Source organism: Camelus bactrianus, chromosome 6 (assembly GCF_048773025.1).
Source record: "Camelus bactrianus isolate YW-2024 breed Bactrian camel chromosome 6, ASM4877302v1, whole genome shotgun sequence".
Taxonomy (NCBI): Eukaryota; Metazoa; Chordata; class Mammalia; order Artiodactyla; family Camelidae; genus Camelus; species Camelus bactrianus.
Window position 1 is genome coordinate 31059014 of NC_133544.1, and position 544549 is coordinate 31603562.

Below are 544549 nucleotides of genomic sequence, written 5' to 3' on the forward strand. Positions count from 1 at the left end.
TAGCAATCTATTCTTAATGTTGAATTATAGTTCCTTTGCCTAGTTACTGTTCTTTAGGGATTACACAAGAAATTGAACTACCATAGCATTGCCCTTGGTTTGATTCCTAACCTGTAGGCTAACCTAGGCTTTAATTTCTAATCCACAAGTAAGAGTATAACAGTTACATATTTACGAAAAGAATATAATTTCTCCCAACTGAAATAAGAGGTAATTTAAGGAAACAGAATTACTGGCCCCAAGTAGCCCCATTGACTCATCTGAGCCATATGGATTTCATAACTGATGATTAGGTTCTCCTAATCAGTTGAACAAACATCCATTTAAGGGACAAATTGATTAGCTCCTTGTGTAATTAGCAGAACATTAAGTACCATCACTTTGAGTTGAAAAAATTGTTTGGATTAACAGCAAATATGAACAATTTAATATTAAGACATTACATGTTGTAATCTCAAATCATTATTAATCTGTTTTTTCAAGATGTTGAGGAGGTGTTTGCAGCTAGCTCAGTTACCAATGTTTGGAATTCCCAAAGCATTTCATTTTTCTGGCTGGCATTGAATTTAATGTTCCATTTCCACAGAGAATAAAAGTATCATATACTAATATATAAATAATAACCGACACTAGCATGTGATCAAACTCTCAATTTGTACTAATTCTCTACTTATTGAAATGGCAAACAGCACAGTTCTGAGACATAAAGCAGGGAAAATAATTAAATATTAAACTTTTACAAATCATTTCAAAAATAATTGGTTGAAGAATGGGAGATAGACCGCCAAGAATGTCAAAATGGGGAGAATGGTTATTAAAGATGTCAGGATCTATAAAGGATATGATTCATGAGCAAGGAGAAATCACAGAATTGAACAATGTGGAAATGTGAAAGAGTAGATGTGAACAAGGCGTTAGAAAATTAAAGATGTGAAGGGCTCTGCCTGCTAAAGTGAGGTCCAAGAAGAGCTTCCAGTAGGGAAGAACAACTGGGAAATAGATCTGACAATCCACAGGGGGTCAGCAAAGTTGTTTAAAGATATGCTATGTCAGTAGTCATAAAAAAATTGTGCTAAGTTACACAAAGACGTAATTAAAGCTAAACATTCAGAATGTAAAAGCTGCATCATCCTGAGACATATGGTAATTGATTCTGACTGTACCTTGGGCTCTGAGGACCTAATTAGTCTTTTCAAGAAAGTGTGCTGATGTCAGTCAATTCTGGAGTTAGTGCTGAGCCAGACAGTTTAATGGAGACACTGGAATATTTGAAATTGATGAGGCCTGAGGCATGTTTCGGACACTATTTGCAAAAGTTTAGGAACTTAGTGAACACTCAGGAAATTCAGTTTAGGCCTGCTTCTGAAGGTCTACATGTGCTGAATGTTTGTCTTTTAAACTCATCTCAAATTACAGTCCCAGTAAAGATTAGCTTAAAAGAGGACCATTTTGTAGGCTGCAATCAACTGGACACCAAACAACTAATCTAAAATGGTTATATTTTAACATTATTATTTCCTATTTACTAAGGGATGTTTGGCTGCAAATGTAAATGTTACCTGAATTGTAGCACAGACCATGTGATTGCTGAGAAACAGTCAAATAAAACAAGTTACTCTACACCAACTTCTCAAATAGTGTTTGTAAATGCTTGGTTAGCAAGCTGAAAATACAGATTCCCAGGATCATCCTCAGTAATTCTAATTCAGTAAGTTTGAGGTGGGACCTGGGAATTTGCAATTTTAACAAATACTGATAGAAGATCCACGGACTATCCTTTGAGAATCACACACAAACTGAGAGTTCCTTGAGGGTAAGGACTGTTATTTATTTCTTTATAAAAGTTTCAGGACTTAATGTAAGTTTTAGTTGATGATAGTTAATGATTTGTTGAGTCAATAGATAGGTGATTACCTTTCACTCTGGCTTATTTCACTTAATATCAAAGTATTTTCAGGTTCCACAATGTGTGCCTAGAGTTTCTAGTCTTAAATTCTTCATCCTTTACAACAGAATCATGTCTTATAGTTGGGATTTCTGTACATTTACTCATTCAACTTTCAGAAAATATTTATTGAGCTCACTGGTATACCAGAGACTGTTCTAAACACTTGGGATACATCAGTGAAATAGACAAAGCTCTCTCCCTCATGGAGCTCGCATTCTGGAAATTCGCATGTATCCTACTTTTCACTCCAAGTTTTAAAAATTATTTTATGGGAATATAATTATGTGTTATAAGTTCTTCACACCAAAGAGTTTGTTATAGAGTCTTGAATTAAGGAACAAAATTCACTTTGGCAACTTTCAAAGCGCACTGAGGAGAAGAGAGATTGGCTTAAAGCACCAGGGAGTTTTATTTTTGCCCATAAATATTTATGTGTGTAAAGGGGTATGTGGTTAATTATAAGCGACAGGAGGAGAATGACAGATGCTTAGATCCTCTGTCCCCACGGAGAGACAGACCTTGCTTGTTGGAGTGTAGTGGCACATCGTGTGGTCTGTGTACTGAATCACTGATTTAAATATTGCAGCAGCTGGAGTGCAAAGTATGTCAGCAAATACTACAGGAGGAGGAGCATGTGTGTCTTGAATACAAAGTAAGAGTAGAGTAGGTTTGCACAGTCACTTGAGCAAGGCTGTGGGTGGCCCTTTTCTTTGTATATTTCAGTTTTAGAGAAGAGCTGGAGAAGGTCAAGTGGACAGTCCAGGGACACAGGCAGATAAATGAGTAGAGGGCCTGGTGTTTCCTATATCCTAAATTTCTATTCCCTGAATAGAGAGCTAGAGAGAAATTCCCAGCCTTCCAGGGCAAATCTATTCAGAGAATTCATCTCCATAATGATAAGCCAAACAAGCACAGCCCCTACTTCAGTGCTCATGGGGAAAATGAGAAGGAGAAACTAGTTTTCTTTAGCAACTTTCATTTTATTGCCTCTACTTTTGGTCTAATATGAAGTTCAAAATCTTTTTCTCAACTTCCCTTTAATAAATTACATCAATAAGGGTTTGCACAGACCACATCTGATCTCATTTACTGTCATTTCCCCTAATTTACAGATTAGAAATCTGAGGTGAAGAAAGTTCAAATGATGTTACACAAAGATACAGTCATTTAGTAAGTAGTAGAAGGAAGACTAAATCCAGGTTCTCTGGTGACAAAATTTGTTTCCACCAGCATGCTGCCTCTTACTCTTACTCCTTTTTTGTAGTTGTTGTTATCTCTTTTCCTTTTATAATTCCCCAAGTTATAAATGACAGGAAAGCTGGGGGAGTGAGTTATTGTGGGTGGGAGGTGAAGAAAATGGTTAACGCTGATGGGTAGAACTTTTCTACTTACAGATAAGGTGTTGAAAAAGGAGTAGGAAAAAATAAAGAGCAGCTTTAGAAGGAGTATGAATTCAAACAGCAAACGAATAGATACATCTCATACTTGAAACAACAGCTAAAAATGTTAACTCCTTTTCTCAATATTCTGGATCTCTATGCCACCACCTGTCCTGAAGATTTCACATTATCTGGTGAACTTCTTGGGGAGATCACCTGATGAAAAGCATCCTCCAAAAGTTCCATGATCTCACACCAAGAGACACTGCAATCTCAACCCGAAAATGTCAGTGATGGTCATCAGAAATTATGGCCCAGGGTCATTTAACACAATTGTTCCTCGTGAGACTGAGTCACAGCTCACCATCCATGTTGATGTCAGTGAGTTTGGTAATGCTCATGTGGGAACATCAGGGAACAGTTCACTGGATTCCATTCTGCCTCATGCCTCATCAGCCAGATGGTTGGCTGTATCAAAGCCAGTAATGCTGATGTCAGAGGCGAGAGAACACAGCTGGATTTTCAGGTTCAAGGGGGAAGAGGGAATCTATAATGCTAGAAGTTTGGAAGGAAACTGGCTTTGGACTAGTAGACAGAGCCAACTAGAACTGATGGAGAATTTTTAATGTTAGGTCCTGCAGCAACATTTCTGTGTAATTGCTTTTGGGGGTTTGGTAGGATCTGAATCCTTTTTCTCTCACACCTGCTAACAGGCCTATTGGTGCCAGTCAGCTAGTTACTGTGCACCAGATCCAGAGGCGATTTTAGCACTGACATATTAGACTCCTACCAACTCCTGTATCATATTACCCCTGGGATTCTGGTGACTAGCTTGAAACCAGAAAAAGTGCGAGGATGGAAAATACCTTAGAGCACCAGCTCCTAGGAACTTGTTGACGAAGATTTTATTTTTGTGAGTATAACTGTATAATTTCACACTTCGACTAGGCTGTAAGAAAGACAAGTCATGCTTTGTTTCCTGGCTTGGTTACGCTAGGGCTAGCAGGAAATCTAATTGCAGACACTTGGGCAGGAGATGGGAGGACAGCGCTGTTTCCCTACCAGGATTTACACAATGTAGGAAACTTGAAGAAAGGCCCTCAGTCTTTATTCTATCATAGTTGCTACTAAGATGTTCATTGTCCAAGCCTATCTGGTTCACTTAAGTATGAATACTCCCTTGTACCAAACTTGGTCATAGCTCCAAAAACCATGATGTCTGGTATCCATGGGTCACCACATCAGAGGTTTGACTACTCCTGGGCCACTGCATGGGAATAAATTCAAGTCTTCCATCTACACCGGAAACATACAATACCTTCCTCCCTTCTCCAAAAACCTTTCACTCTGCAGGAATACGTCTGTCTCTTTCTCCAGAATTCAGGCCATTAATCCCTGTTTTCCAAGCACCACCTTCTTCTCAGACAGAAATCTGGGTGTGAGAGGGGTGTTGTGTGTGTTCTGAAACACGCAAAAAAACCACCAAAATAATTCCCACAAAGGAAGGGAGGCTGGTTACAGGGCCATGATGATTCTTCCTGGAAGGGAGGTAGGATAAGGAAAATTTCCCTTTCATTGGTTGTATTCTCCTATTGCAGCAAGAACAAGGTAAAATTAATATCTCAATGAATCATCCTGCCACAGTGGAGTAGGTGACTTGTAGGTTATTGATGTTCAGTGAAAACTTGTGGGATATGCACACACTATCTATGAGTGAATCAAGTTTAGGAATGTAGGGCCAGAGAATGATTGGGCAATGATTTGCAGATCAGAGCTTGATCCAGGAAGATTCAGACAATACTTCACTGGGACAATAATTGTGGCATTTGGTGTCAGGAGAGTAACATATCCAGGAAGGAGAGCTATTCAATCCTAAATGTGCAGGAATAATACATAGTATTTTTGTTGCCAGGAGTTCCCACATATGTGTGCATAAAATGCTAAAGCAGTAACCCCTCCGTGATGCTGCAAAAAATAGTTTCTCCGACAAGTTGCTACAGCAAAGCGGGTGCTGTGGATTTCAACTCCCAGGAATTAACCTATGTAAATGACTTCTGGGTAGCAGGGAAAATTTTTTTTCAAAAAGCACTCAGCCCAGAAGTTGCTCTTTTCTTGCCAACATTCTGGGTGATTTATACAACTGTTCCCACTGAAGAGTGCAGAGAGAAAATTTTGCAGCAGAACGTGATTGTGGAATTGGAGGCAAAAAATGTCCCCTGAAGTTGTATTGATTGGACAGAAGCAGAGTGAAAAGATCAGTTGAGCCAAGACAAACATACTTATTTTAGCTATAACTGTATATTGATAAGATAGAGTTAACAGTTAATAAGGCAGCTACTTGGTCCTTATTACTATTATTTGTAAATAATAACTACTACATGCTTGTTTTGTTTGTAACATATCACAATCAAGAAAAAAGAGCTAGCATGTATTAAACAATCACAGTTTTGCTAAGTATCTATGATAGGTAGCAAAAAGTGGCCACAAATTTGCCCCTTCTCTGTGTTCACACCTCTGATGGTGCCTTCCTTCACTGACTCTGGGCTACAGCATATGACTTGTATTGGTAAGTGGAAAAATAGAAAATGTGACTGAGGCAGAGACTTGAAAAATACCCGAGCAATGGAGCTTGCACCTGTTGCTGCTGATCCCTGAAGTCATGTGAACAAGCTCAGGCTACCATGTAGAAGGATGAGGGACTTGTGGTCCATTTACCGCCCCCCATCATCAGAGCCAACAGTGAGGGAAGCAGAATCAACTAGCTCATTGGCAACTAACTATAGATGCGTGAGTAAGCTACACTGAGACTTTAGCACTCAAAGAAGCTTAGCCAAAATTGTGACCTACCAAACTGTGAGCTAAATAGGTTCCTGTTTTAAGCTACTAGGTTTTAGAGTATTTTGTTATCCAAGTTTCTTATGCAGCGATAGACAATAGATATAGTATCTTACGTACATATGGCTCTCTTAAGGATCACAACAACCCAATAAAATAGTTAGCATTATCACTCTTATTTTACAGATGGGGAAGCAGGGGAAAAGAGGGAATGAGAACACAGACCAGTCTCATATAGCTTGTCAATGACAGCATCGAGATTGAGGCAACCTGATTCCAGAGTTCATGCACTGAACTGCTATGCACGATTAAACGTTAACTTATGTGTTAGCTAATTATTTATTAAACCAACAAAACAAAACATTTGTCTTCGAAAGGCAGTTCAGTTATTTCCAACTAATCCTTTTATTCATCTCCAAATTGTCTTGTATTAAACAGAACCCCTTAAGGAATTTCTGGCCATGGTGGAGCAATAAGGACCATATTCAGACTTTGGACCACAAGTAGTACAAGGCAGTGATCCCTGAGACCAAGTAAACAAATGAGGTGAATCCTACAATGATAACAGCTTATCATCTAGAGAGTTTCCAGACTGCAGCAGAGGGAAGGGAAACCCAAATAGGGATGAGCAGTCCTGCTGAAATGACAAGACAGGGTTTGAAGTTTAGGCAGACCAAGATGGTCAGGATTTTCAGGGAAAAATGTGGGAGAGGTGAGAACTTCACAGAAAGAGATCTTTATATGTTTGCAGAAGGAATTCCTTGAGTCTTTGGCTGAGTAATTATCTGTTCATGAATGTGAGAAAATTACTTGAGGACACAGAAAGAACACTGGAGAGAAGTAGGTAGATTTCATAGGGCTGGGAATAGTTGGTGTTCTCACCAACCAGAGTAGTAAGACTCCCTAATACAAAGGGCCTACCTACATCCAACAAAAATTGCCAGACATCCAAAGAAGCAGTAAAATATTATCCATAATTAGGAGGAAAATCAATAGAAGCATATCTAGAAATGACAGAGATGCTGAAGTTATCTGACAAAGACATTAAAATGCCCATCTCTGTATATTTGTGAAGGGAGAGGACAGCATGAAAACCATGAGGAAAAAAAAGAAAGCTATAAAAACATCCAAGTTAAGCTTCTAGAAGTGAAAAATGTAATATCAGAAATAAAAAATAGGTTGAATGGAAATAACAGGTAACTAGAACTCTGCAGCTGAAAAGATCAGTGAATTTGAAGATATCACAGTATAAACCACCCAAAATTAAGTATGTAGAGAAAAAAAATCAGTAACAAGAAATCAGTGATTTCAGGGACACTATCAAGTGGTCTAATGTATATGGAATTGGAACCCCAGAAGGAGAAAACAAGAAGGGGCAACAGAAAAATATTTTAAGAAATAGTAGAAACAAACAAATAAAAAACTTCCAAATTTAATAAACACTAAAATCCCACAGATCCAAGAAGTTCAGTGTACCTCAGGAAGTAGAAACAGAAGAAAACCACAAGGCACATCATAATCAAATTGTTGAAATCCAGTGATGAAAACAAAATCTTAAAGCAACTAGAGATAAAAGTCATTATATAAAGAGGGACAAAGATAGAAATAACAGATTTGTTAAAAACCATGCAAGTAAAAAAACCACAATGGAATATCTTTATGGTACAGAAGGAAAATAATCTACCCAAGGATTTTATACTCAGTAAAAATATTTTTCAAAAAATAAAGGCAAAAAAGACATTTTTCATAAAAACAAAAAGAACAAATTCATCACTAGCAGACTACACTGCAAGAAATGTAGAAGGAATTTCTTCATACATACGGAAAATGGAAATTTGGATCTATACACTGGGCTCCAGTGTCACATTTTTCACATTTTTGTGCCTTTTGTTGATAAGTTTACTGGTTAAAATGACACCAAGAATAGTGCTAGAAGTGTTGTATAGTACTCCTAAGTGCAAGAAAGCTGTGTTGTATCTTATTTGTTTTGGACAAGTTTCATGCAGGCATGAATTTTGGTGCTGTTAACTGTGAGTTCAATATTAGACAACAATATATATTAATTAAGGCGTCTTTTAACAGAAATAGACATAAAACAAGATTACCTACTGATCAGTTGATGAAAATGTGAACAGGGAGCCACAGGAACTGAATCCTATGTTTTCCCTAGGAGCAAAGGTTTGGTATTCACTAATTCAGTGTTTATGATGACTTCGTAGGACATACTACTCCAAAAATAAGAATCAACAGTACTAAAAAAAATTGGGGAATTTAAACTAAAAAATACCACTTATATGAGCATCAAAAGCTATATAATACTTAGGAATAAATTTAACAAAACCTGTAACACACCTGTACACTGAAAATTTAATTATAAGAAATTAAATACCTAACTAAATGGAGAAGTATACCATGTTCATGAATTGAATAATTCAATATTGTTGATATCAAAATCCTAGCAAGCCTTTTTTTGGTATAAATTAACATGCTGATTCTAAAATTCATATGGAAACACAAAGAACTTAATATAGAGAAGCAATTTTGGAAATAAAGAACAAAGTTGTAGGACTTACAGTATCTGATTTTAACACTTACTGTAAAGCTAAAATGATCTAGATAATGTGATTTTGGCATAAAGATAGAAAAATAGGTCAACAGAACAGAAGGTCTAAAATAGGTCCTAATATATTTGGTCAACTGATTCTTGACAAAAGTGTCAAAGTAATTCAATTAGAAAAAAGTAATCTTTACAACAAATGTCTTGGAACAATTGGATATCTTTATGCAAAAAGTATCCATCAAGGGTGATTTAGAAGAGACTCACTGTATTAATGAACAATTGGAAATAAAATTCAAGGGTTTGGGGTCTTTAAAGGATGATGCCTGGAAGAGGCCTGTTCCTAGTATATTACATCTCTGAGATATATTTTTGATACCTCAAGGTCTGGAGATAACATATTTCTGAAGATTGGTGTTCTTAAGTACATAGTGTATTACTTATTAGTTTGAGTTGTAAAACTGCCTCTCTGGTATTTTGAACAGCTAACATCACCCACACATGCTAAAGTATATATTTTAATAAATAATATAGAAGAAATCTCTTGACTGTATTTCTAAAATGCTTAACCTTTGACTTAAGACCTGTATATAGAAAGGGGAGTTGAAGGCACAAGAGAAAGGTGTATTTCACATGTCATTGGGTATAATTCTGGGTTTAGTACACCCAACTTGTTTAATGGTCTATTAATGCATTAGCCATAAACATCAGATCCTTTGCTTACACTTTCCTAGTTCACTTTTTTCAGTCTTTAGACATGATTTTGGGGGTATTTTGTGATAAAATGTATATAATATAAAATCTACCATTTTAAAATGTGAAATTCAGTGGCATTAATTAAATTCATAATGGTAGACAACCACCACCATTAATTTATTTCCAAAACTTTATCACCCCAATCAGAAACTCTAACCATTAAGCAGTAATTCCTCACTCCCCCTTCCTCAACCCCTAGTAATGTGTAATCTACTCTCTGTCTTTATGAATTTGCCTTTTGTAGATATTTTATACAAGGGGAATCATATTTGTTCTTTTGTGTCTGGTTTATTTCACTTAGTATAATGTCTTTAAGGTTCATCTATACTGTAGAATGTATCAGAACCTTATTTCTTTTTATGGCTAAATAATATTCCATTATAAGTATATACAACATTTTGTTTATTCATTTATATGTTAATTGTGAATAGTACTGTAATGAACACTGGTATACAAATACATTTGAGTCCCTATTTTCAATTTCTTTGGCTACATACCTAGGAGTGGAATTGCTAGATCATATAGATGATTTTGTAAAAGCATAAATAAAGCATGCCTGGTATGAAAGAATGAAAATATAAAGAGAAGCTTGAAGAAACAACAAAAAAATCTGCTTGTTGGTAGTAAATTGTTTCACTAATCTTATTCGGAATAGCATAATGTTTAAATATGAAGTTTGGGTACATGTGGTATCTGAAAGCAGTGTTTGTGATGACTTTCCCTTATAGCTTAGCTACTTGCTCAAAAGTGATACGGCTACCTTTCCCAGCAGGAAAAGAGTAGAAGGAAATCATTACTAAAATAGTTTCAGAGTAGGATGAACAACTCCTCCCAGTTTTCTCAGAACTTCTCTGTTTTAGCACTGAAAGTCACACATCCTGGGAAAACCCTATGCCCAGTCAAACTAAGACAGTGAACCACCCTTCGTCAGAGTCTGCCAATAATCTACACTCTTTTACACAAAGGCATTTTTGTTGTTTTTGTTAATGTTAACCATGGTAATTAGAAAACAATGTTGGATCTAGGGTTTTTGTGTTTGTAAAAATTGTCACCTTTTCTTTAAATACTATATATATATACTCTGGGGAAAATAATACATAGAAATTCTTTGGAACCAACAATGGTGTTAGGGTCTTAGAAGGGTGTTTTATGTGAAATCTCCATATAATGCCTAAATCTCATTTTTTACCAACAATTTCAAGTTTTTTTTTAATTAAATGTTTTTTTTCCTAGTAATTGATAATTACACAAACTTACTGATTTAATTTTGGTTCCTTTCTCTTTCCCATCTTTGTTGAGTCCAATGGCTAAAACTTGGGTTGCAGGAACAATTGCAAGGCAGGAACATAATTCACAAGCCTCCTAGAAGAAAATATAGGCAAAACATTATCTCACATACATCTCAAAAATGTTCTCCTAGGGCAGTCTACCCAAGCAATAGAAATAAAAGCAGGAATAAACAAATGGGACTTAATTAAACTTACAAGCTTCTGCACAGCAAAGGAAACCATAAGTAAAACAAAACAACAACCTACGGAATGGGAGAAAATTTTTACAAACAATGAAACTGACAAAGGCTTGATCTCCAGAATGTATAAGCAGCTCATCTGACATAATAAGTAAAAAACAAACAACCCAATCCAAAAATGGGCAGAAGACCTAAACAAGCAATTCTCCAAGGAAGACATACAAATGATCCATAGGCACATGAGAAAATGCTCAATATCACTAATTGCCAGAGAAATTATCAGCAAATCAAAACTACAGTGAGGTATCACCTCACACCGGTCAGAATGGCCATCATTCAAAAGTCCACAAATAACAAATACTGGAGAGGCTGTGCAGAAAGGGGAACCCTCCTACACTGCTGGTGGAAATGCAGTTTGGTGCAGCCACTGTGGAAAACAGTATGGAGATTCCTCAAAAGACTAGGAATAGACTTACCATATGACCCAGGAATCCCACTCCTGGGCATATATCCAGAAGGAACCTTACTTCAAAAAGACACCTGCACCCCAATGTTCATAGCAGCACTATTTACAATAGCCAAGACATGGAAACAGCCTAAATGTCCATCAACAGATGACTGGATAAAGAAGAGGTGGTATATTTATACAATGGAATACTACTTAGCCATAAAAACTGACAACATAACGCCATTTGCAGCAACATGGATATTCCTGGAGAATGTCATTCTAAGTCAAGTAAGCCAGAAAGAGAAAGAAAAATACCATATGAGATCGCTCATATGTGGAATCTAAAAAAGAAAAAATGAACATAAATACAAAACAGAAACAGATTCATAGACATAGAATACAAACTTGTGGTTGCCAAGGGGGCGGAGGCTGGGAAGGGACAGACTAAGATTTCAAAATTTGTAGATACTGACAGGCATATGCAGAATAGATAAACAAGATTATACTGTATAGCACAGGGAAATATATACAAGATCTTGTGGTAGCTCACAACGAAAAAAATGTGACAATGAATATATGTATGTTCATGTATAACTGAAAAATTGTGCTGGAATTTGACACAACATTGTAAAATGACTATAACTCAATAAAAAATGTTAAAAAAAGAAAAAAGAATCTAATCAGTTGAATGGGGAAAGATAAAGTACTGTGCCAGCCTCCATAGAAAAAGAACTGGTGACAGGTGACTCTCAGGATTTCCAGATATGATCCTGGATTACAGTACTTACAGGCCACTGTAAAAGAATTATACAATCTGTGTATTACATAACACAGCCAGCAGGGTCTGTGGCGAGTACCCTGTGATCAAACACATGAATATTTCTGAAGTGAAATATGTAGGGACTATAAATAGTTTCCCAGTCATTCAGGTCAACTTTGCAGACAAATGAATTATGAAAAACTTTCAGTTTTCAGAGCACTTCGTGTTTTGTAATTGTAGATGAAAGACTGTTTGCATAGTTTGCAGTGAGTCATGCTAAAGTCTTTTGGGTTGAAATCATGAAATATTAAAAAATAGAAGAGGATTCAGGGATCAGCCTTTCCAACTATTTTTACCTGCTAGAAAATAACAATATTAAGTGAGCACATGAGATGCCAGCCCTACATTATCTCATTTAACTCCGCTTAACTGTCACACTAATAACAAATGTCAGAACTAGCCTCCAATAAAGAACAAGACTCAGATAATACTTGAGTATATCAAACAGGGTTGGTTACTAAATGACACAGAAGGAAATCAGCATGGCAGCAAAGTTCTCCAATGAGACAGAAGTCTAAGCTTTCAGGATTTCCCCCAAAGGGCCACACCAGTGGATACACTGTGGTTGGTTGCTTTGTCTCATAACTTAGCATCATGTAGACATGTGATTGATTCACGAAAGTAGTTCTTCCTGAATATTCCCCTTAAAAATAATTTTCCAGCTTGACTTATTCTTCAGCTCATGTCTCTTATTTTTATTAGAAACTCTGGTTATAATAATAGCTAGCCTTTATCAAGTGGCTAGTAAGGGCCAGGCACATTATCACTTTTAATCCTCTTAACAGTCAAGGTGCATATTATCATCACTATTAACAGATAAATAAACTGAGGTCCTCATAAACTAAATACCTTTCCCAAGACTGCACACAAGAGACATTAACTGGGATTTTAACATGGGCTTGTTTTTCCTTTATTTTTTAATTTTTAAAACATTTTTTAATTGAGTTATAGTCATTTTACAATGTTGTGTCAAATTCCAGTGTAGAGCAGTTTTTCAGTTATATGTGAACATACATATATTCATTGTCACCTTTTTTTTCCACTGTGAGCTACCACAAGATCTTGTATGTATTTCCTTGTGCTACACAGTATAATGTTGTTTATTTATTTTACATTTTGAAATCCCTGTCTGTCCCTTCCCAACCCCCACCTCCTTAGCAACCACAAGTTTGTATTCTATGTCTATGAGTCTGTTTCTGTTTTTATTTATGTTCTTTTTTTTTTTTTTTTGGATTCTGCATATGAGTGATATCATATGGTATTTTTCTTTCTCTTTCTGGCTTACTTCACTTAGAATGACATTCCCCAGGAACATCCATGTTGCTGCAAATGGTGTTATGTTGTCAGTTTTCATGGTTGAATAGTATTCCATTGTATAAATATACCACATCTTCTTTATCCAGTCATCTGTTGATGGACATTAAGCTGTTTATGTTTTTCCTTTATGGTGTAGCCTGGAGGTTTGACTTTAAATGCTCTACAGAAATTTAAATACAAACCTAGATAAACTGGAAATTTATCTACATTATAAAGTAATACTTGTTTTACAAACAAATTTTCTTAAATAGAAGTATTTTCTTTAAATTACAGTTTCTTTGGCACATTTTGGTTTATTGGTCCTTAGTTACTTGATGGAGAGTCTGGGGAATGACAGCCAAATGCTGATCAATCAGAAACGAGGATAAAGAATTTCTGGAATAATAAAATAAATCACAGAAAAGTACACCTAAGTACACTCCATCTTCTGTAATACATGTATCCTAGTAGTGGGTTGACTTGAGCTGGAAAGGTATTCTTGCTTAGGTAGTTAGGAGACGTATTTTAGGAGTCCTGCATTGAAAAGAATCCTGTTAGATGTCATTAGGAGAGTCACTGAACTGAACTGAAAACTGGAGACAAGATTCTTATTTATGAAATGGGAATACCAGGTAAATAGGTTATACTAAATGCTGCAAGTAAAGAAATTCCACTAAAACCCAACCAAAAATGTTGTAACAGTTATTTTTACTCTATTCACTCCTTTAATTCCTTCTATTTCATACATACAGCTGGGATACCCAAGTACTACTTGAGGTACATTGGAACCACAAAAGGTGATTTAACATCACAGAACAATAATAAAGGATTAGTGGAGAAGATGTGATAAGAGTCCATCACAAGCATATTTTGAGTAAACAAAAATTAGCTTTCTTGTAGAGGACTCTTCAGAATAAGAAAGTGACAAGAAGAGATGAAAATGGTGTGAAGGGAAATTGAAAAAAATAAGCTTCTGCTTTAATAAACCCCTGTGATTAGGTAACAAGATATACGCGTGATTAAATAAGGCCCAACCACCAAGACATTAATTAGGCTGATTCAGGGAAGCAATTCCTCCTAAATACTCCATTTAAAATAATTTTCCAGCTTTACTTCTTCAGCTTTCATCAATCTCTTATTTTGTATTATGTCATTGCTTTTCAAATCTAAGCGCTTGGTTTTATCATTCATCATAAACATGCCTCCTCCTTTTTTTTGTTAAACAGATTTCTCTGCATTTTGATTGCTTTATACCTATGAGAAACTTGAGTTGGTTTCTCCTTTCATAACAGTAACAAAAACAATAATAATAGTGTCTGCCATTTGTGGGCTGCTTTTTTGCTAGAGTGTTCAGTGCTCTATATGATTTATTCTCATGTAATCCCACAACCAGGAAGAAGCTGAAGTTTAGAGAGATTACATGATTTTTTTTTTTTTAAGGTCACATAGATCTAAATGGTAGGGTCAGAATTTGAGCATAAAGATCTGCTTGACTTCAGAGTCTTTGCTGTTAACCATTGCACAGCACCAGCCTCCCCACCAAGTGTGGCATCCTTGGTGATGGGAGAGTAGTAGCCCAGAGACCACAGTCCTGAGACCACCCATCTTGGGGAGGGAGGGAGATCTCTCCACGAGGCTTCAGGCTGTCATCTGATAACTGTTTGGTCCCTCTGTTTACTTGTACAATACTCTTCAATTCCTGATTATTCTTAGAAGTTCTTTGGGGGAGGAGATAGACAGCTATCATTTTAAATCTCAAAGTTAGATCAGGGAAGAGAATTAGTCAAAGATTAAATGACTTGCTAGGGGATTGAAATTGGAGAGTGTTGAGTTCCTCTGGGCTAGTCTCTGTGGAAGAGAGAAAAACAAGTCAAATGGGATAATTTCCCTCACCCTGGGGTTCCTAGTCTAATGGGGCTCAGAGCTAGAGCTCTTGGTCTACCCCACCCCTTCCAGTGGTTGGTTTCCTCCACCACTAATCTTTGGCCTACTGGAACTGTGTAATCCACATTTACCTTAGTGTACCTTTGGACTGCCCCTAGAAGGCTACCATACTTACACACAGTAAACTGAGGTCCTTGTTTCTATACTGGATGGAAAGAAAAGCAACAAAACAAACAACTCATTATGTGAAATCTGATTTGAATTCTCCTTAAGAAAATAAAGTAACTGGCATGATATTTTGGCAGCTTTTTGACAGCGCCCACATTTGATTTGATGAGAAGCGTGCTCCTATTTGAGTTATGTCCAAAAGAGGGCAGACAGATGGAAGGCTTTGACAAAAGGAAAAAAAAAATCCTGGTTAGTGTAAGCCTGGAATTCCTAATTTGCTTTTAATTTTTTTTTCTTTTAAAAAGCAATAAATAGTTCTTAACAGATGGGCTAACACTTGAGTTAGAATCATCCTTTGAAAAATTACAAGCAATGAATGCCTTCTACAGATGTAGAGTTTAAACACATGCAAATCATAGCAAACCACACAAGGTGAGGCTAGAGAGACAAATTTCTGAGAAAGGATGGAGATATAGATATAGATATACATATAGATATATCACTTAGTTATAAAGCAATCTGCTATGGCCCTCCAGCATAGTTTTTCAAACTGTGAGTCATGACTCATTAATAGATCATGAAATCAACTTAATGGGTTGTGACCAGAATATGAAACAAAAAGTAGTGGTGGGGACAGGAACAGGAAATACTCAGAGTGCATCATGTGTACTAAGAGTAAATGCTGTTTCAGGATGGTTTGTTCCAAACACATAACTGTTTACTGGGTCATGACGTATTTCTTCCTATAGGTCATGGTTAAAGTTTTTTCTAAAGATGCTGACCTAACAGAGGACTCATGCAACTATACCACATTATGACTCCATTCATGAAAAAGCAAGCTTTATTATGTACTAAGTAGCAAACACCTGAGTTGCGCTTCTGAGTATGCCAAGTATAGTCAAGGAAATCCTAGTTGGCTTGAGCAGAATTGACCAGGGGTGACCTATGAAAATGTCCTACCTGCCAGATATCCCTGGCAAGGATGCTCAGAAGGCAGACTCAGAAACCTTGTGCTTGTTGGCATGAGGTGAAGATCCAGAGAACGGGTGATCAATTGCCTTTTTTGTTGTTGACCCAACTCAAAGAGTTGCTGCTTTCAGATCCAAGAGGATCGTGTGATTATGCATGTGATAAGAAGCGGGAGACCTAGAAGCATAGAGGAGAACAAAGAAAGTGACAGCTTGTTTCCCTATAGATAAGTCTTAATGAGAAAGAATAATGGTAATCAAACATTTACTGAGCACTTACTGTACACCACTACTGTGATAAGTGTTTTCCATGAATTATCTAGCAACAATTCTAGGAGATAAGGCACTCTTATTATCATTTTATAGATGAGAAAATGTATGCTCAGGGATGTAGGAAGACTTGTCCAAAGATACAGTAATTTGTGGTAGAACCAGAACTTGAGTTTAGATTTGCAGCCAAAGCCTGAGTCCTTCCTAATCCTCTGTACTGTCTTGGTTGCACTGATTTACTGATTCCATTGCCTAGGCTTAAAGGTGTTCTCTTTCCCCAGAATAGACAGCAAGGACTTAGCTCTATAAATTATCCTTGCTTGAGTCTCTCTCTCTCTCTTTTTTTTTTTCTCTCTACATCTAGTCCATTAGCTATCTGCTCAAAAAATGGGCTATGCCGTATCTGTCCACTTCTTTCCATTTTCACTGCTTTCACCCTAATCCAAGCCACATCATCTCTCATTTTAGGCTCTAGAATACTCTCCTAACGGGTCTCCCATCTTCATCAGTGCTGCCCTACAATCCATTCTCCATATGGCAACTAGAGGAATCTTTTAAAACAAATCAAATAACACCACTCTTTCACCTGAAATCCTCCGCTGGTTTTCTTTTGAACTTGGAACGAAGTCTAAACTGAGTGAGCGCAAACCTACACAGACTGACCCCTGGCCACCTCTCCACCTCTCCTCACCTTCCTTTCTCCTTCTTTAACTCTAACTTGGTTCAGCCTCAGGCCTTGGATCTTCCCTCCTCTTTGCCTGGAAAGAGCTTTGCCCAGATTTTAGCAAGGCAGACTCTTTTCCTGCACGAGCCTTTGTGGTACTGTGTAGATGAGGGTGTGGTCCCTGACCCAGCCGCCTCAGGACACTGAATACTCTCTCAGAGCCCCTGTACCACTTGCCTCAGATTTATTTTCTTTGTAGTATTGTCTGAAGATACCTTATTTGTCTATTTGTTTACCATCCATTTTCCCATCTAGGCACCAAAGCCCTGGGACCTTGTCTGTGTTGTCCTTGGCTGTATTTGCAGCATTTGTAACAGCAGGCACTCAAAAATGATCTCTGAATGAGTGAATAAATTTGCTTCAGGATTTTCCAAAGGCCCACATTCTAAATGCAAAACTAGAATGTTCTCTTGGCCCTGACAGACGTGGCGTTTTGAAACCAGAGGCTCTGAGTGTGGCTTCCTCAGTTACTGTTATCTTTGGTGCTACTTTCCCATGAGACTCATTGCCATCACCCAGACCACCCTGACAGATTTGAAAGTCTTGAAGTGTCGTATTAGAAAACCAGAGTTCTGTGACCTCTTTGAATCTTGATTCTTTTATCTATAAATAAAAGATAAGAATAAATCTACCTAGTAGAGGTCTTTTGAGGATTAAATAAGAAAGCAGGTGTGAAAAATAAATATTTGCTATTGTGATTATCAGTCTTTTAAGGTACTTTGGGGAAGTGAGAAGTGGATGTGGGAGTGCTTTGTTAATTCCAAACTCAGGAAAGTGCCCTCCATCCGGTGTCATCCTCAAGGGCCCATTTCCCTTTATCTCCACATCCAATAATATACCAGGTTCTATCAACACTACCTCCTCTCTGTAAAGTGGAGACACCTTTACTTAACCCCTGTATCATTTGAGGGTCCAAGAATTTGATGAGATAAATTGACATGCTTGGAGCTCAGAGACATTTTAAAGATACCAGTTTCCTTTTTCCTGAGAAATTCATTTGTACCTTTCTCCAAGATACCCTGCTTTTCAGTGCCACACAAGGCTCTACTATGCTGTAAAGGTCAGGGTGCTTTCTTGGGCTTGTCAATCCTCAATTGTTTAGATGCAGAGTGAAGGAATAAATCCTCCTACAGTTTCCCCCATCTCATCCCTCATGTGATTTAGATAGTTGCTGAAACCTGAGAAGAGTCCCCCTGGTACCCCCGCAATTCAACTTTATGCCTAACTTCTAACAGGCTGAAGTGATCATGAATGCTTTTACCAGACCAGTCTTACCTGCCTAGAGTCCTCCTTCATGGTCTTATCCAGGAAGATACATTTTCACTTGCTTGCCTTGGACTTTTGCTGGTGATAAACCTCCTTAGTTTATTATGATTTTTTAAATAAACTTCATTCCGCCATACTTTCTTCCCTTCCCATCTAATTATTTACCAGCTGGACTACTGTAATGGCTGCTAAGTGGTTCCCTTGCCTTTAATCTCACACCTCTCCAAGCTAACTTGCTGTTATTGTTATTATCTCATCCCTTTAGGCCCATCTCCCAACTTTCACAATGATAATCAGGTAATCTGGGAAACAAATTAAAGCCAGAGCGGTAGAGCTGGTAGGGCATGGCTCCTACCTCTCTTATCCATCCCAGGGGAGCTACTTTAAGTGAGCTAACTGTGGACCAAATGAGAGGGTATTGCCCCAGCAGACCATTTCCAAGCCTGACTGTGCACTAGCTTTCTGGTTAACCTGAGCAGTTCATATCACGTCTCTGAGCCTTAGTGTGCTCATCTGAAATGATGAAAGTAGTCATGGTTAAAGTTTCTTTTGTATTTACCATGTACCATGTACTGCTTTAAGTGTTTTATGTGGCTCTACTTTTCTTCCAATAATCCTTTCAGGTAAATACTACTAGTGCCTGCATTTTACAGATGAGAAAAATGATGCACAGAGAGGTTAAGGAACTAAGCCAAAGGCACACAGCTAGGAATTGTTGGGACTCTGATTCAAAGCCAGGTAGGAGCTCCAAAGTCTGCACTTAGATGTTGTTAAAAGAACAAATTGAATTAGATGAGCTTCTGGGGTCTCTTTAGCTCTAAAAATACCTTAAGTCCATATGCCAGAGAAGGCTGTTGGTTCCCCCAATGAACAGCAAGGGCAGGAACAGAGCTGTGTTAAGGTGTGACACTGCAGCTAGTACAGTTCATCCTTGGGCAGGGAACACTGTCTAAATATAGAACGTTCCTTAACATTGGAAGGTCTGACTAAACTGGGTTAGTTGCTGGGCGAGGTGCTAGAGGCAGAGCAAGCTGAAAGGTGTGCCAGCTGCGCAGTGCACCGCGTAACAATGTAGGGCAAGATTCCTCCCTGAGCTCTGCCCTGCTTGCATCATTGCTTTCCTCGCACGTCCTTTTGCGGATTATATAATGCTGATTAAGGTAGATTACTTTATGAATCAATCTGCCTTTCAGAGAAACAAGGGCATTTTGCCAAACCCTTTCCCACCAGGATGACGATTTCATGCCTTTAGGTTTTGTGTTTGTCAGTTGCAAGAGAAACTCTGGCATGTGTCTGATCCACACACAGCTGTACTGTCTTTGGGCATGCATCTCTCCCAACGATGTTAACTTACTCCCTGGCATGCTCTTTCAAAGGCCCTTTAAATACTGTCGTGGGCTAAATTGTGTCCCCCCAAAAGACGTTCAAGTCTTAACCCTCAGTTCCTGCAAAAGTGGCCTTATTTGGGTATAGGGTCTTTGCAGATGTAATCAAGTTATGATGAGGTCATAGTGGGTTAGGGTGGGCCCTAATCCAATACTGGTGTCCTTACAAGAAGAGGGAATCTAAACACACACATACGGACACATGTGATGATGGAGGTAGAGATTAGAGTGATGTTTCTACAAGACAAGGAATGCTAAAGATTGGGGGCAAACACCAGAGGGTAGCAGGAGGCAAGGAAAGCCTTACCTAAGAACCTTCAGAGGGAGCATGGCTCTGCTGACACCTTGATTTCAGACTTCTAGCCTTCAGAACTGTGATAGGATACCTTTCTGTTTTTAAGTCACCTAGTTCGTGATGCTTACGGCAGTCCGTTGGGCTGCACCTCGCAGGTCTGCAAGCCTGGAAGTTGCCCACCCTTGAGATGGAGGAAAGAGCCCAGGAACAGTAACAGAGACATCAATGGTTCATTGGACACGGGGAATCTTACATACCTGAAGCAAGGACCTGCAGTGACACACCACCGTCTGCAGAAGCTGGCAAGGAGGACGCAGCAGCTGTCTTCACTACTCAGGGGAGAAAGAAGCCACCATCTATAGAGGGAATTGACGTCTGGTGGGCTCATCAGTGATCAGGGGCTAATTAAGTCCTATAATTAAAAGGACTGGATGTGAGTGAAGCAGGGACTGGTTGAGCAAGGGATGGACAGAAAGCAAGAGAACAGCCACCTTGAAGGACCTAACCATAAGGCCCTAGGAAACGAATACAGATACTTCTCTAGCACTTTTGCCAAAGACATTTGAGGAACTTCATTAATTATGTTAATGGAATTAACATAATTCCATTAATCATAATTTGAACTTTGTGAAAGGAAAAGTCCCTTGGAAATAGAGCTAGGACACAGGCCTGGAGACCTGAGGTGTAGCTCTGACTCTGCTACTTGCTAGCTCTGTGATATGGGGGCAAATCACTTAACCTTTATAAATTTTTTAAAAAAATCACTTTAAAATGGGACTATTGTAAAAGTACTGCCCTATTTGCTTCATAAAGTTGTGGTGAGGATCAGTAATGCTTGATATTTATGTGGCACCGAAAGGTTTGCAAAGCACATCCAGGTAAAAACATTATCTTGTTTGTTCTTCCCAATCATCCTGCAAGATGGATAGTTTTCTTAATCTCATGCTGCTGATCAGTGCAAAATTTAGAGAAGATGTTTACTTGCCAAAGGCAACCCAACTGGTAAATCCTAGGGACTAGACTTTGGTCTCTACATTATGCGCTCCACTCTCTAAGTGTTTAGGGAAACACTTGGCCCATGGTGAATGCTCGATATGTATTTGTTGAATGAATAAAGGAATGAATGAACCTTTGTTTTCTGACACTTAAACGTGTGAATCTTTTAAAAGAGCTAGCTGCGAGAAGGCTGATACAGTTGTGAAAATGAATAAAGGAAACCTAATTTAAAATGCGGTTGGGAAGTCCAGAAGGGGGAGCTCTCACTCACTTATCACTCACTGCAGCTCACAGACCCCAGCAGGAAGATTTCCTTCCCACACATTAGTAACAATGAATGCAGCCAATGAAGAACCATCACAGCCTTCCTCAATGTCCTCCTTTCCGCTATAAAAAAGCAAGCCCCCTCCCCTCTCCTCCAGATGTGCCTACGGTTTGCTGTAGCTTGCTAGTCCCAAATTGCAGGTCCCTATTACTCCCTAGTAAATTCATTTTGCTGGTGAAATTACTGGCTTTTTTTTTTTTTAAGCTCGAGATATTAAAGTATGCAGTGTACAGTTCTATTGACTCATTTGTATACACAAAAATATTTGTTGAATGTTGACTAAGTGCTTGGGCATGGGGCTAGGTGCTAGACATACGGCAGTGACAAAACGGACCAAGTCCCCGTTATGGTCGAGCTTACATTCTGGTGGGGGAGATAGGCAGTGAACAAATAAACTCCTGTCTTGATATGAAATTTTTAGAGAGAAGATTTAGCAGAACGGTGGAGACAGGGATAACTGGGTAGGGAGAGAGGGGGAAGGCTGTTGTTTTGCACAGGGCAGTCAGGGAGGGCCTCCCGGATAAAATGAATTTTGAGCGGAGCTGTGAAGGAAGGGATGGGTGTTGAGGCTATTTCAGGTCAAGGAAATAGCAAACAAAAAGCGATTCCAAGGAATTTGCTTAGATCGTCAAAAAAAAAATCCCCCCAAAACAGCAAGGAAGCCAGTGTGGGAGAAGAGTGGACTGGAGGTCAGAAAGTTACGGGAGGCTGGATTATGTGGCCCTGGTAAATCAATGGCAGGAGTTTGTGGAGGTAGCGAGAGTGGTTCGATTCTGAATATATTTTGAGGGTAGAACTGATAGGATTTTATGATTAATTGGATGTGGGGTGTGGGAGAAAGTAATGTGTCAGGGATGACTTCAAGGTTTTGATACGAGTGACTGAAGAATGAATTTGAGTTATTAAAATGGTGAATTCTATGAGAGAAGTAGGTTTGGGGTAAGAGTGAGGAGATCAATTCACTTTCAGACGTTTTAATTTAAGATTCATTGTAGACTTTCAAGTAGAGATGTTGTGTACATCTATGTATGAGTCTGAAGCTCAGGGAAAAGGTCCAGGCTAGAGACAAAATCTGGGGAGCTGTTAGCACACAGAAAGTATGTCAGTCTATGAAATTGGATGAGATCCCCCAAGGAGCTGAGTGCAGAGAGAGCTGTCAGAGTTTGCGGCCCAGGGCATCCTCCTTATAGGGGTCAGGAATATAAGAAATTATAGGCAGAAGAGGTTGAGAAGGAACAGCTAGTGAGGTAGGAGGAAAGCCAAAAGGGAGTGGAGATGTAGGAGCTGAGGGAAGATGCTGTTTCAAGAACGATTCAGACTTACTGCACAGAAGAGAGAGGGACAATTGCTAAAGCCATGAACGCCACTCCCAAGCTGCTGACCAACTGATTTAGGTGAGACTAAGTTGTTTCCACCTCGTCTGACCATTTGGAAGTAATTAACACACAACCTTGACAAAAGCAGCTTAGGTGTAGGTGGGACCAAATCCTGACTGGAAGTGGATTCAGGAGAAAATCGTAGGAGAGGAAGTGGAGACAGAAAATACAGACCCTTTGAAGGACTTGAAGTGTGTAGGGTAGCTGGAGAGTAATTTGATGGCAATGGAGGGGGAGGTTCATTTGTCTGTTTGCTTATTAAGATGGGAAATACTAGTGCAACTTAGTGGTGACAATCCTATAGTAAGGAGAACACTGAATGTATAGGGGGGAGAATTGCTGCAGTGTGTCCTTGAGTCAGTGGGGGAGGCGACATCCACTGAACAAGGGGGAGGTTGTTTGGAAAGAAACACAGAGTAGATTCATCGTGCACATGGAACACATGGGCACAGACAGCGATAAGCTGCTTGTAAGACAAGTGAGAGCCTGTGGAAGTATTCTCTGGATGCTTCTCTTAGCAACCTAGGAAGGAAGACCACCAGCTGAGAGTGAGGAGGGGGAGGTGTGACACCAGGAGAGTGGGAGAGCGAAAGGCCCAAGGAAATGTAGTGGTAGGATTTCCAGGCAGCATCATATAAAAATTTAAGGAGTTATTTTGATGAGTAGAAGCCCAGGGCTGGGAATTTTATACATTTGTTGACAGCCCACCTGTGGAAGCCATGCTGCAGGGCTTGATAAGCAATGAAGAATTCTGACCTTAAAATTATATAAGCAATAAATAATAAACATATGAAAGACTCAAATAATAATTTAAGATAATAGAAGAGATGTATGTGATGAGGAAGCATATTAAATTGTCAAACATGTTTAAGGAGCTTAGGGAAAGGAGAGAGGTGATCTAGGAGTGGTATGATGGTTGAGCTTGGTAGAGCAGTTACATTCAGAGAGGGGCAAGTGGACATAAAGGACATAATAGGAATAAAGACTAAAGTCTGAGGAAAAAAGTCAGAGAGAGATCATCACCCAGTAGAGTTGCCAGGTAAATTATAGGGCACACCGTTAAATTTAAATTTCAGTTAACCAACAAATAACAGCTTAGTATAAATATGTCCCATGCATATTTATATGAAATCAAAGTTCACTGGGTATCCTGTAGTTTTATTTGCTAAGTCTGGCAACCCTATTGCCAAAGTTAATGGAAGTCAAGAGACTGTTAGTTGAACTAAGGGAGGAGAGAATTACAAGGATGCCAAAGGTGCTCAGTGGTGGCAGATGCTTTCATAAAGCCATGGTTTTGTCATTAGGACATCATCTATAGCAGGTGCACAGCAGTGAAGGCAGAGGTACAATGTGACAGGTCTGCGCCACTCAGTAGAGAGGTTTGATCACTAGAAAGGAGAGGAATATACAGTCTAGGGCCAAACGTGCAGATTGGCCCTGGGTCCTGGGCTCACAGCCCCTGGATGGTATATGCCTTTAGATAATGTGTGAAAAACCAAGGTCCTGTCTTTAAAACAGCCTATGAAGGCCAGAGGCTGGCTTAATGGTGTGGCCACAGCTTATCCAGCTTGGTACTCTAGGGCTCAGGCATCCTTTGCTGAGGAGCAGGACAAGGGAGGGAGACACATTACTGCAAAGAAATGTGAGAGGGGGAAAAAAAACACAGGAATCCTACCATTGGCAAAATGTTCATTTTAATTATATGATAGACCAAATTCAGATACTCCCAGTTGGGAATCAGAGCGTGAACTTCAGATTATGAATCACTTAATAGAACACACTCTTTGCCCAGGAGCCTCGTCCCATGCTGGATTTTGTTTAGTTACAACTGGGTAGAAGAAAGAAATTCCGTGAGAGCCAAGCACTGATGTGAAAAAGGCAATGGCGGGATTGTTCCCGCCTGGCCACCAGCGGCAGGGCCTTGGACATTGTGGACAGCAAGTCCAAGGGCCGTGAACTATCAGCTGGTAGAAGTGTTAGAATGACAGTGACATATGCTTCTCCAGCTACATTTTATCCTTAGGCACCTCAAGGTTCTATTGTATCATAATAGAATATTTATTGCTGAAATGCCTGCCCCCAGGAAGAAGAGGTGACAGCTTTCGGAAGGCGGTTTTAAAAATGAGGGTTAACAGAGTGACCTTTGACAATAACTGCTAATGGATTAGGGTCAGGGACAGCTCAGTGCTCACAGACCTTAGAAATACTGTCATCTATCTTTCTCCCTGAATGGAGTGTTCATCCTGCCAGTTCCTATAGTTAATTAGATTGTTAACTCTGTCTATTTATAGCAGCAAGCACTTCACTGGCATGTAGCAAATACTGATTATTAATCAGGGGTCTCGACTGACTCTGGGTGGAATGAAATGTAATTATTCAAATTAGATTTAGGCCAAAGTCCAATGACCTCACAGGCAACATCCTGATTTTGCAAGCCCGGTTTTCGTAAGCTGCATCTCTGAAAGATGTAGACTCCAGTCTTCAGGAGCTCTGGGGTTAAATAGTAAGGCTGAGTTTAGGCATCACCCAGCATCCTTAAAAGGGTTGAATTCTCTGCTATAAATGTACCTATGCACCTGCCAGCTCATGACTCTAAATTAGCCTTACTGAGTAAATCATACGAAGTAGTTATGGATGTAGAATTTTAATAGCAAATCAATGAAAGTTAATTTTCATGGATGCTGTTAGGGAGGGTGTTCAACAAGGCTGTCTCCTATCATGTATCACCTTACTTTATACTTTGGGAGAAAAGCTAAGATCTTATGTAGGTGATAAAAAATTACAGCCAGGAATGGGAGTGGCCCAAACCTGTCTACTGTATTTGACTGCGTGTCCTTTTCAACATTTACCACTGAGACCTTTAGTGGGAAATAAGGATGCCCTCCGACTAGGCAGGTGGAGGAAGAACACTTGAGAGGGGCTCTCTGGGCAGTTTGCAGCTCCTCTGAAGTGGGGTCGTCCTTCAAACTCCGATTGAAGGGTTGGGTGAGACCAGTGTTTGCTGGGCCTTCCACGCGCCCCTCACCCTGGGACTGACATATAGTCCTTAAGCTCCTGCTGTGTTCGGTTCTCACAGCTTTTTAAGTGAAAGTGAGCTTTCCTTTCTTCAAGTGGAATGAGGTGTCTTGTTCTTGAGGGTATTTCTATTTTCTTGAGGGTGTCCGAGAAGCCTGGAAAGAACTTTTAACACCTTGGTGGGATGGGGAGGGGAATCAATGCTTTAACTGTATTGCCATTTACTTGGTGTTGGCCTTAGAGAGACAATTGTTTGGTTCCAAGTCACAGAAGTCTTCTCAAACAAGCTTGCACAAAAATAAGGAATCTATTAAGTAGATACAGGGCATCTCCCAAGGGCAGGCTATTCAGTCGGCTCTCGCAAGGATCCACCCTGGGACTTGGGGGGCTTCACACTCCAGGGGCTGCCAGTCACCTTGTGTCTCCCCTGCTGTCGTGGTATCTGCTCCTTCTTTGTTTCCCGTGCAGACCCACTTTCTCTGTTGAGCTTGTGTATGACTCACGACTGATGCTGGTGAATGGTACCCTCCCTCTCTCAGTTATAGAGAGTTTCCAGTCCAGAGCCCAGAGCTGACTTAATCCCACTGCTTATTTTTAATACAGTATTTTTTTAAATTAAGGTGTATTTCACATAATGTAAGGTTCATCTTTTTAAAGTGTTCACATCTGTGGTTCTCAGTATATTCATTATGTTGCCCAACCATTATCAGAACATTTCCTTCACCCCTCAAAGAAACCCTGTATCTATTAGCACCTAGTCCCAACTGTCCCCTCCCCCATTCCCTCACAACCACTAATTTACTCTCTGTCTCTTTGGCTTTGCCTATTCTGGAAATTTCATATAATACATGACCTCTTGTGTCTGGCTTCTTTCTCTTAGCATAATATTGTTTAGGTTTATCCATGTTGCAGCATGTAAGAGTACTTCATTACTTTTTATGGCTAAATAATATTCCAGTATTTACCCATCCATCAGCTGATGGACATGGGAGTTGTTTCCACTTTAGGGCTGTTATCAATACGCTGCTCTGAACATTTGCGTACATGTTTTGGCAGGAACATATTTTCAATTTTCTACCTAGGGGTAGAATTGCTAGGTCATACTCTAATTCTATGTTAAACTTTCTGAGGAACTTCCAAACTGTTCTCCACAGTGGCTGCATCATTTTGCATTCCCACCAGCAATGTATGGTGAGGTCTTTTAATTCCAAATTTCTAGGAGAAAGAATCTGGTCACCCCATTTCAATCTCAGTATGGGTTCCCTTTAGGTCAGATACCTGCTCTGTTCCGTGTGGCTCAGGAAGGGGATGGGCAGTGGGTTGTGGGAGCAGAATGGTCACGTGGTACAGTCATGCAGACGCCCACCATGGAACAGTGGTCAGAAAAGAAGGAGCAGGCTAGGTATTTTTGGAGTTCCTCCTTTCCTGTCTAACCCCTACCTTACCTCAGCATACCACCTTTAGGATTGTCCTGAGTCATGGAAGTGGTCAGTTGATGACCATTTGTTATTTTTAAATTAAACAGAGCCTCGAACTCTTGTTTCAGACAAGGCACAAAAATCTCTAGTGGCTAGTAAAAAGCAGCATGTTCACTTTGAATAGATATTTCTTGGAGCAAACCTTTGAGGCAAATTAAAACTCCAACCCAATGTGGAGCTGTTAACTGCCATGTGTAAGATCATGAAGTGAGTAGTGACCGTCTGGAATTAGCATTTGGAGCCCCATGGCTGTTGATGGGATTCTCAGGCCACTCATGGGTTGGTCCCATAATTATTGTCCTTTCTTGTTATTTTGGGACCCAAATTCCCTTTCTTTATTCATGCCTTTGGGGAATTTGTAGACAAAACCTTACTTACACTTTCCAAAATGAGTCGCTTTATAAAAATCCCAGAATGCAGTCAAGCCCATCTGTTTCCTTTTCTATATTAACTTATTTGTCACAGTAAAGCCCCAGACAATCCTCAGAGAGATGCAGTTAGAGGAAAGAAAACTGATTATGAGGGAAAGATTTTAGGGTCATTGAGATTTATTCCACCGATATGCAAAGTCTGCGTTAATGTGTGCAGGAGCCTGAGATCACCTTGGCATAAAGCATGGCTCACGTTTGAGCAGCTAATCGTGCAGCCTGCACGCGAGGGGAATAGTAAGCAAAGGATTCCCATCACCGAAGGTTTAACAATCAGGAGCTTAAGATATTGCGATGGAAATGAGGCTGGTTGTGCAGCATTTTAACTGAGCATTACTCTGGAGCTTGTCTCCTAGTATTAAGGCTCTCAAAATTATTGATCTGGGACCAAATGGGGAGAAAGATTTAACATTTGCCTTGTTTTCTGTGAAAGTCAAGATAAATGTACACTGGCAAACTTGAACCTGAGTTAGACTCTGTGTGTGTGTGTGTGTGTGTGTATGTGTGTGTGAGAGAGATAGAGACTGAGAGAGAGATATTAAGAAGTTGCTGTAGAAATCTGAGAGTGGAAGGTAAACAATAGATAATGATAATTTACATGACATTATTTAGAATAATTTATGATCATCCTTTGCTTTATTCATGAGGTTAAGGGGACAGGGGTCTCCATTTCTGTTTCCTAGATAAGGCTCTGAGAGGTGGCATTAGGTAGTCGAGTCCCCATGGAGTGGCAATTCAAATGCTACACTAGCCTGCTTTCCAGCTTGTGGGTTATGGGCAGTGTTGCTTCTCCTCGACTCCTGTCTCCCAGAAGGCCTCCAGACACAGCAGGTGACATTGATGGATGGTCCCCACCTGGGTCTTTATTGAAGCCTCACGTTGAACACAGAATGGATGAGATAGCTGATGCCTCAGTCAGGATGGACAGCTAACAGGTCAATAGAAACTCAACCTGAAATTGCTGTCACCGCAGCTTGTTACAGCTTTTGGCTTCGATGTCCGGCGACAGCACTTTGTAATTCAGAAAATGCGGTGCTGCTGGACTGCTCCGTGAGGTGTAGCTGTAACCAGAAGTCAGGTGATCTGGAGCCCAGTTCCAGCTGGAGCTCAGTGATTTTGGAAAGATTTCTCAATGCTTCTGAGACTGTTCATCTGCCAGAGCAGTGGAGTGGGTGTAACAGACTTTCCTAACCAGGATTGACTAGGATAATGCCTATGAAAGTACTTTGAGAATGAAAGGCGAACGTATTATTAAGTCCACCAAGCTAGGCAGGTCAGGATTCCCTTTCTCCTTTTAGGTCAGGAAAAGTGGGAGAAGAGAACTGTTCTCTGAAACAGGTATCACATCTTGTCTAATGTAACCCTATCAAGGTGAGTGTTACTCCCATTTTGCAGATGAGTTGACTGAGGCTCAGAGAAGATAAGCAACTTGCTCAGAGTTGTTCATTGGTTGGTGCTTGGCAGAGGTGAGACTGGAGATGCGTATGATTTCAAAGCTGTATCTACAGTATGTAATGCCTACCTCATTGTTCAGCCAGCACTTAATTCCTCATTAGCAACCCATCCCTTACCCCTGGCTTCTGCCCCTTAACTGTTATATGACCTTGGAGAAATTAATCTTTTTAAACCTGGTCCCTCATCTGTAAAAATAGAACTAATATCACTCATCTGGCAAGCTCATGTGAGGAATAAATGAATCAATCTATGAACAGTGCCTGTTCAGAGGAGATGCCTCATCTCACCTCACCTCCGCCTGCCGGCCTCATCCATGTGCCCACTCCATAGTGCTCCCAAAGTTCAACCTGTGCTCGAGGCCTCCCTCCTCCCTTCAGCAAGAAGAATGAGAAAATGTCACTGCACATTATCTTTCCATTTTTACTGACATTAGACAGATTTTGAGAGACACCCTTAGATATTTTCTAAGCTAGGCACCTAAGCAAGATCTGAGGGGGAAAGCAGTTCTTCAGCCAAGGGATGCAGTGCACCTTGAGCTGCTGCTCAGTGAGATCTCAGGGCAGAGATTTTTGACATCATTGGTCATTTTGTCTGTATTTCCTTTAGAGCTGACCACCAGGGCACCATTTTTTCTCTCTTAGTGCCCATTGTTAACCCCATTTAATATTTATCATTAAGTGAATGTTGATAAAGTTTGTGAAACAACATTATTTCACTTAACATAGTGAGTTGAATCCACACATTTAGCTCTCCTTCTTTTCACCCCAATTTCATTTGAAATGACCCAACATACTAGAAAATATATGCAGTGGAGCTAGAAGACAGAAAATGATGCAATCGGAGGCCAGAAACTTTAAGACATTTCTATAAGATACGATTTATATAAAACTAGATTTAGGGTCTTACTATTTAGTAACAAAAAAACTCTTATTTCATGAACTGTTTTTAAAAGCTCGGTTGCAGGTTGAGTTGTCCCCCAAAATAGTATGTCCCAGTCCTAACTCCCAGCACCTATGAATGTGACCTCATTTGAAAATAGGGTCTTTGTAGATGTAGTCAAGCTAAGATGAGGTCATACTAGATTAGGGTGGGCTCTAATCCAATGACTGGTGCACTTTTAAGAAGAGGGGTATTTGGAACTGTTACACAGGAAAGAGACCACGACATTGGAGTGGCACGGCTGCAAGCCAAGTAACGCCAAGGACTGTCAGCAACCACCGCAAGCCAGAGAGAGGCAAGGAAGGAGCCTTCCCTAGCCTTCGGAGGGAGCACAGTCCTGCTGACACCTTCATTTTGGACTTCAAGCCTTCAGAACTGTGAGCAAATACATTTCTATTGTTTTAAGTCACCCAGGTTGTGGCAATTAGTTGTAACAGCCCCAGGAAACTAATGCAAGCTTGACTGAACTTTAAAAAAAATGGGTTCAGGGAAGGACTGGCTCCAGTGCAATTCAGTACACATGAAGAAAAAACTCACCTGGAAAATAAGTGGGTAGATTCCATCAGCAGGGTCTCTGATAATCTCCAGGTTCAGACAACAGAGGCTCAAGGAAGTGTGGGACACATCTGAACCCTACAAATGGCCTTGGGAAGTTGGATCTGGACCCTACCCTTGCCATGAACTGCCACGACAGGTAAAACAGAGGCAGCCTGGCCGCAGGTTCCTGCTAAGGAAAACTGCGCCGGTCAGAGGAGGGGCTGGCCTGGGGCCCCGTAGCAAACTCAGAGAAGCATCCACTAAGCAAGCAAACTTGCTTGCATGTACTCTTTCCTAGCTTCTGGGTACAAACTAGATGGCCTATCTTCATAAAAATAAAGCCACAAAAAGATGAAATTTTCATTTCTCCTTCATCTGTAACTGCACAGTCTGAACAGAGATCTGTACAGTTTCTGATAAACCACTTCCAAATTCCCAAACAGGAAAAATGGAGACATTAATTTGTTAAGAATTTTTTCTTGAGCACTTACCATGTGCCAGGCATTCTGCTAGAATGAGAATTTCATCCAGAGGTTTTGCAATCATATAAAAGCAAGCTTGGTCAAAATGTAAGACACACCTCTATGTTAAAGTAGAGGATAGTACAGACAATACAAGTAAATCAGAGGTGACAAAATTAACATCAGGTGATGCAGAACTCAAGGCCCAGGCCATTAAATGAGATGAAGAAGGGTTTCTTTTTTGTTGTTGTTCTTTATTGCTAACAGGTGCAATCCATAACAAAGATGAAGGAATCATTGAAACTTCAAGTGCTAAATAGCATGCATGAAATATATACATCAAAACCTCTTAGAAATATGAGGAATCTGCAAGAACCTAATCATCAGGCGGACCTTAATTCCTGTGATAGATCAAGCAGACAAAAGTAAATAAGGACATTCAACAAGAGCTCATATTAAGACATAAGGCAGCAGCCAAACCTGAAATCAGAGATAGTCTCAGCTTTAAGTGCTTTTATTAATACACAAGAAAAATGAAGATAAATGGATTCAATTATGGCTTCAACTCTAGAGAACGTAAAAAGCAAATGTAACTTTAGGAAAGCAAGCGAAAGGAATCAATAAAAACAAAAACAGAAATCGATACATTTGAAAGAAAAGTGAAATTGATAAATTTACCAAGAGCCTATTTCAAAAAGATAGATAAAAAAGACAAACTCTTAGAAAATCTTAGCACAGAAAAGTGATAAAGGACCCAAATATACAACATTAAGAATAAGAAAGGTAAGATAACCATTGATACAGAGATTAAATACCTTGTAAAAGCCATACTATATCTGACTTAATCCTCAGACATTTAAAAATCTCAATGGTAAGGATGATTTTATAGGGAAAGAAAAATACTACAAAATCAAAAGAGGCCTTATCATGGCTCATGAGGCCCTGCAGTTAAACTCTGTCATGGAAACTAGAGTTATGCCGTGTGACATCTATCAGGATGCAGTGCAGACTGAGTTTACTGAACTGTCTTCCCTCATAGACTATAAGCTTCCTGAGGTCAAAGACTACATCCGATTTGATTTTGCATTTCGGGTTTGTAGCTAAAGTATACACTGCAGATGTTCAGGGCACATGTGTTGAAAATATTTCTTCTTTCCCCCTTCTCTTCCTTTCTTTCACCCTCTGCCCTTACTTTCCTCCCTCCTTCCTTTTCCCTCTTCAACATCCCATGGAATAATCAAGAAGCAAGATCCATTTAGTTTAGAATCAAGAGCTCCCTATTTATGTCATTCTTGAGGTCCTATTGATGGTCCAGTCTCTATAGATCCCACGGCTCTGTGAAGGAGGCGTGTGCAGGCAGGCTCCAGTGTGTGGTCCACAGGGGCTTCCTCTGCAAGCCACACTGCTTATCAGGAGCTGCCCGGAGCTGGTGACTCAGAGAAGGCCCAGCAGGCCCTGGCTGTTGCTAGGAAACCACAGTTCCCCGGTGGAACCCAGCACAACACTTGCAGGTTGTCCCTGATAACTTAGAGGAAGTGAAGAGCTGTCAGAAAAGGTAGAGGGAAAAACAAAAAGCTAAAATGAAGGAAGTAATTTTCCTTGCCCAGCACTAAATGACATGTATCTATGGGGACTAGAGACAAAAATAGTCAGATGAGAGGTTGGCATCATTAACAGAAACCACTTTTGCTCTTGCTTCTTTTGACGTTGTAAAAGTGTGCTGCAAGAACAAGGCCAAAAAGATACCTGTTCTCTAGACACTCTTGGCATTTTCTGGACCTCTGGCCATGGGAGGGTCCGGGGAAGTGATGGAGGAATCTTCCCGGGATCCCGGCCCACTCTGATTTGGATCTCTCCAGTTGCCTGGTCAGCTGACTCTTGCAAGTCAGTGCTCCTTTGGTCACCAGGAAGCACACATTTGACCAACTACAAATCAGTGTTGGCCAGGCACATGGGAAAGAGCAGGAGAATAAGGAACCCTACAGCAGTGGTTCTCAAATTTGACCATGTGTCAGAATCCCTGGAGGGTTTCTTAAACACAGCATGCTGGGCCCTCCTCCCAGAGTTTCTGATTCAGGAGGCCTCAGTAGGGGCTGAGAATGTGCATTTCTGCTTAAGTTCCTAGGTGGTACTGATGCTCTGCCTCCAGAGACCACACTGTGGGAAATTCTGCCCCAGAGTATTAAATTTTGCAAGGAACTGACAAATCACTGAACTGATAAAGAAACAAGAGGCTCAAGAAAGTGCCATGGATTGCCCAAGGTCACTTAGCTACTGAAGGTGGGCATAAACCTAGGCTTCCTGGATTGAACTCCAGTGCTTCCTCCACTACAACATGCTCTCCAAACAGTGCCTTTTAAAAAATTCTCCAAAAGACTCCAGATGGCCGCCAACAGGGGTGGTCCTATGAAGTGAATGCCAAGTTGCTAAATCCAACCCTGATAGCAACAGCTTTGAATATGAAGCCAGAGATGGTTTGCAAAAGCCTTTGTGTTCTTTGCAGCGTTGTCTCTCATCTTTCTAAATACCATAGATAGAAAAGGAAAGCTTGTTGAGGAGGAGCAGACAGAGCCAAGCAGGGCTCTGATACGTTTCCAAGGAGGCATGCCTCCAGTGTCATGCTGCCAAGCTGGGACTGCTGGTGGGAAGCCTCATAGGCTTTGGACTCAAACCACAGGCAGGTCCCCCTCTTGCCTGCAGCCCCAACCCCCTCCCAGGCCCCTGTGTGTGCTGAGATTGCTCCAAAGATATATCTAAAACTTTCTTTTCACTTTTGCTTGAATATAGGCTTCATCAGCCATCAAGGCTAATTGTAAGCTGCAGGATACCAAAAAAATGGAAGTCGGGCAAACAACTTACAGTAACAAGGTCTGGCTAAAGCAAAACTAGGGTGAGTATAGATTGTGTCTTTGGTTCTCTGGGTCTCTTTGGCCCTCTCATGACCCTCTGAGACCTCCACTCTTCCCCACCCCTCTTGATTTCTATTCCTGTATGACTTTGATCATCTTTACCTTCAGCTAAATTCTGCTAAGGTATGAGATAAAAGAGGATGATGGGGTTATTTGCTCCCGGATCTTTTAATTTTAATAAGGGACATTTGAAGACTAAAAACCTTCCAAAGTTTGCAAAAATGAAACTCTAATGATGAAATTTGAGGGCTCTTGGAGAATGGGAGGAGCAGCACCAAGAACCAGGAACTTACCCAGAATTTTTCATATTGTACCTTGTAGGTGGCCACTAATTTATCTCCTACTAAGGCTAAACTTACCTTGTGTGTTAATAATACTGACAGAGGCTCATGCCTTAGGAACCATCACTTGTATTTGTGTTGCCGGTGATTAGGCTCTTGTTTTGTCACAGAAAGAACTTAGAGATGAGACATAGAAGTCAAGAATGTAAAGTGAGGATTTATTATTAGGTGATAGTGCGCTCTCATGGGAGGGCAGGAAGGCTCAGGTGAGCAGCTGTGCTGAGTTTCTTTGACAAGTTGGTTACATAGAGCGTAAAAATGAGTAGGTGGGATGTTCATTGGGGAGGGAAGGGTTTGGGGTCGTATTCTCTGATTTTCATCCCAGCTCCACCTTCCTGAGGGGAGGAGGGATTTTTGTCCTTATTTAGTCTTGATTGGAAGTGTCATGGCGTCGGGACATGATGGGTACTTCCAATCTGCAAGTCTAATTTTATTATAATGAGGACATAATCAGCAAAAGGTTACATTCGGACACTGGAGATTTCTGCCCTGTCCCACCTTTCCTTGCCTGCCTCCAGGACACTTGCCACCCCAAAATGTGTGAGATCTCTTATCAGACCCAAGGTACCTGCTTTTCTGTCTGCCCAAGGACCCCTGTTGTTCACAAAATGTATGGTTTCCTGCCGTTTGGCCCATGCCCCCGTTTTTCTGCTCATATCTAGCTATTTGCCTGCTCTAAAATTTGCGGTATTTCCGCTTTCACAAGAACTTTGTGCCCACTAGATGGCATTCGGATAGAGCTGGTGGACAGATTCTTGTTTCTATAGCATATTGGTGCTGAGAGAAAAATAACTAGAGATTTCGTCCTTCCTGCCAGGGCCTTGGCTTTGTTCACATCGTCTCTTCTTCGTGGGTGAACTGTGTGTGTGTGACTGCTGCCAAGGGAGTGCAGGAGTACCTGCCATTTCCCTGGTGTGCGGTGCTTTACACATACACTCTCCCCTTTGAGCTCACTTCTTGAATTTTTGAAATCACAATGTCCATTTTACCTCTGAAGAAACAGAGGTTCAAATATAGCAGCTAGAAAGTAGCAGAGCTAGAACTCGAATCTAAACCTTTTGATTTCTGACTCGAAATAGACTGTATTTCATCCAAAAACCAGTAAATCAAGGATGTATCATAGAGGAGAGAGTGATTGGCTGCCTGGGTGGGCAGAGAGGCCCTTGGAGGACTGACTAGAGTTGGGAAGTGACTCTGGCCAGCATACGAACATACTGAAAAGGGGAACATTATGGTACTCCCTTTCTTCCAGTGACCCCAGCAGATGTCATGATTTGTGTGTAAGTCCAGAGTTGCAGGGTGGACAACAATATAATGTGTCCTGTGACTCTCAGGAAGGCAGAATAGTAGGAGAATGAGGGCTAGGCTGGCAGAGAGGAAAGATGGCGCTTAAATGGAGCAGAGGGTTCTTCCCGTTACCTCTGAGTCAAGGCAAGTCCCGGGAAGGTGGGGAAGCTCCTGCAAAATCATACTTCACCTGGGAATGCAAAAACGAGCATGGGCGAGCAGAAGGGCTTGTGCTGACCGAGGTCCCTCAGGAATTATCTGTGTGTTGTCTGCTCACTTAATGCCCTGTGTAAGTACAACACAGCGTTGTATTTCATTAATATTGTTTCGGCGAAGAGTGTGTGTCCTATATTTCAGAGGTTCCCTGGGATGCTGGGAGAAGGAATTATGTTAACCAGCAATATTCCATGTATTTAATTACTCCTGGGAAATTAATATAGCAATAGTGTAGACTAAGGAAGGCATTTCAGGTGTGTGGATTGGCAGGCACAAAGGTACTAAGATGGGTTTGAGCTTAATCTGTGATGAGGAGTGAAATCCCCTCCCTTGTCAAAGTGGAGAATCTGGGAATAATAGAAAGTAAGTTTGGACAGGTTACTTGAGGCTGCATTATAGGGCTTGGAGTGTCACACGAAAGAGGGCTGCCTTGATTGTGGGCATTGCTGAAGGTTTTTAAGCAAGCGTCATTTCAGGAAAATTCTCCCAGCATTGGATTTGGAGTGGGAAGAGTCTGGGGGCAGGGAGAAAAGACAGAAGGCTACTGGAGTAATTTTCATAGGAAGTAATAAAAATCTGAACTTCTATGGAAATGGAGAGGACATGAAAGACGTTAAGATGAGTCCCTTTTACTTGCCAAGGAGAAAGTCAATTGTTTGTTGAGCATATGGTCCCCACTGGGGTCTTGTGGGCAAGAAGTAGGTTTTCCTGCTATTCTCTTAACCTCCCGTTCTTGCTGCTTGCTTTCCTGACGTGGTCTCCTGTTGTCTTAATGGAGCAGTGGGGCTCTGCTCATTAAAACTGTGCAGCACATTACAAGTTTCCCTCATTTTAAGTAACTGATTTTATAGCATCGCAAACCTGCCAAGTTGATAAATTAGGCACTGTACTATTTTACACAATCTGGAGCCTCAGATTTAGGGAATTGTGAAAATTAGCAAATCCTGTGGCCAATGGCAGCACCTGCTGGCAAATATGATATTACAGGCTAAGTCTAGCAGACAATGTAATGGCCCAGAAAGAGATGAGCGGAGAGAACAAAGCTGCAGGAGCTGGAATGATTGAGGAGGTGAATCCATGGGCTAGGGAGAAATTAATATACTCCAGTAAAAGACAGGAAAAGCAATCAATCAGTGATGGCAAGAAAACCTCAATGTTAGAGAAATCAATTCAGAGACTTTTTAAAGAACTAATATTTGTCTATCCCTTTGCTAGTTGCTTAGACAATATAAATGTGATATCAGAAAAGGTTCTTGATCTCAAAGGTGATTATATATTTAGAATAATAAATTCTAAAGATCTAAATGCTGCAAAAACTTCTTTTCAGATAACATTGCAAGAGACTGACTACCCTCCTCAAATCTTCCTCAGAATAATTTTATATTTAATGCATTTGAGAATTATTTTCTTGGGAATTGTTCTCCCAAGAAAACAATTTTTAATACCATATTGGAAATTGGGGGGGGGGCAGGCGGGGCACGGTTTCACTTTACAGCCTTTGTTACTAGAATTTATACATTCTCTAAAGTCAGATTTTCCAGACTATGTAATTCTCATTCATGATTCAAAGAAGATGACAAAAGTCTTCATAAGGTCTGGTCCTAGATTTTCAGGGAGACTGGTGTGTAAAAAGACCTCATAACTTTTTATTGGCTTAGATTCACCTGTTTTTCCCCTGAAAGAATTTAAGACTAGTTTAAGGCAGACAAGATCAGCAAACTGTAAAGAACTAACTGCAAAACTCTTTATGGGAAGGGGTAAGATGAGGCACAAGACATAGAACTATGTGAAAAGATAGGAGCAGGGGCAAAAAGTTAATGAATAATAAAAGATTAACTATTAGAATGTAGTAAAGAGCATAGTTCCTGGAGCTCACGTGCCTGGGTCAAAATCCTGGCTCTGCCTTTGTCTAGCTGGGCTACCTTTGGCAGGTTGTGAGAGCTTTCAGTATCTGATCTGCGAAAGGGAGATAATAATGGTACCTGCTTCCTGGGTTTGTTGTGAGTTTTAAGTAGGTTAATATATGTAAAGCACTATACAGAGCCTGGCATTAGTCAGCACTATATGAGTTAGCTACTATTATTATGGAAAGTGGTAAACCAGTGGCATAGTCAGCAATCTCTACAGGAATTAGCTGCAGATCCTTTTGGGAAACAGTGTTGCAAATAAAGAAATCCTGTTCAGAGGAAAAGAACACAGAAGGGTGAACTGGGGAGGCTTACTGGGAGGGTAGTGGTGGCTCATGTAAGCTGAGTCTTTGAAAAGAAGTAGGATTTATACGAGAGAAGAGGCAGGCAGAACAGTCTTAATAATAGTAGGTGGATATGATGGAGCCTGTTACAGGGATAGGAAGAGAGGCTAGTCTGCCTGGAGCCGTGTGAGCATAGAGAGGAAGTAGTTGAAGCCCTACACTGGATGGGATGCTCCTGGAGGGCCTTGACCACCAGGCTGAGGAGTCAGAACTTGACTCTGAAGACTTGGAGCCACAGAGGGAGCTTGAATGGGGGAGCGCGGCACATTAGAAAAATTAATTTGTGCTGGAAGGGTGAAGGATGCCACACAGGCAGGAGGCTGGCTAGGGGTTGCAGGGGAGGAGAATAATTTTCCCTCTACCCTTCTGAGTTCTTAGCTGAGATCTCCGTAGTTAAAGACAGATTAACAAGAAAAACACAAATGGAAGTTTGTTAACCTGCAGCCCTCCTGTATACATGGGAGATATTCAGAGGAAAATGATTAACTCTCCGAGGTAGCAAAAAAGGAAGATAAAAACAAAACTCTCCGAGGTGGCTTAGAATTCAGGGTTACATACTGTCTTAATAGTGAAAGGAGAGGGACATCTAGGCCTCTCAAGGGGACAGTAAATGGTTTTCAGGAAAAATGAATGGGCCCTTAAAAGAATAGATGGGAGATGTGATAGTTTGTGACAAAGTGTGTCTGGGTGTGGTGTCAATGTTTAGACTCCTCTCCTGTGATAAGAGTCAGTCTTCCCTGGTTGATGAAATTCCTGGGGAGGAGATTTAAGACAAATGAGATCTTTTTGGAGGATCTGACTTTTGGCAGAAAAGAGTTCAGAGAAAGCCTCTCCTTGCGTTTGCTGTTTTTCAAGTGCTCATAGCTCAAAATAATAACATACCAAAGTGGTCTGTTTGGGGGTGGCATGTTCTGCTACCCTCAGGGTCAAGTCAGTGTAAGGCCAGAACTGCAATGATGACAATCTGGACAAGGGGAAAGGCAGATGGAAGGACACTGAAATGGACCTCACTGAGGAAGACCCGAAGACATTGAGTGCCAAGGCCAAGGGAGGGGGTGGTGGAGACCCTGCTGTTGACGATGGAGACATTGGGATAGCTGAGGTATCAAGTGAGCTTAGGATGAGGCTGGGGGTGCTGCGGATGATATTCTGGATGGGTTGAGATTGAGGTGATAGGGCAAAATGAACACTTCTGACGTCTGGGGCAGATTCCATTAAGGAGTCCAGATAACTGTCCCTGGCTGTTCTAGGGTAGAGGGTCTCCTTGAACATGAGTACATCTCTAGACAGATAGCCAAGTGATTTTCTCAACTTTTCATTTTTATTATGTATAATGTCATTACAGGACTAATGATTTCACTGCTTTTAGGCTGAAATACGGTAGCATTTGTCTAAGCGCCTCAAAAAGCACTTGAGCAATAGAAAGTTTTCATCATTATTAGCACTAAGCATGGCCCATCCATCCTGGCTAATTCACATTCAGCCTTTTGTGCTGACTTTCTGCCTAAGGACCCCAATGTCTCTCTTTCCCATTTAGCATTAATATTAATGATGGCTGCTAGAACAGAAAATCAGATCAGCAGGCAGAGTCAGAGCTGCTCCTTAAAGAGCTCCCAGTTTACCCAAATGAGAAGGTCTGGGGGGATTTGTGTCCTTCAGGTGACGTCTGGTAAGTAATGAGAACTCCTCTCCTCGAGTGAAAGGCTGATGCCATTAGAGATGGTTCGCTCTTTGCAACCTCATTTAGCAGCACACTAAGCAGTGGTTCATTAAGCTGTAAACAGCTGTGTAGTGGCACCAGAGGCTTCTTAGGGCACTGGGCTGAGATGGTGGCTTCACTGTTTAACTTCTGCATCTGGGGCCATTTAGAGCTCTGTAGGAAGAACAGACAGAGCAGGGAGTGCAGTGAAATTGAACATGGCCAGATTTGCCCTAACATTGAATTAAGGCTATGGACTCTGAGACCCAGAAATAGTAACAGCATTACACATAAAACAAGATGGGGTAAATTTTGCAAGGGAGCATCTGTTTTCCCATTTCAAGGCTTGAGTGGTCAGGTGTAATAGGCATAGGAAGTAAAGTAGAAATAAAAATTGTAATCTATACCTTGGCCCAGATGCCAAATTGAAGTTAGGTGCATTTCAGTATGTCTTAGGTTTTTACCTAAAAATCTTCTTTCCATGTGGCATTGTGGATTGGTTCAAAATGATCTTAAGGGTATGGGATTTTTCTGGTGTGTAATCTGTTCACTTGTTCTCTTTCCACTTGTAGGTCAGCAATGCCCCCAGTGGCAGTGAGTGCAAATAGCTCAATATGCTCTGAATCATACTTTCCATTTTTATCCCTTTTGCTTGTTTTATAGTCTAATTTTTGGCCTGACTTATTTTTTCCTCTCTTACTGCTATATTAATAAAATTCACAATGCCTTGAATGTAGCAAAGAGTCAACTGTTCATTGAATGACTTGTTTCATAATCACAGTAGGCGGGAAAGAGCTCAGAATGTTCCTGGCTTTGGCAATGCTGTTGAGCGAGCAGTTCCTGGCTTTGGCAATGCTGTTGAGCGAGCATGTCTAAGAGTAAGGCACATGTACGCTCTAATGCTGTGCCACCATAGGCAAGTTGCTTAAACTATCTGTATCCCAGTTTCCTCATCTGCTGAATGGTAGCGTATGATCTTCACAAAATCATTGTGAATAATGAAAAGAAAACATATAAAAAGTGCCTAGAGAATACTTATTTATTAATACTTATGTATTAATAGGCCCTTAGAAAGTATTTGCCAGAGAAATGAATCACTCCAAGGCAAAATTTCAGAAGACATAGATGGTCTTGCAAATACAGCAAAGTTTCAGAAGTGTCGTGCTGACGATGTACCCAGTATGGCTCTAGCTATGTGCTTTAGTCCTGACTTGGATGGCATAAGGTATATTTCACCTTGCTACGAGAACTTAAGATTGTTTACAGTGATGAAGAAACAAAAAGGAAACAGAGTGACATGAGCGATGTGAAAACTTCAGTGTCTCGAAGAACATTTGCAGATAATATTGTGATATTATGGCCTGAATATTGGACCACTGTCCCCCTGAAAGCCACCAGGGGTGTTCATGTTTTCCTGGACTTCCTGTACCATGTGTGGACATCTCTAACCATCATGAAGAAAAATAGTGTAAGGAATCTATTTTCAACTTAGGGCTTAATTAACTTTTCTTTACAACGCAGTGAAGTAGAGTTATTTCAGGGAAAGAAGTGGAGCTTCCTGCTGAGAGTCCTGTTAGACAGTGTGGCCTTTCCTATCCATTATCCATAACTCAAGAAATCAGAGAAGAGAGAAAGGCTTAGAATTAATGAACAAACCACTCAAGAAATCAGGTAAAAAATGGAAAGCCGCAGATTCCTTTCTTAATCAGATGTTCTCTACATTTAATGTTGGATGTGGACATAGAGCATGTGATCCTTGGGGAGACTGACTTGACTGGCTTCAGAGCCACTGGGTGCATCCAAATTGCTATAATTTACCCCCTACCCCATTTTTTAAAGCCTTGGCTTACCTCTCAGTCACCTTCTAGGATATTTTTTGGACCCTAAATCTGAATTCAATTCATATTGCCTCTCAAACGGGGAAACTCACCATTTCATAACATTAAACATAAACACTTAATAGGTAACCGTCTTAAGCTTTTACGAGAAACGACCTTTATTTTAGCAATGACCTGCGGCGTCTGTTTTCTAGCTGCAATTCAGACCTCCTGGAGAGGATTGTAAGGCTGTATCCAATTTACTTGTAACTTTACTCCGATACGACAATGGTGGCGAACTCCTGAAGATGGCAGCAGCACTTTAAACTTCGCCAGCCCAGGAAGGGCCTATGGCGAGCACAGCTAGAAACCAAATGACGCTGGCAGTCTCCTTCCTGTGTTCCCTGCATCCCCACCAACATTTCCAGCCACTATTTCAGATTCCCACTTTACCTCTTTGAGCCCTGCATAGTGTAGAGCCCAGGATGAAGGAAGTCACACCCAAGAAATGTCTGTCTAATCCTCTCCATCAAAGAAGAAAGGAATTTTCAAACCTTTCAACTCTATCAGCCTCTCCATATCCCTCCTGAATGTGGATTTTCTCTTTACCTGAGGGTTAAACTGAAGGAATAGAAACGGGAATGGTGGATCATACACTGATTTTTTAAAGTGATATTACTCTTCACTAGCCAGACAATTCCGCAAAGAATGAGCAAACTATCCCTTCTGCTCTGTATTGCCGAAAATGCCCATTAAAGAAAATTAACATTTATTCTACAATCACTGAGAACTATAAACCACAACGCCTATATGTGAGAGGTCTCCACAAATATAAGACTGAGTCTTTCACATCGGATCTGAAAAGCTATATTATTTATATAATTTTCTATGTGGAGCTGAAGATCTAAAACATACTTTCTAGGTTGATTATTACATTTACACTTCTAATTATTTTTAACTAAATTAGATTTTTAAATTGCAAAAGCAATACAAGCTTGTGTAAAAAGGCAAACAATTCAGAAATATATACAGAAAAAGTTAACAATCTGCTCTGCCCTATTTAACTTCCTAAAGTAACTGTTAAATATAGTCATAAAAATACTTACCCAAAAAAGTGGGATCATATTGCACACATTATTGAAACTTTCTCTGGATGAATAGATGTTGATTGAAGTCTTCTATAATAGCTGCATAATATTTCATGGTATGGGTGTAACACAGTGTATTTAGCCACAGCTCCTGTGATGGACATTTGTGCTGTTTTCAGTTTCGTCCTCACCACTAACAATGCTGCAGTTGTACAGCCTTATAGACTGATGCTTTTTACTTCTGTAGGCCAGAGTCCTCAAAGTGGAATGTTATGTAGCAGGTTTTATGTACTGTAAATTTTAGTGAATCCTGCCAGATTGCCTTCTAAAAAGGATGTAACAGTATTTGAAAATTCATTGGCCTATATCCTTACCAGTACTTGATGTTACCAATATTTTAAAAATTTTGCCAATCCATTGGATAGAAAATAGTATCTTGTTTGAATTTAGATTTGCTTGGCAAGACTGTAGTGTCTGAAAACATGGACCCACAGCCCAGCAGCTAGCTGTGTGACTTTAGCAAGTTATGGAGCTGCTCTGTGACCCAGTTTCATTGCTTCCATTGAAAATGGGAAAAATCATAGTATCTGCCAAATAAGATTATTATTGGGGTTAATTATGTTAATATTTATAAGGATCTAGAGTGGCACCTGGTGCTTAAAGCAGCTTCTGACACATAATAAACACTGTATGAGTTAAATAAATGCACTTGGGTAATATCGAACATCTTTTTATATATTTATTAATCATTTGAATTCTCCTGCTAAATATGAATGTCCAAATGTTTAATTCTTAGTGTAAAAAAGTGAATGGATTTTTTTTTCCATCACTTTTGAGCTCAGTTCCCTCCCAGGGTAAAAAAATCACAGTAATCCTCACCTCACCTGTCTACTCCACTGCTTGGAAATGCCAGATACAGAGAAGAATTTTGCTGAAATGTTTGAATGAGAAGGAAAATAGCAAGATTTTGAAAAATAGACAAAGAGTTTTCTAAATAAAAGAACATTCCAGGATAAATCTCTGCTAAAATTAAAAAAAAAAAAAAAAAGACTTGAATTTTTTTCCTTAATAGGTGGGACCTCAGTTAACCTGGATAGAGGTGTAAATCCATCAGGACTAGAGGGAGGGGGAGAGACGAGGTAGGGGGTGGAGGCAGTTGGTTGATTGCCAAGGGTATAGTTTTACAAACAAAAAATCACTATTTGATATCTTGTATTTCAGAATAGCTCCACCTTTCTTGTTGAGATTACTAATCACATACTTCTCTTCTCAATTGGCTATTCTTCACTTGGATTTGTCCTCTACAGGGAATCTTGTATTTTTTTATCAGTCATATAAATCTAAAAACACCCAGCATCAGGCTTGCTTGGATGCCAGAGACAAATATTTCTTGTGTTTTTCCCCTCAGCTTCTATCAGTAACATGCCCTTTTTATGTTTCCTCTACATCTTCAGTGCGACAGAAAGAGGCTCTTTCATCAGGGATTGTTTTTAGTCTGTTTCAGTTAAATTCAAGTTTGAGCAGTTTTATTCCATTTTGGAATTATAAGGGGGTGGGGAGTGAAGGAAAGGAGGAAGAGAGAGGGGAAGGAGAATTAAGGAAGAGGGTGGGAGGGGGAGATTTCCTGAACCACATTCATTGGCATCTGTGTAGTATTCTTAGACAATATCACGCTGACTTTTTTCTGAACCTTAGAAAAGATGGCAGCAATGAAAATGTTGATGAAATGCATTCCCTTCATAATCTCAGCTTTAAACATTTGCTATCCTACCACCATCTCCTATTTGACAGGCTCATTCCCCCAGTAGCTGGACACTAATTGATCTTCCTCCTCATCCCCAATCCTTTGACCCTCCCTATCCCCTTTGCACTGATCATTACCTCCCCTTATGTCTTTTTTCCCCACTCCCCTAATTCCCTAGTGTATATCTCCAGTTCCCTTGCTACCTTCTTGCTCAATCACCCGACTTGGAATTAATTACCACAACTTCAAATGGATCATGTAGACAACCAATCTTGCAGCATTTCCCTTGTCAATTCATTCCCTCCATCCCTGCTAGACCATCATCATCTCATACCTTCTCCTTTCCCCTCCAACCTCCAACGTCCCTCCCTACTCCTCTTAGCTCATGTTCCTACTCTCAGCTCAAAGATAATTTCTTATTTCACTAAGAGGATACAAGCATTCAGAAGAGAAGTTCCATATGCTCTCACCACCAAACCCCGTAACCTTGCTGCATCTTGCTATTGTGGTGGTGGGTGAACTATCCCTGCACCTCTGTGGGGCAGTCAGTCCTTCCAACCTCACTTACTCAAGGACAGCATTTCTGCAATTTTACATTCTCTCCCCTGCATGATCAGTTTCCTCCTCTGAACTGGATCATTACCATGAACATACATGTGTTGACTGAAATAAATGTACAACCTAAAAGTTGAGAGTTATGTTTTATTCAGTGGACAATTCTGAGGACTCAGCCTGGGTTGACAGCCTCCCAGATCGCTCTGAGGGACTGCTCTGAAGAGGTAGGGGAGGAGCTACGATATATAGGAGTTTTACAATAAAGACCAGGTAATTGGAACATTAAAACATTACTTGTTAACTGAAGAAAACCAGACATCTCAAGTTAAGGAATTTAACGCTTTTCTATGTATGGGAGGAAACAAACATTTGGGCTCATTGAATTCATTCCTTTGACAAGCACCTAGCTATCTCAGGCCAGTATCCTGTCCTTTCTTATTCTGAGTCCCCTCCGAGTGCACCATTGTGAGTGGCTGCAGAGGCTGGGCTGCAGGCTTGTCTTCACTGAGGGGTGGGGGCAGCCACTGATGACTTGATGGCTTCAGCATTCTTTGTTTACTGATATGGTTTGCAGTATTTTTCGTTCACAGATGCATGCTGCAATAACCCATCTTTTTGAAATTTTCAATATGGGTGTTATTCATGAGCTATATAAATGAATTGCTGTACAGTCATTTTTAATAAGGGAAAATACTATGTAAAATGGTATAAATTATGAAGCAGGCTCCTTTCCCCCAGTGAAACGTAAAACTTTTTTTTAAAGCCCCAAAGTAGTGACACAGTAAATAGATATTCTATAAATTATGCTAAAGCAAAACTTGTTGTTATATTTAAAGCTGGATAGACTCCAATATAAAGCAGAAATAGGAGTTATTACCAGATTTCTGTGGAAGAATTAATAAAATCAACATTGATGGACCACAAACTTCTAGTAAACTTAGGAAATCATGAAACTTTGATACAGATGTTAAAATTAGTTTAGAAGCGGCATATCTTAGATTCTCCCACTCCTGAGTATCAAAGTACCAGAAAGACAATATACATATTCTTAAATGGGAAGGAATATGAACACATCTGTTTCTCCAAATTCTTGAATTGTATTTCTCAGCACTGATAAGATTCATCACCTGTGAGGATACAGGGGAAGGTGTATGGTGCCAGATTGAAGGAGGATTAATAAAAGTCTGCACTTAGACTAACAGATTGCTTATTCTTATGCTTGCCCTTAAAACGGTCAACTAACCTGACTGACCGGTTGCTACTCATGGTTCCAGGCCAATTGTTGAAACTAAAGCTATTGATCTTACTATTTCTACTTTATTCCAGTAATCAAAAGCTATAATCATGCCTGGTCTCTGAGTCCTTCTCCAAGGAGAAGGTCACAGGACTATAACCTTACAAAATAGCCTGAATTGTCAAGAAAACCACATCTTGAGTGCTTAGGAGATAAAGAGATCTAACTGCTGGCCTCTAGAGATCTGGTCACCTGGAGGCATCATGACGCCATTCTGTCTTCTGATGAGAAAATGATTCGGTTGATTGTTATCGATGCTTTATTGTTGGAGCTATGGCTATATAACCACCCATCCCCAAGGTGGGTTCACAGTTTTGAAGGCACTAGCCTGCTGTGAGTCCCCTTTGCCCAGCAAAGCAATAAAATTGCCCTTTTTCTTCTAAGCTCCAAGACCTCGTCTCTGGGTTATTTGGCTCATCAGGCACTGGGGCCGATCTTTCGGCAACAAGATCGCTGTCAACCAGGTCTCTGGACTCATTGTTACCTCTCATCTCATGCTGTTGGAGTTTCTGGTCCCCTGAGTCATGGAGGCACCTGGCACCCTGTAAAAGACTGTCAGCCCTGCAGCTGACTGTCTCCTATTGGATCTCGAGTCTCCCTTCGCTATACCTTTCAGCTGTTCCAGCACCTGAATTACTGCAAGCACGTGCCTGAGATCTTGTGATGCCTCTTCAAAGATGTAAGCTTCTGAGTAGAAATATATGCAATTTCAGTTTCATAACTGAAACTATTCAGAAACAAGATCTCTGCTGCATTGACGACAAACCGTTGTTTCAGATCTCTCCGATTTTCCAGCAGTCACAGCCTCTCTGGTTTTTGGCACTGGGTCCGCCCCAAACCCCCAGGGCAAGGTACTTTCATGCAGATATACTTCCCACCCCTGAGACAGCGTGCTCTCTGGGGATTCAGTTAAACTTGGTGCTACACTGTGCCCATCTTGACACTCCTAGTCCGGGACCCACTGTGGTCCTTCCACACCAACCTGGCCACCAAAGCTCTGTGTCTGTGTACCAGGAGAGTACTAGCTTCTCCCTGTCAAGTGCATGGCCACTCTGGGGACAGGATGCCACTTCAGTCACCTGCCCCACTGCTGGCCACTGTTTCATCTTACAAAAACATTTCTTTTGACCCCAAATTACTCTCCAGATACTGCTCACTTATATACTTCCCATTAGAGAAAACTCAAAAAGTACTGTCTATATTCTTGTTCTCATCTCCCATTTTTCCTCGAATCCACTCCAGCCGACTTTCCTCCCTTGTACCACCTCCATTTTGTCAAATCTAGTGCTATCAGTTGCAATTGACCTAGTCAATCGCTCCTTCCTACTTACAACTCTTTCTGTACTTGGTTTCTAAAAGGGTACAGTGAGTGCCTCCTGGGTTTCCTTCTAGTCTCTTTGCTGGCTCCCCCTCCCCTTCCTGAACTTTTAACATTGCAGTGCCTCAGAGCTCAACCCTTGGGCCACTTCTCTCTCCTCTGCCCACACTAACTTTCTAAGTGATCTCTGCCAGCCTCATTCACAGGACTGACAGATAAAATACAGGATTCCCAGTTAAATTTGAATTTCAGAGAGACAACCAATAATTTTTTAGTCCTGTAATTTTATTTTCTAAATCTGGCAACCTTACCCATTCAGTCGTTTCCCTGATGACTCCTAAATTTCTATCTCCAGCATAAATCTCTCTCCTGAACATTTTACAGATGGGAAAACAATCTTGCATATGTCATAGCCTCAACATCTCCACTTAGAATTCCTACTGGAGCTTGAACTTGCCTTGTCCAAAACAGATCTTGATTCTGTTTCCTCCCACCATATCTGTTCCTCTTCTAGGCTTCCCCCTCTTGGGCATTAGCATCGCCTTTCTCCCACTTGATGTAGTTGTTATCTTTGACCTTCTTTCTCTCATTTCATAACTGGTCCATTAGCAACCCCCAGAGGTGGAACCTTCAAAATGTAATCAGAATTCTCACTTCTGCCACCTCCACTGCTGCCATGCTAATCCCAGCCATAATCATCTCCCATCTGGACCACTGCAGCAGCCTCCTAATTGTTCTGTCTACTTTCACCCATTCTCCTCTCCCCCATCCCATATATATTCCACAGAGGAATCTTATAAAAATATAAATCAGATCATGTCACTCCTCTGCACTGAAACCTATAACATCTTTATCTTATCATTCTGAGTAGAATGCAAAATCCTTACCGTGGCCTGCAAGACTCAACGCCACCTGTCTCTCTGCTATCGCCCTGACCTCATGGGCCATCCTGGCCCCCTTGCTCCCACTGCTCCAGGCACACTGATCTCTTGACTCTTCCTAGAACATGCCAACTACCGACTAGCTTCCAGGATTTCATACTGTTCCCTGTGTTTAGGATATGTTTCCCCACATATCTGAGTGACTTGTTGCCTTGCTCTCTTCAAGCCTCAGCTGCAGTATCACCTAATGAGAAAGAGGTAACAACCATCCCGTATGACACCCCCTCCCTCCATCATGCTCTGCTCCCTAAGCCTGCTTGATTTTTCTTCCTAGTACTTAGCACCACCTGGCATGTTTATTTCTTGTCTGTTTCCACCTGCTCCCATAACTAGGCTGTAAACTTGATAAGAGCAGGGCCTTGGTCTTGTCGCTACTGCATATCTGGGGCCAAGGATAGTACTTTGATCACAATTGCCACCAATATTTGTTGAACAAATGGCTGAGCCAACCCATGAATGGGAGAGAAGAGATTTATTATGGAGGTTGTGATTAAAGAAATTACTATCTTTCCTTTTGTTCTGGATCTTATTTTAGTTTATAACCTAGCAATCTCTCTTTTCGTTGGGCGAACTTTTCAGCTGTGCAAAATGTTTGTGTGGGAATAGCTCTTCTCCTCCCCCAACAAATCAGTAAAAATCTAAAACTCTTCCATTATTTATAGGGATTCAAGCAGAAGAGAGGGATGCACATTTCACTAAAATAATTTAGAGCATCGAAGACTGGGAAACAAACCAAAATTAAGTACAAAAAGTTAGTTGAGTATTTTACCCTTGGAGGCTTTTCAGAAAGTAAACATGCCCCTTGGAACAATGCATTGTCTCAGAATATAAACACTACTTTAGAGCTTACAAAAGGCTTCTATTTTGAACCATCATGTCCATTTCACCAGTGGGAAACTGGATCTCAGAGAGGTTACCAGGTAATGTAGAGGTGGAATGACTCCTGGAGCCTGGTTATCAGCCTCAGTTCAGTCCAATGAGATGAAGAGATAGGACCTTGAAAACTGTTATTGGAATCACCTAGTGAGTCAGGAAAAATGTCTTTCTCATAAAAATTATAGATAGGGCTTGGGAAAATGACACTGTCTGAAATAAAATTGAGACTTTTCATAAAAAAATGGAGAGAATCAATTCAAAGATAGTTTTATTTTGGCTGCCATTTTTCTTATTTGCATCTGTTAGAGTTTATTTTATACATTTTTCTCCCATATTTTTGGTTCAAGAGTCAACTGTTTGTGTGGATTTCTCAACCTTTAGTGGATTTTGAAACTTTAGAAGCCTGAGATCCAGAATAGGTTTGTCTTAGTCTGTTTGAGCTGCTATAATAAGTGGTTTAAAAACAACAAACATTTATTTCAGACAATTCTGGAGGCTGGGAAGTCCAAGATCAAGGTGCCACATCCTCACATGACAGAAGGGGCAAAGACACTCTCTGGGGCTTCTTTTATAAGGGCACCAATCCCATTCACGAGGGCTCCTCACTCATGACTTAATCACCTCCCAAGGTACCCCCTACAAACACCTCCATTGAGAATTAAGTTTCAACTCATGGGTTTCAAGGGGATACAGGCATTCCATCTATAGCAATGCTTACATTATTTTTTAAATACATAATTGCCATAAAGTCACAAGTTAAAAAAATTAGAATAAAGTGCTTTGTGGATCCTGGAGGATTCCAAGATCTTATTTACTAATTCCTCCTCTTGGTAGAACATAATATATCCTCTACTACAAGATAGATTGCTTTATAGTCTGTTATTCAATTTTTTTTTTTTAATAAGTGGAAGATGGCATGTTGGTATCTGCTCTCTAATCTTTGCTATTAGGAAAAAAAAGTCATTCTAGAGTCAGTTTTCAAACTGGACCTGCCGTGTTTGCCCTTCCTAGCCACTATCTTCCTTCTGACTTCTTCTAAGGAAACAACCCAAGTAGCAAACGTGATGTGAGCATCCTCGGAAATAGGCTGGTCAGAAATGTTAGAAGTGAAACGAGATACCAGCTCACCCAAGAATACTTCTTCACTGGCTTCTGCTTCCCTTTCCTCCTACATGGCTTTACACTTCTACCTGCAGGAAACATTGGGATGAAGTGGGCCTGTTTAGGGCTTTTCAGAGAAGAAAAAAAGGCTTAATGGGGAGGGTTGAGATCCAGCCTCTAAGTAAGCAGCAGGGTTTGGCTAGAGAAGAACTGAGTGTATGGCTCTGCCAAGGAGGAGGAGAGGGGCGGAATGTTTATGCAGGATCATATAATGGATGATGCTAAAGGGAAAGTGCTTCTGGACAAAGACCCACTGGAGTTCTCAGCTGTTTACTCTCTGGAGTATTCAGACAGGAGACAGTCAAGAGGCCTTGCTTTCATTCTCTTACTAACATCAGCAATCTTATTCCTTCACTGCCCAACCACATCACTTGAATCTGTAGCCATTTCAGGGACGCTTGTGAGTGGTGCTGGCCAGAGGGGTCAGTTAGGCGGTGTGTGAGTGACAGCTGGTTGAAGAAAGCCCAGGGAGTGCTGGCACTGGAAGGTTTGGTGGCTGTGGTCCCATGTGTAGAGTATAAAAATGGCCAGAGAATGTCAGGGGCTGAACAGTGTTGAGAGAGCTGCCCGCCCATCCAGAGAGAGGCAGAGTATTTTTCAGAAGTAGGACTTTGACAAGGTTGTTCGGTATTTGCCCTTAATGATGAAAAATATTTAACAATGCTACTATATTCCAAGTACTACTCCACACACTTGCCACGTATTCACTCCTTCATTCCTTATGACAGCCAATGGGGGAGGCAATTTTCTCATACCCGTTTTACAGAGGAGGAGGCTGATGCACAGAAGGGTTCAGTAACTTTCCCAAAGTCAAGTAGCGAGAAACTAGCAAAGCCGAGATTTGAACCCAAGCAGTCTGACTCCAGAGTCTGCCCTTTCACCACACTGCACAGCCCCACTTCCCATGTCTCAGCAGTGGTGGGTTGATCAGTTATCCAGCTATTCAGAGTCACTGACTTGAGATAGACAACTAAGACTGGGGACAGGGTAGGCATGGTGTGTCAGTGGGGAGGCAGCAGCATGAGTTTAGAAAATCAGTGCTTGGAGGTACTGGTGGAATGGGTGTTGTGCCAGAAAAGAGGGCATCTGAATGGAGTGGAGGTGCTTTTTGCATGATGTTTAGGGGCTACCTGTACAGATACACATGGGAACAACACAAAGAAACAAACAAGAGTTAGCTATTGACAGCCTACTGTCTAATTTTTTTTTAGGCCCAAAGTACACAAGTGAATGCTTGTTTTCATGGTTGCTGCAGGATTTCAGCTAGAAAATCTTTAATGAGTTACAATCTGAGTTCAAAAGGTTCACGTTTTATACTTGGCTAAAATCACTGCAGGTTATTGGATGTTCTGATTTGGAAAAGGAACCAGCTGTTTTCAGTGTACTTTGCTTAAGAAAAGAACAAGTTAGTCCTGGGTTATTTCCAGTTAGATTATATGACATTCTAAGCCTTTCCACCATTTGATGAGTTCCCACCCAGATCCAAGACTAGAAAAATGACTGAGACCCTATCACTCCTACAAAATACCTATGTTATGTGGTCAGCTTATCTCCAATCAGAAGCTTAGACTTCCAGACCAGGCCACTGGCCACGTACCTCCAACATTTTCAAAACCAGTTTGAGATTAGTCAGTGCCGACTGTCTGTGTGATGGAAACTAAGGACCAGAAATGAAGCTTGGCTGTCCTCTGTGAAAATGACAGCCGCCTCCTCCCCCACCTCCTCCTCCTCCTATCATTCTCTTCACCATCATCAACACCAACAAGCATCTGTACAGCTGACAAATCACGGCACACGATGCTGAGTTTGCTTCTCTTTCTCATTACTGTTTCTACTTTCCATTAAAGGCTAATACTCAATTACTGAACGTTGAAATTCTGCCTTTGTCTTTTAAAATTGTGACAGGGACATATACAGTTACCAACTCTTACTTATCTAAACTAATTAAACAATGGTTAAAAGTATGCCAACAACAATTAGGTCAGCTGGTTTGGAGCATTAAGATACAAATATGGGGGGTAAAGCTCAGTGGTAGAGCATGTGCTTAGCATGCATAGCATGCACGAGGTCCTGGGTTCAATCCCCAGTACCTCCATTAAAAAAAAGAGCAGAACCTTGCAAATAGTAGGCACTCAATAAAAAGGTGTTAAGTAAATGAATGCATGTGTAAATGCATGGACTCACAAATAAATAAATATTCATTAAATATTAAAAAAATACAAATATGGCCTTTGAATAATAAAACAAATTTTTAAAGAACAGGCTTTGTAAAACTGGTAGAAGAATAATTCCAAGTATGTAGGTTTCTTATATTAATATTATTTCATAGCAGAAAATTCATCTTAGAAGCACCAGAGCTGATTGTAGTAGTGAACAAAGAGAATGATACCATGAAATGAGTAATGAAACTGCGATAGATTTGGCCTGAAAATTGTTATAAAAGAAATGATCTAATTAGCAGCTGGGTTGGGGAATATGAAGCTCTGTACCTTATTTTCAGTTCTTGCTTAAAGGATATAGACTCCAGTATTGTTTCATGATTAGAGATTCTGCTCAGAACTTGGCCTCTATGTGTCTCATTTGCAAACTGGCATTCTCTGACTGGACCTCTGAAAGAAGGTTACTGCTGAGGGCCAGCTGATAGGAATGCTTATAAAGAACAGCCGAAAATGCAGTGCTGGGTAAATGCTAAGCACGATGGTAATGCTACAGCGTGGGCGGAGAGGTGTGTTGTTTCCTCTGCCTAACTAAGCCCGGTGCAGTTTGACCTCCAGGAGAGTCATTTTGTTTGTGTGTGAGCAACCGTACCTACATTTGAACTGCCATAGAACACAGATTTAATCATTTTCAGATTGCATTTTTATCTCAGTGTCTCTTTAAGAGTTTTTAGAAGTCAGTAACATATTTAAATTTGTAAAATGAAGGCATTTTTCTACACAAACTTTTTTTCCCTCCTTTATCTGAGCTCAGATAGGTAGAAAAACACAGAGTTTTTCTTGTCATTAACCAACTTTAAAGGCAACTTCAGTTTAATAGGCTGTAGCTGAGCGCTTCCAGCCCAGTCAGCCTCTCTCTGCTTGACCGCAGGCAAGAGTGATTCACTCTCAGTGGGAAACAGAAAGGGCTTGTACCATTTTCTAAGAAACCAGAGTAAAAGCTGTGCATCTGACAGGCAGTGACATCCCCCACCCCGTGTAGCAAGTGCAGCAAGTCTGCTGAGAACATTTCCCACTGTTGTCACTGGAGTGTGTGGATTTATTTCCCGGAGAAACTCCTCCCTGGAACAGTCTCCCTGTTGTGACGGCCCTTCCAGTAAGATCTCATCCTCATTTGCATTTAGCTGTTACTTCCTCGAAGAGGGTCAGAGATCATGGGGAAGAGGAATACTAATTGCGGCCATGCCTTAAATATTGTAGGAAATGCAGATCCAGTTTCCTTACGAAAAGACCTCATTTCAAAGAACTCAGTTCTCCCTTGAAACCTTAATGGGACTGTATGATTTTTGGTTCCTTCAAATTCTGCAACATTTGGTTTTGTTCTATGAAAACCACTGGGAAGCCATGCTGTAGTGAAGCATCTCATTTCTCAAATGCTTTTAAAGTTAAGGCAAGTCTGGCAAAGGCATCACAGTGTTTGGCAATATCCAAAGCTCTTCTTTTTCTGTCCTTATTGGAAAATACATTTGGGCTCATAACCTTGAATCTATAAAAGTCGTCAACTATTGTCTCACCAAGATCTTTTAGGGAGAAACATTTCACTCATTGTTCTTTTCCATTGGCTTGGAGATCATGTGGAGAAAGTCATGGACTTTCGTTGCAATATCTCTGCTGTGAGCCTGTATCCAACCCCACCCTTTACTGCAGGCTTTCTGCTTCCCAAGAGAAGACGCTGGGAGGTTTGCCCATCATGGATTTGTCCTTCATCTTGGACAATTGTAGAACAGCGATCAGGGCAAACCCCCTTGGTTTTCATCTAGCAACTTCCCTTCTTCCAGTTCTTGTACCTATTAGAGGCAAGGGGCTCTTTTAGGAGCTGAGCTCACCACTCTCCTGCAGCTTGGTGGAAGAAGTGAGAAAACATGTGCACATACTTTCTCCCGAGCGCTTTTGTTTCTTTCCTCTCATTTATATCTCAGTGGGAATGTGGGCCCACAGAATGAGACTGGATCTAACTGCACACTGTGTGATGTCATTGCCGGCGTTCAATGTGTTCCCTTTTACAAGCAGTAAGAACTGTAAAACCATTTTTGGTGCTACCTAGAGCCTTTCTAGGACAAGAAGAAAGAAGGGGATAGAGATTTTCTTCAGAGTTTCAGAAGGCCATAGAGCTCTCAGAAACCTTGATTTTCCTGGCATTTCTTTTTCTCCCCTCCACATTTTGGGTATTATTTGACTTACACCAATAAGCAGGCATGAAGACTGTCTCTACCTGTGCAGATTCTCCTGGGTGTAGGTAGAGGACATAGATTCTAACACAAACTGCATGGAGTTCCAGCTTTGATGAATAGTCCTTTGATGAGTCCTTTGATCTTGCTCAATTTTTAGGGATCTGTTTCCAGACACCTGACAATAAGCACACTCAGCAGAAACAGCCTTCAGACTTCATTTCCCTCCCACTTAGGGAAGCCATCAACCATGCCCTTTTATCTCTTCCACTGAAGCCAGATTGTGTCTCTAACTTGAATTTGCTGAATTGATGTCAGGGCTCTAAACTTTCTCACTCGTTGCCTTTTTTCTCAAATGAACCACTGTTGCTGGACTTTTGATGGAATTGATGAAATAAGACTCAAATTCAATAACTCCTTAGAGGGCTGTGGTGCCTGGGGAGGTATAAAAGGGGAGGAGTAGGCAGGGTTTCTAACAAAGCCCGGCTCCTATTTCCACCCACTTCTGCTTTTTCCCTAGGTTGGCAACTCCCAGTGCTGAGTACAGCTGAAACACGGAGGGTGCCATGCACAGCTAGGACCCAGGACTGCCAGGCTGCGGACGGTGCAGGCAGGACTAGTAGCAGGAACACAAAAGCGACTAACTCTGGGTAGTAAGAAAATCCGTGCTTCTTCCAGGGTGTAGAAATTAAGGGCATATCTGCGTGAAGAACCTTTCTGGGTTAAATTACAAAGGAAAACGAGCAAAGATTTCGATATTTCAGCATATAGTTACAAACCTCTTACTCAAAATGGTCTTTTTTGAACATCTTTCTCATGCTGCTAAGTCCCAGGACTTCATGCTGATGGGAGAGTTTAGTTAAAAGGACATTTCCTGGAAAAGAGGCACGCTAGATCATACATTGTCAAATTTTTTAAACAATACATTGGGGAAATTTTTTGATATAGGTGTTAGAAGAAAGGTAACATTTTACCAGCCCGGAGCACCTGATGACTATCTAAGTGATAGTAGAATTCACCCAGAGGTGTGGAAAGAAAGGAGAGATCATGGAAAGGGTTGCTCGGTGAAGGCTTTGTGGAAGGGCAGTGATAATGGCCCTCAGGTGCCTACGGTAGGCATTTCTACATAAACTATTTCACAGACTTCTTGAAAGAGAGAAATTTTGCAGATTGTGAAACAGAGCCTTCGAGAGTAACTTAATCTATAGCTTTCTAGTTCATCGTTGGTAGAGGTAGGGCTTGAAATGGGGCACTGAGAGCCTTTCCTCTGTGCCACATTGTCTTCACTTGGGCTGGACATGAACCATAGATGTGATTTAGTTATAAATATATACACAGAGCAGCTTAGGACGAAGGTTAGACCTAAAGGAGGGGTGTGGCCAAGGAGAGAGAAAGGTGGGTGAACATAGATCCACCTTGCCCCTTGCCCTGCAGTGATGGAGAGTGAAGGGGAGTCCAAAGATAAACACCCAGCCTAGACTCATCAACCCAAGTCCTCTGACAGCAAATAAAAAGCTCTTTTCACTGCGTTTTAGCAATAAAATATTGTATCCCGCATTGGAATAAAAGATAGTAAGTCTTAAAATGCCAAAGCGTAACACATTGTGAGTGAGTTTGCTAATATAAAAAAAGCATGGGGAAGGAGAATTTGAAAGTCAAGGACACTAGTCTGAGTCCTTGAAGAGTGATAAGGAGAAACTGAAGACAACAGGGTCTACTCTCTAGTTTTACCTCAGGGTGGTGGTGGTGGTGGTGTGTGTGTCTGTGTGTGTGTGTCTGCTAGTGTGCACTGGGGCACGACCAAGGGCTCCCAGAGACAATTCCTACCCTGTTGGGCTCAGGTCCACCTAGTCACCAGGGCACAGCTAGCTGTTTCAGCTTCCTCTGTCTTGTCATTGGCAAAGCTTACTATTATCTTCCATTACCCAACAGCTAAACAGCTCACATCACTCTCTCTCTCTCTCTGGAGGCTAACTCAGCTCCTGTGTGGGCCCCACCATAGCAAGAAATATTTAAGATGATTCTGGCTGAGGTGAAATCTCATCACACTATCCAGGCTTGATGTTCACCAGTTCTGCTCTGAATGTTGGATTCCAAAGTCCCTCCTATTGCCGAGCACTGACCAGCACACATGGGTTTTCTCTGCATAGCCTCTAGCTCCCAGGAACTTCCCAGGCGTAGCTCCTGGAAAGGCACAAGATGTGCCCTCCTAGTTCCGTTGTAGAACTGCTGGCCTGGGACCCTGTAGCGGATGCCCACTGTTTCTGTCCACCCTGTGTCCTTTCCTCCCACTGGTAAAATGACCTCTCCCCCACTGCAAGCGACCTGTGGTGAGACTTCCAGCTGAAGTATGCCCTCTCTTAGTGTGTGCACGCATGCTTGTCAGAATCTGATGCTTCTGCAGATGTATGGAATCAAATACGACAGGGACAGGTTTTCCACATACTTCTCCAAGCACAAGAAATGTGAGAAATTCTGGAATTCTACCATGGTCCGGAGAGGACAGAATGGAGCGAAGCCATCTCTGTGTAGATGCCGATAGCAACAGAAAGAGATGAAATCTTGGGAGCCATGGGAAAGATGCCGTATCGAATGTTTGCATTAGAATTGTTCGTATAACCTAGAAGCAGACGAATATTTTTAATAAATGATTCCTGTACTCTTTTAAGACCTAACACACACCCACACCCACCCCCTGAACACACACTCACATGAAAAGCCAGACCAATCAGGTCCTCTCTTCAGGAGTTTAAATCTTAAAGAGTGGACCTAAGGGTGGCTAGTGTATGGTAGAGTGACCTGAAGTGACTGTCCGGTAGTCCTGCTGCTGAGATCGCCCAAGCTGCCCTTGTTTCTGACTGCTCTGAAGTCCAAGGTTCAGTTTGTGAACTGCCCCATGCCTGTCCCAGGGTTTCTTTTTAAATGTGTTGTTCAGATTAGTTCTTTGCAACCAAAGAAACTTAATCAATACAGATTCTTACTTATTTGAAATCACAGCTGCCAAGGGCGGGGTGGCGGTCAGTAAGACGACAGAGCCCTTCCTGCTTGGGCCCTGAGGTTGCTCACAGAGCTTGGGGATCAAACTGTTCTTCCCGAGGCTCTGCCATTCTGGTTACTTTGAGCTGGGTTGGCCTTCTTTGGACATTTCCATTCCCAGGAAGCTGCCTGTCTCCTACCACCTGTTTTGGCACTAAAAACTTGTGCTTTCTGTCTCTTGTAGTTTCTCTAAAAGTCTCCTAGTTTCTCTATAAATCCCGTGGCATGCCCAAGCAGGGTCTCCATTCTCCTACCCTCAGGATTCACTGTTTCAGGGATGCCTCCCTGCAAGGTCTTTGGCCACCAGCAGTAGAGTAGCCACAAAGGGGTGATTCTGGGAGTGGGACAGACATGGGTTAGTATTTCACTCTCACTACTTATGGGTGACTTTACCTAATCTCTCTGAGCCTGTTTTACAGAAATAAATGCTAATAAATCATGGCTGAAGAACTTCAGACTGCTCTCTGTGAATTAGTATTGGCGTGTATTGAAGACAAAAATTTGGGCAGAAGAGTGTGTGTAACTCAGTGCAAAACCACAAGTCTCTTGGGAGAAATGACTCTGCATGGGCTCTAGAGATGATACATTTACTGGTGTCATCTTTAACATCCAGTGTGGCAAATAAGAAGGTGTAGGCACAGAGAAGTTCAGTCAGCTGACCAAGACCATTCAGCTAATTAGCTACAAAACCATATCTGAAAGTCACCCCTCCTAATTCTCTTTGAAAAGCACTCTTCAGGCTAAAAGTTGCCCTGAATGCTTTGTGTGTGTGTGTGTGTGTGTCTGTGTGTGTGTGTCTGTGTGTGTCTGTGTTTTTGATGTATTAACTCTAGTGCTGAATTCTGTCACTGGAGAGATTCTTCCACCTGTGATGAGAGTGATGGTAGAGACCTGCATCCGGAGAAGGAGTGAGTTTTCCCAATATAAGAAATAGGATGGACCACTTTTGGTTTAGTTTATTGAATCAGGAAAGCACAAACTCTCTGTAGCTTACAGTCTGAGCATTCTTTTCAGGACAACCCCGGTGTTAGGATCTCCATATCCAGCCATCAGGGATAGTTTGTAGGGTGGGCCTGTGTCTGAGCAGGGACTGGACACCAGCAAGGGTGATCTGGTCACCCCAGGCCTGCACACTTGGTTTAGCAGTGGGGAACATATAACCCAAATGAGCCAGTTGAGCAGCTCTGCCAGTTTCTTATCAGTTACCAGCCCAGGCAGTCTTCCTTGGGCAGGGGGAGGACTGCTGAGTTACACCAGACATAAATGAATCAATACAAACCAATTCCTTCACAAAAGAAAACCTAATTAGTCACACTGCTGCCCAAATCAACTGTCACTCTCTGAGCAGCTGGCATTCCAATCCCTGTATACAGCTGCATTCTAACTCTCACTAATGAAAAAGACATATCTATTTTGTTATTGCCAAGTGTAAGTCTTGCCAACTTTGTTTTCTAAAACACAACCAATAATGGGAACTTAACTATGGTCTGAATAGAATTTTCACAGTTTAGAGAAAAGTCAGGCTTTATGTTAGGAAGTAGGGCAAGTTCATACAGGATGATGATCTAGTCAAAGCTGGATCCTTACTTGGCTACCTTGCCAAGAGGGAGATACAGAACTAGGGATTGAAAGTGACCCCATGGCACCTACTGGAAGGGGTTGCAATCCAACTTTAGCCTCTGGTGAAAACATGTACTTCCCACAGGAACCTGATAAGGAAAACTCAATTTTTCATTCATTCATCAGTCATCAGTCTTCCCAATGGCCCTGATAACCAGAGACCACTGTCTTCTAGGGCCGATGCAGAGCATTCATTACTACACTGGCAACTCAGATGCTGTGAGTATGAATTACCTATCAAAGGTGGTACCATAGATGGTTGAGCATGCAGGTTTACAGTCGAATTGCTGGGATCAAATTCTGACTCTGCCACTCACTGTTTGACTTTGAAAAAGCTAACTTTATTTCTCCAAGGTTACATTTCCTCACCAGCAAAAATGGGGCTGATATTGTATTTTCTTTTCTTTTTTTCTTTTTTTTAAACATTTTTTATTGATTTATAATCATTTTACAATGTTGTGTCAAATTCCAGCATAGAGCACAATTTTTCAGTTATACATGAACATATATATATTCATTGTCACATTTTTTTTCTCTGTGAGCTACCATAAGATCTTGTGTATATTTCTCTGTGCTATACAGTATAATCTTGTTTATCTGTTCTACAATTTTGAAATCCCGTCTATCCCTTCCCACCCTCCGCCCACTTGGCAACCACAAGTTTGTATTCTATGTCTATGAGTCTGTTTCTGTTTTGTATTTATGCTTTGTTTGTTTGTTTCTTTGTTTGTTTTTTAATTTCCACATATGAGCGATCTCATATGGTATTTTTCTTTCTCTTTCTGGCTTACTTCACTTAGAATGACATTCTCCAGGAATATCCATGTTGCTGCAAATGGCGTTATGGTGTCGGTTTTTATGGCTGAGTAGTATTCCATTGTATAAATATACCACCTCTTCTTTATCCAGTCATCCGTTGATGGACATTTAGGCTGTCTCAATGTCTTGGCTATTGTAAATAGTGCTGCTATGAACATTGGGGTGCAGGTGTCATCCTGAAGTAGGGTTCCTTCTGGGTATATGCCCAGGAGTGGGATTCCTGGGTCATATGGTAAGTCTATTCCTAGTCTTTTGAGGAATCTCCATACTGTTTTCCACAGTGGCTGCACCAAACTGCATTCCCACCAGCAGTGTAGGAGGGTTCCCCTTTCTCCACAGCCTCTCCAGCATTTGTCATTTGTGGATTTTTGAATGATGGCCATTCTGACTGGTGTGAAGTGATACCTCATTGCAGTTTTAATTTGCATTTCTCTGATAATTTGTGATGTTGAGCATTTTTTCATGTGCCTATGGATCATTTGTATGTCTTCCTTGGAGAATTGCTTGTTTAGGTCTTTGGCCCATTTTTGGATTGTTGTTTGTTTTTCCTTCTTAAGTGGTATGAGGCTTATACATTCTGGAGATCAAGCCTTTGTCAGTTTCATTTGCAAAAATTTTCTCCCATTCTGTAGGTTGTCTTTTTGTTTTACATATGGTTTCCTTTGCTGCACAGAAGCTTGTAAGTTTCATTAGGTCCCATTTGTTTATTCTTGCTTTTATTTCTATTGCTTGAGTGGGCTGTTCTAGGAGAACATTTTTGAGATGTATGTCAGATAATGTTTTGCCTATATTTTCTCCTAGGAGGTTTATTGTATCTTGTCTTATGTTTAAGTATTTGATCCATTTTGAGTTTATTTTTGTGTATGGTGTAAGGGAGTGTTCTAGATTCATTGCTTTACATGCTGCTGTCCATTTTTCCCAACACCATTTGCTGAAGAGACTGTCTTTATTCCATTGTATATTCTTGCCTCCTTTGTCAAAGATGAGTTGACCAAAAGTTTATGGGTTCATTTCTGGGCTCTCTATTCTGTTCCATTGATCTATATATCTGTTTTTGTACCAATACCATGCTGTCTTGATGACTGTAGCTCTATAGTATTGTCTGAAGTCTGGGAGAGTTATTCCTCCAGCCTCTTTCTTTCTCTTCAGTAATGCTTTGGCAATTCTAGGTCTTTGATGGTTCCATATAAATTTTATTATGATTTGTTCTAGTTCTGTGAAATATGTCCTGGGTAATTTGATAGGGATTGCATTAAATCTGTAGATTGCCTTGGGCAGTGTGACCATTTTAACAATACTGATTCTTCCAATCCAAGAGCATGGAATATCTTTCCATTTTTTAAAGTCTTCTTTAATTTCCTTCATAATGGGTTATAGTTTTCTGTGTATAATTCTTTCACCTCCTTGGTTAGATTTATTCCTAGGTATTTTATTACTTTGGGTGCTATTTTAAAGGGGATTGTTTCTTTACTTTCTTTTTCTGTTGATTCATCATTAGTGTAAAGAAATGCAACTGACTTTTGAATATTAATCTTGTAACCTGCTACTTTGCTGAATTCTTTGATCAGCTCTAGTGGGTTTTGTGTGGACCTTTTAGGGTTTTCTATATATAGTAACATGTCGTTGGCCTATAGTGACACTTTTACCTCTTCTTTTTCTATTCGGATCCCTTTTATTTCTCTCTCTTGCCTGATTGCTGTGGCTAGGACTTCCAAGACTATGTTGAATAGGAGTGGTGATAGTGGGCATCCTTGTCTTGTCCCAGATTTTAGTGGAAAGCTTTTGAGTTTTTCACCATTGAGTACTATGCTGGCTGTAGGTTTGTCATATATAGTTTTTATGATGTTGAGATATGTTCCCTCTATACCCACTTTGGTGAGAGTTTTTATCATAAATGGGTGTTGAATTTTATCAAATGCTTTTTCTGCATCGATTGAGATGATCATGTGGTTTTTGTCCTTTCTCTTGTTGATGTGATGTATTACATTGATTGATTTGCGTATGTTGAACCACCCTTGTGTCTCTGGGATGACCCCGACTTGGTCATGATGTATAATCTTTTTATGTGTTGTTGGATTCTATTTGCTAATATTTTGGTGAGGATTTTGGCATCTATGTTCATCAGTGATATTGGCCTATAAATCTCTTTTTTTGTAGTGTCTTTGCCTGGTTTTGGTATCAGGGTGATGGTGGCTTCATAGAATGAGTTTGGGAGTATTCCCTCCTTTTCAGTCTTCTGGAAGAGTTTAAGAAGGACTGGTATGAGTTCTTCTTTGTATGTTTGGTAGAATTCCCCAGTGAAGCCATCCGATCCTGGACTTTTATTTGTAGGGAGGTTCTTTATTGCTATTTCGATTTCATTTCTAGTGATCGGTTTGTTCAAGTGATCAGTTTCTTCTTGATTCAGTCTTGGTGGACTGTATGTTTCCAGAAACTTGTCCATCTCCTCTAGGTTATCCAGTTTGGTTCCATATAGTTTTTCATAATATTCTTGTATGCTATTCTGTATTTCTATTTTATTTGTTGTAATTTCTCCATTTTCCTTTCTTATTTTGCTAATTTTTGCTCTCTCTTGTTTCTTCTTTGTGAGTTTGGCCAGAGGTTTGTCAACTTTATTTACTTTTTTAAAAAAACAGCTTTTGGTTTGATTGATTTTTTTCTGTTTTTTTTTTTTTTAATCTCTATTTTATTTATTTCCTCCCTGATCTTTATAATTTCCTTCCTTCTGCTGCCTTTTGGGAGGTTTTTGTTGTTATTTTTCTAGTTCTTTCAGTTGGTGTGTTAAATTGTTTATTTGAGATTGTTCTTCTTTTTTGAGGAAGAACTGTATCACTATAAACTTCCCTCTTAGCACTGCCTTTGCTGTGTCCCATAAATTTTGTGTGGTTGTGCTTTCATTTTCATTTGTCTCAAGGTATTTTTTAATTTCAGCTTTGATTTCCTCATTGACCCATTGGTTTTTTAATAACATATTGTTTAATCTCCATGCTTTCCTTTTTTTCTCCTTTGTTTCTCTGTTGTGTTGATTTCTAGTTTCATGGCATTGTGGTCAGTAAAGATGCTTGAGATAATTTCTATCTTCTTAAAATTGTTGAGGTTTCTTTTGTGCCCTAGTACATGATCAGTCCTAGAAAATGTTCCATGTACACTTGAAAAGAATGTATATCTTATTTTTGGGGGTGTAATGCTCTGAAAATATCCACCAAATCTAATTCTTCTATTGTATTATTTAGTTTCTCTGTTGCTTTATTTATTTTCTATCTGGAAGATCTGTCTAGTGATGTTAATGTGGTGTTAAAATCTCCAACTATGATTGTATTCCCATCAATATCTCCCTTTATCTCTGTTAGTAATTGTTTTATGTATTTGGGTGCTCCTATATTGGGTGCATATATATTAATGAGTATAATATCCTCATCTTGTATCACTCCTTTAATCATTATAAAATGTCCTTCTTTATCTTTCTTTATGGCCTTTGTGTTAAATTCTATTTTGTCTGAAATCAGTACTGCAACACCTGCTTTTTTGGCTTTTCCATTTGCATGGAATATCCTTTTCCACCCTTTCACTCTCAATCTATATGTGTCCTTCTCCCTAAAGTGGGTCTCTTGTATGCAGCATATTGAAGGTTCTTGCTTTATTATCCAGTCTGCCACTCTATGTCTTTTGACTGGAGCATTTAGTCCATTAACATTTACAGTAATTAATGATAGATGTGTGTTTATTGCCATTTTGAACTTGTCTTTGCAGTTGATTTGGTATTTCCTCTTTGTTCCTTTCTTCTTCCTTTTGTGGTTTGGTAATTTTCTTTCATATTATCATGGATTTTATTTAGTTTTTGTGACTCCCTTGTAAGTTTTTGGCTTGTGGTTACCCTTTTCTGTAAGTCTATTAGCCCATTACTATACCTTGAACCCGTCCTATCAAAAACAAAAAATTTTAAAAAGAAAGAAAAAAAATATATTTTCTTGATTCCCTCTCCCACTCTTAACGATTTAGATGTCTTCTACAATTTTGTGTTTATTTTATTTGTAATTCATGAGTTATCACCTTTCCAGTTATAAGTTTCTCATTTCTGTAGCATCCTGCTGATTTTCTATTTAGAGTAGACCTTTCAATATTTCTTTTAGCATGGGTTTAGTGTTGCTAAACTCATTTAGTTTTTGCTTGTCTGTGAAATTCTTTCTCTCTCTTTCTATCCTAAAGGATAGCCTTCCTGGATAGAGTATCCTAGGCTGCATCTTTTTTTCATTCAGGACTTGAATATATCTTGCCACTCCCTTCTAGCCTGTAGTGTTTGTGTAGAGAAATCAGCTGAGAGCCTTATGGGGGTTCCCTTGTAACTCACTCTTTGCTTTTCTCTTGCTGCCGTTAGGATCATTTCTTTATCTTTGACTCTGGCCATCCTGATTATGATGTCTTGGTGTGGGTCTGCTTGGGTTCTTACTGTTTGGGACCCTTTGAACTTCCTGTACTTGGATATCTGATTGCTTCTTTAAGTTTGGGAAGTTTTCAGTCATGATTTCTTCAAAAACTTTTCAATCCCCTTTGATCTTTATTCCCCTTCTGGGACCCCTATTATGTGAAGATTGGCACGCTTTATATTATCCCATAGGTCCCTTATGTTGCTTTCATTTGTTTTTATTTGTTTATCTTGCAGTTGTTCTGATTGGGTGCTTTCTGTTGTCCTGTCTTCTAGGTCACTAATTCATTCCTCTGCATTATCTAGTCTGCTTTGCAGAGCCTTTAGATCCGTTCTCATTTCAGCCATTGAGTTTACCAATTCTACCTGGCTCTTCCTTATAGCTTCAATTTCATTTTTGACATATTTTATATCTTTAAACACTATCTCTTTTAGTTCCTTCAATACTTTGATCACTCCTTTTTTGAAAACTTGATCTAGTAGGCTATCAATGTCTATTTCATCAATTGTTCTTTCAGGGAATTTCTCTTGTTCTTTTAATTGGGAATGGTTTCTCTGCTTCTTCATCTTGCTCATATCTCTCTGGCACTGTGGCTTATGGAGTATCAGTTATCTATTGTGGTCCTTAAAGGAGTTTATTTATTTATCTATCTAATGCCTATGTAGGAATACAACAGATTTTTGGCATCTTTGTCTTTTGAAGAGGACAATATTCTGTTGGAGTTCCGCAGCTGCTCTGGTTGGCTGAGTGGGTCCATGGATGTGAGTCTTGGTGTATCTGTGGGAGAGGGTGAGCTATGAGCGTCCTACTACTCTGCCATCTTGGCCTCATCTCTCATATTGTATTTTCTTAGATCAAGGTTGTTACCGTTACTTTTTGTACAGCTAACAGAGAAAAGTTGCTGCCAGTCAAACCATTGCACAACATTGATTGTAAAATTTTAGAGATGTTAAAATTTTTTTTTAAAAAGGACACTACAATTGAGGAAGTAAGATAACACCTACCTCATGGTACTCATGTGAGGACTAAGATAATTCAAGCAAATTTTTAGCATTTTGTCTGTCACACAGTAAGCCCTAATAAGTGATTATTACTATTTTACTACCAGAAGGTGGTAGTTGGGTAATTGCAGCAAATCATTTAACTCTCTGTGCTTTATTCTCTTCATCTTTAAAATGAATGGGTAGCCATATGGTCCTGCCACCCAGAATTGGGAAGAAAAACTAATTAAAAAACGTTTTTAGGTCCTTAACAGCAATAAGTGTGAAACTATCGACTCCTTCTGCTGTTCATCTACTGTGCCTAAAAACTGATAAGGAAATATATTCTGTATGTTTTTATGTATCTGTTAATTTAGTTGGAATTCCAAGGCCAATTTAAACTTTCAACTTGGAGTATTTATATTTTTGTTGTAATTGCTGAAAGAGAACTTTTAATTTTTTCTTTATGTTCCTCAATATAACCGATCTTTTATGAATTGTTTTGCTTTATACTGAGAGGGGAAAATTACTTTAATATAGTATCTCCAGTGTTGGCCAAGCCTAAAGAAATAATATCTGATTGCAAAGTTTTGCGTATCTGTGAACACCCACAAATTTTAGAAGACTGGTAGAATGAATCTCAGTTTTACTAGTTAGGCGGAAAGGAAAATGCATTCCAGATTATTGCAAATTATAACTAAGTAAAAGGGAGAATCAAATACTAGTCCCTTAAGACCTTACTAAAGTGACATGGGGGAATCAAGGAAGCAGAGACTGGATCTGTCTGGGTAAGCAAAAGAAGCCTTTCAAGATTGTGTAGGAGTTTATCAAATGGAGAGGTAGGGAAAGAGTATTGCCTGTGAAGAGAACAGCGTTTGCAAAAGCATGGGTGTGAAGAAACATGGCCTTCATGTAGCTTAGCATGAGTACAGTGTAGACTGTGTGTGTGTGTGTGCATAGAGTGGGGTCAGTTGTGGATGGGGATAAGAGACTGGCAAAGAAGGTTGAGATAAGATTGTGAAGGACTTTAAGCAGCTACATTAAGGAGTTTGGACTTTATCCTATTGGCAAAAGGCAAATATTTAAGAAGTGTTTGGCGGTAGATTCAGTGGGACATAATGACAAATTGGCTATTAGGTGCTGCGTATTACAGGGGAACTAGGAAAGATTTTAGACGTTTACCTTAGACTCCTGAGTGGTTGGAGGCAGGAGCAATATACTAATAAGGAACATATGAAGGGAAACTACAATGAGAAAAAGCACATAATTGAGACTCAGAGACCTGGAGTTTGATCTGAATTTTTGAAAAACTACCTTTGAAAATAATTAGATCAGATTATTGTGCTATACATACTAAACCCCTCTGTGCCTCATTTTCCTCATGTTTATGGAAATAAGATGAAATATACCAGGACGACTTATGAGTCAGGGTGCATGAGTTCAATTCCTAATTCTGATGATTACTAGCTGTGTGATTTTTGGGCAAATCCAAATGTTTCCTCATTTGGAAAATGAGGGGAGGTGAAAAAGAATGTGAAAAGAATATATGTATGTTCATGCATGACTGAAGCATTGTGCTGTACACCAGAAATTGACACAACATTGTAAACTGACTATACTTCAATAAAAAATGTATATATACAAAAACAAAAACATGAAAAAAAATGACATAAGGTGTCATAAGATATGTATCAGGCACATAGTAAGCCCTCAATAAATGTTTGTTCTTACTGCTTTGGTTATTATCTTCATTATAAATGGGTACATTTGTCCTTTAATTTGAGGAAGCATGCATAGTGGTGAAGGGTATGAACTTGGAAGCAGAGCATATGAAATTTCCTTTGCATCAGTTAGTCACTAGCTGTGTGACCCTGGGCGAGTTACTAAACTTTCTGAGCCTCACTTCACTTGGCTGTGAAATAAGGATGAGGGCTTAGGATAGAACTGTTCTGAGGATTAAAGTGCTCAGATGAGTGCCTGGCAAAAAGTGTTTATGTAAGTGTTATTATTATTGTTTAATTATTACTACATTAATTTTAATTTTTAAATTGTAAACTGGGAATGAGGAAATTCCACAGAGAAGTAATTACTCTTCTGTGTCAGTGACCTTGTTCAGACAACAAAGCAGACTCCAAAGAGACAGTCCTATGTTGGGTGACACGTGGCGTGTCCCTCAGGCGGGTGAAGCCTAGGACTACAGCGAGCCTCTGAAATGTCTCTTCTGAATTCAATGGAATGACTTCCTCCTCCAGAGTCTGTGTGGGAGGCTTATACCTTTGGTTTGGTAATGAGTTTGCTTTCTGAGCCAAAGAAGAGGAGCAAATAAAAGAAGAGAGAAGGTGTGAGAGGCAATCATAGGAACCTGGAGACTCAGATCCTCCAAAATGGAAAAGGAGCCGGCGTTTCTGCAGAAACAAGAGAGAAACAATTAACAATCTCAAAGCTCATTATGATTTAACTTGGAGATAGCAGCAAATGACAGCACGGTGACTACTGAAGCCTGTTTGAACTAGAAGCAGGACAAAAGAGTGGAAATGGAGTGTGTTAGCAGGAGCGGAAAAGATAACCTCCTTGCTTACAGTTTGTGCATGCATTAGTGTGAGGAGGTGCTGTTAAAAGCTATTAAATCTCTCTAAAGTGGCCATTTCCCTTTCTATGGCAAATTATTGCAAATCTTTGTTGTGTATTTACTTGAATAAAATCCTTGGAACCTTTTGAGACACTTGCCCACTGTTGTCAGAAGAATCTAAACTTGTGACTGACAGTGTCAACAGACAGAAAGTAGTGACGAATTCTGAAGGCGCGCTGCCTTGCATAACTCAAAAGAGTAAAGTATGAATTCATTTAATTTTTTTTGCTGAAAAGAAGCATTTCTCTTTGTGTTAGAGTGTTGTAGAAGATTGAAAAAATAGAAGAATCTAAGTACCCTATTTTTCCACTGATTGACAGCGTCAGCTCCTTTGCTGACGTGTCCATGTGTCTGTTATTATCATGATTAACACTACCATCATCTTTGACCTCTCCCATCTGAGAAGTACAAATTACCCTCAGCATCATAATGTGGGACGAAAGTCTGAATGGAATAGCTAGACATTGTTGTTTGTCTGGATTAATTGGGTAAATTGGGAACTTTGTAATTTGATCTTGGGTATTGGAAGAAGCCAGTGTCCAAAATTATCTATTTAAACTCCTTCTTTTGCCAGTGTTTGGACCATTTTTATTTCTATATAATTTTACATGAAAGCAAAGAGTTAAAAATAAGCATCAAATCGAAGCAAGTCCAATAACAGCAATACAGAATCAAAATTAAGCTTGACTTCTGTATTGTGGCGGTGCAGTTTCTGTAGAAAGCAGATACCTTTAAACAATAATTGGAAATTTGAAGGAATCATCTGCAAATATAAAGTTTTTGAGCTGTAAACAGTGAAGTATAAAGGAGGGCCAAAGGAAATTTATGGGAAAATTCAGGTTCAGATATTGCTTGCTTTAACATTCTTCTTTTATAATTTAGATATAATTGACATATTACATTACATTAGTTTCAGGTGTACAACTTAATGATTCGATATTTTTATATATTGCAAAATGATCACCACAAGTCTAGTTAACATCCATCACCATACATACTTAGAAAAAAATTTTTTCTTGTGATAAAAACATTTATTTATTAAGATTTATTCTCTTAGCAACTTTCAAATATATAACACAGTATTATTCACTATAATCCCCATGCTGTACATTATATGCCCATGACATTTATTTTATAGCTGAAAATTAGTACTTTTTAACCCCTTTCACTCATTTTGTGTCCCCATCCTGCATCTCTGGTAACCACCAATCTGTTCTCTGTATCCATGAGCTTGGTTTTTTGTTTGTTTGTCTGTTTTTAGATTCCACATATAAGTGAAGTCATACAGTATTTATCTTTCTCTGACTTGTTTCACTTAGCATAAGGCTCTCAGGGTCCATTCATGTTGTTGCAAATGGACCTCCTTTTTATGGCTGAATAACATTCCATTGTATACATATGCCACAATTTCAATATCCATTCAACCATTGATGGACACTTAGGTTGTTTCCATATCTTAGCTGTTGTAAATAATGCTGCAATGAACATGAGAGTGCATATATCTTTTTAACATAGTGTTTTGGTTTTCTTTGGATAAATACCCAGAAATGGAATTGCTGGATCATATGGTAGTTCTATTTTTAATTTTTTGAGGAACTTCCATATATTTTCCATAGTGGATGCGCCAGTTTATATTCCCACCAACAGTGCACAAGTGTTCCCTTTTCTCCACCTCCCACCAACACTGTAACTTAACTCTTTTAATAGACATCATCCTAGAGGAGTTTCGCAGAATTTCAATATACCTGAAGAATTTTTGAAACTTTCAAGCCACCTGAATTGACTCACTTCAAAATGTTATCAAGGGGCACCCTCCTAATTGCAAAGCAGAGACACAGGTCTGTAAATGTCATTAATTCAGTCACATTTGTTGAATTCAAATGAGGGTATACAGGGGCCTGTATAGAAAAATGCAAAAAAAAAAGAAGATACCTTCTTTTGTTTTTTAAAAAAATTTTTAAACTTTTTTTTAATGAGTTATAGGCATTTTACAATGTTGTGTTGAAGACACTTTTTTCCCCCTTGAGGTGCTCACTTTTTTTTTTTTTTTGGCATCACGACTTTATATGTATAATAAAGTAGAAGGTGGTATGAATCAGGTAATCAGAGTCAACACCCCTTGCTGCCTCTTTATGACCTTGGTCAACTCCCTTATCCTTGTAGGCTGAAGCTTCTTCATGTGAAAAAATGGGCAGGTTAGAAAAGATATTTTTTAATATCTTTTTTAGCTCTAAAATTGTATGGCTCTAAGGGAATGGAAATTAACGTGGTGTGAACAAAATGCTTCGTTCACTTGTTCACTGAGAGCATCCTAGATGCTAAGTATTCCAGTGGGGCTGAGATGTAAAAGACTGGAACATTTGGTCCTGCTTTCAAGAGGCTCACGAAGCAAGAGCAAGACTGACCAACTAGCAGTTACAATGCACCATGCTCAGTGTGCCCTGCCCCTCCCCAACTCAGACTGGAATCAGGGTTGGGGCAGCGGGCGGCAGTCCAGAGGAGGGCAGATTTATCCCTGGGGTGAGACAGGGCAGCTCTCCAGGCAGTGATGGCAATATTTGAGATCAGCCTCAAAACAAGTAGAAGTAAAGCAGGCAGAGAAGAAGGGAGGATGCCTCTGGCAAAGGAGTAGCATTGATACACCCTGGGCTTGAAGGGTTAACGCAAATAGGAACATATCCAGAGTGAAAAGTAAAAGGACAGGAAGACGAGTTTGAGACTTGATTGTTAAGAACCTTAAAAGTCGTGCTAAGAATTTCGGACTTTATCCTAAAGGCATCAGGAAACCACGAAAAATAGGAGAGAGAATCAGATTTCTTTCAGAAAGTTCACTCAGCTGGCACTGTGGAGTCTAAATAGGAGGGTGGAGGAAGTTCTTTGGCGACTATTTGGATGGTCCATGGGAGTAATGAGGAGAACCTTGCCTGGAGGTATGATGGTGAGGAGAGGGAGGAAGAGACACATTTGAGAGATGGCTCAGAGACTGAATCAATAGAATCTACTCACTTATTCACTCAACAAGTTTTTATTCGGTCCCTGCTTTGGGTCAGCCAGTGTGAACCCTGAAGAGAATGTAAGTACTGCTGAAATGCTGCTGGGGGAGTGGTCAGAGTGAAACAGAGCACAGTGAGACTAGACTGGGAGGGCTTCCTGGAGGAATGAGATCTGATTCAGCTTTCCAAGGAAGGAAGAGAGACATGAATTTGTAGAAAGAGGCAGGGAACCGAAATAAAACAATGTGCTCTGCTGAATTTGGCTGCACCCTAATTTTAGATTCCCAACAGATTATTTTCTTTCTATCTCCTCCTAAAGCATCACGCTGAGTCCCAACAAGAGGAAGTACCCCGGTTGCCTAGGAGGGAGTGTTATCCCAGGGGCCGGGCAGGACCTTGAGACAAGAGAAATGTGGTTGTTCTTGTCTCCTGCAAAAGTAACCCTGGATTTTCCTACCTAGAGGTACATTGGCTAAGCTGCTGGGGTGCTTCTCATCTTTCTGTTCAGCTGCTTCTTGGGCTGCTGGTCGGAAGGAAGCTGATTGATGAAAATAACCTTTCTTTGTCTTCTGTAGATGCTCACCCAGAAGTCAAGCACCAAACTGGAGAGGCTGCAAACCTGGGTTCTGCCATTATTTAGATGAAATTAAGGCAAGTCATTTATCCCTTTGGGTGTAATTTTCTCATCTGTTAAAAAGGGACTCTGTCCTTCTTACTCAAAAGGCTCACATGAGGATGAAGTACTATTTGTGAAGATATTTTTGCCACGTAGAGGATCACTAAATACAATGCACCATTTAATTATCAATCCTTTCTAAAGATTTTTCTAGCCTCCAGTCTCTACTAGCCATTTTTAGTTTCATCAGCTGCCTTAAAGAATTCTCCTAGAATTCTTTCAATTTCAGTCAAACTACTGAAAGGCAATTGTAATTCACATTCTTGCTGAAGGACACCTGAAGTCAGCTTTCACTCCTAACCAGGTATCCAAAGCCAGATTTATATTTTTTTTAGAAAAAGGGAAATGAAACCCTCAGTAGAAAGGTTGTCTGGCAACCAGATAAAAGAAGAAATTTCTTTCAGGCTTTCCAGGAAGACAGAATGGGAGTCTTGAAATATAATTACTTTTTAATGGTGTCTTGAAAAGGTGTTATTCTCAACCATTTGCCTCTCTTACCCTCTTCTTGAATACGGCCTATGCAAGCAATTAAACCATTGTGTGTCTTTAAATTGAATAAAAGTAGAGATATTTTAGGAGGTGGAAGAAACCTTAGAGATTGCCTGGTTTCTCCATTTATTTTCTGAAGTAGGAAAGTGGGATTTAGAACAGGTAAAAAGGTTTGTTTCCCCTTGATCTCCAGCTTTTCAGTGCTGAGCCCAGATCAAACCCAGGGTTACTAACTCCCAGGTCAGGTTACTCACCACCAGGCTAAAGATATGAGCACGGATAACTAGAGTTGAGGCAGAGAATGGCATTCTAAGTATTGAACCAAGCCTCAAGGTCCAACCTGATGGTCAGGGTGGCAGAAGCAGTCAAAGACTCTAGGCCCAGGGGACATCATTTTTGCCCACGCTGCCAAAGAGCATTTGGAGAGCATAAACGACACTTCATGCTGTGTTGAATTTGAGTTGTTCTTGTTTCACAGAGGAAGGACAACTGGTTGGTGTCCTGGATCCCAGCTCAGAACTGCTCCTTCATTCTGATCTTTCTGTGCTGGTTTGGGCCCTCCCTCATTGTCTGCCCCAGCAGACCTGGAGTGTCGGGTCATGGAAAATAAGAGTTACGAGGAGGAGGGAGAACATACTTCTGGTCAAATCCCACGATAGACAACTCCTCATGACTGTCCAAACTCCCCTGGTGTTAATACAAATCAACGTATCAGCCGAGGGAGGCTGGAGGGGGGATTCAAGGAGGTGAGCTGCCCAACTGGAAAAAGGCGCGAGGAACCGACATGGAGCAAAACAGCACTTTATTGCAGTACCAGCGGGTGGTGTGTGCGGCAGGCGACACTCAGTACTTCCTTCTGGTTCAACAAGAGGGCGTGCTGCCTGCGTGGAGCACTTGTCCTTTTTATAGATATTCTTCCTGCGCATGCGTATTGTTCATAATGCTGACTCACGCTACCGGTGCATGTGTGGTAGGCTCGCTACTGGCGCATGCGTACATTTATCTCTTACCAGGTGCAAGCTATTGTGAACTTTGGCCTGGGCCGCACGGCCTACTCACTTAAGGCTGCCGACATAACCCTATTTGAGTTACGAGGCTGCTTGGGGGTTAGAAATAGTTCTTCCACATGACCTCGCTGTGGTGGACCATTCTCTCCCCACATCTTTCTCATAGAAATGAGCTTCTGGTAAGTCCAGAGGGGGTGGAGTCTCCCTGGGGTCATGCGCCTGCACTTGCCTCCACCTCTGCCTCTTGGTCCCAGGCCTGGGAGACACAGTGCAGGATGCGCCACTAGTAACGTACGCTGCTCCCTCCCAGGGCCTGTCTAGTGAACTTGGTGGCCGGTGGGGTCTTCCCTGGAGCCAGGAGGGTTGTGCCTCTGCAGTGGATTTTCAGAGAATTATTTACAGTTAAACACAATTGCCAGGTGGGAGTGGGGGTGGGGCAGTGACTACCAGGCTGAGGAAATCAAAGTGTTAAGAAGTTCCATATGTGAGGGGCTCTGGGCACACAGAATCAGAGTCCTAAAGCTGGAAGGGCTGTTAGGATTATCTGCCCCACTGGAGGCGGCTGTGCTGTGAGACACATCAGGGTCTGGCTGCAGACCAGTGTCAATGGGGAAGCAAAGAGTTGGCAGAGGAAAACACTTTTATTCATGGAGACCTAGCAGTTAGGAGGTGGGGAGGAAGGCAGGGAAGACGGGGGTTCCCTGCAGCCCTGAGAAGTGGAGCCATTTGGCCAACAACACACACAGTTCTCTTTCCTGTGCCGCCCACCAGATGGACCTGCTTCCCAGAGCAGCGGATTTGAGGAGGTGAAGAGAACTCATCTTCATTAAACGAGTCAGAGTGAAACCAGATGTTTGCAACTGGAGTTGGGCTGTGCGACTTCTGCCACCTGCTGCTGCTAATTTGCTCCTGGGTCGACCATCTGACCTTCCTGCCCACAAAAGGAAGCAGTGAAACACTTCTGCCAACAAAGTAAGCAAAAGGGCTTTCCTCCCACTGTTCCATCATGAAAGCAGCGTATCTGATGACTGCTGGTGTTTGAGGGTACCAATTGTTCATGTCCTCTGCCGCCTGGGTCCTAGATCAGTCGAGAACTAGGCGTAGGAGTCCAAAAGGGCACCTGCCTTATTCTAATCCAAGGAGAATAGTCTTCCCCACCTGAATTGAATGTATGACCCAGTCACAGGCAGGGCAGCTAGATTCCACAGGAGTAAAAGGTAGACTTTTAAGACATGGTAAAGTGTGGAGACTCCTGAGGCCTCTGGCAGGCTGAATTCAAAAGAGAGCTAATTGGCAGGGTGGGGGTGGGAGAGGGTATAGCTCAGTGGTAGAGTGCGTGCTTAGTGTGCATGAGGTCCTGGGTTCAATCCCCAGTACCTCCATTAAACAATAAAAAATCTAAAAAAAAAAAAAAAAAAAGCCATTGACAGCTACTCACATGCTTAGAACACCTCTCTGTATTGGCAGATGGGACTTAAAGGTGTTACCAGGGAAAGGGAAATAAGAATTACCTCGGTTCTTAGTCACCCCCCCCCCCTAAAAAGAAAAGAATTTTTGATGAGAGAAAGTGTGATATAAGCAAGATTTTTATTAGTAAAGTAAAAAGGTAGTAAAAGATGGTACACTCCGGAGAACTGAGAGGGGGCCAATCCAAGAGAGGAAGAATGGTGCTGCTCCTTTGCTTCTTCATCTTATATCCTGGCTTAGGGGCGTTTTTTGTGATTGATTGATTGATTGATTAATGGCTCATGTGATCAGGCTGATTGACAGCTCAGGTTCCTTGTGCTCTGGCATGCCCATCCCCTTTTGGGTAGGTTCTTCATACAGAGAAACCTACAGGAGGGGACTTAAACTATAATGTTAATTACATTAAAATGAGCATTGGATCAAGTTATGCCAGGTCCTTCTCTTATGCACAGCTGCAGCGTTTTGATTTTAGCTGGCTTCTTTTGCTGGCCCTTATTTAGAGAAAGTAAAACTTTCTGGAGTCCCTTATTCTGATTGCAGACATACTGTTATTTTCTGGGTTGTTCCTTTCCCTTTCCTTTCCCCCTGCCCAGTGCTCATTTCTACCTAACTGCCTAACAAAGGGAATGGAGAAGATAGGGGGAGAGGGCATAAATTCTTATTCTAAGAGCTGGTTCAGGAATAGGAGAAGAAAATGACTTACATCCATTGTTTCTTTTTCTCTGAAACCTACTTCTCTCTGTACCTTCAACCACAGTTCTCGCCTGCTGTTCCGGAGGCTGTCTTCTGCCTCTGCTGTGTTTCCCTAGCTCACAGTGCTGAACACAGAGTAGGGGTCTCAGCAAATCCATGTGCAGACCTGAGCTAACATCTTTGTGAAACAGGAACAATTCAATTCAGTAGGTGGTTGTCCTAAGCTGGATCTTCCCTGAGACAAGGATTTGGGTGCCAGGAGTTTATTTGGGAAGTGATCCCAGGAAACCCCAGTAGAGGAAGAGGGATGTGAGACAGGGAAGGGAGGCAGCCAGTAAAGGGGTGTTATCAAGCACCCACTTGGGCGACTAGCGTTTATGTCCCTGGGGACCTCTACAGTTAGTGTACAAAAGATGCCTGGCGTTCTCCCAGCTGGAGTGAGGGAGCTGGGTGTTTATGTACCACATTCCATTGGTCACCCTGTAAGGCTGCTTTTCTAGCATTTTCAGCCTGCAATGCACACGATACACAATTGTGCTTTTGGGAGAAAACTCCATCTAGCAGTTAGGTGTGAGCCTCTCACCAACTCCCTGTGGTTTGTCTCAGTGTTGTTTGTTGCTTTTATCACAAGAGGCAGTCTAAGCTCCAATCTTGGGTAGAACGCACAGCAACCTTCAACAGTTCAACCACTTGTTGTGCTGACAACTCTTCCTCCAAGAAGCTGTCAATCTCTGACAGGTACGAGAAAGTGACAGCCTTGTGTGAAGCTCCATAGCCAGCTCCCTAACTGGACGAGGTCTTATAGAAACTGTCAAGACAGAATGGCAGGTACTTGAGTCCTTCAGAAGCTCCACAGAATGCCTGCAGCTGCCGAGTTGCCGACTTCATTTCAGATATTGACTAGTGGAGAGTGGGTTGGCTTTTGGCAAGTTTCTTCTCCTCTGGTTTGAGATGGATCCTGCCTGCTTTCTACTTGACCATTCAGAATGCTGACCTGGGCATCTGGACTGCCCCCTTGGGACTGGCACCTGGAGCCCACCTCCTGAGACCACTCTCTGGCTCTTCCTGGGATGAGCAGGGGAATGAATCACGAGAAGAGTCCTGGGAAGGCTGCGGGTCAGAAGAACCCATCACCTGAGCTTCCTGGCTTCTGTGCTGATCTTTGCTCTTAGGCATCTACTCTCTTCCCAGACACCCTGGGGGGCCCCCGTGGCTGGTCTTAGGTATCTGCTCTGATACCTTTCAGTGCAGAACCCAACACGTGGTGACTTATTCTGCTGCCTCCTAGGGCTGATTCTCTAGTAGACTTGGTGGCCAATGGCATCTTCCTTGAGTAGTTTCCTTGGTAGCCTTGAGGGTCACACTTCTGTAGATTTTCAGGCGATTATTTTCAAATTCTGCTAAACTTAGAGACAATCCACTGTGAAATGCGTTCTAGGCTACAGGTCAAGCATCTGCAAGGATAGACCTCGCCATTACTTGTCCTGTTTCTTGATGCATGGGACATAGTTTTGGAGGTTTGAATTTCAGCCTATATAATTCGGGTGTGCAAAAGTTGAACCTGATTTCTCTTTAACTGATCTTAATACTTGTTATGGATTGAGTTTTGTCCCTCCAAAAAGTCAGGTTGGAGTTCTAATCCCCCAGTATCTCAGAATATGACCTTATTGGAAGACAGGGACTTTACAGAAGGAATCAAGCTGAAATGAGGTCATGAGGGTGGGCTTAATCCAATGACTTGTGTCCTTAGCCCGAGGGGAAATTTAGACACAGACATGCACTCACAAACCACCACCACGTGATGCTGATGGCAGAGATTGGACTGCCGCTTCTACAGCTAAGGAACACCAAAGGTTGCCAGTAAACCCCCAGAAGCGAGGGCAGCGGCATGGAGCAACTTCTGTCTTGGCTCTTAGAAGGGAGCAACCATGCTGACACCTTGATCTTGGACTTCTGGCCTCCAGAATTGAGAGGATGGTGAGAGTACATTTCTGCTGTTTAAGCCACCAGTTTGTGGTACTTTGTTAAGGCGGCCCTAGCAAACCAGTACAACACTCAGATCTTTTTCAGTGATGGTGATAAACTTGATCTTGCCCATTCAACGCAAATTTGAGATTCTTCTGGTGAACCCTGTCTCTTTTGAATAAATACTGAAAGCAATTCCTATTTTCCTCTTCTCCTCCCCCTTCCTGCCCTCCTCACCAGGCTGTGGCCCTGGGCAGAGGTGTCAGTCCTCCTTGGATTCTGCTGATATGTCCCTTTTCCCCTTTGTTATGTTGGCTCTAAATGTCCTGTGTCTATTGCTGAAGTGTCTGCTCCTCATGCTGCCCCTGGATCAGGTCGCTGGATCTAATCAGTTTATTCAACTTGAACACCTTCATCTTAACTGTGAGCTGGGTCAGCTAGCTCGTTCTCAGCCTCATCTGCCCCTGTCTTGAGTGAGGTGGGGGCAGGATGGTGTCAGGCAGGGGCAGGGGAACTTTCAGATGCTATCCTGACCCTATCTCCCAGGGCAGGAGATGGTGGTCCCAGGATATACCTTTGCCATCTCAGATGTATCCTACCACCACTTTGCCTCTCCTCTGGCTGCCCATGCATAAGGGACCTTCTGTGAGGCCAAGGTTTGTGAGCTCTGTGGTATCATTGTGGTAATAACTGGAAACATTATGAAATCCCATCAGTGGGAGGATGATTAAATAAGTGAAGAGTATTCATATTGCAGAATACTATGCAGCCATTAAAAATCACGAGAGGTCTCTATCCTGACGTGGAAAGATTCCAACACATATTCTAGAACAATACATATGGTATGGCTCCATTTTTGGCAAAAAACAAAACTATATACGTGTATATGGATGCAAATGCATAGAAAATCCTGGATGGACACATTTCTAAGTGGTAACAGTGTTACCCAGAGGAGACATGAATTAGGAGAGGGGAACAGGTATGCCAAAGAGGATGTTCACTTTTCCCTCAAAATCTTTATCATGTGAAACATTAACAGAACTGTATTTATGAATTATGAAATTTTGACATGTAAAAAAAATAAATAGACCAAACCCATCCAAAATAGCATAAATCGTACTGAGATGGCCTGCCTATCCCTTTTCTCAGTGAGTAATCCGTTCGCTCCCTTTCTCCAGCCCTAAAAGGACGAGGCATACTTGTTGGCTAAATTACCAAGTCCTCTCTTCCACTCAGATGTTGTTAGCACACAACTTTAATGAATAAATAAAGGACCCAAGGTTACAGCTCCCGGTTGTTCTCCGGACCACAGCCTATGTTGTCACAGAGGCCTCTGGCAATCCAAAAAGAATAAGGTTGAATCAAGTAACAAGGGGAAATCAATACCTTGTTCACGTTAAACCTGCCCAAATGCCCTCCATTATGTGACTCACCACACAGAGAATCGATCTGTTTCTCTTCTGGTGGAATATGGGGGCTCTAAAATTTTCCTTTATATATATTAATTTTCAGGAAGAGAATTTCACTGCATGGAACTGTTTCCTCTCTCTTTAACACCGGTGGATGAATAGCAGAGTCTTAGGGCTCCCCATGTTTGACTCAGCTCCAGTCCTGCACACTAAGTAAACATTCGCGGAGGAGGAGGAGTTCTTAGGTCAGGACAAGGGTAATAATGGTCATTAATTACCATCCCTCATTACATGCTTCATCTTCCCTGAGCTCTTCTAACCTACTGTTTATAAATGCTCTTTAATGTGCCAAGTGCCCTGGTCCCCCCCGGAGGCAGACACGCACTCGGAGGGAAGGTAATCGCTGCTGTCGTTGTGAACCCTGGCTCATGCACGCAACGTTCCCAGATCCCTTCTCCAGCCTCCCAGGCATAGGGTTAATGATCACCGTGCAAGACTGCTTGGGACAGGGAGTGGTGGACTCTCATTACTGGCTCTTCTGGTTGGACCCATGTGTGTGTCTTTATGAACAGGATGAGCTGGAGTCATCTCCAAGTCTGCAGGCTAATTACCTTCTAGAAGTTAGTTATTTTGAAGGCCCTAAGGAAATTATATCTTTATTGTGAGTTTAAAATATCCCCAGTTACTCTTTCTGTTGCTCTTACCTGATTCTTACTGCTTTGAAATCTTTCTGATCCAACTGCAACTAAACTACCTCCTCATTCTGTCCAAGAGAACCTAGATTATTTCCATCTGTATAACCACCATCCCCAGTGCAGATCCCTGTCCTCATTGCTCCTGGCCCCCCTCCTCAGCAGCCTCCTCCCTGAATGGTAGATTCCCCATGGTACAAGTGCATAATTCCCTCTTTCCAAACAAATTGGAACAGATTTTCTGTTTTCTGCTTTTAGAAAATGTGACTGGACACCTTAAAGCAAAGTTTCTTGCAACCTTATTTTCTCATCTTTGAGTAGGTGACTGAGTCATTAGAATTCAGAAAGAACAAACAACAATGGTGAACGTTATAATTATAGTTGGAACTTGAAACAGTATTTGTAGGCTATTATTAATATGATTGTGTGTGTGTGTGTGTGTGTGTGTGTGTGTGTGTTACAGTAATAGATATCTACATTTATTTTGCCAGTGGGTAAATTCTATATTCTCTGGAACCCTTGGAAAACAACATTGTTCCGTTAACACGTGGGTGACTGTTCTGCACACATACACATCCGCTTGTCGTGATCTTTCGGGGAGACATTTTTTTCCTACAAAGGCAAGAGCTAAATGTAAAAAACACGTCACCTGACAAATGATTAGGGAATTATTCTTCCTAAATCACATGAATGCCCAAACAGATCAGCTTCCTAAAGTGAAGTGAGAGCTGCTCAAGCTGTGCCTGGGAATATTAATAAATGAAAGAGCTGCCTCTGCCACAGCTTGTCATTTCAGTATCCCCCAGCCCTGCAGGCATCAGGCCAGAAGCGTTGGAGAGCCTTTAGAAGGTTGAAGCCTGCCATCTAGTGGCTATTCTAGAGAATTACCTAATGTTTCCTGAAGTTAAATAACTGTTGGGATTTACCAGAGGTGTTACTAGCATGGACTCACAGGTGCCACCTGAATTTGAGCTGTGGTTATTCTCTAACAGGTAACAAGAACTCTAAAGCTTGAAAACGACCACCAGCGTACCTTTGCCTTCAGGAAGCAGGCGAGAAGGTGGATGCTGGAAAGGGAGCTACCGTGCTGTCAGGTTCCTCCCCTAGAATCTGTAATACTGAAAAGCAGGACCATCTGGGATGCCAGTGACTGCAGATGCCTCCAGTTCTAGACAAATGGGTAATTTGTTAAAGCACCCTTCTGATGAGCAGACAAACTTCAGGCTTGTTAGCTAAAGTGTCATTTGCCGGTGCACCTGGGAAGATCGTAGCAGGTGGTGCAGTAGGGCACCCAATTCAGGAGGCTGATCTGTCTATTGGGTGCTCAACGCATGAAGAGTAATGATGCCTGCTGGCGGTTGGAGGGTTTTCCTTCAACCTGGACAAATGAGGATGAAAAAAAAAAAAGTGAGAGCATCTTCAACTGCTCCCTGTGGCTTCTGCTTTTTAAAGGTTAGAGCGAATCTGGAGGAGTTGGCTATTAAAAAAAAAAAAAAACCCTGTTGGTTGGATTTCAATGGTTTTTCCACGTCCTGCTCCTGCTTTCTACAGGTTGTAGAAGTTGGAAAACGACAGGGGAAGACTGTTGCCATGATATATGCAATCTCCCTGAAGGTCAGAGCAGGAGAAAAAGAGGGGGAATTTGGGTTTATTGAGATCCCAAGTTCACATAAGGAGTAGGAGCAGGGTTGAGGGACTGAGCACCTCACACATGTTCAGACACAGCTGTGTAATTCTTTTCAGTTTTCCCATCTGTGATTGGAAATGAAGGGGACGATCAAATTTCCCAACTGGTTGTCTTCCAAGGATGTTAAGGTGGTGGGATAACCTCTCAGGATGTCAGCGTAGCAGTTATACATACTCCATTTAAAGAGGTACACGGCAGATTAAATATGAGGGCTTTTTCCTTTTTAATTTTCCTAGTGCCACTTGATTCAGTCAAGTTGGGAACAGAAAATCACCTTGAAGTAAATGTTCTTTGTCCTACACTGAACGCATGAGTAGGCTCCCTCGGTTATGTAAATGTCAGACGAGCAGGTCTGGAGAAAGGAGTAACAAGACATCCTGTACTTTGAGTGGTTTAGAAAAGGTTGCCTCACATCTGGTGGGAGGAACAGTTGGTGCAGGCAGCAGCAGGAGGCTGTGTGTTACATGAGGTCATGTGGTCAAGTGAGATGAAAATGAATGAAATACCCCTTGGCTTTAGTTGCTGACTCCTTGTTTTCAAACCACGTGTCTTACCTTGACTTACCAGACCCTCCTGCTCCTTTCCCTGCTTCACTGGCTGCTTTCTCCTTCCCTCCTTTATAAGATCACGCTCCTCCACCATCTGCTGGCCTTCCTCAAGGGCTTGGTCCTGTTAAAGTATCATTTTCAGAAAGGCAAAATCAAGACCCTCACATAAATGGAAGAGAAACACATCAAAAATTTCTTGTAACCCATTAGTTAATGAAAAAACCAGGAAGGTGTTAGAATCAAGTTCAAGGAGAATTCGAAGAGCAGACATCTGTACTCAGGAATACTGAAATAAATTTGCTAATAGATAACAAATGGTTAATATCCTATAGAACAAAAAAATGTAATTCTTGGGAGCATCTTTTCTACAGGATAAAAATCAATTGTATCTCTATTGGGACAAAATTCATTTACCTTGCTATGGACAACAATCATTTGCATTGCTATCAGTTTTCTATAAATTAACCTCTTATTTCTACAAATTAACCTCTACTCCTAGAAAGTTGTATAATAGCCTGGTTAATAGGAAGGCAATCAAAGGTGCACAGCTCTACAGAGTCAGATAATCCCTGGAGGGTCCGCTGGACAATGCCTAGTGCTCAATCATCTCTCTTGCCCATTTCCAAGATTTTGGTAATTTTCACCAAGAGTCCTGAACTCTCTAACCATTTTGAGCTCTGTCGGGGCAGTCTCACCTAAGCTTCAATTACCTCCAGCAACAGCTGACTTTCAAGTTTATGTCTTTGGTCTGGCTCCCTCAGCTCCAAACCCATACCATCCATATGCTTACCTGACAGCTCCTCTTAGATGTTTTTGAGAAGATAATTTCCTGAGGTCATTTGGCTCGTTAGAAGAACTGAGATTTGAACTTGGGACTGTTTGATTTCAGAACTGGAGCCAAAAGTCTGCAACATTAACAGGAGGTGGTTTTGCAGGTACCCAAAAGTAGGAGGCTGGAACCTATGCAGTCAGTCCCTTCTCCTGGTGATCATACCCCTGCCACTCCCTTGCATAGAAACCCATTACTTTCATCAAGGTTTCAGGAGGAAGCTGCAAAACAGAAAGACAAAAACAAAAAAACAAACCAAGAACCAGTTAGAACCAACTGGTCCAAGATGGTGGAGGATTTGACGTCCAATGGAAATGGAGCCTCATTCTACACTCATGGTAATGCATTAGCATGCTAAATGACGTACCTGCTGGAGCCATGACAGTTGATGATTGCCATGACAACTGAAAAAGCCCATAATGGGACTCAAAGAAGGTAACTGGCTTCAGCACATCCAGAAAGAGGACATGATGGCAGAAGCCTCCAATAAAAACCTCGTGGCTCAACCCGGGGCTGGAGCTGTCTCCATCGGCCATCTTGGCGCTGATAGCTTCCTGCTCCAGCACTTTCCTCTTCCCTCGTCAAGCAGTAAAGCAACTATGTGCACTGTCCCTCTGCCTCCACTGAGAAGTCTTTCTTGGGTGGTAGACAAGATCCCACCCAAGCCTTGGGCCCCACAATGGGTCCCGTTAAGGCCCCGCTAACAGCCTGAGGAGGAGACAGCTGGAGACATGGCCCTCGCTGTTTCTCTGGCTGAGCCACAGGTAAGACACTGAGCTGTCCTGTCCATGGTGAGTGGTGCTGCTCCCTGAAGGAGAGGCAGGAGTTGGGGGTACCTTTCCTAGGGCTGGGCTTTCAGACTTGTGTTCTGGTGTTATGCCATTGATCTAGCTGCCTCTTGCTTTTTCTTTTGTGAGAAAGAGGAGTCCGGCCTGGCTGCGCGTAGGAGGTGTGTGTGTGTGTGTGTGTGAGTGTGTGTGTGTGTGTGTGTGTGAGTGTGTGTGTGCGTGTGTGTGCGTGTGCGTGTGCGTGTGTGTGTGTGTCTGGCGTGGGGGTGGGAGTCTTCTGGGCTGTTTCCCAGGTCTTCTGCCTCTTCTATCCCTACCCCACTGACCATGGTTTCTGCTGTTCTCTCCCTTTAACTGCTCCCTCCTTTATGTCCACCCTTCGCTTCAGGAAGAATGACGCCTGAAGCCCTGTGGAGCCCTGACTGGTCTCACAAGGTTAGCAGCACATTTTGACCCCAGTGGGTCTTATTTCTTCCCGTGTGGCCTCTTTTTCTTCTCTTTCTGGCTTCAGCCCCAAGCTAAGAGACTGTTCAATCAGTTGGTGATCAGATGAAAACAAATGGCACAGAGGGGAGGGCAGGCAGCAACCATAACCCTCTCTGTACCTGTGGGCAAAGCGAATTTCTGCCTGGTAGAGAGTATATGGGAAATACTCTTAAGCAGGGGGAGCCCTGCTTCCAGCCAAATCTAACAACTTGCTGGTTTTTCATTCTTTTCTCTGCCAGGGAGCCATCATATATGCAATCCCTGTATTGGAAAGACCATCTCAGTGGGGATTTTATTTACTTTATTGGGAGCACAAGTGGAGGAGTGTTCAGGCTGCTGGGCTTGGTGTTGACACAGAAACCAGGGAAAATGCATTTTGCTAAACTTGACATTCCCTGAATTGTAAACACCCTTAACATAGCATTCTGGAAACTAAGTTCTCATGAAGAGAACTGCAAACTAGGGGGCCAAGGGATCCAACTGGAAGGAACACTTTGTTTTCCCCTATTTGCTCAAATTATAGATGAACCATATCACAGGTCTTGGACAGGCTCTGCCACAGTCCCACTGAGGCACTGATGTGGTCTGCACCATCGTGTACTGAACATGGGTCCCAGTGTGGGTCCCTGGAGGGCGGTTGGGCGGGGGTGGGAGGGGCAGCCTTGCCCGGGAATCCCTCTTCCCAGACCTTGGGCCTGCCCAGCGCTGTGCCCCCATCCACTTGGTTGGGTGACTTCCAGCTGGGGCTGGCTCTCAGGCCCAAGTACACTCTCAACCTGCTCTTTCTGAGATTTCTAGTCTTATGAGATCAAAGGCTTTTCTGCAGCCAGAGAATCCTACGCACACCTCCTTTGAACTCCTGTAACACTGAAAAGCCGAAAACATCTGCCCACAGCTCGTCACTTTGGAAGTCTCTTTTTCTTTTCTTTTCGATCAGAACAGTCTGAAACCACTTTCTAGCTGAGATGAAATTGCGATTTGGTGCAGATCTTCAAAAATGAATGCCTGAGAAACCACCTTTAATTCTTTAGAATTAAAAAAAAAAAAAAAAACCTCTTTTTTAGGATCTTCCTCAAGGAATGAGGTCGTTTCCTCCCCTGCCAACTCTTTCCCTCCCTTTTCAGTAGGGTCACCTTCTTTTGGTCATATTTGGTAAAAAGGAGGCTTTAAAAATACTATTAAATTGAGGCATAATTCACCTATCATATAATTCAGGCTTATAATGTTGTATACTGTGGTGGTTTTTAGCATATTTCAAAGTTGTGCAGCCATCACTACAATCTAATTCCAGAACATTTTCATCATTCCAAAAAGAAACCTCATACTCATCAGCAGTCACTTTTCATTATTCCCTCCGCCCAGCCCCTGGCAACCACCATTCTACTTTCTGTTTCCACGGGTTTGCCTATTCTGGATGTTTCCTATGAATGGAATCACACAATATGTGGCCTTTTGTATCTGGCTTCTTTAGCTCAGCATAGTGTTTTTAAGGTTCATCCATTTTTAAGGTACATCTATTAAGGTTGTAACTTCATTCCTTCTCATTGGTGAATAATATTCTGTGGTTTGGATACACCACATTTGGCTTATCCATTCATTAGCTGATGCACATTTGAGATGTTTCTATGTTTTAGCCAAAAGCAATAATGCCACCGTGAACATTCATGTACATGTTTTTGTGTGGACATATGTTCTCAGTTCTCTTGGGTATCTATCTAGGAGTGGAATTGCAAGACCATATTGTACCTTTGTGTTTAACTTTTTGAGGAACTCTCATCCTGTTTTCCAAAGTAGCTGCATAACTTTGTATTCTCACCAGCAATATATGAGGGTTTTGATTTCTCCACATCCTCCCCAGCATGTATTGTCCATCTTTTTGATACAGTTATCCTAGTAGATGAGAATTATATCTTTGTGGTTTTGATTTTCATTTCCCTAATGAATACTATTGTTGGGCATCTTTTCATGTGTATGTTGGTCTTTTGTGCATCTTCTTTGGAAAAAATAGCAAAATTATTTGACCATTTTTCGATAGGATTGGATTTTTATTGCTGAGTTATGAATTGTTTCTATATTCTTTATACAAGCCGTTTGTCAGATGCCTAATTTGCAAAAATTTTCTCCGATTCTGTGGGCTTGTTTTTCACTTTCTTGATGCTATCCTTTGAAACACCAAAGTTTTCAATTTTCGTGAACTCTGATTTATCTATTTTTAACTTTTGTTGCGTGTTCTTTTGGTGTCATGTCTAAGAAACCATTGCCTTGTCTCAAGTCGTGAATATTTATGCCTATGTTTTCTTCAAAGAGTTTTATAGTTTGGCTACTACATTTGGGCCTTTCCACCATTTTGGGTTAATTTTTGTGTATGGTATGAGAGAGGACCCAGATTCACTCTGTTGCATGTCCTAGCACCATTTATTGAAAAGATTATCCTTCCCCATTGAATTCTCTCCCCTTAATGAAAATCAGCTGACCGTAGGTGTATGGATTATTTTTGGTCTCTTAATCCTATTCTCTTGCTCGATATATCTATCCTTATGTCAATAGCACACTGTCTTGATTACTATGGCTTTGTAGTCAGTTTTGAAATCAGGAAGTCCTAGTCCCCTCCAACTTTATTGTTTTTTTAGAATTGTTTTGGCTATTGTGTCCCTGGCATTTCTGTGTGAGTTTTAGGATTAACTTGTCAATTTCTGTGAAAAGGGGAGGAATTTTATAGGGATTGCATTGAGTCTATAGATTAATTTGAGGCAAATTGTCATCTTAACAATATTGTCTTCCCATCCATCTACATAGGATGTCTTTCTATTTATGTCTTTAATTTTTTTCAATGATGATGTGTTTACACACAAGGTAATGTATATATAGGTCTTGCACTTTTTTGTTAAATTTATTCGTCAGTGTTTTTTTTTCTTTTGTTGTTATTACAAATGGAATTGTTTGCTTAATGTCATGTTTGATTTATTACCAGTGTATAGAAATACAATTGATATTTTATATATTGATCTTATATTTTGCAACCTTGTAGAATTTTTTGATTAGTTCTGATAGTTTTAGCGTGGATTCCTTAGGCTTTTCTATGTTTGAGAGCATGTTGTCTGTGAATAGAGATAGATTTACTTCTTCCTTTCCAATCCTGATCATGCTTTTTATTAGGAGGCTGTTTCTATAATCAGCCTTGCTCCCCTGATCCTCCCCCACCTGTCACTGCTCCTGTCTCCTCCGAGCTGTTGCCTTCTCCCAGGGTCACGTAGCACAGCAAACAACTTTAAACTTGGTGTCAGGCATCACAGCCCTAAAGACCGGTGCCCATCTCCCTCCCGGGGATTTCTCCCTGCCTAGTCTTCTCTTCGGATGGCCCCAGTGCCTGGACATCTTCTTGGGCCCCCTTCTATCTCCAGGTGCCCTCATACTTCCTCCATTTTCAATCACTTCAAGTCCTTTAATCTTCTCTCTCTGGGGTGCCCTCAAAATTTTCTTCACTTAATTATGCAGAGCAGTTCTACTCTCACTGCCTCACACACTCCTCTCCATTTACAGTCAGGGGCCTATAATAACACCAAAAAATTTAAAAAGTGAACCAAAATCAAACCCCAAATAAAAACACCCTATTAAGATGCATCAAAAGATTTTTTAAACTAAAGAATGGTCTCTGGAGAAGACCCACCTCTCCCCTAGAAGTCAGGAGTGGCTGCCATCAGTTTTGCTAAAGGATAGTAATCCTCCCCCTCCCACCTCAGAGGAGTTAAATCAACTTTTGTTTTTCTTCCCCTGAGGTTCTAGTTTGATAAGAGAGCCATTATTTGGGAAATGAGAATGTCCCCAGATGGCCAGGCACTGGGAATCTGAAGGTGCAGGCGCTCACCCATCTTCCTGAAAAGCGAAGCAGGCTGCTGCTGGGGAGTGGGTGTGAGTCTGCACGGGGCGTAGAGCAAGGAACATGTTGCCGCCCGGTTCTACAAGGATGCGTCACCAGCCACTACTGTCACTGACCTCAAGTGCACCCCGAGAGGAAGAAGCAGTCTGTGTTCTGGGTAAATGGGCCCCTAGATAGCTAAGATGCACATCTCAGGAAGGCTCTCAATGACCCCAAATTCTTGCATCTTCCCAAATATATAGATAAGCACTAAAATCATTCACTTGAAATATCTGGTTTCTTTGTGATTAGCAGTAATCTTTTACCAAGATGTATCCCTGACTACAGGTAATTTCTAGCCAAAAAAAGGTCATGTCTATCCTGGCTCCTCCCCCAACTCTTTGGAGCAGTTCCTCAGAGCCATCTGAGACGTTGTCTTCCTGGTTGTAGTCTCAGTAAGGTCCTTAATAAAACTGAAACTCACAGCTCTCACGTTGTGCATTTTTTGTTTAATTCAACAACAGCATAAATTCTGTGTGTTACGCGATGGAGAATTCAGGGGTGTCCCATGTTAGGGTGTCTCCTCTCAGGTCATGGACAGAGAAAATAAATGATAACACTGGCTAAGAGGTTAGGACTTGGGACTCTAGAGCCAGACTACTTGGATTCAAATCCTAGTTCTGCTACTTAATAAATGTGTGACCTTGGGCAAATTACTAAACCATTGCTATAATCCTATCTTACATTAAATTCTCTTATTCATACCTAAGTTTTCATTATCTGTAAAATGAGGATAATATCATTTTCCTCATAGGATTGTTACAAGGATTAAATGAGTTAGTATGTGTAAAGCTCTTTACCTAGTTCTTAGCATGTAACTAAGACAGTGTTAAAACAAACAGCAATTACAACAACAATAATACCTTCAAGTGTATGAGGTCTTCCCTGCCAGATTGTGAGTTTCTAGGTAGGTAGGGAGGGACCGTGTCTTATTTATGGAATTTTGCATCTCGGCACCAGTGCCGAGCACATAACAAAGACCTTTGTCAAATGTCTGTTACTTGAAAGGATGAATGAACTTTTTAGATGCACTCAGAGGGTGATTCCTTACCAGGCTACAGATCAAAAAGGAGACATTATCAAACACCTTGGTGATTGTCCTTGGGGGAAGTGTTCTCAAAGCAACCAGGGAGTGTGTGGATGAAATGTTCCAGAGAGTTAAATTTCAGAAGTTAAAGATGATGCTGTAATTTAACTTTTCAGAAGTTAAAGAAGCTGCTGTAACTATCAGGGCCAGGGAAGGTATAGCTCAGTGGTATAGTGCGTGCTTAGAATGCATGAGGTCCTGGGTTTAATTCCCAGTACCTCCATTTAAAAAAACAAATTAAAAATAAATAATTAGAACTCATTACCTCCCTCCCTCAAAAAAAATCATAAAAAAAAGAAATGCAAATACTTTAAAAAAAAAAAAAAAGAAGAACTACATAGGCAGCAGAAAAGAAAACCACTAAGCAATGTAAGAATGAAAGTCTTTATTTGGGGGAAGGAGATTCTGTACTAGTCAGATGAAAAAACCCCACTAGAAAAGGGGTGGCAAACTTTCTCTGTAAAAGACCAGATAGAAAATACGTTAGGCTTTGTGGGTGATGCTGTCTCTGTTGCCACTACTCAACTCTGCTGCCGCCAAGCGAAGCTGACAGAGACAATATGTAAACCATTGGATATGGCTGTGTTCCAATAAAACTTTATTTACGAAAACAGATAGTGGGTTGGATTGGCTTTGGGGCTGTAGTTTGTTGACCTCTGCACTAGAACAATGTCAGGAATGAATAAAGGAATAACTGGAGAAGGACAACTGGAGAAGCAATTTGCACAGAATCTTTTATGAGAAAAGAGAATGGCTACAATGTTCTGGGGAATCCTTCTGCCACATGTGTAGCTACAGGGAGCACTTAATACTATCACTTCAGTCTTAAATGTAGCAAATATGGAGAAGTGTGGACAAAAAACATGCAATATCATAACTTTTTGGATAAAAAAGTACACTTAAATTGGATTGAAACTCATTTATATTAAAAATAGAACAGACAATTCAAAATAGAGACTCCTTAAGTTATCTCTATTTATCTGCAAAATGGGTTTTATGTTGTTGACTGAATAAATGCACAACCTAAAGGTTGAGAATTATGTTTTATTTGGTGGACAATTCTGAGGACTCAGCCTGGGATGACAGCCTCCCAGATCGCTCTGAGGGACTGCTCTGAAGAGGTAGGGGAGGAGCTACGATATATAGGAGTTTTACAACAAAGATCAGGTAGTTGGAACATTAAAACATTACTTGTTAACTGAAGAAAACCAGACATCTCAAACTAAAGAATTTAGAGCTTTTCTATGCATGGGAGGAAGCAAACATTTGGGCCCACTGAATTCATTCCTTTGACAAGCACCTCACTATCTAGGGCCAGTATCCTGTCCTTTCTTATTCTGAGTCCCCTCCGAGTGCACCATTGTGAGTGGCTGCAGAGGCTGGGCTGCAGGCTTGTCTTCACTGGGGGGTGGTGGCAGCCACTGATGACTTGATGGCTTCAGCATTCTCTGTTTACTGACATGGTTTGCAGTATTTTTTGTTCACAATATTTATGTTAAGGAAGAGACTTATGAGCTGGGAATTTACCAAATTTCAAGAACAATAATGAAGGCAAACCTGAAGAACGTCTCCAGACTGCCATTTCATCCCCCAGCTTCCTTCTCCACGCTGTAGAAAGGCTTTAACCTCTCCTCAGGCAGGAAAGGGACTTCCTCAAGATGGAAGTGGCTCATTGACAGCCTAGAAATGCAACCTCTCCTGGACCACATGCCCATTCAGGAACACATAACCTACAAACCAACCTGGAAACTATTTTCTTGTTCCTGAACAAGGTTTTCTTTCTACTTGACTCTTACTTGACATAGAATGGAACAGATTATCTTACAGGGGCAAGTTCTTACTTCCTCACAATTTCATTCCACAGAACGTCCCTCTGGCACACTGAATGAAGAAGCTGAGACTATTTGGGTATAGTTCTAATAGTTCTGGCATATTAATTTCTTAACTATTGGAGCCTCCGATGTGGTTGCTAAGTTTGCTGCATCACAGAAGAAATGTACCTTCAGCCTGTTGTATAATTATCTCAGGAATTATAAAGGCAATAAATGCATGATTGCTTCTTTTTATTAATACATTAAAGCAGAGATGCATAATCAGCACTTTAATGATCTAGTGGCAGCAAATTAGATAATAATGTGATTACAAAATGACAGTTACTTTTGGCAATTCATTGGCATCACCTTTTAGTAGCCCTTTTCAATGTATTGCTGGGGACCCTCATTCCAATGAGTAACAGGATCATTCTAAGGCTGAATGGGAGCTATGGGGAAGAGTTAATTACTTAACAAAACAAGTGGTTGATCTTTATATTCTTGATCAATGGGTCTTTGGGGCTTAGTAACAGCAGCAACATACTATAGCTTTTTCACTGAATAATGCCCAAATGATGTATCAACTTTTTGTAATGCAATTACCACCCATAAATCACTTCATTTCTGAAATATGGTGGCTTGGAATGGGATTAGATTGCTTTTTCACAGTTTCTTTAGTTTAAGAAGGAAAGAAGAAAAATCTTGCCTTTCATAGGAAGGCAGGTAAAAATGGAAGGTGATTTCATCACATGTTAACATGCAAACTGGCTGAGAGAGAAACAGAAATGTCTCATATCCTTCTGAGAAAAAAAAAAAGTATAATGTTGCAAAACACCTTTTCACACATAGTTAAATTTAATCCTCATAGCTGTGTTTTGGTAGTAGTGGGTTTACATGAATTGTTCTAGAAAAAGTCCTCAGTTGTAAGTCTGGTGGTTTATATCAACCAGGTGAAATTTCTGTAGCCTTTCTATATTTGATGGGGCATTTGACTTGTATTTAATAGACTAAAAAATGTTGATATGCAATATACCAAAAATATTCTTACAGTGTTTTGATTAGTTATAATTATTGACAGGTAAACTTACTTTGAAATTGGTAATTTTGACATTACCCTATCTGCTGGTAACTCGAAGCTGTATATTTTATCTCTATTGAATTTCACTACACGCCTCCTGTTCTTTCCCAAAACTGAATAATGGGATTAAGCATTTCTCAGTAATGAGAGCAGACACTGTATTGACTGATTTCTAACTGCTCAGCTCTATCTTTGATTTTTTTTTTTTTTTTGGGGTATACAACTCAGAGTCTCTAAACAGTTCTTTCTGCATTTTAATATCTAGCACCAGAAACTCTATTATAAGACAACTCAGAACACTGGTAGAGAGAGAACTGAAATTGAGGCCACCCCACAGGACCTTCAGCTCTTTATTTGAAAAGGCCATTTTGCAGGGCCAGAGAGATGGTTAAGTGACAGCCACTAGCTGCAAACCTGGGGACACTCATATCTGAAATTCCAGTTCCAAATACCCAAAGTCAATGCATAAAATCACTCTTTTGTGTTTTCAAGTTCTTGGAAGCAGGGTAAATATTTATGATTCCAGACACACACGCAGCACTCATTCATTTATCTATTTGTACATTCCACAATTGTTTATTAAATACCTATGATAGTCCAGGCACTGTGCTAGCTACGGGGCATACAGAAGTGAACAGAGTGGCTGCAGTCTTTACCTTCACAGGGAACACAGCAGAAAGGAGAAGACGGTCCCCTATCGTTCTGTTAATAAACAAACTTTAATCCAGATCGAGTTGGTTTTTCTCTTTCTTTTCTTTCTTTCATGTCTTCCCTTCCCCTCCCTTTTATTCTCATCTCTTTCCCCTCCTCCCTTCCTTTCTGTCCCTTATCCCTTGGGTTCTGAAAATTATTCTCAATGTAATACAGATCTGATGTCCCTCGGTTTCTTAGATAATGTTAATTTGGGAATCCGAGATAACAAAGTCCTAGGGACCAGAAATGTTTCACACACCTTTTTTGATGGTTTGGGTTTTCTGGCAGTACTATACATCCCCAGGAGGAATGTTAGTATTTAAGAATACCTTTTGCTACTTCCCATTTTCCTTCAATTATTTTTAACAAAAGAGGAATAGAAGAAAAGGCCAGTATCTATGGGACTGAATAATGACCATTTATTGAACTCCTACTGTGTGCCATGTACTTTGCATAGACAATCTCTAATTTCTCAAAGAAAATGTTTGAGATAGCATTGTTATCTTTCCTCTGTTGTTGAAGAAATTGGAGCTGAGTGAGGTTTGATAACTTGCCTAGGGTCACACAATTTGCATGTGAAGGAGCTGGGGTTGAACTCATCACCATGAGGGTGCAAAGCCCTCATCCTCCTCACCAGTTGCTGCTGCTTCTGGAGCCCTAAGTGCCCTCAAATCCACAGCTGGATAATTTGGACTCTTCATGTTTTCTTCAGGTAAGGATGTAGACAGTGGATGCTTCTTGCCCCCTGTCTTTAAGATGAAGTTGACTACCTTTTTGCATCAGATGATCAGCCTGGTGATTTCCATTTTGGTTTAATCCTAGAAAGCACTGGTTCCAGTCGTGGTACAGGGTCTGGCCATGCGTTTCAACCAATGAAGAAAAACGAAAATTTTATTTCTTCTCTGTCTGGGATAATGAAGGAGTTGACCCCGTCATTAGGAACGCGGGGTCTCTACAGATTCCATTTTCATGTGGCATTAGTAGCCACCTTTTGCAGGTATTAAAAATGAGGCATAACCAAATTAATTTTGCATCACTCTGAAGTTGGTGATTAGTCGCAAGATAAATAAAGATTGTTTTGCTGGGGTTATCACATGAAGATGAAAATATTTTTTTGACAAAAAGATGGTGTTGGTCGTGCTGATGCCTTTTGAAGTTTTACCATCATTTAGCATTTCTCAGAAGGTAGTCATAGGGCATTTGTAAATAAATATCACTGGCTGCACATTTTATTTTATTTTAGGAACGTTGTTTGCTTACTACGAAAATGAAGGTTTTTGAAGTCTGCTCAGCTAGAAAACTGTATTTGTAGCTGAATAAAAGCTTTTAACTCTTGATGTGTTGCCTTTGGTTACTTTTATGCCTGTTTGCAGTAACTTCCCGTAAGATCCACGCATAGCAAATCCTAGTGTCAGTAGATAAGGTTTTTTTTTTTTTTTTTTTTTTTTTTTTTAGGAGTTAGAATTAATTGCAGGGGTCTAAGTGAGACAGTGCTCATTTGCTTCAAGGTTTGTCTGGAAGCTCAAGGTTATATGCCAGCAACAGCTTACAGTCACAGTTACTAACAATGGTGTCTCAAACTATACATGCTGGAAGAAATTTACTAAAAAAGTTGCACACACTTTTAATATACTTGGAATATGAGCATTCATTCATTTATTCATTCGTTATTTCAGCAATGTTTCATGGAATCCTTAGGATGTGCTAGGCACTAGGATAGATAGAGATAAAACAGAAGGGAACAAAACAGTCATGATTCCTGCCTTTGTGAAACTTACAGTGTGATGAAGAAGACAGAAATTTAAGACGTAAAAGAAAAAAAAGAATACAGACTTGTAAATTATGATAAAATTTCTGAAGGTAAAGTATAGGCTTCTAAGAAAGGAAATGATAGGGCGCTCAGGTGGCCAGGTGAGAAGTGTGGAGGAAAACACAAACAGAGGGAGCAATGCTTAAGAGGCAAATGCCAAGAACTGAAAGAGGCCACGCAACGCAGTGGGTGAGGTGCACAGTGATGCTAGGATGAGGCATGGAGGTATGTTGAAGCCGATAATGATTTCGGACTTTTCTTCCCCAATCACTTTAGGGAGTTGTTAAATAGGCAGTGATATAATCTGATTGATGCTTTAAGAATATCACTCTGTTTGTCAAGTGGATTTGGATAATGGTTTGGAGGAGGCACAAATAGAAACAGGGAGACCAGTTGTAAGTCTATGGTAGTAAGGTGGGGGAGAGATGGCAGTAGCCCAGAGAGGTAATGAGAGAGATGGAAAACAGTGCATGAACTCTGGAAATATTTGAAAGTACAATCAGTAGACTGACAATGGATTGGATATGAGGCTGGTGGGAGACAGAGAGAATGAACTCTAAATAATAACTTTCAGATGTTTATTTGGCTTTAGCAATGGATGGATGACGGCATTCTACTGAGATGCGGAAGACTGGAAGACGAGTGGCCCTAGAGTGGATGATTAAGGACCTAAGTTTTAGTTTTTTTGTAGGTACTCTTTATCAGATAAAGGGTGTTAATTTCTATTTCCACTTTGCTGTCAGGCTTTCTTTTTTAAAATCATGTTTGTTGAATTTTATGACTTCCTTTTCCACATCTATTGTGATGATCCTAGGATTCATCCCCTTTATTTTATTAATGGAGCAGATTGCATTGAATGAAGTGGGAGGAAAGGAGGCAGAGCACAACCATTGAAGGAATGACAGCAACTGAGGACAGGAGAAATCGGTTAGAAACAAGATGGCGGAAGACTGGACTTCTAGTAGAACTTGAGCTTCATGGCACACCCACAGGCGCTATGACAGTTCCTAGGCTGACCATAAAAGGTAAAAAAGTGGGTGGGGGGTGTGTTTCCTGGAAATCCTGGCCCCTTCCCCAGAGTAGTTGGAATAATCCTCCTACTCATTAGCATGTGAAATTACTGAGCCCATAAAACCTAACAACTCCACACCTTGCTCTCTCTCTTGCCTTCTGAGACGGCCCACACTCTGTCTATAGAGTGTGCATCTACTTTTACTTTAAACTAAACACCCCACACCTCTCAGCTTCTCTCCTTACCTTTCTGAGATGGCCCACATTCTGCCTATGGAGTGTGTATCTCCTAAGCTGTTTTCCCTTCTGAGTGAGACAGACCGCTCTGTCAAAGGAGTGTGTATCTTTCTTAATAAACTTGCTTTCACTTTACCGTGCCTTGTTCTTGAATTCTTTCCTGCACGAGGCAAGAACCTATTCTCTCTCAACAAACCCATCTCTGCATTTTTTGCATTTCCAGCTTGGTTTTGATAAACTTTTTCACACATTGCCAGATTTGATTTACTAGAATTTGTTTAAAATTAAAAAAAAAATCAATGTCATAAGCCTCTAATATTCCTATAATACTCCTTTCTTGTAATGTCCTCCTCCAGTTTTCATATTAAGATTATTCTTTTATTTTAATTTTCTTGGAGGGGGAGGCAATTAGGTTTATATATATCCAGTCTTCTGCCATCTTGGTTCTAACCGATTTCTCCTGTCCTCAGTTGCTGTCATTCCTTCAATGGTTGTGCTCTGCCTCCTTTCCTCTCACTTCATTCAATGCAATCTGCTCCATTAATAAAATAAAGGGGATGAATCCTAGGATCATCACAATAGATGTGGAAAAGGAAGTCATAAAATTCAACAAACATGATTTTAAAAAAGAAAGCCTGACAGCAAAGTGGAATATATATATATATATATATATTTTTTTTTAAATGGTACTGGGGATCGAACCCAGGACTTTGTACATGCTAAGTTTGCACTCTACCACTGAGTTAGACCCTCTCTCCTAAGATTGTTCTGGCCTTAAGTGAATTGAAGAGTGATCATTTCTTTTTTTTGGAAGAATATGTGGGAAAATTGGCATTGTTTCTCCTTGAAATATTTTGTAGAATTCACAGTGAAGTGAAACCATCCAGCCCTATAAGTTTCTTTGTGGGGAGGTTTTTAAACAATGAATTAAGTGAATTTTAATTTTGCTAAGTTGTGTGTGTGTTTTATGGAATATACTTACCTAACTCATCTAAATTTTCAAGTGCATTGGCATGTAGTTTAAAAAATAATAGCATTATTATTCTTTCATTGTTTGTAGGATGTACACTGATATCCCCTTTTTCATTCCTGATATGAATGATTTGCACTGTTTTTTGAAGGAGTTTATCACCATGTTAGTCTTTTCAGCAAACCCCCTGTTTTCTTGGATGATCCTGTCTACTATATACATCTGTCTACTATACGTCTGTTTTCTTTTTCACGAATGTGTGTTCTTATCTTTGTTATTTTCTTCTTTCTCTTTTCTTTGGACTGAACTTTGTGTTCTTTTTCTAACTTTTTGAAGTGGATTATTTAGTGCATTTCTTCTTTTGTATGCCTTTAGGGCTACACGTTTTCATAGAAGTGTGGTTTGAATACGTATTTTAAAAAATCATTGGGTTATTACTGGTTATATTATTTTCTTTGTGATTTCTTCCTTGGTCCATAGGTATTTAGAAATTTACCTCAATTTCCAAATATATGGATTTTCTATTCAGCCTAATTCCACTGAAACCAAAGAACATACTCAGATATGATTTTGATTTTAAAATATGTTGAGACTTGCTTTATGGCTCTGAATACGGCAATTTTGGCAAATGTTCCATGTGTCCTTGAAACACATATATATTCTGCAGTCATTTATTACAGTGGCCTGTATATACGTCCATCAGGAAAAACTGAATTATATTGTTTAGATCTTTTATGTCCTTACTGCGTTTTTTGACTGCTTGTTCTAGCCATGAGATAGCTATGTTAAACTCTTCCACTGTAATTGTGGATTTACAGATTTCTCTTTCTGTACTTTTTCTCTTTATATGTTTTGAAGCTATGTTACAAGGTACAAGCAAATGCAGGATTAGTGTATCTTCCTGGTGTATTGACCTTTTTATTATTATGCAATGTTCTTTAACTCTAATAATGTTTCTTGTTCTAAAGTCTTATTTATCTGATAGCAGTATAGGTTGTAGTTTTTTTGGTTAGTATTTTCATGGTATATCTTTTTTATCTCTTGCTTTTGTCCTATATTACATTTAAGTGCGTGTCTTTAAGCACTATATATATATATATATATATATATATATATAAATCTGTCCTATTAATCTTTCTCTTTTAATTGAAATAATTATTTTATTTACATTGAAGGTAATAACTGATATATGTGGGGCTAAATCTACCATCTTAGTGTTTGCTTTTTATTTATTTCACCTATTCTATATTATTTTTTCTCTCTTTTGTTTTAGATTTTTTTTTATTATCCCAAGTTAAACATTATTTTACTGTGCTTCTACTGGTTATCCTAGAGACTATATTATGTATCCTTGACTTACCAATGTCTAATATAAATTAATACTTTTTCCTAATACCAAATACAGTTGACCCTTGAACAACCCAGGGGTTAGGAGCATCAATCCTCTGTGCAGTCAAAAATCCAAGTATAACTTATAGTCAACCCTCCACATATGCAGCTCCACATCTGTGCATTCAACTAACTTCTGATCATGTAGTACTGTAGTATATATTTACTGAAAAAAATCTGCATATAATTGGGCCCTCACAGTTCAAACCTACATTGTCCAAGGGTCAACTGTAATGCAACAATCTTAAGACTAGTGCTACTCAAAGTGTGGTTCTTGGATCATCAGCAGTCTGTGATCTGTGATGGTTGATTTGATGTATCAACCTGGGGAGGCCTCTGCACCTAGATATTTGGTCAAACACTAGTCTAGATGTCACTGTAATGGTATTTTTAAGATAAATTTACATTTAAATCAGTAGACTTCAAGTAAAGCAGATTATCTTCCACAAAGTGGGTGGGTCTCATCCAATCAGTTGAAGGCCTTAAGAGAAAAAGACTGCAGTTCCCTGAGGAAGAGGGCATTCTATCTCCAGACTGTCTTTTGACTTGAGCTGCAGCATCAGCTCTTCCTTGGGTCTCCTGTCTGTTGGCCTGCCCTACAGATGTCCAACTTGCCAGCCCCTACAGTTGTATGAGCCAATTCCTTAAACTAAATCAATCTCTCTCTCTCTCGTTCTCTTCCCCACTCTCTCTCTCTCCACATCCTATTGATCCTGTTTCTCTGGAGAACTGACTACTATAGGGTCCCAAATCAAACCTCAAATTCTTGGGAATTTAAGAGGGTTCCTTTCCTTAATAGGCTCCAAACTCTTATTTTCTGTCCCTTTGTCTTTTCACTTTATTGAAAGCTTTGCTCAGTTTCTCTGCCTCTCAGCTATCTCTAAATGAACTGGAAGATCTCCCTAGGGAAAAAGTAGTCCCCAAAGCTAGGCTTATTTCTCTGGGCTTCTTTCTTTCCTTGGATCTTGGCCTCATAAGTATATCCACTGCCATGTTTGTTCTCTGAGACCCTCAAACATGTAGAACTACTTTCCCAGTTTTTGTAGTTGTTCTCAGTGAAATAGTTGATCTGATTTATCTAGTCCACCGTTACCAGAAGTGATTGTCCTGGAATAGATGGCTGTCTGCCCTTGATGAAAATGTGTGCAGAAAGTCTAAGATCTTTTTTTGGGGGGTGGTCAAGACTTCAGTTTTGTTTTCATTAAATTTGAGGAGCTTTCGAGACATTTAAGGTAAAGATAATAGAAAAGTGGTTGGATAAAGAAATCTAGAACTCCAGAAGAAGCATCTCTGGATAATTTTTTGGCACAGTGGTATATAGATAACATTTCAATGATGAATGAATGCGATCACCTAGGAGAAAGTCTGCATAGAGAAAAGAATGCACTCCTGGAACACCACTGAAAGTTAGTGGGGGGAGGAGGTATGGATGAAACACTGAGAACAGGTTGTCAGAACAGCAGGAAAAAACCATGAGAGTAGAGTGTCAGATGCAGAGAAAAAAAGAGAATTTAAAGAAGTAGAGAATGATCAAGTATGATTTATCTGATGAAAGCTCTGACAAAATAAGACCTAAAAAGTTTCTGGGCATTTGAGCCTCACAAATATACCCGAGACACTTGATGGATGGAGGTACTTGGGAAGGCGTGTGGGCGGACAGCCTCTGAAAGAGTGATGCAGGGCCGTGGGAGGCCCGCTCAGCAACTATCACCCTGGTGGCTTTCAGTCTCTAATCAGATCATGAGCTCTGTGCTATCTCAGCCTGAAAGACTTATTTGGAACCGGTGCTCTGTCCTTTTGGCAAATAACTCTGGTAATACCTGTCAAGAGCAAAAAAGGATGGTGATGTTCCTACCTCCTTCTAATATGCACCAGCTCTTCAGGGAGCAAACCTGTGGTTCTTGTTCTCACCCAGAGCACAGCTGCACCTCCTGAGGCGAGCTTGCCTTGATCATCTCACAGAAATCCTCCTTGTTATTATTATTTTTAACGCATTCTTTATTTCTCTCTCTCTCTCTCTTTTTTTAATGGAGGTACTGGGGATTGAACCCAGGACCTCCTGCATGCTAAGTGTGGGCTCTGCCACTGAGCTATTTCTCTCTCCCCACAGAAGGAGCTCCTTCTGAGGCTGGATGGCTCACTAGAGCCAGGAGGGAGGAGAGAAAAGGCTGATTTCTCATCCTAGAGACCTGTGCTTTTTTCACAGCAAGCCTATACTATTTGAGCTTTCAGTGTAGCTTTCTTTAGTCTTTGGTCCAGAGGAAAATTGACGCTCAAGGAGAACATGTTATTTCTGTTTGCTAATATTTCAGAAAAGTGACAGTTATATACAGCGTACATCTCATTAGGGTTTCTTTCTTCCCTAGGAAACATTAAAGATTGGTTGCTTCCTTTGGAAGCACTTGGCACAATGTTTGTATACTTAACGCTGAATGTGACTACTAGACACTGATGGTTTCTAGACCATAGTATAAAGGGCAACCTTACAGCAAGGAAAACAGAGACCCCCAAAGCCCGTTACTCTTGTGGGATAAGTGTGAGTAAAATATAGGCACTCACTTTGAGCCTATTGACTTGGAACCATGTGCAAAATGAATTTAGTTATTCCTTTAATTTATCTGATTCACACCTGATGAGGCAAGCAGAGTCTGTGAGTCAGGCATGAAATTGTAGCAAACTGGTTCACTCGAAGAGAGAGTGCTTCACAGAGAAGCCATCCAGCTGCTTTGGGGAAAAGCTATTTGGACACAGTTTAAGGCTCCATTAAATATGATCTTTAATCAAGGCCATCCTGGTCACACTGTCTAACGCTACTTGTTTGGTGGATGTGGATGGCTATTAAAGAGGGTCTACTCATCTGACAATATCTCTATAAGTGAGATTAAATGACACCCTGAGTAACTGGTAAGATGACATAACCTGAAATCTTTTAATTAAAAATCTTTTAATGTGTAATTGAGTCACTCAAGCTTTCTGATTTTGATCCCTAAATGTAATGTGGGAGTAATAGGGTACTGGTCCTGCTTTCATCACAGGGTTGTGAAGATCAAACAGGATAATGTATGGAAAGCTCTTGAAATAGATGGAACTTTGTTTGCTGTAGTGGAATCACCTCTATTTCAGGAATCATAGATGTGGCTTTACCTCCTGTCAGTCACTGAGTGTTGGGCAGGCTCTCTGGTATCACAGCACTGCCCAAGGGGATCTCATAACCACAGAGGACCGCCACAAACCCTTAGGAGACTTAAAAAAACAGACCAGTATAAGCACTGAGGAAAACGGCAAGAGCTTAAGCTGGAAAGTTCACAGATAATGTCCTGCAATGGGTCATTTTACTAGCCCAGAAAGGAAAGTGTATTTTCATCACCCGGTGATGGCTATAGTAGCAATTCTGGCAGCACCAAAGCCATGAAGCATAGGAGGGTGAGAGCAGGAAAACGCTGGTATAGTAGGGTTCTCCAGAGAAACAAAACCAGTAGAATACATACATGTACTCTAATAGAAGGATGAATGGACAGATTTGTTTATTTATTATAAGAATTGACTTGCATGATTACAGAGGCCAAGAGGCCATCTGCAAGCAGGAGGGCCAAGAAAGTTTGTGGTGTAATTCAGTTCTAGTCCAAGAGCCTCAGAACCAAGGAAGCCAATCGTGAAAGCCCTGGTTGGAGTCCAAAAGCCCGAGAACCATGAGCACCAATGTCTAAGGGCAAAGAAGGATGTCCCAGTTCAACCACAGAGCAAATGTACTCTTCCTCTGTCTTTTGGTTCTATTCAGAGGCCCAGTAAATTGGATGATGGCCACCTCGATTGGGGAGGGCAATCCTCTTGACTCAGTTTACCTATTCAAATACTAATCTCTTCCAGAAACACCCTTACAAACACACCCAGAAATAATGTTTTACCAGCTATATGGGCATCCCTTAGCCCAGTCAAGTTGACACATTAAATTAACCATCACAGTTGGAGAAGAGACAGGAGGGAAAAAAAAAAAAGAGCAGATGGTTCAGAAGAGAACTGTATAAAGCAGCAGCAATGGTTGAATGTGACAATAAGGGAAGTAATAAGATGCTCTGGGTCAGTGGAGAAAGAAATTATAAAGTTTTTTAGATTCAGTCCAGGGATGGCAAATACATGGGTAATGTGAGGCAAATGTTCCATCTTGTGTTGGGTCCATAGCAGACATTGCTGACTGTTCATGGTTTTCTTTCTATTCAGTCAAGGCATCTGAGTGGCAAGGCAGAGCGATCCCAAAGCTGAAGTACGTACTCACCTACAGCCTATTGGAACAGTGTGTGAAAGGGATGGATACAACTCATTAAATTATCTGGCTCTCCCCTAATGAGACGAGCAGAGCCAGCAGGCTCAGAGATGCAGGGATATGGTCCACGTAGAGTGGTCAAGACAATGCTCTAGGTAGCTGCCACAAATCAGCTAGAATAGGCACAAGACATGTAATCTGTTTGCCAACCAGAATTTTATTCAACGTCCTCACATGACAACCTGGAAACTGGCATAGGGATAGGAACTAACTTGTTCAAGTTCACAAAAAGAGTCAACCTAAAATCCAATTTTCTTTCCCTAGTTGGAAATTTAAGATTCATCTCAGTTTGGAGCTGTTTTACTGAAGGCTGATTATCCTAGAATGGTTGGGCAAAAGTATGAAAAGGGGCAATTTTAGATTTTAGGGTTTAAGCCAATGGATACTGAGCCAGGGCTTTGAGGTTGAGTGTATTAGATTGCTTGGGCTGCTGTAACAAAGTACTATGGACTGTGCATGTGGCTTAATTTATTGTCTCCCAGTTCTGGGGGTTAGAAGTCTGAGCTTAAGTTGCTGTTGGCAGGCTTGTTTTCTTCTGAGGGCTCTGAGAGAACCTGTTACCTCTCCTCAGGCTTCTGGTGGTTTGCTGGTAATTTTTGTTGTTTCTTGGCTTGTAGACACATCATCCTGATCTTCGCCTTCATGCTAATGTGGTGTTCTTGTTCTGCACATATGTGTAGCCCTGTGTCCAAATTTCTCCTTTTCATAAGGACACAGTTATATTGGATTATGGACTACCCTCATGACTTCATTTTAGTTTCATCATTTGCAAAAACTCTATTTCCAAAATACAGTCACATTCTGAAATTCTAGGGGTTAGGACTTCAACACATGAATTTGGGAGACATAGTTTAACTCATAATGCGAGATTCAGTTTTCCCTAAGTGTCAGATCTCTGGCTATAGGATCCAGCTTGAATTTAGTCTAAAAAATTTCTTAATGAAGTCATATTTAATGGTAGCATTGATTCTTCAAGAGGTTTTGACAATAATAGACCATAAATCATTATGAATTCTACATTTACTATATAAGGAGGATGTTCAAGGTCGTGTTACTGTGGTTAAGAAGGCGAGGCAATGGCCAGGTGGGGGTGATACCCTGCATCAGAGAATGAAACTTCAGAGTGAGGCGACGCTATTCTGCTGCTTGTTAGAGGAATGAACCAAGAACAAGCACAGCTCGGAGAGTTGGCAGCTATCCTTAGACGAGGCTCCTCTATATGTAAAAATCTAATGATAAAGATATGTATCAGGAGATGCCAGGAAACCACTGTGCTCTCTGCCACTGGACAGAACACAGAGACACATGAGGTGGGCAAAGCTCTCTCCTGCCTGGGAGCCCTGTTCCCCCTCGAAAGTAGTGAAATTTGTCTTTGGTGCCCCTTCTGTGCTCCCCAGTTTTCTCCTGTTACGCCATTCCACGGGGGCACCGTCTTTCCAACTCCCTCAAGTACTCAGAACCATGTTCTGTCCCTCTTCCTTCTGTAGCAAACTATTCTTAAGGGAAGATCTAAAATCTATCAATTCAGGGCAGGGTGTAGCTCAGTAATAGAGTGTGTGCCTAGCATGCATGAGGTCCTGGGTTCAATTCCCAGTATCTCCATTAAATAAACCTAATTACCTCCTCCCATAAAAAAATTAAAATCTATTAATTCACATTTAGGTGTGATTGACTGATAAGGGTTTAAAGTGGTCTCTGTCTTGAACGATTTGTAAGTGATCATCAAGAACTTAAATTAGAGGAGTGAAGCTCTAAGTCTAGAAATAAAGGATCATCCAGTTCTAAATGGCACCTCTTTTATTAGCTAATCAGCTCCTAAATTAAAATGCCAGTGTTCATTTATCCTCTAGAATTGTCAGTGATCTAGGAATTTGCTGATTACATTAGCAAATTTTCTGTAATTCTAGGAAGATGCAAAATAGTAAGTTATAAAGAGATGAACCTGCACTTGTTTGCTAAGCTTAAGTCACCTACAATTGTGCTGACAATCTAACCTGACATCCAGAATTTGATAGCACAGGACTTGCTCTTCAGTTTTTATCACAGTCCCCTCTCTTTTCAGCTGGCTTGGAAGTATAAAATCCAATCTTGTTTGTTTCTTGGCAGTCAGACAGGAACTGCCACCATGGTTTCCTTGATGGTGCCAAGCAGCGCAGAGTCCTTTCACAGAAGGGCTTCCCCTACTTCTTTCAAGGATGAAATTCACCAGCCTTCCCTTTCCCTTGTCTCTGCTTACTCCCCCTCAGTTTTTTGTTTGTTTGTTTATTTTTTGTTTTTTGTCCTGCTCAGTCAAAGAGAAAAGGTATAGATTTCTTGGCACAGGTTAGGTGTAGGTGCAGGTGTAGATGTAGATGAGTGACCTGGCAGAATCTGTGGGAGGTGAGGATGACCTAGACTAAACGTTTCTTTGGTCCTGATTTAACTCCCTGCTGTCCCTCGGTGGCTCTGGAGCATAGCCTGGTCGGCCACTGAAGGTGGTCGTCAGCTACTGTGGCGTCTCCCTGACAGAGAGCCAACACCCTCACCCCTCAGGAGAGTTCGCAATACCCTTCAGAGGGGCAGGCAGGATTCCTCCCAGAGGGGTAACAAAACCTGCTCTTTCTCTCTGTTACTTCAACAATTGACCTGACAACTTTATAGGGTATATTAGCAAGTGGTGGCTACAGGCAACAGGGCCAGCAGATAATCAATAATGTGGCAAGATGTACACTGCAGAAAACCAAGCTGATGTCATCGGAGATTTCTTTGAAAAATAGAACATTTCCAAACACTCATTACTTTATATTGTTATCACAAAAGCTAATTTACTAATTTTATAAATTATTTTCCATGACAAGAAGGGCTGGGGGAACTAAAAGTTCTGGGGAGACCAACCCCATAGCCACGTTTAAATAGCTTTTCTGGAGCAAATGCATTTTTAATTCAATTGTCAGCTCCCTTGAGTTTGTCTAGCCTTAGGATCCAAAGGATACCATTATGTGCTCTGAGGCTTCATTTTTGCAGAGAAGGGAAGGGTGAAGATGCGAGATAATTTCTTGGCAGACAACCCCAAGGCATGCCATCCCTGTTTGGTTGGAGGAATTTTTCAGGGGCATGGTGAAATTGATCTATGGCTTACTTGACTATCTGACTGCCTGCAACCCACACTTTCTATCCTTTAGTTTATAATTATGTTTATTTGATGTGAATACAAAATTCAAACAACCCCTCAAAAACTAAAACTTGGAATAGTACCAAAAAAACCCTAAAAAAGTAGTCTCCTTCCACCCTTGACACAATTTTCTAGTTCTGTTCCCTATAGAGAGCCACCATTAACAGTTTCTTATGTGTCTTTCCAAAGATCCACCAAGCAAATATTAATACATGTGCATTTCTCTCTCTCTGTTTCACAGAACTAATCATATTATACATGTGGTACTGCACTTTGCTTTTTTCATTAAACAATGTTTTGGCCACTGTTCTATCTATCAATCTATCTGATCTCTCGATCTCTTGATTTTATTGATCTATCTACCATTGGCCAAATTTTTGTAATGGCTGCATGGCATTCCATTTTATGAATATACCGTAATTTATCCAGTCAGTTCCCTATTGATGTTTGGGATGTTTTGTCTTTGGGTGAAGTGATTTCTAAGGTGGAGGTGGGGTGTGTGTGCAGAGACTTGGGGCTTTGTTTTGATACTTTGTAGGTACTTGTAGATTGCTGGGAAGATTGAGGGCCATTTGTGGAGGCTGGGTGGGAAAAGGAGAGGGGTTACATCAGAGGACAGATGTCCTGTAGGGGACTAGGTGAAGTCTTGCTACATGGAACGTGATTTCATTCTCTCCTCCACCTCCCCCAGGAAATCTCAGTGAAATTGACATTACAGGCCAGTGCTTTTGGCTGTCATTCATCTACCCAGCAAATATTATTGCATTCTTCCTATGTGCTAGGTGCAGTGAACAAAACAAAAAGTCCCTGCTATCATGGTGTTTACATGCACTGGAGAAAAATTACACTAAAAGCAAATAAATATATAAATATATAGCTTTTCTAAAGACAAATAAAGCAGGGCAGGGCCTGGAGAGCAACAGAGGATATTGGAATTGACTTCCTCGGAGGTGATGCTGTAGGTTCAGGGTGGGCACTGAGGCCCGGGCAGGACCACCGCTTCTGGGTTGCCTAGAATGCCCGTGGTCTCCTGTGTCCTCCCACCCAAGTTCCCACGCTAGCCTGCCTCTGGCTGGGTGTGGCCAGCAGATGCTGCCTCTGTAGCCAGGAATGGAGCGCTGTCTCCTTTCAAAGTCTATGATGGCATTTGTCGGGGAGGGAGAGGGGAAAAGGGAGAGAGAGCTGAAATCGGGAGATGGCAGCCTAGGCGAAAAATGTGGCTATTCTACCATCGGATTAATTCAACATCACTGAATTACTGAAGGGCTTCTCATCATTCACTGTTTAGCAGGGGGCAGGGAAAATTATTCATTATTCAACATGAGATGAAATAAAAAACGCCACACTTTGTAAAACATGCAAGGTTACCTACTATGGTAACTGCTCGCAGAGTTTTAATGTGTCTGCAGCACGGCTAATTAATTTGCTCTCAGCTTCATTGGAATTCCTATTGGAGATGATTGTCTTGGTAACTGAAAGCACCACGGAGAGAGAAAACATCAGAAATGCCATTAGGGGGCTGCTGGCGCAATCTGAGCCTTTTTCAGCCTGTATCCTGGTCTCATCCCCCTCAGACTGGTAGGGTGGGCAGGGTTTTCCAGAAGTTGCCCAGCCCCTGGTGTTACATGTGTTGTGGTTTTGAATCCAGGCTCTGAAGTCAGACCAGTCTGGGATTTCACATTTACTAGCAGTCACGTACTGTGCGACCTCAAGCGTTCAACGTCACGGTTTCTTCACCTGTAAAGTAAGAATAGTTTTAGTACCTACTATACTACATTTTACTATACCTACTATAATTTTAGTACCTCCTATAGCGTCAGAGAGACGCTATAAAGATAATAATAGATGTGTTTGTAAAGCACCTGGTCTATTGGGAACTCTCACTAAATAGAGCTGCTTTCTTTTTTTCATTCTCCTCCTCCTTCATTACCACCACCACCACCATCATTGCCATCATCATCTTTTTTTTTTTCTGCCTATGTGACTAATTTATGTGTTGGGATTTGAGATATTATGTCCAAACTGGGCACACTATGAAGCACAGTATTAGCACAACTGAACCCATCGTCCAAGGCCTTAAGGAAAAAAGAAATTGAGTGACCTGAACCCTGGTTGGTCCAGGCTTTGCTGCTGCCTTGTGATTTGAGCCAATCTCTTCATCTCCCTGGGCTCCACCCTCCTCTTTGGTAGGATAGAGAGATAGGAATTAATGATCAATTAGGGCCCATCCTGCTCAAGGGAGTGGTGTCTAATGGACCACACCTAAGTAAGGTAGGAAGTGTTTGGCAGCAAGTAGCAAAGTAACCAATTAACAGTGACTTAAACAAAAGGCATAGACTTTAAAAAACAATTTCTAAGCAAAGTTGAGCAAACCATATTCAGCAATGTGTAAAAAAGATGATATATTACAATCAGGCTGGAGTAGTTTTCTCTTTGCATCCTCTGAATACAGCTCATTCAATGATCCATGTAACACATGTATATTTTCCTCAACATTGGACATTTCTGGAGAGCACTGGTCTTATGTATCTTTGTACCTCCCAGAGTTTCTAGCTTAGTATTTTGCTAAATAAGTATCTGTTAATTTAAATGAAAAAATCAGAATGAACGCAAAATTCTGGACAATCATCAAAATACCCTGTACCTGACAGCCAGGTATGTCTTGAGTCTATCTACAACCTGTAAATTAGTAGATTGTTGAGACTTCTGTTTTTAGTCTAATGGTTTGCATATATGATTCCTCAGGAGTTCCTTATACATCACAAGAATATTATTAAGCAACAGTTAACCTTATGAACAAAAGAAAAGGCATAAGCATTATTTATTACTTTGCCAGTCTTAATAAACACCTGATGTGCTAATAGCATCTCATGGAGACAGCTGCCATCAGTTAAGTAAAAACATCATTAAGTTGTAATCACAAGCATCCACAGAGGCAGCTACTAGTCTTCTGATTGCTGACAGGCATTAACTAGTTTATGGGTGTCCATTCCAATCGCTTTCGGTTGTACTGTGCTATTTTATGGCTGTCTATTAAACACATCTACATCTACACACATTTTTTGAATGTTATAGCTGAGAGGCACTTTAAGAATGTCTCACCCAGCATTTTTCAAACTGTGGCCCAAAGATCTCTTAGAGGTTTCGGGAAATCTCTTAAGGGACTTTCTGGGTCCTGGAAGGTCAGACAGTTTATGGTTCTACAGGCGAAGCAGGGCATTTTGACACTGCTATTATGATGCAGAATTCATCCTGGCTCAATCATTTTGATGCAGATACTGTATCATGGCAGGCAGGGCTGCACAAAATGATCCTGTGAAATCACAAAAGCACGGGTCCTTATCATCAAGAATGTGTGCAGTGGTTACCCGTCATCCTCACTCTACCCCACCCTTACCCTTGTTGTGGTTCTCATTTTCTGTTTTATCCACTTATCTATTGTTTGAGTTTTCATGCATATTTATTACTTTTACTCAGAAAAAAATATTGAAGATATTTCTTAGAAGTCTGATTAAACTGGGATAGGTTCTTCGGAGCATCAGGCTTATCTCCCCAAACCAGCGTTACACAGGAATGTTACGGAATGAAAATGTATATCATCACACGTTCTGAGAGAGCTGCTAGAGATGTAACTGGCAATTTCCTGTGCAGTCTGGAGCTGAGACCAAGGGGCTAAATATCAGTATGCGCAGAGTCTTCAACTCTGATGGATGGATGAGATAATTTGATTTTTGTTTTTATTTATTTGTTTTTGGGGAGGAGATAATTAGGTTTATTTACCTATTTTTTTGATAGAGGGACTGGGGATTGAATTGAACCCAGGACCTCATGCATGCTAAGCATGTGCTCTACCACTGAGCTGTACCCTCCCTACTGAGAGAATATGAGACATAGACCAGCCAAGGTGCAGGTAAATTCTTAAAGAATTCTTGGGCCTCACCCCATCTCTGAATCTCATCCACCGCCCCTCACACCCTTCAACTTGACCCCACCCCTGCTTCTTCAGCCTGGACCTGGGCTGGTAATGTGGAAAAGCTAAGGTATAGGTTGGGCTTACTGGTTTTCCACGTTCCTTGATGTGTTAGTTCCCTGTGGCTGCTGTAACAAACGGCCACACTCTTGGTGGCTTAAAACAATAGAAATTTATTCTCTCACAGTTCTGGAGGCAATAATTCCAAAATCAAGTTATCAGCAGGGCTGAACTTCCTCCAAAGGCTGTAGGGAGAATCTTTCCTTGTCTCTTCCAGTTTCTGGTGGCTGGAGGTGTTCTTGGCATGTGATGGGGTAACTCCAGTCTCTGCCTCTGTTTTCACGTGGCCTTGTCCTCTGTGCTCATGTCTTCTCTTCTGTCTCTTATAAGAACACTTCCATTGGTAGGGCCCACTCAGGTAATGCAGAATCATCTCATCTCAAAGTCCTTGAGTTAATCAGTAAGGACCCTTTTTCCAAATAAGGCTGCAGTCAGCCTTTTATCATATAACGTAACGTTCACAAGTTCTGGGGATTAGGGTGTGGATATGTCTTTTGGGGGCCACCATTCAATCCCCTACATTCTGTAATTTAAAAAGAAAATTGGTCACTTTTTTTTTAAGTTGAAAGTTTAATTGGTTGTACTTTCTCCTGAGTCAAAATGTTCCTTGGTCAAAACATCTGCCAGTAGCAAAATGTCACTTACGTGACTCTGGGGTCCACCTATACATGAGCCAGAGCCAGTGACGTACTTTGGGCTGTTCTAGGTGAGCTCTGACCAGGATAAAACTCACACAACTAAGCGTAATCGGAAACTCCTACTTCCTGTCTAATAACCTAATTTTTCTGCGAGGAAACGGAGACCCAGAGGTTAAGAGAACACTGCTTATGAGTCCTAAGGGCAGCAAACTGCCCCCCCATCTTCACCAATCACAGTTCTGGGACTGTGGTTCCATCACCTGATTTCACGACTCTTTAGTTTCCTCATTGGCAAAGGAATGAGAATAGTACTTCTACCTCTTAACTTGTTAGGTTGTTATAACAATGCTTTAAAATAGGCATAAAGTTCTCTTTGTGATATTATGATGGTTTTTCAACATGTATTTGAAATTGCCCTTGAAATGTGTTTATGCCTCTACATTAAAAGAGAACAGGAAAAACAGATAATTATGAACTCTGAGCCAGAAGGGATTTTACTGCCCCATTATCGCCTGCAGCTACCTAGGGAGCTATTGAGAACACACACAAAAATTATAATTTAAAGTTTCAGAAGGGGAAGTAAGGAGGCAGCTATGAAGAATAGGACCAGTTTAGAGCAGAGTTGGCAGATTCACAAGCTTAAAGAGGCCAGGCAGGTAATATAAACAAATAAGGCAGGGCAGGAGTAAGAAAAATAGTAGCAGACGTGCAATGGAAAATGTAATTGATCTAATGATTGGGGGGCAATGATAGGGAGCAGTGGGGATAGTAGTGAACTGGAGACTGGGGAGCAGGGTTTGGTTCAGTCTAAAGGAACTGCTAACCTTCAGTTGCCAGCTTGAGAGGCAAGCCCAGGAGGCTAGATCTTCCAAGGAGGAAATCTGGATTTTTACATGAAATAGTCTTGCATCACTAGTTGGTTAGGTTTGCCTATGCTGTGATAACAAACAGCCCTCAAGACCTAAAGGCTTAACAAAAACTTTTCCTCCCACATGTGAAGTTCCCTGGGAGTCTTGGCAACTCTCCAGGGCAGTTTCCCTCCATGCGTTCGTTGACCCAGTGATCCAGGCTCCACCACCTCAACACTAGGTTTCCATGTTCCCAGTGGCCAAATGTCATGGGTTGAATTGCATCCCCTCTAAAAGATGTGTTGGAGGCTTAATCCCCAGTACCTGAGAATGTGACCTTATTTAGAGACAGGGTCTTTACAGAGGTAATCACGTTAAAATGAGGTCAGTAGGTGGGCCCTAAATCAATGTGACTACTTTCCTTCTCAAAAGGGGAAACCATGGACACAGAGAGAGACACGCACCCAGGGAGAACGCCACATGAGGGCTTGGAGTTACGCTGCCGCAAGTCAAGGAACTACCAGCAGTGAGGGGAGAGGCCTGGAACCGATCTGTCCCCAGCACCTTCAGAGGGAGCACGGTCCTGCCAACACCTTGATGTCAAGATTCTTGCCTCCAGAGCTCTGAGACAATAATTTCTGTCACAGCCGCCCTGGGAAACCAGTACACTGAGAAACAGACAGAGCAGGGAACACCCATAGGGAATTTTCCCTGACTTTGCCCCGAAGGCACGTGTCAGTTCTGCTCACAGTCCTTTGGCCAGAAGCAGTCATGTGGCCCCACCTACTACTAATGGGCTGGGAGTCTGCCCAGAAAAGGGTAAGTGGAGGTTGCTGAGCAATCGTAGTATCTACTCTCTCTTCCTGATTTTAGTGTTAGCAGCTATACAGTTTGGGGGGAAAAAAAGAAAAGGAAAGAAAAAAAAAAAGCAAGCAAGACTGAACGAGCCTTCTTTGAATGAGCCAAACCATCCCTCCCTCGGTCTGGTCTCACCAGGGAGTTCCAGACTGGTCCTGTCCTGAGGACAAGCCCAGACACAGCGCTGCTCTGTTCACAGGGTAAGATTTGTTCTCCTGAGGGAACGTGGTTTTCGGTCATGGGCACAGCTGCTGCATGGAGCCTTTGGTGTCAAGTGGAGATCTGAGCTTGGGGAAAGGATTGCAGAACCTGAGAACCAGGGCAACATGGAAGCCTTGGGAAGAGGAGGGTGCACAGACCACTGCTCCCTAACAGTTTTTAGCTGGAGCTGATTTTTTTCCTTTTTATTCTATGCTCCCCTATTCTACCCTCCTTTTCTTCCTTTTCTGAACATAGTCCACTCTCCACAGGAACCAGATCAGTCCCACCTAGTTCATCTGAATTATATGTCAGGGGTTTTGGAGATAATTCTGGGAAGCTGCCCACCATTCATGGCATTATTTCTGTAAACATACAGTCTAAATTTCAAACAACCAGCTTAGAAAATAATTTTTACAAAACAGCTCACTGGTGAATTTGGGACCTTGTGTGTGCACATGTACATATTTACAACCTTGATTTACATTCAACCTAGCAACAGCATTTTAAAATTATTTGTGTGCAATATACTTTACTCATGTGCATATAATTTAAAAATAATATATCTAGATGCTTTCAACCGAATTTCTCTCAGAATATATATCATATTAAGTTGGCTTATGGATCGCACTCAAAATTATTCTTAAAGAACATGCTTGGTTGGTTTCACTGAGCCAAAATTTTTTGAATATTCTAAGAAGCCAGAGAAAGAAGTGAGACAAATTGTACTGTTCATGTACTGTGGCACAAGCTAGAGAAATATAATTGGGCTTCAGGCTGAATTCTGAAGGCACTTGGAGCTCCCTGTGTCAATTGGGCATAATTGTTCCTCAGATCCTGTTGACAGAAAGAGAAATTGGTAGTGATCTGTTTCCCAATGCTGCGGATTCAGAAAGAATATATGGGCTCCAGATCATGGCAGATGGGTGTGTGTAGAAGTCAAGGATTTGTCATTTGCAGGGAGCAGGGAATCCTCCAGTTTGGAGGAGTCCCTGTGAGTCAGTTGCCTTGGGCGATCTGTTCTATGGCTGAAGGCAAGCCATACACTCAGTAGAGGTTTATGGAATGAATAATGAATGTTTCTTAGTGACCTTCCCTGCAAGTGTGCTCACTTTTTCTTTCCCCCTGACCTCTATATGGCCCACTCTTTGGTGACCATGGGAAGGTGCAAGGTCTGCACAGAAAAGGCTAAGGTTCTGCTCCTAAATTCACTTATTCAGCAAATATATATGGAACTTACTAGAAATTGTGCTAAGTCCCAGATGTCTAGCTAACAATAGCCCGACCTGGAAAAATGGGTTAGTCCTGAGAAAGAGGGAGATGTCTGAGCAGACGGGGGTTGGAGAGGTTGGAGCCTGGGCATGCTGATTTTCCTTATTGATTTCAAGAGCGTAATCTGTCCATGCAAAAGATTCTGATACCTGATGCCATTCCGTCCACGTGGACCCTGGGTTGCATCCCCCTACTTCCTTGGGATCTAATGCTATCAGTTTCTTCCACTTGGTTATATTTTCAATCTATGTGTTTATTGGCACATCTCTTCAGCATATAAATGTGCTGAAGTCTCTCAGCTGAACAAAACCAAGTTCTTAATTTGTTTTAGGTTCCTCTGTAGTTTCCTTTCTTTCCTTGTTATTTCCTTCACACAAGTAAATTGAAAGGGTTAGTTTACTCAATGTCCCCCCTGCCTTATCCCCCTTGGTCAGACCCTCCCAGCATAGGTTCTGCCTCTTGTGCTGACCTGGAAATGGTCTGATGGGGGTCACTTGTGATAGCTGCACACTTAGTCCTTTTAAAACCCACATTGTTAATGTTTCAATCGCATTTGGACCCTGCTGACCAGGCCTTTCCTGAAACCCATACCTCCCTTGGCTTTTGTGACCTCAACTGCTCTTAATTGCTCAGTTCCCTTCCTGGGTCTTTTTCTTGGGCACCTTCACAAGCAACTCTTATTCCACCTACTCTTCACATGTTTTTTTTTTTTTCTTAAGGCTTGACTTTTGGCCATTGGCCACCTCTTCATTTCAGTCTACTTTCTTTCCTTGGGTGGTTTCATTCATTCTCATGTCCTTAGCCAGCTCCATCTATGCTGACAATTCCCAGATCTGTATTTTGAGCCTAGATTTCTTCCCAGAGTCAGACCACATACCTACTACATGTTTAATTTCTCCACTGGGGTGTTCCCTCAGGAACCTCAAAACCAACCGTTAAAACATGAACGCTTTGTCTGTCCCCTATGTACTGCTGCCCCTTGTCAGCCTTATACAGAGCAAGGGGCAATTTTATTTAAGCAAAAAATGAGTTTATTTGGGAATGGTAGAGGAATTGCAATTTGGGGCAAACAAATGATGGTGAATCACAGGTAAGTCTGGAGAAAAATGAGGAGAACATTCTTTTATAGAGGAACGGAGGAAGTTGGGGGGGTTGTTTTGAGCAAAAGTTCATTGGAGGAAAATGAGAGTTTGAAGTGGTGGCAGCTTCTCATTGGCTGCAGATGAGGGCAGTTTGCTGCTGCGACAGAGAAACCCTTCCTTCTTCCTACTGCACAGGGGCTCGTGCCTGAGAGCCCTCCCTTCGTGGCTTCCCGATTCCAATTTAGACTTAGATTTCCTTAACGCATTTTCACAGCCTGCACCTCAGTACCTGGGATGATTATTCCCTACCTAGTTGCCTAAGTCATAGCCATGGTGTATCACCACCACGTCTCATTAATCCCATCAACTTTTAATTTTTCAGATGCTTCCCTTTTTGTTCACCCCCTATTCCCATTAACTCCGTGCAAGCCTCACAGTTTTTTGCTTGGATTGCTGCTGCTGCTGCTTTTGCGTCTCTGGCTTGCCTGCAACCAAGCTTGTCCACTCTCATGGACAGAATTATATCCACGACTCCCCACCAAATGTGTGTATAGAAACCCTAACTCCCACCCATCACCTCGATGTGACTATATTTGGAAATGGGGGCCTTTAAGGAGGTAATTAAAATTAAATGAGTTCATAAGGGTGGGGCCCTAATCCCCACCCAATACACCTGGTGTCCGCATAAGAAAAGGAAGAGACACCAGTGGTATACAGACCACGGAGAAAATACCATGTGAGGACACAGCAAGCAGGTGGCCATCTGCACGACAAGGAGAGAAGCCTCAGGACAAACCAAACCTGACTCCACCTTGATCTTGGACATCCAGCCTACAGGACTGTGAGAAAACAAATTTCTGTTGTTTAAGCCACCCGGTTTGTGGTATTTTGTTACAGTAGCCTGAGCAGACTAAGACAGCATCTTAAGTAGAGTCTTTCAAAAGCAAATTTGATCAAGTCAGTGTCCTGCTTGAACTCTTCTTTGTGTGGAAGATCATTCTGCATCTGCCCATTCCCCTCCCTCAGCGCTCTGGACTTGCTAAATGATAGACTGTACCTTTGTAAGTGTTCTTTCCTTAGCTGGGTTGTTCTCCTTCGTCCAGGCCATCCCCTTCCCTGATAACTTCCATTTGCCGTTTGGGACCTGACTCTTGCCTCCCTGGTCGGCAGGGTGCTGTCCTAGGGCTTCCATAGACCTCAGCTGGCTCCTCTGCAGACTGTGAACTCTTGAAGACAGGACTGAGACCTTATTCATTTTCCTATTCACAGCATCTGTGTAAGTTTGGAACATAGTAGGTATTCAAAAATGATCTTGGATGAATGAACAAAGAGGAAAACTATTCTCAGGAATCAAAAGAAACTTTGACAAATCACCATGTTACCCCAGTGGAAAAAAAAAAAACAACAAAGAGAGTAGCTTTTTTGGGGGTCTACTTTACATTATGATCTGTTGGACCTACACCTGCTTGTGGCCCAAAGAACGTTATCACTATTGTCATCAAATAGCAGTTTTCACTTATTGAGACAATATTATATAACTGAAGTATGCCATGGGTTATACACAAAGCATCTCATTTAATCCTCCCACTCTACAAAGTAAATATTTGCTATTATTGCCACTTTACAGATGAAGAAACTGAGGCTTAGAGAAGTTAAATAACTTACCTCAGATTGTAAGTGATAAAGCTGGAATTCAAACTCATCTAATATTCTATTTGCTCCCCTACGTTTGCTAGTTTTCACGCTGTTATTTCTAGTCTGGCTGAGGCTATGTGACTTTCTGAGTGAGTCATGAGCAGAAGTGACTTGTATCAGTTCTGGGCTCAGGCTTGGTTGTCTAGCATCTCTTTCCCTCCTAAAGTGAGCCCAGAAGCCCCATCTTGAAATGGTAGAGTGTCCAACAGCCCAGAGCCCTGAGTGACACGGGGGAGCAGAACCCCCACTGGCCTGCAAGGCATACGCAGTGTGAGCAAGCAACAAACTCCTGTAGTTTAAAAGCCACCAAGATGTTGAGATTGTTGTCACTCTAGCATGTTCGATTCTGTATGGACTGTTAACCACCCTCCCTCCGCACAGGGCAGCTCTGGGTCCACTGCAGCAGGCCCCCTCCCTTGTATAAAGCGAACGTACAAAGCAGAAGGGAGACCTTGTACTTCTCAGCAACTGATCATCTTTCTCAACATAGGGTAAGACTGCTGGATGCCAACTGCTCAACCAGGTCTTATTGGGTTACTAAGTGCATATGAAGTATTATCTTCTGGAAGACTTTAAATGTCCAAGTTAGAGAAACAAGGAGGGTAAAACTGTAATCAACAAAAATACATACAAATATAGGCAGTAATTATGTGAACTCATTGTGGAGGTGGTTAGCCGCCAAATGATACTAATTATGATAAATTAATGATATTAATCAGGGATGAGGGATATAAACCTTGAACTGTCATTTCAAAGTTGGAGGAGTTTACTGCAGGGTATTTCAGTCTCATGATTATTAATATTTTGGGCCAAATAATTCTGTGTTGTGGGGGCTGCCCAGTATGTTGCAGGACATTTAAGATGTTAGCAGCAGGGTGGGGAGTATAGCTCAGTGGTAGGGCTCATGCTTGGCTCTATCTCCAGAGCCTCCTTTAAGGGAAAAAAAAATAGAAAAAAAAAAAGAGATGTTAGCAGCATTTCTAGCTTCTATTTACTAGCTGCCAAAAGCATCACTACCCAACTCCAGCATGACAACCAACCATGTCCCTAGACATTGTCATAAGTCCCCTAGGGGCCAAAATCATCCCCAGTTAAGAAGCACTGGTGTATTGAATGTGGCTGTGGATGACCTTCTCTCTTATACATCTCTGCTAGGAGCCAGACAAGCATCCTTTGGGGAAAGTGACACTGGCTTACACAGCAGATTTAAGGAGTACCAGGAATGTGGTGCTCACAGATCTCTCTCCTCCCTGAAGGATACCCTCCCTGGAGACCTTGACTGGGGATTCCTTGCTGTGGGTTAAAGCAGAGGGGCTCTGCTTTCCCTCTTGTTGGGAAGGATTACACAGTAGGTGCTGGCCAGGTATTTATATTGTGACAAAGGGAGGAGCTGAGAATAAATCTGAGCTAAGAGGGAGAACGTAGCCAGACACTTGGCACTAAGGGAGCAGCAGGGCCAAGGAGGCAGAGCTGATAGCAGGAATGGACGGGGGACTCTAGCCCAGGCTGAGAGCCTGCGTGTTTTCACGGACAGGGAGGGGAGGAGGAGAATTTTGCAGTGCTTAAGGAGAGCATGCACAGCTGAGTCACTCGCAAGCTTAGGAGAACTGGGCTCTGGGATAAGGGGATAAAGAAAAGCCAAAGGAGAAACAGTCCTCAGGGCTCTGGCACGCGTGCAGGGCCTGCTGGTCTGGCTGTGGCCTCTTCCATGGCTCACCTCGCTGCACTCCCTCCACGCTGGGGGTGGGTCAGCCACCCTGGCCTTAGAACACTTGTTGAAATGCTCTGTGTTTCTTCCTGCTTTTCCACACCATGATCTGCCTGCGTGGAGCCCCTCGCCCTTCCCCACCCAGTTCTTATCTACCCGCCTCTTCTCAGTTAACCATTATTCAAGCTTCACACCTTAGCTCCATCTGTTATTTCCTCTGGGAGGCTCCGTAGCATCCTGCTCTTCATAGCACATTTCTTAGGTATAATTGGATGTTGATTTGTGAGATTACTTTATTACTGATGATCTCCCTCCCAAACTTAAGGAGCTAGTGAAAGTATCAAGGTAGCAAACGTAGAAAGTGTGTCAGTTTGGCCTCATCACGGTCTCTGCAGAACCTGATTTCAGGCCTGAAATGTAGTATGTGCTCAATAAATGATTTTTGAATGAATTTCTTTTTTTTAATTTTGTTTTTTTATTGAAGTGTATTTTTTTTTTAAACTTTTGAATGAATTTCTAAGGACCAGGCTTTCCCTACTTCATAATCATGCCTAGCTGGGTAGGGGCAGGATCCAGAGTGGTAGAAAAAAAATGGGAGGAGGGGTAAAGGGAAAAAGAATCACTACAAAAGACACAGACTCATCACGCTGAGCCTTACCTTTGTTATTCAGAAATCTTTGTTCTCCTTTTTCAAATTCTAGGCCACAAAAAAGTAGCATTCTTTGCCTCTATAATCAAAGTTACCCTAGAAAGATGCTAATAATTAGGTCATGGACTGTCTTGGCCAGATGCCTGTTCTTGCTTCATTTAGAGTCAAACCCTATTGACCAAGCGAGCCCTTGGTGTGTGGGCTCAATGGATTTAATGTTGGTTGGGCAGGATGCAGTTTCTGCTTCCTGGTTTACTTCCAGAGCTGGAACAATGGTATAGAAGCAACCCCAGGCCCTCTTAGACTGCTCAGAGGGGCTGGGTATCCCTGAACATTTCACATGGTAATGATCTCCAAGGGTGGCTGAACAGGTATTCACTGTATCACTGTAGTTGGACAGACTGTGTTAAGAGTTCGTTGGCAACACTGAAGTTGCCATGTGGGCACGTGGCAATCCCTTTCTCCACTTTACATGATCTGGACCATGAAAGTCACCTCTGAATTTAGTTCCTTCTAGATGTGCCCTTGTTTAGGGGATTAGTAAGTAATAAAAAATAAATGTAAAAATAATCTTCTGTGAGCGATTTTGAATCAAGTCAGCCTTCATAAGGATCAAGGTTGAGACTTAATTTTTTTTAAAGTGCTGACTACGTGCCCAGCATAGAGCCAGGGGCTGAGGTTACAGTGTTGCACAAGACTGACATGGAGTTTATAGACTAGGTTTCTGAAGAGAAATGCCTGGGAAAATGTCTGAGAAAATGGGAGGAAGCTGAGAGGGGCTGGCAGAGCCATTAGATCATGATGCGAACCTGAAAGGAAGGTTACACGGGAGCACCCGAGACAGCTGAGCAGGCAAAGGGAAGTTCTAAGAAAGTTTGGCAAAGATCTGGGGGAGTCCTTGAGCCTATGCCCCCCATTAAAGGAGTCCCATTTCTCCCAGTAAAGAGCCTGCCTTAGACTCCTTGCTGTGCTCAGTCATTACCTGGGAGCAGCTTGTGGGAAGAGTGACCTGGGTACCACAGCAGTGATGAATTTCAACAGATGTCAGGCGGCAGCAGCTTGGGGCCCTTGAGCAGTGGCATTCTGCAATTGGAAGTCTGTGAGGCCCATTCTCATGGCCACCCCAGGCTGTGATTCTTTCAGAAGTTGGTTTGGAAAACCTGCCTCCTCTGTGCAACAGATGGGAAGGCTTTCAAGATTCCACCCGAGGAAACATTTGGCAGGCCAGGTCCTAGCCTTACTATACTGTCATTTCTTTCCGGAATACTGGCTGTCTTCTGTATGGATGAAGTCGTAGAAGAGATGATATTTGGGGAATGGCGTGCATTTTGTTCTTTTGTGTCTGAAGTAAGCAAGTTTTACAAACCCCAAAAGATACATGAGGCCTAGTGATAGACCCAAGATTTGAACTGGAACATACTAGAAAGTCAAGTCCATAAAGTACTTATGTTTATCTCTTAGTCCTTTCTGTTTCTTCTTTTGCTCTGTCCTCTCTCATGACCAACCATTTTTCTCCTTAGATTGCAAGAACTTCCCAACATGGATTGGCTGTTTCAACCTTCACCCCACCCTCTTTCTAGTTTGATATGTTAGGAAGCTATAAAAACTACATGACCCAGATTCATGGATGCAATATTTGTCCTGCCAATTAGGTGTACTCGGGCTGAGGTTCAGGAGAAAGGAGGCAGGTGCCACTTTTCTCTAGCTGTTGTTGCTGGCAAGTGGGTCATGACACAAGTGTTGGGAGAGTTGTGGTAGTGGGACCAGGATCCCTGTGTCTTCACCAGATTTGTGGGTATGAAGGATAATTGTGACCAGGACTGAAGCAGCAGCTTCCTGACCTGGGGCTTGTCACGGTGGGGTGACCTTGAAATGTATGCTTGAGCAGCTCTCAGACTGAGTGATGCTCATCCAGCTCTGCTGGCATCTACGTAAGCCCCTGTGACCCCACATGAAGCTCTCTGCCTGAACCATTTGGAGTAGTTCTCTGTTTTCTGTCCCCAACCTTGGTTAGATGGTAACTAAACTCTCCCAAAAGAAAGATTCTTGTTGTTCAACTCATTTGTTAATTTGTTTGTTCATTCATTCATTCAACAAATATCTATCTGTTCAATTACCGACTGTTGGCCTTGTGCCAAGCACTTTGAGGCACTGCTGATTCTCTGGTGAAGACGTGTATTCTTTTTTAATGAAAAATTATATATTTATACATAATGCATGGCTGGGCTTCATGTATCTACCCATGTCTTTCTCTGCTTCATGTCTTTAAATCATATCTTCTCTGTCTCATTTCTCTCTCTGGGCTCCCTCAGGATCTCTTTTGTCCCTCTGTCTGTCCCTCTGTCTGTCATTCATTCTCTACCTGTCCATTTTAGCTCCCAAATAGAGTCCCTGGGTTAGAACGCTTGGCCTCCATATTTCTGGTTCCATGTTCAGGTTGAAGGGACAGATGATTTTACCTTCTCTCTTGGTTCTGCCTTTGGATAGGAGCATTAAGGAACTCTTAACTTACCTCTTAGTTATTAGTGAAAATGCTCCTTTGCTAGCATGTAAGAGTTTTTACTTCCCTTCCTTGTCATTGTCAGGTTCTGGCTCTCAGAAAACTCAGCCCAGCGAAGCCATTCTTCCTTCTTCTTTCTCGGGCTGGCTCTAGAGGGAAGTGGCGGCTTTGCAGATATGCCAGACACAAAAGGCTTCGCGTGCAGTTATACTATGGAATGTGGAAATCCCTGCCAGATTAAAAAAATATATATATATATTATTGACCTGGGTACAAATTGAAAGAGAAATGAAAAATTCTAAATGGATCTTGTTCCCAGTTAATATTCTTTTGTGCTGTGATCACATGGTGATTGTGAGTCTCTTTGTTGGAATGTCCCTTAAAAAGTTCATCTTTAGAAAAAGAAAAAAATCCCATCTTACTTTCTTATTTTTTTAAAGGCAATTTTAGCTTTTGAAAAGACTTACATTTTCTTTTGAACTGGAAGGGGGAAACCAGTGAAATTGTGGGTCTATTTTACTCTTTATCTTCATTTTCCTTGATTGTCAGATTCCATCCCAATCTTTGCTTGTCTCCCAGGACTCTCTAGTAGATGGTTGCCTTCCAAACTTTCTCAATCTCCTTCCTGAAATTTCAGCGGTAAAGATGCAGGATACTGTTTTATATTTTGTGGTAAACACCTTAACCTTTTCAAAGAATGTAATAATCACAGATGAATTGTGTAACTCAAGATCTCATTTTCTCTCCACTTAATGAAAACTTACATCAGTGGAGTTAGGTGGCTTCTTCCAAATAAATTGGAAGAAAATTTTGTCTTGGCCCTTGGGCTAGAAGGGCCCTTTCCCATCCCACGTGGAATGACTGCTGAAAAGTTAATCGGATCTGAGACTGAATTAGTCAGCAAGTTACCGAGTTCAAGGGAAATAAAAGTCCCATTGTACTTTGTGAAAGTGAGCTTGGGGTTAAACTTGGGAGCTGAAATTTTTGAAAATTGCTTACAAACTGGAATTTATAGAGGAAGACAATTGGGGTGGTGAGGCAGCTGAAACATATGTTATATAAGAAGTGGTGAAGTAACTAGGTTGGAACAAAAAAAAAGGGTCTGGATTGAGTAAAAGAAGAGAGGCGAATAAAGCCAATGCTATATTTCTCTCGGTGTGGAATTAACCTTTTATTTCAGAACTCAGGACACTGAGATATAACAGTAACATGAAAAGTTCTTTTTTGAATATTTCATACTTATGCTTAGTGCTTTATAGTTACATGTATGTTTGTTTGCATCACAATAACTTTAGAGGGTGGCATTATTATTCCCATTTAACAGGTGAGAAAACTGAGCCCCAGAGAAGTTAAGAATCTAGCCCAAAATCAGGCCAGGGCAGAATTAAAACTCAGGTCCCAGTGACTCCAAGAACAATGTCCTAAAAGGCAGTGCACGTATGTCTCAAAAAGAAGTGGTGAGCAAACAACCACTTGGATGGGGAGAGAAACAAACACCCTTCGTTTTATGCGTGGCTGTGTCTTTGTACTTTCCCTCTTGAGAGGGTGAGAAACTGCATTACCTCTTATTTCCACGCATTAGCAAGGTGAATGCATCCCACTCAGCTCAATTTAAAGAGCAAATGCCGTGGCACGGGTTCAGTGGAAATTTTCTCCCTTGTATTCCAGTCTGTGACTGATGTGACAAGAACAGAATTGTCAGAGGGCTCCTAATTAAATAGTCCAGAGCTTCATTAGAAAGATGTGGCTGAAGGCGGGACTCACCAGGCAAGTGCTGACATCATCGTTGACATTAATTGGTGCCTTGGCTGGCAGCCTTGGCACAACAAGGGACGGGACTCTGAGGGGAGGGCAGGGCTCCCAGGCTTGCTGAAACCACTTTTGAGGCAGACTCAGGACTGTCACTGGTGGTCAGGGATGGAATTCCCACGGGCTGCAGGATTAAGCTTGTCACTTTGGCTTTGTCTTCTTCAGAGAGTCAGTGGCCTTCTAGACCCAGGGCACTTCTATAGTGGCTGACAAGCATACACACACACACACACACACACACACACGTGCGTGCCCTCAGAGATCTTGGAGGAACATGACAGTAGAGTGGTGGGTCTCTCCATTATAAACACAGAACCAACCTATTAAGCTTCCTCCTTTGGGGATGTGAGAAGTATTCAGGAGACAAGGCCACCCAGGAGGCTTCCTGTATGAAAATAAAAATGAATTTCTGCCTTTGTACCTTAATAGCCAGAGCAGGTGAGAAGACGTGGGTCCCCACCTGTTTAGTCCCAGTGGCCATAGCAAAGCTCTCACTGTACTGGGGGTGAGGGTGCCTTCCTGACTAAGGGACTCAGGGGCTGACCCTTTATTTCATGCCCAGGACCCTGAGAATAGAAAATACTACCACAAACAACAGATCTTCCAAACAGATCAAGAAATCTGTTAAAGATCAGAATTCTGGGTCTACTCACTGATTTGTCTTTATACATTGCTCTCTGAGATCCTGTATGAGGAAAAACAGTATTTTGATCTCACAAAATACAGTTACTATTTTCTCAATTTTGGAGACGATGAAGCTGAGATTTAGAGAAGATGAGGGCTTATGCAAGCTCTTAAAACTGGTAAAAGGCAGAGCAGTGACATGTTTCATCCTTTTGACCCTGTGTTTAATATTTGTTCTACTGTGACTTCACAACAACATTTCTTCTCTTTTCGCACTTGTTTTGCTGAGACTTCACCATGGTACACTACACACACTTTCATCATTTCCTTCCTTGTTGCCAAGTAATTTTGGTCAAGTTCCCATATGTGCTTTATATGTTTGATATCATACACACACCCTATACAAACACAAGATAATTGAAAAAAACCATTAAACATTGGGTAACCTCATCCCCAGATGTCACACCACCTGACTTCCAGCAGAGAGACTTCAAAAAACTTTGTGTTTTTACTACCTTCCAGTGACTGTGTGTCAATGAAGGGAGGCTTTGTAGCTGTCATTTCAACCATCAACCTACAAAGGGTCCAGAATGGATTAGATTTCAGGATAGAAAAGTGTCCTGTGGAATGAGGGGTACATACTGAACATGCATAAGATTATAGGAATACTGCAATAGTTCCTTTACAAATTGGTTTTGACCAATCATCCATCTCTAAACTAATTACTGAGTAATACCTTTTTGAAACTTTCATGTTCTGTATCTCACACTCACACCTGCCTCCCAATCCCAGTAGAATTCCATCAAAGGAGAGGAAGTGTTTTGGTTACTTCTTTATTTATTTGTTGGCACTTGAAGCAATATATTAAAAGTTTGGAATCATAAGCAGTAGTAAAAACTTTTATTGTTATGAAGCTTTTTTTTCTCTGAGCTTAGTAAGTTGTTATGTTCCTGAAGAGGACATCCCCACTCTCCCTAAATCTAGTCTGGGTCATTTGAATTCCGGAGTGCCATGCGTTCTGGCTTCCTAATTGGCTGCAGGCAGCCTGACTGTTTCCTTGAGTACTTACAGACAGTCTTATGTCCTGACTGTCTTGCCTTTGAGTCACAGGGGCAGCTGGCCCTGTCATGGTTCCTCCTGAAACATGCCGACCTGTTGAGCTGGACTCTTCCTCCCCGCTGGTTGGCTCCGGGTGTGATCTCATCCCCAGGGGCCTGCCTGAGGGCGGGCTTCCTCAGCTTTGGACTTGGCTGTCTCAGTACATGAGCACCAAGGGGGTGAGTTTCCTCTATCTTCTGACTCAGAGAAGCATCATCAAGTGAATCTGCTTTGAGAACGGAAAGGATTCACTCAGTGAGTTCACTGACATTTAACACCTTGTCCCCAGTGGCCTCTGAACTCTACCTTCTCCTTGTTTTATTCCCAAGGAAACACCATCTTTGTGTCCTAGGTTAAAGCGACTGCTTCTCTAAATGGGATGTTGGGCTTACTTTTCAGGATGTGCAGTGGCTTTGACTTTCAGGAGTGCCACCTTGGATGGGTACATCTTTCCCTAACCTTCCTGGGACCCAATGTCCAGCACAGATGGCTGAAGAAATAGCTCTGAGCTTCTGCTTTCAATGTGGACATAGAAGGGCAATCATAAATGGGAATTTCTACCTCAGGGAAAGAAAAGGAAAATACATTCTGTTTTTAAAGGAATGATAACATGCCTTATTGTTTAAATAGCAATTAAATTACTTGAGTTTTTTGGGGAGGGGGCTCAAACAATAATTGTGTTTATTCATTTATTCAACAGATATTTAATATGCTCCTCTATTTCTTTAATAATAATAACAAAATTTTATAAAGCCCTTATTTTGTGCCAGGACTGTGGTAAGTATCGTACAAGCAGTATCTTATTTGAGCCTCTCAAAAAGTCTATGAAAAAGTTATTATTACCAATCTCATTTAATAAATAAGGAAAGAGAACCTTAAGAGGGTAAAGAAAATTAAGAGCAGAGAGCTAGTGAGTGTTATGGGGGCTATTAAGAAGAGACAAGTTTTGCCTTAAAAGTCTAGAATATTTGGTGAGAAGGAGACTTAGCGATCTCCCACACAACCACGTCAGTTTCTAGAAAAGCCCTGAGAGGTTCAGTCACTCGCTCAAGGACCTCAAATAATTAGAGGCAGGGGCTGGACAGAACCAAGAACTCCCAACTCTCATCCCAGTGTACTTTCACTCTATGTTGCCTTCTTCCTGGAGTTTAGAATATTATAGATACCAGCCCTTACCCCAACCCCCAGCATGGCAGCAGTGAATGTGGCCGTGTACTGGATGTAGAAATGAGGGATGCAGATGGAAAGTCCCATAGGTGCTGAGAGAAGGAGGGGTCTTTGGGGGGTGCTGGTGTTCCAGGAAGGCTTGGTAGAGATGGAGACACTCTAGCTCAACTCAAAATGGGCAAAGATCTGAACGTTCAGAGAGAGAAGAGAATAGGCATTCTAAGGACCATTCTGGACAAAAGCTTTGAGTTTCAGGCAGGGATAAAGAAGAGATCGTCCTTGTTGGCAGAGGATTCATTTAAGGGAGTAATGGAGACCAAGGAGCTTTGCATGCCAGGTATATCAAGGACAGGAGGGAGGCAGAGGGAACTGGTTCTGGAAATAATCTAGGTATAAAACGATGAGGTCCTGGGCAAAAGTGGTAGCCTTGGGAGGATAGAGAAAGCACATTTTCATGTGTTGACAAGATTGAGGGCATTTCAAGGAGAAAATCTGGTATAAATAGGAAGATTTGGTGGGGCTGGGGGAGGAGATTGGGATGGGAGTGAGGAGCTGTCTTTGGGAAGCAGGGAGGATGCACTTTAGCTTTCGGGTCAGAGCCAGGTGCAAGGCCACAGGGTTGAGCACAGCTGATTTGCACCCTATTGATTTTTCCCGAGCAGACCATTTTCACCTCATCGATTTTCTCGGTTGATTGGCCCATGTTTTCTCTTGTTGGTTAGAGGTCACTTTGCTCCCTTTAGATTCATTTTTGGCCTCTTACTACTTCCTCTTGTTAGCGTGTGCTGCTCCAATCATGACTGCCAGCCACTGGCCAAATGTGACATTTCCAGCGCTGATCGTTTTTCTGTTTGGAGAAAAGTTGCAATCAAGAAGTTGAACTTACAACAGCTTCAAGGAGTTTGGGCTTAGCTCAGCCATCCTGGGAGTGCTGTCTCCGTGGGTAGCACAGAGAGACCGGGCTCGTGGGAAGAAGGCGCTGTCCATGTGTTAAATGCTCAAGTGAACCACTAGGGGCGGGTGGGAAAGTGACTAGAGTTGCCGGTGCACACTGCTTTCTCACTCCCAAAGTTACAGCTGAGCCAAGTGTGTTGAAGACAGCTGTGAAATGACCCTGGACAAAGTTACTTCGTTCTCCTGGGCTCAGTTTCTAACTCTGTGAAGGGAAAAAGCTGGTATTGATACAGGATTCCCCCATTTGGCTCCTCCCACTTGTTAAAATTCTATCATCCCACCCCAACTGGTTCAGATTCGGTAGGTCTAGAGTGGAGCCTAGGAGTCTGTATGTTTAACAGTCTCCTTAGGTGATGCTAACAGAGTGGTTGGACAGCTGGTGTTTGAAGACCTCTGTTCTGTGTGTCCTCCAGGATCCTTCTAGTTTTACTCATTTGCCTTTTTCTTTGGGTTCAGGTGGTCTGTAAGTTGTACTGTCTTCCTATTTAGTAAGGACCTTCCAATCATGTAAACAAAGCCCCTTCCTACTTATATAAAATCTGCTTTTCTACCTTAATGTGAGTGTAATACACTGTACCACTCATCCCAGCATTATATGTATTTTAAGTCATATTTCTGTTGTGGAATGACAGTGTTTGGTTCTGGTTAAAGCAATTCAAACACTGACAATCAGGTAGGGAAAACAGCCTGGGGGATATGAAATGGGACAGGGTCTTCCTGTGAGAGAGTCTGTATAAGGACAGCCCAGTAATTTGGCTCCATTTTATTCTCCCCAATCTTCCCAGAGAGGAGATGGGAAATCACAGCAGATTTAATTTCTTCCTACCTATAGATTTTATGCCTCTTGCCAGGTTCCAAATTTAAATAAATTGTCTCTAAACAGCATAAGTGCTTTAGCCTTATGGAGAGCTTCCCAGGAGAATTTCTTCCCTAGGAATAATAATAATGGATGATAATTGATGATAATGGTGATAACTATCTCTATTGAGCACTTACTGTGGTATACATACCATGTACTAAGTATTTTCATACATCATCTCCATTTAATTCTCAAAAAAACCGTTTGAGATAGATACAGTTGCTATCTCCACTTGACAGATGAGCAAATGAAGTTTAGAGAGGTTAAGTACTATACCCATAACCACATAGCTAGTGAGCAGGGGAGCAAGGATTGAGCCTCGCTCCCTAGGTCCTTAAGGCCTGAGGGCTGAATCACACTGTACTGCTTGCACTGTGTGATCTGATAGAGGAGAGGAAAGAGCAGGGCATGATGAGCAGGAGACCCTGGATTTGGGTTCCCAGATATCAGTCTGTATTTCACTGCCCTTCTCTGCAGTGATGATGACTATCCACTATCCCTCAGTAACTGAGGGGGGTTGGTACCAGGACCCCTGCAGATACCAAAATCCTTGGATGCTCAAGTTTCCCTTACATTAAATGCCATAAATTATAACCTACACACATCCTCCTGTATACTTTCAATCATCTCTAGATCACTTATAATACCTAATACAATGTAAATGCTATGTAAATAGTTGTAAATACCATGTAAATGCTATGTAAATAGTTGCCAGCATGCAGCAAATTCAAGTTTAACTTTTTGAAACTTTCTGGAATTAAAAAAAATTTTTTTTTGGATTGGATCTGTGGATACAAAAAGCTGACTGTATATGCATCTCAAATCAAAGCAAAGCATAGGTATTTCCTGTTAGATGGGAAGGAATGTGATCATGAAAAATTGTTTTCCTCCTATGTATGTTAATTTCACAGTAAATTATAAAGCTTTTGCCTGTCTTTATCTGCATGTGTAATGCATGCTTTGAGACCAGCATGGTCTCAGAAGCCCACTGAGCTCCCTTCCCAACCTGCTGAAACTACAATTTCTGGTTAAACTCGGTCTGGGATCTCTGTTTTATAGAATTTAGTTTAATTCTACTATGATTAGAGAACACACTTTGTATGACTTCTGTTTCTTTAAATTTGTTAAGGTTTGCTTCGTGGTCCAGAACATGGTCTGTCTTAGTGACTGGTCTGTATTCATTTGGAAAGATTATGTTTTCTACATTCGTTGGGTGAAGTACCCTGTAAATGCCAATTAGCTTGAGCTGGTGGACAGTGCTGTTCCTTACCGATTTTCTGTCTTCTTGTTCTATAATTGCTGATGGAGAGTGTTGAAGCCTCCAACTATAATTGTGGACTGGTCTGTTTCTCCTTTGACTGTTTTTTTTTGCATTATAGTTGGTCTTGCTTTTTTTTTTTTTTTCATATAATTGAACAATGTCTACATTTTAATTGATGGGTTTAGACCATTTATAATTAGTATGGCCATTGATATAGTTGCTTTAAAATCTACCATCTACATGGTTGTTTTCTATTTTTTTCCATCTACTTTAACATTTTTCCTCTCTTTTTACCTTGTTGGATTAATTAAAGATACATTATGATTCCATTTTACTTCCACAATTGGCTTATTATTTATACCTTTTCTTTTTCATCTTTTGGTGATTGCCAGTAGGTTTGCATTATACAGCTTCATGCATCTGCAATTAATTGGAGTCTGTCTTCAATTAATATTATACCTCCTTGTGTGTAATGTCAGGACCTTACAACAGTGTATTGCCAGTTTTTTCTTTCATCCTCTGTGCTATTGTTGTCACATAGTCTACTTTTGCACACAATATAAATGCATAGTACATAGCTACTATTTTTATTTAAACAATCAGCTATTTTAGAGCCATTAAAAATAAGAAAAAATGAATTTTATTTTTCCCTTTATTTATTCCATCTCAGGTGCTTGTCATTTCTTTGGGTGGGTCCAAGTTTCTGCTTGGTATCATATTGCTATTGCCTGAAATTTTTCCTTCAGTGTTTCTTATTGTGCAGATCTGCTGGTAATTAATTCTCTCAGGTTTGGTTTGTTTTGTTTTGTTTTTAGAAAGTATTTCTCCTTCATTTTTGAAAGATATTTTTGCTGGTTATAGAATTCTGGTTAATAATCTTTTTCTTTTAGCACTCCAAATATGTCACTCCATGTTTGTCTAGCTTGCTTGGTTTCTGACAAGAAGTCTTCTGTATTCTTATCTTTGTTCCTATGTATATAATATCTCTTTCCTCTTTCTTGAATTAAAAAAAAAATTTATCTTCTGTTTTCAGCAGTTTTAATATGATATGCCTAGTTTTTTGGCTTTATCTCTTAACAGTATTACTTACTTCTTCTTCTTTCTAATATGCTTTGTAATTTTTAAAGAATCCGGACATCTTGTACAGCATAGTGGAAACTATATAGGTTTTGTGCTTGGAAATGAACACACCTCTCCTTCTGCTAGACTTTTAGTGAACTGGGCTCAAGGTTTGTTGTTGTCGTCATGGTTAGCCTTAGCACACTGCAGACTTAAAATTCCTCTAGCACAGCCTTGTGTTTAGAGTGGGGGCTGGTCAGAGGGTTTTTCTTAGTGTCTTCTCTACCCTCAAGTTTCCATCTTCTCTTTGCGTTTGCCTCAGAGAGTCTCTCTCCACACTCTTGCAAGTCTCTCAGCAATATTCGATTGTCATTTGTTACCTGCTACTTGTTAGCCTGGTGCCGGAGGTGTTGGGCAGTGGAGACACATTCTCTGTCATTCTAATTAGAAAGTGTCACACAGGGGCTATGTCCCTGTGTCTCAGTGCTTCTGTCTCCTCCCAGAGGCAGTGCTGGTCCAGCAGGTATTCCTGCCCCACCTGCAGGGCTCGTCTGTTTTCTTCCCTCAGCTGAAGTGAATTTTCTTCTATGCCCGAAGGGCGATAGTGTGTGTTGCTCTTCCCCCAAAAGTTTAGAGCTTTGGTTCTGTTGGGGAGATGGGCAGCCGCATCCAGGTTAGGCTTCTCGTGTTTCCCACAGCAGCAGCTGTTACCCTCCCACAAGCCTGTTGCACAAGGAACCCTTCCTCAGGACTCTTGCCATGCTTCTCTGAGTGGCCAGTGAGATTGTGAAGAAGAAACATCAGAGTTTATGGGCAGAAGATGTAGAATTTGAAATCTGCTTCTCCCCAGAGGTTTCAAATACTCTCACCTTGTTCTTTATCAAATTGCTGAGAATTTTAGCTGAATTCTTCATTGCTCAACAGCATCCATCCCCAGTAAATGAGCGCTCACGAGTCATTTCTCCTTAGCTACCTTTCCTCAGGTTTTGGGTTAGTTAGTTGTCCTGTACCCTCAACTCTTGGATGGTTGCAAGAAGCATATTGGAGGCACGGTTTATCGCTGTGAAATATTTTTTTTGTAAGTGGAGGACTCATGCTCTCTCTGGCTTTCTCTATCTCACCAAGCACTGGTAAACCTCCCTGCTTTTGCATGTGTTGTCTACTCTGCCTGAGAGTCTCTCCCCTTCTCTCTCCTTGGCAACTTCCTGCTTGTCTCATGGACCTCTTGTTCTCATCTGCTCAGAAGACTGGGGCATATTTACACAGAGATTAAGCCATTCAGTTACTTTGTGGATTTACAGGCAAACATCAGATTCATGGGCAGAAGATGTAGAACTTGAGCCTCACCTTTATCCTCAGTAAATCCCTTGTTGAATTTGAGCCTTGGTTTTCTTATTTGTAAAGTAGAAATGTTAGCATCTGCCCAGCCTCCTTTACCAGGAGAGATGACATGGGTGGCAATATCAGACACACTTTTAAAGCTCAGGTCCAGCCCATCAACCCAGCAATAGGCCAGTCCCAAAGAAGGTCCCACTCTTTCCCCCAAACTCAAGAGGTTAGCGGCCCAGCGGGTGCCAGCTTGGTCTGGTGTCAGTGGAATTTCCAGAGGGACAACCCTTGCCCTCAGCCAGCAGCCGTGAAATAGAAAAGGCTGAAGCAAAAGGCTGGCTTGGCCCTGGAAACCCTATATTTCCCTTTTTATTTACCAAGCTTGTGGTCAAATTCTAAGGCAAATAAATTGATTTCCATCTTTACTGATGTGTTAAAATTGCTGCAACAACTCATATGACCACATAGATTTACTATATAAATTGGGACATAATTGATACTTCAGGCAGGTCACAAATCTACTTTGGCAGGCGCATCTCATTCACAGTACATTGATTATAAAAATTAGTTAACTCAGGATAAACATTACGTTCTCTAATTGCTCGCACAAATCCCTCCAAATCCTCCATGCATTCCTGCTATTGAATGAAAAGACAGAGATCCGTCAGGTCGCTTGATTCTCTGCAGACCTGATTTAGAGGGTACTTATGCAACTGCATCTACCGAGAAGAGATAGAGCTCATTTATTACATCTGCCAGGAGCCTAAATGATGAAATTTAGTAATATTGCACTAATCTGTTGCTTTTATTTACTGCTCCCTGTCTCACTGGTGTAAATCTTCTCATGGGCAGTGTCTCCTAATTCATTCAGTTTGACTCTTCTTGTGAGGAGCAGAGGTGGTTCATTGTCAGGTACATCGTGAGAACTAGCATTTTTGAGTGCTTCTCTGCAGTGGACAATGCTGGTGCACCCAGGTCCCCTTGAATAACTGTAATGGTGGTGGTAGTGGTGGTCGTGGTGCGCGCGTGTGTGTATTGGGGTGGAGATTCAGCACACCGAACCAGACCCCGTCAAAGTGTTTTATATATACATTTCATTTAATCTTCACAACTCCATGAGGTAGATACTATGATTACTTCCGTTTATAGATGAGGAAGCTGAGGAAAGTCGTCTAAGGAACTTGCCAGAGATCATGGTGCTAGGAAATGGTGTTGCCAGGTTCTGGCCCTGAGCCCCTGCTCTTGACGCTTCTGCCTCATTGCCTGCTATGCAGTTCAGTGTCTGGGAAGAGAATGATCATGGAAGATGGCAGGTGGCCGGTGGATGGCCAGCCCTGGTACATGTGGTCTTCTCACTCTCCTTTGCCATTGTTTGAGTCCTGTCTGGCTTGCAGAGTTACCTTCCACCTTTCTTTAGAAAAATTGCAACAACCGTTTATTGCTACTTATCTGAGGACCCTGTTGGAGTTACAGTTTAGATCCTCCAGGATATGACTGCTACTATTTTGTACACTGATACAGGTTTCCTTTTACTTCACAACTGGGTTATTATAGCTAAAGCTTCTGCTGTCAGTTAGGGCATACCAGTATCTGTCAATAAAGAGGAAAACTGAGAAACAGCTGAGAGCTACCAGTCTGAGTGTCCCTCGGTCCTGAGTTCAGGGGAAATATCGTGAAGTATCTCTTTAACAAGCTGAGTGAGTGACTTCCTGAACAGGTACAAAGGGATGCTTCTGGGTGCAAAAAAGAAGAGAAAAATGAATTTGATAATGGCAGGAAAAGAGGGCAACCAGGCACTAAAATGAAAGCCAGATACTCAGTTTCCCAGGATAGCTTACAGCGGGAGCTGGTCATGTGAAGTCCTTCTGGCCAATAAGATGTGAGAGGAAGTCTGCTTGGGGTACCTGAAAATGTCTTTGCTTTCCTGATAAGAGGTACAGATGGAAGAGGAGAGCTTACCTGTTGACTTCATCTGTCCTTGTACTTGTCATGATGCCTGAGGTGTGACTGTCATGTTGTGACCATGAGGCAACAAGTAGGGAGAGGAAAAGCTAACATGATGCGGTTGCTGGAGCAGAAATGAAGAAGACATCTGGGTCCTCTGTAGCACTGCTGAGCCACTGAAACACCAGCAACAGCCTGACTCTAACTTTCTTGTCATGTGAGAAAAATAAAACTCTATTTGTTTATCAAAAAGAAACACCATGAAATACCTTGCTCAACAAGTTAAGAAATTGACAAAAATTACCTAAGGGGAATCAGAAGCTAAAAACTTTGATCAAAGAGGCCATGGTGTTACCATATATAAAATAAACAACAAGGACCTACCGTAGAGCACAGGGAACTATATTCAATTTCTTGTATTAACATATAATGGAAAAGAATATATACATATGTATGTTTATAACTGAATTGCTTTGCTGTACACCTGAAACTAACATTGTAAATCACCTACACCAATAAAAAGCAAAGCAAAGCAAAGCAAAAAGGCTGTGTTGGGCTAGTAGGAGACTCTGAAGGATCCAGCCAGTGGAATGGCTACATTTCATTTTGAACTTGCTTTTGCTTCTGTAACTACAGGTTGGAAGTCTCAAGTAAGTCATGTCTTCCTATTCCAGGGACCAGGAAAAAGAAGTCAGCATGACCAGCTCTGTGAGCAATACCTCTGGATTTTCCACATTTCACGCTGCATCTCACAGCAGGAGCTGCCCACTGCTTCCCTGAGAGGCAGATCCCAGCCTGATTTCCAGAAACTGGCTTTGGAAAGCACCACCTTCGGCGTAGCTCCCTCACTGCAACACACCAGCCTGCATTAGAATTTGCTGGTAGGTGACTGTCGCTGATGACACGGTGACTCCTGAAGGAGCTGTGTCTCACTGTATCTGCAGCCCCAGAGATCAGCACAGTGCCTGGCCCGTGGGTGGTGCTTGTATCCGTCAGGGTCCAGCAGAAAGCAGTTTGGTGGAATCAAGCAGAGATAACTCAAAGTTTACTAAAATGATTATTACAAAGGTGTGGGTAGGATGTGGGGAGCCAGAAGGTATGGTGCACACCCTGTGTTAGCAACAGGGAGAGCAATTACCACCCAAGGCTGAGAGGCAAGATGGGGAGGGGTTGCAGGAAGCCTGAGACCCAGAGAACTTTATTGAAAGGCTGCAGTGGGGGAATCAATTCCCTGATCTCACTCTTCTCCCTCCTGATCTGCTGCTTTTGCTCCCCAGTGACTGAATCCACCTGGTGCTGGGAGCAAGGGTTCCTTGTTGATGCAGTCTCCACGGTTTGGTCTCCTGGGGCTCAGGGGGTGGACAAGGGTGGAGAGTGAATGTGCAGAGGGGAAAGGAAGATCTCAGACCTTCGGAACAGCACTCAACACACACCTGCTGAGGGGGAGACTGTCCGGTTCACAGAGCGTGTTCCCTGAGGGAGTGAGCCTCAGGCTTCGCATCTCCCTTCCTCCCTCCTCTGCTCTCTCCCTTTCTCTCTCTCTCTGTGTCACTCACTCAATAACTGTTACTTGCTAGATGCCATGTGTCAAACCACTGTAAAGTTGTGATAGCGTTGTGACAGTGTTTGGTTGGGAAACACAGAAATGTCCATTCTTTGTGCTGCTCTGGCCACTTCTCTGAGAGGCTCCCGAAGGAAATAATTTGCGTAGAGAACAGAGTCATTGTTGGCCAAGACCAAGAAGCTGTGCTGGACCATGTGGTCCCTTCCTGCCTCACTGGGAGGGCCCAAGTAGCTTAAACAAGAGCAGGGGAAGGCCTTCACTTTCCACTCGTAATTCCAACCCCAAATCTTGGATATAGTCATCTTGATTAGAGCGCAAGCTGCTTTGGCCTTGATTCTCCCTATCCTCATATTCAATCTGCTCTCTGTTTGGAAATCTTCCTTTCTTTGTCCTAAGAAAGCTTAGTGCTGCTTCTGGGCCCTCTTGCTTCTTCCCATCCTGAAATCTGTCAGAAGCGTGACTCCACAGTGTGATTTTAGGAGAGACGGCAAGGCCTGATCCCAGCTCAAACCCCCCTCGCCTCTTGGCTGGTAACCTGAGACTCTGCCTTCATCGCTCATTTCCTTGGTTTGACTTTGTTATGAAGGCAATGTCAGCCAGAAAGAAGAGAAGGAGACACTGAGAGATAAAAAGATAAGGCTAAGAGCACTGAGAAGAGCCCACGCCAAGACGATTTTGCCTAGAGTTGGCCCTCCCGGTCTTGCTGAAGGTCCATTTAGTGACTGTGCTCACTTGAGAGGTCATCTTTTTCTTCTTCCTTCCCTTCCTGCCTTCCTTCCTTTTTTCTTTTCCTTTTACAGTGTATGTTTTTAAGCACAGGTGTAGACTTATGTAACCACCACTACAATCAAGATATAGGCTAGTGTCATCATCCCCCAAATCCTTGTGCTGTCCTGTTATAGTCACACTCTCCCTTGAATCCTGCCTCTGGGAGCCACCGATCTGTTCTCCATTGCCATCATTGTGTCTTTTTAAGAATGACATTTAAATGGAGTCATAGAGTGAGTAACATTAAAGACTGGCTGCTTTCACTCAGCATAAGGCCTTTGCAATTTATCCACGTTGTTGTGTGTCATATCATCTGCTTTCAATCTCTCGTGTATCAGACCTGCGCTCACTCAACAGCACAATGCCTGCAATGTAGAGACTAGAGCATTGTGCTGTCTGTTTTAGTGACTCTTATTAAAAGCCTGAGTTTTGATCAGGCGCTTTATTGGCAAGTAATAAAGACCCTCTCAATCTTATCTGAGAAGATGAGAGTGTATTATAAGAATCCAGGACTCTCCTCAGGATCATCATAGCCAGGCCTGGAAATGGGAGGTGTTTTGGATCCAAGGCAGCTTTTGGGGGGAGTATATGATCACGGTGTCTCTCAAGAGCTGCATGATCTCTGATTTACCTGGTTTCTCTCTCTCTGTGTAGAAGTGTTCTATTCTTACTCTTTACCAGCTGGCTTTCCTGATATCATTTGACATGTACTTCCCTCTTCCTCAGTCTCAGCACTTGGCCATCACAGCCTTTCCTAGCTCTGACCTTAGAACTACTCCTGATTCCGACTGGGGCTCTGGATTCAAATTCCTGGGGAGTAATCTGATTAGCTCTGCATATCTTTCAAGTCAGGCCTCCCAGATCTCTGGCCATCTGATGAATGCCTGCCCTGTTCAAACCGTCTGTGACCAGCACAGGTGGGTCCTGGTGGCTTGAGCATGGAGCAGACTCCTTAGAGGAGGGAGGGTTGGAGGACAGGGCAGACCATGATTGACCACTCTAGTATTTTCCACGAAGCAATTACCCTTTATGGAGGGCGGTTGAAAGGTGCATTCACGTCTTCAGATATTCTGTTCTTCATTCTTTGATCAAGCCAGGCCTCAGGAAAGATGTGGTCGGGCCATCTTGCTTGGCCTCCAGCAGACTGCCTTCACTGACCTGTGCTTGGTTATCCTGCCGGCTTTCACTGAGAAAAGTGACAAGAGCCCTGCTGAAACTGTGACTGCACTTCCTGTTGTTGAGGACCTTGTCCACACAGTGCTTCTGCTATGAAGCTTGATGTGAGAAATTTAAAAAAAATAAGAGGACACGCTTTACTTCCTCTGAGGAACTGGCGCACTTCCTTCCCCTTGAGCGAGGAAAGCTGGGTAACTCATCAAGCTCCCTCTGTGCTGGTGCTCAGGAAGCTCAGTTCTCAGTAAACCCAGTTCAGCTGTTGCAGGCGCCCAGCTCCTCTGGGGGACTTCCGGTCTTACACAGGGAGTTGGTTGTCAACGTTCATTTCAGCTAAGTATCGCTTTAGGGCTTTGGTTCTCTTATCTGCAAGTGCTTAACTTATTTGGCTACAGCCAGGGCGGGAATGCTGCTTAAAATCCCTGCCCAGTAGAAAGAAGGATAATTCCTGGTATGTCATTTTTGATGTTAAAGATGAGATTTTTATCTGTGGAAGTTTGTTGCATCCACCTGTGCATCTGGGAACAAATTAAGGAAAGGTTTGTTTTCTGAAGAAAAACGTGGGGCTGCCCGTGATAGACACTGGCTTTCTTTGGAGGGATAGGAGTTGGGAGGGGGTTGCTACTGAGCAGCTCGAGTCACTGCTACTGACCTAACCTCCCCGAAGGGACTCACCCCTGCTCCTCTGACAGGAACTGTTCCTTGTACGGTAGGGCAGCTGGGAGACATTACATTAAGCTGTGCCTTTGTAATCTTCATTATAATCCATCATGGGGCCCATAAGCACTTAGCCAGAGAGACCGCTCCTGAGCTCCAATGACACAGAACAGGTCAACAGCAGGTCAACCATTTTATAAAGCCGCAGGGACCGCTTAGCACCGTAGCACTCGACAAGGCATCATTGCCAGGCAGATCCAAAACGGACACCGTGGTTCTCAATGCACAGAGCTCAGTGCAGGGAGCTAATAAGAACTGGGGGACCGCCCTTGTCTCACCTCCACCTGCAGCCCCTCGAAGGAAACACTGGTATTGCCACCGAGAGACCAAAGGAGTATTTATGCAGAACCCATGAGATCACACTTACATTTCACATCCTGATTAATAGACTCAGCCTGCTGGGAGCAATGGTTTCTCATTATTAATAATTTCCTGGACATTAGTCCAAACCAAGGTGTCTTGAGACCAGGCTGATAGGAAGAATTAGGATCTCGAGTTTCCAGCCAGATGATTTAGAATTAAAGGTCTCCGTCAAATGTTTGTTTTACTGACATTGAATGACTGAGAATCTGATGGCACAGGGGACTCCATTTTCTACCCACTGACCTTGACTTCAGACCCTGAATTACACAGGAAGTCAGAGTTTTGGGACCCAAGAAGATCCCGGAAAGGATAATGACTGGAAATCTCTTGGGGGAGGCTCCAGGATTATGGCACTCCTGTCTAGTCCCGTGGAACTCCCTGTCTCACCTGCTTAAACTTGAATGAGATGGGGCAATCCTTTGCAGGGGGAAGAATAGTTTTGAGCAACAGACCAGAAGCCCCTCAGTTTCCTCCCCAAACTTCCATTTTGTGTATGAATTTAAATAATTTCTCCTAGGAATTAGCCCTAGGAAAGCAGAAATAGCCCCTACACAAGACTTGGGATACATTTATGTTGATCGCCTTACCATCAAGAGAGGGTGGAAGAGACAGAGATTTTGTTATTTGTAGCCCCATCCCTCCCAGACCACGACATGGTTGTTCAGAATCTCCAGGGCCTTCAATATCATTCCATCTAGATTTTCTTTATCATTTGTGTTCCCTTCTTTCAGGAAACCAGATGTCATGAGCTTAGCAGACCCTACAGTGCATTCCAATACCTTAATGCCTTCCCTTCCTTCAGAATTCCCCTCTGGCAGCCACCAGAAACCTCCCCAAAGAAGGTGGATGCTGAGCAAGTAACAAAGGGAAGGAGAGGATGAGTATTCCTGGTTGGGGGTGGGGGTGGGGGTGGGGGAAAGATAATAAAAAAGCAAGAGAAAGTCAAACCAGAGCCAAATGAACACACACACACACACACACACACACACACACACACACATACACACAGACAGCAAGTATATACGTACTTTGGGAATATAGTAAAAAGTCTGCTGTAATGTGTCATGTGAGTCTATAATTAAAATCTGAGTTTGGATCGTTTGTGACTGTGTCCCACAGTAAGAAATAAATGTTATATTATGACTCAGTACACATACCCAGTTTTACAAAACAGTGTTGACCCTTCCTTCATGGAATGTATGCTGACACTCTTTCCTATCTTACCCTTCCTTATTCTATTCAAACTTTCTCTGTTCTACTTCACTTAAAAAAGGAAAAAAGAGGTAATGATGGCTATCCACTAAATTAATTTGATGATCCACTAGTAAGTTATAACTTGCAATTTAGAAAATACTGGTTTGTTAAACTTCTTGGAGAACAGACTTCTGGATTCATAGAGTTTCAGAACTATAGAACATCCATTTCTAGTGTAACCTCATTTTCCAAGTGAAGACACTGAAGCCCTAAAGAAGTTGTAATTCATCCTTGATCACACAGCTGGTGGATGGCAGGAACTGTGCTTGTTTTCACAAACTCATTTGGTGATGCAAGAGGAAGTGTGATGTGGGACAAAGAGACTGAGGTTGGAACTTGTAGACATGTTCTGTTTGGAATGCTGTGACCTGGAGAAATCACTTAAATAATTTGACCTCAGCTTCCTATAAAATGAGCTGTTGGGAGAACCAATTAGGTAAGATATAGGAGAGGCTTTGTAAGTGATAAAATCTAAAGGTGAAAAATAACTGTTTCTCCTGCCTTTCTGCAATAGTGTGTGATGCAGGGGCAGGTGTTACTTGTGTTTCTGGACCCCTGGCACTGGGACAGGAAGGAAAGAGTCTGTGCAGTGATTGGTCTCTTTCTTCTTTATCATAGATTCCTAAGGCCCCTACTTAACTCTCTTCTCTCTCTCTCTTTTTTTTTTTTTTTGAAAAGATCTTTCCTTTTGATTTTATCTTATCATTTCTTCACATTTCATAACAAAGATCCTTGTCAATGTATTTTGCTTTTTGAGTCTTCTTAAGTTATTCAAGGTCAATGAATGGTCAGAAGTAAACAGCCCACATAAGGATGACAGACATAATCAAAATTGTCTGTGTGGGTCTGTAGCAACCAACTGCCCTGCATCTGTCTCAGTGTGGGAAATAGAAAGGGGCAGACTAGCCATCTGGGAACTCATCTAGGATATTCCACCTGTGTCTTAAGAGAAAGATGACATTCCACAAACAGGATTAGTAGGAATGAGCCAGCCACGTGGATCCTGTCATCATCAGTTGGTTCCAGGGGTTCTCCTGGCAGCTCCTCGTACTGGGTTTACCCTCATTAAGTACTTTCAAAAGGAGAGTTGAGCTCTGTCTGGCCTCGTGGTCGTGCTGGGCCATCTTTCTGCTTCAGATTGGAAGGGGCTCAAGGGACTGGAATTCACTTCTCTCAGGAGTTCTATGTTCTATGTCTTAGAACTTCTGGAAAAGTTTGCCTGGAAACTATTTAAATAAATCCATCTGCTTATCCTTTTTGTATTGTATTTGAAAGATATGGCAAGGGTAAGGCTCATTTTGTTTTTTTTCTATCAACATAAATTCTGCTCAAATATCTGGTTCAGTTTCTTTAGTAATTTATGCATTCTCAGCTCAGTGATTTTCTGCAGAACCAGCCTTTTATGAGAAACTAAAATTTTCCCGGAGAGAAAATTGCCTTCTCTGTCACTGCAGTCTATATTTAGTGCATAGCCACCTGTGTGACATGACCTGAGTTTCCACATCTAAAATGAAGAAGCTGTACCTAGAGAGGATGTCTTTTTGTACGGTAGAGAGCACGGATTTGGGAGGCAGGCTGCCTGGGTTTGACCCCCCCCCCCATTTTTCCACTTACTAGTGGTGTGATCTTGAGGAAATTACTTAACCCATCAGTGTTTCATTTTTTTCACCTATAAATTAGTGATGGATGATAATAATGATATCTATGGCATGAAAATGATATGAGTTAACACAGTGCCCACTTATGGTAACTGCTGAATGAGATTTAGTGTTTTTCTCACTCAGATGATCTGTAAGTTCCCCTGTAGTTTTAAAAGGGGTAATAAGATTATAATAATATTACTATACACTGGAATAGCTTTTTATTGTTTATAAAACTTGCCACTATGGATTGCCCTCTGGATGAGGAAATTGAGGCTGAAAAGTGAAGGGACTTGTTTAAGGGAGTATTTTTTAAAGGGAGCAGCTGCGTCTAGAGCTAAGCCTTCTGACTCCCAGCTTCTGTTATTTTCCTCACATAGTGATGTCATTCAGCTGTGTATTGAAATGTCCCTGCTTAATTGTCCTCCTCTTGATACCTCTCATTATATTAAGACAGTGGCACTGTTCTCCAAAGTACAGGATGCCACCAGGGACCCAGAAGCAGCCGTGGCTTTTCCTGCCCCTTTCTATTTTAAGTAAGATAACACTAGCTGCTGTAATAGATAAAATAAACACCATAGCAATTCATGTCTCACTCATGTACAGCATCCTCAGTTCTCAGTTCTCAGTTCGTAGGCAGCCTTCCCTGTGGTCACTCAAGGACACAGGCTTCTTCCAAAGTGTCTCCAACCACCTCCAGAACCTTGGAATTCTCTCCTTCTGGGTGGTAAGTGAGACAAAAAATCGTGGAGATTTTTCACCCACTTTTAAACCATTTTGATCTGGAAGCGACAGACATTACTTCCTTTCACATTTCAATGGCAAAAGCTAGTTGTGTGGCCCTATCCAGGTGCATGGGGGTTGGGCAAATACAGTCCCTGGCAGGGCAGTCACTTCTTGACACTTCTCGAGGGAGGCATGAATTTTTGGTCATCAGCTAGTTATCCGGACACACTCATTCACCCCACAGATTCAGTCACTTGTCAGTCATGCCTAGTCTCCAGTTTTCTCTCATACTGGTGCTCTCCTTCCATTCCCGCTGCCACCCCCCCCCCCCCCCCCCAGTTCAGGACCTTCTAATCTCACACTGAGGTATCATCATAGCTCCTTAAGTGATCCCTTACCTCTATTTTCCACACCTTCCCAAGTCTCCCATAGGCCACAGCCAGGTTAATCATCCTGAACTACTCTTTCAAAATGTCATTGTCATTGGCTCCATTCAGCAATGACTCAGCAAACAGTGCCGGGGCTCCTATTCACACAGTGATAAGCACTGGAAGGACATAGAACGTGGCCCCTGCATTTCAGCTGCTTGCAATGAGTTATGGCCCAGGACAGGAATAAGTGCTAGGATCGAAGTACCAATACATTGCTGTGTATGTACAGAGGCGGGAGATATTCATTTGTCAGAAAGGAAAAATGATTACACTTAAGAATCTTTAAGGAAAGTGAAGCACAAGACTTGGGAGGAGGTAATGAGAATGTAGTTTTTGAAACTAAGCTCACATATTTGGGTCCAGGTGAATTTCATTTCAGAGGTATTCATTTAATGCTGAGAGAGGTGTGTTCCAGGAACCTGTCATTGTCCCCATCCTCTCTCTCTCTCTTTTTTTTTAATAATGATTTTGGTGGAACACTTGATGCTTAAGTTTATGGTTGATGTGAATTTCAGAACTAAGTTAATCTCTTTGAAGTAGTGAATTCTTAAAATTCTCTGGGTAGTTTTCTAAACTTGAGGTTGAAATGAAAAAATACAGATGAGATACTGTCTTATGTATAATCATTTTCTTCTGTATATGTTTATCCCTTTGGAAAAGATAGAAGCCAAGGAATTTCTAATTATATTTTGGCTCAGAAGTGATAACATTAAAAGTTAACTTTGTACTAGTCAGCACGACTCAGCCAGAAGGATGTTCTTGCTTATGAAATTAAAAAAAAAAAAAAAAACTTTAAAAAAGACATGGTCAAATAGAAGTTAGACCCTGAATCCTCTGCCTGATTTTCGGGGGGAAATAAATCAGTGAGTTACCTTCCTTCATGCCTCCCCGCCAGTACTCCCTGCTTGCGAAGTCACAGCTCTGGGAATAGGATCAATGAGAAGCTGGCTGTGCTCCGATGAACAGAAGTTTGGAAATTCAGCATAAACATCTGAGCCCCGGGAACTAACTGGAAGTGCTGTGGTTGGTAGCATCAGGAGGTATCTGAAGGCCCAACTATCCTATTTCCTTAGACACGCCAGGATGAAAATCAGGGGCCTGCTAAGCCAGACCATTGTTTAGATGGAACGATTAAAGTCATGACACATAAGCCAGTGCCATTCCAAGAAGGACCCTGGAGCATCTTATACCAGGGGTGGAGGAATATGGGGTGGGCCCATGCTCCTAATAAGTGGACTTCTTTTCTTTTGTAAAGGCCCAGTGCTAAAGAGTGCTTAGTTCAGATGAATCGTGCGAGGGGCTGTCGTCTGGATCAGCAAGGACCTACATCTAGAACTATTGAAAGAGCGTCTCCATGGCCCCTTGCTTGTGAGTTTGTAGAGGGAGTTCCTCAGCAGGGCAGGACTTGGAAGGCTTTAGGAGAACGGGCCTTTGAATGTACCCTTTGAGAACCAAAAAAATCCAGACTTCAGACTTGCCATTTCTAGCCTCCACTGCCTGGGTAAGAGCTTGGACTTAAGGATCAGAAATATCTGGGTTTTAGTCCCAGGTCTGCCACTGAATTTTAAAACAGTAGACAAGTTAATTCACCTTTCTGTGCCTTAGTTTCCTCATCCGTAAAATGGGAATATAATATTTGTATGTCAACTTTTCAAAAGACAACTAAAAAAATCTGTTGATCAGGCAGAACTAAGTTTACTAGACTTACTGCAATAAAGGAGAGATCACCACTTTGCAAAGACTAGTGTCTCAGAAGGGGGAGGTCAAAAAAAAAAAAAAAAAGAAGGGGGAAATCAAGTCAAGAGAGGGTATTTATAGGGCTTAGGGCCTGGGCTGCATGAGTTTAAGGTGGGTCTTAAAAGGCAGGCGAGGCTGGGGCTTGGGCAGTTTATGACAGTGGCTTTGGATTGGTGCGCACCATGAGGCAGGGGTCTTGAAGGGAGTTATCTGATGTGGTTCACAGTCTGATATTCCAGGAGTAAGTATTTCAAGAATAAGCAGCTAAACTATTTTTGCCTGGTCCTAGCATTGTTTCCAGCGATAGGTAAGTGTGTTGGTTTCAGTTAATACTTTCTTCATAAGGTTGTTATGAAGTTCAGATGGAATAATGGACAGTAGTACATAAAGCATATGGCAGGCATTCAGCAAATGTGAGTCAGTGTTAACCATGGCCCATCTCTTTACATTTCCTATGTTACTTGTGGCCAAAAGAAATCCTACCTTTATATGTCAGTATCTTTGTAAATATCATCTCCTCATCCTGCAACTTCCTCTTTCAACGTATGCTGTTCTAGAGAAATACAAAACTTTAGAACTGCTCAATGTCCTGCCTTCCCAGACCCCTCCTAGTGGGGAGAGAGTCTGACTTCTGAACTGTATGTCTTAGTCTGGAGCGCTCCTTTGTGATACTGTAACCTTCTGCTCTCTACCTGTGATAGCTATGTGCATCTAGATGCCATTTCTCCCGCCAGACTCTAAGATCACATTTTCCCCCACATGTAGCCCTCCAGAGTGCTCAGCTCAGAACCTCGTCCAGGGAACGAGTCTCCAAATGCTTGATGATTTAATAAACATAATTAATTATTGACCGAATTGAAGACCTTGGACAAAAACTGCAGCTCAAGGGAAAGCCTGGGTCTTTATGTGTATTTTGCTCATAGTAGGTGAATCCTAAGCTTTGTGGTATCTGTAAATGTCACTGGATGATGACAGGTACTTATGTCCAGGTGATAATATAGAAGAGGATGTGTGTGGAAATAGCAAATAGGCAGTGGTGAGAGATTCCAAAGTTGTTAAGGTCAGAGGTATTGGCAAAAAAGACCATTTCAAACATGAATCATTGGCTGTAAGTCATGGGTAAAGATCTAACAGGAAAGACCAACTAGCAAATTCATGAAATTTCTCTTAGATCATGGTTGTCGCTTGTTAGGTTACCACATTTATCAACATCTCCCCTCCTGGGAGCCATCTGACAGGTTCTACATTACTTTTGAAGTTAACCTTGGAAGCAGAGACCTAATTTTTTAAGTTAGAAACTCATTTATGTTAATTTAATATTTATTAAAGCTCCATACATAATTTATTAAACATTTTAATGAAAAAAAGTCACATTGTTTTATAATGATAGCTACCATTTTATAAAAGCAGTACTTTATTATACGTTAACTCATGTAACTCACAATAACCCTATGAGGTATTTTTTACCTCCATTTTCCCTGGAAGGAAACTGAGGTTTAGAGAGGTTAAGTAACTCGCCCAACATTTCTTAGCTACCAAAAGGTGGAGCCAAAACGTGAACTTCACTCTAACGTCATATTTTTAACTATATGGATAATTGAATATACATATATATTAAATAAGGTTCTCAACTAAAAGCAAAAGGTTTTACTACATGAAACTGATTGTGAGGGGTCAGGGAGACACTGTAGAAGAGACAGTATATGAGTGTTATATGTAAAGTTATATAAGGTTTTCTAAGAAACGTACATAGGTTTAATTATATATACATGTATGCACAGATATAAACTCAACTAATTATAAATATGAATCAAATACATATTTCTATCAGATTTGCTCAATGATACTTAACTATGTCCATTTTACATACTTTTACATACACGTTATGGTTATAAGCGACACATATTTAGTAATAAATACGGGAGAACAGACTGAACAGTCAAAGAATATCAAAGACTCAAAGTTTATTACCTTATTCACTTATATAGACTCACAAGTATAAAGAGAAATGGGCTCTCAGACCTGAGTGGGCTCTAAAGTTTATAGGCATTTTTTTTGTAATTGTTTAATTTTTCCTACCAAAAAGCCAAGCATGGCCAACATGTTCATATAGAAGATATGAAAGTGATGAAAATGAACAATTGACTGTGCATTTAAAGTTAAAACAGGATAATATGTATCTCTTCAAATGGTTCCCCTGTCCCTGGAATCATCAAATCAAAGAGTATCTTTCCTCAATGCTTGCGGCTGCCCCTTCCTCACAAACTACCCTCACTTTTGACTGGTGATAATTCCAATGTTTCTTGCACTTTTTCCTTTTTTCACAGGTAGGGAGGAAGCTCCTGTTTCTGGCTGGCACTGCGGCTGCCACCCAGGATGTGTTGCTCACGACCCTGTCCTGTGCTGGGTCATCAGTAGTTCTGCTGAACCAGAGTACCCTCCTTCTCATGGTTCCCTGAAGGTTCAGGCAGCGCAGGGAGCTGTTCCTACTATTGCTGAGTAATTCTTTCGCTTCTCTTCTTGCTTTCCTGGGTTGTTCAGCTCATAGAATTTTAGAAGAGGAGGAGAGCTTAGAGATCACCTGATTTCCTTTTTCCTTTTATTGATTTGGAAATTAAGATCCAGGTATGCCTAGAGGGTCCCAAAATGTGGTCCTCAGACCAGCCTCATCAGCCTCCCCTGGTAACTTGCTAGAAATGCCAGTTCACAGGCTCCACATGACACTCAGGGAACAAGGAACTCTGGGCATGGGGCCCAGCAATCTGCATTTTAACCCTAGGGGTGGGGCCCAGCATTCTAACCAGCCCTCCAGAGGATTTTGATCCATGCCACAGTTTAAGAAACACAGGCTTGTGTCATTTGTCCAAGGTCACATAGCTGACAGCAGGACACAAACCCAGGGTTCCGGACACCCGGTTTTGAGCTCTTTCTGTTCCATTGCTTTGCCCCTGCCCCTTCCCGAGCTTACATTCACTGCATTTTTTCTTTTCTTCTCGTTGGCATTTTTCTCTTATTGGTGTTCTTTTGGAAGCTGGCATTTATTCATTTAGTTTTAATGAGGTCCGGTCTAGCTCCCTTTTCCCCACTCTCAGTTTGTAGAGAGATTTAAGTTCAGGAGCTATTACCTAATTATATTAATTTCATGTCTGGGGATTTTAACAACAATTTCTTCAAATTGAAGTTTTAATTTGACCACGAATCCTCGCCCTGCGCAGAGGTGCTGTCAGTTTTTCCGGGTTCGTAGATTTTTCTCTGCTCTTCAAGGAAAGCTCAGCAGCGAAGCAGATGCATTTTCTTTCACTCCTCTGAGTAGACAGGAAAGGCTCAAGCCCTTTCATGAGCAGTTTTCTTTTTCTAGTGACAGTTTTTATCCTATTCTGACAAAACCACCCATCAGGATTACCCCTTTCGACTTCACCCTCAAAGCGCCCGCTTTAGTGCCGCTCATCGATCCCCCCAACATTGAAAGAAGGAGGCCCCAGAAGCTTCTGAGGCTCTCTCTTTGCTGCAGCAGATCCCAGGCTGGACAGACACCCTGTCTGACCCCGCTCCGTGGCTCTTCAGGGACATCATCCACGCAGCTGGGCTTCCAAGGGGCGTCCACTTCCTTTAATCTCCCTTCCCTCCACCTGTGTTTCCTCTGAGCTTCCATTCTCAGGCTGGAAGCCTGTTGTGGTCACAGGCCCTGGTGGAAAGCTGTGTGTTTTGAGCCTTTTTCCTTCCATGAAAGAAGTCTGCATGAGGACTGAAAGGCAGTTATGAGCTTGACTACCCTGCTTGGTGCAAGGCTTACGCTGGGCCCAGGAAACTCTGAGAGCCTGGGAGTGGTGCTTTGTCTCTTACCCTCCTCCTCCTCCTTCCCAGGGGACCTCTTTCAAATCTACATCTTCTCCAGGTGGTTAACCCAGGACTCATACAATCTGAAGAGCCCTTGGGAGGCTGGGGAGGATTCCAGGCTGAACTCTGAGATGAGGTGAACTCTGGGGAGGCCCTGAACCAACACTCAGGCCCACCAAGAATGGGCCCTGAGGGCCTGGACTTGACCTGGCTGCCCAAAGGGCCCCCCAGGCTGAGGCTGGCCCCGGGAACTGACCAGAACCTGGTGAGACACAGGATGAGAGAGGGGAAGATGTTTGGAAGTTTCTCCAGGTATTTGGATCCATGACATTTGTCTACTTTGATGTTAGTTTTTCCATACCGAGGCTGTAAGTATTAGTATTTATTTGGTGTCTCTGGGCTTGGATTTAAATGATCATATTTTTACATGGTGACTGTGCTTATAGAAGAAGTTGTTGTGGTGTCCCTCTTGACATATAAAGAATGACAAAGATAATGATAACTCCTGTTACGGAGTATATGCTGTGAGTTCCAATAGCAGGCACTTCATAGACTTTGCCACCAATCTGACTATCCAAACTGTGAGATGAATACGATTAACCTTCTCCTGGTGAGGAGACAGAGACTGAGATTAAGCAATTTTCTCAAAGTAAAAGATTACTAAGAGAGAAAAATTTGTGACAGTTTTCTTTCTCCTGTGAGAGTTTGGTGTAGTGATGAAGCATTGACTCTGAAATCAAACTGCCAAGTTCAAATTCTAGCTCTGCCACTCATTCTAAGACCTGACTGTACTCCATTTCCAGTATGTCAGTTTTCTCAACTGTAAAATGGGCATAATAATGGCATATACTTCATAAGGTTAATAAAAGAGTTGAAGAATTAGTATATATTAAGAGCTTTAAAAATGCCTGGCATAAAATAATCACCCTATGTATGTTGATTATTAAGAAAATGCAAAGCTTGGAAAAAAGCACTATTTCACATTATTTGCCAAATGAACTAATCTTTTAAAGTAGGTTTTCCACACGTTTAATACTCATTTTCTGGCTCTTTTCAGGGCTTGGTAATAAAACAATCCAGTGCTTAGTGAGAAAGTTCAGGAGGAGATATGTAATTTTTACTTAGAACAAATAAACAATTTATCACTCCTCTCACCCCCTCCCCTGCTCTCCCACCTCTTCCAGAGTGCTCTCCTGGGCACCCTGCTCCTTTGTACCTCCTGCGGCTGCAAATCACATTGCAGCCATCCCATTTGCAGTACAAAGAGACTGCCAGGAAGGAATGGGCTTAATTAGTAAGAGATGTTCAAGGTAAAGTCTTTACAAAAGAGCTAACTGTGCTGTGTTAGAGGGAAGAAATATGATGAAAGCCACCATTACCGGAGCCGGGATGATGCATAGCCTGCCTTGTCACATCTGCTTAGATGTCCTAGCTCCAATTTCAGGGATAGTTCAGAGCTGAGGTTTTTGACTAGGAGACCTCAGAACAGGGCAAAACGCTTCCAGTTTATGCCATCAGATCTGTAACAACTCTAGCCAATTAACATGCCAACTGGGGGAAAATGTAAGTGAAGAAAACGGGGACCCATCTCCCAGAGTTTTGTGTGAGACACAGACATGGATGTAGCCAGTCCCAAATACAGCAAGAGACTGGTAAGCCTGAGCCCGGCGATAGAGCACTGTGGGGGCACAGCACTCATGAGTTTGGGTGGTGAGATAGGAGCAGCTAAACAGAGGCAGCCACCGCTCCACAGAGCTGGCACTTGATCAGGCTACCGGCTAAAAGGGAAGAATAGCATGAACAGTGGAATCCGCAGTCGGTTCTAATCTTGGCATTGTCATTTGCCAGTGTCGTGACCTTGGCGAGTCCCTACAGCTACGGGTATCGATTTTTAAGGTTTTACATATTACTCCTAGTAACCTCCACATATGCATTAAGTTCCATCCAAGGACTTCAAGGAAGAGACAGAATCTTCTCTAACAAATTGTTAAAGGCTCTAGAGAGACTGGTTGGAGATACTCATATGACTTGAATCTTTGCCTTCCCTTAATTCACGCATCCTACCCAGCTGTGAGTGGGCATCTTAGAGTTTGTAGCTATTCCAGGAACAGTTTTCAAACCACAATTAGGAGGTTGTTAACAAATAGTTATTGGCTTGGCTTTATTTATGGTCATTAGTAAGGCTTACATCTTGTTTCTAGAATTGATTGTCTACCTGGGAACTTAGGGAGAATTCTTTGGCCAAACTGGATGTGCTGACTCTATTCTGAGCATTCTAATGTTATTAGGGTTCTTGAGGGTGCATGATATTTGAAATGATATGTAAACTGAGCAGACTTACTCACTCATTCATTCAGCAAATATTTAGTGAGCCCTGACTATGTTCCAGGTGTTATACTAGGCGCTTGGGAGATGGCATTGACTAAGGAAACCCTGCTATGACACAGTTGAAAATCTACATGTGTGACAACCAGTTCCATAAGCATATACAATAGAAAAAGATAAGTTTCACTTACAGGAAGTGTAGGAAGGATGGCAGAGACTATCAGACTTACTCCTCTGTCTGCCTTTCTACATCTCTTGGCCCCTTGCATCTGGTAGGGTTGTGTGATTAATTTTCACCAAAGGCAGGTGAGTGGAAGTGATGTGTCACTCTCGTGCAGGACTGATTTTCTCCACGCTCACTCTTACCTTGCCTTGATGGCTTTGGTGGCCACACATGCCAGAGGGCATAGCCACAAATGGAGGAGGGTGGCCCAGTCTGCTTCAGACTATGATGTGAATGAGAAATAAACTTTTAATGTCAATGTCATAAAAGACAAATAAAGCCTGGGGCAATATTCCACATTAAAGGAGACAACTAAATGCAGTAGCCGCCCCTAGAATGGATTCTGCACTGAAAGGGGAAAAGTGCTACAAAGGACATAATTAGATCAACGGACAAAATTGGAATGTGAATGTGTGATTAGATTTTTTTTTAAGTGTTATATTAGATGTTTTAAAGTACTGTATTGTCGACCTGTGAAGATGACAATTGTACTATGGTTATATAAGAGACCTCTCTAGTCTTAAGAAATACACATTAAAGTCTTCAGGGGCAAAAGGGCACAATTTATATAACTTATCGTCAAATACTAATGCAAATGGGGGTAAAATATTAACAAGAGGGAAATCTGGGTAAAAGGTATATGGATGTTCCTTGTACTATTTTTAGGCTTGCAACTTTTTGTAAGTTTGAAATTATTTCCAAATTTAATTTTTAAAATGTAAATGTTATTAAGTCACTAAGGCATTGGGGTTTATTGTCGCCACAGCACAGCCCCTACTTTGTTGATAAGTATAGATGCAACTGAGAAGATATTACAGGACTGACAAGTTAGTTTACTGGATGAGGGAAGAGTTCCTAGAGGAAGATGATCTGAAAAATAAATAGGAATTAGCCTAGTAAAGAGGGAGGAGTATTCCAAGCAGAGGAACTTTGTCTATGAACACCCAGCAGTGAAAGAGAGTATGGTGTTTTCATGGAGAAGAAAGATTTCAACACAGCTAAGACATAGAGTTTGAGGAGTGAACAGGTAGGAGCTGAATCTGGACATGTAGGGAGGGCCGGGTCCCAAAGGGCCATATAAGCTGTGTCTGGGCATTTGGACTTTGTGCTAAGGGCAGTCGAAAACCTGGAAGGGTTTTAAGCACGAGAATAGTTAGAAGAGCGAGTTAGAAGATGATGTTTCACTTGGGACAGCCAGTAGAGCAGTGGTCACGAGGCAGTTGGATAAAGGGCAGGGAGATCATAAAAGAGGTCAAGGCTACAGGCGGAGAAGTGGGAACTCTGAGCACATTTGTGGGAGTGGTGAGGGCACCAGGAAGGGGGTGGAGTAGACAAGATGCCCAAGGCAGACACCAAAGGGACAGTAGGCGTGTGGATGGGTAGAGAGCTCGATGGTAAGCCTGGGCTTCGGCAGTGCCGCTGTAGATAGGCTCTTGCCACTCTTGTGACTCAGTTTTCCCCTTTGAAAGTTTACTAACTCATTGGGATAGTAAAGCTCTGTTAATTGATACTTAGATTAGATTTAGAAGCTTCAAAATACATTTATAAGAGGCTTCTATATGTTTAGTGATTAAAGTATTTTCTACAGTCAGTGAGTGATCTGTTGACATCCCATTTTATAGATGGGATCATGGAGTTCAAGAAGTTCTAAATGTTTTTACTTCCTGTTTCTCTGGGATTTGGCTAAGAAGTGCAGAATGGGATGCCAGGAGTTGGGCTTTTAGACTTAATGTAATTCCAAATTAATTATTCAGAGGTCAAGGCATGTTACATATGCCTTTTTATATTCTTTTCTGGGTTTTAATCCTCAGTTTATTTTCTGGTCCAATTAGTCAGCTCTCTCCTTTTCACTGACTTGTGTTTTGGAAGGCTATGTGGAAACACAAATTTTCAGTCAATCAGGTGATCACCATCCTTCAACTCCTGACTCCTACTCATGCTTCACAACCAGGTTCAGATGTGCTCCTGGAAACATTGCTCCCGTTTCCTCCCTAGGCTGGGCCAAATGCCCACAAGTGAACTTCCAGCATTCCTGCGACTCTTTCCTACTAGCCTGTGAGCATCTTGAGAGTCAGGACTGGGTCTGATTTGCCTGTCTTTAACTCTCCAGCACTATCTAACTCTCTATCAGCGGGTCTCATAGAAGATGTTCATGTTCAGGATTTGTTCAGCTTAGCAGAACTGACTGAAAACAGACATCCCTTACTGAAGGGGCTGAAGGCTCAGATGGTTAGAATAATCATGTCCCAAGTGGTGTGCATATGTCTCAGAAATTGCACAGTATGATTCCATGGGGGGAAAAGGGAAATATTAGAATTGCCATTTAAGGATATAACTATTCTTTACCCTTTTACTTAACTTACTGTTTTTGAGTATGTTTTATAATAGATACAAATTATTGGTACGGTTATATGCATACACATGTATTTCTGTGCGTGTACCTGCATTTATATATGTTGAAGCTTCATGTTCAAAATTTTAAAATTTTGAAGGAAGATATAGCTTGTGAGTGTGATTCCTTTGTGGGTCTGTCATTGGCTGTTTCAAGGCTGCAGAATGATCTGGCAATCCCACTTCTGGGCGAATATCCTAAGGAAGAGAAATCACAATCTTGAAGAGATGCCTGCACCCCCATGTTCATTGCCACATTATTTACAATAGTCAAGACATGGAAACGACTTAAGTGTCTGTCAGTGGATGAATGGATAAAGAAAATGAGGTATATATATTTTTTCAATGAGATATTTTTCAGCCATAAAAAAGAAGGAAATCCTGCCATTTTTGACAACAATAGATGAAACTCGAGGGCACTAGCAAAGTAAAATAAGTCAGGTGGAGAAAGGCAAATATTGATGATCTCACTTATATATCAATCTAAAAAAACAAAATCATAGACACAGAGAGTAGATTGGTGGTTATAGGAGGGTGGGGGATGAGAGAAGGTGGTCAAAGGGTACAAACTTCCAGTTATAAGGTGAGTAAGTCCTGGGGATCTAATGTGAAGCATGGTGATAATGGTTAAAAATCATGTATACTTGGAATTGGCTAAGAGAGTAGATTTTAGTTCTCACCATACAAAAAAAAAAAGGTGAAGTGATGATGTGTTAACTAACCTTATTGTGGTCATCATTTCACAATACATCTATCAGATCATCATGTTGTACCTCTTAAATTCACACAATGTTATATGTCAATTATATTTCAGTGAACCTGGGGAAAAAAGTTATCCCCTGCTGAGTTATCCTCTTATTCCTGGTCAGCCTCCTTTCATGAAGCTGTCAGTGTTCAGAGATGGCCATTGGACCCAAACCCCTCTTCTCTGGTGGTTTCTCCTCTCTGTACCCTCACCACCCTGTACAGTATTTGGCTTTTGGCACAGAGTAATTTGGCCTTGCTGGCAATTTATTGGTCTTACAGGACCCAGGTGGTTAAGTTATCTTGTATAAAGCTAGCACACAGCAGACACCTAATTAATGATGATGATGGTAATAATATAGGGATGATTGAACTAGACACTTTCTGTTGGTATTGTATCCTGTAGAGACGGCTGTCTTCCTTTGTTTGGATCAATGTCTTTGTATTAGTACTTGAAGGATGATTGTGTGTGTCATGGAGATGAATTTCCAGGTAAGATAGCAGACCTGATGGGCTCATGTTGGTGGATGGCTAGAAATTAATGCTGCGTGAGAAGGTAGGAGGGAGGGAGGGACAGACAAAGGAGGGAAGGATGTAGAAATGAGAGGTTTGGAAGGAATGAGTCTTTAGGAATAATGGCTACTGTTTTTCGCTCTGTAGGTCATTTAAACCTTAAAACACCTCTCCCCCCTACCCGCCCCAGGTAAGTATTGTCCTCATTTTACACACGAGACAACCAGTGCCCAGAGAGGTTAAGTGACTTGCCCAAGATCATATGTGTAATAAGAGACAGAGCTAGGATTCAAACCCAGGTTTGAGTGACTGAAACCCATGTTCTGAGCCCACAATCCCACCCTCCCCAAGGACATAGCAATTCTGAGTAGCTGGCTTCAGCACATAGTCAGGAAGCCCTGGAGAGGTACCTATAGGCCTTTCTCCCCACCTGAAATGAGAAAAACCAGAACACAGTGCCCCACGTGACCACCTTGTGACCACTGAGGAGTTAAAGGCAGAGTCTGACCTTTAAGGATTTGCTTGGAGCAGGCAGAACCTTCTGTCATCACTTCCCAGCTGTTCCTGGGGTAGCAGGGTGGCAGCAGCCTGGGCAGCCCTCTCTTCTGTCTCCTTTTGGAATGTTCTCTCTTGCTCAGAAATATTTAGTGTGGCCCTATTTGAATTGTTGAAGTTACGGCATCTGGTATTTTGTGTGCATTTTCTCTGAAAGTTAAAAAAAAATTGTTATTCTTCTCCCTGAAGCAGAATCTCTCTCTCTGCCCGCCCTCCCCTCTTTTTAATTTTAAAGCATTTCTTTGGCATATTCCCCTCTTTAGACTTTTTCCGCCTTGATGAAATTGAGGCTTCAAGATTGTCCGCTCTGGTTCCAGCAGGATTTTGAGGACTTTTAAATTTGTCAGCCAGTCCCTTTAAGCAACAGGCTACCCTTTCCATAATTAAAAGAAAAACCCCAAAGCTACAAACAACCTGCCCCTCCTCTCCTTTTTTTTCACGCTGGTTCCAGCATTTTTGGTTAACACTACTGCTGGATAAATTAGAAAACAAAATCTCTGCGGGTGGCCAGGCAAAACTTATTAATCATATAACCCTAGCAGACGGCATAGCCCTAATACAAATATTTGCTTCTGTCACTGGCACTCGTCTGATCACTGCCAAATAGTGACAGATTTTAAAGACAATCACATTAAGTATTAATCAAGCTTGAAAGATGCCACCACTCAGAGGCATACTAACGAGTAGGCATTTCCTGCCTGCTTTCTGCATGAACAGTGTCCTATGCCAGTGCATTAGTGAAAATGCTCTTTTCCTTCATAAAGCATCACTTTCAGCATGCCTAAAAATCTAAAATGGCCATTGGCTGGCTGGGTGACCTTAAGCCGGTGACACAGCTCCTACTAGCTAATACCCTGGAGTCAGGCTTCCCTGGCCATGCTCACGTGCCTTATTCTAGCCTCTCTCCTGCCGCTGGGGTGTGAGCAAGTGCTAGGTGTTTGGTTCGTCAATTAATGAGAACTTCTGGAGGCTAGAAAAGGGACCCAATCTGTGGAGAAGGCCACCTGGGGTCAGGGGTGCTCAGGCCAGGCTTGGAAGAAAGGGAGAGAATATTGCAGCAGAGGGACTTGAGTAATGGTGGGAACTGGCCAGATCTGCCTGACTTGGAGAATAGCAGGAAATAACATTTGCTAAGTCAGATGGGCTTGGCACAAAGAAGAAATTAAGAAAGAAGTTCACACTGTTTCAGTAAAAACTTCTATTTGCCTGAGGAGGATCCTCAAAGACAGAAAACATCAGGGAGGGCAAGATCTGCCAGTCTACACTTTCTGAGAAGTTGGTCCCAGGGGAATTGGGTAGAGACTTAAGACTGCTCAGGTGGGCATGCCAGGAAGATGGGTCCAGCGATGCTTGGAGGATGCAGAGGAGGAATCAGAGCTCCAGTTCCACCACAGATCCTCCTTAAGTTGCTCAGACTTTACCCACAGCAGAGGGATTCCAGACGCTCTAGAGCTGCTCAGCGTTCCTGGGTATTACCTTTGCAGAAAGAATGGAGTTCCAAAAGGAGAAGTGGGCTGACAGCTCAGTAAGGGCCTCATGGGGCCTTGCCCAGCTGAGGGTCAGTTTTTAAGCTCTCTGGTTTCAGAAACATGAGTTTGTCTCTTTTGAGAAGTCTAGGCTCAGATAACTGACTCACATTTGCTAAACTCATGTGAGCTTGATGTATAAGTGGGAATCCGAGATATTTATAATGAGAACATAAAATTTGGGGGTGGTGCAGGGGTGAGTGTATATTTGTTTGCATGTAAATATTGACTTAACTGGCTTGTGCCTTCTCTCTTTGTAGGCAAATTCATAAGTTATAATTTAAAAAGTAGCTTGTTAAGTTCAAGCGAATAAAAAGGCAATGTCATCCTCTGGGCAGTGCTGAAAATGTACCAGCAAATTCTTATTGTTTGGCTTCTATTTGTCTAGACTCTTTGAAGACCATTTCTCCTCATGCTATTTTAACCCAACTTTCTGTACAATTAATTAGTTTCCAAGTTATTTCTTGGAGATTAAAATACCTCCAGTTAGGATTTTCTTAAGGGGTATGTGTTGGGGGTAGAGGAGTATTAAGAGGCCTGCAGGTGAGATACTCGGTAGAGAAAATCAGAAGATAATTATCTCTTGGTAACTCTTTGCCAAGCTACCAACCCATTTAAGCACACAACATTCACTTCTTTCCTTATTACTGAGAAAAACCACGGAATCACAGAATTTTAGGAGCTGGAAGAGGCCTTAGAAATAAATGAACCCAGGGATAATCTAACCCAGCTCTTTGGCTTGGTGGTAAAAATCTACTCTTTTGGTCACTTAAATTGACTTCCCACTCATACAGCTTCATTATTTATGTATGTATGTATGTATGTATGTATGTATGTATGTATGTATGTATGTATTTAATTTATTTTTATTGAAGTACAGTCAGTTTACAATGTTGTGTCAATTTCTGGTGTACAGCACAATACTTTAGTCGCATAGGAACATACATGCATTCGTTCTCACATTCTTCTTCACCATGGGTTACTACAAGATATTGAATATGGTTCCCTGTGCTGTACAGTATAAACTTGTTGTTCATACATCTTCATTTTTTCCTTATTCTTTCATCTGAGGAGTAAATGTTCTATCAAGACCAGCTACTTTCCCCCCATATGCTTTTACATTTTTTTTTATTACGACTATATAATTTATTGTCCAAACTGGGACACTCTTGAGACTAAAACGGGGCATTATGAATAGTGAAGCCAGGACAACAGGAAAAGTTGGACGTATAGTCATCACCATTTCTACTGCCTCCTCCTCACCTTCAAACCTTGATTCTTCGATAGCCCTTGCTTCAGTTGCTTTTTTTAATCTCTCCTTTTCATCTGCTTAGAACCCAAATCACTTGGCCACATTCATTGTGAGCCTTCTTTGTGATAATCTTTAAGGGCTTGGGTTGTGGTTTTGGCCCCTTAAGAAGACTTATCTCCTGCCTCGGGGCAGAGGGAGTGAGGGCAGGGAATGAAGGGCAGGAGCTCTTCCTGGTGCTCCCCCAAAGGCAGCTATTTTTCTGGTAGGAATGTGGAGTAAGAGGTTCAAGGTAAGACTGCTGAGAGAGAAATCATTTTGCTATAAGCAATTTTTGCTGCGACTGCTGCACCAGCCACTCACTTTGCTCTTGGCTTCTACCCCTGCTCAAAATCTATCTGACTTTCTTCACCCCCTCTCTCCTCCTCTGCTCTGGGAGGAGAGAGGCAATGCTTGCATTTGCCTCCAATGTCAGTCTATCCTCGGGAGCAGCACCAGAGCCGTGCGCCACTCGCCAGTGCCCCCTACAGGTTGCAGAGAGCCCAGCTCACAGTGACAGCTCTATTAATATCTTAATTGGAATGGAAATGTGGGGCTGTGTTGGAGCTTTAGGGTTCTGTGTGCAGCTCTCTCTCTTTCTTTATTCTTCTCCAGGAAGACTGAGTATTTTTGGCATTGAAGAAACAACTAATGTGTTTGGAGAGTCATTCATTCACACAATAGGTGTCATATTTTTATTGACCCACTAAATCCCTCAATTTAGTGTCTCATAAGAGCTAAAGGGCAAAGATCCAGGGGTATTGGGGCATCCTTATTTCCCACAGAATGATGAAATCGAAAGTTCTACTTAAGCTTCTCTCATTTTGGAGTTGTGGCTCTTCCAGTCCCTTAAGGCATAAATGCCCCACACGAAGCTACTGACAGTATAATGAGATGTCTGCTGGGGGCTGCCTGATGACCCCTTTGTACTTGGTTAAAGCTGGCTCAGCCTCAGTGGTGTAGTTAGAGTCATCTTTATTGTGGATTTGTGAAATTTGTCCCAGGAGTCAACTCTGGGGATTTGTCTATTAACAAGGCTGGAAACATTTCCTGACCCCTTTTCATCTTTTTGCCAAAAATCTCCAAAGGTTCAAGAAGAACTGAGTTCATTTCCCTTGAATTGCTTCCTGTTCATTATTTTAATGTCAACCTCATCTTAACTTCTCACTCACAGCCTGACTGTCTATGAGGAAGAAAATATTGATCCTTTCCCAAGAAGCTGCTTTAAGAATCTCTCCAGGGCATTGAACATGCGGCTTTTGGGAAGGGTTAATAGTTCAGAATATCCTTCAGGCTTCTAGATATTTAGTTGTACAGAATCTTCCACCTTGTGACCTAAAATACATGACGCACCTTTCGCCTGCTGGCAGATTCAGGTCCAGCCCCTACTGTGTGCCAGGCCTGGGTCTACTCTTGACTCCTTTTTACCATAACTATTCACTCTCTCCTGGGTTTGGAGCACTTTTGCTTCCATTGGCCTTCTCCTGCTTCCCTTCTCTCAAGTGTCTGAAGCCCCCAGACACTTGAGTCCTCTGTCCCCATACAGAGATGTCAGGGCCCGGAATTCAGGTCCCCAGGGCAGCCCTTAGCCAGGTGTGGAGTATGAAAGACCAGCTCCCTTGCTTGGGTTGAAACAAACTCAAGTATAATTTATGCTCCCAAGTGTCCCTGGTGGGATCAGGCAGAAGTAATTCTCTGTGGAACTTTGCCTGAAATTACAGCCTGGCTAGGTTTCTTTCTTTTTTTGTGTTTTTGTTTTTGTTTTTTGAGGGGCACTGGGTTTATTTTCTCTAGCCAAAGGGATCAACACACAGTGTCTCTCCAAAGCTGATCATTTAGATTAAATTGTCCTGAAGATTTAGGCTTAAGAATGCTTAAAATTTGTCTTATAAACAAAATTTTGCACATAGTCATATAACCTTACTGGCTTGGTTTCCTTCTCTTCCCATCCTGCGTTCCCCACTGCCTTACCCGTTTCTCCTGGGAGCATTTCATACTGAATCACTTGCCTATGGATCCTCCCCTCAGGCTCTGCTTCTGGGAAACCTGACCCAAGACAATATACTCTCATTGAATTCTCACAGCCATTCTATGAGAATTAAATTTTTAAAAATTTACTTTCATTATTCTCATTTGTAGATGAAGAAATTGAGATCCCTAGAATTTAAGTGATTTCCTCAGGACCATACGACGAATAAGTAAGGTGCAGAGTTGAGATTTAAATCCAGTGCTTCTGACTTCAAATCTCTGCCTGACCAGCCACTGGAGAGGACAGATGTCACGCAGAAAGGGACAGAGTCTTCATTCCTCTGCCTTTTGTTCGATTTGGTCCCCACGTTGGGTTGCATGATGCCCATCCACACTGGGGAGGGCAGTCTGCTTCACAGAGTCCACCCATTCAAGTGTTGGTCTCATCTGAAACACCCTCACAGACAGACCTAGGAATAAGGTTTGATCTGGGCACCCCATGGTCCAGTCAAGCTGATACATAATAATTGATCATCACAGGGATGAAGTTCTGCCACTCCTGAGGTATTCTCAGGCTCTCCTTACTCCTAGGGAGACAGCTGCACAACCCAGACACCAAGCAGTCCTGGGTTTGAACCCTGCCTCAGCCAGTTCCCCAGCCAAGTTATTTAACCCCACTGCACCTCTGGTCCTTCAGCTAGAGAAAAGATATTACGATTCCTTCCTCAGAGTGCGGTGGTTTTGATTAGGATGCTTTCAGCAGCAGATAACACACAGGCCAACCCAAACCGACTTAAACAATGTGGAAATGTATTTGCTCACACAGGAAGAAGTCCAGATGTAGAGGGCTCCAGGCAAAATGTAGCTGGGGCCCAAGTGTTGTTGGCTCTTGGCTTCAGTCCTCTTGGTTCCGTCCTCTTCTGATTTTCAGCTCTGTCATCAGGCTGGTTCCGTTCCCATTTGCAAGAGGGTCAGCAACAGCAAGCGGGGTAACATGCTTTCTCCCTTACGTCTAGTGAAGGAGAGGAAAAAACCTCTGCCCCAACAGTGAAGGCATGCACTGCCCTTCCAACTGTTTGGATCCTCTTAGTGCACATGTGCACCCATGGACCAATAACCAGCCATGAACTGCCATGCATTGGCTTAGCATGGGGTAGACCGAGTGTCAGGAAGGATGAAATTGTATAACCCACGGGCATTTTCCAGCTCATAGCTAGAAAAAACCTCAGTAAAATTAGTTATGTTTCCAAATAATGAAGAGAGTATTGTTTGGGTCAGTTCCACATATACACCTGACTGTATGTGGAATGTCCTCTATCTTTAATGTTTATCTTCAGTCCCTCCGTTGGTCCAGGGGCACAATCTCACTTCCCATCAGAATGGATGGCAGGGCAGTGCACAAGCTGGGATGGCAGCCATGGGCTTGTTTAGTGCATGAAAAGCAGTTCCACTGTTATGCACAAAGGCAGAAATTAGGACATAGGACCAGGAAAGGAATGCTGAGTGGCAGCTCCGAAAGAGGAGGAATTGGGAATCAGGAGCAGACACATCAAAGTGCTTTCAGCTTTGCTTTGCTCTATTCTGTCCCTGGTGCTCCCTCTGCCTTCACAAGAACTCATTGTGGTGAGGGTGGGGGAGGGGTGTCACCAGCAATTAGAGGGACGTTTTAAACAACTCATCCATCCAGGCATACTTAGGACCCCATTCCATCTCTATGTATTTGGCAACTAGCTGGGAAGGACCAGAACTGAGGCTTTCACACCTATTTAGCACCTGGTTAAGCATCACTTGGCACCTGCCAAATGGGTCTTTTACTATTTAGGGGGAATTTGCACTGATTACTAATTAAGCAGAAGTCATTGCTGCTCACAATCATTAGACTAAATCAGTTACTGGGGAAAAGTCTTGATAAGCAGCTGCCCAAATGAAACGGATTCGAAGGCGCCCCACGCACACAGACTCTGGGAGTCAGCACGAGCTGGAGTCTTCTGAATAGGTTCTTGATGAGGACTGAACCTGGGGATGGTTGGTGGTCTCAAAACTAGGTGACAAAGGTTGTGGAGTCTTGAGAGGTGAGATGCTTATACTTAATTGAGGTAAATTAGATAAAGTTCCAAGCTTAAGGGGCAATTTCTGCATTGAGTAAACATTTCACAAGTGCTTTGGACTGTAATTCTCTTTCCTTTAATTTCCTTTGCATAAATGTTTTTGGGGTAGGCGAGTCCCTGCCCCAGCGACATCCTCCATTGCCCTGTAGTGCACTTAGAACACTTCATAGACTCATTTTGTAGCTGACGTATAGTAGGTTGTCTGAACTACGATTCTTAAGACTTATGTGAACTTGGCATTTGCAGGACAATTTTTTTTGAGAGGAAGGGTGTGTGTGTGTGTGTGGCAGGGAAGGCATATAGTGATTTCCTTGATACGTGTGTGTGTGTGTGTGTGTGTGTGTGTGTGTGTGTGTGTGTGTGTGTGTGTGTGTGTGTGGCAGGGAGGGCATACAGTGATTTCCTTGATGTGGGGGGGGGCAGGGAGGGCATATAGTGATTTCCTTGGTGTGTGGGGGGGGGCAGGGAGGGCATATAGTGATTTCCTTGATATCCAGCACTTTGGAAATGCTTATGAGTGTCTGAGGACCTTTTCTGTGGGTAGCAGATTCTCATAAGAGACCAAGAACTCCTCAAATAACATTAAATACTATGCCTGAAGACAAGCACTTTTGAATCAAGGTACAAACTGCGTCTGAAGACTTGTCCCATGTCCCATCTTTTTTTAATAACACGGCTACTGCTCTTTACCGAATGTTGTTTTGGAAGTCAGGGAATATTAAACTCAGTGGGCATTGTGAAAAATATATTATGAAGAACCTGATCTCTGTATATTTGGGGACAAAATTTACTTTGAGATAGGCTTGAGATCTATGTTATTGTGCTGGCTACTTCTGAGATGCTAATGTCCACAGGAGGTCAGTGAATTTTCCTAATATTGTACATGCCTATACATTTCTGTCTTCACCAGATTTTCCTGGGACTCTACAGGCAGTTGTTTCTTTGCGGGGAGGAGTTAGATAGCTCCGTATCATTAAACACTGTGATGATGTTTGGGGGCAATTGCATCTCACTTCCTGGAAGGTCAGAGAAAGGAATTCAATTTGAAGCCAATGGAAAATTTCAAACATGGGTGCAATCCCATATAGCAAATACCAGCATAATGAAAATCTCTGCATGCCAGTGATTCCCAATGGCCTATTTATATCAGCAATATTCAATGAGGGGGAACTTTGTCCTAAATAAAAATGTGGACAATCTTTTGGAGTTCGTTCTAATGGGAAACTATTGTCAAAAATCTTGAGGGAGTGGAGCAGTGAATGAACACTGACTTGGAGAGGGGTTTCTGCAGGAAGCTCTCAAAGGTGACTGAGAGTTTAGCGGGGTGGGGAAATCAGGTAGAGAGATGACCACGAGAACATGAGCCCTTTCAAAAATGCATCGGAATCTTGGAGTTTAATGGAATAAGGGAGGGATGTTCAATATATTTTATTTTACAAATTGAAGGAAAGGGTGACCCAGGAATGCTGGATAATTTGAAACACACAGGTAGCAGACATCTGGGTGACATTTAAATGCTGTTATGCTAGGAGCTCCCATCCATTTAATGCAGTGCTTGGTACCTACTAGGTGTATGTTAAATAACTATTATGCACATAAAATGACAGTGGACACAAAGGTCCAGGGATGGACCCCTTTGATGGGAACCTTACTGTGGAGCATGTGGACCATCTACACTTGGCCTGACCTGTGGGATGTTAAGAGGTCCTGGGGTTACATGTGCTCAGCTGCTTCTCTGCTTGTAAGGCTTCCCCCTATAAATCATATTTTATATCTGAACTGCATGATCCCTTTGCTCCTTGGGAAGCAGGGTCCTTTTCAAAACAAGTGTCAGGCTTTCCAGGCTCCTGGAATGGAAGGAAGAGGGAGAGTCTCCCTGCAGGAGGGATTAACAGAGAACTTTCCCCTGGAGCAGACAATGTCCCGTCAGCAGAAGAAAAGAGTGGGAAGGAGAGAAATAAAAAAAAGTGGACAAATCTTTCTTGATGCCGAAGAGAAGCTGATTTCCAGATTTTTCCTTTGAAAGGGGTACTGTTGATTGAGGCTTTTCTCTCCACTTCCAGGAGCTTCCCAGATCCGCTGGGCTGTTTGGGACTGGCTGTTCTCCTGCTTGTGGCCAGGGAAAATAAAGATGGTGTTACTGAGGAAAGGAAGGTTCTCTCTGGCTGCTGAGTGAGGACAGAATGAGAGACATCCCCAACGGGGAAGCGGGAACCAGTGGAATGGTTTATGGGTGAGCACAGGAAGACATGCCCAAGCTGTGGGCACAGAGGTTGGAGTGGACACAGCTCCTGCCTGGAGGTGTTGTCCATCCTTAAGCAGCCTCCAGTTCCATTGCCTATTTCTTTCAGAAAGTGCCCTCAGAGAGCCGGTATGAGGCCCCAAGTCAGATGCCCTCCCTGTTCCCTGCTGGGAGAAGCACTCTAGTCCGGGCAGGGGAGGCTGCCTCCTCGTCCCCAGGACTGGCTAATGTAACTACAGGAGGGATTGATTTCTTTTTACTGCCGAGAAGCAGCCGTCCTGCAGATGGAAGAAGGAAGCTCTCTATCCAAGGGTATCGATTTGCTGCACTCGGTCTGCTCAGGTTGTAGAAAAACTCTGCACCATTGGGCAGCTAAGGAAGCAGAGAGGAGGCTCAGCCAGGCAGACTCAGGTTGGGAAGGGGTCAGATGTGCGTGGAGCCTGCGGGTCTTCAGTAGCTCAGGTAAGGGGCTCTTTCTTCCTGGGCCTTGTCTCTGTCCACACAGCTCTGCGGTGCCAGCCTCAGTGTGGGACTCAGCCCTGGTTTCCAATTCCCCTTCCCTCAGGTCCTACCGGTGTGGACTTCGTTGGGTCCTTAACCTCTCCTCATTCATGTTTATAGTCACAAAATTTTTACTGAGGTCTTACTACACGTGCCATTCACTGTGCTGGGCCTCAGGGGTTAGTGGTGGGCATGACAGTTCACCCCCAGCTATAAAATCCACCCAACACTGGTACCACTGTCTGGGGTTGCTGGCCAGGGAATGCCAGGCTCAACTCCTAAGAAATCTTTGCATCTTCACACACCTATGAGGCAGGTTTGGCTCCATTTCTGTTCTGGGTATGTGAGACCTTCCAAATGTACAGATGGGAGGGAGGCGGCCCGGCTCTCCTCACTAACAATTTAATTGGGAAAGAAATTTGGACCCAAGGTGGCCCCTCATGTTCTGTGAAAAACGCTATTTTGTCTTTCCTCAAAACGAGTCTGGAAGCAGCCAGAAACTCTGCTAGGAGAACAGAGGGGCAGCTGTCGCCGAAGAGAGGCCCTAGCGTAAATCACACGATGCCAGGAAAGGAGGGCAGGTTCAACTAGAACATCAGGACACCCTTGGCTTTTATCCATTGACGACCTGCCAGGGAACTGGGCTGTGTTTCCCTTTCTGTTGCCTCCACATCAGACACTTTCAAGCTGAAAACCCCAGCCTCTGCTACTACCCTCTTCAAACAGAAATAAAGGACAATTATGAACCTTCGAAGGTGGCTCTTTAAATCTTTCCATCTGTGCCTGCCTTTCCAGGCCCGCCACTGGCTAAGCTTGTCAGCATCCAGTCACATCCTTCCCTGGGCTGCCCAGCGCCATGACTGCCTGGTGCAAGTTGCTGGGCATGTTCCTAAATCATAGTTCCTTCCAGTGAAACATAGCAGTTTAACCCATGCGGTCAGCTTCTCTTCCTCCTGAAACGTGACTATCAAAATGTTGCAGGAAAAATGTGTTACAGCTCAGCTGTGACAGCAACCTGGATTCTGACGAGTAAGAACTGGAGAACCCAGGTTTATTAAGCCAGCAAGCCCAAAAGACTTAACACTTCAAGCTCTGGACCCCGCCTGTAGGTTTACACAGGCCTTTTATAGGCTGCCAGTTTTACACTTTGCAACATCATATGCAAATAAAGTACAACAGAAGTTGACTGACCGGGAACAAGCTTTGTAGAAATAGACCAATCAGGAGTGAGCTCCATGCAAATGAAGTACTACAAATGGACCAATCAGAAGTTAGGGAAGTGGACCAATCAGAAGTGAGAGTAATAACCAATCAGAAGTGAGAGTAATAGCCAATCAGAAGTGAGAGTAATAACCAATCAGGAGTGAGAGTAATAACCAATCAGAAGTGAGCTCAGGGAACCAATAGAATTCCAGGTTTAGAGTCAAAGAGTGAGATAAAGCCTCTGGGCCAGGGAACCGGACGCTAGTGGGAGGAGAGCAGCAGCCCTGTGTAGGGGTCCTGCTAGTCTTTTTATGGGGCTTCCCGCCTCAAAAGAAAAAAATGTTATGAAGCCACAAGATAGAGAAAATGTGGGAAACTAGGAAAGATGCCAACACGTTCCTGGAGGATGGAAAGCTGATGAAAGAGTGGCGAATGACTCACCGGAGAGGGGGAAGCTACGCCGTCAGTGTCAGCAGAGAAGGGCGCTGAGGAGAAGCAAGAAGCAGCCTGAGGGCTCCAGAAGGGCAGCATGCTGAGTCAGGCTGTGGGTTCAGTTCTGTGTAGGTTCAGTTAGAGCCCCAGGCACCTCCTGACCTTGAAGAGAAGTGATAACCAGACTTGGCCCTTCTAACAATCCCACCTTCATTCTTTAGAAATTGAACCTGGAGAGGCCCAGGCCACGAGGACAACATACACTGCAGATCAGAGACACAGATAAAATACACACACAGAGATCAATGACATGTCTTTCCTTCCACTACCATCCCCTGCCCGTCTTCTAGATACAGCCGGGGCCTAACCCCCTGCGGAAGAGGTGGCTTCTTCTCTGGGGAAACTGAACAGGAAATGCGTACAGATCCTGATGTCTGAGGACCGCATTAAGCTTTGGAAGTTGGTAAGCCTGGCTTCTCATCACTACTATTTTCTTTATTTCTTTTAAATTAATTATTTAGTTTTTAAACTTACCTTGTCTAAACTCAAACTGCAAACTCCGTCTCCCCTGTGGTGGGCAGCAGCTGACAGCTCAGTTCTAGATTTTAGCCTTAGCTGAGCTGCTTAAATTCGGCCTGGTATACACGGTGGTTTTGGGGGAGTCAGAGATGGGGTGGAAGTTTATACACAGAATTGGGGGTTCCCCTTTCTTACTCTCCTTTCAGGATTGCCCCTCACTTTGCTGTTGCCCAGGGCTTTGATTATTCAAGCCAGTAAGTCTGTGGGTTTCTCTGAGTATTTTGACCCTCGGTGTGGTACAGACTGGGGCTTTTTCTCAGGCCAGAAGCAGTAACAGAATGAGAAATGATCCGTTCTGCCCAATGTCAACGCTTCCAGTATCTGGCTACTTTTGGTCTCTCTGTAGTGCCTTCAGGTGGTTGGTTGTTACATTTTGTTCAGTGTTTACAGCAGTCTTCTGGAGGAGTATTGGTCTGATAAGACCTGACGGGAAGTATTTTTTGGTAGTTATTACTGTTTGGTAATTTATTCTCCTATCACCTTTCTCCACCTTTTAAAATATGAATTATCAGCTAAGGGTCAGCAGAAGTTTGAGGAAAGCATCTAGTATAAAAGACAGAGAAACAAAAGAAAACCAAAAAAAATGAAGGAAAGGTTAGGGAGGTGTTGCTCAGAGGAAAAACAGAGATGCCTCCCAGAGCAGAACAAAATGTAAAAATAAATCCTCCACAATAATATTCTTAGAAAGACAAAAATATTTCACCTGCAAAACAAAAGCAGGCTACTGTTTAAAAAAACAATCCAAGAGCAAGAAAGATGTTAGAAATTAAAAAACAGTATTACAGAAATATTCAGTAGTGGGAGATAGCTCCCATAAAGTAAAACAAAAAGACAGACAATAAAAAGAAAAGACCATTAGAGAATCAATCTAACAAGGCCAATATCTGATTAATAGAAGATCTAGAAAGGGAGAATAGAGAAGATGGAGGGAAGGATATTATCAAAGAATACAAGAAAATTACCCTGAACTGAGGGTCATGAGTATCTAGAGTCCAGATCAAGGGTTAGCAAACAACAGCCCATGCATCAAATTCATGCTGTAACCTGTCTTGTAAATAAAGCTTTATTGGAACACAGCCACGCTCATTTATTTACTTATTTGTCCATGGCTGCTTTGCTACAATGATAGACTCAAGAATTTGTGACAGAAACTATATGGCCTACAAAGCCTAAAATATTTGCTATCTTATGTTTTACAGAAAAAGTCGGCTAATTCCTGGTCTGGATCAAAAGGTCCTTGCATTGACCAACACAATGAATAGAAAAAGACCTAGATCAAAGACATTACTGTGAATTTTCAGAACATCAGGGATAAAGAGAAAATCCTAAGACTCCAGAGAGAAAAGGTCATGTACAAAAGATCAGAAATCCTGTGGGAGAGGGATTGAACTTCTTAAAAGCAACAGTGGAGGTTGCAAGAAAGTAGAGGGATGCCTTCTAGATACCACAGGAGAAACTACTTTCAATCTGGAATTCAATCCAGTGTAATGATAAGATAAGGTGTTTTCAGACAGTCATGACTCAAAAACTGTACTTTTTGTCCTCTGGGGGAGCTTATGCTTCAGTGCAATAAGGAAGTAAACCAAAACAGAAATAGACTCACAGACATAGAAGACAAATTTATGGTTACCAAAGGGGAAAGTCCAGGGGGAAGGGGAAGGATAAATTAAGAGTTTGGGTTTAGCAGATACAAACTACTATATATAAAATAGATAAACAACGAGGACCTACTGTATACCCCAGGAAACTATATTCAATATCCTGTAATAACCTATAATGGAAAAGAATATGAAAAAGAATATATATGTGTTTGTGTGTATATATATATTGTTTTATATCTATATATCTATATATCTGTATCTGAATCACTTTGCTGTATACCTGAAACTAACACAATATTGTAAAGCAACTACACTTAAAAAAAAAAAAAAGGAGTAAACCAAGAAATAGGAAGCTATGGAGGCCTCCTTTATGGGACATAGTCACATGACAGCTATGTTCCAGGTCTCTGACAGCAACCATTCCAGGCAGGAGCAGGGAGGGCTGGGGGTGGTGGGGAAGGGTCTCCAGGGAAAGTACAGGGAACTGATGGCTTGTCTGTGTACGGGAAGAAAACTTCCTTCTGCCTTCTAGTTTCTGTGGCTGGCCTGAGAATGAAACTGACATAAAATAGTTTAACAGGAGAAAAATATACACATTTATTTAATATTCTTATGTGTACATGGGAGTCTTCAAAGCTTATATATCTTATATATCTTTTTATACAAAGAAGGATAAATTGTGGGGATATGACAAGACAAAGGGGCTTGGGCTTGGGGCAGTAAATTGTGGGAGAGTGACTAGGTTATATGGGGGGAGGAACTAATAAAAGATAATGGTTATTACAGTAGTTTTGTTTGCATGGGTCCATTCTGGCAGTGAGATTGTTCTTTTCTTCCTGCTATAGGAAGGGTACCTTTCTCATGGGAAACTTTGTGACCTACTTTTAGGAGGAAAGAGGGAACTAGCTGAGAGAGCCCTTTCCTGCATCTGCTACTTCTCAGGTATTTTCAGCTCAAAATAATCCATATGCCAAAGCAGCAGATTCTGGGGTGGCATGTCCTGAACCCCTTCATCTATGTGTTGAACCGCGCGGAGGAGAGCATTGAGAAGAGAGGTTTCACAGCGTGTTTGGGAATACTTGGCACTAGTTACACAGTAAACTAAGGATAGCACCAAAAAATGCAATCATTTCAGGAAAAACAAGGAGAAGTTGTATGAGAAAGAAAACGTAATTATGGTACTGACTCAGCAGTGAATAATATTTACATAATCTGCCAGGTGGCCCCAGTGGTTCCCCCTCCTGTTGGGTAGCCTGAGGAGCACCTCCTTCTAGTCCCTACAGCCCTGGGGGAGGCAGGAGCTGGAATTACTGATCTCTGCTTGCTCTTTCAGCAGTTCTAACGCTTTCTAACTAATATCCTATATTAAATTTCCCTCTATTAAATTATCTGGCATAGGTTTATGGAGTCTCACTGGTATGTAAGTCAATTAATAATGTCTAAAATGGATAAATCAAGAAACAGCAGTGTAAGCAACATGTTAAAAATATGGAAGTAAAGATTGGAAAAAAAAAAGCAAAAGACTTTAAATGTTTACCAGTGAACTTGGGGGGTGGGAGTAGGGGTAAGTGGGTTATATACTAGGGGTATGATTATTTTTAGAAACAGGTTAATGCCTTTTTGGTTCTGAAAGATAAGGTTTCGGTGTAGTCTTAGAGGATGACAAAATGGGTTTACTTGCTCTGCCCAAGCATAATTATTGAGCTCCTCCATCCACCGCTGCCACCCCCAGTCCATCATTGTGGGAGCCAAGAATGCCGGTTTCTGCGGGGAGAGAGGAGATGGGAGAACCAGCCCTAAACACTTGCTGATCCATCAAGGTGTAACTGTAGAACCAGCCTAAACTGGCCCTATCCCGTTTCTAAAAAGATACTGAGTTGTTTTCCAGAGACAAGAAAATGGAGTCAGGCAGCCGGGGCATGCGCAGAGGAGAAAACTTTGCTCTCAAATAACAACCGGAACCAAAGTTTCTCCTACCACTGGCCTCCCACGGAACCAAAGGGCCAGGGCACGACCGGAACCTGAATGCCGGAACTCCTTCAGAAGCACGGAGCCCACGGTCCGGAAAGCTCCGTTGCTGAAGTCCCCTTTACCACATCTTACCGTAAACCTGCGAAGTTCCAATGCCCTTCTGTCGAAACCTGGCCTGCTTCCGTTTATCAGCTCTCCTCCCTTGATTCATAGAAGTTTGACTGAACCCAAGATCGGAGAGACAGATTTGAGCCCTGCCTCTTGTCTCCTTGCCGGTGGACCTCGAGGTAAAGCTCTTTTCTCAGAAGTGGGTGCCATGGTATTGGCTCCTATGCACCTAAAGCAGTGAGCCCTTGTAAGGAGAGCTTGGGAGAGAGCTGATCTAAAATGGGTCTCCTGTGGCAGGAATGGTCCAGAGGCTGGAGGAGCAGTAATGTTCACTGGACTTCCAAGGGACGTGTTTTCCTGAACAGCGCTATGATCCTCACGTGCTGTTCGGAGAAGGTGAGCTTCACCCACCATCTTTGTATTAGAGATTTTAGGGGCACTGGAAGAGAAAGGGGCCAGTGTTCATGCATCCACATTTGGTGAACAAGACTCGAGAGGGGAGAGGATGTGCCTGGGGTGGAGCCCAGAGGGAGCTCATGACAACCACCTTGAAAAGGGAAGCACTGGCCTCCACCTGAATGCTCACAATTACGGAGGAGGGAGCTGGACCTACTGCTCTTTGGTCTTTAATGGACTCACACGTATTTACTGAAGGCCTTCTATGTACCAGGCCTTGTCTGGAGATACAGGGTAAATAGGACAAAATCCATACACTCGTTTATTTCTGTCAAATTGATTCCAGTGCCCTTTGTATTATTATCCTCTCTTTAAAAGATTGTCTTTCATCTAACTAACCTCACTGGCTAACTCCAGGCAACAAGCCCTCGAGGTGAGGTCATATAAGCCAGATACACTTCTGCTTGCCTCATTGATGATGACCATTTACTGGTGCTACTGCCAAGCATCCTGTCAAGCTCCGTATGTATCTTATTTAATATAATAACCTGGGTCTGACTCCAAAGTCCTGTCCTGGGCCATTTACCATCACTCAGATACTAGTATCTTGAAAGGCTAATTTACGTTCCAAAAAAAGTACTTCAGATCCAGCCAATAGAGGATTACTTTAGGTTACAAATCTCTGGAGGAAGGATAGTTTTTAAGTGTTCTTCCTCCCAGGGGAGTTCTTTTAATTGTCCTTTATATCAAGTATGCCGAGGCTTAAATAGCATTGTTAACATATTCTCTTTGAAATGTTAAGATGTTCCCTTTAAACTTTGGTTCCCTGTTTAACCAAATCTCTAGAAAGTGCTTTCTGGGCTGGCATCAACCTTTAACATGTTAATACACAAGCAAGAACATCTTCAAACACAGACAATCAAATTTAATTCTTTACAGAGCTTCCTGAAGGTCAGAAAAGGGTAAGGGTCAGATAGAATATGACAAGATCTCATAGTCCCATGCCAAATGTCCCCATGTTTATTAGGATAGAACTTAGCCCATCTCCAGAGACTGTTGCAGAGATATCTCTGGGAGAAAGAAAAATGTCAATTTCATATTCTAATTACCAGTATGCTGTTTAATTCACATGAAATGCCTCCAGTGTGTACTGGATGCTTTATGAGAGCCATTGCAGAGACTTACTCCAGCCCTCAAGGGATTTCCATCTAGGGAAGATAAGATACATTCTGGGGCCACAGAAGGCCAGACAAATAATACAGAAGAGAAGGAGCAGGGTACTTGAAATTTTTTCCCCATGTCAGAGACCAAAGAGACTGAACCTTGATTAACCTCACTTTTCCTTTCTAGAGTCTCTTGCTGTGGGTAGAGATAAAGACTACAGAAGTAATGCTTCCTTTCTCTTGGTATCAAAATCAGACCTTTAATTGTCAGCAACTATAAGGTAAGTAAAAACCACACAGGCTCTTCCAGACTTTCTTATAGCCAATCTCCTCTTCTGCCAAAGTATCTTGGGAATTTGTAAGGAAAATCAGATCTTTTTGAGCAACTATCCCTGTTCATTCTAAGCTGTGGGTGATGTTGAATAGGAAGATGGCCATGTGTGATAAGTCTAGATGATGCTGGTTTGATCAAAGTCTCTTAGAATGAGTTGTTTTTCCTGCTGTGCTTTTCTGTGGTGGTGGATGGTGGCTTCAACTCTCACCTGGGTACCAGTTTACTTGGATAGTCATGCTAGATGTAGACATCAGTTAAGATAACTTTAGTAAGGCTGCAAGTAATAGAGAACCCTTGTTAAAGAATATACCGTTTTAAAAAAGATAAAATTATGATATCCATACAAATATAGAATGAACACATACCAACGATTTTATTTAACTCATTAATTAAAGAAGGAACCAGTGTGATAGTGTTGCCGAAAGATCAGCCCCCGTCCCTGACGAGCCAAATAACCCAGAGACAAGGTCTTGGAGCTTAGAAGAAAAGAGGCAATTTTATTGCTTTTCTGGGCAAAGGGGACTCACAGCAGGCTAGTGCCTTCAAAACTGTGAGCCCACCTTGGGGATGCGGTGGGGTGGTTATATAGCCATAGCTCAAACCATAAAGCATTGAGAACAAGCAACAGAATCATTTTCTCATCAGAAGACAGAATGGCGACATGATGCCTCCAGGTGACCAATTCTCTAGAGGCCAGCGCTTAGATCTCTTTATCTCTTAAGCACTCAAGGGGTGGTGGTCTTGGTAATTTAGGCTATTTTGTAAGGTTACAGTCCTGTGACCTTCTCTTTGGAGAAGGACTCAGAGACCAAGCTTGATTGTTACTTTCAGTTACTGGAATAAAGTAGAAACAGTAAGATCAATAGCTTTAGTTTTAACAGTGGGCCTGGAACTGTGAGTAGCAGCTGGTCAGTTGACCATTTTAAGGGCAAGCATAAGAATAAGCAATCTGTTAGCCTAAGTGCGGCCATTCTATTAATCCTCTTTCAATAGTACAACCAATTTGAAGGGAAATCCAGAGAACAGAGACATATATAAACAATTGGGAGTACTAAGACAAATTTGCTTAGTAGAGCAGAACTGGGGGAGATCAGCTGCACCTCTGCCAATTAATTTGCATGTTTATGGACAAGAATCATTTGCGTTGCTGGCAGTTCCATATCATTTCCAGAGCTGTGAAATAGTTCACCAGCATTGAAAGGTGCAGAGGCCCCACAGACGCAGACAGCCTAGAAGAGCACACCAGGCGATGTGTGTTTCCTTTGAAGACAAGTGGTCTGTTTGAAAGTCTTTCAGATTTTTACCTTTACCCTACAGTGGCTTAAGTCAGGGAGACATTTATTTTTCTCAAAGAAAGCCCAAGAAGCCTGGAAATAAGCAGCCCTCGGCTGATGTAGTGGTTTATAAGGCTATTAGATCCAGTCTCCTCCTATTTCCTATTTTCCATCCTTAGTTTCAACTCCATGGTTTCAAGATGGCTGCTGTGCTGCCAGGAAGCTCTTTCTGAATTCCAGGCAGAAAGAAGGGAAAGAGCCCCAATCCATCTTTTGAGAATTTCTCTTCGTATTTGGAAAGGGAAGACTTCTTAGGGATCTTATGACTACCCCTAGCTATGAGGGAGATGGGGACATAAGTGTTCTGGCTTTTTGCATTCTCCAGCCAAGGAAAATGAGACAAAGGGGACACCCAGTGGTTTGGGGCAGCCAGTTTATATCTGCCATATTGTACCTGTTGCTGAAAAATTGGCCTCTGCACCCCGAAAAGCGAGTGTATACTTGGAGGCAGAGTTTTGGGAGCAAAGAAAAGAGCAGCTTTATTGCTTTGCCCGGCAAAGGGAGTCACAGCAGGCTAATGCCTTAAAGACTGTGAGCCCATCTTGGGGTTGGGGTCTTGAGGTTTTAAAGAAAAACTGGAATGAGACAAAAGGTGATAACAATCAGGGCGTTTTACAGAGTGTTATATTCCTCTTAACCTCAATAAATCTTCAGGAGGAATTCCAGAGGGTCTGTCCATTCTGTGATTACCAGCCTGTTATCTCCTTCCTGGAGCATAGCCTCTGGGTTAAAGGTATTCTCAGTAAAGAATGAGTCAGCAAACAATTTTGCATCAGGGAAGTCAGTTTGTTAGTTTGCTTTATACTCCTTCATATCTAATCCCTTATCCATAGTTACCTGAAAAGAGTTTCTTAACTTAATACTATACATAAACTTTTATTTAAGATTTTAAAGACATTTAGATTAGGCATATGCAGCTAATTACAAACATACTGGTAAGGCCACAAGACATTGAGCTTAAATATAAAAACTCAACCTGCTACTGGGAGGATTATGAACCAAAGCTCCAAGTTCAAAAAATTCCTCAGGCATGCAGAGTTGTTCAGAAAGTAAGACCCAAGAAGTTGGGTTGATAAATGGAAGGAATTTTCTTTCATTCTTTTTTATTTTATTTTATTAGGATTGAAAATTGAATCTGAAAATCTGACAGCTAGAGGTTTTTGTGATGTGGGTGGCATTTGTAGCAATGGAATATTTGAAGTATTGTGTTTGATCCAGGAGGGTTATTCTTTTATGCTTTTTTCTCTTAGATTTTCTGTTCTTTTTGAGAGGGAAACAGGCCCAGATGTGTGAGCCATGTATTCCTAGGTAGTGATTTGGAAAGCCTTATGTGTCATCTGAAGTACTTTGTCTTCCACTTTGGAAATATAAGAATTCAGTTCCATTGAAACATGTCACTGCAACCTTCTACATTCAAATTTCTATTCTGTGATCCTGCCTCTGCTAACTATGAGTGCGTCAGGGGTACAGATAGTGATATTCTCCTTGGAAACTGGTTTCTGTAACATTAGCCTAATGTCCCCCAAAATGTCTTAAATGACATTTGACATTTGGATGGAATTTTAACCATGATTTACTGAGTGTTATTATTTATATACCTAGGTACCTGGATATCTAACTCCACATGTCTCGTACCATCCATCCCACCTCACTCAGGAAGGTGGTAAGAACTGTCAAACCATGAAAGTCTAAATGTGCAACCCCATTCTGCCTTGAAGGCTGGACTGTCATCCCTGGCAATGTGACCTATGGGAGAAGAAAATTCTTCTTCTCTCTACCCATTTATCTCAGTCCATTCAAGCTGCTATAACAGAATACCATAGACTGCGTGGTTTATAAACAACAGAAATTTATTTCTCACAGTTCTGGAGGCTGGGAATTCCCAGATTAGGGCACCAGCAGATTCAGTGTCTGGTGATGGCTGTCTTTTTGCTGTTTCCTCACTTGACAGAAGGGGTGGGGGATTTCTAGGGTCTCTTTTATCAGAGCATTAATCTGATTCATGAAGGCTCTAGCCTCATGTTCTAATCACCTCCCAAGTTCCCACCTCCTAATATGAATACATTGGGGGCTAGGTTTCAATGTATTAATTTTGTGGGGACACAAACATTCAATCTACAGCACCCTGTTGGGTTCGTTGGCTGGGACCTTGTAATTAGATTGACAAAAGACTGATTAACAAGAGAAAACCAACAGAAGTTTATTAGCATCTGAATTGATCAAATATAAATGAACACTTAGCAATGAGTAACTCAAGGAGTGGTTAGAACTTGGGTTTATATAGCATCTTAACAGAAGAACAGTAAGTTTTTAAAGAAGTGACAGGACAAAGGAAAAGGACTGAGTTTGTAGGGTGGTCATTGTGGGAAGGCAAATATGTGGAGAAACTAATGGAAGATAAGGGCTAGTATTCGCATGGTTTATGTGTAGATTCCTCTGGAGCCATTTTGGGGCTGATGGGAGACACTAGAGTGTCTCTAGAGTTGTCTCTGGTGAGACTGTCCTTCCTGGTAGAGAGGGGAGCAGTGGGGTGGAGGGCGGGGGCACCTTTACAAATTTTTGTCCTGCTTTTAGACAAATAGGGGGAGGATAGAGAGCTTTTCTTGTATCTGCTTCTTCTCAGTTGCCCTCACTCAAGATGATCCTTATGCCATAGTGGCATGTTTAGGGATGGCAGATTCTGCTGTACTTCAGACCCCTGATGCTACCAGTGGTCTCGTCTATGGAAGAGCCGCCGTCTTTGTCTTCGATGCTCTTTCTGCTACGTGAGCCTCACCAGCTCCCAGTTCTACTTTCCAGCTTTCTCATTTCCTGTTTTTATATGGCTGCTTTCCTCCTCTCCTGTTTCCTGTGCCGTTTCTTGTCTTAGTATCAGTTTTAGGTTTTTTTTTTAGCCCCTCTCCCTTTTCTGGTCCCTCTTCTTGCTTTCAGTGAGAGGGCCTCTTTATTTCCTCTCAGAATGCAATCAGGAGAACAGTCCCCTCAGGAAACAGACTCCCCAGTTCTGGGAATTCCAGCTCTTTAGATGCAAAATAAGGTAGCTGTCTTTACTTCAAAACATCTACAGCCACAGCTGGTGGCTGAGGCCTGCAGGGCTCCAAATGCTGCAGTTCAAAGGCTGTCTGCTGATTAGCACCCTGAAGAGACCAGGGAAAAGAAACCTCAGGACTTTTAACCTTGTTTGTAGGGATCAGAATACAAGTTTCCATTTGACAAATAATATGGGGCTGGAGAACTGTGGCCCTCTGGAAAATGTCAGCGCCAGTGTAACAACGGGAAAAGAGGAGCTGCTGACTGGAGAAGTTAGAGCTGCGGTGGAGTTATGGCCAAGGGTTTTGCATCCATGAGTGTTTGATAAGAACAGGAAATCCTGACCATTCTCCATCTGAATGCGGACAGTGGAAAGAGAATTGAGCCCAAACTCAGGAGATTTGATTCTAGTCTTGGCTTTGCCTCTGATAAGACTTGTGAGCTTACTTTTCATGACCTCTCTAGGCCTTACATTTTCAAAATGATTAAATCTGCAGTCTCCAGGATTGTTTCCAGCTCCCAAAATATGATAACATCTTTACGGTTTCAGTTCTCAGTGAACTATATCAACAGAACCCCACTGAAGAGTGAGAATGTTCTTTTTAAGACTGGCGCTCATAAGGTATGTTTAACAGGACAGGCATTGAAAATGCAGTGCAAGCATCACATTAAGGAGTAGCAGTGCTTTGTAGCCGGCCTCAAAAATGTTCTTTATTATTAAACCTGACTAGAATGTCCCATATTATTTCTCACGTCTCCTTGGAGAGATAGATTCAAAGCGCTTAAACAACATCAGAAAAGAAACTTTAAAAGACATAAGACAATAAAAAGGGCTTTATCTCCTATCTTTTATCCCCCCCCCCAAATTAAAAAGTAGAAGTTTGTCTCTCAGATAGCAGACTCATGGTTGAAGCAAAAGTCGTGGACCAGCAAGAGTAGATGCTTTCACATTGTAGGCCAGTTTAGGGAAAGTTCAGTGAAAGAAAAGAGAGAGATGTAATGATTGTAGACTGTTGAAGCACAGAATAGATGAAAATATGGCTCTAAACTACAAGATAAACAAAATGTTACTCCCTTTTACCGAAACAGTGCCACGGTTCCTGACAACACTAGCAGTAATAATTATAAGTACTAGCCCAGATTTATTGACAGCTGGTGGTGTGCTTTCCTCATTTGACCTTCACAATTGCCCTATCAGGCAGTTAATATCAGCTAATGTTATTATAAATGAAGAAACCAAGGCTTAGGGAAGCTATTTGCTCAAGTTCTAAAAGTGAGTAAGTCAGGGCATCTGGATTTGCATCCAGATCTGTGGGTGGAGTTTGTAGCAATGGAATAATGGAAGCATTGTGTCTGATCCAGGAGGGTTCTCCTCAGTGGCTCTGGTGTCTCTAATTCTTGTCAGGTGCTTTGGCCTCTCAGCATGACTGCTGCCACTGCTGCTCTAACTGCTAGTGCAGCATTTCCCAAATGTTTCTTCTGGAACCCTGAGGTTCCATGGAAATGCACTAGGGCTCTGGGAGGGGCACTTTGCAAGTGGAGGTAGCTTCTCGGGGCCTTTGTGAACTCACTGGGTTCTCCCAGCCCCCCTTTTAAGTTGGCAAATAGTTTATTTTTTTCCCCTTCAGTTCAAATCTTTTTTTCTTTCCTTCTCCAAATTACATTCCCATCTTTCTTTCTAATGCAATTAGAGTCCGTTCCAGAAAGCTAAATCTGCAAGTGTTTCTGGCTAAAGCAGAAAATTCATTATATTTGTTTAATTGTAATCCAGATAGGAAACAACATGAGGATGAGATTTTTATTACAGTTCCCATCCAGCCTACATCTCTAATCCCATTGTCCCAGTTTTCCGCTTACCACTGTGGAGTTGTGCAGAGCTCCCTCAGGAGGGGCTGGGCAGGGCAGGATGGAGGGTCTAGGATGATTGCCTGGGCAGGATGTGGGTGTTCTTGGGTCCTTGTTTATTGGCTCTATCAAAATGTTCTCCCCAGTTCCTAGAAATTGAGGGTTTCGACAGCATCCCTGTGGTTTTCTCCATTTTGAATGGAAACTTTTTAGCAACAAAGGAAGAAGAAATATGCTCCTCTCACAAGTATTTCCTGACTTATGTTTTGAATTTGAGTCTGCAAGTAGATGTGACGTGTACTAGCCAGACTTCCAAGGGCAAACATTTTAAATTCAAGTGTTCATAAGGAGCAATTAGGTGACATAACCAAGCAGCAGTGCCCTGGGGCAGGGAATCACTAGGGATGGGTGAGAACTGTGGAGGGCACGTGGCCCTTCTTACTGGCAGCCCCTACTTAGCCCCAGGTGATTATTGCCTCCTGGGATTGCAGGTTCAACATAACCAGATCTAACAATTTTTAAGGAGGGGCCAGAAACACAGATATTTACATGAAACCTCTCAATTTTTTTATGTTGGCAATTAATTTTACAAATTAAAAACTGTAGAAGAAAATCACTACATAGGATAAACAAAATACAGATTTAGCCCTCTAAACTGCCATTTTGCAGTCTCTACTCTAGAGCTTTGTTGAGTGAGAGTAGAACCAGGATTTGGGTAAGGAGAAGAGAAAAGCATTAGACCTTTCAAAGTTTCAGAGGGCTTGGGGTGATGTTCTGGAGAGTCTGCCTTCTTCTACAGTCTGAGTACAGAGTTGAAATAAATGCCTGACGTTCTTGAGCAGAGGCTGAAGGTTACATGCTGGGAGTGTTGTAGACTAGAGCTTCTACTTGAACACACTGATCTTTGGCTTTCTTTCAGCTTCAAAGGCCAGTGATTTTAGGCAACCAAGAATGAGGTGCCATGAGAGTAAAATGGAGGGACAGCAGGAATCAAGGTTCAGTGTGGTTGGTGCCATTGCTTAAAATGTCTTTAAAAAGGACTTAGGGGTGGATTGCTGGAGACTCATCAGCTTGATGTTCAGATTTCTGAGAGGAAACTAATCAGAGCAAGAGAAACACAAACCAGCTGATGTAAAGGTCTGGCATTTAAACTGGGGCTTAAGGAAGAGGAAGGATTTGGACAGAAAAAAAGGATGGATGGGAAAAACAGTGATCTTGGAGGAAGCAGCGATGTGAGAAAGTTACGGAGATGGAATAAGCACCCCTAGACTAGGCAGCCTCCCATCGTCAGATTTGATCTCTCTCTTTCTTTCTTTCTTTTTCTTTCTTTCTACATTCTTTTTTATTGAAGTATAGTCAGTTTAAAATGTTGTGTTAATTTCTGGAAACAGCATAATGTTCCCATCATTCATATATATATATATATATACACACACACACACATATATTCCTTTTCATATTCTTTTTCATTATAGGTTACTACAAGATACTGAATATAGTTCCTGTGCTGTACAGTAGGACCTTGTTGTTTATCTATTTTATATATAGTAGTTAGTATCTGCAAATCCTGAACTCCCAATTTATCCCTCCCTACTCTTTCCCCTTTGGTAACCATAAGATTGTTTTCTATGTCTGTGAGTCTGTTTCTGTTTTGTAAATAAGTTCACTTGTGTCTTTTTTTAGATTCCACGTATAAGTGATACTATACGGTATTTTCCTTTCTCTTTCTGGCTTACTTCACTTAGAATGACGATCTCCAGGTCCATCCATGTTGCTGCAAGTGGCATTATTTTATTCTCCTTTCTTTATATAACATACTGGTAAAGCTTCTAAGGGATTTGCAAATAATAACTCCTTTAATTCTTATGTCATTGCTGTGAGGTAGTTATAACCAATAATAGTAATTATACTCATTTTACAGTTAAGGAAACTGGGCATTTTCTTATTTTAACTTTTTTTTAGGTTCAAATAATGGCTGGGCACAAGACAATGATTCCTAAATGGAGGGAAGGCAGAACTTTTATTCCTGACAGCTCCCGAAGAGAGAAGTTCCCCACACAGAACCACACGAGGGGCTGCACCAGGGGAAGGGTGACAGCAGAAACTGTTGGAGGTGGCTAATGTGTATGAGAAACAGTGTGGGGTTGGCCGAGTTTCACAGGCTTGTTGTGGACTGGGTATTTTTCGTGATTCTCCAAGTGCAAGGAAGAAGGGGCCATCCCTTGAAGTTTGCTACCAGGGCCTCTGGCAGTTGGATGTCTGTGTTGTAACCTGGAAGTGTTGGAGCACCGTAAGGGAAAGCAGTCAGAGTGTGCGTTTAGCAGACTGCAAAAGGGAATTGAAAGGTTTTTAGCCATGATCTCAAAACTGGGTCAAGACAGCACTTGTGAAATATTATGTTATCTTGAGGCACAGAGCGACCCAGTAACTTGCTAAGGTCACCACTAATAAGTGGCCAAGGCAGGACTTAGCACCAGGCAGTCTGATTCCAGAATCCATGTGAGAAAAGGCTAGAAAAGTCAGTGCAGGATCTGTCAAGGAGGCACTTGGCCTTTTATCTGCACACAGATCTTTCTAATCTCTTTTTCTGGGTTGTCCCTTCTTCCTCTAAGATACACGTGGTCTGTGCTGGTCCTTTGGGGAGAGGCTGTGGATGTGATTTTTGCAGGCAAGAGGCAAAGAATGTTTACTGATTTGTCAGTAACCAACTTTTTTTTTTCCTGTTATTATTGAAGGGGGAGGTAAATTAGGTTTGTTTATTTATTTATTTTTAGAGGACGTGCTGGGGATTGAACCCATTACCTCATCATGTTAGGCATGCACTCCACCACTTGAACTATACCCTCCCCTTGTCAGTAGCCACCTTTTAAAATTCCTGTTTAGAACATTTGAAGTACATACCTGGGCAAAGACGAATAATTTGGAGGATTGGACCTCTCCTTCTGTTTTCTTTTGTGGGCCTTCTCCCCCTCTGTTTTTGAACTGAGATTGGATCCATTGAATGAATGATGACAAATGCAAGCCTCTTTGTTTAACTTCCTCTGACTATGCTAAACTCCTATATTCATGTTGAACCAATAAAGCATTGGGTGTTATGGAATCATCTGTTTTGTTTAATTTTTATCTTTAGAAAAACTAGCTAAGAGTTGTGAGGAAGGGAGCCGTGAAACAGAGAAAATTCTCACTCAGTGCAGCCCTGCCTGGGGAAGTGGCTTTTGTGCTTTCTGTTTCCTCATTACTGTGGTGTGCTGGTTAAGCGTTTGAAAGCAGAGCACTCCTTGGGCTCTGAAAGGCTAATTGCTGGCTCATTGCTCTTTAAGGTGTCTTTAAAAAGAAAGGGGAGGTGAGGGGCGGACTGCTTAGTGCTCAGGTTTCTGAGAGGAAGCTAACCTGGGCTGAGGGAGCAAAACCCAACTGCCTCCAGATCCCTAAGAGCACTTGTGGGATTTGTTGTAATCACGCCCCATGATGTGAATTATATGAGAAACCTACCTCTGTCCATTGCCAATCCGGTGGGTGGCAGTTAGACAAGCACAAAGTGTGAAGCCTCTCTAAAAGACACCCTGGTGTCCTTGCTTTCCCTCCACCCATAGCTGATCTGGTCCAGCCCCGCCTGATGGGGTGACAGTTTCTCCAGCAGTTCACGAACATTTTCTTTCTACAGTAATAGCAACCCCCGAGATTTGTTTAGGGCTTTTTAGTTCACTAAGACTTTTACATAATTAGTGTTATTTGAACCTCAAACTTTATGGCTGAATAATATTCCATTTTTGTTTGTGGGTGTGTGTGGATGTGTGTATTTGTATCTCACAACTTCTTTATCCATTCATCTGTCATGAACGGGTTAGGCTGTTTCCATATCTTGACTATTGTAAATAATGCTGCAGTGAACATGGAAGTGCAGCTATCTCTTTGAGACAGTGATTTCATTTGCTTTGGATATATACCCAGAGGTGGGATTGCTGGATCATTTGGTAGTTCTACTTTTAATTTTGGGGGGAACCTCCTTACTGTTTCCCGTAGTGGCTGTACCAATTTACATTTCCACCAATAGTGCATGAGGGTTCCTTATTCACCAGCACTTATCTCTTTTTTTTTGATAATAGCATTCTAACAGGTGTGAGTTGGTATCTCTTTGTGATTTTGATTTGCATTTCTCCAGTGATTAGTGATGTTGAGCAACTTTTCATGTACCTTTAGCCATTTGTATATCTTCTTTGGAAAAATGTCTATTCAGGTCCTTTGTCTATTTTTAACTGGATTATTACTATTATCGTTTCTGCCATTGAGTTGAATGAGTTCATTACATATTTTGGATATTAACCTTTTATCAGACATATGGTTTGCAAATATTTTCTCCCATTCTCCCTTTACATTTTGTTAATCATTTAATTTGCTGTGCAAATTTTTAGTTTGATGTAACCCCCTTGTTTATTTTTGCTTCTATTGCTTGCACTTTTGATGTCTTATCCAAAAAATCATTGCCACCACTAGTGTCAAGGTCACCCCCTATGTTTTCTTCTAGGAGTTTTAGTTTCATATCTTACATTTAAGACTTTAATGTATTTCAAATTAACTTATGTGAGTGGTGTAAGACAGTGGTCTAATTTTATTCTTTTGCATGTGGATATTCAGTTTTCCCAACATGGTTCATTGAAGAGACTATCTTTTCCCATTGAGTAGTCTTGTCTCCCTTGTCAAATATTAGTCAAACGTGTATGTGTGAGTTTATTTCAAGCCTCCTGATTCTGGTCCACTGTTCTACGAGTCTTCTTAAAAATGCCATTTATACTGTTTTGATTATAGCTGTGTAGTATAGGTTAAAATCAAGGAATGTGATGCCTCTAGCTTTGTTCTTTCTCAAGATTGCTTTGGCAATTTGGGGTCTTTTGTGGTTCCATACAAGTTTTATTACCATTCTTTCTATTTATGTAAAAGATGCATTGTAATTTTGATGGGGATTGCACTGAATCTTTTGATGGCTTTGGGTAATATGGACATGTTAACAATATTAATTTTCCTGATCCATGAACACGGAGCATCTTTTCATTCATTTGTATTGTTTTCAATTTCTTTCATCAGTGTATTAGAAGTTTTTTAGTGTGCACATCTTTCCGTTCAATTAAATTTATTTCTAAGTATTGTATTGTTTTTCAGGCTATTATGAATGGGATCACGTCTTTTTTTCTTTTTCAGATAGTTCATTTTTAGCGTATGGAAACACAACTGATTTTTATATGTTGATTTTGTATTCTGCAACTTTACCGAATTTGTTTATTAGTTCAGACAGTTTTTTGGTGGACTCCTTAGGGTTTTTCATAGATAATATGTCATCTGCAAACAGACAATTTGGATGCTTTTTATTTCTTTTTCTTGCCTGATTCCTCTATCTAGGGCTTTAGCACTGTGTTGAACAGCAATGGTAAGAATAGGCACCTTTGTCTTATTCTTGATCTTAGAGGAAAAGCTTCTAACTTTTCATGCTTAAGTATGATATTAGTTGTGGACTTGTCATTGTATGGCTTTTATTATGTTGTGGTATTGTGAGGTTTTTTTTCTTGTCATGAATAGATGTTGATTTTTGTCAAATGCTTTTTCTGCATCTATTGAGATGACTCTATAATGGTTTGCTAGTATTTTGTCCAGAATTTTTGCATCCATATTCATCAGGGATACTGGCCTGTAGTTTTCTTAGTGTCCTTATCTGACTTTGGTAATGCTGGCTTCATAAAATGAGTTTGAGTGTATTCCCTACTCTTTAGTTTTTTTGGAAGAGTTTGAGAATTAATTTTTTTTTTGAGTGGTTGATAGATTCACCAGTGAAACTATCTGGTCCTGGGGTTTTCTCTTTTGGGAGGTTTTTGATTACTGACTATTAATTCAGTTTCCTTACTTGTTATTGGTCTGTTCAGATTTTCTGTTTCTTCAGAATTTAGTCTTGGTAGGTTGTATGTATCTAGGAATTTATCCATTTTTTCCTAGGCTGTCCAATTTGTTGGCCTGTGATTGTTCATAGAAGTCATTTATGATTCTTTGTATTTCTGTGTTATCTGTTGTAATATCTCCTCTTTCGTTTATAATTTTATTTACTTGAGTCTCCTTTTCTTGGTTAGTCTAGCTAAAGGATTGTCAATTTTGCTTATCTTTTCAAAGAACCAACTTTTTAAGTTTTATTGATCTTTTCTATTGTTTTTATATTCTCTATTTCATTTATTTCTGCTCTAATCTTTGTTAATTTTTTCCTTCTGCTCAATTTGGACTTAGTTTGTTCTTTTTACCCTAGTACCTTGTGTAATTTCAGGTTTTTTTTTATGTAGATGTTTATCACTATAAACTTACCTCTTAAACTGTTTTTGCTGTATCCCATTAAATTTTGGTATACTGTTTCCATTTTTATTTTTTTCTGAAGATATATGTTTAAAATTTTCTCCTTCTGACTTAATTGTTTAGATATGTGTTATTTACTTTCCATATACTCTCCCTTTATGTAAATTGAAGGCTGAAACTTGCATTCCAGAAGAATACAAAAGACAGGGGCTAGTGTGATCCTTGCCAATTCAAAACCTTGCTAGTTTTTAGGATTTCCAGAGCTATGGAATCAAAAGGAAAGGACTCTATGCTTATCCCATAATATAAATATAATATTTCTGCAGAGAATTAAAGTTTGGGCTATTTATCTGCACTGATGTCTTCCTCATGCAGTCAATGTCCTTGGATTCAATGTATGTCATTATAGGTGCATTATGAAAGAACTGTTCTGATTTCACGATGATCTGATGGGAAGGTTTGCTGAGACCATAACTAAGGTCAAGTTGAAGCAGCTTTTTTGAGTTAATATTGTTAGAAATGGGTTTTTCTAACTAAAATATAGCTTAATAATTTTTTAGAGGAGGACACGAGTGGTTTCTTGATCTGGTACCATTTTCTGTCTTGTGATCTCATTCTTTTTCTTAAAAATATTTGTCTTTTTTCTATTCTAATATAAATATTTGTTTTATATAAAAATTTTGGAAAATACAGAAAGGTAGAAGGAAAAACTCTGTAATTCTCATAACGAGAATACTTTTTGGCATATTTCTTTTGAATCTTTTTGGATGTATTCTCCTCAGTGTTGCTATGATCATCTGTCATATTCAAAATGGTCTGTATCTCTTTTGGGAAAAAGATCTGGTTCTAAAATTATAAAAGTAAAACATGTTCTTTGTAGAAAATGTGAAAATACAAAGAAGTGTAAAAAGTTTCAGATTCTGGCAGTATGGCAGAGTAGATGTTCAGAGAAACCCCTTCCAGTGCAGAACTAAGATAGGGGATTAAACAGATGGAATATCAAAGAACATTTCCCCTCAGTAGAGCTGAGACTGCCTGGAAGGCAACACAATTAAAGTAGATGCAAAACTAGGGAAAAACCTGCCCAATTGGTGGGTCACGGTGGAGAGCAAAGAAAAACCTCTTTTTATGAATTTTTAAGTCGTAAGCCTATACTTGAAAAGATTCAGGGCTGGAATTCATGCCATTATTTGGCCAACAACACCCCAACTTGAAAATTTAACTTAAAGTGGTTCTAGATCAGTTGTGTCCTCATGTACTTGGCAGGAGCAAATGCAGATTATCTCTGACAAGGCTCACTTTAAACTCAGGCCACAATGAATTCCATAGATAAAGTTCCAAGGAATGTGAGCTTGCAGGTATAAACTGCTGAACACATGAGGAAACAAGATGTGAAGGAGAATCAGCAGAAACCAACAACCACTGAATTAGTCCAGCAAAGGCTGTGCACATTAAAATTATCAGTGATAGAATATAAAAGAAGTATGTTCAATATTTGAAGAAATTAAAGAGGTCACTGAAAGTATATGAAAGAACAGTATATTCTCAGATCTGAAAAAGAACCAAACAGAATTTCTAGAAATAAAAATGATTGAAAATTAGAAAATTAATGGGTTGATTAATAGCAGATTTGATATAGCTGAGGAGAGATTTAGCAAGTTGGAAGATAGATCTAAATAAATTTCCTAGAATTCCTTGTAGGGAGACTTACTTCACTTAGTATGATAATCTCTAGGTCCATCCATGTTGCTGTAAATGGTATTTTTCATTCCTTTTTATGGCTGAGTAATATTCCATTTGTGTGTGTGTGTGTGTGTGTGTGTGTGTGTGTGTGTGTGTGTGTGTGTGTGTGTGTGTGTAGTATACATATGCGTGTATGTATATATGTATATAATCTTCTTTACCCATTCATCTATCAGTGGGCATTTAGGTGCTTCCATGCCTTGGCTATTGTAGTTAGTGCTGCTATGAACATTGGGGTGAATGTTAACTTTTTGAATTAGAGTTTTCTCTGGATATATGCCCAGGAGTGGGATTGCTGGATCATATGGTAAGTTTGTTTTTAGTTTTTTAAGGAACCTCCATAAAACATTTACTTCTAAATAATACAAATGCCAGAAATAATGGGTATTGAAAAATATATGCTGAAGCAAAAAAGCAGTGACTGAACTGAGCACTAGCCAAATTGTTATTAAAGACTTTATATACATAAACATATGTATGGATATATACCTAAGATATAGTCAGGAAAATGGCTTCACAGGGATACATGGGATAGAATTTTTATTGAGGATGAGAGAAAGTAATTAGGTTGTTTACCAAATTAATAGATTGACAACTTCACAGGGAATGAATGCTGTGTGGGCTTAGCCTGTTTGGCCAGTCCTTGTATTCAGATCTTAAAGACAGAGTTTAGGCTCAGATTAGTACTTACTTATAATACTGTTAGTGCTGTTTAGTACTCCTTGTCTTCTTGTTTGGGAACTACTGGAAAATTTAGATCAGGTATAGACTGTGACAGATTGTGGTTGTTGTAAACTGCTAACAATATACAGATTGTAAATATTGCTTACAGGATTGTTTTGCATTTAGAAATGAACAACAAAGAAATACTGCATATTGAAATGTGTGGTAGTTAGTGGTACTCAGGGAGAAAATTATAGTCTAAAATATATATGGTACTTAGAGGGAAATTTATAGCATATTATGCTCATATTAGAAAAGAACACTGAAAATAAATAAACTTAGCATCCAAATTATGAAGTTAAAAAGAATAGAATAAACTTCCAAAAACAAAGAAGAAAGAAAATAATCAACAAAAGACAAAAATTAATGACCTAGGGGAAAAAGTTACAGTAAAGGTATCAACAAAACTAAAACTTTTTTTTTGAAAAGCGTTGAGAAACTGACAGTCTCTGGTAGGATTTCTTAAGGAAAAATAAGGCAGAAACCACAAAAAAATAATATCAAGAATGTAACAGAGGACAAAACTACTGATGCAGACAAGTTTAAGAATATTACAAAGGAATATTACAAATACCTTAATGGCAGTGAACCCGAAAGTATGAGAAATGTTCAAATTTGTAGAAATTATAAATTATTATAAAGTATAAAATGGAGATAAAGCAGCCAAAATGCTATTACCCTTTCCTGCCTGTCTTACCAGTTGCTCCATTCTTGTCATGTAATAGGGTCTCAACAAGTATTTGTTTAAATGAATAATTAAATTCACATACAGTAATTGTTAACATTTTGGTGTGTGTGTGTGTGTGTGTGTATATATGTATGTGTGTGTGTGTGTGTGTATATATATTTAAAATATATATATTTTAAAGCACAGTTCATTTGTATATTGATTTTAAGCCTCAATTACACAGATACCTTCATGGATACTAGATGAAAAAATGTTAAAAAATAAAGTTTAATGACAGACATCATCTGGCTTGTTATTCTTTACCACTTAAAAAAGCTGTATGAGTTTTAAAGCAGCTAATCTTATCTCAGTTTCCTTGGCAATAAAATGAACAATATGTTCTTCCTACAGCTATGCATTGGTGGAGAAAAGAGAAAAGAGATTTTTCTTGCAATTCTCCTGGGACAGCATTCTCTCCACATGGAATTTGATCATTATTAGCAAGGACTGAAACAGCATTATTATTATTTTATGATGTTATTAGACAAAATGAGCAGTCACTGGGGAGTAAGGAATATGGCTTGAGACTCAGTTTCTTGGCACTAGGAAGTGTGGAAACAAAAAGGGGAAAATAATGGGAAACATGGTGAAAGCTTTCCTCTGACCACAGACCTGATCTGAAAACATACAGTACAACACTGGAGTCTAAACTGTGTGAAGATGACCCATGAGTCCTTTGTTACCACACTTTTTACCTTCCCTTGGATCAGATAATTTTTTTAAGCTTTTGTTTTTTTCAAGGATACATGATTAGTGTATTTTTTTAGAGCTTTTGTGTATCTGGAAATGTCTTTTTGTTGTCTTCCCAAGTAAAAGACATCCTATCCAAGTTGAAAATTCTCCAGGACCTTACCCCCTCACTCTCACAAACTAGTATTATTTTTCTGAGTACATGTGTATACATATGTAAAAGTATAGAGAAAATTCTGAAAGAGTATGTACCAAATTTTCAACAGTAGTTATCTCTGTGAAGTAATAAGGAACAGGTATTTTGAGTGTGGGGCGTGTATGTGTTGGGGATGGGTAGTGGTCAAAGATCCTGTTAATGTTAACTGTAGGATTTTAATTTTTGTAAACAAGGAAGGTGTAAAATATTTCAAGCAAATTTACAGCTTAAAGCAACCTCTTGGGTCATAACATTTTTTCCTTCGAGATTCTGTAGACATTGTTTTATCGCTTCTGGCATTTAATTTGACAAATTTCGTCAACAATTTTTGAATGCCAACTAGGCATCATTGTACAGGGGATACTTTAATGAGCAAAAATGGACTTCACAGAGCTTACAGCAAACCGGACGTGAGATACTAATCAAGTACTCATACAAACAAAAAATAACTGTGATAAGGCCTCTGAAAGGGAGACACATGATACTTGTGAGAGCATGTAACAAGAGAACTGACCTGGGCTGGAGGGCCGAGAGGAGTGCCTGAAGTAGTGACTAAGAAGCAGAGGGTGAAGAGCACTGCAGGGAGAGGGAGCTGAGTGTGAAATTCCTGTGGTGGGAGGTAAACATGGGCCCGTGAGGAGCTGAGGAAAGATGGCGTGTGCAGAGAGGAGCAGGTGGGGCTGAAGAGGTAGGTAGGAGCCAGTTTATGGAAGGCCTTATAACCCAAGCCAAGGATTGGCTTTTTTCCTGAGAACCATGGGAAACAATTGAATGGCATAAATATGGAAGTGACGTTTCAGCTTTGTACTATGAAGTGGTCACTCTGGATACTGTGTGGACAATTGGATGCTGAGAACCAAGGGTGAAAGCAGGAAGAACAAAGAAGAGTCAATGGCAGAAGCCTGGGATCGAGATGAGTGGCTGCCTTGACTAGAGAGAGTGTCTGTAGAGATGGAGAGGAGGGTACACGTGCGAGACATTTGGAAGATAATATCTGCAGGACTCCACGATCAATTGGATTTTAGGGGTGAGGGAGAGGAATATGACAAAGATAACTTCCAGTTTCTGGCTACAGTGACTGGGACATACATGGGGATTTTATAGGAAGAATCAGGTCTGGAGAGAATTTCATAAATTTCATTTTGGATGGGTTGAATTCAATAATCATTTAAAACATTTAAATGGAGATATTGAGTAGACAATGGTTCTGCAGGTTCAGATCTGAGGAGAGGTCCAAACTGGAGATTTGATTCTGTGATTCAGGCTATAGAATCCTGAGTTCAGTGGAAGAAGAAACCCCAGGACTTCCTGGAGCATAAGGCTCTGTATGTTTACTAGACTGGAGACAGGTAGGAGCCAGAAACCAGAAAAGCTTCCTATACTTAGTGTGTCTACTCTGCTATTTCTCCCAAGAATGTGTCCCCTTGTCTGCTTTTTGACATATCCTTGGCTAGGAAACCCTTCTTTACATTCTATTAGGGAAGCAACTCAGACCCATCTAGAGGGGACCAATTTCTTGTGGGCCAGTTAACTTCACTCTGTTCCTTTGCCACCATCTCCACTGCTGACATCATTTTGGTAATGCCTCACTTTTGTTACTGATGGGGCTGACCAAGAGAATAAGGAGGACCACTTGAATTCCTCAGACTGGGAGCCCAGGGAAGGGGATTCAAGTGAGGCCTTTGTTAGGTTGGTTGCTTTACAAGACCAAGCTGACTAGAGTTGCAGCCTAAGTTGCTGCCCCAGTTCTTCTCTTCACATGATGTCTAGTAGCCTTGGATTCCTCAGGGAGGACAGAACTAGCTCTCTGGGAAGGGAGTAAAATTTGAGTTCCCGACTTCTCATCTGGGTTGATACCTCTCATGACCAGGAGACAGCCAGTTGGGAGCATGACGTTGGGCAGTCCCCCTCTATATCCTGTGGACCAGGACCACGTCTTCTGAGTGGCTGTGACTGGATCTGTGGGTGGTGGAGTGAAAGGGAAGCTGTGACGGACTGCCTGTTACTGACTCTGTCTCCAGCGCTGTCTTGTTTAACACCAAGAAGTGCTCTTTCTTAAGGGAATAGAGAATCCATGCTGAATGAACTGTTAGAAACATAAGATGTGGGGTCTGGGCATTAATAGATGCTGACGTGAATCAACACACATTTCTTACCTCAGTTAGATTCTCACTCTTCTTTGGAATCCAGTTACCCCAGCTGCTGGCAGTGTTGTCGTTAGCTGGAGGCTGACAGAGCCCCTGGAACTGAGCTTATTAAGAATAAATGAACCTTGGGTTCAGACCCCTTAGGGGTTTGGCTTTCTGAAGCTAGGCACAAATAAAAACTCAGCTGCCTAGGCTTTGCATTATTACATTTTCTGGGTTATATTGGTCTCCAGGGGATCTGCTTGATGCATTTCTAAGTTGTTTGTTTTGTTTTTAAGGGAGAAGATCAGATTTTAACCATCCTTCAATTAGCAGAGAAGCCCCCTTTAAAATAGGAGTCTTGGGAAGCAAGATAACTATTTAAAAATACCCCCTTCTCAGTCAATGTTGACCCTCCAAAGCCTTGCCCTTCCTGGCTGCTGACTTAAGTGTGCAGCTACAACTTTTTGCTCTGGTTAGCATTTGTTGGGTCTAACACAGCTATAGGCTAGGAAATGGTTTCTAATTTCCCTGCTGCCTCATCAGCAAAACTGACAGCTAAATTCCAATTGCTGAGGCTTTATTACTTTTGAAGATGTGAGAGGCAGAAAAGAGCACAGCTGGGTCCCTCATCCCAGGTGGAGTTTGCAGGACTGGCAGATAGAGGCAGCTTTTGACTGTTAACTGAGGACAATTTAATCTGGAGGCGATTGTGGGGAGATGAAATTTGAAACCCCCCGATGTTGGTTTCTGTGAAAACTGGTTTTTCCTTCCTTTCAGGAGTACACATCAGGGTTCAGTACTTCCTCAGTTAAGTGTGATCTAAAAGGCCCAGGGAAAAAGAGTTTTAAGAAGCTCAGCTGTTGAGGTAGGGCAGATAACTGGACTGTTGAGGTTGGATGATTCATCCACCTGTGTATTTAGATATCCCACTTTCTTGGAAATGCCACATCCAAGAGGCATTAGAGCCCAGGCTAAGAAAAAGGTAACTTAGACATGGTGGGATTGTGGTGATTTCTTGTTACGAGTAATGGTGTAGGCAGAGGAGACCAGCTAAAGGTTTCTAGGCTGAAATTTTTGTTGAATCTTTGGGTAATTATTTTGTGGCCACGTGTTCACATGTTTCTATTTCCTAAAATAAATATTTACTTCCGAAAAGATCCCTCTTACAGTATAACAGCACTTTCCCAGGAAGCACTTGCCAACAGTCCTTTCCTTTCCACGTGGATCCTTGCTCAAGATGGTAATTTACCAAAAGAGTGTAATTATGCAATTGAAAAGTCTTTAAATTGGATTGTCAGGGAAATGCTGTGGAGCCTCTCAAAACAGGCCAGGTGTGAGTGTAAGGTAATGAGACTGGTGTTTACATTTCTGTAAAGCTGTACAAAACAAAAGCAGTGATTCTGAACTCTGACTTCCCTCTTCCCTAGATTAGTTTAGGGTAATTAAAGCAGAACGCCAGGCACCTTTTGCTAGAGTATTGTTCCTTCTATTTTGTGTTCCAGACTCTCCTCAAGAGTCCCTGTTGCTTCTTGTTTATTTGTTATTGTCTCAGGAGGAAAGATCTCTTCTGATCTGGGGCTTATTTATGGAGAAGGCAGAAGCTTTCTTCTTGGATCCTCTTACTGAGCATGCAGTAGCTTTTAGAATCCTCTCAGCTCCTGAACTGGAGTGTTGGTTGGGGGTGCACAATTTCCTAGCATTTTGCAGTCTTTTGTTCTTGTATTTTCCTAAGTATTCCCCAAGGAAAGGGTGGACCAGTTTACCAACATTGTACTATTTTATCCAGAAATCTTTCCCCCATTCTTCTAATAATTATTTCTCCCACCTTGCGGCTGCCTTCTGAAAAAGGAGCTAAAAAAAAATCTGTTTCTTGCCAGAATCTTAAAGCATTAGAAATTAACATGGGCATTTGGCAACACAGGCATTTCTGACATGTGGGTTATACAAACTAGAGTGTTTACATTTCAGATGGCTGTTAGTTCTCTTCAAACCACTTTTGGTTTGAAGGACTCCACGAACTTATTCCAACAGTGATGCCATTGCTCAAAACACCCACATATCTCTTCTTCTGGAATTGTTCCCCAAACTGGTTGGCAAATCATATAATGCACAGTCTGACTTAAGAAAAAAAATCAAAACCAGTATTGCATAGCTGGGTCTCCTCCACTCACCTTTATCTATCAGAATGGATTCCAAACAACTTCTGTTTCTCGAAATCAAATCCATAATGGAGATGAATATTTATCAGCCACTATTAATGGAATTCTAAAGAAAATGCCATAGGCTATGAAAGCAATTCCTAAAATGAAGCTCCATGAATTTTTTAAGTGGCAGTGTTATCTGACTAGTATAGAAACTCCAAGGAGACTACTTTGGAACAAAGAATTCTTACTTAAATGCGCGAATATTGATAAGCTGATTAAAAAGAGAGTCTCATTTGTTCTGGGAAGCGTGTTAAGTTGGTTTAAAAAAGATTGTCTCATTTAATTTGGTACATGAGATAAATGGATCCCAGCCTTGCCAGTAAACATGGGCAAAGTGCTTAGCATCTCTAGATTTCTGATTCTTCACATTTAAAATGGAGAATTTATATTAGAAAATCTCCAAGGACTCTTTTAGCTTCAGTATAGTACAACCCATCCATCAAACATTTATTGGGCAACTACTGTGTTAAATATTGTTCTAGAAACAGTATTACAAAATCCTTGTCCTAAAAGATTGCAAAATCTAGCTAAGAATGTAGATGATACACAGTTTTTATGTTATCAGTATCATATGATATGTTCCCATATAATATATAGCAGAATGTAGTATTTGTTGCTGTGTAAACTGGCTACTTGTTCACCAAATATTTTTCTTTTCTTCCTGGCAACTCTTTTCTCAGACTCCTTTGTAATTAATTAGATGTGGCTAAGTGACTGGAGTCTGGCTAATCAGATGTGACATATGGCCCCTCTGGACCTAGTCACAAAACCCTCCCAAGTGTAAGCCTTCTCTCTCTTTCTCTATCTAGTGTCTAAATAGAGAGAATGACACAAAGCCAGAGGAATATGGAGCCTCAAGATGGAAAGAGCCTGGATCTCTGAATGACCGTGTGAAACATAGGGTTCCCCCACACATCCTGCCAACCTGCTTTGGACTGTGATATGAGGGAGAAATAGCATCTATTGTGTGCCCACTCCGATTTGGGTTACAATGGTTAGATTACTCTGCCCAATATATTTTACTTTGGGAAGAGGTCTCAAGTCCTCAGATGATAGACGTGAAGGCAGGACAAAGGGCTAAAGGGAGTACATGTATAAAAGGAAGAAGGTAGCATACAAAGGAGCGGGCAGATAGAAGAGTAAGGAACAGACAATAGCATAATTTATTAGAGTTGTTGATCGTTTAACTCCAGGAGGTCTGTGTAAAAAAAAGATTACTTGAAAAAAAAAAAAGGGTTATCCAGCACTTTTAGAAAAGGTAGGGAGGTAATAGCCAAATGATCCTTATTTTAGCATCTCTCTAACACTTGCAGGACAATGGGAATTCTTTTGAAAACCGTTCAGTCAAGAGTGAAGCCTGGGAAACTGGTAAAAATGTTATCTGAAGTGATGTCTCTAAGTCATGATTGCCTACTGTTCATGATTCAGAATCTGATGTGTAGCTACCTAGAGTTTTAAAAAGCCACTTTTTAGGAGTTTGGTCCATGTTAACAATGATAAAGGTAAAATCTAAGTGGATGCTCAAATTCATCTAAAAGCCAGTGTGTTTTGGCTACTTTTAGCTCAGTTGTAAGGAGGATGGCACATTCTACTTGGTATTATAGTGTGGTAGATAGAATAATGCCCCCCGTCCCTGCAAATGTCCATCTGCTAATCCCTGAAACCTGTGAATATGTTTCCTTACATGACAACAGGGATTTTGCAAATGTTATTAAATTAAGGCTCTTGAGATAAGAAGATTATTCTGGATTATCTGGGTATGTCAATCACAAGGGTCCTTAAAAGAGATTGGAGTGTCAGAGTCAGAGCTGGGGATGCAACAACAGAAGCAGAGGCCAGAGTGATGGGGCTTTATGTTAAGAAATGAAGGAAGCCTTTAGAGGCTAGAAAAAGTAAAAAGAGATTTTCTCCTAGAGCCTTCAGAAGGAACACAACCCTGTCAGTCCATTTTGGACTTCTGATTTGCAGGACTATATTATAATACATTTGTGTTGTTTTAAGCTTCTAAATTTGTGGTCACTTGTTATAGCAGCAATAGGTAACTGATACATACATAACACACTGTGGCCTTTGCATTCTATTCTGTTTTATCCATAATATACATAGGCTCTGCTATCTATGTGCTATAAAGGGAAAATAAGATTAAAAAATAACACCTTCCTATAGCTTTTGTGTTTTTGGAAAACATTAATTTATTGAATTCTTTCTATGTTTATATGGCATTTTTACTATATAACTTAAAGTGCATGTAAATTTATATTATAACACAATATATTTGTTATACCTATACCTTAGGGATATTTACCCTAAGGGCTTTACAAATAATAATTCATTTTTTTCTCTCATAATAACTTAAGGTTGTAGGTACTGTTATCTCCCTTTTATAAGTAAGAAAACTGAACTTAAGTGATTTTTCCTGAAGTCGTTGTCTAGGAGGCAGCAGAGCTGGATTTGAAGTCAGATCTGGCTACTCCAAAGTGATTGCTGTTATGATACATGGAGTTCACTGACTTGAATTAAACTTTTAAAACTCTGATTTTTATAACTTATTTTCATCTTACATAAATATTTTATCAAAATTGTCTTCTTATTGCTATATGCTTAAGTGAATCACATAAATTAATTTTAAAAACTTGGATGATAATGCTCAACTTCCAGTAATGGAAAACCAGCTTGTGGCAAAGAAAATATGTATAAGAACAAAACAAAACTTGGTATTTGAACCATTGGAGAGCTACTAAAGCAGCTGGGACTGGAGGACCACAATCCTGGAGAGAAGGGAAATTCTTTGAGGTAAGCCCGACGATGTGTGCTATTTTCAAATGAAGCATTTGCCAATTTATAAGTGGTCTGGGATGAGGGACTGCAAATAAGAGAAAAGACACCTGTTAAGAAGGAGAGAAGCTGAGCAGAATTATCAACAGTGTTATGGTGCTTGGGAGATTACAGTCAGCATTCAGGACTACTGAGTAAGCTTGGACTTGAAGATGCTGCTGCAAAGGAAAGTGCAGAGAAATGAGCTCAAAAGTCTGAGTTGCTTCTTTTCAATGCATTTGTGAAGTAGTAAGTGGCACTGGCCCAGGAAGAAGCAAGACGGGATACAGTAGCCAAGGGTAAGACTGAATAACCCCACTATCCCACAGATAATAACTATAATCTTTTAGTGAGGCAAAGCCTGGAGGGGACATAAAACATGCAAGAATGGTGCAGCCATTTGGAAAATAGTATGGGGTCTTCAAAAAACTAAAAATAGACTTACCATATGATCCAGCAATCCCACTCCTGGGCATATATCTGGAGGGAACTCTGACTTGAAAAGATACATGCACCCAAATGTTCATAGCAGTACTATTTACAATAGCCAAGAAATGGAAACAATCTAAATGTCCTTTGACAGAGTACTAGATAAAGAAGCTGTGGTATATTTACAGAATGGAATACTACTCAGCCATAAAAAGTAAAATAATGCCATTTGCAGCAACATGGATGGATCTGGAGATAATCATTCTAAGTGAAGTAAGCCAGAAAGATAAAGAAAAATACCATATGGTATCACTCATATGTGGACTATTGAAAAAAAAAAAGAAAGAAAGAAAGAAAGAAGAGGACACTAATGAACTCACCTACAAAACAGAAACAGACTTGCAGACATAGTAAACTGTGGTTACTGGGGGTGAGGGGGTGGGAAGGGGTAAATTGGGAGTTTGAGATTTACAAATATTAACTATTATATATAAAATAGACAAAAAACAAATTTCTTCTGTATAGCACAACGAACTATATTCAATATCTTATAGTAACCTATAATGAAAAAATATGAAAACCAATTTATGTATGTATATGTATGATTGAAACATTATGCTGTACACCAGAAATTGACACATTGTAACTGACTATGTGTCAATTAACAACCAAAAAAAACCTGCAAGAAGGGACCAATAAGGGGGAGAGCTCTATTTTTATGACTTTTAGTCTGAGGGCAGACCAAAATTTGGTACTATATGAGATGACTAAAACTGATAAAAGACCGATTGTCTGTTTTTCTGTCCTAAAAGAATCAGAGGACAGAGTATCACAGTGACTGCAAAGTGAGATTATAATCCTGGAAAGGAGAGAGTCAGAGCCCCAGATTCTCTGTATAAACTCTGCGCAGATTTCTGGCTAACACCTGAACCATGCGTGCCTGAGACATATGCCAGGTACCTCAATGAAGGCCATAAGATCAGAAGTGAGATTTGAGCTGTTGTGTAAGAAACAGAGTTTACAATTTGAGCAAATCAAATTAACTGAGTGCTAAAACAAAAACCTCAACATTCTTTGGAGGAATATAAATAAATCTAGTCTCTACAACATAGCATTGACAAGGTCCACGATTCAATTCAACTTGACATATAAAGAACGAAGAAAAAATGCCCTATTGTTTTAAAAGACAATAAACTTAGACTAACACTGAGAAAGTTAGGATCAACCCTTGGAATTAGCTCACAGATATTAAAAAGTAGACATTATGAATATACTCAATGAAGGAAAATGTGCTTGCAATAAATTAAGAGTAATCTCAGCAGATAAATACTGTAAAAATAACCTATGGAAGTTCTAGAATTAAAAAAGAATAATATCTGAAATTAAAAATTCACTGGGCTTAATTGAAAAAAATGGCAATGAGAGAGAAAAGAGTCAGTGAAGGTGAGCATATGTCAATAGAAATTACCTGGTATTAAGAAGAGTGAGAAAAAAGTTTGAAAAAAATAAACATAGTTACATACAACTAAGGGACAATAACAAAAACTGTAACATCTATATGAGTGGAATCTCAAAGGGAGAAGAGGCTGAGGCAGAAAAAAAATATTTAAAGATAGAATGGCTGAATATTTCCCAAATGTATTGAAAGACATAGATTTAGAGAATCAAGAATCTCAGTGAACCCCACACAAAATAGACACTAAAAAGCTATGCCTACATGCATCAAAGGCAAATTGCTGACACCAAAGCTAAAGAGACAATATTGAAAGCAGCCAGATAAAAATGATTTGAATTATCATTCAGGTCTCATCAGAAATGTTAAGAGTCCAGAAGACTCTAGTGGAATAACATCTTTTAAAAAGCTTTTTATTTTAAAGTGATTTTAGGAAATACAGAAAAATCACAAAAATAGTACAAAGAATTTCTGTCATCCTTTCATCCAGCTTCCCTTGATGTTACCAGCATACATAAGCAGTGATAATCATCAAAACTAATGTAGTTTAGTTAATAGGTTTAGTATAATCCTATTAACTAAAGTACAGACCTTACTAAAGTTTCACCAGTTTTTCTACTAATAACCCTTTTTCTGTTGCAGGCTCCAGTTCAGGATCCCACGTTGTGTTTATTGTCATGTTTTATCTCCAACATCTGTGACAATTCCCTAGTCTCTCCTTGTCTTTCATTATCTTGATACATTTGAAGGATACTTGTCAGATATTTTGTGGAATATCTCTTAGTTTTGGTTTGGCTGAAGCTTTCTGGTGATTAGAATTAGCGTTTTTTTTTTTTTTTTTTTTTTTTTTTGGCAAGAATATCACAGAAAAGATGTGTTCTCATTGCATCATACAGGGAGTTCATGATGTCAGATGTCTCATCCCTAGTGATAATAACTTTGATCAATGGTTAAGGTCACATTTCTTCACTGGAAAGTTACTGTTTTTCCCTTTGTAATTAAAACTATCTTGTAGGAAATACTTTGAGACCATGCAGGCATCCTGTTTCTTCTCACACTTTCACTAGTATCTGACTCTGCATCTTGTCTGTGAAAATTTTTCTGTAGTATTTGCTAATGGTGATTTCTGAAATAATATCTTTAAGTGCTTAAACAAACAAACAACTTTTTGACCCAGAATTTTATATCCAGTGAAAATATAAGAACAAAAGTATACAACTCAATAATAAAAAGACAGCCCAATTGAAAATGGGCATTATGGTAGCTCACAGAGAAAAAAATGTGACAATGAATATATATATGTTCATGTATAACTGAAAAATTGTGCTCTACACTGGAATTTGACACAACATTGTAAAATGATTATAAATCAATAAAAAATGTTTAAAAAATGGGCAAAGGATATTTCTCCAAAAATGATACACAAATGAAAAGATGCTCAACATCATTAGTCATTAGGGATATTCAAAACAAAGCCACAATGAGATATCACTTCACATTCATTAGGATAGCTATGATAAGACAGATAATAACGAATGTTGACAAGGATGTAGAGAAATTGGAAGCTTCATACATTGTTGGTGGGAATGTAAAATGGTTCAGATATATGCCTTGAAAAGCAGTGTGGCAGTTTCTCAAAAAGTTAAACATAAAGTAACCGTAAGACCCAGCGATTCCTCTTCTAGGTATATACCCAAGAGAAATGAAAACTTATGTCCACACAAAAACATGTACACAAATGTCCATAACCTGTAATGGCCAAAAGGTGAAAAAAGCCCAATGTCCATTAGGTGGTAGATGGATAAAATAAGATATGGAATACAGTGGAATATTATTTGGCCATAAAAAGAAATGAAGAACTGCTACATGCTACAACATAGGTAAACCTTGAAATCATTGTACTTAGTGTGAGAGAAGCCAGTCACTACAGACCATATATTATATAATTCCATTTTTATGAACTAGGCAAATACAAAGAGAAAGAAAAGTAGATTAGTGGTTGCCTAGGGCTGGAAGGAGATAGTGGAGGAGAAAGAGGGAGTGACTGCTAACGGGTATGAGGTTTGTTTGGGGGTGGAGTGATGAAAATGTTCTAAAATTGATTGTGGCAATGGTTGCACAACTCTGTGAATATATTAAAAACCATTAAGCTATACACTTTCAATGGGTAAATTGTATGGTATATGAATTATATTTCAATAGAACCATTCAAAAAGAACAAAGGTGAAATAAAAACATTTTCTGATTAAAAAAATGAAGGGAATTTATTGTTAGAAAACTTGCACTACGAAATGCTATAGGAATTTGTTCAGATTGAAAGTAAATTATACCATATGGAAACTTGGATCTTTAGAAAGAAATGAAGAACATTTGGAATAAATAGTATTTAGGTAAAGATAGAAGATCATTTTATTTTAAAATACAAAGAATTATTTAAAGAAAAATGAGAACATGTTATGATATTTATAACATTCTATTATAGGTTTTAGCCAGTACAATAAAGCAGGAGAAAATAAAAAAACTAGGTAAAAGTATTCTATAATTTGAACATAGAAAATGCAGAATAATCAAGGTTAATAATGAATTTAGCAATGTTACTGATACAAAGTTGCATGTAAAAATCAATTGTGTTTTTATATACCAGCAACAAATAAGTAGAAATTGAAGTTTAATAAACAGTGCCCTTAATTTTTCATTTTCAGTTAGATCTTCTGGGAAGCAGACACAGACGGATTGAGGAGTGGAAGATGTTTGTTGGGGAGTAGCATCCATGAAAGATAGAAGAGGGAGGAAGCAGAATTAGGAAAGAATAGCCTCAGACCAGTATACTGATGTCACAAAGTCTTGACCAATGCAATGGGGGGCACTGAAGCAAAAATTACCTGGTAAAGGGATCCCATATTGGGCAGAAATGGTCAGAGCCAAGTATCCTTACTGTATTCAGGCGTTGTCTGGGGACTTCTCCTCAAGAATAGCCTGTTCTTAACTCAAAAGGTGGTAACAGCTGGAGGCTGTCAACTAACATAACTTCTTGAAGCTCAAGAGCAAGTTCTTTTGTAAAGGAAGATCCGAGTGGTATAGCTCCGTAACTGCCACAAGCATTAAAACACATCATGTAACTAGGACTAAATATAATGAAAGATGTGTAAGACCTATACAACAACATGAAAAGAAATTAGAGAAGAGTTAAGTAAGTGAAAAGACATACCATGTTCGTAGATTGGAAGGCTCAATATTGTAATAGTATCAACTTGACATCACTGATCTATAGATTCAAGACATCCCAGTGGGTACTATTTTTTGTGTGTGTGGAAATTAACAAATTAATTCTAGAGTTCATATAAAAATTCAAAGGGCCAAGAATTGTCAAGACATTCCTGAAGAAGAACAAAGCCAGAGAGATCTTGTACTACCAATAACTAAGAGAGTATGGTGATGGCAAAATCTTCTAAACAAATGACCAGTGGAACATAATAGTAAGTCTATAAACACACACACATAAATGTTCACCTAATTTATAACTAATTGCTACTGAAAACATTGGGGAAAGAATTGCTTTTCAATAAGTGGTACCAGTCAAACTGGATATCCATATGGTAAAAAGAATTTTTTTTTTACCCCATATAACACCATACATGTAAATTCCAAATGGATTGTAGTTCTTAATATGAAAAGTAAAACAACAAGGCTTCTAGAAGATAACAGAGGATATTTGGAGTAGGCAAATATTTATTAAGCAAAAGTATTAACTGTGAAGAAAAAGATTGATAAATTTAATGACACAAAAATTAAGAACTTTTATTTATCACAAGACAGCACTAAAAGAGTGAAAAAGAAATAGAATGGGAAAAGATATTTGTAATACACATAGCTGACCAAGTTCCCATATCCAGAATATAGGAAGAATTCCTGTATATTAGTAAAAGAAAGATAGACAGTTCTATAGAAAAATGGGCCAACGGCTTAAATACTATTCTACAAAAGATCTCCAAATGCCAAATAAGTATATGAAAAGGTACTTGTATTAATCATCTCTTTATTTTCTGTATTCTGATGTTTTGGCATCTTGGGTCTTGTTCACTCTGGAGGAACTGCCCTTCCAAAGGTTAGCTAATTCCTAGAAATAGTAAACAACTTGCATTTGGAGAGCGCCTTTCATTTGCAAGCCAACCAATCCACAGCCCATACTCCCAGCTACCATTATCAGTATCTCACATTCAGAGCCACTATACCTGTGCCCCAATGACCCCAGGGCCTGGGAATAACTGCCAAAACCACCAAAGAGGCTCTTGTTTTTGTTTTTTTCAGTTCCCTCTGCCTCCTGATACTTCTCCTTGTGGCCTCCCCTGTGTGGTGTGCCACGCCTGTTGTTTCTAGGGAGCTGTGAGCTGTGAGCATAGAAACTTGTTTTTCTCATGACTGTCTTCTCTTTGTGTATGTATTTTATGATATCTGATTAAGCCAAATCCCGGGTACTTTTAAAACAGTGCATAACCTCATTAGAATGCAAATAAAAATCATAACAAGATCCTATGACTTATCTCCAGAATGGCTATAATAAGAAAAGATTGAAAATACCAAGTATTTATAAGAATATGGAACAATGAGAAATTTCCCATCCTGCATATACTGCTGGTGGGTATGCAAATTGGTATTACTATTTTAGAAAACAGTTTGGCACCATCTACTAACACTGAAGATACGCATACTCTAAGACCTGCTGTTTCTACTCCTAGATATATACTCAACAAAAAATATATAATATATGCCCCAAAGTATGTGTGTAAGAATGGTCATAGCAACATCATTTGTAATAACCAAAAATTAGAAATAACTCCAATGTCTTTCAAGAGTAGAATGGATAAATATATCATGGTATATTCTTATAATGGAATGCCTCAAGTCGATGAAGATGAATGAACTACATCCGTGCACAGTGACTCTCACAGTGTTGAGCAAAAGACGCTGGACACAAAAGAGCATCTAAGATATAACTCCATTTCTATGAAGTTCAAAACAGGCAAAACTATCTATGGTGATAGAAATTGGGATAATAGTTTACCTTTTGATATATAGGGGGGATTCTGACTGGGAGAGTCTTATAAAAGGGCAGCTACTTTTGTGTTAATCATATTCAGTTTCCTGGTCAAGATGGTTACAGAGGAGTGTTTACATTGTGAAAATACACAGAGCTGTACAGTGTGAGTGCACATAAAAATGTTGAAAAAATTCAATGAAAATTCTTGCACAAAGAATAATTGTTACAAGAATGTAAACTGTTTTGTTGTAAATACTTACAAGCATTTATGAAGCAACGCTTGCTCTGGCATAGGATCACATTGCTGAAACACCTGTGAAGTGGGCTTACAGCTAAATTTCATTTTATGAGGCTGTTTATGTCCAATATTATCCTGGCTGATTTTTGCTCATGAAACTATTTTGGTCACTACTGAAATTGGATGAAATTGTGTTTTGGGGCTTCCCATCTCGAGAATTAGTGGCTTACTTAGGTTTATGTTCTACTCAGTCCCCTTGGCCAAGTGCCACTTACTGATGTTACTCAATCTTGCCAAGTTTCTATTTCCTTATCAGTGAGATGGGAACAATAATAGTAACTGCCTTACAGAGTTGTTGGGAAGTCTCAGTAAAATAGTGTGTATGAAGAGCTCAACACGGTACCTGGAACTCAGAAAGTGCTCAGTAAATATTAACTATTACTGTTTTCACTGTGTTTATGTTCTGACATGTTTTCAAGATTATGATTTGTTGTGTTTCTGTGATATGGACAGGAAGTAGATGCCCTTCAGAGGAGTTTGGACATGACATAATCAGCCCCACTACCTCTCCAGGTTAACCCACTGGACCTGAGAGATTTGATGGGGGTTCTGGGTCAGACTAAGTTTAATAATAGTGCTTGGGGGATGCTTCTTTGAGTTGAGGGGTCTTGGTGTTTCAACGAGAATAAGAGATGCTGTTTCTGCTTGTGGTTTTCAGTCTAAGCCTGCTTGAAGGATGTTCAGTACCATAACCAAAGGGCTCAAGGCCACTGCTGAATGTAAACTCATATTAACATAGTTTGGGCACAGGGCTGGAGCTCTGAATTTATTTGCTTGTCTGAAAAATACACTGCTTCTTCAAATATAACTGTGATTTTAGGGAAGATATCTTACAGCTGGGTCAGAGCTACACTAGAATACAGATGTGGGGCTACTTGCTGTTGGCAAAGCACAGAAGATCAAATAAATGTGTGAATGAACTTACAAAGGTTAAAAACTATCTAAAAACCCAGGTGAGCTTTTGAATTTTCCAAGAGTCTCATATCATTGAACCTCTCATCTTTAGCTCATCACTCTAAATACTTCTGTTAGCTGGGCTCCGTGACTGGCCGCTCATATTCCACCATAGCCCCCTAGGGATTTGCCAGCAGCCAACCTTATCAGCCAGGATTAATTACAGGCTTCTTTACAAGATGTACAAAGCAGAGCTATGAGTTTGTTTCGCTTAAGTCAGAAAATGTTAATGGAATCACAGACATGAAATTTCTAGGTAATGTGAAATTTCTAACACATGAAATTCCTCACTCTGCTTATAGAACCATGACCTGAGAGAAGGAGGTAGAGAAGGAAGCAGGTTAGTGCAGTCTTATGATGGGTCTCTGCTAAGCTGGCCACTGCTGGCTCCAATTCTCTCATTTCTTACATGTTAACAGGAGATAAGTGTTAAAGTTCAGGGAAGAGCCAACTCAGTGAAGCCTGATCATGGAAATTTATACTCAAAGCAGTGATAGATTTTTCTGACTCTCCACACCATTACCAAAGGATTTGTTTGCATTAAAAAGAAAAGTGTGTTTTTGATGTGCTTCTGGAGATAAACTACAAGCAAACTTTGAAATCTATAAAAGAAAATGTGGCTTTTTGATTTTTCTAATTGATAAAAACCTTGTTAACTGCGGATCTAGAGAAGGGAAGACCTGAAAACCTCTTCTTCCATGTCACTCCTTTCTTAATACATTTTGATTCCTTGGGCTGATTTTGCATTAAGTTGGAAAAGGACCAAATGCATCTTGTACTTTTTTGAGAGCTTACTGGGGAAGGCAGAGGTTTGAAGTCAAACAGACCTCCATTTTAGTCCTTGCTCTGTCACTTACCGCCTTCTGTCCTTCATCTATGAAATGAGGGTAAGAACATAGATGTACAGACAGACCGACAGAGGTCTTCAAGGCTCCCTCCCAGGCCCTGCTCTCTTTCCTGTCTAACCTGCTTCCTGATCTCTGGGTGAGCTCAGCCACCATCCCCACCTTCCATTCCCACCCTGACATAGATGCAACTGCCAGCTCTCCCTTCATGTCTCAAAAGGAACTTAAACACAGCACCACCAAAATCAAACTCTTGACTTTCCCCTAAACTTGGTCTTCTTTCTGTCTTCCCTGAGAGGACGTCTCCACTGTCCACCCAGCTGTGCAAACCAGAAACCTGGGAATCCAGCTTGATTCCTCCTGTACCCTCTCCTCCCCTCCTCTCCCGTTTCCAGTCTATTCCAAGCACTGTAAATCTTACTGCCCAAGGAGCTCTTACTTCCATCCGCTGCCATCCAGGCCCAATGCTACCACCCTGCTGCACTTGACCTGGCACAGTCCCATCTAGCTGGCCTCTCACAGTTATTCTAGATCCTCTACTGTCCTCCTCTGTCCTGCAACCAGAGTGATCTTTTCAAGATGCTAATCTGATCATGTCATTTGCCTGTCCATGCCTTTCAGTGGCTTCCCGCTGCTTTTAGGATAAAGACCAATATCTTGATACAATTTTCAAGGACAGCATGGTTTGCCCTTTCTCTATAAGTTCAGCTTCATCCTGCTTCCCTCTCCTTTGTTTATTTATTGAGTTCCACTCATCAAAGTCATCTTTCACATATTTTTGTTGTTTTAGCCTTTTATCTTGAAGTAATTTTGGGGTTACAGAGAGATTGTGAAAATAGTACAAAGAATTCTTATTTTCTTATCACTCATAATCCTCAAATGTTAAATTTTACTACATTTATCATTCATTATATTTTCTGAACTTTTTGAGAGCATGGAGATAATATGAATGTAGCTCTGTTTTCTAATTCATAAGCCTTTTTCAGACTTCACTAATTATCCCATTAATGTCTTTTATAGCAAAAGAAAGTAATGTTTTCTGCTCCAAGACCCAGGATCACACATTCCACTTAGTTTCCGTGTCTCTTTCTACTCCTTAATCTGAAATAGTCCCTCAGTCTTTCTTTGTCCTTTATGACACTGACATTTTTGAAGAATCCTGCCAGTTATTTTGTGGACTACCTCATTTTGGGTTGTCTGACAGTTGCTCATGATTAGATACAGGTTATACATTTTGGGCACAGATATCACAGAAGCAATTTTGTGTTCTTAGTGCAACGTATCAGGAGGAACATGACACAATTATCCCATTACTGTTGATATGGTGTTAACTTTGATCACTTAGAGTGATGTCTGTCAGGTTTCTTCTACATAATGTTACCATTTTTCCTTTTATAACTAAAAAATATCTTGTGGGAAGATACTCTGAGACTATGTAGAGGTTTGTTCCTTATCAAACTTTCATCTTCAAATATTAGAATCCATTGATGATTTGTGCCTAAAATGATTGTACTGTGGTGGTTGCCAAATGGTGATTGTTTCATGTGTTTAAAAATGTCATGCTTTCTCCATCCAGGGCCTTTCTACATGTGTTTTTCACTTGGAATACCCCTCCCCTTCATTTTCAACTAGTTAACTCTCATTATTTCTTTAGGTCTCAAATCAAATGTCATTTTCTCAGAAATACTTTCCCTTGTTCTCCACCCTGCTAGCTTAGGTTTCTCATTTTTGCATTCTTGTGGCATCATATGACACTTTGTGGAACTTGTAGTTATACTTTTACATCTATTTATGTGATTATTTCATTGTTTTCCTCCACTAGTTTGTAAACATAACGAGTGTTTGTTTTCATACTCCATTGCTCTCCCCAAGCCTAGCATAGTTCCAGGTATATGTAGGATATTCACTAAATTTAGTTGGTTGATGGAATGGATAAATACTCTCATGGAGTTCTTGTCAGGATGAATCAAAATAAGATATCTCAAATTCCTAACATGTAGCAGGATTGTAACGGATTTTGGTTCCCTCTACACCCTCCTTCCCTCATCTTGGGTCACATATTATATAACAGGCAAGATGTCTTGTACCAAACAAATGTTTGTCCCTGGAGGTAGCCTTCTATGTTCTAAAGATTGTTCTTCACTTGAACTGTACTAATACTTCTGTGGAAGAAAATTTATAAAGAACAACAAGACTACAATGTAAGATTCCACTTCTTTTCTTACCTGGAATGAGCTTCTGCTTGCCAATTGTTAGAAATTAAACTCTTTTCTACCCTCTTTTAAAGTGGCCCCGGTTACTTTTGAGAGCTCTGCAGACAATTTACTGATTCAGACAGTTGTCTCTCAAGGTCTTCTTCTGCTCTGGCTTCTTTGCTACTACACAACCTTTGTGGCTTATGACTCGTATGAAACAGTCATTCTTCTGGGCACAACTGTCCTCCACAGCTGACCACCACTGATGCCCTCTTTCTGGCCCTGGGAGGGGAAATACTACTCTCTTCTTGTCCAAAACCAGTGTTGGGAGCTTCGAATTCAATATTCAAACCTGTTCACTCATGAACTCCTTTTATCCCCTGAGACCCAGTTGAAACTTCAGGACTTAGAGAAACACAAAAAGAAACAAGCATATAATGGCAAAAAGTTTGGGAAGAGAGGTTATTGGTGCATAAATGATTTCAAGAAATTTCCAGAAGAGGGAAAATTAAAATATGTTGATTAGAGAGCAGTGCAGAGGAAGCTGTGGGGCAAGTGGGGCTATGCAGGAGAGGTGGAAGCTGATCTTACCTGTGAAATCCTTAACAGGTTTTGGACTCTGAGTCAATAGGTGTAGAGGGTAGTCATGAGAGGGAACTGAAAAGAGAAGGATTGGAGATAAGAGCTGCAGAAGTCATCCCCATACCCCCTTCTCCTTGGTCTCCCTTTGTAGAACAATTAGTAGCTTGAATTTACTCCAAGACTAAAAAATAAACAAAAAACAAAACTAAACAGCAAAACAAACCAAAACTGGAAAATGTTCTTTACAAGGAGAACAAGTAATCTATAGAGAGCTACGACTCTTGGTGAGCATTGCTGTCCCAGAAGAAAGCATTTTTTTTTCTTCTGAAATTTGGGAAGTTTGTTTCTCACTGATCACCCTAAAGCAAAGCCTGCAATTAAATATGTCCCATCCAGATGTGCAAAGGTTACAATCAGTCTTACAATTTAGGTCAGAGGTCTGGAAGGGAAATAATCATGCAGTCCTACACAGCAGCAGAAGGAAACCATACCAGCTACCTGGGTTAATCAACCTTGTCCCTTTTTCTTGAATGTGAATGAACAATATATGAGGAAGAAGAACAGTATGTGAAAGAAGGAGCAAAATACACATAACTGATCCTGGAGCAGCTATTTCAGGAAGCAAAAGGTAACTTTAAAAAATCTGATTATGCCCTCACAGAAAATTGAGAAGGCAGTGTATTCAAGACAAGAATAGAACAATATAATAAATGAATAGTCAAAGAATTAACTCTTGTAATAAAAATTTATGTTTAAACTTTGTAAATCAATAGCAAATTTTGATAATAAAGTCAAAGCCATATTCTAAGCTATAAAGCAAAAAGATAGATGGAAAACACGAGAATAAAACATGAAAGAAAGATCAGTCCAGAGTTCAGCATATGACTAACAGTAGTTCTAGAATTTAGACTATATAACATACGATTGAATTTTTTTTTTAGTTGGAGGAAATTTCCAAGAGTTGATGAAAGTTCATGAAAGTCTTCAGTTTGACAGGACTCATTAAGTGTTGAACAGGATGGAAAAAAAAAAAAAAAGATACAGGCATGGAGTCATCTCATCATACTTAGAAAGGTCAGAATAAAGAGAAGACCCTGAAAGTTTTCAGAGTGAAACTAAATAGCAAATCAAGTAGCCTGCGTTGTAACAAAAATCAGCTGACGTCAGCAACACTGGATGATAGAAGTTCGTGGGGCAATGCCACAAGGTTCTAGGGGCAAATTATTTTTAACTAGATTTAGTTTGATCTAGAATTCTGTATCCTGCCAAACAGTCAATCCAGTGGGGAAGTAAAATACACTTATAGACATGCAGGAACTCAGAATATTTACTTGGCAAAATAAGAGAATGATTCTAGCGAAAACAGAGGGAAAGAAATTTATGATTAAGGAAAGAGTGGTTCTAACCCAATAGTGTGGTGAAGGAAAGTCCCAGCATACCAACTGTGCATCAGGCCTGGAGAAAAATTGGTCCACAGGGAGAGAAGGTCTCTGGGTAAAACGGGGATTTCATGCAACCCTATCACTGAGAGGAAGAAAAAAATTAAGGATACTTTAACAATTTATTAATCTTTCAACAACAACAACAACAAAACCCACAAAAGGCAATTAGAAATCTCAGGAAAAACCAAATCATTTTATAACAAAGTCTTGGGTCACAAAGAAAGTTTATTATATTGTGAGGTGACCAGAGCATTGGTTGAGTGTCAGGACAGATAACCTCTTTGACCTTGACAGTAATGATGTTCTTCTCCAGATGTCCCAGGGGTTATGACACTTTACCTGTAGAGAAGGAAAAGTAATTATGTGACACCATTTGGCTCTGTGGTGAATAATATTTACATACTAATTATAACAAAAAAGGTATTTATTGGCTTGTTAGTTTTTAGACTCAACCTATAAACAAAGTGTGGAAGACATAAGGTTATGGAATAGTATTTAAATGTTATTATCATTAATCATGTAAAAGAAAATATGCAACAGAAATATGAGTGAAAATAGAAGAGAAATAGGGACAGGAAGTTAGGAATCATCCTTATTGTTCTTCAACTCATAGTGGTAGGTAGTGGTCAAGAAGAACTACCGAAAGTTGATAGAACAACAAAAAAAGATGCTTATATATATTATTTAAAATTACACTGGCCGCAGTAAATACTGTGAATAGTTAAGTGCTATTATTTATTCTTGATAGAAAGTAGAAGGTGGTAGAAGAAGACTTGTCAAGAAAGACTCAGCTCATCACTAAGCAGTCAATAATCATGTTAATTGCTGAGAACATTGACTGGGGAATATTTTTAAATTAATGAGTACAGAAATACAGAGCCTTTTAATTACTAAACATTTTTTCGAAATGGGAGGAACCCTATAGGGCACTGACTTAATGTTTTTGGTGCTTGAGGCCCAAACAGAATAAAGGGTACAAATATTACAGGTTTCCAACTGCCCTGATTGTCTTTGGTAATCATAAAACTGCTGGAGAAATGTCCTGTTAAAAGCCAAAGAAGGCCAATTTCCAGATGCACCACCGAGCACAAGTACGCCTATTCTGCCAGCTTGTTTGATAACATCAGCCTCCCTGTGCTCAACTCAAGTGGCTCTTGGTGGACAGGGGGGTTAGAGGCAGCGGCTCCCACCCACAGACCCCAGGAGGCCACAGAAGCACCATCTAGGCCTCCAGTGACCAAACTGACTTTCTCTGCTGAGCCGTCACCTTAGATTTAGATGCCTGAGGATGTCTGCTTGGGGCACGGGTCTTGTACAAGACACCTGGCAGCTTCAGACTCATGTCGGTGCTCTGCTTGCTGACCAAGGAGACAGTAGAACTAAATGAATGGCAAGGACGGTCCTTTTAAGCAGGTTTTCTCCTGAACTGTCCTAGAAACATGAGCCTTTGGTTATGGAGACATAGATATTTCCCCATTCAGGGAGAATTACTGTGCCCTCCTGCTGACACTGAGAAACCGCTGCAGGAGGCCCCTTACACTGAGTCTCTTGTCAGGCATCTAAGCCCACTTTTCTCCTCAGTGATTTCTTCCACTTTAAAGTGGAAATTGGGCCAAATATCTATAGATATCTTCTTTCTTAAAATGGAGAGTTTGAGCTCCTGTAAAACAGGGGTTTAAAAATTACTTATTTAACACAATGCAAGAGATATGCAAAAGTATGCCCAGCTGATTGACAACTGATCTTTGACCTCCTAATTGTCTCAGTAGGCTAAAAGTCTGCCATGACCATGGCCTCCTATGAAGGGATTCCATGCCCTGCTTTCTAATTATGGAGGTAGTGGCCAAGTTCTAAATAGTGGAACCTCACTGCTCCAGCTTAAACCCATTAGACCAGTAGCAAGTGTCTGATGTATAGATTAGGAAATCTATGGGCTAGCCAAGGCGACGTGTGATGTCACACAGCATAAAAGCTCTGCCAAACAGGGACATCATGCATCTTCCTCAGAAAGCTGGACTGGAATTAGCAAAAGAGGGTTGATTCATTTGTAGGAGGGGGAGAAATGGGACAGCACACTGAGGGAAGGTAGATACAGATATCATGACATAGAAGAGTCTAGGAGTACATGGTGACCATGAGCATGCAAGTTAGGAGGTAGATAAGAGTCACTAGGGTGGAGGCTGACTTGGCTCATGGGGAAGCAGAAACAGATGGAGAGGACCTGCAAGAGTATTAACAGTGGAGTTCTGAGTGGGGATTAATGAAATTCTACAGGCAAGAAAACCTCTGAACTAGGTTGCTGTGCTCCCTCCAGGCCTGCTCTGCAGCTGCTTCTGGCCTTTGTGGCACCCCTTGCTTTCATGCATGTCCTTGTGACAGACTCCCTTAGTGTGGACTAACCTGAGTAGGTCTCTGTTTTTGCAGCCCAAAGATCCTGGATCAACATGTCAATCCATTTACCCTGCCTTTCTAGTTGGACACCCTCTTTTAAGATTGCTTTCCTGGGGGAGTGATGAAGTAATTAAGATGATGAAAAGATGGTCTGAAGCAAAGAAAGTCAGCATTGCCCTCTAGAGTCTAAGAGCAGTGCCCCATGGCTGGTTCTTTCATGGGAGTGCAGGAACTGGTAGGGAAGTGCAGTGAGGGGCACGCAGTCCTGTGTGCTTGGAGATCATGATGGTGTCTTCACCCCAAGAGACTCCCACACCCGAAACACTTCGATTTTTCCCCATGGACACTCGGTTTGGAAAAGATTTAGTCTACAAACCGTGTTCATTTGGTAATAAATCATTTTCCCATTGGAATAGATATGAATCTTACCCATAAACTCAGAGTGTATAAATCTTACTTTTATAATCTCTAGTTTACCTACTTTGACCCTGAGTTCCCATTTCACTGAGCTGGGAGGAAATTTAACCTCAGTCATTCTTGAATCTCTATGTCCCTGGTCAGGTAGAGTGTGGGGATGGCACTGGTCATCTCTGCACATGATCAGTCAATTCTGAGATTTCTGTGGTCCCTTCAGTCCCATCTTCTGCACCCCCCTCACCATGCTGGGGCATCAGAATCTTCACCACGGCTGGAAGCCTGGGACCAGGGCCCCCTTTCCTGAGTGTGGAATGCGGATAGATGTCTCCTCTGAGGTCTGGCCTTTGCCTGGGGGCTTTGTCTTGGAAAAGAGCAGTGCTCCAAAGTCTCTCTTCCTCTCTTGGACCAGTAGGGAAGTCTTTGATTTTTAACTAGGGAGAGCCTGCACCTGTAAAATTCGTCTGGATGATGGGCTGAACAGGAAGCCCAGTGCCTGCAGGAAATTTACAACTGTAACTTGAGCCTTTAGACACACACACAGACAACACACATACACACAAATGTATATTGCATACACACGTGTGAATGCTCATGTGGATTAAAGGCATCTCTAAAATAGTGTTCTCTCTCTCAGAATGGAATAATAATTATATTGGTTGAGCACACACTGTGTCTGGGGTGATGTGGTAAGTGTATATAAGCTGGTGGGATTTCTGGAGTTTCCCTTGGTTGAATCCCAAAGCGAAGAGGACCATGTGGATTAGAGACACTCATAAAATAAATTCTGTGAAGCAAGTCAATGAACTATCAGCTCAGTCTCATTAACTTTAGGAAGACCCCAGACAAGGCTTTATTTCTAACATATCTGGTTGCAGGAAAAGTAAAAACTGCTAATGTCTCCTTAAAGCCTCTTGTTGCCCCTCACTTGCTGCCCACTTAACTCTGACTCAGGGCCTTTTCAAAGCAATAGAGTAACCTGGGCTTGGGGATAAGTTTTCTGTCTGGGATCCTGAGTTTCTCTTAAGTGCCCTCCTGCCTTCTTCTGAGTGTGTGGACGTAGCTTCCTCTTTCTTTGTTTCTCCGTGGTCGTGCTAACAGCCTTGAAATTGTAGACCTGTCTTCTCCGGTTGGAAGGTGCTGGCTCACCAATTTCAAGATTTTCTAAAATGTGCCAGTTGTGCCCTGTGGTGGGAGACAGGGGAAGGCACAGTAGAAATACCTTTCCTTTATCCAGTGCTTCAAGTTTACTGTATCCAGAAATTTCATGTACGTTGTTTCATCTGACCTCCCACAGCCCTGCAGAGTGGTGGTGTCATTCACAAACATGAAAATGAGGCTCAGAGAGGTGAAGGGATTTGCTCAGGGTCACAGAGCAGAGCCAGGATTGGAAGCCAGCTCCTCTGTTTCCCGCTCCTGGACTCTTGGCCTGATGCTCCACATGCTTCCCAATGACAACTGTCAGTAGGCATTTGACAAGCCTATAATGTGCAGTGAGAACTCTTCAGGCTCTGGAAATAAGAAAAGTATCAGACACATTCCTTGTCCTCAAGTCGCATATGGTTTAGCTGAACGATTACGTCTGTCTGTGGCACTCCTCTAGGTCAAGGAAAGGCACAGTCCTTGTAGGAGCTTACAGCCTAAAAGGAAATCGGTATCAGCATCTTCTCCCTTGTAAGGTGCAGAGAACCCAGTCAGAACCTGTTTTCCTTTGCTCACTAGCTCTCAGCAAACAGACCCAGGGAAACCCCTGGGTTTAAAGAGGACGGTGAGATGTTCTTCACCAACCATCATCCTTTCCCTTTTTCTACTTTTCATTTTTGCATCCTGATCAGGTTCCTGCAGCCAGTCCACCCTTGGAAATCCAGGGAAGGATGGACAAAGCAGTTGGGGCTGATCTGGGGCACAGACATTGTTTGCATGCAGAGCACCTCCACTTCTTCCCCAGCTGTTGGCAACCTTGATTTGAATGGAGAGAAAGGAGGGGTTTGGGCTGGGAGCAATTATAAGAAGGGAAGAGGGAGAAGTGGTAGAAATGGTGTGGTGTCCATTCCTTGCCCATTCCTTTGAACTGGGCTTGACTCCCCTAAGGTTGAAAATGGACAGAGCTGTTTGTGGCAGACTGGGGCAGTGGTGAGGCTGGGATCTCATGAAATGCTGAGGCTCTAGGCCTCACACCTGGAAACAAAATGTGTCTCAGGTTGGGAAGTAAGATGTTCTCCCTGACTCTGCACAGGACCCTGCACCATCCAGCTACCCAAGACCAGGCAGAGATGTCAGTCCTTGGCACAGACAGGCCATCCTGTGATAAACACGGGCAGCAGGGGCTACAGGGAAGACACAGCACAGTTGTGGCTATGAACAGGTGGGCACAGGAGCCTGAAAAGAACTAGGCAGAAGCCAGGGATCCTGAGGCTAACAGACTGCTCTTTGGGCATCTCTGTGCACCCCATGGTGAAACAGTGATGGTAGTCCAGTTTTAGCATGAGTGGAGGCCTCAGCATCATTGTGATGTGATCCAGGTAACATTCGGAGTACAAACACCGAGAGGCTTTGTTATAGTGGATGACTTCTTGGGACACAGACCTTATAAAGTAGGTGATGTTCAGGTATAAAATGTTATCTATTAGAATTTCCTAGCTTTCTCTTCCTAGTTTTATCTATTTTTTAATGTACCTCTAGCTAGTTAATATATATTGTCTCTTACCTCTCTGTTCACAAAGCAACAAGATCTTTTTCTCCCTGATTTTGCTCAGCTCTACCCACCATGCAGGCCTGACTTACTCCAGGTGATCTCCAGTTATTCTAAGCAGGAATCATCCCCTGGACTGAGAAAATAATTCATCAAAACCTCCAATGATTCTCTCTCTGAAATTGGTCTCAAAGACCTGCCATCTGACTCTGCCCCTACTGATGGTGACCAGAGGCAAGTTACTTAACCTCTGTCTTTGCATGTGAAGTAAGACTGGGATTCCCACGAGGCAATGAAGGCATATATCTGTAAAGGGTCTGGTGCTGTGTACATGTTCCGGTGGCTACTGCTATTTCCATGGACACATCTACACCCTCCTGACTTGTGTTCCGACCTCCTGACTTCCACACTTGTTCGTTCTACCTTCTAACACATGCTGTAACAGTTCCCAGCTTAAAAGCAAGTTACCTTCTCTTGACCCTGCATTACTCTCCTGCTATGGCCTCATTTCTCTGCTTCTCTTTGCAGTAAAATGATTCAACAAGAGGTGTCTGTACTCACCATCTCCACTTCTTCCATTTGTTTTGAGATCACCCAGCCACTCCACAAAAACAGTCTCGTTAAGGTCACTAGTGACCTCCCTGCTGCAAATCCAGTGGTTCACTCTCAGTCCTTGTCTCCTCAGCCTCCTGGTCCACTCCCTGCTCCTTGCAACCTTTGCCTTCTGGGACACCACCCTTCTGGTTTTCCTAATACCTCATTTGCTCGCTCTGCCTCTTCCAGATCTCTAAATATTGCCTGCTGCAGAGTGAAGTCCTCTTTTCTAATTACATCACTCCCCAGGAAATATCCTCCAGTATTACAGCTTTAAATAGCATCTCTCTGTTGTCAGTTCCTTTACAAGTCTCCAGACTTGTATATCCAACCACCTACTCAACATCTCGACATCTCAGCTTCACTTACTCCTCATTCACTCCATCAGCAAATCCTCTTGGCTGTATCTTCAAAATGTATTCAATATTCAGCTTTTCATTACCTGCCTTTACCAACTGGTCCCAGCCATAAAGATCTGTCTCCTTGTCTATTGCAGCAGATTCCTAACTTCCTACATCTGCACTTGCATCCTTGTAGTGAGTTTCTGTGTAACAGCAAGAAATACCCTTTCACAATCCTTTTAAAATGTAAATCTTATTACATCATTCTCCTGCTCAAAACTCTCCAATAACTTCCTGTAAAATTTTAAGGCCCCACACAATAGACATCTAAACTGCATCTTTGACCTCATCTCCAACTACTCTTCATCTCCATCACTCTGCCTCTACCCCACTGGCCAACTTGGTGTTCTTAGAATATGCCAAGTGTGCTCCCAGCTCAGAACCACTACCCTGCTGTTCCCTGTGCTGGACCCCCTTTTCCCAGAGAGTAGATGGCCCATTGTAATAGTTTTCTATTGCAGCAGTCATAACCAATTGCCACAAATTTAGTAGCTTAAAACAGCTTTTGCTCATTATTTCAGTTCTGTAGGTAAGAAGTCTGATGTGGTATGGCTGGGTTCTCTGCTCAGGATCTTCCAAAGTTGAAGTCAAGCTGTTGGCTGCTGAGATCTTATCAGGAGGCTCTGGAAAAGAATTTGCTTCCATGCTCATTCAAGTTGGTGGCAGAATTCAGTTGCTTGTGGTTATGGGACTGAGGTTCCCATTTCTCTGCCTCTCAGCTCCTAGTGGCGGCCCACAGTCCTTCTCACATGGCCCCTCCAACCTCAAGCCAGCAACAGTGTGTGTTGAGTCCTTTCACTTCCTCTTCTGCTCCTGCTTTGAAGGACTCATGTGATGACATTGGGCCCACCCCCATATTCTTGGATAATTTCCCTATTTAAAGGCCATCTGATTAGCAACCTTAATTACTACCCAATGCCACATAGTGCAACATAGTAACATATTCATGAGAGTGATACCAGGGAATGGAGATAACGGGGACCAAAATTCTGTCCACAACACCTGCTCTCTCACTTTAGCCATTTGGTCAATGTTGCCTACGTGTAAACTCCCCAGTGTAAACAGTGCCCTGCCACCTCGTTCTGCCCTCACTCTGCTTCCCTCCTTCTCAGTTTTCTTCATAACACTTATTGATGCCTGTATTTGTGTTCCTCTTCACTAGATTGTCAGCTATATGATGACTAGGAGTTTGTTCTATTTACTGCTATACATACAGCACCTAGAATTGTGCCTAGAGCATAGAGGTGCCCAAGGAATACTTGTTGAATAAAAAAAAATGAGTTTCCATGTCCTGGCTATTGTAAATAGTGCTGCTATGAACATTGGAGTGCATGTGTCTTTTTGAATTCTATTTTTCTCTGGGTATATATGCCCAGGAGTGGGATTGCTGCATCATATGGTAAGTCTATTTTTAGTTTTTTAAGGAACCTCCATACTGTCCTCCATAGTGGCTGCACCAATCTACATTCCCACCAATATTCCACTCTATCTCCAGCATTTATAGTTTGCAGATTTTTTAATGATGGCCATTCTGACTGGTGATATCTTATTGTAGTTATGATTTGCATTTCTCTAACAATTAGTGATGTTGAGCATCTTTTCATGTGCTTGTTGGCCATCTGTCTTCTTTGGAAAGATGTCTGTTTAGGTCTTCTGCCCATTTTTTGATTGGGTTGCTTGGTTTTTTTTGATATTAAGGTATATGAGCTGTTTGTATATTTTGGAAGTTAGTTACTTATGGGTCACATCATTTGCAAACATTTTCTCCTTTTCTGTTGGTTGTCTTTTCATTTTGTTGATAGTATCCTTAGCTGCACAAAAGCTTTTAAGTTTAGTTAGATCTCATTTGTTTATTTTTGCTTATATTTCCATTACTCCAGGAGCTGGTCCAAAAAATATATTGCTGTGATTAATGTCCAGAAGTGTTCTGCCTATGTTTTCCTCTAGGACTTTTTTAGTATCTGGTCTTACATTGAAGTCTTTAATCTATTTTGAGTTTATTTTTGTGTATAGTATTAGAGAATGTTCTAATTTCAGTCTTTTACATGTTGCTGTCCAGTTTTCCCAGCACCACTTATTGAAGAGACTGTCTTTTCTCCACTGTATATTCTTGCCTCCTTTGTCATAGATTAATTGACCATGAGTGTGTGGGTTTATTTCTCAACTTTCTATGCTGTTCCATTGATATATGGGAACAACCCAAATGTCCATCAACAGATGACTGGATAAAGAAGATGTGTGAGATATATGAATACTATTCAGCCATAAAAAAGACTAAAATAATGCCATTTGCAGCAACATGGATGGACCTGGAGATGATTATTCTAAGTGAAGTAAGCCAGAAAGAGAAAGAAAAATGCCATATGATATCACTTATACGTGGAATCTGAAAAAAAAGGACACAAATGAACTACTTATTATTTATAACTTAGATGATTGATTTCTTGAACATGTGTAAACACATTTGACTGTCCTTTATGATTGGATTACTGCATTCTGTTGATTCTTATTTTGTGGTTGGCTTTATTCCTTTGATAAGTATGTAAGTTATAAAGCTAAAGCTCTAAACTGTTCTTGGAAATGATGAACAGTACATATATGTAAATTTTAAGATGGTTTTATCTCTCAAAAAATCCATTGGTTCTTGGGGAAAAAAAAGAATAAACTTTCAGTTGATAGCTTTTACTGATGAAAAAAAAAAAAAAGAAATGAGTGACGTTTCTCCTCCTCAACAATCCAGATTGGCTATCTTAAGTAGTCAAATAGTTCTCTGTGTCTTAAAATACCTATCTAGAAGTTTATCAGTTATCAGTCAGCAGGTATTTGAACACCTTTTATAAACGCCACCTGGGTATCCCCCAGTATATGCTAAATCTTGCATTTGAGGAACTCTTGGTCTTTGGTGGACCCTTGGAACATTTTAAGTATAAAATAAGACAGATAAATGGTGTGTAGCTCTTACCCCACAACTCTGATGAAAGAAATGTCACATCCCTTTTTACCCCCTGATCAACTTGAATCTGTTTTGAGCCCTCATATTCCTAGCTGGTAGGAAATATCATGTCTTTATTATTCATGGATAATTAAAAAATGGAACAGACACTTTCCTCAGGGAACTAATTGTTTAGTAAGTTTGATTAGATGTATCAATAATACATCATTTTTACATGTCTTCAGTATACAAATGCATTAAGTGATAAATGAGAGATACTGAAAACATGCCTTGGGAATACATGACAGAGAGAGGAGGTGAGCACAGAAATTAATTCTGGGGGCTGGGCACTGGAGTTGGATTGCGTATATCATAGATTTTGATGGATGGGTAGAGCCTGAACAGCTGGTGATAGATAAGGCAGGCAAAGTTGGGGAGGAAGGTGTGAACACAGGTGTGCAGACTGAAAGAAAAGGCTCTATGTAGGGAACAGAGAATGAGGAGAAGAACATTATGGGGGAAAAATAACAAGAGAAAAAAAGAAAAAAGAAACAGCCCTGTCACACACCCTGCCCCCAAATCAATTCCAGGTCATAGATTGTAGATCTAAATGTCAATAGCAAAAAGTAAAACTTCTACAAGATAATATAGGACTTCTGGATAGGAAACATCTTTTTAAACAGGGCAGTAAAAATGTAATCATAAAGAAAAAGTGAATATTTGACTTCATTAGAATTAAAAACTTGGGTTCATCAAAAGGGGTCATTAAGAGAATTAAAAGGTAAACAACACAATGGGAGAAGACGTTTGCAACACATAACAAAGAACTTGCATCCAGAATATATAAATAACTTGTATAAACCAATAAGAAAATAATAGAAAACCCTAGGGAAAAATGAACAAGAGATTTGAATAGGTACTTCATAAAAGAGTATATTAAAATAAGCAATAAACATATGAAAAGCTTAATTAGTTATGGGCAGTGCAAATTGAAACCATAGTGAGATAGCACCTCACGCTTTAACAGGCTAAAACCTGAAACTAATAATACCAAGTTTGGGCAAGGAGCAATCAGAATTCTCATACATTGCTGGTGGGAATGGAAATTAACACTAACACTTTAGAAAATAATTAGACATCATCTACTAAAGTCAGAAGTACACATACTCATGATCCAGCAGTTTCACTCTGAGGTATGTATCCAACAGAAATACATACACATGAGAATCAAAAAATATGTACAAGAGTATTCAGAGCAGCATGATTCATGATAACCTCAAATTGGAAAGAACCCTAACTACTATCCATCAGCAATAGAGTGGAGAAATGAATGGTGTTTATTCATGTGATGGAATGCTAAACAATCAAGAAGATGAACAAAATATAGAAACACAAATCAACATGGATAAATCAAAACAAAATAATGTTGAGTGGAAAGAAGAAAAATTTTAAATACAGATAATCTTTGAACAACACAGGCTTGAACTGGGCAGGTCCATTTATATGCAGATTTTTTTTTCAACAACTGTATGTACCCCACCATTTTATATGAGAAATTTGAGCTTCTGCTGATACTGGTATCTGTGGGGGCTCCTGGAACCAATCCCCCAGGGGATACTCAGGGATGAATATATATGATTCCAAGTTACCTCAAAACAAACTGTAACCATGATATTCAGGGATAATGTTTAGGTGACAAAACTATAAATAAACAAAATGGTGGTTTCCTTTGTGGAGGGGGGTGGGGTGGGCCTGGGAGGGGGCTCTGAAAGGCTCTCGTCTTGATCTAGGTAGTGGTCACATAGACTTTACTTTGTGGGAAATTACTGAGCCACATAGTTTTGATTTCTGTGTTTCTTGTGTGTATTATTGTTCATAATCATAAAGGAAAAAGAAATAAGCCTAGAAATATAGGTTTAGAAGTGACTGTTCAGTGTCCGAAATGCTAGGCTGGATCTGGATTTTATTCCATAGGATAGGGAGCCATTGAAGTGCTCATTTGTTAGGTAGAAAGGTGATCTTTTCACTTGCACTGTAACACTAACAGAAATCCAAATAAGAGGACAGATTTTCTACAACACTACCATTTTTACTTTTAAGTATTTTTTAACCATCCTGCTAGCAAAGTGGGTAAAATAAGATATAGTTTTAATTTTCAATACTTTTTAAGAAGTAGGTCACAAAAATGTTCCATGTAACTAACAAGACTTTATAATAATTATTGACTTTATAATAGGCATTTGAGTGGATTTACCTTAATTTACTTAACCACTCTCTTATTATTGCCTTAAATTCATTCTGACATTTCATTATTACAGGCAATACTTTATAAACATTGTTTCTCCACTGAATGATTGCCTTAGAATGTGTTCTCAGAAATATCATTTTAAGGTCCAAGATTATGAATATTTTAATGAATATTGATATTTGCAAATTACTTTCCAGAAAAAATAATTTTTAATAGTTCATATTACCAGCCACTGTGTATGAGCAGGTTCATTCATTTAGTCATTCAGCAAATATTTAATGAGCACCTATCATATGCTAGCAATATCTTTGTGGTTGGAGAGTTTAATGTCAAATGTGGAAGACACAAAAATTGACTGCAATTAGTGGGGTGGGGAAAGTCACCCAGAAGACCATGTCCATACAGAGGATTAGCTGTGAATGTGCTGTGGCTGTGTTTTAAAAGATGTGGAAGTCCATTAGTGATTTTTGAGCAGTGGTTGATACAAATAGAGAAGTACTTTTGAAAGATTAATTTGGCATTCAGTTGTAAGAGAGATTGATTAGGGGAGTCACTGGTGCCAGGGAGAATTGTATGAAGCCTTGGGATAAAAACAATGAGGGTTCCTGAACTAGGGAGGAACTAGGGAAAGGACAAGCAGAGAGAGATGTGACTGTAATGCTATTTAACAAGTAGGAGCTAATGCATAAGCCATGTAAAATGTCATAGCACAAACACAAAGTGTAATCAGACCATTAGGGCTGACAGTTCCATAGTACAGATGGCTGATTGACTTTGGGGTCTAATTGTGACAGTCATCTGCCCTGCTCAATTCCATACACAACCTGATGGTTAGATAATCATGTGGCCCGATTAGTGTGGCTATGGGAACCTAATATCTATATTCCTAATTTCCTGTGTATTTAAAAATATGCCCTAAATGGTACTTGAAGATAGCTTTTGGCATCCCCTATATATTGTGATTTTCCCAGGATGCTGCTGGCTTTACACCATAATAGACTCTGTGATACATTTGCTTTTGCAACACCATTACAATTTATTGCTGAAAATGAACACAAGTGTCATCAAAATGCTTCCCAACAGCTTTTACTAGCTCTCTTAATAAAGCAAGAAAGTCATAAATCAGGCAGATGTTAAACATTCAAGTCAAAGCTGCATCTCTAGGACTGAGCCCAGAGTCTCTGGTTTGGCACTGATGCGGGGCTGGGAATGGTTTATGCTCATCTTCCCTGCCAGAGCATATGGGACAGCACTAACCAAGAATTACAGACTCGGGATCCCACAAAAGTAATGAACTGTGAAGTTCTTACAGAGATGGGGGAAATGGAAGAAGTATAAGTTAGGAAAGTGGCTCGGTTTAGCAACCCTTAGGCTACTGTCTGTTCTGCTTCTTTTTATGTACAGTGTGTGTTGAGGTCAACATTCAGGCAAACACTGTTCCAGCACTTTCATGTCTCTGTAGGGACTGCATGTGTCAGTGCTAAAAGCTTCCAAACCAATGCGATGAGATTTTGAATGTTCAAAAGACTTGGCTCAACTTTAATAATTTAATGTCTTGTAAGACCAGGAGCAAGTTCTGAAAAACTGAAATCTACATACATAAGAGAACCTTAGCTGTCCATATTTTCCTCTATTCGTGTTGGCTGCCAGTTAATTTCTGTGGATCTTTTCTTCACTATCTTCACATAATTAATGATTTTCTTGCCTTCCTCAGCATTTTCTTTTTAATCTAAAAAGCCAGTACTTATTTTCTCCCTGATGTGACTCTTCGAACACTGCACACTTTGTCAAAAATCTTCTAGAACAATACATCCATCATTTGTTGAGAACTTACTATGTTCCAGAAATTGTGGTGGTTCTTTATGTGTATTATTTCTAAAAGGTTATCACCATCTTTGACCTGAGACAGTGAAGACTCAGGCTGCTTAAATAGTGTCCAAGGTCACAAATTGGTAGTATGGCTTTTCTGGTATCAGACTCTATATCTGACTATAAAATTTATTTTTCTTTCCATGTTGGTTTTCTACCTCTCCTCTGAAACTCAGCAAAATAATCTGATTTTGCCCCCTCCAGAATTTGGAAAGTGTGATGCTTTATCAAATGTGTGTACATCTGCTCTTCTCATTACAGCTTCTGCCCCTAGCAGTGGTTAATGCCTTGCTGGGCTTCAGACTGCAATTCTCCAGGACTAAGAGGTCTGTCTGAGGGTTTTCAGAGACTAAGGAAAATCCTACTTGCTCCAGGCTGCAGACTTTGAGCAGCTTTGCTGCTGAGTCTGAGGCCTGTCCTGGAGCTGAAAAACATCACTAACCGTGTCCCCATCTGGCAGATAAATCTTGCTGTCATCATGCCTGTCGCCGACCACATCTCACATGCCCAGGGCTGTCCCCTGAAGAATGATTGCCTCTCCAGGTGACCGTTTAGGCCTGAGTCACTGCTGCATACATCACCCAGGCAAATCAGATCAAGCCAAGAGTGAATTCACTGCACATGTTGAAGAGCGATTTCACCAGATGAAATACATAAAGTGTCACAGTTGATCTAGCGCCCACCAGAGAGACCTCGCTGAGAGTGGTCTGGGTGCTCATTAGAGAAAAGGAAGGATTTGGGAGAGGAGTCAGGGAACCACAAGGCAGTTATGGTCAAGTCTATGGCAAGAAAAGATCCTGAAACAGTGATGCATTAAAAAAGTTCTCATCTTTTTATAACGATAACTTTCAAACACATTCAAAAGTAGAGAAAATAGTAAAGTAAAACTTCATATACCCATAAATCAGATTTAATGATTATTAAGATACTTAACCATGAAAAACTTACAGTAATGCCCCAAACCTCAGGGATCAAATAACACACAAAAGATGAAGACATAATTACTAGGTTGGTTTATCTTATTCTATAGATTATACTTGATTGACCGTTCATATTCACATTTGTATTTCCTTCCTGTCACTGAACTACAGTTAAAAGTAATTCCCAGTCATCTGGTATTGTTCCAGAAATTTTCATATTTTAAAAGATTTTGCTACATTGGTGTTGTTTATTCCTAGAAACCCACTTTTGGGGATCAGAAGTAGTGTATCAGTTTATAGGCTTCATGTCTTCTAGAGAAGAGGAGTGATGAGAGTCAAATTCAAACTCCCTATTGCTGCTTCTCAACAAATAGATATCCACTCTTTTGTTTAAAAATGCTTATTGAGCTCCTACTGTAGGTCAGACTTTGCTAGGCACAGGAAATAAAAAAGGCAAAAAAGAAGGCAGTGTGGTTTTGGAAAGATCGTTGGCTCTTCCACAAACTAGGTGCCCAACAAATGGTCGTGAGCAATATTCATAACAATAAAACTATAATTATTATATACTATCGTGATAAGGTCCTGCCCTTAAGAAGCTTTCAACCTCATTTGAAGTTTGGTGAGACAGATTCAAAATAATAGGTGAAGCAAGGTTATAAATACAGAAGAATTATCTATGGGGGCCCAGTGGAGAAAATATCGAGGGAATTAATTGTATTTAGGCTGGGTGATAAATGAACTGGTGCAGTCCAGACACAGTAGGTGCCCTCTAGGTAGAGGTTTGAGGGGCAGGCGGTGGTGATGGAATGGCAATGCAATGGGGGGAAAAGCATGAATAAAGACACAGAGGTGTAGACTTAAGGAGAGTTCAAGGCACTCCAAATAGGCGCCATGAAGCCACATCATAAACCCTTTATGCCTTTGAACTGTATCCTGTCAACAGTTGGGAGCCAGTGAATAATTTCAAACAAAGGAGTACAGCATTTAATTTGGGAGCTGTGGGTGATATGGGTATTCATAGTGCCTACAATGGCAGAGCCTAGTCATTGTAGAAAAAAATTGCTAAATAAATATTGAGTCTTTATAAAGTTCCAGAAAGACCTGTTGTAAACGTTAAAATATAATGATAACGGGAAGCATACGGATAATGCATTGTCTTTGTGTGTGATCAAGTGCTTTCTGATCTATCTTGCTTATAACCAGAGTTCAGTACTTGCTCCCTTCTGAATTCCTTATATCTATGAAGTTTGTCATGACCTCCTACCCCAGACATCAACGCTGGACCTCTAGAATCAGCCTCGACTTGTTCCCTCTTCTTCAGAGCACCTCTGGCCCCCATCCCATCAAAAATCACTAAGTCCTATTGATTTTATCACCTAAATGTTCCTCATACCTCCACCTGCTACTGTCCTAGCACAGGTCCTTATCATCTTTCATCAGGACTAACACCTACTAACTAGTTTCCCTGCCTCCAGTTCTATAAACTTCCTTTCACCTGCAGCTCTTAGATGGAATCCTGTGATTCCTTTGTTTGAAAGTCTTCACTATCTCCCCACTGTTGACATAATACAGTTCAAAGGCATAAAAAGTTTACGATGTGGCTTCCTGTCTAACCACCAGTTCAGTCATGGTGCCTATTTGGAATGCCATGAACTCTACATAAGGTTTACACCTCTCTGTGGACACCAGTGTGGATACTAATGTAACTTCAGTAAAGCAGGTGCCCTCATGATCCAGTCTCAAAACATAATCATGATCAAAAAACATAGACCATACCGGAAATAGACACACTGTAAACTGACTATACTTAAATCAAAAAAAGAAAGAAAAATAGTCCATCAACTAAAAAGAAATTTCTGAAGATCTAAGGTTTAAAAAAAAATTGCTATTCTTGAACATTTTAAAAGGATTCACAGTCCTGAGAAACACTCCTCTTTTAACAACCATTTTGTCTCCCATCCGTTTTTCTCACACACTGTGAATGTTCCCCTCCTCTCTTCAGAGTCACACCTGCGAAGCCCTCCTGGAGCCCCTGCTTTGGTCCTTCTAGTCCTCCCTGTTTTCTAGATTCTGTGCTACAAAAGGCCAGAGGACCAGAGGGCCAGAGCAGGCAGCAATTGATCAGCAGGACAAAACCAGACACCTTTTTAGTGAGCAGAGAGAGAGAACAGGCTGCAACTATATACAACTACATTTTGGGTTTTATTATACAAAGATGAATAAGCCATCTGTGATGATGGACACCTCGCTCCCCAGTGATGTGTACATCATAATCATTTCGTGTTTATTTCTGTGGTAGGCAACTTTCATCTTGTGGATGGCATTGCCAACATTATAACGAGCCAGAAAGCTAGCTTACTGGAAGAGGGCGGAGGGCAGCTCATGTGAGGGGAACTGCCTCTGCCAGGAAGCTGGGGCTGTCTGTTCTCTGAATTCACACCTCAGGCTGGTTTTGGCTGGCATCACCTGAGGTTCTTTAGGGAGGTGTTTTAGAATGGATGTCATGAGGGTGAAGAGTAGTAAGACAGCTGGGGCTAAGCCAGCCGACTGCCTCGGCGTTGGTGGTCTCCTGGCTGTTAGTCATGTGTCGCTGTTCCTGGGGCCCGCTGGCTGAGCATGCGCAGCCCCTCCCACAGGCCTGATTTCTGACTGGCTCTTGGCAAACCGGTTGCTCCAGGAGCTTCAGGGCCTTTCAGTGTTTTTATCATGAGTTCATGCGCTGAGTGTGTATCTCGTCTTCAAGTGGCCCACTGCCGCTCCCATCCCTGCACTCTGAAGGGCCCTACTTCCCTGTGACCTGCTGCCCATGCTTCTGCTTAGGACCGGAGAGTATTGAGCAGCAGGAGATGATGAGCCAATTAAGGACACGCTGAGGGAAGGGATTAAATTGACAAAGTTGGGCTGAACAGAAGGCAACTTAGGAGAAACTGAATGGAGTGTGCTTTTTGACATTGGTGGCCCATTGGGGTAACCTGGAGAGTTAAAAGAAAAATCTTGGGCCCCAATTCAAATAAATTGAAATCTTTGGGATAAGGGGATGGGGCCTGTGGAGGCCATCATCAAGGTGGCTCCCAGTGATCCCTCCCCTGGGTATTCACACCCTTTTACAATCCCCTCCCATTGAGTATGGGCAGGCCTTGATTCTAATGAATAGAATAAGGTGAAATGAAAGTATGTGACTTGGAGGTGAGGTCATTGAAAGCATTGTGGCATTGCTTTCTGGCTGTATCAGATCACTGCTTTGGGGAAGGCCAAATTTCATGTGGTGAGCAGCCCCATGGAAAGACCCATGTGGCAAGGAACTCTGGCCAATAGCCATGTAGGTGAACTTGGAGGCCGATCCTCCCACCCTCGGCAAGCTTCAGGTGACTGCAGCCCCAGCTGACACCTTGACTGCAGCATCATGAGAAACTAAATCAGAATTACCTGGCTAAGCTGCTTCCAGATTCCTGGCCCACAGAAACTGTGAGATAATAAATGTATGTTTTTTAAGCCATTAAGCTGTGGTGTGATTCATTACACAGCAAAAGGTAACTAATACAGGGCTCAAGCAGCCGTATTTTTTACAAGTTTCCCAGGGGATTCTAAAGTGTAGCCACTGGTGTCAAGGATTGAATGAAAGGAGGAGTCTGGGAGCTGGCTGGGAGCTGTGGAAGGGAATGGATACTGTGTATTGATAACTGTGCTCTACACTTACATCTGGTATCTTGTTGACTTCATAGTACTCTCCAGGAGTTACTTGGTATCATCCTTACTTTACAAATGAGAAAACTGAGGTTTAGCAAAACAGGCTTGCCTGAGATAGGAAGACTTAAAACCTAGAGCTAGCCTTATTCAGAAGCCTGTGTTCCCTTTGCTGTGTGTTGCAGCAACTCTGATCCCCTAAGAGAGAGCTTTGTCCAAGAAGAGAGGTCTGGCTCCTGTAAGTTGGCTACCTGTCAGTCATTTGTACCTGGATTTGCCTCCTGCTCCAGTGGCTGCTAAGTGCTCACCAGAAGGAATGCTGAAAACATGCTTACCAGGGGCATCATGTGCATCAGCATCAAGCACTACACGAATACTCGCTGCGGAAGCTGGAGGCAAGGACAGTTTGGGAGAGAAGAGGCCAGTCCATGCTGTGCAACCCTCCCTGCCAGGGTGGCCCAGGTGGGCCCTCTTCCTTCATCCCTTGGAGATTTGTGGGCCTGGGGCTCTGAGCTGTTCTCTCTGACCATTTAATGCCACCATTTAACCATGATTATTAAACCTGAAGCCCTTTCCCATTTCTACCCACAATGTACTATAGTGATCCCTAGGGGCATAAGTATCACTGGGCTCCAAGGTAAGCACATGCTGCCTAACTCTGTCCATCTCTAATCTGGGGAGAAAATCTGCCCCAAGTTAAAGATGGTTCTGGACTGAAGTTTAGAGAATGACTAGCTGTAGAAAAGTGAGAGAGCATGTCTCCTCCAGTTGGAACTTTACAGAAAAGTTTCTAAAAATCATTATCCTTCTCCAAACTGCATAGTATTCATCAGGCTTCAGCTACAAAGACCATTCCTAAATGAAGCACATTATCAATAATTGAGTAATCTTCAATTACTGATTCCAAAATGAAAAAACAGCAAAACAAAAGCCAAACCCAGCTCTCAATTTATGTTTGGTGAGGATTATGTAAAGTTAATATGTTGCGGAAATAGCTCAGTAAATTTAATTACTCAGCAGTGGTATCCTATAAATCTGGACGTAAGTAGCTAAGTCAATTAGCTGCTCCAGCCTGGCTCACAATATCTTCACTTTATACGGTGGCTCCTGGGTGAGTGTCTTTAGTGACCCATAACTATTTTGTCATAGTGCTCAAGCACACGGAGATGCTCCTAGGGCTTTGAAAGGTAGTGACAGTCGTAGGGAGATGTTGTGTTCCTTTAATGACTGTCCATCTCTGTAGGGCAGAGAGAGCAATGAAGCAAAGTGCAGCCAGGCAACCGAAGGCCGCGACTTGATGAGCAGCAGGAATCAATGAGGTGCAAACAATATGCCTGTGAGGTTGAGGCAACATTGACTCTTTGTCCTCACTTTGTCTCTGCCCTGCAGTCTCAATATCATTTAAAAATGTGTATTTGCAATGAGGGTATTAGTATGGCATTTACAAAGTTAAAAAAAAATAGGGAAACGTGAAGAAAAAATAAAAATCACCTGTAATCCCACTATCCATACATAACTACTTTTGATGTTTTGGAAACTTTCTAGTCTTTTTACCAGATACATGCATTTAAAAATTCTGCATAGTTTCCTTTTTCGCTTTCTCATTAAAATCATGCCATGATTGTTTCCTCCTGTCATTGAAAAGTCATTTAATGGTTGGTGGTCACTATTCTATTGTAAGGCTGAGTCACAAATTAATTAGCTAGTTTTCTATTAATGGACATACAGATTATTTTCAATTTTTCACTATATAAGTACTTTATCTGTGTGCTTTACATAAATCTTTATCCTTTTCACTGATAATTTTCTTAAGAGAGATTCCAAGAAGTGAACTTTCTGGGCCAGAGAATTGCACATTTTAAAGTCCCTTCAGGTGTATTGTTAAAGTCACCACTGTAGATGCAGGCTGTAGATACAGGACCACTATGTTTGGTTGTGCAGTTTGAACACTGTGCAAAGGTGCCTAGCTGAGAGAGTGAATTGGGGCTGCAGTCCAGTTGGCATTTCCCTGACCCCGCCTTGCACTCTGCAAGTGGGGCACCACATAGAGAGAAAGAAATGCTTTTTACCGTGCCCCAGAGCTCCACCAGATTGCTCTACCATTTACCTACAGAGACTCCACCTGCTCAGAGGGTATTTTTCTTTTCACCTTGTCTGCCTACGTGTCTTTTTGTAAATTCTGCATAGGTGCTGTATGTGCTAGCTGGGGGCTGACTTAACAATATGATTCTTAAAAACTGACAAATTGATAGGCAAAAATTGGTATCTCATTCGAATTTACATTGGGTGTCTCTATCAGTGGTTTGGATTGCCAAAAGTGTCCTTTAAAACCACCCCTACTATTTTCCCACATTTTCTTATCAAAGTACCTTCAAATAATTGTTCTCTGGATCACAAAGTTTTCCAAATTGGGCTTTCAGTCTTATCTCAGCTACTATGATCCTAATGCTAAGGAGGTATGTGTTTCTTAGCAACCTCTTCTTTGGGTCTGATATCCACTTGGGCAGAGATAGATTTGCTCCAAAGCTAATGTAGCTGAAGCTTCAGGGCCCCTTCCAAAGCCCTGGTATTAGCAAAATTTTGTGTGGAGGGTCACCCAAACTGTATAACCTTTAGACCCTGCAAAATATGGACTTACCCCTATCTTAGGATCTATCGCTTTCAATTATTCTCAGTCCTCGATTTCATCTGAATGTCTGTTAGCACTAACTGGGGTCTTTGGAAGACATGGATATAGGAAATTGCTATTTTAAAATATTTTCTTCACACTAGTCCATCCTTTTAGTACCTACTCCATACTTCCTCCAGTTATTGCCTTAGGATTATAATCATTCCTCTATCTCTTCTATAGATTGTGGTTTCAAATATATATATTCAAATATATATATCATGGTTTTTATATACATATATATAATTTTAAGGCATATTTCTAAATAACTTTTGACTTGTCTGTCCTTGTCTGCCAATTCAACTCCAGTAATCCTTAGCCCTGCAGTCCCTGCCATGCACACCTTACTTTTTCCTAGGATCACCAAACCATCTCTGGTTAACAAAGTTGTCAGTGCCTCCTGATTATATTCATGCTGACTATGAGCCTCTTGGGACCACAGATAACCCCTGAGTCTACCTAAATATGTGCACGTTCCTAGAGTAATTTTTTATGGGACATCTGTTCACATTTCAGTGGTGCTGCATGGTCTTAACTTTGCTTTGTAACTACAACCTAGGATGTTGAATCTAAAGGTATTTAGTCAAACTGCTTGGTGTTACATCTTGTCTTTGCCCCTCCTTGGCTAGGTATAATACTTAAGTAAAATTTTTGGTTCAGTTTTCACATCTGTAAAATGGGGATAGTTATAATACCTACCTCATCAAGTCTTCTGAGAAATAATGAGATAATGCATACAAAATACTTAGAAGAGAGCCTATAACTTATGTAGTTATTATAATTAGTATCATTTTTAAAAAGCAACAAAGTTAGAATTGCTATTTTGGAAGAGAATAAATTAAGATGAGATCTGTTTTGTTCAATGCTATATGCCTGATGGCCAGAATAGTGCCTGGCACTTAATAGATGCTCAATAAATGCTTATGCTGAAGTAAGTGAAGGAATTATGTATGTAAGTCCAGAACTTGCTGCATTGGAGCAAAGAAATTGAAATTTGGTTCAAGATACTGAAGCAGCAGATAGATGGCTGATGCAGCAATTTATGACTTAATCAGGGATTACAAAACTTTCAAGTGGAAAAAAATCAATAACTAAGACATGTTTTCTTAAAGGAATTTGGCTGTTTCCCCTACATTCAGGGAACAACTATGAGTAGTCCGCAGTGCCAATTCAACTGGCAAGCAGTCTTCTGCTAAAATCTGAGCAGCTGGAGAAAGTGGGAAGGAGTCGGGGGAAAGGGGATAGTTATCCAGGCTGGTGCTCACGGAGGGAATTAGCACAAGAGCACCTGCCTTTAAACAAGGTTTCTGAATCTTGGATCCCCAGAATCTGGGTCCATGGACTCTGGGTGGAGGTGAGCGCTGTCTGTGAACCCCCTTAAAATTGTATGCAGGATTTGAGAAATATCTGAGTATGGGCAAATATACATTATTCTGGGGATCTCAGTACTTTTAGCAATTTTCATATGATTCCAAGACCTGAAGGGTTCAGAATCATTTGAGTTTCTGCTTAAAATCAGGAAGCTAGAAGGAGAAGATGAAGAGTTCAGGGTGGCCCCTGTCATCAGTGGAAGAGGAAGCAGCAGCATTTTATATGACATCTTCCATTATCTCTGCCCCTCAGGCAGGGAGAAAAAGCCTCTTTTGCAGACCAAAGAGTGCCATTCTTTCCAGGTTGGCACCTTTGGGTGGTCAACAAACATTAGCAAGTCTCACTGTTCTTCCTGAGCCCTCAACTTGATGCTTGACTTCCGCAGGATTGTAGGCAAGGGAACATTCTTGCCCTAAAAGTACCCAGCCAGCAAAGAAGAACATCCAGCGTAAGCATCTGGGACTGGAGGAAAAGAATGGACACGTATTCATGTTTATCTCATGTCATAGTGGGAGATGCCTACATTCTTCTTTCCCTCGTTTGTTTCACCATAGGAGATCTGGGAGGAAAAGCTTCATGCAAACACATTGAATTTTAGGAAGGGACGTACCAGCTGGACAGCTGCTGACTTTTGATGTGAGAGTTATGAAACTCTCCCCTGGTCATCAGCCTGGATTTTGATGGCAATGAAGCAATCACTTTAGGGCCGACAGATATCACTCAGCTTTAAATTTAAGCCATAAACAGAAAAAGGGTCTTCACAGAATAAGCTCCTGTAGCTCTAGCCCACCTCTAGGGCCCTGTACATCTTACAGGCTCATCCGTTTGGTGCTGTTTTAGGATCTGTGGCATGTTGCTGTGGCAGCCAGACTGGAGCCCGTCAGCTGGCCAGGAGGACTCAGTGCCCACGAGTGGTCTGCCATGACTATCTACCACTGCCTACAGGAGGCCACCACCTTCACCTTGTCCCCTGAAGGGTAGGGAGGTGGGTGCTTACTTTGAGAATGAAAGTGAACAAACACTCATTTGATTTTGAGAGCTTTGAACTACTTCTTGAAATAACCCCTATTTTATATTCCACTAATACTTTTTAAAAGAAAATTAAACTATCAGACATGAATAGCTGAAGATTTCATGGGATTGTGTGTCCTACACATCAGCGGGATCATGCTAATTCCCATCTTGGTAGTTTTACTTAAATACCACCCCACTTTCCAAATGCACACATTATTAAGATCAGGGACGTTAGGATAGGTAACGTGTTTGCTACTATCCTGCTCCAAGTATTAGACCTTGTCCCTCAATAAAAAACATGATTCAAATTATCCTTGGTGGTGTTGATTTCTTATGCTATGAAGATGACAATGTGGGAAGAAGGGACACTCAAACTAGGTTCTATTTTTTAATGTTGAAATGTACAACTCGTGATGTAATAAAAGCTCAACCTTATCATTAATTTTGGACTCCCATTCTCCCTCTAAATTCATCTCCTGCTCCCAGAAGAAAAAAAGGCAAATAATAGATGGTCCTATGGTCATTTTAAGCCCCAACACAAAATCTGAATTCAGTGACTAAAATAATCCAGTTTGTGATATTAATCAGTGCCTCAGTCTTCTTTATTCAGGGGTGAGACATCCCTTCATCTTTCCTGGGCTAAGTCCCTCATCTTTCTTAGGGAGCTACATGACTTTAAGGAAGGGACTGTGATTGGCTTCCGCTCTTTCTCCCACTCACCTTCTCACAGGCTCCCAAACTGTTGTTTTATATTGTATAAGGGTTGAAGGAGCAGAGAGGAGGGAACAGGAAAGCTCTGACTTGGCTTGGTGACTTTTGCTCTCTGTCTGGAAGATAATCAAATTCATTCTTTCTTCTGGGTTCTGCAGACACATCACTGGGAACCTCTCACATGCAAGTCTTACACTGTAAGGATGCCCTCCATTCCTCAGGCAAGATGCTTTTCCCAGTAGCTCCTGGCTTACTAGTTGTCCTGGGGGTGTGTGCTGGAGCTAGCTTACACCGCTTCACGAAAGCTGATTGTGCGCATCCATTCCAGACTGTACATTCAGGGGCTTCACACTGGTACCTGGAAACTGGCCATGATGGGAATATTTACACTTAGGAAATTGCACAATGCAAACAATCAGAGCTTTTATTTTTTTTCCAGTGAGTTGGTTCCGAAACATGTATCAGCACACCACTGGGTCCATCCAGCCCAGGTCCGTGCTGTTGGAGTCCCCTTGCTCTCCCAGGCAGTCTTCTTAGGTAGGATTTAATCTACTCTAGTCCAGCTCTCGCTATTCTGTGTCTGAAGGCAATCCTTACCACATTTTGCCCTATAAAACTGCAGGGATTTCGGGCAGATCACAAGTAGTAGTCATGGTCAATTTCCCAAAGAATCTCTTCATCACACCCTCTCCCCTCTTCATACTTTGATTCCTTTTATAGCCTTCATCTTGCTGGGGGTGGACAAAATTCACAGAACCAGTTCAACTAATCATTTCCTTTGTAAACTCTGAATCTGGAGAGGCTGTCCCAGATTCATTTTGGTATTTGTTGTGTCTGAGTCCCATTCAAATTCCTCTTCTTCATTCATGTGTCACCAACCTCAGCCAGGTTATCATTCTAGGGCTTGCTAAATGCTGGGAAAGGAAACATTGTCGCATGCCATGAACATTTAGAATTTATGTTGTCCAATATAGTAGTCACTACACCCATATGGCTGAATTTAAATTAATTAAAAGTAAATAAAATTTAGTTCCTCAGTTGCATTAGCCACATTTCAAATGGCTTCTTTATCAGACAGAATATTTCCATCACTGCAAAAGTTGTTTTGGACAGTGGTGATTTGGATGGACATTGCCATGAGAAATTTAAACTGGTAGGGATATGATATGAAAATGAAGGAGAGCCTTAATTCAAAATATATGCCAGAGTATGTTAAACTAAAATCTTGAAGTTTTGTTCATACAGGCTACACAATATTTCACAATTAAGATATCATCACCAAACCCTAGAGAGGGACAAGAGACAAAATTGTACCCTCTTGTAGTCTTTGGATACAATGCCACTGAAAATGGACAGATTTCTTGGTAAATGTCATGCACATTTGTGAATTTTGATGTGTATGCTCTCAACTGTGTCACTTGCTTTTAAATCATCACTGTGTTTTTGACACTGTCACCCATCAACTTTTGCTAATCTGGAAGGTGGAAGTTGGGGTGTGGGGCTGACGGGAGGAAGCTGAGGGGGCTCTGAAAGCAGCCTGTAGGCCAAAGGCCATTGAAATTTGGTAGTTTCAACAGAGATAAAATGTTGTGGACTCCAGGAAAAATGTCTTCCCCACTAGGCTCCAAAATTTTTCTTGTTATATTGGAATTTGGGGGATTATTAGACTTGACTTGGGGTTCTTGACTTTAACCATCTGATAGTTTATTCAGAAACCAAGTGAGTGAATTCTTACACTGTAGGCTGTGGGTTTTCCCCAATCATGAGTAAGGATAATTGATACTCATGTTTCAGTGTACAGGTATGAATGAGTATGTGTTCTGAAGGATGCCAAGCTACATCTGATCACCAGTTTTGCGATCTGAGCAACAGGCCATGCCTGGGTGATACCCTGTGGCTATTGCCACCAGCATTACAGTGCAGCATGGTGAGGCCCCCATTGACAGAGTTCTTGAGTGAAAAATGGCTTTGGTCTTAGAAGTGGCCTGCTGAGCACAACCCGTCAAGTCCAGTGCCCTAGGGGTCTGTGTGTGCTGTGACATATCTTTATAACCTAGAGTGGAGACAGCAGTGAGGCAGTTTTGCTGATGTATGTAGGCTTAATGGTCTCAATATTGTCATCCTGAGTTATGAGGCTTTTCCAAGGCTGGAGGTGACGCAATGCCTGATGACAGAGGAGGAAGTCGAGGTGGGGAAATGTGAGGTGCTATAGTGGTAAATCAAGGAGACCACCTTGGACATGCGAGAGCTGGGCTTGGCCTGGGAAGGCATGTTTTCTCCTGATACACATTGAAGTCTTTCACAAAAGATCACTAAACCACTGAGAGCAAGAAGGAAATAGCCCAAGGCTCAGTTGAAATTTGATGAATGAATGGAAGATAGTTTTATTAATTTTTTCTAGGGTGCAAATGTGAAATGACCAAGTTAACTGGATTTCTAGACACCAACCAACAGCAATAGCCCCTTCCTTCCATGTTTATGTTTTAGAAGCTCAATACTTTTCTCTGCCATTTTTAGGAATATAGAAAGAGAACATGGTTTCTCTTGGAGAAAATTAAAAATAAATCAGATTATATGCCTTGAAGGTTTTTTTCTTTTTCTTGCTTAATTTTTAAGAGAGAACACATGCCAGTATCTGCCTGGGGTGAGCTTTGGGAAGACACCACTGTCACGTGCCACTGGGTTCCTGCTTAACCTGGGGATAATTGATGCCTGTTGCTATAGCTGCCATATAAAATCTTGGCGTCTGAGTCAGAAGATTAGATTCTGTTATAAAGTCTTATCCCTGGTCTCTGATTCTTAAGCATGTTGTTTAGAGTCCTTTTTGGCACCTTTTTCCTACTCTCTTCTCATTTCCATTGGAAGACAGAAAGCTTATTAGTCCGTATTTTATTTTTTGCTGTATTTTTATTCTTCCATACAGACTCCATCTCTGGACCCTCAAAATCTGGATGTCTGGGTCCAGATCCTCAACTGGAATCTATGCTCCACTGATCATCTGCTCCCAGAGCTGTTAGAGAAAGGACACTGCATTCACTGTGACAAAAACTTAGGCTTGATCTCCTTAGGCTAGTGTTTTGGAAACACCAAAGGGAAGAGAATGGCCTTACCCCAAATGTTACCTTGTCCTCAGTTACCAATATTTCTTGACACTAATTGTGGGTATTAACCTATGAAGAATATGGAAATGTATAAGGGTCAACTCTACTCTTAAATGGCTTAAACTTTAGTTAGATTTATAAAACCAGAGTACGTGAAAAATTAAGTGATACAAGTATTAATAGCTTTAATGTATTGAAGGCCTACTGTATACCAGGTGATTTACATGTATTATTTTACTCTTCAAAATTACCCTACAAAATTTGATTATCTGCATATAACAGAAGAGGACCCTCAGTTTTAGAGGATATGGAACTTTCCACGATTCACTCAGCTAACAAGCAGTCATGCCAGGGCCTGTCTCAAAGCTAGAGCTCTTTCCTCTGAAATATATTACGTTTCATTTAATCGTATTCATTTATTTGTTCATTTTAATAAAGTTAGAGATTATAGCCATGTAAAATATCGATACTTAGTGAAGAATGATAAGGAATTTTGAAGGAGGACAGTGTTCTGTGGCTTGGAGTGGGCAGAGACTTTGGGGAGACGTGGACTGATTTTATTTAAGATCTAAAGGATGAATAGGATGAGTTAGAGGAAATAGAGAACAGTCTTCCCACAGAGGGACTGGCTTGAACCTCAGCATCCTGGACTGGCCTTGAGGGGTGCATTTGGAGGTACAGTTTAGTTTCATCTCAGTTCCAACTGAGAGGCTCCTCAAGCCTGGAGAAGTTCTGGGGGTGGGATAGATTTATGACTGCTATCCCCATGCTTGGGTTACTACTCAATGCCCAGGTCAGCTCCTGGAAGGATCTTTCTAGTTTGTTGTCCTCCATGGCCATATTTTAGGGGAGCCCTTGGAAAACAAAGTTTTTGGATGTCACTATTGGTAGCCCCTTTCCTGTTGGTGCAAGTTTTGGGGCCTGAGAATTGCCTTGGGTTTTGAATAATTGCTAGGTTTACTGTTTCTTTGGCTTTATAGTTACCTTAAAAAACATTTTAGACTTTTGGTCTGTCTACATGCCTGTGATCCAGAGCCAAAGATCTTAAATGCACAGAGATACTAAGCATGAGAACTGCTGTTCCCCAGCCAAGGCCTGTGCTCTGATGTCTCCCAGGATGGCAGCTGAATATTTGGGGCACTACCTGTCATCCTCGCCCATAATCCAGTCTTGCTCACTTTCATCTTCACAACCTCCTGAAGAAGCAGATACTGTTACCTCAGTTTCACAGGTGGTGAGATTGATGCTTACAGAAGTTAAGACTCCAAATAGAAAGGAGCAGAGGTCATCACGACACTCCTTTCTCTCTAGGTTGGACCAGACCCTGGCACACAAGCTCTATAAGGCTTCGCCTGTACATTCCACAGAGCCCCTGTCATTCTTTCTCTGCAAATCTTTGGCCTGTGAATCTTCTCTTACGGCATCCCTCTGCTTTTGATCTGAGAAACCACAGAAGCCCAGCCGGTGGGCGTCAGGCTGCCTGACTCATGGACCCTCCTTTTTGGAAGTGGTCAATAGTGTGTGAAGCTGCACAGAGAGCCCCTGGCCCCTGTGCCTGTCAGAAGTACCAAAAATAAATCCCCTCTCGGCCCGGCAGTAATCAGCTCACACCTTGAAGCATGAAATTTGATTAGCACTTTTATCTCTGCTGCATCACTTGGACTGTTTTAATAGGTCGTAAAATTACTCAGTTCTGGCCAGTCCACCCCTCTGTCAGTGTGACCCTGACAGGACTCAGCGACCTCCAGGGAATAGGAACAGGGCTGGCTGCTTACAAAGTGAGGAGCTTTGTTCTTTTCCATTTCTATGAACTTGCATATACAGACCAAGGTAATGCTGCCAGGAAAGAGAGCTCATTTCTCAGGGAAACCTAAGGGTTACTGAGGTTGGTTTTTGCATCTTTAGTATATCACTTTTTAAATGGAGGTGCGAGGTGGTACACGTATGTGTAATAAGATGTGACTTATTATATTTGCAATGCAAATTCTGTCCCAAATTATAAAAAGAGCTGCATTTACACAGTAGAAATGAGTTAAGTCTGTATTTGGAAATAGTAGTGTACAGTGATTCCTCAAACTGATTTGCAAGTTGGAATATTCTGGGGAGATGTTAAAAACACATGTTCTTAAGCTCTATCTCCTACTATTTGCACATGAATCCATATTCTGAGAATTCAGCCCAGGAGTCTATGGATCACGTTAGACCAGTGTTCTCGGAAGCACTGATGTAAGGGGAGGCTGGCTGGATCTGCCTCCATTTGAATGTCCCAAGGATCAGGAATATTAGGGCTTGGGTGACCTGATATGAGGATGACTTCAGTGAACACAGAATCACTGCAGCTTCAGTAAAGAGGGTCTATTTTAAGGATTCAACAAGGCATCCAAGACCAGGAGAGAGAGTCCTGCTGGGCCATCTGGAGACGGGGAGTATAAGTGGAAATAGAATCTGGACAGAGGTTGCTCCCTTGTTCCTCAAAGGCCAAGGCCCTTCTTCTCCCTGCCTGACCACTGCACGCACCTTACTCTGCCTGAGCAGGACCCAACCTGTTCAAGTCGGGCTTCCACCGCACTGCCTGGTTGCTGTGTTTTGTGGTCCAAATTCTTGAGAGATGAAAGGTCAGATTTGTCACTGGCCTGTGTCCGGAGTTTACTGTCAGTCAAACTGACTGGAGCTGAGGAAGCCAGGTCAGTCAGGCTCTGCTGTGGTTGGAATATGTCCAAAACCATATGTTGAGATCCTACCCCCAAGGTGGCAGTATGAGGAAGTGGGGCTTTGAGGGGTGATTAGGTCATGAGGTTGGAACCTTCATGAATGGGATTAGTCCCTTCATAGAAGAGACCCCAGAGAGCTCCCTTGCTCCTTCCACCATGTGAGGAATCAATGACCCAGAAGCAGGCCCTTGGGGCTGAATATCACGCTGCACCCTGATCTTGGAATTCCAGCCTCCAGAACTATGAGATATAAATTGTTTATATGCCACCCAGTCTGTGGTATTTTGCTATAGCATTGTGAACTAAGACAAGCTCCTAGGGGGAGGATATAGCTCGAGTGGTTGAGTGCCTGCTTAGCATTCATGAGGTCCTGGGTTCAATCCCCAGTACCTCATCTAAAAATAAATAAACCTAGTTACCTTCCCCCCTCCAAATAAAAATAAGTAATACAATGATAAATTTAAAAAAAAAAGACAAGCTCCTAGATGTCCCCCTTTCAGGATCTTCTCCATTAAGATACATAGGACAGTGAGAATAACAGGCACATTGCCTAACATGTTTGTTACACCATCACAGACTGACATATGACATTTTAACAAACAAACATGACTCTTATATGGACCAGAAACAATTATGATGGCATGACCAGCACGTTCTCTTCCTGTAGTCAAGATGCTTGGGAAGTCAAGTCAGAAGCAATCTTTTTTAATTGCATTATTGTTCATGTATTGATTTATTAAACAATTATTCATTTATTAAATATTAAACAAGCACATCTTATGTGCCAGGTACTTTTTTGGGGGAACTTGGTACTGTTTTAAGTGCTTAGGATACTTTGGTGAACAAAACAGACAAAGATACTTGCTTTTGAGGAACTTGTATTTTAGTACAGAAGTGAAGGGAAGACAGACAGTAAACAATAAACACAGTCAAGAAATAAAAATTATTACTTCTATGGGAGAGATGCAGAAATGTGTCAGGGTAAAGGAGATCAAGAATATCAGGGAAATGGGTTACAGCTTTATTTTTTTTAACATTTTTTTATTGAGTTATAGTCATTTTATAATGTTGTGTCAAATTACAGTGTAGAGCATAATTTTTCAGTTATACATGAACATACATACATTCATTGTCACATTGTCTTTCACTGTGAGCCACTACAAGATCCTGTATATATTTCCCCGTGCTACACAGTACAATCTTGTTTATCCTACATTTTGAAATCCCAGTCCCTTCCCACCCCCCGTCCCCCTGGCAACCACAAGTTTGTATTCTATGTCTATGAATCTGTTTCTGTTTTGTATTTTTTTTTAGATTCTGCATGTAAGCGATCTCCTACGGTATTTTTCTTTCTCTTTCTGGCTTACTTCACTTAGAATGACATTCTCCAGGAACATCCATGTTGCTGCAAATGGCGTTATGTTGTCGGTGTTTATAGCTGAATAGTATTCCATTGTATAAATATACCACCTCTTCTTTATCCAGTCATCTGTTGATGGACATTTAGACTGTTTTCACATCTTGGCTATTGTAAATAGTGCTGCTATGAACATTGGGGTGCAAGTGTCATTTTGAAGTAGGGTTCCTTCTGGATATATGCCCAGGAGCAGGATTCCTGGGTTATACGGTAAGTCTATTCCTAGTCTTTTGAGGAATTTCCATACTGTTTTTCACAGTGGCTGCACCAAACTGCATTCCCACCAGCAGTGTAGGAGGGTTCCCCTTTTCTCCACAGCCTCTCCAGCATTTGTCATTTGTGGACTTTTGAATGATGGCCATTCTGACTGGTGTGAGGTGATACCTCATTGTAGTTTTGATTTGCATTTCTCTGATAATTAGTGATATTGAGCATTTTTTCATGTGGCTATTGATCATTTGTAATTATTCCTGGAGAATTGCTTGTTTAGGTCTTTGGCCCATTTTTGGATTGGGTTGTTTGTTTTTTCCTTCTTAAGTCGTATGAGCTGCTTATATATTCTGGAGATCAAGCCTTTGTCAATTTCATTTGCAAAAATTTTCTCCCATTCTGTAGGTTGTCTTTTTGTTTTACTTATGGTTTCCTTTGCTGTGCAGAAGCTTGTAAGTTTCATTGGGTCCCATTTGTTTATTCTTGCTTTTATTTCTATTGCTTGAGTGGACTGTTCTAGGAGAACATTTTTGAGATGTATGTCAGATAATGTTTTGCCTATATTTTCTTCTAGGAGGTTTTTGTATCTTGTCTTATGTTTAAGTCTTTGATCCATTTTGAGTTTATTTTTGTGTATGGTGTAAGGGAGTGTTCTAGATTCATTGCTTTACATGCTGCTGTCCAGTTTTCCCAACACCATTTGCTGAAGAGACTGTCTTTATTCCATTGTATGTTCTTGCCTCCTTTGTCGAAGATAAGTTGACCAAAAGTTTGTGGGTTCATTTCTGGGCTTTCTATTCTGTTCCATTGGCCCATATGTCTGTTTTGTACCAATACCATGCTGTCTTGATGACTGTAGCTCTATAGTATTGTCTGAAGTCTGGGAGAGTTATTCCTCCAGCCTCTTTCTTTTTCTTCAGTAATGCTTTGGCAATTCTAGGTCTTTTGTGGTTCCATATAAATTTTATTATGATTTGTTCTAGTTCTGTGAAATATGTCCTGGGTAATTGGATAGGGATTGCATTAAATCTGTAGATTGCCTTGGGCAGTGTGACCATTTTAACAATATTGATTCTTCCAATCCAGGAGCATGGGATATGTTTCCATTTTTTAAACTCTTCTTTAATTTCCTTCATAATGGGTTATAGTTTTCTGTGTATAAGTCTTTCACCTCCTTGGTTAGATTTACTCCTAGGTATTTTATTACTTTGGGTGCTATTTTAAAGGGGATTGTTTCTTTACTTTCTTTTTCTGTTGATTCATCATTAGTGTAAAGAAATGCAACTGATTTTTGAACGTTAATCTTGTAACCTGCTACCTTGCTGAATTCTTCAATCAGCTCTAGTAGTTTTTGTGTGGACCTTTTAGGGTTTTCTGTATATAGTAACATGTCGTTGGCATATAGTGACACTTTTACCTCTTCTTTTCCAATTTGGATCCCTTTTATTTCTCTCTCTTGCCTGATTGCTGTGGCTAGGACTTCCAAGACTATGTTGAATAGGAGTGGTGATAGTGGGCATCCTTGTCTTGTCCCAGATTTTAGTGGGAAGCTTTTGAGTTTTTCACCATTGAGTACTATGCTGGCTGTGGATTACAGCTTTAAATACAGTGGTCACTGTCACCCAGTTGAGAAGATGACAGTCAAGCAAAGATTGAAGGAGGTCTAGGTATGTGGAGGAAGAGCATTCTGGGCAAAGAGGACAGTGTAAGCAAAGATACTAAGGAGAAAGAATGCCAGTGTCACTGGAATGGGTGAGTGAGGACAGAGAGTGGTAACAGAGGCCATATGAGCATATAGAGCCTTGTAGCCATTGTAAAGACTTCGGCATTTTACTCTGACTAAGATGGAAGTTACAGCAAGACTGTAAGCCAAGGGATGACATGATATGACTTCTTTTTTCTTTTTATTCCTTTTTCAGTTTTATTAAGTAGAATTATTACATTTCGACTGCACATACACATTATATTGCATGTAAATACATATATGCAGTATATTACACTTTTTTTAGCTTACATATATGTACTAATCATTGTTTCTAAGAACAGATTAGAGCTTTAGCTTTTTAAACTTACATAGTTATCAAATGAATAAAGCCAACGACAAAATAAGAATCAACAGAACTTATTTTTTCATTAACCTTTTATTTGTTTTAACTTCTTATTATGGAAATTTTAAACAAACAAAAGCATACAGAATATAATTACAATTGTTGACTCATTGTCAATATTTTATATCTATACCCGCATTCACTTCCCCTCCTATCTGAATTCCAGATATAATATTTAACCAGTAAATATTTAAGTTATATAATGTCTTTTTTAGGTATAATTTACAGTAAAGTACAGCTTCATGGGTATTTTAATATATATATATTTTTTGTGACCACAATCCAGATCAATATATAAAATATTTCTAGCACCCCAGATTCCCTTGTCAGTTTCCAATACATAACCCCACCACCACCATCCAACGTAGCCACTATTCTGACTTCTATTATCTGAGATTTATTTTGCCTGTTCTTGAATTTCTTATAGAAGAAACTGTACAAAATATATTCTTTCATGTTTGGCTATTTTAGCTCACTATTTTGTTTACAAAATTCATTAATTGATGTATAGTATTCATTGTATGGATGTACCACAGTTCATCAGTTCTCCTGTTGACATTTGGGTTGTTTCCAGTTTTTGGCCATACCAACATTCTTATGCAAGTTTTTAGTGAACATATGCACTAATTTCTCTTCCATGTATACCCAGGAGTATTGCATCCAGGTGTGTAATCACTAAGACATGAAATAGGCAGGTATTTAGCTTAAATGTATATTTCCAACATGATTGACCTGATTTCACTCCTTTCTGTGACGTATGAGAGTTCCAGCTGTTCCACATCCTCACCAAAACTTGTATTGTCAGTTTTTAAATTTTAACCATTCTAGTTGGTATGGGAATTTGACTTTCCTGGTAGGTAATATTATTGAACCCCCTTTTATATGCTTTTTGGCCATTTGAGCTCATCTTCTATAAAGTGCCTGTTTGAGCATTTTGCTCACTTTTAAAAATGGCTTGTTTATTTTCTTATTGTTTTGTAGAAGTTCTTTATGTATTTTGGATGTAAGGTCTTTGTCAGATATTTGTGTTGTCAATATCTCCTTTCAGTCTATAGCTTGCCAATTAACTTTCTTAATGATATGATTTGACCAAGAGACATTCTTAATTTTACTAACGTATAATTTATTATGTTTTTTCTTTTATGCATGTGATCTGGCTTTTACCTATAGGTATATAATCTACTTTGAATTATTTTATGTATATGATGTGAGGTAGAAGTCAAAGTTAATTTTTTTCATAGGATATCTGGTTGCTTAATTATTTTTTTGGAAGACAATTCTTTCTGCGCTGAATTGCAGTGGCTTTTGTTAAATCAAGTGATCACACATGTGTGGGTCTATTCTGATCTCTCTTTTCTTTTTATTGATTTATTTGTCTACATTTATACCTATAACACACTTCCCTAACTGCTGTAACTTTTTAAGTCTTGAAATCTGATAATGTGCAGTCCTCCAACTTGGTTACTCTTCTTCAACATTGTTTTGGGTTATTCTAGGTTCCTTGCATTTTCATAAATTTTAGAATCACCTTCTCAATTTAAACAATCTTGCTGTGATTTTGATTGGGAATGAATTGAACCTGTAGATCAATTTGGGGGTGGGAAGGGACAGACTGGGATTTCAAAATTTTTGGATCCTGACAGGCATATGCACAATAGATAAACAAGATTATACTGTATAGCACAGGGAAATATATACAAGATCTTGTGGTAGCTCACAGCAAAAAAAAAAAAAAAAAAATGTGACAGTGAACATATGTATGTTCATGTATAACTGAAAAATTGTGCTCTACACTGCAATTTGACACAACATTGTAAAATGACTATAACTCAATTAAAAAATGTAAAGAAAAATAGCATCTTAATATTGAGTCTTTCAATCAAAGCAGATGTAATGTCTATCCTCTTGTTTGGATCTTCTTTAATTTCTCTCATCAATATTTTGCAGGTTTTACTGTAGAGGTCTTGCACATCTTTTGTTAAGATTTTTATTCAGTAATTGATTATTTTTGATGCCACTATAAATGGTATTTTTCACTTAATTTTCTAACAGTTTTTTGGCCAGGATATAGGAATACAGTTAATTCTTTTGGTATATTCACTATGTATCTAGCAACCTTGTTTAATTCACTTATTAATTCTAATAGCTTGTAGATTCTTTTGGAATTTCAATGTGTACTATCATATCATCTATGAATAAAAGAGTTTTACTTATTCCTTTCCAATCTTTAAACCTTGTGTTTCTTATTCTGACCTAAGTGCACTGACTAGGACCTCCAGGACTATACTGAAAAGAACTGGTGATGATGGACATCCTTATCTTATTCCTGATCTTGGGGGAGAAAGATTTCATTGTATCACCATTGACTGTGATGTTGCAGTTTTTTGGTTTGTTTCTTTGTTTTGTTGAAGATACTCTTTGTTTTGTAAATATTTTAAGAACGTTCCTTTTTATTCCTAATTTAGTGGGAGTTTGTTTTTTTAATCAAGAATTGGTTTTGAATTTTATAAAATGATTTTTTGCATTTATTGAAAAGACTCTGGTTTTTCTCATTATTCTGTTAAAATAATGTGTTACATTGGTGGATTTTCAAATACTAAACCAGTTTCTCCCTTTTAAAAAGTGTTACTCTATTATGTTGAAACAGACTAGAGGGACCACAGGTAGAAGCAAGGAGAACTGTTAAGAGGCTGTTGCAGTCATTCAAGAGGGAGCGGATGTTGGCTCAGACCAGTGTAGTGGCCATGGAGGTAGTAAGGAGTGTTCAAATATTGGATATATTTTGAAATATAGGATTTCTAGACATATTGTATGTGGAGAGTATAAGAAAAATACTGGAGTCGATAATGAATTCCAGGATTTGGGGTTAGGCAACTGGAAAACTAGAGTTGCCATCAATTGAGATAGGCAAGGATGCACATCAAACAGGTTTAGGGCACAGATCAGGAATTAAGTTTTGGACATGTTAAGGGAAAATGTAGAGATTTCCAGTAGGTAGTTGGATATCATACGGGTCTAGAGTTAGTTAAGAAGAAAGGTTCTGTGTTGAAGATCTAAGTTCGGGAGTCACCAGAGAGTAGATGGGATTTAAAACAATGAGAGTGGATCAGATCATCAAGGGAGTGAGTGTAGATAGATAAAAGATCCACTCTAACATTCAGAGGTTGCAAAAAAAAGAAAGAAGAGCAAAGAAAGTTAAAAGTGGAATCATGGGAGTGGAAGGAGAAACAGAGAGTGTGCTTCCCAGGAAACTAGTGGACGGTGAATCCAGGAGGAAAGCATGACAAATCATGCCATATGCTGCTGGTAGATCAAGTGAAATGAGAAAAAATCATTAGACTTAGCAATGTGTGGGTAACTGGTAACCTTTATAAAAGCAGTTTGGGGAGCAAGATGCTGATTAAAAGAGAATGGGAAGAAAGTGATTGACCAGTATATTTAACAGTTTTGAGGAGTTTAATACAAAAGAGAACAAAAAGATGGGGCCAGAGCTAGTGGGAAAAGTAGGGTGAAAAGAATGTTTGTTTATTTTAAAGATGGAGAAATAATAACATGCTGATATGCTCATAATAATGACCCGATAGAAAGAGAAAAACCAATGATACAAGAGAAGGAAGAGAATTGCTAGAGCAAAATCTTTGGGTAAGTGAAAGTTTGGGATCTAGTCACAAGTAGTCACATGTAGAAGGACTGGCTTTAAATAGGGAAAAGAAATCAGCAAAGATGCAAGAAATCAATGCCTTACAGATTGAAAATATTTATGGTGGGCAGATTGGTAAACATGTATATCCTAGGTATCTCTGAATTTGTGAGTTTGAGAATAAAGATGCAGTCTCAGTAAGATTCAAATCTTCATGGCTCTGAGCCTTTCTGTCTGCTGCTGGAATCTAAGCCTTTTCTAAATTTATTTTCCCCAAATAGATTTAGAAACCCAGAGGTGCTTTTAATATTTGTACACACAAGCCCTGTTTATTAATAGCTATCACAGTTAGATGAACTTAAAATCACACATTCAAACTCTGACAGTTGTACAAGACCCAAGGCAAAGATCCTATATCCTTGCTTTGATGAAATATTTCTTCTTAGTTATACAAAGTCCCCTGAGCAGAGTTGCTTGTGTAACCTCTTCCTCACAAGGCATCCACTTTATTCAGGACAGATTCTAGTGTCAGTTGCTGCACATCACCAAGAACCACACTAACATCTTGTGACATCAAGCCCTAGCACTGGTTTTGGTTCATCATAGCTCAGGTCTTTTTCCCTTATGGTCAGTTAGCTCTCAGCCTCTCCACTGTTGCCTCGTTTAAGCTGGATTTTACTAGTTTTTCTGCTCCCTACCAAATGGCAAAGAATTGGCAAGGGGCAGAGGAAGAACTTTGTCTTCAGCACGAGCCTATGTAGGCATCAGAAACTCACTAACTGCGGGCAAACTGTAGTGATGTGACAGCAGAGAAAAGGGAGGGAAGGCACAAGCACAGTACCTTGTCCCTGGCTTTTTTTTTTTTTTTTTTTTTTTTTTTTTTTTTTTTTGCTGCAGGTAGAAAGGGCTTTATTTATTTTTTTAATTGAATAAATTTGACATATAACATTGTGTAAATTTAAGGTGTTACTTTGATATATTTATATATTATAATATGATTGCCATTGTAGCAATGTTTATCACATTACACAATTATAGTACACTATTGTCTACATTTATTATACTGTTCATTAGATCTCTGTGTCTTATTTACTTCTTGTTGCAAGTTTCTATCCTTAAACAACAGCAGCAGTCTTTTTCTCCAGCCCCATCCCCTGGTAACCACCATTTTACGCTCTGTTTTTTATGAGTTGGACTCTTTCAGGTTCCACATATAAGTAATACCATACAGTACTTGTCTTTCTGTGTCTGGCATCTCACTTAGCATAATGTGCTCAAAGTTCATCCAAGTTGTCTCAAATGGCAGGATACCCTTCTTTCTCCTGGTAGAATAATATTCCATTTTGTGTATATGCCACATTTTTTTATCCATTCATCCACTGATGAGCTTTTAGGTTGTTTCCGTATCTTGGCTATTGTGTATAATGCTACAATAAACAAGGGAGTGCATATGTCTCTTTGAAATCCTGTTTCATTTCCTTTGGGTATATACCCAGAAGTAGAATTGCTGGATCATATGGTAGATCTATTGTGGAGTATTGACTGGTCCAACCACTATGGAAAACAATATGGGCGTCTTACACCCTCTTCTTGTACCAAGCCCCATCATCTGCTAAGTCCACCACTGTGTTGTTTATTAACTGAACCCCAGGATCTGAGACTTCATCCCAGTGACTTCTTAGTCTTTATGTAAATCATGGGCTATATGGATATGTTAGGCGAAGTTGTGGCATGACCTAACTCCCCAGCTCCAACTCAGTCAATACCTATGGGATCAGAACAAGAAATATTTGGTTGTATGTAATGGTGTAAGGCTAAGTTGGCTCTAACAACTTTTGACAAGGGCATCTGGACCACTTAAGTCTCTTCCTTTCCAGGACACTGCTTTTGGAGACTGCCAATGGCTGCCTTTATGACTTTTTTTTTCTAAGTGTCATGGTTGACCAGCCCACATTTGGCTGGGCATAATTTTTTTTTCTTTACTCATGATAATTAGATCAAAGGTGTGATGACAAAATTTTACTGGCCAAGGTGCCAGAATTTTAGAAAGGATTTAACTTCCTGTATTCTAGAACCTTTATGTTAATAATCCAAATGGAAGTGTTCAGTTGGACAGAAATTGATGAGGCTTATAAAAATCACCAGGGGAGAGGACGCAGTGTTTCTTGACACCCCTTGTTTGTCTCTTGGATGATTCATGAGTCTATCAGTGGAATTCAATTGATTTACTCTAAATGAAGTTATCAATCTCCCTTTCTCTGGCCCCCAAGCATATTCATATGTTGTAACAGAAATTACAGGCTTGCAAAATCATAGCACTGTTGTTACTTGTCAAGGATGACCTTGAGCATAATTCCTATGGATCTGGTCTTGTAGACGACATATTTTCAGCTCCATGTCTCTGGGTTGGTTCTGCTGGTTTGTTAAGTTGTTCTGACTCGGTTGACTCCTGGAAGGGCTGGCTTTAGAGAGATGCTCTATCTCTGTGCCCAGCCAGGCTGTTAGGGCAGCTGGATTCCAAGAAGCCACAGACTGGAACATCAATTGTTCTTGCTTCTTTTGGTCAGGAGTCCCCCTCCTTTGTACTCTGAGTCCAGATTCTATTGGCTCAGCCTAGATAGTATCTCTTCAACAGAGGGATTGTGGGTCACTGTGATAGCCATTTACCTGGCATTCCCTAAATGAGGGATTCACACAGAAGAGCAGTGTCTTCCTCAGACATCCACATCCCATGATAGATGGTCTGAGTAGTGCACACCATTTCCTACTATCCATAGCATCATTTCCAAATACACCTCCATTTGCCTGGTGTGGTAGCAGAAGGCTTTGGATTAAACCCAATGTGGATTCAAATCCCAGTTTGACCACTTACCCTGTGGCAATGGGAAAATTACTTTATTCTTAATGAGCTTCAGTGTCCTCATCAGTAAAAACGGGATACTAATACCTTCCTCACAGTTGTGAATGAACCTGAGCAGAAGCTGGCGCATGGCACAGACTCAACAAATTTTCATTTCCTGTCCTCAGGGAGATTTTAAAGGCTAAGTTTGGAGTCCCTGTGAAATTCCAGTGCCAAAAAACTACACAGGGCAATATACCTAGATAGGACCTTGCAACTTAATTTTTATCTTTCCTGGGTATTGTGAATGTGAAGGGCCAGTTCGTCCAGTCCTGGGTGTGGGTGACGCTGGAGCAAAGAGCACATTTGCTGACTGTAAAGCCTTGATGTAGAGGCTGCCCCTGATCCATCCCTATGTCTCTAAAGGGCACAGCCTGGTGCCTAGCATGGAACGGGTCCTCAATGAATACTTATGAACTAAGTCCTGAATCATCCAGTTTTGAAATCTTGGATTATGAAAATGTTTCGATTCAAATTTACTTGTCCACACAAAGGCACAATCACAGTGGTGCCATAGTCCTCTGGGTGTTTAAAATGATACTTCTTTACGTGGGGATGGTGGTTTACAGTTAAAGAGGGTTCACAAACATAACTCTGTTAATCCCCACCACCATCATGAGAGACTGCTCATTGTAACCTGGTTCTACCAATAAGGAAAGGTAGCCTGAGCAAGGTTAAGAGCTAGGACCAAGATCTCCTGTCTCCGGTAGTGAAATGGGGCCTTGTCCGAGGTTTTGTGGAGAGAAGCCATTAACAAAAGTCATGTTCCTTTATTCTTTCCCTTATATTATAGCGAGCTCCCATTGGGTATTGTTCCTGAAATGCTGATGGAGTAATTAATCATTCTCAACTGAGGTGATTTTGCCCTGCAGGGGGACATTTGGCAACATCTGGAGATATTTATAGTTGTCAGAACTGCAGGGTGAAGCGCTCCTGGCATCTAGTGGGTGGAGATACAGGATGTATGTAAACACCCTACGCTGCACAGGATAGCATCCATGACAAAGAATTGTCTGGCCCAACTGTCAGTAGTACTGACGTCGAGAAACACTGCAATAGACCCAAATATGACTTTGCCAAAGATGAATGAGAAATATCTCACTTTCTGAGTTCCTTTGAAGAGAGTTATATTCTAAGCATATACTAATTTACTGAGAAGACAAAAATGTTCCTCTTGCCAGAAATGTCGTTTGCTTCTGTAGCCTTGGGAAAGATAGATGGGAAGAATAGAAATGGAAGCCAGGAGGCTACAAGGCACTGGTAAGAAACAATGAGTGTACTAAGGCAAGGAGGGGGGCAACCTATATGAGGGCTTTTAGAAGCAGAACTATTAAGAACTAGTGCTGATTGAATGTGAGGGCTGAAAGAAGAGGAATCTTGGAAGACTCCCAACAACAAGGTAGGTGGCGATGATGCCCTTCCTGAGTTGGGGATGTGAGAGGAGGAGCAGCTTTTGTATGTGAACGTGCGTGAAGTGGGTGTCAAGATGAAGATGTTCAGTGGGACAGGTAGGATTTGAGTCCACCGGTGGCATCAGATTGCTCAGGAGAACGTAGAGGAAGGAGATGCAAGGACTGAGCTCTAGGGAATACATTTCAAAAGCAAGAAAGTGGCCCCTAGTGTCAGTACCACAGATAAGTCATGATATGAGGCCCAAAAGTTCTCATTTGATTTGTAGTAGATGGTATTCATGACCTTGGTGAGAGATATTTAGATGGTGAGATCAGTGGCTACACTGCAGTGGGTGACCAGGTGAGACAGGGCAAGAACGCTTCTCAGAAGTCTGGTTATAAGGAGAAATTACTGTTTTTTGAAACATATTCTTAAAAGATATCTATAAACCCAAGGTGCCCAACAGGGAAATCTCTGGAGTAGCTTGCTGCAATGAAGAACAGAATTCTAACAAGTAGGAAACTCTTGGGTAGACAGTTTCAAAAGTGAACCTCTATTAAGTTAGGGCAATTTTATAAAGGGAAAGAATATTTAGAAGCTATTTGTATACTTCATAAGCCACAATCCTTAGTGTGCTCTTCTACAAGACTTACAGGTTCTAGGAACCTATCTGTGTGTTGGATTCCCTCAGTGTATAGTTCATGTCTTTTTGTAGGCTAAGCTTTTAATGAATGTCTTTGTCAGTAAGTACTATAGTTTATGGACATCTGGTAGCAAAATATCCAAATTGCAAATGAGTGTCCCTTGTATTCACAGATCCTCACATATTTCTATGTTATTCTAAGATTTTTAGATTCACATAAGTGTGCTTCCCTGAGTTCGTGAGAGTAAGGCTCATACTATTTTGCATAGCTCATTCACAGTTTTCCTCAATCCAAAATTCTTATAAAAATCTAAAAAGCAATACTTTCTTTAGACCCAGAGCATGTGTTAATGTTTCTGGCTGGAGTTGGGTGAAATCATTTTCTAAAAGTAGTGAAGAATATCATAGAGACAAGAAGAGAAATTTCATACTTGTGAGCTACTTAAATTAGCTTGACTCCAGCACTAAATTCTAACACCAGTGACGGTAATCATTTCCCACTAAGGTGGTAGCTATAGGAGTCTCCTTGGGGAAGGTTGTTTTTGAGGTAACATTTGAAGAAGGACTGGAATTTTGATGGGAGAAAGAACCATCCAAATGATGGAACTAGTACACTATTCCCATGGGATATATAGTAGTACATGGGAATAGTGATGGAAAAAATCAAGAGGCTGCGATGTAAAAAGCTAGTTAAGGACAGTATTTTATAGTATTTTGAAGGAAGTATTTATGAAGAAAAGTAGTGGAGATAAGACCAGAGAGCATGGTTAAGATTCAGAGTTTTTAGAACATGGATTAAGACTTTGGGAATTGAGGAAGCCAGAATCAAGTAATTTTAGTAGGGTTTGGGTAAGGTTCCTTAAGACTCTTTTTACGAGTCTCAGATTATGAAATCTAAGCTCCCACAGGCTGGTGAAGCAGAGCAAAAAGCAGAATCCCAGAGGGTAGGTAAGTCCTGGTTAACAGATGATGGGAAGAAAATGGGACAAAGGAGCTACAGTCTGTGCTGGGGTCAGAGGGCTCAGAGGAGGTGAGTGGGACCACCCAGGCAGATGTAGTCAAGCTGGGCTGCACGCAGTAGGTGTTCACATTGGATTGGCTGGGGTGGGATGGTAAACAGCAGCTTTCACCTTGAGACCTGCCTGACTCTGCATGTGGTTTCACAGCGTTGACCAAACTTTCCACCACATGCCCTGAATGTTCCTGGAGGAAGTTAGCTTTCCTGCTTGCATTCATCACCTCTGACTTGAACTTGGCTCCTTCATGGGGAACAGAAGTTTCTCTGTGTGGTAGTGCTGACTGATTGATTTTGAGGCCTTCTCTGGGTCTCTCTGAATTCTTCTGTGTTATATATGAATATAGATAAATCCTCTTTTCCACTTTTATGGGACCAGGAGAAACTGTTGAGAGGTTAAAAAGTGTAAGGTGAGAAAAATCAGTGCATTGAATTTTGAAGTAGCTATGTACTGTTTTGTCTGCCTTGTTTTCCTTCCACCCTTTTCCTGGTATTCCCTTTTCCTTAGGGAAATGTTCATTTTCTCATACTGTGTGGTTCTGGTGGGACTGTTACTCATGGTGCTCTGGTCCACTAAGCCACAGGTGTGGGCGTGTAGCCAGGATCTGGCCAATTGTAGTGCCCCATCCTTCAGGCCCAGTGATTGGACATGAGAGGCCATGTGACTGAAGCAGGACCAATCAAGTCCTTCTATGGAAGGATCTGCTGGAATGATGGTTAGAATTTTTTGTAACCAAGATCTTTCTTCAGTCAGAGAAAATGAGGCTATCATGTTGCAAAAAACCAGAGCTGAGAGGAAGAGAGATCTGATAACTTCCCTTTGAGTTCCTGTACCTGGGTATGTTGGAACCCACTCCTCCACTATCTGCTCTCCCCACATTTTTTTGCTTGAGTTATTTTGTGTGGTGTTTTGATAATTTCAATGGAAAACCACGTCCTGATTGATACACAATTTTTTGGTGGTCATTTCCTTTATTATTGGCTTCACCTTTGTAAGTATTTTTGTCTCAGACAATCAACCCTTCTGAGAATAGAACCCCCTGCCCCCAAATAGTGTTAATTTCAGCCTGGCCCAGAGGTATTCTTATAGATGTGACAGCTTTTTATCATTTTATAAGACTGTATGCTCAATTCTGTGGAGTTATGCATTTCTAAAGGAATCTCAAAATACCTGTTAATGACATAGACAAGGATCCCCACTCTTTATGTTTAGTTTCACAAGGAAAATGGATTTTGAAGAGTATTTCTGAAAACCAGATGAAAATTGTGGTAACAACATACATTAAATACTGAAAAGAAAAGTGGTTCAGAGAAAAGGCATTATTTCTGAGAGTATCATTAAGGTGTTTCATTATATAGTAAACGAGATGCAGTTTCGCACCCTGTCAACTTAAGTTTAAGATACTGGTGTGTGCGTGTGTGCGTGTGTGTGTGTGTGAGACTTTGTTACAGAAAATGGAATAATTGAAAACCATTACAAAGCCTTGAACATTTATATTAGGGAATGGTTTCACTTGTCTATATTTATATCTATATCTTGTGTATATATGTATATAATATACATATATATTCACTTCCTGGTCAGAAGTGTTGCTGCTGTCCAAATCTGTGCATGCTCAGCCATGAGTCAGACCGGGAGTGAGTTGGGGCAGATGGAAGGAAAAGGTCCCTGAAATGAGACCATCTGAACCAGCCCTGCCACTCATCCTAGTTACTTAGAGTGACTAGGAGGAGCCAGGTTCTTGGGATGGTGCTTGAGTCTGCAGTGGCAGCCTTGTGGATCCAAGTAGTTCCTCTGTTTGGAGCATGACTCCAGGTGGCAGCTGGGGTTACTGAAGAGTAGGCACAGGTATGGTTTTTCCATGCAGCTAAGGGGAGCTGGGGCTCTGGGCAGGGCTCTGGTTCCAGCAGAACAACGAGGAACAAGCTCAGAGTATGAGGCAGGTCAACACAGAGGAGCTTGGGAGAAAGGATGCAGCTCAAGAGGCACTTGAGGCTCAACTTTGAGACACAGGCTCAGGACAGCAAGTGAATCCAGCCCCAAGAGCAGGAAGCCTGTGCATGGTGTGACTTAGGAGCAACGGGGCTAAATCTGCAAGGCTGGTGTCAGTGCCAGAGCTGAGCAGGCTCAGGGAAGGCAGGGACTGATCTGTGCCAGGGAGGAATTGGATTTGGTGCCTCAGAGGGATCCTGAGGGAACTTTGAGGCTGCACCTACTTCTCCTCCTCACCCCTTCCCACCCAAGTTTGCCATGGATAGAGACTCATGGTATAGGGAGAGGAGCTGAGCCAGAGAGAGGGTAAGACTTACCTGGTCTTGTTATCTGTGAATCCTGGCTCCTCCACATCAAAGGAGCTCCCCTCCGACTGCAGGGAAGGGGCAGATGCAGGCTTCTCAGGTGGGTGCATGGACTTTGAACAACACCTATTCTTGGCAAGCCCACCGGCGGTGATCACTCCCAGCCTCGGCAGCCTGACTACTTCTGTCTCACCCTACTTTTTCCATCTTTTTCTCAGGACCCAGCCCTCCCCTGTGCTATTTCTGAGATGCTTCACTTTTCACGGTGATGATTCAGTGATGCTAACTTAACTATAGGATTTTTTCTATTTACAGGACTCAAACTTGAGCCAGTTTTACCAGTAGCTAAACCGTGATTGATAGGATGCAATTTGAGGGGCACCAAGAAAGCTTCCCATGTCCCTGCTCTGCTTGGAATTCTCTCAGAATCATTTATTTATTCTCTCAGAATCATTATATCTCCCCTACAAGACTATGTGCTCCATTAAGGCAGGGAATCTATTCCCTTCTGTGCTTAGAACAGAGCCCTCTACTCTTTCTCCATCTCCTCCCCGCCTACCCCAAGTGTGTGTCTAGCCTGGGTTTCCCACAAAGGTGAGCTGAGCCAAGAGTTTGAGTGTGAACAGATTATTTGAGGAAGTGATTCCTGGGAGCAGGAAAGCATGTGACAGGGAGGGTGGGAAGATCACTACAGGGGGTGTTCTTGAGTGAGTCCCTCCTGCAGGCCACTGGGACTCAACCCCACTGGGGTGCTCTAAGGAGTCATGCAGAATGTGCTCAGAAATGTCCACCAAAGTGACAGAAGGGAGGAGGAGCCATCGAGTGGCTTCAGGATTGCATTTCTGGGGCCTTAACTTCCTTGCAGATCTGGCTGAACTCCATGTTGCTTGTCCAAGAAATCCTGAGGCATGTGTAACTGAGGCATTACGCTCTCAGCTTACTCCTGTGCAAAGCCAGTCACCACAGCAACAGCAGGAAGGAAAGTGGGCTGGGAAAGAGTGAGGCAAGATGCAATACCCAGTCCTCCTTTGCACTGTGCAGATCAGTGGTGTCTCTATTAGTCCCGGTCGTCATAGAGACTGCAAGGTGTTGGCCGACCACCATCTCTGCAGAAGACTTAGGACAGGAGGTTAGTGGAACACTCCATGGTTTGTGATCTTACAGCTGGTCCCAAGGCTCCATCAAGATTCATCATCCACTCTCCCCACCACATCTCCTAGATTTCCCTCACTTCAGCAAGCACTTCGGTGGGTCAAGACTGGAGGGATGGCCCAGATCTTCCTCTCCAAGGGCTCTGAGCCTTTCCGTGGTTGTACAAATGATCCTTTTACAGTCATCATTGGGCACAGGAAGCCCCAGAGACATCCCAGGGAATCCCCTGGGATCAAGACACATTTCTTTTTGCCTGTCACTACAGAGCCACCACCCAGATCCTCATGGTCATCAGGGCCAGTTATCCCACCATCATCACATCTCCTGTCCTTGCCAGCTCGTGCATTGGAATGAGAAGCCTATAATGCACAGATGGCAGTCGTGTCTTCTAATATGACTCCGACCATGTCCCCACTGTGGGACTTCGGGCATCTAATCTAGCAGAGCCTAGGGTCATGAGGCAGGAGTACAAATTCCACAGGGGACCACTGACAGTGTTGGTAGAGAAGGAACCACTTCGACTTCCACCCAGGTTACACCTTTGCAAAGCTGAGCACCAGAGCACCATGAGATGGAACCAAATGTGTTCCACACCCAGACTCTCTCTCGCTCCATGTTTTTGGCTCTCTGTGTCTCTCCATCTCTCTTCCTCCTTCTCCATCTCTCTTCCTCCCTGCTCTCTGCTTCTCTCTGTCCCTGGACAGTCTTGTCTCCCTGTCAGAGGACAAGTGCTGTGGCTGCTGAGGTCACCTCTGCACCCCTATGGTCTCCCCGGCTCTGCCTCGCCTGCTCCTTCCTCAGAGTGTTGGGGGACTCTGAAAAGTGAGGGGCAGAGGGAAGGCTGTGGGTAGGCGCAGCTTTTGAAGGAAGTGCCAGAAAATTCTAGAACAGAGGCTCCACTCAGAAAATTAAGAAGGATTAGCACTGTTTGAATTTAACTAGAAGAGCATCCCATCCTAGACTAAACACCATTTCCATCCTTCCTGCCCCACCTGTGGGAAGTCATGGGAACAGATGCTGAGGAAATGACGGGAGCAGATAGGAGATGCTCCCTGCTCCTCTTCTGGGACCACTCTTCCTGTACCTGGTCAAGGACTGCTTCCTCTCTGTAGCGGGGGCATACATCATCCGGACAGCCTTTCCCTGCATGTGCTGGCCCAGCAGAGCCTGAGATAGGAGCCCTGAGGCTGCAGCAGCTTCCCCCTCCCAGTTCTCTCCTGCTCCAGCCTCTCACCAGCCAGTGACTTATGCGTATTTTCACTTCTGTGCCATTGTTATGCTGGCCTCTCCTCTTGGATGGCCTTTCTGATGCTTTTCCATTCTTCTTAAACCCTTACTCAGTTTTTTAAAGGCCCAGTCCAAGCATCATCTCCTTTGTGAAGGTCCTGGTGGAATTAGTCTCTAGCATTCTATGTTCCTTTAATGATATCTCTACAATGGGCACTGAAGTGCTTTATACATAATAACTCATTTAATTCTCATTACGGCCTTTGAGGTAGAGCTGTTACTATACCCATTTTACAGATGAGAAAACTGAATCACAAGGAGAGTTAAATAACTTGTCCAAGATCACATAGCAAGTAAGGTTAGTTCCAAGATGATGTCTTGCCTTCATACTGGCAATGTGTAACATTGTGTGTCACATAGCAGGTCACAGATATGCTACTAAATGAATGATGTGGATGCTGGTGCCTTCTTAGAAGAGCAAAGTCAAGTCTGATTTATGCATAAAGCTCGTGTGGTTGACCCTTTATAATACTGAACTAGGTTCACTTGTTTGTGAACTCTCTGGGCCTTTTAGCCCTCTCTCTACCTCTTCTTGTTCTGGTCTTTTACCAGTTTATTTCTTTCTCTTCTAGATGAAGAAACAAGATGAAATTACTAAGAGGAGGAAATTTGCTTGGGGAAGAGGTTTGAGGTATTTACTAGGTTAGGTGTTTGGTGAATCTTTTGGCTTTATGTTCTTCATTAGGACTGGATAAATGAGAACTGGCTTCAGGCAGGGGTGGAAGAGGGGAGCTATCAGAGTACCTGGTGAGAAATTGAATTCGGAGAGAGGGAATGAAGTGGAAATATTCCTTTCAGTCCCATTGATCTTCCTTTCCATCAAAGCATCTCCTGCAGGCTTCAGTTAAAGATATAGAATTATAGGAATTAGATATGTTACCCTATCTACAATGATGGCAGGATCATTTGTCAATGAAAAAATTCAATTGTAGAGTTTCTGGAACACTCTTTATGCCTGACTTGTTTCTGAGATCTTTTTAATTGGATTTGAGTCTTTTGTTTCTTTGGACAAAGTCATTAAGCCCTGTTTCACTGGGCTGAAAGAAGAAATGAAAGGCAGTTTGACTCTCCAGGAACCCTGAGCTAAATGTAAGAGTCAAGAATCCATGCCTGCCTTGTGCAGTTAAGTGCCACACCTGCTCCCTCTTCATTTGCTTCAGCACTGTGGAAGGAAGGGAATGATGTGGTCTCCTATGACCTTCATTCTCAGTTTTCTAGGAAATGCATCAAAATCAAGGGCTAAGTCATGGGAGTCGGGAACGTGCTGGTGTGGTGACAAAGGCACAAAGTAGAGGGAAAAAGGTCTGCTCTCTAGTTCTGACTGTTACCAGACTAAGAGTTGGGAGAAGTCAGTGCATTAGTATTGAAAATGTTTCCTTGCTTGTAAAAGAGAGGGAATGAATCAAAAGTGTCCAGGTCTCAGCACTGGGTTGCAGTGTGTAATGCTGAGTCTCCAGTCCAGGGCAGGCACACATTTTCCCTTACTTCTCATTTTCTCTCTAATGCCTCCTTTAGTCTTTATTCCATTCCCTCATTAGCCCTTCTACTCTAAATTGTGTCCTCAGAATTTGGGATAGAGGAAAGGTAACAGTGATCAAGATGGTGAGAATACTAACCTGTTAATCATCTAATTGATTTAATTTAATTAAAAAGTATGAGCTACTCTTTATCAAGCACTTGGTATATACTAGACACTCAAATGTATTATTTCATTTAATGCTCAAAATAATCTTAAGAAATAGATACAATTATCCCTATTTTAGACATGGAAAATCTGAGGTCCAGAGGGGGAGAGTAATTTGTGCACAGTCATAGTAAGTAATGGCTGAGTCAGTGTGGGCTCCCAGAATTTTTTTAACTGAAAGCCCATGCTCTTAACCAGTATCTTACACTTAATAGGAGGAGAAAGGTTGTTAGCAATGATCCTCAGATGCAGAATCCAGTGGACTTTTTCTTCATAATCCTCATCCTTTCAAATAGTGCTCATATTTTATCATCGTTACCTATCTTAGAATCATGTCCTTGGTCTCCTTCGTCAGAGATATCTTCATCTTCTGTGATTACTAATGTTATGTGTCAACTTGGATATTTGGTCAAACATTATCCTGGATGTTTCTATAAGGGTATTTAAAAAATTGGATTAATATTTAAATTAGCGGACACTGAATAAAGTAGATTGCCCTTCATAATGTGGGTCGGCCTCACCCAATCAGTTGAAAGCCTTAAGAGAACAAAGACAGAGGTCCCTGAGCAAGAAGGAATTCTCCCAGCAGATGGCCTTTGAACCTGAACTGCAGTATCAGCTCTTCCCTAGGTCTCTAGCCTGCAGCTTACTCTGTAGACTTTGGATTTGCCAGCATTCATAATCATTGGCGCCATTTCCTTAAAATACATCTCTTTATATAATTACACATCCTATTGGTTCTGTTTCTCTGGAAAACCCTGACTAATACTTCTTCCTTCTTGGAATTTTTTTCTCTCTTTCTTTTTCTAGTCCTCATTGCTCCATCTGCCCTAGAGGCGTCTTCAATGTTGGATGGAAATTTCTCATTCTTTTTTCTTTATGTTCTTTCCCTCAGAGGACACACCCATTCTCGCAACTTCACAATGGACATGTTATTCCAGAATCTGAGTTCTCATCCCTGACTGTTCTTTTTACCCCACTTTTGGTGCTGACTGGATCATTACAGGAAGATGTCATCAAACTCAGCAGCTTTTTATCCAACTCTCACATCACTGGGTCCCCATCCTAGTCACATGCTTCTAGCCAGTCAGATTTTAAACCCTGGAGTTGCTTAAATCTCCCTTCTCCCCTGCCCCACATCCAGATGGCCAGCGAGTGTTTCAGATTGCTTTTCTTTGGGACCATCTTTCATCTTGCTATGGTCTGAATGTTTCTGTCCTTACAAAACTCCTATGTTGAAATCCTAACCCCCAAAGGTTAGTAATATCAAAGATAGTATTAGTAGATAGGGTCTTTGGGAGGTTATTAGGTCATCAGGGTGGGGTCTGCAGTAATGGGATTAGTGGTCTTATAAAAGAGATCCCACAGAGCTTCTAAGCTCCTTCTGCCGTGTGAGGATACAGTGAGGAGGCTGAGACTTGGGAGAGGCCCCCTCACTAGAACCAGCTATGCTGGCCCCCTGACCTCAAACTTCTAGCATCTAGAATGGTGAGCAATGTTTGTTGTTTATAAGCCACCCAGTCTGTGGTGCCTTGTTATAACAGACTGAATGGACTAAAACATATTTATCCTTCTTTTTCATTTTTACTGTTGGCACCGCCTGGTCCAGGCCCATTTTCATCCCTTCTGGACCATCTCCCTGTCTTCAGATCTACTCTTTTCTAGTCTACCTCACACAGAAATGGCATATTTGCTACCTAAAGCACCATTTTTTTCCTCTCTCTTCTTCCTAGTTTGCAGGACCTGGGGCTAAAGCTAGATCTGAAGTTAATCCTTTGTGTGAGAATAAGGCCGAGCTTAGCTTCTCATCACTTGCCTCCAAACTCCCAGAAGCCAAGGCCACAAGGGGCTTTACGCTCAGCCAGAGCTCCTGTGTAGCCAACTGTCTCTTTTCAAGAGCTGCAAACAGCCAGGAGCACCAAGGCGAATGGGGATGGGATTGGACTTGGCATCCGAGGGAGGGATACACCACAATCCAGAACAAAAACTCCACGTGATTCTTCCCACACATGAGGGCCGTTTCCAGCTGTCAGCCTTTGCCCCGCTAGACTAAGCTTGTTTCGCTGGAGGCTGAACTCAGGTGGAGATGACAGGGAGGGAGCAGAATTGGAGAAGCAGGTCCAAAGAAAGGGAAAAATGTCTTTATTTCTGAATGAAGCTTTATTGGGCTAATAATAAAGACCAATAACCTCTGGGGAAGTGATTTATTGAAATAACTTGCCTATAAGTATCAATATTAGAAAGCAAACCATTATTTGGTATGGGGGAGTAATATGATTTTTAAATTGCCTTTTAAGGATGATACAAGCACTCTTACAGCACTTTGAGATATGAAGACATTTTACCAAATTTGACCAAAGATATATAATAATAATAATAATAGTAATAATAATAGTAATAATAATAATAATAATAATAATAATAGTAATAATAGCTGGTATAATTTATTGAGTACTTAATGGTGTACTATGCTAACCATTTTGTATATATTAACTCATTAGCTCCTCACAATAATCCCACAAATTAGGAACCACTATTATTTCTATCTTACAGAGAAACTGAGGCATAGAGAAGTTTGCCCAAGGTGACAGCTAGTAAGTAGCAGAGTCAAGATCTAAACAGGCAGTCTGGCTCCATTGCTCATAGGCACAGGGAAGGAAGGAGATCTGATTGATTCTGATACTTGGTAGGTGAGAAGTCATTCTGGTTAGTGCCTAAGTAGACAATGGCCCAAGTCGAAGAGTTGCATCATAACTAAGGAAGGAATAATTTCTCTGTAGTGAGAATCTAACTGTGAGACTTTTGATAGTTGACTCACAACTTCCTAAAGTATGAAAAGGCTCTCAAATTTGGAATGGAATTAGGTCAAGACAAACTTTAATATATCCCTGATGGCTTGTGGGGTGTGTGGAGATGTGGGCCTCAAGGCTTCTCTCAGTCAGGTCACAAGGCAAGAATAATGGAGGATGGATGGAAATTTTAAAAATCCACCTGCTGGAATTGGAAAGAATTTCTCTTCTTTTCAATGATGCTGATTGTTTGAGGGCAGATAGAAAGAGCAGAGGCATCATGAATGCTGAGTCTAAATTTTCTTGGTGTACAGGTGACTTTAATGGATGTTCGTCTGCATCATGTTGATGAGAAGACCTGGAGCTATCCAAAGAGAGTGACCCATTGTTGACAAATTTCACGCATTTCCCGTGGCCCTGGGAGCTACCGGGGCTATGACCCAAAGGATTTCCATCCTGATGGGACTGATGTGGCTGGAACCATCTCCATTGTAACCTGTGCTTCCTCCAGCTACATTCATCTTAAGAAGGACATTCAAAGAGTGTGACAATTAGAAGGGTAACAGAAACCACATTTGACAGTGAGTTCTTAGACGGTGGAACTTCTGAAACCCAAGTTTCTCTCTTTGCTGGTGTAGCCCCTGGTAACTTATGAGTTCTACTTGGCAGCATTCAAATTCTCCTGCAGCCACCAATGCACAGCTCGGCTCTAGATGGCTGTGGGGTCACATTCCAGTCTCTAGGGAAGGCAAATTCTCCACTGCCAGCCCCAAACCCTGGGCTGTGCTAAGCTGTGCTAAGATGGGCCTGGGGCAGCCTCTTGCTTGGCAGGAGGCCACGCTGCTCATGCACTGCAAGCAGGGATGCAAGTGGAGCAGAAGGCATGAGGAAAGCATGGAGGGACAGGCTTGGACTGGCTGTTCGAGGCTTGAGGAAGAAACGCCTTCTTTTCCTGTGTCTGTCTGTGCTGCTTCTCAGCAAAGCAGCCAGAATTCAAGTTCTAAAGTAGGATGTAAGCCTTGGGGAAGAAGCCAGCAGGGCCAAGTGACCTGCCTCTAGCCCAGCTCACCAGCTAGGGAGCAGTTGTCTAAATATCAAGGACTGCAACGTACGTTTGGCATTTTGTGCATTTGGGGCACAGGGTCCTGGACTGAGGGAGCAAAAACTGGGGACTGAAATCCAGTACATGTCATTAGGTTGAGTCTACCCAGAGGAAGAGATACAATAAAACTGTGAGCCTGGGGTTATCTGCCCAGAAGGGCCTCCTTTCTCTAATCTGCATGAAGATGCTGCAGAGGCTGCCTGCGGAGCCCTTCCTGGAGGCGAGGGTGTGTGCCTGTTGGAGGTGTCCATGTGCTACTGATAGCCCACACTGGCCCACAGCACCTGTTGCAGGGGCAGTTGGTGGTTCAGAATCGTAGGGTTCTCTCCCTTTCTTTCAAACACTCATCTTAAAATAACAACTGCTGCTTTTGCCATGAGGTTAATCTTGACCATCCCAGAAAGAATTGTTTATCTTTGTTGAAAAGTTTGGCACGTTCGGATTCTCTTCCTTTATATGTGTGACAGAGGGTCTCAGTAGCTCCCTTTATCTGGGAACCTGTGGATTTGGAGGTTGATTCTAGGAGACTGTAGGGCAGCGAGGCTTATGTTGCTCCATTCCCAAGAGAAAGCCCAGGCAGATGAGGGATAGAACTAACAGGGATAGGGCAGGGGCAGCCGGGTTTTGGTGGGGGGGTGGGTATTCTTTCTGTCTTACCTTGTGTCATGAGAGCTTTTGCATATCCAACACATCGTAGAACCTCTGTTAGAAAACAGAAGTCATTCACCTCTCGGAGCTCTCACATTACAAAGAAAAAGTTATCATTGGATGGCATCCCTGTTAAAAATCTTTGAATGTAAACAAAAGAGGCCGCAGCAGGAGAGCAGCAGCGAGTAGCTAGTGTCCACGTGCCTTCTCCTTGGACCCTTGTCCTCTATATCCTCTTATATAAGAATATAAGGATTGCCTTATTCTCTTTCATGCAGCCTTTGCAGGACAAGTGGCAGGTGGGTCTCAAATCTCTGCTCTGACATTTTTGATCCCATTAAAGACCTGAGAAACTGAGCATTTTCTGATTATAATTTAACATTATCTTGAGTGGAAAATGGCAAAATTTTGTTAGAAAAATCCCTTTTGACTGATGTCTGTCTTTGTCAGTTCTAAACATTTCAGTCACTGTCGTATAAAAAAAATTTATTGATTTGAAGCTTGGCAAAGAGAAATGATCTACTCTTCAGTCAAAAGTTGCCTTATAAAGAGTATTTGACTTCTTTTTTCCCCTTCCAGAAGCTCTTTGTGTCCTTTCTTAAATCCAGTGCTCTAAAATTTCATGATGATATGCTTGGTCTTCTCCATTTTTTTGTGCTAAATGCTTAATGGGGCCTTTAATCTGAAAAGTTGTGTTCCATGGGGAAAATGCAGCATTTTTATCTATTATACTTCTTTGATAGTTTTGTCTCCCTGTTTATTCTGTTTTGTCTTTCTGGAGTTTGTAGTACTTAGATGTTGAATTTTTTGGACTAGACCTCTAACTTAAAAAAACTTTTTTCTCATGACTTCTCTCTTTTGCTAAATTAATTAATTTTTTAAATCTTAAAGCAAATCCAAACGCAGAGAAAGTTTGCAGATACAGTAAGAGCTTTTCTTCTTAAATCATTTGAAGGCAAGTTCTAGGCTTGATAATGATGTGATAACCAAATGCTTGAGTGTATTTCCTACAAACAAGGGCATTCTCCTACATAACCACAGTATAAGCATCAGAATCAGAAAATTAACATTGATACATTACTGCCATATAATTCTCAGACCCCATTCAAGTTTTCCAGTTTCCTTAATAAGCTCCTTTATAGAAAAAAAAAATCCAGTTCAGAATCACGTTTTGCCTTTAATTATTTCTCTTTAGTCTCCTTCAACCCAGGACAATTTCTCATTCTTTCCTTTGAGATCTTGATAGTTTTAAAGAGTACAGGTCAGTTATTTTGTAGACTTTGCCTGAGTTTGGGTTTTCTCATGTTTCTTCTTGATTCAGTTCAGGTCATGCATCTTTGGTAGGACTATTACAGAAGGATGCTGTGTGCTTCTCAGTGTATCTTATCAGGTGATGCGTGACTTTGACTTGTCCTAATACTGGTGATGTTCTCTTTGATCATTGATTAAGAAGGTATCTATCTGCCAGGCTTCTCCTGTGTAAAGTTTTACTTTTTGCCTTGGTAATTAGTAAGTATCTTATGGGAAGGAAATTTGAACCTATATAAATATCTCGTAAACTGTGTAAATAGTAGAAATAGAAATTATAAAGAAAAATAGCTATTGGGAAGAAACTCTTGACAGCTTGCTCAAGTTATTGATCTATTTCTGTGTATTTGTTCCATGTAAAGGTGTATCAGAGGACTTGTATAATTTCGTGGAATTGAGGAGGCTGAGGAGGTGAGCCATTGATGTATTGTGCTCCTCCATCTCTTCCTCTTATAAGCAGGTTTTAGCAAATGTCAATCTTAATCTAAATTTTGAGTTTCTATTTTTAAAACAACTGTAAGATATATATGTATGTATAATATGTATGTGTGTCCATACATTTATTTTCTAGTTTTGTCAGTGAGAGGGTCTAGAAGAAAAGCACCCCAACAGCCATAAGCAGTGCCAGTCCTGGGTTTTAAATGTCATTCTCTAGTAAAAGCAACCAGTGCTCCTCTGAGAAATGACTCATTCCAGGCTAGGTTAGAAAAAGTACTAGAATATCTTATATTGCCAGAAAGTGAGATAGTACTCAAAAAAGAATGATGGGGACATGTTAAAAGGACAGAAGAGCCAACTTAAAAAAAGCTTTCACTGGCCAAATCTGGGACAATTTGAACAACAAAATAAATAATGAGAGTAGAACAAGATAGATAAGATAGACTAGACTAAGATAAATAACCATGAGTCCATACTGATATAAGTAAATGCTTTCATGAATAAATGCTTGGAGGAGAAGAGAAAGCTCTAACTAGAATTTCAATTAAAAATGTAGAAGAAATAATGGAAATTAAAAAAAATCATTTGGCAAACATCACAGTAATAACTATTACATAAAAAAGCATTGATGGATGCTAAAATTGTGGGTCAAATTGTGCTGGGAAACAAAATACTTTGTTCCCCACAATATAGTTATTAATTACAAAGGTAACATTAGAGTGGATAAGCCTGGCTGCCACCATCTTAATCAAATGATCAAACTTAATATCACCAGTAATGAGTTATATTGACATCATGTGCTTCCTGATATGTTGCGCTGAGAAGTAACATTACACAAGGTAGCTGACCAGTACTCTTTAAAAGTGTCAGAGTCATTCAGGGCAAAGAAATAGTGAGCACCTGTCCTAAATTGCAGGAGTCTAAAGAGACATGACAACTAAGTGTAGTGTGTGGTCTTGGATTAGGTCCTAGACCAGAGAAAGAAAACCGGCCAAGTTTGAATAAAGTTTTATGTTAATTTATAGTATGGCATCAGTGTTAATTTCTTGATTTTGGTAAGTGTACTATAGTTCTGTACAATGTTAACACTTGAGATGTTACAGTGAAGGATCTATGGTAAATCTATGTACTATTTTTGCAACATTTTTGGTAAACCACATTATCTCCAAATGAGAAGCTTAAAGTGTTTTTAACAAAATAATTAAGTCAGAGGTTGTACTTTTCTCTTAAGCTGCCTTAAAATATCATCACACATAAGTCTTTCTCTGGTGTTGTTCATTTTCTACAAAGCACCTGTCTGTCAGCCTAGGAGGGAGTCAAGACAGGGCTTGAAGTTTCATTATTCAGTATGTAGACCTTCATGAATTCTCCCATTTTCATTTTGTACTTTACCCTCTGTTGAACCTTGGGTCTCCAGGCCTGAAAACTTTTTGGCTCAGTTTCTCCAGGGGATACAGCTCTTGTCTCCTGCAGCAGATAGAGGAGGGCTGGCCATCTGATGTCATGGGACGTGGGAAAGGATAGGGCTACAGGGTAAATGCTTCTCATGAAGACTTTTGTTCATCAGGTTGTTTCCAGCCATGCTCCTCACCCCTACCTTTAGAGGTTCTTAACCTAGTTCCTTCAAACCCAAAGCCCTTTAGAGTCTCCATGGCACAAATCAGCTTACTTCTCACAGGCCACCTCTTTGAAGGCAGCTCTGTTCCAGCCTCTCTGGTCCATTCACTTTCCATCATCTTGCTATCTGTCATCTCCCCTCCCATCTTCAGTGTTCATATGCTTTATTCCTTTAAATTTCTGTACTGTTAATTTAGAGAGATTTCCATGAGAAGTGAGGGTAAATACATGCTTTTAATTTCCGGCTTTAGTGCAAGTCCTCAAAATATTTTGTACCAGTTTTCTGAGCCCATTCAACTGATCCTCACTCAAAATAGATTTGGGCTGACACTGTAAATTTCAGAATACCTGAGATATATGTGCAGATTAGGTGCCTCTTTTGGACTCTGGCCACCTCAAGATGCTGGCATTTTAACAGGCCCTCTATTCATGTGACATAGACCGACGTAGGCTTTCATTGAAGCAAATAGTGTCTGAAATATTCAGGCACTAGACCTCAAGGTGTGTCGTAGGGGTCATTTTCTTCTGAGGGTTTGGCATACGCCAGGTCACCTGGCTGAGGCTTGAGGTGCAGCCACTCTGGGCAGAGAGGTGCAGCCACTCTGGCAGTAGGAAAAAAATCATCTTGTGCTCATTCCAGAGCTGGGCTATGATTATCTTGCCACTTAGAACTGAGCAGAAAGTGTGGACCCGGTGTTGCATTCCCGCAAATACTCTGATTTGGTTTTGATGTCTGAGCCATTCAAGCTGCAGGAGTCGCCTTCCTGCTCTGTGTTCTTGCCTGCCAGTGATGCTGCTGTCTCCTTAGCAAACCAGAGGCCTGTCAGGTCAGGCTTCTGGCCAAAAAGCTGCATTTTTGTTCTCCTTTGGAGTTTGGTCAGCAAGAGGATCCTTGCCTTGTTCCTTTGGAGGTTAAAACCCATGGGTGTCTTTGATGCAAAGTGCTGACTCCTGACCCAGGTTCTTCCTGATACTCCAGGTGGAAAGTCATGCCTGAAGAAGGCAGCTGACTGGTCCAGGCAAGTGCCTCTGAGTGAGGCCATTAGATACACAGGAGTGTTGTCCAAGGTCACAGAGAGCTTGCGTTCTCTCTTTGTCATTTCCCTCTTGTGTAGTTCATAGAAGGAGGGGCTCCTGAGGCCCATCCTGCACAGCTAGGTGGTGGCTGACAGGGCTCTCCTGGATCACTCAGAGGTCAGGCATTCGTGGGAACCTGCTCTTGAACTTTAGTGGGTTCCCTCCAGGGAGGTTATAAGAGCCCATCTCAGCGCTGCCAAGAGAGTTGTTGTTACAACAATAAGAAAGAGCAGCTGTTGCCTCCAGGACTGTTGTTCCAGAAACTCATAACAGCACGAGCTTTGATTTTAATATTCTTTTATAGAGGGGCTTGGAGAAGACATTTTATAACTAGCAAATGTTTTTAATCATAACAGGATGTGTGTTCACCAAGGAGCCCTGGAGAAACCAAGGGGAATGCTGAACATGACCAGAAGCCTTGCAATTTCTTTGTGATAGAAAACATTTGACAGAGAGGAGAGGGCAATGTGGGGAAAGAGAAGTGATGGTTGTTCTCTTAGAAGGCAGAAAAGAGTCCAAGTAACTTTTTTTTAAGAGTATATACTGAGGAATAAGATTGTTTTTACTCACATGTAAACAATAATTTAAAACATAGGTTCTTTTCTCTGACCCCTGGATAGAACTTCTCCAGGGAAACTGAAGCCTACTCACTGCACGTGGGTGACCAGCCCAAATTTGCCTCTTGTGATTGTTATTTCTTAAATTATAAGTGAAACAAATTTCAGTCTATCAAGTAGTGCTGTTTCCAGGTCCTAGAAGGTGATTTTGGTGCAAACAGATGGTAAAGTCAGTGTGTGCACCATAAGCAAAGGGTTTGAGCTTAGGCTTTGGGCTTTGTGGTCTAAACATGTCTTGTCATGGTTCTTTCATTGATACCCAGCCACTGGGCAGGGGTCACCAAGTGGTTCAGTGCATAGAAGAAAGAGCCCAATCCTGTTGCTCTTGGAGGAATTTGAAAAATCAGGCACAATTAGAGGAAGATCTGGGTAAGTCAGCTGAATCTATCTTCACTGATTGTAACCTTAGCCCAGTCCCAAAAGGAGATGAATCTAAGAAGCATCTTAGGTAAATAGACAGTCTTGTAAAGTTTAGGATGTAAGATATTATTTCTAAAGTCAAGATCCAGATTAGTGCAAGGAAGCATTAATGAAGCCAGCTGGCTGCCCAAGCAGGCGTCATGGAGTAGCCCCTAGAAGGGACATGTGAGTCCAGCTTCTGAGTCCTCGGCCTCGGAGTTTGGGAACTCACGGGTGTCAGTACATGCAGGTACTCCTGTTCTGAAGGAATGAGGGACATTTTCCAAACTCATAAGACACTGATTTATAAATGTATTAATGCAGGACCTCCAGTAATCAGATGCTTACATCTGCTTGTCTGGATCACCTCTTTCTCAGTGTCATCTTTGGAGATCCTGCAGTTCCTTGGAGAACTCACAATCAGAGAAAGGGTTACCTACTCTCACAGGACCAACTCTGGTAGAACCTGAAAGGTTGCCTTAGTTATTCCAGGAAAAGCTACGTTTCTAGCAACCAGAAACCACAAATTGGTCAAACTACTGGTTAGACCTATTTTTAAAACCTGGATCAGGACTTTTCTATTTCTCTCCCATCTCTAGAATCCATGTAGAGATTTCCATTGCATTTTTCATTAGCATGTCACAATTTTTAAAACTGTGACTTATCTTAATAAGCTGAAGTCCATTTGAGATTAGTAGTTTCCCACAGAAATACAGAAGACTCCTGGGGCCCTTAACAGGATTTGGGAGACACCCCAGTTTTACCTATAATATGTTTTCCAAACATCTCTGAGGGTGAATGGCTTACATGGGATGAATACCTGGGGGACTGATTCCATCCATTGCATATTGATTTTTGCCATTTTTAGTTTTCAAAGATGTCGTTTTCTGACTTTGTTTCTAAATCCTAGTGTCAATTTTAGGGACCTCTCTGACTATTCAGAAGAATGATTTTGTAGTGTATTTACTGGGTCATCAGGAACACCAACTTGCTCTAATTCTACTTAGTTGAGTTGCATAGGTACAAAATCAACAAGAAGGAATAAAACAATTCATGGCTGGCCCCCTCCAGCTTGATTCATACACATTCAGCCTCTCAAGATCCTTCTTCTCTGACTTAAAGTAGGGGCCAGGGAAATCTTCGGGATGTCTCATAAATCAGTCTGTCATTTGGATGACATCATGGCGAAGTGTCAAGCCATCCTCAGTGAATCAGGGGCCTGAAGATATGTGACCACCATTGTTTGGCTACTGCCTGTGTACTTCTATCTGGAAGCTCCACAACCTCTCTGAAAAGCTCCTATGGGTCTGTTCCATGGGCAGACAGTGGCCTGAGAAGTGAACTGCTGAGATGGACGAAGACCTGATGAAAATGCTGCAAATGTACCTGGAAACAGTTGGCTTTGCCATCTCACAAAGGCTGTGCTAAGATGTACACGTTTAACCTACAGGTGTGTGTGACGAGGAAACATCAAGAGCCCAGAAAAGGAAGCTTCAACCTTCTTGAGCCCCTCCCTTCAGTCAGGGCTGTGTCTACCTCTGATAGATTAGGAAATGCTTTCGGTTTCCTGGAGAAAGCCCCAGAACTTTGACCTTCAGCCCCATGTAAGAATTTGATCCAGGACATTGGGAAACTTTAAGGAAAGTCTTTATTTAAAAATCTTTTACTGCTTTTCTATATTGTTAAAAGTTGAGACCGAAATTCACTTTGATTCTTTGTTTAGAGAAAAAGTGTTCTGTGGGAACTTAAAAAAAAACCAAAAAACAAAAAACCCTTTTTTTAAAAAACAGTTTTAGATTTACCTGTCTGTTAGGCTCATCTGAGCTGTGATAGTTGGACAGCCTCTCCTTGGTTTTTGGTGACCGTGGCCTTTTTGAGGAGTACTGACCATGCGTTTTGTGGGATGCTCCTTTACTGGAATTCATCTGATGTTTTTCTCAAGATGAGACCAGGGTTGTGGATTTTGAGGAGGAAGATCATAGAAGCAAAGCATCATTTTTCCCCCCCCACATATATCAGAGTTACCTCCTACCAACATGACTTACAACTGTTGTTGTTGACCTTGGTTACCGGACTTGAGATGAATTTGCCAGGTTTCTCCACATGAAGCTGCTCTTTTCCCCTTCTTTCCACAGTGTCCTCTCTGGAAGGAAATCACTATGCACAGCCACACCTCAGGAGTAGGGGGTTATGCTCCTCCTCTTTGAGGGCAGAATAGCTACATAAATTATTTGGAATTCTTCCACATGAGAGATTTACCTTGTCTTCCTCCCCTCCCCACCACTTACTAATTTATTCAGTAATTTCTTTGTATTAGTATGGACTCATAGTTATTTTATATTTGGAGTATAATCCAATAATACTTACTTTATTTTTTCTTAAATTGTTCCAGTATTAGCCATTTGGGAGTTCTGTCAGTTAGTTCCTGTGCTCCTTTGATGTACCCATCAATATGGATTATTTTATTTTATTATATTAGTGCTTTCTTACTTGCTGGCACTACAAGATGCCTGACTCATTGTGTATCTTTCTTTCCCTGGTCCTAGAATCAGCCATTTCTTCAAGAAGCCCTGATCCCTTTTATTGGAGAATAGTATTTGAGATAAAGAGCAATACATGCCCTCTTTGCTACTTGGGTGTCATTTCTTCTAGGTCCTCTTAGCTGACAGAAAAATATACATGTGTATATATGTATGTATAAATATTTTTGTATGTAACCATCTGTATCTGTATTAAGGTAAATGTAAGTTCATACTGATGCCTCAAACTCAAATCCATTACCATAAGGATGACTTCAGCCTCTTCCCCTTACCTATCTGTCAGCTCCCACTCCAACAGTGAGAAACCTGGCTCTGCAGGCAACTTTTATGCAGATAAATCAATGCTAATATTTTGGTGAAAATTTTCCAGATATCTCTTTGTCTCTATCCATGTTCTTGCCTTTCCATGTGTATATTTCTTTATTTTCATAAGAGTGGTACATATCTTACATGTTGCATCATAATGTGCCTTTTGCCTACTTAATTACAAGTCAGCAACACCTTCTCATGCTAGTAAATTCTGATGTATGACTTTGTTTTTAAATGTATGTATTTCTTAAATTGCTAGCCCCTTATTCATGAATACTTTGGTTGTTCCCCAGATTGTCACTATTACGAACAATGCCATAATGCACAATCTTTCTGCACATTATCTCTATAGGAAGTATTCCTACAAGTGCAATTTATCCTACAGAGATAGGGATCTTTAAATTTTTCAAAGCTCTGCTAGGAATATATAATTTCATTTAGACTGAACTTCCAGGAGTCAGCCCTGATCTGATGGTTTATCTGGGGACTTGATGAGCACAGAGGGGCTACAGTTGTGGGGGGAGGGGGTGTTCTGATCTGTTTTCACCTTCGCAGTGGAACCAATGCCCTCTCTCCTGCTGGCTGCCTTGGATATCATTGCCCTTCAGTCAGTACCTGGATCTGGGACATTGAACTTGATTGTTCTCTGGCCTGGTCTGGCCTCACCCAGGGCCACCTGCTGAAATCTCCTGAGAGTTGCGGTCTCCCCCATGCTCCTCTTACCCCAGCATTTCTATCCATTTTGCCACCTTGTTCTAATCAATCCCGGGGAACCCTGAGTGTGGCAGCCCCTGCTTTATCCCCAGAGTGCCATTAACACATTTCTCCGAGTATCTGGGATGGGCGAGCCAATTTGCAGATCAGACAAGAGAGAAGAGAAATTAGATTAAATCTTTACTTGAAACTTGGAACTAGAGCCAGGGCAAGTCCTACTAGAAAGTGCCTGGGACAAGCTATGTCTGACATCCTGGTGTGATGGTTCTGCCAATCTCTGCCCCGTGTCAGCTGCTGAGCTGCTTGCTGAAAAGGCGTAGAGACCTTTCTTAGAGGCACTTCCATTGAAGAAGTTCTTAAAGATTAGAACTCTGTGATGAAATGGTGAATTGACAAACAGTGGGACCTGGGAGCCCTCTTGAATTAATTTATTTCCCCCACACATTTGCCATGAGTATTAGAGAAGACAATGCAGAGCATTTGGCATATGGTAGGTATTCAGTAAATCATAATAGCTAAAAGTAGCTAGTATTTATTGAGGGCTTATTATGCACCAGACACCACTCTACGTATTTTACATCCCATAACTGATATTATCCCAATGTGAGTTGGGTGTTAACCACCCCTGCCCCCAGTTTTATAGAAGAGGAAAGTGAGGCATGAAAAGATAAAGCAGTTGGCCCAAGGTCACACAGATCAGAAGGGGATGGGTGGGATTCAAGGTTAGGCATCCATCTCCAGAGCACAGATCTCCATTCCAGGGCTGCTTCTCAGGAAACACTGCTTCCTAGTGAAATGAAGGCTGCTTTTGGAACCTGTAGCAGTCACTGCTAGGGGCCTTCTCAACATCCATTCTCTCCTTCTGCCTTACTGATTGAACCCCAGTATTATTTTTACAGGGCGGTAATAGTCCAATTGAAAATAAACACTGCCCCAGACTCCTATGCAGGTAGTTGGACATGCGACACAGTTCTGGCTACTCAGATGTAAGCCAAGGCGACAGACTCAGCTGGCATGAACCTTCCCATCTTTCCCCTCCCCCATTTTACTGCCTGATCACAGTTGTGATGCCTGGAGCCTTCTTGTGAGCAAAAGGATGAAAGCCACGTGCCAAGGTTGGAGGAGCAGAAAGACAGAGGGAGCCTGGGATGTCAACAGCACTGGGAAACCACCCAGCAGGCCCGACCTGCTTACATCTGATCCTCTGGGGAAAATCAGCCCCCTTTTAGTGAAGCCAGTTGAAGTCTGGTTTCTGTGGTCTGTAGCCAAAGGCAATCATAACTGATACAAAATCCCAGCTCTACTAGGAGGTCCCTCAGGGAAGGAGTGTGTGTACGGTAGACCTCACTAAGCTCAGAGCCTCAGTTTACTTATTTTCTCTTATTTCTCATGTTATACCCCACAATATCTGGAAAGGCAGATACACAGCCCATCACCAGCAAGAAAGAAAGAGGAAGTAAGGAAGAACGGAAAGAAGGGAGAACAGGAGGGGAAGAAGAAGGATGGAAAGAACAGAGGAAGAAGGGAGGGAATGAGGCGCAAGACAGGGAAGGCCTTATTACAGCTGGTCATCAGCACCCCCAGTGCAGAGGATGGTACAAAACAGGACTTGTCTCTTTTCCCACTGGGCCACACAGAATCAGCCTCCATGGATGCCTGGGAGCTTTGTGTTCCCCTAGCCTTGTCTCCATTCCCTTTTTTCTAGTCCTTTTTTCCCTCCCAGTCTCCCTTTTATCTTGCTGGTGCTCCCTGTGGTCAAGCCAAGGAGACCCTCGATTCTGCAGGGCAAAAGAGGAGTTCTCCTACATTTCTTGGTGTGGGGTCAGCTTAGTGGGTTCTGAGACTTGCTACAATTGACAGTATTAAGAGCATGGATGCAGGAGCTAGACCGCATGGGTTCAAATCCCACTCTATCACTTGCCAGCTGTGTGACCTTGGGGAAGTTACTTAGCCTCTCTGTGCCACAGATTACTTATCTCTAAAGTGAAGATAGTAACAAGATCTATTTTATAGAGTTTTTGTGAGTTTATATGTATAACATTTAGACTAGTGGTTCTCAGCTGGGGACAATTTTGCCCCCTAAGAGTATCCGGCAATGTCTGGAGACGTTTTGGGTTGTCACAACTGGAGGAGGGGTGCCACTGGCATTTATCTAGTGGACAGAGGCCACAGATGCTACTCAACATCCTACAAGGCACAGAACAACCCCACAACAAAGAATGATCCAGCCCCGAAGGTCAATAGTAATACGGTTGAGGAACCCTGATTTAAAACAATGCCTTGCTCATAATAAATGCTATATATAGTGTGACTCTTGACGTGTTTTGTTAAAGATTCCCTCTCCACTCAAAGTGGAGATAGACAAGAATAAAAAGGAGAAGGGGACCAGTGCCTCTGTTCTGCACGTGAAGGAAGGGTGTAGTGATGAGCACCTTTAGGAGGGTTGCAGGTATTCAAGATGGTGTCTTTAAAAGGTTTAGCACAGTGCCCGGCACATAGTAGGTGCTCAGTAAATGAGAGACTTTAGGACTATGCTGCCTTTGTCATGGATCACAATGAGGGTTGTTAATCTTTTTGTGAACTGGGATTGCTTCGTACATTCCTGAAGCCTTCTGATAACAGAATAAGAGGTGTGTGGGGGTGGAGGTCATGGAAATAGAGTGTGGAGTTAAGCATTGGGTGGGAGTGTCACCAAGTCCTCCTCCACTGAGAATGCTGCTTTTGGGAGAGGGGCTGGCAAGATCGGTCTGGGGCAGGTCGTCAGGGCACGGGGTGGATGTTAGGACTGAGGCATCCTGGGCTAACCAGTTAGAGCAGCGGTCAGCAAACTGTTTCTCTAAAGGGCCACATAGTAAATATATTCAGCTTTGTAGGCCAAGTAGCAAAACTAAGAATATTAGGTAGGTAATTATATAACAAAAGGAAAAACAAATTTCCTTAAACTTTTGAGAACATTCAAAACCTTATTTATGGACTCAACTTTGAATTTGATACAATTTTCACATCATGAAGTATTATTCTTCTTTTGAATTTGTTCAGGCATTTAAAAATGTGAAATCCATTTCTAGCTCCTGGGCCATATAAGAAACAGGCAGTTGACTGGATTTGGCCCGTGGGCCCCAGTCTGCCAAACCACTGGCTTAGAGCATCATCACCTCAGTGTGGGGCTGGTCTCCCTCTGAACCCCTAGGTCTAGTTCTGTCACTGATTCTGCTCATTCCCTGTCCAGTTCCCCAAGAGCAGACTACTGCAACATAGCCTTTCATCTCCTAGGGCGCTGGGCATCTGTGTGTCAGGGCTGGGAATACAGATGCAGAAAGGCTCTGTCCCTGCCCTGGCATTGCTCATCCCACAGGGGAGACAGCCATGCATCAGGACAGTAGGAGAAAGGCCTTCAAGGCACAGGGCAGAGAGCAGAGGATGTTGGAGGGAGGAGCCCTTAGGCCCTTGGAGAGCATCTGGGGGGAAGGTTTCCTAGAAGCCATATGTTTGAGCTGAGATCTGAAAAATAAGTCGGAGTTTTCTAGAGATGGGAATTTCCAGGAAGCTGGAAACATGTGTAAGTGATGTTACTGATGGGGGTAAGATGAGAGGGCATACTGTGTTCAGGGACCTAGAGATGAGTGTTGTTTCTATTGCTGAGATGTAGTGAGGAGGGGCAGTTGTGCACTAGGAGGTGGGCCTACCTCTGGGGCCTGCCAGGTCCCTGTCTTGTTCTCACCTGTCACCCGCAGGCCCAGTCCTGCCCCTCAGACTCATGCTTGAGACTATGCTGTGACTGGTGCTTTCAGACCTCCCCTCTGCCCAGACTTCTGCATATCCCCTGACCCCAGACCCAGTCAGAGCTGTTCTGTGCCATCCTGAGCCCTGCTGCAAGTCCACCTGCCCCACCTCAGAGGATTCCCCAGTGTTCTGGCTTTCACAGGATAAAACTCTAATTTCCAATCAGTAAAGTGGATTTGACATGTTTCCTCTCCTTCCTACTTGCCAGTGAGGTCTAGACTCACTTCTTTTCCTCATTCGATTTGTAAGTAGGGGACGGTGAAGATGCCTTACCTAATAGATCTAGGAGACAGGGCATATGACATCCTTGCAATTCTGAGCTGCACAGAACCCCTGCCTGGAGTGATGGCTGCAGGGAGCCATTCTTGGGAGATGCGTGAGTGGCAGCACCAGGGATCAGCTCTGATTCAGCCCGAATCTGTTTCCTCACTTCAGATTTTAGGTTCTGACTCTTTTGCTATCCAATTGGTTGTATTTTTGCAGGGTCTCTAGGAAAGGGCCCAATATTAGGAATTTGACATCTAAGATCTTTAAAAAGTGAATGAATTGGAACCCTTATACCTTGCTGGTGGGAATGTGAAATAGTGCATCTGCTGAGGAAAGCATATTGGCAGTTCCTCAAAAATTATTAAACATTTGACAAATCAATTTCACTCCTCACTGTATACCCAAGAGAAATGAAAACATATGTTCACACCAACACTTGCACACAAAGGTTCACAGAAGCCAAATACTCATAATAGCAAAAAAGTGGAAATAACCTAAATGTCCATCAACTGATGACTGGATAAACACATGGGAGAGGTCCATACAAGGGAATATTATTTAGCCACAGAAAGGAATGAGGAACAGATGCATGCTAGAATGTGGATGAACCTTGAAAACATCATGTTAAGTGAATGAAGCCAGAAGCAAAAGAGTACATATTATGTGATTCCATTTATATGAAACAGTCAAAATGAGCAAGTCCATAGACAGTAAGTTGATTAATGGCTGCCAGGGATGGGGAGGAGGGAGGAATGGGCAGTGAATGCTTAATGGTTGCATGGTTTCCTTTGGGGTGAGCAACATGTTATGGAATTATATACTGATGATGATTACAAAACATAATGAATGTACTAAAAGCCACTAAATTGTACACTTTAAAAATAGTTAGAATGGTGAATTTTATGTTATGTGAATTTTACCTTATTAAAAAAAATACGTGGGTGAAGTCACCTTTCAGCTTCCTATGCATAGAGCGCCCTGGTGAAGCAGTGATGTTTCTTTCTTTCCTTTTTTTGAGGTAAAATTGACATGTAACATTACATTAGTCTTAGGTATACAACATAATGATTTGATATTTGTATATATTACAAAATGATCACTATGATAAGTCTAGTTAATATCCATGATCATACATAATTACAAAAACTTCGTTTTTCCTGTACAGTGATGTTTCTGCTGTCCTTCGATCCTGGCTTTTGTAGACCCTGAAGCCTGGTGGGCCCGGGGCCAGTTGAGCACAGTCCTCCAGGATAGGACCGACTGCAGATCTCTCATCTCAGCAGCAGGCAGTGATTGCTCTCCCGTGACATCATCACGGCAGATATTTATACTTCTATATTACATTTGCTTTTCTGATGGATTTCAGTGTCTGTGCTCCATTTGCCCCCTTGACTGGGAGGCCCAGGACTTGTCCCAGACAGGATTCCAGGTCCCTGAGGAGGAGGATGTCCACAGTCTCTCTCCAAAGCCTCTCCCAGCCCTAGAGAGGACCACTTCTGGCTCACACATTCCACAGATATTGGTTCAGACTTTTGTGTCAGGTTCTGTCCTGGGCCTGAGGATCCAAAGGCTAACAAGGCAGAGTGCCTGCTCTCAAGAAGCCAGTGGAGGAGGCGCAAAGGTGACTGAGCAAGTACAACACTAATATGATATAGGAAATGCGTGAGACAACAGGTGGAAGGGCTGAAAGGGAGACGTGTGAGCTGGGTCTGGAGGGACCAGCAAGACTTCACCAGGAGGCACAGGCTTTTCAAAGTCAGAGTGCGGGCAAGAGCCTGAAATCTTGTGGGAAAGGGTTAAAAATGGGGCGGGGGGGGGCGGTGTGGAGGTGAGCAAGTGAACAGATCAAGTTGGATGGCTAGGAAGGGGCCAGGCTTGGAAGGCTTTGATCACCAGCCTGAGTTTGGAATTTATCCTGATAGCAGAGGGAAAACACTCAAGGATTTTAAGAAGGGAAGTTCCATCATCAGATCTGCACTTGGAGGAGGGGATCCTACCGGAAGCAAAATAAAAGCTGGATGAGAGAGAGAGTTGCAGCAGAGGTTGGCCAAGAGGCTACCGCAACAGTCCATGAGAGACGATGGAGCCAGATGAAGGCCATTGCCAGTGGGGATGGAGGAGGCAGGGACGGAACTGACTGGGCTAAGATGCTGGGTAGCTGTGGCTGGTGCAGTAGGATGGAGGTGTTAGGGAGAGAGAGCAGTCCTGGGAGGTTTCAGGTTCTGGCTTGGGTAGGAGTTATTACGTGGATCCGTTCCTAGAAGAGGAGCGGATTTGGAAGAAAGATGACAAGCTGAGTTTGGAGCAGGATGAGCCTGAGGCATGTCCAAGTGGAAAGTCAAGCAGGCCATCGGGCAGGCGGTCGCGCTTAGGAGAAGGCTAGGTGACTTCTCCCCGTGTCCCTGTTTGCATGTCCCCCTTCTCCCCAGGAGTTCAGTTTGGGGACCTGTGACCTGGAAGCTGCTGGTGACTGCTCCTGTCAAAGTTATTCTAGTTTAAACTCTTTCTCTCGGTTGGCATGTGATTTCATGCTTTTCACTTCTCTCTTTAAGTGGAAACGCAGAAAACAATCTTCGCCCTCCAGTGGGGATTCAGACTTTTTTCCTCTCTCGGCTCTGATACTTGCTACTGTTTCAGTCGCTGCTTAAGGTCTGTGTGACCGGGTGGCGTGCTTCAGGCGGTGCTAAGTGGGTGTGTGGGAGGGAGGGGCTGGAGCAATGTCAGGAGAGGCTTTAGGATGTGACTCACAGCCACAGGGAACCGGGACCCGCAGGCTGGGGTAGGGGAGCAAGATTGAGGGTTTCTGAGTCAGGACCCATGGTGTATGCCCCAGAATAAAGGTGCCACCCCATCGCTGGTCTAGAAGGCTCTGCAGCTCTTGTTAGGCCCCCTTCCTACCACTCATCTGTCCCAGGCCACCTGCTGGGCGCGTCTCATTCCTCCCCGTCCACAGTCACACAGTTCACACGTTGGAGCCAAAATGCAAAACTAGGTCACAGACAGCAAAGTCTGTGCTTTCTCTCTCCACTGCGATGCCTCTGCCACCATGAGGAGCGGTCCCACCAGGGTGAGAACAAAGAGCAAACTACCTGCTGACCCAGCCTGACCCTACCCGACCCTACCTGGCTCCATCCGTGAGTGACTCTAGCCACCAAGAAAGAGATGGTGGTGGGGGGGATGCTCTGTGCCGCCCTTGTCCTGCCTCTCCTGGGAGCGCCCACCGCCTGGGGCTGCTCTTCCCTTTCAGCCCCTCTCAGGCCACAGAGTAAGGTGGGAGCCAGCGTCTTGGCCCGGCTTTTTTGCCAGTTTATTCTCTTGCAGACCAATACCCGTCTTGCGGTGTTGTTGCTGTGACGGGAGAGGGGCTCATCTGTTTCCGATTCTGCAGCGTGGGCAGACTCTTAAAGGGTCTGTCTGTTTTCAGTTTGCATATCAGTTTGCTTCCTGCCACCGCTGCAAATACCTTCTGCTCCTAAACGAGGGCCATTTTACTTGAGGGGTGGGGAGCCGAGGGGGAGGTAATATTTAGATTGTTACATTTTCAAACGAGGCAAGATTAAAGGATCTTGTCCTGTCTTGAGACAATACCTTGAAGGGATTTGGACAAGATAAAAATCCAAATCCTTTATCCTTGAAAATTCTTTGCTTGACAGAACTGGTAAGAAGCTGTGTATTTGTGTGTGTACTCACACACATGCACATCTGCACATTAAGGCTGTTGAGATCTCCAGCTGCCCCTCCTTGAGACAGCAGTGCTTCCTTACTGGAGAGATGAGTAGTCTCAGTGATGCTCAGGGCTTCCTTTTTATCTGGCAAAACCGCAGGTCTTCAAAGGACCAAATGAAGCAGTAAGAGCTCCTTCCTGTGCTCTTGAGGCCGGTCAGGGGCTCATTGTTCAACATCTTCCTGTTTCCCCCAAAGAGCTCTAGGCTAAGACCCTGCTGGTTAAAAATCCTACATTGCAAGGCTTTTGCTGATATTTAATCTTCCTAATCCATACCACGTCATGGTGTTATCTCATGTTTAGCAAATGGAAAGACCTATCTTGACTGAGGTGGGCAGACTACTCAGAGTTCAGTGGTTGGGAGCCCGGAGTGGAATCCTGGAAAGGACCTGGAAGTTTGGCCGTCCCCTCCCTCCCAGCCCTGCTTCACCCCTTATCTGCTGCCCTAACCATTGTCCCTCTTGTGCCAGTCCCTGCTGAGTTTAAGGAGTTGGGGTTCAACACAGAAAGGAAGATTTAAATGTCCCTAATTCTCTGCCCTGAAACATTATTCATTAAAACCCTAGTGTTCTAATCTTTTTTTAAACTGTGTTTCTGGATTTATCCCCCTCTCCTCAAATGGAAACCTAGTGACTTTCAATTACCATTATCTGAGAGGAGATGTGTTTGTGTACATAGCCAGGGGCTTGGATGTGCTTATTATTTGCAGATTGTCTTTTGTGCTCTTCCAGGTTTTTCCTTGGCTACGTGAAGCTACTTAAAATCCACTGTGTAATCTTCACACTCTGGGTCTCATTTGCTTTCAGACTCTGGGCCTTCAGATCCATGTGTGGCCTGCCCATCTATGTATTATTCATACACACACCTGTTCTCAAGTAAGAAACCAAATAGAGAGTAATTCCTTTTTTTTTTAATTGGGAGAGACAGAATCACGGCTCTGATTTGTAAACCTGCTGTCCCCTCCATTCATAAGTTATTCTGGAAACAGCTCTCACAAGCCCTCTTCTCTGCAGCAAGAAGTGGCCTGCTTCCTCTCCAAAGGGGACCCCAAGAGCCCTCTCGGGGGGCCTCTGCCCAGAGACACATTTGATGTTATTCACACCCTGATGTTGTTCAGCTGTGTTCTCTTTGCCTGGAAGAAATAGTTCAGCAGTGAAAGCAGGCCTGCGGCAGTGGGAGGCATTTCATGTCGACTGAAGAAATTTCTAGAATTTGGAAAGTGGAGCCCATTGTGTCCTATGAGAGTCCTGCAGCGCCTGCATATTGTCAGACTTTAATCTTTGCTATTATTGGTTAGTTTCAGTCCTAAAATTAACGTTAAAAATACTTGAAGTAGTCTTCTGGCTGAGGATTATTCCCAACAACTAAGAAGTTGTTCCCTTAGTATGTGAGTCTTTGAGCTTCTTAGTTGTGCTGGCTTGAGTATTTCTCTCCCAGAATGAGTCAGCTGCCATCTGATGCAGAACAGTGTGGCATATGGGCATGGCCTGAGAGGCAGAGAAGCCCAGGAAAGCCCCTGGCAGGAAGTTGATATTCTGAAGTTAACAAAACTCCCAAGATGCTCATGATTTTGTAATACAATTTCACTGGTTGAAAGTATGGCTGCTGAGGTTAGGACAAACTCTACTACATATTGGTTAATTGACCTTGGATGGGTTATTAAAAAAGCTCAGTAATCTCATCTGGAGAAAGAGAGACAGAGACAGAGAGACGGGGCAGGGGACAGAGAAAGGGGGAGAGGATAAAAGATTAAATGAGATGTTCCATTTTAACGTCAAATACCCTCAATAAGTGTGAGGGATTGTATTATTACTACTGAGTTTGTGAACCAAGATTTAAAAGCATGACACTAAATGGGAGACACTCTGACATACAGATGGATGCACAGGATTGTTTGTGTTGAAGGCAGCCATCTCTATGACAACCACAGTGCTCTCTACTTAGTAGGTCCCCTGAAAAATCATTTTGCTTATAGCCCAATGATTCCCTGGCCCTTCCAGGTGCTGTATAAATAAAGATTAAGAACATTTTTCTTCCTTTTAACTAAGAACAGCTTTTATTTATTTTAACTATATAAGTAATACATGAATATATTCTCTATAAAAAATTAAACATCACAGATAAAGTTGAAGTCTCCTTTGACCACCATCTCCAGTCCTCCAATCCACCTCAGAGGGAACTCTCACCATCAATTTAATGTGTCTTCTACACATTTACCATGCATTAAAAAACCCATAGTATCTATACCCATAGAAAGAAAATGATACTGCTTAATATACATGGGTGTTTTTATATGTTATCACACTGTGTGTCATTCTGAAGCTTGATTTTTTTTTCACTTAACAGTAGGTTTTGAAGACTTTTCCATGCCAGTACACAGAGTACATTAAAAAAAAAAAAACCTGCCTAATGTATATGTATGTGCGTGGTATGGATGAACCACACTTTATTTAGCCAATCCCATTCTGATGGTCATTAAAATTATTTCTGACTTGTTCTATTGCAAACAAAGGTGTCATTCTGAGCACATGAATAAGTGTTTCTCTGGGGGAGATATGGATAAATAGGATCATTGGATTGTAGTGTGTGAACATATTACACTGTAATCAATGCTGCCAAGTTACGCCGTAAAGTGATCGTACCCATTTACAATCTTATCACTAGTGTATGAAAATATCTTTTCTCCTATTTCCTTTTTAATTTTTTGTAGTTTATTAGGAAAAAAAATCCTCCCTCATGTTTGAATTTCCATATTCCTGATTACTAGTAAAACTGAGGTTTTGGCCATGCATTTTGAGGGCCATTTATATTTACTTTTTATTTATATTTCACATTTTTTATTTTATAAAAAAGTTTACATTTATATTTTGCATTTGTTTTTGAATTAGCATTTTATATCTTTAGAATATTTTTCTAATGAATTGTTTTCCACTTTATTTTTGATCTGTAGAAGTTCTTTATATATTCTCAATACTGATCCTTTGTTGCGATTATTTTCTCCTTTTGTCCTTTGTTTATGGTGTCTTCTGTCATACATTCTTGCTTTTGAGGCAGTCAAATTTATCAGCCTTTTTTGAATTTTTTTTTTTGTGTGTGCTTTGTTTAGAAACAAGTTTCTATATCAAATCATGGAAACATTTTTCCTGCACCTTATTCTAATGTTTTTTCACATCTCAGTTGTTAATGAGAGACGTTTTCTAAAGCTCTAAAGAAATGCCTTCTCTCCATTGCAGCTCATTTACAGCCCAGTAAGGGCGAGGCCCTAACAGACAGCTCCGCAGGACTGGTACACAGCTCTCACTGAGGACTTGAGCAGTCCCAACAGTTTCCAGCAGAGGGCAGTGTTGGAGCGGGTCTGCCTCTCTCTGTTGGGGCCCTCAGGGGTTCCCTGCCTCACCAAAGGGAATATTTAAATTGTTCCGAAATTAGCAAATTCCAGTAAGGGATGAATCTGTCTAGTCAGAGGAAAGACCAGGAGCAAAGTCTGTTGCTGAGTGTGCTGCCCAGTGAGAAATAAATCAGGGCCAAGGGGAAAGTGGCCTGATGGACAGGGTGTTATGACTGCATAGGAGGAGACAGCAGATCAAAGTTAGCCAGGATCACAGAGCGCTTTCTCCAAGGGAAGCTTCGATGTCTGCTTAAGTCTGGTCCACACACTTGAGATGAAAGCTCAAGTGTTACAGAGGAAATGTTATTTACTGGGCAAACAACAGGCAGAATGGAAACATGTAATCCCCACACTTACCCTTTTGATTTCATCAATAATTCAAGCCCTGTCTCCTTTTGGAAAAAAAAAAAAGAAAGGAGGGAAGGAAGGAAAGAAGGAAAGAACAGAAAGCAAGACAGTGGCCAGAGGCACAGCTGACTTAAGAGAGGAAACCAAGGAAACAAGCGACAGCACTGTTCAGTACAGTTCCTTCCCACCTCACTCCAGGCACATCCTGGGCCAGCCGGCCTGTTTCCCACTTTGTTTAATACTATCCATGCGGGATTAACAATATCATTATGAAACCAGAAGAGCACCGGCAGTGAAATCCCCAGATCTGCATAAATATATTGATCCACACACATTTGCAAATCTGAATCAGTCTTTCAGCTCCTGTGCTGGGTTCTTTGAGCTTGTCCCTGCTCACTCACCCTCCACCTTTCGCACCCTGCTTTGTGCTGGGGAAGCTGCCTGTGTGAGCTGAGGGCAATGTACTTCCCTTGCTTGTTGGCCTCCAGTTTGGATGCACCAATGAAAAGCACCTGCAAGAAGAGAGGGCTGAGTATTTCTCCCCAGGCTCCCTCCCTGCTGGGCTGTAGTTGGCAGTGTCTTCATTCCTCTGCAGATTCCTGGTGGCCCTACAGCTACAGGAATAATTAACCACTATCTCTTCTTCCCCTTTCATGCCTTGGGAAGCTAGAGATTTCTGGATAGCCTGTGTACTTCACTATCTCATACTGATTTCCTTTAACCTTTCTCACACCCTTGGAAATAGTCCCTTGGTTAATTTATCTTGAATTATCTCTTCTGAGAGTACTGATTGGTCCCTGCCTTGACCCTGACTAATACAGAAACATAAATACATCTGGACTCTTCATCCTGAAACAGATCAAGTGAACAATTAAAATTCTATGATAGTTTTGGGCTCCCTTTTCCACACAAATAATCTCCAAGCCCAGAGGTGGCTGCCGTCCACATGACTTACCAAGAGACAGAGCAACAAGTCATTGTAAACCTGCCTTAAAAAGCCCACTGGCTGGGTTCATTTTCTGCAATTCTCTAGTGTTTTATTTATCACAGACCCCTTCCCCCAGGCTCAGAAAACATCCTATTGCTATTAATACTCTTCAATTCCATTCTAAACTTTAAAGGCAAACAACCTGGAAGATGAAAGGATCACAGGAACCAATTTGGATGCCTTGATGGTTTGACTAATTCATTAAGGGATGGTTGTAGAAAGTTGCCAGAGATGTAAATTGCATTTATATGCAGCCCTCCCCTTCAGGGAGACAATGGCTGTTCTGTAAGCTAAATAGTCACAATAAGCTGGCACCCCAAGTGGGTGAGGCTGTTTATCCATCTCTCCCCCAGATGTACATGACTGAGTGACCTGGTCCCCCACCCCTGCCCCTTCTCTTCTTCTACCTGCTGCTAAAAGTGAGAATGAGCAAAGCCCAGAGATTGCAGCAGGAGAAACGGGCCTCTAATCAATGCATTAGATCATCATGAACGACTGAGCTGTTTGGGCACCTACTTTAATTAAACACTAAGTGAGTCTTATTCACAGCAGACTGTCCTAGTTTCATCCTTGTCCTTTCCAGGTGCCCCTCTTCTACACTTGCAGCTAATCTGCTCTTTCCTAATCCAGTCCTCACCCCATTTTCAGCCCTTGTCCAGTGACATAAGAGATGCCCTTGGTGCCTGTTCTCCCCTTGGCCAACGTATTCGGTCTATACCCAAGACCTGTGGATTCATCTAAGTCACTCTTTCTGGTCTGCATTCTTTTCCCCACCTCCACTACCAGCACTTGGTCAGAATCCCCTGGACCATTCGACTAGCTTCAATAGCTGGCTTGCACCCCCGCCATCTGCACTCCCCTGTCCACAGCACAGCCAGAGTGAGCTTTACAACATGTGAACCTGTCCCAATACCCTTCTGAAAACCCTTAGAAGGCTCCCCATTGCTTTTAAGATAAAGACCAAAAACTATAAACCTGTGTGGCTTGGTCTCTGCCCTCCACTCCTGTGTCATCTGATGCCATACCTCCATCTGCCTCGGTCTGGGTCCCTTCCTTGGTTCTTCTTTCTGATCCTTAAATTTGCCATGCTCCATCTCACAACTCAGGTCCTTTTCCTTTGCCTGCAGTCTTCTCACCACCATCAACACCTGCCTTTGCCTAGTTAGCTCCTGAAGACCCGGACTCAAACAACCCTGCCCCCAGGGGAGCCTGCCTTGACCTGAGACCAGCCAGGCCAGGTTCCTGTCACAATTACCCCTGCCATGTTCACAGGCTGCAATATACACTTAATTGAGAGATTGATACCTGTCTCTTCCACTAGAATGTTCACCCGGTGAGGCTGGAAGTAGTGTCTGCCTTTGTGCACCTGACATTGTGCCTGGCATATAAGACAATCTCAAAAAAGACTCGCTAAAGACACGAATGGGCATGATCATGCTTTTTCTTTTAATATCAGTGACTAGTGTCAGCACTTCCCCAGACTGAAGAAATGGAGGTCCTGGGTGTGGAGAGATGAAGGCATGGTACTGACCAGAGTTGGGGGTTGGACTAGATTGTTTTCTGACAGCCAGTGATTCCCGGATTTGGAGGATATTCATATCCTCTTGCCTCTTCTGTCTGTGTAGACACTCTCTCCCAATCTGCTTCTGTCTTGTGCAGGGCTGTTTTGCCCATGCCCCGCCTTACCCCCAGCCTGTGACCCCCGCCCCGAGAGTCCCTCTTTCTTGTGTCTCTGTTTATTCTTATGCTGGGAAACCTGGGCCTTCCATTCCCAGGCAGGCTTCTGAGCAGATACAATAAAGCACTTAAAAGCCAGTTGGTCTCCTGGAACTTCTTTCTTCCCGCTATTATTGGCAATGCAAATGAAGGATTAAATTACAAGTGAGAGAGGTTTTGTTCAGAAGCTTGAGTTTTCAGAACCATCCCCAGGGTAATAAAATGGAAAGGGGAAAACCGAGCACAAGAGACCTTTCTTCTGTTTTCCCAAGTGTCAGCCAAGACCGCGACCTAAGTAATGTCTCAGAAGTAAGAGACCCAGGGCTTGGAGGGGTAACTGTCTATACCAGTGGTTGTCAAACTTAGCCTGCATCAGGATCTCTTGAAAGGCTTACTAAACCCAGTTGACTGGGCCCCACCCCCACAGTTTCTGGTTCAGCTGGTCTGGGGTGAGGACCAAGAATTCTCATTACTAACCAGTCCCCAAGTGATGCTGATGTTGCCGGTCTCTCGGGACCACACTTGGAGAACCCCTGGCCCCACTGCGCTCCTCCCCCACGCACTCAAACTGTAACGTGTGTTCCAGTCGTCCAGGGATCTTGTCAAAGCGCAGACTCGAGGTGGAGTGGGGCTTGGTGCCCATACTGCTGCGGCCAGGACCGTATGCCCAGAAGCAAGGCTCAGAAAGCCACTGCCTTCTTGAGTCCTGGTCCTCTTTGGTAGAGGGCTGTTCCTTCCTTTATGCTTTCGTGGGATGTCAGGGGATACTGTGGATGACTTTAGAAAGAGTTTGGTGCCAGGGAGTCTCACTCTAACCTAAGTTTTCCAAGGTCTCATTGGCGTGGCCAACAGGAATCCAACGTCTGTATACCGGAGGCAGATTTCGTCTCAGCTTCGGAACGAAACCTGGCCTTCCTTTATCCCCCTTTTGCTGAAGAGACTTATGTTTTCTTTTTTCCAGGTACAACAGCAGGTTCTTTACTGGTTCCTCAAAATGCTGTATGGGATGGAGGTGGAGACAGAAGAAAATATAAACACTGGGTTCCACCCCCTGGAGCTCACGGGAAGACCCCTTACCAAGGTACGGGCTGGAGGGTTGGAAGGGAACAAGGTAAAAGGTGGGGGTTCTAGTGAGACAAAGCAGGGGAGGCCTGAGAATACAGAGAAAAGTAGATGAAGAGGAAGGAGAGCAAGGAGGGTGGTGGTGGGGAAGAGGGGGACATTTCCTGTTCCAGCGCATGTCCCTTTAAATAAACTGGAGTGCAAGAACATTGCAGAGGGAGAAGCAAAGGACAGAAGATAGAGCGAACACCCCCACCCTGGGCTGACCAGGTCTTCCGTACATAATTACAACACAGAGATGTCCAGAGGTAGAGCAAGAAGAGCCTTGGCCCCCAGCCAGGAAGTAGGGGAGCTAGGCAGGACTCAAGAAGGGAAAAACGAACCCAGCTCCACTTCATGCGTAAGGGGAGTGACTGGAGCGGAAGAATCTGAAAACCGCTGACTCCCATTGCCAGGAGTCACCCCTGTGGTGACAAAAGGCCAGTCAGTCAGGACAGCAGCTGGGAAGGGACCCCAAAAGGAATTGGGGCAGAAGTGACAAGAGACCCTAGCTGGGCTTAACTAGCTGCCAGGTCACATGGGTGACAAGTGTGTCCCTATTGGGAGTTGGGTCTCACTGAGGCTGTAACAGGGCAGGGGGGTCAATGTGCAGAAGTAAAGCTTTCCATTTTATAACAGAACTGTGTGTTACAGCATCTTGTAGAAGCTCTGGGCTTAGACGTGGATCCAAAGCTGGAAGTAAAATAGCTTTCATAAATTGGTGACCACAGTGCTGGGCACTTAGTGAGTGTTAATGAATTACACTGTTACTATTTTTTAATGAGAAGTATTAATTATAGTTGCATCAGAATCCATATCAGGAGGAAGATGGGCAGCTTGATTGCCTGTAAAATCAAATAGTAGGATTGTTTGGCCTCCGGATTTCCTATTCTCCACCTAGCTCAGCGCCTGGCCCGTGGAGCACCTATTTGTTGAATGGAAGGAAGTAATTATACAAGTCTAGGTAAATTAGTAGATGGGAGAATTTGAGTTTGTGGAAGTTGTCCAAAGGAAAAGAATCTATGGAAACACCTGAATTCTTGAAAGTGAGAATTTTCAGGCCCTGAGTAACTTGGTTCAGTTTCTCTGCTTATAAAATTGATCACTACCACTACTTTACAGGGTTATTATGAGAAACATTTGACAATGCATACGAAAGTGCTTGGTTCAGAGAAAGGACAAATTTGAGTACTAGCTACTTTAATAAAAGTGGAGTGATTACCTATCAGATCGTTTGGGTCATGACAGCTTCATTGCTAGGGCTGAGAGTGACAGCTTCCAGCCCTCAGGTTTTACTTTTTAGGTTGGCTCCTGTATGCTAGAAAAATCTCTGACCTTCTTCACATTATTTGCTAAATGAAATATGAGCCTCTTCAGAAGGCCTGAGTACAGGCGACCAGGTAAAGCCACCTGAGAAGGGCGCACCTTGTTGGATGAGATAAGGAGCCTGTGAGCCCAGCCAGCAAGGAACAGCACTCAGATCTACCCACTACCTCTCTGCAGTCTAATGCATCTCATTTATTGTTAATGCTGTTTCCACTGGCTCATTTGCAAATAGCCTGAATAAAACATCAGAGCAGGAAGGGAGGGGCAGTGCTCTTGGTTGGTCTTCCATTACCACCTCGCCATATTCCTCCCCTCCTTCCCTGTCCTCAGGTCCCTTCTCCCTCCATTACTCTGATTAACAATCTTTAGCTAATTGGCTTGTCATGAAGCAGCCAAATAGGACTCCTGGGCTCTTGCAGGGATGGTGAGGAAAATGACTCAGACAGTCTCTGCATTTGTTTTTGTTTTCTGTTTTCCTGGGTGGATGGAGGAAAAAAACCAAACACGAAATTAACAATCTCAGAGAGATGATCTGGGAATAAAGTGGCAGCTCTGGTCCTCCTGGGGAACCACCTCGGCCCACAGGAGGATGGCAAAGAGTCCGCCTGGAGAGAACCACTCAAGCCCTGTCGGGTGTGAGGCCCATGGCAGCTACTGCAGGGGCTCAGTTCTGGCTGGAGGCGAGCCTATGCGTAACCCCCAGATGAGGCAGATTAGGAGAAGCATAGCAGGGCATGCAGAGGGCCTGACTCTCGGTCCTCACACACAGTTGCACAGCAATACAGTTTCTGTTATTTTTCTCTACTTTAACTCAATTCCTGACCACACTGATTCTTACAGCCACCCCTTCCTTGTGTTTCTTTATAGCTTTATCACTAAAAAGTGCTTCCCTAAAACACTGTTAATTTATGCTTGTCAATTTTTAAAAATTTGAGGTGTCTTTTAAATCATTTTTAAGGTACAGATTTCACCTAGGCTCCCTCTTATTTTTATAAATTTTCTTTTTAAGAACCTGAGCCTTTTTACCCTGTAATATTTTCCACAGTCTGGATTTTGCTGATTGCATATTCAAGGAACGGTTCAACATGTTCCTCTGAGCTCTGTGTTTCCAGCAAATTGGTAGCTGGATCCAAAGGCTTGATTAGACTTAAGTTTGATCCCTTTGGCAAGACTAGAGATGGTGGCGTGTTTTTCATCAGGAGGCACATAATGTCTGCACATCTCCCTTTTTGTGATGTGAGCAGCTGTTGACGTTCAGTGCCTGCATCCATGAATTCACTGGAGGTTGCAAATGGTGATGTTCTAATTCCATCATTTCTTTTTTCATTTATTAGTTGGAATACTTCCATAAAGAGATGTTTCTTCGCATCTACAATTTGGTTACCCAGTGATATAGTTCCTGAAGGGAAGGCAGGATGAGTGCTTGATTCTTTGTCTTACTTATCAGTCTTCAAGGTAATGAATCTTTCATCCTCCAAAAGTGACCAATTTTTTTTTCAAATAGCATTAGGAATCCATAGATTTAAACATATTTGATGGATTTAATATAGATATCTATACAGTTACTATCCTTATTGAAATACACATTGTTCCATCTTTGGCAGTGGGAGCTTCCCCAATTGGCTTCTGAGTCCTGCAGGCAGGACCCTGGTGGTCCTTAATACTTTCCTGTCTGTCTGCTATGACAGGATACTCCAGGCTCATCTTATGCATCTCCTGCCCTGCACCTGGAATCAGCCATCCCTCCAAGCAGCCCTGACTTCTTTTAGTGGGATATGGTGCTAGAGATGCTCTTTGCTACTTTACTACAACATTAGTTATTATTTTTAGTCCTTTTAGTGGACAGAGATGAGGAGTTAATGGGGAAAAAATCTATATACAGCCAATTTTGCTATAATGCTTGTTTTGAAAACACAAATTTGTTCAAATACAATTGGTATATTAAAGAACGATGTGAACCCAACACAAATTTCGCATTTATTTGGCTGTGGGTGATTTTATACAGGAGAAATATTAGGTGAAGGCAGAAAACTGCACCCAGCTGAACCAAACTGTGTAAGAATGCACAAAACAGCAAAAAAGTCACGAATAACCTTTTCCTCAATCAAAGAGAAAGCACAATCTATATACAAAGACCTTAAACAGAAATCTCCAAATCCTGCAGAAGTGGCACCTTTTATTGCTCTGCGTGGCTGGTTTGATGGTTTCAAACATCAAGACAATTTTCAGAGTTTTCAGCTGTCAGGTGAGGCTGCATCTGCAGGTGAGAAAGAAGAAAAAGAGTTTCCAGCAGTGACACAGAAGTTAACTGGAGAAAAACGCTATACATTGGATAATATTTTTGATCGTGATGAAGCAGCTATCAACTATAAATGCATCCCTCAAAGATCCCTATCTCAAAGGCAGAAACACATGACCTAGGATTTAAGGCTGCAAAAGATTGCATAACTCTTGTGTTCAGCACCAATGCCCAACAGAGGACAATGAGCCAGTCAACCACATCTGGTACAACTTATTGTCCAATTTCAGGTAAACCTCTTTCCACTGCTTCATAATAATTAAGGAGCCTTCCAATGGCCACTTCCACAAGCAAACTTCAGGTCTTTTTCAAGGCAAAGTCCCATATTAATTGTAGTTTTTATGTTTTGTGTTTCTGAATCATTTAACTGAGCTACCATTGTTGCTAAATATCTATCCTTTTTAAAAAATGTGTCACTAATGAAATTTTTGAGTGTTATGCCCTTCCCTCCATTTTTACCATAATCCAGGTGGTTTTTATTGCATACTGTGGTGAATTTTAGAAACACATATGTCATATTGTAGCAGAACTGAACACATAACACACACCCACCTCATGAGTTCATACTGATATTTCCAATTCAATTGCAGGACTATAACGTTTTTACTTACTTCATCTGTAGTACATCTACATCTCCTTTCTTCCAAGCCAAAAATCCTGGTTCTCGAAGAATTAGTAGAATATTCTAGAATTACTAATTTGCTTCATGCCATCTTATAGACACAACAGAATAAGGGTACAAAAACGACTACAACCTGTAAAATTACTGGGAACTCTGTCAGAGAGGAGCCTTGAATGGTTACTTGTGTATTGGCAAGATAGAGACTCCTCTGGGGCCCTTCAAGACCTCCTCACAGACCTTTTTGCACTTATTCACCACTACTCCATTGGACGGATTCCCTCCCAGTTTCATCTGCTGTTCTCAAGTCAGCCTGCCGTGCTTCCGTCAGATTACCCCCTCCCCCAACCCCGCCACGCTCCCCTGGGACACATGCTGACACCTTGAAGATCTTGAAGCTATTGGTGGTTTGACTCACTGGCTTCTATGTTCGGGTTTGGGGGATAATACTTCTTCACTTAACCTTGTTGTAAATGTTGTCGACTGAGTTTTAATTTCTTGCTATCTAGCTGCATTAGTTTTATGTGGAGAGTCCGGGAGTTCTAAAAACCATGGCCACTGTCACTGTTATCTTCCCAGAATCCCTCCCTGATAACCATTCTCTCATAGTTTTTCTTTGAATATGAATGCTTTTTGAATATACAGATGTTTTAAATTTTTATTTATTCAGATCTGTTTGATCTTCACCCTTTGTTTATGTTTAAAAAGTCCTTTGCCATCTAGATGTTAGATAAAAAATATTTTGACAGTTTCTTATGACATTTTAAGTTTCATTTTGTATATGTACCTGTCTTACCCATATCATCCATTTGAAAATTAGTTTGTAAAGTGCTATGGGAGAAATTTCTAACTTAATTCTTTTTCTCCTCCAAATACATTTATTGAATTTGTAATTCTTCCTTTATTATAGCTCAGCTGTAAGTATCAAGGTGTTTATCTAAGTTATCTCTTCTTGATACATCTGTTTCTGCAATTGTACCAAATGCTTATTTATTTCAGCTTAATATTATATTTTAATGTCTAGGGCATGTCCCTCCTCACTATTTCTTTTATCAAAAAAAAAAGTTTAGTTTCATCAACATTATTTCTTAATGAATTCCAGCAGAGGGAAAGTCCAAAGTCAATTTAGGGGGTAGTCCTTTGGTTCTCTGACAGTTTTCTTATTTATAAATTACCCATGTTTACTTGTTTGGCCTCTTCCAAGTGTTGTTTAACATCCCAAGAGGCACTGTCTCTGATCTCAGGATGGGTTGGCAAGGCTCACGACAGCTTATTCAAGGTGGGGCAAATGAATTTGGGGGAAGGTATAGGCCTGACACTAGACCTGTTCAGTAGGCTGATGGGACAGCTATTGAGCTGGAGGATACCACCTGAAAGAAAACTCAACCAACCAGACAAGACTTCTTGTGTCATGAGACTTAACCTTCTAATGTGATTCAGGAAAGTACTCAGCATTGGTTGGTCCAAGATGGAGAAGAGGCTCCATCCGTGAGTAATAATCCAGTGCCAGGCTTTAGTTCAGAGCAAATGCTTCTTACAACCAGCAAAACACATTTGCAAGATAGCTGGGTGGGGTTAGGACTGTGACGTGAAGCCATGGAACAGAACAAAGCTAATGGAATTATAAGAAATGCTAATCCGTGGTCTTGATCTCTCAAGGTTGCGGAAACCAACGGATTTGCACAACCACAAGCCGGCAGTAGCAATACAGCAAGTTCACATGCTAGAGTTGACTTTTCTCTACAAGCTCTGACCTTGTGAGGTGAGGGCTGACAGCTTATAAGACAGCTTCTGTCTCTCTTCCTGAGACAGAAACAAAAACAAAATTAAGATGCCCAATAAATGGAATGTAAAGACTCCCATCTTGTAAATAAACTTGGAAAAATATTCTGGAATACGTCATATAAGACATCAGCCTAGAGCCTCAGCTGAGATTCAGTAGATTCTATTTTATGTGCATCCTGTTGTTTAAAGGGATAGAAGGAGTCAAATAGTAAAACTCAGCCTTCAGAAAGATGCAGAGATACTAAACAGGAACACACAGCTCATGTTTGTTGGCTGTGAATCCTCAAGTGACACTGGCCCATTAATCTTTTTGTGTTTTTCCTCTTTTCAGCAGTTAGAGCATTCAGTGCACCTGCAGGAAAGCATATTCACTGGTTCTGTTAACTCATTCAATTTAGAGCTCTGAAAACTTTTAAGGATGACCACTTCCCTCTCCGTCATTTTACAGGCCTGGAGAGGAGGCCTACAGGCCTGGAAAGGTAGAGGGACTTGCCCCTGCAACTTGCCAGACTCTGACCTGCCAGGTCATTGCTGCAAAGTGACAGCTGCATTCACAGATTTCACTCTTCTCATTTCACAGATGGACTAAAGGAAGCCAACAACAGGGGGACCATGCAGACAAATTACCAGGGAATGTTCTGGAAATTCTACTGGTAAGAAAAGCATCAGGCTGGCTTCTTAGAAGGACCAGAGCTTACATATGGTTGCTTTTGCATAAACTGCCCATACAGCTCTCCCAGAAGGTGCAGTCCTATCAATACCCACAAATAGAACAAATAAACTGCATTTTAATTATCTAAAAAAACAATAAGGAATGATTTTAAGCTAGGGGAGCTGCCATAGGAAGTAGTCAATACCTTGCTTAGTACAAGAATTAATTAGTATTTAAATAATAGAAATGACTATCAATTACAAAACATTACCACAAATTATTTGCTGTGCAAATAGCTTTTTTTGTTTTGCTATTATTAATAATACCAGCTACTGATTTTCTGTAATTATAAGCCACAGTTTTTCTTTGGATAAACAGCCAAGCAGAATTACAATGCAAAGTCAAGTCCCTATTCACACCGGTAACAGTCACCCAGTGCTCCCTGTCCCCTTCTGCTGACCCTTCAAGGCTAACTTGCTTCTCAGGCTTCATTCTTTGCTGTCAGAGAAACCTAAGAGACTCAATCACTAAGTATTTGCTCGTTATGGTCAGAACTAACTTTGATATTAAAATCAAACATCCAAGAAAACGCCTAAGGTGACATTTTCTGTTCCTGAACGTGACTTGCTCAATGAAATCATTCCACCTGTGTGACCAGCTCGGCAGTGATGGAGGGCAGATCTTGCTGGGTGCCAGAGGACCGGGAGCAATGTGACTGACTGGGAGGCCTGGGCCTGTAGTTTAGAGGATCAGAGTGCAGACCCCTACTCTTCAGTAGTCTCAGCGTGAGACTTGGGAGAGGTTATTTCACCACTTTGAGATGACATTCTCTCAGTTAAGAAAGGTAGACTGTGCTCCTAGCCATTTATTGCACAAGTGGATGCGTGAGGATGACAGCTGGTGTTTAAACCCCAAATAAGACGTGATAGATGAAGAAATATTTTGCTCTCCTTTTCTCATTTAAAATAAGTTGTCCATTAACTCTCAGGGTGACTATGACTGGGTCAGCTATCTACCCTGCATGAACAGGGCCCAAGGAACAAGGGTGCAGGTCCTGACTCTTCCTCACCCTCCTCTTCCCTCTGAAATTCACATACAAAGTTGGGCCCTGCCCCCTTAAGAGGGCCGCACTTACTGAGAGCTCCTGGTGCCAGCAGTCATCCTCAGACAGTGCGTAGGTTTTCTCATTCAGTCCTCTCAGCAAGCCTGTGAGGGAAGCTGTATGGTCAGGCCACTCAGGATGGCTGTTCCCTTGCTCTGTGTGCACCCCCCTGCTTGACCAGTGCCTGTTTCCCCTGCACCGAACTCACATAACTGACCTTCCTACATATTTGTCCCAGGCCCCAGCTAATAACTGGTCTAACTTGAGCCACCATGATGGCTTATCAAAGGGTGGTGAGGGGCATGCCCCTCTGCTGGCTTCCCTGGTGACTGATGAGCCAACCTGATGTCAATTCCCTCTATACCTGCCTGCCACCCCCCCTCCCCCAAGGGAGCAAAGGCTGCGGCCATGTCCTGCCACACCATCTGTCAGCCTGCACACAATGGGGTGTCACTCCGGGACCTTGCTTCAGATGTGTAAGGTGCCCCTAGCCATGGTTTAATTGATGTCTGTGCCGCTGACTCTGCTCTCTTTCTTTGGTCTTGAAGCTGAGCAAGTGCTGGTCTTACAGGCCTGCAGTGTGCAGCCAACAGAAGCCATTTTTGCCCCTTTTTATAAGTAAAGAAATGGAGGCACAAAACGGTTAAGTCTATAGAGCTAGCAAATGACAGAACCAGGATATCAACCAGGGGGAGTCTTCCCCACCCTGCTAAGCCATCAAATGCACAGTTGTCATTCTCGGAGTAGGTTTCTGCCCCACACCCCAGCCTCCTTTCCTGTTTTGGTAATCTGGGCCTAACTACTTAGAAGGCAATCATCTCGCATCAAAGGGCCTTCCAAGCAGAAGCCTCCACTTCCTCCAACAAGCTCTCCGTAGCACTCCACTAGCACCTGGACCCCCCCATCGTGGCTCTCAGCTCAGGGACCCTGCGTAACTGGGAGCTTCTGAAAGACAGGGACAGTTTATTGCTGACCCAGGGTCTGCCTCTGGTAGGTGAATGTTTATATAACAAATAAATCTCTCTCTTTCTCTCTCACACAAACACCCACACACTCACACAAGGACTGATGACTTTCAGCCCCTTGAAGTCCTAAAATGCCTCTCTGGGTTACAACCTCTTCCCTCTGGCCAGTGGCCCAGCCCTTCCTGCACCTGCTCTGAAGGTGGCCGTAAGGGGCGGAGGTGGAGGGAATGGCTGCCCCACTCAAATTCTTTTGGGTTTGCCTCCAATGTAGTGGGGGGTTTCTGGTACCTCTTAACACATCCCCTTTTGCACCTTCCTCCCAGGACACTTGATACCTTTTTCCAGACCCTTCCTCCAGGAGACTGGGTGGAGTAGGCAGCGGGTGGAGTAGGCAGCAGACGGAGTCCATGAGTGAGAGGATGCCTCTCTCTACTCAGTTCCACCCTTACCCGCTGCCTGTGAGCCAACCCCACCCTGCTAACCACACCACCTGATCTTAAAAGGTGACTGCAATAAAACAGGATATAAAAAGCAGAAAGCCCATATTCTTTGGCTGATCAGTCTTTGTAATAACTGCTACAAGGTGGAACAGAAATAAATTTATGAACTATCTGAGCTGCAATTTCTGGATTTCAAAGTAATCCAATCTTGGGGAAATGTCAGTTCCAATTGAACAGGAAAACAAACTTCAAGTGCCTGGCATTCCCCAACCTGAGCAATTGCTGAGGTCGTAAATGTGAGAATTGCTCCAGAGCCAGCAAGTCCTGTGCTGGACTCGGGTGGCCACGTGCATCCGTGCACACGCTTCTTTACAGGCTCCCGTCCTCACCTCCTCTCTAGCGCCCCCTCCCTGCCCCCTGTGGAAGGGGTATTGATATTTCAGCCCATAGCCCATCTGCAGAACTCAGAACATAAGGGGAAAGAGCCGCCTATGCTGTTGAAAGTGGGAGTTACCCTGGATCCAAGCAGAAGCCAGGCTGGATGGAGCAGGGGCCTCCGGGGAATCCAGAAAGTTTGCTTGGGTCAATGGGAAGAGTTAGAGGGGCTCAGCCAGCCCTGGCACCTGACCGATGCTGCTTCTCACAGACTGGTCAGGGTTACCAGGCCCTGTGGGTAGAACGGCCTGGATGGCACAGTAACTTGCTGCAGGTGAGGCAAGGTTCTGCACCAAGGCACCGCTTGCTCAGAGGGACCGGGAGAGGATGATGACACGAAAGGCCGTGTATCATACTTTTGCTTACTTTGTGAACATCTCAGTAAGTCTCAGCGTCTAATCTTGTGATTAGGGCTTTATTGACTCATCTACTGTGGGACTGTCTGAAATTTCTTGGGCAAAAATCTCTTTCCTTTCTTTGTTTGTAAATTGGGTAAATTCTTTGTTGTTCCTTATAAATTCTTTGCCCCTTTTCTCGCCGGTTTTCTGCACAGTTGACCTCAGCCTCCTCTGGGAGCCCTCTCATCTGCCCCCAGGACACTACCCTCCCTAGGCATTTCTCCTTCTCTTGGCTGCTCTTCTTTGGTCTTCTCTGAGGGCTCTTGTTCATTTGTCCTTGAATGCTGGCCTCCTCAGAGGTCCACCCTCCACATTCTCCTTGTTCTTTTCTCTTCCCTTGACGGTCCCTAACCAGACCACATATGTGTGCATTATGGCCCAGCTGAGACCTTGCCAAGTTCTAGACCCATGTCTACTGGACCTTTCCCCTTGGACATCACATAGCTGCCTCAGATTTAACATAACTAAACCCATTTTCTTACCCCTACATTCCCATCTCAGTGAATAGTTACCCAAGGGAGAAGCACAAGAGACATTCTTAACTAATTCCTCTCCGTAAGTGACTATGTCATGGCAATTCTATTTTCTAGGTATCTTTGAATCTCTCTCTTTTCCTCCATCTCCTCCCTCATCATCTTGGTGCAGGTGACCATAAGCTTTCACCTGACAGCTCCAACAGTCGCCTAATATGTCATTCTCTTCTATGTGGCCCTCTCTTAGCAATAGTCACAGTAGTACTGTAGACTGGAGAACGTCAACACCTTGTAAAATCAAAGACAGTTATTTCTCTCCCATGAGTTTGTGGGGCAGCTGGGCTGGCTGTGCTTCAGGCTGCAGCAGCAGGGGTGGCTCTGCTCCATTTGTCTCCCATCTTCCTCCTGGGCCCAGAGTGCCCCGGGCGAAGGCAGAGGCAAAAGAGGGCAGGTGGAAACACCCAAGGCCTCTTAAGGCCTAGGCTTTGCAGTGGCACACGGTTCCTTCTACCCCCCTGACACTGACCAAAATAAATCACGTGGCCTGGCCCCAAGTCAAGAGGTGGAGCAGCACACTCAGCTCACTATGGGGCCATGGCAAGGATGGGGATGCAGGAGGCAGTGAGCACTGGGGCCAGTGAGGCCAACTGCCACTGCCTGTCTCTAACCCATTTTTCCACCTGGTAGCTAGATTTCTAATATGCAAATCTGATTATGTTACTCCCCATTGTCCTTGAGATAGAGTCTAAATTCATGACGTGACCGCAGCCTCTCTCTCTTCTCACACCACTGGTCACACTCTGCTCCTGCCAGAGTGAATTATATTTCTTTTCAAAATTTGCCTGAGGTCTCTTACCTCCAAGTCTTTGCACAGCTGGTTCCTTTGCCTGAGCACTTCCTTATCCTCTTCTCACCCCATAACCTCGTCCCTATCCCATGCATCAACTGGCCACTCCACTTGTCCTTCAGAACTCTTTAAGTGTCCAATCCTCCAGAAACTCCCCCTTACCCCAAGATAGTGCTCTCCCTAGGCACAGCTCCTTGTCTCATGTGCTTGCACCTGTAACAACATGTGACCATCCTAATTATAATCACCCACAGAGAGGGACTCTCTTAGTCCTGGTGCTTAGCCACTGTGCCAGGGATGTGGTAGATACTTAGTAAATCAGTGTTTAATGGATGATTACCCCATGAGAATCTGTCCATGAATACAAAGTCTATTACCTCTCACCTTTTTAAAAATAAGGTCAGATAAATTTAGGGTAACTGTGTATATTTGAACCAAAATTGTCCAGTTGATGAGACTGAGATGAATATCTCAGATCAAAACATAAAGCTTGCCTTATTTTGAATGGAGATCTACCTATTTATGCATTAGCATGTTTAGAAATAAATAATAGTCACTGTTTATATGGCAGACATTGTTGGTTGCCTACCCAGTAGCCATCCCCTTCTGTTTTAAGCAGAGCCCCAGTCCTGCTTGGAGTCTCAGTGTGCCCTCCCCCCACCAGAGGCCAACTCCTGATTGGTCTATGCCATTCTTCTTTGCCAGGGAGTAACTGGTGACCTGAATGGCCAATGATACCTGAGGAGAAGTTCTGGGAAAGTTTTCCTGTCTTATAAAAGAGAGTAGCAGGGGGAGAAATGATCTTCCTCCACATGCTTGTTTCCCTTTGTGCTTGGGATGACGTTTTGGGAAGATATGATTCTTGGAATATGGCAGCCATCTTATTACCATGAGGAGAGATATTGCTGACCTACTAAGAAAGACAGAGCAGAAAGATGGACAGAGCCTGGGTCCTTGCCGACCCTCAGCTGCTGCCCCCATGTTGGAGCCATGTACCTCTAAGCTTTCTGTTACATGAAATAATTAAATGTCTTTATTGCTTGAGCCACTGGTATGTGGTTATTCTGTTATTTGCAGCAGAAACAATTCTTGACACAAATGGCTTTGAAATATACCTCTGAATACCCTAAATTTGTTATCAGCAAATATCAGAGACTTCACGTCACTCCGATCTGTTATTTAACATAGTTTTCTTAGGGCCTGAAATGTTTTTGCAGGTGGCTTTTATTGACTGTGGTAGCTGACATGCTGGAGAATAGGACTCAATGCCACTAGGATTCTGCCACTCCTTCTGTTTATTAATCAGAGTTTCAGTCCTCAGTTCCTTCTTATTATACTCTTTGACTCCTCAGGGGAACTGGCAGGGGTGGGGCTACAAACTCTTTACCTGTTCTTGAGACTTGTCCTGGGAGTAAGTTACCAGTGTGGTAGAGAGAAGCTTTCCAAGGATGTCCCCGCTCTAATCCTTGGAACCTATGAAGATTTTACTTTACATGACAAGAGTGACTTTACAGAGGTGATTATTTTAAGGACCTGAGATGGGGTGATTCTTGCATTATTCGGATGGGTCCAGTATAATCACAAGGGTTGTCAGAAGTAAAAGGAGGACAGAGAAGAAGAGCATGATAGGGATATGTCACTGTGGACAAATGGGCAGCGAGATGCAAATTGCTGGCTTTGAAGATGGAGGGAGAGGGCCATGAACCCAGGGATGCAGACAGCCTCTGAAAAGGGGAAAAGGCAAGGACAGGGATTCTCCCCTAGAACTTCCAGGAAGGAAAACAGCTCTGCCAACTGATGTTATCCCAGTGAGACTCATTTTAGATGTCTGGCCTCCAGAGATGGAAGATAATACATCTGTATTTACTTTGGGGCACTTTGTTACAGTATCCATAGGAAACTGGAACAATAAGTTGGCCTTATTGACAGCAAAACTGAGCACCCCTGGTTCAGTCAAGCGTCTGTACAGCCTGCCTGATGGAGCAAACCAGAAGCCAAACTCCAGCCAGAGGGCCAGGCTCAGTGCTGGCGTAGTCATAGTCTGGGGAGTGTCAGGAGTATGTAGTTCTCCTCAGGGGAGAGGAAAACCCCTGTGAGATAAAAGATGCAGCACAAGACCACACTGACTTGGAGTTTTTGGGGTTTTTTTTCTTTTAATTGAAGTATAGTCAGTTTACAATGTTGTGTTAATTTCTGGTGTACAGGTGGCTTTGAGTTCTAATGTGTTCTTTAACACTTTGGGAATAAGGACTTTGTACCCTGTTGACTTTTCATCGGGCTCCCCCCTCCTACCTCTTTTTATTTCTCGATAATGCTGGTGCCAGAGCCCAGGGTGTATCACGTACATCCTGTGAGCAGTCCTGCGTATGGTTAGTAAGACCCTCAGCCCAGATTGCAGGGTGGAGAATGTGCTCAGACCCTGGCCCACTGGAAAGATGTTGCCTTTTCTTTTATCAACAGTGGCCAATGATGGGTTGTGCATTCAGCAGATATGAACTAAGTGCCAGCTCACTACTGGGGATACAGTGTTGTACAAAATAGATGTGGTCTCCATAGTCTCCCTTGTCCTGGTCCACCTGAGTTGCTTTAACAAAAATACCATAGACTGGATGGCTTAAACAACTAACATTTATTTCTCACAGTTCCGGAGGCTGGAAGTCCAAGATCAGGGTGCCGGTATAGTCAGGTTCTGCTGAGGACCCTGTTCCGGACTTGTAGACAGCCACCTTCTCACTGTGTCCTCACACAGCAGAGAGAGAGCTCTGGTCTCTTCATTCCTTATAGGGACATCAATTCCATCACGGAGGCCCCATCCGCATGACTTCATCCCAAAGATCCCACCTCCAAATGCCAAACCATAGGGCTTCAACATAAGAATCTGAGGAGGGACACAAACATTCAGTTTTCAGCATCCTCCTAAATTCCTCTGAGGACGATAAACCAAAAGACAACAAATAAATATAGAGTGACACTTAGAATAAGTATGATGAGGGAAGAGGCTAGGATATTAAAAGAGAATAAAAGAGGGAACTGATTTAGACCAGGGGGCCAAGTGAGGTATTTCTTAGGAAATGATATATAAACCAAGACCTGAGAAATAATAGGAATTTAACAGGGAATTGCTGAGGGAAATGAGATCCAGGCCCAAGGAACATCATGTGCAAAGGCCCTGAGGCAAGAAGGGAGGGGGCACACTGGTGCAGCAGTTGTGTAGCATATAAAGGAGAACGGGGCACAAAGGGAGCTGGTACATTTTAAAAGCCTTTGATGGTTTCAGACTAAAGTTCTGCTTTCCCTTTGTCAAGCTTTCAGAGGCAATAACTATGAATGCCCATTTACTGAAGAAAAACTGGTTTAGAACAAGTCTCAGGCCCCTAAGCTCTAGGATCCCAACCAGCCTGCAGCTTGTCTCTCTAGAGGATGCAGCGTCAGGCAGGGGTGAGGGGAGTCAGCACCACTCCTGTCCTTTCCGTCCATCTTTCTTTCTGGCCCAGCTTCTTTGCTGTAACCTCTGGAGATTTTCAAAATTAGAATCATTACCTATCTGAGGAGCCTGCAATGCAAATCAAATGAGAGGCTGCAGCAGGCTAATGAAGGCCAGTGACCCAGCGTCTAATGAAGACGAACGGCTCTGTTACAGGTGGAGGACACCACTGCGGCGAGTGCTGCTTGGAGCAGGAGGAGGTAAGTTCAGGATTTTTACTGCACTGGACAAAGGCAAGCAAAGCTGAAATTTACATCTCTATTTCTGTTTATATCTATATCTCTATGTCTCTGTATCTATCTATATACATATCTGTATGGCAAGGGGCGAAAAACAGTATTTAGATGCCTTGGACAGGCATCTAAAAGGACTCTTCTTAAGTGGCCCAGTTAGTGGAGTTTTCCCCATTCTTATTTAAGCTTCAAGTGATGAGGTAATTAAAGGTCAGAAGATATAGGGGTAAATTGGGAAAATTGCTAATATTTACTACTATATATAAAATAGATTAAAAATACCAAATTTCTTCTGTATAGCACTGGAAACTATATTTAATATCTTATAGTAATCTACAATGAAAGAGAATATGAAAATGAATATATGTATGTGTATGTATGACTGAAACATTATGCTATACACCAGAAACTGACACATTGTATCTGACTATACTTTAAAAAAAAAAAAAAGATGGTCCTTAGAAAGCAATATGGAAGAATACACATTAGAATGCCTGAGCAGGTGTATACTTTCAAACTGAGGTAAAGAATTAACACAGACAAATAATGCAAAGTAAGAAAATATTTTGTCCTTTTATGTGTAATGAAATATTATCATATTATATATATACAGTTAAAAACTTTGATAGCTGTATGAAAAATGTAAAGCTAATTTACTCATTAAAAATCACTTATTGAACACCTGATATATGCCAGGAATTATTCTATGAATAGATCTGGTTTCTCTCCATCTTGGATATTTGCAAAACATAAGCAGTTTCCTCATTTCACTTGATTACAAATTTTGTGACAGTTTTGGAGAGTGTTTTGCTTGCCAATAGAATTGGTAGACCATCATCCTCAGAATCTATTTTAATGAGTTTTCGGTTTCAAGTTGGGAACTCAGTGAGATGCAATGCTGGTATACGAGGCTCTGATTATGTGTTTCCCCATTAATGCAGTGAGGTTAGGATATCTTGGTTTTCTGGAATTTTATTCATTCAAGGAATGCTAATGACTGTGAAGATGAGGTGCTGGGATAGCATAGTGAATGTGGCAATCAAGATCAAGACTGGGAATTTGAGGATCAAATTTCTCCATTAAACAATCTCAGGAAGATGTTGGAGGTCCAGCACTGGGAAACATTAACTTGAGAACTGCTTACTCAGGGAAAGTCAGTTAAGGTTGTATTTTCTCAGCTCATCTTGTTTTGATGGTAGCTTTTGTTGGTTTGTTTTCATGAAAATTCAGCCCTGAATTTTATTGTCAATAAGTTAATAGATTTTATTTTTATATCCTTTTATCCTGACACATAGTTCTTTATGTTCATAGATCAATATTAGGGGAAATTTCTTTGCCAAGTAATGATCCATGTAGTCATAATAAAAGGGAAAATTTTCAAAGGTTTTCCGAGCCAGAAAGAATTATTGCAGATACGAGTGGGTATATAATTGTGTTGTCCAAATATCCCACCAAATTTATTAGCCATTTTCAGCTCTTTCATGATTGAGAGTAAACATCTTGGTAATTGAAGCCAGAAAATAATCTGTTGAGTGTTAGAGCTAGAAGGCATCTTGGATACCATGCACTTTGGAATGAGGAGACAGGCTAGACTCATTGACAGCTCCTGCCCATTCAAAATCTTCTAGGTCATGGTCATTGATTTTGTAAATTACAAACCAGATTCTTGACCCTTTTCACTAGTCTAAAATTGCTTCTTGAGAAAGATTGAGGCTGAAAGAAGTTCATTTGCTTCAGGCGTTGCAGTCTTGGTAGAATTAAGACTAGAACTCAAGTCTCACTAACTCTCAAGCAAGGACTAATTTCTTATAGCCAAAAAGCATCTGTAAAATGAGGGTGATAGTACTTCTCCTATTGCAGTGTTATGAGGGTTAAACAGGATGAATCATGTGACATCACTATATTTACCTAGAATTCATTTTCAGGAGGTAACTTGCCTAATCCAAAAGATGGATTTCTCAACTTGCCCGAAGGTGAGTTTGCAGCTGGACTTCGTGAAAAGGCTGTAAACAAGGACTAGAACCATCAGGGCTCTCTCTCCACCTCTCCTCTCAGTCCCTCCCTTCACATCTGTTTGATTCTTCTTTATCTGCAGACAAACCTCTTCTGCTTTTCTGACCTATAGATCATGGTCACCCAATTTACTTGTGGGAGAACCTAAATCTCTCTCTTCATTTCCACTGGGCATCTCAGGGAAGGGATTTTATTTGGTCACAGGCAAGTGTGGGTCAAGTAACTGGGTGTGTTGCGGGGAGGTGGGTGTGGAGTGGAGACAGCAGTAGGGTTACTATAAGTTTGAAGTGTCAAGGAGTAGGTAGTTCTTCTTAAGGAGAAGAAGATATAGATTCAGAATTTCTCAACAAAATATCAGCAAACTGAATTCAAGTACACCTTAAAAGAGGTACGTTGACCAAGTGGGATTTATCCCTGGGATACAAAGACGGTTCAACATAAAATGAAAGACTAAGCACAAGCACACACCGGCTTCGAGTTCTGAAGCTCCCTTTAACACCGTAAGTCAGGACGTTGTGCTCTGTTGACTTTTCATCCCTCTTGCCCTCCCATCTCTTTTTCCTCCTTGCCAGTGCAGCACCCAGAATATATTACTTATATCTTGTGAGAAGTCCTATGTGTAGTTTCTAAAAACTTGTCTTAGCTCCAGCTGTTGTAACAAAATACCACAAACTAGGTGGCTTATAAACAACAAAATTTATTTCTCACAGTTCTGCAGGCTGGAAGTTAGAGATCAGGGTGCCAGCTTGGTTTGATTCTGATGAGGGCCATCTTCTGGGCTGCAGACGAATGTCCTCTCACTGTGTTCACACAAGGCAGTAAGGAGTGAGGAGTTTCTCTGGAGTTTCCTTTATAAGGGCACAAATCCCACTCATGAGGACTCCATCCTTATGAACTAATCACTTCCCAAAGGCCACACCTTCTAATACCATCACCTTGGGGGTTGGAGTTTCAACACATGAATTTTGAAGGAACACAAACATTTGATCCATTACAGATCTCGGTCCAAGTCATAGGGTGGAGAGTATGCTTGGACTCTGGCCCACTGGAGAGATGTCATCCTCTTCTTTTTTTAAAAAAATTTTTTATTGAAATATAGTCAGTTTATAGTGTGCCACTTTCTAGTGTACAGAATAAGGTTTCAGTGATACACATACATACATATATTCCTTTTCGTATTCTTTTTCATTGCAGGTTACTACAAGATATTGAATATAGTTCCCTGTGCTATACAGAAGAAACTTGTTGTTTATCTATTTTATGTGTAATAGCTAGTATTTGCAAATCTCAAACTCCTAATTTATCTCTTCCCACCCCCTTTCCCCCCAGTAACCGTAAGTTTGTTTACTGTATCTGTGAGTCTGTGTCTGTTTTGTAGATAAATTCATTTGTGTCTTTTTTTTTAAGAGTCCACTTATAAGTGACATCATATGATACTTTTCTTTCTTTCTGGGTCACTTCACTTAGTATGACAATTTCCAGGTCCATCCATGTTGCTGCAAATGGCATTATTTTATTCTTTTTTATGACTAAATAGTATTCCATTATATAAATAAACTACAACTTCTTTATCTAGTCATCTGTTGATGGACATTTAGGTTGTTTCCATGTCTTGGCTGTTGTATATAGTGCTGCAATGAACACTAGAGTGCATGTATCTTTTTGAATTAGTGTTTTCTCCAGATATATGCCCATGAGTGAGATTGCTGGAGCATATGATAAGTCTATTTTTAGTTTTTTGAGGAATCTCCATGTTGTTTTCCATAATGGCTGCACCAGACTACATTCCTACCAACAGTGTAGGAGGGTTCCCTTTTCTCCACACCCTCTCTAACATTTATTGTTTATGGACTTTTGAATGATGGCCATTCTGACTGGTGTGAGGTGATATCTCATTGTAGTTTTGATTTGCATTTCTCTGATAATTAGCGATATTGAGCATTTTTTTAATGTGCCTGTTACCCATTTATATGTCTTCATAAGAGATTGTTTGTTTGGGTCTTCTGCCCATTTTTGGATTGGGTTGTTGTTTTTTTTTTTTTGGTTATTAAGTTGTATGAGCTGTTTATATATTCTGGAAATTAAGCATTTGTCAGTTGCATCATTTGCAAATATTTTCTCCCGTTCTGTAGGTTGTTGTTTTATTTTGCCTATGGTTTCCTTTGGTGTGCAAAAGCTTATAAGTTTAATTAGGTCCCATCTGTTTATTTTTGCTTTTATTTCTATTGCCTGGGTAGACTGCCTAGGAGAACGTTGTTAAGATTTATGTCAAAGAATGTTTTGCCTATGTTTTCTTCTAGGAGGTTTGTAGTGTCTTGCCTTATATTTAAATCTTTCAGCCATTTTGAGTTTTTTCATCCTTTTCTTTTATCAACAGCAGCAAATGATGGGTTATTCATTCAACAAACATTAATTAAGTGCCAACTGACTGCACAGTACGTGATATTGGGGATCAGTGTTCTACAAAATAGATATGGTCGCCATGCCCTTCTCCTAAATTCTTCTGGGGAAAACAGACATTAAACCAAATGACAATAAATAAAAATATAACAACACTTACGATAAACATGATGGAAGATTATAATAGGAAACTGAGAGAGAATAATGGAGAGAACTAATCTACATTGGAAGGCCTAGGAAGGTAGTTTTTAGGAAATGATATGTAAATTGAAATCTGAGAGATAAAAAGGAGTTAATCAGGGAAAGTGCTGGAGGAAGAGAGATCTAGGTCCAGGAAACAGCACGTGCAAATGTCCTGAGGCAGAAAATGGGTAGCTTTGGGCCCTTTAGGGGCTCCTGTCACACAGGATGTGATTCTTGGGAGAGCAGAGAAATAGTACTCAGAAAAGAGAACTAATCAAATAGCCAGTAGATGTTCCCTATTACAGTAAAATATTGTACATGTGAGGGTACCTCCCCCACCCAAAGGGGCCCTACTGCGTTAGTTCTTTGCTCTGACCTCCATTTTAGATGCTCACCAAGAATTGTCTATTTTCCTTACTTGGGAGGTACAGGAATTAGTAACACACATATCTGTCCCTTGGATAGTCAGATTGTTGCCCGAATCACAAGACATGGGCCCTTTTCACTCTTCCACAGTCACCAAGAGAAGGAGGAGGAGGTCCACTTAGGAACTGCCTGGGGCAGGAGTGGCCATGCATGGGCTAGGCAAGTGTGAGCTTTGACACATTGGCTCTGTGACTCCCTGGGCTCCTCACACGCGTCTGCTGACACTAATCAGCCTTCCCACATAGAGCTGATGGATCTAAATAAATAATTTCAAGTACCCTGAACACCAGCCACCTGAGCGCAGTTGAGTCGAGTACTGCGGAGCATGCATTCAGCGCTGCCACTCAGCCCTTCTGATCTGCCACCGTCAGCAGCATGTCAGCAGCTGGAGGTGCTTAATCCACATTCTTCAGTCTCTCCCATTTCCTCTTGGTATTGGGAAGACTCCTGAATAGGCCTGGCCAACTTGCATGAGGCTAGGCCACTTGGCAGAGCATCTGTTCTCTGAAGAACAAGCTGCAAGATGGAGTCAGGTAGCTGGGCTGATTCCCTCCCCACCAGAAAGCCAGTTACTCCATCTGTGGGGCAGCCTCACCCTGGAGAGTCATGTAACTCACTGCTGTTGTCTCTGTTCCACTGCACTGCTCTCTGCTCTTGCTCCCCTCCACCGCAGGGACTGTGGCTCTGAACATCTGACCCAGCCCCTAAATTGTCCCTTTTGAGCTCCCAGTTTTTGTCCCTTTCTGTTCATGGTCCTTTCTGTCAGGTGACTTAGAAGGAAGCCCCAAAAGCTGGATCAGAGGCCATTTGAGGCCAAGCAACTATCTTGGCCTATACCTTGGTCATCTGCCCCGAAAAGGGCACAGCATGTGCTGACTCTCTTTGACCTCGGGTGAGTCTGTGGCCTCATTTCTTTTTAGGGTTGTCCTTTGCTGCCCACCTCCCAACTTCAGAAATGGGAGCAACCCTTTGTTCAAAGGCTCCAGATGCCATTCTAGCCCCAAGCTCTCATTCACCGTATTTCCCACCAGCCCTTTCCATCATCCTCCACGAAGCTGCAGCTGCAGCATTTGGTTAACAGTAGGGCTTTGCCAGACCCCAAATCCATTAACAGATATCCAGACAGAGGACACCTGCTTTGAGCGAGACCATCCCCACCCCTATACACTCCCCTTAGTGTCCGAGATGACTCTCAAACTCCCTGCACCTCCTTCCCCATCCTTGCTCTTGATAGGTAATCTTATTTCCAGTTCTCTGAGACAAGTGAAGTAATCAGGAGAGAATTTCCACTGATCCCCACCACCACTTCTACCCCAACCCACATCTCACACGTACTCTGCCTCTGTGTACTTTAGCTCAGATACATATCCATCTCCTTTTGTCTTTCCAAGGACATCCTTCCAGCAATCTGTCTTTCTTTCTCCTACATCATGAATTTTCCCTCTCTACTGAGTCATTCCCATGAGTATATAAGCATGCAGTTTTTGTTCCCATATAAACATTAAAAAGTAAAAAAAACAAACAAACAAACAAAAAAAAAACACAAGCAAAACCTCAACTTTTTCTTTACTCTTCTTTCCCACATCAGCTACCATCCTATTTCTCTGCAACAAAATTCCTTGGAAGAGATGTAGGTAATAGCTATCTTCAGTTTCTCTCCTCCCATCCTCCTGAACTCACTCTGTCAAATTCTTCTTGTTGAGATCACAAACGATCTCCATTGGCTAAATCCAAAGATAAACCACAGTCCTCACTTTGCTTGACCTTTGAGCATCATTTGACATGAGTGAAACCTTTCTCTCCTGGATATGCTCTCTTCACTAGGCTTCCAGGACCCCATGCTCTCTTTAATTTTCTTCCTGTCTCAGTGAAATCTTCTCTGTCTCTTCTGATTCATCCTCTTCTCCCCAAATTTTCAGGGTTAGAGTTCCCTAGGTCTCAAACCTCTTCTCTTCTCTCTTTGACTTCATTTCCTTGATGATCTCATCATGTCTTTGGCTTCAAATACCATCGGCAGATCTCCAACCCAGACCTTACTCCTGAACTCCAGACTGGCATATGCAACTGCCTTGTTAGCATCTCCACTTCAAACTTATCTTGTCTGAAATGTACTATCATTCTTCTCCTTTGAACCTGCTCTGCTGGCAGCCCTGACCTTCTCAGTCAATGGCAACTCCATTTTCCTAGTTACTCAGGCTCAAAATTTTGAAGTCACCTTTGACTCCTGTCTTTCTTTATACCCCATATCTCATCTTTTAGTGGATTCCGTTGGTTCTGCTTTCAAAATATAGTCACAAACTGATCATTTCTTACCATCTCCACGCTACATCCTGAGCTAAGCCACTGTCATCTCATCTGGATTACTCTAACAGCCTCCCTGCCGTTACAGTCTTCCTGCTTACATATACTTTGCCCCACTACCAGAGGGATCCTTTCATTCTTTTAAAAGGTAAATCAGATTAGGTTTGCTGAAAACCCTAGAGTCGTCCCTGCAGTTGACTGAAAAATGGTTCCCCCAAAGAATATCATGTCCTAGTCTCTGAAATCTGTGAGAATCACCTTCTCTGGCAAAAGATGGAGGGCCTTTGTTGATGTAATGAAGTTAAGGGTCTTGAGATTATCTGGGCAGGGGCTAAATGTAATCACATATTCCCTTATAAGAGGTAGGCAGACGGAGATTTGCTAGACAAGAGAAGGCAACATGGCCTCGGAGGCAGAGATTGGAGTGATGCGGCCTCTGGGGCTGGAATAGGCAAGGAACAGACTAGAGCTCTGCAGAGCACAGCTAGGGAGTGATTCCACTTCAGCCTGGGAAACTGATTTTTAACTTCTGATCCCTAGAACTGTGAGGAAATAAATTTCTGATGTTTTCAGTTATCAGGTTTGTGGTAACTTGCTACATAGCAGCCACAGGAAATGAATATATCCCCCATTTTATTCAGAGTGAAGGCCTACAGCCCCTGTTAACTCCCTGACTCCACTCCCCCCCACTCCCTCCCACCCCCCACTGGCTTTGGGCGCACTGGCCTTCCCCCGACCTTGTCGCTAAACAAACTGCGGCGCCAACCCACCCCCAAGGCCGTCCCTCTAGTTGGTCCCTCAGTCTGATGCTCCGGGGCCTTCCTCACTTCCTTCAGTCTTTGTCCAGATGAGGTGTCTCCAGACCATATTATTTAATACCTCCACCTGCTCTGCTTCTCACCTCCCACTCCTAGTCCTCTTTTTCAAAAATTAATTAATTACTTTTTTATTGAAGTATAGTCTTGGCTTACAATGTTGTGTTAATTTCTGCTAGTTATGTACACCATAGTAATTCAGTATACATACATCTATACACACACACACACACACACACACACATATATTTCTTTTCGTATTATTTTTCATTGTAGGCTATTGAGCTATTGAATATAGTCCCCTGTACTATACAGTAGGACCTGGTTGTTCATCTATTTTATATACAGTAGTTAGTATCTGCAAATCCTGAACTCCCAATTTATCCCTCACTCCCCTTTTTACCACTCTCTGGTAACCATAAGTTTGCTTTCTATGTCTGTGTGTCTGTTTCCATTTTGTATGTAAGTTCATTTGTGTCATTTTTTAGATTCCACATGCAATTGATATCATATGATATTTTTCTTTCTCTTTCTGGCTTACTTCACTTAGTATGAATCTCCAAGTCCATCCATGTTGTTGTAAATAGTATTGTTTTATTCTTTTTATGGCTGAATAGTATTCCATTGTGTGTGTGTGTGTGTGTGTGTGTATACCACAGCTTCTTTATTCAGTCATCTATCAATGGACATTTAGGTTGCTTCCATGTCTTGGCTATTTTAAGCAACGCTGCTATGAACATTGTGGTGCAAATATCTTTTTGAATTAGAGTTTCCTCCGTATACATGCCCAGGAGTGGGATTACTGAAATTCCTGGTCCTCTTTATCCTGATCTGCTTTTTTCTCTTTCTAAGCACTCATCTCCTCCTAACCTGCAATGTAATTTACTTGCTTATTACTTATTTATTATTCATTATTCACTTCCTTTGGTAGTATATAAGATTCTTGAAGGCAGAGCTGATCACCTATCTTGTTCTCTGCTGTGTCCCAAGCACCTGGCATAGTCCCTGACATATGCAAGCATTTAATTAATATGTTTTGAAAGTGTGAGAGGATGTCCTCAGAGTTCCTGTGATAATGATGTGAGTTAGAGACACCCTTTTTTCTCCCTGTGACCCACCACCTTCCTCCCATGGTCCTTACTATATTGGCAAAGCAAATAAACATAGTAAGACACAGAATATTCAGTTCAAGATGGCGGGCAACAACAGGGTAGGTTCATGAAAGCGAAAGTGTCAATCTTCTCCTCTGACCTTGGTAGCCTTTTATACATATTAATATGCAGCACTCATGATCTAACAATATTTTGGTGGTTAGCCTAGAGAATTATTTATGTAGCTGGTAAAATAATATCAGGCCATACATCTCAGATGTCCAAGACATAATTTTAAAATTTCTCTTTAACTGTCTTGAGTCCTTTTTGACGTGGTACCAGAAAGCACAACCTCACCAAGTCAGGATCAACTCAGTCACTTCAGGGTTATTTCCTTCCCCCATTTTCCCCCTCCATGGGCTCTATGCCTAGGGGGCTAACATAATTTTGGGGCATCAGGAGCTTGGCCATGGAGGTGCCTAGCCAAGCTGTTATTTCCAAAAATGCCCACTTTCCTTTTGGTTCTCAGCAATTGCAGTTCATTCTAAATCCATCAAGGGCGTCTCGTCCCAGTTAAGAGACCAGATCCAAGTGTCATGCCTGTGCTACTCTTAGCCATGAGAGACCAGCAGGCTGCCTCAGAAGATTTGAGGTGTTTGTGTTGCCCCACCCTTGGCTTAGTTGGGAATAGAGGCAGGACATAGAGTCCCCACTTAGGGACGTCTGTCACACCTAACCATCTTGTCAGGAGAAATTATGAAAGACTTCGGAAACAGACAAGTTGATTACTGGGTGTCCTATCTATGCTACTCTTCTAATTCTTCTTTCTTCATCTATAAGCTGTTTTACAGCTCTGTCAAGATGTGGAATACTGGTAGTAAGTCAAGTGATTCTTGTCCATGAAATGCAAATTGTGTCTAGCAGAGAGGCAGTTGATTTTTGCCCTGTAGATATTGACCAGGTTGTATTTTTCTGTATTTATTTCAGCATTCTTGATGGTCTGTATATATGTGTGTTCTTGAATCCTTCTTGTAACATCTTACCAGTTCTGTCATCAATAATGACATATGTTCATTTTATATTTGTATGAAAGTCACGAATTTACCTTTTATTAAAAAGTATCCTTTGGAAATCTTAACCCCTCTATTCTTCCTCCCCAATCGCTTTCTCTTGTTCTCTTTTTCTGAACAGTAGCAGGTAAGTCAGAAGTAGCTGGTACACTCACTGGTATACAGAGGAAACAACTGGGGCTTGGAGAAGGAAAGACTTATTCTTGGTTTACTGACTCCTGTTCTGGTGCCCCACATAGGCAGGAGAGGCCTACCACCTCTATGGGTTCTTTAGGAAATGCATTGAAGTATTTTGTGCAATGGGAAGGATTCTATTACTAGAGATGTAAATATCCTGCAATACACAAAGGAGTCCCCCAAATGAAGATATCCTTCCCCAAATGCCAGGAGCACCCCCAGGGAGAAACACTGTGCTTGGATGACATTGATCTATAGAATGTTGCTCATGGATATTGGGGTCATAATGACTGCCCCCCCCGCAAGAATCCTGCTGGGACCTAGACAAACATTCTATTCATTTACCAAATTACTAAACTAGAGCCAGTTTTATGGTAATATTTCTCCCCTGGCATGCAAAAATGTTTATGGCCTTCAATAAAGACTTCTCTCTATTGAGAACTGAGTTGGGTATATATTGTTTTAAACTTCAGCACCCTCCAGTAAGATTTATATTCTTATTTTGCTTAAGATTCACATTTTAATGTGGCAGTAAAAACAAGTGAGATTGTCTCATTGCAAAGGATCCTATTTAGTTAATTATCAGGCCCTATGCCACAAATCACTGCATTGGGTTTCTCATACCCAAAGAAGTCTGCTATTTCTCCCTCTCCTCCCATGAGCCACATGAGTCTGAGTTATACTGACAAGTACAGCTGGGGCTGGGGGTGGTGGGGAGGGGAGAATAGGAAAGAGGTACCTTCCCTTTACCCTGCAACCCACACCACCCCTAGCCCCAAAGCCCAGCCACGTGTGCATCAGTTCAGGAGGCAGTGTGGTGAACAGGTGTCCAGATTCTAGGGTCAGATCTTAATCCCATCTCTGCTATCTATCAGCTGTATGACCTCAAGCATGTTATTTAATGTCTTCACATCTCCAGCCAACCCCCAACCCACCCACCCATACAGGTTGTAATGATGGTATATCAACCTCCTGGCTTTTTTTTGAAAATTAAATTAGGTAATGGATTTAAAGAAGCTGGCACCAAAAAGAGCAGGCAATAATGTTAGATCTTTCCCCAGTAGAGGCTGACAACCTTGAGAAGCATCCAGCATGATGTGCCTGATGCTTGCCAGTGGTCATCAGAACTACAGGCAAATATCCAGGTGACTGGGAACAGACAAGCAGACATCGGGGGTTAGGGATTCAGGTGAGATTCTGAGCAGCAAGTGGCAAGGTCTCAGAAGCCAAATGAGGTCAAAAGCTACACAGAGAAGGGGTTATTGACACCCAAGTGAAGAATAAGAGTGGGGCTTGTTATTAACCTGCATCATTTCTGTGGGGCTGATGGGGTGTCTGGACTAAGACCAGGAAGACTAGAGATGCAGGTAGAAGACAGCAGGCTTTTTTGCTTGAGAGGGAAAGTAGGGTAGACATGGTCGGGGACTGCCAGGCAGACGCAAACCAAATAAGAAGTCCCTCTAGAGGGCCTTTTGGCACAAAGCATGGTCTGCCCTTAAGTAGACTTTGGTTTCCCAGCCTTTTCCACGCACAGTGCAAATGGGTAGAACCGAGGGCAGTCGTGACAATCTCTGATGGCAGCCACATGAATCAATGATTTAAACATCCGTTCAGGGGAAGCTTTTATGCCCTGGCAATGGTGTGGATAGCCTTGGAGATTTTGAATGGATTTTATCCCTGGTGTCAACTCTGAACAGTTGGTAGTGGCTGCCTGAAACATTGTCTTGAGAAACATCTTGAAGGTCACATTTGGGAAGAATGCTGTGATTGATTATTTATGTCTGCCCAGGGCTTAGAAATGATAAGTAGAGATATACTTGCTATCTTTTAGCTGGAAGTAATACAGCCAGTTCCTCCTAGCTAATATGCAGCTGGAGGACTATAAGATGTTGGTGGAGGATTTTATTCATTCATGTATTCATTTATTCAGCATTCCCAGAATAGCCTCCATGAGCAGCACTCCTGCAGTGGAGAAAGTGAGGATGTGTGTAGGAAGAGGTTCCAGAGACTCTCAGAGCTGTTTTGCAGACCAAGAACACCTTGACACCTCATTTAGTTTCAACATCAGCAAACAACCCCTGGGAAGTAGAAATTATTATTATCATCCTGATTTTTCAAGCTGAAAAACTGAGGTTCATCTCAGTTTTGGAAGCAACTGTTTTAATAATTTCTACTGGAATAATGGTCATGTCCTCAAAATGCACAATCTTTTTCATCTTTCACTGAAGGCCCAGAAAAGGACAGATCATGTGCATATGAAGCCATTTGCCCTCTGTGTTATTTAAGGGCAGCCTTCCTGACACACTGGTCAGCTCTCAGCCAAGCTCTGAGCATTACCTAAACTCAGGGAATGTGTATTCAGTGGATTGGCCCATATTTCATCTCCCTACAAAATAGCTATTTAAATATCCCTCGAGTATGCACTTTCTGAATCATTAAGGTCTCAGGGTGCATCAATTACACTAATTTGGGAAAGTGATCAAATTCATGCAGAGCTGTTATTTTTAAAGAAAAGACATTTCACTGTATTGATGGGGAATTGGTGTCCAGAGTATATAGATTTCCAGTTATCTCCTGTCATGGCAGGAGTCCATTGGTTTCCTTTAAGAGATGGAGAACACATTATGCCTGGTATTAACAAAGATCAATTTCAGTACAGGAAGACATTCAACATGAGGGAATTGAACTGAGCTGGGAATAAATGACGTAATGGTTGAAGTGATAAGGGATAAGTCATGCTGGGACTCCAAGTTCTTGTATAAACGATGATTAAATGGAATTTTTGTCCCTGCCTTTTGCAAAAGGTGATATTTCTTTACTGTAAAGTATAACATATCTATTTTGGCATTGTCAGTGAAGTATGCAGTTAATAATTGAGCTTCTTAAAGATTTCAGAATTCTTCGGTCTTAACGTGAAGGGAAGGCCTTATCTTTCCTGCCAACTCATTTCTACTCTTCAAACCAAAGCGACAGTCTTTTATAAGAATTTGGCTTTGGGTGTTATCTCTCAAGAAAGCGATATTCCAAACTTCAATACAGTGAATAGAGTTACAAATACACCATGAGGATAATATGGAAGATTTTGGAAATAGAGTAAAGATAAGCTGTTTGCTGAGATGTGAGATGCAAGAAAAGGGAAAAAAAAATGATGAAGTGAAGAGGAAGAACACTGGTGCAGGATTTCTATCAGTGTCTCTAAGGAAAAAAATCAAACTAAACCAGACTTTCTTTTTCTCTGTGAACAAATTTCTTTGGGGTCCTTTAAAAGCTATTTAGATATTTAGATATTTTCATATTCATGTTTAAAGCTGGGAGAGACCTCAGATGTTTCAATAGATGAGAAAACTAAAGCCTAGAGAGGTAGTGTGACTTACTGAGGATCACAGTTTCCCTTCCTTTTGGCTTTGAGATATATCTTGGTAGCTAAATTTTCATTTTTAAGAGGAAATTTAGGAAATTTTCATTTTTAAAAGAAATATTGTTCCAATGCTTTCAGTTTTGTGTTTGATGGTGGTACTAACTTTTGAATATGCATCCAAAACCTGCACCAGGATTAGACACCAGAAGTTCTAACCTGGAGCTAAAATGGATGCTAAGTTTCTGATTCCGTGTTGCTTCGGGGATGGCATGGCAAGGATACACAAAACAGATTTTCACAGAGAAACATTTAGAGGCCAGACAAGAACAAGAGAAACAGTTATGTAAGAGAATTCATTTTGATTCATCAAGTAATAGCCCTTCCCTTACCAGAACCCTCCCTAGACAGAGATGACTGGGAGGCAGAAAGAGAGAAGAGTTGATCTACCTGAGGGCTGGCACTTACGACATCTCCAGCTCAGACACACAGAGTTGTGGAGGAGCCAAGATCTCACTAAGCCAGGAGAAAAAAACCAAGAACTTTTCCCTTCTTTGTATTTCTGTCCATTTCATCTTCTTTTCCATGCTAACCTGTAGGCTGTCACTTTTAAGGACTTACACCAGAATGAGGAGGTTGATGGGGAGCCAGGATTCTCAACCCCAGGGTTTTCCTGAGCAGGGAAGGGGTTGCCATCCTGACACCTGGAATTAGCCTCACTCAGATCTTCACAAAGCTGTCTTCTCTGTGAGCTGTCTCCAGCATGGTGGTGACCAGGACGGGTAGGCAGTACTTACTAATGGAGAACACACCAAAGATGGTAACCTGTAGGCCTGGGCTCTGATCACAACACTGCTGTTCACCAGCTCTGTGTTCTCCGACAAGATCTATTTCCTGCCGTTAGGCTAATAGACCTCAAGGTCCTCAAGGACAGGTCATCTGACAGCTCAGTCCAGACCCTGTACTCCCTTCATGCTGCCTTAAATTTGGATTTTCCACTTGTGGCCATTTCTGTATTTTTCCCACATCTCACCAGTACCACCAGACATGCTCTTCTGTCCTTAAAGACCTCCAGTTCCCTGCCAGGCCTCCCAATCCAACAGTGCTTTCTGGCTTTCCCTTTGTTGCTACCATTATGTTTTTCATTGGTAGTCACTTCATTTAGACTCTTCCCAATACCCTTCTCTGCCTCCTGAGCTGTTGGTACCCTGACAATCCCAACTCTGGATGAATCCAGCCACCTACTTCTTCAAGTCCTGCTGCTTAGTGGTGCCTGCAAAAGCCCATCATGGTGTGATCTTATGTGTTATAGACGCCAATCCCTTAGCACCTGAAACTTTTTGTTCTGGTTCCATAATGATTAATTTAAACTTTACCAGTCTCCTCAATTGCTCTACTCCGTCACTATTCCTAGTTTCCTTCCCCTCATTTGCAAAAGATGTCTTGGCTTTCTGTTTCCTGAGAAGAACTTCAGCAGGGCAGTTCCTAAATTATCCTAAAGTTTCATGGAGACTGAATGACCTGAACTGGGAGACCAGAGGACAGTTCAGATGAGTGAACATGAGCCAGAGAAAAGACAGGTGGAGCCACAGCAGAGGATGGGAAACCAACTGGATAATCAAGGTGGGTTCGCATGCAGGAGGTCCTGTGGCTGAGGCAGGAGGATTCGTTTAGATCCCCTTCCAGAGGACTAGATCTGTGCCTTATTGAACTTCTAGTTCATTTCAAATCTCAACTAAAGACTTTAGTGTCCGCTCTGGATGAAACTCTTAAATTGACCAGATCACACATAAATTTGCTCTGAAAGGCATTTTTGGATCTAGACTGAAAGATACTGCATAATCAAATTGTATTCTTTGTACTGAGGCTGAGAAAACCCGTCTCTGAAATTTTGTAACTCAAGTAGACTTCTCACTCAATTAATTTTCCCTTTATTTTCATCACCCGACTTACAAGCAGGTATAGAATTTTAGCCTGGAGAAAGATTTTTAGTCAGGCATCCTGCTCAAGGCATAGAATTGTGAAGGTACTGACAGACTGGGAGTCTGCTGGGCTGAGCGCTCCTTTTATGGTTAGTTCCACTGCTTCACCCTTACTTTGTTTTTTACGCTGCTTGTTTTTGGTGATTTACAGAATCCTTAAGCAGGGTGAAGAAAGTAATGACCCAGAGCAAACAGCATCTTATCATTTTACTTCTCTTGGTCATAAGATTTTGATGTCTGTTGGCTTTTCCCGGATGCGGAAAGATAATCAACAGCAAGTTATTTTTTAGGTGCAGTTCTTGGGAATCAGTTCCTTATTATGGAAAAAGCTCGATGCACAAACAGGCCCCAGGAACCCTATGGCCAACGAGAAGGGCTTTTTCCTGCAAAAAAGTTCCTGGGCAAAATACAGTTGTTGAGTCTTTCTCTAGGCAGGGGCAAGGATGTGTAAGGAAAAGATAATGAAGTGGGTAAAAGAAAGCTTGCAGACAAGCTTCTACCCAACCTCTTAGCTCAGTCAGCAACCCTGAAACTCCAGTTGGATCACTGGGCCTCCTTTCTCAAAAGCTGAGTAAGAGCTAAGATGGGGAACAGATAACGGGGTAGTAACCAAGAGGCAGATGGACCCAGCACCAACAGGAAGAGCTATTGGTCAGTGAGAGAGCTGTGGGTCAGGGCTTCTCCTAAGATATATTTATCCAGCCATTGACTTATTTCAGTTTTTTTTTAAAAAAGACAGAAATCTCTTTAAATAAATTTATATTTTTAATAAGCCAAAATGTTTATTATTTACAGAGAAGCCTGGACAAATTATTCTGAGGTAAAAGTTATCATTTTTTGTTTTGTCAGTTTATCTGTTAGGTTAGTTGATTTATGAGCTACCTTCACTTACTTCCGAAAATGAGTTTAAGGGAAAACAACAGAAAGGATGTGCGGTGGCATTTTCCGCCTCTTACCCCCTTGGGCTTTTTGGAGTAGAGCTGAGTGCCTTGTTCAGAGTGACCCTGAGTGATCCTTTGTCCATGGCTTCAGCTCTTACTGGGCTCTGATCACAAGTCTGGAGGTAGTAGTGACTTCCCAGTCTTAGTCCTTCCTTAGTCCTTAGTCCGTCCTGCTTGGTACCACCACGTGCCTATTGTTTCTTGCCCATATCTTTAAGAAGAATCTTTATTAGTGTGTTATCATTGAATTCTGTTTCTTGCTGAGACTCTCATTGCTATAATGTCCAACATGCTGGTGAAATTATAAACTTAATCACTGTTCTTGGACCATATACCACCGATGTGTAAAAAAGACCTAGCTCTGGGGTGGTGCTTTGCACCTGCTGGATGTGATGTTTGTTGAATCTTTTACTCATGCTGCCTCCCTGGGTTGTATAGGTATCATTTATCCCATCTTACAGGAAAGGAAATGGAGTTTCTGGGAGTTTAGGAATTTCTTCAAGGTCTATGACTAATTGGGGTTAGGGTGGTCAAGATCTCAGCCTACCAGCACTCTCTTCTGGCCCAGATTGTCCTGACCTACCAGCAGCCAAAGGGAAGTGGACCCTTTGCTTTATTATTTACTCGTCATCAGTTTCTAAAGACTGGAGAGGAATGTTCCTGCTCAAGGGCCATCCTTAGCACTATGTCCAACTTCAAAATAATAGGCTTCCTTTCAAGGCCATTGGTGATCTCCTTCCCGTTTGTTTCCCCATGGGAATCCCTGCTGCTTTTACAAATCGTCAACCTTTTACATTGGGTTCTGTTTCAGAGATCTTTCAGAAACCCTGCCTGGAAAGGGCAGCCTGGGTTTAGCAAAGGAAAAGCGCTCTCATTTAATCATTTCAAGTATTTCTCTCTTTCTCTGTCTTGCTCTCCACCTGTTTCCCTGCTTCTATGTGTCCCTTTCTGTTTCCTCTCTTCATGCCTGCCTTTCACAAGAGGCCTTGTGGGACACGCTGACAGTCCTTGCATGTTGAGGCACCCAGAAGCCACAAACAGTGGGAAGCCATCACCACCTCTAGATCTGTGACCTGAGCCCAGTGAAAGCTGTGGTCATGGAGGCAGGACTGCCCAACCCCTGCTGAAACTGTGGTACTGATGCAGGGAGGAACAGGGAAGAAATACCTCAGCCTCAATCTCTCTCCTCTCACCTTCTGTTCTCCTGCTCGTGCTCCCAGTGGCCAAGACTAACTGTAGGTCAGAGGGCAAGGGAGTCTGTGTGATGCAGCCTGTAGGGGCAGACTTGGGCAAACAGCAGCGTAGAGATGGGCAGAAAACGGATGGAAGCAATGGCAGGCCAGGCAAGTGGGGGGTGGCGGGGAGCAAATAGAAACTAGCCAGCATAGTGAGGACCCTACCTACTGACAGCAGTAAGACTGGTTAGTGGGATGAGTGAAAGATATTTTAGTTCATTATTTCAGCCCTCCCCTGCCGCCTCCAAACTAGTGCTCATTCATTTTTTGATGCTTAGAAGTAAGACCCTGGTGTCACCCTCTGGACATTTCTGTTTTCTCCAGTCTCTCTGCCCCTTTGCCCTGTGCTCTGTTGGCTGGAGCAATCTATGGATGCCTTGACTTTTCTCTTTAGTGAAGTGAAATTAGGAGCCGCATCTCTTTCTTTCACCTACATTTTCTTTGCCGAGTGAAGAGGAAGACCAATTTCCGTGAATAGGCCCCCAAACAAGCCATGGCAGAGCACCACTCCAGTGGCAACCCTTGCTTCCATAGATCTGTCAGTCACCTAATACAAGACACACTCTTACTACGAAGTTAATAAAATCTAATCATCAGTACCCCGCTTCTAACACACAGAAGCCCTCACAAGGGTCTAGAAACTTCATATTCATAATGTTGAATTCTTTTTCTTAAAGAGGGCCCTCATAATTGTATGAACTTTAGGGCCCACAAAGCCTGGACCTTCCTCCATATCTTTGTCACTGAAGATATCTTTTCTACCCATGACTGACCTGGCAGTGTTTGTAGAATCCAAAGCAGAGGTAATTAATACACGATAGATCCACTGGCAGAGACTCCGAAGACATATGGTCTAGTCAATGGGCCTAAACAAAGGAGCAATTATGAGGTGTCACCGCATCCTAATAAAGCTGTGGCGGCAACACAGTCAGTGACACGAATGACAAAGGCAGGCTGCTGAGAACCGGCCAGTCACAAGCAAAGCTCCAGGGCTCTGTGGTTTAATAAACCTTATGTGCAACAGAAGTGGGGCAGTCACCTCCTCTGCTGGCTTGCCAACTCACACACCTGCCTTCTGGGGAGGTGCAGTGAGGAGTGCACAGGCAGGTCTGCTCTGCCTGCCTTCCCAGAACCGAACCTAGTCCAGGCTGCGGGGAAGCCAGTAGAGACTCTGCACCTGAGAGTATTTGTGGATGCCAGCCCTGAGACACTGGGCCCTGGGTCGGGTCACAGAGATGGAGCTGTGTGCTCCTGAGCTGCAGCCCACTGACCCTGCCAAGCCCTGGGTTAAGTCCTGGCCAGCCAGGTTTCTCTCCATCCACGGGCAGGTTTCTCTCCATCCACAGCTGGATTTCTCTCCATCCACAGTCACAGAGCACCTGCCATGCCTCATGCTGTTGGCTTCAAGATGCAGATGCCTTAATGCTGATCCTTCCCTTCTCAGAAAAACCAGCCAAAGACTCAATCTAGATTGAGAACCTACTATGTGACAGCATAGGGGAGTAAAGAAAAAACAATGAGCATTTTCTTTATATGTATTTATCATTTCAGTACTTACTGGGTCCTTATTTAAAGACAGAAGTAAAGTGGGAGCAGAGGGATGGAGGAGAGAGGAAGGGAAGGTGGAAAAATATGATATGTGTAAAGAGGATTAAGAACAAAGGCTCTGGGGGGTTTCATTCCAGCCACTCTACCAGCCCTATGACCTTGGGCAAGAAACTTAACATCTCTGGGCCTTAGCTTTGCAATTTTGTAGAATGGGAATAAAAATAGTACCTACTCCCTTGGTCAGCCGTGAGGACTAAATGGGTTAACAAATGTAAAACCCTTAGAGCCATCACCAGAAGCAGGAAGAGTTCAGTAAATACTAATACTATTTGATATATCCTGGCATAACATCGCAGGCTAGGAGCACCACCTTTGTTAGATAAAGCTCCAGCTTTGCATAGAAAGGACTAGGGCTCTAAGCTCACCAGCCACAGGGCCTTGGTCTCTTGACTTCATCCCTCAGCATCCGCCATTTATAAAGAAAGGATGCAGATAATCTCTGCCTCACCATGTTATTGCTAAGAACCAAGAGAGCAGGTATCATGCCTGAGCTTTTATTCTCTGTGAAGGACAACGGAATGGCTGTATTACTGGGAAATCATAAAATCACTCAGACACTTCGGGTTTGCCTGCCTTATTGGCGCATGCATGACCTTCCCTCAGCATCCTTCCTCCTTCCCAAGATCAATAATGCCTTGATGGATGGTCAAGATCCCTGAGAAAAGCCAACCCTTTATTCACAGCCTGCCAGTAGGCTGAAGGGGTCCATCCTGGAGCAGAGTCCCTTCAGCACCACCTCCCCTCCCTGGGCTGGTGCTGGGGGCCAGCCCCAAATCCCGGCTTTGTGAGACACTTAACAAACTGGCGCACCACGTCCTGGGCTCCCTGGGCAGCTGGGCTGTGCGGAGGGCAGGGTGCAGCCTCTGTGCTCACAGCCTCGAGGATGAGGACAGGCCCACCTGGCACACGCTCTGCCTGCTCCTTTCCGCTTGGCAGGTCTGCTTCCTGAGCTGCGCTCACTCCGAGCCACCACGACAAAAAGGGCTTTGATGGGCAGAGTTGTTAGCACTTCGTTTTAATTATGCCTCCTGGCGCTTCCCCCACTGCTTCCCTTTCTCTTTACCTGTCAGTGCTACTAGTGTCACCCAAATACCAAACGATGACGAGCAAATTGAACTACTGTGAACGGGGATGAATATCTTGCTAGTTGGGAAACAAAAGAGTTTAGTCTTCTTTTCGTTGTGTCAGCTGAGTGGGGCTTTCTGGCCTTGCCCTGTTGGGAGCCTAGGACATGCCTTGGGTCTGAGATTTGCTGATGTCTGGGTGAAATCTAATTTCTAACATCTGGTGCAGAGAGCCCCTTCGGGAAAGGCAGAGAACAACTTGTTAGGAGCTCCTAATGTCAGCTCAGCAACGTGCGATGAGAAGGGAGAGAAGGAATGCAGCCAAGACGGGAAGTGTGTGGGGAGGGGGCAGGAGAAATTACTGTAGAAATTACTCCTGACACTTCTCAGGACCAGCACTGTGGGTGAGGACAAGGAGGGGCCTCTCAAAGGCAAGAGAAGATTTAGGGAGGTTCTGTTGGTGATAATCTCTCCCGACGTTTGTCTAAAAATGTTTTTTCTTTTCCTGTATTTTCAAAGATGTTTTCACGGAGTAGACTGTTCTTGATTCTCAGCCTGTCCGAGCTACAGCCCTCGACTTTCTGGCTTCCTTCCCTTGTTGCTGTAGAGGAGGTGAATGTCCATTGTTGTGCCTCTGATCTGAGTTTCCTCTCTGGCTGTTTTTTAAGACATGCTCTTTGCCTTTGATGTGCAAGTGATTCCACTACAGTGGTGAGTCAATGTGTGGATTTCTCTTCATGATCCTGCTTGGGGTTTGTTGTGGTTTTAAACCCAGCAAATTCTCAGCCTTTATCACTGGAGTATTGCCTCTTCCCATTTTCTACATTCTCTCTCCCATGAACTCTCCTTAAATCCATGTTTGGCCTTCTCTCTCCTCCACACCCTCCTGTTTCTCAGGCCTTAATCTGTGAGAATCCCAACAAACTAGGGGTGAAGTTTGTTCCTCCAGAGAAAATTTGTATTTGCTTCCGCCGTCTGCCAGGGGTGCTTTCAACACTGGGCTGCTTTGAACTAATTTCTTGTTAATTAATCTCAGTGCTTTCTGGGATATACAGATAGTGTGAATTCCAGCCGCAAACCTGCATGGGAACAGGCCTGTGGTTACACATATCTGGGAGAGATTTTTTCTTCTTCCAAGGACCGAGGCAGAGGCAGACAAGTTTCCTTGTTTGTGTCCTTGTGAAACAGCTTTTTCCTCCTCTATCCTTTCACCGAGGGGGTAGCATGTTGGGGGTCCCTGACCTTCCAATTCCCCACTTCCCCTCCATACCATGAAACCCAAGGCGCTGGAACAGATGGGGGCCAGAACCCTTGAGGGCAGTTCCTGTCTTCCATGGTGACTTTATTTTTACATTTTAATCCTTTGTACACTGTCCTGTGTGTTCTGAGTTTTTAAAACATTTTTTGAGCATTTAAAGTTGTTATTTGTTTGTTTATCTTGGAATGGAAAGGTTTTCAGGATTTCCAGTCCAGTGTATTTCCGGAAATGGAAGTCCACATCTCCATACTGATAAATCCCCTCTCTGAAGAATTTACCAGCTTCTCCTTCTCTTGATTTTCCTTCTGTTCTCTGTAGGCTGGCATGTGAGTCGTTGAAGTGATCTTTCCTCTGGGTTGGGACGCACCCTCCCCACGTCTCCTATGGTGTGGGGAGAAAACACTGTGCTAGAGCCTCTGCTTGTGCATTTATCTCGTATGTTGCTTACTTTCTATTTCTCTGTGTATGCTTTTTCACGGGCACGTTACGTTAGCAGAGTAGTACATGCTTACAATGTATTAATAAACATAAACACATTTTTAAACTGATAGGGGTGTGTGATCACGAGAGTTTGGAGGCTCTACTACCTTTTGAAGCCATGGGAAGCCACTGTGCATTCTCATGATATTTATGGCTGGAGAGAAGAACATCCAGAACTTTGTGCACATTGGTCTCTTACTTCTCCAGACCGAAAACAAAAGGTCTGGCGTGGGTTATGAAAACAGACCATGTATCTCAGGCAGCGGGGGAGGTAATATACTTGCTATGCCCACAGCTGGAAGACTGTGGCTGACGCCCTAAGGGCCCCATTGTCTAAGTCTCATTTCTGCTCCTCTCCTAGACCTCATATTTTCTCATTTCTCTCCACTGCATAATGTGCTTTTCCACAGTTTTTGACTCACCCTACGGACACCCCAAAGGTTTAGTTTCTCTGTTTAAAGAAAAGAGAAATCGAATTGACATATATATATATATATACACATATATATACACATACACCTACAAAAGCAATTGATATTTCATGACCCAGAATCACCACTCTGAACTCCCCTGGGTTCTCCTCCAGATACCTTGCTGGGTGGGAGCTGTGTCTGCGCTGAGCCCCCGCTGCCCTTCCAGATCTCCCCGATGCACGTTCCTCTGCCTGTCTGTCTGCGTTCCTGTCTGCATTATGTTCTCAGGTTTCTGAGGACTGCGTTCCTGTCTGCATTATGTTCTCAGGCTTCTGAGGACACGTTTCAACCCTGAGGGCACAAGTGATCAGGGTTCAAGGAAGCCATCTGGCTGAGTGACCGCCTACCTCAGTGAAAGGGCTGAGGAGGAAATAATTCCGTTTCACAAGGACACAAACAAAGTAATTTGTACTCTACCAGCAGCAGTTGGAGAGTCAGCACTTTCTTCCATATTTTGAAACTGGATTCCAGTCTTGAAGTACTTTTTCTGATGATGATTCCAGGACCCTCAATTCTCAACATGACCCCAGATGAGCCCTATTGCAGGGAAATGATCAGTCTGGGGCTGTTTACTGTTTACATCATAGAAGATAGTAAATAGAAGGCTTAGATGATAAATATTATAAAATGTGTGTGTGTGTGTCTAAATTGATATTACCCACAGGTTTCATGCAGTCACAGGAAGGTTTTTAGATGCAGAACTGTGATACTCTGGCCCTTGGAAGAACCATGGCTCAAATGAACAAGAAATTTTGTGTCACAGTGCTTGTGTGCACCATCACTGCCATCACACGGACACATGAATTGTACACGAGTCATAGCTGGGTCACTCCCCAAGTCATTCAGAGCTGAAGCTGGTGTCATTGTTTCTCAGAATCTTTGAGAACTGTGAGTCCATGAGTGTGGGTGGAAACAGGTTTAGGCAGCACGGTGCCAAAGGGCATTATCACCTCTCGTGCAGTCAAGTGAAACAAGCTAGGTCTCCAAATAGGCCTATGTTTTCTGAGCTAACAGCCCCTCCCCTGTTTACACTTTCTCCTTGAGGAGGATATTTTTTAAAAGCCTATTTTGCAGAATCAATTTTAGTGGGCCCTTTAAAATGGGAAGTGGGCTGGAGGTAGTCAGTTTGTTTTAACAATAACTCCAGCTTATGGAAGCAGCATCAGCATATCCCCTCCCCATACGGCAGTCATTAGAGGCGGGGGGTGGGGGGGACTTGAGAAGCTGGTAACTCTGAGATAGCTAGTAATAGAAATTGAAGACATTTTTATAGGACCTCAAGATAGTGCCGATAAAATAAGGAAAAAACCCATTTGAAGATGACAAGCAAGAGGAGGAAATCTTTGAGACACTAAAAGGTCTTCACTCTACAAGGTGGAGAAGCTTTCATTTAAGAGGTCTATGGCTCATGTGCATATTAATTTATTCACTTATTTTCTCAGTCACTCAGTCAACCAACATTGAGTGAGCACCTACTATGTTCCCAAATGTGTGGGTTTCGGGGATACAGTGATAAAGAAGACACAATCCCTGCCTCAAGGACTTTATGCATGGATGATAGACTAGGAAGAGGCCACGAAGCGCGAGGGGATGGGATAAGTGGTAGAGCAGGCAGGGGGTGATGTGCTGGTGCACATGGGGGAACACGGTAATGCTTCCCACCCTACCTGCCAGGGCAAGGCTGGGGTACAAGCTATTCCAGGCAGGTGGAGCTAGAGGTACAAAAGCTGTAAAGGGAGAGAAAACAGGATGTCTTTGAGCAATTGAAGGTAGCTCTTTATGGCCTCTGCTAGTTCAAGAAAGGGTATGTTAAGAGGGGAAGCCAGAGAGGTAAGCAGGGATCCAGATCACAAAGAGCCTTCTGTGATTCCTGGCAATGGGAAACCATTAAAAGTTCTAAGCCAGGGAATGACGTAATCGAATATCCCTTTTAGAAAGATGGTAGCAGTGTGGGAAATGGCTTAGAATGGGAAAGGTGACAATAGGAGGGAAGTTAAAAGCCTGATAGAGTAATCATCAAAGGACAAAAATGACCTAAACTAAGGTAGCTGACGTGAGAGAGAGACACGTAAACAGACTGAAGATACACTAGGAAGACAGAATTAACAGGACTTGAGAATAGGTTGAATGTGGAAGGAGGAAGAAAGAGAGAAGCTCAGGACTGCGCTGAGGATCCTGGCTTACATCACTGGGTGGGAGACATGGTACTGTTCACCGAGACAGTGAACACAGGGGAAGGAGGGAGTTTAAAGGGGACAACAGTGAATTAAATTTTAGACATTTCATGTTTGCCTCTGGGCTATCCAGTAGACTCTTAGACATATGTATCTGGAGCTCAGAACAAGGAGCTGGCAGGGCTTAGAAATCCAGGAGTCATCCGCCTATTGTTAGCAATAAGACAATGAGATATAATGAAATTATCCCAGGTAGAGGGTGAAGAGATCCTAGAACAGAGCCAAGGGGACCAACCAATGTCAAAGGGATGAAATGAGGATGAAAAGCCCAGAGGCAGCTGAAGGGTCAGCAGAGAAGGAGGAGTCATAGGGGAGCATGGTGCTAGAGGGACCATGAGAGAAGGATGAAGATGCGGATGTGGAGGAGGAGATGGGGGGAAGCGTCCATTAGATTCAATAACAAGCAGCTCATTGGTGGTCTGGGTTAGAGCAGCTTCAGTGGTGTGATGGGAGAGGAGTGGGTTGCAGAGTGAGTGAGGGGTGGAAAAGTGGAACCTGGGAACTGACAGAACCCTTCTCTTTCAAGAGTCCACCTGTGCAGGAAGGAAGGGGGGAGATGAGGTGATGAATGGATAGGGGAGGAATAGGACAAAAGGCAATTATTTAGGAACTAAATGATTGGAGGGACTTGAGAGGATTCAAATGCTGATGAGAAATAGTAAGGAAGAAAATGTTAATGAAATAGGTATCGGAGAGGGTGATGATTAGAGAGGACAATGGGGCATGCCTGGGTTCAGAGTGCAGAGGGAGGGACAGGCCTTAGAAAGGACAGACCTAGTGCCAGTTAACAAACAACCATAAAAACCCAGGCACACACACCAGTTTTTATGCTCCCACTTCTGGAATCAACAGGGAGTCAGCTAAGTGGCTCCCCTGACCTGGCTTGGACTCATCTATCTGAGACTCCAGGGATGTCAGCTGATCTAGATGAGTCTGCAGTGCCTGGGGTGGCTGGGGTGACTGAGCTCTGCTCCAGACGCCCCTCAGCCTCATCCTGGGACATGTGGGACCAGCTACCCTCAGTTTGCTTCTCATGGTGAAAGCTGAGATGCAAGGGAGCAAGCTCCAGTGCCCACACCCTGCTGCAGCCTCTGCCTGTCAGGTCTGCTAAGATCCCTCCGGCCAAAGCATGTCTGAGCCCAGCATCAAGTCACCCTACCCACGTGGCAAAGTTAAATGGCAGAGAGCACAGGTGCCGGGCAGGATGAAGAACGTCTTAGCACAGATAAAGGGAAATACGGTTTTGACATTTTGTCAAACACAAGAAGAGAAAGATGTTTGTGAGTATCCAAGGGAAAAAGACAAAGTAAAGCCCTGGTCATTCCATCCCTTCCATTCAGGCCAAGGAGCTGCTGTATTATTTATGTCTGGAAAGGTTAACTCTCGACTGTGGCTAATGAGTAAAGCAGTCTGGGGGAGAAACCTTCATGGCAGGGTCAGCATTGCCTTATAAAACTTAACAACAGCAAAGTCAGCTTTATTGCTTTGGTCTGGGGGAAGCGCCCTCCACCACCTCAACAGAGCAGGCAGGATCTGCTGGGTGACAGAAAAACTATTCTCTCCAAACTGTGTTTATGAGAGAAGAGGGTTGGGCTGTGAAGGAGTTTAATTTAAGAGTGTGTGTGGGGAGACAAGGGTGCTCGTGAACGCGAGGACAAGACAGCTCTGGGGTAAGGCCATAGTATATCCCCTGGATCAATGAATCAGGTTTCCCAGGGCCGCACTGAAAGGGTAGTCCAGAGAGCAAGGAAGTGAGTCTGCAGTAGGGGCACTCTCCCCACCTGCTTCAAATGCCCCCAAGATAATCTCACCTGCCCTTCTTCCCCTCTCTACTTGCAGTCAGAACTATTCCACAAACACCTCCCTCTGCTTCAGAAGCAGGACTGAAGCGCGCTGCTGAGTTTTATGAACAGCCGGCCGGCCAGACGTGGTTGTCACCCATGGGCCTTGCACTTACATGAATCAGGGGTCTACACATGCAGCCCCTTCTTTCATTTCGGTGTAGTGTGACGTATTCCCTGTCAGGGGCATTGAGGGGACAGAGTGCCTCATTTTAACTACACTAACGCTCAGAAAATGGACACATAGCTTTAAAAGTCTCCTGCAAAAAAGGAGCAGATCTGCACAGACTGACAACGCAGAAATGGCCGAGCTGGCCATTGTCCCATCACACGGACAAGCTCTGGGTCAGTCCCACTGCAAGGTGAAACAGTGGTGATCTGGTCACTTCTGATGGGAAGTCAGCCAGATTTAAACAAAGGAAATGATGAAGATGACTTAAAATACACATTTACATCCACTGACATTAACTCTCATTAATTTGCCCCAGGTGTGTGTTGTAATTGATGTTACATGGAATGTGAGTAGGGTGGCATCATGATTAGAATATCCAAAAGTTCAGCACTCAGAACACAGAAAACCTCTATGATAGCCTTTTGCAATATTTTAGGTCAGGTGATACCCAATCCAGTATTTTTTAAAATGTCACTATGCAATAAAGAAGCACCTTTAAGGGTTTCTTAGAGGAAGCAAGAGACTACACGTCTTCTTTCTGTGTTCTTCCTTCTGTGGTAAAAATGGCTGAAACAGATATAGAAAGGAATATGGCACAACCTGAAATGGATTCCTTTATCACCAAGTAATATTAAAAGATGCTCAGAAGACATTGTTAAAGGTCAGAAGAAATGAGTGTGGAACAAATCACACCAAGCCGGAGGTTTGTTATACTTCAGGGCGAAGATACAGATGTTGCCTAAGTTAATGGTATTACTAGGTCCTTTTTCAATGATCGCGTAAAGGAAAGAGGCACTAAAGAAGATGTATTCGCCACAGAAAATTACTTCTTGAAAACCAAGTGGATGTTACCACCAACGGAGCAGGTGGTTTGATTGGAGAAAAAAGGGATTCGGACGTTGGGCTACAGGCTTCACCCCTGGGTGAAATTCATTTACTTCATTTTTCCTAAACAAGCTATTGAAGCAAAGAAGTGGGAGCCAGAATTTCCTAGGGCAGTGCTCTCAATTCTGACTGTGTGTGCCAGTCACCTGGGGTCTTGTTAAAACAGATTCTGATTCAGCAGGTCTGTCCTGTCCTGAGATTCTGCATTTCTAAAAGCTCCCAGGTGATGCTGGTGCTACTGGTCAAGGAACCACATTTTGCGTCATGAGACCATAAAAAAATAGAGAATGTTAGGATTGGTATTAATTTATAAAAATAAGATCATTTATAATATAGTGAAAGCTTTCGGTTATTTTGTAATGACATGTGGAGTGATCATGCAGATTACTTATGCTGCAGTGAGGTTTGCTGGTTATCTTGTGGCAAAGTCCTTAAGAGTTGTCGTACATGGGGATGTGTTACTGATTGTGCTTTTGCAAACCTGCAGATTTCTGACCTTTTAAATAATGACAAATAGCTATTAATGGAATTCTACCTAGAAGGTATTAAATACATACATACATACATACATACAGCTAAATCTCTCCTTAATATGACAGTGGCAATTGACCAAGGAGTAAGAATAACTGCTCCTCAGCAGACACTTGTGCTATGGAGAGAGCACTGTTTTCATCATTATGTGATTTTGTTGTTGAAAATGACACTGTACCACCTATAAAAACTTTCATCACTTCACACGAATAAACAGAATTTTCTAGCATCTAAAAATCAATCATATTGTCAATTTTGAACACATTTTATAAAAATATAAAAACATAGCTGCATTCTACCAATGCCCCTTCAGATTTCATTGGTAAGAAAATCAGGTTGATAGAAAATATAGAAAGGTATTAACTGAATTGCCACAGAAACCTTTGCCTGTCTGGCGAATATGACTGAACAATGAATATTATGATTCAATAAGAGAGGCCAATGGAACAAGCCTTCTATGTGGATCTGTGAAGTAGCTTTTTTATCCTCTGACAGCAATTAAAACCAAATCATAATTACCACCCCCCAACAACAAAAAATTTTTTTAAAAAACCAAATCAAACTTAGAACTAACTATTGAATGATTATATCACACAGACCTAAACCAAAATTTTAAAACATAAAGAATCATATTCAGTTGCATTGTTCTCACCAAGAATATTAATAATGTGTAAGACATTTTAGTGAGAATAAAATTTTACCAGTAATAATTACTTAAAAGCATTGTTTATTCCTTTCTGTCTCATCTTTTTTAAAGTTTATATTTTTCTGTATATTTTCATGTACATAGAACATTGATCGGTATAGTAGTACACTTGAATAACTTTAAATAATACACATTTTTAGAGGCTTTTTAAAAAAAATCAGAGGACATTGATGTAAATTAACACATTTATAGACTATGAATGCGAAATGGTCATTTTCCTTCGTTCACTCAATGAACATTCATTACACACAAGTAAGGTCTTAATGAGCGCTGATTGTGTATAGATTCTAAGAGACGTTTAACCTCAGGGTGATCAGATGTTAGCAATATGCAAAAATATGAATGGGTCATTGCCATAGAAAGAAGAACAATGTTATCCTTTAGGTAGGATTAAGTGGCTGTGCTGTGGATGCCCTGAGTCTGGAGCATCCCTGTAGAGTACTCAGCAAGCACCGATTGCAACCCCAGCATGCAAGTGAAGAAATGTGAACTAGGAGAGGATGTGGTCCCAGAGATCTTAACGTGGCTCACAGTGGGATCCCTGCAGCTGACTCACGACGTCCATCCTTTGGGTCTGGGACTCGGCAGAGGAGTTGTGCAGAGATTAAAAGCCCAATCAGGAGCTTTGTCTAAATGTTGCTTCATTTTGTGTGTTTAAGAGCTCTATCTTTTTCTTTAGAAAAAGAGTTTCTAAGGAACTTTTATCACAAAAACAATTCGTATAAACTGCCCCTTGCCGAATCATTGCTGTGGCTTCTCTGAGATAAGTCCTATTGTATATAAACATTAGTTTGAAGAATTCCCAATGAGAAAGCTGAATGAAGGGAGATATTTGACTCTTGTTTAAGGACAAGTAGAAATTACTTTCTTTGTATTAGAAAGACTCTGGGGCAGAATCATGTATTTGAGATAAAGGGATAGGTGTTTTTTCTCTCTCTCTAATTCTGATTTAGGGAAGAGAAATAAAAGAGCTAGTGTTGAGAGAAAGGGAGTTGAAACACATACAGAAAGGGAGTTGAAACAAATCAGCAGGCTTAAGTGAGGGTAGAACTCGCAGCTGAGAGAAGCCACAAAGCTTTGCAATATAAATCTAGCCGGGAGGCCCAGCTCCACATGTCAGCCTTGAGGCACAATGACTCTAAGGTGGAATTCATGTCAAGGTAAAAAAACAAAACAAAAAAATACCACACATTTTAATCAGAATATGACTATAGGAAAAGAGTAGATTTGATGGCAATTAATAACTAATGTATACACAGAGAAAAAAGTATTGCTCTAGGGATAAACAGATTTACTGTTTATTATTGTTTCAAGTCAACAATTTTAAAAAGTATTCTAAATAATAATTCTAAGTGGCTTTACTGTTTTTTATTCTTTCAAGTCAGCAATTTAAAAAAGTATTCTAAATAATTATAAAGTAGAAAATAAATGATTATAAATCTGTTAGTTTGGACTTGGGCAAACACCATTTGAATCTAAGGAAAAGCACTGGCCCAACAGATTGTACAAACTGATTAAGACACTTACTGCTACTTGGTGGCAGTGGACACTAATTACAGGAAAAGAGCCTACATTTTTTAAAATTTCAACTTTGAGGATAAAGATTGATTTTTCCACCCACTTTTGTCATGTCTCCTAAGGTGATATGGATTTTCAAAGCTATAAGACAAAGACTGCAAGGTTAATTGCTTCAACAAACCATTACTGAACATCTACTTGGTATCAGGCACCACTCTGGGCACTGGGGAGACAGGGGTGAAGTAGTGAGCCAATGGCTGTGCTCTCATGATGTTTAAAATCTGGTGAGAAGATAGGTAATGAATGAATGGATAAAATTATTTTTGACATTGCTAATTGCCATGTGAAAATAAAACAGAATAATACAATAAGGAGTGAATAATATAATAAGGAGTGAATAATACAATAAGGAGTGATTGGGAGAAATGCTCGGGAAATACCTCCTTGAGAAGATTATATTTGAACTTGAAGACAAAATGGAATTCAGCCTTGCAGAGATCTGACCAAAGAGCATTCCAGGCACAGGGAACAGCAAATAAGTCCTAAAGCCAGAGCAGCTGTTGGTTTGGAGTGAGCCAGGAAGAGACTGGAAATAGGTTAACTCAGAGAGAGAAGCAGGGCCTAGATTAAGTTGGGCCGTGAACAGCAGGTAATCTGGACTTTATGCAAAGTGAGGTAGGAAGTCGTGAGAAATTGAAAAATAAAGGCACAAATTTTGCAGCTCTTCTCTTCAACAGTTGGAGTATATTTTCCCACCTCTGAAGTCTGGGCTGGCCGTGTGACATGCTTTGACCCCAGAGTGCAGAAGTGATGTGGTATTTCCAAAGGCTCAGCCTCAAGCGGTCCTGTAGCTTCTGCCTTCATTTTCTTGGAACGCCTCTTGCACCACGTGAAAATCCCAGGCTGGACTACCCAGTGGTGAATGACCATACAGAGAACAAGATCTGGCCAGTAACCCCGATATGTGAATAAGGGGGGATTTAGACTTCTGAATGCTTGTCGAGTTGCCTGGCAATTCTAACAGAAGAACTGCCCAGTTTTGAAAAAAAATGGACAAAAGACATAAATGGACACTTTACGAAGAAAGGTGTCCAACAACAGCATGAACAAGTGTTATCATTCTCAGTCATCAAGGCAGTACAAACTAAAGCACAATGAGATACCCACCAGAATGGCTGAAATTAAGAAGACTGACCATGCAAAATGATGGTAAAGATTTGGAGAAACTGAACTCTCAGACATTGTTGGTGGGGATTTAAAATGATTCAGTCACTTTGGAAAAACTGTTTTGCAGTTTCCAATTATACACCCACCCTGTGATCCAGAAATTCTTCTATATATTTAATGAAGAGAAATTAAAACCTATACCCACAGAAAGATTTGTATAAGAATGTCCATCACAACTTTATTTATAATAGCTCCAAATTGGTAACCCAAACATCCAGCAACAGGAAAATGGATAAAAAAACTGTAGTTTAATCATACAATAATATATTCTGCAATAAAAAGAGAGGAACTCCTGATTCATCAACAACATGGATGTTCTCAAAGGCATTATGCTGAGAGGAGGGGATTCTGGACTCCCCACTTGAGCTTTTGGGGGTCTGAGAATTAAGCAGTGTCACCCTTGACACCTTGAATTACCTTATCTCTTAATTACCAGTGACAAGCTACATACTGCTTGTGGTTGAACATTCATCTGTCTCTTAGTTGATATTCAGAGTCTGCGAAATTCTAGGTATTAATGAGCTGACCCAACAGTACTGGATGCGGGAGGAGAGCCCACAAACCACGATGCCTGGTAAAGCTCAGATTCTTCCATGCTTATTTGAAGACGACCATGAGTTCACCAGGGGACCTTGTTAGCAAACATCTCTGAGAACAGAATGAGGATCTTTCCTGTAAGGCCCCCTTCCCTGCCACACAACATGGGGGGGGGGGGTCTGGAGGCAGCCCAACTGGAGGAACTCTTCCTCCTCTTTACAAACCTGTTCACAGAATGACCGGCCTTTCTGGAGCAAGACAGGAAACTCCCACATCCTCACTTCCTTGGTATGGCAGGCACCGTTCCCTTCACAGATCCCTCCTAAGATGCCACAAGATTCCTCCTAAGGCTTGAGTTCATTTGAAGTTACCTCAGCAACCTAAAAAGGCACAGCTGCTGAAAAGCAGCATCCTGACATCACCAATAGTTACAACCTGCCCCCCCCCACCATTCACCCCAGCCCAACCCAAAAGCATCTCTTGCCTGTGCCCTGGACTACGTCTTCTGTGCTTGGGCTGGAACACGCCCATTGTGTGTTCCCTCTGCCTCTGCCCCTGATGGCCTGTCCCACCCACCTGTGCTGTCATCCTGCAGTGGCCTCACCACTCCTCTCCATAGTGGCTTCTCTTCTCCAACTGTGGGAAATGCCGGGAGCAGGCTCCACACCCAGGCCTGGCCTCGGGGACTCTGGGTTTGACACTGACATCTTCTCCTCTCTCTATTCTGTTGTCTCTGGATCTGACTCTACTTGAGGGGTTTCCAGCCTCTTTTTTGGCAGCATAGTTTATATTATATTCGGGTTTGGCTGCAAATGGGCAGACAGATGTGCAGAACCACCTCTCCCCTGGATGAGGAGCCCTGTTTTGTCCTCCTGACATTCCCTCTAGGAAGAAGGCAGGTGGTGTGCTCTCCCAGAGGAAGGTGTCATCTTAGGACCAGGAAGCAAGAGAATCATCATGGTGAGAGGGGAAGGGAGTGATTGGTAGCTAAAGGAAAGGGTAGGGAGATTAGCAAAAGGAAAAGTAGGAAGAGAAGCATTAGGATCTGCCTAAGCACAAGCAGCTGATCTCAAAAAAAAAAAAAAAAAAAAAAGAAAGAAAGAAAAGAAAAAGAAAAAGAAAAGAAAAGAAAAAAAAAGGAAAATATTTCTTGTGTCTCTGGAACTGGAGTTGTTGTGTAGATTCAATCAATCAATCATTTGAACTTAATCAAATATCCATGATATATCTAGCACAGGCCATGCCAGTGGAGAAATTATGGCCAGTAGAGAAAATGTGTTTAAATAAAAATTATGATGCAGGAAAGAATAGAAGTTGAGTAAACTTCTCTGAGAGCTCAGAGCCAGCTTGAAGGGGGAGAAAGGGAGGTACCCCAGAAACGGATGCTACAATCGGGTGTCAGTGTTTGAAAAGCATTGTATAATATCGAGTGGTTTAGATTTTACCTCGTAGGGAACTATTTAGGGTACTCCAGCGTGCCACAGAGGATAATCACCTGTTCTAAACTAAGACAGGGGCAGCGAGTTGGGACTGGAGGGAATAGATTCTTGACATTCAGTTTAGAGCCAGACTTGTGATCCAACCAGGCGTGTGAGTCATGGGGAGGGATAAGAAAGGATAATTTCAAGGTTCCAATCTTGGGGTACCGATTCACGCTGGAAATACAGGAAGAGAAGCAGGTGGTTGGGGACGTTACAAATTCACTTTTCTCATGAGAAAATAGTCCAGGAATTCCAGTTACAAGATATCCCATTTTTGATGGAGGAACATGCCACCTCACCCCATTTCTGTCCTCCTTTTCTATTAGCCCCACCCCAAGAGCAAACTGAAGAATAGGCCAATGTGAATATTCTTTTTATCTAAATAATTAATTCACTTATCAGCTTAGGGGAAATGCATATTTGAAATCTCACAGGCCTTTAGAGTCGTCGGTGCCCCCTTTGCTACAAGAATACCATCCTTTTCTTTTTTCTCTTTTTCCATCTGCCCCGTTTCCACCCCAGTGAAGTCAGGAGGGTTTACAAAAGGGAAGGACAGGAGGAGTAGGCTTCATGTGAGAGCTGTCAGGAAACGAGTCTACAGAATATGAAGCAGGGTCTGTCTGCAGTCTGTTTCTCTTGAAGCAGAGCAGGGATGAAGCAAGGAGTCATTAAATGCAAGGAATACATCTCGGGAAGGAATTCTCCTTTCTGGAGCTTTAGGGACTATGCTCCAAAGAAACCATCTCCCCATCCATACCCCGATGCTGGGGAGAAGTCACTTTCTCTCTTGGAATCATTCCTCCTCCCTCTCATGGGGTCTTTGACCTGAACAGGCTCCCTTAGGGCCTGGGCCAGGGCCAGGAGGTGAGAGTGCGGCCAGGGAGAATTATTCATTGGTGGTCTTTTCCTCCAGACCAAGGCCTCAGAGTGGTTCACGCTGATTCACTCTAAAAGCAGGGCCTCCCCGCGCGACTCCTCTCCTCGCTCACACTGACACCTAACAAGTGGCCTGTGATGGCACCTGGCATCAAGGAAAGAGTGGGTTTTGTTTTATGAATTTTATAAATTTAATACTTTTAAATATGAATTGATGATCTTTCCCCCATCTCATATCACCCAACGGACTCTAACCCACCTCCCTCCGGGCAGCCAGGCCCTTCCACATTCATTTTCTTGGGAAAGAGATGTAATAGCAGAAAGCAGGAAGGGGAACAAGCAAGGACTCGTTCAGACTTTTGAATTTTAAAAGCCTGGGTCTTGGGAAATAAGATAGGATTTTCGTCATAGATGAAAAATTCAGGAGAATATATTAGCAAGATAAAGAATTCCTGAGCTGGTGAGGATAGAGGGACGGACGGGGGTAAGAAAGGATAAGGAGTGAGTTATGGGGACGTATTTATAGGTGGTTTCCTAAATAAGAGAGAGGAGGGGAAACCTAGTTGAAATCTCGTTCAAAGAAATGAGGGCTTTTCCCAGAACACTGCAATTAAGAGAAAGCAAAAACATGAGATGGTGATGCTTTAAGATTTTTACCAGCTTCAAGTCCCCTCCTCCACTCTCAGCAAATGTGACCCTGCACTCTTGACCTAGCTAGTCTAAGATTTGCTTAATTTTTGCCTGATTTACCTTTCACCACCCAAGCAGAACAGAGGACTGAAATGGGAAGCCCAAAGTAAGAGGGAGACAGAACTCTGCATTACAGAGCTGTGTCCTCTCCCTCCCCTTCTTTCCTCAATTACCTCCGCTGGTTGCAGGCCCACCCAGTGCTGCGTGCCCACATGGCTACTTACGACTCTAACTTCAGGAGTTCTCATGGTGCCCTCTCCAAAACTGACCCAGAAGATGAACTAACTATGCTAGGATGGCTGTAGCTTCTCCCCAGGGGGGAGCCTGATCCTAAGCCCCGCTTCCTATGACACCAGGGACTTCCCTGCACCAGAAGGGGGTCTCTGATATCCCAGGAGCCCCAGGTTCTCAAGTGTTGGGCAGTTGGATTCCTAGACAACTTCTGTAAACAAACCCAAGCCCAGATGGCCTGGTGCTGCACTGCCTATTTGTTCTCTGATCAGGAAGGTCATTTCCACCCTTGATCAATGAAAAGGCAGAAACAGCAGAGGAGCAAGGTACTCCGGCACCAGCACGTCTCAGGTGGATTGATGGTTGATGGAAGCTTGTTTTTTAACTCTTCTCCTATTTACCTGAAACTCTTTCCTTTTCTACAAAAAGCTATTCCTTACCACATGTCAAGGTGCTGAGCAATTTGTCCCAAACCTGGTGCACAGCAGGTAGTGAACCAGATGGGACCCAACTGGCAGGATGGTGCACTTAAGGAATTAAGAAGTCATAAAGCGTGGATGGTATAGCACAGGCTTTGAACATAGGTTCCCATGCTAGCTGTGCTCTTAATTCACTGTCTAATATCAGGCAGATTTATTTCTCAGCCTCCATTTCTACATGTATAAAATGGGGGAAATTAATATAAAGTTCACTAGGATGTGGAAGATCACATGAGAGAATGCTCCAGCGGGCTTGGCACTGTAATTTCCTCACTATTAAGAAGTTGACGCTGGGGAAGTCCAGGTATGAGTCCTCTCCTGGGGAGTCATGCAGTTTCTCTGCACTGATGTTTCCACCATGTTATTTGTTAGAACCATAAACCTGTCTTCCTGCTGATCCAGTTTATCCCTCTGTGAAATGGCACACTTGGAGAAACTGGCAGGAGTCACATGCCATCACTTCTCTGGGAGTGTGATCTCTTACCTGGTAACCTTGCCCAGCCAGACCCCAACCCCAACTTCTCTCAAAGGCAGTGACAAGGGCCTATTAGCAACCATAGTAGTGTTCCAAGGTGTACTCATCACAGCTCACACTGATTGAGGGCAAAAGCTCACCGGGTTCGAAAGAAAAATTCCCTGGCTTTGAAAGCAGAGGTGAATTTAAATTTGTTTTCTACCACTTAGCAGTTGTGTGACCTTGGAAAAGTTGCTCACCTTTGAGGCTCAGGTTCTTAAATTTAAATCAGGGTAAAAGGATGTGGTGAGGACTAAAATAATCTTCCAGCCCGTAGAAGTTCCTTAATAACAGGAGCTATTATTATTTCTGTAAGGTCAGCCTCCTCCAACCCTTGTTGATTCTAATGATCAGTAACACAGTTGCACAAACGTGAATACATTTGCTTCTCTGATCACTAAACCAGCCCGTTCAAGCAACTAGGAGAAAGTTGCCAGAGGGCAGTGGTTCTCGGCCCTGGCTGCCTGTTAGAATCACGTGGGGAGTTTTTAACCCCCCAGCAGCCTCACCACACCCCAGACCAATCCCATCAAAGCACTGGGGCCAGGGCCTCAGCACCAGTATTTGTAAGATTCCCCAGGTGATACCAGCATGTCATCAAGGTTGAGAACCACTGGGCTGCTTCTCTGTCGTTAATGTGCAGATTTAGCACCCTGGGAACTTACTAAAATGCAGAACCTGATAGAGACGGCCTGGGGTGGGGCCCAGATTCTGAATTTCTACTAAGTTCCCAGGTGATGTTGCTGCTACTGAGTAACAAGGGCTAGAGGAGGATTTGCTCTCATTATCAGATATGGGGGCTGAGAGCCTAGTATTATGGAAAGAGACAAGACAGCATCTTGGGCTGCAGAAGCAGAGTGGCCTGGGACTGCTCAAAGCAGAGGCACACGGCCCTATACTTATTAGCAGCTCCTAGGAGGATTGCAGGAATAGTGTAACAAAGCCCAAGTTGATGGTCATAATTATGACCCCAAATCTCTGAGAAAAACTTACATTGTGTGTAGGAGCATTTGTTTAAGAGGACCAGGAAATGTGTCATATATTTTGGAGAATCTGATAAGAAAAATAAATTTCCAATTGTAAGAGGTGAACTCTAGACAGATCTTCTAATGAGAAATAATCAATGTCTTTTTGGTGCCAATTACTAGGCTTAACAGTAGGTTGTTGCTCGAAAGGTACCTGACTGCTCAACCCTAGTCGTGACCTGACATTGACAGTATGATTGTCCCCAATTACTCTCTTTTCCCTATAAAAGGGTTAGACTTTCCCACTCCATGACGTAGGATTGGACATAGGACTTTTTGGCCAATAGAGTGTGAGCCACATACCACTTCCAAATGGAAGTTTCAAGAGCCATCACATGGTTCCTTTCCCTCTGCCACAAGACTCTATTAAGGGATGCTCCAGATACTAACTACTATATATAAAATAGACAAACAACAAGGTCCTACTGTAGAGCACAGGGAACTATAGTCAGTATCTTATAATAACCTATAATAAAAATATGAAGAGAAATATATATATCAATGTATAACTCAATCACTATGTTGTACATAGAAGCATACCATAATACTATTTATTTATTTATTTATTTATTTATTTATTTATTATTGAAGTATAGTTGATTTACAATGTTGTATTAATTTCTGGTGTACAACCAGCTCCCTTAAGTTCAGCCCCAGATTCTAGAGTAACAGCCCCAGCTGCCATGAAGTATCTGCTTGGCCAGCCATTGTCCTGTGCGTATATCTCTCCTGCACACCTCATGTGCAGGGAAAAGTAATTAACATGGGCAGGCTTCAAGTATTCCTGGGTCCTCTGGCCAAAACCCCATTTTCAGTACCATTTTAATACCTAACCTCTCTCTGACTTCTCAGACCACCTATCTTACTCATGCCTGCTGTCCCTGTGACTATCACCTGAAGCCAGAGAGATATTTTCAGCCAGAGTGAAGCTTTAAATAATTGTGTGTGTGTGTCTTTTAAGAACACTATGACATGCTGTAATTATGCCAGTGAGGGATTATTTCCTAAACCTTCCTCACTGATGTATCGGAATCTACTGTGGAACATAAGATCTGAAAACAGGTGAGCTCAGCTCAACTATTCTGGACATAAAAATAGGGAAACCGAAAAAGAGATGAAGGGAAGAGTAAATCCCACAGAAATAGAAACGGTGACAGGAAAAGGACAAGTACAAAGAAAAGAAAAAGTCTTAAAATGAGAAAATCAGCTAGGGACCTGATGCCTTCAGCATCTCCCCTTACTTCCTTCACCTTATCTCTCCTTCATTTGATGAAGCAGCCAATTTTAGCTGGTGAGATGCTCAGGTGGAGGAGAATGTGTCTTTGTGTCATGGGCCAACAGAGAAAAAAGGGTCTCGCAAAATCATTTTCATTTGCTTCTCTGCATGTAAAACCCATTATAAAGCTTGAGGCCATCTTCCTACTCTAGAGAAAAGGAAAGTGTTTACAAAGAAGGCAGAAGAATGCCTTCACACATGTACACAAAAGAGAATGCCAATTAAAGCCCACAGTAGGGGAGAGTTTTGTGAGCTTGTTTCTGTCAGAAACAGAAAAAAAAACCTGGCCATCGACCGGCTTCCTTGAGACAAAGAACCAAATCAGAGTCATAGGCACTGAGACCTGAAAAGTTGGTTGGGATTTAACATCCCCTGGCTTGTCCTCCACCATCTTCCTCCAGACCTCAACATGCAGGCGCCAGACAGAGTGGCCCAAGGGAAGCGGAGCTCTCCTGGTGCAGCGAAGACATTTGATGACTCAGGGCAATGACAGCAGAGGACACAGTCCAATTCTGTCTCCGTTCACAGAGCCACTTACTTTCCCCTCTGCGCTCCTCCTTCCTTTCCTACTTTTTTTTAATCATCAAAAAATAAAACGTTCTTACTTCCTCCTAATCACTGACACATTATAATTAATAGGAAGGGCTCTCCCCAGATTTAACTCCTGTCTCCAAAGAGAGGTCAGCCCATTGGGTGCCATGCTGGTGGTGCATTAGGAGGAGAGGTAGGGCGGGACCTAGGCTGGGATGCAGGGAAGGAGATGGGTAGAGTTGAACTTGGGGAGAAGACCACACAAGGGGGAAAGACTTGCTGGGGAGCAGTGGGGCACTAGGGTAGGAAGGTGAAGAAACATATGAATCACACTTTAAAGGCAGAAAGCTGGGCCGCCATCTTGTACCAGTGGAGAGGCCGTTGTAACAGCGAAGGAATATGTAATGAAGAGTCTGACCTCAGGTTTTGACGTTTGACGGCTGACAGCTTTAAGCCTCACTGCTCCCTCTTCCCCTTGTGCCCACAGCCACTGATCAGAAAGCCTGGTGCTCCCTCCTTTGACGAGTGTGAGAGATTCAAACCCAGCCAGCTGTGCCTTCGCAGGAACACTCACCCTGGCCCCACTCCCCAACCACAACAAAAACCCTGAGCCGTCTCCTGTCCTTGCTCTCAGCCATTTCATACCTGCCGGGATGGCCTGCCCTGCTCTCCTCAGAGGCCTCAGTTATCTAATCCAAACCTTCTCATTCCTCCCTGTGCGTGGGGGCCTTTGTCAGACTTAGCACCTGAACCAAATTTTAGGTGGTCGTACACCGGCTTCCGCAGGCAACCAGAGAAGAATATGTCTAGGAAACGGGGTACTCTCATCATCCATGCTGATATCTGGTAATGATATATTCAGGCAAAACAATTACCAAAAAAAAAAAAAAAAGAAACTTCAGAAAAGCTGAGCCAAGTTGACAAGGAGAAGGGCAAGCCTCGAGGCTAATACAGCTTACAGGGGATAGAGGTGGAGTGGGTTTAAGTATTTTTAATCTCAGCTTATTGGTCAAGGTCTATATTGGCTGGGCTGTCTACAAAATCATGTGCTACAAGCACATAAAATATGAGCTGGGAACACTGGCTATGGTTCTAGGACAACTCCAAACCTCCATTTATCTCATGTGTTCTGACCCTCTTTATTCTCTCTGAGTTTTCAGTCGCCATCTGGTTCTCTGTCTGCCACCAATTCTTATGTGCTCATGATTTGATTGCTTGTTTTGGATATGGTAGTCTGACTTGAGCTGGTATTCCCCCTCAGATTTCATTCCAAATTTGATTTTTGCTACCACACATTAGGACTCTAGGTGAACAATATGTCTACACACACACACACACAAACTCACACTCACAAACACACATCAGGACTAGATAGCTGGCTAATGAGAATAGAGGGCTATTGAGATACACTCAGACATTCAGAATCCAAGCTTCTTGGATGTCTTCCACAGATTCTGGGTGCACTGTGCAGCCTTGGTGAATTTCTTGGGGCCCCTCCTGACAGAATGAGTCCAGTTTGCAGAAGAAGAAAAACAAGGTTGGAGCAGATTCACCTGCAGCCTGGGTCTACCACAGCTGGGTCATCGATTCCAAGCCCTGGAATTAATCGAATTAATCTTGTTGGTGCTGCCTTTATAATCTGAACAAATATGGCTTCACAAGGCCTTAAAGGGCCCAGGAGATATGTATAGGAAAGGAAGAAAAATGGAATGGTCTTCCAGGTGGAAATTCTGGTTTTCTTTAGGCTGAGAGTTCAGCCATCTCTGCATCTTCCAAAAGATCCACTGGGGAATGTTTTCAAAGTATAACTTCCCCTTTGCTTTACTGAATGACTGTTTAGAAAAATAGCTGTCTCAGGAGAAGATGGCGGAGTAGAAGGACACTCGCAGGTCACCCTCTCCCACAAATACACCAAGACCCACATCTACAGACCCACTCAGCCAACCAGAGCACCTGTGGAACTCCGACAGAACATCGCCCTCTTCAAAAGATAAAGACACCAAAAATCTGGTAGGAGAAAAGGAAAAAAGAAAGAACAAAAGGCAAAGCAGCACGGGACGGGTCCCGCGGGGAGGGAGCGGCAAAGGAGGACTGGCGCTCGCTCGCTGGGTCTCCCCTCTCCAACTGAGGCCAGCGGGACGGAGGGGGAGCCTCCGAGGCTCGGATCTGTACAGAGCAGCCCTTGACTAACAGAACTAAGTTAAACGGGCACAGAGCGTCCCCCTGACACCCAGCCTGAGACGCGGGCCGGCAGCCGCGGGCAGGGCCAGGCTGCACAAGCCGGGCAGAGGACGGAAGTGGCTGCACGGAGGCAGCCCCGGGGGAACGCAAGGGGCTGCGTGCCGTGGCTGTGGGTGCACAGGGCAGAACAACCTGGGCCCTCCATAAAACAGCAAGGTTGATGTGCTCTCGGGGGAAGGGTGCACACCCCCATCTCTGAAAACCCACGGAAAGTTTCCGGGGGAAGAGAGGTGGGGCTCAGGGACAGCCGCCATATCCTCCAAGCTGAGCACCCAGGCGGGGGCGGGGGCGGGGGCGAAACCTGCATCCGCACTGAAGGGCTTAGCAGCCTCAAAGGCCAGACTGAGACTGGCCTGCAGCCCGGGGCAGATAGGATCCTTCCATCCTGGTCCCTCAGAGAACTTGCCCCACAAAGACAAACAAGGAGCTGGGTTTTGGCTCGGAGCTCGGACAGGGCTGTCCCTCGGTCTTCCCCGAGCCCACCCGCAGAGCGCCGACCAGGGCGGCGCGCCGACCAGGGCGGAGCGCGCAGCCGCACAGAGCAGCGGAGCTACCAGCGGCGCAGGTAGAGCGAGAGCGGTCCCCCCGCCTTTCGGGCAGGAACACAGCCCCTGATCGAGGTGCTGGGAGGGGGCACGACCCGCCCTCCTACCCGGCCAGTCTACAACATCTGACTGCGGCATCCGGGGGGGGCAGTGACCCGCCCGCCCACAGCAGAGAGCTGCACCTGACCCAGTGTTAGGAGGAGGCGCGATCTGCTTGCCGACAGGTGCTGGGAGCAGCACAGAAGAGGGCGCCAACGGAGGGCCTCTGAAAACAGCAAGCTGAGCTTCCAAAACAGGACGAAGACAGAAAGACTTCACATTAAAAGCGCACAGACTCCAGGAGAACACCGACAACCCCCCCCCATTTTTTTTTTTTAAATCTGTTTTTACCTGTTCTATTTTCTATTACTCTCTTAATCTTTACTTCTTAATTCATTTCTATTTCTCTTGGGTTTTGATGTCCTGCTATTGATTAGACACAGGTTTCAAATACATCTATTCATCTCCCCCCCCCCTTTATTGTAAAGGTTTCAAAAGGACGTCTCAACCCGATTAATACTCTGCTTCAACTCACTCTTCTATTATTCATTATACACTGTTTTCAAGCCCTCTTTCTCCCTTCTTTTAAAATTCTTTCTCTCTCTCTCTTATTTTTTTTCTTTTTTTCCTAAGTTCTATTCCTAAATAGGCATCAGATAGATAAATCCTTAAGGACCATAATAAACAACTGATACTCCATAAACCACAGTGCCAAAGAGGTATGAGCAAGATGAAGAAGCAGAAAAACCTTTCCCAATTAAAAGAACAAGAGAAATCCCCTGAAAGAAAGATCAACGAAATAGACATTGATAGCCTACTAGATCAAGATTTCAAAAAAGGAGTGATCGAATTGCTGAAGGAATTAAAAGAGATAGTGTTTAGAGATATAAAATATGTCAAAAATGAAATTGAAGCTATAAAGAAGAGCCAAGTAGAATGGGTAAACTCATTGACAGAGATGAGGAATGATCTAATAGCTGTGCAAAGCCGACTAGATAATGCAGAGGAACGAATTAGTGATCTAGAAGACAGGGCAATAGAAAGCACCCATTCAGAAGAACTACAAGAGAAGCAAATAAAAAATAATGAAAATAGCATAAGGGACCTATGGGATAATATAAAGCGTCCCAATCTTCGCATAATAGGGGTCCCAGAAGGAGAAGAAAGATCAAAGGGGATTGAAAAGGTTTTTGAAGAAATCATGACTGAAAACTTCCCAAACTTAAAGAAGGAATCAGATATCCAAGTACAGGAAGCTCAGAGGGTCCCAAACAGGAAGAACCCAAATAGACCCACACCAAGACATATCATAATCAAGATGGCCAGAGTCAAGGATAAAGAAATGATTCTAAAGGCAGCAAGAGAAACGCAAAGAGTAACTTACAAGGGAACCCCCCATAAGGCTCTCAGCTGATTTCTCTACACAAACGCTACAGGCCAGAAGGGAGTGGCAAGATATATTCAAAGCCCTGAATGAAAAAAAGATGCAGCCTAGGATCCTTTATCCAGCAAGGCTATCCTTGAGGATAAAAGGAGAAATAAAGAGTTTCAAGACAAAAAAAAAGCTGCAGGAGTTTAGCAACACTAAACCCATGCTAAAAGAAATATTGAAAGGGCTATTCAAATAGAAAAGCAGCAGGATGCTACAGAAATGAGAAACACACAACTGGAAAGGTGATAACTCATGAATTACAAATAAAGTAAACATGAAATTATAAAAGAAGACATACAAATCACTGAGAGTGGGAGAGGGAGGCAGGGAAATATAGAATATTTTTTTCTTTTTTTAAATTTTTTTTAACAGTAGGATGGGTTTGAGATCATGTTACTATCAGTTTAATAAAAACAGTTATAGTAATGGGTTGATAGATTTACAAAAAAGGGTAACCACAAGCCAGAAATTTACAAAGGAGTCACAAAAATTAAATAAAATCCATGATAATACAAAGGAAAATTACCAAACCACAAAAGGAAGAAGAAAGGAACAAAGAGGATATACCAATTCAACTGCAAAGATAAGTTCAAAATGGCAATAAACACACATCTATCATTAATTACTGTAAATGTTAATGGACTAAATGCTCCAGTCAAAAGACACAGAGTGGCAGACTGGATAATAAAGCAAGAACCTTCAATATGCTGCATACAAGAGACCCACTTTAGGGAGAAGGACACATATAGATTGAGAGTGAAAGGATGGAAAAGGACATTCCTTGCAAATGGAAAAGCCAAAAAAGCAGGTGTTGCAGTACTGATTTCAGACAAAATAGACTTTAAAACAAAGGCCATAAAGAAAGATAAAGAAGGACATTTTATAATGATTAAAGGAGTGATACAAGATGAGGATATTACACTCGTTAATATATATGCACCCAATATAGGAGCACCTAAGTACATACAAGAATTACTAACAGAGATAAAGGGGGATATTGATGGGAATACAATCATAGTTGGAGATTTTAACACTGCATTAACATCACTAGACAGATCTTCCAGACAGAAAATAAACAAGGCAACAGAGAAATTAAATACTACAATAGAAAAACTAGATTTGGTGGATATTTTCAGAGCATTACACCCCCCAAAAATAGGATATACATTCTTTTCAAGTGCACATGGAACATTTTCCAGGATCGATCATGTACTCGGGCACAAAAGAAACCTCAACAATTTTAAGAAGATAGAAATTATCTCAAGCATCTTTACTGACCACAATGCCATGAAACTGGAAATCAACAACAGAGAAACAAAGGAGAAAAAAAGGAAAGCATGGAGATTAAACAATATGTCATTGAAAAAACAATGGATCAATGAGGAAATCAAAGCTGAAATTAAAAAATACCTTGAGACAAATGATAATGAAAGCACAACCACTCAAAACCTATGGGACACAGCAAAGGCAGTGCTAAGAGGGAAGTTTATAGCGATACAGGCCTTCCTCAAAAAAGAAGAACAATCTCAAATAAACAATTTAACCCACCACCTGAATGAATTAGAAAAAGAAGAACAAAAAGCCCCAAAAAGCAGCAGAAGGAAGGAAATAATAAAGATCAGAGAGGAATTAAATACAATAGAGATTAACAAGACCATAGAAAAAATCAACCAAACCAAAAGCTGGCTTTTTGAAAAAGTAAATAAAATTGACAAACCTCTGGCCAAACTCACAAAGAAGAAAAAAGAGAGAGCACAAATTAGCAAAATAAGAAAGGAAAATGGAGAAATTACAACAAACAAAATAGAAATACAGAATATCATACGAGAATATTATGAAAAACTATATGTAACCAAACTGGATAACCTAGAGGAGATGGACAAGTTTCTGGAAACATACTGTCCACCAAAACTGAATCAAGAAGAATCTGAACACTTGAACAATCCGATCACTAGAAAGGAAATAGAAATAGCAATTAAAAACCTCCCTACAAATAAAAGTCCAGGACCGGACGGCTTCACCAGGGAATTCTACCAAACATACAAAGAAGAACTCATACCAGTCCTTCTCAAACTCTCCCAGACGATTGAAAAGGAGGGATTACTCCCAAAATCATTCTATGAAGCCACCATCACCCTGATACCAAAACCAGGCAAAGACACTACAAAAAAAGAGAATTATAGGCCAATATCACTGATGAACATAGACGCCAAAATCCTCACCAAAATTTTAGCAAATAGAATCCAACAACACATAAAAAAGATTATACATCATGACCAAGTGGGGTTCATCCCAGGGACACAAGGCTTGTTCAACATACGCAAATCAATCAGTGTAATATATCACATCAACAAGAGAAAGGACAAAAACCACATGATCATCTCAATCGATGCAGAAAAAGCATTTGATAAAATTCAACACCCATTTATGATAAAAACTCTCGCCAAAGTGGGTATAGAGGGAACATATCTCAACATAATAAAAGCTATATATGACAAACCTACAGCCAGCATAGTACTCAACGGTGAAAAACTCAAAAGCTTCCCACTAAAATCTGGGACAAGACAAGGATGCCCACTATCACCACTCTTATTCAACATAGTCCTGGAAGTCCTAGCCACAGCAGTCAGGCAAGAGAAAGAAATAAAAGGGATCCAAATTGGAAAAGAAGAGGTAAAAGTGTCATTATATGCTGATGACATGTTACTATATATAGAAAACCCTAAAAGGTCCACACAAAAGCTACTAGAGCTGATTGAAGAATTCAGCAAGGTAGCAGGTTACAAAATTAACGTTCAAAAATCAGTTGCATTTCTTTACACTAACAATAAATCAACAGAAGAAGAAAGTAAAGAAACAATCCCCTTTAAAATAGCACCCAAAGTAATAAAATATCTGGGAATAAATCTAACCAAGGAGGTGAAAGAATTATACACAGAAAACTATAAACCATTGATGAAGGAAATTAAAGAAGACTTTAAAAAATGGAAAGATATTGCATGCTCTTGGATTGGAAGAATCAATATTGTTAAAATGGTCACACTGCCCAAGGCAATCTACAGATTTAATGCAATCCGTATCCAATTACCCAGGACATATTTCACAGAACTAGAAAAAATCATAATAAAATTCATATGGAACCATCAAAGACCTAGAATTGCCAAAGCATTACTGAAGAGAAAGAAAGAGGCTGGAGGAATAACTCTCCCAGACTTCAGACAATACTATAGAGCTACAGTCATCAAGACAGCATGGTATTGGTACAAAACAGACATATAGACCAATGGAACAGAATAGAGAGCCCAGAAATGAACCCACAAACTTTTGGTCAACTCATCTTTGACAAAGGAGGCAAGAATATACATTGGAATAAAGACAGTCTCTTCAGCAAATGGTGTTGGGAAAACTGGACAGCAGCATGTAAAACAATGAAGCTAGAACACTCCCTTACACCATATACAAAAATCAACTCAAAATGGATTAAAGACTTAAACATAAGACAAGATACAATAAACCTCCTAGAGGAAAACATAGGCAAAAGATTATCTGACATACATTTAAAAAATTTTCTCCTAGAAGAAATAAAAGCAAGAATAAACAAATGGGACCTAATGAAACTTACAAGCTTCTGCACAGCAAAGGAAACCAGAAATAAAACAAGAAGAAAACCTACGGAATGGGAGAAAATTTTTGCAAGTGAAACCGACAAAGGCTTGATCTCCAGAATATATAAGCAGCTCATACGACTCAATAAGAAAAAAATAAACAACCTAATCCAAAAATGGGCAGAAGACCTAAACAAGCAGTTCTCCAAGGAAGACATACAAATGATCAAAAAGCACATGAAAAAATGCTCAATATCACTAATTATCAGAGAAATGCAAATCAAAACTACAATGAGGTATCACCTCACACCAGTCAGAATGGCCGTCATTCAAAAATCCACAAATGACAAATGCTGGAGAGGCTGTGGAGAAAGGGGAACCCTCCTACACTGCTGGTGGGAATGCAGTTTGGTGCAGCCACTATGGAAAACAGTGTGGAGATTCCTCAAAAGACTAGGAATAGACTTACCATATGACCCAGGATTCCCACTCCTGGGCTTGTATCCAGAAGGAAATCTACTTCAGGATGACACCTGCACCCCAATGTTCATAGCAGCACTATTTACAATAGCTAAAACATGGAAACAGCCTAAATGTCCATCAACAGGTGACTGGATAAAGAAGAGGTGGTATATTTATACAATGGAATACTACTCAGCCATAAAAACCGACAACATAATGCCATTTGGAGCAACATGGATGCTCCTGGAGAATGTCATTCTAAGTGAAGTAAGCCAGAAAGAGAAAGAAAAATACCATATGAGATCGCTCATATGTGGAATCTAACAAACAAAAACAAAAACAAAAACAAAAACAAACAAACAAACAAAAACAAAGCGTAAATAAACGACAGAAATAGACTCACAGACAGAGAATACAGACTTGTGGTTACCAGGGGGGTGGAGGGTGGGAAGGGATAGACTGGGATTTCAAAATTGTAGAATAGACTACACTGTACAGCACAGGGAAATATACACAAAATGTTATGATAACTCACAGAGAAAAAAATGTGACAATGAGTGTGTATATGTCCATGAATAACTGAAAAATTGTGCTGAACACTGGAATTTGACACAACATTGTAAAATGATTATAAATCAATAAAAAATGTTTAAAAAAAATAGCTGTCTCACTAGGCAACACTCAGCTCATCTAGTTGACTCCACGTGTAGCTGCTCTTGGGGAAGCCACTTTTATAAAGCAAGGAAGAAATTCTCACATGCTGGGCCATTGAATAGCATATGCTGAAGCAGGAGACTTCTGTGCCCTCCTTTTCCCACATCCCCTGGCCTATCCCTATCTCCATTGTTCAGAAGATTCCCCAGTCCATTAGAATCATAGCTGGGGTGGAAAGACTCAACTGGGTCCAAATCTTGAGGTTAAATTATGTCTAACACATGGGGTGGACTTATCAGAAGTCTATTAAGAAGTATCCTAGGAGATCATCTATTCTAGGCAATGCAAGAGCCAAGAACAACTAGCTTAATCCTGTAAGAAAACCTGAATGGTCAGAGGGGCTCTGAAATCATCATAGAGCTGACTGCATGATTTGATTTCCCAGCCAGTGCTCTAGAACTCACATCAGTCTGATAATATGATTAAGAAACATTTAATGACCAAGTTATGCTTCAGTCACTATACCAGGTATATTTTTGTGTATGAATATGAGCTGATTCTTAATAACATACCAAGAATGCAATTAAAAATTGTCAAAAAGTTAGTGTTGGATTTTTATGGACTAAGATGAGCAGGTTACGGAGTTTTCTGAGGACTTTAGTCCAGAAGACCACCTGGAGTCTGGCGGCGGCTGCACACACTCAGGAACGTGGGGAAGCTCAGACTGTGCCTGTGGATGTGCAGAGAGCTGCATAGAGACACAGAGTGCTTGAAACTCTGGGGAAGACTGAGTTATCTATGTGGCCTCATTGTTGTCTTGAGTGGGTTGATATTTTTCAATTGCTGATCTTGAATTCATGAAGAAGTCTGTAGATTCATATTTGTCCATCATTTTGTGTTCAACTCATGCAGTAATACATTCTGGTTATTAATATGTTCTCCAGTGCTTTCTTATCACCCATTCTTTTTCCACTTAAAAGTGAGACCAAGTCAGACAGATGATCTTGTCCCCATTTCAGGGGCTAGCTCCAGAGATGAAGGAACCCCAACCACAAATAACTGTGCAAACAGCCATGTGATCTGGTTTAACAAGAAAAGAAGCTGTTTGAACCAAAATGGAACCAATTTTGGCCACTAAAATCTTGAGTAAAGAGGCTCTGATGTCAAGACTTACAATCCCACCCGGCAGCACACACTGCTGGGCAAGTACCACTGGGTCACAGAGTGAATGTTGGTGGCATGAAACCAAAACCTTCCTCAGAATATGCACCCATCTCTTGTACCCACAGGAAAGAAAAAATCCCACATAGAAGGGACATCTGGACCTTCCCCCTCGTTTTCCACTAATTGTCACATTTTTTGTTTTCCTTCCACTCTTCACTCATTATCCTAACATCAGGTCTTCATCCTCACTTTTGGAGCCAAATAGCCTTGTCACAAACCATACCTCCTAACTGCCAAGCCCAACAGTCTGCGCTTGGTCCTTCTTTTGATTCCCCAAAAGAGACATTGAAGTCCTAATCTCCAGTACCTCAGCATGTGACCTAATTTATAGGTATAATTAGTTAAGATGAGGTCATACTGGAGTAGAGTGGCCCTTAATCCAATATGATTCTTGTCTTTATAAGAGAACAGTGTGAAGACATAGAGACACATAGGTAGATGACACCCATGTGATGACAGAGGCAGGGACAGAGGTGTACGAAGGATGCCTGGGACCACCAGAAGCTGAAAGAGTCAAGAAAGATCCTGTCTGAGAGACTTCAGAGGGAGCGTGGCCCTGCCAACACTTCGATTTTGGACATCTAACTTCCAGAACTCTGAGAGAATGAATTTCTGTTTTAAGCCATCCAGCTTGTGGTACTTTGTTATGGCAGCTTGGAAACAACTGCATGTACAGTGTTCCTACTGTGCTCCTCAACCTGTTCCATTTACCACTTCTCTATCTCTGAACTCTCCTTTGTCTTGGCCTCCTTCACCCAGCATTACCTTCCTTCTCTATTGCTCTGCTCTTTTCTCTTCTCCGGCTCACATCCTGAGATGTCTCACCTCCAAGTGTGCATGCATCTTCCCTGTGGTTCTGCCCTCAAACCTTGCTCTTTCTATGACAAGCCTCTCTTTAGGTTTCAGCTATCACATTCATGGAGATCACTCTCCAACTGAGATCTTTCACTTATTGAGCACCTACTATGTGTTAAGCATAGAGTTAAATGCTATAGACAGGGGAGAAATTAATACAGATATAGGACTAGTGAAATAGTCTTAGTTTCCTGTCCTCTGGCTCCACATTACCTACATCTCTATTCACCAGCCTCCCCAAACTGTTCCTCCACTTGGTTTACCATTTTGGTTAATTGCTCCATCAGTCTTTGATTCCCCCAGGCTGGTGACCTTGGCTTCATCTTTGATTGCTCCTTTTCCTGAACAATCAATCAATTATTATGTCCCCTAGATTCTGCCATTATCTTACCCTCTGTATCCACTCTTTTTTAAACCCACATTAATCCTCATCTGGAATAGTCTGGCAACTTCCTCTCCAGTCTCACTGCTCATCTCTCTCCCTTCCGAGTCATTTTATGAGAATAATTACTCTTCCTCAAGCACAGCTGTGATTAGACATCCTTGTACCAAACCCTCAATGGCTCCCCACTGACCGACAAATTAAGTATAAATGGCTCACCCTTGCTTCTAAGGTCTTTTATGACAAAGCCCTGATCTACCTCATCCCCCAGTTCTTCCCTACTGTATCTTACAAATCAATCAAATTAGATGACTCCTGGCACATCTCCATCTTCATTTTTCTGTTCATGTTATTCTCTCTACCTGAAAAGTCTAAATAGCTTTCCCCCCATGTCTCTAGCCACACTGATGAAATCTTATCCATCATCCTTCAAAGGCTACCTTGAACATCACCACTTCCACATGGCCCTTCCACCAGGTGGGATACCTACCCTCTCTGATCTCCCGTTACCCATGGTTTGTACCTCTCTTGAGTTTGATTGTATTAATACCATTTGCATCTTTGTCTTGTCCCTACAGCTGAACTATGCCCTATCCACTATGAGAGATAAAGAGAGCTAAAGTCCTCGGACATGTGGAAAATGTGCTGGGAATGGACAGTGTTAGTTTATTGAATTGGTGACACTCTAGGAGTGATAACACCCTAGAACACAATGATATCCCTAAAAGCTCTTCATTAAAACATCAGCATGGATCTGAGACGCCACAGTGACCTGTCCTTTGAGATTTAGTGGGATCTGAAAGGAAAGGAAAATCAAATTTTTTGAAAAAGCATATCCCATAAGAGACTGACATCTTCACAGCATAAAATCATAAAAATAACATCCAATATTTACATATTGCTTACTACATGCCAGACATTGTTCTAAATTTTCCACATATGTCAATTCATTTAATCCTTACAAAACCTATTTTACTGATGAGGAAACTGAGTACGAAGGGGTTTAGCATCTTGCCCAAGAGCACAGCTAATTAGTGATGGAGTTGAACGCAAGCAGACTGGCTTCCTCCTGCGTGCTACCAACCATGATGCTATCTAGCCTCTGTGTTCTTTCGAGATGCACCCCCAAATGTAAACCAGAATCCCTAGAGCCTCCTGGGAGCCATATTTCATACCAAGCAGCCCTGGAGAGTCACCTGCCACTCATGGGGCTGCTGCATGGGTCTCTCTAAACCTAGAAATGGGGCCACAGTCTCTGAGCAGAGGATGGATGGCTGCAGGAATGGTCATTCAGGAAGTGTGTAAAGGATGTGGGGCTTATGCTCTGAAGAAATATGCTCCACCATGTCTTGAAGTTAAGGTGGCTGCCTTAGCTGGCTCTGTGTTCCCTGGGCACCACCTGGCCCTCCATCTTCCAGCCCCTACTCTGGGGGCATGATGAGTGCTGGGATGTGACATTGTGCTGAAGCCATACACCTAGTTCTCTGGCTCTGCACCCACTGCAGTTCCCCACTTGTTGTCTCCTCGACTTAGAAAGCCCAGGCTGGAAGGGGACTGGTGGCAGGGCAGAGTGCGCAGAGCCATGGTTGGGTGGGCAGGTTGGCAGTAGGGCGCACGCCTGCTCTACCCCGCCCCCCACCCCGGATCATACAAGCTAGTGTGGGTTGAGCTCCCATTCGGGGCCAGGTGCTGTTCTACAGACTTTTTATGTTTTAACTTATTACTCGTCATCACCAGTGCTCACTTTTCTTTCTTTTCATTTTATGTATGAGAAATTCGAGGCACAGGAAGGTATGGTCATTTTTACACCTTTAAAGCACTTTAGAATCAGTTAGGGAGCTTTCCAAAATACCAGGGACTGAGCACCACCCCCAGAAATCCTAATTCCCTTGTTCCAGAGTGGTATCTGAAAGTCTATATTTTTATAACTCCCCTGTTGGATTTTAATGCTTTCGATTTGGGGTGGTTTTGGCATCCAGTTAAAGTGCATTCATTCCTTATTTCTGCCATCCAGTCATCAAACAAATGTCATATATGCCAACATGTAAGAAAACTCCCAAATATACAGCCAAAAGGAATCTCACCAAGTTTTGATGAACTTGGACACATGGGCTTTTAGAAATATAGATGACATCATCAAAACATCTACTTATATTTAACATTAATTTAGTTACACATATATGTACGTTTAAAATCATGTGTTACAGAGTAGCAAATTCTCTAATTTTTTTCACATTGTTTTTCCATTCTCATATTCCACAAAACAGCCTCATTTGAACTTCTCACATTCATTTATAGCATTTTTGTCTTCACATCTCTGAAGCCACATTTGGTGGCATCAGCACAGGTTTCTGGTACACATCACCTGCGTGGCCTTTCACTGATTGAAATATGCCTGTTTTTTCAGTAGAGGTATCATACAGTCACTGGAAATTTTCTCTCATGCCACAAAAAATGCTTTTGCAGAACATCAGGACAGTTGGTTGAGTGTGTATTGTGGGAAGGGCTGGAAGTCAGCTGGTAGACGAGATTTATCCCTCATTCGACCCGTCTGCGCCTCGCTCTGTGCAATGGTTGGATATTTCAGGTGTTACTCCTGCTCATAGACGTATTCTTGATTTTTACAACCAATAAACCCCTTATCGTATTGTCTCTAAAAGTGAGTCTTAAAAAGCCTTATTTACAGGGGTGACCACACTTGCTATTGTGAGGTTACACACTCAGCAACAATAAATGGAGCTAAAATATATAATAAATAATAAATAATCGCTCAATGATAATGGAGCTAAAATTGTAAGATTACACGCTCAGCAATTCAAAGGAGCTTAAACTCCATTAAATTTCTTTGCCTCTTATTTCTTTTTCTTAACTGAGCCCATTGGAGGTGACCTCTACAGTGTGAGCTGGGCAATTTCTCAGTGTTTCAGTTTCAAAACAAGGCAACCGATGACTGTGTCCTCTAATGTGAAACACTTTGTAAGGGTTCCATTATAAGCTGACCGACTTTCTTACAAAAGATACTTCAGAGAGAGGGGGGATCTCACTTTTTATCCAAGCATAGACAGATTTTATTGAATACCAAATGACAAGTAAGTCGCTGTTACTTTTATTCCTATACCCATCTGCCCAGTGGCGTCACACCTTGACCAGCTTCAAGTTTCTTTTCCTTCTTTCATTTTCCACAGACTCAGAGGTGAAGGAGGCAGGAAAGCTCTCCTCCTCTTCCCTCCCCTCCCCTCTAGGAGCCGGCATCTCGGCCAGCCCCCGGCTTCCCTGCGGGACGGTGATGCCGCGCAGCAGCGTCTGGAAGGCACTGGTGTTTGAATAGGATGAGACAAACCTCCTTAAGCTGCTTATTCTAAGTTGGGGATTGTTCCTCCTAGTCAATTGATACTGAAAATAATTACTTCTCAGAATCTTTGAAAATCAAATGTATAAAGAGAAATTAAAATCTAATTGAATGGATGTAGGCAATTCTGTCTGAGCTGACAACCCTTAAGCCAGTGCAGTTTGTCAAAGGTTACATTATCTCTCTGTCCCTGGGTGCTTCAGGCTCTGCTTGGCTCTGAGCCTGGTGCGCCTTCTCCAACACCCTTTCATCTGCCCTGTCTCAGGCCCAGCATCCTCTTTGTTCTTGGACCGAGACGCTGGCTAGAGAGGCCATCTGTCTGTGGGGTGAAGAGTTTCCTTTAGAGGACGGGTCCCCCGATCTTGAAGCTTCCAACCACTGTTTCTCAATAGGGGTGCTCTGGCTTTGTGGCAGGACAATTCCTTTTTGTGCCTCTCTGTCAGGGCTGGGGGACAATGCCACCCCCAATTGAGAGCCACCACTGTGAGCCACCTCTATTCAGTCACCAGCATGCAGATCGCAGCCAATAACCATAAGCCTCCAACACCACAGCTCCTCTATGACAGTCTCTTAGACTAATGTTACCCCAGCCTGTGCACGTGTTACCAGGCTGCGGTGAGGTCCCTGAGTGAAGTGGCTAGAAGTTTTTACAGCAATCTGCCATAACCACAACATTTTTATTGCATTTTATGAATTGGAAAATCAGTTTGTAATGGTTTGGAGGGGAAAAATGTGGGCCATCACTACACATGGTTTGGGAAGTTCTGTCCTCCCCAAATAGGCAAGATCTTTCTTACCTGTTCTGGACCCGGCTCCCGTCAGCTCCAGCTTCTCCATGCTTGAGAGCAGGGGCTTCGTCTTTGTGTTTGAATGTTTTTTCTGATTTTATTTAAAACGTGGTTCTTTCCTCCCCTGGCCACATCCTTTCATGCAAGCATTTTGGGTCACAAGAAACAGAGGCTCATTCGCATCACCTGGAGAAAATGTGGCGTGGTGTGGTCACTGAAAAGGTTCACACACAGAGAGAGGCCGGATGTGCATCTGTGGGCACTGGCAGGAGCCAAGGGGAGTGACATCCTGTTAGCTGCCACTCTCTCTGCCTCCCTCCGAGGATGCCCGGCTCTTCCCGGCAGCTCTCTGCTCCGTTCTGTCTTGTTCTCTGCCCACCCTCGCTGCCCCGTTTGTGTGCTCACAGTTTCTGCTCCTTCTCCGCTCTGTCCTGCACTGGCCTATCAGGGCTTTTCCAACTTCATGACTCACTTCACCTGCCTACAGCTGGGGTTCAAATATCCTCTAGTCCAAGGTAACATGAGAGGGACTCTGATGGGCTCTGATCACCTTTTCCTGCCAGACCAGTCCGAGCAGCCTGATGGAGTGGTTGTGCTTGAGTCAATGCCCTCTTTCGGGCCCGTTAAGGGAGAACAGAGCCATTTGGTAAAAAGCAGGCCCCCCTAAACAGCAGGGGCTGCAGAAGGGGCAGTTTCCCTAGAAGGCATCCTGGGTTCAGTCTGTTCAAAACACTCTTGCTTCTTCTCCTGTTACCCAAACTGGGTGATATCAGACAGCCTAACTGACTCCTGACCCACCTCGGTCCTTGTGAGGGCATCTACTGGTGCGGACTGGCTTGTTAGATAGAGTCCTACCTCCCACTGGAGTTTTGTCCTTGACTCAGAGAGGAGCAAGGGATGAGGTCTTAACTCCTAGTACCTGGTCACAGGGACAGGAGCATCCACCTCCTGGCCACTGGAGAGGGCCCTTGGGGGCAGAATGGCCTTTCCACCCAGGAATCCCACTAAGTGGGGCCCCTGAGCCCTCAAAGGGGCTCAGCCAGTGAACTGGTGTGCGTGTGCATGTGCGTGTGTGAGCCTCTGCTGCATCCACTCCTCATAGTGGTGTGAAAACAATAACATTATGCCATTATTACAAGGGGGCCCTGACATGTTGATGCAAATGCTCATTTCCAGCAAGATGGAGAAAATGAAATGGCTCAGAAGGGAATGGAGATGTGTCCAGGGAGTAATAACTGTTATGCTGTCGAAGAGCTTCGACAATGGATGACTCTGCTGTGATTTCATCAGCCAAAAACCAATTAACCCCCACAGAGCTATCTACCACCCACAGCTGGGTAGTGGGAGGTGCTTCCAGCATCTCCTACGCACCCCTCTCACCAGCTAAGCATTGGTGCGGGGGTGGTTCCAAGGGAGAAACGTCCAGGAATGTGCATTTCATGGGGCCCAATGCTCTGATAGGTGACGCCCCTCTGTCACTACATTTCCACTGGAGAGGCACTGCTGCACTTACCCTTGGTGATAAGATTTTGAGGATCAAGTTTGGACCTTGAGCCTCGAAACAAAAGTAAAAGAAAGACCCTTGTACTGTGTTTGGTCTGGGCTCCAGGGACCTGCAAAAGCTTTGTCTACAGCAAAAGTATTCATTGGGCTGACCTCACTGGCCTTGTCCTCCATGCATGGACCCAGAGCTCCTCTCTTAGGGACCTCAAGGGCAGATGTGCCACCTCCTCTGTTTCTCAGTATCTTTTCACCTTAGAGACAGTTAGTAGCCACTTCCTGCCCCACCTTTTACCCCACTTTCTCTCGGCTTGGAACAAGTCAAAACTAGTTTACTTTTACCATCTCTTGGACCAATACCTTCCATTTGAGCTCCTCCCCTTCTAGAAGGAAGCTAGTCCTGGAATCATGTGTTACCATCTCCCCAGATCACTTCCTTATGCAGTTCAATGCCTGACCTTCAAACAGTGCCCTCCACTTTCCCTGATTGTCTTCATACAGCAGTAAAATGGGCACCAAAAAATCGCTGGAAAGAATGCTTTTGCTATATATTGTCAACTTAGAATGAGGCCATCTAGGTAGAGTCTCGAACTGTGAGGCAGAGAGAAGTGAGGAGCCTGTGAATCCAGGGGGTGCTATCGCACGGTATTTCGTCTTTGCGTCAAGGCATGGGAGGTACACTGGAAGCTTCGCATAGCTCTTCTGAGTGCTTAATAAAGCACCTGGTGTCATGAGCTGGTGGCTGAGCGTAGGCTGGCGCTCTGTAATGCTGTTTCCCAGGCCAGAGATCTGCTTTTTAGCATCAGACTAACAAGACGCAGGAAGGGCACATCTCTTTACAGGGGAGATGCCCCCAAGGACAGAATCTCGTCAAGGACACTAGGGCCAGGTGATCTGTTACCTCTGGGCAGCATGTAACAGTGACTAATTACTCCTATGATTATGAATGCATTTATAAATCTGATAGTAAGACCCAATACATTATTTATAACCCCAAATATGAATAATTCAGAGTGTCCACATTTAGCAGGTTTCTGCTTAAAAACCAGCTTTGTGCTGGGTCTTGGCTCTTGACATTGATCTGAGAAGGCCTGGGAGGCGGGCAGCTCAGCTTGGTTTCTGAGCTCAGGGGGGCCGGCTGCCCACCGTGGGGAGGGCTTCGGCCCAGGCCCCGCCCCCACACAGGGCGCTCAGTCCCTCCACTACCCTCTTTCAGTTTACTTATCCATGTAATGCAGATAGATGGGCTCGATGATCTATCTCTAAGGCTCATTCCTTAGAGATTGTGAGAAGGAGAAAAAGAACTCGAGAAAGTGGTAGGGACAGACACAATATTCATGGTCCAGAATGGTTGCACTTGACTGCTTTACTCCTCGAGTGAGCTGTGTCCAGGTTCTGGCTAGGACTTCCCAGCGATCCAGGCACGGAGCTGTCTTAGCTCCCTGGGTGTCCGCACGCTAGCACAGTGCAGCTCAGCGTCCCTCTCGTAAGTAAGCTACTTGAGGTCAGTGACTTACGTGTTTTGTCTATCACAGCACTGAGCACAATACCCTGCACGTAGTGGGTCCTTCTATGTGAATGTTAAATGAAAGAGTTAATGAGGCAGGGGTCTGGATGCAGCACCTACTCCTTTGCCAGTTTAGTCCCTCTCCATGATGAGGAAGGAGAATCTGCCTTTGGGGCTCTCGCAGAAGTTCAGACCCCTGTCCTTTGCTTCAGTGGAGGCATTCTATCCCTTTTACTCTTCCAGGCTTGGGAGACTTATGGAAAAAAAGAATAACCCTGCAGCTCTGCAAAACTCTTTCATCTTTTGCCTGTGGTTGGAGTTGAGCTGATTGCCATTCTTCCTACGAGTCAATCTTCCATCCTTGGTTAATTGAAACAGGAGGCGAGGGAGTAGCTTAGGCAGCAGCAGGAACCTGCCGATGTTTTGGCCCCAGGCAGGTCAATTCCAAGCCCGTTTGTTTACCTGTACAATGAAAGGGTCAGACTCAAAGATTTATCAGGCCATTTTCAACCCAAAATTCTTTGTGAGAATTGGGTGTGGAGAGAGGCAGTGGACCTGCTTCGAGTAACCCTGGGTTGAGGCACTCAGAGTATGAAAAGTAAAGTTGTTCATGATGGCTTCACTTGGATGGTGAAAGAATAATGCCCTGAGCCCAGGACCCTGGGAGCCAATTGCTCTGCCCCTTGACCAAAGCCGGCAGTCATAATAAGCCTCAGATTTGGGCTGATATCTGCAAACTCAGCAAGCGGCTGCTAAATCACACCTGCTCGGGTACAAATAACCCCACACTCAGCCCTGTGGGGAGACAGGGAGCTAGGCTATGGGTGCCCAGTGCACGATCTATAAGCTCGGGCAAGAGACAGCATTGAGGAGTGGTGGGAGTTAGAGCTGGAAGTCGCCTGGTTTAGCCAAATGTCCCTGAGTGCACCCGTTCTTGGGTCATGTAGGAGAAACTAGGAATCTTTCTATTTTCAAAGACACGAGCCAGTAGAGGCTCAATTACCTCTTTTGAGAGCCCGTTCTGGCTTTTGATCATCCGCACAGTTTTCTTCTAATTGAAACCTCGCGTGATGAGGCCCATTTCTTCTTTTTCTTCTTTAATCTTCCAAGTTGATGGCGACGTCCTGGCCATGGTTAGAAACCAGTCTTCCTGATGGGGTCTCCTCTTACTCCAGGAGAAAATGCCCTCATAGCCTTAGATTTAGAAGCCATTCCCCAATTTTTTCACATCTCTTCAGCACCATTTTCAATTGCTGCACCTTCTTTTCAAAATACAGTGATCCAAGATACAAGGTACTGGTGCCTCCTATAGATACAGGTATGTTTTCTGTTATCCAGCCCCAAATTGCATGTTTGCTTTTAAATAACACCAATTTCTAACTTAATTCAGCTGCTGTTCACTGTGACTCTCCCCAGAAATGCCTGTTTTTATTGTATTTCATTTACATACAGCAGCATATAATGATGCTGAGAAATAGCAGACAACAGTGGTTGTGATGATGATAATGCAAATGAAGAAGGAATGAAGATGACCTAATGTTGGTGACCGAGAGTGGGATTCTCGGAATTCACTACTGCCTGCAGAGCAGCCCCTCCGCCTGAGTGCTTGAGTCTCGGGGAGCTTTAGGTGGTTTTATGCGATGGCCAGCACTCAGCATCATTCTCCGATAATTTGTTTGGTCACAATTATCTCTAATCTCCTGGGGCGTTAATGCTTATTGTTAAGCATTAACACATCCCGATCTTATTCAAACACTTAGGCTGGTCTCAGATGCAGAAAGAGAAAAGCCAGAGAGAACAAGAGTGGGTGGAAACCTCACTGAGGGCCTTGCTGTCCGGGAGAGGCAGACCTCTGTGACTGGAGCCCGCCCCGACAGGGCTGCCAGGGCTAGTGGCTGGCTTTCATGTGGGGTGGATGGTGAGTGCATTTTTGTGGGGGTAAAGGAAGCCCACAGCCTAGACTCAGCCTGCCTGGCTCCTCTCCAGGGCTCCGTCTCCCCACCTGTGAAAAGGAGAAGACCTTCCCTGCTGCATAAGTTTCTCCTCCATGGGTGGTTGGAATGGTGTGGGCAGCTGATGGGTTTTGTTACAGATACTTTTGATGCATTCTGGAGTCTCTTTCCATGTAATTAGTAAATGTTTACTGAACACCTGCCAGCCAGGCACTTTTGCAAGGCACCAGGGGGACCATGAGGACAGAGTTTCACTCCAAGGCACTCACAGACCACGGAGAAGGAGGGAGAGAAGTAAGAGCCCAGAGACACACAAAGGAGGACTCTGCTGTGATTCCAGAACAAAGAAAGCTGTGAGGTAACTGAGGAGGAAAAGATTAGCTTTGGTTTGAGTGAGGTGGCACTTAAATTGCACCTTAAAGAAGGACTTCTTTTTTATTATAGATGTTTTCAAACACACACAATTGTAGAGAGAATTATATAATGGACTCCCATGGGCGCATCACCCAGCCTCAAACCTCAACACATGCTTTCACGTAAAACCCCACTCACTTCCCAGTACAGCCCCCCTGGATCATTTCCATTCAAACCCCGGAATGCGTATTATTTCATAGAAATGTACATCAATAAAGACTCTTCATTTTAATACACAATACAATTATTATACTCAAAACAATTTCCTTAATATCATTAAGTATTCAATCAGTACCCAGTTGTCTCCTAAATATTTTTTGCAGTTGGTTTGTTCAAACCAGTCTACACGAGTTTGATAAGTCTTTTAAGCAGTTCTCTCCTCTCTTTTTTCTTGCAGTTCGGTGCTGTGGTTGAAGAGACTGCACCATTTGTCCTACAGACTTAAGTCTGGATTTCACTGATTGCATCTCTAGAACATTGAATGTTCCTCTGCCCCCTGTGTTTTGTGTGAATTGGCAGTTCAGTCCAGAGCTTAAGTCTGACTTGGGTTCAATGCTTTTGGCAAGACTCCTTTTTTAAGTGGGTCTGGGCCCTTCCATCAGGAGGGTCATCAGGTCTGATGATCTCTTTCTGTGATGTCAGCAGATGCCAGCAGCTGTCACCCAGACACAATGCTCTGTTGCTGCTTGATAGAGTGGGTGATAGTGATGGGGGCTAACAGAGATGGTCGCTTTGTAATTATTTTACAACCTGGACACATACGTCTAATGAAATTCCTAGTGTGTGTGATCTGTGGCATTAGAAAAAAGAATGTGGGCGGAATACTACTCAGCCATAAAAACCGACAACATAATGCCATTTGCAGCAACATGGATGCTCCTGGAGAATGTCATTCTAAGTGAAGTAAGCCAGAAAGAGAAAGAAAAATACCATATGAGATCGCTCATATGTGGAATCTAAAAAACAAAAACAAACAAACAAACAAACAAAAACAAAGCGTAAATACAGGACAGAAATAGACTCATAGACAGAGAATACAGACTTGTGGTTGCCAGGGGGGTGGAGGGTGGGAAGCGATAGACTGGGATTTCAAAATTGTAGAATAGATAAACAAGATTATACTGTACAGCACAGGGAAATATACACAAAACGTTATGATAGCTCACAGAGAAAGAAATGTGACAATGAGTGTGTATATGTCCATGAATGACTGAAAAATTTGCTGAACACTGGAATTTGACACAACATTGTAAATAGATTATAAATCAATAAAAAATGTTAAAAAAAAAAAAAAAAGAAAGAAAAAAGAACGTGGGCATTTTAGTAGGAAGTAGGGCTGTGCAGGGCAGTGACCAGTCAAATCCACGGGATAAAGCAGAGTCCCCAGCAGACTGAATCTGGGCCTTAAGAGCTAAAGTTCTAGTTTCTAAAACTCGCAGTGAGTGGTGGTGAATGGAGGCCCACACCCGTGAGCCTACCCTTTGGGGCACTTACTATGGTAGAGTTGATCCTCCTGCCTCCCACCGGGGTCATTTCAGAGGATGCCAAGCAGCCCTGCTCAGGAGGTATGTGAGAGAGGCCTTATCTGCCTATGTTTATAATAGTGAACCTCACCACCCTCACTATAATAGTGAGAATGAACCTCAGCTCAGGAAGTTTCCACATTTTGTCCACTAATATGTGGCCCTGAGGAGACTTCCAAACACAAGAGAGGAAGGGGTTTTGTGGAGCCACCTACCTAAATTAAAGTCCCAGAGTCACCTCTTACAAGCTGGGACACTGAAGGCAAATTCCTTAACCTTTTCAAGCCTCAGTTTCCTCAACTGTAAATTGCAGGTAATAATAGTACCTAACTCCTAGTGTGGTTTTGATGATTAAATGGGATGATGTTTGCAAACAGCAGGCACATAGTAAGGAACCGATATACAGTGGCTGTTATTATCATGCAGAACATGATTCCTTTGACATTTGCTTCCTCAGCCTCAGAATAGCAAGTCTTGAAGTGGAATCTTAAGAAATTCTAATTGATGAAGCTAGTATTGAAAAATGGCTGCTTCCTTAGATCTCTGAAAGGACTTGGCTTTGACATCAATGTGGGTCAAGTGGTTTCTTTTTTCTTTTTTTCCTTTCATTTTTTCTAGTAAGGAGATTTTGTATATTCGGGAAACTGGTGAACTTTCTGAGCATCTGAGCAGGAAATAAATTATGATGATCACACTGATTGCCAGCCTGCTCCTTGGACCCCTTGCCAGAACCCTGCCAATGCCCCTGTGGGAAATGTAAAGTCATTAGAAACAAAGATATAATTAACATCCAAAATAAGCAGGGAGACAAGTTGTCAAACTTTGTGATCTACAAATGACCAAGAGGCTAAAAATCACTGACAAGAAAATTAAAACAGCAAAAGCCAAATTTTTCTAACTCAGCCTTTACTTTGGTTTCATGAAAGTGTGGCTTGGAGCTCGCTGATGAGGATGGGGGCATGATGCGCTTAGAGCATCTCTAAAATTAGGTCTCTCTTTCAGTTTAGATGTGATTTCCAAATGAGATATTTTCCAGGAGTCTCACAACATTGCTATGTAGTCAGTGATCCACCCACTAAATGTATCGAGGACCAATGGTGTGGCCTTAGGGGATTTACATTATGGTAGAGACAAACAAATGAGCTATTACAATGCGAGGAGAGGTGGTAGAACTTAAAGAGAGCCCAGTCTAATTAGTAATGTCCCAAAGGCAGTCCACGGGCTACTAGTCAAGGAGTTAAGAAGAACCAAGACTGGGCGCCATTGCTACCCCTGTGCCATTGCCTTCGTCTAGTTTCTCCCCACTTTATGCCTAGACTCTTATAAGGATCCCCCAACACTGCACAAATGGCAGATTGCTCTTTCCAGAAGACCGCTTTTATCATGTTGGATCCCTGCTTAAAAATTTCCTGGGATTTTCCACACAGACGAGGTTAAGTTGGAATTCTTCAGCCTGCATCTTGAAACTTAAGTACAAAATTGCAAGTAGATAAGGAAGGTAGGGGTAGAGGAGTGGCTTCATTGCACAAGTTTGTTGTCGGAGTGGTTAGAGAAGAAACAGTATCAAATGAGACAGATGGATTCAGTGACCTTCCTTCTCTTTCTCTCTTCTCCTAGTGAGCTCTTGGCATTCTCTGAGCTTGTGCACCTGCCCCTGAGAGTCTGCAGGGACCTGAGCTGTATGGATGGCCCAGCACTGAGGCTGGCTGGATTCTCCTTCAGGTCAGCACTCACAGATCAGATGAATATCAAAGTGACACAGAGCCTACACATTGGTTACAAGCCATGATGGTGGTCCCAGTTAATGAAAATCATCCAAGGATTGAAATGACCTCTAATCCTACAGCACCAAGGGAAAGAAATTTTAACCAGAGTAGACTGGATTTGTCCTAAGCAAGAAGTACATTACAACTCCTCAATTCCGATGGTTTTTGCATGCTTTATGTCAACTCTCCAAACTGAAACATTGACCCTCAGAGCACTTATCACAGTGCATTTTAATTACCTGTCTCCTTTCTACCTTTCTGGTCTACCAGACTGTGGCGTTTTCTTCAAGAATCATGTTTTATTCATCTTTTAAACAAAACATCTGGCATAAAACCTGATACACAATAGGCAGTCAATAAATGGCAAGTGAATTCTATCCCACTGTCTTCCAAAGCCATTTCTGAGAACCTTAGGTCAAGGCAATTTGTCTTTTCTCTGAAGCTTCAGGGCAGTGATCTTCCCCCACCCCCATTTTTACAACTTTTAAATGAATTCTAAAAGTTTATTGGAATAGTCTCTGTTTATGGGGAAAAAATGTTATAAATGCTGTCATTGCCTAAGCTAGCCCACAAATCCTATTTTTGAACCATCATATTCAACTCAGCAAACATTTATTGAACACTTGCTATGGGTTGGGCTTTGGTGTAGGCACTGGAAATAGAACAAAGAGTAAGCCCTGTATTTAAGAAGCTTATGATCCGAGACAGCAGATTCGTGATGACAGCACAATATGGTAAATACAGCACAGCTCTAGTGGTGGGCACAAAGGCTTCACAGAGAGTGAAATCTCACCCAGGTGAGATTGGAAGGGAGGGAATTCCAGCAGAAGCAGGAGCTTGAGAGACAGAGAGGCCTGCGGTGCTGTCTGCAAAGTCTGGGTGGCAGGGAGGTGGGTGGCCAGGTGGCTGGGGGAGCTGAGACACACAGAGAGGCGTTAGGGCACACTGAGGGACGTGGACTCTGTTCTGTAGGTGATGGGAGATTTAGAGAGAGAAATGCCGAGATGACTCCAGTCCAGCTGCAGACTGGAGCCTGGGTGAGGATGCAGCAGCCAGGGGCGAGGGCCAGGCAGGAGGCTCCTCCAGAGGCCGGGTGAGGAACAGTGAAGACTGGACTCCGGGCCCAGCTTTGCTGAGCCTCTTCTGTTTGCCCCAGTTGCCTTTCCTCCACTTCTGTGCTTCCATATTCTGGGGTGGGCCATGGGGTCCAGTGATATAAGGATGTCTGTGTCGGCGTGCAGACCTGAACAAGTCCACTGTTTATTGGTGGAGACCACTCCAGTGTGTCTTCCTCCTGCTAACACTCTAAGCTACTTGTGAGCAAATGCTGCGTCATACACATCTTGGTGCCACCCTCCCGCTCTAGCACAGAGCCCTGCCTCTGTCTACACCAACGAAGATTCATGAATTCAGATGCGTTGATTAATCCATATATTTTGCCTATAAGATACACTTTTGTGGGGAGGATCAGTGTCAAGTGAACCTTTTTTTTTTGCTGCTGACATGTATAAACACAAGCATTAACTAAAACTACATGGTATTAGCAATTCTAGTCTAACATATGACATGGCATGAAAGCAGGGCGCGGAGTACAGCCTGGACTGGGGCCTCAGTCTCACCTTGGCCCTGGTTCAACCCCGCTGCCCAGCGTGGGTTTAGCCAGTTTCATCATGATTCAAAGGAGGTTTCTGGCTCCCTTCTACCCAAGTAACAGCTCCTGTGAACCTTCAGAGTAAGAAAGAGGCAATGGTCAAGGTCACTGATCAAACATGGTTAACGATCACAGTGGCGTTTTTTTGTTTTTGTTTTCTCTTTAATTCAGGGAGGAGATAATTCCCTAATATACTGTACAGGATTCATGGTCACCAGAGATTTCAAAGACAGCAAGTCAAACAGAAAAATCATTGACTCTTCCTTTGAGGATTTAGGAGACACTTTGTGATCCTGCTGCGCCCCAGGGCCCCCATTAAGAATCCAGTTTTCATTGTTTTGTGGGAGGGTGTGGCAAACCTGCCTCCCCAAGAGAGTCCTGCACCTGAAAGCTCTGTGATCAGGAGCATGTGCTGAGTGTTGGACTAAACGGGTAAAGCACTGGTAAATCTTGCAATTATTCATTTAACCAACATATATTGACCAACAATGCAACAATGTGTTTTAGGCACAAAGGTGCAAACCAAAGAAATAATAGGGTGAGTTAAAGAAGCCTGGATTGATTCCAGGTCCCCCTCTGTAACCAGCGGTCAGTTGCTTAATCTTTTTTGAGCCTTATCTGTAAAAATGGGGACAGTGAAACCTCTGCTTGCGGATTGTGATTAAGAGTAATGAAAGGCCTCACTCGGCTCACTGGTGTTCATAAAAGTGAGTTCTCTTCCTCTTCTTTGTAGGGATTTTAAGATCCACATGCAAATACAAACATCACATAACTAGAGAATCAGAATCTCCTAAAAGCCGAGTATAGTGCTGCCTTCATTAACGGTAAACTGCTCAGCATCAAACAAGTGGGACTGCAGCTGTCTGGAGAGGAACTGCTCAGATGCTCAAGGTAATTTTTCAAAAATCCTTTCTAAAAAATGTTGGCATAAACTCATCTTTAGCTGAGCTTTAGCTTTGTGGCACTTAAAAAAATCCAGAATATTAAAAGTAAATTAAATACTGTGTATGACTAGGCATTGGGGGTTTTTAGGGAGCAATTCCATAGTCGATGATTCAGGCTTTCCTGTCTGATGAAAATTCACATTTCCCCGGGGGTGGAGGAGGAGACGAGGACACAGGCAACGGGACCTGAATCGGGAAGGTGAGAAGCTGAGCAAGGGGCTCAGACACGCACCTGCCGCTGTGGGAAAATGGATGTCATTTTCTTATCCTTTAATTGGCCACATGAACAGATACTCTTGGTTACAGAATATGGGACAAGAAATGTGGGTTATTCTCCCACATTTGCAATCCTGCAGGTAACTCAGATCTGGAGGTGCTAGTGGTTGTGTGGCTTTCAACGATTCAGGGGTCTCCCACTTACGCCCCCACCCCCTGCCATGTTGCTGCCCTCTTCCCTACCACCACTGGCCCCCATTGCCTCCCCTTTGGTGTCTTTTGGGATCATTGTTGGATGCGTGGATACTTCAGAACATATGCCAAAAGACGGAGCTTCTTATTATCAGCAAGAGACGAACGTGGAGATGCTTCTCCAGCAGCAGAGAGGAATTCAGGCCAAGCTTTCCATGTGCTCCGGTCTGTCCATGATGGGAAGGGACTTGGCAGAAACAAGAGCCCAGGGCCATTCTGGTTATCAGTGGGAGACTGTGCTTTGGACTTGGTCCTCATCCAAGGAACAGAGTTGTGTTGGGCTGTGTATAAGCCATTCTGAGGGGAGAGCCAGAAACCTGAAGTCTAGGGCAGGGTAGCTCAGAGACCAGAAGGGCCTGGCTTGGAGCCAGAGAAGAACATAAGCAAACCTTATGAATGAAGCCAAGTTGGTAATGAGAAGGGGCCAAATCACACTGGGGACTTCAGGCTGGAGCAGCTTGGACAAATCTCACCAATTGCTGTTGACCAGAGTTTCCCTCTGATGGCGTCTTAAAGGCACTGAGCAGCTCCCAGCCCTGCAGGAGACAGGCTCAGAGCAATCCCACCCAGCCCTTGGAAACAAGCTAAACAGCCCTCCAGGGCTTAGCACGTTAGAATTCACAAAGCATTTTGTATACACTGTAATATCCCAGCCTTATGAAAACCCATTTTATAGCTGGGGGATAATGAAGATGAGAGAGGTACCCAAGGTCACTCAGCTTTTCAGTTGCAGAGCCTGGTCTTGGACCTACTCCTTCCTTCACATCCCATCTTGAGCCTGTGACCTTGGCTGTATTTGCACTGTGTTCCTTTCAGTCTACGTGGAAAGCTGGAACTATTCATTACCCTTGGTTCACAGGCTGAGTGGCAGTCTTGCTGAGTGGTGGCCCAATAATTAGCCATTACCCTATTTCTGATCTCACCTGTCCCATCCAGACCTGAGGGTCCACAGTATCCATGAAGACAAGATATAACCCATTCTAGCCACTCACCATCCACCAATGCTGTGACAATGTAGTGACCTCACTGTTATATGGAGAGGCCTCCATATATCCAAACCTCATTTTCTTGACTCTATTTGACTGTTCTTTTGTGTACCTGTTCATTTTCTGTGCAATGTCACATATCTCTTAGAGAAATCACGGCATGAGTTTTAATAGCTCTCCCATTATTGAATAATCACCTGTGTGAATCTCAACAAATATAGGTAGCAATCAATCTGCAGTTAATTAATATAAAGCAACCAGTCCCATTAAATTCAAATGTTGCAATGGACATGGTTGGTTGGCTAAATATCAGCGCCATTTATAAGTACATCCTTCATGGGATTGTCTAGACTTGAAAATATTTTTTATTAACTAGCTGGTATTTAACAGAAATTAATTGTTTGCTATGCATCATCAATTCCATCCCCTAGAAGTAAGACCTAGAGCTGCCCTGGAACAGCTCTGTGCACGGAGGAGTTTTCTGCATACTTCTCTGAGACACACCACGTTCTCTCCCCTTACTCCCTAATTCTCATCTCCCTTCTGCAGCCCCCTACCTGGCATTTTAATGAGGCTTCTTCTCATCGAGCTGTAATTTTGCAAGCTGTTCCTTAATTTCTATCTTTGGGCTTGGCTCTTATCCCAAAATATTTTACTATTTGCTAATACCCCACTGGACACAGGTACTAACATAGTGAGAGAATTGGAATCATGAGAGAAGAGGAGGGGTAAAGGGCTGGAATGACTGTGAATGAGGTCATTCTTCTTGCACCTTCATTTTTGGAAAGATAATAAAAATGTTTGCCCATAACCTGCCTCATTTGTATTAGTCATGAGTCCTTTAGATAAAGTGACAGAAACCCACTCAAAAAAAATTGAATCAGATAAATGACATGTATTGCCTCATTCCAAAGGAATTCAGGCATGGCTGGATCCAGGGATTAATACAATATCATCAGGACCCTTTCTTTCTCTCTGTGTATCTTTGCATTAGTTTCCTAGGGCTGCTATAATAAAGTACCACAAACTTGGTGGCTTAAAACAACAGGATTTTTTGCACAATGATGTGAAAGTACATAAGGTTATTTGAAAATGATTAGAGTAATAAATTTTGTGTTATGCATATTTTACCACAGTTAAAAACATATTTTTAAAACCCAGAAATCTATTCTCTCACAGTTCTGGAGGCTAGAAGTCCCAAGTCAAGGTGCCAGCAGAGCCATGTCTCCCTGAAGGCTCTAAGGGAGGATCCTTCCTTGCCTCGACTGGCCTCTGGCCGTTGCCAGCAGTCCCTGGCCTTCCTTGTCTTGTAACTGCACCACTCCTATCTCTGTTCCTATTGTCACATGGCACACTGTGTGTTTGTCTCTGTATCTTCTTATCTTTTAAAACAAAAAGTGACATCAGTCACTGGGACCCATTCTAATCCTATGTGACCTCATCTTAACTAATTACCTCTGCAGTGACTATTTCTAAATAAGACTATTCCAGGTGGACATGAATCTCACTATTTAATCACTGCAGCCTCTTAGCTCCATTTGTTTGTTTTCTTCATTTTCATTCAGGCTTCCAAGTGGCAGCAATACAGCTGGAAGAAACCCCAATAATCCCAGAAAAAGGGAGAAATCTCCACCCCCTCCAGCATCCATAGCTGAGCTCTGATTGGCTCTGCATGGATTGGGTGCTCAGCCCTGGACCAATCACTCTCTGTGGCAGTGGGAGACGCAGACCACTCCTGAGGCAGGCGGGCAGGCAGGGCCGTATGACTGACCCATTGTCTTTCCAGATTCTTATGGAGATACAGACAGACACAAAAACCAGACATCCCCTACATTATTTCTCTTTTTAAGTAATTTTCTATAAACAATTAATTTTCTGTTATTAAAGGAAAGAACATATATCATTTTAAAGTACTATTTCCACCTGTAGAACTTGATCAACTGAACATGATGGCTTTGATTTAGAAGCTATTAAATTAGGAGTTTCTTGAAGGCTAGGAATGGAGATATACGTGTGTGTGTGTGTGTATGTATATATATATATATATATATAACCAAGATTTATAGCAAGGTCACAATTTATGAAAATTCCCAACTCCTTTTCGTTCATGTAATTAAGTTAGAAATTTAGAGGAAGGGACCCTTAGATGTCACAAAAAGGTGACATGCAGCATTCAGGTACTTTTAGAACTCTGGAGTATTCTGAGCATGAGTCGTTTGTTAAACAAAGACCTAAAGTGGATTTCAGAATCCTGCCTCTCCGTCCCCACCTGGCTGAATTCCATTTTGCAGCTTCTTTGTTCTCATTAAGGGTCATCGCAGATTCATCAACAGAAATACCAACTTCAGCCTGAACTTGCCAGAGCAAGCTCACCGCCACAGTTGGATCTGCTCAGCATCTTCTCAGCACTCCTCCCTCCCTCTTATTTCAGACATGTACAACCATTATTCCCCTTTACCTGAAGGGCAAGGTCAAAGGCTTTTATCGAAAGAGATTCTCTCATCCAGGGAAAGTAAAACAGATTTCATCTAGGGTATGACATTTGTGGCACAAGCCTGGCAATATTTTCTGGCAACTTGCACCTTGAATGACTTTTTTAAATGCTTGCTTATCTCAATGAGATTTATCTAGACAGTCGTGACAGCTGCCACTTCATTAATTTGCTTAGTCAGCCAATGGGCAGCACCAGCCCTTCGGTTACATCTGGCAGAATTTGAGCATCTCTGTGGGGCCTCCATTTGCCTGGCCCTGCGTCTGCATCAGTTAACAGCCTGCTTTTCCAGAACCCTGACGCTTGAATGATGGTTTGGACTTCAGCATCACACAAACACTTAAAGCCTCCATTCCCTGCCCCTGCCTCACGTCACACCATGGGAAGAGGGTTATGAAATAGTCTTTTCTTGCCACATCTGCACTGGCAGTGGTGTTGACAGTTCCCAAACGGATTTAGGGGCAAGATCGTAGCAACAACAAAGCATCCAGCAGGTCAAAGTGTGATTCCCGAGATACCAGGAGAGCCCCAGCAGCCCCATGAACCCAAGCCAGAGGTCTGAAAGCAGGGGGAGGGGGAAAAGAGACTGAAGGATCAGGGAAGAAATGAAGATCTTTAATATCCCCAAGGGAGCGAAGGAAAGATAAAGTGATGCTGGCAGGGCCACTAGCAGGGTGACTAGCTCATCCTGATCCTGACACCTTCCCAGCTTTTAAGCTGCGCAAGTCTGATATCCTGGGACATCCTCATGCCTGGGAAACCAGGATGGTGGGTCACTTCAGCAGACATAACATGGGCTTTAATTATGTCGAGCAGGTGGGGAAGAGCCTGAAACACACTCTGGTGTCACTTTGGGCCAAATAGATTTAAAATTTGAAAACTGCCACTTTTGATTGTGGCCCTGATCCCAGGAAGCAGACCTCTCAATACGCATAGGTATGACCAGGCTGCTGCGTTCTCGGAGGGCAGCACTGGTAACGAATGCCACTCTCCTACTTCTCTGAAGTCCCATTAAAGGCTTTCAACATTGTGTTCACAACACATCAGGCTCCCAGCACAGGCCAGGCACAGGTGGTCAATATATATCACTGACTGGCTGGACCAGTAGTTTTTTTTACAGCATATCTGTCTAGTATTTTCATTCTTAGATTTTCATTTAAAAATCTAGTTGACAAAGGGATGACCCTAAGTGAGAGAGGCCATAAGGCTGAAGCTAAAAGCAAGCCCCAGAATAATAGTAGGAGTCAGAATCAGAGCCCTCCCCCTGGAGTCAGACCCACGTGCCTGCAAGGGAGAGCCTGGCCTTCAGAGGTTCCTCAGGCACAGACAGCCGGATCCCCGGGAAGTAGCCCCACACTTCCCACGGCCCAGGCCCAGCTTCCACATCTTCTGGCTCCTCACTCTGCTCTGTCTGGGAATCAGACTGCCCTGCAGCTGGTGTCGGCATGGCCTCCTTGGACCAGGCATCTCACGTTACCTCTGTGCCTTCCTATCCCTCCACTGCGGCAGGGCTAGGCTCAGACCTTGCCATTCCTCCCACCTGCTGGTCCGCGACCTTGGCCTCCTGGCCAGGCATCGACAGCTTCCCTTGGCCCAGCAACACTCAGCCCAGAATACACAAGAGGTGTCTCGTCCTGGGCCCTCCGTGCTCCTGGCTGTTCATCTTGCAGACGTGGAGCGAGACCATATGTCAAGAGACTCTTTCAGGAGCCAACGGCAACACATAGGTCTGAGTTTTCCTGCTGTGCCCATTTCTCAATGTCACGTGGACTCACACACTCATTAACTTATTTTTTAAAAATATTAAAGAGAAATCAGCACATGCCAAGCACTGATGTAGGCACTAGCAACACAGCAGAGAACAAGGCAGGCAAGCCTTTTGCTCGTGGAACTTATGACCTGGAGAGGGAGAGGAAGATTATACACGGGAACGTAAACGAATAAACAGCGACATTTCAGAAAGTAATAAGCACTGTGAAGACAATAAAAAGGGGTGTAACCTTCCTGGGAGAGGGCTTGGCTCGCTTTACCTTTAGGGACCTTCCCAGGGAAGGGTGCAGACTAAGGCCTCAAAGAACCCCGCACTGCCCCCTGCTGGCCAGGATTGGCAGGACCCACCAGACTTCCCTGGGGTTGCTTTGGTTTCTCCACGAGCCTCTGTCTGCTTTGCCTCAGGCCCTTCTGCCTTGGTCATTTGTGCAAGGGCAGTCATAGTGCTGTTCGAGGGGGTGGGGGCTTTAGGAACAGAATTTCTCTTGGTGACTGCCCTCTGGAGAGGCTTCCTGTCAATATAGGTCTCGGGAGGCCGTGTAGCGTGGAGTATGGGCTTTGGTGTCAGCTAGCCTGCGTTCCCTTCCTTTGTCCCCATCTGTCTGGCTAACTGGCACTGGTCCTTCAAAACCCGACTCAAGTGTCTCAGCTGGAAAGCCTTTCCTGGCCCCTGCAACACGAGTCCCCAGCAGCACAAGCCTTTGAATGTCACATGGGCATGGCCAAGTCTTATTAATGTGTTGAGGAGTGTCTGAGGCTAAGATGGGTCTCAGTACACATTTATTGACTATGTGCTTGAATAAGTGAATGAATCTGGAGTTCGATAGGCAAGCCTGGATCTGATCAACTTGGTCCCCCAGCTCACTGCAGAACCCAGAAGTCCACAAATGAAAAGCAAAGTGAACTTATTTTCCCACAAATCACATCATACACTATCAAAAAGTTGGAAAAGCATCTCTTGGGTGGTTCAGATTGGCTTTCCCAGAAGCGAGAGGCCCAACTGTTTTCATCAGAGCCACAAAAACACCCCCTTGGTGGACTGCTTTAAAGCATCTATTGGTCCTTAAGAAAAGTATAATTTAACAAAAATTCTTCCAGCTCCTTGTCACATTCCCTGAATTCCCTCCATGTATTTCTAGCTGTGAAGGGAAACTCGACTGTGTGCTCAGCCCCAGAGATGGTGAATCCCCCAGCTCACCACCGGGCTGGTGGGAGGAAGTTGTCTTCGCAGCTATCTCTGGACATGATGTCGATCTCTGACAGATTGGAATTAAAGGTCCTCCAAGCAGTTCAGACCTCCCTGGATTGGCTGGAGTGGAGGCATCGGTGAAGGTTAACCCTGTGTCCTGACTCAAGGCCGGGGCCTAGGGCACCTCCTGTGTGCTGCTGCCTGCAGAGCAGAGAAGGGGGTTGTCACAGTTGTTTGAGGATAACGGAAATGTCAGAGCATCGGCTCTTGCTAAATTCTCTTTGTCGAGGATAATAAGCAACTGGCTCAAATGTCTGGTATTGAAGGATGATAATTGTCTTTCGGAAACCTCCTCTTCCTTACCTTGGCCTGGGAACCCTAAGAGGAAGTCAGTATCAAAGTTCCAGCCTGCTGAAATGTGACCTCTCTGTTCTCTTCAGGGTTAAGGAAATTGATTTTCTGCTCACACCCTCTTCCGGTTAATTAGATGCCTCTAAAATGATGATAGAGCTCTGGACCTGCTGGACAGGCTGGCGCAAGTCACGGACATTAAAAGTCTCCATTTTCAGTGGAACCCACAGTGTGGATGTGAGGTTCAGCTACGAAGTCCTGTGTGAACATGCTTTGTGAACTGTAAAGCACTGCAAATAGGAGAAATTATTATTATGGGCCACCTGTAAATTACTAATTTTGAAGAAAATTCTGCTGAATACCATTTAATATCTCTTTAATGTCTCGTAAAACATTTTAGAACCTCCTAATGGTTCAGTTTTGAACTTTGCTTGTTACAGTCATAGGCAGAATTCCTAAGCCCTTGAGCGCAGAAGACTGAAGTGTAAGGGAGCTTAGACAGCTTGGAAGTGGTAACAGTAGATCTCACCACAAGATGGCACTATTGATGACATTTCTTGGCCTTGATTGTTTAGAACAGATCTGACATTTGCGGGGCCCCAGGTCAGGAGAAAGAAGGAGGCCCGTGTGCCACATGTTTAAATATTTAAAAGTTAAATCAATCTAATACACAAAGTAAGTAAAATGTTTCCTATCTTGAAAGACATATCTTCCCAGTGAAATGGAAGGCCAGGTGCAAATTTAGAATTCTGAGATCCTCCGGGTTCTGGGCAGAAACAGGCACCCAGCCTCCCTCCTTCAGCCCCGCCCTGCACTTGGAGGCCCTGCACAGTCCTCCACCCTCAGAGGCCAGACCAGAGCGTGGCCTCCGCCTGCTCTGGAAGGAAGCTCAGGATTGTTGGGAAGACACTTACGAGGCCCTGGGGACTCAGCCTGTCTGGAACAGAGGTCAGCTGACTGTAGAGGGTCACTTGGTAAATACTTTCAGCTTTGTGGGCAATATGGTCTCTGTCACAAGCATTCAGCTTTGCTACTGTCTCACAAAAGCCCCTGTAGGCGTTAGATACGTGAATGGGTGTGGCTGTGTGCCAATGCAGCTTAACTGATGAAAACAGGCAGCAAGTTGAATCCGGCCCACAGGCCAGTTTGCAGACCCCTGGTTTAGAAGCTGGGGCTGGGGGTGCCAAATAAAACACAGGATATCGAGTCAAACTTGAATTCCTGATAAACAGTGAATTTCTTTTTTTAGTGTAAGTATGCCCCAAATATTGCATGGGACATACTTATACTAAAAAAATGAGTGCATATTTATCTGAAATTCAGATTTAACTGTGAATCATATATTTTTGTTTGCTAATGTGGCCACCCTAGCTGGGGCGGGAGCTCTGGGTAGGACTGTCCCATTGGTCCTGGGGACTCCTTACCCCACAGGGAGGGCCACCGCTGGAGGGAGGCCAGGGTGTAGCCTCCAGAGCAGAGGACCCAGGTCACTCCTTGCCAGGTGGGAAGTACCAGTTTCATAAGTGACAGTTCTTCTGCTCTCAAAGAGTAGAATGTATACGATTTACAATTTAAATAGCTGATTTTGTATCGTTTGGGTATTTATTTTTTAAACAAATATATATTTATCGAGTTCCTGCTATGTGCTGGGCACTGAGGGAAAGGCCTAATTCCTGTCTTCATGGGGCTTATAGAGGAGGGAGACGTGATGCCAATTCACATATAAATCAGTGGATAATTACAGACTGGAAGGGCTATGAAGATGAGACTAACAAGGGAGATAAACAAATGGAGGCAAAGCAGGGCACATCCAAGGAGTGATGCTGGGTATGAGATTTAAAGACGAGAAGATTCCAGGCAGAGAAAAGTGCTGGAAAAGAGAAGACCCTGAGTTAGCAACTGAGAGAGGCCGGCGGGACGGGTGAGGTGAGGAGAGAGGGAGGGAGGCAAGGTGAGCAAGGAGCGGGGGGGTCGGAGGGGTCCCATGAGCAGCTTGCATTCATTTACAGTGTGGCAGGAAGCCCCCGCAGGCTTTCAGGCAGGGAAGGAATATGATGCAATTCTCATTTTTAAAAGCTGGCACTTGCTGTCTCTCCCTGCAGAGAGGATGAGGCAAGAGGAAGAGAGGGAAGGCTTAGCTTGGAGGCCACCACAGTGGTTCTGGAAAGAGGATGGTGAGAGCTGCACAGCTTCGAGAAGCCACGCAGGTGGTGGATGGGAGTGGCAGGAGGAGAGAGGGGAGAATCAAGGCTGTCTCCTGCGTTCCTGGTTTGGCCGAGATGAGGAAAAGTGCAGGGAGTGCCAGAGTGGGAGGAAGATGGACATCTCCATCTTTGGGATGCAAAGTTGGAGATGCTATTGATTCTTTCAAGTGGACAAATCAAGTGAGATGGTAGCCCTGCTTGTCTGCAGCTTGGAAGAAAGGTCAGGCTAGAAATGGAAGGGGGTGGTTGGCGGCTATGGAAGGCATTGATAGCCATGAGAATAGCTGGGACCTTCTTAGAGGAAAGAGAATGGGGCCTGGGTTACATCCCTGAGGAATTTCAATGTATAGAGGAAGAAGGGACAGCAAAAGAGAAAAACAAAAAGAGGATGGTGCACAGAAACCAAAAGAAGGGAAGATACAGAAAGTTCTGTTTCTGACGATTACCAAAAGCATCCTCTTTCCTTTAGAACTTGTGGGTCCCCCTCCTTATCATGGCCTCCCTTACCTCATCTCTTTGCTATACTTACACTGACAGAGAGAGGGAGCAGATGGGGAAGAGACCAAACACACACGTAAACAGCTCTATACAGTCACTCCCATTCATACTTGCACAGCAGGTGCTCACCACTGAACGAGTGAGTACAAGACGAGTGGGTGACTTTTGAATGAGTGAATGGATATCTCCATTCCCCTCCCTTATTGGTTAAGAAATGGATTTTGCACCTTCCAGAATTTTCTATAACAAAGTGGCAGCCAGTGAAGGAAGAGGCTCCTTGGCATTCCCCAGCCCAGAGTGGCTGTCCTCCCATCAGACTGTGGTCAAGCCCACGGGTCTCAGGAGGTCAGTGTCATGTGAAGTCAACAGGATGATGGGCGCCATGTATTGTTCTGAATCCCTGGAGGGAAATCATGGGGCTCCCACAGTTTATACTAGTGACATTTCTCATTCCTAGTAAATAACCTTAAGTTTTGACCTGTAACAATGTGAAATGTTAACAAAGCCATGAGGAAATTAAAATCCCTTGATGTGGCTTGGAGGCTGCCTGTGTGAATCCTGTCCAGGTGACAAAGGTCTGCTAGACCCTGAAAAGAAAGAAAGGAAGGAAAAGGTCACAGAGGAAGTAGCCATGTGGTGAAATGCCAATGTACACGAGTTTATCTAGACCAAAGAGGTACCCTTCACATGAAAGAATTCCAAGCCGAGGGCCACGAACAGGTCTGAGCACCAGCTAGTACAAGAAAAATGGAAATGGATGATTAAAAGAAAACCTGAGCTCCAAATGCTATATTGGAACAAAATCCAGTGTGTGGTAGGACTTTACCTTTATTTAGCACTTTATATCGTTCAAAATGCTTTTTCATATATATTAACTGACTTGAATTTTCCAGAAACCTGGCAGGGTAGGCATGACAGGAACTAGGATTCTCATTTGGCTGATGAACAAGGGGAGAAAGGCTCAGAGAAGTTAAGCAACTTGCCTAAGGTCACACAGTGACCTGGTCAGATCTCCTGAGTGTGGTTCACTGATCACTGTAGGACACTGTCTTTCAGAACAACATCAGGTCACAAAATGAGATCAGTACAAGGCCTCAGTGAATCCAGAAGGAGTTTTCTACCCAGCAGTTAGCAGACTCCTGTGGCTGCTACATGTCTATAGAAATAGAAGCCATCAGTTAAGACATGGTGATAGAATTCCAAAATAGGTGTCCTATGGAAAGCTCATGTCTTCCAAACCAAACAGAGTACCAGCTCTTCCTGGAAGGCAGGAAGTAGGGCAGCGTCAGTATCAACCTGTGGCTCCTGACCATTGCTGTCCGTTCCCAGAGGAGAGAGCCGCCGCCGGGCCGCTCTGCAGGGCGGTGCCCTCGCCAATTGGTGAGGTGGGACGGAGTCAGTGAGGCCTCATCTGCCTCAAATCATTTGATTCTGTCTCCCTGTTTCTTTCATGGAAACCTTCAGAAGAGTTAACTACTGAGCTTTGGAAATTCAACCCAACTCCTGCCCACCGGGCCAAGCTTTGGTGAGGTTTGGATGGGAGTGAGAAGAGGCCAAGGGCCAGCCGAGACTTCCAGCCAGTGCAGGGGCCTGCAGTCTAGACTCCAAAATCCCCGAAGACAAAGGCACACACTTGAGGACAAAGAGTGAGCTTTGGGCCTCACTCCTCTGCATACTCCAGCACCTGACTTAGTCATGCCGAGGGCTCTCATTAATAACTCTGAGTGGATTTAAGGGGGACAAAGTGGAAAACACGATTACTCAGAAAGACACAGTTTCTCCTACAAATCTGTAAGGAACGACAGACAACTCATGAAAAACAGGCAAAATACCTGAACAGGCACTTCACAAAATGATTATCTAAATGGCCAATAAGGCTAGGTGTTCGACACCGTAGTATCAGGGAACGCTACTTAAAGCACCCAACATGCCACCACAGGCCTATTGGAGCAGCTAAAATAAAGGAGACTGACCACAGCAGAGGATGCGGAGTCACCAGGGGTCTCCCGCTGTTAATAGGTTCCATTCACGTACGTTGGAAAACCGTTTGACAGCACCTACTAAAGCTGAACCTATCAGATTCCCACGGCCCAGGATGGATGCTAATCCGCAGTATGTCACACACCTGTTCACCAAAAGACGTGAACTAGAATGCTCATAACAGCATTTTTATAACAGCCCCAAACTAGAAATTACTCAAGTGCCCAGCAGCAGCAGATCAGATAAAGCATGGTATATTCACTCACACAATTGAGTATTGTACAGCAAGGAGAATGAACCAACAACAAGGACATGGTTGAATCTTATCAACATAACGTTTAGCCAATGGAGCTGATCACCGAAGAGTACATTCTGAAAGCTGATATTTACATAAAGTTCACAAATGGGCGAAACTGCTTGGGGATGTCTGAGGCCAATACGGTCACCCTCGCACGGCAGTGACTATGAGGAGGGCTCCTGGGGGGTGTGTGGTCGGGTCCCGTTTCTCTGTCTGGGCGCCACTCGCAGGAGCGTGTTCAGTTTATGAACATTCTCTGAGCCATACACTTATGATTTATGTATGTTTCTGAATGTATTTTGTACTTCCAAAAAAGGGTTTTTAAGCCAAAAAAGAAGAACTAAAAGAAAAAGCACGTTTCACCAGAATTCCTAATTCTGCTGCGGCTGCTGTCACCCAATGTGGTGCAAAAAAATCTTTCTCTCTTTTACGTCTGGTTGCACATCCTTTCTTGGTAGATGTCTCTTTTTCCGTCTCCCTTATTTACTTTTTGATTTAGATTTTAGCTCTTTTGAAAGGTGTCTTGAGATCGGTGTGGTGTTAGGAACCCAGGTTCATGGAGGAATCCCAGGCCACAGCACACTTTCTGGTGGTAGATGGTGGATTGGATCCCAGGATCGAGAGACAGGGTTAAATCCTGGAGGCCTTGTGGGACACTGCCTAAGAGCTGCCAGCATCAGGCAGCGTCAAATTTACATCTTAGACAGATATCTGGAGCAGCAGCTGTGTGGAGGGTGAGGAGGGCCAGAATTAGAGCCAGGGAGGTAGGCTGGGAGCCTATTTTACTGGTTCAAACAAGAAATAATACATATCTTGAAAAGGAGGCTTCATTGTTTCCTCCTGCTCTCTCCACCTTATCTACATATAAATGATGAAATAGTGGCAGAGGCAACATCCAGGAAAGGATGGAGATGCGGATGGAGGCCAGCGGCTGGGGTCAGATGGGAGGAGGATATAGCCAAGGGGAAGAGAGGAGTGCAGGCCTCAGTAATTAACATGGCCCGGGATTTAACCTAGCAAGTTGCCCAGTTAAAAGCTTCAAGTTTCATTCCCTCTGTGATGACTAGAGCTGGCTTTGATAATTTACAAATTGCATTTTGTTTTTCTGTGGAAGTTTGGTCTTTATTCCTTAAGCAAATATTGATTTATTTTCTCTTTTCCGGGCAAAGATTCCTAGAGTTCAACAACTCTGGCTAAAACAGGTTGTTATGCTCCCAAGCCTCAGTAGCCTGCTTGTCTGAAGAGCACGAGTTTGTCTCCTGCAGCGGCAAAGACAGGTGAATGGAAGGTAGTCGAGACCAACACGCCCACCTGCAGGCTGGGAGCCATCAGAAACCAGAGCTGGAACTTCATAAATAGTCCGAGGCGGGAGCAGGAGCATCACATTCTGAAAAACCCCTCGACCCTGACAGGCTTTAGAAATCCTTGCTTGGATAACCCGAGTGAATAAATCCCACCAAGGTCAGAACCCAGGCCTTGAAGGTGTGGCAGAATCAAATGGCCTTTATCGGCAACTACGAATGGTAGGGCTCCCCGGGGTGGGAGCCCAGGAGTGTGCTTCCTCGAGGGCTTGACATCCAGTTTGGGGAAACTCCTGTGAGAAAAGGGAAAAGGAGGCAGAGCTGAGGTGGTTCCTTGAGCTGATCATGGAGGAGTGCAGCTGACTTCTCTGTTTCCTCTGAGCAGGGGTGTTCTGGAGGCTGCGAGTAAATCTCTGCATGGAGGCAGATCAACTTTGCCAGAGAGCACAGGTCTGCCCCTGGAATGGGGGCAGCATTTGAATCATGTATTGCTCTTTATGTATTTTAAAGATACTTCTTCCTCCTGGCTTCTGGCTTGGGGGTATGTTTGGCAGCAAAGGCATGCTTGATTAGCATTAGAGGGAGGATCATGTGGCCTCGTGTGAGCACCCTCTGCCTGCAGTGAGCAGAGGCAGGACTGGGACCCCTACTCCAGCCGTGGTGACTCTGCAGAAGGGAGCCACAGTGATCCTAGGTACCCCATCACTGTCAGAATTCAACTCCACATACCATTCAAAAGTCTTTCGCAGCTTCTCCCTCCCCTTTGACTAGAGTTCCTGCTGTATGCCGGGCACTGTCATAGGTTGCAAGGGACAAACATAATTAAGATCCTTTCTTGCTTTTACCTTCACAGAACTAGTAGGGCAAACAAACAGATATCAAAACTACATTCTGGGGGGAAGGTATACCTCAGTGGTGGAGTACAAGCTTAACATGCATGAGATCCTGGGTTTAATCCCTAGTACCTCTATTAAAAAATAATAATTAAAAAAAAATTTTTAACTACATTTTCCCATAATGGGATAAGCACTCTGATGGAGATATTACAGAGTATATGGAAATACTCATGAAGGCTGTGTTCATCCTACTGGAAAGGGGAAAGCTGGGCAGGGCAGCAGGGACAGCCTCTTGTGAAGTCCTTATTTATTAAATTAATAAATTGATTAATTTTAACTTAAGAGGCAACAGTTGAGCTGGGTTTTGAAGCATAAGTACGAGTTCTCCAGCTCAAGAAGGGATTGTGCTCAAGCATGAGAAAACTCGAACAAAAGGACACAGCTAAAGTGTTAAGTTGATGCCTCCCACATTGGGTGCCTACATGCTCGGGCACCCACTGCTGTAGGTCAAGGCACACTCAAAGCTACAGAGCAAGTACGGTGCATCTTCCAAGGGTGTTAATCCTGCGTAAACATTTGGGTAGAATAAGGTATATAAGAAGAGATTTGAAGACATTTTTGAAATTAAAATAAGCATGAATGTTATGCCATAGAAGGTAAAATTGGCATGAATTTACAAGATGAAGCATCAGCCTTTACAGACATACTGTGGGGGCAGCAGTGGTCCTCTCCTCTGCCACAGACACAGACCCTGGGGTCCTGGTCTCCCTCACACCGTTTGGGGTACACTGGAGGGAAGGAGGGGAAGCCTGGGGAACACACAAGGTTGGGCCATCCTTGTAGGTAGTGGGGAGCCCCACGGGCCTGCCTGGACCAGGTGGGTACACCGCTTAGGCTGCCCCATGACCGTCCCTCCAGGGCCTTGCCTTCTGGGCAGCACAATGAGCTCACAGTGCTGAGCTGGTCATCCCCCGGCCCAGAACCTTCAGTGGCTCCTCAGGGCTGCTGGGTCAATTCCAAGCTGCGTGGAAACCCTCGCTGCAGCGCGGAGAAGGGACGGTGCCAGGCCGGTGGCAGGAACGGGTGAGGGCCCCGGTGAGATGTCAGAGGCCGCCCTCCGGAAGCACGGCCACATGGCGTTTTCTCTCACTTGTCTTTGCAGCCTCTATCGCTCTCACATGTTTGCCTACATCTCCAAAGCTCTGAATGACTCACACTCCTCGTGCTATCCTACAAAGACAGTTTTTGCTCCTTCCAGTCCTTCCTCCGGACAGCCCCCCGGGCCATCTCCTGCTGTTGGAGGGGTGCCTTTCCCTCAGGGCCCCCTCAAGTAATACTGGGGGTCTTACACTGAGGTCACTGTAGGCCAGGCCTTGCGCCATGTGCTTTATATAATCTCTGCCCCCATGCCTATGACTAGTGGGATCTCCTTTTTTTGCAGATGAGGGACCTGAACTTCACAACTGAGCCTGGACTTCAAGGTGAGTGGACTCGGACGTCCAGCTGGGGCAGCGCCGCTCAGGGCTGTGGTGTGCACCTTGCCCAATGCTCACAGAGGAAGTGACACCTGATGCCTTTCATCCGGGCTCCTCCTTCTCACTACCTCCCTGCGACCAGTCATGGAGGCCTGTGGATCCCACCACCCCGCTGTCTCCACCCCCACCACCATCTGTGGTTAGGGTCTTGGTCAGGTCCCTGCCTCCCGCCCTGACACTGTTGCTCTGAAATCCACCCTCTGCATTGCAGCCTTGGGGGTGGTTCTAAAATGCAGAACTCGACAGATCTTGTCTCTGTTTAAAATCTTTCAGCGCTCACCACTTCCTCAACCACAAATGCATGCTAAGCATCCACCTGTCCCTGTCAGCAACGTAGCGGCTGGGGATGGAGCAGTGAACAAAACAAGGCCTGCCCTCAGGAAGTCCAGACCATTCAGGAATCTCTCACAAGGCCCGCCAGCATCTGGGCCCGCCCTGCTCTCCAGTCTGTTTGTACCTCGCTCCCGCCCCCCTGGCCCCAGCATTGCCCACGCCAGTCACACTGAACCACTGTGGTCTCACGGGTACAGCTGGCTCCCTCTCACCTCTGGGCCTCTGCACATGCCCTTCCTCTGCGTGTGACATCCTTTCCCACCACTTGACTGCTGCATTCTATTCTTCCTCCCAGTCTCAGCCTCAGGGTCACCTCCTCCAGAGAGCCTTCCTTAACCTCTAAAGGTACCCCTACTAAGTGCATCTCCAGCACCCCGTGTTTTCTTGACTCTGCTCCAAGGCAGAGACCATGTTTTGTTCATTTTATTTATTCCTGTGTGCCCGCGGCACAGCACACTGTCCGGGGCCTCAGTACTTATCGTTGGTTATGTGAATATTGATCAGCCCAGCCAGTCTGTGACATCACATGCGGTGAGACCTCCCCAGGTGTTTACACCCTGAGGGAGCCTCTCCAGGCCCTGGAAGCTTCTGAGGGGCCAGTGGGGAAAATGACAGAGCAGAGAGGCCGTGAAAATGGGCCCTAGGCTGTCATCCTGCCTCCCTCCTGGTTCTCATCTCCCCGCTGCCTCCCAGCTGCCATGTGAATCCAAATTCATTGTGAATCCAGCCCACAAGGACCCAGCTCACGTCGGCATTGGGACGGTGGAAATGGAGTTTTCTTTCTTGCCAGGCCATTAGGACTCATCCTTTCTATCAGCTTTTTATGGCGTTTTCACAGGAATTTGTATTTTGAGGCAAAGTTTCTGGGGTCTCTGGGCCTGGAGACAGGTTCTAGGAGAAGGGGGGTGGCAGGGGCAGCACTGATCAGGCTGGGAGGCCAGTGTCCTTCAGTCTTTCCATCCTGGTAGCACTTTTCAGGTCTGCTGGGTTTGGCTACCTATCAGCAAGGCTATTTTAAAGCGCATAACATCTGAAAGTAAACGGAGGTGACCTGGGACAGAAGAAGCCTGGTTTGGCAAACCTCATAAGTTCTGTTGTCACTCTAGGGCCCCGCAGCTGGGAGGGCACTGAGAAAGGCCAGGCTGGGGAGCAGTCACAGCCCACACCCTCAGCCTCCTCCCTCCTCGCTGGAGGAAGTACTCATGTTACACATCCAGGGAACCTTCCTGCTTCTTCCTGGACCTGCAAGACTGCAGGGAGAGGAGCAGTGGGAAGCAGCTAATTTCACTGTGAGGGAGAGGTGCTGCCCCTGGCTTCCCCCCAGGCCCTCCCCTTCCCCGAGCCCTACCAGCACCGGCAGACAGGTAGCCTCTCCCTAGCCCAGTGGCCAACACCCGAAAGTCGGAAGCTCCTGGCTCTCCGCCTAATTCTCAGCACACACTCTGCCCCATTCTGCTCCACCTACCTTGCCCTCCTGTTTCTGATCATCCCAGAATCTGACCTCTGACCTCACACTCTATATTTGGCTCTGCTCTTGTCTGGTGTATCTGACCCTTGATAGCGCACATCTGGTCCAGGCCTTTTCCCCCTCACTGAAGATACTTTGCATTGTGTCCCCAACCATATGCTCGAGAAGGCGGGCATAAACCTGGGGCACGTGGAAGAGCAGGCATTGGGGCCAGAATCCCCATGAATCCGGGCCCCACTGAGCACTGGATTACTGTGGTGAGCTGCTGATCCTCCCTGAGCCTTGGCTTCTTTATTTGTGAAATGAGGATCATAACAGCTCCAGCCTCAAAGATGGCTGAGAGAATCCCTGAGCTAATTTACATGTCAGTGCTGAGCAAAGCACCTGACCCAGCGTAAGCACTCAACGTTAGAATAAACAGGAAATTCAGCTCCCATGGCCCTACTGCCCTACATGAGTGAGAAGCGGGTGCTTACCACACATCCCGCCAAAAAGTACAAACGAAAAGTGTTTGGAATAATGGTGCCTTTCTCTGACCCGAACACCTGAGTTCACAAAAGGGAACCAGAGCTCCAGGGAGAGTCCTTGGATTGAGTTGACATGGCATGGCTGAGGAGTGGGCCGGGGTTTGAAGAGCAGGAGTTCAAGTTCGTTGGACAGAGGTGGGGGAGTAGGGGCTATGGGCAGGAGTCCATGGGGCAGATCCATAGCTTCCCAAAGGAACCCAGCGCAGGAGAGTTCAGGGTCAGCTACGTGCCACCCAGAGCATCAGGGCTGCAAAGGCTGCAGGAGGGCAGGAGCCAAGGGACCACCGCATACCTAACAAAGCCAGTGAGCCTCACTACAGGCTAAGCAAACAGCACTTCTCAGGTGTGAAAGGTGTCCTGCTTGCCAAGTGAGTACTGGAAACTTCCCGTGGCACCTGCCAGGATGAAGCAGGCCCAGGTGCTGTCCTCTTCCCTTTTACTGAAGTTCAGGCTCAGTTCTGGGGCAGCAAATGCCTGTTCTATAGGTCCATGACTCCCTGCCCCTTTCTGAGATTCCTGTCTTCCCTTTGACCTCCAAGCTCAGCAGTGATGGAAGTGCCAAGACCTTCCCTGGTTCTCCAGAGAGGACAGGCCTGCTCATCTCAGGGAGGCAAAGTCATTAGTGTCATTTCATTAAACTGAAAACTGCCACTGGCTCAGGCTGGAGCGGTGAAGAAGGACTGCCTCCCCGCCTCTACGAGACCCTCCCTGGGAGCGCCACGAGGTCGGATGAAAACGCGGAGATGGACAGGACAGGAAGGGCTCCCGCCCTGGCAGCAAGAGTGCCGAGATGAGGGTACTGGTTAGAGTTTGGGCTGCTCTCACAGAGCCACCAGATACAGTGGTTTAAACAAGATAGAATTACTTCTCTTGCCCCCAGCAGTCTGGGGCCAGTGTGGAGACCCCTCCAGATGGGGGACCCAGCCTCGTCTCTCTTGTTGCTCCACTATTCCTAGGGTGCTGTCCTCACCCCACTGGCAAAAGGGAGGGGAGGGAAGTACAGAACTTGCTCCTGTGAGCTGCACCCATCACCATGTGGGTAGCCCTTTGGCCAGAACTTAGTCACGTGATCATTCCAAGAAGGCTAGAAAACCTTGTTTTTATCAGAGGCAGCCATGTGCCCGCTAAAACTCGGAGGATCTATGCAGGAGAAAACAGATGTGGCAGTCCATGGCAATGACCAGCTCAGAGCCCTGCCCCCAGGACTGCACAGGTGCCAAGACAGACAAAGTCGTTCAAAGCAATGCACACAAAGGAAGCACCATCCAATCACTTATGCAAGGAGGGCTTGCTAGGGACTCCAGGCATTGAGACAGAGGCAAGAGCAGCGGCCTTTCCCCCAGTGGGCTCACAGTCATGGGGGAGGAAAAAAACCTTCGCGTGTACTTCGCGCTCTAAAGGAAACACGTGTTTATTCTTCAACACGTGTTTCTCGTGCCTTTGCTGCACACTGGTCCATGCACCAATTCCAGAGGCACCACAGTAAAGACACAGGCCCTTCCCTCACGCTGCTGACTCTTTAGAAGGGCAGACCCCTAGTGGGAAAACTACAACGTGGTGTCCGTGCTGTGATTGTGGTAAGAGCAGGGACCACCCCCCCCAACATGGCTGGGAAGTCTAGGCTGGACCAAAGAGCCTTGGCAACGCTTTGGCACCAGGTGAGCCCCCCGAACCTTGGCACAGCCCTGGGGTGCAGCCCCTAAATGACAAGCCCGGGTGAGAAGATCAGCATTGCATTTAGGCTAATTTTTTAAAAGAACACAGAAACAAGCTACTCCCAACACACTGGGTTATGCACCAAGATGTATCTCCACCAGGCAAAGTTTGGTTCCCGGAAACTCTGAATTCTGGAGGCAGAATTTGGGAAGATTCCCAAAAGGCAGAGGGTGGAGTTACAGTATCCCAGGGATAAACAGCAACTCCTTTGCCCCTCCCGCCTCCCAGAGCCCCACCACCTTATTCCCATCAGCCAAGATTTCAATGGCTGTTGAGTGGTGATAAGGTCAAGGCTGTGTGCCCTGAGCTGCCCGCTCCTTTTTGAAACTCCCCCAAGGACAGAGTCCACAGCACCCCAGATAATTTGTTCTGAGTTTTATTATCTCAGTGGTCAGAAATGTGCTTTGTCCAACCAAAATCACTATTACTTGACTCAAAATCCATTTTATTTTACTTGGGCTTTGAAGAGCTAGGACAATAATGGCTTATCGCCCTAAATCATGAGAAGATGGTTCCTAAGCTGTGAAGACTCATAAAAATAGGAAGTGGTTTTATTTTTAATCAAATGTTAAGATCACATCGCAGGCAAGGGGGAAATTAGATTTTACCGAGTCCATGTCAGGAACAGTGCTAAGCATGTTACATATGTTACCTCCCTATAAACCTGCCATGGCTCTGCCAGGTAAGCATTATTTTTCTCATTTTACAGATGGGAAACTGAAAGCACAGAGAGGTGTAGTAACTTTCCCATGATCACACAGCTAGTTTGTGGCAGGGCCAGGGCTAGAACTCAAGTCTGGGTAACTCCTCCCATTCTCCCATAATCTTAGAAGATTATAATTAGGTCATCCATAGCCTTTTCTTCTTGGAGTTAAATTCCAATTTATTTAATTGTTTATTCCTTTTATGATGGACGCTTCATCTTACAGAATATCTGACAGTTTTAAAGATCAAGAACTACTTTTTTTTAATTTTTAAATTGAGTTATAGTCATTTTACAATGTGTCAAATTCCAGTGTAGAGCACAACTTCTGAGTTACACATGAACATACATATATTCATTGTCACATTGTTTTTCGCTGTGAGCTACCACAAGATCTTGTATATATTTCCCTGTGCTATACAGTATAATCTTGTTTATCTATTCTACATTTTGAAATCCTAGTCTGTCCCTTCTCAAGGTTGCCCCCTTGGCAACCACAGGTTTATATTCTATGCAAGAATTATTCTTAGTGGATAGAAATAGATGGAGTTGTTTTAGGGGGTTAGTGCATTATAACCTCTGAGCAGTTTTATCCTGAGGTCCCACTAGTACTGGGTCTTATGACAATTGTGGCTGATTTAAGCCTGTAGGGTCACATGAGAGATATTTAAAACAGGAGTGAAGACACATATTGTGAATTTTATTGTGTCATGATAAAAAGGGGTTGAATGTCCTTTGAAAGACTGAAAATGATATTAACGTAGAGTTATGTGAGGATAGTAAGGATGGTGGCAGTTGAGAAAAAATGTATCCATCCATCACTCTTTTCATCCATCCAAATATCAGGCTATCACTGTGTTGGAGACCAGTGCTAGGCACTTAGGAAGACAGTGTGTGTGTGTGTGTGTGTGTGTGTGTGTGTGTGTGTGTGTGTGTGTTATGTTTGGGGTAGGGAGAATTATTGTATATATTTGTTACACATGGTTAATTTTGCCTCCTCACCTTGAGTAGGCCAGCTATATCCTGCACTTTTATTTGTTTAAACATGAAAAAAACCATCAAATTCCAATAAAGGAGCATCCTGCAATATACCTGAACACTACTCCTCAAAACTCTCAAGGTCGCCAAAAACAAAGAAAGTCTGTGAAACTGTCACACCCAGGAGGAGCCTAGGAGATGTGACAACTCATGATAAGGTGGCATCCAGGATAGATCCTAGAAGAGGAAAAGGACATTGAGTTAAAACTAAGGAAATCTGAATAAACTACGGACTTCAGTGAATAATAATTTTTTTTTAAAGAAAAATCACTCATCAGTTCCAGTTAGGTAATATTGTCATTCCTCATCAAGGGTAGGGGCCCCAGCGTTGAGATCAAGAGATATTCTGAGGTCACAGGAGGGTCGCAAGTGTGATGAACCCAGAGAGAGAGCCCACCTGGCCCCCAGCTGTTATTTCAGCCTTAGGTCCGTCATCTCTCTGGTGGAGCAAGGCACGGACCCTCTGGCCAGCAAGAATCTGGGGGCCGTGACCAGACTGGATCTCCCACAGGACCAAGCCCATTGCAGACCAGTCGTTTTAGGCCATTTTCTTAAGACAAGCCCTTCATCTCTCATTGGCCACCTCTCAAATGGCCATAGATTTTCCTTGGCAAGATTTAAAAACAATCCCCTTCACCTTGTTAAGCACTCCTCTTAATCAGCAGGGGGAGAGAAGCCGTTACGGGAAGCGACCTCTCTGCAGCACACCACCCTCTGTTTGGCAAATTAAAAGCATTTGGGTGAAACTCTCTCGTGGTCCCAATCAATAGCTTCAGCTGTGATTATTCAGTGGCGCAGTTCTCTCTGCTGACAGCCGGCTGGGTGTGCTGATCTGTAAGTGTTTCATATGCTTCTGCGGCTTTGTCTCCGCATGATGCGGGTCTGCAGCAGATTCACCATCTTGGGGGAACCTGGGGATGGACTTGCCCACATCTGAACCCTCTCAGGCCTCCTCATTTCTTTAGGAGTTAGGTGGGGCTTGTTATTTTCTTGCTGTTACCACCTGATGCAAAGCCGAGCCACACGTTTGGGAGACCAAAGAAAACCTCCCACTTTATAGTATAGTCGTGTAGTAATCAGGCTTTAGATTGCAGATAATGGTTATGTGCCGAGGGACAGTAAATAATCAAATCTTATTAGATTTCACTAATTTCAGAATTACTGATAATTTGGATGGGATGTGGATTAGTTCACAAGTAGATCCCTTCCCAAAGGAAAATGTAAATAAAACTGCAGGGGTGGGTGTTTATGATATTTCAGAGGATTAATTCTTTTCAGCATCACCTGTCAGTCTTTTAAAAGGGCCCAGTCACATACAAACAGCCGATTTATTTATTCCAAATCTTCTGGCGTCTAATAGTTAAGACACCAAACTCCAACCCTGTATTTCTGTTTTTCTCTGTATTCTCTGGACAGTTTACTGAGCTTTCTTTCTCAGTTGTCTTTGTTTTGCTTTGTTTTTCTGTAAAGTAGGAAAATGACTTGACAACTTCACAGGGGTACTGTAAAAATAAATGAAATAAAAGATATGACAATGACTTAAGTATAAAAAATGCTATGTCAGTTTATTATTTCACACATTAAAAAGAGTATTTTAAATACCTGAGGTTACTTTTGGGGTTTTTTTTTTTTTTAAATATTTTGCCCATTTAGACTTACTCCATGTTCTTGAAAGTGATCAGATTAATCCTTTTAAGATAACACAGACTAGATTTGGCTCTATTCCAACTCATGAACAATTAGATCTAAAAAGACTGTCTTTTTACATGAAAGGGAGCATAAAGCCAGTGGTCCCCATGTGAACCCACGCCTAGGTAGTTCCCACCAATTAAACTGATTATTATTGCGAGAGATCCCATTGGATCAAAGGCACTGAGACTCTTCTAGAGCATCCTAAGAGGATGTCATGAATGACTGCCCACTGGGTTCAGTGCTGAGAAATGTCCAAAATACTGGGTGCTCCTCTTAGGAGGCTGAGCTCTCTGAGGATCTTGTCAATTTCTGTAGGAAAAAAATGGCCTGAAGACTAAGCAGAGCACTGGGGCCGGTTGGCTGGAATCTCTAATCCTTTTCATAGTGTCCACAGTTCACCTCAGTTATCAACACCCTCTCCTAGTTTTTCATAAATGCTCACATGCTTGTTATCTTGTAAAAAAAAGCAAGCTGCGCAGAAACCTACATTGACCATACCAGTGGGTGACGGTCCTGGGTGCTGTTCCAAGCCCCTTGCTAAGTGCCGCACGTACACTTCACCAACCCTTGCAAGAGCCATGTCAGTGCACCTTGACACCATCCATTTGTTTCCTCAAGAACTGAACCACTTTGGATGGGGTTTGAGAAGAACCCGCCTTCTACCAAATCCCAGAGGCATTCCAGCATCTGTGCCAGAAGCCCTAGTCCACGTCAGCAGAGACCATGCATGATCATCGTCACTCTCTTCATTTTCTCACGGTCAACCTCCGTCTACCTCCACCCATTCATCACATTTTTAAAAATTCAATGTGAACAATATCAAATATAGTCTCTGAGTTACTCTCTCCTTATGTCACACGAGAAATGAAAGCAAACCAGTCAAAAGTCTCAGGAAACATAAAGTAGGTTGGGAATAACTGTCTCTTTAAATGAAAGAGGACATGAAAACTGATGGTTCCAGTCTGAGCATAAGCCATACTTTATCCTAGAAGAATTATTAGAAAGAAAGGGACATATATTTCTGTTGACACTGTATATTAAGCCAACTTTCTAAACCCTCTTTGTCTGTATTAAATAAATATGCTCAGAGTTTCCTACCATGTCCTGCATTTCTTTTGGTTTTAAATAAAAGGGATTAAGACTCCTAATTAAGACACTGGAGGAAGGCCTGATCAGTTTCGCCACTGCAAATTAGTTCAGAGGCCCAGAGCTGCTTTTTTCTGTTTGCTGGTATGGGAGGTTTGTTTGATTTAACATGATTGAGGAAATGAAATATCCCTAAGACAAAGAACCAATATTGCACTTCCGGAGAGTGGCTGGAGGGAAATTGGAGACTAATGCACATTAGCAGTGGATCCAAAATACAGCCAGAAGGAGAAATATTGTTTAGAAGGAAAGTGATGTGACTAGACTAATCCCTTGAAATAGATTGTACCTTCTTCTTCATTTTTTTAAAGGGAGGTAAATGAAGTAGAATCTCAATTTCCTAACAAGTCCCCCTGAGCTTGGGACATTATCTTTCCTTCCTTAAGTGGATGTCAAGGTTTTATAGGCATTATCTTGTTAATATTCACAACATCTCTATGAAATAATTATTATTATCCGTATTTTACAGATAAGGAATCTCATTCTCCAAAAGCAGAGATCGGCCTGAAGCTAATATTCTTTGAGACTCTTGGTGATTGTTTCTGGTTCCATCAACTCTGAGCCATTTAGTAAATCTAAAGAGAAGAAAGACCTTGGTCATGGAAAGTAACGCTTGTCCAGTCCTAGTGTTGCGATGGGTTGTGTTGGGTTGGGCTCCTATTCAGTGGGTCTGGTCAGACCAGGACACTTCCCAAGGGCAATGGAAAAATGGGCAAGATGCAAAGCTATCAAGTGTTATCAGCTGAAGCCAGACAACAAAAACAGCTGGAAATGTCTTCTCTTGTCCCAGTTTGGTCTTGCCTTCTCCATCAGAGCTTCTTTTCTGCTCGCCCTCTGCTGGGGTACACAATCCTGCGGTTACTTAGACAAGGCCTTGAGGGTCTTTTGCAATTTCTATTCTCAACAAATTCAGTTGTTTGATGTATATTTATATGACAATATTTAATAAAAATTCAAATTCTTGTGTTGCCTGAGGGGAGGGGAGATGAGGTTTTTCTAGGTGGTTTTCTGCTGCACGTGTCGGGGGCCAGCCCTGTGTCATGGGGTTGTCTCTAATCCCTCAAGAGCTGATCCCATTTTATGTCTGAGATGGCCAGTCAGACTTTGACAAGGAAGAGGGTGAAAGATAGATTGCTTTAATTTTTGTCGAGTCAGGCAATGTAATGCAGAGCAAATCCAAATCACCCAGTTCCTACTGCCTGGGACTTCTATGACTGATGAGACCAAAATGCAAATCACATTTGTGTGTGTGTGTGTGTGTGTGTGTGTGTGTTTATATGGCATATGAGACACTGGGGACATTAAGGCCTGGGTATTCATGGCTAACTCATAATGGGGTAGAAACGGGTGATGGCTAAGTGCAGGCAAAGAGGTTTTGAAAACTCCGTCCATAACAGTGGGGTCAGGAGTCCTGGAGGAAGCACTTATAGAACCATAGTTGCACTGATTTTTTTGATTATCTTGTGATTGCTGGTAATGTGTCCAGCCAGGGTTTGCTAGTCTTCCAGATGTGTATTGTTTTAAGGGTACCCACGATTTGTTTTAATCAGGTATTATAAGACACACAGACATGGAAATGACTATCACGGAGGTAGAAGTTCTTTTTACTAACAGAGCCCTAGGAATGGGAAGCCTGGCATGCCAGGCAGAAGGGCCACATGGAGAAGCACCAGAGTTGGTCAAGAGGCAGGAGCAAGAGGAAACCATGGGCAAAAGCCTCTACTGTGTTTCCTCTGGAAGGAATGGGTGAGGCAGAGTAAGCAGGCTGAGGATTGTCTAGTTTGAATAATGTCACTAGGCTCTGGGGCATAGCAGCTGTCCCTAGTTGGTTGGTACCCGGCCCTGGGGTGATTAGGGCAGGGCAATAGTGACCCTGAGTGTGAGAGCCCAATAAAAATGGTGATTCAGGGTATGGGCTCTGGATTGCTCGGTCTGCATATGAAAGGGACACGCACAGGTGAGTTGTTTGCTATCTATAGGAACTGGAAGGGACAGTCCCTCCTGGGTCAGCAAGACCGCAAGGTGTCCAAGCACCAAGATACAAAAGAATAAAAAGACATGGTAATACATGCATACAGAGGTGTACTTCCTACAGTTTTGAAAGGCACAGGAAGGGCTACAGGGGTATCTGTCTCTTTTGCATGTTGGGGAGTCCTTGACAGTAATTCTTCATTGTCTAAAAGGGTTAATGGCAGAGGGAAATTTTTTCTGGTTTGTTTTTTTGTAAGAGTACAATTCAGTAGCTTTTAGTATGTCCACAGTTTGTGTGACCATCACCACTACCTAATTCAAGAATATTTCCATAACTCCAAAAAAAGAAACACCTTAAATACCTTACTCATTAGCAGTCGCTCCTCACTCCCCCTCCCCCAGCCCCCAGCAATCACTGTCTACCTTCTGTCTCCATGAGTTTGCCTCTTCTGGAGATTTTACGTAAATGGAATCACGTAATGTATGACCTTTTGTGTTGGGTTTCTTTCACTTAGCATAATGTTTTCAAGGTTCATCCATGTTATAGCATGAATCTGTATTTCACTCCTTTTTATGGCCTAGTGATATTCTGCTGTATGATCTACCACATTTTGTTTATCCGTCCATCAGCTGAAGGACACTGGGTTGTTTCTACCTTTTGGCTGTTTTGAATAATGCTGCTATGAATAATTGTGTACGAGTTTTCATATGAGTTTCATATGGAGTTTTCAAATATGGATGTATATTTCCATGTCTCTTGGATATATTCCTACGAGTAGAATTGTTGGGATATTTACTAACTTTATATGTAACTTTATGGAACTGCCAAACTGTTTTCCAAAGGGGCTGCATGAGCAATGTGTAAGTCTTCCTATTTCTCCACATCATTGCAGGCATTGGAAATTGTCCATCTTTTTGATAATAGCCATCCTAGTGAAATGAAATTTCATTGTGGTTTTGATATTCATTTTCCTAGTGACTAATGATATTGACCATCTTTTCATGTGAAAGCTCTATTTATTATGCTAACTTTTCTTTAATCCACAAAGAATGTATAGTAACTCAGGGAAAACTTAAAAATAAACCAGGAAGGCAATAAAAATTATCCTTACTTTTACAACACAGAAATAATTATTAATAATACTTTCATACATATTCTTTTCAGATTTTTTCAAAGAAAGAATATTTTTAAAATTGCACTATATGTGCTATTTTCTAATTTCCCTTTTTCCATTTAACATACATTATGGACTTCTTTCCATTTTAACACCTATTTTCTGTAATATCATTTTTAATGGCTGTATATTATTCCTCTGAACACATTTACTGAGATTTATTTACCCAATCTAGTATTAAAGGGCCTAGATTGTTCCAAATTTTGTGCTAATTTGGCAAACAACATCCTTATAGTCAAATCTTTGTACAAGTAAGTTGTTAGTTCTTTAGTGTAAATTTCCAGAAGTGGAATTTCTGAGTCAAACAGCATGCAAAACACCAATGCCAGACTTCTGTCATCAAATTGCCAAACTCTGTACTTTGTTGAGTCCTACTTTCAAGTTCTACTTCCAAATTGAGACTGAGGACATGTCTGGCCAGCTCAGTTGCTTAGAGAACAAAAATAACAAAGCCAGGGCTGTGACTTTGCTCTCTCTCTGCCTGATAAGCCTTGAATACCCTTTTTGCCAGTGTATGACTATCTGTCCTTGATCATGAGTCAGTGGAAGGAGGGAATGTGGCCATATTAGTGCACTTCCTTCAGGGCTCAGTCAAACATCACTTCCTGAGGGAGGCGCCCCATGACTACCTGCTAAGACAGGCCAGTGGGTACTTGTCTACCTTGGCCGTGAGCTAGAAGCTCTCCCAGGACAAGCACAGTGTTTAACTTGCTCAATCTTGTGTCCCCAGCACCTGCATAGCACCAGAAAATTACACATGTGCTGAAAGACTGAATAAAAGAATGAATTAATACTATTGAGAGGGAAAAAAAACAAAGCAAGCCTTCGTCGTGTTGAGCTGGATACAGGGAAGCACAGCGATGACTGACGACTGCAAATAGAGATAATATAGTGACAGAGCAGGTCAGCTCTCTGCCTGCCGGGAGGGAAAGGGAGGGAGCCCACACGATTGCGTGTCCGCCATGTTCTCTGCACACAGTACTGCATTTAGCCATCACCACGGTGACACCACAGAGTAGGTCTTGTTATCCCCATTTTAGAGACAAGAACACGGAGAGCCAGAGAAAGTGTATGCCTCTCCCCAGATCTCACACCCATTAAAAGAAGAGTTGGCATCCCACACCACATCTGTCTGCCTGCAGAGCACCCCGCTTTTCTGCTATCTGGTCACATTCCATTTATTCCAGAAAGCTGAGAACCAAACCTGACCACGTGTGGTCTGAGCAAAGCTATGAGACCTCATACATGACTCTGAGTGTGACCGACATTGTCCTGAAATGGCACCATCGAGACACCAACCCAATGATGGCCTGATCAGTCTCAAAGGGCCTTGCCCTGGGACGCCATTTCTGCTCATGCTCCTGTCAGAGGGGCACTTATTTAGGACATAGGTCACAGTGATTCCCAAGAGCTGGTGGAGAGGTGAAGCTCAGGCTGGCCGGCCTCCTCACAGCAGTCAGGAAAGTGATAAACCTGCCAGTGAATTCTGAGAGCCGATTTCCCTTCATGCAGATTTGTGACTCTCCTGGGCCCTGTAGACACATTTAAACAATGAAAGGAGATTAACCACTCAGCCAGAGAGACAGTTTTAATGTCCCCACCACAGCATTGACTTTTTCCACTTCAAACACTCCGCTGGCGGATTCGACGCAGAGCCCCCAGAAAACATCCTCACACTTCTGCCGGGTCTGCCAGGGGACGTCACTCCCAGGAACCGTCCACATCCTGTCTAATCACAGAGTGAGTCTGAGCTGAGCAGAGCCAGGCCAAGTGGCTCAGTCTTTGAGGGGGCGAGGGAGGACCAAAGGAAGAGGTTTAAGCAAAGCATGGGTTTTAATGGATTGATTTTCTGCGGCCTCCAGTCCCCTCGATAGAGTACATTTCTGTGAATCGTTACTCACAAGTACTCATAGATAACAGTTGTAGTAATGACAACGTAAATCTCCCTGATGTAGGCAAAGAGTAGCTCCCGAAACATCTTCAGTTAGCTGGAGAAAGAATAGGGAACAAATGATGAACTCTTTAGGGCCCTTATAATTATGAGAAGAGAAGTTACTCTTACTTGTCTTTCAGATTTAGAGATACACAGCCAGCCGCCATCTTGGCTCAGTGGTCTCCAAACTTTTGGATTATTTATCCGATTTATAAAATGTTTAAGCACACACCCCTAATGTGTCATGTGACACGCATGTCCTCCCCCACTCATGCCTTACGTACATTTTACAACATACATCAGAAATTGAAATTAAGTAGACTCAGATGGAAATCCATAGACATACATGTTACAATATTTTCTTCCTTCACCTCAAAGGATCATCTAGGTACATACCATTTTGGAGATTTTACTCTAAATCTCATGGAATCTGTGTTAGTTTGCTAGGGCTGAAGCAAGACACTGCAGACTAGTTGGCTTAAACGACAGACATTTGGTTTCTCACAGTTCTGGCAGCTGGAAGTCCAAGGTCAGGGTGTCAGCAGGGCTGGTTTCCTCTGAGGCCTCTCTCCTTGGCTTGCAGATGTCCACCTTCTTGCTGCCTCTTCGCGTGGTCGGCCCTCTGGGCACACACATCCCTGTTGTCTTTCTGTGTGTTCAAATTCCCTCCTTTTTATAGGACGATGCCAGTTAGATTGGATTAGGACTCACCCTAAGAGCCTCGTTTTCGCTTAATTATCTCTTTAAAGGTCCTCGCTCCGAATACAGCCAATCTGAGGTACCAGGGGTTAGGGCTTCACATGTGGATTTTGGCAGGACACAACTCAACTCATAACAGAGTGTCTTCTCAATAAAAGTCCAGTGGCCTCCGCAGGACAAAGGAAAGCCTGATATATCTGATCCTGGGACCCGGGGGAGGGATCCTGGGGGCTGTTCTCAAGCCATTAGTTAACCATTTGCATCCTGGCCCCCTGGGGATAATGTTGCCCTTATGGTATAACTGTAGGACCACCTTTTCCAGACACCAAGGCCAGTCCCTCTAACATCAGGTATTGTTAGGCCACTGGCTGACTTCTCAGAGGTGACAGATCACTTGCTCCCCAACCTCACAAAGGGGACAGGCAAAGGGAAACTTCAAGAGCTTTGGACTTCAAGGCTAGACTGTCCTTGCACAGACTCCCTCAGCTGTGGAAGTAGCAGCCAAGACACTGGAGAGTCTAGTATTGGAGATCAGTGGTGAGTCTAGTCCACAAAACTCCTTCCAACGTGGTGACGAGGTAGGGGTCACAGGCAGGGCTGCTCCTTGGTAGTGCTTTCAGTGAGTGACCTATTATGTACTCTCTTCCCTCTTTGAACATCCTCTGCACTCAGATCTTTCAGGGCTATCACTAAAGCTCACAGGACTCCCTAATTCATATCCCTAAGTTTATTCTTGTTTTTTTAAGAGGCTCAAATGGAGTGGGGGGTGTAACCAATCCAAAGGAATGAATCTCTAATGTTGAAATTTTCGACATTGGAATTCTAGGTTAGGGAAATATTTGAGGGGTAACAGAAACTTTCTTGGCCTTTCAAATCACCCCTTAGTGAGAGATACTGATTTTGGCTTTTCCTACCATTAAAAAGATACTGCTTCCTCTGTGGAGCAGCTCTTGTTCACTGCTTCCAAAACGGACTTCAGTGAGAAGGGTTAGGACTTGACTCTAGTTGGTACGGATGCCAAGCTATGAGGCAAGTAGGAGTAGTGACCCCTGGGGGTGGGAGTGGGGGCAAGGGAACAGATGAAGGGAAGACCGGGCTCAGGGGGAGGTTGAGACAAAGTCTCTGGAATTTGACCACCTGAGTATGACTCCTGGGTCTGTTGCTTCCTGCTGGCTATTTACGCTAGGCCTCAGTTTCCTCATTTTAAAATTGAGATAATTTCAGTGTCTGTGTCCAGAGCACCAAAAGTTTTATGAGAGAATGCCAGAAAAGTGCTTACCACAGAACCCGACATAGAAATACCAACACATGTCAGCTGCTACTATTCATAAGGGTCTGTCACATCAGGAGACCCAAAACCAGGCGGGCACACAGCAAGCTTATCCCTCTTCAAAACTGACAGGGACCCGCAGGACGAAGGGCCTCAGGTAATGGTTTTTTCCTGTCATAAAATATAAATACTAGAGGTGAGGATTTTGAATTATCTAGTGCCGGGTAGTGGAGGCATTTCAGGGCAGGATGGGGACAAGAGTTAACAGGCCAACACTTATTTTTAATTCCTGGCAATCCTGTGAAGAGATGAGGTGAATGCGGTCCAAGGACCTTCCCGCTGGGACGGGATGGTGATAATGAGAAGGAAAATTGGCCAGAAAAATTTTAACCTTGAAATCAAAGCTCAGATCAATGAGTCAGAAGCTTTTTGGGATCATAAACCCCTCAGAGAATCTGCCAGCTCTGTGTGCTCTTCCCAGAAAAGCCTCACAGGCACATGAAACTCCACCCAGAATTCCAGTTACCGTGGCCCCTCTGAACCACATCCATGGACCCTGAGGGAGTCTGACCCCAGATTAAGGATCTCTTGTGGGAGGAAGAAAAGCCAGCAGGCTGACAGGGCTGATGTCAGGAAAGATCTGGAAGCAAATGCATCACGGTCAGAGGCTGAGTCAGGCCACCGCGTGTCTGAGGAAGCCATCTGCGTGGCTGCTGGGCACTGCCATGGAGTCTGCGTTCTGAAGTCATCCCCGCTGGACTTGGAGTTACATGGGCACCTAAACGAGCGGTGTGTTCAGGGTCCTGTGGACCAAGGTGGGTGGTGGGATGTAGACAGGGGGGAGGGGACAGCAGCCTCCCTCCTCAGCCCTGCCGCTGTCACTGCTCTGCACAGATGTGGGGTTCCCAGGAATCACCCTAGGTCACAACCTCTCCCCTCCTCCCCGCTTCCTAGTTATCTCTCAGTTCCATCTCCTTCTTGCCTCTGAGCCCCGCCCCAGCCCTCATCACTCGCTGCCAGTGCACACCCAGATTCCTCGGGGCTCCCTGCCACACCCTCAAGCCCTCTTTCATTTGTACCCCACACCGCGGCCACGTGCTCTTCCTCAACGGGAAGTCCGACTGTGCCCTCAGAATAACACGCCACCTCCTGAATACAGCGGGGAGGCCGCTCCCCACCCAGCCCACCAGTGCTGGAATCTGAGCCCCAGGGGGTGCAGCCTTTCCTCAGACCCTCCAGGACCTCAGTCACGCCCCCCATCCCCGCCCCCAGGACCAGCTCCCACCAGCCTTCATGTCTCTGGGGGACATCCCTCGTCTCCACCTTTAGGAAGTCTTTCTTACCCTCTCCTCCACCACCAGCAAATCTTACCAGGACCTCAGACTCCGGCCAGTGGAACTATCATCTCTGCGGTCCCCTCAAGGCTGCCCTTCGAGCTCCAGGCGACTTCTCCCTCCTGCCTTAGCAGCTGGGGATGCGCCCAGCCAGCCCTGCTTCCATCGCCCTCCCTGGCTCCGCGGGCCGGCCGTGCCCTCCATGCACCCCTGTTCCCTCCCAGCGGAGGTCCTGCCTCACCTACTACCTGCTGTTTGTGGGCAGGGCCTGTGCCTTGCTGGCCTGTCTTGTGTAGTATCGGGGTCCTGCAGGGACGGATGGATTAATGCGCACCACACACTTAGAACAACGCCTGGAAAACAGCAAGCACAGGCGTGGTTATTACTACTGTTGCTGGTGTTATCTTCATGCTCCTCATTACCATCATTCACCACTAGGGTCTCAGCGCCTGACACGTGGTAGCATTCGATCAATTTTTGTTAAAAGAATGAATGGCCGGTAAAACTGTGTACATGTATCACTGGTTATTGTTGGTGCTTTTCTTAAAAACAACTTTATTGTGGTGTAATTTCTGTACAGTAAACTACACATATTTCAAATGTACAATTTGGTGAATTTTGATAGATGTACACCTATGAAACCACCACCACAATCGAGGTAGATACCTAACATTTCCATCACTCCGCGAAAGGTGCAAATCTCGAACTCCCAATTTATCCCTTCCCACCGCCTATAGCCCCTGGTACCATGAGTCTGTTCTCTATGTCTGTGAGTCTGTTTCTGTTGGTGTTTTTATTTTTGTTTAAATGCTTTCTTTAAGAATCACTTTGTGCTCTTCAAAATACACGGGGATAAGGATTCTCAATCCTTCAAAGCTTGAGACTGAAGTACAGGGAAGCCTGTCCAAAGTTACACCAAGAAGCTGCCAGCCGAGTCCAGGGACAGAACACAGCAGGTTCGGGCCCTTGCAGCCCTCTTCCCCTTTAGAACTAACTTTCCAGGAGAGTTTGGGGGGTGTAGTGAGGGGACCTTCCAGAACGCCCCCTTTCCTGACCCTGCTCTTCCTGGCCCAGCTGCTGCAAAGGGAGGAGGGGCGGTGGCCGTGGGGCACACACAATCCCATCACGACTTCATTAACTCGTGTTCATTTGTGTCACTTAATTACTGTGGTCTCATGCCTTCTCAAATAAATGTGTTTTTCTAACCCACAGCCTCAGGGCTATCATTCCAACCATATCTATTATGACTGAATGGCTTCTGGGGAACAGAGCGACCTTCTCCGAAGGAGGGCAGACTAAAGACCTTCCCATCCTCCTGAAAAGGGAGATGGTGGCAAGTCCCCTGTGCTCTGGGGACCAAGTGCAGTTTCACTGGCTGCCCTCTGCTGGAACAGCGGGCCTGGTGCTTTATACAATGGTGCACTCAGCTGCAACCCAGCAAGGAGTTAAACCTAGGCCTCCAGGAAGGGGCGGGAGCCTGCTTACTTCTTTAAATATTTAGGCAACTGGAAAAGCTCATCCATCTTGATCTGTGGGCTCCTCCAGGGGAATGTGAAGGCTCTGAGATAACATTAAGCAAAAAGCAGCCCCATCCGGGAGACAATTCAGATCCTGGGTGTTTTGCACCAACATCCTTATTCAAAGAGAATCCAGTGTCTGGACAGGGTTTTGCTTCCCTCTGATCAATGCTTTGAGTTAAAATTCTCCTTTCCTCTCCTGCCCTTCAAAATAGATCGCACTGGGCAGCAGAAGCTGGGTATTTAATTGCAAACTCCACAAACAAGTGAGCAGCTGTCTCTGTACTGACAAATGCATGTCTTTTGTCTTTCCAGATGCTTAAAAAAATGCACAATGAACAGAGAACTGTATGCTTTTTGGGGAAACAGATTAAACTTCTGAATTATGTTTTTACTTGCCCTCGGATTAAAATTGGTTTGCCTGGCCTGAGCTGACACCAAGCTGAGTGGAGAGATGGCTGGAGAGAGTCCTAGGGAGGGAACGTGGATGGGATAGGGGACGTCTGCTGCTGGGATTCTGCAGGGAGGGTGATCTTAAGACCTGCTTCAAAGAGCTGAGAGTTGCCTGAGTCTGCAACTCCCTCACTCACACAAAAGGTACTTCTACGGAGGCAAAGATGTCTTCACGAGTTTTCAGGGGGAATTATCACAGCTCATGGGGCAGGTGTCTGTCCAAACTCACATATCATGATTAATCTCTCAGAGGAGAAAGGGACATATGGGCTATGGTCTCCGTGCTAGGCCTGGAGTGGAGGCCTCCTTGGCACCCCTTAGCCGGGACCCCCTTATGGAGGTGGGCACTGCATGGGTCTTATCAGCTCCACCCAACTAAGACTCAATAGCAGTCTGCTCTAAATAAGCCACAGACACTGAGATTGGCGCTGGCTTTACAAGTCCTCCCATCCCTGGTGCTGGCGAAAGGAAATCCGTGGGTCAGAAACAGACCCTGTCATCACAAGTCCCAAAGTCCTCATGTGGTAAATGGTACACTTGGCAAAAAGAGGGGCGTGCTCTGCCGCCAGCCTGGCCACTGCAGCAGCCTCCATCCTCACTTTCCAATCTGCAGGCTGACTTGAAAAGCTCTAGCAGGTAGAGACACTAAAGTAGGTACTTCTGTGTCTGCAAAGCTCACCATGGGAAGCCTCTTAGAAATGTGAGATGGGACTTTACATGAGCGAGGAATGAACTTACATTGCATGGAATACTACTCAGCCATAAAAAAGAATAACACAATGCCATTTGGAGCAACGTGGATGGACCTGGAGATTGTCATACTAAGTGAAGGAAGTCAGAAAGAGAAAGAAAAATACCATATGATATCATCTGTCTGTAGAATCCAAAAAAGTGACATAAATGAACATATTTACAAACCAGAAACAGAGTCACAGACATAACAAACAAACTTGTGGTTACCAGAGGGGAAAGGCGAGGTGGAGGGATAAATTGGGACTTCGGGATTTGCAGATACTACTATATTTAAATAGATAAACAGCAGGGTCCTACTGTACAGCACAGGGAACAATATTCAATAACTTATAATAGCCTATAATGAAAAAGAACATACATATGTATATATGTATAACTGAATCACTATGCTGTACACCAGAAATTAACCCAACATTGTAAACCAACTATACTTCAATTAAAAAAAAACTTCCTTTGTATTAAACCACTTATATTTCAGGGTCTATCTTTTAGAGCAGCTAGCATTACCTTAACTAATGCATCTTCCATGTTTATGAGATGACAGTGACAGATTTTTCTCAGTTATAGTTTCATCCTCCTTTCCGGTGACCCATATTGTGAATCCAAAAAGTTGCCTTCTGAGTAAATAGAAATTAGCTCACTGGTTTTGGAAAAAAGACAAGATACTGAGAGAGAAGTTTATTCCTTCCAAGAACATGTTGAGAAAAGGAAGGCAGGTAAAAAGAAACTTGAAAGAGATTTTCAGCTTCTTAGTTGGTAAGAGTGATTTTACAAACCATTTCTTTATGATGCTCTCAGTACACTTGGAGGGTGATGAGTGGTGGGAAGTGACACCCCGTGTTGTAAAGGAGAAACTGAGGCAGCATGCATGCTTAACTTTGCTGAGAAATTCATCAAATCAGGGCTGCTGGTTTTGTTGACTCCCTTTCCACTGGTGAATGAGCTTTTGCAAATAAGACTAGTAATATTACCATATCAAAGGAAGTGGGTACAAGGCGCTCCTCTACTGTGATCACACAAAGAAAGCTCACACTGGAATCACCACTTTTCCTACAATCCTTTCCCAATTTAAATTCTAATTAGATAAATCCCAATGTAGGTGAGACAACAGCTCCCTGCCAGAAAAATCATCTGAGACATTGTAAAGAAATGGGGTGAGGGGATTAGAAAAGGAAGAACAGGGGTGGACAGAAAGGATGCTCCTTTTCCCTGCACCAACCATCCCTTGAGGATGGTCACCTGGTCCAGAGGCTCTGTGTGATGGGCACTGAAGATGTTCATTCTCTGTGCAAACAAGTCTTTAATGGCCACCTTCCATCCTCATATAAGATTCAGACGGGGTGGGAGTAGGGGGTTCAGAGGGTACACACCAGGCTGTTTGTTGGCATATTTTACCTACATTACCTTACCCAGCCTCGGCTATGCCCCTCCCAGTGCTGTCCAATTGGGTTTGCACAATGAGAGCCATGTTCTATTGGTAGCCACCAGCCACCTGTGACTACTGAACACTTGAAACGTGACTAGTGCAACTAAGGAATGAAATCTTTAATTTTGGTTAATTTTAATTAATTTCAAATTAAATCACCCCCAAGTGGCTAGTGGCTGCCATAGTGGACAGCAGTGCGGATTAGGATGTTGTGAGATTTCCAATGGCACCACAGCTCACGAGAAGGAAGGCCAAGTTCATCAGTGGGCACTGCAAATATCCTTGGTAAAACTCATCTAAAACACATTGTTGAAAAATAAAGCATCTGGAGGAGAAAGCTCAACTCATGAGGAAAGTCTGCAGACAATTCTTTGTCCCTCTCTTTTTCTCTCTCATGGGTCCATCTTGGGTTGCTAAGAAACAGCGAGTCTGGAAAAGGATGCAAACTCAGATCTCGAGCCCTACCTGCTGGCACGGGAGTAAGCACTGTTTAAGTCTTTACCAACAACCCTAGGAGGTAGCTACTATCTCCATCTTTTAGGCAAACTGAGTCGTTTGCCAAAGACCCTCAGCTAGTATGTCGTGGAGCAGCGATTTTTACCCGAATCTATTTGATTCCATTATATTCGCAACCAGATGCATAAGTGTTCCATAATTCAAGCCACAAATGTACTTTTCTCCTCCCATTTCTCGCACACAAAACATCTGGCCCCGATTGTTTTCTTTCATTTCCCCTTCATTGCCAGCTTGATGCTAAGTGAAAGAAATGTCTGGCACCACTGAATATTAACACCCAGCATTTGCATAGCACTTCACAGTTTACAAAACATCCTGACAGTCATTATTTCATTTACTCTCCCCAGAAAACATGTGAGAAATTATTATCATTGCCTTTTTCCAGGAGGAAAATGGAAACTCAGAGAAGCTCAGTGACCCCACAGCTAGACAGAGGTGAAGCCAGGGCTCAGCCCCGGCTCGTCTGACTGGGAGGCCCCGGCTCTGCCCGCTGCTCAAAGCGGGGCCTCAGGCCCTAGGAGGCGTCAGATGGACTCTGGGGCAGGCAGTCCTAACCTTCACAGAGTCACAATGACCCCGTCACAGGATAATGCTTTTTAATACAGAAAATCAAATACATGGGTTTCAAAGGATACCAATTTTGTTGAAATGGAAAAATATTTTTAAGCAAGTGTGTGACACAGTGTTATACACGTGCTTTGTTATTAATTCAACCAGTTCTAGGAGCTGGGCTAACAACTTGCACAATTTCAAAGCAGTGATGGGTATAAAGGATGCTGTAAGGTACGTGCAACAACCATCATATCACAGGAAACGCTCTCCAGGTTCTGAGAGCAACAAAGACACGGGTACTGCTTTCACTCTTGAGGGTTTGTTGCTCACATTTATAACTGAAGAAAATAATTTTAGTTAAAGCTTAGTGAAAACAAAGATGTAATATTTTTTTTCCATCCGAGTTCACAGAATCTTTGAATTCTATCCATGGAAATCCCTAGGACCACGCACTTAGGACTTCTCAATGTGGGAATTCAAAATGCTCAGACTGGATCCTCCTTTCCAAGTTAGGCAAATGGTCTATTTGTAGGATGCATCAGATCTGATCCGTAACTTCCCACCTATAAGATCAGTGAGGAAATGTGAGATTGTTGGCTTGGATTAAGCAAGAAGGATCAGAAACATTTTAATGGCCATGATGGTCAACTTGGCAGCCCAGTGGAGCTCAACTTCTAGTATGTTCTCACCACATACTGGCACCTGGGAGCTGCTGAGTTTTCTGTGTGCCCCACGATGATGACCACGAGCAGCCCAACCATGTGTCTTATATCCACATGGCACTCTCCTGCCTGCGGCTTGGGGAAGTATGTCCAAGTATATCCTCAGATAGTCAGAGGCTCCTGGTTTCTTCTTTTGTTTTCATTCTGAACCTTCACTTCTATGGCTGATACTTACAAAATCTCCTTTAGATGGTTCAGAGAATAAGATGATTATCTCCACTTTATAAATGGGGAAAATGAGGTACAGAGTGATTGAGTGAATGATCCAAGCTTACATAGTTTCAGTGCAGGGAAGAGAACTCAGGACCCCAACTTTCAAAATCCTATTCACTATTTAGAAATTCGTAGGGGTGGTATTGGAGAAGGCAGACACCTGGGAAACGAGGCCAGGTAAATCCGTCCAGCTAGTGTGTATTTAACAGGAACGTGCTCAAAGTTCCCAGGGTAAACACTTAAAAAGAAGAAAAAAGGGAAAGGTGACCTTGAAGATTTGTCATCTCAGATCTCCAGGATCACACTGCAGATGGCGGCTTGCCCAGACCTCGCAGCAGCTCTTGGCTACAGGGAGATGTTGGAGCTCCCCAGACAGATTTATAGCAATTTCTTGCTCCCTGGGAAGATTTATAGCAATTTCTTGATGTACCCAAGCAGAGTGACTGGCTGTCCCAAATCATTCCAGAAATCATACAGAAGCACAAATAAAGGAAATGGCATTTATACTAACTCACCCTTGAGTAAAGCACTTTATTATTTTTCTTTAGTATCGTATGATGGGTGAGAAAATCGCTGAAAGCCTGTTTTTCCTTTCATCATTAGTCTTAGCCCATTAACTAACTGATAAACAAGGATTTAATTAAAAGCCACTGTCAGATTTAAAACTCATGACACACACCAGAAACAAGCTCAGTAGTTGAAAGGATCATGGAATAGAGCAGCAGAGGAAATTCCGGGAGAGTTATTAAGCTGGAAATTCATCCACAACAGCACAGAAACTCCCAGTACTTGGTTTTGACCTGTCAAGGATCCTTAATTTGCTTTTCATCTAGTGAGGGATTTGGAGGGTCTCGAGTATTTGAAGCAGTCTATCACACCCCATCCTTTTACTTCCCTCTCTGGGCCTTTAGCAGAGAAAGTCTGGAGCTAAAATATGAATATAAAGTTTGTGTTTGATGTAAATAAAACCTAAGATGTCTTTCCCAAGCTTGATATACAACCTTCACCAGAAATCTGAAATTTCTTCCGGATTATACTGATACAGGGGATTTTTTTTTTTTTTTTTTTTTGGAATTCAACAAGAGATAACAAACATTTCCAAGCTTTAACAACAATGAAAGTAACATCTCATACCCACAAGAGGTAGGAGGAAGGTGGGATGGGAGAAATGTCAAGGACTTGCTCAGTGGCCTAGGAGGTACTTGTCACACTTGCCATGGTGCAGAAGGGACAAAAGTGCATGGAAGTTCTTCCTCCTGGGCCACTGGGGGCAGAAATGGACACCTGTGCCACATGGATGTAAGACGGTCATCATCATGGGACTAGAAGCTGAGCTCCCAGGTTGACCATCGTGGCCATTAAAGTGTTTCTGATTCTCCTTGCTTAATCTAAGCCAGCAATCTCTTCTTGGGAAAGAGGTTTAGAGAAAGGAGTAGGGTTAGTGGAAATGGAACTGGTTATGAGAGTCCATCCTACAGTTAGCGCTTCTCAAATATGCAAGGGTGACCACCAGCCCCCAGCAGAGCCCTGGGGAGCCCAGACACAGCCCTGAACCCCTGTCTACGTGCAGCCTCACCAGTCGGAAGGGGTATAACCAAGAGAACCCCACATACTGTTTCAACCTTTGTCCAATTGGTTGCCCTTTTTTTTCATTGTTGTTTCTCATTTTCAGTCTCTGATGTGGTAAATGCTGAAATGCCCAATGGATGACACTCACATGCGTCATCATGTACCAACTATAGTGGCTTTAACTCAGCTATGCTCGCTCCCATGCAGGAAAGCATATCCAAATACAGGTAAATGTCAGGGACAGCATTCTAACAATACTATGGGAAACATTTTATTTTTAAAAGTAAACAATCATCAAATTTCTTTATAAATATTATAAGTAAGAAATTTCTTGCCATACACCTTCCCAGCTGTGGGTCCTTCTAGCTCCATGAATCACTGCCCTACATACTGGGAAGCTGCTTCAGGTACAGGATAAGCTACTCCAGCCCTTATCCTGCAAAGCTGATGATGTTGGTGAAAGCCAGCCTCACATCCTGCCCACAGCTTAGTAGTATCAGTCTGTCCCTTTTGACCTGTTACCTATAAGCAAACTTTGAGACCCTGTGGCAGAGAGGCACTGAAGGACCTAGGGGGCAGCTTTGTCTGCCAGTGGTTCCTCGTAATGTGTTTCAAATGGTCCTGGGGTTGTAATAAAGAGAAGCCAGGACCTGCCAACCTCTCCCAGCCTACATGCCCTCCCTGGGCCAAACACACACACACACACACACACAAACACACACACACACACACACACAAACACACACACACACACACACACACACACACACACACACACACACACACACACACACACAGTGCCGGCCCTGAATCCCCACAGCCCTACATTCCACTAGGGCACGTTAGCACTGAGCACACAGAAGTCTCCAGTGAAAGCCAGAGGGACCACGAAGAGGAGTCTGGCGTCAGTGGATGGCTCTACTGCTCAGTGTTTAACCACAGCATCTTCCAGGCAGACAACTCTCATTTCCCATTTGCTGTTTACCCTGAGGAATCTGAAGTTCAATGACATTCACGCAAGAAAGACTCATAAAACCACAGCTGCCCAGTGAGTCCTCCATGCTGGGTGGGTGGGCGGGGCCAGGAATTTAATTGCGGGCATCACCAGAGCCCCAGCAAAGAGGGAGGTGAAGTAAGATAATCCCAGCTTCCCCACTGGTCTTGTTGCCAGTGCCTCCTCAGTGTCCTCTGCAGGTGAGTAGGGAAGCTTCCCGAGTAATTCAGCACTTCGCCGAATCTGCAGTCAGTTCTGGGATTGCAACATTTCAGGGCAGTGTTGGCACAGCAAGATCAGCTGCACTCTCTCTAACCAGAACTTGATGGGGCGTCCCAAAAGGTGAGAAGGAATGTTCATTAATTAGAAATGCAGGAATAAGACTGTCACCTTCCCAGCGGGACCCACGGGGCTGCAGCGCTTACAGGGTAATGGAAGAAATCTTGTGCCAACAGCTCCCCGGGAAAGAGGCCGGGCCTCGGCGAGACACTGGGTCGTCGGTTTCCTCCTTCGGCCGGCCAGGCAGTGAGAGGAATTAATGCCCACATTGATGCCTCATTTGGGGCCCACCCAGGTGTGTCACCCTGTGGTTTATCTCATGGTGAGACTGACGCCAAGCAAAACCACAGATGGAAAATACGACAGGGCATTTGGCTGGTTGAACTGAGGTTTCAGACCCTGCTGGCTGGACGGTGCCCTGGTACAGCGAGCTGTTCAAGCTCATTTCATGCTTGTCTGGTAGTTGAGGGCTTTGGTGCTGCTGTTTTCCCTGGAAAAAGGGAGGAGCTGTGGGTCAGGGAAGAGCCGGGAGGAGATTAAAGGAAAAGGAAGAGGGAGGGAAGGCTTGAGGTTCATTCCTGCTCAGAGTCTTTGTACTTAGGAGGTAATACAGACCTACCTGGCAGACCAAGGGAGATTTGAGATGATCAGAGTTTTTGTTTGTTTGTTTTGCTTTGGGTTTTTTGGTTTTTGGTTTTTTTGCAAGAAGGAAAAAAAAAATAAGGAAAGTAGGGACAGCCAGGGCGGGCCCTCTAGTGCTGCCAGAGGGAGGGAGGGGGGTCAGAAGGCCCACAGGCTGGGGCTTCCCAGCCTCCATCTCTGGGGAGCGCTTCTCTGCTCCCCAGAGATGACTCACTCACTGCCCTCTCAGAATCCATTCTCAAAAAAGCATTCCTTTCCATAACGCTGACAAAGTACATTGGAGACCCAACTGAAAAAGAAACTTTAATTTCTATGACTAATCTTTGATAATGATGGGGCTATGAATATTTATTGAAAATACAGTGAAAACAAAATCCTGGCAAATGATTAAACACCAGTTCCTCAAGTGACAGCTTTTAAGAAAGCTTGATACACATCCGTAGCCAGCAACCCCTCTCGCACTGAGGGGGGCGTCAGGGCAGAGCGCGGAGAAGCTCAACGAGACTTCCAGTCCTGGGACATCAGCTGCCATTGGTGTCCACATCCCATCCCAACATAGTCCCCAACAGATATCAGCCTCATTTGTCTTAATATCCCAGCAAGTTTTATGACCAGCATTAGGAATGAGTGGAGCATTAAAGGTGACGGTAAACTTTTCCCTGCTGTGTGTATCTCATTCTTGGCGTGAACTGGTTTAGATCCAACCCCTGCGTGACCATCCCACCACCACTTTTTTTTTTTCTCACAACCATGCCTTTCTGTCTCTTTTCCATCTCCACCACCTGCCACTTCTCTTCTTACTCTCCCCTAATTCCACAAAATATTCTTATTTCGGTCACTGCCTGGATGAGATTACACCTCGGCAGAGAGAAGGTCATGGCCTGATGTGTTTGTTTCATAGTTCCAGAGTTAAGGCATGTGGTTTCCTGTGTCTTAAAATGATGAAGCGCCAGTGTTATTATGGGAAGAATCTAAAAAGTGCTTTGGGCACATTATTCATTTGAAGAATTTGGTGTCCAAGCAAAAGGCACTTGACCCTGGGGATGCCAGGACCACAAGATGATAGTCACGTCTCATGGATGCCCCAGTCACAGGACCCCCTTGCTCTGTCCTCTTAGAGTAAAACATTAAGGAGAAAAAATACAGACTGTATCATTTTTGAATACTAATAAGGGCCTGTCCTTGGTCAAGTGCAAAAAGCAGAACTTAGCATAACGCTGACCTCAGGATTTTTAGCAACCAAAAAGTTTAAGGAAGCTAACCGGTCAAAGAGATGAGCCAGAATGCTCACTGCAAAACTGGAGATAACAGTGGGGAAGACTTCACATGGGGTAACAAGAGATTTGCAGAGGAATAGTAAGTAGACAGTATTTTTGTTGAAACCATCAATGTGGAGAAACAAGAGGAAGATACAAAGCAAAGGATAGAATTTCGGTAAGTTTAGCACGAATCAGCAAACCAAATCTAGCTTGCCACCTGGATTTTTTTTTAACAGTTATTTTGATATATAATTCACATGCAAAACAATGCACTCACTTAAAGTGTACAATTCAATGTTTTTAGTATATTCACAGGGTTGTGCAACCATCACCAAAATCTAACTTGAGAACATTTTTATCTTGCATGAAAGAAATTTCATTAGCAGTCAATCCACATCCCTTATCTGTCTCCACCCCCTGCCCCCACCAACCTAAGCAACCACTAATCTACTTTCTGTCTATACATTTGCCTCTTCTGGACATTTCATACAACTGGAATCTTGTGATTTGTAGCTTTTTGTGCCTGGCTGCTTTCACTTAGCATGTGTAACTGTGTTTAATTATTTGTGGAACTGACAGATTCTTCAAAAATGACTGTGCAATTTTACTTTCTTGCCAGCAACGATTGAGGGTTACAATTTCTCCACATTCTCACCATCACGTGTTATTAGCTGACTTTTGATTCTAGCTCTCTTATTGGATATGAAGTGGTATATTTATTCTTGTGCTTTTGATCTGCATTTTCCTAATGACTAATGATGGGGATCCACTTTTCATGAGCTTATTGGCTATTTGTATAAACTCTCTGGAGAAATGTTTATCAAATTTTTTGCCCATTCTTAATTGGATTAATTTCTTTTTATTTTTGAGTTGTAAGAGTTTTTTATACAGTCGACCCTTGAACAACACGAGTTTGAACTGCACAGGACCACTTATACCTGTGTATAGTTTCACTAAATACATACCACAGTACTGCACAATCTGCAGTTGGTTGAATCCACAGATACAGAACTGTGGATATGAGGACTGACTGTTAAGTTATACATGGATTTTCGACTGTGCAGAGGATTGGTGCCCCTAACCCCTGCATTGTTCAGGGGTCAACTGTATATTCCAGATACAAGTCCCTTATCAGACATGAGATTTGCAAACATATTCTCTCATTCTGTGGGTTTTCTTTTCACTTTCCTGATAGTATCTTTTGAAGCATGAAGGTTTTAATTTTGATAATGTCTAATTTATCTATCTTTTTCTTTTGTTGCTCTTGCTTTGTTGTATCTAAGAATCTATTGCCAAATATGAGGTTTTACAGATTTATCCCTATGTTTTCTTCTAACAGTTTTGTAGTTTTTAGCTCTAACGTGTAGGCTTTATTCCATTTCAAGTTAATCTTTGTACACGGTGTGAGGTAAGGTATAGCTTCATTTTTTTGCATGTAGTTATCCAGTTGTCCCAGAACCATTTGTTTAAGACTCTTCGTTCCCCATTGAATGGTCTTGGTACCTTTGTAGAAAATCAGCTGACCCTCAGTTCTACCCCATTGATCTATTTGTCTGTCCTTATGCCAGTAGCACACTGTCTTGATTATTGCAGATTTGTTGTAAGTTTTGAAATCAGGAAGTATGAGTCCAGTTCTCTAACTTAGTTCTTTTTTCTCATGATTGTTTTGGTTCTTCTGGGTCTTTTGCATTCTCATGTGAATTTTAAGATCAGCCTGAAAATTTCTGCAAAAAAACAAACAAACAAAAAACTAGATGGATTTTGATAGACTGCATTGAATCTATAGATTAGTTTGAAAACTATAGCCATCTTAATAATATTAAGTCTTTCAGCTCATGAACAGGGACTCTTTCTATTTATTTAGGTCTTCTTAAAAACTTCTAACAATATTTTATAATTTTCAGTATACAAGTTGTATATTTTTAAAATAAATTTATTCCTTAGTATTTTTTTATTATGTTGTAAGTGAAACTGCTTTCAGAATACCATTACTAGTGTATATAAATACAATTTATTTTTGTACATTGATCTTTTAACCTACTGTACTTGTTTATTCTAATAGCTTTGAATAGATTCTTTAAGATAGACTAAATGTAAATGTCATGTCTGTTTGTAAAATATCATTTGCAAATAGAGCTAGTTTTACTTCTGCCTTTTCAGTCTGGATATTTTTTAGTTTTACTTCTGCCTTTTCAGTCTGGATATTTTTTACTTATTTTTTCTTGCTTAGCTGTCCTGGCTGAACCTACAGTGTGATACTGAATAGAAGGTGAGTGCAGATGTCCTACTCTTATCCCTGATATTAAGGGGGAAGCACTCTGTCTGTCACCATTAATGTGATATTAGTTGCGGTTTTTTTGTAGATATCCTTTATCAGATTAAGGAAGTTCCCTTCTGTTCCTAGTTGAGCATTTTCATCCCTACCACTTGTTTTTGTAAATAGAGTTTTGTTGGAACATGGTCAGAGTCATCCGTTTACGTATTTTCTGTGGCTGCTTTTGCCTTGTTAGTAACAGAGTTGAACAGTTGAGACAGAAACCATGTGACCCACAAAGCCTAAAATATTTGCTATCTAGTTCTTTATAGAAAAAGTTTAGTGACCACTAATTTAGAAGAAAGACAGCTGGGTTGGGGAGCAGGGAAGCATGCCAGCTGGGGAAAGAGCATGGAGGATATAAAATGGAAGAGAAAGGGGGGATAAGATTATGGAGGCTGAGAAAGCCTCGGCACGAGAGAGAGAAATCAATGAGCCACTATGGGACGTTCAGACCATGGCCTTGAAGGGAGTGAGGTCAGGAAAATGTAAAATGAGGAGAACCTTGAAGAAAAGAGCAGCCCCAGGAGGATGTGGAAATCACCCAGGGGGAGGTGATCGGGGCCTGGACTGGAAAGGGAAGGGGAGACTGAGTGCCCCTCCAAGAGCCCAGCAAGGTGGTGCTGGGAAAGAACCTGGGGAGGAGGCGAGGGTTCAAGTTTTGAGTCTTGACTCAGGTTTTCCCTTGGGAAATTCCCTTCATTAACTTGACCTTGACTCCATCATGAAGAAAAATGAGGACATTGAGCTCCATAACCAAGATGGTCTCCTCCACCTTTCCTTCCCACAATTCTATGCTCTAGTTTCAAGGGAAATGAGGAACAGTGTTTCCTACTCTTCCCTCTTCTCCTACCCTGGAAGGCAGGCTTGATATTTCCCCTCACGTCTTCATTTTCAGACTAACACACCCAACACCGCCCCTTTCAGCTACTTTCTATGTTTGGTTGGAAAGGTCATGCACGTGCTGACACGTGGTTCTCAAACGTTATCATGGAGCAGAACCCCCTGGAAAGCTTGTTGAAACACAGGTGGCTGAGCCGCACCCCCAGAGACTGAATTAGTAGGTCCAAGTCCCCAGGTGCTGACTGCTGCTGAGACCACCTTCAAAGACCACTGGGCTGAGGCAGACACACCTCCTCCTTACCTAAGTCATTGTTAAAATATGAGAGTCAGATATTCTCTCGTTCGCTCCGCCTTTGGCTGTCCAGCCCCATCCTCCCTCACCATTGTCCCATGTATGTAGGATTCCTGGACTTCTTCTTGATGTCTACCCAGGCCAGGAAATCTGCAGAGAGCCCCAGAGTTACGGCACTGCCTGAGACTGATTTCCCATGTAACGCTGGGTGAGTCACTTACCCGCCACTTACTATTTGGGAGATGAGAGCAGTTCCACAACACAGGATGCCACAAGCAGGTTGATCATCAAGGGTTCGCCAAGTGCCCCGGAGCGCTCCTGAAGAAGGACGGTACTATGAATAGCACAGGATTGAACGTGAAGGAACTGTGAGTGAAGAGTGTGCATGGAGCTCATAAAATCCCTCCCGACAAACATATAAGGTAGAAAAGCTGACATTTACAGCTATTTGGGAACAAGAATTGCATACTTCTGCTCTGAGGCATTAGCAGCATATATTTAAAGACATCTCTGAAAAACTTTATCACATTTTGCAACGATGGGCTGGAAAGAAGTCCATTCTTCTTTGGGAACAAGCCTCCTTTCCCAGCTGCTGGCTGGATTCACACCCCAAGGCTCCTCATTTCAGCTTCATTAGAGCACATCCCCACCCACAGGCACGTCCCAGCCACACTCCTCACCCTGCTCGGTGCTGGTCTCCCACCAGAGAGTCTCTGATTGTAGCACTTCAGTCTTATTCAGTCCTACAGATGCTTTAAGAAAGCATCAATTGTGTACTTACTGGGTAATAAATACCAGGCTAAGCACTCAACAGGTATTATCTCATCCAGTCCTTAAAACCCTGAGAGGTGGGCGTAGATCCTAATATTATCCCCATTTTATAGATGAGGAAACCAAGGTTTAGGGTAGATAAGCAATGTGTCCTTAGATACAACTGGTGAGGCAGGAACACTGGAAATCTGACACTCCCGGGCCCGGGCTCTTAACCACCCATTCTACTAAGCTGATGGGAAAGACAGAGAAGAGATAGATGAGAGAGACATAGACAGAGAGAGAGAGGTGATAGACTGACTTATGGGTTACAGCGTGAGAAATTTAACCTCCAGCAATAAAGTCATGCAGAGCCCTTGCTCACTTCCTGTCATGGGCGTCACCTTTCCTCGGCTACTAAATGGTAACTCCATGAGGGCAGTGATGGTGTCTTGTCATCCCTGTGTCCCCTAGTCTAGTTCCATGTTGGGCACACAGTAAGAGCAAGAAAATATTTAGTGACTGTCAGAGAAGCCAAAATACCCTATCAAAAGAAGATACTTTCCCAGCTACTTATCTGATGGTTATGAAGACCTCTACAGGTTCATGGGTCAGAAGTCAAAACCCACACCAACTATATATACAGATTTACTATCAGGAGCTGCTAACTAGAAAGAAAGTTGTTATCTAGGCATCTGAAAGAATAATGAGAGAATTCCATGAGGTAGCCACTGCAGAGAGCACCCCCAACCCCGACCCAGGTGCCTCACTGGCTGGAATGACCTGGTAGGAAGGAGAAGCCAGCATGAAGTCAATAAGAAGCACGTCCCTTCTGCCTCCTTCAGCATCGCAGCCTCCCTGTAGCGCCCCCTATAGAAAAGCCTAATGGAGAGCCGTCTGGCAAAGCAGAGATGTGCTTTGCAGTCTCAGCTCCAGTATCACAAGATATCAGAGAGAAGGATGGGTTAGGAGTGCGAGACAATCACTTAAGAGCTGGAACAGCTCGTTATAGTGGTGGTTAGGGAGTGCACGCTTTTAACGTTTGCTAAAACAAGAAGTTAATTGGGGTATTTCTCTTAGCCTATAATTGTTAGTCTATACCTTTCCTTTCCCTTTAGCATCTCTTCCCAGTGGTGACTCAGAAGCAACTATTCTGTAAAGTTTGCCAGGTGAGCCCTACAGAGACTGGCTGTTTGCATCCAGACTCGATGCAAACAATTCCAGCAGCTGCCAAAAGGAAGCCATGGAGCCTTGAGTTATGAATTAGCTCTTTTTCAGGAACCACTCACAGAGAGATTTAAGCAATCTCCTCCGAACTGAAGTTGTTGTTTTTTTCCCCTACAACATCAGAACTCTAGTAAAACAACCATGTTGGGTATTTAGCCTCTGTACTCACTAACAAAAAATTCTGTTTGATTCTGCTGTTGAGGACTCTTGCTTACAACAGGCACAATGTGTGAAGAGGTAAATTACAGGTGCCATGTAGATGGAGCCCACCCTCTTCCCGTATGCGATACAAGTCTTATCTAGAGGTTTCTTGATCCCGAGTCCCTGAGTCCAGGCTTTTGTGCATGTAGTTTCTTCATTCTGTTCTCCAAAACGTTTCTGGTTTTTGCCCTAGTTCATTCCTGCCTCTCTCCTCCATCCAACTCAACTGTGAAAATCAATGTGTCTTTTATATCAGGTCCTACTTTTGTTTAAAGTAAACTACATCCTCAGCCCTGGAAAACACAGTCTTCCTGCTGCTTGTTCTTTGCTTTATTCTACGTTTTCTTTTTTAAATTTCTGTCTCCAGCATTGTTTGATGTGCTCACACAATGTTTTTCACCACATACCTCCCTATTTCACACTGGGTGTCCAGCCAATGCTTTCAACAAGCTTTCCTACCTCAGGGTATTACACGCCAGGCTATAAATAACATCATTTGCATAGGATACACTGGGGCTGACACAGGGTGGAGCCAAAAATCCAAAAAGAAAATATACCTTGGAGAGCTTTTCATCACTGAGAGGGAAGCCCTGACCCAAATGAAGCCTGGATTCCTCTAGGATGATAACGTGTATGCAAGAGGCTGTTTGCATAAGACTTAAAAAAAAAAAATAACCAAGACAGACTGTGTGGGAGCTTTCCTTTGTTATATTGCAAAGCCAGTTTAAGCAATAAAATATGTGGTCATCACATAGAGGCATACACTGTGTGTGGCATCATGCAGGCTGTTTGCGCTTCTAGGGTCTGATCTGAATGATTAAGAAACAGGAGATGGGATGCTCCCCAAAGGGATGCTGGGAAGAACAGAACAATTTGTTCAGTACACTTTCAACAGGCAAGAATTTTTTTTTTTTTAGATGAAACTAAATGCTGCTGAGGCTGTAGTAAGATGTGTACGGATTGGCATATAATATCACAGGTTCTGATGAACAGTTTGGAACTGTGTATCAAGAGACTTAAAAGTGTGTTAACACACTTTGTTCCAGTTATTCCAACTTCATGAATCTATGCTAGGAAACAATCAGCAATGTTATCAAAGATTAATGTAAAAGAATGTTTTTGAAAATGCTACTTATTACAGTAAAAATATGATAAATAATCTAAATATAGAAAAGTTCAGATAGACCATGGCACATTCAGAAGCTGGAATATTATTTGGTCCTTAAAAGTCATATTATGGAGGAAAATTTAGTAATGTAAAAAGGTATGAGTGATGTAATAATACATTTAAAAAGCAGCAGAACCCAGTACTGTATATGTGGTTTGAGCCTGATGTTGCAAGAAATGAATATAATTTATATAACATATATACCTGTGTGTGTACCTCCCAAATGTTTGATGGAGTTTTTACTCTCTTGTTAAGCTCCATTGTAATTTGAAAATTATTTTTTAAATGAGGAAAAAGTTTGTTTCAGAAATGTGTCTAAATTATCTCATAACAGAAAATGAGACTAGCATATTTATTGTATTCTTTCAAAATACGATTTTAGTTGAGTTAGCAAGAACAATTTTCACAGTCAGCTTTCCATTGCTTTCCTGATGCATAAAGTCCACTGACTTTTGAACTTTAAAGGCATCTCCATTTTTCTTTTGTTCTGAAGCTGATGGATTATGACCAGATAAAGTTCCAGCGTCAGCAGCCAGGACTGCCTGCTGGGAGTTGGCTGTAAATTGGACTGTCCTGAGACACACCTCAGAAATGTTTGCAAACGATGAGAAAGAACTGATTTAACTTTTGAGAATTGAAGGATGAAATTATGTGCAAGAAAACACATTCCTTTTGAAGAAAATTACTTTTTAAAAAAACACATAAAAGCTATTATGTTTTTCTCTCACGTCTTTTAGAGGAAATGGCTGTTTGGAGATTTACCAGCTCTTTCTTTCTTTCTATCCAGAAATGTTTCTGGTTTGAGGTGGATGGAAAGAAGGAGTTATTTTCTAAGAAGTTATTTAAATATTTTCATAGCTACGGTGTGGTGTACTTTATTTTTCCAGAACTCTTCTATGTATGTCATCTCACGTGATCATCAAAACAATCTAATGAGGTAGTCAGAACAGGTATTATGTTCCCAAATTGGGGAAATTAAATACAGAAGAATGATGACATTTGTCCAAAGACTCCAAAGCTTGTCTCTGAAGATCTGTAATCTGTTGTTACCTAAGTCATCTACTCAGTCCCTGGGCCAACCAGTATTATACTCAGAACCTACACCCCAGGAGGACTCCGTTTAAGATCTGATATGCCTGAGTGCACATCCAAAGCGCTGAGCCTTCTCCCTGACCCACAGCAAGAACCACCCTCGTCACCTGAGCTGGATTGAACCCCACCTTCCCTGGGACTCCTGCAGCCTACCTATGCTAGACTGGTTCTCTTCCCTGAGGACTGGTCTGCACCCCATTTGGCTTGGAGTCTCTCAGCTCTGAACCTCCCTACCTGTCAGAAATACACACACACACACACACACACACACACACAAAATCATGACCCCCAGTGCCTCCACCATTCAGATGCTGGTTTATTTGGAAGCTGAGTCCCAGCAGCTGGTTACCAGGTCACAGATCCATTTAGCTGCCAGAGCTATAACAGATTCAAGCTATGTGTCCAGATTCCTTCAGCCTGGTTCCTTCCTCTCTCCTTTCCTTCCTTCCTTCTTTCTGGTTGTTGTTTTGTTGTCCTTGAACCTCAGGCGCCTTCCCTCAAGGCACATTGTTATCATTTGTCCAGTTTATTGATGGAGCCAGTCTTATTCTCAAAGCCACTCCCGTTGTCCTCCCCAACAAGGCAAACTATGATGTGTCTAAGTATGTCTTCCTACTTATAAGTGGTATAACAAGATGTAAGTTGTTGTTTTATATGCATATATTTTTGGCATCATAGATCTCATTCTGTTCACTACTTTTTTCACACCGTATGTTTTTATGATCTATTTACATAAATAGCTAGGTGTTCATCAAATCCAGTGCTTCTAGCTTCTGCACCCACAGGTATAAACCCATGACAATTATTCATCCTCTTCCACACTCAACACTACCTAATTGCCAAGAAAAGCGGACATGCACAGAGCCCACTCTGCCCTTTCTCATCACTGAACTCCTCATTCTGCCTAGTACACACCTATATAAAGCCAGAGCTCTCCTAGGAAATTTGCATGCTAAAGTATGCAAAGGTTCTGTCCAAAAATGACCACCAGACAACATGGCCCTAAATTTCTCCTGTCTCCCAGTCCTTACTAGGACAAGTTTAGTTCTGCATGTGTCCCCAGGTGGCATGTTAGACTCTGTGTGAGTTTATAACAGGGATCAGCAAAATTTTCTGTAAAGGGCCAGATGATAAATATTTCAGCCTTTTGCAACTATTCAATTATGTCATTTTAGCATGAAAGCAGCCAGAAGCAATATACAAACAAATAGGTGGGGTAGTTTCAATAAAACTTTATAAACAGAGGGAGTAAGCTAGATTTGACTCTGAGCTGGATTTGGCTGGGAATCAGCTTTAGCCATGGACTATAGTTTGCCAGCCCTGTTTTATAGCCAATGGTTTCATGGGAGAGAAACAGAAGTGATTACTTCTGGAATCCTAGTTGTTTTACTGCCATATTACTTGCCTGAAATTATTAGATTGCCTACTGGTGAGAGGCTGAGATTATAAAACTCTTTCCTTTGCGTGCTTTCTTTCCTTGATTTCCTCAAACACTGATCTATCTGTGGCTTATAATATACCTTTGATAAAAGCTTGGCGAATGGAAAAAATTAATACATACAAACATTTAAGTTTGGTCCTAATGGTCACTGGAGGCCTTTATCCTTAGCAGGAAACTGTTACCTGCTCAGACACAGCCCACCCCCGGGAAAGGCGGCTACCAGTGATGAGCTACTGAAACACATTTCTCAGATAAAGGGCAGAGTGCAATGTGTACTTTTAAAATTGCAATATTTGGATTAAGCCACTTTAATCCCCTTTCAGGCACAACATGTTTGAAGTAGAAAAGAAAGGAGGAGAGAGAAGATGGGGGGAGGATTCTAAATCCATGGCAGAAAGATAAGTCTGTTTGATGAATTTTCATTTCCAGTGTATTCATTCAGCAAATATTTATTTTAATTAACATTTTTTTAAATTGAAAAGGTAATACATTCATATGGTAAGAAATTTCAAGTAGAGGTAATGAAAGAGAAATCTTCCTCTTATCTGAGACCCTCTATGAAACACCAAATTCTTCCAGAAACATTCACAGAATTGACAAGCCTATAAGAAAAAGTTTCTTAAAAGATGCACGTAGTTCAGCATCTTGCTTTTTTCATTTTGTTCCATGTCCTGGATTTAAATCTACCATTTTACTGTCTGTTTTCTAGTTGCCCTGCCTCTTCTATGTTCACTTTCCTCTTCTTTTTTGCTCTCTTTAGGATTAATCAAGATATTTGTTTGTTTGTTTTTAACCACTTCCATGCCCTGTCCTACTAATTTGTTAGTTACGTAACCTATAACTCTTTATTTTTTTAGGCAGTTCCCTATAGATGCTGCCTTAATTCCAAGGACACTTGTGATTACCTTGGGCACACCCAGATAATCCAGGATAATCTCCCCAACTCAAAGTCATTAAGTTTTACACATTAATTACATGTGTAAAGTCCCTTTTGCCATGTAACATATTTACACATTCTGAGGATTAGTCGTGGACATCTTTGTGTGAAGGCATTTCTCTCCCTACTATACCTAGTAATTCAAGGATGCCTGCACCCTTGAACTGTGTATTATTCTATTTCCCCATTTATTTATTTATTTATTTACTTCCAGGAGTAGGAACTCAGAGATATTTGTTTTAGTCTGTGGATTATAACCTAACTCTATCATGGTATATTTTGTTGCTCAAATTGTCCCAAATTTAGCCACTGATTGTTTCTTCAGTTGGGTTCCTGGGTCATCTTGATACATCTCTATACTTTTTCAAGCATTTGGGGGTTTTTTTCCCCTGGTATCACAAGATAGTCCAAGCTCGTTTTGAATTTTCTGTCCAAAGCCTGCTTTCATCATTTTTCCCATGGAGCATTGGTTCCTTTATTAGAGAAACCAGAAACAGGAAATTAGGTGTGCTTATTACTATGGGGACCTTCTTAGCACACAGCTGGGATGAAACTACACATCCACACACATCTGTTTCTTTCCATGTCTGTGTATCTGTGTATGTATGTATGTATGTGTGTATATATATATATGTATATGTATATATTAAAAACTATGAATTCATGCTAATCCCTCTGATTCTAATCCAACGCCACAAGGCTGATTCTAGTATTTCTCCTTTCCTTATTTATAGCTTCTTTCTCCAATAGTGAGAAACCTGGTTCTTATTATCAACACTTATTTATTCAATCCTGGTATAAACTGGGTCCAGAATTGCTAACCCAGGCCCCTATGAGAAACAAGTTCACCAACCTGAGTACAGTACCTGTGAGCAATTCTTTTTGTCTTTAGTCTTATAGAATCCAGTCAACAGAACTCTTTTCCAAAGTTATGTAAATTGGGTCTTCCCCATTTTCTTCAGCGCTTTTCATTTTTAAACAGTTAGGCTCATTTGTTATAATTTGTATTCCAATTTTGAGTCTACTTACATCTGGTTGCTTTTAATTATTTGTATATAGTTTGTGGTTTGTGTAAAAGAGCCTGAGTCTAAGTCAAGGCTGTATGAAAAGATGTACTCAGAGATGTCACACCCTCCTCATCCATTACCACATTCCCACTCCCTTCCCACCCTTTCCCCCCTACCTCCTTAAATCAGTCAGTCTCATTTATCCTTCATGAATTTCTTTTGCACAAATAAGCAGATATATGTCTGTTCTTTATACCCCTTCTTTCTTATATGAAGAATAACATACTAAAATAATCTTTTCTCGTTGCTTTCTCTCAAACAATGTATCTTAGAAATCATTCCAAATCAGTTTTTATAAGTCTTCTTCATCCTTTTATATGGCTGTTTAGTACTCCATTTTGTAGATGTGCTGTAGTTTATTCAACCACTCTTCTATGTATAAGCACTTAGGTTGTTTCCAGTATTTTGCAGTTATAAACAATGCTATAAGAAATAAACTTGTGCATATGCATTTTTGTCTCATTTGGGGAATATCTTCAGGTGAAGTTCCTAGAATTAGGATTGCTGAGCCAAAAGTAAGTGCATATGTTGTTTCATTAAGTATTGCCAAATATCTCTCCAAAAAGATTAATATAATTTTTTAGTATTCTGTGTGACAAAATGGGAAGTATACAGAAAGCACTTTTGCTGCATGCCAAAATATAATACCAGCCCTGAAAAAAGCACTTGTATAAATATTTAAGTTGTGAGCTAAACTATCCACATATTTCATGGAATACCAGTTTTTATTAAAAAAAAAAAAACTGACATACCAAAAATGTTTATTCAGACTTTGGAATTTGGCAGATACTTCCTCAAACATTAACAAATTGAGCCTGGGGAAAAAATTTCGGTATTTGTTGCCAGTGATAAAATCTGAGGTTTCCAGCAAAAATTAGAATTTTTGAAAGCTTGTACCCACCACTGTGAGTTTCCCAACATTTAAAGAATCTTTGGATAAGACTGGTGGTGATATTTACTAATGTGATTTTTTGATACTGCATAATGAAATGTATCAATATTTATAAAATCTGCATAACTCAGTGAACCAACATATTCTAAATAGCCAATGCATGCTGCTATAAAATTGTACATGGGTAAAAAAATCCACTCAGAGAGCAAGGTAGACCAAAGGATATAGTTTCACACCCCATGTGGCAAACAACCTTTAAGAAACTACCATTTATCAAGTTCTGGTGTAATACTGAGGAAGAATAGCCACAATTATTTACAAAAGCTATTAAATTACACCTCCTTTTATCAACTGCATTTTTACATGAGGCCAGATTTTCTTTATATACTTCAGCCAAATCAAGATATCACAACAGACTGAATGAAGAAGCACAGATAAGAATTCAACTGCCTTCTTTTAAATAGGTATTAAATACATGTAAAATAATGTCATTCCTCATTTTTTTTATTTTGTAAAGTACAGTTTCTTTTGAGAAACTATTTTACTTACATTAACATGGGATGGTTTCATTAATATGATTTTTGTTTGTTTTGTTGTGCTTAAATGTAGATAACATAAAATTTGCAATTTTAACAATTTTTAAGCATGTGATTCAGTGGCACTGGTTATATCACTGAAACAGAAGATCTGAACCCGTTAAACAGTAACTCCCCCACAGCTGGGTCATATGTGGTAATTCTCTGGTTAGCTTTTGGAGGTATTATTATTCTTTTTTTGAATTAAGAGACAAATTTTTGTTTAATTTCCACTTTAATTTCTAATGCAATAAACATTGATAGATATAACCCACATAGACAAAAGATATTTGCGGTGCTCAGCCATTTTTACTGGTTAAAGGGGTCAAGAGACCAAGAACTTTTGAGAAGCACTGCTACATAGCAAGGAAAGTTAGCAAATTATAGTTTTGCCAGCAACATGGCTGAATTTCACAAATATAATGTTCAGTGAAGTGCTTCTAATAAAGTTCAAACAGCCAAAATAAAACTGTATCATTTCCAGATGCATATGTAGATGGTAAAACCCTGAAGGAAAGGCTAGATGGGATTACACAAAATCAGAACAGTGATTGCCTCCAGCAATAAGGGAGGACGCAGTCAGGCAAAGAAGGATTTGGGGCTTCTAACAATATTTGATTTTATTACCTGGGTGATGATTATATAGGGTGTTCATTTTGCCAAAAGCTATTCTTTACTTTTTTGTTTTGTATATTTTTCCATGTGTATGTGCTCACAATTTAAAATAAAAAGAAAATGACTTGGAGAATAGCAACACTCAAGGTAGGCAACAACCCAGAAGGGAGATAACAATGCCTGAAGTTGAGTTATTTCAGTGGTAATGGAGAAAAAAGCAGAGGGAATGGAATTATCAAGACTGGCTTTGACCATCACTCTTATACACCTTAAGGCTCTATAACAAGTAAAAACTGGGGAGCTGACTCCAAAAAAGAGACGGAGATACGGCAAGTAAGTCAGCAACCAATAATGTCCGCCATACTAAACATACCACCATAATTTCCTCTGCACCATCCTCTCTTCACTGAACTCAATTTATTTCCTTGACTGCATGTCAATATCTAAAAATTAATGAATTTGCTTATTTACTTGGTTTTTGTACCTCATGATGGAATGTAAGCTCCTTGGCATCTTGGCTTACATCTCCCTTCATCTCAACAAGCCCTCCACACTAACACAGTGCTAGCACCCATCACACCTCGGAGACGCTCATAGATCCTAAGCATGTTCACTCCTGGAGACCCCATTCCTCTCCATGCCACATCAAAGGTGTTAAAGTGTGCTTATTAGCCACATTTCATGTAAGTGTTTTTTTTTTTTTTTTTTTGGAAGATTTGTGTGATCTTCACAATTTTTACACTTTTGAGCTTTCTTTGTAAAAGGCTTTGAAGTAGACCAAAAAAAAAAGAACGATTGTGGTATATCTTCAGTGGAAATCTACATGTTGTCTAAAGCACATCCTCCCAGATGATCTGATTTATGGGGTTTGCACCCTTATTGTCTTTGACTCTATAAATCATAGACACCTGATAGCAATGCAAATCATTCTAGTCTGTAAACATGAAAATATATTTTGTCCAGTAGAGAGACAACTGATTTCCCTTCCTCCATCACTGTGTAAAAAAGCCAGTTCTGCATTTATTTGTAAATTCAAGTAAATGCCTAGACAAGTCGCTTTGTAATCTCTTTTGAATTAGACATAATGTCTTACTGGTTTTCTTATTAATTAATGAGTTAAATAACACTATTGACGTGTTCATTTTATATTTGTATGAGAATCATGCTTTTATCTTTTTAAAAATATTATTCTTTATCGGCTTTAGAGATCCTCCACCAATGTGCCCAGTGGAGTCACCTGACGGAGCAAGAGAAATTGTACTGCCAGAGATGTGCACCCCATGGGCAGCCGAAACCCAGGTATGCCAGTTCCTGACACAGAGGTGAAACTGACATAGCAATAGAACCTTGTTGACTCTCAGTTTATCTGTTGTTTTTTGTTCTCCCCCTCCCAATTTTGTATGTTGTTCTGTTTCATTTTTTTTGTTTTGTTTATGGTTGGGAAGTGATTCTCCAATGGTGGTGGCAATGACTAGGAATTTATTTGGTTTTATAAATTGATTATATAATGATCTCTGTAAATGGATTAATAAATCATAGAAATCTATTTTCTGTTAAGACAAGAAACGACAGAGAATCTGGTTGTTAAGTCTTATTTGTTTGTCTATTTGTCTATTTTGAGCTCAAAAAATTTGGCACCCACCAGGAAAGAGAGCAGCTCTTTTATTTCTGGACCAGTAGTGAGTGTGTTTTGTGCCTCTTACGTCTCTCAACCTGTGGCTAAAATTGTAGAACTGAAGCTTTAAGCTCTCTTTGTGTCTGTATATCTATGTGTCTGTAATTCAGTCCTTTACTTCTTATAAAGTGTGAAATGTTTTCCTTCCTTGAGAGGGTATTAATCAATTAGATGATCGAGTATCTTAAAGAAGCTCTATTCTTATTGACTTACAGAGATAAATAAGTGCTTACATAAATCAAATATTCCTAAAATTTAATAAAATGAGGCTTAAAATTTCTAATGCTTTAAATGTGCTACCCTGAAAAAAATTCTTCAGAAACTAACTCAGAAACATTTTAAGAATCCAAGTTCACATAATTAAGGTAAATCTTTGGCAAATGTGACTGGTTTGATATGTTTGGTTTAATAGAACAGTTGTGCCTTCTCTGAATTATATCAGATGCCAAGTTACTAACCAAATAAACTAACAATTACTCTTACATAATATACATTTGTATTCAAGATTTTCATAACTTCAATTTAAGAATAATTATGCTTTGTGGCATGCTCGCTTAAAGATAATTTATGAGATTTCTGTGTAGCTTAAAACCTTGAACTGGTATTATATTGAGTTAATTATTGAATAGTCATTAAATATCTAGATAATTTCTAAGAAAGCTAGAATATTGAAACATAATTATATGCTCTAGAAGGGCTATATCTATGGGTCATGGTAATAATGAACATGATCATTTTTGCTACTAAGAACATGTAAAAAAGAAGGCTTCTGTGTGGGGTTATAGAAAAGTATATTCATGAAATTTTCTAGTCTGCTGTAACACTGGTGTATGGCAAAGTTTTCAATTATCCACATCCACACTCACTTTCCTTTATGAATGAAAATTACTTTGGTAAAAAGTTATAATTAATATAAGTGGTTGCAGCTATACTTGAGAGCAATTGTGACAGAGAACTCCAACTGCATGTATGTTTTGTTTTTCAAAGAAAAAGAATAGTTTTATCCTAAGGCAGCAGTCCTCAGTTTTGCTGGTCTTCAGATCATTGCTCTCTTAGGATTTGTTTAGGACCCCAAGGGGCTTCTGTGTATACAGGTTATAATTAAAGTCATGCTAGAAATTAAAACTTGGAATTTTTAAAATACTGGTCTATTATTTAACTTGAGGGTAGTGGTATTAGGTAGTTTAGACAGAAATGAGCACTGGGCAGGGGGAGAGGAAGGGGAAGGAACAACCCAGAACACAAGGAACCTGCGCTGTCAATTAACCAGAGCACAGGGAACCTGAGCTGTTAATTAACCAGAGCACAGGGAATCAATCAGTTAATCAGCCAGTCAATCAATTAATTAATCAATTACAAAGCCAGGATATAAAAACAGGAGGAAGGAGAGAGCGGGGCCATGTTTCCCCTCTTGGATTGCCCCGCTCCCAATTCTCGGGAGTGTACTATCTTTCAGTATTTTTTTAGTATCACTAATAAAATTTTGCTTATCACTTTTTTTTCCTGTCTCTTGTCAAAAATCTCTTTTTCGAGTGACAAAGAACTGAGATGATTCTTATTTTCCTTTTCCCAGTAACAGTAGTAATAAACAAATGGCATGTTTACATAAACAGCATCTTAGAATCATAAGAAAATTAATTTTGATCTTGTGGATCCTCTGAGATCTGTCCTAATGCAAAGTGTCCATTTGTTCTACAATATGAAACAGGATAATGAAAAAAAACTCAGAATATGAATTCTATTTGCCGTTGTTGATAAAAACTGAGTCTGAAAAGAAGCTACGAAATGTGTTAAAATCTTAGCAAAGCTCACTTTATTTTAATGAGTTTGCTTCCCTGGTTTACAGATGAGTAACTTTGTTCACAATATAAATGATGATTCTCTACTTTCTGTGTAAATTGCCTAGAGAGAAAAGATCCTGAGTCTTATCAGAGTAATTTTCTGTGTTTTATGTGGACTTTATTACATCCTTGATTATTTTTTTAAAAAAGTACAAAGTTTCCTCATTTGTAAAACAAGTAAGGTTCTTGGCAATTACACTTCCATCAATGTGTATTTTTACATATTTTATTGTCACTTTGATTAAATAGGTCATCAAATATTGTTTCTCAGGAATCCATGAACCTATGTCTGAACTCCTTTGACAATTTTTTTTAAATTGTGCCTTCCCAAAATAGAATCCTAAATATAGGAAAAAACAAAACTGTTAGGATATTTTTTATACCTAAAACCATCTTTAAGATTTCCTAGAGAGCCCCTGGAAAAACTCACAAAGTTTTTTCTTCTACTTTGTAAAGAGAGAAATACTAGAAATAATTAGGTTTGTTTGATATGTGACTATTGTAAGAGTTTCACGGGAAGAACTGTCAGGAAAGACACTCAGCCTAATCTAGGTTAAATCTTTATAAGTAAAATTGTATTAAAATAAATGCTTCAGAAAGTGTATGGTTTATGGGAAGTCCCCGGAAATTTGTCAGTATTCTTGCTTTCTATAATATGCTTTCACCTTAGGGAAGACACTGATTAAAACTCTTAAGAAATAGTTCCTTTCAAGTTTTCCTATATTTTATTAGTGCCCTGGAGATGCTTTACCTGATGATATTAAGCCACAGCATATGGTATTATTAGTCATAAATTCAGTTATTATTTGAAACACTTTCTTATCCAAAACCTTACTTCTTTAATTTGAATCTAGAGGCTTCTAGGCCAATGGTTCTTTGTTGGAAATATATATGAAAGTTATCTATGGAGTATGGACATACAAATGGGAATATAAGTACCCATTTATGTATTTTGTAAAAATATAAAATAAGATCCAGACTTATAGACTCTCTTTACTTGATATTCTTGGTCTATTATGTGTATTATGTCTCAGGATTATTAATTATAGGTTACAGCTCAAGATTTTTTCTTTATAGATTATATTCATACATTTGTATAAACCAAATGTAACATTCACTAACTTCTTTGGAGATAAGTTTATAATCAATATCCCTAGTGATGTTTTGTCTAAATTTTTAAAATTTCTTAATTAGCTATGTCTTGCATGGCATCAGACCTTTTATGTTTTAAAATTATCATTAATAAATTAAGCACAGCTCTTCTAAGTGTCTGTTATCTACAGATGGTTTCTGTTTTATTCTGATGCTTCCCTGAAGTGATGCTATAAGATACAGGCCAGAATTTATGCATTGAATAAAGAAGGATAGTCTCAGTCTCGTTGAAAAGGATTTTACCAGGTACTTCAAACCATTGACATTTCGAAGAACAGCAACTTGGGTAGTATTGTGAGGTGAACATCCCTTAGACAACTCTCCGACAGTACCAGTGGGCTGAGTCCAGATTGCCAGAACTCTTTTCCAGTTGAGAAGCAGACAGCTTCATGCAACTGCTAACCCAAGATCTAGCAGAACACAAATTAATTATAGGACTGAATAAACTGATGAGGAAAAATTTCTTGTGGTTTTCTGGAATATTATTGATTTTTAAAAATTATTCCATTTTCTGGATCTATAAAAAGACATTTCTCTTTCCTCTTATACTTCTATAACCCAATTTATAATTTGGTAAAGTCTGCTTTTGTACACTGAAATTAAACATGTTTTATTTTCTGATTCTCACTGGGTCTGCAGAACTCAGAAACACTTACAGAAACTCCTCGCTTCTCACGGCAATGGAGTTATTTCATAGTTTCCATAAGAATCAGTCTTTCTTTCTATCAGGATATAACTGGACCAACTGATTGTCCAATGAAGGACTTATGCAAAGTGTTATGTTTGAAGATTGTGCCCATTTAATCACATATGACCACTATTTTGTTCTAGGCAACAAAGCTTAGCTGTATTTATAGAGCTAATAATGCCTACAAAACCCTCCCAGGAAAGCTGGTCCGGTTCCTGGCTGGCAGGGTCCCAGCCTTTCAGATGATGGGTAAGGTTACTTCCTAGCAGATCAAGTACTATAGACTATTTGAGGGCCTTAAGGAGAGAGGAATTCACCTAAATTCCTCAGACCTGTGGCTGAACTCTGGTGGAGAGAGTTTTCTTGTCTCAAGACAGTAAATTAGAGGCTTTTAAAGTACAGGCTTTTAAATCCGTCTGAGATTCCTTATAAAAACTCCCAGAAGGAAGTTAATTTTGTGGCATTAGTAGTTGCTCAGTACCGTATAGCTCAAGATTTGCAAAGCAGACTTAAAGAGGCCTGTGTATTAAGTGAACACCCTCACTGCATTTATGTAAAGAATCAGGCCAAATCTATTTGAGGTCAGCCTTATTTTGTGATCAAGAATAATCTTTCTTTGAAATTCTATAAACACAAGGGAAAGGAGAAAGACTGTCAGAAAAAATTGTGAAAGACTTTGAAATGTACCAAAAAGCCTCCCCCAAATGACTGCATGTACTCATTGGCAATCTATATGTTATCTAGAGCACACCATTCTGGCTTATCTGATTCTGCGGGATTTAAAACTTTTATTGTCTTTGAGCTATTTTATGATTTTGTTGTTGTTTTTTTTTTAATGATAACAATGCAAATAATTATTGTCTATACACATGCAAATTAATTCTGTCTGGGGGAGAAACAATTGAGCCCTTCCTCTCCTCCACTGTGGAAGAAGCCAGTTTTGCATTTACTTGTAAATTCATTTCATGACCTACATGTGTCTCTGCTCTTTGAATTCTCCTTTGAACCAGTTATGACATCTTACTGACTTCCTCATTAATTAATAAGTTAAATCAAATATTTGATGCATATTCACTTTGTATATTTATGTGACAGTCATGATTTTATTTTTTAAAATTTTATCCTTTAACATATTAAATTCTTCATGTTGTTCTTGTGGTGTAAACTCTATTATATTTATTGCCTATATATAACTATAAAAGAGTTGAATTGTTAACAGTTGATTGGTATAATGTCAGTTTAGTAGGCATTCAATTAAGCATTAATTAATTTTGAATCTATGGGAAGTTACTTCTTTTCCTGGAGCTAATAATTTTATCATTTTAGGTGTTAAATATTCTTGTAGGCACTTGAAGAGCTCTTAAGCCCTAGGCACTCTGCTAATGGGGTAAAATCAATAAAATCTCTGTGTAGTCACTCAATAAATATTTGTTGAATGACTAAATGAGTGAATTGCAATAATAGCTACCATTTTGGTGGCATGTCTCATGTGCCACATACTAATACATATCCTAGAAATAGGGACTACAACAGGATAAGCAAATTAGGCAGGGGAGTTGCTGGAATAATAATAATGGTCATTATTATTATCATTATTATTTCTATTCGATAGGTGAGGTACGGGCTAAATGAGGGTGAATACCTTGCCTGTGGTTGCACAGTTCTAAGTGCCAGGAGTAATACTGAACCCGGGTCTGACTTCAGAGTCCATGCCATTTCTACTGCCCGGGATGTGGTACTGGGTCTTCTGCCTGCTCTCCTGGAGGAATCCCATCAAGATGATTCAAACCTTCCCCTTTGGTTCTTCAACCCTGGAGCCCCATCATCCTTGCATTGGCTAAGGAGACATCTTACTAGAAAGCACAGTGCTCCTGGGCATTGGATTTCAGTTCTGCCAGACCTGGCCCTGCCGGAAGCTATGAACTCTTGAGCAAGTTACTCAATCTCTCCATTAAAATAGGAGTATGAATAATGTCTAGCCCTAAGCGTCGTTGTGAAGAAACAGGAGATAATGCATGCAGTGGTCTTGGCACCGTTCCTGGCACAGAGTAAGTGCTCAATAAGTGGTCGTCATGGTAACAGCTGCCCCAGATTTCTGCTCCTCTGTGGCTCAGATGTCCTCCCTGAACCTCAGCAATCAGAGCGGTAGGGAGGGAGAAGGAGGGATTGGTGGTGGGAAGACACAATTTGCATAGGCATTTACATATTAAGAAAACTCTTTTTATTTCACAATGGAACAAGTCTTTTGAAGCAAAGCTGTACAGTCTAGTGACAATTTAAACAAATTCAAATTGGAAAGTTACAAGGGAGATTACAGAAGGAAATAGGAGGACTCCAGCCTTAATGGATTGAAATCCCAGAGGCCCTGAGCCAAGCCAGCTCCAAAATCAGCCTTGGCTCCTGCTTGTGCTGAACAGGAATCCTTCCCCAGGCTCCACAGGAGCTGAAATGAGGGCAGAGTGGAGATCATGGTGCATGAGGGCCTGATCGACTTTAAGCCATAAACTCGTCTGGATCCCCATCTCTGTTCCCAAGGAAGTTATATGTCAGTAAATGGAATAAACCTGTATAGGGCTCGTGTTGGTGAGCCTGTCTCTCATGGGGGCCAAGTCCTGAAATAAATCTCAGCATTCGCAGCCACCTGACTTCAGTGGCTTTGTCTCAGCTGCCTTGTCTGCGTCCAGGGCGGCTCTGGGTCGGTGTTGACTTCCTAAGGTGGGGAAGCTGGCAACAGTGGGACAAGCACGGAAACTAGAAGGTAGTTCACTCCCCACTGAGTGCGTGGGATCGTGACCAGGGTCATCATCACGCTGGCCTTGTACTTAGTAATCGCCTCTAAAAACAGCTCGAGACTGTGCAGAGAGAGCTGGGGAGACAGAGAGATGATGTCCCACAGGTGTAGAGCAGGATGGCCCATCACAGCCACCCATCGCAGCAGCAGCGTGGCCTGGAGCAGGGGCCAGAGCTTCATGTGCTCGCAGCAGAACAGGGTTCCCACCCCGCTCTGTCACTTGCCAGCAGAGTGACTTCATTTACTCATGTTCTCTAAGCCTCAGTTTCTTCATCTTTAAATTAAGGGTAAGCTTTTTTTTTTCTCCTAATTTTGTTTTTTATTGAACTGTATTTGATTTACAATGTTAGTTTCAGGTGTACAGCAAAATGATTCAATTACACATATACATACATATTTTTTTCAGATGCTTTTCCACTATATGTTATTACAAGAAACTGAATATAGTTCCCTGTGCTATACAGTAGGTCCTGGTTGTTTAGCTATTTTATACATAGCAATGTGTATAATTAGGAGTTTGGGATTAGATTAAGGGTAAATTATAAATATCCCATAAGGTTGTTATGAGGATTAAATGAGGTAAGCAAATGGGGATTAAACACACTTGTCTCCCAGGATGTTTTGAGATGAAATGAGATGATATTCGAAAACCCCAGGCCGTAATTGACAGCTGGGATGGTCTGAGGGACGGCAGTAAGTCGTCCGCTTTCCCCTCCATGATCTGAGCCAGCTGAGCTCTAGAAGTAGATGTCAGAAAAATGGAGATCAAAACATTAGCTTTGCAGCCAGTAGAGACAGATCACACCTGCAGCCAGATGGGCGTCCTCACATTCTACCTGAGGATCCACAGGGACAGGCAGTGTCCCTCAGTGCCGTTCCCTCCTGGGGAGTGTAGCTCCTGTTTCTTTATGGAAGCATGAGGATGGGGAGTTAAGTCCTTCTAAGGGTAATGCACGGAGCTATAGCATGAACTTTCCTAATCCAGACCCTAACCTTTTAACGTGTGGTCCTGAAACATTTCCATCACTCACCTATGTTAACATCTTAGCAGGGAAAGTCTTCACCAATCAGCTTTAAGAGACTCACAGTGCTCTGGGCCAAGGATTCCCGAGTGATCAATTTCTCTGCCCCAAACTTAAACCACATCCAGACTTTCTCTTTTCATCCGCAATCCTGCAAACATCGCATTCATGTCTGAAGTACACTCTTAGGTTTTCTCTCCTAATCCACCATTCCTGACGACCAAGTGCGATACAAAGGGAATGATGGAAACCACAGTCAAGAAGACCCAGCCTCCTTAATTTTCTTCAATAGGTGCTGAAGTCCCAGCTGTAAGCCTGGCATTGGGCCAGGCCTAGGCGCCTTCTGGTCCAGAAGGCAAAACTCCTGTCAATTAGAACTTTCTATTTAATACTAGGTTATTTCAAATCTTCTAGACTTTCTTCAAAATGCTGATGAGCATATGAGCTCACACACACTCACACTCATACACACAACACACACACACACACACCCTTCTTAAAACTCTTTGGTAATTTTTCCATTGCTCTTAAATCTAGATCCAAATCCTTAACGTGGTCTATAAGATCCAGCAGGTTCTGCCACCACGTTGTCTAATTCTGATACGGAGCATGACTCTGTGGGTCCTCCTCCAACCCCTGCCTCTTGTTTGTAGAAAAGCTGAAGTCTCCCAGGCCTCCCTAAATCATAGAAGATCAGGCTCAAGCAGTTGATTAGGACAAGCCTGAAGGAGATGGCAAAGATTCTGACCATCTGTCTCAACAATTAAGTGAGATTATTCCATCATTTCCCTTCAAAACTTCAAGGTTGAACAGAATCTTTGGAGATGGTTTTTGTTTTGTTTTGTTGTTTTGTTTTTTTAGGGGGTGACACTGGATCCACCAGATTGCAGGCATTCTGATTGAAAGTAACTTTTCTTTTTGTTACCAAGGCTGTTGCCCCCAGGATCATACCCCTGCCCCTCCCTCGAATAGAAATCAATTACTCTTATCTAAGTCTCAGGAGGCAGCTGCAGAGAAACAAGAACTGGTTAGAACCAACATCCAGGATGGTGGCAGATTTGACTTCCAATGGACCTTGAGCCTCATTATATGCTCATTATAATCTATTAACATGCTAAATGACACACCCACCAGCACCAAGACAGTTGACAACTGCCATTACAGCAACTAGAAAAGCCCATACAAGGACTGAAAAGCCTGTATAAGGATCGACCGGCTCCATCACACTAGAAGGAGGACATGCTGGCAGAAGCTTCCCATAAAAGTCCACGTGGCCCAAACCAGTGGAGCTGTCTTTACTGGCCATCTTGGCTGCTGGCTCCCCACTCAAGCACTTTCCTTTCCTTCTCTCTGCTCGAGCACGCCCCTCCCATTTCCCCTTCTGAGCAATAAAACAGCTATTCACTTCATCCCTCTGCCTCTGCTGCTTGAATTCTTTCACAGCTGGCAGCAAGGACCCACACTTTGGTGGGCTTCCTAATTTAGGTGTCCCTCCATCCACTAACAATTCCAGAAGCCACTGTTTACATGATAATCTGGTGAGGCTCCCCTTGAAGCTGTGCAGTACGCAGCCTGCACAGCTGTACATTTGGCCCTGGGCCCTGACCTATCTCTCCAGTCTCATCTTGTACCAGTCTCCCCTTGCTCTCTGCACTCAGCAACACTCTGTTTTCTTAAACATACCTGTCTCACTCCAGCCCATAGAATTTGAACATGTTCTCTCTATCTGATACTCTCCTCCCTTCCCCAATTCCTTCTTTTAAGTAATTTCCAATCAAAATCACTTTCTCACGACAGCCTTTAGTATTGGTCAGGATCCCAGCAGAAGACACAGCACACCCCAAAAGGGACTGGACTAAAGGGAGTTTAATGAAGGGACTAATTACAGGGTGAAGGCCCAGTTAAGGGACCCATGATGGCTGATGAGGCATCCCTGGGCTGCAAGCTGTTGCCACCCAAGGACTGAAGGCACAGGGGCAGGAGCGGCAGTTGTGGGAGAGAGGCCTCCTGATAGAGCTGTGACTTCCAGGACAGGAACAGATCACTGCCAAACTACAGTCCAGCAGGGACAGTACCAGGGCACAAACACCTCCACCTCTCTCCCCTTCCACTCCCTGATCATCTGCTGTTGCCTCCAAACTAAAGACAGAGGGCCAGGAAGCCCATGGATGTGGTCTGCTGAGGTCAGAGCAACCTGAGGAAGAGGAGACAGTGGGTCTGGAGGGGCCAGAGGAGACTCTCCTGCATTCCCTCCCTCCTTCCCCACTAGTTCAGCTCTCTTTGATCTGTGAATTTTTAACACACCATTCTTGTCTTTCAGAGTTCTTCTCTGCATTTGTAATTATGTTTCTTCTGTAGTTATTTGATTAATAGAAAAATTATTACCGAATAATTATTTGATGCCAAATAATTATTTGATTAGTCATTTCAAATTAAGGACAGACTGGTCCACCAGCTCATGAGAGTAGGTACCGTTGGACTCCCAATGCCTGGCACAGTCTGGCACATAGAGCAGGAGACCCACAAACATCTGTTGAATAAATAAATGAAGGACTATGAGGAGGAACAATCACCATTTTTAACTGCTGATTATTTGAAAGTTATATATTTTAGCCATTGGGTTTCTGCCCAGGTTGGTGAAGACTAAGGGAGAGTAGAACTGGCATTAATTGGAAGGGAAATGTATTAGTCAGCACAGGCTGCTATAACAAACACTAGCAATGTTGTTGTAGCAATGTTGTTGCTTAAACAACAAACATTGATTTCTCACAGTTCTAGAAACTGGAATGGCCAAGATCAAGGTGCTGACCTATTATGGCATCTGGGAGGAACTTCTTCCTGGTTTGTAGACAGCTACCTTCTCTCTGTGTCCTTACATGGTAGAGAGAACAATCATCTCTTTCATATCTCTTCTTATATGAACACTAATTCCACTCATGGAATTTCCACCTTCATGACCAATTCACCTCCCAAAGCTCCTCCTCTACATTGAGGGTTAGGGCTTGAACACAGAAATCTGGGGGGACACAAACATTCAGTCCATAACAAGAGAGGATCAGAGTGATGCTAACAGCACAGATGAGGGTCCTCACCAGAGGGTATCAGGAACATGCGAGCCTTCACTTCCATATTTAGTCTTAATGAAACCTCTGGACTGAGGCTCTGGCTATTTTTCTGCCCTGTGGACAGATATGGTGGTTCCAGTTGGACAAGGGGCTGGATAGGGCTATGAATGGGAGCACAGAGCAAAGGAAGTACAGCAGAACCTGGAATCCACCCGTCTGTGTCCTCTCCTCCTTGGCTCTCCCTTGGCTGTATGACTTTGGATAGTCATCCATTCCCCTGGGTCTTGCTTTCCTCACCTGTCAAATAGGGATAATGACTAACTTGCCCTCATAATTGCCAGGAGGATCACATGAGGTCACATGTGTCATGTCAAAGATAGCTTCCACACGATGGTTAGTCCCTGGGTTTTGGAGGTACACAAGATAGTTTTAATAAAGCTCATTTTCTAATCTTTGTTGGGGAGAATACACATTCTGTTTGCAGAATCTTCACTTTGATTTTTCTGAGCCTCACAGGACCTCATTCAGTGGGGCAGCTGCCCAGAGCGGCTCTCTCCCCAGTGCCAATGAGGACAGTATGACTGTTGCAAGCCCAGAACTTCCCACTCTAAAATCAAGAAAATCTCTTGCTGCTTCTCACCCCTTCCTCAGCCTGAGAAAATTCCCAAATCAGAGTCATTGCCCCTAGCTGTCTATAAGCACACACACCAAAAGACCCTCTGCCTGTTTCCCATCAATCATTCGCCACTTATGAATATGCAGTTATGAAAGTGTGAAGTCATCGTTTCCAGTTATGCTCTTTTAACCTGCAGCAGTGGCAAAGGTGATGGTCTTCCCTGACCCCAACGTTTGCTCCCTGCCAATCAATTACTACCCTTAATCCCTGTAATCTTGACATAATAGCTATAAAACAGAAGCAGTTTTTTCTTCTTCTGTGTCTTTTTCCTCCCCGTGGTTGATCCTTGCTGTGGATTTCCAATGTCTCCTGACTAAAGTCATTGTGGGCTTCCGCACCTCTCCAAATAGACGGCACAGGACCATTAACTTCATAGTCCCATCTTTGATAGATCCAACCTTTGTATTCCCTTTTCTGCTTTCCTTACCTTTTTAATACAGAGACATGTCAGAACAGAAATTGCTTCTGGTCTGGTACAGGCTGCACTCTCGATGGCACATATATTAATGGGGTGGGGATAGCTTCACTTGGACTTGACACAAACCCAATCAGGATATGAAACTCTGAAGATATTAGTCTTTATCTGCAGACTCACAGTTGTTAGGGAAGTAGGAATGATATTGATGCGTATGTATCTCCTTGTAGTCCACACGAAAGAGAGAGAGAGAGAGAGAAACCCCTGACATTTATCTCTTAAACAAGACATGTGAGCAGCCAAATGCCGTTTGACAGGACAAATATTTACTGTGCCTACAAACAGCCTTGAATGTCCGTGCAGAGAACTCCACGATTCTGAGCCAAGGCTGATCAACGTTCAACGGAGGTAGCAGGTCCCAAGAGCTGGGGATTAAGGGCATCATTTAACACTGAACTATGGACAAGATTTGTCTCGCTGGCCCTGTATCCAAACTGGGCATTTTATTTTCAGTTCCTGGATTCTCCGTGGGCTCATGTTCTTCAGGGTGAGCAGCTGTGAGCCCTTTTCATTCCTCTAAACTCTGATCTCCAGGCTGATCTTTCACACAGCAGGCAGCTAGAATACAGAGTTGCAGAATCCTTGTGAAGATTTGCTAGCTCTCCTCCAAAAGGAAAATTAGACCCCTGAAGACCCACAGGAACATCACTGCTAATAGCCAACAAGGAGAAGAGACACCCGTCTAGAGAGCCTGGCATGAAAAAGCACTCAAAGGCATTTTTTTGGAGCAAAGTCAGCAGCAAACCACGTGGGGGAGGGATGGGGGGAATTTCCACTAACAAGCTTGACAGTTATTCTGTAACTTGTAGAGAAGCCCTGCTTACTTCAGCAGCATTATTTTTTTTGACAGAAGTGTCTGATTAAGAACCTCGGAGAGTGATGGTGTTTAATTGACACTGGCCACAAAGGCATCGGAGAAGTTTTATCGTCTGCCTTTCATATGTGATACTCCAAGTTCTGCTGCTGCAGGCAACACTTGGGAACAACCCTTTATGGGTCTGCCCCCCTTGCCCCCGCCACCACCCTGGGGTCCTAGCAAACCTTCTTTTCCAGGGAAGCAGCCTGCATCTGGAGACAAGCTGCTGGCTCCCTTGCTTCCTGGGTTGGTTATGTTTTAACTTCTCATGCCTCAGTTTCCTCAACTGTCTAACAATTTTTTATCTAATTTTTTTTCTGGCAAGCTCTCATTGTTAGCTCTCATTACTATCATTTTGACAAATGCCACAGCAGGGCCGTTTTGAGGAGTTATCCTGCCTTGGTCAGGACAAAAGGAACTGGGTAGAGAATTTCAGTTTTACAAGGTAAGAAGCTCTGAAGATGGATGGTACTGATGGTTGTACAACATTATGAATGTATTTAATACTGTTGAACTGTATACTTAAACATGGTTGAGATGGTCAATTTCACATACGTGTATTTCACACAATAAAAAAATTAAAAAGAACAAAAACGAACGAACAAAGGACCTGGGTATGGAAGACTGAATAGTGGTTCCCCTAAAACATCCTTGTCCTAACCCCCAGAACCTGTGAATATTATTTTACATAACAAAAGGGACCTTGCAGTTGTGATTCTGTTAAGAACCTGGAGAAGGGGGATTATCCTAGATTACCCAGGTGAGTCGTGGCACAAGGGTCCTCAAAAGAGAGAGGCAGGAGGGTCAGAGTCAGAGAAGGGGATGTGACAACAAAAGCAGAGGTCAGAGAGGAGAGAAGATGCTATGATGCAGGCTTTGAAGATGGAGGAAGAGGGTCAGGAGCCATGAAATGCAGGAAGCTTCTAGATGCTAGAAAAGGCAAGGAAATAAATTCTTTCCCGGGGCCTCCAGAAGGAACCCAGCACTGCAGACACCTCAATTTTAGACCAGTGAGATTTCTGACCTCCAGAACTTTAAGATAATAAATTTATTTTACTTTAAACCACTAAGTTTGTGGAAATTTGTTCTAGCAGCCATAGGAAACAGATACACCAGGTAATGGTGGAGATGTGGGCTCAATCAGGAGAGGAGGCAGGAACTCAGATGAACCTTGACAGGGGCTAGTCCTGGGCGTCGGCTCCTTCCTGCCAGAGGGCACCTGGTGGAGGCCTCAGCCCTGTGGGGAAAAGCAGCTACTTTCATTCTCATGAAGGTGTTTTGTTTTGTTTTGTTTTTGAAGTATAGTCAGTTTACAATGTATCAGTTTCTGGTGTACAGCATAACGTTTCAGTCATACATATACATACATATATTCCTTTTTGTATGCTTTTTCATTACAAGTTGCTACAAGACATTGAATATAGTTCCCTGTGCTATACAGTAGGAACTTGTTATTTATCTATTTTATATATAGTAGTTTATATCTGCAAATCTTGAACTCCCAATTTATCCCTTCCCCAACTTCGCCCTAGTAACCGTAAGTTTCTCTTCTATGTCTGTGAGTCTGTTTCTGTTTTGTAAATAAGTTCATTTGTGTCTTTTTTTTTTTTTTTTAGATTCCACATATGAGTGATACCATATGATATATTTTTCTTTCTCTTTCTGGCTTACTTCACTTAGAATGATGATCTCTAGGTCCATCTATCTTGCTGCAAATGGCATTATTTTATTATTTTTTATGGCTGAGTAGTATTCCATTATATATATATATATGCCACAGCTTCTTTATCCAGTCATCTGTTGATGGACATTTAGGTTGCTTCCATGTCTTGGCTATTGTAAACAGTGCTGCTATGAACATTGGGGTGCTTGTATCTTTTTGGATTAGAGTTCCCTCCCAAAATTTTCCCAGGAGTAGGATTCAGCTCATGAAATCTTGATACCAATGGAGTCACAGCTCAAGGCCAGGGCATGATGATGGCTTGGAGACCATCCTCAAATGGAAGATGATGTGTGAGAACTCAAAGTCTCTTGGCAGACCAGGGATGCTGCCTTCCCTCTCCACAGAAGACCTCAGAGAAAGGGCCTGATGCAAAGTGGTGGCTGCAGCGGCTGGCTCAGAGTTTCCACATCCTGCTTGAGAACTCTCACAATAAAGCAGAGTGCTTTCACACATGGCTTATGAGAATCAACCTCCTTTTTCTAGAGTCTCTGTACTCTTTCCGCTTGCCCCCACAAACCAGTTCTCAAAAATACTTATTGAATGAATAAACAAACAAATGAGTGAATAAATAGACAAGTGAAAACAACCAAAATGTTATCACAAAATATCACTGTTTTTCTTAGCTTGGGGGTGTAGGGCTAGAATGAGATGGAGATTGGGTGAAGATCCTCTTTTTCTTTCCATCTCCCTAGAAGGGGCCTGACTGAGCATGTCCCCTCCCTGCAGTCAGACACACGCAGGTGTCCTTGGGTCCAGAACCGAAAAGTGGTTTGGAGCCCAGGGCTGCTGCTGTAGTTGGAATGCAGGCAAACATACCCAGAGCATGGAAATCCGAAGGGGTAGATGCTAATAACCAATCACCAATGTTGCATTTGCCAACAGCCAAAGAAAAAATGGACCTTTAATTGGGCAAGATCTGGCATCAATCAGTGATGTGACTTTAGTCAGACAAAAACAACAGATTCCTGAGTCAGATATCCAACTGTGAGAACTGTTCTCTTCTGGGGCAGAGAATGCAAAATGCTGCCAAACGTCATCTCTTACCCAGCCCAGGACCATAACTCACCGTGAAAAACTCCTCTCTGTTTTTAAATCTTCCCAAGTTTCTTCTATAAGTTGTGTTCTAGCAGAGCTTAACTTGTATCTCAAGTCCAGACCCCTTCACAGAAGTGTGATTTACTGTATGTTGATGAGAGTTTCTAAGAGGCAACTGGTGAGGATTACATTAGCAGAGACCTAACAGGCGAGAAAGGCGTTTGATGTAATAGTAGCAGGCCAGAGAATTTGGGCAAGGTGGCGGCGATGTGGCAGCGCAGGTCTGTGGCCGCTTGAATCCCCACGTAAAAACAGACAGAGCTACTCAGTAGCCAAACCGACCAACCTGGCCTTGGACAACATTTACGACAAAGCTAGCTGATGAGGTATTCCCAAGAAACCCCAAATGCAGGCAAGTTGGGATAAACCCCCAACAGCAGCAAGCCCTGGGCGCTCTCCACACCTGTGGGAAGGCAGAGGGAAGCCACGAGGCGTCTACAGACCTTGAAGAGGAGAACCCCAAAGAGCTGACAAGTGGGAGCATTTGCAGGCCTGGGGAGAGGAGCTGCGGGGCCGGGAGGAGCTCCGCCCAATCCGACCCAGGAGCGCTGGGGGTCTGCGATCTGCTCTGAACTATGACCTTTCCAAACTGACCAGCCAGGGCTCCCCTTTAGGATGCCCATCAAGGAAATTGCTGGAAGTGGAATCAAAACTGAGCAGGAATGGGGCTTTAGATGGATCCAGCCTGCCCACAAAAGCAGGGGAAAAGCCAGCTGCTGGCATTTGTGCCGACGACCCTCCCTCCCACCTGCTTAGGCAAACCGGGCTGACTCTGCTGCCCTGGGGTCACAGCTCTGTTGGCCTGTCTGGGCACAGTTGTGCACTTGTCACTCCTTCAGACACAGTTTTGCCACTGCCCTCTGGCTTCATGCATGATTTCAATCAGTTATGTCTCTTTCTGCCCTCTGAAGCGATTAAGAAGTCTCCCCCTCCTCTGTATTACAGGTTTTGAATATTTGACAACAGCCATTATGTGCTCTCTAGAAGCATCTCTCTTTGAGGCCAGACATCTCAAGTTTCTTCAAAAGCTTCTTCCGGAATGTGGCTTCCAGAATCCTCGGTCCTGGCCCCTGCCTCTGGGCTCATTGCACTTTAGTTCGTGGTATAGTGGAAAAATCACGAGTCCTGCCGCCAAAGAGCTGTATTTAAGTTCTGGAATCCCTACCTCCTGGCTAGCCTGTTACCTGCTCTGGGCCTCAGTGTTTTCATTGGCAGTCTGGGGATAATGTTAAATCCTAAGTTTACTTTGAGGCTCAGTGAAATAATAAATGGAGCTACTTGGAGAACTCTAGAACATGGACAAAACATATAGAAATGTTCAGGCATGATTTCTCAAAATTCTAAGTCACTGGCATCCCAAGTTGCATTCCAGAAAGAGATCATTCCAGAAGTGATCTGTTTAGAAGAAGATGTGATGGGACTATCTTCTCCTTCACTCTAGTCTACAGGCTCCTCTTAACGCGGTTTAAGGCCCATCACAGGGCTGGTCCTCGTGGAGCTGACAGTCAGCTGTGAGAGCCACGCCACTGACTCTGGGCTCCTTCCATCCGTCACATCACACAGCACCTCGATGAGGAGACTTGCCATCAGCCCCACACAAAGGGCCTTCTATGGGGAAGGTGATCCATCCAGCATTCTTTCCCCAGCTTGATCCTGAGGAATATTGCTTCCAGGGAAGGGAATGCACAGAAATCTCCACACCTTTTCCATCTGGAGACATTACAGTCCTACGTGGCCAGTCTTCATCTTCCTCAGTATCCTTCTATCAATCTTCAACCCAAGAACAAATCTAAAATTTTAAGTTCTCCTTACCTTCCGCCTATTGGATCTCCTCTGGATAACCAGCCCCCTGTGCCCCACGTGGGGTGTGTCCCTTTTACGTGGCCTAGATTTGTCTTTCAAGTTTCTTGGGGTACTCCGACCAATATGCCAAGATTTGTTACACAGGTCTGCCACGTGGCCCACAGCATCTTAATTGTTTTCTTAATCACTGCTCTAAAACTCAGCCATCTGAATTTAAAAGTCAGCAATACCGTTTTAGAAAATGCATGTGATTTGCTGTTTTAATGAGAGGGTACTTTAAAAAAAATAAGAGGCAAATAAACAGAACCCCCTGGGAGCCTGGCGGCTGGGATCACGAGGCCAGAATTGACAGGCTAAAGCCCATGTGGAGCCAGGCACCTTGAATTGCCAGCCAGGAATAAAGGAAGACTTGAACGGCCACATGAGGACTAGTGACAAAAAGCAAAACGTTCATGTTTTATTGGCATCAGTTATCCTGTCACATACTGAGAACATGCATAAGCTTTCAAATACTATGTGCTCCTTTCCATACACACTGATTCTCTCCCACACACGTGTGTCCAGGTATGCGATTGCCCTTATAGCCAACAGGAGCACGAAGCTCACACACACTCCCGGTGAAAGGGTGGCAACAACTTATTGGTGCGTAACAGTACCATCAGTCACAGTAAGGCGAGGAGCAGGATCTCATCACTTCAGACTTCAAAGAAAAAGACGTGATTAATGCTGAGCTCTTGGTAAACAGTCTCATTGGTGAAAGTCCCCAAGGGATGTGAGGGAACATCTACCAAAGCACCACTGGTATTTGAGCAGCCAAGCGGATCAGAGACCTTGTGTGATGGTGTGATACTCACGTCCACGTGGATGGACCATGGGCTTAGTTGGATGGATCTTAACACAGAATGTGTTTATGAAATGTCCCAGACAAGATGGATGGATTTCCACTGTCTCAGTCCCTCCCCTCCCTGGAGCCCCCGATGCTGTTGGTACTTTGTAGTTTACGATTTCAGAGAACTACCTTTAAACAGCCTGATCTGCAAGATATCTCCCAATGAGATCGCAAATTCTGTGAATGTAAGAACCAGATCTTCAGATTCCTTTCTCTCTCTCCCCACTCAGCTCTTAATCCTACACCTTTCATAAAGCAAACACCCAATAGACACGGCCTGACCAAATGGCCTAATGTGGCCTCAAAGATATCGACGCGAGGTCAGACCTGCATTGCCTGGCTCTGCATGAAAAGAACTCTTCAGAGGGGCTGAGGTTTGGACTCTTTTCTGTAAAACCATCTCTCCCTGCACGTACCGCAGACCCTGTGATTTATTCATCCTTTGATGTATTTTTGCCTTGGCTGTTTTTTGGTTTTTTTGTTGTTTTTTTTTTTTTTTTTTTGAATTATGCCATGAGGAGTATGTTACTCATGCAGGTAGTAAATTGAAGAAAAAAACATTTGTAAACTGCTAGCATTCCAAAAAGTCATGGGTTTGAAGCCAAAATTGTGCCCACGCAAGAAAAGATCAAGAGTGGCCACTCACCCAAGAAGCAGAGCAGGGTAAGCCCCTTGCCCCCAATCGGAGATGGTCCCACGAAATGCAAAGAAGGCTGCTTTCAATCTGCGGCAGCCTGCAGTTTGGTCCTTGCCTGAGGTCTGATATTCCCCCCCTTTTTCCAAATGTGTGCTTATTTACATTTCATCGTCATCTGGTTATAGACTCCGAGGGATTTCAAAGACAAAAACAACAGGTCATCTTGAAGTTAAAGAAGATAAATGAACATCGGCCTGGGGAACCAGAGCCAATTCCCACTGAAGACTTAGCTAGCCAAGTGTCATGGGGCCACCAGCCTGGTCGTATGAGGTAGCTGGCTCTAGACCAAAACTGGACACATCTGGAAGTGATCATTTTGCAGTTTGCTTGGCCTCTTCCCTATGTATTGCCTTATATAAACCACAAACACACAAAGGGGATGATTTACTTGGCCTAGCGTGTCCCTGAGGATGACACCACTTGCAGTGAAACGCTGGTCACCAAGCATATAAATAGACCTCAAGCACAGAAGGAACTTATTAGAGGGGGAGCCAGGGTCATCACTCACAGTCACTCCCTTAGTGTGCCTCAGCCATCACAGTATGTCAGCAGAGATATTGCTTCACCCCAAGTCCCCCTTAAGGCTGGCTAGCAGCTCCCAAGGTCCATAACAGGACATCTTGACACAGTTTACAGATAGTGGTCCTTGGTTGAATTGACTAGGGCTTGGCCTCAAAGAGCCCAAGTCTAGAGCCTACAATAGGGCTGTGAGTGATGCTTCTGCTCTTCCTCCCCGTAATTTGTAGGAATTTGGAAGGGGACATTCATCAGACCCATGGTGCCAACCATCCCTGTTATGGAGACTGAGTCTGGTGGGCTCCTGAAACACATCCTGGCAGGCAAGTTTATTTAACTTGTGAGAAAACAAAATAAGCAAAAGCAATAATACCAAATAAACAAAACCAGAAGGACAGAGCGCTTCTTCAGCTGACTACGTATTTCCTTTCTCCTCCCCCAAAGCCTGACCCTGAGCCTGAGCCCAGCTGCATCCTTGCTGGGGACTGTCCATGCCCTAACCCACCTCTGTCATGAAAGGCATTGCTTCTCTCTACTCTATATAACCTTCTTATAAGAGCAAGAAAATCAAGGGGTAAAGTTAATACCCAACCCAATGAGAAGAATGAGCCAAACATCACTGAGGAGGCAAACCCAATACAGAGAAGAGCAGCCGCTTCAGTCTGTCACTTTGGCAATCGGGGAAAGAACACTGGTCCATGGTTTCAAGACACTGGCAATGTCAGCTGCCCTGAGAGCGCAGCTGAAAGGCTTTCAGATAAAGTCCCACTTCATTCCTAGTGAAATTGATTGTGGCCCTAGCTCAAGAATGTTCTGCCTGGAAGAGCGGTGGGCATCTGACATTTCAGGGTTTGGGGGATGGTCACAGACAAGAGAGTGACATCATTTCTGATTTTCCTTTGGGGACGGAAATGATATAAGGGAATGTACCAGAGAGGGCTCACGTGGCTGCATAGAAACCACTCATGAAAATTTAAATAAAGCGACACTTACTCAAAAGATTCAGATTAAGTGGGATCCCAGGAGAAAGTAACCAAGTGGACTCTGGAGCCAGGGCCATTCTGAGGGCATCTGCAGGAGTGCCTGGATCTGCACCCCAGTGCCTGTCCACTGACAACATTCTGTTTCCTGAGCCCTCCCTCTTCATTTTCAAGAGAGGGAATCTGATTGGCTTTGGGCCAACCTCTTAGTCAGCTGCCGTGGGAGCAGGAGGGAGAATAATCAGTAGAAGGACTTGGCTTGCTGGGGTAATAGAATTTCTCTAAGGGATTGTGGGGGCAATTCTGCTGCAGAAGACCCCTCCTGTTTCACTCCTTACTGATGGGGAAAGATTCTTATTTGCATTACACTGATATGCATCAGAAGGGTAGACCTGGAGCAGGGGAACCCCTCCCAACCTAGTCGGCAAAGCAGCTTGAAGGGAGACCAAGAGCCTTCAGGTCAGTACATGGAATATTTGGGAACGCTGGAATGGGGACTAGAGGGGAAGGGCAAGAAGATGTGTGCATTGCAGATTAATTAAATGTCTTCCTTGCCCTCCCTCAGACCCCGTCTCAACTGTGTTCCCACCCAGAGAAACAGTTAACTGGCAGGAGGTCAGTGCATTTACATAGACACTCTCCAACCTCCCAGAGAGGCAGGAAGGGCCAGGCAGGAGTGGCTGGTTGACACACTATTATGCAATCATCTGGAAATCTAATCTGTGGAACCAGTAGCCATCTGTTCCCTGGGTAACGTGCCAAGGTACCTGCCAACATCAGAACAAGCTTTCTGCTGTTGGGTAACTAATTGCATCTATGGGACCAACACAGCATGAGACTCCACTTATGGAACATGATCTTCCACCGAATTACTATTCCCGCTTGAGTTTTTCTCTGAGTCAGTAAGCACAAAGTTTCGGACACAGCAGCAGAACAACGGAAAGGCTGGAGTAGCCCCACGCCCCCTAAATGTGGCAGGTCTCCAGGTGTGAGGGGGGAGCACATTTTGGAGCCATGCAGGAGACTATGGTTCTGCTGTGGTCCATTTTCCCTCCTGAGAAACAGGGAAGCCTGACTCAGTATGAAGCTGGGAAAAGAAGTCGGAGCCTAGAGGGGCTTATAAGTTGAAATCAGTGGCTCCTTTTATACCTTCTGAATGTATTTTTTCTTTTTTAAAGACACCTTGTTTAGAGACTAGAGGGCATAGAATGTGCAGGCAGTATGAAGTCTGTGTCTTCACCCTTGTCCCTGCAAGTGACGTGGCGGCCAGCAGTTTGGATGATGAGCTCCTCTGCTGTGACAAACTCCTCATAGGAAAAGACCTCTTGTTCTTTGGTATCACCCACAACAACCAGCACCCAAAAGGAAGCAAGCTGACAGCAGGTAGATTCTCCTCCCTCTTCTGCGACTCCTATTCCCCCCACTCCCTGTCCACTTATAGGCAAGGTGTTCCCACAGAGCCTAAGCAGACTAGATTCTAGGTTTTTGTAAAATTTAGTAAATTATCATGGGATGGATGGATGGATGGATGGATATTCTGCTTGAAAAGTCTTACTCTCAAAGCCCAAGTGACAGTACATTTTTTTTAAGTAGTTTTTAAAATACTGGCCATTGTATCGGCCTCTCAGTGTAAGCTAATTCTGCCCTTCCAGTGGGACCAGAGACAGCTCTTCCCTCATGTACCTGTCTCCTGGGCCCCTTCTAACCTCTCATTAAATCCCTATCATGCTAGACTGGCTCTGAGCTTTAGTAAAACAAAACAAAATAAAACAAAAAATAAAAAAACAGAAACAAACAAGCAAACAAAACCAAAACATTTCCTGTTTTCCTGACAGACCAGTACCTAGTACACTGCCCGTGTGTGATGAGAATTTAGCCATGATCTTAGCCCAACCAAGAGGGAAAAACAAGGGGTTTAACCAGCAGAGGGTGCCAGGGAGAGTATGCTTAGCACCAAAGGAGCTAAGCTGCTAATAAAAAGCATGAATCAAAGGCACTTAGGACTCTCTGGTCAATGAAGGGGTGTTGCATCAAAGCTGCTCAGAAGGGAGCTCCTCGACAGGCAGAAGGGTCATTAGGCTCGGCCCACTGCGAGAGGCTAATCAGAAATACTCTCGATGAGGGACTTAGCTTTCCAGAGATGTCTCCATTACCTGTGGGAATGGTTTCTAGTGATGGATAATTCCATAGAACAAAATGTTATACCTAACAGTCAACTATGGAATGGAGTCTATGAGGCCTTTTGGGTTTTTTGTTTTTAATTTTTTTAATTTTTGAAAAAGTGGTTATAGACTACCTTTCTAACTATATTTTGCTTGGATGAATAGAAAAATTAAGTCTGTGCCCTGGGCAAACATAAGCTGGGTGGCAAATGGCAGTGGAAGGAACGCTGGCTTAGGATTCACGATTCACTGAGATGACAGAGGTGACACCTGCCCAGGGGTGTGATAGTAAATGTCTCACAACTGGCTTTACCATAAAAGCCCTGATTTGTAGTGTTTGCCACTTTTAGTGCTATAAATACTCCCACCATGGCTGATTCCAATGTGCCAATGCGTCACTGAACGAGAGGCTGGGAAGGGAGCTAGCCCCAGCGCACTGCTGTATCCACCAGGACAGGCTGGATTCAGGCGGCAGAAACCAGAAGATCCACCAGCCTTGGTGGGGGCTGGAATCCGACATTTTCATTTGTCTGATATCATGATGACATTCAACAATTAACTCCTTTTAATAAAAACTGGTGTATTAAAAAATGATGCCAAGGAACACCTAGAGGTATGACTTAGTCCACCACCTTGAAAAAGAATCATCAATAAAGTTCTCCAATTGGCACAGTATTGATTTCTAAAGGCTTTTAATGACATTTGATATGTAATAGAAATTGCATTCAAGTGAGCTAACATTAATTCTAGATTTATCTTAACTTACAACCTTAGGAGATTTCAAGAATAATAAGAATTTTTTTCAGAATCTCTTAATTTATCCTCTATTCTTAATTTTATTGAATAGGTTAAAAAAAAAAAACTATGCCTTTTCTGGTAGATGTCTCTGAGAGCACCTGATAGTATTTGCTTTTGTACAAAGGGGGAAAGTAAAGAGGCATTTTCCTCTCCAGAAGTCAGGTACAAACAAAACTCTAAACGACAAGGCAGGATTGTGCTGTCTTTATATTGATAACAAATTGAAATTATAGCGGAGACATCACAGTTCAGGCATACAAAGGTGGAGTCTAGCGGCCACTGAGGATCTGGTCTCAAACATGTCTGCACCACTGAGAACCTGAGCTGTACCAGACCCGAGGGCACCACCAGCCGTATTCGGAACAACACCTGCCAGCTGCAGCCTTATGCTCTCCAGGTCTCCCCTTGTAACTATGCAACCATTTCCTACAGTAACCAATCCTTCCTTAACAAACACCTTTACTTCTTGCCAGCTACAATTATAATTCTTGATAACTCATAACCTTGAACTTTTTAACCTGTAAAATCCTCCCCTATTTTGTAGTTGAGCAGAACACAATTCAAGTGCTTCTTGAATCTGTCTCCAGGGCTGCCATCCTAACAAAGCCCAAATAAACACCATTTTATTTCAGTCAGGTCTCCATTTCTGAAAGTTTGTTCAATAGCATTCTGTATTTTTGATCTATAAAAGTCTCTTCCAGCTCTAGAATTCTGTGAGTCTCCATTTCTATTTAAAGTCCTGAGAAATGTCTCTTTGATGTGGTCCTGGCTAAAAAGAGTTTGCTTTGGAAACCCTCGTCCTCAGTGATGGCTGGATTTCCTCCGTCAGGTTGCGTTGGGGGCTGTGGCAACAAGTACAAGTAAGCTCAAGACACACACACGTTCCTGGTGGGCATTCTCCCTGGGAATACCCACCAGCTCTTCCCTCTTCCAATCATACAGTCGCCATGTGAGGTGATCAAAAGTGGTAAGAAAAATAGAAATAAACTGTCAGGTTAATGCTATTTTTTCTGTGTCAGGAAATACAGGAGGCAAGTCTCTTGGAGCTGATCTCCGGGGACAAAGTAGAACCTGGTGAAGTGGACAAGTCTCCAGGGTTAAGGCCCAAATGACTCATTTCTCCACCGCTGAGCTCTAAGAACTCTAAAACCTCCCAGGCCAGGTGTAGCTGGGAAATTGCTTGATTCCGTCATTCAAGTATGGGGTTCAGTTACCACTCCCTCTCTCCCCAAGTCTGTCTTTTGTCTCTTCCTTCATCGCTGTCCAGCCCCAGCTCCTGGGAAAAGTCAGATGCTCAAGTCCTGACAATCTGGTGCAGGTTGTTTCCACACATCCACCTTTGTCAGGTTCTAGGAAAGGAAAGCATTTTCGATCCTTGTTCACAAGTCATATTTTCAAATACAGTTTTATGTGGTGAAATTTTACCTTAAGCTGGCATTTATTTAACTCATTTTTTTCTAAAGGAGTAAAATCTGCTTCAAAAAAGCAGACTTAGCTGATTCTCATCCTAGTGATGGTTGCTAGGAAACCGTTCTCCAGCAAATTAGAATCACATAAGCTCTGATTTCCCTGTCTTGGGAACTCCTGTAGAATTAATGTAGGCACAATTCATTTAATGATGAATCAGCACTACCCAGTGATAGCTTTTCCCTCTTACTGTTAAATTGTTACTTAAATAATTAACTTTTATCTACAGTTTGTCTTAGCTTCCCAGTTAGTCTTTAAATTCTCAGAAAATAAATCTTCTTGCATGAATCCCTGCTCCCAAATGCCAGGTCACCAGAGCGTAACCAATAAGCACTGATTGTGTTTGAAGGGTGGTGGTTACATGGGACATATGCCCCCAGTTGGAAAAAGAAGTCTGAGGTAATTTCCACTGATAATTAAATGCATTCTCAATGCTATTTTCTTACTTTGGCTTGTATTTCTGTTTCCTGCTCTTACATTTGAGGCCGCAGAAGGGAACGCTTGCTCGAATAGTCAAGAAATGGATATGGGAATTGGTGCAATTTCTTTGCAGAACAATCTGGCAAGATTTGTCAAAGCTGCAGATGCACGCGCACACACATGTACACAATAACCCACAAGTCCACTGCTAGATGTATAAAATCCTCACACAGCAGGAGAAATTCACCAAAAAAAATTCACTTCAACATTGCTCGTAATGGTTCAAAAAATGAAACCAATTTAAATGTCCATCAAAAAAAGATAAAATTGGTGCTACATTCATTCAGTAGCATCCCATTAAAACTCTACTAGTAATACGATACTACCATTCTCCACAACACAGCACTGTAGCACACTAAGCCATACTGTGTAACAGTTAAATGAGCTGGAGCTGCGTATGTCAATGTGGTAAATCACTGAGCAAAACAAATCTATTTGCAGAGGAATACACACCCTATGATACCATTTATATAAAGTTTAAAATATGTCAAGCCAAATTGCTTATGAATACATTATACAGTAATATACAACTGTCCATGGGGATAGAAATCACTAAATTCAGCACAGTGGTTACCTTCAGGAAGGGGGAAAGAAGGGTGGGTCAGGGAAGGCTACACAATTTTTTCTAGAATGTTTTATTTATGAAAATATATATTCTTAGAAAATGTAGCAAAGGGTTAGGACTGGGTGCAGCCTAGAGGAAAGAGCATGGAGGGTTGTTATAGCCTCCATGCTAGTTTTAATGATTGATTTAGTGCATTTTGTTTCTTTTCTTAGGGTGGGTCCACATTGTGCAAAGCTGGGACAGGAGAAGGTACTGAGGCGTTTCCAGCTCAGAGAATTATGGATTCATCCCAAGCTCTATGTACATATTAGAAAGTTCACATGAATTAGGTCTTTTAAATCCTGGCAATAAAACAAAGGAAGGTCAGACAATGAGGCATGGTTTATATATATATATATCTCTCGAATAATAAATCTTTCTTTGTTTTGCTTTGTTTGAAGAATAGTTAATTATAAAAGCCGTACATCACTTTGGCAGCTAACGATGCCTAGAGCAACAGTTCGGAAGCTATAATGAGCATCGTAATGCAGATTCCCAAGTACCACCCCTCACCCCACAGAGGCTAATTCAGTATTCCTGGGCAGGGGCCTGTCATTTCCACTTGCATTAGTCACTCCGGCTGATGGGGGAACAGGGCAACCATAATATAAACTGGGACACTCCCAGGCAGGTCGTCTCACCCCTGAACCAGAAAACATTAGTGATTCTGATTATGAGAATTTAGGAGAACACGCTGCAAGCCTTGCAGAGTCATAGTCATAGTCATAGTCATATTAACAAATAAAATTGCTCCTTGAAAATCCAAGTCTGTAAAATGAACACATCCAGCTTACTATCCAGCATTTACTCATTCCCCGGATAGTTACTGAATGTTATGTGCACGGTACTTATTTTATCTTCCTTATTTGTACTCTATGTTAATTTCTTGGTATATATACGTATGTAAAATTGTATCTAAATGCATAAATGTTGTCTGCTGATTCATCATCTTGCCTTTCTTTTTTTTCCCCCTAAAGTTGAACTGATGTGCTAGGAATGTCTTCTTTTTTTTAAGTGTAGTCTTTTTTTGGCCTTTTTCTTTGTTTAACCATCCCTCCCATTCTCCTCCTTTTCCGTCCATATTAGCCACCTCTTGCCCAGATAATCTGTGTTAACAACCTAATATGTGCCCTTCAATATGTTTCTTTATGCTCGCGTGATTGTATGCAGACACATCTGCACATAGACCTAAATATAGCCCATCAACATGTGTGGATGACTCAGGTCAGTAAAAGATATAGCCTCCCACCTCCAGGAGATTATTTTCTTTGGGGGGAGACATGCACATATACAAAAATATCAAGACAAAAGAGGGTACAGTTTTATCATTATATAAATAAAAATAGAAAAGTCCTATCATCTCATATGTTGTAGGCTTAGGAGAGGCAAAAAATAGAAACTGTAAGTGCTCACTGTCATTGCCTTCATGTCTTGGACCACCTGGATCAGAATTAGCTTAAAACTTGACCTGTGTATGTGCAAGAGACAGATGAAGAAGGAATGTCTCACCTTCAGAGGACAGAGCTGAGAGTCCCTCCCAGACCCAGGATCCTCTTTGGGCTGAAACAAGGTGAAGGTCAGGCAATCAAAAACATGTGTTTAACTTAGCAAATGCCATGGTGATATTTGCAGGCACAATCATGCAAATGTTATTTGCTGTGAGAAATGCATTTCTAAAGCAGATGCTTCCTACCATCAATCCACTTGGCTGCCTCGAAATGAAGCAATTCTCAGACTCCCAGGAGGGTGGGGTATGTCGGAGGCCTGGGATGGAGACTCGGCAGCCAACCTAAAGGAACAGTGAAAATCCTCCTCTTGGCTGGTGAGGTGGGCTTCTGCCCCGGGGAAGGGGAGGCAGGGCAGAACCGGAGCTTGCAGGCTTCAGAGCACAGAGATTAACCCCTACCTTCCAGATCAGCCCCGTGTCCTGACTGAGAAGGGAAATGAGGCTTTGGGGTGAAGCTGACCATCTTCGTGAACCCAGAATTAGAGCTTAAGGTGGGCAGTGGGGGAACAAAAAGACTAGACAGTAAATGACACAGAAACCAGCTAATTAGGAAAAGCAAGTAGGTCAGTGAGACAAAAGGAGATGGCTTCTATTTAAGGGTCCCGAGTTCTCCTTGTTTACTGGGCAGCTTCATTTATCCAGGTGGTTATTATTTTTTCAGTCCTCTTGGCAGAACAATAATGTTGAGTCATGGGGCTCTCCAGGAATCCAGGATGGAAAAATAAAGAAATCAGCTAAGCAAAGAAACCTGCAGCACAGCCTTTACTGCTACCAGGATTAACCCCATGGCCACGCAACAGGGATTCTAGGAACTCCCTCAGACCCTCTGAAAAATGCTTATTGCAGTCCTGTAAAGTGGTATAATTGAAAAGCCACTGTGCTTGGAATTGAAGACCTAGAAAGAAGGCATATGTAGTACAGGGAAAGAGAATGAGACGTGGTGTCTCATATTCCCGATCCCCTACTCGCCCACGCGGTGACTCTGGGCAGGCCCCCTGACCTCCCTGACCTCCACGTCTTCGTCTGTAGAATGAGGATGTTAGCATCGTCCCGCTTACCTCACCTGACTGATGTGAGCATCATGCCCAGTGATGACCAGTAGGGCATTTTGAAATGGTACAGGTTATAAAATGATAAGGTTTTTATGGGCTTTATCTAATGTATCAAATCTTCTGCTACTAAAGATTTGAGAAGAGCCTTTGCTGGGCCTCGGGAGAGATATATAAATAACACGGGCATATGTAGCGAACTCACCAAGGCAGCGCCTAATTACCTGCTAAACGGGGTGGAGAAGAAAGGGCTTTCGTCATTCAGAGAAGCAAGTGATGAGTGTGGTCCACAAGATACAGTTAAGTCAGTCCTTGAGGATTTAAATAACTGGACAGTTCAAGAACCCAGGTGACCATGAAGATATGGATGACTTTATCAGAGAGTAGTAAAAAGTCATCCGCACCCCCAAGTTGGAGGGGAGTCTGTAAAGCTGAACCCAAGTATCCCCCTTACTGAGCGGCCTCTAGGTTTCCTCTACTGACCCTCAGCCACCACCTACCTCTGAGATAAGAGAAAAGGCCAGCAGAGAGCCTGCCAAGTCTTCACTCCCTCCTACTACCTTCATCAGGTTTTTCCTACAAAAGCCCAACGGAGTGAAAGATATTTTATAATTTTTAAAAATCAAGCAGTAAATCAACCACCTCCAGGCAGCTGTGTAACAGGACAGGGTGTAAATGACAAATAAGTAGGTGTAATTATTTTTTCCCTGCTTAATATTTATTCATAATATAGACGTCTGCCAATCAACTTTTCCTGTTAGCATGAGATAACCAGTGTTACCACACCAAGCTAATAATATCATTCAAGCCCAAAGGCAAAAGAACTGATCATCTTTGTTAGCATACACATTGTTATCTGTATAAATGTACAATTTCCTAGAGACTTTCTGAAATGTTGAAAACAGTTCAGCCCTCTCCAATGAGACTGGGAAGTCCAGATATCTAGGTGGGCAATCACTTTTTGAGAAGGTGCCTTTTTATATCAACCTAGCAACAATAGGAAGGTTGATAAAGATTGCCCTGACTCCCTTGGAACACGAGGCCTGGAAGTGACCTGACAATGACCTGGAGGGAAACCCATGTCGGCGGTGTCCATCTCAGGTCCTGTTCTTGTTCCCCGCGTGCCTTGGAGTCTGGAACCCTGCTGTAGTCAGTCGGGCAAATTTCTTCTGAGGGCGTCTCAGGGGTGGACCCTCAGCTGCAGAGAGCTCTTCCCTCAAAGTAGCCCACAGCCTGTGCCCCTTGGTTGTGAGGAACTATTTAATCTCCCTTCCTGGTAGTTATCCTGACACCCGCCTTTCTCCCATACTCTCCAGCCAGGGGTCTCAATCGTCTCTCCATCCCAGCCCCAGGTAGGAGTATAGGCTGAGCTTCTTCCAGACCAAGAAGTACAGTGGAGGGTTGGACCATCTCTAGTCAGCTCACTCAGTGGGCTGACTTGCCCGGGACTTTACGGCTCACCAGGAGCTGAGCTGAGCCTGACACCCAGTTTCCTGCCTCTTAATCCATTTATCTTTCTTCTTTGGAAGGCAGACATTTTAATATCTTGGTGTGAAATAGACCTAAACCTCAGAATTTCTACTATGATTTTCTTCAAGTAGGGTTGTGATGACAGAAGGTTTGGGGGCCTAAGGAGGAATATTGGAAAACTAAATTTGGAGTAAGAATGTATTGAAACATCACCAATGAAGATCAAGAAAGAAGACACTCTGAATTCCAAAGACCAGTACCAATAAACCAGGCAGGAAGATCCCCAGAAAAGAGAAGAATTGTTCAGTAGTGGAAATGTCCCTGGAGTGACGTTCCCATCTACCAGGTGTTCTCCTGAGCACAGTCTGCTGGGAGTGATTACCATACAGATGGCGGGTATAGGTCACCCTGGTTGCTAACATCTGGATTCATGTCCTGATTCCTCTTTGAGATCAGTAAGAATTCTTTGCTCCAGACCCAATCCCTGCTAAATAACTGATAACAGACTTTCTGAATCCACAGCACCAAGACCCAGACCTGGGACTGAAGGTCCCCTGAGATAGAAGCCCAGCCTAAGGATGGGCCCAAAGCAGCCTCTCAGCTGCTGCCCTCGGGTCCCCTTATCCGCACTGGGGCGTCCTTAGCACCAAGGACTCGGGAGGAAGGCAGTAGAGAGCAGTGGATAAGGGCGTGAGCTTTGGCATCAGAGCCTGTCCCTGCTGTGTCATCGGGGCAAGGAGTTCAGCCTCTCCTAGTGTCAGTGTCCTCATCTAAGTGTTGGTGGTGGTAATAATAATAAGACCTCCTTCGGAGGGTCATTGTGAGGATTAAATGGTGCTTAGCACAGCAGCTGGCACACTGTAAGTGCTCCGCAAATGCTAGCTGTTGCTATTAATACCCAACAGGCTTCCACTGTGTTGCTTTGGCAAGGACACTGCTGTGTGCTTTGCACGATTCAAAGACAATTTCCCCCTCTTAACATTCTGCCCTTTAGCACCTTGGCCAGAGACTTCAGAGACCTGTGATGTTGTTTTACTTGACTTTACCAGATGAGATCAGAAGATACCCTGCCTGCACTGTGGTCTTGAGCCCACACAACCAACCCATGGGCTTTCCTGTCTCTCTGGGGCGCTGGGAGCTCAGAACTTCAATCGCCTATAAATGGCAACAGATCAGGAAACAAAACCAATGCACCCTCTGTCACTGTGGTTCTTCCAAGAAAAGGAAACCTTTTCATGGACAAGGGGAAACCCTTGATTCTAATCTCTGTTCTGGCCAAATCCCAGGGTGGTGGAGCATTGTCTGCTTAATTCAGTAGGGACACAAGATCTAGCTAGAGAAGAAATGTGATTGAGGACTGCCCCAGCCTCTCACATCTCTTCCCTCATCTCTCCCAGAGGGAATTCAAGTTGGAAAACATTGATTTAGCATCACAAAACTGGTTTAGTAAAGGCTCTTCGAGACAACTGAGGTAGCCACAACTTCACAGCCCTCTGATAGAAAGGGGAGTTGACAAAATCCCCCTGGACGTATTTCAGGTTGTTTTCTTGAAGCTTCCAGATCAGTCAAGCAATTATTTCTTTGTAAAATCCAGGAAAAGCTAGGGAGATAGACTCCCTGGGAACACAAGACCCATTCTGCAGAAATCAGGGACAAGATGAGCAAAGTGCATGAAGTTTACAATCAGAAGGAGATTATAGATGATCCATACTTTGCCGATGAGGAAACGGAGACTTGGAAAGATAAGGTGCATTTCCCCAGATCACAACAGTCCGAGGCACACAAACTAATAACAGAAATAACATGGCAGCCAGAGCTTTTCTAGGGCTTACCATGCTGCAGGCTTTATGTGGACCTTGGGCATGCGATTTAACCTCTGTGGCCTCAGTTTCCCCATGCATGAATTGGGGATAGTACTAGTGCCTATCTCAACCTTATAGGGTTATTGTAAGGATTAAATGAGTTCTTGTAAGGATCTCAAAACGGTGGCAGTACAGGGGACACACAGTCTGTATAAGTTCTTACTACTATTATTATCACAATAATGATTGTCATTGTTGCCTTTTTTAGGTTGCTGTCAGGGAGAAGTGAAGACACTGTCTATCTTTGCAGATCCACACTACTGTATATCAAATAGATAAACAGCAAGGTCTTACTGTAGAGCACAGGAAACTATATTCAATATCTTGTAGTAACCTATAATGAAAAAGAATATGAAAAGGAATATATTATGTATATGTATGACTAAAACATTATGCTGTACTCCAGAAATTGATACAACATTGTAAACTGATTCTACTTCAATTAAAAAAAATTTTTTTTGAAGATGCTGTCTCTCAGAAGAGGGGCAAAGTCTGTGGCTAATTCAAAGACAAAGGCAATGCCTTCATCAGCCAAAGTAAGTCGGGTTAACACCTCTAACAAGAAAGCCACGCTGGCCCTCCACATGAGGGCAGGAATGTCACTTGCCAAGAAAACAGGGAACTCCAGCCAAGCAATGGCCACCTCAGAGCCAATCCAGGTGGAACTGAAGTCCCACCCAGCAGAAGGGAGAAGCGGGCAGATGGTGAGCATAAGGAGGGCCAACACAGATCCTGGGAAGGGGAGTGCGAGGAGGAGGAAAGGGATGAGGGATGATAGCACCTGCGGGGAGGGCGGGCAGTGAGCAGGGAGCTGCAGATGCGGCAGGAGCCAGACTGACAAGATATCCCACTGAGAAAGCCTTCCCACAGGACAGAAGACAGGAGGGGTCTAGATGGTGAGGGGGTACCACAAAGGTGCCCAAGAAAATGCACTTTAAGAAAGATTCAGGCAATCGGTATGGGAGTTTACCTTTGTCCATGAATTTCTATGGATCTACTTCATTTAGAAAAAATTTTTTTCAGCATATACCTCTGCTGGATGTTTTTCTCAGTATCTACTTTGGCAGCCTGCTTTGGGATCCACTGAGAAGCTCAGCCTGGTTAAATACTGGGTGGGGGTTAAGGGGTCCCTGCGTCTGAGGCTCCTGGAGGCCTCAGGTTTCAGGGTTGGGCCTGGTTGGGCGCCTCCAGTCTTCAAGCCAAACATGGTGCTCTTGTAAGAGGTCAGCAAGCCCCTTGTGCCAAAGTTCTGTCCTAGACACTCTCCTCTGCTCCCTCAAAGCCACCAACTCGTCTGGCAGGGACTGGCAGTCAACCACTTTCCAGACCTAAACTCACCGTCTACACCTCTGTAGCCTGCTCCCCCGTGCTCTATCTCGCTTATACTCTGGGCCATGAAGTTGGAGTCCTCTGGTCTCTCCCCTCCCAGTTTCCAACACTGGATGAGCTTCCAAGTTTTGCTGATTCTGCCCTCTTGCTTCTGTCCTCTCCTTCCTGCTCCCATCATCACTGCCACTTCCCTCACTGTGACTGTCAGTTCTTACTAAACTACTGCAACAGCCTCCAGACTCAACAACTCCTTGCCCCCATCCCAGCCCTTTCCAGACTCTGCTGTCTGATTAATCATCCAGAACATCGGTTTTGATTGCATCACCCTTCACTTGGGGAAGGAGGGAGAGGAGGGGAGGAGAGATTGTTTCCTCCAGTCATTTCCTCCAGGATAAAATGCTAATCCTTTGACCTTCAAAAAGACAAAGAGGGGCATGGAATGAGTTTTCCCTCAGGAGCCAACTCCAAATGATCCAGTGTTGACTGAGTGGAGCACAGCATGGGAAAGGACCCTAAGTTGTATCCAGAGTTAGTGGAAAAGATTCTCAGGATCAGTTGGTCGTGTCTTTTACGAGCACTGGAATTGGACAGTGGGACACCTATGCCTTCTAAGGGCCACCCCATTTCTGGCCTGCCATCCTTTGGCCCACCATCATCTCTTTAACCTTTGAGCTCTCCATTCTCTTGCTCAAAAAAAAAAAAAAAAAAAAAAACCCAAAAAACCCAGAACACCACACTGCTCCCCAAACCTACTGTACAGCCATCTGCTTCTGTGTTTTAGTCACACTGTCATGTCCCCTCCCCACCGCTGCTAAGCTACACATTTGTAAATCCAACCTATTTCTCAAGGCCTTACTCAAATTCCATCTCCTCCCTAAAAAGTCCTTATTTTCCCCGAACTGAACAATCTCTCCCTTAAACTCCTTAATTTGTAGCTCCTCTCTGATGTCACACCTTCCTTTCTATAAGCAACTCAACTGTGGAAGTCATATGAGTTGTCCAGTATTTTGCACGCGGTAGACAAATATTTGTCAGATGAATGAATGGGTATTCACATGCCGTATGTGTCCCCAACAGAGACACCATCCATCAGTTATTTTTCAATTAGGTTAATAATGCAAGTATCACAATTGAATCATTGGCTAATTATTAGCAATCAAATCTCTCACAGAAATGCAAGCTGAGCTCCGACTCACCTGCCTTCCCCTTTATTCTAAAGCCCTGGGAACTTTATTATTGAACATTGCAGTCCTTTCTCTTGCCGGGCTCCCTAAGAGCACATGTATGGAAGATAATTGAACCTCTCCAGGGCCCGAGCTCTACGGAGGCAGACAGCGAAGGCCTGGAGAGTTGTCTTGGCAGCGTGAAGCCATTTGGGGAACGGATGCTGATGCTGCTACAGATGGCGTGCTGTTCAGTTTACCCCCTGCAAGTTCACGTTCGTTGTTCTCCCTCTGGTTTTCAAAGATTCGCAAATGAGTTGACTCAGAGTGCCCCCCAAATTAAAAGTAAAAAAATTCATACCCTGAGTAAGTACACTAAAAGGACAATGGTGGGTGGTAATCCTGGAGCACTGATTTGAGGATGTTGGTGTTGGTGTCGCCTATGTGTGACCCAGAGTGGGGAGAGCCCAGTGGTCCCCTAACCTGGTTGAGCATCAAAGCCCACAAGGGAGTTGTTTTTTATTTGTTTGTTTGTTTTTAATACACAGCAATTCCTACCAGTCCTGTGAGCTTCTGATTTAGGTTGTTCCAGGATGAGAGCTTGAAATACATATTTCAGAAAAACCTTCCCAGGCAGTTCTGATGTGCAGATGTGTTGGAAGCCAATGGAGGAGGGAAGGCATGAGGACCAGTGTCATTGTAAAGACTGAAGGAGCACTGTCCTCGCCCACTTGGCCTTGGAGCGGGTGCGTAAGGCTGCCTCCTGGGCCGACAGGTCTCACCCAGACAGATTCTTCAATTCAGTGTGCTGGAAGCATCACTGGAGACCTTGCTAATCAAGCAGACTCCGCGGCCCAGGTCCCCTCACTCTGGAGACCCAGGAAGTTGCACATCTCACAGGCCCGCCGTGGAAACCTGATGTAGGGGCCGGAGGACGCCAAGGAGGGATTCCCTGCTTTTAGAGACCTGGGTCCCAGCCTAGCTTTGGGGTTGCCCCCTACCAGCACCGTGAGCCTTTAGGGATGGCCCGAGTCCCCCTCCCACCGCTTCAGCACGGAGAGCAGCCTTCCTAACGGACCCACCACGATCAGCAGAAACGGCTACGATGTCTTGGTTTCTCGGCACCCACAGCTACGGCCAGCCTTCCTTTCTGCCTTGTACAAGAATTTCCTCGCCTGAAGGGAGAGAAACTCAGCCCAGCGGCAATTCTCTCTCACACTCTCATCAACAGCTACCGAGCCAGCAGGGCCCCAGACCACCGAGGTGCGAGGACACGATTGTGAGAGAGAAATAATGGCCCTTCCTCCGTCTCAAAGCCCCACTCAGTGATCCACCTCCACGGCCTTCTCCCCGTAAGGGCTCTCCTTACTCTGAACTCCTCGAGAATGATCTGTCTTATTCTCAGACTTTGCATTACCCTTCAAAACGGTGAGGACTCGGCGGGCCAACCTGGGGCTCCACTTTGGGCAAAGCCAGGCCTGCCTTGCCTGATATGCCCAGTCCCCCTGCCATCCCGCACCCGACCCAGGCCTGCTGTGGACCCGCAGCCGCTGAGCCCTCCCCACCATGAGCAACAAATATTCCATAAGCTCCCGTCTCCAGAGGCTCACAGGGGTCTCACAGGAGGCAAGGAAGTCACCTAGGGGGTGCAGAGGGACATCAGTCGAGTGAGGTAGGTACAACCTCACGAGAGCTGAGGGAGCACAAGGGGTCAGACCCTGCATTCCCAGCCGGGCCGTGGACAACCAAGGGGTCCTGGGCCCCATCTCCTCTCCTTCGAGATGACCCTGACTTAAACCCCTCGATGCGACTCTTTGGTCCCCGTCCCTCTGTCTGGTTACGGCTCCCAGTGGCCCTTTGAAGGCGGGACCTGCTTGTTGTCGAAGCCGGTGTAGCAGCGTGGGTGATTGCCGGGCCCGTCAAACCAGGCAAGCCAGGTTCAAACCCCAGGTCTGTCAATTACAAATGTACGACCTGTGGACAGGTTGGTCACCTGGCCGACACCTCCTGTCCTCTGTGGAAGTGGGAACTTTATCACTTGCCTCACACAAGTGAGGAACAAGACAAAGAGGATAATACGTGCACAACGATCATTTTAAAAGGTCAACTTATGACTCTAATGGTGAGAATCCCAGACTTGGGGGAGAGAAAAGCAGGGCCTTGAGAAAGCAGAACCCTGTGGCTCACCCCACATCCCAAATCGTCACGGGTCCTGCCTCCTTTCTGCCCAGGCCTGTGTCACAGCCACAGTCCCAGCAGCAGGAGAGAGAATAAGAGCGCCCCCCTTGGTGAGGGCCTAGTGGTGCTCCCCGTGGTGCTTTCCTGAGCCCCTTCACCAGTCAGGAGCTGTGATAAGCTCCTGGGCCAAGGTAGGAGGGAGCCACCCCAGCTGCAGCTCTGCGTCCCTTTGGCAACAATGGAAACACAAGCTCCTCTCCACCAGGGTCTATGAACCCTCTTCCTAGGTGGCTGCCAGGCCCAGGTCTGCAGACCATGCAGGTGAGCAGGAAGGGGCTGGGGGAGGCTGCCAACAGGACTGAGGGTGTGTCTGACAGATGCCTGGCCAGCATGATGAGGGTGTGCTGGTTGTCACAGCAACTCCCTACCCCTTCTAAAAGTCTGGCCACAGTTGGAACCAGACTTGTTTTAGCTATCCAAAGTAGATTGGTTTCTCAGGAATCATGCCACAACTTTCTTTCCATCCCATGTCTCTGGCTGATGGACATCATTGAATTTCCTACTAACAATAAATTCTTCCAGCTTGGTGGACAGATTCTGCCTTGGCTACTCATCGCTAAGAATGCATTTGGCAAGCTTGCTGGGAAATTTTGGACTTGGTTCTATTTGCCAAATGAAGCATTGAGATATATATATAGATATAGATACAGATATAGAGATATAGATATAGATGCTATTATTGTAGTGTGTGTCTGTGTCTTAGCAATTGCTGTGTAACAAACCATCCCGAAACCTAGTGGCTTAAAACAGTGAGCATTGATTATTGGTTACAAGCCTACGGGTCTGTGGGGAAGTCTCCTGGGCTTGCTTGTGCACTGGTGGTCCTCTGAAGGTGGGGTAGGCAGCTATCCTGATCTTGGCTGGACTCTAACATATGTCTGGGGGTCAGCAGGTTGAAAGATGATCTATGATGTCTTCAAGCCAGGACAAATGGTGCTTGATTCTTCCATGTGGCCAGAATCTATTCTTCTGAGAGAGAATAATGCCATCCTGGGCTTGTCTCCACGGTGACGGGGTTCTGAAGGAGAGAGCAGAATCACCCAAGGATTCTTGAGGTCCAGGTTCTGAACTGGCATCTCCACTTCTGCCACAGTCTGACTGCCACCAGTCAAAGGAAATCACAGGACCAGTCCAGATGCAAGGGCAGGAAAAAAATAGATTCCTTCTGTTCAAGGAGAAAGATGCAAAGCCACATTTAAAACTACATATGAGTGTAGGGAGGAGAAGAATCAGAACCATTTTGCCAATAGTTTCCCACACTGTGGACAGATTCAATGCTGTGAAACAACTTTTTTAAGCCACATGGATTCACTTTGCAATATATTGCTACGATCAGAACAAATTCCTAATTCTGTTATTGCCCGATGAGCAAGTGAGGGAGAGAATGAATGAATGAAATTCAGTCCCGCAGATGTGGATGAAGCACCTCATTCCTCGCATCTCTGCCCTTGCATTGTTCAGGATTCCAGTCCCATGGCCGGAGCCCCACACCTCCCTCCAGGGATCCCATCACCTTTGAAGCTCCTGTGATTCATGATTCGTGTCCGCGGGCTTTCCCTAGTCCAGCTGGGTGAAGTCAGGTCATCAGGAATGCGGTCCAGGCATCGAAACCCAATACCGGGGAGATGCTGGAGCCCCAGAAGTTGCTGAGCCCGGAGAATCAGCACACAATGGTGTCCTTTTTAAAAACAAGTGGCCCCAGTGAGACCAACATGGGAACATAGGACATAAATATGAATCGTCCCTGGGAACACGATGTAGCCCGCCCCAGGGAGAAGCTGTCTGCGTTGCCAGGAGGGACCAGGGAGGCCCGGGAGGTCACCCTAGAGCCTCCTGCACCCTCTGCCTCCCTGCAGGCCACAGAACCACAGACTCCAGAACCATGTGGTTCCTAACTTGCCCCCTTCCGCGTCTCACTGTGTCTTGGCTGCTTCCATGTTGAGGTTTGGGACTTAACTGTCCCACGTTCCCCATGTAGGTGTAGGTTGTTGATGCTGGGAGCACAGGATGGCTCCATCTAAGAGATAGGACCCTCTGCACTAAACGGCAGGCCGGGGAAACTGCTGCCCCCACACCCTCCCACAGGCGTGGAGACCACCCTTCTCCTCACCCTCTGTGCCCAGCCCGCCCAGGACTCGTGCCCCTGGCACCTGAAGGGAACCTGACAAACGGCGGATCTCTCTTGGTTTTGTTATTTTGTTGGTATCCTAAGAGCATCCTTTGGCTTTGCACAGCTCTGAGCGGAGGCAGCGTCCCGCTTTCCTTTCTAAAGAGCCAGCAGGGGGAGCAGCAAGGCCCTCCGGGGCCTTCTTTTAATTTTATTGTTAAAGCCTGTCTCTTGCATATATTATATATAACCCCTTCATCCCCCACATTACTGCGATCAATTTGTTCTTTTTTTGGAAACAAGACTGTGACCAAAAAAAAAAGAAACCCTAAATAATTAATCCAAGGACATCTTCCAAGAAAAATGCAAGAATTCAAAAGAATAATCTTCCACTTGAATGATTTGGGCCTCTATTAATTATAACTTTCTATTCATTGTGATTAATGATTGCCAGTGTGACATTTAGAAGAAAAAGTTGGGAAAGAATAACAAGGGGAAAGTGGTCTTTGTGATGAGATCTAACCATGGAATAGTCTTCCCAGGGGAAATGGCAGGACTTCATTTCAGGATCCTTTTAAAACTAGTGCTAGCAAAGCCTGGAAGAACATGCCAGAAGGAGCAATTGTCCTCTAGGAGAGATCAGAAGCGCCCTAAACAGTTCCTCACCTCTGGGCTTCCTGACGTGATTGACAGCTCTGGTAACGTGATCACAGCAGCAACAGCAAATACAGACAATACAAATTAGAAGAGAGGTTTGTTTTATTTTTTTAAATAAATCATTGCAACCAGCTTAACGACCTGATAGAAGGGAGCCATAGAAGGCAGTTAATACTTGGCAGTGTCGTGTGGGGAAGGCTTTCCTGGATGATTTTTATTTGGATCTCTCCATGGGCGCAATTCACACAGAATTTGGATCACCTGTTAAACCCACTACAAAGTGTGTCTCATACTTCAGATGACAGCTTGCAGTTTAGGAGGAAATCCTCAGGGGATACAATCGTCATGACCTTTAGGACAGGCTACAGTTCCGCGGTGCCTTATCCAGGGGGGTGAGGACCTGTTGGTAACCCAGTGCTGCTGAGAATGAGACGCACCTGTTCTGTGTGGTACTTGGTGGTAACTGTTGCAAATGAGCAACAGTCTGAGCGCCCTAAAGCTCAGTAGCCCCAACCTCCACCCGCGTTCCTAGCAGGAACCAGTCTTTGCCTGGTTTCTGAGGCTCCCTCACCTTACTACAGCCTGCTGGGGAGCCAAGACCCCCGAGGGACCCCTGGAGGCTGCACACCCAGTGCTGCTGCACCAGCTCCTCCCAAGGGGTTCAGGCACTGGGGCACCGCCCCCTTCTGCCCCAGCAAGGGTAAAACAAGACACAATTCCAGAGGCCCAGCCAGGAAAGGCACCACCCCCTCCCTCAATGGATTTCCTTTAAGGGGCCCCGTGGTCATTTCCTGGTTGAAGGAAACTGTCAGACCTGGCTTTCTATTACTGCACTTGCGTGCGTGTCAGTGATGATGATGAAGGTGTTGTAAGGGGGTGAGAACAATAAAGTTCCTGATCTCCTCTCTAGGTAGATGCAGATAGGGGCAATTCTACCAAGCGTCAAGTGCCAATGGGCATGTGCAGAATAACCTCCTGGGAGATTAATTTGAATTTGTTTTGCTTCAATGGGAGTCACAAGTGAGGGACATTTTCCCCTCTCCCATCCCAAGGTCTTTGTGTTGAACAGCTGGGCTCCCTAGTCTCCAGGGAGTTTCCCTGGCATTTGCCACTTACAGCTACAGCTAGACATTGTAACTGCCCAGGAGATAGCCTTGCACACACCTGCGGGCACACACAGCCTCCCCTCCTCCATCTACGAAACACCCCCATACAGAAGCACTGGGCTAGGAGGACTAGGCCATTTAAGGATGCAGGGGATGAAATAGCAGAAGCAGCCTGTTCCAGGAAGAGAAATGTGTGATTTCTTCAAAGCCAAAGGTAGAAAAGGATGACAATATCCACAAGAAGCAGAGACTGGTTTCCCTAACTCCCCTACAGCACCCAGAGATGGCCGGTCTCTCTCTGAAGAGGCACCATTGTGCAGCTTGGGAACTGGGGCCAAGAGCCTACGCGGCCCAGAAGCAGTGGGCCACCCGTTCCTCCAGCTCTTTCCTCAGCAGTGACCCTAAGAGCGTGGTGACCAGAGGCCCCCCCACCCCAGGAGATCACGCTCAGCCTGAGTCCTCTGGGGTTTCCACAAGACCCAAGGGAGGGCAGGGCTAACCCTTAACCCAGGTCGGCGGCTCAGCCCTGGCACATGGAAGCTCAGAGGCAGATTCAGTTCTTCAGAAGAAACAATGTAGTGTGATGGTCATTATCCCCATGTGGTGGAGAAATTAAGAGGTGATATTGAACTTCACCCTCTCCCCATGGAGACCTGAGAACAGCCAGCACGTCCTTCCCACCCTGACCCAGGGCCATTCCACGTCCTGATTTACATCCCAGTCCTAAGCGGCAAGTGAAAATCAGACTCTACCTTCTTGAACTTTCTGCCTTCCCTCCTCCCTCCTTGTTGCCCACATGTGTGGGCCCCGCTGGGCCTGAGGGAAGGAGTGGGGTGGAGAGGCACCGGAGTTACAGAGACGGGCGAACGTTCTGGCTTTAATGTCTTCCTCTCATCCCTCCTGCCAAGTCCCCCCAGCATGGCTCTCAGTGGGTATTGTGAGAGATGAATCAGCCAACCTTTCTCTTTCCATCTTTAAACCCTAAGCCAAGCTCCACTCACCTCCCTCCAGAGGCCCCGCCCAGATGAGCCCCATTTCCCTTCCCCGCATCTCCTCTTCCCTCCCTGAGTCCTTCTCTGGACTGTCTTACAGGTTCTCTTATGTCAGTTAGTAGGAACTTTTCTAGATGTTTTTGACAGGATTTGTTAGTTGCGGGCAAGAAGCACGCTGTCTCCTTCACTTACGCCTCCAGCCAATGCCAGTTTAGATGCAGGTCTCCATCTCCAAAGCCCCAGGCCACCCACGTACACTGTACCCACCCCCATCCCAAGACGATGGCATCTGGGGCCTGGAACTCAACCCTCACTGCCTGTCCCCTTCATTCCTTTTGCTTCTTCTGCTTAAAGCCAAGGTCACACCCCCTCCTCCTCCAGGTTTGAGAGGGGTTTAGGAAATCACAGTGCCTTAAATCAATATTTTGTGGACAGAACCAAATTCAAGAATGGAAGCAGCCAACCCGCTTCAGTCTATTAAGGCCTGACTTGCTTGGTTTGGTGCTGGAAGTAAAGCGTTTTCTCAGCCGGGATGGATTTATGGCCCTGCCAAGAACTGGCACAGTAAACTCAACAATAAACCCTTTCTGCCTGGGGGTCCCCCCAGGGGCCTAGCTCTTCATGTGAAGGAGATGAGTTCACCTACTTTGCCCCCAAATCACTGCTCTCTTCTGAAGCCAGGTGTCCCCTTTCCCTTTGACTCTGTTCTCAGCCAGGAATTTCTGGCCAACCCATTTCTCCGAACTCCCAGTGCTGAGCAGAGGGGAGAGTGAGTCTAAAAGGACAACCAGGGGAAAGGAATAGCTCAATCAATGCCCCAGAGGTCCCGGGTTCAATCCCCGGTACCTCCTCCAAGCCAAAATCAGTGAAGAAATCTAGTTACGCCCCACTCAAGAAATAAAAGGACAGCGAGGCTCGCCAAAGGTGTTTTCAGGGCACTTCCGATGCATCCAGGGAAGACACTGGCTGACCAGGGGTTTCAGTCACTCCATGTCCTGGAACCAACTAACACAGCCCATGGCGACTAACCAGCTCAGAGCTTGCCCAGTGTATTCTCAGATCATCAGCGTTCATTAACGGCTGTTTTTTTACAACTGACTCATTCATGGCAGTAAATTCCAGGTGACACTTTGTAGTCACCACACAGTTATGTCTTTTTAAAAGGACCCCAGGCTCCCAGAAAAGGTGTTTGCTTTCTAAAGCTAATTCAGCCCTCCTGCCTTCTCATGTTGCCCCAGTCAAAGGGAGACAAGACTATCAATTAAATAGAAAAGAGAGAAAAGTGGGTGCAGAAGAGTCCCCAGAGGCAGGTTTCCCTTCTGTCCCACCGGAAGGGACAGCCGAGCCCCGTGCGTGCAGAGTCGCCGGCTGATGCTCTTGCCTGGTCTTCCCTTTGCCTCCCCGCCAGACAGCCCTGACTCCCTTCAAGAGGTGGCTCATCACCTGAGACTTGCAAGCTGCGGCGTCTTCCTGAGTGCACAGCGGTTGCTCGGGGGCGGGGGGTTGGGGGCGTGGGCAGCCTGCCTCGGTGGAGCCAAAGGACATCTCCTAGTTGGGTGCCTGAATGGCATCTCCCTGCCGTATCTGTCGCTACTTCATAGTTGCTAATCTGTTTCCTGTTCCTTGTATTCTGTGCTCAGTTTTTACAGCCATATTCCCACTACATCTGTGCAGTCATATCATACCAAAGGGAGAGGGGGACCCTCCCTCTCCAAGTTCTATGGTTATGACCCTGTCTGTGCAGTTAGCAAGTGGCCCCGCCCACCCTACTCCCGGCCTCCAGGTCAGAGACCAGCTCTGACCAGTTAGAGCTCTTATTTGTAAATATCACTCATATTTTTAGATGGATTTTATAAGATTAAGAAGTAGGGTCCAAAGACTCCCAAAGAATCTCCTTCTAATGAGTTGTGGGTGTTCTTGCCAATATTTTACACTGTAACAAGGAGCCTGGCTAGAATACTGAGTTATTAGACATGCTTTTTTGAAGAGAACACAGAAATCATAATGAATTGAGGGATGAAATTATATATATATTTGTATATATACATATATATCAGAGACGGCAACACGAGACTAATGAAAAATTACTTGTAATTAATATACGACTTAGTGAATTAATATATTAATAGCACCAAAATAAAATTTCAATTCCTCAAGTCATTTGCAATAATATTTAGTAATTGTCAGAATTCCAAGTTATCATTCTTCTGCTGAATCTTGGGTTAGTTAATTTAATTGGCCTTTTACCTTAAAAAAATTAAATTTCCTTGTGATGAAAACATTTCAATTAGTTATAAGGGCTTTTTATGTGATTGAAGTCTATTAAAAACAATTTAATAATCAAACCTTAAATAGGTTCTAATTCTAATCACTAAACTGTTTTAAAGACTTGTCTTAACAGTATTCAAGTTTTATATTAGCCAGTTATTTCTGCTGATATGAAAATAATTCTACTTTGTTACTGATACCAAAGAATAGTCCAGATATTGTTAATAAATAATACGTAAGTATTTTGTGAAGTATGTATGCAATCTGTTGGCATACATGCAATAACTATAGTAGCCACTAGAGGGAGGTAGACAGAGAGGGGGTAAGAAGGAAGGTGTACTTGAATGACAAATGTATCTGGGTTTGACCCCTTTGGGGCTCATTTACTGGAGGCCATATCCAGGAACCGAATTAGAAATGTGATGTGTAATTCACGTAACATAAATTTACTTTATTTGGAAAGAGACCTGAACACGTCAGTCTTAGAGTTTCTGAAGAAAGAAATCTCATTTTCACTCTCCCTCTGCCCATTCCTCTCCCCAAACAATACTTGCATAATGCATTCCACTTTTCAAAATGATTTCATATACATTATCTTATTTGGGAGGCAATGTGGTGTAGCAGAAAGAAAATTAGACTTGAGTCAGGGAAACTGAATTGTAGTCTGGTCCCTTCTGCTAGATGCCGGTGACCTTGGGTGAGGTACTTAACCTGTCTGGGCAGAAACTCCCTCATATGTAACATGCCAGTGTTAGAACAGATGCTCTCTGAGGTCCTTTCAATTCTGAAACTCTGTAATTTTATGAGAGAACACGTTTAAGAAAGAGAGAGAGAGAGAGTGTGTGTGTGTGTGTGTGTGCCTTAGAATGTGTGTCCTATCAAATAAAAACACTATTCTGCCTTCCCTGAAAGCATTTTCTCCTGCCTTGGAGGAATAATGCAAATGTCAGGGAACTCCCAAGTAGTGAAACAGCCCCTGCGGGACTCTGCAAGTACCAAGATTGGGTTACAAAACCTAATGTGTATATGAAATGTTTCCATCAACTTACAAAATAAAATTCCAATAAAAGCAGTGGCTTTTTATTATTATTTAGATTTAGATCATCCCCTGCAGTCCTGAAAAACCCAAAGGCAACCTCCTGAGTTTAGGAGGATCTTGGAATGAAATAGAAACTGAACATAGCAAGGGAAATGGATACATTAGACAGCTTCATGCGACCTAAAAGGCCAATTCCTGTTCTTTGTTTTCTTGTGTTTCTTTCAGCCCAGCAAAGAGCACAAATGCTGAAAGCTCATTAGAATTTTAAAGACTTCTTAACCAGCTGATCCATTCTAACTTTTAGTATTTCTGTATTATTTTTTGGTTTAACTCCAGCTCCTCTGTGTCATTTTCATTAAATTAGCACAAAGTAATTCTCATCCCCAGCCTGGAAGAAATCTTTTCACTCTCCTGTCTGAGAGTGGATGTATGTCCTGCTTCTCACCCAGGTCTTTCAGTTCCCAAACTTCTGGCTCATCAAACAAACAAACAGACAAAAACAAACAAGCAGGGACTATATGAGAGCTAGGAACGTGCCTCCAGGAGGCTGGCTCAGGGATGGTAGGAATTCTGTTTCACAGGCTCTCAGGTGGAGATGTGGCATGTGACATATGAGGAGACCAGGAAGCCCAGCGAGCACAGGCTGGGAGAGGCCATTCCAGGGGTCCCCAGAGCAATGGTGTAACTTGGCCAAGGTGAGCTCCAAAATGCAGCTCGCCGGGTCAGTGCAACCCAAGCTGGGAAGCAGAGAAATCAGCAGGGTTGTGCAGAGGGCATCTAATTGCTGTGCCTGTACGAGGAATAGACTGAAAGCATCCCACTGCAGGAAGGACAGCAGGTACAAAGATGAGCAGCATAGGAAAGCATTTCAATTACATCCCCAGAACCCCTTTCTCCAGACGAGTTCCAACTTAAGGGAAATATTTCATTCAACAATATTTATTAAGCTCCCATTGGCACAGATCTGGGCACTAGGGATGAGTGAACAACAAAAATCTGACAAAAATCTCTATTCTTGTGGAGCTTATGTTCTCACGAGGAGAAAGAGTCTAAAAATATGAACTAAATACCTGATCTGGTATGTTAGATTCTGGTAGCAACCGACTGTGGAAAGAAAATAAGAGGTATTGGGGATCAAGGAAGAACTGTTTACAGTTTGAAGGAGTAGTCGGGGTGCCTCACTAAAAAGGTGGCATTTCAGCAAAGATTCCTAAAAGGTGAGGGAGAGGGCCATGCAAGTACGTAGAGGAAGAGCATTCCAGGCTGACAAGCAGCCAGTGCAAAGGTCCTGAGGCAGCAATGGTATGTTTCAGGGATAGAACTGTGGCCAGAGCAGAGTGAATGAGGAGGACAGTGTAAGGAGGTGAAGTCAGAGAAGTAATCATCGCCAAAACGTAAAGCAATGCCACGTCTCCACCTGAGAGCCTGTGAAACAGAGTCCCTCCCATCCCTGAGCCAGCCTCCTGGAGGCACGTTCCTAGCTCTCCTATAGCCCCTGCTTGTTTGTTTTTGTCTGTTTGTTTGTTTGTCTGTTGAGCCAGAAGTTTGGGAACTGAAAGACCTGGGTGAGAAGCAGGACATGCATCCACTCCCAGACAGAGAGTGAAAGGATTTCTTCCAGACTGGGGATGAGAATTGCTTTGTGCTAATTTAATGAAAATGACACAGGAGAGCCAGAGTGAAGCCAAAAAATAATTCAGAAATTCTAAAAGTTAGAATGGATCAGCTGGTTAAGAAGTCTTTAAAATTCTAATGAGCTTTCAGCATTTGTGCTCTTTGCTGGGCTGAAAGAAACACAAGGAAACAAAGAACAAATTCTGAGGACTTTTTGCTTTTTACTTTGCATGAAATAAGGAACCACTGCAGGGTTTTGAGCAGAGGAGTGATGTGGTCCAATTTATATTTTAACAGGATCACTCTGGCAACTGTGTTGAGATTAGCCTGAAAGACACATAAAATTCATTGTTAAATGTGGCTTTCCATCTGAATGCCCTCCCAAAGGGGGTGACACCCTAAAATCCCTCCTGCCGGGGTTACCACTGCATCTATACCAGCCCCTCTGGGAGGGGTCTTCTCTGCCGAGGGGACCCTGCCGTGAGGTGACGCGGGTGGGCTCCATTCCTCCCTGGCTGGAGCCACTGCAAGATGGTGTGGAAGCATCCATGGTCTCGTCGCAGACACGTCCCACCAACTCAACCTTCTCCGGGTCAAAGTCAGCATAGACAGCCGTCTGAGAGAGCAGCAGGTGGTGGGGAAGCACAGGTGGACACCTGGACTCACAGAGGAGAACCTCCACAAGCCTGGTCTTTCACGTGGCCTCCTCCCCCAGGCCCTGCTCCATCCCCGCCCCTTCCGGGCAGCCCTCTCCTTGGGACCCCTCGGAGTCCAGCCCCCTCTTCACATGGGAACTCCAGCCCTCCCCACAGGTGGAGGTGCTGTCCCCTCAGACCCTGCCCACGCCCTTCAGACCCTACACCTCGGCCTCCAGCAAGATGCCCTCTCACTGGGGCTTAAGCAGCGGGACTGGCAGGTGGGAGGGAGCGTTGGGGCCTGTCACAAGGACGGGGCACACTGTTGACATGCACTGTCTCAGGGCCAGGGATGCTAAACAGTCAGTGATGGTCAGATGGTCTTGTATCTCAAATGCCAACAGTCCCAAGGAGAATCACTGATGTGCTCGGGACAAGGGCCAGACCCCGGGCTGTCCCCACCAGTGGGGGTCACAGCTGACTTTCTCACTGGTTTGCGGGGGATATTTGTGTGTTTTTGGTATGTGTGTGTGGTATGTATATGATACGTGTATGTACGTGTGTTGCATTATGTGTGTGTGCTGTAGATGGTGTGTGTGTTGTGTGTGTGGTGCGGGTGTATGCCTGTTGGGGTAGGGGGTTGTATGTATGAGGAGAAGGGGGAGGGTGTGTCTGTGTTTCTGTGTGTCTGTGTGTGGTGGGCAAGGCAGGGAGCCAGGAACGGAAAGGGCTCTAAGTCAGGCCCTGACCTGCCTTTGGTAAAAGCAGCGCCTGATCTTTGAGTAACTTGCACACACCATCTAGCTAGCCCGAAAGAGCAGAGGACAGTGAATTGATGGGAAAGAATGAGGAGGGGAAGAGCTGTGATGAACCAAGTAGACACAGAATGGCTGTCAAGACAAAGATAGATTCACTGAGGCCATCTGGCCTGGAGTCCCTCACAGGTGAGAAGCCAGGGCAATTCTGGCTCCATTAACTCACTCCAGACACAAGCTCTGAGGATCAGTTCACAGTGGGGCGTTGGAAGAGATACGTCTAGGGAGGGGCGGAGCCTCTGCCAGCTGCAGCCAGTCCCCACTCCGCTCTCTCCAGCTCTGCCACAGGGTGTCCTCCGGCCTCAAGCCCCTGGAACCATCCTGACTGTGGGGATACAGTCCCAGGCGACGGGCACGGCAGCACATCTGAGCAGACACTGGGAGCACTAGAAACATCGAGGAAGAACAGAAAAGCAGGCGTTCCGTGCACCTTCAGGTCCAAAGAGGCGTGAGGCATCGCAATCTGTCACTATTGAATGAAACAACACACAATAGAGTGTTAAAAAGTATCTTGAGCTGGGTAGGAACTCAGGGTCCCATTATTTTCCCCAAAGAAGTCCATGGTAGGTTGGTTTGGTTCATTCATTCTTCCAATAGACCTGTACGGGTGTCCACTGTGCTAAGTGTGATTTGGGGGTTGGACACTCAGTGGTGAACGAGGACTAGTCCCCACTCTTTATGTAACTCATCTGTCAGTTGGAAGAGACAGAACAGCAGTAAACATGTAAATAAGATAATTATAGCCTGTGGTAAGTGCCATGAAGAGAAAAAAGCAGGTGATGTGGAGGAGAGCCCCCAGAAGTGGGAGGCGGCAAGCTCCTTCCGGTGACTCTGCAGTCAGTCAGTGCTGGGCTCAAGTCCCAGCTACACCGCTTACTAGCACCATGGCCTTTGGCAAGTTACTCCTCCTCAATCAAACAGGGCTAACGCCTGCTTTGCAGAATGCTTGTGAGAGGGACACATATCAGTATGTGAAGCAACGACCAAATAGCAGAAAATGAGAGTGATGATGGGGTTCTTGGTCACAAACAATATAATTCACTCCAGAGAGTTTACACAGCCAAGGAATTTAGTAAAAGATAGCTCAGAGAACATGTAAGAGGGCCAGAGAACTGAGATTGCATCCTGGAATAGCGCATAACTGCACCTAGATTGCTCCAGTGGAAACCCTATCTCAGCAGCTCCATGGTTGAACTTGGCAGTAGGATGCTACCATTGGGAGCTCCAGCCATGTGGCCTCCAAAAGTAGGATGTTTCTCTGTCCTTTCACCAGACTAGATTCCACACAGCACCTCCTTCCTTACATTCCACATTTGTCTCATGTGGACACATCCGATTGACAGATCATAGCTCTGCCAAAAATCTGTTTTCTTGGGTTAATGAAATGTGTTTGTGGTTTCAACCTAAGGAGACAGGACTCATAATTGGGAAAGTCTTCAAGCACAGGAAAGGTGATCAGCAGTGCTGGGTACTACGTGTTTCATGTGTCCATGTACAGAGCAGAAATGCACGCGGCTGGTTTAACACAACTCATGCTCAGTACTACTCCTTCTCGTGCCTAAGAAAACAAACCAGTACACAGAGAGATGGTCTTTGCAGGTGTGGCATCCCTGCTTCTGAAGCTACTAAAGAAAGGGGGAACAGGAATGGCACAAACAATGACAAGATACATTTTACACCATCATATCAGCTGAACAGGAGAGTCTAACGATGCAGTGCATTGATGAGCATGTGGAGAAAAGAGAATTCTCACATGTGGCTAATAGGAGTGTGGATTGATGCAGCCATTTTGGCATGAAATTCAGAAACAGCCAATGAAATTGAAGCTGTTCACGCTCTAAGACCCAGAAATCCACTCCTAGAGAAATTCTCAAATGTATACACAGAGACACATGTAAGGATGTTCACTGCAGTGCTGTTCCTAATCCTGGAAAATTGGAAATAACCAGAATGGACATCAACCAGAAAATGGAGAAATAAATTGTGGCTTATCAAATAATAAAATACTGTTTAGCAGTTATAATAAATGAACTAAAACTATTTATGGCAACAGGAATAGATACTTAATGCACAGAAATTGAGTAAAAAACAAGTCACAGAAGGAAAAAAGAAAAGCAAACCACAGACTGACATTGATGAAATAAAACTTAAAAATGCAAAACAGTGCGATCACATGTTGATGGACTCACGTCTGTGGAATGAGGTGTTTAAGTCATACACGGGGGTACTGCACACCAGTCAGGATGACGTCCTTCTCTGGAGGAAAAAGGGAAGGAAATAAATTGATTTTTTTTTCTTGCACAACCGAAAAATGAAAATCTTTAAATGCCAAATTTAATCAAGCAATAGTAAAAACAAAACAACATAATAAACCAACCTTCTGTTTAAAATAACAGCACTGTTCTGCCTCTTTTCCAATTACGCATGAAACATGATGTCTATGTATACGTACTTCTGTGTGTGATTAGACTGTTTCACAACTTGAAAAAACTGAAAAACAGTGGGATGTGGAACCACTCAGCTCTGAGTAAAACTCTTGTCTCTGCTACTTACTGGGAAAAAAAAACCTCTCTGAGCTTCATTTCCTTCAGCTGGAAAATGGTGCTAATAGTACCTGTTAGGTGAACCTAATGAAGCGGTCTCCTTTTGAGGACAAAAGCAGTTGCATCTCCGTGGTTTCATAGGTTCCACCCGACTTTCCCCAGCAGAGCCGTGGTGAGGGGAGGCGTGCGCGCCTGCGTACGGGGCCCCTGGTTTGGCACATGAACCGTTGTGCTGCTGGAAAGGAGACACGTTTTGCTGGCAGGTTTGGGTGTATCCCTCCCTAGAAGAAAAGGAAGACTACATGACCTCTTGAGGTCTCCTTGTTCCAGGGAGCGGGGATCCTGTCATGTGGGCCTGGAGTTACCCAAACCACTGGACTACTCGCCAGTATCGGCTCAAGCAGCCCTGAATTTCTAGCATCATTTCCCAAAAGAGTGCGGGTTGAGGAAGGCCTTGCAAAGACAAATGAGGCTTTCTCTGGCTGGTGTCAGATGGAGAGGTCTGCAGAAACACATCTGTTTGGCTCAAGTGCAGGACAGCCCCTGCCAGGGACCAGACTGTGATGTCAAAGCCCATCAGCTTGGCCAGCCGGCACGAAGGGCCCTGGATAAGCCCTCTTCCAACCTTGAGCTGAGCAGACTGGCACCTTCTCCACAGAACCAGTCTCCAAAACGCTGAATGCATATCTACTTTACGCTCAAGAATGAACAAATCGCCTAGTAAATGTTCTGAGTGGGTGCCAGGATGGCAGTGCGTGGGAGTGGGCGTTTTTTGGGTGGGGGGGCCGAGAGTGGGCAGGAAAGAGCTGAAGATGATTAATGATCAAAGCCTAGAGGAAAGAACACTCCAGCCAATTTGTGCTGATTTTCCTCTTTCTGAAAATGGGGGAAACCCATGGATTATTCAAGCTTAATGGATATTTTTGTAGCAGAGGAAGTGAAAGGTGCACATTTCATACACACACTCTCAGAGGTCCGTTACCAAGCTGCCACCCCCACCAGCCAAGCCGCAGGCTTCCCCGGGCCCGCCTGTCCTCTGTCGGTGCTCACACAAATCTGCTCCCAGCCGTATGTCAATCCCTGGCAAGAGGCTGGTCAGATTAACAGGAGAAAATAGAGCTGAGAAAGGGTTGAAAAAATATTCTGGACAGAAAATCAACACCTTTGGTCTTTGCAATGTAACAATTAAAGGATTTAATTTGTTCTCCTCAAGTTGCAATTTTTCTGGCCCTAGCCCTGAAATAGTATTTAAGAACTCATGTGAAGTCACAGCCACTCTGATGACCCAATTTGAAATTCCTGGGCAGGTACTTAACCTCTCTGAGTCCCAGTTTCTTGACTCATCTACCAGGGACACCTATAAAATGGGGACAATACTTTTCTCGAAGAGTCGTGGTGAGGATAATGAGTCCTGGGAGATGTGTGAATGACACAGACTGGATGTTCCATAAATGTTTATTTTTTTTCCCCGTGGCATTTACAAGAATGGGTCATTTTCACGTATCTGACCCCTAGCACTTGATGAGTTCAGAAGGAGTGAAAGGGGACAAGAAAATGGGCAGCATGCAATAGCACGTGGGCTTTGCTAATTACCTGATTTTTCCTACTGTGATCAAATGAATGTCAGCGCCATTCGCTTGGGTACTCAGAAACCAAAGAGGGTGCCCAATAAAATCAGCACACGAAGGAACTGCAAAATTTTACACAAATGAGGTGGCCCGTCTAATCACGTGTGAACTGCCCAAGTGGAGAGCACAAATCAAGGAAGCAGCAAAGCCCTTGCAAGGCCACAGTTTTTTGGTAAGTGAATGCCTTTTAATTCCAGCTGTTGTTGCTAAAAGCATGTTTGAAAGGGGGAGACCAAGAAACAACTATAGGGGAAGGATGTTTGCACAATGATAAATGTTGTCCAGGCAGCACTCAGCTGTGAACACTTGTTTCTCCACAAGTCCTCGTTCACCAGCAAAGGCTGCCTGGAATGAATTTGCATTCAAGGAGAGCTGTCCCTCCAGCATGTCCCAAATTGGCCAGATGGGCATTCATAGGGAATGCAAATTTACAATAAAAGCTCCAGAAAATCAATTGCGTTCTACAATGGTCATGTATTTCTTTTGTAATCAGAAGACAATAGCTTTCATAAAAAAGAAATAAAGAAAGCCAAATTGATTAAGGCCATATACAATTGAGGCAGGAGTCTGTGTATATTAAAGCCTGATTTTTGCAAACAGTTGTGGACAGAAAGACCGAGAGTACAAAAAAATCCTTCTACAGGCTTTGATGTAGGGGAGGAGCCAGCATAGTGCTGACCAGCCGGGCCAGCAAGGGACACAGATGAGTATGGGACATCAACACACAACAGAGCTAAAGAGAAGACGAATGAAGATGTTTGGACCCAGAACGAAACCGCCTTAACACTGTTACTATCCCTAGAGAATCGAAGCGAATTGGTAGTTATCAACAGAACTGGCCTAAGGGGACAACACTTATAAACCAAAATACCCCCCAGATCCTACCCTCGGTAAGGTCACTTTAACAGTTTGTGGTGTGTCTTCTAGATCAATTTCACGTGCCTACCAAGGTGCAGGATCTCAGTCCTCTGCCTTCTTTTATCTCCTTAAGAGTCTCTAAACGGATGGAGGGCCTTTACATGATATATTTCCATTTATAATCAGCCTCTCTTCCCTGCTCCAGCCTCTGTCCACTCCTCCACTCCACTCTCTGCTGTCACTCCGCTGGCCCTAGTTAATGGCATATGCCTGGTGGACCTCATTTTACCAGACTGTGGGCTGGACATTCTTCAAGGCCATGGTCACTGCCAATTGCCTCCAGAAGGCTAGTCTCTGCTCTGCTCTGCTCTGCACTGTTGCAGATGACGTGCCGCAGTGCAAGGCCACTGACGCTCCTGACACTACGTCCAGTCCCCTCGCCCCAGAGCCCAGATCTCCCTTGACCTCCAAACTCCCTCTGAGTCTGCTCCGCAGACACTGGTCTTGTGCTTTACCTCCACAACCACGCTGTCTGTCCGTGTTACCAGCTGGTAAGGGAACACCGTCCCTCCTTCCCTGCCCAGACCTATGGAGGGGTTCCCAAAAGAGAGTTGCTTGGACTCCCAGTCCTAGGGTTCTCTCAGTGTTATGACACATTCTTCTTGCAGGAGTAGCTCTTGCAGAGATTCTGGGAGACAAAGATGAAAAAATAAAAGCACTTGATGCTCAAGAAGCACACAGTCCAGGGGGAGGAACAGACACTCATAACTGACAATGTTACAAAATGTGTCCACGGTAGCATAGGCAAAGTTGACACATCCTGACTTAGAATAAATAAGCTAAGAAACAAAGCAAAGCAAAACAAAACCTCAGTGCATCCTCCAGTCTCTGCAAGTGACAGAAAACCCAGCCCCAACTGGCTTAAGCAAAAAAGGGGGATCTACTGGTACATACAACTCAAAACTCTGGAAGGAGAGCTGACCTCTGGCTTGACTTAATGCAAGAGCTCAAAAGGATTCAGTTTCTCTCTTTATATCTCTTGTTCCTCCTTCCTCTTGTTTGACTCCTTTCTCAGACAAATTCTTTCCACATGGTGGCAAAGTGGCTGCCTTTGGCTCTAGCCTCACACTCACATAACTCCAAAAGTAGGTAAGGACACAACCTCTTTTCTAGTAACTTTGCCAAAGTCCTGAGATTCACACACTGTAATCAAGGGAATGAAGCAGGCTGACTGGTCTAGGCTTATCCTGTGCTCTGTGCCCTAAATTGGGGATAGGACCATACCTAAAATACGTGGCCTTAGAATGAGGGGCAAGGGGGTGAATCTCAAACACTAACTGAGGACTATTAATGAAAAGGAGATGAGCAGATACTAGGAGGAAAAATTTTAAATTTCTCCTGCAGCATGCAACTTACTAATATATGCTGTTGTCAATGGTGTGGTTGGCTGGGTACGCACCCAGTCTTCACATCACGCATGCCTTTGTCAATAGGCCTAGACTAGTCTACTGGCCAAGGCTTCCCCTTCTGTGGCATGTGTGTAAGTACACTCTTCTTCTGGGGCACCACTGCTGGCCAACCGCAGCTAACACATGTTGTCAGTTACAATCAAGGCCAATCCCAGCTAAGACATTCAATCAATGACAACCGAGGCCTGCTGGCTGGGAACACTTCATTCTCTCCTACGGATGACATTGCATGGCTATGCTCTAATCCAAGATAATTCAAGACCTTTATGGAAAGAACAAATTTGTACCCCACTGAGAACTGGGGGCCTAGTCTAAATCAACCCCTGCAGACACATTTCCTTTAAAGTCGTAAGTTCCATCTTAATTTTTAATATAGATTTTGTATTCTATTCTATGGTATTTTATTTGCCTTCCAGTAAAAATACGATCTCCAGGAATGCGTATCATGCCCACACACTGAGCTCCAGTCACCTGAGTCATTTTATAGACTTGGATGACATACCATGCCGGGAAGCATGCAATCTGGCTCCCAAATGTAGACCAAACTGTAGGAGAAACAATGAGTAAGGCCTGGGATGTCTGGGGTTTCAGGGTCATGTGGGACAAGCAAGTGAACCTCTCTGGTAGGCAACTGGAGGTGTGGGCGTGTAACTCAGAGGTGCGGACTGGAGATAGCACAGCGTGATGTGCTGGTGGAAGCCAAGGCAGTGGGTGGGACTGCCCACAGACCAGGAGAAGAGAAAAGAAAGGCCTGCAGGGGGAACTCTGAATGCAGCACATACAATTGCATGATGGAGAAGGAAATGGGACCAGGAGGGTAGAATCAGGTATATCTGTCAAAAGGCAGAGAAAGCCTCAAAGAGCCAAGCAATTGTCCAAGAGAAGCAAATCAAGCTTCAGTGTTGGATAATTTGAGGTTTCCTGAGCCAGGGCACTACCCGTGGCGGAGGCGGTCCTGACAAACCAGGATTGATGGCCTGCTCTGCGCAGAACTGGCAGCACCTACTCCAGGCACCACGGGGCTCTCGGCTGGCGGGGCTGCCTGGCATCACCTCCAGTCCTCAGTGATGCAACCGCTCTGCCACAGAGGGGCCACCTAAGCTTGCACAAGTGGGCAGAGCCCCTTAAGGGAGGCAAGTCCTTGAGGTTCCTTTCTGCTGGCCTCACACCATTTGTCATCTGCTCCTCACTGGCCCTGATCGGAAGCCCAGAAAGGTGGAGGGGAAGGTCAGAGTAGACAGCTGTCTGCATGACAATTTGCTAGAGGGCTTGAGCTGTCTCTTGAAGGATATCTATCTGCTTGTGAATTGCTGGACCGGTGACCTAAGGCTGTCTTAATTCTTATGTCCTCTCCAAAGGTGCAGTCACCAGAGGGTTTATAATGGAGTCTTTGGCCAACAAGGTTTCAAGCTTTCTTTATGACCGAGCTTTGCACTGCTAGAAGAACAAGAACAAACAAGAATTCCGTGGGCATGGTGAGCTGGCCCCATGTGAAACACTACACACGCATCGCCTGGTTTCATCTCCAAAATGTCCCTGCACAGCAGGCACCCTTACTATCTCGGTTTTACAGATGAGGAAATAGGGATCAAAGAACCGGTCAGGGGAATGCTATGTCAGACAACATTTTTCAGTTTTCACTAACAACTTTAGAGCTGACAAAGCTCTTCCCTATAGAATGTTTCCTTTTGACTTCAGCTATTCTCACTGGCTGCAAGAATTAACCTATTTTATAAATAAGAAAACTGAGACCCTGAGAGTTTTAAGTGATTTGTCTGAGATCTGAAGGTTGAGCCATCACATCTCTGAAGTCAGGTTCTTTCTGCAATGCTTCCCAAACATTCCAAGAAAAAGTCTGGAAGATTCGAGGAGAGGGGGTCTTCCCGAGATTGACAAACAATTTCCTAAACCGGAGGCCCTCTTTCTTGAAAGACTCATTGGGAGATCTCAAAATCTGCCAAGTCCCAGAGTGAATTCTGTGAAGCGGCAGTGACAAGGGGCATGGATGTCACAGGGGGAATGACTTCTCTGTGTTTAAAGAAGCTCAAGCCACCTCCCGTCCTCCTCTGCCACCTAGACCTCTGTATCTGGGGGACCAGTAAAGTTGCCATCTTGGCTACTTGCTGTGTGTTCTTAAATGTCAAGCTTCATGAACTTGGCTCCCCCAGCAACATCTCTGTTCCCACCCTCACAGACCGCTCTGCCAGCCACTCATGGAATGCCCCACAGGTCCTGTGTGCTTTGCAGTATATTCTCATGTAACTCACTTTTATTGCTGGCTTCCTGCTCAGATGTCTTGCTTCCCCAGCAGGAGTGCAAGGGATCTTGTTCTTCTCTGCAACCTTGCAGGGATCCACACTTAGAGGATATATTTAATCAAGCTAGCCAAAAGCTAGATTAATTTTTTTTTACTATAATACTCATTCCTTACCAAAAATATCCTTTTTGCTGTTACAAATTTTCACTAACATGTCAGGGGGAGATGCTGGCAAATTCTTCCATGATTCACTTTGCCATGGACGTCTCTGGTCCATACAGCCTTCTTGGTATGGTTGTGCAGAGATGCACCTGGTTGGTCATCAGTTCTGAGCTGCCTTGCTCCCTTTAGCTAAGCCCTGGCTGGTGGGGAGAACCAGGGTGTTTAGTGCCTTCACAAGATCTATAGCTGATCATTTCAAATAACAACAACAATAATGGTACTAAGTATTTGTATCATAATTTTTCATTTTGAAATAGCTTTTGGATTTTTGAGCTGGAAAGGTCCTAGAGACTGAGCCCAATTTTCTCATTTACAGATGAGAAAACGGGTGAAGCTCAGAGCTGGGGTGACCCTCACAACACTCCTCGTGGGTCACTAGCCCCCATTTCACAGATGAGGAAACTGAGACACAGACAGCGACTTGTCCCAAGTAACTCAGCCAACTCAAAGCAGAGCTGGGCCTAGACAGCTAGTTTCCCAGTCCCTGGTCCATGCTCTTTCCCCTCGGCTGCAGAGGAACCACTGGAAGAGGTACCAAAGAAACTGGGTCACCTGTGACGTTGATCTGACCTTGGCGCATCCCAGCCTGAAACTCTGCTTCCAGAGGCCTGCTCTGAGGAGTTGTCCCTGCTCCCACTCCCAGCCCCCTTTTCCTCCCTGTCCGCCTTGAGTCATGAAGTGTGAAAACCCTGAATACCCTCATTACCTGTTAGAGACAATTTTGAGCTGAGGACTGAGTAGCTTTCTGTCTCTTTAATTAATGACAAGTACGTGTCTGACGCTCCCCACAGCAGCAATTCCCACATATTGGAAGCCGCTTCAGCTCAAGTGAGGGGAACCGCTATGCAGCCGTGCATGGCTCTGCTTGGCTGGTGCAGGCGGTGAGGATCAGGGACTCAGCAGGAGGTGGACCCCGCCAGGCCTCCAGCAACAACTGCCCCATCCGCAGGACAGTGAGCACCCTCCCCCTGTGGAAAGGCACAGGATGCTTGCTGTCCTTGGGGCACAAAGGGAGAGGCAATGCGGGACAAAGGAGGTCAGACTTGGAGGACAATTCCCCAGCCTCTTCTCAGGCAAGTCCACGTTGACAGCTGCTTCCCAGGTGGCTGCACATTGCTGCTGGAGCGCCAGACTGATTCTGAGCACGGGTTTAGGGTGGGCCCTCTTGCCATGGAGTCGAGACAAATCCATGATACAGGTTTCCAGCCCAAGGAACTCACATCTAATTGAGTCTTCAAGAGGTAAAAACTCAGCCTCAGTTTTTGCCTGCCTGGCATGTCCCTGTCTTCTACGACAGCACGCTGATTTTCCCTGCGGGTCCCCCTCACCAGGTCCACGCAGTTCCTTCCACCAGGGAGGGCTCTCTGACATAGACCCCCTGAGAACTGCCTACTGAGTCCTTTAAAACCCAGAGAAAGGATCCCCTTCCTCTTCTAGGAAGCCTTCCTTGACCCTCAGAAGCAGCTGCCCACTTCCTGCTGGGACATCCTCACCCCCATCTCCGCATTCTTTGTACCACAACTGTGTGTCTGCGCGTCAGTCTTCCCTTCTAGACTCTGGGCTCTTAAGACCTGGGGGTGTCTTAAACTAATTTTGTATCAGCAGCTTCTAGCACAGTGCCTGGCATGTGGTGGGTGCTCAGAAAATGTTGGATGAGGAGTGGGAGACAAGACTCACACCCAAACTGTAAGTCATGTAAGTATCACAGATCAGAGCCCACAGGCTTGTGGATGTCTTATCAACCTCGAGTGCTACAAACCATGACACGCAGAGGCCTTATTGCATTTATTGGTGAGCAAAATAAACCCCATCTGATAGGTCCTCCTACTCATATACCAGACAGATGGTGCACAATTAAATAGTCAACTTCTGCACACAACCCAGTGACCCCAAGGCCATGCTGTATCTGGCAGTAAGAGGCTGGGCAAGACAGCGTTCACCCCGGGAGGGGGCTGGGCTGGGCTGGGGGCAGGGAGCCTGCAGCTAAAGAGGTTTATACTCTCCCCTAAATTTTCTTGGTTTCGCATTTAGAAAAACAAAATGCTTGCCTGAGGCAGTACTGAGGACCACCAGGCTATGTGGAGCTGATGCTTAAAAACAAAATACTTTGCTATAAGAAACAGTTACAACTTAAACCAGATTCAGAGCCATCCGGGGCATTTCTGCTCTTGTAAAATGCATGAGTTCAATCAATAAACACTACTCCTCCACAGCTGAGCAGCCCCAGGACAAGCTTGCCTCAATGGAAGAATTCCAACCTTAATGGAAAGGAGGTGAACTCAGCCATGTTCTCAAGCAAATTCCAACTGAGATGCAGTTTTTTCTTCCCCTTTTCTGTTACCCTTCTAGTTTAGAGGAACGGGTACACTGGCTGGTTCCCCATGTTAGGATTCAGAGGAAGCTAGAGTAAGAGGTATTTCTTCACTGAGTCTCAACTTTCCTCTAAATCTAGCTTTTGTGGGCCCCAAGCCAAAGCCAGTTATCTTCTGATGGAAAGAAATGGTTTCAGTGTTAATGATTTGTATCTGGCAAATCCGTGCACCCTGCTAATTATCATCATATTTCTGCCCTTTAGCTCCTTCCAAGATGACAGTCTATTGATGTAGCCATCTCCCAGGTTTTGAAGTTCATGGAAAAGGACTGCACCGTACGGTTCATTCCCACTGTTCCTCGCGCCTCTGGGGAGAAGCATTGATGTTCATATTTTACGGACTTCCCCTGCCCCTTCCAGTGAGGACAATCACCAAGAATCGTTTGATGCCCACCAGGCACAATTCCGAGCCCAGAGTCAGCCCTCTGAGGTCGCTGAACTGAATGGAGCTGAGTATACCTGTCTCTCACCCTCCACTGAGACTTTGCCCTTTAAACTCATAAGTGACAGCACTGTGGGGTCTCTCTCCATAGGAAGTGAGGTAGCAGGACATCCTGCCCGATCAACCGATGCCTTCTCTGTTTTGCTTGAGCCTTACCCGTGAGCTGGGTGAGAACTGGGCTTGTTCTGAGGGACTCTGGCAGGGACAGAGCTGGGATTCGGCCCAGGGTGCTTTGGCTCCAGGCCCAGTGCTCTGCCTCTGTGTCCCTCTCAAGCACCATTCCCCTGCTGGCAGCGTAGCCCCACCAGCACTCAGTGAAGTAAGCCAGAAAGAAAAAGAAAAATACCATATGATATCACTTATATGTGGAATCTAAAAAAAAGGACACAAATGAACTATTTTACAAAACAGAGACAGACTCACAGACCAGAAAACAAACTTATGGTGGGAAAGGGGGTGGGGAGGGATAAACTGGGAGTTTAGGATTTGCAGATACTAACTACTATACATAAAATAGATAAACAACAAGTTTCCTACTGTACAGCACAGGGAACTATATTCAATATCTTGTAATAGCCTATGATGAAAAAGAATATGAAAAGGAATATATATATGTATAGCTGAATCACTATGCTGTACACCAGAAATTAGCACAACATTGTAAATCGACTATACTTCAATTAAAACAACAACAACAACAAACCCCAGCATCTTGGCCCTGTCACTCAGGAGCTGTGCGACCTTGAACAAGTTTTACCTTTCTGAGCCTCAGTTTCTTCACCTGTTAACTGGAGCTAAGACTACCGCAGTCAGCACTCCTTGGGGCCATTGCACGAGTTAGACAAGATGATGCAGATGAAGCTTCTAACACCGCGGCTACCCCTGAGTCAGAACCCGACAGCTGTTACTGTTATGATCGTTGATTGTTGTTATTTGACTGAAATTGCTCTACTTCTGAGCCAAGACGAATCACTCAACCAGTAAGTATTTTCCTCAGTCTTGGTCTCGATGTCACCATCATTCCTGCCTCTGCCTTCCTTTCTTATTCTATAAACTGAAAACCTGTCTTTTCAGCCAGAAGGATTTATAAATGTTCCCTGAGTTTCTAAGATAGTTAGGGCTTTTCCAGGGAGAATCCTTAGAGATGTAATGAAGGGAGAAAGATTTAGGCCAGACCCCTGTCCCATGGGGAGGCTAGGCCTCTGGCCCCAATTCATCCATCATCTCCCCTTGTGAAGCAGAAACGTCACTAGAGACCACTGTCTGGCTGGCCACCTGGCCTGGATGTGGTCCTGGACTGGCACTGCCCCACTGCTCTTCATGCCCTCCCCATCTGTCCGGGTACCACGTCCTGCTGACTCTGCCCCCAAGACTCATGGCACACCCACCGCCACCACCCCAGGCCATGTACTCCTTCCATGGACAATTGACTAGCCATTAGCTAGTCCTCTTGCCCTCAGGTTCTTAAGGAACCCAGCATTCTGGACCAGCCTGATTTTCCTGGATCCTGGCTCAGTTGGTGTGTCTTCTCAGCTGAATCTCACTTTATAAAGTAAACTTCTAAGCCCCCAGCCCAGGCCGTGCAGAATCTGGCCACACCTGGCCTACTTTATGGTTCCACCCTATGTCCTACACTAATGCTTCCCAAACACCTGTCCAAGAGGCAGACATCCAGGTGCTTTGAAAAATGGGTGTTCCCAGGCCTGACCTCAACTTACTTAGACTTACTGGGGGTGGGTCCCAGGATCTGAAGCACTGTCGGTTGTGGGAACCACTGCCCTACACAGCTGCCAGGGAGGTCTGTGCCCAGACCCCACAGTTACCTCACACCCTCTCCTCGACTCAACAGCCTGTTATGTTCTCCCCATCCTCCGAGGCCCACGTCAAATAACCGCTCCTCCAGGAAGTTTCCCCAGGTTCCTCCAGCCCGAAGTATGCCCCCTTTCCTCTGAACGCCCATGATATCTTGTCCCTCCTTCTCTGCCTTTCTCTAGTCACTCCTTAAAGTCTGCCTCCATCGCCTCATCTCTTGGCCCCAACACAAACCCGAGACATATCCGTGCCTGGCTGCTCTCCATGCCCTCCCCATCCATTTGCGGATAATAGTATTTATGTAATAGGATTGTTTAAAGGATTAACGAGTTATCCATGTAGAATACTTCCAATTGTGCCAAAAATGTTAGCTGTCATAATCATCGCTGCCATCATGTCGGCTTCATTCGCGTTTTTATGGTTATTTGTGTGCTGGCATTGTCTCCCTCGAGTTCCTGTTGAGAGCAAGACTATGTCTGGTTAATCTTCCGACCCTCTGTGGCAGTTGGCACAATGCTGTGTACCCACAGGACATGCAGTAATGGTGGATGGATGGACGACAGACTCTGATACAGCCCACTGCTTCTCTTCGCCCTTATGTTTTCTCCCACCTTCCCCCACTCCTGTAATTCACCCTCAAAGAACTTCTCACTATCCGAATTTGTAATTATATGTTTACTTTTTGCAATTATTTGATTACCATCTGACATTTTCACCAGGCTTTAAGTTCCTCGAAGGCAGGGATTTTATTTTAAATTAATTAATTAGCAAACCCTAATTAATCTAAAATAGAATCATTAACTACCAATGGACCTTTTTTAGTTCTCTTAATTATACTAATAGAATAGACTGGGTTCTGAATATTAGAGCAGTGAAGGGAGATGAGTCCCACTCGTAGCTGGAACTAGTCAGTGACCAATATGCGAGTCTAGATCAATGAGTCTTTAACTGGGTTATCAACTGTAGTACGAGGTAGGTGTGCAGAGTGTGGGCTCTGCCGTCAAGCGGGCTAGTTAACACTTTCTATTACCTGTGTGACTATAAGCAAAGGAGTAACTTTACTCTTCTCATCTGTAAAATGGGGATAAACGTAGATCAACCTCACAGGGTTACTAGGCATGTGGGGTGCTTACTCAGGATGTTAGTTATTATCATGATAATAATGTTGGCCTCCAAATAACATCAGACTAGCCTAATTAAGTTTTTACAGGTTAGATCATGTGCTTCAATCTTCTTATCTATGAAATAGTGCCCTGGAGTTCTTCTTTTATAATAAAAATGATGAGCTATTTACAAGGGAACAATCATAATAGAAATTTAGTACATCCTAACCCCTGACCAGAAATATACTCAATTTATAGAAAATAAAGTCATCACAGGTTTTATTTCCTCAAGGAAAGTTTAAGCAGATTTAAATTTTCCTCATGGAAAAACTAAAATGAGTAGTTCTAGAACCAGGACAAAGAACAGAAGGGAATGGATCAGCTCAGCCACATTCATCTGCCTGTCCTTCTAGCTGTAGGTCACTTGCTTTCCAAGAACTTTGATGACAAACACAAAAGATCATTGTGACCCTAATAAAATCCAGGGCTCTACACAATTAGTCTCTGCACAAAATCACGTTCAAAATCACGCAATGCAGGGCCCACACGCAATTAGAAGGGAACTGCTAATCTCCACTTGTATCTCACACAGTACAGTTAGTTCTCTGTACCTGGGTTTCACATCTGAAATTTCCATCTGTAGTTGGTTGGAACCATGAATACAAAACCTGCAGATACAGGGGGCCGGGTGTATTCATTGTACTCTGCCATTTTAGGTAAGGTACTTGCCCATCCATGGACTTGGGGGCTCCTGGAACCAATCCCCCACAAATACTGAGGGATGACTGTACGTTAAAAGTGATTAAATTCATAACTTACCACAATATATCGCTGAAGCACCTCCTCTCCTGCCCTAAGGGACTCAATTTTGGAGATACTCCAAAACCCAAATTCTTCCTCAAGCCCCAGCACCTGGCAAGACCTTTCTCCTCCCTCCTCCCCACTCACTCCCGCTTCTCCATTCACTCCTGCTAGTGACTGACCTCATCCTTTACCGCCATCCCCCACCCCCAACCCTTTCCACCTGTCTGTCTCTTCCCACATCATGAAAGATCTTGGACTGGGCTGGCACAAACTCTCCTTCACTGGAAGATTGCATGGGGCTGGAGTGGTTGGGATAGAGATTGAGTATTGTATTCCCAGCTCCCCCTCTTTTAGGGGGAAATTGAAAATCCTGTTTTCCTTTTCTGACCGCAGGTCACTTTAGCAGACTGTCATCTCAGCCCTGGCCAAAGGTACCGGCCGTGACTCAGGCTAGGTCACCTGCACCCTCCCCACTTTATTCTGGCAGTAGTTCCTCGATGCTGCCCCTGATTGGGTCCTGCCCTCTGAACCCCTCTACCCTCCCAGACCACTGTCATTGTCCAAGCCCAGTTCTTCAGTCTCCCTGCAGACCCTGTGTGCTGTCTGAAATCCCACTAACACACTTGTCTGCTTCAGTTATCCAAGTTGATTTCTGTTGTTTGTAACCAAGGAACACTAGCTAGTACCTAAAACTCACATATTAATAAATCTGGTCACCGTCTCCATTTGTGAGAATATGGCTGAGCGCTGGACCAGTGAACCTAAACTTGCCTGAAGTCATTGATTGCAAGTCATGGTCAAAAGTTTAAACTCCATTAAATTTGCTTTCTGTTACCTTTCCTCATTCCCCAGCAAAATCATTTGGACATATCTAAAATTCCTAATGAAGAAAGGAATAATGGTTACTCAAACATTTTGTGAAACCTATGTTCACCTTCTAGAGGCTACTTGTAGTAATAAAAATAATATGTAGCAAAGAGTCGAAATGTTTGGCCTCCTTCATTTACTGGCTGTGTGTCTTCAACTCAATCACCTTCTGTATGAAAATAGAAATAAATATACCAGCTCCTTCTACTTCTCAAGGTTGTTGTGAGGCCAAAATTAGAAAGTCATTTGAGAAAATTGCCTTGAGGATCATTAAATCTGTGGCCCAGGCAAAAATTAAAGCCAATCATGGGCACTGTCTTCTCCTAACTGTTTCTTTTCCTGACTTAGAGTCTCCCCTACTTCTTCCTCCTCCATATCATGGTCACTGCTATCCAGGTGAGTATAACTGTCCTTTCTCATCTACCATTTCAGGGCTGGAGAAAATGCACTCCTGTGGGTGGATAAGTGCCAGTCGTGTTATTCTTTTAAAATGTGAATTCCCAGTTAGACTGTGTCCATCCCATTTTTTGTGTGTGTGAATTTGTATACAGTGTCTAACCCAGGACCCTGCATGTGGGCACGTACTCAGTGCGACCAGGAAGGATGGAGATGGGACCACTCAGGGTGGGTTCCCCGGCTTTGTGAGGACTGAAAATGCCCCAGCTCTTCACTTTTCTGTTTCCTATTAGAAATCAAGCTGGAGGCAAAATTTTCCTCACTCTGCACTCTTGAAAGTAAGGAATCGTTACTCCAGGGTAACATGATTAGCTAGAGTTCCTGACCAAACTCTGTAACTGTAAGTGATTTCTATTCAAGTTTCTGTTAAATTTTTTAAAAACCCAGTATTAAGAAGAGCAGGGCAGGGGGTGCCTGCAGGAGAGAGGAGCTGAGGGCAGATGTGAAAGGTGTGAGGGGCAGAGCGGGAACTTGGGACGCCCGGACGGACAGAGCTACTTTTTCCTCTTCCTTTCTTTGTCCGCCCCCAGATACCATGTAAGCTTCCTGAAGGACAGAGCTGTGTTTATCCGCTCGAGGCCCAGCTGGTGTTGAGAGCAAGCCCTAGGCTCGACTACTCTTTCTCCTTCCCTGTGACAAACCACTAAATGAGAGTGACAATCTTTTCCTTGGTGTGACCAGCAAACTGCCTTCCAGGGCACCGTGGCCTGTTAGTAATAGTAATAGCAAGCATTTTGGGGAATCTCACTATGTGCCAAGATGCTACACTAAGTGCCCTGCAAGCCCTCAAGCTTGAGTGCTGGGGTAGATGGTATTGTTGTTCAATTTTCTCAACAAACTGAACTAAAAGATCCAGAAACAAGTCGGTTAAATTCACTGGCAGTTATCCAACCGTCAAACCTCTCCAGAATCTGACCTCTTCTCGTTACCTCCGCAGCTCCCAGCCTCTTCCAGATCACTGCCCTCTCTCACTCAGATCACTGGACTAGCCTCCTCACTGCTCTGCCTGGTCCTCCTATTCGACAGTCCATCTCCACACAGCACCTGCAGCAGCCTGTCCCCTGGAAGTCACAGCACGTCCCTCCCCTAATCCCAACCTCCCAAAGACCCATCTCGTGTCTTGCAATGGCCCACAGGCTTTGTGCAAACCGGTCACCTCCTGGGACACTCCCCTCCCCCACTCCACACAAGCCACATGTGTCTCCTTGCTGGTCTTTGGACATTTCAAGCAGTGTCCATCTCAGGGTCTTTACCCGTGTTTCCCCACCCTGGCTGCCAGCACTCTTGCCTCAGATACCTGTGTGGCTCACTCACTCACTCACTCACTTTTGGCAAGGCTCTGCTCTAATGTGGCTGGACCAGGCAGCAGTGATTAAAAAACCCCTCCACCCAACCACCCACAAGGCACTTTTCAGACCCTCACTCAGCTGTACTTTTCCTCATAGCATCACTGCCACTTGAAATATTATATCTGTATGTGTTTACCGTGTCTCATCTACTGGAATAGAAGAGACTTTGCTGTGATATCTGCTCTATGCCCAGTGCCTACAACTACTGACTGACAGTCAGTTTTCAATAAATTTCATTGAGTGAATGCTTGGATGGATAATATTGGACTCTTAAACTAAGAAGCCTCAGGAAGGCCATAGGGAAGCAAAGAATGCACCCGACAGTCAGCAGAGAGAAGCAGAGAATGGAACAGACACCCAGAGAGGAGAGACCACGTGTCCCAGGGAAGACGGAAGGACGGGCTGCCATGATGACTTCCCAGAGGTGTCCCAGAAGGTCCAGCTGTTTCCTGCCTGGGGATATAATAACTCCAGAAACACACACACACACACACACCACACCACACATCTCACACACACACACTTCCACCACCACAACACATACCATACACACACCACACACATATATACACATATATACCCCCCTGCACACATACATACACACATCCCACACAATACACACACATTTACACACACACACACACACACACAGAGTTTGCTGAAGTGACCTGGAGTGAGTTTCTGAGCCTTGCTGCCCGAGGAGCCCACACAATGGCAGTACCTGAACACCCAGCACAGAAGCAGACACAGCAAGTGTTCCTTCCTGTGAGTTCCTGCTCTCTCAACTGAAGCCCTCACTGGGAGCAGCTCCCGAGGCGGAGAGCTCGCCCCAGCCTTCACTTCCCTGTGGCTTTTCCCTGTAGAGCCGCCCCTCTCCAGCCCCTACCCACCCCCCCCCCACCCCCCCGCCATGGGCTCGCCCACTTGCCTTGCCACCTGGCCCCGCATTTCCGGGCACTCCTCCTGCCCCCTGAGCTGTCATGTTCTGTGCTGCTTCCTCTGCAAGAGACTCCCCATCCCAACGGCCCTGTCTGATGACAGCACCTTTGATTTTTAGCTCTTCTTGCTAGAAGCTCAGAAGTCATGTTTAGCGCCCACTCCCTTCACCACAGCTTCTTCATTCTTTCCAAACACTTCTTAGAGTGACCTTTCTTTTCCATGCCCACCATGAATCTCGTAGCTCTTCATCCAGGAATCCTCCTCGGACCCAGAACCAACCAGGCCCCCATTTATGCTCCAGTAGCCCCTGTATTTGCTCTGCATTGACCATGGTTTGCAGCTGCATACGTGTGATAGTACTTGATGACTGTCTCCTCCACTGAGTGCAAACTCCACAGGGCAGTTCTCAGTAAGTGCCCTTGGAGGGATGGATAGAGCTACTTTTTCCTCTTCCTTTCTTTGTCCTCGCCCCCAGCTATCATGTAAGCTTCCTGAAGGACAGAGCTGTGTTTATCACTGCCTATACCCACCCTGCTCCCAACCACAGCGTTTAGCCCAAAACCAAGAGCACGCTGGGTGCTCGATAAATAAGAACGTGTATTGATTGCGGCGTCCCTGTCGGTCATTTAGACATTGCGTTTGTTTAGGGGAAAGCAAATCCTCACTCCCAAGTGACCAGTCAAGCAGCCACCCCCTGCCAGCCCCAGGAACCCAATAACCAGGAACGTCTGTTTCCACAGCGGCCCACCAGGCTGGCCGCGTCTCTTCCCTTTGCCTCCTGACACGGCGGTAATTAGAAACAGCAGTCATGGCCACGTTGCGCTCCCCGGAGCTCCCTGCTGGAGGCGCGGAACACGTGTAGCTGCGAGACCACCTGCCGGGAAGAGAATAGAGGAATCATTTGCGGAACGTGGCAGGGGTGATAGCTAAGGGGATGAGCCGCTGCATAGCAAAGAGCCGCCCCATCTTCCCCAAAGCCCTAAATAATTTCTCCACTTGGAAAGAAAAAAGAAGAAAATACGCAACTAATTTTTCATGTAGATCATCCCACTTGGAAGCTTAGGGAAGGGCTGCGCATACTAAGAGGCGAACTTGAGATGCCACCTCTCCGGCTTAGACACAGCCAGGGAGAGGGAGGAAAGGGGAAGACTCGCGGGGTGTACTTGTGGCACCTGGTGGACGGACGGGGAGGGACAGAAAAGGAGGGTGCCAGCTTGTTCTCTGTAGTCTTTCAGGTCCTGCTTCTGGCTGCGGCACGGCCACTTCGTGTCACACTGGCCACGGTAACAGCGGGGGTCGGACTTGCCCTCCTTGTCTGCGTGAGGAAACCGAGGCGCGGGGCAACCGGACACGTCAGCCAAGGTCACCCGGCCAACAGGAAGCCGAGCAGGACGCCGAGTCCAGCCCCGCTCCGCTTCCTCACACCCGCCCGCCGCACTGCCTCCCGGCAGGTACTCAGGGCGCCGCTGGGTGACCATCTGTTGTACAGCGTGGCGGGCCGCCTTCCCTGCCGCCGACGTGCCCACCCCAGATTTTCCTGCCGATGCGCTAACTGCTGATTATCTCATCCGCCTTAGCCCCGACGGGAGGCAGCGCGAGGGAGCGGAGGAAAAGGCGGCTCTCACTCCCGCGCTGCGCACTACTCCAACCCAACGGGGTCCCTCCAACCAACACGCAGCGCCAATGCGGGGAAGGAGGCTCAGGCGTCGGCCCTGAAACACGGCCCGCTTACAGCTCCTCCCCGGCTACCCTAGCCGTGTGACCCTGAGTAAACGGCTCCCCGTGTCAGTACTCATTTCCTAGGGCTGATGAACAAAGCGCTGCAAACCGCCTGGCTTAAAACAATGGAACTATATTTATTGTCTCACAGTCCTGGAGACCTAGCAGTCCAAGAGCAAGGTGCCATGAGGGCCCTGAGGAAGACCACGTTTCAGCCTCTCCCCAAACTTCTGGTGGTTGCTGAAAATCCTTGCTGCTCCTTGACTTACCCATGCATCATCACTCCGATCTCTGCCTGCATCTTCCCGTGGCATCTTTGTGCTCCTGTGTGTCTCTCTCCTCTTCCAGTAAGAACAGCAGTCATGTTGGATTCAGAGCCAGTCCGGCTCTAGTATGGCCTCATTTTAACTACTCTCATCTGCAGCAACCCTATTTCCAAATAACATCGTGTTGTGACCTCCTGGGAGGTTAGGATTTCAACATAGATTTTTGAGGGAGACACAATTCACCCCATAACTATCTCTGTGCCTCTGTTTCCCCTGAAGGAAAGGAATGATAGCACACACTTCGTAGCATAATTGTGAGGATTGGACGTTAGTACATGGAAAGGACTTGGGGCAACACCTGGTTTTCTGTAAGGGTACCACAAACGGTATTTCTAATTAATAATATTGTCATTATAAGTGTTGGAACACCAAGGCCTGGATGCCTGCAGGGAATTCAGGAAGCGTCATTCCTGGCTTTCCTCTCTGCATGCCTGCTTTATTTCTTCACCTGTCTGGGTACAGATCCTCATTACCTGCATGATCCAAGGCAGCATAACCTCTCTGTGCCTCAGTTTTCTCATCTGAAACAGGGTTGAGAATAGAGTTGTTGTGAGGTTCAGTAAGTTGCCTTTTCCTCTTGTTGATGGTTTCCTTCACTGTGCAAAATCTTTTTAGTTTGACATAGTTCCATTTGTTTATTTTGCTTTTGTTGTCCTTGCCTGAGGAGATTTTTCTTGTTTCCTGAGATAAGCCTGTATTGCCTATTGATTTTGCTGTGTTGTATTTTAGATTTTAGAATGTTGTATTTGTTTCCATTTGTCTTAAGGTATTTTTTGAAATTTTCTCTTTGATCTCATCATTAACCCCTTGGTTGTTTAGTAGCATGTTGTTTAGCCTCCACATGTTTGCTCCAGTTGTTTTTTTTTCTTGTAATGTATTTCTATTTTTATACCATTGTGATCAGAGAAGATACTTGGTGTGATTTCAGTCTTCTTAAATTTATTGAGACTTGTTTTGTGGCCTAGGATGTGACCTATCTTGGAGAATGTTCCATGAGCACTTGAAAAGAATATGCACTCTACTGTCTTGTGGTGAAATGTTCTGTATCTGTTAAGTCAGTATGGGCTAATGTGTCATTTAGTGCCATTATTTCCTTATGGATTTTTTGTCTGGATGATGTATCCATTGATTCAAATGTGATGTTAAAGTCTTCTACTATAATTGTATTACTGTCAATTTCTCCTTTTATGTGTGTTAATATTTGCTTCGTGTATTTAGGTGCTTCTATGTTGATGCATAAATATTTACAAACATTATTTCTTGTTGAACTAATCACTTTATGATTATGTAATGCCTTTGTTTTTTTGTTAGTCTTTGTTTTAAGTCTGTTTTTTCTGATACAAGTATTGCTACCCCAGCTTTCTCTTTGTTTCCATTTGCATGGAATACCATTTTCCATCTCTTCTCTTTCATTCTGTGTGTGTCTTTAGGTCTGACGCCAGTCTCTTGTAGGCAGCATATATATGGGTCTTACATATATTTATGTCTTTTTTTTTTTAATCTATAACCATCCTTTATCTTTTGGTTGGAGTTCTAGTTCATTTACCTTTAAAGTAAGTATTGATAGGTATGAACTTATTGCCATTTTGTTAATTGTTTTCTGGTCATTTTCGTAGTTCTCTTTTCCTTTCTTCTCTTGTTCTCTTCCCTTGTGATTTGATGACTTTCTTTAGTATTATGTTTATATTCATTTCTATTTATTTTTTGTGTGTCTATTATAGGTTTTTGGTTTGTGAATACCATGAGTTTCATATATAAAATCTATGCATATAGCAGTTTATTTTAAGTTGATGGTCATTTAAGTTTGAGTGCATTCTAAAAGCACTACATTTTTACTCTCCCCCTCCTTGGTGTCATATTTTACATCTTTTTATTTTGTGTCTTGCTTAACCAATTATTTTAGATATAGATGATTGTCTTTTTTAAAAAATGTTGTGCGTTAATTATTTAATGTAGTATTTACAACAACTTGTTTATAACTGAGGATAAATCAATGTAGATTAGTTGCTTGATCTGTTTAATTGGGCAAATCCTCTAATACCCATTTTTTCTCATTTGTGATATTTTATGTACTTTTAAAAAATATTTTCTCATCTACAGGGAGAATCTGTAGATTTGCATATACATCTAATTTAATGCATTTTTATATGAAGGAAAAACATCTCATTTACTATTACATATTTAAATAAAACTCCAGTAATGATAATTCTAATGTTATATATTTTTCAAATCTGTATTTTTCCATGGTTGAGTTAATCTAAAAATATAGTTATGAATAGGGCTATGACTAAGTTTGTTCAAGGATTTTTCTTATATTTTCCTTAACATACAATTATTAAGTAACTTTTATAGCTCAATTATTAGTAAAAATAATCTAGACTCTAAAATTAAGAAAAAAGGATAACAAGTTTATATTTACTTCATCAAAAATTTAGGATGACAGATGATAAAGGATTGTCTTTTAACCTTCATACTAGCTCAGTAGGTGATTGATCCACTACTTTATTATGTTTGCCTTTACCAGTAAGATTTTTTTCTTTCATAATTTTTTTGTTTCTAGTTACAACCTTTTCTTTTCTGATTAAAAAAGTCCTTTTATCATTGATTGTAAGGTCAGTCTAATGGTGCTTTTGCTTGTCTAGGAAACTCTCTCCTTCAAATATGAATGATAACCTTACTGGGTAGAGTATTCTTGGCTGTAAATTTTTTTCATTTCAGAACTTTGAATATATGGTGATAGTCCTTTCTGGCCTGTAAAGTTTCTGCTGAAAAGTCAGCAGAAAATCTTAAAGGGGTTCCTTTTTATGTAACTAGTTGTTTTTCTCTTCCTGCTTTTAAGATTCTCTCTGTATTTTTAACTCTTGACATTTTAATTATAATGTGTCTTGCTGTATGTCTCTTTGGGTTCATATGGAAGGAGAGTAAAAAAAAAAAAAAAATGGTGCCCCAGCACTTCTGCCTTTGGAGAAAGAAATTTCCATCAGATCTCTGCCCCTCCAGCACATGCCCTAAAATTAGTCAATGAACCTCCTTCTCCTATGACCAAGGTGCTTTTCTAGCTGCTGACAACGTGCTGGGACTCAGCAAGTGAGTTTGTGTGCAACCCTTTTAAGAACAGAGTCTCGGTTTCCTGCAGTCCGCCAGCTCTCCTGGGCATAAGCCCCACTGGTTTTCAAAGCCAGATGTTATGGGTGCTTGCCTTTTCAGTGCTGGGGAGCCCAATGTGGGGCTCAGACCCCTCGCTCCTCATGGGAAACCTCCATGGTTGTGTTTTCCCTCTCATTTGTAGGTTGCTACACTGGGGTTGTGGGTTTTGATTAGATCCTGTCTCTGTCCCTCCTACCCATCTTGATGTGGCCTTTTTTTCTGTATCTTTAGTTGTAGAAAATCTGTTCTGCTCATTTTCAGGTCATTCTCAGAGACAGTTGTTTGATATGTAGTTGTAGTTTTGGTGTGTCCTTGGGAAGAGGTAAGCTCAATATCTTCTAGTCTACCATCTTGGTCTGGGTCTTCTTTCTGTTTCTTAAGCACAGCCAGCTTGTGGCCTTCCCCAGACCTCTGCACGTATTGCTACCTGCTGCCTAGAATGTCTTTCCCCAAGATTTCCATGTAACCATATCTTTCTCCTTATTCAAATCTTTGCTAAAATGTCATTCACCTCCCTAGAGACATCTTCCCTGAGCTCCTTATCCAATGGCTGTGCCTATCACCACCCCCAGTCGCATTCTATCCCACTACCCAGTTGTCATTTCTTCACAGAGATTACTGCTGCCTGATTTTATCTCATCTGTTTGTGGGCTTACTTGCTTATTTTCAATCTAATCTCCAAAGAACATAAGACTCATAATAGCAAAGACCTCATTTGTCTTATTTATCCTGATGTCCCTTGTGCCCAGAGCAAAGCCTGATACATCACAGATTCTAATAAATGTCAGTGGAAGGAAGAAAACTATGAATAAACCAATTCTGAACCCAGTATCACATGAATGGTAGAGTCAGAAGTTTCTCTTTGCCTTGGATGATGTATTAGTGATCCTTTCTAATCTTGTAGCACCCACTTCAGCTTGCCAATAAGACATCGTCAGGTTCTGCTATACTGTTAGTGTCTCAGACCTTCTTCTCAGACAAGGCTTGTATCTGTTGGAAATTTTATATCAGGGTTTTTTTTCCCTATCGCCTTGGTTTAACTTATTTTACCCAACTGCTAGTATAATGTTCTTCAGTTACAATTTTAAACATCACTAATAACATTCATGAAGATCAAAACCAAGCTAGACTCTTCCCCCTTTTAGTCCTGGGCGATCACACAAATTTTCCATTCCTACAGTTTATTGTCTAATTTTATTATCATCCAAGGATGCAAGGTGATTTATTTGTTTACATAGGTTCAGATTATTCAAATACTCCTTTATCTGTTCTATAATAGACATTCTTTTTCTATTGCCTTAATTGTATCTTATTAGACTTCTTGGTTTTGTTTCATGCTATGTGGCCTTAGGATATACTTATGTGTTTAAACATCCTCATACATACTTTAATATATTGTAACTCATTTAAACTCATAATTTGTCTATGATCTAAGAAAGCATCATGGATTACTCTCTCGGGAAGCAAAACTAAGTGAATTTTTCCCACATCCTAAAATGAAGATGCCCAGGTTTTGGAATGCTCTGTTCCTGCTTCTCTCCCCATGCTGAGCCAATCCCAGCACCCTTCAAGAGAAAGAGAAGAGAAAGCAGAAATCCCCTCAACTATCACAGAAGTCCCAAGCAGCAGCACAGCAGCCTGAAGGGTCCAGCCACTCTCAGAGAGGATTTGGCAAAATCTTCTGATTGCACATGCTAATTGGTCTCTGGCCCTCACGGCACACAGAAGAGAAAAGCAGTCTAAGGAATTACACTGCCCCGGTCTCTCTCTAGCTTGCTTTTCTTAGCTGTTTTTTTTGTTTTTTTTTTTTCAGTTTGGTTTCTGTGGGTTTGTGTAATGTTTCCTCTCTGTGACCCACAAGTTGCTGAGTAATCCATCTACAAAATTAGGGAACTGAGCTGAGGTTGGATTACTTTTAGAAAGAAATAATCTCCCACTAGTGTCGTGAAGTTCTCCAGGACCCTCTGTCAGGCTCGCTGCTCCAGAAGCTGTCCTGTTTGTTGAATTCCACTTCAGCCCCTGCCTCTCTCTATGGCTGGTGGGTGTGGCCATGTGGGTCTCAATCCAGAGAGCCTGGGATCTCTGAGACCTCATCAGGATGCAGAAATGAACGCATGCTCTGAGCAACCACCTCATTTCAGTAAGAAGACCTAAGGCAGCTTAGTCTGACCTGAAATTAATTCCCCTCTTTAATGAATTGCCCAGGGGACTTCTCCTTCCAGTTTTCCTTCTAGTTTCATGGCTTTCTTCAGATTTCCTTCCCTTCATTGTTCTCTCCATCCCTCCTGGGTCTGGAGCTGGAAAAATTGTTTCTTCTCCTGCTGAATCTCACAGTTTATGGTCATTGGTACTGAGCCTTCCCTGTGGCTCCTAGGTTCCCCACTCATTTCCTTCCCAAAAGGAAGTAGTGGTTTTAGAGTGGTTGCATTGTCTTCTTTCCAAGTCATACAATTTTCTTCCATGTGATTTAAGGGCCTCTAGGATGCTGCATGGGTCTCACAGTGGACAGTAGTGGTTAAACCCCAGCAAGCATCCTGCTGTTAGCTTCTGGGTTTATGGTGACATGTGACCCCAGCAGCCAAGCCATCACTAGCTGGCTTGGTGAAATTTTCAAAACACTTAAAAAAATCTAGCTGTCCATACACACCAATGAGGTGTTGATTAATACGACTAACTTTAATGGAGCCAATAAAGGCCATAAAAGCCACGAAGGTCTGTGAAGCTGACCCAGCCCTTTCGTTTAGCCCAGAGAGAGTTAGGCGTTTTTGCTGTATTGCAAGCCCTGCAGGACGAAACAAGAAAAGTTTTATTTTCTGTGTCCTTGTGACATTTGGAGGCTGGTCTCTTTGCTTTTCTCCTTCCCACTCCCCCCACCCATCCCCAGGCCCCTCTAGAATATAGAGAATGGAAAGCATAACTTTTGATTGTATCTAACAGTAAAGAAAAATAGAGATATGGAGGCAGTTTCTTATTTGAAAAGTGCCCTTCCTTGACAAATGCAAAGCCTTTTACGGAACTGCCATTTCCTAACACGGAAGAGGAGAAGGTTTATAAAGATGGAAGAACCTAGGCACAGATAGAGATGAGGGTCGAGGTCACATTTGGGAGTCGGGGGTAGAATGAGAAAAGGTCGCTGGACTTGCCCTAGAACCGTGCGGCGAGTGGCATGAGCCACAGCGATGGGGCTCTGAGCACTCACTGCGGGGCAGGCGGTGGTTGGGGTGAGCGGTCACTGAGAGCTGGCCTCGGGCCTTTCTCTGCTTTGCATTTTCTCAGGGCTCTCAGGGATGCCAGGACCTTTCCCTGGTCCTGTGAGTGGTCCGGGTCCACACTGTCAGCTTCCAAGAATTAGTCAGACTCCTGCATGACAAACGAACTGCCAAGTCACACCACCCAACCTTGGCTCACGACACTGAAATCATAGTTACACCAACACAGGTGACCACAGGGGGCCCAAAGGAGGATGCTTGACATTTACAGATAGGAATAGCTTGACTGCTTATGTAAATTATATCATACAACGCAAAGGAATTTAATTCTTTTTTGTTGCTTTGGCAGGAACACCAGATGATTTTTAACAAAATATTTAAGAAGGATGTTTTTTTCATGTTGCGTCCTGAGAGATTTGCTTTCTGGAGTAGCTATACACTCATAAACAGTTATAAGACAACTTATGTAAATACAGCCTAATATCCATAATTAAAATGGAATAAAATGTTAATTTTTAAAACTGCCTTTTAAGTGTGTGTAAGCAGTGCGCAGTGGTGTAGTTTCTGTTCTCTGTTTTGTTCAAACTTGTTCATCATAGTCTTATAATAAATGGTGTAAGGTGGAGGTGGTCAACATAGTGGTGCAAATCCAGGCTTTGGAGTCAGTCTCCTGGGGTCAAATCCCAATTCTTCTACTTTATTAGTAATGAGGCACTGGGCAGCAATGAGGCCTCTCTGAACCTCTTTTTTGTCTTACGTAAAATGACAATAATCATCTTCTACCCTATAGAGTGGAAGCTTAAATGAACTAATACATGTGAATCTTTTAGGTCCATGCCTGCCACACAGCAAGCACTTGGGAAACAGTAATGGTTGTGCTGGAGAGGAATGTGATACATTTCAAATATGTCCACACAAATCATGATGGAGGCGGAGACCGGGGGAGGAAGAATCTGGAGGGCGAAGAACCACTCGCTATACCAGGCTACTGTGGTGGGAGGAGGGCATAGTTCACTTACAAAATGTGGGCAATGCAAGAGAAAGATGGGTATTGACTTAGAAGAAAGTACTGTTTAGTAGAGTTAGAGGGCCAGGCTGCCGACTTCTTTGAAGGCCACGAGACCCTGGAGAGGACTCTATTGTGCAAAAGTGAGAGAGAGAAAGAAAATGTGAATGGCTGCTCAGACCACCCTAGCCCTTCACTGGTGCCCCAGTAATTGTGTGGCATCTTGGCTAAAGAAGATGTATTTGGGGACAGGCTTTTCCGCTAAGGGCTATGGGCCGCCCTGTCCTCCAGAGCTCACCCTGGAAGCCCACTACCTACATCAGACCACCCTGTCTTGTATGGCTGGAGAAGGATGTCTGCAGCACCTCATGTCAGAGGCTCTTCTGGGATGGAATGGCATCTATTGCCCCCTCGTCTGTAAGTGAGGCAGGGCAACGCACTATGGAGAAACCGCAGTGCTTGAGGGAGGCTCAGACCTCACTGGTTTGAGCAGGTCATGGAATGCTAAATTTCCATGAGATGAGACCATATGTCTCAAAGGTGCCTTGATTGCTCTGTTCTGACTCTGAAAAGGACATAACTGACATTGCCCAGAATCGGCCTTTGCCCCCCCTTCCACAATGGGAACGGCTTGGTAGTGGGACGAGGATATTAGAAGTTCATCAGCTCAGGTCATCTTGACTGAGGCAAAGCCCCCTGTTCGTCTACCTAGGAAAGCACATGGGCTCTCCCAGGGCACGTGGATGGCCCAACAGACCCCTGACACAAGCTAGTCCTGGTCCTTAAGGACACCCTTAGTGTTAGGCTCAGCAAGTGAACATGTTTCCTTGTCAGGAACAAGAGCACAGGAACTGAGTCTTTTTTTGTGGAAAACCCCACCAATGTTTTAATTTCCCTGTCTGTATACAAATCTATACACAAAAAGGATAAACGTAGCACATACTTCATAGGATCATTGCAAGGATGAGACAGTGTATCTGAAGTGCTTAGAACAGTGTCTAGCATTTTCAGTGTCAGTAAGTAAATGTCACTCAGTAAATGTCAGTGATAATGATGATGAGGAAGAAGGAAAGGAGGAGAAAGTCTATGGTCCTCAATGTCATGAAGATTCCCCAGGAGAATTGTCTTTTAGAATTTAGTAAGAGAAAAAATATCTTCTCCAAGAGAAACCAATAAAATACAAAAAAAAAAAATTTTTGTCCCTGTGTTTAGAATTCTCGAAGTTAAAGTTTAATCCGTTACCACTAAGTTTACCCTCGTGGTTAGAATATTTGCTTCTTTTCCTTCTTCAGTTTTGACTTTCTATTTTATTAGTCTCATCTTTAATGTCCTTGATTGTAAGATGCCTGGAATTTCTGTTGGAAGAAGTGAGACATAAACGATAAAATAAAAATAAAGAGACGGCACTCTGTAAAATTTGCTGAGTATATTGAATTGTCAAATCTTTCCACATAAACTAGACTGCCTCTGGAAAACGAATAAATGCAAGAGAGCAGCAGCAGAAGAGTGTTCTTCTTATCTTGTTTATGTATCAAAACCCAACCTACAGAAAAAAACAAAAAACAAAAAAACCCCGACCTACGAGAGCAATCCCATCTCGCTTACGTCCAGTAGCCATAATGCAGATCCCCCTTTCCTTGAGAGAGAGTCTGAGAATCTTTGTGAGGGCAGATGCTTCAAGGGGCTGATGGTACAAGTTACACACCATCTATTCACCCTCTGCCTCGAGGCACGTGCCATTTCTTGTTGGAGTGGGCAACTTCAACAGCTAATTTCAGCTCGGTCTTTTACCAGCCTTCTACCACTGCCCTGCCCTGCCTCATGTCGGGAAAACGGGGAAAAATGAAAAGAATAGAAAAGAGAAGCACACCTGTGTCCTCCAAGATCAAAGAGATCTCATTTGAAGCCATTCTTGAGGTTGCTATGGTGATGGACAATTCTGACCATCAGGGTGCAGGAGCCGCCGGTGCCGAGGACAGCACTGAGTCACAGGGTTCTGCATGCACAGGTACAGAGAGAGCACCAGGGTGCCTCCCCGTTTGCGAAAATGACTGGCTTGTTCAGCCCACTCTCCGCACTCCTGCAAAGCCCTTCTGCTAGAAAGTCAGCCTCTCCACACTCAGATAAAACATTACCTGGCCCCTCTCACAACCCGCAGCATGCTCTGGGGCTCTGGTGGAGTCCTTTTTCCATCCTGCTCTAATGGGCACTCCAACGATGCACTGAAGGAGCCAACAATTTGCCTCTGAGGCTGATTTGAAAAGGATCCCAATCTCCCCTCCAATTGGTCCCTAGGGGATGGCCTTTCCTACTGCACGCCACAAACTATAAGCTACTTACTCTGTTTCACACTAGGACTGGCTTTCCTCTGTTTGGAAGGTGACAGTAAGGTATTTTAGGCAGACATGGTTCAAAGTCTAACTGCATTTGGAGACATCCTCCTCAAAAGCTTTCTCTCAGGTGCTTGCCCAGCGTTCTTTGCATGCCTCTGTCCCCTACACAATGGTGTACTTTTGCATTGTGAAAAATGTTTGTTAAATCCGTTAGATAAAATTCATAGGGTCTAAAAACTGAGCCAACTGGTTTGTACTAACTAAAGTGAATTGGCAAGGAGAACAATGAGCCACAAACGGAAGACAGAGAATGTCTCACACCCAAGGCAGTGAGCCCCCGTGAAAAACTGAAGGTTGGTGGAAACAGTGCACATTCCCAGCCTCGTTCTCCAGACTGGCTCTGCTACAAAGCTTGGAAGGCTAACATGTCTTTTTCCCAGCCTCCCTTGAATGTAGGGTTGGCCATGTAACATCATTCTGGCCAATGATGTCTGCTAGAAACTCCTAGAAGATTACTGGTTTTCCTAATAAAAAAAAAAAAAGCACCCCCCCTCTGTTCCTTCTGCCTTCTTCTTTTCTTGCATGAAGACACAATGGCTTGAGCAGCCATGTGACAACCATGAGAGAAGTGCCAAGAGATCCCTTAGCACTGGCACCATCAAACCTCTGAACCAACACCGGCTATGGCCTATCTCCAGACTCGTTGTTCGAGAGAAAAATAATCCTTGTTTATTTAAACCATTGCAGTCAGACTTTTCTTTTACTGGCTGAATGCTTTCCTCGTTGATAGAGGCCCTCACACTTCCACATCCTGACTCTATCTCAAAATGTGTAGGGAGAAGCAGACACCAAAGCCAATGAAGGGCTGCTTCCTGGAAATGTTAAACTCAGAGTTATCTAATTCAAATCACCACTGCCCAGTGGTGTTCTGGGCATCATTTCTGTTGTTTATAAAAGTTGACCAGGTTAGGGTTTTCTTAGAGCTTCAGAACTTCTGCTGTATGCTATGACAAATGGACCAGTATCCCAATTTCTTCTGACCAAACCATTTTGAAATGGAGGAGGGGAAGAGAGACGGGAAAGCTAGCACAGCAGAATGATAAAGTAATATAGCCCTGTACTTTCTGCAGGCAGAGACGAAAGACCTCTTCAATAAGAAAAATTCCTAAATAGCACAATAGTGAAGAGAGAAACGGGATCCTAATTTCCTTTTAATTTTTATATAACAAATGTCAATCCCAAAAACTCAATCTTGGGTCCTTTTGAGAATCTTCCCCAAAGAGGGAAATGGAAGCAGGAACAAGGATAAATACATCCCCCAAACACGCTGGTGGAAGATTTACAAGACTTACTTTTCCAAACCACTTTTATTGCATTATATTCACCACTGATGTTGGCAAACATTCTGGCAAGCTGGAGACACAGGAAAGTCAGTGGTGCAAGTTCCCGTCCGAGTCCAAGTCCAAAAGCAGGAGAAGATTGATGTCCTAGCTCAAAGACAGTCAGGTAAATAGAGAGAATTCCTTCTTACTCAGCCTTTATTCTGTTCAGCCCTTCGATGGATTGGGTGAGGTCCACCCACATTGGGGAGGGCAATCTGCTTTACTCAGCCTACCAATTCAAATGTTAATATCATCCAGAAACAGTCTTACAGACATACTCGAAAAAATGTTAGCCAAATATCTAGGCACCCCTGGTCTAGTCAAACTGACACATAAAATCAACCATCATATGGGAGAATAATTGTCCCTACTAAAGAAAGGGTTGTCAAGCCCAGGCGGTTCGGGATCTCCCAGCTCCAATGGAGACATGGCCAAGTCAAAGAACCACACCCCACACAACCAGAAATCGCACAGAAACGGCATCAAAAAACCCTAATCACAACGATACGACTCTCTTAAGGGGGTGGACCCCAAGTTCCTGAGGAACATGTTCTTTGCCAAGAAGCACAACAAGAAGGGCCAACACCACCAAGGCCACGAGTGCACGTGACGAGGCTGTTAAGGCTCCCGTAAAGCCCAAGGGGGTCAAGCCCAAGGTCCCACAGGGCAGCAGCCGCAAGCTCAGCCGACTTGCCTACATTGCGCACCCCAAGCTCGGGAAACGTACTGGTGCTTGCATCGCCAAGGAGCTCAGGCTCTGCCGGCCAAAGGCCACGGACAAGGCTCAGACCAAGGCCGCAGCTTCAGCTGCAGCTCTGGCTCCAGCTCCGGCTCCCAAAGGCACCCAGGCCCCTCAGGCGCCAGAGTAGAGGCCTTCATCTATTGATGTGAGGATAGAAGGACTGGTGTGACCCCTGGGCTGCTGTCTGCATGGGGCTCATGTCCTTTCTGTGCTGTTTGTTCAAAGAAACCTGAGGCAGGAAAAAAAAATGAAAGAAAGAAAGGGTTGTCGTGAGAATTAAACACAGGCAAAGAGCTTAGAACGGTGCCTGGCACGTAGTAGACACACAATAAGATATGAAATTCATCTGAGAAAGTCATTTTATATCAGAAGAGGAAGATTCTATTACAAATGTTTTAGCTTAGCTTTATCTTGAGAGATTTTTTATTTCACCATTTTCAGATTCCTTTAATGGCATTAGTATTTCACAATGGCATGATTAATCAACCAATTCTAGGCCTCTGCCCAGAGGGAAAACGTGCCGTAATCACAGGAGAAGGTCAGTGTCTGAGCAGGGAAGGTGCCTGCAGTCAGCGGGGCCCTCCCCAGCTGCTGGGCTGGGTCTGGAGGTCCCATCCCACAGGGAAATGGGGAATTGGTACAATGAGTTCCTGTTGATTTACCAGCCAACTGTTCTAGTTAAAAACTCAAATAGCAGTTTTCTTCTAAATGCAAATCATAGGCCCATTCACTAAATGAATTAATTTGAATGACAATGCTGTAGCAAAGAAAATGAGGACTCTGGTTTTTCATCCCAGACTAAACCTCTATTTCTTAAAGAAAAAGCAAGGAGGAAGGGGAGGAAAGAAGATCCCTGATGATGATTCAATGGTTCTCAGCTCCCAGGAATTACAATAAAAGGACACAAAATTACAGCACCAATTTCATCAAAATGGCCATGTACTTCTTCAGGGATGGTCTGAGACATTCAGGTATTCATATATATATATATATATAGAGAGAGAGAGAGAGAGTGCTTTGGAACTAGAATAGATATTTGAGATCCAGCTGTCTGTTAAAAACCATCTGATGCCTCCCAGTCCCCCTGCAACCGAATTGAAATTCAAAGCTATGAAAAAGGCTTCTATAACCTGCCGGATCTGATCGGGCCCTGCTCCCACTTTTGTTCCCTCCCATTTGGGGGAGGAAACCTCACATCCATCATTTTCCCAACCACCTCAAGAGCACTCTGCCTGGAGGACACTGCAGGGGGTTGCTGGGACTCCTACTTCTGTGTCTGTGACAAATGACACTCTTTTGCTTTGTGACACCCTCCAAGTGACTCCCACCTACATTCCCAGAGGATATCATTTCAGATATTGTAGGGAAGAGAAGAATTTTAAGTGGAGTGACTACAGGTATTTTATTATCATTTTACTTGTCAATTAATGGATTCAAGATTTTTTTATATTACTAGCTCTTGGTCTCCTCCAGTTTTAGAGCTCAGACTAGGCTGAGTCACAGAGGGACACCCTCAAGCATTTTTTTTTTTATTGAAGTATAATTGATTTACAGTGAGTTTCAGGTGTACAGCAAAGTGGTTCAGTTATGTACATATATTTTCAGATTCTTTTCCATTATAGGTTGTTACAAGATGTTGAATATAGTTCCCTGTGCTGTACAGTAGGTCCCTGTTGTTTGTTTATTTTATATATAGTAGTGTGTGTCTGTTAGTCCAAAACTCCAAGTTTGTCCCTCACCTCCACTTTCCCCTTTGGTAACCATAAGTTTGTTTTCTATGTCTGTGAGTCTGTTTCTGTTTTGTAAATAAGTTCATTTGTATCATTTTTTTAGATTCCGCATATAAGCAATATCATATGATATTTGTCTTTCTCTGTCTGACTTACTTCACTTATGATAATCTCCAGGTCCATCCATTTTGCTGCAAATGGCATTATTTCATTCCTTTTTTATGGCTGAGTGGTATTCCATTATATATTTTATATATATATATATATCATATATATATATATATATATATATATACACCATATCTTCTTTATCTATTCATCTGTCAATGGACATTTAGGTTTAAAGCATATATTTTGAATGATGAGACTATTCAATGAGAGAAAGGAGAAAATTAGAGAGGGCAAGAGGAAGTTGATGAGGGAGAAGTTTAGGCAGTTGTGAAGTTAAGAGAATTTGCAGGCATCTAGGCGAGGAAAGCTCTTATCCCCACTCCTACCCTCCACTCATTCCCTAGTGTGTCGGGGTCTCCAAGACCATCCCAGTTTCACCGTTTGCCAGGAAGACTCACAGGATTTAGTATTCAGTCACACTCATGGCCAAGATTTCTACGTTTGAAAATACAAAGCCAAATCAGCAAAGGGAAACCAGGCACAAGCCTGCAATGTTCCTACACCGTGGAGCCTCACAGGACACAGTTCCCCCAGCAACAACTTGTGACAACCCGCATGGTACGATGCTAGGCAGGGAAGCTTGATAGAGACTCAGGGCCCTGGGTATTACTAGGGGCCGGTCATGTAGGCAGCCTCTGCCTACCATGGCCATAAAGTCCAGACTCCCACAAGGAAAGGAGCTGTTGACCATAAACATTGTTTGCCCAAACAGTTTAGGTGCAGTGAGCCACTCTCACCAGTCAGGGTGGTGGGAACCCTCGGGAGAGCTGAGTTCCCAGAGCCAGCCTCGGGAGCAGGCCTTTTGAAAGATAGCCGTCTCAGGCCTGCTGTGCCAGCGCTTTCTGCTCAGTGTCCCCTGCAGCACGCCCCCACCCAAGAGTCCCACTCAGGGGGCTGAGGCCACTGCCAAGTCCCCTCAGAGAGTACGTAAACAAATATGTTTTCGTACATTCATTTCAAGTGACCTTCTCTTCCTGGGGTGTCAGAGCCTCTGACCAGATCTCTTTGCCACACTTCACCCAGCACGTTCTCCCTGCTCACTCCCTCCTCCATTCCTGGGGTCAGCTGCACTGACTGGGTGGGTCTCAGGTTCTGCCTGTCCTGGGGAGCGAGTGTTGGCCCCTGGCCACTTCCTACTCCAGAGGAGGAAGAGCTCATTCATCAGGTATATACTGGGCATCTCAGGACACACAAACGGGTCATAGAAATCAGAGACTGGGGTTGGATGCTGCAAATAGCTCCAGCAGAAGGACCCTGATTTGAGGGTAAATCAGCATGGAAATCACACGTAAAAACATAAGGCAGAGGTGAGGGAAAGAGTCTGGGGTCTGTGTTCAGGTTCTGCCTCTGCTCCTTATTAACTGTGGGGCCCCAAACTCCATATTTGCAAACTGGGGGTGATAAGTTCCACCCTCTGTTTGCCAGGAGGATTAATAAAAGATACTCAACATAAAATACTAGTTCTCTCCCCTTTCATCGTTCCTCTGTTCTAAAGGGCGCAAGACCATACCTGGTTCTCTCAACGGCTAAATTCCAACATTAAAGGCACTAGAAGTCAGCTTTGTAGTATAAACCATAACCCTGCTTCACTCTCCCAGCAAGGATTATTGACCCAGACAAGGTCTGTTTGCTTAGCAGGAAAAGACTCTGAATATAAAGGCTTCCATGGAAATCCCAGAGTCCCCAGAAAGCTGGGCTGAAAGAGAAAAAGTTTAAATAAGTTGAAGGTGAGAGTCGATCATAATCAACAAATATTTATTATAGCTCTAGTTCTAGGATGGGTACCGGGGGCACTGTAAGGGAAGTTCAGGGTGAGCGCTAGTGGTCTTTGCTCCTAGGGACTGAAGTTCCATTAAGAAGAGAAGCCCCAGATACTAGGGGTGATAAGACAACTGCACAGAATAAAATCAAAACCTTGGCTACAGGGAAAACTGACTCTGTCATGTACATAAAGAATAGTTAAGAAAGGGGTGAGATGTTGGCTGGGCCTTGGTGGCAGGAAGCCTCTAAGATGACCCCAATATCCCCACCTCCGGGTATTCAAACCCTTGGTCATTCCCTCCCGTCTGTGCTGGACCTAATGACTTGGTTCTAACAAACAGAATATTGCAGAAGTAATGGGATGTCACTTCTGACATTAGGCTATAAAAACACTGTACCTTCCATCTTGAGTGTTCACTCTGGCCTACACTCTCACTTGCTCACTTGCCCACAAGGAAACCAGCTGCCATGTAATAAGACGCCCTAGGGAGAGGCTCACATGGCAAGGAACTGAGGTAGGCCTCCTGTCAATAGCCAGCAAGGAACTGAACTCTGCCCATGACCACGTGAGTGAGCTGGGAAGTGGTCCCACTAGTTGAGATGAGACTGCAGACTGCAGTCCTGGCTGATGGTTTCCGCTCAGCCTTATGAAAGACCTTGAGCCAGAGCCAGGTGCCTAAGCCACACCTTGATTTCTGACTTACAGAAACTGAGTTAATAAATGCCTGTTGTTTTAAGCCACTAAGTTTTGGAGTAATTTGTTATGCAATAGTAGGTAACTAATACAGCTGAGAAGGATGAGTAGGATCTCAAGTTGTGGTGCCTGTGGGGGAAAAGAAGGAAGCAGGGAGAGGGGCAAAGACAGACAGAAAGAGAGATGGAATGAATGTGAGTGAATTTCAAGTGAACACTTCAGTGAGAAAAACTACTGAGGAGTCCAGCTCCTGGTTAAAACCCTATCTGTATGTATACAATGAAATACTACTCAGCCATAGAAAAGAATAAAATAACGCCATTTGCAGCAACATGGATGGCCCTGGAGATTGTCATTCTAAGTGAAGTAAGCCAGAAAAAGAAAGAAAAATGCCATATGATATCACTCGTATGTGGAATCTAAAAGAAAGACACAAATGAACCTGTTTACAAAACAGAAACAGACTCACAGACATAGAGAACAAACTTATGGTTACCAGGGTAAAGGGGATGGGGAGGGATAAATTAGGAGTTTGAGATTTGCAGATACTAACTACTATGTATAAAATAAACAGCAAGTTTCTACTATATAGCACAGGGAACTATATTCAATATCTTGCAGTAACCTATAATGAAAAAGAATATGAAAATGAATATACGTATTTATGTATGACTGAAACATTATGCCGTACACCAGAAATTGACACAACATTGTAAACTGACTATATTTCAATTTAAAAAAATGCAGAAACCCTATAAAAACAAAACAAAACTGTGTGTGATTGTATGGTTTTTCAGGCCTAACCACAGACAATTTCAAAGGCTTTGCCTGGCGGGCCTGGGGGAATCTGCCGTCCCCATAGCAGCCTTGGTGCACAGCGGGTGCGCGGCAGTCTCTGGAGGCAGTCAAGGATTCAGCCCCCCTCGCAGGTCCTGCTCTCTGCACATTTACATTCTGAGCTCAGTGTCACCTTCATTCCTTGGTCTCTAAATCTGAGGCCCTGGGGAGAGTCTTCTTCAGGTGCCTGACTCTGCTGAGACCTCCTTATGGGCGGTGGGTGGGGGAAGAAGGGGAAGCCATGAAGACACTTTCCCCACTCGGACTCAGTACCCAGTACTTTCCCACTCCTAGCCCTTCCCTGCCTTCCCCAGCCTCAGGACCCACAAAACTGAAGTCCTTTGTGCTGGAGCTCCCTCAACAGCTACGCTGATCCACCTGACCCTGGACTCGTGTGCCTTTCCATGGGTTGGGGAAGTTGGAGCAGAGGAGTTGGCATCTTTTCCAGCTTCAGTCTCTCAGCTACACCATTGCAGTAAGTGATTAACAGCCTGACTCATTTTCAACTTTTTTGCTTCAATCAGCTACTCCAACACCTGGCAGCTTAGGGCTTGCTCTCCCAGCTCACTTGAGCTCCTGATGACTATCACCAAGGTATGGAGGGAGCAATGTTTGTGGTCAAGGCTGGACTCCAGCTGGAGAAAATGAGAAATAAGAGCTCCAGAAAAGCTCAGCCCATCACTGAAGAAGATGATTCAGAGAAGGGGACCAAAACTCCTGGACTGAAAAAATGAATACAAAGTGTGTTCCTTGTCATCAAATTGTCACCTTTAGTAAGTATCCACTTGCTTTTTAAGGCTTCATCCACTTATGGACAGGGCAACGTCTGCCCTCTAGGATGCTGCTGTCCTGATGACTTTGCTATGCGAAATATGCTCCTTGGACCAGAAGAATCAATATCACGAACACTTGTTAGAAATGCAGCATCTCAGGCTCCTTGCAGACCTGCTGCATTGTAGGCTGCATACTCACAGATTTCCAGGCACTTTAAAGTTTGAGCAGAACTGGTCTAAAAACAGGCAGACAGAGTGACACATTTAAAAACAAACAAACAAAAACAAAACTCTAAAATTATTCAGTTAATAAGGGAAAGTTGAAAATTGAGCTCAACTAATTTAATTTAATCACGTATTCAATTATCTATTAAAAAAAACATTTATTGAGCCTCTGCACTGGACATATAAAGCTGAGAAAATATGGCCTTGGCCAGAAGAACCTATGGATGTATTCATTGGTACAGAGGGGAAGAAAGAAGGGGACATTCGCTCCACAAAATGTGTGAAGGGTCAAGAAAAGCTTGAGTTGGGTCTTGTAACATGGGTAAGTTTTAACTAGGGCAGGAAAAGACATTCCAGGCTCAGGTTTATAACAGCTTGGCCCACTTGGCAAATAGTTTGGTGGGTTAGGCAAAAAAGTGATGTTGGAACAGGATGCAGGGCAAACTTGTGAAGACCTTATGTACCCACACTAAGGAATTTGGACTTTCTCCTGTAGGGATCTGCAGACAATGTCTTAGGTTGCTTTTGCCCGTAAGTGACAAAAGAAGGCCCATCTGAATGTGGCTTAAATGATAAGGAAATTTAATTTTCATATACTAAAAAGTCCAGCAGTAGTAAAGCTTCAAGAACTCGTCAGTGTATGGCTGTGGGTCAGCTTCCATCCATGATCACATCCAGGTCCAAGCACCATGGCTTCAACACACAAAATCTCAAAGCAAGGAAAAAGGGAGTTTCTCTCATTTGTGTCTTTTATATTAAGGAAGAGCATGTTTCTCAGAAACCCTTGGAAGTTCTAGTTGATCAGAATTGGGCTACATCCCTGTGCCCTAGCTGCAAGGGAGTCTGGCAGGGTGGAAATTTGGCACATTTTGTATCTTTCACAGGAGGTCAGCTCAGCCAGCAAGGAACAACGGTGTTGGGAGTGGCTGAGGAATAGCAACTACTAGCACACACCACACATGGGTGTTAAGCAGGAGAACCACGTGATGAGATGTGCACTTGGAAGACGGCTCTGTTGGCAGCATGGCAGAAGGACTGGATGGGGAGATAAGAAAGTAACAGAAGGGTAGGTGGAAGGTAGATCAGTGGGAGATGGTGGACCATTTGTGGCTTCTGGAGGAGCAAATTTCTCCATGCACCCATGTGAGACATCTCCTGGAACCCACAAAAATAGTCCAGGGGCACTTGCAGGGGCTGAGATGTTACATGAGCTAATGATTATAGTCCCTGCAGTCCCATTTCAGCCTGATAGAGGAAGAGGCCTGGGGAAATTCATTTCCCTTAAAATTCTAATAACAGTTAATACTATATGTTGGAAGGCTCAGAAAGGCTTCCTTGGGGCCAGTTGATGGAAATGTTTAAAAGGGTTTATAGAATTGGATTCCAAGAAAGACTTTCAGCCCAACCTTTCAACAGCTGTCATGTACAAGTTACCTGGAAAGGATTTTCAAAAGACTAGGACATAAATCTCTGGCCTCTGAGAGCTTGTACCTGGTTTGAGGAACAAGACTTACACATATGTATAGTACAAGATAATGTTCTGATTAGGGATGTTGTGGTTGGAAGGGACTAAAACCAACAAAAGTAAAGGACAGGGGATAGGAGGCTGTGAAAACTCATGCCAGCCAAGGGTAGGGAATGAAGTAAAGCAGAGCCTCACGATACCAGAAATCACCAAGAGCTGAGGCTCTTCTTTCCTTCTCTCTGGGGATCATGGGTGCTTATGCCATGTGTCTCTGTATTGATTTCATCCTCTTGCTTCTTTAAAAATACAAAAACAAAAAAACCCTAGACTTTTCTGCTTACTGTTTCAGCACAAGGCCCAGGATGGCTACCCTAGTGTCTGGAACTGTGGGGCCTTCCGGGTCCAGCGCCTACTAACAATCAACCATAATTTCAGCATCTGGAACCAGGCCATGTCATTGGCAGATGATCAGTCTATGAATGGGGTTGCCTAGAGTCAGGTGTCTCTCCCTGCTCCAGTCAGCTGGCCTCAATCAGGGTGGGAGAGAAGCAAGACCGGATGTGCCTAGTATGGCCAGACAGGGTCCAGGACGTGTCGACATGGACACCAGGAGGCCTAAGGCATTGGGACTAGGGGTGAAGAGTTGGTGGAGCTGGTGAGTTGTTTTCTTATCATGAGACTCTAAGGTGGAAATAGTACTTTTTTTTTTTTAACATCATCTCTGTTTGTGTATCTTCTTCCAAAATGACACCCCAAATGGAGGATCATGGAGAGCATGTAACTCTTCTCAGTCCACAGAGAAAGACGAGGGTCACTGGGAACCACATTTCTAAAGTCATATTTTCTGAGAATTCAAGTCACTTCACCCTAGGAACCTCATTCCTTCATCTTGAAAATTAGAGGCTGCACTGAATGAATTCTGAGGTTCCTTCTAGCCATGTCATTCTATGACTGCGGACTTAAAGAGAGAGGTCAGAAAAATAATGAAGTGAGGAAAAAAAGTCTCATCATAGAAGGAAAGCGTCCTTACTCATTAGCCGCAGCACAATGTTTTGTCAGTATTATCACCTTTCGTTTTTAGAAAATAATGTGACGTGGGGGGAACTAAGATCTTAACTCTGAAGCGTAATTAAACAAAAACAAAAACAAATGACCTCGGAGACCTCTGTTCCTTGCTGCGTTTTTTTCTGGTGCCGACGGAAGAAAAGGTGCTGGAAAATTCTCTGTGACATCTGAAATGCTCACCCTCCATGTCACCAGCCAGAAAAAGCTGAGGGCAGCTCCAGGGTCTGGAGCCTGAGACAAGTGCAGTTCCCGAGGCTGGGGTGCTCCTGAATGACTCCGGACGTTAACGAAAGCACTAGGACTGGAAGGATGGGAGTGCAGGAAACTGACAATCGGGAGGGTTATGGAGGGGTGGTCATTACCAAGGGCCTCTGAACTTTCACTCAGACTCAATCTCTCAGCCTGAAGCAGCCAGGCCCCCTGACCACCTGCCTAGAAGAGGCATTGCCATTACTTGACATCCATCTGAGCACAGCTGCCATTCGTGACAAGCACACTGGACTCTCTCACATGGGAGCAAATTAGCTTGACCTTTAGAAGAAAAGGGAAATATGTCACCTTCCTAACACAGGCAATAGGCAGATGGCCCCTGTTGTGAAGAATAGCCTTACTGTACAGCTTTTCAGGGAGGTAGAGAAGGGCTGGGAAAAAGAGCTGGGAATGAAACACTGAGATCAGAGCAAAGACACATGGCACAGAGTTTAATTCCCACTAGCTTTCCACAATGTTCTCACAAGTACCGTTTTCTCAGAGTCTGGTTTCTCTCCTCTCCTTCTAACCTTCTTAGACACCTGATGAACTTAGAAAGAGAGTCAGGGTCTTTGTGGTATTGAATTGGATTTGGCAGGGAGGCCAGCCGTGCCATTTTAGGGGGTGGGAATAAAGGGGTACTCCCACCCCCTAAGGGAGGATGGGAGGATGTCAAATCCAGTGAATACACTACCCCCACAAGCCTACTCACAAATGAGTGTCTTCCTTTAGAGAGAACAGTGGGATCCAGCCCTGATCAGGGGCCTCAGTCTTGTTTCAAGACAATGTCTCCAGCCTAGGGAACTTTGTTCCCACCAACCTGGGCAGTGCTTAGCTGATGAGAGACAAACGGAAGCAATCCCTATGACTAGAGAGGAGACGGTCCCAGGTGGCCCTGAGGTAGGTGCCACTTCAGTCAGCTTACATGTGGGCTTGAGGCTTTGCTGGTTCCCTTGGTGTAGCTGTATGGCACCTTGGAGTGAGAAGGTGGGCTGAGACTCCTTGGAGAGAAAGTCTTACGACCTGATGAATGGAGAAAATTTGCCACCTGTCAGGATGGGGGTTAAAGGCCAGGGGAACAAGAAGAGAACTCTTTTTCTTTGCCTGCACATACCTTTCCATGAAACCTTCTCCAGCCACTTCAACCCTCATTGATCTGTCCCTCCTTTCAACTCCTAATGGAATTTTTGTCTGAAGACTCAGAGAATTACAGAGCTGGGAGAACGCCTCTTGGAGATCACCCAGTGCATTGAAGGTTGGGATGAGAGTATTTCACAGATGAGGGAACTGATGCTTAGCAAGGCGAAGGGACTTACCTAAGGCTTACCAGCTAGTTAGTGGCAGAAGTGCAACTAGAACCAAACTTCCTGATAATCTTTGTCGTGTAGCATATACTCCCACGGGTTATCAGTCGTCTTTTCGTGTGTCTTTTCATCTGCTTTATGTCTTGTATGAGGGTCTTTGAAGGGGCAAAGAAAGGCCTTTTTTAGCCTGAGTTGAAAGATTTATGTAATGAGGTCTCCAATCTCATCATGGAGCTGAAGGGAATGCCATAACTCAAAGCCTCTTCGTCTCCAAGGAAGACCAGTGCGTGGCAGCCTTACTCACTGATGCCCTGAGAAGCCTCAGGTAAAAGGGTCACAACTTCCCTCTCTACCTAGGCCTTCCTGGGGGCCCCCATCTCACTGTGGCTGCATGGGGTCCATTCTGGTCCTTATGCCACGTGCATGTTTGGATCCACAAGTCTTGGAAGGCATGGATTCCTCCCTCATCTTCCAGCTGTGGGATGGGGAAAAACTCTCACTGTCAAGGTCTGCTTTATCTCCTTTCCTGGATTTTGAGGGTTACCTCTCCCCACTAAAGAAGAAAAATCTCCCCCAGTCTTATTTTCTAGAAGAAAAAGAATTTACTAGTTTGATCCAAAGGATGCAGCTAATCTTTATTGAGTACATACAACGTACTGTTACAAAGACTTTGCATATATTCACTCACTTTATCCTCCAAGAACCCTATGAGAAGGAAATCATCTCACTTTGCAGACAATGAAACTGAAGCTTTAGACTGTGAACTTGCCCAAGGTCACACAGCTGGTAAACGGCAGAGCTGAGATCTAAATCCAGGCTGTCTGGTTCCAGAGTCCTGTGGCTTAACCGTAATTCAACGCTGCCTTGCAACCCAATGTACTATGTAATGCAGTAATAATAATAATACACCCATCTGTATGGCAGGGCCCCAGACTGCTTGTTCCTGCATTCCAAAAGGCTGTTGGGATATTTTAGTACTTTTCTTGAATAAGGGCCTAAAGAGACCCCTAGGGACCCTGAATACTTCTGAGTCCAGCATCCAGGATCGGGTGAAGAGTTTATTCTTGCCTGGGTGAGATGACATCAGCTGACATTTTCTGAGCACTTGCTCTGTGCCAGACACTATGCTTAGCACTTTACAGAAAGTGTCTCATTTCCTCTTTATCACAACTTCATTGTGGTATGTAATCCCCCCATTTTATGAACGGGGAAACTGGTGCTTAGAGACGTTAAATAACTTGGCTGAGTGTCCACGGGGAGTAAATGTCAGAGCCAACGCTCTAAGCACTGACGTTGTATCACTGTCGTCCAGAGCGGCCTGCTCAGCGGGAGCATTGAAAAGAGGGTAAAAGAGCCTGTAGGTTCAGGACCACCAGTCTGTCATCAGTTCATTGATTTGCCCCACCTACCTTCCTGGCTGGTGACCCAGCAGGGCAGGCAGTGAAGTTCAGCATTGACTGCAAGCTATGACTATGTCAGAGATCTGTGAGCTGATTCTAAGCATGACTGTAACCTTGGGCAGCACCACAAGCCAAAAAGAAGGAACTGATTAGGTGGGTTGGGTAAGGTCCAAGAGTAATTCTCTTCTGGCCTTGATTCATTACAGGTGGGCAAGGAGAAGGCAGTGATATAGGGAAGCAGTATAATGTCATGGTTAAGTGGAAGGATTCTGGAGCCAGGTTCTAAATCCTACATCTGCTAATTAGTAGCTATATGACTTTGAGGAAATCATTTAATCTCTCTGTGCTTCAGTGTCCCCATTTACAAAGTGGGAATGATAATAGTCTGTACCTCATGAGACTGTTATGAGGATAAAATTTTGTGGTATTCATAAAGCTCTTAAAATATAGTAAGTACTATATGTCTGTTAAATAAGGATGGACAGAAGACCACATCTTAAGACTTTACACTTTATCTTTGGTGTTGTTGTGATGAAGGTAAGATGCTGTTGTTGGGGTGCAGAGTCGGGGCAGGGAGTAAGCCAACTTATGCTTATGCTGCGTGGCCATAAAGGGGACGAGTTTAGGAAGGACAAGCTTTCCTTGACTGATTCATTCCTCAAGTCATATTCCCAGCACCTGGGAGGAAAGATTTGTGTTTCTTATGAGTTTTCATCCCCTACAGTGACTGACAGATGGAGAAAAGATACATAATAAATACATGTTGAATGATGCTCTTCAATATTCTTTACACTCTTGTAGCTTCTATCCTAGTTTAGTCCCACATTAAGGTTTGCCTAGATGACCGCAGGTCTTCTGATTGGCTTCCTCACCTTCATCTCCTGCTGTCTCTGACAGGTGCCGAACACAGCTTCTCAACCAACCTTCCCAGGGCGCACGCCACCCCAGTGCTCCGAAACCTGTGACGACCTCTCTCCATCCTCATCACAAGCCTTTTGACCTAGAATTTGGGCTCTGCACAATCTGTTCTCAGTTTGTGACACTTCTAAAACTGTTGACTCCCACTTCACTTTTGGCAGTTGTGTTCCAGCCAGGCTATTAGCCACGATTTCCCCATGAGTCTCCTCCACTTTCTTATGTGTGACCCTCCCCTCATCTCCATATGTTCAAATCCTGCCCTACTTTCAGGAGTTACTCAAATACCCATTGTCCCCTCCAGCCAGAAAGGGTCTTCTCTTCCTCTGAATTCCCTAGCACTTAGAACCTTGCCTTCCCTGCTTGTCACATTTGGGTCTGCCTTATAGGCATTTATGAAGATAAACTATCTTCTCTTCCACAGGAATGTAAGCTCTTCAGGGCAAGATATGTCTAACACGTTTGTATCTACTACAGGGCTTGGAAATGCTCCTCACATGTGCTAGGCATGAAACAATCATTTTCTGGACAGATGGATGGATGGAGAACAGATAAGCTCTCTTGATGATGAAAAAATTTCTGTGGGGATTCTTTTTAATTTTTCAGAAGACACTTTAGCCCCAGGATCCACAGTATTCAAGAGTCCTTCACTGAGACTAAAATCTCAATTTTGCTTGACCTGACACATATGTTAAGTGGCCTGCAAATTTCAAGATGGGGCCCTGGAGGGCAGAGAAGTAAGAGTTAATGCCTAAATCCAAGACCTAAAGGAAATCCCTCTTTACTGGTCATCATTCTAACCCTTTACCAGGATACTCAGGATAATGTGAATTGTCTTCTGCCATTAGAGATTAGGAAACAGATGCCACCAAATTTGAGATTATTTATCAATTACTGGAGGCACTGAATTTAGAACTTACAGCTGGTAGAGGAAAAAGAGGGAAGTTTACTGAATACCAACTATGTCCTATAAAAAGTCATCTATCTACAAAAGAATTTTGTGAGATAAGCATTATTTTCTCCACTTTACAGATAAGAAAACTTTAAAAGCTAGAGTAACTTGCCCAAGATCACATAGCTGGAAGTGGTGAAGCCTGGATTTAAACTCAACTCTGATGTCCAAATCTCTGGTTCTTCTCACCAAGAAATAATGTTCCACTCTTTGTTTGCCCTCATTATGATCTCATGCAAGTTAGGAAATCATATGCTGACCTATACTTACGCCTTGAATACCCCACTGCTCTAGGTGGCCTCTTCATTTAACACCTCCACTGCATTAATCAAGGCAATTATTGCTAATTGTGGGAGCAAACCATTCTGAAAATCTCAGTGGTGTGACATAATAAAGCCTTCTTTCTCACTCATATTTAGTTGAATTCTGTTGGGCAATTCTCCTCCAAGCAGTCACTCAGGGATCCAAACTTCTTCCAGTTTGAGACACTGTGACCTTAAATGTATTGCTTCCAACATCACCCTGGGAAAGGAAGAGGGTGGGGACAACTGTGCAGGGGTCTTTATAACCAGGCTTGGAAGTGTCATACCTGATCCCATTGACCAGAGCCCAGTGCACAGCCTCAACCTAAATGTAAGCGAGAATGGAAAATGTAGGCTTCCTATGTGTCCAGAGAAGGGGAATAGGATGGGTAAACATTAGTCAGCCTCTGACACACCCACTGTTATCAGTCAGGGTTCTCCCGGGAAACAGATGACACACCTGGCTGGGATTTTGAATTTAATGAAGGTACTATATACACAGGTGTGAATGGGGTTAAGGGAATCTATAAAGGATCTTGAAGCATCCAAGGACTAGCAAAAACAGGAAGTTTATACCAATTCTGTTTGTTAAGTTTACAGTCCAAGGTCAAAGAGAGGAAAACATGTTATCAGAGCCCCAAAGAGCTGGCACCGTGGAAGGAGGGCTTCCTGACAGACGCTGTAGTCGCAGAGGGATGCAGCCGCTGCCAGACTGCAATACTTAAGCAGGGAGAGGGTGGAGGAAGAAATATCCTGACCCCTCTGGCCTCCTCCCCTCAGATCGCCTGTCAAAGCCAGTTGGGAGCCAGAGGGCAAGAGATCCTGGTTGATACAGTCTCCACAGTGGTCACCCTCCCACGGCGCAGAGAATAGCAGACTGGGTCTTGAGGATGGAGATTCACAAGAATAAACAGCACAGGAACCATTCAGTCTCAACATCTCCCTCCCCTGGGAAGTGACGCTGTCCCTTAGATCCTTCCCTGTGAGCTCTCTGCCCATCCAGATTCATCTAGCCCAGCCAGGCACCCCGTATCACATGCCCTCCCCTTCCCCCGCCACACCGTCACTAATGGGATGGGGGAGAAAGCTGGACTACCAGGAATCCTCACTTCTTCCCAGGATGACTTATAGACCCCAACACAGGGCTTCACGGCAACTCGTATTTCACGCTGTAAGACAGCAGATCTCCATGAGGAGGGAGGAGAGGGCCGCGGCTGAGAGAACCCCTGTTCTGAGAGACTTGACCCTCCAGGTCCTGAATGACTGAGGCCTTCGCTGCTTCCCATGCTCCCTCCGCCCCTCCCTCCCCCTGTCCCTGTCCTCCTCCACCTTCAGTCACCACCACCCCCCAGAACCGGCATCAGACCTGGCTCGGTGCTGATTGTGATTAACTGTGCAGATACGTTCACAGGAACTGGGCACTCTTGCAGGCCTCGGAGAGGCAGCTGCAGTTAATTACTGTGGATTTCTGGAATGGAAACTAATGGTGCAGGTTCAGGTCTAAAATGCGTTTGATCCTCTTCATCATTAAAAGGCCATTAAAGGTACAACACATATATTATTGGACATCAAATCTACATTGATGTAGCAAGAAATTAGGCTGATAATTGTTCCTAAGGCCATTATCTCCAGTGAATGAGGGCACATTGTACCCCGTATGGCTTCACAGAAGGGCTCTCACTGACCCCGATCGGTTCAGTGTAGACAACAGTGATGAAGCACGTTCTCTGTGCCGTCCTGATCAGATGTCTTCGTCTGTGACCGCCCTGGTTTAAACTGTGGCTTTCAAGGACTCACACTGGTGTACGGGCTGTGCCCCAGGGGTGGGAAAAAAACCTGACAGGCCTTGAAAGACCACAGAAGTTTGTGGCAACAGCAATGAGAGACTACCTGAGTTAGTGACTCCAGCAAGAGAGGCAAAACCCACGCTGCGTAAAATGGTAAAACAGACTACAGAGCCGTCTAACAGAGTGCTCTGCGTGCAATAGATACTCGGTCAGTATCAGTTTAATTAAGTTAACCAATGACCTAAAGGTTCTCTTTATTGGCTTCATGTAAGGACCTGGATTAGACCATTCTTACTGGCTTAGATCCTAACTGCTCCCCCCAGACTACTACCAAAGAAATTCTCGGCCAGAAGACTTACCAGAGGCTAAGCCCTCCTCCGTAACCCAGTCCGTCCACATTCCTAATCATGTGGCAGGGCCCAGCAGATGCAGCTACGCCCCCACCCCACCCCTGTCACCACTGCACTCCTGGCCTGGTTCCTCACTGCCACCACACTGCACTTGTCACCCAGGCTGTAGGTTAGGTGACAACACCGCAGCCCTAGTTTCAGGTCCTCCGAGATGACAGAGGATAAGGAAAATACTGAGATTGGGGAGTAGGCCACTGACTTCTCCAGAGATAAGACTGCGGGAGGGAGACAGTGCAGAAGTAAACAGTGGTACAGACAGTCTCACAGAGGGAAGAGACTTAGCATTTCTTAGATCCTAGACAAGAATATCTTCAGAACCTTGCTGGACCCAGTCAGGGCCAGAAAAAGAAATAGGTAGAAAGACTGTGACCAGCACAGCGTCTCTTGGAGCCCCTCAGCCTCAGACACTGGGGCCAAGATAGGTCAGGAATCCATGGAGAGGGTGAAGATTGCAAACCCAGGAAGGTCCTTCTTACAGGGCAGGCCGTTCTTCTATCCAGGCCCACCTGCGGAGGATGTTACCAGGTTTAATGTTCACCAACACGTTAAATACACGAAGGTACAGCTACAAATTATTGTAATATCTGTACATATTGATATGGAAAGATCACCAATAAAAGGAATATAAAATAAAAATACAAAGGGGCATAAAGTAGTTTAATTACTCTTATTTGTATAAAAAAGGAGTGAAAGGAATGTGTAACTTTATGCATTTGCTTATATGTGCATACATTTTCTTTAAAACCAAATAACATTGGTTTCCCGTAGGAAAAGGAAGTGAATGGCTGGATGTCTGAGGAAGGAGGGAGAATTTTCACTTTCATATTTGAATGTGACTCTTATTTATTCAAAACAGAAATAAAACCGTTTTTAAGTGAATGGGGATGGGAATTATCATTTATTGAAAGTGTATCAGGAACTTTGCATATATTGTCTAATTCTCTTATCTCACTTCGATTGAATCCTTCTTTTTACTTTTATATATATTTTTTACAGTTTATAAAAGTCATGCATAGTCAATGCAGAAAATTTGAGAAACTAACACACATGAGAAACAAACAAAAAACCCTAGATGTGATCTCAGCTACCTTCAGAGATAACGACTGTTAAAATTTTGGTGTAAAGCCTTTTAGTTGTATTGTTTTTATAAAAATGGAATCCCAGTGTTCACACTGTTTTGTAACTTGCTTTTCTTACTTCTCACAATATCATGAATATTTTCTTGTGTCAATATTATTCTTCTACAAAATAATTTTAAGTGGATGCATGATACTGTTTAATATGGAGGTATCATAATTTCCTTAACAAATCCTCCAAAAATACTGTTATGAACATTCTTTTATATGTATTTTTACTTTATTCTATGTATTTTATTTTATATGTATTTATCCCCATTTTTTTCCCAGAAGAGTTAAATAACACCTTGAGTTCACATGGCTAATAGCTAATAAACAGTGCAGCTGAGACTAGCATTATGTCTGCCTTCAAAACTGGAGTTCTTTCTCCACCTGACACTGCCCGGATCCGCCCATGAACTCTGAAACGGCAGATTTCATGATCTGGTTGTACGGAAGTGTTGTAAGGATTGTACCGCTCCAGCAGGAAGATGTTTGGACCGAATGTGACAGCTTCCTAGAGGTAGGGAGAGTAAAACTAGATGTGACCAGAGCTGTGCAAACCTCTGTTCTCAAAGATGAGACTCAGGAAAACCATCTGGGTTGTTCTGTCTGTTGTCAATTCAGCACAATCACTACCTTCTCTTAAAATGTCTGCAATGCAGGAGGGAAATCCGGAACTATATTTTTGAGGCTTTCTCTTCCTATGTGGTTCTGTGTTATATGCTGCCAATGAGAAGCACTTATGAGAGATTTATGGCAGAAGAGAAGTAACTTTTCTTTGGTGGCAACTGGGGTCAAATATATAGGCAGATGGCAAGACCAAGTTTTGCAGATTTCTGGGAAAGCGTCTGCAAATCACCTGCTTTGGTAGTGCAAGCAGCTGAGACTGGAAGTGGCTTCTTTGAGATTCCAGCATGTTTTGATTTTGTAACCTCTGTCTTCCCTGACCTTCACTCCTCTAACTCATCCAATGTTTATCTAAGTCTCTAATTGCCTGTATTAAGATCTTCTTACTTGGAATAGCAAGGGTAGCTTCTGTCTTCTGACCATCCATTAGCAAGACTGTAGATGAGAAACAAGGTCTTTCTGAAAATCAGGAAAAATCTTTTTTTTTTTGGACACCCCCCCCCCCACTGCCGCCCTCCCCCAAAAGACTTACAAAGCTAGTATGCTTGTGTGGTTTTTCATTTGTCATTCTTTAGGTCACTTTTTAAGAATATGCTGTGTTTTATTTTTCAACAAACATTAAAAGAGAAGCTACCATGTGTCAGGCACCCCGGTTAGTGCCAGGGATCAGAAATACATACAATAGTGGAAAAGGCAGCCAGAATGCTCAACAACACAAGTTATGGTCAGTTTGGTAAGAGCCAGTGGAACTAAGTCTCTTCTGTGCTCTATCAAAAGTGTATGGTAAAGTGTATGGTGTCCAGGGGTCATCTCTCTTTGGGAGTCTCCCTACCTCTCTAAGCAGAATTAAGTGTATCCTCCATGGTTCTTCTAAGGTAATGTGCGCACATGTACCTCTCATATAGCTCTTAGATATAGTCAGAGCAATTTAGTCTGTCCCTATAAGATTAACCTTGAAATAAAGAGTGTGGTCTACTTACAATCTGCTTAACTGGATGCCTTATATAGGCTCATTTACTGACAGTTTGCTGAGTGAATAAATGAATGCATGACTCTGCCTCCCACAGCTCTGTTTTAGCAGCTAATTTAGGATTATAGGTTCTTTCATCTTAAAATGGGAGTGTAAATGGTGCTGAGCACATTAATTTCTTTAATTTTTGACCAATGAACCCTTGCTAGAGTCATGAAGCGCTGCGTACTTCTCTTTTTTAAGAAATATAGTTATGTTAATGCAATTACCATAATTATTTAAAAATCATGCCTGCATTAACATGAAGATTGAAGGAAGTAGGTAAATATGAAAATAGTTTTTATTACATAGGGGTTTTTAGATGTTACACTATGAGTGAACTTGTTCTTTAATTTTGATTTCTGTTAACATTAAACTGCCCAGCAACAAGTATTCTTTAGCAATGGTGGCCTCAACTGTGTGCAGTTTCCTCATCTGTATATGAGGGTGATGGCTTGGACTCCCCTCTCTCTGCATTCCACACGTCCACTCTGTCAGCAAATTCTGTTCGCTCTACCTTCAGAAATCCCCCAAAGATGACCATTTTTCTTCCACTATGACTATTCTGGCCTGACCCACCATCTCCTATTCAGAAAATAACAATAATAAAAATAACATCAAACCCAGAAGCAGCATCTGCTATTTGCTGTTACAAATATTTTAACTCATTTCATCCTTGTGACAACCCTATGTTCTAAGTGTTTCAGATTTATTAACTCACTTAATCCTTACAAAAACCCTAGGAAGTGGTATGACTATCATCCCCATTCTACGGATGAGGAAACTGAGACACAGAGAGATTCTATTGTTTACCCAAGGCCATGCAGCTAGCAGGTGGCACAGCTGGGCTTTGAACCCAGGCAGTCTGGCTCCAGAGACTCTGCTCTTAATAACGAAGTTCTGTCACCCTTCTGGATGATTGCAATATCTCCTAACTGGTCTCCCTGTTCCCACCTCTGTCCCCACAGGCTACGCTCAAGGAAGCCACCAGAGTGATCACTTTTTTTTATGTAAGTCAGATCACATCATTCCACTTCTCAAAACCCTTCAATAACTTTCCATTTCATTTAGGCTAAGTCCTTATGCTAGTCTGCAAGGTCCTTACACCACCCAGTCTCCCACGACCTCCTTCACCTCTTCGTGCCACTCTCCTTTCCAGTCACACTAGCCTCCCTGCTATTCTCCGAACAGGCCAGGCATGCTCCTGCCTCAGATCCTTTGCATGTGCTGTTCCCTCCACACGGAGCACCCTTCCCCTAGTGAGCTGCCTTCCTCACTCCCACATCTCCTTCAGCTCTTTGCTTAAATGTCACCTTCTAAGTGAGGCCTTCTCTAACCCTCTTTAAAGTGTTAACCCTCCACCTCCACTGCAGCACTCCTCATACCCCTCCCCTGCTACTCTGCTTTGTCTCCTTCATAATTTTTACCCTATGACGTACTATATGTTTCATGTACAGTCGTCCCTCAGTATTTGGTGGGGGGACTTGTTCCAGGAGCCCCCGAGTACACCAAAATCCGCAGGTGCTCCAGTCCCAGAGTTGGCCTTCCATAGCCCCCAGTCCCTATTTAAAGATTCCACCAACCCCGGGTGGAAATTTCAATCTGCCAGTGTAGTAACCCCCACATAGGGAGGGCTGACTGTATATTTATTGAGAAACATCCACATATAAGTGGACCTGTGTAGTTCAAACCCATGTTGTTCAAGGGTCAACTGTATTTGTTTATTGTCTCCCTCCCTCCCTGAGGGTAAAAATCTCTTTTCGTCTTCTGCTCTGTATCTAAGGCTTAGAACAGTGTCTGGATCATCGTATGTACTCAATAAATACTTGTTCACTGAATAGTTTCCAAGGTCCTCCCAACTACCGCCATGTTCCTGGTAACATCACATTTAAAGAAACCAGTGAGTCTGCTCTGCTGCTCCCTGGGCATACATGCTGCCAGTGGGAATTGCCAGCCACCACCTGACTTGTGTGGGAAGGAAGGGAATGAGGAAGTGGGGGGAGAAAGAAGGGGAGGGGAGGTGAGGCGCTGTGGACCATCAAGCACATCCGGCCTCCACCGAGCTACTCAAACCTGCCTCATTAACCCTTAGCCCTGCGTTACTAATCATACCAGTCTCTTAAGAATATACGTTAAGAATGAAAAAAAAAAAAAGCCCAATTGTTCCATCAAAGTTTATTACAAAGTTGGTGGCTGCTTCCAGAAAAATGCTTGGGATTGGCTTTCCTAGGCTACGAGGCATAGCCTAAATCTGCGAATTGGACCAGTGCTGGGTGCGAGGAGATCTTCGGAGGGCAGGGCCAACTCTAGGGTAACTAATAAAATCTTAGCTGGCCTGGTTTTCCGTCGGTTTTGTGGACTGACTCCAAGGGAACTGCCTTGGGATACTTGCTGGAGGGGCTCCAAATGGACTTGGAAGGCTTGAGCCCAGGAAGCCTTAAAATTGGAGTAATGGACTAAAGAAGTAAAACAATTGGGGAAAAGCCACTGGAAAAGAACAGTCTTGGGGAAGAGCAATGAACCAGCTGGGCAGGCATCTTTTCTGGGGGGGGCTCTTGAGGTGTCTGTTGGAAATACAAAGTGCCTTGGCCCGGGAAGTATGGAGCATGATGGACTTTAGAGGATGAAGTCCTCCTGGCCCCTGGACGACATCTGCCAGTTCTGCAGCCTCCGTGGAAGGCCAGGAAGGATCCTTCTTCCCTAGGCAGACCATGAGGTGAGCTGACAGGGCACTCAGCTGCTTCTGTGCACCACCAGCTCGCCTGAGTGTGCACCAAACAGGAGCAGCTTTGCCCGTTGCCCCTCCCCCCAGTTTCTTCCTTAATTTTTAGGTCTTTCTGCCCTTTTCCTTGTTCTGCCACTGCTAGCTACATGAGTTTGAACAAGTTACTTACATTCTCTGAGTTAATAGCTCCCTCATCTACATAATGGAGAATATTAATACTGAGCTCATGGGATCGTGTAGATCAAAGGAGAAGTGGGTAAAGCACACAGTAGGTGTGCAATAAGTAAGTGGTGGCTCATGGTGATGATGATACCAAGCATAGGAATGAGATAGAAGGGGGCTATTTGGCAGAAATGACCTTGGGGTCTTCCTAGAGGCTCACAGCCACAAGCAGGTCACTTAGGCTGGGTACACAGAGAGAGAAATGTCTGTGTCATTGTCACATTGCTGGCCCCCCACTTCCTCCCCTACCTTGCGTATGCTGTGCCCTGCGCTGTCTCACATCCTTTCCTCCCTACCCCGTCTCCCTGTGAAAGCAGCTCAGGATGCAGATGTTATGGCCCCTCTGAGCTCAGTCTAATTGCCAAGCTCGTAAGTGCTCAGCACTGTGCTGGCAAACGAGGCAGTGGGGATGCATAATGTTTAAGCTCTGGTTATATTAATAAGGAGACACGGCCAAGTGAAAAATAAGCCAACTCAAGAAGAAAAATAATATTAGGGAGGATAATGTGGAAGGATAAAGAGAAGCCTGAGGTAGAGAGGAGAGGAGGAGTGGGGTCGGGGTGGGAAGAGGGGCAGATCCCGGCTTGCTTCCGTGGGAGCCTGCAAGGGCAGCGGAAAGAGCACGGGCTTAGGAGTCAGACCCAAGTTTGAACTCTACCTGACACTTCGGCTGTGCGACCCTGGAAAAGTTGCTCCAATTCAGTTTCCTCGCCTAGAAAAATAGGACTAACAAGAATATGCCTCCACTAAACTGCTGTGGGAATTAAGTGTTGTAAAGAGCCCCGAAGGCTCCAGGAACGCGATACGTGCAAAGCAAATGTTATTTTCTGCTGCATATTCTAAATTCCCACAGCCTCACAGCCAAGCCCAGAAGGGGAGCCCTGGACCCGGCCCAGACTCAGCCTTATCCTCATATCAGGGTGAAGAAAGGAGCTGAGCCTCTGGGAAGCGAGGCAGTAGGAAAGCCAGTCGGCAATGGTTAGGGCTACTCCCAACTCCAGACAGAGCTGAGGCTGCTCACTCATTCAACCAAACTGCAGTGGGCACTTACGGGACACCAGACCCTTGGGATACAAAGACGGATAGAATGCGGAATCCATCCCAGAGGAGCCAGAGGTTGGGAGGGAGAGACAGACACACAACCATGACAGCTATGGAGGGAGTAAGGGCTCTACTTACGTATTTGTGTACCCTGATTTCAAGGAATCTGCTTTATTGTCCCTACCATCTAATTTGATTCAGAGTTTGGAGAAAACCCCTCCCAGTTTCAGCAGAGGTCTGAGCAAAGTGCCGCGAAGGTGCAGAGAACAGTGAGTTCTGCCTAGGAGAGCGAGGAGGCATTTGAACAGGGTAACAACGGTGATGAGACCTACTGTTTATTAATGTTCACTGAGCACCAACATGTTGGAAGCCAAGTGCTTTACAAATAATAACTCATTCGATCCTCACCACAGCCTTATAAGGGAAATATTACTTCTATTTCTTAAGGATAAGGTCATACAGTTTGAAAGTGGCAGGAAATGAAGCCAGACGGTCTTATCCTAGATCCTACATTTTTAATGTCTATGCCAAATGCCTCTCTGGATCTTGAGGAACAAATATTGTGGCCATTCTGAGATCAAGCCAGTTTCCTACCTGCCACTGGAACTACATGCAGACCAACAGAGATCCATCCATCCATCTATTCGTGTTGTGTTCATTTAGCACCTGTTCCATGTAAGGCTATGTAAGACTCAGGCCTGTGGGACTGGTCGGGGGAGCGGCAACCCATGGCTCCTTTCTCCACCCAGGAGCTCTGTTTTTCTGTAGTCTTCCTCGGCTCTAGAGCCTAGAGGGTGGAATATTTGGAGTTGGGACAGTCAGCTGGGCTTCTCTCCCACCTCTGTTCCTGGTGGGCAGCAATGGTGGGACCTGAAAGGCTCAAGACATAAAAAAGGGTTCAAAGCTTTGGAAACTCAAAGGGTTTCTTCTACTTCAAGAGGGGAACATTTCTCCAAATGCAATCTTACATGAAGCAGATAGAGTGGAACTGCTCTGACAGAAGTGAGCTGGAGGTTTTTGATCCCCATCTTCTCCCATCTTCTCAGGTGACTCCTGAAGCCGCCCTGTGGAATGCAGTTTGAAAGCCCTGTCCTGGGTAGAGACTTGGCAAGAGCTTGCTGGTGCCCTTCTCAGCTTTGCTGGCTGTTGAGAATTGGCAGCATCTACAGCAGGCAGGTGAGGTCAGGAAGCAAGGGAGTTATCAATTACCACTGTCATTTGGAGGTTTAAAGAGCACTGACATGACTCTCTGCTCTAATGTGTGCTCTAAGTGGGCTGTGAGAGAGGAGGGACATAGGTTCTGGGGTGGGATCAAGGAGAGAGAGGCTCACAAAGGGTGGGCCAGGTGGGGGCTGTGGGCAAACTGAAGTTGTGAGTGGAGCAGATGACAGATATTTTCTCTTTGTGGCAAATACTGGAGAGGTCAAGGTTGAGAGGAGACGGCAGGGAATTACACCAGATAATCATTCAGAGTGAATGAAACCCTGACACTTGGTTTTATCCCAAATGATCAAGGACACCACCATTAAATTCTGCTCTCCAGGACCTTTCACAAGGGCAGGGGAAGAGCAGGCTTTGGATCTTCTCTGTTCTGTGTACTCTTCCCCAGAATGGGGGTCCTGCACTGTTTCCATAGATGACGCATCATTTGGCCCAGAAATTATTTCATGCCAGTATTCACCCCCACCGGGGACGTCCCAAATCTTGAGGCAATATTACAGGCTGGTGCAGAGACAGAGCTTGGGAGTCAGAGCTGAATCTGAATGTCGGCTTAGTTACTTATAATTTGTTTGACTTAGGCAAGATACTTTCAGTATCCTCCCTCATAAGGTTGTTGTGTGGAATAAATGAGTTAATACATATAAAGCACTTAAATAATACCTGGCGTATAGTAGTTATTCAATAAATGTTACTTTTGTTATTATCATCAAAACTAAAATGTCAAATAACTAAGAGCCTCCTCCCATGTCTAAGATAGCTCGGTTCAAAACCTGGCTTGCCAGATTAAGGGCAAATGAATACCGTACTTTAAAAAAACAAAAACGATAAAGGCTTATCTCTCAGTCACATCACAGTCTACTGCAAGCTCACCAGCAGAGTAGGGGAGGTGGCTCTGTTCCATGAAGTCATTCAGAGGTCCTGGCTCATTCACCCAGGCTTCATCATTGCCTAGGAGTTTGGAGTTCTTCCCTAATTTTCATCCAGCCCAGAGGCAAGGCTGATGAAAGCAAATTTAGAGGATCCTGCAGGATGATGGTCACAGTGGAAGAGGCTTACGGCACTTCTGTCCACATTCTTTTGGCCAGAACTTAAGTCACATGGCCAGATTACAAAGTGCAATCTAGCTATGTGCCTAGGAAAACGGTGAGACTGTCAGGAGGATATTTGGACCAGTCTCTGCCACATCTTTCAACATTTTTTATACTTAATTCAGATACTAACAAAACACTTTTCATATGGAAAATATTGAACAAAACTAGAGAGAATAGTACAACAAATCTTCACGACCTGTCACCCAGCTTAAACAGTTTTCATCTCATGGTCAATCTTGTTTCAGCTCTACTCCCACCCAACTCTCTCTTCCTCCCATGTGACTTTAAACAAAATCCATGACAGTGCATCATTAAACCTATAATAACTTCAGCAAAGAACATTTTCAAGCACTTGCTATGTGCCAGTCACTGTGCATACACTAGGAATACAATGATGAATAAGATGTAATTTTTGCCTTTAAGGAGCTGCAGCTGAGTGAAGAGCTTGTAGACTATAGCTGATTGAGATAAGCTAGACTGAATCACAATGAGAATAGAAAACAGAGCTCTCTTACTTGGGAGAATATATCCTCCAGCATGGGCTCAAAAAAAGAAAAAAAAAATCACCCTTGAAACAGGCAAAGTGACTACAATAATTAATAAGCTTATTTCCCCTGACCTCCCTACCTCACCAGTGGTTTTCCATAAGCATCTTCCATCTTCTTTGAGAAGCTGTTCCTCTGAGAGCTGTTGTAGCTTAGGAGCTCTGTAAATCACAGGGCGTGAGCTCACCTGTCAGTAGAGGGGTCTGATCATGGAATGGCTGCTGACAGAGTCCAAGAGAGGCCCTTTCTGGCCAAATCAGCTCCTGGGGCTTCCACTAAGCAATGACCTCAGGCTTTAACTCTGTCTTTTCTTGGAGGTGGGAAGGATAAGTGGCCTCCAGGGGTTAAGAGGTAGAGTCTTAATCAAAAAGAAACTGAGTGTTGACAGCTCTGCTGGCTCCAACCTCTCTCTAATCGGAGCTCAGGACACCTTAATGGGTCACTAACCTTGCCCCAGATGTCCTGCCACATATCATCGCCTGCACACAGTCACCGAGCATGCCAGACAAAGCCAGGAATAAAATACCATCAGTATCTTCTACCTCCTTCAGCTCCCTTACTCTGCAGGCAGCTGGAGTATGAAATTCAAATGCAAGTAGCTTGAATTTTAGACAAACTATCATTAGGTAAAACACACATGCAATACCAACCTTCATATTAAAACAATATTTCCTCATGCATACGTATATAATTCTAAAGTCAACTTAAAACCACAGAATATTCACCCTCACGAGACTGTGAAACATACCCTGGGAAATTGTTTCTGCTCAGAGTTGTACCTTATGAAGCACAGAAGGCAAAGAGAATCACATCTAGACTTCTTCCTGTGTTTAGGGGCTGGGTAAGTGATAGCTTAAATAGCCTTTTGTTATAATCAAGCATCTCTGTGTCAGCACTGCAGGCTGCGCTGGGAATGGACACTCTTCCAGGACTCACGTTCCAGTGGGTGCAGGCAAGCAGAGGCCCACGTGAGCCCAAGCAGGTATCTCCAGAGCACGGGGGCAGTCTGCTGCCTGTGAACTCACAGAGTCTTCACTTGTCTCACCTGCCTTTCTATGTCCTATTCATCTTATGTTTAAGTCTTTAAGCCATTCTGAGTTTGTTTTTGTGTATGATGTGAGGGAGTATTCTAACTTCATTGATTTACATGCAGCTGTCCAGTTTTCCCAACAGATTTGCTGAAGACTTTGTCTTTACTCCAGTGTATGTTCTTGCCTCCTTGGTCAAAGATTAATTGATCACAAGTTCGTGGCTTTATTTCTGGGCTCTCTATTCTATTCCTTTGATCCATGTGTCTTCTGTTTTTGTACCAACACCACATTGTTTTGATTACTGTAGCTCTGTAGTATTGTCTGAAGTCTAGGAGGGTTATTCCTCCAGCTTCATTCTTTTTCTTTCAGTAATGCTTTGGCAATTCTGGGTCTTTTGTGATTCTATATACATTTTAGGATTATTTGTTCTAATTCTGTGAAAAATGTCCTGGGTAATTTGATAGGGATCACATTAAATCTGTAGATTGCTTTGGGTAGTATGGCCATTTAAAAAATATTAATTCTTCCAATCCAAGAACATGGGATATCTTTCCTCTATGTCCTGTTTGGATATGGGTAGAGGGTGAATAGAAAGAAGTATGGAATGCTAGTTCTAAAATTGCTGAAGAATGGGTTAGGGGAACAAGGTTAATTGAAGACCATGGTTAATAAGAAGTTCACCCTTAGAGTAAGCCTGGATGATGAAACTTCAAATAATCAAATACTCTAAGGATAAATGGAGTCTGGTCACATAGTTTGCTCTTCACTGCAGAAGGGCAAGATTATATGGAGGCTAGGACTGACTTAAGAGCCAGACAGTACTGGCTTCAAGTCTTGGTTCTACTCAATCACCCATCAGTCATTTGCCTTATAAGTAATTTATCTCAGAGCTTGCCAAGGACAAATAGATTGTTGGTGTACCACAGAATGCTGTCGGTTGTAAATTTTACGCAATATTTAAAGCAATTTTTGTAACTATTCAACATTTTATAACAGTTGAAGTTACAACTGAACACTATTTGTATGGCTCCTTGTGAGGTTTCTTGAATCCAGCAATTATTTCATTGTGAACTACTTCACAACCAGTACCCACAGCCAAAGAGCAATGAGTAACTGCACTATGTATATATTTCCTGATCCTCCACTGGATCATCTCAAATTTTTAATAAAGATGTACTGAATTTTTCACCTAGCCCCATAGAGATGCCCCATATCCCCTCTAGTTTATCCCAGAATGCCAAGCAGATATTTTTCTTTGTGTGCCATCTTGTGAAAAAGATTGGAAAGCACTAATTTCTGAAAAAATTTCCTCTTATGAGAAATGGGAAAAATAATAGCATATACAGGGTATTGTGAGGACAAAATAAGATACACAAGGCACTTAAAATAGTGTCTGGAACATAATAAATGAATAATAAATGCCAGTTATTATTTTTCCTTATCTGTAAATATGGGGATAATAATACCAATGCCACATGGTGAGGTGAAGATTACACACGTGACATAAAGCATGTTAAGGGCTTAGTACAATGTTTGGCATACAGTAGGGGGTCAGTAAATGCGAGCTGAGTAAGTCAAACGTACATAACTTTTTATGTTACATTGTAACTTTCCAGTGCAGTTCATATGTGTACAACCTTCCAGTTAGATTGTAAGCTCTTTAAACTGGTCTCATTCTCTTCAGCTCTAGAACTGTAGAAGCTACCCAAAACACGATTGGAGATCGATTCTGCAGAGCTGTTAAGCCTTTACAAAGCAATTTTATGTCTACTTTCTTACTTAATTTCTCAAAACAACAACTAAAAGCTGTCTACATTTTAAAAGTAAGAAAACTGAAGCCTACACAGATTATGCAGCTTGCCTAAAATAGCTAACCTGAGAGCAGGCTAGTTTCTGAGCTGGAAGTAGAGCCCAGGTCTGTTGACTCAAGCAGAGTGTCCTTTTTGCCAGATCACATTACTCTCCTGGGATGGCTGTATACAGTTGTACAGGGGAGTGCAATTCATATTGTAGATAATACACACTTGTATACTTATGAAGCAATTTTTTTTTCTGGCAGATAGCAGTAAGAGTTTTGTTATACAAATAAATATATCACAATAATTGTCTAAAGGAGCACCTTATCCAATCTGCACAAAGGCACCGTACAGATTATTGGAGGCCCTAATAGACCACTCCCACACCCAAATTTTCCTCTGATGATCTAAACAGTATTTTGGGATATTGAGCCGCTTTGGATTATCAATTTGAATCTAAAAGACAGGACTACTTATAGCAGGGTCAACAACCTTTTTCCGTAAAAGGTCAGAAAGTAAATATTTTAGGCCTTGTGGGCCACACAGTCAGTCTTTGTCACAACTACTCAACTTTGCCATTGTCGCCTTTGAAAGCAGCCACAGACAATATGTAAATGAACGAGCGTGGCTGTGTTACAATGAAACTACTTACAAAAAAGGGCAGTGGGCTATAGCTCGCCAATGACTAACCTACAGAACTCTGGCTATTTGTATTATTGGTAAGAATTTCGTGAAAAGACATTACCTCAGTTAGATTGAACCTGTTGATCAATGGGTGTGAAGCCAAAACCTGAAACTAGATCTATCTCATTTCAAGCCCCCTGTTCTTTAACCTGAACACATATCATATGTTCTTATTCTTGGTGTGGTGACCCACTAGTAGGCAGTGATCATTTGTGAGGTATGTTTGAAAGCATTTCCAATGTTTATAGGTACTACTTAAAAAATAATGAGATAGGTCAGAAGGGACTCAACACTTGTTTCAATTTCTTGAAAGGGAAGGGAAAGTCAGATCTAGTCCAGAGGGGGATGATACCCCCATTCTTGGCCTCCAAGGAAACTCTGACTCCTCAGTTCTTTTGGCCTTTGTCTCTACAAAGTCCTTTTCCTTTGGTTTAGATGAAAATAAAGCTTTGATTCTATGAAAGAAGCTTTACCAGGAAACAAAGGTAAGAAAACAACAAGAGAGGAGTTTCCAAATTTAAACAGGTAGATTTACAAAGCCTGCTATGTTACATAAGAAATTAAATCTCTTGATTGTAACTGAGATCCAGAAAAAGACCCAGTCAGCTGGGCTAGCAAACAGATAGGCCCTTGTTCCTCTTGCTACCAGGTCAAGCTGCCCAGGTTTCCATCAGAGGCAGCCTCAGGCTGGCACCCTTATGACCTGGGTGGAATTTCAGTCTCTAAAACATGACAGTAGATCCATGACCTTTTTGGAAATTAAGGGCTGGAAGGGAACTTGGAGGTTACCTAACCCCTGTTACCTGCTTGATGTTCCCTTTGGCATCCAATTCTGTTAGGACATCCTTGCAAGGACAGGGAACTTCTGTCATTTAAATTAGCTTGTGTCATGATCAACATCACACTTTATTAGGAAGTTCTTTCATGTGTTGAGCTAAGCTTACTCAAATTGTTGCTGCTTCTGCACACTGCAGTCATGTAAAACAACCCCAGTTCACACAGCAGCCTCGGCAATGCCTAAAGACGCTCCCATGGAGTACCAGGCACAGGATTCAAGGTGAGATTCAAGAACCCAGTACCTGCCCTGTCTGGGGACTTGTTTCTGAGGGATAAGGTAGAGTTGGAGGGGGTGTCACAGCTCTCTATTGGTAATACTGAGCATATGGGCAACTAAATTCTCTAAGTCTTTAGGTACCTCTCCAACAGGCTGAACTGAGACACAACTGACCTTCTGGATCTAAGACTCTACTATGTTTGTCAGCTGCACAGTATGTTAAGTGTTATTCATTATCCAACACGGTGATTCTCAGCCTTCAGTCTCTGCTAGATTTACCCTTTCGTTTCAATTTTTAAGCACCTTTTGGGGACCCTCATTCCCCTAAACAATATGATTTACTATTATCTTAGCCTTTAGTTACTAAAAATTTTGATTAACAATGCAAAAAGAACCGTGATACTAGCTCACATTTGTTGAGCTTTGTGCCAGACACTGGGCTAAGAGACTTTCATGTGTTAATTTACTTAACCCTCACAAAACCTTATGAAGTGGCTATGTACTAGTATTATTTTCATTTAATTGATGGCTAAGCAAAGGTGCAGAAAAGCTGTGACTTGCTCAAGGTTAAAGTGTCAATAGAGGACTGAGGATTTCAACCCAAGCAGACTGACAAGAGAACTCATTTTTAACTACTACATCATATTATTCCTACTGCTGTCCTTTTCCAAAGCATCAATAACCTGTGTGAACAAGCCAGGATAGAGCTCCATGGCAAACCAACAGAAACCTTTTGAACAAACAGCTAATTCTTAATACAACCACCTATGCTCACACAGCATCAGATACTCTATTTTGACAATAACAGTTAATGCCGTGCTGAAGTCCCAGCGACAGCAGGCATAGACTCAGGATTCCTGGAAGTGGTTAAAAACCAGGCAGTCTGCGTTTGTATCCTGGCTCCACCATAAGCAACTTTATCACCATAAGCAAGTTACTTAAGACTTCCATGCTTTATCTTCCCAGTCAGTAAACTGGATTAATGGTAGTACCTATGTTATGCTTACGGTGATTACAAATTCACTTAGGTAAAATGTTAGCTATTATTGTAATGCTCATTAATCTAAAGCCATATGAAAATAAGAAATGATTAGCTTGGTATGTCTGGTTCTTGCAGTTGTCACTGTTAATTTTTTGTTAATTTATCACTTGTCAAATTTAGCAGTCTATATGTTGGTACTCCATCTTCTTCTCATTTTTGAAAACAGAAATATCTGCTCACTTTCAGCCATTCAGCACCTCCTAGTTCACCGGGCTTTCTTAAAGACTGCAAAGAATCCTGATGTCTCTGTCTGCACCGAGAACCAGAGGCATGAAGCATACTCTGACATCTTGATATTCGGATGTAATGGAGAAAAACAGCAGGAGCTCCCTGAAGTGGCACCTCTGTTTGTGGCCTGCAGCGTCACCCCCAGTCAGTGAACCTGATGCTGGGAAATCAAGATCGGTGGTCAGGGCTGTTGAAACAAAGCCCCTTTGGATCCTCAAGGCCAAGGCGGAAGGGGCCCAGGGTAGGAGCCATCACAGCACAGCTGTCCTTTAGCACACTTAGTTACTCCTGAGCCCCGGATGAGAGCCAGCTGAGGAGACATTGCCGAAGTATTGGGGCATATGCAGCAACTGAACCTGCAAGCACTGTGCAGCTGTTACCCATCTCACCGGTCCTTTCGAGAGACAGAAACTTTCCAGATTTAGTCTAAAGGTTGTAAACTAATGGACCATGGCCCACAAGTAGCCACAGATGCCTTCTTTGCCCTTCTTAAGTGTTTTATGTATTTTTCGAGTTCGCTTCTAGTGTTTAAAATTAATCTGAAATTTTGCATAAAAATAGATTTTGCTCACCTTGAAAAACAAAAGATCTGGCCACATTATGTCCTCAGGACAATAATCAGCTGAGGTTGAGTAGTAGCTACCCCATTTAGACATGTGGAACCCAAAGAGACAATAACATTTGCAAACCCTGATTAAATCCAAATAATTCATTTCACAGATGAAGAAAATGGAGCTCTGAAAACTATTCAACCTCTCCACACTTAATGGCAGAGTCAAAATTAAAGGCCAGGTGTTCTCAATCCCAGTTCAGTGATCTTCAGTAACACTGCTGGTCTTTCCTCTAGAGAATCTGAGGTACAGGGACTAACCAGCTTATAGGCACTACGACAAGGAAAAACAAAACTGAGAACTAGGTCTTCTGCCTTTGCACCCACTGCCCTCCATTTCCTTTGCTGGGCCAGAAAATTCCTGGGGGCTGCAATCCTCTAGGGAAGTTAAGACTAGCCAGAAACCCAAAGTCCCAGCATTCCTCAGACTGCTGACCATACCCACAGTCTAAACTATCTGCGCTCTTTGTACAAAGCACTGCACATTCCCAGCCTCCACCAGATGCTCTCGTACCCGGCTGGGTTATGAACAAACATGCTGCTTTTTCCTTTGTTAATGGCCTTTTTTCTACCCACATAGGCAGTCAGGGAACAATAGCCTCCATGGGACACCGATGTGGGAAGAGAGGTCACTGTTTCAGATGATAGGAGGTCAGTAGGAGCTCTGAACTCTCTTCCTGGTTCTCTTCCCAAAACATCAAATGGCTATGGCCATGGCCTTCAATATATCACTTTGAAAAAAAAAAGTGCAGGCTGTTTCCAGATCGACATAGTTTTAAACAAAGGATGCTCTAGCCATGTTCCTCTTGAGTATAAAGACATTGATTTATAAAAATCTTTGAAAACTTTAGTTTAAATGGCCACAAATACACAGTATCATAGCATCATTATAACACAGGTCCAGGAGTATCTTACCTAAAACTGTCCAAGGGGATATTTGGTTCCCTTTTTATCTTGGAGATGACAATGACAAAACGATAGCCTGTGTAAGTAATTAGGATGGGAACTTCATGTGGCATGGGATAGTAACAAAGGAACCATTCACATGACATAATTTTCTGTAAAAGAGGTAGAAATACAAAATCAAGATTGTCTCATTTCAGAATAAGGAGAGGAGAAAGCAGGTGGCAACTTAAGTGGACCACTGATGGCAAGGCTGAATAGCTGAGCAGGTTCCCAGAGTCAGAGATGCTGACTTATACAAAGAGCCAAAAATGAATGCACCGTCAAAGAGCAAGTGCTCAAACAGGCACCATGTCAGTGACGGCTGAAGGCAAAGACCTTGCCGAGGCCTACCTCTGCTCTGCTAAAGATCCTGGAACAGCTCCTTCATGCTTCCACGAGGGAGACTGCTGTCAGGAACTAGTAAGAACAGAGGCAAATTCTCCTTTGTGCTTCCTTCTGGGTACTGCATTTAAAAAATTCTCTGGGGTCTGTATCTGGCATAAATTAGGGTGTTATAGCCCCAGATTTGTCAATCCCCAGGCCACACATCTATTTGGTACGGGACTATTGATCCCAGCTATCGCACTGCCTCCCAGGAGCACAAAAGAAATATTGGGCAGTTGGCTATGGTCAAAGAGGACATGTCTATTGCATCTCAAGTAAGTGAGATTTATTCTCATTAAGGCACAGCAGATTCTCCTAGAGGCACCATTTAGAGTTCAATACTTTTCCTGCTTTACTGAATATACAGTGATTACAATTCTAATAATGATGATAATAATCGCTCTATGAGATAGCTTTTTAAATGTGCTTTTTCTCTTTTAACCCTTAACCCCCTCAGAAGCTGAGGCCATGCATGATCTCAACTTTCTAAAGAGGGAACACAGGAAACAGGCTAGGCTCTATATAATAGAAAAAACTAAAGTTCAGAGAGGAAAGCAACTAGTCTCATTCATTTGAGACACAAAGAAAGTCTGGATTAGGGCTGGGAGCCCTTTCACAACAGGCACGAACTCTTCAAGTTCAGCTCCACACTAAATCAGACTCAAGTGGTAGGATAAGGAATAATTTTTGTAACTGCTTTGTCCTTAGTATGCAGGATGCTGGTACCCACATTCAATGAGCCCAGGCTAATAATTTTGTTCTAGGTAAGGCTCTTTCAGAAATGGGTCTTGTAAGGAGGAAAAGACCCAAATCTCCCTAATCTAGCACTGATCACTCAATTCAAAACCATGTAGACTTTTAAAGTACCAGGTCCTCATGGAGAAAGTGTAACAGTGGTGAAGAAATGTCGATCCTCCCAACACGACAGCCTGGATAGCAGGAATTACCACACTGTACATGATGATTTGCAAAAATGTGGCTCAGAAAAGCTTTTCAGGAAGACGTGGTCAGTAGCATTCATTAGTCCTTCACACCTGCAGGTTTAATAATCTGGTTAGTTCATTTTCTTTCCTACTTGAAGCTATTGGCTGCTTACCTATTAAGATTAGAATCTAAGCAGAGGCTGTCATAGGACTAGACTCTTCTCTCCCCCACCAAACTTTTTCACTTTAAATCTCTGCCTCAAAGATTTTCACTTCTTGTATGGCAGAGTTTAAGCACCTACTGAACAGATCTTCCAATGGATAACAAAGATCAAATCTTGACAAAAATACAAAAAGCTACCTAAGGGCATTGGAGACCGAATAAAAAAGCAGGCAAATTCAGAAAGAGGCTGAAACTTGGAGGAAGGGTATGATACAAGGTGAGTTTCCCATTTTTATGGCTTTTAGGCTGATAGAAAACTTAGTCTTTCTGGTTGAAGAATCAGAGGACACCACAGAATGAGAGCAACCACAGCTGCTAGAAAGTGGGGAGATGGGAGGGGGGATCTCAGAAGATAGAGAGCCAAAGAAAGAGAGCTCTAAATTCTGTGTGTAAACGCCACCCAAAGCTCTAGCTGACCCATGAACCATACACGTGTGGGACAGACTCCAGCTAAAGATAACAGAACTGAATTGAGATTTGAGCTGTTGCCCAAGACACAGTTTACAGTTTGAGTCCAATGAAGTTAAAATGCCTGCTAACACAAACTAACCAAAAAACACACTTTTCAGAGGACTGTAACAGAATCCATGGCATAAACATTTACAACATTTAGGATACAGTCTCAATTTACTCAACATTGGAAGGACTAGAAAAATGACTCACTCTCTAGAAAAAAAAAACAAATAATAGAGACCAATTTTGAGATGATTCAGATACTGGATTTAGCAGAAAATGGATTTTAAAGCAGTTATAACTATGACCAAAGAAGTAAAGGGAACCATGCTTATAAGGAGTAAAAACAGGAGCTCCCAACAGAGGAAATATAAACCGATAGTTACTGATGTTCTGATGACAAGTGAGGTAAGAATTAGAATACAACTCATATTCAGAAGTACCTCTGCTCGGCTGGAGATTTTTGCTTCAAATGACTTATCTGTACTAAAAGTAAACTGCAAATTGTTTATTGACACTAGATAGTTAGCTTTAGGGGAGTTGACTGGAGAGGTAGAAAGAATTTAGGGAAGTGTCTGGTAGGGAGATTTTACATACAGGTATTTTTATTTAGAGATGATGTGAAGAACAGGGTTTTTCTGAGTTATCAGGACTCCTGATATTCAATATCAAGCCTGCTACTGGTTCCTACATGGGTTGAATTTTTCTTTCAGAAGGTAAAACACATGCTATGAAATACTCCTACCAGGCATCTAGAAGAGACAGGCTACAGAAAATAAGAAGTGTTTTTATAAGGAGAAAAGTGATGTTCAGTGAGAAAGCACAGAGAGCGTCAAAGTCGTTCTTCTGAAGTGATTCTAACATGGAATTACTAAAAGGAAGTACTTGGAAGAGATAATCCCAAGTCCATTTTGGGTCTCATACTGGTTCCTCTCTCCTCTGTTCAGCAAACTCTACATACTATGAGATATGTACTTCAGATATAGAGCCAGCTACCCAACCTCACAGATTCCTGGTACTCGCAAAAGCAGGACATGATAGGAAAGGGTACAGATTGCTTCCTGGATAAAATAACAGGACTCAACTCACAAAAAGTGACAATAGTTACAATAAGAAAGAACCAGCCTGAACTTGTTAGTT

At 42.8% G+C, this 544549-nt stretch overlaps 4 long non-coding RNA genes, 2 other non-coding genes and 1 pseudogene across 8 annotated transcripts; 6 read left to right on the forward strand and 1 right to left on the reverse strand.

Annotated features, from left to right (window-relative positions):
• Positions 1 to 73657: 73657 nt before the first annotated feature.
• LOC141577805 (uncharacterized) lies at positions 73658 to 84231 on the forward strand. The gene is made up of 3 exons (XR_012507272.1): positions 73658 to 74210; positions 74803 to 75003; positions 81250 to 84231. It is a non-coding gene; the product is annotated as an uncharacterized LOC141577805 (long non-coding RNA).
• On the forward strand, positions 75339 to 75413 carry TRNAT-AGU (transfer RNA threonine (anticodon AGU)). The gene has a single exon. It is a non-coding gene; the product is annotated as a tRNA-Thr (tRNA).
• A 5517-nt stretch (positions 84232 to 89748) lies between the features above and the next one.
• TRNAS-AGA (transfer RNA serine (anticodon AGA)) lies at positions 89749 to 89821 on the forward strand. Its single transcript has one exon. It is a non-coding gene; the product is annotated as a tRNA-Ser (tRNA).
• Positions 89822 to 112056: 22235 nt separating this feature from the next.
• On the forward strand, positions 112057 to 394487 carry LOC123618848 (uncharacterized). 2 transcript variants are annotated; one of them, XR_012507488.1, is made up of 14 exons: positions 112057 to 112643; positions 134326 to 134532; positions 166231 to 166343; positions 167659 to 169002; positions 169949 to 170318; positions 170437 to 170535; positions 171886 to 171979; positions 287230 to 287349; positions 293979 to 294051; positions 302351 to 302394; positions 366143 to 366247; positions 368676 to 368833; positions 384700 to 384739; positions 393886 to 394487. It is a non-coding gene; the product is annotated as an uncharacterized LOC123618848 (long non-coding RNA). The 2 variants fall into 2 exon arrangements; XR_012507489.1 differs by having other exon boundaries at positions 112062 to 112643; positions 168906 to 169002; positions 393886 to 394484.
• On the reverse strand, positions 290650 to 296551 carry LOC123618858 (uncharacterized). Its single transcript, XR_006727326.2, has 3 exons — positions 296453 to 296551; positions 295186 to 295256; positions 290650 to 290952 (listed from the first exon to the last, which is right to left on the reverse strand). It is a non-coding gene; the product is annotated as an uncharacterized LOC123618858 (long non-coding RNA).
• An 18239-nt stretch (positions 394488 to 412726) lies between the features above and the next one.
• LOC105074681 (uncharacterized) lies at positions 412727 to 434103 on the forward strand. Of its 2 annotated transcripts, none has more exons than XR_835811.3 (3): positions 412727 to 412868; positions 427313 to 427406; positions 433076 to 434103. It is a non-coding gene; the product is annotated as an uncharacterized LOC105074681 (long non-coding RNA). The 2 variants fall into 2 exon arrangements; XR_012507490.1 differs by lacking the exon at positions 412727 to 412868 and adding an exon at positions 422382 to 426254.
• A 73979-nt stretch (positions 434104 to 508082) lies between these two features.
• On the forward strand, positions 508083 to 508524 carry LOC105074680 (large ribosomal subunit protein eL29 pseudogene; annotated as a pseudogene).
• The last annotated feature ends 36025 nt before the right edge of the window (positions 508525 to 544549 follow it).